At 40.4% G+C, this 557,315-nt stretch overlaps 12 protein-coding genes across 20 annotated transcripts; 6 read left to right on the top strand and 6 right to left on the bottom strand.

Moving 5' to 3' along the window:
• The first annotated feature begins 75,460 nt into the window (after positions 1-75,460).
• On the top strand, positions 75,461-113,921 carry rnf32 (ring finger protein 32). 3 transcript variants are annotated; one of them, XM_049564575.1, is made up of 8 exons: positions 75,461-75,517; positions 76,096-76,321; positions 76,399-76,541; positions 77,916-78,073; positions 80,063-80,171; positions 84,307-84,474; positions 85,346-85,580; positions 113,815-113,921. In XM_049564575.1, the coding sequence occupies exons 1-7, from the start codon at positions 75,503-75,505 to the stop codon at positions 85,574-85,576; spliced, it is 1,050 nt and encodes a 349-aa protein (XP_049420532.1). In that variant the 5' UTR covers positions 75,461-75,502; the 3' UTR covers positions 85,577-85,580; positions 113,815-113,921. The 3 variants fall into 3 exon arrangements, with proteins under 3 accessions (XP_049420532.1, XP_049420533.1, XP_049420531.1); XM_049564576.1 differs by lacking the exon at positions 113,815-113,921 and adding an exon at positions 97,139-98,338; XM_049564574.1 differs by lacking the exon at positions 113,815-113,921 and having other exon boundaries at positions 85,346-87,475.
• On the bottom strand, positions 88,806-132,686 carry lmbr1 (limb development membrane protein 1). Its single transcript, XM_049564573.1, has 17 exons — positions 132,480-132,686; positions 127,161-127,233; positions 124,512-124,551; positions 123,234-123,373; positions 122,580-122,683; positions 114,925-115,051; positions 113,844-113,912; positions 113,636-113,700; positions 113,303-113,375; positions 108,034-108,123; positions 106,888-106,964; positions 106,319-106,396; positions 99,394-99,467; positions 99,040-99,130; positions 98,357-98,423; positions 90,760-90,921; positions 88,806-90,221 (listed from the first exon to the last, which is right to left on the bottom strand). The coding sequence occupies exons 1-17, from the start codon at positions 132,540-132,542 to the stop codon at positions 90,136-90,138; spliced, it is 1,479 nt and encodes a 492-aa protein (XP_049420530.1). The 5' UTR covers positions 132,543-132,686; the 3' UTR covers positions 88,806-90,135.
• Positions 132,687-132,782: 96 nt separating this feature from the next.
• Positions 132,783-146,579, top strand: nom1 (nucleolar protein with MIF4G domain 1). Its single transcript, XM_049564571.1, has 11 exons — positions 132,783-133,951; positions 134,047-134,159; positions 135,773-135,968; positions 136,532-136,855; positions 136,971-137,081; positions 137,443-137,613; positions 138,956-139,077; positions 139,228-139,360; positions 143,866-143,997; positions 144,101-144,210; positions 145,779-146,579. The coding sequence occupies exons 1-11, from the start codon at positions 133,001-133,003 to the stop codon at positions 145,954-145,956; spliced, it is 2,541 nt and encodes an 846-aa protein (XP_049420528.1). The 5' UTR covers positions 132,783-133,000; the 3' UTR covers positions 145,957-146,579.
• A 1,549-nt stretch (positions 146,580-148,128) lies between these two features.
• mnx1 (motor neuron and pancreas homeobox 1) lies at positions 148,129-151,472 on the bottom strand. The gene is made up of 3 exons (XM_049565008.1): positions 150,692-151,472; positions 149,737-149,897; positions 148,129-149,267 (listed from the first exon to the last, which is right to left on the bottom strand). The coding sequence occupies exons 1-3, from the start codon at positions 151,179-151,181 to the stop codon at positions 148,983-148,985; spliced, it is 936 nt and encodes a 311-aa protein (XP_049420965.1). The 5' UTR covers positions 151,182-151,472; the 3' UTR covers positions 148,129-148,982.
• A 5,765-nt stretch (positions 151,473-157,237) lies between these two features.
• On the top strand, positions 157,238-189,529 carry ube3c (ubiquitin protein ligase E3C). The gene is made up of 24 exons (XM_049565006.1): positions 157,238-157,387; positions 157,994-158,104; positions 158,282-158,335; positions 158,442-158,516; positions 160,007-160,153; positions 160,278-160,393; positions 160,512-160,669; positions 161,433-161,586; positions 162,466-162,686; positions 162,857-163,008; positions 164,532-164,719; positions 167,657-167,743; positions 167,834-167,991; positions 168,208-168,434; positions 172,227-172,331; positions 172,905-172,992; positions 175,493-175,590; positions 176,286-176,418; positions 178,445-178,692; positions 182,064-182,276; positions 184,922-185,110; positions 185,221-185,287; positions 186,575-186,705; positions 188,363-189,529. The coding sequence occupies exons 2-24, from the start codon at positions 158,039-158,041 to the stop codon at positions 188,531-188,533; spliced, it is 3,246 nt and encodes a 1,081-aa protein (XP_049420963.1). The 5' UTR covers positions 157,238-157,387; positions 157,994-158,038; the 3' UTR covers positions 188,534-189,529.
• Positions 189,530-197,671: 8,142 nt separating this feature from the next.
• Positions 197,672-231,648, top strand: dnajb6b (DnaJ heat shock protein family (Hsp40) member B6b). 3 transcript variants are annotated; one of them, XM_049564870.1, is made up of 10 exons: positions 197,672-197,825; positions 206,362-206,484; positions 208,839-208,948; positions 211,088-211,147; positions 211,481-211,585; positions 217,592-217,729; positions 217,847-218,006; positions 219,577-219,647; positions 227,893-228,051; positions 230,598-231,648. In XM_049564870.1, exons 2-10 carry the CDS (start codon positions 206,420-206,422, stop codon positions 230,705-230,707), a joined length of 978 nt encoding a protein of 325 aa, XP_049420827.1. In that variant the 5' UTR covers positions 197,672-197,825; positions 206,362-206,419; the 3' UTR covers positions 230,708-231,648. The 3 variants fall into 3 exon arrangements, with proteins under 3 accessions (XP_049420827.1, XP_049420829.1, XP_049420828.1); XM_049564871.1 differs by lacking the exon at positions 197,672-197,825 and adding an exon at positions 203,647-203,682; XM_049564872.1 differs by lacking the exons at positions 227,893-228,051; positions 230,598-231,648 and having other exon boundaries at positions 219,577-220,538.
• A 31,927-nt stretch (positions 231,649-263,575) lies between these two features.
• On the bottom strand, positions 263,576-439,631 carry ptprn2 (protein tyrosine phosphatase receptor type N2). The gene is made up of 22 exons (XM_049565193.1): positions 439,299-439,631; positions 416,366-416,416; positions 403,445-403,558; positions 393,407-393,642; positions 388,712-389,165; positions 388,248-388,544; positions 387,991-388,031; positions 386,989-387,407; positions 382,566-382,652; positions 372,880-372,959; positions 328,538-328,602; positions 298,223-298,438; positions 295,888-296,091; positions 289,866-290,013; positions 287,258-287,331; positions 282,616-282,693; positions 276,922-277,041; positions 273,383-273,549; positions 270,683-270,736; positions 269,593-269,657; positions 267,423-267,496; positions 263,576-265,065 (listed from the first exon to the last, which is right to left on the bottom strand). The coding sequence occupies exons 1-22, from the start codon at positions 439,381-439,383 to the stop codon at positions 264,994-264,996; spliced, it is 3,201 nt and encodes a 1,066-aa protein (XP_049421150.1). The 5' UTR covers positions 439,384-439,631; the 3' UTR covers positions 263,576-264,993.
• Positions 439,632-443,335: 3,704 nt separating this feature from the next.
• On the bottom strand, positions 443,336-459,146 carry ncapg2 (non-SMC condensin II complex, subunit G2). Of its 2 annotated transcripts, none has more exons than XM_049565192.1 (27): positions 459,020-459,146; positions 458,684-458,801; positions 457,128-457,319; positions 456,883-456,997; positions 456,628-456,785; positions 456,371-456,505; positions 456,161-456,255; positions 455,923-456,079; positions 455,736-455,828; positions 455,519-455,644; positions 455,123-455,302; positions 454,793-454,945; positions 453,596-453,818; positions 453,382-453,479; positions 452,447-452,614; positions 452,291-452,361; positions 452,026-452,179; positions 451,716-451,889; positions 451,454-451,570; positions 448,940-449,092; positions 447,592-447,691; positions 447,221-447,426; positions 444,801-444,935; positions 444,558-444,661; positions 444,304-444,404; positions 444,080-444,179; positions 443,336-443,968 (listed from the first exon to the last, which is right to left on the bottom strand). In XM_049565192.1, exons 2-27 carry the CDS (start codon positions 458,759-458,761, stop codon positions 443,917-443,919), a joined length of 3,438 nt encoding a protein of 1,145 aa, XP_049421149.1. In that variant the 5' UTR covers positions 458,762-458,801; positions 459,020-459,146; the 3' UTR covers positions 443,336-443,916. The 2 variants fall into 2 exon arrangements, with proteins under 2 accessions (XP_049421149.1, XP_049421148.1); XM_049565191.1 differs by having other exon boundaries at positions 443,337-443,968; positions 452,447-452,617.
• A 1,293-nt stretch (positions 459,147-460,439) lies between these two features.
• Positions 460,440-517,213, bottom strand: esyt2b (extended synaptotagmin-like protein 2b). Of its 3 annotated transcripts, none has more exons than XM_049564875.1 (23): positions 516,446-517,213; positions 508,851-508,892; positions 508,187-508,321; positions 507,800-507,876; positions 504,864-504,936; positions 498,761-498,850; positions 492,018-492,073; positions 482,918-483,038; positions 480,930-481,106; positions 480,475-480,557; positions 479,987-480,035; positions 479,706-479,795; positions 479,233-479,328; positions 478,451-478,552; positions 474,522-474,596; positions 471,507-471,593; positions 469,617-469,766; positions 464,070-464,422; positions 463,616-463,714; positions 463,199-463,330; positions 461,750-461,855; positions 461,590-461,639; positions 460,440-461,489 (listed from the first exon to the last, which is right to left on the bottom strand). In XM_049564875.1, the coding sequence occupies exons 1-23, from the start codon at positions 516,830-516,832 to the stop codon at positions 461,417-461,419; spliced, it is 2,703 nt and encodes a 900-aa protein (XP_049420832.1). In that variant the 5' UTR covers positions 516,833-517,213; the 3' UTR covers positions 460,440-461,416. The 3 variants fall into 3 exon arrangements, with proteins under 3 accessions (XP_049420832.1, XP_049420834.1, XP_049420835.1); XM_049564877.1 differs by lacking the exon at positions 478,451-478,552 and adding an exon at positions 477,748-477,810 and having other exon boundaries at positions 516,446-517,212; XM_049564878.1 differs by lacking the exon at positions 478,451-478,552 and having other exon boundaries at positions 516,446-517,208.
• Positions 517,214-517,624: 411 nt separating this feature from the next.
• dync2i1 (dynein 2 intermediate chain 1) lies at positions 517,625-529,389 on the top strand. 2 transcript variants are annotated; one of them, XM_049564873.1, is made up of 23 exons: positions 517,625-517,772; positions 517,996-518,049; positions 518,168-519,083; positions 519,159-519,226; positions 519,349-519,552; positions 519,653-519,718; positions 520,105-520,155; positions 520,425-520,656; positions 520,807-520,909; positions 521,081-521,210; positions 521,333-521,444; positions 521,526-521,614; positions 521,695-521,824; positions 521,981-522,153; positions 523,067-523,229; positions 524,449-524,562; positions 524,683-524,744; positions 526,531-526,582; positions 526,700-526,760; positions 527,069-527,168; positions 527,249-527,380; positions 528,555-528,778; positions 528,871-529,389. In XM_049564873.1, exons 1-23 carry the CDS (start codon positions 517,758-517,760, stop codon positions 529,040-529,042), a joined length of 3,423 nt encoding a protein of 1,140 aa, XP_049420830.1. In that variant the 5' UTR covers positions 517,625-517,757; the 3' UTR covers positions 529,043-529,389. The 2 variants fall into 2 exon arrangements, with proteins under 2 accessions (XP_049420830.1, XP_049420831.1); XM_049564874.1 differs by lacking the exon at positions 519,653-519,718.
• A 630-nt stretch (positions 529,390-530,019) lies between these two features.
• wdr97 (WD repeat domain 97) lies at positions 530,020-540,036 on the top strand. The gene is made up of 21 exons (XM_049565660.1): positions 530,020-530,166; positions 531,713-531,975; positions 532,060-532,637; positions 532,712-532,833; positions 532,920-533,637; positions 534,652-534,800; positions 534,880-535,116; positions 535,201-535,291; positions 535,392-535,524; positions 535,625-535,701; positions 535,776-535,863; positions 535,960-536,103; positions 536,794-536,946; positions 537,131-537,241; positions 537,347-537,514; positions 537,614-537,808; positions 537,890-538,011; positions 538,254-538,422; positions 539,465-539,631; positions 539,711-539,775; positions 539,853-540,036. Exons 2-21 carry the CDS (start codon positions 531,823-531,825, stop codon positions 540,032-540,034), a joined length of 3,822 nt encoding a protein of 1,273 aa, XP_049421617.1. The 5' UTR covers positions 530,020-530,166; positions 531,713-531,822; the 3' UTR covers positions 540,035-540,036.
• Positions 540,037-540,134: 98 nt separating this feature from the next.
• si:ch73-174h16.4 (leucine-rich repeat-containing protein 14) lies at positions 540,135-543,896 on the bottom strand. Its single transcript, XM_049565661.1, has 3 exons — positions 543,290-543,896; positions 542,385-543,200; positions 540,135-542,072 (listed from the first exon to the last, which is right to left on the bottom strand). Exons 1-3 carry the CDS (start codon positions 543,565-543,567, stop codon positions 541,505-541,507), a joined length of 1,662 nt encoding a protein of 553 aa, XP_049421618.1. The 5' UTR covers positions 543,568-543,896; the 3' UTR covers positions 540,135-541,504.
• Positions 543,897-557,315: the final 13,419 nt, after the last annotated feature.

Here is a 557,315-nt window from a genome sequence, read left to right as displayed (position 1 = left end):
TGAAACCACTGCAGACAGTTAGTCACAATATCTAAGGTCAATTTAGATTATGAAATTTTGATTGAAAAATCACCTTGATGCTGTCAAAAAAGTCTCAAACATTTTAAAACAAAACCGCAATACTTGCAGTACCTGCTTATTCCTGTTCTGGACTGAAACTGGGTCACTCCTGTTCAGGGTGAATGCATGCTGGGATATAAACACACTGGACAGGCCACCAGACTGTCATAGACGCAGACAAGAATAATATATTCACACACCTATGGCCAATTTAGAGCTTGCACATCAACTTCAAAATAGACATTTTAAGTTTGCCAAATTGGGTTTGAAAATATTTTACAAGCCCAACAGGTAAACATTGAGCACATAGTACTGTGATTTAAGGGCCCTGACACACAAAGCCAATAGTTGATCGTCTGTCAGTCTTGGGCTGTTGTTGAACTTTGTGCATTGTTGGCACTAGTTGGCACTAGTGAAGCCCATCGGTTGATGAAATCACTCTGATTGGTAGTTCAACTCAGTGCACAAATAGAGAAATGGAATTGAGGAAAGTAAACAAATGGCTAAAATCAAGAGGGCGCGAGATCAAAACAAAGTTGTTATATTAGGTAGGATTTTTCTTTTAGCCATTGAACTCTTTAGCAGAAACACTTTGTAACTGTTGGTGTTATTGTTTGCTAGCACACGGTAAATATAATTTGGTCTGTCAACATCAGGTTGTGTAGTTAATGTGCTAACTGGCTAACTAGCATCTTAAGTCCATCTTGTCAGTCTTCTGGTTTCCCTTTTTGAATGACGAAAACAGACTGCTGTTGCCTGCTGGTCTGGAGAGTTGGCTGTAGTCTTTGCAGTTTGTTCACTGCAACTTTTTGGCAAAGATACAGGCGATGTGAAGCGACACAGAAGTTCAACACCACTAGTTCTTTGATGTTGGTTTGGTGTGTCTGGGACTTAGGTTAGAATGAGCAAACTGAAAATGTTCTCCTTAAGACAACATTATTTAAGTTTTTTGGAAACCTTTGTGTTTTAACAACCACCTGAACATCACAAAAAATACAAACAAAGGTAGTTACTAAATGAACAGCTTCCAGAATCCCATAGCTGTTACTTTTTTTTATGACATTGACCTTGGTTTTGTGTATGAAGGTGACACAGCAAAACAGGGGCTGATTTTATGAAACAATTCGGCAGGGATTGAGGCCATTACACAATTCATATTAAGCAGCCTATTGCATGTGACGGCTAATCCATTGTGAGGCGTGAAAACGGCCAATGAGTCATACGTTTTGGGCTCCTTATGTGTCAAATCAAAACCTTTAGCCCCCTGCTCCTGAAAACACAAAGACCTCACAACCACTCACGTAACCTTCTATCCAGTCTGAGACGTCTACATCTGTGTTGTTACACTCCTTCTTTTAAAAGCTCCCTCTTCAGTCTGACATTCAAAGGAATTAAGAGATATGCTTCGAATCAGACTAAATCCACACCCATGTTTGATTTCTTGTGCCACAGTCTCGATCAAGCACGAGCGAGATGCAACTAGAAGTGGTTGAGTGGAGTTTTACCAGTGTAAGTCCCCCCAATTACTGCTTTAAAGCCTCCTCCTGTCTGAATGTTTTGTAACATTGTTAGACGGATTAGAACTACAGAATAATCACGCACAAACATATAAGTAGTGTCAGGCTTTCTGTGTTGTTTTCCTTTGCTGCAAATAGGGTTTCCTTTCTTTCAGCCCAACAGAAAGCCAGCCTCACCACAAGTCATTGTGGTTTTCTCTTGCAGGTGGGGTCCGCATTCAAACCTTTATCCTGTCCTGAACTTTTGACAAACACTTTATAGCACGGACACATTGCCGTCTATCCCGTGAACATGTGTACTCTTTTGTCAGCATAATAAAGTTTGAATAATCTTTCTCTAAATGGTTTATCTAAGCCGCACGCATCGAGTATTATGAAGAAGTAAAGAGTCAAAATTCAGATGAACAGATTCAGGTGCCCCGAGGCTACTCTGTCAAGCACAATGGAAATTTCACAATACAGTATCTGGAATCACAGCCCTCAGCGTGCCCCGGAGTCTGTAAAGGCATTTTATTTGCACTCTCCAGCCGCTCCCAATACTTAAACATTAAACGCCAAGGCTAGACAGGCAAAACCACTTTGAACTGCAGTGCAGGGTGAACTCAGTGGGAGGGGAAGGAGGTGAGTGAGTGGAGAGCAGGGGGCTGGTGTGTGTGTGTGATACTCCGCCAGGTGAGTCAGCGCTGGCCGCCGTGCAACACCATCGCAATCTTAAGCAACGGTGACGGAGAAGGGAAGGGCTCAGGGGCTCATTGACATGTACATGTGGCTGTTTACTCTCAGACATAACTCTACCGAAAGTTTCTTGGGATACACTGAAACACTGAACTCACATCTGAAAAAGTTGTTTTGTCTGTTATTGAGCACCAGAATGTTCTTTAATTTACATTTACAATCTAAAGGTGGCTAGCTCAGCTTAGCATAAAGGCTGCTAACAGTCTTAAACAGCTAGTCTGGCTCTTTCTAAAATATTGTTGTCATCGAGAAGTTGCCAGGCAACCAGTTGAGACTCCAGGAAGTCACTTGCCTGGGTCCAGACCTTTAAATCCACCCACACCATAGAGATGACTGATCTGTCTAGCATCATGACATGAAACAGCAGTTTCTCAGTTGAAATAAAAAACGATCCAGTGAGCACCATCAGGGTAATAACATTTACCAAATCAGTGTCACTGGCGAGTCTAACGCTGTTGTCAAGCTATACTGTCAAAGAGTAACAACAACAACAACGATAAGCACTACAGACAAAATGGACACTGTTATCGAGGCTGTTCTAAATCAGCATGTCTTCTCAATATGCCCCAGCATTGTAGTTTGTTTGACTTCAGTCTGCACCACTCTGGAAACGCTGATAAAATAGGTATGTCGGCATGGCTGCACATCAGTGCAGACTTAAAATGAAGTAATGTGTTATAATTGGTGAGCTTTAGAGTTGCTGGATTTTGTTACCTTTGGACAAAGCCAAGCTAGCTGTTTAGCCCTGTTTCCAGTCTTTGTGCTAAGCTAAGCTAATCCTCTCCTTGCTCCAGTTTCATATTTAATGTACAGATATAAAAGCGGTCTCATTCTTCTCATCTTAACTCCCAGTACGAGACTGAATAAATGCTGAACCATTCCTTTAAAAAATAACTTGTCTGATATTGAGTCCCAGAATTTTCTGTATTTCCTTAAACAAAGGAAAAAGGAAGTCCCAACAGATACCAATTTTTGCCACACTGAACTTCCCATATAGCAACTCTGTAGCGTCGTTCATTTAAACCTCCCTGCCTTGTAAATGCCCACTTCCCACTTTTAATCTTTACACTTCGTAACACAGTTTGATGATGTCATCAGTTATATTCTCAGACTTTAGAAAACTCCCTTTAGAGCCACAAAAATCATTGTATTCATGGGTTGAGTTGTGCTCCACAGGACACGTAATCTCTATGAACGGATATCTGCATATGTATGCAGAAACTGTAGGCCAGGGGACAAGATTTTGGTATCAGAAGCTTTCTGGTCTCTGTTTGTAGTCAGTTTGTAGTCTGAGTAGTATTGACCAATTATGCTGTAGTCACTAAAAGTGGATACAGAATTGCAAGATTGCCTATTTGGCGTAAAACTATCAACTTTTTTGCAACTTGCCAGGTATGCTAACTAGCAACATTTCGTTATTGTGTTAATAGAAAACGTTATTTGCCAGGCATTATGATTCCCTCAAAAACATTATTCCTGTTTTATAGTAGCTGTATATACATGTAATTTCTAGGAGACAGGGCTGTCTGAGGAAGATTTAGTTTCATGTATGCTTTTTAAAAAATTAGGGATGCATGAAATTTGATTTTTTTCCCCCAATATGCCGATATGTAACAACTCATTTGACCAACTGATATCGATATTGATATATCCACTTTTTTCCCCACCTAATTTTAGTGATCACCAAGTCTCTTTTGTAGTAGAATTAACTCATATTATGCATGCATACTCTTATTGTGATGGCCCACCAACAGATAAAAACATGAAATACGATACTTTTCAACGTATGTAATATACATTCATTGTGCAAAATTAGAAAAAGTTGGCCAATTCATTGACGTACCGATATTATCAGCATGTTGGCCGATTCCAATATTTCATCTTGAAGCCAATATTGGCCAATACTGATGATGTACCGATATTATCGTGCATCACTATAAAAAATGTATCTGCATTCCTATGCAGATATCTGTTTATAGAGATTAGCTGAAGTGTCTGGTGCCCAGAAGAGGAAGAAGTGGTCTGGATATCCTGGCTACAACCCAGAAGCTTTATCGTCATCAGACTCATAGCCGTCACAAGTTATGTAAACTGAACTTCATGTGTAAAATTGGTGAAGTGCCCCTTTAAAACCAGTGAAAGAAATGTGCCTATAGGGTGAGATTTTTTCATCATGTCATTATTTTATTTTCATTTTACTCGCACTTTCGAGCAGCAAACTTTAGTCCAACATTTTGTTACTAGACACTTATTTCTACAAAAAATCTGTAACAGGAACTAAATGATCTGACTCCAAGGATAGAATTAAAGTATCACTTGGAAAATATGTTGATCAACAAGGTAACAGGAAACAGTGTTAATCATAATACCACCAGTGACTCAAAGACATAAAGTTGTGAAACAGTCTACAACTGACTGATGTACCAGCTCAATCAGAGTATCAGCAAATATACTTGTTGGTAATGAGCAATCTGCTTCAACATGATCTCTTCATTTGCATTCATTAAAGTAAGGACACTGATTGTATCTCTCTAATGAGCCTTAAGTGCTTTGAGTTGGTGCCATTTCACCCCTGGCTACGAAAATGGAGGTTATAATTCCCTTCTGACTAAAAAGAGGTGTAGGAACACAACAAACAGCAGCAAAGCTTAATCACACCCCGTTAGCAGGCTTCCACACTACCCATGCAAACCACACTAACCACCTGAGTGTCTGAGAGTCTATTATGATACGCTAACATGCTGCTCAGGCATTCCTCTCCTCAATCAGCTCTTTCTCATCTGCCTTAATGACATCTGCAAAACATTGTGTCTTTCATCAAACTGACACTCAGTTGTTTATTCATTTAGTTGGCTTGTTAAATACAGATTACTTACATATTTCACATTTCCTCAGTAAGTCTATTTTGCATCAGTAAACATAATTTCCTGTGCTCTGGCATTATTTTTATATTTAAACCAATTTCAAGTTGATTTGCCACAAGTTATTCCCATTTATCAAAAAGAGGAAGTGCTGGCACGCTCAGTGGTGTCACGCTTTGTGTTCAATCAAAGTTGATAGCGATCATTTCCACAGCAACTTATGTCCTTCCCGCTCTGTGCGTTCATTCAAACTTCACCAATCCAGGAAATTGCTGTCACTGATCAAAGTTATTGCCTGGAAGGAACAAGGAAGCTAAACAAAAGTGACACTCCCTCATATCTAATCATGATTTGTGACTTTAGATGGACACAGATCTTTGTCAGCTGGATATTTGATGGCGTGTCAAAGTGAAAGCGGCGATTAATTTTGTGTTGAACACTGTGGTCTGCGCAACGATCAATGCTCTTTGTGGGTAACAAAGGATAAAGATGGGAAACCCAATCATACAAATATTTTCCTCGGGCATACATGTTGTATCTATTGATTCATGGGGATGTGTGAATTATTCACAGCCAGCCACTCAAATCAAATAGTTTACTGTAAATGCACTTGGTTTGGCTGATTAAAGGAATACTTCACCCGGAAAATTAGCGTTTGTATATCAATTACTCACTGCTCGTTACCTTGAATTCTTGAAGAAAACTTTTCTGGCATGCCTCTACAATGTACATTCTTCATAAATTGAAGTAAACAGGGTCTGCATTTAAAAACAGAAAAACTATATCAAAACATTTGTTTACGCACTCTGGTATAACTCCTGCCGTATAGTTCAGGTCTCATTAGCCAGCTGTGCGCTCAGTTCTTCCTGTAACAAATGTCGCTAAAACGTTGCTATTAAAAACACTTCCGCCTATGAATATCATGCCCTGAACATGCTTGAGCACGTCCATAAGTTCGAGGTCTGCTTGAGCAGAGTTCAAACACATGCACAATCCCAGGCGTGCTGCTCGGCCATGCACGAGAGAGTTTGTACTGATGTGTTTAAAATCGTGATGTTATAGCAAAAATGTGTGTGAATGGGAAGTACTGAGTATATGACTATATTAATGAGACTTACGTTCTACTGCAGAAGTTGTATGAGAGTTGGTAAACATGTTATGATATAGTTTTGCTGTTGTTAAACATGGACCCCTATGACTTCAGTTCATCAAGAATTTTCTCAGTTTTTGGATTCTTCATTTGCTGTAGAGGCATGTGAGAAAACCAGCATTTTCCTCTTGAATCCAAGGTAACGCGCAGAGAGTAACTGAAATACAAGTAATCATTTTGCAGGTAGAGTATTCCTTTAATGTCAAGCACAAAATCAACTTAACATGAATGAACTACTTCCCCAGATTCAGTTAGGGACTGTGCAAAAATTAACGGCTAGGGGTGGATCTAAAAGCAGTGGAGGCCCCCCTTTACTATGTTAATGTACTTTTTCAAAAATATTTCCACCAAATTGCACAATAAAAGTTGAATTAGCAATCGCCAAACTTATGGCAAACAGAATAAAATGATGCATCCTGTTTACTGATTATTCCAGCCTTTGTTTATTTTTGAACCAAGCTGTCACTGTTAGACGTTTACATTTTTAACATTCGATTATAGTCTTGCTTACTGTTAAGATGCATAATAAGGAATTGCTGTAGGATCACAGGTGTAGATTTATGTGAGGAAGCAGGTGACACGGTCACTTTATATTTAGAACATGTGCATTTGACCCTTCCCCACAATAAAAAACATTAAAGTAGCAGAGTTTTGCTTTGCTGGACTTTTGCTTTGAGAAAATTAAAGATATGTATGCCATTATTTTAAACAGAAAAAGCACAACCTGATGCATAAAAATGTACAAAAATGCAGGAAATTAAGTGTTTGTTGCTCAAAGTTTTCTGGTGGAGAACCCCCCAAAGCCCTGTTTCATTTGCCCCCTTCAGTGTTGAAATGAAACCGATGCCCTTGTGTAGGATAATGACAGATGTCGTGCTTTCTAGAGAGGTGAAGTTAAATCACTAAAGACCTTCCCCCTATCTCTCAAAAATTATACACAACCAAAATAGGTAGCCGCCATCCTTTTCTGAATGCTACACTCTGCTAATATCTGTGTGAAAGTGATGTATCTATCGAGCTTTAATCCAAACTTACGAGGGAAAGCTACACACTTATCCTGTCAGCACACTCAAAAATCAATTCATGTGATCAGAGGGTAAAAGACAGCAAGCGACTCCTGCAGCTGTAGTAATTCACACAAGGAGCAAAACGTCAAAACATGTCAAAATGTGCAAACTGACAAACACTCGACTGCCTCCGAGTGGGAAACTTTGACTCAGTGGATGTATGCGAGTGTGCATATGAGAGGGCACGTGCATGTACGACTGTAGCAGTGGGAATAACAGGCCAACAGGAGTTAATGAGGCGAGTGACTGACGGAGCAGCCTGCCTGTGTCAACAGAGTATGGAAGACAGTCTGGTTGGGAGCTAAGCGTCTGAGAGAGCCCAGGTGAGGAGAGAGAACGAGCCGGGAGCCGGCGTTGATGGGAAATGTCAAACGCTGCTCTGGAGGATGAGTCTGATTAGCACTCAGACTGCACTGCACCTCTCGCTCGCACCTTGGTAATGACCCCTGCCTCTCACCCCTTCCTCCACTGACGCCCTGAATAACAAAATCCACCTTGAGACGTCTTCATTTTTTGTTTACAAGCAGAAACTCCCTGAGAACCTTTAAATACTTTAAATCCCTTTATGACAGCTTCATAAAAAGCTGCCAAACAATCAGCCGCTAGGCTCCCATACCTATTTTTATGATTTGTTTAGCCGACATTGGCTGTGAAGGTTAATTGTCTTGTGTGGCTTCTGTTTGTGTCCGCTGGGAGTAAATGTGGGGTCTTGACCTGCATTAAAACTCCTTTGATGTCTCATCAGTAACAGATTAAACTGACAGACGGACAATAAAAAGAAGCTGGATAGATAGACGGATGGATAGATAGATGCAGACAGATTCAGACATCATAACAGACTTGTGGCATCACTCTTGGGTGTGTCTATTTGCAAAACAGACACACCTCCTACCACACGACTTATGAAAACCTCATAAAAGGGGAAAACGGTCTATCTCCCCTTGAGTTGGGCGATATAACAATATACTATTATACGTCTTTTAGTTTGGTAGATTAAGACATTGGACAGTCAGCACTGACGTCACACGTCTGACTTGGCTTTAGCCACTGATGTGACCAACCAGGAGACGTTGAGTTATACCCTGCTGAACAATGGATTTGTTTGATTTGTTGTTTTGTACTGTGTTACAATTTGTGGACCAGACAGTCGCTCTCATCTCTGCCCAGCGAGAAGACATTGTGTCTTACGGTGTGATATAGAGCTGGATAAATCAAACCTGTTCCCCCCAGGTCAGAGAATTGGAAGACAATCACAAGGGACAAACGGGAACATCTAGATCTTGGGTTGCGTCAACAAGCCCTCTAAATTAAACAATAAAACACATTGAAGACTCTTCTGATCCGATGCCGCCTGTCAGAGGGATGACATCATTTGTCTGTCTTTTATGGACAAAAAAGACTTTGGAAACAGTGTGGTTTGGGTCGTAATGACCACTTGTAACCAAATTTTGTTGCATTGTGTCAGACTACCCACGTTTCTATATTTGCTTGTGTTGTCTGTAAGTGCTGCATGTTTTTGTATGCCAAGTTACTCTGGAGAATGCATTTCTCAATTTGCTTGTATTTCACCACAGTCAAGCATTTTTCAAACTTCCTCCTCTGGCATTGATTAAACCCCTAAAGACTCATCTTTGTTCATCCAAGTTACATATTTAGAAGTTTTTCCATGAAAAACATCACTTCCTGCCTTAAAATTGGCTGTATTTTTACACCTTTGCCTCATTCAGTATTCACGGATCTAAGTATGCAAATTAGTCCCGCCCCTCAGCTGCTCGCCAGCAGCTCAAGCAAACACACAGACCTCTGCTTGAATCCGTAATCAAACAGCTAATAATGTGTAGCTAATGATAAATAAACCTTGTTGCTGATCGCTGACCCTGACAAGAGGTGAAAGTGAAATTGTGCAAAATACATTGCGATTCTACACCTGCTTCTCCTCTGATACCCTTCAAGTTGATGGGATTGGTTCCTTAGATTTCTGATGTAACAAACCCTGGAAGTCTGAATCCCCATTCTTGAGACTTTGATTGGTACATTGCAGTCCCACAGGGCTCAGCCATGGCATCGACTCCTTATTTCTCTCATGTCTTGTAGAATATGTGTCATTTTTTTGTCATTAACTAGTGTTTGGTCTATTAAATTGTTTTCTTACACCTGCACTAAATGATTTTATGGCTACTTTGTGACAGCTCAACAAGCTGTAAACACAATATTGGCATATTATTGCCTTATAAAGTTGATATGGTGAACATATCGGCAAATCGTAGTCTTTTTGCACTTCCAGCTAAGCACCTTTAGCATCCATTGGCCACTATGAATTAGTCCAACGTTCACATTTCTTTTAGCTCTAAATCTGTCTCTTAAGCTGCAAAATGCTTCACAATGTTCACTAGCTAATATTGTCTGTCTCCCAGTTGTTGCTGGGCAAGTAGCATTTAGTACAAGGCTGATGAGGGTAGTGAGAGCACGGTCTTGTCCACACATATGAGAGTATATTGGTAAATGTAACTTTTTTATGCGTTCTGGCCTTTTGTCCACATGCAAACTGCCTTTTAGGTCAATGAAAACTCTGTATAACACCTTCCAGGGTGAAGATTTTCAGAAACTTTGTTTTTAGTGTTGACATGTGGACAGGGAGAACTGTTTTTTGGCTTAACATGTCACAGTGTGTGCTGTTATCTCCTTTGTGAGGCTTCACAAATGAGGTGGTATTTCATGCAATGGTGATGTGGCCAAAATAGTGGTGGCTCTAACCTTGCTAACAGGACCTGTTAACACATAAATGTAAAGTAATTCTCCTATATTTAGAAACAGAGGTGTCAGAATGTGCTACAGAGGTCACTGCTCCAGGTAGCCTTCCAGTAATTGCTTTTTTGCGGGCCTCTTATAGGCCAGCATCTTTGTCTTCTTGTTTGTGTGGCATTAGGATGACAGTTATATCACCACCTGTTTGGCATGGCCTTGAGAGTTTTTGATAATTCCTGTACCTGTGTCAACTAGGCCTGAACCAAAACAGTACCTTAGCAGACCATACAACCAAAACAATGTGCTGAAAGATGCTAAAACGTTTCAAATAGCTGAGGGGAACCACGGCAGGTCATCGTTTGTCACTATGAACGATCCCTTTCACATTACATGTAATCTTTGATTCACTGCTAATATACAACCTATTGATTAGTTCAGCTTTGAGTTGCAGTTTGTAATATAATCAATTTGAAATGACATTATTGTCATCTTTCTCCCTTTCTGTCCCTTCACATGAGCACAGAGGCCGGTTACATTCTTTCATGCTCCACCGGGGTTCACACAGTCCAAAGAGCCGACTGCTTCTCTTTCTCGATGCGTCTGTGTACAGCTTGGTAAGCCGGGACTAATCCCGTCCTGCCACTGCAAATAAAACCCCAAGAACTAAATACATTTCAACACCACAAACAAGAAACTGGAACATTGCTTTAGGTGGGATATATGGAGAAGAAGGGGCTGCATGGGCATGTCAGAACAAGTCCCAAACATCATATTACTTTGTGTTATCAGAGAAGGTCAGACTATACAGTTAGCCCAACAGTCGTCCTGGATGTTGGTCTGTATTCTAAATTAGGATGAGGTCTAAGAGGTGAATCACGCCTGCATCTGGCAGCTCTGGCAGTGAGTGAACTTCTCCCCACTTCCTGTCTGCAGGTGGGAAACTCCTCATCCTTTATCTTTACTGCCTCAGAGAACGGCTGCCCCGTCAGGAGCAGAGAGGAGGAGTTTACGGGTTGAAGGTTTTTTTTTGCCTGTGCTACTGCAGGGTGGAGAGGTTTATAAAAGGCTTAGATCACAGGTGAGGGGATCACAGAGGAGACTGTGCAGGTGTTTGAGGAGTGTACTGAAGGCTGTTTTAGTACCGTGTACATAATGAACATAATATCATATCATACATTATCTTTCAGCTTTGTGACGACATCTGCACATCAAAAGTACAGGAAACGGACTTGCTCAGAGTGGGGCTGATGGTTACACCTTGCAGTACAGCCAATCTCACAGAGATTATCTCGCTCAAGCCTCTTATTATTTAATAGTAGCACAGATTGATTATTGTTTAGTGCTGCTCAAATTGATGTTTATGCTTTGTCCTGGCAGCAAAGGTGTTTTCCCACCTTAGATCCTCTATTCTTTCTCCAGTAACCTCACCTCACACCATTTCTCATAAGAAATTTCTACATTATAGGATATTTTTCAGTAGCTACGTGGATTCGTGGCTGTTTTTGCCTCTTTTCAATGGTTTTTGTTCAGTTTAGACCTTCTTCTGTTCCTCCATAATCTCACCAAACTATCAGAGGCCGGCTTCCACCGCAGAGTTTTTGGGAAGGTCGGGGCCGGTGTGAGACTTCACCACATCCTCTGCTTGCGTAGCTCCCTGAAAACTGACAGGGCAGTGTGTAAAAGCTCACCCACTCGCTACATTGTGGAGTAAGCTGCTGAAAAGACTGGAGCTCGGCGCTCAAAAATGTGTTGAATTTACTGACCGGAATGCTTTTTCTTCAAATACAGAAAGTCAGAGACACAGAGAGAAGGGTTATTGTTCAAACAGGCAATAAGACTTATTAAGTATTTTGTTTAAATGGCAGTAAAGCTGAGCAATTGCTTGTTTTTTCTGTCAAAATCTAGTTTATGTAAGTCTGCAGAAGGAAAAGATTTTCAAAAAATCATGAGAACAATTACAAGACCTGCATAAAAGGAGGAAAAACTGATTTGCATTCAGCTTGTCAACTGGTCTTGTCAGTGTGTTTGTCTGGCTGGGTGTCTGGGTCAGGGTTGAAACAATGTGCAGTGTGACGCGTAGCAGGCCGATAAAGGAGGCAGCACTGCAGATAGGTCAGATCTGGCCTCATGGCAATGGTCATGACCTGTTGAAACTGTTATGTCCTTTGATGTGGATCAAGAAGCACCTTGAAATCCTCCTGAAATCATTATAATAACAGAGGTTTTACTTTAAAATCAGATGGAGGATTCTTATTAACACAACTTTTCTCAGTCTTATCTTGTTGTACTTTGTGCCTTCAGGTTTGGCTGTAAAAGCCATAAAACATAAATGTCATCTCCCTCTATCAGATTATTCTGTATGTCAATAATTTAACAGGAATAATCAGTCACACAACAAACAGGCATGCTTTGCAGATAGAATCGGGCATCGCATTTAATACGATTATTCTCCAAAATGTGAATTTTTTGGGAAATAAGAAATCATTTTTGTGTCCCAGTGGCTGAAACTTATTAGCTTTTGGTAGAAGCTAAAAGTACACAGGGTCCTAAAAGTAATGAAAGTCAAAAAAGTAACGATTAAACTTGAAAAGCAACAAAACTGTGAGTTGTACGGCTTTCACACGACAGCAGTGAATAATAATAATGTGGAGGTCAGCGCTATTCTGATCCCTAAGCTATGTTAAGAGCCTTATTTTGCATTGAAAAGACATTTATGGCACTAATGTAAAAGTAGCAAGTGAATAAAAGTGGAGGTAATGGAGGTGGATCGATCTCCGGAAGAAGTTTGCATAAAATCATCTTCTGATAGTCCTGTCATTGTTGAAAAGGCAGTTGTTAACAGCTCGGAGACAGACTTTTAGAGAGGCGACTGCCACAGTGCTTAAAGCACTTAAAGAGCAGTGAGTGCATCAAAGAAAAAAAGAGTGAAAAAGGAGAAAGTGAACAACTTTAATGAGGGTATGATCAGTGTGCAGCCGCCGTTCTTGTCGTGTCGAGGAAGCCGGCAGGGCTGGAATATAGACTTCTCCCCTGCTGCTCGCCATAATTTCCTCCCATAAGAGCACCTTAGCTCCCGTCTGCACCTATATATCACTGCACCTGAAAAAAGGGAGAAAGAAAGTGGAAGCAAACAGCAAACAAACTATAGAAGAGAAGATGCAGGTGGAAAACAGGGAGAAGACAATAATAATGCATAGAAGTATTACATATTCTTAGTTTGCCTGTTATTAGGAACATTAAATAATCATTCCTCACAGTTCATTCACACAGTTTCTCTTGTTTTTCCTCATGAATGTGGAGGATCAGTGTGTGTGAGAGGATCAACAGATGATTTGGGGGCCAATAGGGGGCACTGGGGGCCTAATCCAGAAGTTTGGGAGCAAGCAGTAGTTTGCACCACCACCACACATGCCTTTCCTTTTTACTTCCCCATTGTTACACTGAGCCTACTTTGAATTGGTAAATTGAGAGAGATGAAAACTTCACGACTCTTGTGTCATTTGCGGAGATTAATCTGGGGCAAGGCGGCCTCGTGCAATCAATCTTCTGCGCTCGGTGAGACCGCGGACACGGCTGAACCATCATCAACGAGTCAGTGATGTCTAATCAGGGCCTGATTGGCACCCTGGGTAGAAACGGCCTGTAAATCAATCAGATGTGAAGTGCTGTTTCAAGGGCTCAGTCAGCTCTCTGTAAGTATAGCTGCAGGAATCACATGCATTTACTACGGCTCATTTTTCTACATATATACACTGTGCATATGCATAGATTTCAGAGGGAAGCAGGGGACACATCCCCCTTGATATTCAAAACCTGTGCATTTGTCCCCAGAAATAAAAACGTGAGAGTAGTAGAGGACATTTGACAAAATTGGAGACATTTACACCATAAATTGATGGAGAAAAATCACCAGAATGCAGGAAATGAAGTGATTGATGCTTCAAATGAAAACCCTGCTTTATATGTCCCCCCATATTGAAATGAAACCCACATCCTTGACACTGTGTATGCAGCTTTAGCATTTATTTTAAAGAAAATCTGCTCATTATCAGACTGTATTCATCAACTTTGAGTCGCCTCCCCACTAATTATAACTCTACTCTGCGTCCATGATGCCTTAGCTCTATGGAATTATGATAAAGTGCATTGTTGTCACCAATTATCCTGCACAGAGAGACTGACCTGCTCTCCTTCTCTACCTCATGAGCTGTGGTTACCAATGGAAACAGTGCAAGGCTAACATTTACCCTCACTCCTTTGTGTGATGTATTGCAGTAAGAAAAAAAGATGAACAAAGCACAGTAGCATACTGTGTGTGTGTGTGTGTGTGTGTGTGTGTGAGAGAGAGAGAGAGAGAGAGAGAGAGAGAGAGAAAGAGGGAGACGAGGCTCTGCAGAGACTGAACTTTCCCAACTAATGTACCTTGCAAGTCTGGCGGTGACAAAGATAAATTAGCCAAAGAAAGAGCGGGGGACGCTTCAACAGCAACCGACCCTCCGACACCAATTAGCAGATTGATTACGCGCCTGAGAGAAGCGGACGCTTGTCAATCAGCGCCACACAAGGGGAGCGACAGGAAGGAGCTGGTGTGGATGTACCTGGAATGTTAAAGGAACAAGAGGCTGCTCCAGGGGATCCATACAGAGGCACTGATCCATAGGACTGTGTAGCGCTCAACACTGACACACTGAAACAGCAAAGGTGCAAATACCACTATGCCACATGGAAGCCCGAATACCTTCACAGGCTGCAAACTCAAATACCTGTATGACTGGAGGCACACAGGGCCTGTTGTGATGGCTGGTCATGCACCCGGCTTCCTGTACTGTATGATCTAAGTGGATTACTGCAAACAGTTATTGTGCAAAAGGAGGTCTTTTTGTGTGTGCACGTGTGTGTGTGTGTGTGTGTGTGTGTGTGTGTGTGTGTGTGCATGCATAGATTATTTTCACACATGTATATTCTTGTTCTGCTCATGCACACACGCACACACATGCAGGCGTATACATCCCCACGTTATCCATCAAGTCCCGAGGGGCTGGGCAGTGCTGTCCTCTGGATGGTGACAGTCCTGTTCGCCTTCATTTAGCAAGGACACACCAGCAAGGACATAAAGTAAATAAACGCCAGCCGCTAAATTTAGTGCTGCCTGACACGTGCAAACAGAAAAAGAAGAAGAGAGAGTTTGTTTTAACTCAGATACAAGAAGACTGCAACTGCTGCTGTTTGAGGAGGTTCAAACCAGGTTACCTGTCATCAGCAGAAATATCAAGAAGCACCGCAGCTCAGTTTGATATATAACATCACATGTGCTAAAACACACACAGGCAAGTCAACAGTTAAAGTCCAGACAGCTCAATCCTCTTCAATGGGGCAGTTAAACTTGGAGAAGATAAGGGCACAATTAGATTTGGCTGAAGGAGGAAAGACCATTAGGTCCTGATTCTCTGCCTCCCCCTCAGAATATATGGTCCACAGTCACTCTTAAAAGGATGAGACGATGACATCACCTCCATATTCAGAATACCTACTGCATGAAAGAATGAAAAAAAGGAGAGGAAACAGAAACCAATTTGTTAGATTAAACATTTCTCATGCAGCTGCATGATTTAGAAGGTCTGCTGACCGCAGTCGCACAAGGTTTTACCTCCCCTAAGACACAGCATTCTGTCAATCTGGCCCAGCCAGAATTTCTAATTATAGGCTGCAGACGCAAGAAGGTCAAAAGCTTATTAAAAGTCAAGATTAAAATTCCCAATGCATATTATAAGCTACCTCCTCCCCTGACTAGCAATTATTTGCTAACTCATGCCAGCGGAGAGCAATATTTCTCAGGAGGAACATGTTACATATGAGGTGAATGTGTGTCTGTGGGGGGATAATAGTCTTATAAATGATGGTGCTGATAGTGATTTGAAATTGCTGACAAATGGTCACACCCCTGTACTTCCTGATCTCTCCAAGTCAGACAAAATGACAGCATAAGTGAGAGAAATTATTCAGCTGTTTTCTTGTTTTTCAGTTTATCTTTTTGTGGTTTGTCCTCATGCAGACACAGATGAAGCTTTCCTCTTAAAGAGCAAATCATTCACCATGTTCTTTTGTTTGTGATGTTGGCACTGCTCGCTCTCTGCATGGCAATAAAATATGAATGCTAATATTTACTTTGTAGGTTATGGGTTTTGGAAAAACTGAAAATATCTTTAAAAATATCTGCTCTAATTTGAAGTTAAGTATTCAAACCACTAAAAACTTTCACTTCTTTTCTATTTAAATATTAATAACAAACAAGCAATAATCAAAGTTAAAGTTCAGCAAAAAATATCCATGTTTAATATTTTTTAAAGTCAATGTTTTGATTCAGTACGGTGGCCGACAAGGATCAGATGCACTACAACGGCCCAAAACATTTCCGTAAGCATAAATGCAGAAAACAAATACAATGTAAATGTGCTGCATATGAAAAAACGTGCTTCAGAGATCCAGAACAAATACATCAATAGCAAACATGCTGCAAATAGAGAAACAATGCCATGTAATAAACACACAAACCCTGAAAAAAATTCAACAGAAATATGCTGCATATTCAGTCAACATGACAGAAGTTCTTAAGGCCTCAAGAGGAAGCTACGTAAATCTGCTGTTTTATAATACTGAAAAAGACCAGGGCTGCCTCCTAACAGTCAAGCAAACATTAGTTGACCAGAAAGGTTATTAGTTGGCAAGATTTCATTGGTCGCTTAGTCGCAGAAAAAAAAAAAAGTGAAACTCTGTTAGAGGCTGCACCTTGTCAAAATAAATCAAAACCTATATGACTCGACCATGTGGGACTTTAATTTGAAAGGACAGACACAGAAAGTGGCCATGCTACCTCACTTTAATTTCCAGGGCTGGTACATGCGGTTATTCCACAGGCTAGTTAATAACATGTCGGGCAGGAAATCCAAAGTGTGGGATCATTTTGAGAAGGTGAAGTACGAACCCAAGGTGATATGTAAACTCATCTTCATTGGTTGACTACGAACATGACGTGTCATCTGAAACGTGGAAGTAGCTACATGCCCATTAGCCACTTAGCACAATCATTACTGCTTTGCCGACAGCGTCATTAACAGGCGGCTCGCTCAGTGTGTGACGTGCACTTGCAGATAAAATATAGGCCTATATTAATGAAGGTTCATTAGTACGGTTTGTATTTCTCTGTAATGTAGCACAGTGTTAACAACGTTACTGATACTATTCTTTCTCACACCTTCAACTCAAACCATTGTGTTGTCCCGCCCAAAATATATCATTTAATAATTACTTTAATATCATAAACATGCGGGTGACTAGTCGACTAATGGCCCTAAATGATGACTATTGGTCGACTAGGACTAAGTCTTAGTCAGGGACAGCCCTAGAATTTTTTTTTTATAAAAGAGAGAATACTTATTGGTCTCTTTCTCTTTCAGGTCAAAAATCAAGCTCTTATACCTAGTGCCCCCCCTAGAGGCCTGGAGAACTTCTGTTGTGTTGACTGGATATGCATTTTTCTATTGCATTTTTGGGGGGTTGTGACAAGGCCTTCTTTTCTGAAGCTGCTGCACGTTTCTCCTAATGGAAATGTTTTGGGTGGTTGTAGTGCTGTGCTTTTGTCGGCCACCGTAAATTGGGGCACAGAAATACATGACATCACCTTTTCCCGGCTAAACCCCACCCACTTCAAACCAATGACAAAAACAAAAATATTAAAGCATCTCATGTGAAATAACCAAAACCGTTTAAAGGGTGAAAGAAAACATTAGTTTACGTAGGATCCCATCGGTTAAAGTAAGAAGCTGATTGAGAAAATGTGTTTTCAGGGCCTTTAAAGAGTAACTCAAGTTTATTGCAATATATTATGACCATTTGCCTTCATTTTCTTCTCCAAATAAGTTCAGGGATTACTGTAAAACCTGTACTTTTTAGTGACGCCACTGTCTTCACAGATCTCAACAAATAACTTGAAGGGTTAAGTGTTATTATAATTGACAGAAATGATGTCTGAAACTATCAAAATACCATCCAAGTTGTAATAAACATGAACATTTTTCAGTCCTACAAGGACCTGTTATATGATATACAGGTAAGCCTGGCTACAGCAGTGAAGAAGCACTTAACCAGCTTTAAGGAAGTAAAGTGTAAACATAACAGAACAAAACCAGAAGCCAGAATCCTGATTCAAAGACAAATCTGACTCAAATAGGCCGGAGATAAAGGAAATCGTAACCACACATAAAGATTTAATCAGTGGAAAATTCGGGTGATCTGCTTCATGCCATGTTAAAATAGTTTCAGATTGAAAGTGTAGCCCTAGAGTAGCATGTTTTTGCACCAAGGAAGCAGCCTTGCAGTGTCAAGCGGGGTCATCACAATAAACATCTTTCTCTCTTTCTTTCTGCTTTACTCACCGTCTTTAAAGAACCCCCCAAAAGACGTGCGGACAGACGCCTCAGTGGACCAGCTAAGCTGTTGCTAGCAGACATGGTCTGTTATGAACCAAGGCCATTTCAGTCAACAGGATCGATCTAACATGGAAAAAAAAAAGTCTCTCCCTCTCTTTTTTTTCCTTCTCTGGAAAGCTCCCAGCAACGTCTAATCACCTCACTGCTCCTGTATAGATCCGAGTTCACCTTCCATTACGGCATTATAGAGGCTGAATCATAATTGAAAAATTGATTACAGAATAATGACATGACACTTGTTTAATCAGCTCACTCGGAGCCAGGCAAATAAACTTACACGTGGGCATGCACACACTTTCTGGTGCACGGATAATGAAAGCTGCAAGGTGAAAAGCACTTTATCAAATGAATGGCTGAAGCACTGCCGACCATAGTTATTATCAGTACAGGCTGGAGGCTGAGACTCCTGTGAAGACCTGGATGCAGCTGAGAGTAATCTCTAACTGGATTTAATTGCTAGGTGGGGAACGGGTGTGGGGGGAGGAGGGGGATGATTGGGGGGGATTGCCATATTTATGAAAGTAAACGTGATACCTCGCTTCCATGCTGCCTCTTCACATGTGGTTTCCCAATCTCAGGTCATCTTCCCTGCATCTGCTCCTCATGAAGGCAACTGCTGGGGAATAAAGTATTAATTATGGCTGTGTGGTTGAATGGTGTCTGGGGGTATCAGCGTGGCAGCGCATTTTGAGCTTTGCCCTTCATAATTCCTGTATGTTTGAGCTCAGACGCAGGACCGGGCATGTTTACAGTCTGCATTGATGCATTCAGGGTCTTGAGAAAAACCCTGCAGAAAGCCATGCATCTGTATTCATGTATTCGCAACACAACAATGACCCTCTCTGTGGCTCCAGAAGGGGATAACACAAGTTATGTGACATCCACACGGTGATCAATTTACTGCGCCAGACAAACATCATCTGTATGTTCCTGTATCCTCTGAATCTACATTGTGATAAAAAGGGTCACTTGATATTTTTCGTGGTTGTCCACATTACATCATTTATGGCACCTGCTGGGGGAAAAAAACCCTGCAGCTCACCGCAGTTTTGTAAATTTCCATTATGGTAATTTTCAAGTCTCGGTTTTTGTTTTGAATTTCCGGGAGAGCTTATCATCTGCAGACTTAACCATACATTGGATCGCCTTGTTTTTAAGTTTTAATTTTAATCTCCTTTTGATGTGTTCTTCCACGGAGGAGAGTTAGCTTAATGCACAGGTATCAGTAGGAATTACAGGAGGGCTCCTGCACACTGTCAGCCACACTTTCTTGTGGCGTACTAAGTAGAGCTGGCTGCTGTCGAAGATGAAGGGCCACTGTGAAGTTTTACATAGATGATCATGCCTGATTTTTTTATGTTCCCTGCTCCAACCTTTGAACACAGGATGTGTTTCCAAGTCGAGTAATTAAGTCGGGGCACGGCCATTTTCATCCACAGTCAGTCAAAAAGACTCAGACAGAAAGTTACCAAATAATGAAAATGAAAGATCAATACTTTGCAATATTACATTCCCAGTTGCATTATTCTAAATGTGTGTGTGACTCAGTTACAGTGATTACTTAAATTGTGTAATGAGGTCATCGAAGCAAACTTAATTCGAGCCAAGTTCTAAAAACGTTTTTTGCTTGGCTCATAATTCAGAAATGCCTCAGTTGAACCCATTGCTCTGGCTTTGCCAAAGAGGAAAGTATATTAAGGATTATAAATTGCAGAAAAAAATAAATGACAGAGCACTTTTTGCAGTGGAGTGAGTCTGAGTGTGTGACTGCGTGTGTGTGTGTTTGTTTGTGTGTGAAATTTTGTCCTGAGAATCCACTTATTGTTGTCATTTTAATGTCTGGTCTGCCTCTTGGCAATATGTCCATCACCTTTTCATATCCTGTGAGATACTGATGGTGGATCAGAGCAGGTGATAGCCAGGAAGTGGAGTTGGGGCATGTGCAACCTAGAAATCCATCGGTTAAAAAAAAAAAAAAAAAAAAAAAAACAACTTTTTTTTTTTTTCTTCCTTTACCTCTGGAGGCACAGCCCGGAGTTTTTCAACTAACAGAAGTGCAGGGGCCTCGGCGATCGCTCATGCCCTTCGCTTCTGCCGGTGCCCCCCAGGGAATCGATTTTAGCTAACGTTATATATCACATTTTTCACATCACTATATCACCCTGTAGACTAATCTGATGTTTGTTAAGTCTATAAACACAATGACTGAACAAACGTTACTGTTTCTGTGTGCACGTTTTGTAAATAATAACAATAATAACATCGTAGATTAGCTGGGCTAACCATTAGCTGTTAACGTTAGCCATTAGCAATGTCTGTAATAACCATAGACTGTATAAAAATAAGGTAATAACTCAATAAATGGTATTTGAATAAAATATTTTTTTCCAGCAAATATCTTAGTTACAACATGATTGAGCTAGTAAAGCAGTATTGTGTTGCTATGTGTGGTATTTATTCAGTTATGGGAAATCACGATGTCTAGAAAGCATCAGTGGCTGCAGCTGACAGGGACAGTTAGTAAAGCTAACATCAGGATGGCATCTGTTAAAAGCCTCCGACAACGGGAAACTACTCCAGGTAGCTCAATCATGTTGTAACTCAGACATCCGCTGGAAAAAATATTTTTTTCACGTTGACGAGACAGCGTTTTGGGTGGAGCGGTCGCTATGAACGTGGAGCTTGCTGTTTCTGTAGGTACACATTTCCTGGGGACACCTGCATGTCTCGGCCACGCCCCCTCCATTGTGATTGGCTAAAGCGCAGCATATTCAAACTCAAAGCCCCACCCTCCCCAATCTCTAGTCGTCTTTCACACAGGGCTGCCGACAGATTCTACAATGTAAATTGCAGAATCTGTCTTGAGAGGTTAGGGCGTGTGTGGAGTCACAGGCTGCTTCTCCTGTCCTGTCTTCCTCCCATATACCTCTGACGGACAAATTGTGCCTTCTCATGATTTTGTAGAGCGTCTGTAAATCATCAGAAAATATGTTGGCATTGCTTGTTTCTGCAAACTACGTGCTACATTTGCACGTTATTGTGAAGCAGATGCGTTGTAACTTTTTTAACAACCCATTCTCCCTTCGACCTCATCACATACCATCCAGATACAGTGGGAAAGGTATCCTGGGTGTGTTGGTTGTTGATGTTCTGGGACACCGTGTCAATTCTGCCTGTTACATGCGTTGTCTTCTTTCAAAATACACTTCCGTTTTCACAGGAAATTTACAGTTTACATACAGTCTCTTTCAAAATAAAGGCACTACATCAGTACAACAACAAACGCATGTGGGTTTAGGCAACAGAAACACAGGGTAAGGTTTGGGAAAAAGAACAGGGTGAGGCTTTATAATCTTACAGGATGCAAACACCGCAATCTCAACAGTTTTGGTCTCTATAGCTAATTTCAACATTCATGACCATTGTATGGGGAGTAAATTTTTATATAACTCACCCCCTGCGAACACCGCTGTCCTATTTCCAGCCTCGCCGCCCCTGGAATTTAATGCATTTTTTCCCCAGTTGCTCTCTGCTTGTACTTACCAGCTTCCTTAGCAGCTCTTCTTTTGCTCCTATAGGAGCTCTACTCGTCTCCTCACTCATAAATAGAACTCTGTAGCTGTTGCTCTCTTATGTGTGACAAGGACTGGATGACGAGGGACTCATTGTGAGGTCAAGAAATATTCGGAGCTAAACAACCCACAAACCTGTCATTATAAAGACAATGGCCAAAAAGATACTTCCTGGATAGTCAAAACTCTGGAGATTGGTTCTTCAGGTGAGAAATCAAGTCTAATTAGGAGCTGTTCAAACATGATTTTAGGCTAACGCAGAAGTGGAAGAGGTACAGATCTGTCAGTAAACGTAGTAATAACTTTGTGTGGTTGTCTGTTCACGAGCTGCAGTGTGACGCGTCCGTTGTGTGCGAGGGGCGGCACTTGATGCAGTTCATATGAGGCACCAAGCCGCAGAAGCGCCTGTATGTTTTTCAGTGTAAGGCTTAAAGTTACGCATAATCAAAGGCTGGGCTGCTTTAAGTGACAGGCGGTCTGTTATGTGTCTATGAGTCAGATCCACCCCTTGCTCAGCCACAGTTCCACCTTCTCATCCAAATATGGCCCTTCCTGGCTCCAAAAATCCAAGGTGGTGACAGCCAAAATGCCGAACTCGAGGCTTCAGAATGGGAGTCCACAAACCAGTTGGTCACATTCATCATCTTATATCGATGCTGTCTATGGGAAAAATGGACTTGAACATGGCTCTAACTCAGCCGATGATTCCTCACTTCTCTGCACATTTATTCTCTGTGTACAAACGTGGTTCTAAAAGGGAAATAATGCAGAGTAGAAACACTTCATCAAAAGTAGAAGATATTATAACATTTGAATTCCTACACTGATATGGAAATTGGCAATCCTGAACTGGTAAGTATGTTCATATCTCTGCTACTGATCTGACACTATGAGCTAAAACAACTGGCTTTTTCAAATTTACTGTAACAGAAGTGGACTCACCCATAACTGCATGCACACTTAACATAGGACTGCTGGACAGAAAACTGAGCTGCCACTGAACAACCAGTAATTATCTTCCAACATGATTAGTTGTTGTTTTATTAGCTGGTTGAGCGGATGAGGGGACTTTAGCCACTAATATGATCCAGTGGGTTTTTTGCTGAACTCAGAGAAATGGAGATACAGTACGATCAACGTGACATCGTCTCATTTTCAAACCCAGTCTCTCCACCGGTGTTGATCAAAGGCTGCGCTCTACACGAAGCGCTTCACTTAAAAGTAATAAATTTGTCAGGAGGAAAAGCAGATGACATCTCAGTTGGTGTCAGTTTATTAGAGCGTGACAGATGGAGTTATGACTCTGGTTGTGTGAGCTGTCAAGTGAGCTAAAACCTTTGCGTTAGCTACAGTTTACCTGCTGCTGTAATATGTACAACATGAGATGAGGTTCACTCTCAGTTGTAAATGTGGTTGTCACTCCCCGGCGCTGACAGGCTGTAGAAGCAGGCTGGTGGCCTGAATTGTTCAAAGGCTGGTTTGCTGGATGTTTGCTTACTCGCAGTAGATGGGGCTCCCAACATTTTTACTTTAAAGCCCCCAAAATTCACATACAATAAAATGAGGCCCTGGATTGTGCTTTAAAGAACTAAACTGAATATTTATTGGTTGTTTAACACTTAGTCAGTAGTTGACTGTTTTAAATCACTGTTAAAATTTTAGAATGGATGTCTCGAAAGGTGTGTTCAGACAGATTGTGAAGCTAAATTTAGACATGTAGACAAGGCAAGGCAAGGCAAGTTTATTTGTATAGCACAATTCAACACAAGGTAATTCAAAGTGCTTTACAGAGACATTAAAAGCAACAGGACACAATTTAAAACAATAAAAACAGTCAATTAAAAAGGGAAGTAGAAATTGAGAATGATAGTGATAATAAAATACAGTAACATAAAATAAATAAATAAATGAGAATTATAGTGATAATAAAATACAGTAACAAAATAAAAACAGGCTCAATACATTGCATCTAAGAGCAGTAAGAAGTAGAATAATAGAAGGCATAAATCAGCAGTGTGTAGTTAAAAAGTACGGGCAGTAGAATGTAAACTGAAACTGAGTGTAAGTAAACTGAAAGATGCAAATCACCATTAATAAACACAAAGTCTCCCAGGACCACACAAACTGAGGCGAAGATACCTGCACGTATTGAAAATGTATACAAGCTCTGATGAAACTATTTAATAACTGTTCAGAGACGAGAAAAAAGAAGAGTCTTTTGTGCTGTCACACAGACACACTGTTGGTGTGTCCGTTGTTAGCTAGCTAGCTTTACAGCTAACGCCTGTAAAGGTGGTACTTTGGCAAATAAACAGACAGACTGAAATTCAGTGTGATAAGAAACGTAATGGCCGCCAGCATTATGTTAATGTTTTGTTGAGTGAAGGAAGAGCTACATTTTTGTACCCTACAATACTGCATCTGAAGTCCCAGGCACGGTTAGTGGTTAGGCTAAAAAAGTACTTTGGTTAAAGTTTGAAAAACATTATCTTTTTGGTTAAATGTCAACACAGTAATTGGTTGTTCCACATGCTTCGAGTGACTGAACCAAGACTATATTTTCTCAAATGTTAACAAAGCCCTCTGTATGGAGGAGTATTATCACCTGGCATGAGAAAAAAAAATGAAAGGAGGAAAACAATATTTTTTGCATTTTTAAGAATATAGTTGAAAAAAGAAGAATAAAGGTCTAATAACGGTCCATCAAATTCTTTTATCTTGTGATACAACATATCCTCTCTACATGTTGTAAATAATTTCCTTGTTACGCCTCAAGCCAAGTCAACCAGAAGTCCATTCATTCCTGTGGTGATCTCATTCAATCAAATGTGCCTGCGATTCTCCTCCCCTCCTTAATACTTCATTCCCGAATTTGCCTCGAGTATGTTAAAAAAAAATTAACTAGCTTAGCTAACGGGCTGCTAACTGGCTAACAGGCTATTTCCTTCAATTCAGTTGCCTGTGTTTATTGTCAAATGAGTTTATATGATTAAAAAGAACTTGTTTATCTTGTTTCAACACATTTTGAATCTGAGTAAAATTATTTTGCTTATTTATGGTTATGCATGTATGACTTGTTCAGCTGTTCACATGTCTATTTAATTAATTATTTCACAAAACATGCCACGTGCCTGGCAGGGCCTGTTTCTGCCCCGATAATGTTCCAAACAAATATTCCAAACTACTGGATGGTGAAAAACAGACAAAATTGGTCTCTCCCTCATGGCTATAGGTAGTTTCTATCAGGTTTCTATCCATCTGTATAGGAATGCACTTCCTTGCGTTGGACACTAGAGGCATCATCCGTATATTTACGGAACTATGGATACCAGTCACATACCTAAGTGGAAATTAGGCGTAAGACCAATTCTGAGGTAAAATTTCACCAGTTCTCAAAAGTTAAAGTTTAGTCTTGACATTGTGACTTTATTCTCAAAATGAAAAAAAAAGGAAAACTTCCTCCGATTTATTTTGTCTGAAGCCTGGCACTAATACTGAAATATTGACTTTATTCTCAACATTTTGACTTCATCCTCATAATGAAAAATAAAAAAATCTTCCTCCACATTTTTTCTCTTGTGCCTCACCCTTATACTCTCTTGTAGAAATGAGTCCCTAAGCATCACTATAAAAATGGTTTATAATGCTGTAGATGCAACAAGCAGGTATTGTATAGACACAAAAGAAGTACGTTGTCAGCAAAGTCTTTACTGATACGCTCAAAATCGACATTTTGCAACTTGGCAAATATGTTAATTATTGACGTTTCCTAATTATGTACAATCATAATTTGTAGGAGACAGGGTTGCTGTGTAATTTGCAGACTGGTAGACTGCACAGATTCCGTCTGCCGTCGCTGTTTCAGCTGCAGTGATGCCTCCAGTGTCGGTGGAGCCCGTGCATCTCTGCCTCACTGGCAGCCAGGGGCATCAATGATGTAATGCTCATCCAGAGACAAATACAGATATATGATATTACATCATCGGTACTAAACCTGAGAAGAGAGCACACACACATGTGCATACTGTACACCACAGCACCCCCACACACACACACACATTTAGGATAATTAAGCTTTTGCTGCTCAGCCTCCATTGTTGACATTCAGCAGCCTTTCAGAACTTTTGAATGTGGTGCTAATTTGGCAACGACGGTGCCTTTTTATCATTTAGCAGATGCTTTTCAATCATGTGTGATGCTGTGGGGAAAATGAGTATCTCAGGATAGTCTAGAGGAGTTTGGTAAGTTGGTGGATTTTGGGGGGAAATGAGGAAGCTTTCAATGTGTCTACACTCAGGGTGGGAATGACAAGACCAGGGTGCAGGAAGGAGCAATTATATCCCCTGAAGAGTTGTTTGACAGTTTTATAGTGCAACATCTATTTTCCTCTATCCTCCATATCGACATCTGTCTGGGGAAAAGAGTGCCATTAGTTCCTCTAAACCACATCTCAATAATTAATGTTATGCTTTGGAAAATCACTGAATATGGTGGATAGAAATGTTGTAGTTGGGCCATTGTTTTCACACTGGTCTGAAGAAAGTATCAGCCTCTATTTTCATAACACGCTTAAGGGTATTAAATGTTCTTGACACGTTCCTACATGTTTAAAATGAGGCGCTGACACAGTTAAATGCTACTTATGACACGTGTAAATCATTTTAAAAGCTTTCAGTGCTCAAATGTCTCAAGTGCTCAAATGATGTGTTAAAGTCTGTTATTTTAAAAACATGACAACAAACAGAAAAAAGATCAATAAGATAAGATTCATTAAGAAACATCCACATTGAGATAAGTCATAAAAATTAAAGGTTATTTATTATCTCCACTGGGCGATATTTGGTCGTGTGTGCGTATCTGTCTGTGTGCAGCTAATCTTGCAAACTACTGGACCAATCAGCCTAATGTTTTGTGTATTCATTTATGACTTAATGCTTAAGGACCTCTCAGGTCCGTCATTGACAGCTGACCTCTTACTCCTCTTAACCGGCCAGTAAAAGCCACAAGTTTTTTCTGGAAATCAGCTCAGCCACAAACAACATTCCGTACTGTCCATTGCAGGCCACATTTTTAACCCGGTCTCACTCCAAAGTTGACGAAATCTAGCACTTGGGCAGTTACTTGCGGCGTCAGACATTGATGAAAACAGCCGTCCTTTAACATTGGCATAATACGTGGTTGGTTGTCATTAAAGTTTAATGGCGCCAGGCAGTGTCAGGGGGAAACGCGGCGGAACAAGAGTGAGAACAAGTTAAGGCGATGAAAGTCCGAGTAGGGTGCCCAGGCGGGGTGGTGGATGGGTCCACTGACTTCCACCCGGGAGAGAGGTGTTCGCATCCCTTAAGATTCTAAAGCCAAACCCTGTTCTTTTTTCCTAAACTAACTATGTCTTTTTGTTGCTTAAACCCAACCCGTGTGTTACTTTTTGGAGGAAAAATAAACATCACTTTGAATTGTTGTACTGATGTAGTGCATTTATCTTGAAAGAGACTGTGTGTAAACGTTTAATTTCCTGTGAAAACGAGAGTGTACTTTCAAAGAAGACAATGCATGTAACAGGCAGAACTGGACACAGCTTCCTAGAATATCAACAACCAGTGCACCCAGGGTACCTTGCACGTCCTATCTGGATGTGGAAAGTCCATGACCAAATATGTGACGAGGTGAGAGTGAGAATGTGTTGGCATTTTGGCCTTTGTCCTGACTCAAAAACTGGCATCCATAGAAATGAAATAGTCTCCACTTTTGTTATCTTCATCGCCGTGTTTATTGTAAGGGAGGGACAGTTCCACAAGGCACAGCTGTCCGTGTTCCAGCTGCGACCTGGTTTTGTCCTGTCTGCCACATGGCCTCATACCACAGCAAGAGCATTTCAAAAGCAGAGCATTTTGCCTGCCCATATTGTAGACTTGCAGGTTTTGTTGATTTGGTCATTTTCCCTTGATATTTGTGCTTCTACCTTCTATGCAGTCAAATGTTTTTTTCCTTTATATATCTGTTTTAATTGTGTTTATTGTTGTTATTAACTACTTTGTTGTGCTTTAGCCTACAGACATATTTAATTATGTTTAAAGTCCATACATGAGTGACATGAATCAAAGATTTGTGGCTGTCATTAGAATACATCCATCCTCATACATTGCCTGTAAGGCAAAACTGATCTGCTTTGTGCAATGTGCTGTGGCTCCATTAAAAAAAAACAAACAAAAAAAAAAAAAACAGATGAGACATGTATTTTTCCTGGCTTCTGGGACACGACTGCAATGTAGAAATTTAAAGTATCATATCCGTAACAACAGTCAAAAAGCAGATTTGTTCATATTCCGTATTTGCCAATTTAAAAATAAGGTTTAGCAAACCATGTTGTTTGTGCAGCATGTTTTCCCCCTCATATGTACGCCTACGTCTCATGCTTATCTGTTCAGGTGCAGAGCTGGAGAAGGAAATGAAGCGCCTCAGCATGGCCATATGTAGTTTAATTACACAAGAGATAAGGATGAGTTTCCAGATACTGGAGTCCTGGACAGCAAATATTTACCTCTCCCTGCTAACGTGTCTGCCAAAGTACAATTACACTCTATAACTTCCAAGAAATTGCCTCTAACAATATGTAGTGAGTGTCATTAACTTTAAAATATGTTCCCAAGAAAATTAAAATCAATATCAATATGCTTACTTCATTTTTAAACACAATAATTTCCTGTGTTAGAATACAAATGCGTATATTATCTATATTTTTCATTCCATCAGTGTTTCTCTTAAAATAAGGTTGTTATACTTGAGCAAACTAATTTGTGCTAATGTAGTATTTTTATTAGCATGTGATAAAATACAGAATCCAGCAGGACCATATGTTTTATCAGAGGTCATTTATGGTCACTGAAATTAGATCTCGCGTCCATTCAAACTTGATAACATTTCAACAGTAGACACAAGCTGTAAATTAAGTTATGATATCATCAGTCAGATCAGTGAGTAAGCAGACAGCGTTTCCTTCCAGTCGCCTCAGGTCACACACTCTCGGCCAAGCAGCTTCCTCTCCGCTTAACATTACGCTGCAGTTAAAATACCGTAGGCCGACATAAATCACAATATATTGCATGAAGTGTCTGCAGAGTAATCGGAGATGTTATTAATTAGCACATTGGGATTTGGGATCAATAAGACATTCCTGTGAGATTTGTCAGAGCCTGCAACGTACAAGATTTTCATCCCAGTGTATTGCAAACCTGCAGGATAGAATCTGTCCATGTGATGCTTTACAGAGGGGGGGCTACACGTCTGCTTTTAAGGACTCTTTTCACCATTAGAGGTCCTTCTCTGCAGTGTTAAACACATGTCTCAGTGTAAGCATTAAGAGGTTGTTAGTGAGCATTTATTAATGTGTGGTAATATTACAGAGAAAAACTGGTCTTTTTATAAAGCAACTTTTGGAACGAGTCTTTGTTTTATAGAAAACTAGACTGACGAACATTACAGTAGTCCCTTTAAAATAAGCCCAGGAGCCAGAATAAACTGCTTTTGTATACTTCTGCAAACCACAGATATGTTACATTTGTATGTTTCATGCATATCATATCCACATTTCTAGTTCCATAGTTCGGACTCCATGTATATAAGCTGAGTTTCTTATCTTGAGGAGGAGGTGGATGTCGTGACACTTGGGCAAGACAAAGAGAAGCAGACCACTGTTGTAAGCCAACAAACAACAAAAGCCAGTATTTTTAGTAACATACTGGGACATTTCCAGCTATGTTTGTTGTGACAAAACTGGGTACCTTTTAACAAGATGTGAGGACGTTTCCAACCGTGTTTATTATGACAAAAATGGGTATTTTTTTAATGACGTGACAGGAAATGTTAAGCTGTTTTTGTTGTGACAAAAACAGGTATTTTCTGAGGATGTATCGGGACATTTCCAGCCGTGTTTGTTGCAAACACTGGGTAATTTTTTTTTCTAACCCTAAATAAGTGAAATCATACAGAAAACATAAAATTGAAACATATTAAACATACAAATTAAACATATGAAATGTGCAAATGCAAAAACATACTATGCCAACATTTATTCTGGCAATGGCGTTGTTAAAATCCTTGATCAGTATCAAGTATTAACTACAGGTACATCTTTACAAAACTCATATTATGCAGTTAAGTACTGTTCATATCCACAGAGATCAAAGAGTTCCCAAAGATACTGAGCTGTCAGCCTAAACTTTTTGGGAAATGATGCACATGACATGGAGAATTTTTTGCTTAAAATACTAAGTGTCTTGCTAGTTAGCATTGGTTATGTTTTAAAACACAATATACTACCATGCTCTCATACCATGGGAAAAATGTTTATTTCTTTTAATCAAACCAACTTAATGGAAAATATAAGGTATTTAAGTGGTTAAGACAGAAATCTGTGTGGTTTAGCGGTTTTGTACCATTTGGAGCAATGAGTGATAAAAACAAGTACCTCCGTATTACATCTTCATAATAAACATCTTTCCTTCTTTTCTTTGTACTTTCATGGAGGTCTCCAACACTTAAATGTGCATTTAATATGATATGGTTTACATTTGCTTTTATTGAACAGTATCTGGCTCGAAGCAGCCTCAATGTGAGTCAAGTAAAATACAAACATTAGCCTGTTAGAGCTGCAGATGCAGTAATTAAATTTTTGCAGTGGGGTTTAGTATGAGGTTCAAGTTTCTAAAGACTGAGCATATGCACCCAATAACAAGACCAACTTTGGCCACCAGAACAGCCTCATTCCATCATGGATTCAAGAAAATGCTTAAGTCATGACATACTGTTGGGATGTAGGCATTGTGCAGACCAGCAGAGTAAAAGTAAAGTCACTGTTTTATTCCCTACGGATTTCATCTTGAGATGATGTTTGTTTCACAGGACCACATACATCTAGTGGCAAAAACTGCTTGATAAAGGGTGTTGGTGGACATAAAGGCATGTAACCAGACAACCGCAATGTTCAGGTGTTTATAGAAAATACAGCAATGTAACTTCTGCCAGCACAGCATCTGCCTTTTGTATCAAAATCTGTTGAGTCGTGTGTGTCCTGAGGAGGCCTCCTGCACATCACTGAGCTTCTATTGTCTTCAGAGTTCTCGTCAGCGAGTTTAATCCAAAGGTCTGCCACTAATTGGATGTTTATTGAACTGAAATTGTTCAAATTCAAGTCACTGTACTTAAAAATCCCTCGACTGCTGGAGCTGACGCGTCTGGCAGCAGCAGCAATCATATCATGTTCAAAGTTGCCTAAATCACATGTCTTGCACGTCTTTAGTAGAAAAGAACGTAACTGCTGACTCACTGTCTGCAGGATCAAGTTGTGTGTATAAACAGGAAGGTGTCCCCAATAAAGTGGCCATAGCGTATACAGGTAGAAAGGGGAAACCAGCCTGTAATGACCCACCTGGTATTTTCCCACAGAATTATACTCATCCCTATACTGTTATGTCGCATAAACTTCCTCATGTAGCATAGGCGTCAATGTATTGCCGCCTTTGTAACCAGTGAGAGTTCTTGTTGCCTCTCACAATTACGTGTGAGTATCATCACTGTTTAGTGGAATACCCTGTAATATTATTTCTTCTCACCGTGAATTAGGGACTACGAAAATTACAGGCTGGAGGTCTGCCTCGCAGTTTTATGAACTTTAAGTGCTGATATTGATGGAAGGGTAATGGTAGTCCTCGGCCCAGAGTGTAAATAGTATCTAAGGTGATTACACTTTTATCACGTGGGGGGGAAAGGTGGGGAAGCACTTAAAGGAAAAGATAAAGTGTGGTGGAGGGCCGCAGACTGAGAACATGAACACTGGTTTTGTTTTATTTGATGGTTTGTTGGTTTTAATTTTGGTCCATGATGGAAAAAATTGAGGTACCTTCGATTTGACTACCTAAGATTTTACGTACAAAACATACGACAGGCTATAAAATATAATGTATAATTATAGGTTAAGGAATTTAACACTATATAAACTAACTCAAAACAGCTCCACCCTGACCAACTACAGCAATGCACTGCCAACACATTAACACATTAGTAATGCTAATAATATAACAACACCGACCAAGGGAATTGTCCTTGCACAGTGAGAACTTTTACCCTCAGTACTTTGAGTTCATATTAGTGGTAGACCGATTAATGCCATTTGGAGATAATTGACATTAGCCTGCCCCACCAGTAGGACCCCCTGCCCCGCCTGACTGGTAAGGAACTTTTGATTTTATTTATTTATTTATTTTTAAATTATAAATAAATATTTATGAAGAAATACGCTTGACATTTAAGGTTGAAATAATGTCCCTTAATCATGCATACTTAGAGTGATGTGGATCCGATGCAGGCTAAACTGTTTGTATGTCTTCCTACGGAGAGTAATCCACCAAAAAATCGTATATATCTCAGGTAATCATGAGGCAGTAATTCGTACATAGCCCACGTATTTTGGAAGGCTGAGATCACATGACTAATGAGCTGACGGGAGTGAACAAGGAAGCGGTCCCGAGCAGTCTTGTAAGGAGGCAGGTTGGGGTGGTGGATGGGTCACAAGACCATGGATTTTTCCAAGGAGACACATGTTCGGAAGCCTGGGAACTTCAAACTTTGAGTCATTTTAAGGTACGTCTTCACCATGTTTCTTTTCCTAAACCTAACCTACGTAACGTTACCTGCCTAAACCTAATCTACGTAACTTAAAGGGAAATTTCGGTTTATTTCAACCTGTCTCCTATCGTCCTAAATTTGTTTCAAGTGACTAGTGACATAGAAATAATAGTTATTTTGGAAAGCAGCTAGAGGGATAAACAAACATGGCAGCACACCGGTAAAGTAAGACAACACGTTTACATGTCATTTTCTATATGTTCTCTGACATTTATCCTAACGATATGAGGCGGTCTTTGTGGAAAAAAAGCTTGTTTAGTGGACTAACTTTGTGCTTGAAGGTATGCCCATTCACTTACGTTTTAACAGGTCTGACGCTACGGCTGTATCTAGGCTAACGGCTAACATGCTAACTATTATTTCTATGTCACTAGTCACTTGAAACAAATTTAGGACGATAGGAGACAGGTTGAAATAAACCAAAATTTCCCTTTAATGATAATTAAGTAACTTTATGTTAACAATGTAACGTCACTCGTGGGGTGCTAATTTGTAGAATATCCTTCGAACCATTTTATGAGGATATGTTGTCTGATGTTGTAGTGTGCGTAAGCAAACACAGACAATGCAGACAATAACAGTGTTGAATAAATAATCTTCCTTGCTGTACTGTATTATATTTTACCAGAAAACAGCATTATATATTGGCCATCAGCTGCACTGCTTTCTAACTATGGGCATCAGCCATTGAAAAACCCATATCAGTCCACCACTTCTACATATTGCTGATAACAATTCTGAACTTTTACTTGATTATGATTGCAGGACTTTCTCTAGTATAATGGAGCATTTTAACACTGCAGTTTTGCTACTTTTACTTTCTTAAATAGTTTAACCACTTCTTTCTCTACTGTTCATATTTTAGCTAGTTTTACATGTTGCCACTGCTTCTAATGATTCATGTGTCACTTGTTTATATGGCGGAAATGTCGTCAAAGACAAATTTCTACTACAACAGAAAATTGTATTGTGTTTTTTCTGGGCTCTATCGGAAGTGTTGTTAAATGTTTTATTATGTCTTTTTTTGGCGTGTGTAATAATAATAGTTTAATCATAAGTTTATGATAATTACATTTTTGTTTATACAGCACTTACAATCAGTAAGACGGGCCCTAGTGCACGCTATCGTGCATGTATTATCTTGACACAAAGAGAGACTTGTCATTAGACAACATCAGCATACATAATACCCAACAATCATCATTGCATCTCTAAATCAATTATTTAATTGAACAGTTTTTATTGTATATTTATAGATTTTATAGCATATATGGAAAAAGCATATAATTTTGTGATATAAAAAACATGATGCAGATGGGTTTACTTTTTTGGGGACATAAATAGCAAATGGCACCATTTTCAAATTAGTAACATTCTTTTTTTAAATCATTTATCTTTGAACACAGGTATATTTCAAAGGCAGCAATCTGAATCACTTGCAAGGGCCCTCTCTCTCTCTATGGGCCCCTCCACCTCAGGGGTCCCAGTGCAATCGCACTGTCCATATTTAGCCCTTGCTTACTATCACAAAGTGGTTTGCAAAGGAAAAAAAGAACATACACCGTACATGTTACACATGAACCAACCTGCGTGCACATGCACAAATAGACACATATGAGACTGAGGGTTCGGGGGTCCAGAAATTTTTAAGCATCAAACACTTCATCTTACTTTCATTCTGGGACATTTGTCTACATCAATGTATTGTGTAAACCTCTCTGATTTTGTCAATAATAGAAGTCCTCTGGTACCTTCATGTTTTTATTGTTGGGGACAAATGCACACGTTCTAAATAGTAAGGGGGACCTGGGGCGTAAATATAGACAGTGCAAGGGGGCCCATTGAGAGAGTGCGCCCTTCAACAATGTGTTGGCTGGAGAATGGGCACTTGAAAATTCAAGATTCAAGATTCAAGATAGCCTTTATTGTCATTGTACAGATACCTATACAACAAAATTATCCCTGTGTTCGGAGGAGAACTCTCATTCAATTAAAAACAGTGCCATTTGCTATATATGTCCTCGAAGAAGGCAAAACAACCTTCATAATGTTTTTTTGGCATCCATAACACAATGATATGTTTATTCAATAACTATAAATCAACTACTGAAATTGTTAAATAAGTTAATAATTTCCTAATTTCTTATTTCCTTAGGTATTTTTGTCACATACAGATATGCAATGATGATTGCTGGGTAATATGTATGTTGATGTCATTCATTGTGATATACGATTCGATACGTATCTAGATACATGGGTTACGCTACGATTCAAAAACGATATATTTTTAATACAGAACGATTCGATACGATTCGATACAATGTAGGAACGTTACGATTTGATACAATTCTATGGTTAACATTTGTTGATGTAGACATTAATCATATATTATAAAATAAAGAAGCCAATTCTATAAAAGTGACATTCTTACAGTATTTTCAAATTTGTAAAAGACCACATCCCCAGGCATTGTTGCTGTATGGCACTAGCAAAAATAAAATAAAAAGACAAACAACAACAAAATCACACATTGTCTGTGTTTTTGTATGTATCTTATATGGACTTGAGTCTGGAATAAAGTTTATCATAACGCTGTACAATATAAACATAAAGCAGAATAAAATAATAGCATGCAATGTAGGGGCAGAATCTGACATCTCCTGTTATTAGTTGATATCATGGACTGTGATGACTAGCAGCTTATCACTGACAGCATGTCAGACTATTTCTCTGTGTTTGCTACACTCTGTTTGTCATTTATAAAAAGATAAATCACTTTTCTATAATACATCACTGATATTTCAATGGAATAAATTACTTATTGACTTAGTCATACTTCAAAAACAGCATCAATAAGTGAGTAACATAGGGGGGATCAAAATAAAATAAATAAATAAAATCAAAATCAACCAGCCACCCTCCTCCCCTGACAAATAAAGAAAAGTCCCTAAAGTGCGGTGAGGTTTGTGGAAATGTGAACGGCTCGTTTCTCCTCTGACACGTCACATACCTGTGTGCTGGTGCTGCCACAGCTCAGCTGTTCAGGTATTTTTGGGCAGTCATGACACCGACGAAGACTTCTTGGACCTGGAGCCGGGCTTCTCGGTCGCCGCCGCAGAGCACTATGGCCGCCGTATTTGACAGGAATATGTATTTCTGTCTGTGTCTGTGACCCCGCGTTCAACCCACAACCGGCAGGATTCACCTTTAGTTTCTGCTGCGGCTTGGCTGCTCCCTGGTTTATCCAACCAGCATTAGCTTCTGTTCCTCAGCTCCACCGGTCAAGCTGGCGCTGGTGTTTACATCCATTATCGTTGTCAGTAATGCCTGCTACGGAGCATATCGTCGGCTCTTGCGTTGTTTTAGAGATGCAAACTGTTAAAGTCAGTCAACCCATTGCTAGTCTCGTGATACCCAATCCATGACTCTACAATCGATTCATCTAAGGATTCATGGCTGATTCGTATCGATTGAGGAGGCTGCTCCGACGCAGCTGTATCTCTCGCTTGTCAAACTGGATATCCGGTCGTATCGGTTAATCGTTCCCAACCCTACTCGTCATGCAGTTCAGTTTCAGTATTGTGGTTCAGGACTGCAGATGAAAAAAACTGGACATTGGCTCATTTTGGCACATTCACATTTTAACTGAATGATTAAAATAATCTCCATTGTGTGTTTTTGTGTCATGGTAGTGGCTGCAGATGCAAATTTACATTTTAGTTACTGTTGATTAGTGTTTATTAAAGTGCACTGTGACTGCAAGATAAAACAAAATAGAAGAAATCCCTCTTTATATGAGTCTATAAGACAACAAACAACCCACAAAGTGCAGTTGCTGCTCTGTACTTCACTGTATCTATCTCTTCTGAGTGCTGTTCATGTGATCTTAAGATCTGGCAGGGGTCCACAATCTGTTCAGCATGGTTCCACAGCTGAGGACTCCCCGTCACAGAGAAGCACAACACAATCTGAAAGTTGCTCTCCTTTGCTACACCTCCAATCAATCTGCCTGGCAGCTCCTCTGTTCGCGGTTAAGCAGCTGTTAAATTATTTTGGTTAATTTATATCTGGAGGCTCTCGTTACGCAGAACTCCCTCTCTTGACACCCGTGTCAGAAGGTTAAGATTTTTGATTTTCATCAGTGAGTTGGGCCTCCCTCCCTCCTTCCTCCTCCTCCGCCCCCTCCTTGCATTTGGCCTCCTCTCTCTGGGAAGCTGAACATATAGCTGATATCTTTCAATCAAGAGCTCTCCTGTCCTTGCAATCACAGTGTCATTGTTCGTCTCATGTTGTGGAAAGCTCTTTTGACAGAGCGCTGTGATGAATCACCTGGCTAAGGCTTTTGGAAAAGAAGCCTTCAGATCCCATCGCCCTCTTTTTCATAGAGTTGGGGGGAAAAAAAACAACATTCAATTCATTTCTCCTGCTCTTTCATGTCTTCTGCCGCTTTTTTTTTTCTTCTCGTACACACGGTGTTTTAAAAGTTATTCACTGCAAACCCTCCTCTTTTCTTCTCGCTGGGCTTCGCAAAGCAAATATCTGGCGGGTTTAGTTCATAAAGGAAGCGCTTTTACTTGCTTAAGGTGCTGACGGCAAGGCACACTCTGTTATGTTGGAGGCTTAGAAAAACAAAACTTCGCAGGGTAATTCTCAGCCGCCAAATTAAGTGGCAGAGGCTTCTAATTCTTCCCCGCTCACCCTGTGGAAAAACGAATCCCCTCACTCTTTTGTGCAATAATCTGTAGCAATGTAGAGAAACTTGTGCTCTTTTACAAGTTTGTCATGAAATTCTGCTGTTTTTTTTCCTTCCTCTTATATCAACTCCTAAAAGTGAAAAGAGGGACAAATATAAACTTGCAGGAGCAGCGTGTGAGCACATGATCGGGTCCAGGGTGAGTGTTTTTCAAAAGGCTGAACACATCATAGAAGAAACCGACTGTGGGAGAAGTGCAAATGACACTCCCTCAAACCAGGCAAAGAGAGTGATTTAGAGCACCTGTGATTTCACTACAGGAGAGCACAATGTGCTTTCAAAGCCTGTCAATGATCACTCATTTACTGCAACAGGCCGATTAGAAACGCTGTTACACATATGCAGCACATGTCGGTATTTAAATCATGACATGCAACGGATTAGCAGTAGCATTTACCCGTGATTAGAAAGCATCTTGTTTGGTTTGTAGCAGCTCTATCAGAGGGGTTGGGTAAAGGTGAGGGATGTCATGCATGGCAGCCAAAGGGAATTTATAGATCCAGACGCATTGTACCTGCCAGCTGCACAGCGATCACTCCGCCCAATCCTCCAAATGCAGACATAACAAGCTTCCTGAGTGATGGGATACAAACTTTTGGACTGGCCTCCAAAAGCTTAACCTTAACCAAACACTGCAAACTTCAATGACACACAGATCAAACCATATAAATACTGATGTATTTATACATCAAGAAATTCCTGACCACACCAAACACTGAAGTGATCTGCCAAACACCTCGGGGCATTGCTTTTTTATTGGTGCTAAGCAATTAAAACACCTTATTGCAGCCGTATACAATGCAGGGAAATTATAATGTGCTCTTGATTAATGTTGTTTGGAAAGAAAAGTACACACAATAAAACATTGGATATTAGACAAATGTCAGTTCCTGAGAGTTTTAAGGTCGGAAGTTTTCTTAAGACCACTTTTAAAAACACTACTTTGTATTTTCTCTTCCTATTTCTTGCAGCCTGAGATGTCTTGAATACAGGGCATGTTTCAACATTTCAACAAAGGGCACTGCTATTTTTTCATTATTTTTTAGAGGTTCTTTCACGTCGATATTGAATGAAGCGATCTGTACAATTAAGGCACAGAAGCTTCAGCAATGTGAAGTTCGGAGACCTGGACAAACCCTTTGCTGTCTGCAGCGGGAGGCCTGACACCTGGGCAAACACTGCAGCCCAATGATCTGTCATCAGCTATGGAAACCAGCACCAACCTGGTCGCTTTTGTCAGCGCACAAAAGAAAATGCCTCAAATTAATTTAGCACTCGGCATTCATCTTCTGTTGAGGCTTAAGACCTCATCTAAGCTTGCGAAACAGCAAGGGGCTCATGGGGCTTCATGTAAGAATTTTGGCTCATAGGTGAAGCCAAACACTGTTAAGACGTGACATGTTGACTGTTTAGTGAAGTATGTGTATCCTGTTAATTCAGACAGTTGGTAATACCTGGGATCTACGAAGCCCTCAGATGTACTTCTGTGTGTACCCTCCTTCTCTGATCTCTTTTACTCAGCCTTTCCTCCACAATGCCAGACCTCTTGAGGACGTACAAGATAATTGTCCCTCAGCCGTCTCTCTCCCACACACAACTTCAAACAGAGTTTTGCCAATTCGAGATTATGTTGAGTATTGCAGTGATGACTTCTAAGACCCTCCATGATGACATGTTGAGGTTTGTGGTGGCCGTCCTGGTGACGCATTGCTCAGTAAATATTCACACCGTCTGGAATGCAAATGATTAATATTGTGAGGCTTTTGGACGCGGTCATGTGTCATTGCGGATTATTGTTCTCTGGAAAAAAATACATAACAAAAACTTAAATGGTTGTGAACTTTTGTTATGGAAGCTCTTTTTATTTTATTTCAAAATGATTTTAATTTTAGTGAGAATATCCAAAACAAAGGGAGTGCATACAAAAATCAATACAATTGTTCTGAAGTCCTCCAAAGTCTAGCTTACATAACCTTTTAAAAAAATTGAAACAAAAGTGATGTCTTAAATGGACCATAAAAATAAAAGGCATTTCTTACTAGCAAGATAAAAAAACAAGGTTGACAAACAAAATGTGTCTGTATCTAAGGCACCATCAGTGGTAAAACTCTGCAAATACAAACTTGGTGTTGCTGCAAAGTCTTCTCCAATAATATCTTGAATAACAGAGCCTATGTCTCTAAGGTAATTTTCAAAAGGTCCAAGTACCTGTGTGCGACCTTGATGCCGAGAAATTACATTTAGGTACCGCTAATTTGCAATACCAAATACATTTAAGAGGAACATAATGCTAAAACCTCAACTAGAAAGCTTTTGTTGCCTAAACCTGACCATATGCAAGACTTAAAATCCGCAGCCCAATCACCAGAATAAAATGTTGGTATAGTATGTCTGTGCAAAAGGCTACATTTGTATGTTTCAGACGCATCATATCGACATTTTTAAAGCAATGTAGTTCTGATTACATGTATATAAGCTGAGTTTCTCATCAGGAGGAGGATGGGATGGTGGGTGGCATGACACCTACACTGTTTATTTTATGCCTAAACCTGATGTTTTCCTAAACCTAACCAAGTAGTGTTTGTGCCTAAATCCTAACCTGCATTTAATACATATATAATTACTATATCTGCGGTTTGCAGAAACATACAATGCCCAGATTTATTCTGGTAACTGTATTGGTATGAAAAATTTCAATCATGTGTGTCACAGTCCTGCACTATGTATGCGACCATCTCTGTATGGGTTTCATCACGAAGAAAAAGGTTGCTTCCTTTACTCAAAAGAATAATCCACATAATTGATACATATTTCCCAAAACATCACATCCAGGATTTAGTTGGAAGAATTTTCATCCCCAAAAAAAAAAGAAAAAAAAAAAAAGGTTTTGTCCATAGGTGTTTTGGGATAAGGTCATAAGAGCAAATTAAATAACATTAATAATAAAAGTACCTCCATGAGACATTTAAGAGATTATTTTATGTAAAAAAAAAAAAAAACCCAAAATCTCTGGTTACAAACCATAATACAGTCTGTTCCACTGCTGAAGTAATAATTCCTATGAGAAGTGTTGAGAGTGTATTTTGGGGATTATCCGGAGTAGCAGGGGCACTTTTACTGGAAAGAGATGCTGCTGATTTCTTTAAACCTCATTTGTCAATAATATGAGCACCACAAATTCCAGACAGATGTCTCAGAGGCAGATATCTCAAAACCTCTGCAAATAAAAAACTGTCTGTCTAGCTATGTGGATGTTTTTGTAATGTAGGTGAAGTGACCCTTTAAATATTTAAACACTGCCTCACTGAGTGAATCAGTTCACCATTTTCACACTTTAGGTCTTTCATTGCCCATTAACTGCGGCTAGGAATACATTTATTGCAGGTATGGCTGCTATAGATTGCCACAAAGCATAGCACAAAAGGAGTAACCTGAGTGCCATTTCCATGGTAACACCATGTGGCTTGGCTGCAATCACTGCAGCGTAGCTACGGTTGTCACACAAAGCCATTCAGACAGTCAAATGACGAGAGACCTTGAGAGTAAGACGAAGGGAGAAGCCAGTGTGACAGGGCCTTTTCTTCTTAGCGCTGCATTATAAGGCACACTGCTCAGACTTGATCACACACCAGAGGAACTCGTCTTAAGCTCTTTAAACTAGCCAGTAATCCACCAATATGTGCAATGTGACATGAATCTTTTGGCTGGAAAGGAGGGCATGCTACTGCATCGCATTCAGGTCACCTAATTCCTTGTCAGTATTATCCATCCCACATCCATGTTATTATTCTTAACAATACTTGCTTTCAGATCAAGCACTTAAAAGGGAGTTAGTGTATCATCTGGATTTACTTGAATGGCAGGAGAATTTGGCAAACATGTCAACATGCAATGCCAGTTGTAACTAAGAAAATATTTTCAACATGACATATTGTTTCTTTTAATTTTGCAGTTCATTGCATCACATGCTGCTGCTACTGAACTTAAAGATTAAATGTTAAGCAATGTCAGCCAGCGATCAGTTGCCTCTTAATCTTTGTCAGGGTGCTTTAATGCAATGTACCCCCTTGTTTCTACCTGAGTGCACCCAAGGCAGACTCTGATCCACAACTAAGCATGAAGTCTGAAATGATGATTATGTTTAGTAGACAGGAAATATCTGAATACTAAACTCCTTCCCCACTAAATGATTTAGAGGAATACTTCACCTACAAAATGATCACTTGTCTATCAGTTACTCACCTTGTGTTACATTGAGTTTGTGAAGAAAACTTGTATTTTCTCATAAGTCTCCACAGTGAACGAAGAATCCAAAAAACATTCTTGATGAATCGGAGTAAAAGGCAGCAAAACTATATCAAAACATCTTTTTTTCATACAACTTGTGCAGTATAATCGACATTTCATTTATCCAGTCGTATGCTCAGTAGTTCTCTAATACATCCACTTTTGCTAAAACCTTAATATTTACACTTGTTACACTTCCGCACATGAGTTGCACGTCTGGGCTAGCACATGCGTTTGAACTCTGCCTGTTCATTTTATTGAGCAGAATTCAAACAAACACACTTGCTTAGGCTTGCAACTCCTGCTCACATGAGGCTCTCAAAGCTAAAGTGTTTTAAATGGTAATGTTTTCATGAAAATGCACACGTGAACGAAGAATCCAAAAACTGAGAAAATTCTTGATGAATTAAATTAAAGATCGGCCGAGTTTAACAACAGCAAAATTATATCAAATCATCTGTTCACAACCTCTCACACAACTCATGCAGTATAATCCAAGTCTCATTTATCCAGTCATGTTCATGCATTTTCACTAAAATCTTACTATTTAAAACACTTCTGCATAAACAGTATCATGCATGAATGAAGAGTGCATCTGTGCAACTCCATGGAATGCACAAGCAGTGTTTGGACGTGCATGCTTGCCCATGTGCACTACTTGTATGTAGAAGTGTTTTAAATAGTAAGGTTTAAGCAAAAATGCATGTGTTTTGGAAGTACTGAGCAAATGACTGGATAAATGATTCTTGAATTATACTATGTGAGCTGCGTAAGAGTTTGTTAACAGACATTTTGATATAGTTCTTAACACAGCCCCCTTTTACTCCAATTCATCAAGAATTTTCTCTGTTTTTGGATTCTTCATTCACCGTGCGAGGTAACAAAGTTTTCTTCACTTATTCAATGTAACACAGGGTGAGTTATTGTTATGTAAATGAAATGCTGACAAAGTGTTACAACGGCAAAGGCTAACTATGCTGCAGCAGCTCAAGCTAACAATCAAGGTGGGGCAGCTAAACGTTGGAGGAGTATTGTAATATTTTAAAATGTCCATAACTATAAACGTCAGATAAATAAATTGCTCACATCTTTGAAATTAGAAAAAAAAAAGTTTTCTCACATTCTTTTACAAAAACGGCAATGCAATGCTTTTTGAAAAGTGTCGACGATCTGCAAGAAGTGTGCACAGAAAGTAAGCAAAAGAAGTATAAGAATAAATAGCACGTCTTGTATTTTAGCTTCATGGACATTCAACATTCACAGTGAAAAAAGCACCGAAGCATCTAAACGTATCGCCCTAGCTGCATTTTTTTTTTTTTTACTAATATGAATGAACTAATTAAAATATAGCTGCTGTCTCGCTGTTAAATTTAATTTGTAAAATGCCTGATAAAAGCTCAAAAACCATTAGTGTCATTGATAAGAAACTAATTGAGTATTTTATAATTAAGCCCCCCACTTTACAAATCCCTCCCAGGTTTCCTTCAGTGTATCCAGAGGATGAACAATATACTTTGTCAGCCCACCAGTCTCATTGCTGGCTTCCCCGCAGGTTTCTTTTCAGCGACAGGTTAGCCACCAGGGCAGATTAAGCCTTCTCCCCTCCCCAATCATCCAGTAATACCAGCAGGCTGTATAAAGCCCATGTTGGGTTTTGCCTGTTGAATGGTGGCTTATGGCAGCTAAAGACCTCTAGAGGGGGAATCCTGAGGGGATTACTCTCACGTTCTCCATGAAGTGGGAAATCAAAACAGTCTTGAGCGTCTAGGGATGATCTCAAACATCCAGCATTCCCCCACATGCACACACCCACCACACACACACACACATGTCTATGCTCATTTGCAAACATGCACAATTACACAGTCGCACAGACACACACGTAAACTTTAAGCATATTGGACACTCCCATCCTTCTTCCCCATTGACACCCAGGGTTTTTTGATACCCAAGTATAGACATCTAACAAGGGCCAACTCCACTCTGAGAGGATTAGTGTAAGTCGGACTGATAATGAAATCATGGGCTGAGTAGCTCTTGGGAGGATTTTATACAAAAGAGGCCTGAATTACTTTGTCTTTTCTTTTTTCAAATCCTTTCTTCTCTATGGTGAGAACATTAAGAACAGTATGAATTCTGCAACGCATGTCACCCTGTGGCCCCCCGTCCTTCTGTGCAGGGAACCCAAACATTTCCACCGTCCATAAAGAAACTGCTTAGCCTGCTCTCATCAGCAGCGGAACACATCGTCATGGCATTAATCTGCTGTAAGGCCTGCATCCTCTTTCACCACAAGAATTTCGACTGGGATTACACAGGCGATCAGCGTTCTCTCGCATAAATAGATTATTGCACAAACTAGGTACAAAAAGAAGGCTGTGCTATGGTAAATAGTCAAGTGTCATCATGAATTTCTTAATTATCAGAGACGTAATAATCAGTCTACTTTTCCTGCTCAGTGCTTTAGTCGTACGGGATCATATGCAGTTGCTCATGTTGTGTTTTTGGGGGATGGCAGTTCAGAATAAGTGAAACATGTTATATCCAAGAAGAAGAGTTGTGTCTTTATCATTTGATCTTCTGCACTAAATATATATGAAACTAATAATTTCATGTCAATCCCTGAATCATAAAAGATTTTCTGATATTGTTGGGGTGACTCTTGAAAATAATAAGTTATGAAATAGAGTAAAGATTCTTCTGGCATTAAAGAATCCATACTCTTTGCATAATGCTAAGTGTTACTGTATATACAGTAAAGGATGTAGTCGTGTTGTAAAATGCAAAACTAGAAAGACTGCTGTGAAACTCACAGGAATAAGATCACAGCTATATAAAAGATGTTCAAATTTTTTAAAACTACACTTTGTCTTCTTTAATATTTTTGTCTCCCTTTGGCCGGTGGCAGTATATGACCTTGACCTTTGCTAACACTTGCACTGATTTTTTTTCCAAAAGGAGGATATAGTAAGAACTAAACTTCTGCTATAGAGTTGGGAATGCTCTCTGTTTTGGGTCATTATCATTTATGTCATGTTATATTGTGTCATGTTACATTACACCGCGTTTTGTTATTTTATCTGATGTCATGTTTTGATGAGGTCGGACTCAGTTAGGGTAAGGTCAAAGAGGTCATGGTTGGGGTTAGCACTAGCTGATCACAGCAAGGTAGGGCGAGACGACGCAGAAAACTCTTGGGAAAAAAATATTGCTGTCATGTCATGGGGTGTCTCTTTAAGTTAAGCTATGAATGTCATGTCAAACCGATTATGTTTACATACACAAAATATTTAGTTTTTGCCCTTATTTCATAAAAGACAACATTTCTACCAAGGTGTTTACATGAGTAATGAACATGAATATTCCTCTAATATTCTCATTTACATACAGCTATGTTTCCCCCAAGCGAACACAGCCCTCCTCATTCCTTCAGCCACCTTCTTGTAAATGTTGGCAATGTGACATTTGTGCATATCCAAAAACCTGTTGATATCCAAGTCTTTTATAATGTTTAAAAATAGGTGGATGCTATTTTGACACTTATCTTTTATGGACTGTGAGTACACATTTAACAATGTAATGGTTGGAATCTGACAAGTTTACTTACATGTCATGTTAATACTGTTATTTGATTTGCTTCCATTTATTGTTTTTATTATTTGCTTCTATTTTATCTATTTGTATAAGCCAATTTATCTTTTTTTTTCATTTCATTTTACTTTATTTTCTTTTATTTATTTATTTTTCTGTCTTCTGTCTGGTGTTGGGTTTTTTTCTGTTTTATTTATGGGGGTTTTGTCCGGTGATTTGGTATTGAAAAATTTGAAATTTAATAAACTTTAATTCATAAAGGTGTAGGTGTTTCTCCTTTAGACCAGAAATGTGGGCACTTGGGCATGCATCTCTACCCCACAGCCTTGAAAACTATTGGTGAGTTGCTTTATGTGCAAAGACCTGACCACAAACAGGCAAGAGGCCGTGTGTCACAAACCTTCCGAATGCACTGTGTAGATGTCAAAAGACTGCTCCTGAAGCCTGATGAATTTCAGCATATCCAAGGTGTCTTAATCTGAAAATGCTACATTCTGAAAAACGTCTAAATTGAAAAATATAAACAGAATATGCTTTTTACATGACCTGTGTGAAATGTGGAATATTGTCATATTCAGAGTAAAAGGGGAATATTAGTGTATGTGTAAACGTCATTCTATGGATGTAGTAATAAATGTCATGTTATTGTACATTATTCTACGCCAGGATACATTATATTATGTCTTGCGTCATGTTATGTTGTTGTATTATGTTTTGTTGTTTTACACGTTCAGTCTGTGATTTGTTGTGCACAGCATTAGAAACAACATATTATTCAGACAGTTCATTAGAAGCCAAACTTCATACAGTGGAGCACCATTCACGGACCTGTCCACCCACATCGTCACATCATCAAAGGAGGATTTTGAGTGTTAGGAAGTTATCTTTTAGCATTTACAATTGGAGTGAGTCATGCACAAACGCCCTCTCAATTCGCTTTGAGGCAACACAACCATAAACAGCTGTTACTTGTGAAAAGAAGGTTACATTTTTGTTTGGCAAACACTGTGAGACATTTGTCAATGACTTGGGCTTCTTTAGTTCTGGTCAGAGAATAAAGATTTCCTTGAAGTGTCGAGTCACAGTCCCAGTGAAGCTGACCTGTAGCTTATGCACAAAAAGCTTGGGGAGAAATGTAGGTCAAAAGCTAATTATGTGGTCTGGCAAGTGGGGCTTATATCAAGATATTTCACAAGGACTACCACAGATCTGCCTGCACATGCTTGCTCAAGACGCGTACCATGTGATCAGTTAGGCTATTATTTGTTTGGGTACGGGATACAGTCACACCTTCACCTCATGAACTTAATGGTCTTCAAAAGCTAAAGTCCAAATGTCAGCGCAAGCTGTCACGATGCTTTTGTTGACTTAAATCAAAGAAAGAATACAACCGCGGCAATCATATTTGTCAAACCCATCCCTTATGGAGGGTCTCACAGAAGAGCAGTAATTTAGGGATCAGGAAGGGAGAGCCACCTGTTGAGAGACAGAGGGTAAAAGGTATCTACAGGCCTTCCCAGCATGCCTCTGCTCACAGCCAGGAAGTACAGTTTCAGGACTTAACGTTGCATTCCACAAGTTGCCTCGACTGTGATCTCACAGGAATGCTGCTCTCAAAGTGTGTGAGATTAATATTTAACACAACATCGGCTGAAATGCTGAACAGAGTCTGTGGTTTGTATGGCTGTGTTTTCTTAAGAGCTCTGCTGCCACCGTTATCAGGTTCCTGTTCATAACAAAGTATTTATGGGTTGTCTCAAGTGATTGATGCACAGGTGGGTGTGTTGTTGTCCCAGAGTTCACGCAGACTTTTAAGGGCACAGGTAATAATTTGCACTGTATAATCACTGTATTTTCATCTGCAAGGATGATAGAAATCAAGTAGTCATGATATGGCCTAGCTATTTTAGTAATTTAGTTATTTAACAAAAAGCACAAATGAAGAAGATATATATACATATTAATATCCTAAGAACACACCATCACATTTGTCATGTAGCAGATATAATGAAACCTTAAGTTTCAACAATACTGTGGTTAATGTGTCATCACAAAAACCATTTGGTTATGGTGTTTGGGCTTAAAATACCCACTTCTCTGGGCAAATTTCTCACTGGAAAGCAGCAATGCCTCATTAAAAAAACAACCACTTTTCTTGGCACATGTGAAACATATGTGATACATATGAAATGTGCAAACACATTCATGGTTTGCAGAAACATACAATGCCAACATTTTCTTCAGGTGACTGGGCTGATCCTAAAATACATCTTGAACACGCACAACTTCACCTTATCATTCAGTTTATGATACATCATATTTAACAGCAGTTTTTCAGTTATACTCAGCTCTATTAGGATACAACTTCATCTATGATGACAACATGACAAGGCCAAGTTTTCTTAATAATTCATAATAATTGAGCTGTTACATGCAGTTAATTGTATGCATGCTGTTTGAAAAATTGCCCACTAGGGAAGTGAAGTCTAAACAAAACAAAATGAAATAATATATTTGCAATGTATCCAAGCAAAATTAAATGAGTGTGCTGCTTTTGAGAAGCAATGGATCATAACTGGAAGGTGCATTTTAAAGTCCTTGTATATGATTTAAATGTGTTTATCTCCCTGAAATCAGTCGTTTCTAGCCATGCATACACCAACACTGTCAAGTCTGTCCAATCCCAATATACACATTGCAGAGACTGTTTAAGACGTACACCACAAGGTACCATTTACTTAAATCAGGAGCAACCTGGGCCCTTGTCAGCTCCACATATTGCTATAGCAACAACAGCCTGGCCATTGAGATATGAACAATGTGACGGGGCAAATGGAGCAGGCTGAGACTGGAGGTGCAGGAGAGATGGGAAACTTCAGCTATAATGAAGATGTATTGGGTGTCTCCCTTGGTTCGGCTGTAGATCATTCAGAATGGCATTTTTTGGTCCTCTTCAATGTTAGTGTGTTCCTCAGATTCAGGAAGTGACCCCAAATTCAACCAAAAGCATTTTTTGATGAATAAGTATTATTAAACTGATGCAAAATGTAATAATATAGGGAATTACTTTGCTTAATAATGTACAAACACATCACATTAGATACTTTGATTAATTGAATTGTAGTATTAGCACACACAGTATAGATTACGCCGTTGCAGAATTATTTTATGCAAAGCCACACTGACTCTGTCATGGCAAGGTTTCCATTAGTGACATCTATCCTCTTCATCTCTCTATGTTAATTATTTGGCTTGTAGTAACACACTGTAGCATTACCTCCTCTGCTTGATTCCTGTTCAATATTTATGAGTAACAAAGACACACAGGAAGCAGTATCAGCCGCACAATCACATCAGACTATGGACATCCTGCTGTTTGTAGTTTGATTCATTACAATATCATGTGAGCTTACTCTAAGACAGAGGAGGGATCAAGTGTGTGCACATCCAGGCGAAAATACTCAGGTGCAAGACAAAGGTCACGAAGGAGGTCTGCACACTGTAGGCTCCAAATAAATAGACTGTTTTTCTTTTATTTAAGTCGACATTTCAATCCACAAGATCTTCTCCAATAAGCCTGAGGAAGATCTTGTGTTGTGCTGAAACGTTGCCTTGAAAGAAAAGAGAAGCTTATTCTTAATACAAAACTTATGTGACGTAAAAAAAAATGCTGAAAATATACATATTAGATTTAAAAGAGGGAAGGAAACCAAAAAGTAGCTTCTAGGTAAAGAATGTGGAGAGTCTCAAGAAGTAGAAAAAAGTGTTGGTCAAACATAACTCCCTCAGAGCGATCATTGCACTGATTGGGTGACAAAGATGAAAAAGGCCTTTTCAATAACTCAGACTAATGTTGTGCCTTTGCTCAGACCGGCTGTTGCCCCGGGTGCGTGTGAAATGCTTGGCGTGGACAAAGTAAACCACGGCCGGTGCCCATGCTCCATTGTCCTCAAAGCCTCCTAAAGAGGTCTCTTCACAGGTCCAGCAAACACACTCTCCAGACTCTTGGCATATCTCTGAAGATCCTCCTTTTGTGTGAGGAAACACATTACTCTCTCAAGGAGAGGAACAGGGGAAACAAGGCAGCACTAGTGAAAAGGCTTAAGTATCTCACCCCCCACCCCAGACCGCCTCTTCTCCTTGCCAGATGATAATTGGGACTGAAACACTTTTTTTTGGTCCGAGCCTAATTCAGTGAGTAAATTGCAACATGGGAAAAACATGAATGGGGCCCAAGCTGTGTGGTGACTCAGCCACAGAGACGCTAAGAGTCGCTCTTTGTGGTCGTCTACAAAAGGGAAATGTTCTGTTAATCAGCATTGTTATATAAGTAAGTGTGCTTTCCTTCAAAACTATGTCACTGAATGCACCCGCTGACGGGGTGCATGAAAAATATTGATAGTGAGGGATGAGTATGAGCACTGCAAATATTATGTGAGCATAATATTGGGAAAGTAAACTCACGGTTGTAACATCTGTCTGTCCGCTTCATGCGCTCGGTTTTATTTAGGAAAAAAGTAAACAGTAAGTTATGAGTGTGTCGTGTGACTGCATCAATTGTCATCTTTCACAGAAGCAGTTTAATTCTTTGCAGTTGGCATGGAAAACAACTCACAATGCTGACCTGACCAGCTAATGCTGAATTGTTTCCGTCTGCTTGTATGAACAAAAAAATGCAAAGCAGATTAAAATTCAACGAGGAATGCTAAAAATGCCTCTGTGCAAGGATCAGCAACAGACTCAAGTATGCTACACAAATGTTTACTTCACTGACCCACAGAGAGGGTCGACTAATGCACCTCAAGGATGCAACTCAAACAAAAGCATAGTTAAATTACAAAGCAGCTGTGAGTTGGTCATATTGAGATGGATGCAAAGTTATAGGGTTAGTAGCAAAGTAAAGCAAGTTTCCAAAGTAAGGCAATTTCCAAATTACCAAAGACGACAAATCACAAGTGTACAAATCATATAAACTGTTAAACTTCTTGCTTCCAAAGCCACACAGAGAAGTCCTGTCCAAAGAAATCAGAGTTTGGAAAGATATTATTTCTGTTTCTGCGATCATCTTAACTTATCCTTTGAAAGTTAACATGATAAATAATCTACATGGGTCAGATGGTAGTTATACATGGTCACTGTCTGTCCATGGAAGCACGAACCATGTTGTTTTTTAAAGGGCATGTTGTTTCGGGTATTACTGCCTCCATCAGATAGAAGGACAGTGAAAAGCAGGCATGGAAGGATATAAAAAAAGATATGTGCATGACACGCAGCTCCACTGCCAGACTCATTTCTATCACATGGTCAGCATCCTAAACCCAGAGGCCTCAGGACACCTCAAGTCTGCCAAGAGTTTATGATGTTCCTGTTGTCCAAGGTGATAATGTCTTAATAAATGTGTTGCTAAACAGATTCAAGAGTTGTCTTATGGATCAGGATGGCATTAAACATGTAATCCTCTTTTCTTGTTTGTTGGTGTTCCCCAGTTGGGTAATAAGTGGGCTACAACATGTGTTTATTCCTCTTCGTTTTTATTTTTTATCAACACGGCAAGAACACATCCCAACTTATGGGGTACAGCAACTTCTCTTCACTGTTAAGCACGAGGCACTCACTCTCTCTTGTTTGTCTCTCATACCTGTCCCCATTAAACAAGGGCAGGTAGGAACCAATTAGCTCATAACCAAGGCAACAAAACGACTCCGCCTAAACACCACACATGAAAATACAAATGAAGCAATATGCAAAGTGCTATGAATGACAATGAAATGATAATTTACCAGTAACTCACTAACGCTAAATCTATTACTACTTGAATACAAATAACGTACCCATTAATAAATAACACAATAACTTAAGTAATAAAAATAACCCAAAATAAAGTGTGTGCAATAATCATGGTTACAAACACCTATCATGGCTTCCCCAGTTAGAACTAAACATCAGTGAACCTTTATGGGAAGTTTTGGCACCTTCACTCCCTGGAAATGTGGTTTACTCCACACGAAATATGTTGACATGGGTGGCTCAGCATAAAATCAGCAAAATATGACTGATGTATGAGGAATATGTCACTCATAAAATGAGCATTCGTATATTACGTACTTACCACATGTTGTGTTGAATTCTAGGGCTGCAACTAACGATTATTTTCATTGTCAACTAATATCTCGATTATTTCTTCGATTAGTTGACGAATCATTTTATCGAAAAATGTGTTAAAATGTTGAAAAATGATGGTCTGTCTCTCCCAAACCCCAAAATTATGTCATCTAATGTCTTGTTTCATACTCACGCCAAAGGGTTTTAGTTCACCGCCATGGGAGAGTGTGTAAAGCTGCCAATATCTGAACGTAAGAAGCTGCAATTAGAGTATTTTGGGGTGCTTTTATAGTACTTTTCTATGAAAAAAAACTCAAACTGATTAGTCGACTACTAACATAGTCACCGATTATTTTAATAGTGGCAGCCCTATTGAATTCATGAAGAAAACCTTGTTTTTCCTCACATGCCTCCACGGTGAACGAAGAATCCAAAAATGGAGAAAATGAGAGCCATGTTTAACATCAATTCATCGAGAATTTTCTCAGTTTTTGGATTCTTCGTTCACCGTGGAGGCATGTGAGAAAAGCAAAGTGTTCTTCATGAATTAAACTTAGCGCAGGGTGAGTAATTAATATACAAATGATCATTTTGTGGGTGAAGTGCTCCTTTAATCTACGACCAGGTAAAATAGTCTCAAAAAAAACAACATAAAAAGAATAGTAATAAATAAAAGTCCATAAATCCCTAGCACAACTGTGTAAAGAAAAATCTGCAAAGAGGAACACTGTCTTTCTGTTCAAACTTATGGAAGTACTTAGATATGATGTGTTTTAAAAGTTACCTATAACAGGTAAGTGAACACTAAAGTGTGTTGGTACAGCGAGCCAGAATAAAATGAAGGCAGACAAATATTACGCAGAGAAAATTATGAATGAATCAGCCTCCCTACAGCAGCTACCAACTCCCTAAAACCTTGGGCAGGTCCTGCTTATACCAGGAAACAGGTTGAAAATAAGAACAAGAATATACAAAAGTATAGCTTCAGGCAATCTCAGGTGATAATTTTCCAAATTGCTAGTCTCCTCTTTCTTCTGTCTCACAGTACAAGTTCAAATCCCTCACTCAGACAGACGACTCTCTCATTACCGCCCTCTCCATACATATGCTGTGAACAGGTAAACAGTAGCAGAACAGCAGTGGGCTGAATGTGCGTCAAAACTAAGCTGCACTACATAATGATATTACAAAAGAGCTAGGTTGGCAGCATGAAGTCGCGTCATGCTATTTGTGTGGACAGGGTAAGGTAGGGAGGGCATGTGTGAGACATCACTTCAAATCTTTAGATTAGGATCATACCTGAAGCATTTAATCATATATTTGATTGCATGATTTCATGTTTTAACTTTAATGCAACTTGAGTACATGATCAGGACACAGTGTTCCTGCTGCTGCAGTGTAAGGATCCTGGGAATGTGCTCTGCGTTTCCTGGTGTATTCTGTATATCCACTGCCCGCAATGGCTGGCAAACCAAGGGACATAAAGGATGATAATCTCCTTGGAATTCCACTGCATTTTCTTATAGAGACGAGAGGAGTGATGGACAGTGGGGTTGAAAGGTCAACGGGACCAGTTTGCTGAGGCCCATCTGTCGGCTCCTGCTCTATTTACGCACCATCTCAGGAGTGAAAGGCGAGCGTCTCAAGAGCTATCCTGTTCTCATAACACCATGGCGCTTCATATTGGTGGAGGAGACACAGAGGGGAGCTTGTGGTGGTCTGCGCCCAGCTACCAGCAGTGTTCCCCTCCACTATTCATCATCCGCTCATCTGACGAGATCTGCAGACAAAACCTAATAAGTGCAAGGCTCGAGAGGGCCTTCACTTTAGAGATCCGGCACTTTCGGCTTTGATGCCGCAGATTTCAAGACATTTTTAGCAGATGAAGGCTAGAAATACATAAAAGCCTTACATTTGTGCTCTGTGAAAGGTTATTTTGAGCCAAATCGTGTCAAAACAGACGTATTTATAGATCACTTTAAGCAACAGATTTGACACGTCTATAGAAACACTTGACAGAGATAAAAATAAAGATAAAACAGATAGTAAACACACATGCCAAGAAGCAGGGTGTGTGCTGTGAGCCCTGTCCAAAAGCATACAGTATAATTACAAATATCACCATCAGAATGGGATTAACACTGTGAAATATAATGTCGTTGTTACGATTAGAGAGCAGGCCTCTCAGTAGCTTCATATCAGCCTGTTTATCAGTTTGTTTCTGTTGTTTTCTTTATTTGCCACATATCAAAGTAAACCTGTGTTCATATTCCAACGCAGAGAGGAAAGAATTCATGCTTTTAAAATGACACATTCACACCTGGAGGCTTGCCGGGTCTAAAATACTCTAAGTGAGTGCTTCATACCTACCATTTTGACTCGACAGTGAGTCGTTTCATTCACAAAATCTATGATTATACGTTTTAATAACACTGTGCCACTCGATGAGAGAAAGGATGGCTGACTGAATATCAAATGGTGATATATACAAAATGAGATGGTTATCCCAGCCATTTGAAACTATGATACTGTATTTAGAGTGCATTTTGCCTTAACTTGTAAAAATTACAGCCCTGGCTATGTATTTAAGAGGAGCTGACTACAGTCGGAAGGCAATATATGAACAACCCATGACCACATTAAACAGCACTTTAATATTTGACTTCAAAGTGGCAGAGGGAGAGCACCAAGAGCAAGCACCCACAGCAAAAACAGTAATTTCATACATCATTATAAATATTAGTTAAAATTCAAATCTACTTTTCTGGGGGATTTTGTGATGTTTACCGCGTGTAATGAGAGGTTTGGATGATGACTGTGTGAGAAAAACTCTGGCTATTTCTCCAAAGAGTTAAAGTTAGGGGGACATATTGGCTAAAATGGGATATGATATTCATAGCTATGTTTTCATTAGTTTATAATAGTTATAATAGTTTCACCTGAAAATAAGAATTGTTGTGTTTTTGTTACCTTAAAATGAGCTGTTCATCTACATACTGAGCGGTTCATCTTCCACAGAGTCCATCCGGAACAGACACATCAAACACTGGCTCTAGATAGGGCCATTTGCATTTTTCGTATTAGCCATCTTAGTTCTCTTACACACTCATCACACGGGGAAAGTTTCAACTGGTTGCAATCTACAACCTCACCACTAGATGCCACTAAATCCTACACAATAGACTGTGAAGATAAAAATGAATTCATCTTTTATCTGCAGGATATAGCTCGTTCATTTTGCATCTGCCAGACAATTTAGACCTGATTCCAATATACCCTTTGCCCTAAACCCTTCGTTTTACACATTCACGTCTGGCGATAGGGTGTCACGCTCCAAACCTAGGTTATGAGAAATCATCGGCAAGCTCACTGTGCAAGCAACGAGAGAAACCCACAAATGTATCTTCTTGGTTTATAAAGATTTAAAAATTACTGTAAGGATTGCATTGTCTTAGTTTAATCGTAGTCGTTTCAATGCATCTTATGCTGTGTCTCAAATCGCGTACTTCTGTACTTACACTTAATATGTTGAGTGCATAAGTGTATTCACGCTGAGAAGTATGGAAAAATGCAGTGCACTATGAGTACCCGGATGGTGCACTCAAAGCGGTCAAGAAGTTGAGTGTGGAACTATGGACACTTCTCGCCCTCAATGGTCGCCACCATGGCTACGTAGCGGAAGGGGAAGGACCACTTTTCAGACTGGAAATGGCAGCTGAGGACTGTGTGACCGTGAACATTGCTGCATTGTACAAATACATGTGTTTTTTGCACTAAGCACCACTATACTGTTGTTGGGTATAAGCCAGCAGTATGTTTATTGGGTTAATTTAGCAGTCTGTAATGATTTGGTACCGCAAACAATAACGCAAATGCTAATGCTAGTTTGCTAACTATGCCGATGTCTTGGTAGCAAACTAGCTAGCTAACGTTAAGTCGTAATTGCTGATTTGTGCATGACGACCCCACATTTTGACACATCTCCGTGTGCCCCCCTCCACCTTTGGTGGCATTTGATGCTCGCAATTTATCTAAAGTCCAGCAGCGAAGTTGCTGGACTTGTTACTGCTCCTCCAATATCATTGCAGACTGGCAGGGCAGGAGCATAGGTTGCTAACATTAACCTACAAAGCACCACTAGTGGCTTGGTAATAAAGCAGTGTCATTTTTTAATTTAATGACTTAGGCGATAGGAATCACCACAGCAGGAAACTGCATATTGGCAATGTCTGGCAACATTTGTCATGTCTGTTTACATAAATGCCAGCATCAACAACTACCGATGTAATATCAGGGTGCTGAAGGGTTGTCCCATTTCAGAGGTGGAGATTTCAACCACTAACCCTTATTATTCTGGGATAAGGGACAAGGTGGAACTTGAAAACAAGGGGTAAGGGTAAAAATTACAAATGGGATTGGGCGGAAATGTTAATTTAAATAAAAAAGTTTCCACTTTCTTGCTGATAATTAGATGAGAAGATCAAAATCATTCCCATATTTGTCAGCTAAATGTAAGGCTACAGCCAGGAGCTGATTAGCTTAGCTTAGCATCAAGACTGGAAACAGGGGGAAACTGCTGGCAGCTCTAAAGTTAAAAAACCAAGCCTACCACCACCTCTAAAGCTTTCTAATTAAAACGTTATTGTATGTTCAATCTCTACAAAGACTTACAGGAAGTTATGTGAGGTTGCCATTCAGCGAGACGATGCCTAGACCTCTGGGGGTCACTGCCCCCAGCCAAGAACCAGTCCAACATGTAACGCTTGATTGTATTCTTGTTGATTGTGGGCTATCAGAACTGAGACTGTAATGCTTTTAATGCCATATTTTTCACAAACAAGGCTCTAAACTAATGATTTTTGTTTGTTTGTAAAGAGGTGATTTGTGTTGTAGGAAGACCACAATGTAGGTGAAACTGTCAGAGGAAACAAGAAAAGAACATTTTAAAAAGTAAAAGGTGTTTTTACTTAGTCACTTATTTGTTAAATGAGGTTTGCATGAGTCATGCAGCAAGTTTACAGCATTAGTTTTTTATATGAAAGAGGGCAAAGTTACAAAACAGCCCTGTGAGTAACGCCGATGACATTAATCACAGGAGATTAAGTTGATTTAGTTAATAGATTCTCAGGTAACATCAGTCACTTCAGAAGCATGAACCCCACAAAAAGGAAACAATGAGGCTAAATCTTTAGAGATAACCTCACTTTGTGTTCGAGTTGTGTAAACTGGGGAAATTCCTATTGTTGGCAGATGTACCAGCAGGCCTAGAAAGACCTCTAGGCAGCTGCAAGTCTTGGCTGTACGAGACACAGCCCGAGGAGCTCAGACAAACCCATATACAGAAAAAAAAGTCATCACACAGGTGAGAGTGGAAGCATAAATTGTCTTGTCAACTCCTGAAAAAAATGCACAATTATGTCATCTTAATTTTAAACCATTCAGTAAATAGCTATGAAATAATGATGTGACAAATAGGAACATCAAAGTTCTTTTAGACTTGCTTTGTGTAGGCAGATCTGAGCATGTCCGGACAAGCCCGCATGAACATTTAATAAATCTTACATTGAAGGAGGAAAACCCTTAACAGATTGATTAACTGCTGACAGCTTTATGACAAAATTACTATTGTTGCACTCGGAGCACTCATCATTAGTTAAATCAATGGCAAAGCATGATCATTTATACTGTACCGCACTTCTAGTGTCTCTGTCAGCCCTTTCATTTGGTCCAAGTCTATCACCAGTCCCCAGCACTACAACACGCAGGCTCTCCTAATAGCCAGTAGTTATCACAGCAGTTGTCACGTGACACCCAATAACCTTTAGTATGTGCTTTATATCTCAGCAAAGTTTATATGAAATGTGTTAAGAGTTTATATAATGTAATTTTATTTTATCTTATTATTTATTTCATGTAACTCATGATCACATGATTTGGAGCACAAACATCACACACGATAATAACAAAATGATGGCATACAGCATGGCTAAAGAACATCAAATATTACTTAAACAAAGGAAAGACATTCTTCAAAAAGGCACTAAGTTTACAACTAACTTTTGGCTAATCTGATTTTAATGATAAAATAAATATGAAATGAAATGGGCATTTGAAATAATACTTTAGATATCTTTCTCTATAATTTATTAAGGTCACATTTTTACATTCAAAGTAAATATGATACTCATCTCCCAGACCAACACATTCTCACTCCGACCTCGTCACATATCGACGTTTGGCCATGGACTTTCCACGTCCAGATACGACGTGCAAGGTACTCTGGGTGCATTGGTTGTTGACGCTCTGGGACACCGTGTCAGGTTCTGCCTGTTACATGCATTGTCTTCCTTCAAAATAAACTTATGTTTTCACCGGAAATTTACTGTTAACATTCTGTGTCTTTCAAAATAACACCATTTGAACACTGCTCTCGCAGGTAAAGTCAGTGTTTGTTGGACCCATGGACCACATCTCCCTCCCCTGTATATGTTGTGTTCATATCTCATAAAGTTGTCTGAGTCTGAGTCACCCTACTCGGACTTTCGCCACCTTAACTTCCATTTTCGTCCTGCCGCATCTCACCTGACGCCGCCAAGCACCATTAAACTATAATGGCAATCAGTCTCGTATCATGCCAACGTTTGGTCAGTGTCTAACGCCGCAAGTCACTGCCCAAGTGCCGGATTTTGACGACTTCAGAGTTAGACCAGGTTGTCCAAACGATTATCGTCACAGAGGTTGCAGATCGTCTGGTTTCTACCACCGACTTTATGAATTCTGGTATTGTTCAGGCTAAAATTACAAATAGCCTGTCTGTACATTTGGTTTTCATGCAACAGATACTCTTCCAGTTTAAGCCCTTGTTAAAATGCACACAATCATGCTTTAGCTTTCTAGTGTTAAACTTGCAATGAAATCATTTTGGAACTGTTTTGAAATACAAAGTGTAACAGTAAATGATACAGATTCCTCAGTTTGGGACTATAATGGGTATCTTGGTAGTCGATACAGCAGTGGAAAACTTAAATTTGTTCTTTATTTCTAAATGTGCGGCACAAGTATGTAATGGTTGATTTGGGTAGGAGGTCCTTTTTTGTCTTTAATTGATAATATTGCTGAAGATTGATAGAAAATATAGGAGAGACAGAGGGCCCTATTTAGATGGCCTAAAGCAGACAGTGGAGGGCGCATAATCCATGTCGCAAGTGTCATTGCTATTTAGATGCAGGCGCAGTTGTCATTTTCATGCCCTGTGCCCTCGTCGTCTAACTAACAAATGAACTTGTGCTTCTCTGGGTGTGTTGGTCTAAAAATTTGGAGTGGTCAGGCGCAGAGAATCTAAGCTCTAACTCTTTCCAGTTGGTAGGTCCGCCATCTAACTAGCTCTCCGCCATGTGCTCCAATCACGCCTCTTTTAAAGGGAATGAGAGGTGACACTCTGATTGGCTTATTGAATGATACGCCCAAAACACACCCATGACTAATTCACAGAGTAAGTCAAACCCTTTTAGACTCTCCGCCATGGCGTACAGTTACTTGCTAGTTAGATGCGCTGTCTAACTAGCAAGTGACTGGGACACACCCATGCCCTGCACGCCTGGTGCTTCACATTTTAGACCATCTAAATAGGGCCCAGAGGGGGTGGGATGGGACATGGGTCAGAACTGAACCGTTGTGGTAAGGACTCACATTCTACCAGGTGACCCTAATCACAATAATTCACTGCCTTTTCATTGTCATCGTCAAACAAACATTTTCAAACATTTCCCCATACATCCAGTAGACAGGGAAACATTTGGAGTCATGTTGTTGGCCACAAATGTTGGGCAAGTGTGTTGAAACATGTAAGGAGTTACTCATATTAGGCCCCTTGTTGAAAAAGTATTACATTACTTTATTTACTAAACAGCATCAACACCTAGCTGCTAATTTTGTCTGTTTAGTGTTGTGCAGATAGCTTGCAGCGGGTTCATCAGAGGTTTTTCCAATAAAAACAGCTGCCTGTCGCAGCTGGAAATAAGTTTGAAGAGAGACTGAGCAATAACAGTGAAGAACCAAAACAATGAGCTGAAAGATGCTAAAATGTTTTGCAGAGCTGAGGGGAACTGCAGAGTCTAGTGATGATTCTCTGTATCGATCAGTGCAGCTTTAAACATGAAACTGAATTCTTCCATTAATCAACCACATTGTTGGTGTAGCTATATGTGCTGTCTTTTTCTTTTTACATCTTGCTGGGTGGAAATTCAGAGTGCTGTAAACTTTAGCACATGTACCTGAAGCATGGCAGCAAAGTGGATATGAAGTGGAAAAACACCCCAAACAATACCAACTTCTGTCTGAGTGAAATGATTAGGCTAAATCACATTTGTTTGGCTAAAGCAGCTTAAAGCAAGAAGCATGCATCGCCAACAGCGTAATAACACAGTGACTGGTGAGGAGCTTAAGAAATACCAAAAGTCTGACAAAACAACAAACAGTTGGGTCTAACAGCCTCATTGTGTCTGTGTTTAGTTACATTTGCTCAAAGTGGTACATCAGTTTGGATATGTACGTGCATCTGTGCAGATCTTAAAAAAAGACAAACACTTAAAGTTATGAGGGACTTTCTTTATTGCAATTTGATTTTAATCAAGTTAGGAAGAGATATTTCATAATTGCATTTAGCATGACATTTTCCACCACTGTAATGAAGCCACAGGGCCCAGATAATAATCAAAGAGTTAATTAGTACTCAGTTTTGCCTAAATGTTTGGCAGGAAGATTCATCCCACACCTTACAGCTCCACTGCCACTCATGAAAGTCTCACTGCTGGTGTTTCCTGAGTTTTGACAACTTCTTGTAAGTGCTCACTGTGCCGGCTCTCACTCGACACGTACCCCTTTCAAGATGGGGCAATCTAATATGCCCTTAGCCTCGGGTCAGCCCCTTCCTTCAGCAACAGCCGCGCAGCTCCAGCAGTTAGTAACTTCATCTCGTTCACATCATCTTTCACAAAAGGTGTGTCTGTTTACAAAACCCCGGCAAACGCGACACTTACCACGTCGGCGGGTACAAAGCCCCAGTCGAGTGATCCGGGCCTGGCAATGAAAGATGAAAGACTGAGACTGGTGCTGTGAAGCACGTGTCTGGATGATGCTCTCATCGGCCTTCAGACGGACAGGTGGAGGAGAAAGAGCGCAAAGACGGCCAAGTGATGAGGACAGGGAGGACGGGGGGTTAAGCCTTGGCCAAGGTTGGGTCGACTTCACTCCTGTTTGATACACTTTGATATGTGCACTCCACCTGAGCCCAGACTGTGAGTGTGAGGGGCGATGAGCAGGGACTTGTCAGACGCTTTATGGGATGCGGCGTTTGTTTATTAATCACTAGGTTCTGTGATGTGTCTCTCATCACCCCAACAGGTATAATTAAGCTTTAAAGGGCATGGGAGGCTTGATGTGTCTGCAATTCATTTTGTTTTATCTCCTTGTTCCTTTTGAAGTCACTGCTGCGTGGGTAAGGTGTGAGTGTACACTGCAGACTGTGTGTACGTGCGTGTGTGTGCGCGTACAGTAGGTGAGTTTCTCTGTATGGTCAGAGAGCTTCTTAATAAAGAATTTGTCTGTGGTTCCCATGTTGCATGACCTTCAAAATGTCTGCTTACACGCCAGCTTGTTTAGCCTGACACATCTTGTTTAGCCTCGGCGGATTCAGTCGTTTTGAGGAGTGACAGTTCAAAGGTTGTCAGTTTCTGATGGCCCTGTATTGTGCTGCTTGTATGGCATCTTGGGTTCCCAGCAGGCAGCTGCGGCAGCCTGTTTTTCAGCACAAGTATGCAACAAATGTTGGGGGGAAAATAAACACAAAGCCGTCTCGCCATGACTGACGTAGCGCTATTGACCCTATCAAAAGGTTAAGCGAATTGGAATATACATCAGAGAAATGTTTGAATTTCATGAGTTCTTCTCCACTTCATCTCTGTTAAAATTGATTTGTGGTGTCAAATGAGACATGTTGAGTGGGACTATATGTAGGAATGTAAACAAGGCTGCGCTGCACTTTACTCGCCTTGATCTTCCATTTCACCTCTCGTCTTCCAAAAAAGTACCCCACATCTACCTTTGAAGAAAAAGAGCTTTTTTCCTATATTCAAAGCAAAATCACATCGAAGTTGTACCTGAAATATCCAGTTTGATAAGGCAACATCGGCTATCAAAACACCTTTGCTCGCTGTAAGTAGGCCAAACTATTGTCCATACCTTCTGATGTGCTTCTTCTTGATTCTGTTCCATGTGATTCTCTGTCAGCGGCATGCAGAGGTGTGAATAGATGAGAAGCTCACCTGTTTATTTTGGCAGAAAAGACTGAGCAGGCAAACAGCCAGTAGCCTGTCACTTCTCCCACTGGATCCTCCGGTTGTGTCCCCTCACATGTGAGTGAATCGATGCAACTCATGCAGAAATGTTACCTGGCATTGCACTTAACATGACGAGCATGGGTCGGGAGTGGTCCCGCCAGGAGAAGCTTATGTAAATCAAATCACATTCATGTAGAAAAACTAACTGTATCACTGAGAGAAGACTTTATTCGGGCTTATCTGGGGTAGAACAGTAAATTAATGTACATTATAGATGCAGAATAATATTTCTAAACACATTGTAGGGTTTTGTTACTGTTTTCCTTTCCTGTAATTGTTCCAGTGCTTCAGTCTATGACTCAAATCTTAGTTTTTCCAATATCCAACTTTCCCATCCCCTGCCGGTTTACAAGCTGTCTCTCAAAGTCTTCTGTACTCACCTGAATGCACCATGGGAAATGCAATTACATGGTGACAATCAAACATCACATCATCAAATTCAAGCTAACAAATTACAAATTCATTCTGTGCCGCAGGAAAAACTCTCACATTTATTGTAACTTCTCATTACAGGAGTGAAATCTTGATTATAAGCAAATAGATGATTAGTTATTTAAGTTATGGGACTTTTGTCATTAGTATATAGTTATTTGATATTCTCCATCAAAGCTGAGATCCATAAATAAACATTCATCAGATGATCGGAGGAAAAGATTCGATGAGACAGATAATGGAAACAAAAACATCTGCGGCTGCACCTCTGGCACATTGAGTAACAAGTAAATAAGTGTTGCTACTTTACCTTTCATCACGCACTAAAATTACAACAAGGAACCAAGAGACTGCGCTTGTTTGGCAGAATCTCAACACGCTTTGAAGTGTGCGAGCGATGGTGAATGACTTGCCCCCTGAATGGTGAAGCAACATGTGTCATTTAGACAGCAGAGATTTGATGTTTTTTTAATGATCCGCTTCGCTTTTGACGATCAAATTGTTTGGGGTTGTTTTACTAGGGCCGATGTTTGACAGCTTAATGCTGAATGCAGAGGTGGGGATGAGACAGGAGATGTTGTATGGTTGTAATGCACTGCATGCAGTATGTCAGAAGGCATTGCTTTCTGTTTTTTCTTTGTGTTATGTCTTCATAAGCCAATGGAAAGTAGAGGAATAAGGGGAGAATAAAAAAGGGGAATGACATCAGATACATGTCTGTGGCTGGACTTGAAACACTGATATTGAATGCATTTACATGGGCAGTTTAATTCCCTTTTCATTCGGAATGAATGTTCATTCCTATTAAAAGTGATCTTGTAAACAACTAATTCGGAATGAAAATGGCCAATGCGATTGAAAATTCAATCTGACGTAAGGGGCTGGAATATTCCATTTCTAATTCCGAATGAAAGAATTTCTCGCACTTGTATATACTGATTCCTCTTTCAGTTCATTCCGGTCTTTCTGCGCATGCTCATTTCCGCAGCAACAGGCTGAGATAGAGCATTTGGACTCATTGCACTAACCGGTTTCCATTCGCCACAGCGCGGTCATCTATCTCTCTTCTTCGACCTTGTATCTCCCTTCTCCTCAACAGATGTTCTTAGTGCCCGAAAAAGGCACTAAGAACAGCGCCGTGAAGCATCTTGTTATCCGGAACGAGGACTACAGTGTTTTCTTCCGGTAAACATAAACACGTAGCATCCACCCCGCCCCCTATCCAATCAGAAACTTTCCCTGCCCCATGTATACTACCTGGAAAAACTTTAATTTGTAACCGCACCCAGTGTTATTACGTGGTCAGCACCATAGAAATAGACTAAATAGAAGGGGGCATTGAACTGTTCGCCATGGTGATTTGACAAGTACAAAAGAAAATGGCAGTTGTTGTTAATTGTTAAGATGACACACGTCAGTGGTTCAATAAAGCGTGTCACACTCACCAGTTAAAGCATTCAGTTTTGGCCTATTCTTACATCTAATTTCCTTATTTAAAAGAAAAATACAACCATACACCAATTCAAGTTTCTCTCTTTTACAAAACTGAAATTAAAGTTAGCTTAATTACTTTGTTAACCCATTGTTAAACTCATGTCATTCAAATTCGACACAAACAAACTAAAAACCATCTTATTTAGTGTTGTTAGTCATCTAGTCAGTCCACTGTAGCAAGCTCTGGTTTGGTCAAAATAAATCCTTAACTCATCGAGTTAGATGTGAAAATATGCACGTTGTTTGTCCCCCCGGACTCTCTTTCTGCCTCTCAGCTGTCAACTGAGCAGCCACTCATTCTTCGGAGGCAGCTACAGTACGCCAAGTTTCAACAAGCATACAATTAATGGCAACAAAGGAAACAAAGGAATGCGGTAATATTTTAAAAGTAGTTTGCGCAAAACCTCACCTCAGAGACCGTTGATGGGAAAAGTAAACGTGAGCACAGATTATGACTGTGTCCTTCACCTTACAGTTATTGAAGTAAATACTGGACCCATTTTTCACAAGCCCCAATGCTTCTAAACTTTCCAACAGTGAAATGGCATTATTTCAGACAGACAAATCAGGAAAAAATTTACTTTGTTCAAGAAGTGTCTCTGTTTTAGAAACAGACTCTGTGAGATCTGGGGACAGCTGACGTGATCTTACACTCTGTTGATATCAGGCATTAAGCTAGCGCATAAAACGAGCTGAAAGATAAAGAGCAAACATAAAATTTGTACTTTATATAGTGTTGTATAGTTTTGAATCTACGTTCATCCATCCACACGACATTTACTACACTTTCAAACTAGGTCGGGCAAATGCGGGGGATGGACGAACATGCCCACTTAGGAGACCAGAAGTGTGTTTCATATAGTACCATTGACGGAGCTTGTAATGCATTATCTTCTGTTATAGAGTATCTTTGATGGAAGTTTGTCAGCAACAGTTGGCACAATGGTACACGTAAAAATGGCTGCTGCTTTAACCATTCTACTTCTTTGATTTGAATGGGAATGTCCATTCGTCTCTTATTGTATATGGTCAGCACCCTAAATCCCAAACTCATCAGGATGCCCAAGTACTTCTATACTTTTTCCCTTAGTGACATTAAGTAGAAGTTAAGGTGTTGAAGTGTTGTAATCAAGCAATTCATTGAAAAAAAAAACTGCATTCTCATCGATTTCATCCCTTTCTGGCTTTGGTCCTGAATGACTTCATTCATACTAACACCTCCCATCGTCTGCCTTGCTTTAACCAATCAGGTTCCAGCATTATAATGGATGTGCCTCTCCCAAGTTCATACGACATACCATCACTACATAGTACTGCATGTACAATAAAGAGGACCGGCTTTGGCAGAAGGATTCATCCCATTTGTTGAGCTCTGTATGTTTAGATGAGTTGCATGTGGGCGTATGCAATATAAATAATATTTACTATGTGAAAACCAAAAACTAAAACATGTAAATATGAACAGTACAAACCCTTTAAAGTTGCTCACTGAGTTACACACTTTCAAAAAAAATTGTTGTCTTGAAGCAGTCTTAAATTGTGTGTGTTGACGGGCTAAATATGGCTCTTCCCACCGTGTTACCACCCCTCATCACTTAAATATGGACTCATCCGTTGTAGTACATGGAGGGTAGAGGGAGGAGACAGTGGGGTCCTGTGCAGACACGGAAAGTCCCCAATTATGTGGTAATTCTAGAGAGTGGTTGTGATATTTATTCTTATTGCCCAAAGAACTTGGCATTTATGAGACTCACCACAAACACATTCCCCACAGCACAGGCAAACTTCATGCTCTTTGCACCCGTTCAATCAGATGAAATAGCAGCTGGTGCTGATTTATGGAGTTTGGAAGGAAGTCTCCAGCAACACTGCTTGTTTAATTCAGGTGCTCCTTTTAAAAAAAGTGAAATAAGTTAATTAAGTTTACAGTAGCTTCTCTTTGAGCAGGTTGATGAATGTGTGTGTAATTCTCCACAGCCATGACAAACATTGCTCTGTGTTTCCAGTCCAAGGATAACACTTATTCATGTGTTGATCTTAGAAATATAATCAGAAGGTGTGATAATGGATCTGGAAATGACATCAGACAAATTTGATGTCAAGTTGTCAATCAAGCATCTTTTATTTAGCAGAATTACTGCCACAGATTGTGCCTGTAACTCCCCTCAAAGGTCAATCGCCTGCACTCTGTGCTTAAAAGGTATGATTTGACTCAACTGGATGTGCATTGTATGTAATCAGCATGGAGTCAAAATGTAAGGATGAAAGGGAATGTGTAGAAGTTGCAGTGCCTCTCAGACGCAGCGGGGGCGGCTGGATTTTCAGTGCTCATGCCTTCACAGGGCACAATTTATGGCCATTATGGTGGTCTATTTCTAGCTATAGTGATGGATTCTGCTCAATTATTGTCCATTATGGAGAAAGATGGCTGCACAACCATGCCAGAAGTTATTGGTTCCTGCTGCAGTGACATTACATTGAAATCATCGCTGCATGTTCAGCTCAGTCAAAAGTAACCCAAACTGAAATTCTGTTACTCTGTGACGGATTAATGCAGTAGTTCTCACCTTTAAGAAAACAGATTTATGTTGTGAAAAAATAATACACAAGTTTGAAGTTAATAATTTCCCTCATCATCAAGATATAGCTCTACCCTCAATTCAGTGGCGTGCATACTTAAGACTTCTTTTTTGTTTAAAAAAAAAAGCTATTGTGATGTGACCCATTAGTTTGTGGAATACATTTTGACAACTCAATTTTGGCATTTCAGCCGTTGTCATCTTGGTTTCTTTTGGAGCCAGAGGTGGTCATGTTTGGACGAGACGATGGAACTGTGGAGAAGCGAGGGGTTGATCTAATGAAGAACCAGAGGACATTGCAGTGGCAGCAACTCATGAAGTTAGCTGTGCTTTATTGCCTATCTTATGCTAAATGGGAACATAATTTACAAAATTAACATCATGCTGTGTTGAAGAAGACTTGAAACTAGCAATTGAGTATTAAATCAAGTAAGTAGAAAAACTACTAGTTCTTCTTGTAGACTTTGTGGACTTCTTTTTGCAACCAGTGAAGTCGGCCTCTACTGGCCATTTGAAAGAATGCAGGTTTAAGACACTTCGACATTGGCTTCACTTTTGAGACCTGAAGATGACCAAGCCCCCAGGAACAATGCCAGGCTTTGAGGCAGTGTGGCACAGTGGCCGTAATATTACAACTTCAGTGTCTGTCATGTGATGCCGTTGGGCCCAAAAATAAATTTTCTCTTAGACTTACATTGTCGGAGCAGCTGTGGCTCAGAGGTAGAACAGGTTGATCCCAAGACGGTTCGATCCCCGGCTCCTCCAGTCTGCATGTTGAAGTATCCTTGGGCAAACCCCACACAGCTCCCGATGGCTGTTCCATCAGTGTGTGAGTGTGTGTGAATGCTTACTGAGTGGCAGGTGGCACTATGTATGGTAGCCTTGGCCACCAATATGTGAGTGGATAGGTGATTGTGACATCGTGTAAAAGCACCTTGAGTGGTTGGAAGGCCAGAGAGGCGCCATATGAATGAAGTCAATTTACCATTGTGAAAGAGACATCTGTAGATCAGTGGATATTTTTTTGAGGTATGTCAAGAGTATTGAAGCAACTCATGTTGTTAATGTTAGCAAGGTACTGCCAGGCCCCCAGGAAGAGTGCCAAGCTTTAAAGACAGTTTTTGTCATTGCCTAACCGTGTAACTTCAACTTCCAGGCTCACCATGTGATACCTTAGGGCCCAAAAATACTTTTCCCCATAGACTTACTTGGTAAAAGAGATGTCTGTAAATTTTGTAAAGTTTTTTGAGCATCACAATCCCCGTGAAATGACTTGTTTTGCTATTGGGATTTGATTCATTCGCTCTGATAACATTTCAGACGTCTTATGGAGCCATGGGATTAAATTATTTTATCCCCACTCAGGTTAGCGAAGGGCTAAACCAAAAGTTACCCACTTGGCTAGCAGCAGTAAGCCACTAAGCCTGCAAAGTGGGCTACATGATGCCCTGCCTCGAATGCTGTAATTAGCTCTCTTTATACATCCATGGCAATAACCCCTTGCAACCAACTCATGGTGCTAATGTTAGCTTAACGTTTGCTAGCTAGGTACTGCCAGGCCCCCAGGAAGAGCACAGGGTTTTGAAGTCAATATGACATAGTGACCAAACCATGTAACTTCAGCTTCCAGGCCCGCCACATGATGCCATTAGGCCCAAAAATACGTTTTCCCATTGACTTACTTGGTGAAAGAGATGTCTGTAAATAAGTGGAGCGAGTTAGCGAAGGGCAAATCCAAAAGTTAGCTGGCAGAAGTTAGTCGCTCAGCTTGCAAAGTCTCCAATGGGCCCCACGATGCGGAAACTTTTGGCTTCATGCTCCACTGAGCAGCTTTCATAGTAATGAACGGGATCCCACCTCCAATATTGTATCCAATTTTCTTTATACACCCATGGGTACTGCTGATAAAATCTTTTAGTGACAGTCGTCATTTCAGCCGACTAAATCAATGGTCGCAGACTAGAAATGAAAAGCCAGCTTTTGTCTACCACTGCCTGAAATCAAGGACTCAGCATTTCAGAAACTACCAGGAATTTCAAGCAGTAAATTTGCCATATTATCATTATTAACTGCATTATGTGAAAACCGGAAAGTTGGCTTTCAACTGGAACTTGCTGCTCCTGTGTAATTAGTGTCTGGCCTGTATATGAATTAATTTACTGAAAATGTATCTCATAAGATTTGAGTGTGGTTTTAGGCCATAATGCACAAAATTGCTAATTATCTAACAATTTTCCTTCTCTGGTGCTGACCCATACACTACGCTGTATCTAATAAGTAAACTCTCTATAGCCATTCTCCTGCTTTCAATATGTTTATGTCTGAATAATGATGAAGAATTGGGAAATAGAGGTTGAGTTCCTTTTATTCCTGGCATCGGGACGCTGCAGTGGCTGTCGTCTCGCCAGAGCTCAGGCTGGCAGTCAGCACAAACTGGAGGTAAGTGAGAGGGAGAAGTCCCAGCCAGTTTCACAGCAGGCCTCCACGGGCCTCTGAATGCCACCGTAGCCCCCCAGTGGATATTAATCAAAATGCCCGATCAATAACTTCTCAAGTGCTAATAAGCACTGGCACATTTCGTGATATGTGAGCCCCTTCATCATTTCAACTACCCGGAGATTTATAGGAAATCCATTGTTAGGTCCAAAGTATGAGGTAATGTAGCACTTAGTAAATGAAGTAAAACCAAAAGCCTGGGGTGATTTGTATTTCATTTACAAAGGACATGTCTAATCATTAGGAGCTCCATCTCTCTGAAAAGCAACCAAACGGCTGTAATGATGGCTGTGTTCTTTTATAGCTTACTTACTCAGCAATGACGCAGGAGATAACAGCAAATAGTAAAGCCTTGCTGTCCTCCACTCCTGACTGGTTCACTCCCAGATAGCCATGGGGGACTCCTATCCACCATGGAGTGATTAAAGTCATGTTAAGGAAGCATTATGGGTCAAGTCATAAAATAATTTGATTTCTGTCCCCCTCCACTGTCTCCTATCAAAGTGATTGGTCTCCTGGTCATCTCACTGGCTGACATAATTGTTAATTAACCATTATGGGCTGCCCTCTCTCATCTATATCTCACAGCAATTACTCATTTGACAACAATGCAATATATCACAGTGTATGATGTATGGATGCAGACCTGTTTTATGAGTATGAACCGACTCAGTATCATGGGAGTGTTGTGCATTCACTCAGATGTTTCATTTACCAGAAGTGTGGACTCGGGTCACATGACTTGGACTCAAGTCAGACTCAAGTCACAAATTTGCTCACTTTAGACTTGACTTAACGAATTAAAATAAGACTTACAACTCAACTCTAACAGTGACGACTCATGACTTCATTCAGACTTGAACCCATTGACCTGAAAATACTATACTAATACTGCAACCTGTTCTCATCCCAACTCGCCAAATATTGCCGTCATTGGACCATAACATCAAAATATGATGCCCAGAGTACCCTCCTGCATTCATTTTGGACGTTCACAGACGGCGTCTCAATTGACACTTGTTCCATGCATTATGTGTTTTAAAAATACATTTTGGTTTTCACAGGAAATGTAGTTTTTGCTCATTTCATGCATATAGTCTTTTTTAGAATAAACTTACTACGTGGGTGAAACACTTTGTTTTTATGTTGATCTCCTTAGGTTAGGCAACAAAATCACATAGTCAGGTGTAGAAAAAGAACATCATGGTTTGGCTTACAATAAGTACAGTGACATATGTGACATATGTTACTACTGTAACATGCTATGCATACTAGCACAGTATGCTGTTATTATAATAACTTTGGTTTCACTTGGGAAACAAACAGTGGGTTCCCGCATGAAAGTTTGATGTTTGCTTGACCCATCCACCTTTCTCGCTCTTAATCCTGTGGTAGTTGCCTTCGCCATCAAAATAGCTGCTGTTCAGTGTGTGTCATACCGCCGTGAAGAGTGTCTTGGTGTGTCGGTGTTTTACACAAAGATCGCTGACAGAGCAGTGGTATTTAACAAATTCAGCTGTGGCCAGAGACATCAGAAATGGCAGCTGCCATGAAAGGTTGCCAATCAGTGGCGTAAAGTAGTTAAGATGGGCCCCAGTGCATGCCATTGTGCACACCTCGTCTCGTCACATAATCAGAGACTTGACATAGGATGACATCAACGTACATATTACCAGCGATCTTCATTGTATATCTGTATATAAGGCAAATAGATGATAGATAGATATAGATGCTACTGACTGCACATTTTTGATTTAATGAGAGTTCTTCTTTGAACACAGGCATATTGTCAAGATGGCAGTCACTCTTAAGGGCTCATTCTCCATTCAATGCATTGCTGGAGGGCCCACTCTCTCCATGCACCCCCAACCCCACCACTGCCTGCACTATATTTACACCCTTGGTGCCTATACATCAATATCCAATCCCAAAATCACTGACAAAGCGGCAGTATTTGACAAGCTGGGAATGAGAACGGGCTGGACACCTATCTCCTTAGCACAAAGAACAAAAAGTATGTTATTTAAAAAGTGTACCACAAACTAATTCACGTCCACTCATTTCCTGAATCAACTAACATTAATGCTACTCACTCCGAGCAAGTCAACGCTTAACTCTCCAGATGATCCACTTTGTTTGAACCAGTCCAACAGCATCCAATCAAGTTGCAGCAGAGGACCACGAAGAACAAACATTATCTCACTGAGCAGCAGTTTGGGAAAAAAAAAAAAAAAAAAAAAAAGATACCAAAGATCATTTCATTTATGTACAAAAACTATATGGTGTTCAACAAAAAATGCATTGAAAATTACAGATGCACAAAGAATGGTAATTACTTAATAGTTAACTTAGATTCACTGTATTTTGGACATCACAGCATTTCAGATACTTGACCTTTTGATGTACAGTATTTAAATAAAAAAATCCAGGTCACATACGAAATATATATCAGTGTCATCATTTTTCCCTCATTTTTCCTCATTTGACCATCCAGGAAGCATCTACTGTATTCATCTGAGAGATACCACAGTGAGTTTCCAGTGTGCACCTGTGGCTTAATCAGTATGGCGGGTGGATAGGATTTTGAGACTGGAAGCACAATACAGGAGAGCCTGTATTGTCAAAATACTTTTTTTTAGGGTGTTTTTTGATTATGATAAAGCTCAATAAGTATAAAGAAATATCTTAAATGGCCATACAGTGTTTGAGGTCGCACATTTTACAAAGTAATTCCACCTTACCCATGACAGATTGCTAAAAAAAGTAGAGAATAACCACTTGTAAGTGTTTTGAAACAAATATAAAGTAGCCTAAACAAGCAAGTGTCCAAAATACAGTGAGTACAGTAAGAGAGCTATTGCTAAACTAACATTACCTCAACAGCTATGTAGCCAAACTCTGCAACAAACTTGTTTTAACAAATAAATATGAACTTTAAAAAGCATCCATGATTTTTGTAAACCTAATATTACTTACTCTGTTGTTAAAATGGCATAACATTTGACAAAGAGTTCATTATGACTTGTTTAGGGCTCAAAAGTCAAAGTTTAAGCCTCAGGACTTGCTTGTGACGTACAAAACAATGACGTGGTCCCACGTCTGTTATTTACTAAAGTATTGAGTACTGTCATGTTAGTCTGACATGATTTTTTCCCAGGTGCCTCTTTTGACTTTCTACAGTGATTTAGTTTAACGTCTTGGCAGCTCTTGTCTCAGCGCCGCAGAATGTCTATGAGCACTAAGGAACTGCCTGTTCCTTTTCACCCTGTTGTCGGTACAAATTTGCAAAGCAGTTTCTACACACAGCTTTTTTTCCCCATCTTTTTTTTTTCAACCTTTCGCTTAAGTCATCAGCTCTTTGCACGTCAAGGTGAGCTGTCTTTTCAAAAATACCACAGATCAGGTAAAGAGGTCCAGGGGGAAGAAAGTTAAATAAAAAGCTCTTTAAAATGGTATTCATAAAGAAAAAGACAAACAATGTACTTGTTGAAAATAAAAGCGCACACAGAAATCCATTCTGATGACAGTTGGAAGAATGCAGGCTTTATGGGGGACTTGAGCCCCATCTTTGCCATATCTTTTAAGCATGATTATTTACTTAAAACAACAAACCCAAAGCCCAAAGTCTGGCATTGTGGACGACAGGCCTTTGATTGAGCTCTGAGCTTGAATTCTTAACTAATAAATTGTTCCACGCCTTTGTCTGGGGCATTAACAGCAGTGGTCTGCGTTTTTCTTGCCCTAATCTCAAGAATGCAGCAGCCTCTTGAGAAGCTCAGGGGTTTCCTCCTCTCCCAGAGCCAGGTCTTCACTTTGTTTTCTTAGAGGACTCCCTGGATTGACAGGCCTCACCGTTAGCCCTCTCCTCGGCCATCTGTTTTCACCGATTCTGACTGAACACATCAAAGTCAATCAAGGCTGCAAAGCATTTTAAAGTCCCACACCCCCACGCTGTGTGTGAGAAATAAAGCAAACTTTTCATCAGGCTCACAAAAAGAGACGGTTTGGACTGTGTGTTTGTGTGTATGGTTTTCCATGTAAGGGTGACCTGGGAGGGATCCCTTAGCTCACAGCACAGGTATGAGCAGCTTAGCTTTGTTCAGTGCCTGCTCTGACGACAGCTTGGTGAGTCACCTAGACACATAGACTAACCTCCTTTGGTCAGGTTCCAACTATTCACTGACAACTCCCTGACAATAAAATAATCATTAGTGAGATTGAGACACAGCACATAGTTTTCAAAGAGCAAAATTGTCTTCGTATGGTGATAGAAGGGGATAAACCTCGAAAACTTTGTCAATGTAAAACTACCAGCGGTGGTGGAGGACATATTCAGATCCTTTACTTAAATAAAAATAGCAGAACACCTGTGTAAAAAATATTTCATTACAGTTAAAAGGTTGCATCTAACTCACACATCAGAAATAAAAGTGTTTATTATGCAGCAGAATGTTGCTTGATTGTTTGATTATTATCACTGATGGATGAATAAGGTAACAAAATTAAAGACTTATTTATTCTGTTGGTTAATTTAATCAACAACTAATCTTATCAACAATAATATCATATAAACTAATCTACAATCCAAGTTATTTATGTGCAAAGTAACTAGCAACTAGCTGTCAGGTAAATGTTGTGAGGTAAAAGGTGCAATATAGCTCTCTGAATTACAGTGGGGTAACAGCATGAAGTAAGTCGTAAACAGTACAAATATCTCAAAATTGTAATTGTAATTAAGTGTTTTTAATGGTTTATTTAGTGGTTCTCAACCTTTTTAATGTCAAGGATCCCTATATTGATACACTTTCTGGTGATGGACCTACATATGATAAGATTTCGCCTCAGGGACCTCCATCTGAAAAGATTTTGGTTGTTAGGTATGATTAAGAATTCCAGTTTTTAATTCTTCTAACCGTGAAGTAAGTGTATCCTACAATCAAAATAGTCATTCTTATGACTCTTACTCACATGTTCCTTTAAAGTTCTGTTAATCACATACAAGGCTTTTAATGATCTGGCACCAGAGCTTCTCACACCATACCCTCCACCCAGGCCCCTCAGGTCTGCTGGTCTGGGTCTTCTAACTGTTTCAGACTCCGGGTTAAAGACAAAGGGTGATCGAGCCTTTCCAGTTCTTGGTCCTCAGCTTTGGAGCAGCCTCCCACTGAGCATCAGATCAGCCGACTCCGTTCACATCCTTAAATCTCGTCTGAAAACTTAATTTTACAGTTTTGCTTTTCCTAACAGTTGATAGACGTATTGTGTGTATGGATGTATGTATTTGCAGCCACAACCTACACTTTTGTACTTTGTGCTCTACAAATAAAGTCATTATTATTATTATTATTATTATAAGGCTTACTTCTATAGTGAATTAAATAATTAAATAAACTATTCCCCATTTTTGGGACCTCCTGGAATTCCTAGGACCCTGGTTAAAAAGGGAGGGAGGTAAAGACAAGGAAAATATTGCAGAAGGAACAGTCACAATGCTCAAGGAGCCATACTTTGGTGTCAGGATCTGCAAATCACTCTTATACCCATCATCATAGCTCTGTCCAGCAGATTCTGAGATGCAGCTGCTGGACTGAGCCCTGATCTGTTTGTAGACCAATGACAAGGAAAACAAACATGCATATTTAAATAGAATATATCAGGTCAACATCATGTAATGTGTGTTTTTGAATTTGGTGAAAGGATTCTTCAGTCAAAATTGAAACAACAAAGATATGATGGGTTTAAGTGTAATTTGCTGTGCCCACCCCATTGACTCCAGTAGAACTGACACCCAAGTCTGGCTCCCTGAACACTGCCACTGTCATCATGACCATTCCTTCTTCTACTTTTTCCTTGGACAAAGAAAGAAATTGCGGTGTTGATACTCTCTTGTTTTTTCTCTCCTCGCAGATTTTTATTTTCAATGTATGAGAAAATTATGTGCACCCTAGTCAATGGTTATGAAGCACACACTGAGTTTTAGGCTTATATTTTGCCAACAGTGTGTCTTACTCCTGCTTTTATGTTATAACTGCTTGCAGATGTGTCCATCTTGTCAGTCTTGAGTTTTATGCACTTAAACTAGCTACTGTAAATTGAAAAAAAACTGATTTGACAGAAATCTGATATTGACATTAACAAGCAGCTTAACGTGTGTAAATTAAATTTAGAAAATGAAAGAAATGAAAGAAAAATAAACTAATGTACAGTACTTGAGTAAATGCAATTAGTTACATTCCACAACTATTTGAATATTGTGAAAATGAATTATATTACATAATTTACAAACCTTAAAACATTATTTAAAACACAGAGGAGCTTTAATTGAGAGATTCAAAGTATTACCGAAAGACATTAAACACATCACACAATTACATCAACCAATCAGCTAACATCCAGGTTTCAGCTCAGCCAATCAGAGCCAGCGATGATGCTCTGGCATGGAGAGGAGGCTGGCCTTGACTGGTTACCTGGTAACCACTGAAACACTTCACTGATAGGATGGCAATGCGGAAGGTTTGGATTTTAGCTTATTTTCAGCCCATTTTATTAATTCGTTTACGTATTAAAATGAAAAACAATGTCGCATACATCGTCAGGGTTTTCTCTTTTACCTATATTTAAGCTTTAGACTTTGTTCGACGTCATATTTGAAACTAAAAATTCGAAGTTGTGTTGTCTGTTGGGCACCTGCTAGCTTAATTAGCAAACACCTGTGTGCACTGAGCTCCACACGGTTCCGCTTACATTGAGAACAACCAATGTACTCTCTAATTTGTGAGTAAACTGAGGTTAGACTTACTATCTTTTAGTGAAAGCAGAAGCCAGCTTTTTGTGTCGGTTTTAAAAAGTAATTTCTTTGACACACTCGTTGCTGCATTAGTGAATTATCTTTGGTAATTAGAGCATTTTCCATTTGGCCGTACGGTGATTTATTCCTCCATTTTGCTATTATTGTGTCTGGACAGTATGGTTCAGGATGCATTTATTTGTATTTATTGCTTATCCTGGTCGGAGATAAATACTAATACTATTTGCTACTGTGCAGCACTTTATGTAAATACAGTGATGAGCTTTTATATCATATTTTACAGGGTCTGGCATCTAAAGCCAGCAACAAGTTGGTGATCACTTCAGTTGCCTTTCAAGATCACATCACACGCAGCCTGCTGCATCCAGATTTCCCACTTTCTGACCCTTTGCTGAGATGCAGAAGAAAAGCACCTAGAAAAAGAGTGGAGGAAAGGACACTGCGGGCACAGGATCACCAAGACGACAGGGAATATGTGCTTGATTCTGCTCCACCTCCTTTAACATTAGGTAAAAGGAACACACATTTTTGGAGAGGCTTTATTTATGTGACTTATGAATATATAATTTTTTTGTGTTTCTTTTAGCTCAGAAGTTGGGTTTGGTGGCCTCCCCTGCAGGGAGACTGACAGAGGACGAATGGACTCAGGTCAAGGCGAGGTCTGTTCAGCAGGGGGACTCAGCTCAGCCCTGTGCAGTATGCAGGGAGGAGTTTTGCCTTCATCCTCAGGTATTCCCCCAACACAGTAGCTACTTTTAATACTCTGTGAGAGACCTCTTTCTTCTTACATGTTTCCAATGTTCTGTCTGTCCTCAGGGAAACCTGTGTTTCCGTATACACACATGGGCACACACACACACACACAAAGCCACCCCCAACCACCACCTCCCCCTGCAGTTCCTGTATGTTCTAATCTGTGTAGACAACTGTACAAATTTACCCATACTGCCTTGGAACTCAACTGTGACGTGATGATGTAGCAATCAGTGTGTTTCTGTGAGGGTCATTCAGTCTTTTACACCTTTCCGATCCCCTTTTAAGATGCCAATCTCCTCAAGAATGCAGGACTAGAATAGGCGGCCTCACAAAGCACAGTTGCCATAGATGCACGTGTAAATATTAGTTTGACTCAGGGAGGGAAAAAAAAGTTAATTAGAGCCTGCTAACAAGGGAAAGTGACAGGAGGGAATCTTTGTTGATTTGGCATTTTCCTGCAAGCCTTCATATTGTAACAATGCGTTTGTGTGTCGCAGTCTTGTGTTGCGTTCACGACAATTAAAAATGCTTACAGCAGCAGTTGTGTGATGTGATGTCAGATGTGTGGACTGAAATAGTCGCTTCTCTGCCCAGTTTATATCATATTAAAACTGGAAATATTTTACAACAGGACATGATTTAAAAGAAACATGTTCCTCTGCTTTCTATTACTCTTTCATTCCATTTCTATATTGTGTGTATGTCCATAAACTGTAGCATGTACCCTTAAAGCATTGTGAGAGGTGAAATTTCTCAGTGGTCTAATGGCTTGTCGAGCTCCTGGAAATTGTACACTGCAGGGGGCCCTTTCACTGGTGATGGAGTGTGTTGGTCAGGCCAAAAACAATGGGAAATCAATACGCCTCCCCCCTGCCCTCTAGAGATCTGAGTAAACTGGTTTGTGTGCCAAGCCCCATAGCTGTGGCTGTCTCCTTTCAGGCGATAAAAGAGTCGCTCTCACAGGTAGAAGAGACTATAGTCCAGGTCCCAGCCAGCCCACTGGGGGTCCTGCTGACTCCCTCTATCCTCTCAGCAAATAACACTTAAAGGCAGATACACACACTCACATACATGCATGAATACACACAGATTTAACATGGCTTAAGGCTCACACACACACACAGCATGTGCACAGACTGTATACTGTATAAGAGCTTTTTCTAAGCACTTTAAGAAAACCTGAAAACCAATACACATTCAGCAGCGTCCTCTGGGGACATTTCAACCCATATAGTCAGTCAACCTATGAAATCTGTTAACTGCAAGATAGCTTTATATGTTTATTCTTTTTTTATTGCATTCATTTCACATATACTAAATCATTTTGTCATTTTTTTTTCTTTTTAGGTGTTGTTGTCTTGCTCTCATGTTTTCCATAGAGCATGTTTGCAAGCCTTTGAGAGGTTTTCTGGGAGGAAGTGCTGCCCAATGTGCAGAAAGGAGCAGTATGAGACACGGGTGATTCACGATGCAGCTCGCCTCTTCAGACACCAGTCTGCCACCAAGTACGTGCTCTAAATTAATTTGGGAAAAAAATACATGAAATACTTTGTGTTTCAATAATTGTATAGAACAGACACCCCTGTTCACACTGAGGCACAAAAAGAATTCATCACACTATCTTATCAAGTGACTTTGGCAAAACATCTCTCATCTAGCACCAAAGGAAGAAACACCCCCCAATACTAAAATTTGTTTTATGCATTAAATATACTCATTACCCCATACTTGAAACAATTCAATGGCCTTTTTACATGGCACATTTTCGCATGAGTGAAGTCAATCTGCTTTACGTTAAATAGAACCAAGGTATTTTTCAAGGCCTGTGTCCTCATAGCATTTTTTTTCTCAGTGCCAACGTCTTTTGTCAGTTGTTGCCAATGAGGAAAGAGTACATACGGCCACATGCAGTTGCCTAGAAAAAAAGTGCTGTACCCAGCATCTTTTTTCAGAGCGCTCCGCCTTTTTTGTGTGCTTGCTCCAAGCGCTTCTAGTCTCTTTTTAGAAAGGTGCTAGTGATGTCACTGTCACTTCTTTAGCTAGGCTACCGTCTACAGTCACATAAATGACAGAAAAGCTCCTTTTTGGGAGCAGATCGGCCAGGAAACACTGGATGTTGTTCATGAGTGTTGTGCTTTTATCACCATTCACTTAGTAAACTTAATGCTGACTGTGTAGTCAACCCTCTGTAATGTAGCATCAAGTTAGCTACCTGGCTTATGTTAGTGTCAAGATATTGTTGTCATAGAAACATACCCATGCAGAGCATGTCATTAAAAAAAGCGCTGGGATGAAGTGCTCCATAGCACCCTGCCACCACTTTTCTGCTGTAGAAAAACACTATGGGGACACAGACCATAAGTGACTAATGGAGACAACTGTTTTTACAATTGGTCCAGTACTGAGAAAGACTGCAGCGGCGAATCAGGCTGCAATGTAATCCCTGCGGGCAATTGTGCACCGTCAATTTATGTCCATTAAAAGTACTTTTTTGCCACTGACAGGCTCAGATTGTTACTACAAGTGTCTGGCATCATTATGGAAAGAACCCGACAGCGAAATGAAATGTTTTTCCTGACTCATCACTTGTCTGCTCATTATTGTGACCATGTCTCGTACAAGGATATGTCCCATTCTGAAATCTCATGACTTGTTGCAGAATAAACATCGAAGGAAACATTAGTAAGAGTTGGGCAGAGGAGTGCTGGGAAGAGTTTCTTGTGTTGGAGTACAGAAAGCCTAGCTTAGTGTTATCTAAAAGATTTTCTTCATCATGACTAAATATATTTAGCAGATTTTGACAATGTGGAAAGGTTTGCAGGATTTCAGAACAAGACTTCTCCTTGGGCAAGACTTGGTTGCACACACGAACAAAGAGGGAAAGGTAAGGAAAAACGTTTAATTTCTCTGCAGGGTCTTTTACATAATGTTGTCAGACTCATATAAAAACAGTATGAGCCTGTCAGTGGCAAAAACAATCACTTTCAGTACACATAAATTGAAGATGCACGATTGCCCATAGGGGTTACATGGCAGCCTGTTTCACTGCTGCAGCTACAGTGGTCTCTGGACCAGTGGTACTGGACCAATTTCAAAAATTGTCATCTCCATTAGTCACTTAGACACAAAAACATGGGAAATAGAGTACAGGTTAGAAAATACCAAAGTTTCCTTTAAACACTGGAGGCATGATCAAATTGACTGTATCATAGTTGCACATGCAAAAATTTTCTATTTATAAAATGTAGGTTGCTTATACCCAAGCTATCTATGTACTGTAGATGGCAATCTACATTGGGATACACTGAGTCACACTTGGTGTTGTAGCTTGGTTTAGGTTTTACATGTGACAAATAACGTCATTTTATTTTCAAGGAATTGATTGGCACTACCAAGAAGCTCATAGCTTCACATAAAAATAGCAATCAATACATTTTTGAGACAGTTTTGAGTGACTTTTTGAATATTTTTTGTGTGTTCATGCATGTGCATAGGATTCAAGCATGCTGGCGAGGCTATGCTGCTCGAAAAAGATACAGAAAATTGAGAAAATCCATTTGCCCAAAGGACAAACAACTACGACGGAAATTCTTTGAAGCAAAGGTGAGTTTGGACTTCAGATCTGCAGTCATCACATCAAGGTCTTATAGATTAATCATGCTTATTTGGATCACACTTAATATACTACATAAGGTCACACTGCCCATCATCTGTCTCCTCAAGTCTCTGTTTTTTTTCCACTGTAACGTTTTGAGACTGTTTAGTTGGTCAAACAAAGCCTGTGACGAACATCACATCTTGAGAGTTGAGACATGGGTTTCAGGGACTCACTGACCCCACTGCTAACCTAAATACGCACGCACGCACGCACGCACGCACGCACGCACACTCCTTCACCTGCTCTCACCCTCTCAAGTTCCTTTGATGCTTTGTGAATCATACACTGTTTGTCCACTAATTTGGAGAGAGTTTTGTGTTTTAGTCAAACATTCTGGACATTCCAGGGTCAACACAAAAGCCTTATGTCTCCTGTTTGGGGTTCTGGTATTCCTTCATCTATCTATATATGTCTGATGTGTGTGTGTGTGTGTGTGTGTGTGTGTGTGTGTGTGTGTGTAGCAGGGTACTGGGTTAGATGGAAAGAGTGAAGAGGTGAGGTTGACCAGGGCGCTTGGATTCCTGATGCAGGTTGTCATTTCAAGCTTTGTTCACTAGTCCCATTTCAAAGCTATAAATCATGCAGTGACTGGACTTGATGGAGGGATTATTTAAAGGTGGTCTAGAGAGCAGCCAGTGGATGGGGTCGTTTGACTCCGAGGCTGTGTTGCCTTCATGGTGGCTCACAGGAAAAGGGAACATTGCCACCTAGTGAACCTCCCCCAACTGAGGCCTTGGATGACCAAAGACGAGACCGGTCACCATTTCTTTCAACCAAACACCACTTATTCAGGGATGCAGGAAATTCCTTGTACAAATTAATCTAATAACCCTGCTTAGAAATAGTCATAGCTTCAACAGATGCACTCTATGTCCAATGTCTTTAAGAACAGGCCCTGTTTATTTCCACGTGGAGTGTTGTAATCACGCAGAGTGCTCCTGCGCTTCAAAGAGGCTGATTAAGCACAAGTGACAAATGTGTGAGGGCCACGCTCATAATGTGTTGCAAGGGTCGGAGTGTCCTACCCATCCCCCTGTCAGTCTCTGTCATCTCGCCTATAAACCATGCCTTAACATGTCACGTAAACAAAGACTCCGCATTTACCGAACCAATTAACTCTGTTCTCACACATTAGGCCATGTCCGGGTCCACATGGAGTCATAGACGCTGTCAGACACTTTACATTCAAGTTGTGTGATTCAGTGGTTGTGGGTGGTCATGAGATTGTCTCATATCTTTTGTCACACTGAGGATGATCTTCAAGAGCCGTGAGCTGCGCAACACAGCGCTGACAGGTCTGATTGACTTGATTTTCAAGGGGAAGACTTATTTGCTTAGCTGACTGTAATGCAAACAGGCGTGTTAGTGCTGGGCTGGAACCTGTGCGAGACGGAAAAACCTATTCTTTCAGTTTTACTTGTGATAGCAGGAGGCCATAAAGCATCTTTGTACCGCGAAGCCACAGGTGTTCCTTGGAAAGAAAAAAAAAACCCTCCCACATATCGGTTCAGTTTCAGAAATGTTATCAGCTGATCCTGATGCCCAGCTTTCAATTTTTACTCACCTCTGAGGTCCGACCCTTAGTCAACACATTAAGGGGGACACTACCGACATCTAGATGGATTGCTGTGAGATAACACCTCTGCGCTCCACCTCCTTTTCCCCCTCTGTGTCCTCTCCTGTCCGCATCTCCTGTAGAGCAAGGCAAAGTTCACCACAGGCTGTACTGTTTGCCTTGATTGTCGAAAAGTCAGCCCGGCTCATAAAAGCCTTCGTCCCAGTGGTCAGCAGTTGTTTAATTAGTGATAAAAGCCTTGCTGTAAAGCAATTCTAATGTCACTATGACGGGCTAAAGGATGGGGTTTGTTGTTGTATGTGTGTGTAGGTGTGTCACAGACAGAGAGAACAAGTGCGTGTATGCAAACAGGTACTGAGGCTAATGCTACTGGAGTAACATGTTGCAGTTTGTTTTCCCAGATGTAGTGTAGAGCTGCATTTGTTTGTTGACAAATTATTGGCAGCTGTTTTGATAACTTAAGTAATTTTTTACACAAAAATGCCAGACATTGCCGAATTACAACTTCTCAACTGTGACGTTTAGAAATGTTTCAGTACCATCTTTGCCTGTTGACTACTAACCCTGAAACTAAAGCTTTGCATGCTGTATGTGCTGCCTTATCATGGGTGGGACGTTCCTGTCCAAATATTGCCAATACTGCTGACATCTTGCTGATGGCTAACATTAAACTATCATATCAATTATTTTCGCTGCTCTAAGACAGTAGTTGCCAGTGGCTGTGCAGCGCAACTTGCCATGTTTTAAAGCAAAGAAGAATTGATTTCTGTGAAAACTGCCTTTTTGGTCTGCATACTTTCATCAACGAAATATTAATCGTCTTCGCCCATCACTTACACTACAGAGTGCTGCTATCCTTGTTTATTCTTCGTTTACATCCCGTATTGATTATTGCAATTCTGTCCTGTCTGAAAACACACCTTTTCAAGCTGGCATATTCGGTCTAATTTAATGGAGACACACATATGGTGACTTGCACTGATGATGACTTTATGATCATTTTGTACCTAATATTTATAATTAAGATTTTTGCTAGTCATTTTATTAAGTTTTATTGTATAGTACGGAATTGTTTGATTTTATGATCTATGGATACATGGCTGCTTGTTTTTTTGAACTGTTTTAACTATACTTCAGGCTTTAGACAAAACAATCAATTTGAAGACGTTACCTTGAGCTTTAGGAAATTCTTGTGTTAATTTGTCACTTTTTTTTGATAATATGTAGACCAGTCAATCAATTGATTAATTGAAAATCAGCAGATAAATTTATTGGTTGGAGCCCTACATTATTGTTTAGTAATATGTAACATGAATCACATCCAGTAATTGAACCAGTGAAAATGTTTAACAAAGCAATTCTTATCACAAGGATCACTTGCTTCGTTGGTTTTTCCAGAACTTTCACCCACATCTCATGGTCTCCCATCAGGGGATGCAGTTTGCTCAGTTGTCATGGAGATGGTTTGAAGATGTTGATGCCTACATTACATGCAGACATTTATGTTAATTGGTCAGTTGCATAGTGCTGTTGGAACTTATGTATATATAAATAGCCCATTCTTTGACTACTGAATATGTTTCTGATAAAAAAAAAAATTGCATATGCAGGCATTAATTGTTGCCTAGCAACAGCTGCTGTAAATGGTAGAAGACAGATGAGTTCTGGGAGGACAGACAATAGAAGTCTTTAAAATCGGTCAGTCTGAGAGTGAAAGAGGTGACATGGCGCTTCAATAAATGGAGATACTTCATTTAAAACACATCTTAGAAACTGTGCTGACTGAGGTTATGAATCCTCATGAATATGAACTCCTCAGTACAAACACCTCTCATAAAATATGACCTGACAACCTGTTTAGGGGATAAAGCTGATTTTTCCTTAACATAAATGTCTAAATGTTGTTTTAAAGCCTTCTTCACTCTGCCAGGGAGAACATTATGGTGGAGACTACTCTTGAAGTCGTCAAATTTAAATATCCTAGGTCATAAGAAGACACCATGTGTAATGTATACTCTCACCAGTTTGCCAAAATGCCCAAATTCCCAGAAAAATGGCCTTAATGGTAGCTATGGATCTGCCTGAAAAGACAGAAATACTATTAGATGTAAGTTATGTCCAGGTAAGAAACACCTGCCCACTCCCAAAATATAGGACCCTGTCTGCTGGATAAAGTGGTCCGCAAATATGGCAGTAATTCATAGTGTACAAGACAGAGGAGAGGACATGTTTATGTCAGTGTAGAAGACAGAAAAGGTGTCAGAGATTTGTGTGTTTCCACGTTTCCCAGCACCGTCTTCCTCTTTTTACTGGTTTCCATTAATTCTCCATGTTAGTGGGAGACGTGACTGTATTGATCTGGCTGTTTAACAACTGCACCCTGTCAGCGTGCCTCAGCCATTACAATACACACAAACAATTAGCCTTCGCCGAAAACACGACTCTATTGTGTATCTGAATGAAACATGCCTCCTTTGTGCCACTAAAATGGTTTTTCTAATTAGTTGCAGGAGTTGAATGACAGCTTTGTCCGATACTGTCACACCGACACGGAGGCTTTTCTGAGTGATATCAACCGCTCCCTGTCATCAAGCAGACGAGTGTTCCAGCAGCTGGAGAGAAAACACGTCTCCGAGCCTCAGGAGAGTGACTGGGACCGAATACAGAGCCAGGTCAGGAACGACACACGCTGTGCTGAACACAGGAGCCACTTCTATCATTAAACAAGGCCCGTAAAAATATCTAATCCCAGTCTTCTTCTCCCAGCCCTGCCTTTCCCTTGACATGTTAATGCTTGCATGGGGACGACAGCATCACAGCTGCAGTATAGAAAGTACACCTCTCCAGAGGTGATCATTCACTTTATCAAATGAATGGCAGTGGGTAGACTAATAATCCTCTGTGTTTACAAAAAACATGAGCCAGTCTGATAATGCACGGCAGGCTTTTCATCGCCTCGACTGCTGTGGAGGAATTGAAAAGACATTAAGATTTGCTGTTCCATAAGGCTCCATTGTTGGCTTTCATTGCAGCCAGTACCATTTTCCATAGAGGGGGCGGGGTGTGTGCAAAGAAGATGTCTGTTTTTTTTTTTCTTCTTTATCTGGTGTGAAAAGGTTGAGCACAAGGCAGGAGTGGCTCAGCCTTGACATGGAGTAGCAAACAGTGAATGTGCTTTCAACACATGCCTTGCACCTTTTCCACGGGTGCAAACTCTATAAAGCGGAGTGCAGCTCGTTATGAAACATTTAACGGCTGGGCACGTTAGCCCCTAAATACGGGAAGCTGTTTCTGGTTAATCACTGAAGCTGTGCGTGTGTTGCTTTGTTTTTATAAGGATCACTGATAAACATGTTGTCACTTGGTGTGTGATCAAACCTGTCAGGTAGTCGACAACAGACTTTAGTTGAGAGTTTTTTATAATGACGTAGCAGTGACAGGGATAAAGTCACTGTCATTACAGCCTTATCAACTGCAAAAATTATACACAAAATTACATAACATAAAGAAGTGAGAGAACTAGTATTGTTTCTAACTCAACAGGTTATCCACAGAGGCGTCTGGGACTGCCCCATCTGCCTGACTGCATTGTGCAGCCCGAGCCTCCCAACAGAAGCAGGCACATCCAGCCATCAACAACGTAGACGCACTGTGCTTCTGTCCTGTTCCCATGTCTTCCATCAGCGCTGTCTAGAGGCCTTTGAGTCCTTTTCTATAGAGAGCAGACCCTCCTGTCCCCTATGCAGATCTGTCTACCACAAAAAACTCATCTAACCAGGTACACATTTACACAAGACAGCATTTTAGATCATCTCATGATGTAATATTTGTAACTTGATGAAAGGAATAGTTCCATGTAAACATGACAGTTTTTGGTTTATCAGGAGTGACAGGCTGTAACTATTTCTTGGCAAACAGCAGCCAACTGCAGTAGCTTCTGCAGTCATGTCAGTGTGAGGTTGGCAGGCAACCTTCAGATAGATAGATAGATAGATAGCTTATTGTCCATCTCAGTGGCTTCTCTCAAAAATCAAAGGTACACACAGACACACGACAGAATACATATATGTTTGTGTGCCGGTTAAAGGAGTACTTTACCCACAAAATGACCATTGGGATATCTTTGACTCAATTTGTGAAGAAGAATACTTACTAATACTTACTATACTTTTCTTACATGCCACAAGGGTAGACGAAGAATCAGAGAACTGTGTAATTCTTGATGAACTGAAGTCATAGGGGGACCTAAGGCTGTGACGATAACTGCATCACTGCAATACCAGGGTCACGTCATCACGTTTTTTGTTTTTTTGTTTTTTTTGGTGCCAATACAATAAACTCATTAAAAAATACACTACTTTGGCTCTGGTGCAGCCCCTCTGTCTGCAGTCATGACTCTGTAGCCACGCTCAATGTCCCGCCAACATCACTGACTGGTTAGACGTCACAAGTATTAGCCTATCAACAGTGAAGGCTGCTGTGCAACAGTGAACAGGCAGAATTAGACCTGTATGTTGAACGCAAGACAGCAGCTATTACTGGTGGTAAACCGCAAAACCGCGATGTGGTTTTACTTTTTCACCGTGGTAAGAAAAACTCTATACTGTCACAGCCCTAGGGTGGCCATGTTAAACAACAGCAAAACTATATCAAAACATCTGTTTACAAACTCCTGCAGTATAATTAAGTCTCATTTATCCAGTCAGATACTCAGTACCTCCCAAATGCATGCATTTTCACTAAATCCTAACTATTTAAAACACTAATGCATAAACAGTCTCACGCACAGATAAGGAGTGCGCCTGGGCAACTCAATGAAATGTACGGGCATAGTTCAAATGCACATATTTGCCCATGTGCACCGCTTGTATTTAGTAATGTTTTAAAAAGTAAAGTTTTAGCTAAATAGCATGCATTTGGGAAGTACTGAGCATTGTAATTGGATAAATGAGACATGGGTTAAACTGCGGGGGTTGTATGAGAGTTTGTGAACGGCCTGCCTTTAATTAATGAAGACTCTGCCATTTTTGGATTCTTTGTTTACCATGTAAGCATTCCAGAAAAACATTACTTTACAAATTCAATATAACACTGGGTGAGTATTTGAAATACAAATAATAATTTTGTGGGAGAGGTATTCCTTTAAACAGCACACAAACAATAATGGGGAAAGAACAGTTTGTGAGTTTACAGAGGCACATGCTGTAATACACATTTTTGGGATTTTTAATTTTAATTATTTTTTTCATTTTGGACAGTGCCAGGTTAGCTTTTCCCCCGTTTCCAGTCTTTATGCTTAGCTACTCTAAATGGGACCTGGGTCTAGCTCCTGGTGCACAGACAGTAGACTGTATCAATTCTCTCATGTGACTCTTGGCAAAAAATTAAATGTTTACCAAAATGTCAAACTACTCTGTTAACTCATCTGTCAGTACTGAGTTCCAGGGTTTCACAATGACGAAGGAAAAGATGTTCACAAAGCATTTTTCTACTTTTATTTGCAAACACACAAACATCAAAAAAATAACGAAACATACATTTAGCAAACTGAGAAATTGTAAAAAAATACATTCACAAAACATGTACCAAAATTTACATGCAGAGACCAACTGACATACAGACAGTACAGAAAAAAAGCTGCTTCTCTTACAGTACAGGCCAACTCTCAACTTCTGAACCCCCTCCACAACACAGAGATGTACTGTAAAGGCAACCAGAAAAGCTTGCTTGAATAATAAATGACCCTCTCAGTTCTTAACTCAGAAGTTACTGAGAAGAGTGATTGTGATGTTTAATTGCGGGAGTGACACTTCCCTGCTAAGTAACACAGAGCCCAGTGTAACCAGTCTGCAGCTGAGTGGATGTGTGCACAACTAGGATGGAGCTAGAAAATAAAATCTACCTCAGGCCATTTTCATTAATGTAGTTCATCCAAATCAAGTCATACATTTCTTTTTACTTTTAATAACTCATCCAACAGTTAAAATGATCTTTTGCCAATTTACAGTATCATCCTTTTTGCTTTGCTTTAACACATTGAGCCATATTGATTTTTCAAAATCATCAGCATGGTCCTTTCGGCAATAAAATAGCTTTAGACACGTACTTAACAAATTAAATTGCACACAACATACCAAACATATTTACCAAATGTTTCTGCCAGTTTATAATTTGGGTAAAACTGCGCTCTTGAAACAACATTTTTCAAAATCAGAAACATGGTCTTGCTTTGGATGGTAAGAGCTGTACAGATCACCTCTTACAAAACATTATTGGATCCGATTTGCTTATTTGAGAAGGTGGCTTCAGCGTGAGTTTCGTGATTGAGTTACATTTCCTTTAAATCCAGTCTTTGTAACATAGCAACGACTAATGGCAGACAGCTTTGATGTAAAACATTTCCTGTCCTGCCAAACAAACGTTTCAAATGCATATATAAATTAAAATTTCCTCAGTTCCATTTCTTTTGTCATCATGTCACTTTAGTCATCATAAAAACACATGATAATTATATCGCCATAAAAACATCATTACATCACTCAGCCCTATCCTAGCAAGTGCTCAAGTTTTATGGGTTATGAATGAGTCTCAAAATGGAGCCTCTGACTAGATAAGAGCTTCTGTGACAACATTCATGGCAGAAAGCAAGGTGTTGATATATCCAGCTGGCTTTAGACTAGGAACTCGGTGGAGTACAGGGGATCACAGTGGAACTGTCTAGAGACAAACAACGTACATGTACACATATGTACATGTACATAAACGACACAGAACAAGAAACAACCTTAACATCAAGCCTGCGAGACGCTCGTCTTATAAGGCATTTAAGGTGGTTCTGGAGACAAAGAACATCACAGTTCAGAAGATTATGCAGCAATACAACTACATGTAAATGGGGCCTGAGTCACCAAGTCTTTCTACCGGCTGCAAAGTTGCACATTTTTCACTCATGCATTCTGTATGTGAAGACTGTTACAGGTTTGCATTCGATTTAGGTGTTATTAAAAAAAAAAAAAGTACAACAAAATACAGATTGCTTAGTGAGTCAGACCCTCAGTGGGCTCAACGAGAGCCCAAATATTTACATCCAAATAATGCAAAAGAGGTATGAAACACAACATAATATGTACATGTAAATACAACATTTACAAAAACAACTGACAATTTTTTTCTGTGCCCTGTGAATTTAAATTCTTAATTTTTTTTTGGGATGAGCAAAAATGTGATGACATTTTCTTACCATGTGCATAATAAAATTTCAGGAAATACAACCAGAGTCAGCTCCAAATACACTAAAGCATTCTGCTCTTTGGAACCGAAGTAGACACAACTCCCATTAAGTTTCCCATTTGCAGAGTAGCTCAAGTCTAATCTAGAGCACCTAAAAAAATGTTCTTACCCTACTTCATACAAACTAATGACATCATCGATAAAGTTAAAGCGCACTTGAGTAAAGCCAAATAAAAAAGACAAATGACAGCACGGGTGCTAAAATCTGAGGCCCATCAGGGAAGACAGTGCCGATGCATATAATGTGAGTTGTATTGATGCCGCGCAGGTTTATGTACTGGCTGTGATGAGTGAATAACTGACTTCTTTCATGCTTCACAAAGCACATTTTCTTGTTTTCACATTTTGAGCTTAAACAAATAAAAAAATGATACCTTATCATGCCTGTATCAGTTCACATATCAATCAAAGACCAATCATTAGAGACCACAAACTGCAAATGCTCTGTGTATCACTGACACCGATTACCATGGACATATCGACATTAAAAAAATGAGTCTAAAGGAATTGTGGTGGTCTATTTATTATACTGAGTAAAGGGGAGGAGCAGGGTGATGGAAAAGAACCCTTTGCCTCTTAGTTAGATGTAAGACTTAGAAAAAAGACATAGTTAAACCTGCTATACCCTCTTGATTTTGTCTAGTGCAGTGGTAAGGAGATTGTAGAAGAAAAACAGGTAGGGATGCTGGGGGGTTGGGGAGTGCCCCTGAAGCAAGAGATGGGTGGTTTAAAGTCACAGTCGCGGTTGAGGTCAACATCAAGGTCACTGCAGTGATGCCAGTCTATTTCACTCCTCAGTCTCATCCCTGGCTCTGTCCCAGCTTCCATCCGAGACGCAGAGGATGGAATGTCACGAAGCTAAATTGCTCTCAGCCTCCATTTGCGGCATCCGTCAGACACTGCCTGGGTTTATTAAGTTCCTTCCAATCCCTTTCACCTTTCAGCAGTCAGGCAGTACTGTCGAAATCTCCCTTTGGCTGTGCTAAGGTGTGTGTGTGTCTATGTGTGTGTACGTGTGTCTGTGTGTTGATCTATCGTCCCTTTCACAGAGTTTTCTGATGCCCGTTGGCCGAGAGCTTCCCAGATTCAGGGTCCGTGGGGCTGTTTGACAGTTGCAATTTATCCAGACCTGGGCAGCAGGAGATAAGGGAAAGAAATCTCATTAAAAAGCCTCAGACTTTCACTTAGACAGAGGTATTGATGTGCTTTTTTCCCCCTCAGTGCCTCTGTCTGACATTTTCTAACCCTATCCCACCCTGTGTATCAAACATCCAGGGCCTGTCACCACAAGCCTTTGAGACTAGCCCCATCCTCTGTCACATGTCAGTCCCGCAGCACATTGGATCTCGCCGCAATTTCTTCCATTTTGTCACTCCAGGTTGTGCTGTCTGAGAGAAATAAACACTGTCTCCCTCCAAAGCCACAGAGTAGGTTGGTGCTGTCAGTGTTTCAGACCAAATCTTTGTGGATGCAAAATTGGGATGAAATTGAGAAGTCAAAATGTTACTACGAAACAGACTGCTTTATATTCTACAGTGTATTCAGCATATCAGAGGCAGGATTGTTTATTGTAGGATAATTAAATAATATGTGGTGCAGTCTGGAACTATTTTTCATCTGTTAGTTAGAGACCCTTACAACACATGAAAATAAATCAATAAATTTACCTAAGGCCTTTAGAAGCTCCTCCCGTACCGCTGAGGTGAATTTTCTCACAAGACAGAGAGTTGTCACAACCGCAAACAGCATGTTGTATGAAAGGACAATGTAAAAGTTTCCCAGCCAATTAAATCTCCCAAAGTCTCCCAAGAGATCAAACCTGGTAATACCTGTGAAGGACAGAGAAACAAGTCAAATGTCTGTTAGAAAGCAAGTCAATACTCATTGGGTAAAATGCAATGTCTTGGTTGTGCTTATGACAAACAACACAATTACTATTTTGGTTTGACTTTCTTTGTTGAGCTCTAATACAAAGGTGTGATAACCAGGAAACAAAATGATTTCTACTGAAGTCCAAAGTGTTGCTAATTCCAGAAAATAAACAAAACTGGGAAAACAAAAGGTCATTTTGCCGACTTCCCTTTGACAAGATTGTGTATAAAAGCAAAATTCTTCAAAGTGTCTCTCTTCAATTGTACAAGTAAAAAGACCCGATCTGACAGAGGGGCTTACATATGAAACTATTTTATGTATTTCAGATACAATTTTTGTGTGAAATAGGATAAAAACAAATATTAAACTGTCTGACCATTGATTAAATTAAGCTTTTTATCCGATTTAGCTGTTTATGTTTTGCTTTCTCTGGCCCTAATTTTTGATGTTGTGTGTTTATTTGTTGTTTTAATGGCCAATTTAACATCAGGCTGAGGGAGAACAGCTGAAAATTAGCCTTTTTTAGCCTTAAATGTAGGATATTTATAGTGATGATGATCAATGTGTCCCTCAGAGTCAATGAATAAATAAAAATTGTTTCAACAAATTAATTTGCCACAGGAAATCATAAGATGTAATTCCAATGAAATGTAGTGAAGTAAAATTGATACATCAGCCCTATGTGCATCATGTCCATTTTCGAAATATACAGTGAACAAAAATTTGAGTTTAAGAGCTACGACTTTTTCAAAGCACTCAATAGACATTTTTCTGTCGAATTTTGGTACAATTTTGTTAAAATAGGTGTTAGAGAACACTTTTCCTTTCCTAAGATAATCCATCTACGTGACAGGTGTGGCATATTGAGATGCTGATAAACAGCATCGTTACTACACAGATGTGCCTTGGCATGGTCACAATGAATGGCCACTCTAAAATGTGCATGGATCAAACAACAAAACGACACAGGTGTCTCAAGTTTTGAGGGTGTGTGCCATTGGCATTCTGACTGCAGAAATGTCCACCAGAGCTGTTGACACACTGAATATTCATTTCACTACCATGAGACTTCTCCAGTAACGTTTGGGTGAATTTGGCAGTACATCCAACGAGCCTCACACCTGCACAAATTGGTTATGGTGACAAACTGCTGTCAGGTCAAGACCCTTATGAGGATGATTAACATGCACATGAGTCCCCAGACACGGTTTCTGATGGTTTGTACAGAGTTCCTTCTGTCGTGCAAATCATGTGTTGCATCAGCTGTTCAGGTGGCTGGTCTAAGACGATCTTGAAGGTGAAGACGCTGGATGTGAAAGTCCTAGGCTGGTGTCCCTACATGTGGTCTGCAGTTGTGAGGTCGGTTGGATGTACTGCCAAGTTCACGGAAACGACATTGGAGGCAGCTTATAGTCGTGAAATGAACATTCAGTTCTCAGGGAGCAGCTCTGGTGGACATTCCTGCGGCCAGCATGCCAATGGCACGTACCCTCAATACTTGCAACATCTGTGGCGTTTTACCGTGTGATCAAACCGCACATTTTAGAGTGCCCTTTTATTGTGACCATGCCAAGGCACACCTGTGTAGTAATCATGCTGTTAATGATAGATTATCTTGGAAAGGAGAAGTGTTGTTGTATTTGTCACATAAAATCATAAGATACAATTCCTGTGAAATGTAATTACGTATGATTGACACGTTGTGCCCTTTGTTCATCATGGCAATTTTCCCGAGGCTTCCATAGAATCACAGTCATCTGTACACACATCTACCTTAGTCAGCTACTGAGCTAGTGACACATCCAATTCAAACAATAAACGAGCACATTCTTGTATGTTTCCTCTAAGCTGAGGGGTTGCACAATTTCGGACAAATTTCAAACCAAGAATAGAGATTACTCTTAAACAAAATCTGCACCTGATAATTTCAGGTGTTCATGTTCTTACTTTTTATCCCCAGTAGAAAAATATTAGTAATAATAGAAACAAATCCACTCCGGCTTCCACAACTAACCACAGATCCACTGCACTGCAAACTTAATGCTTATTTCCATTACTTGGCTGTGTCTCGGTTAGAGGTATTGTAAGGACTATTCCCTGCGGTGCATGAAAGGATGGGTGACTAAGTATAGCCGCAAAGGTGGTATGCAGGTGGACTTCATCTCTCTCCTAGGACCTTCAGACAGAGATAAAGGAGTGGTTTCTCCTGCATGCTCCTCTTAGCTTCACACTGCTAGACCAATTTCAAACCATCTGTCACAGCTGATCGCATGCTGCCTGGAAAGCCATCAACACCCTATTGTTTTCATGCTTATCCATTTTACCTGCCAGTCCGAGTGTTCTTGCACTCAACCACAAGGATGGGCCAGCTGTGCCATCCAGTAATAAAGTAATGTACTGATATAATTAAGCTTTCAATAACCTATTGTGTACGATAGTATTTAATGTTACTAATGGTATCTACGTCTTTTTTGAGATGTTAATTTTACATGCGACACTGACCGAGGAAATTATCGCATCAATGTTAAAATTATGCACCACAGCAATTTTCTGTTTCAGTCATGTGTATACGGAAATTAGATTCAGATGTGGCACACTGAAGAGGCACAAGTCTTTATACATTCTACCTCTCCTGTAACATCTTCACAGCCTCTGTCTTCAATTAGATTGGGCAATCGATTCAGTGTCTGGAGAGATGTATTTACAGCCGCAGTAAGCAGTTTGCAAGCATCAAGGACCTTTAACAAAATTGCCTGTGAAGAGACAGGGAGAGAGATGATGGAGACCCCAGTCGATACAGCTTGCCACTATGGTCTCTCTACATCCATTTCTAATGCCAAAGGTTCTGATCTCGGTTTGGTAATTTGAGAAAATCTAATTGGGGGTAAAAAGATGCTTGGCATTTGAAATGTCAGGGGGACAGTGGCAGAGTTGGAGACATTAGCATGCAGCTGGTCATGCATCCAAGAAGCATATGATGGATTTATCAGGGTGAGGCTATTCTCTTTGTATGTGAGCAACACTTAATATGTGAGACTACAGGCATTTGTGTCACGCCTGCTTCTGGCAGACAGAAGACAGATCAAGAAATCACAACACAAAAAGTACAAATTTATGACCTATTCCTCCAAAAAAGGGACAACGAGCCATTCTATCAAGAGCAAAAGAACACGCCAGTGCAGCCATAGACCTTTGTGGCATACTATACCCCCCTTTCATATAATTGCTGCCTAAAAACAAATATTTTTTACTGGAGAACACATACATTTGATTCTGTCTGTGGTGACCGCAGACATCAACAAGCATTAGTTAGATGTTATTAAAGATATCAACAAATAACCAGCTGATTCTCTTTTGTTTTACTGTGCAGGACGTGTGCATTGGGTTTTTAAAAGCATGGTCAGCCAAATGGCAAACGCATGACCTGCCTTACTCTGCCTCTGATTGGCTTACCAGGACATTCTTACTCTAACCCTAACTAATATCACCCCTCTTGCCTAACCTAACAAACCCAACCAACAAAGCCAACAAGTACCAGCTGATCAAAGGGAGAGTAGGGTGGGTCATGCCTCTTCTAGCCTAGAACATGCAAATTTGGGTATGGTACAGCTTTACGCAATTCAATTTTGCTCTAGGGAGCCTCTGCAAGTTGTAGGAAGCCTCTGCAAGTAATTGGTTGCTGGCAGACACTCTGTGCTGCAAAAAAATGGTTAATCAGCAGTGCCGTGCACTGTAGAGCCGATGCACTGCTGGTTCTGCCGGCCTGAATAGAATATAATGTCTATAGCCTTACTGTTGTGTACAGCCTTATAGACTGAGCTGAGTAGTGATGCACGAGTCAACCCTTAACCTGCTGGACCCACAAATGGACCTGCGGGTCGGGCAGCAGTGATAGTCTGTTAAATTGGTCTGTAAATGATATTTTGACATTATTCTTATAATCATTAGGCTATTACTGTCATGGCATCCGAAGGTACTGATGCGTTGAGCAGGTGACAGTCCGCGGTCGTTTTCAAAACACACTTGTGTCACGCACTCCAAAAGAAACTTGTTGAAACTTTAAACGATAATTTATTGTACAAAATGGGGGGAAACAAACGTTGACAAAAACGGTTCCATAATTCATATTAAATTCAAAAGATAACGAAAAAATAGCTACAAGTTAGAGGGAACAGTGATAAAGTGGTAAAACTTGGCATTGATCCACAGCCTCAGACGGATGCGCTCAAGCGTGCCGTGCGCACAAGCTCAGTTGGTAGGCTGTACTGTATTTTCACATTTTTAACAATGCAATTTAAAAGTTTCGATTTTTTTTGATAACCTACATTTACCAACAACAAAAAGACTACATTTAGCACCGAAAAAATATGTAACCAAAAAAAAAAAAAACAAAAACAAAAACTATAAATAAAAAAACGAATATCGAATACCAAATTTTCGTAACAAATACCTACTCATAGAAACGAATATTCGAATATCCGAATATTTGGGTACAGCCCTAGCTGATACTAGAAGGTGGAGTAAAAACACTGCAGGCCACTGATTGATCAAAGAAAATAATCACTAGAATAGTCACTTGCACGACATGGGCAGATCTGCCATTTTTAAATAGCCAAGCTACCGTCTATAGTGACCAAAAAATTTTAACCACTCAGCACAGATTTTTTTTTAAAATGGCAGCCTGCAAAATAACGGCGTACACTTTGTACACTACATACTAACTCTACGCTGCACAACTGACAAAATGCAGATGTTTCTCTATTTGGTTGCCGATGAAAGTATTCAGCCAGTGTTGCGTTAAAGATTATGTCACTGCAGTTTCAAATGGCGTCTCTATGGCGACGATCAGCTGATAATCTTGAGGAACACTGAGGAACTGAGGAAGTACTATCTGTAGTCATAACTGAAATAGAGAAAAGGACCTGTTACCAAAAGTGAGTTGAATCAAGCAAGCTGTACCATGCAGTGGAAAGAGAGTGGTGAGAGTGAACCAATATAGTAAAGTTGCAAGCTAGACACACAAATGATTAGCTTTGAGTGACCCCTTTCACATTGTGACATTGCTTTTAATTTATATTTGATACACTGTTGTTATAAAATATCTATATCCGCTTATTTATATCCTCTAGAGACAGGCCGAAATAAGTTTCTGTTAAAACATCATTGGTTTGTCCCACAAATTTAAATCAAGCTCCGTAGTACCAAACACGCCTAAACTGTGATAAAGTTCAACCACTAAACTTTTCCATTTGGAGTTTCAAGACAACCATAACCTGGGAACAAACTAGTGAATGTGTTTGGATACTACTTGCTCCTACATTCTTAAAAACAGCAGACAGACTTTACCATACTTTTTGTGTTGTGGTACAGTTCCCCTGCTCTTACACAGTGCGTGTTTCCCACACTGACACGCACACAAAAAAACCCCTCTCACATCAACACACAAAACCCTTTCTTGTCTCTTAACATCTCACTTCGTCACACTCAACTCTCCACATGTCTTTTCTTTAGCTGGGAGGCCTTTTCTCTTCAACTCTGTCTCATGCATTTATTCCTTTTAATCTATTCAGCGTCACAAAGCAGAACCTGTTGATATTTTGTAAAGCTCCCAATGAGTCACTGTATGCTCGATCCGTCCCATTTTCCCACTCTGTTGGTCTCTCTCACACTCACACACACACACACACACACACACACACACAAGGAGTAGTGCTATTTGAACAGCTGTGCACTGCACTCTGCATGTTTATTAGTGCCATTGTGATGGTGCTACTCCTGTCATTTTTACCCCTTCACCCTGCACTGCTTTCTAATGTCACTATGGGAAACTATAGGAGAATTCAACTTGCTAACCTTAATGGATTGCTGGTGGTGGCAGCATCTAAAACTGTGATGGGGGAGGGGCATTTACTCTTTGGTTGTTTGTGGCGAGGTTGTTATAGCATCTCTGAAAATTCAGTTCAACCTACATTTTCCAGTGATTGAATATTAAACAGTTTGATATTTTGGGAATAAGTTGTATGCTTATTCTTTTTCTTGCCAAAGAATTAAATGATCAATGTCAATCTTGTGTCTACACTAAATATGAAAACCCTTTTTACAGAGAGATAGGGCAGTACTGCTGTGACAAAGACCCTTCAGTCTGCTGCCTTTTTTTTTTTTTTTTTTTTACAGAACTAAACAACGGTGACATAATGGCGCCCCAGTGTGTGATTTTAAATAGCATTCTGGTGTTCCAGAAGCAAAAGAGGCGTGACATGTAAAGGCCCAGACACAACAAACTGACTACAGAGAACGAGTGGCAACGAAGGCCCCTTGCTGAGTCGCCCGACGCCCCTGTGTCTTGGCTAAAAAGTTGCACATGAACACACTGCAAAGACTACAGCCAGTGATCAACCAGCACATGCTTTCGGCACAAACGTGAGAGGAAATAACTCTCCACACCAGCAGATGGCAGTAGTCTGTAATCCTCATTCAAAAGGGGAACTGGAAGACCGTCTTGACGCTAGTTAGCCAGTTAGCACATTAACAACAAAATCCATTGAAGAAAGAACTAAACTTATTTACTGTGTGCCACTAAACAATAACACAAACCATCATGAAACATTTCTTAAAGAGTTTGTGGCTAATAAAAAAAACTTACCTTATCTAACAAGTTTGTTAGGGTCTCACTCCCTCTTGACTTGAGCTCTTTGTTTACTTTCCTCATTTCTGTTTCTTTTCTTGCACTGAACTGAACTGCCAATCAGAGTGATTTCATTCACTGGCAGGCCCCATTATTGCTGACACGCATGCTGAATCAGCTTAAAAAAGGCCAACTAGCATCCATGAGGGCCAACCTGACGATGGTAGCAGCCGCTCACCAAGCAGCTTGGTGCATCAGGGCGTTAACACAACAGCATCAGCTTCTAGTGTGACATATAGATGTCAATTTCTTAACAGTATTAATGGCGTAACATGGCAACAACAGTCATACCGTTGCTTTGTTATGATGGTTAATCTTGTCCTCTGCTTGGAGGGAAAGGAGCTTCTGGACCTCAACTTCTCCCCAGCTTGCAGATATTTTCAGTTGCTCTTCTAGGAGTTAGCTGCTTACTGTTGCTAACTGCTTTTTAAATCTCTCAGTTGTGGGGCACACACAACACGCCGTCAGATGTTGATGTGGTGCTTTTACTACCTCCTCAGCCAGCTTAAAGGTGAGACAACTCTGTCCCCCAAAACAGAGGAAAACAGCTAGCCTAGATCTGAAGGTAGCAAAATGTTGCTTTAAACATTTAATCTGGACACACAAGCTATGTGTGAATTATGAAATTAGCATACCCACACACTCTAATACAAGCAGGCAAACACACACACACACACACACACACACACACACACCCCTGTACTCACCAAGAGTTCTGGACATCACTGGCAGTGCTGAACTGAGGACCAAGATGGACACACAGCAACCAATGATCTATAAATGCACAGAAAAGCAAAATTCAGATCTTTCAAGCACACAATGTATAGTTATGAGACCTGTGAGGAAAAAGTATCAACTGCACTGAGTTTTCAGCCATGACATGCCCACACATATGCACATGCCACTTGATGTTAAATTGGTTCCACATATTGTACAATTAGTACCTCTGAAGTTGCTCATTACCAGGTTCTCTCTGTTGTCCTTTCAAGCCCTTTCACTGGAGCGTCATGGCTAGTTAACAAGCCTCACCACTCCCAAACTCATTACCAAGTGAATAGGTGCCACTATGGGCCAAACAGAGCACACATCCTCTGCTAAACCCCCCCCCCCCAAAAAACCCCACTCTCCCTCTGATTTACAAGAAAGAGGGCTTGCACTTTGCCAGTGTTTGCGCAACCCACAAACAAATATTGGACAGATCAACTAAAGCCATTGAGGGGACCCGAGGAAAACATTAGTGAGCAGTAGGAGTTCAGAGAAAGAGGAAGATGGGAGAGAGAAGAGAAAAAAAAGAGGAAATAGATGAAACACAGGGGGTCCCAAACACATCAGCACCTTAGGAGCAATCTCAGCACCCTTGCCCCCACTTCACCCCACACCCCATCTTTACCGTTGTCATGGTTGTGTCATCGCTCTTGGGAGTGAGTCCCTCAAAGACTCGCAGGCTGTAGAAACCAACGACAGAGGACACCATCAAGTAGCTGATGAGCAAATCAATCAAGGGCCAAAAACTCTTCTTTGCTGGTAGCAAAGCAGCTTCATTGAGCTGTCTTTTTAAGTATCCCAAATCTTCACCTTTTCAGCTACCATAAAAGGTGACGAAACAGCACAACATGTCTTCCGGAAGATGTCCGGCTGAACTATGTCCTGGGTAAACAAAGCTGGTTTGACAGTGTTGCTCTTGGCCATGGAGCATGCTACTTTGGCCACAGACAATGGGGGGGGGGGGTCACTGAAAGGATACAACATGAGGATGATCTCCAGCACTGCCTGAGCCACACCAAATGTGGACAGAGAGGTGTTCCCAATGCCTCGGTCCTGGAAGATGAAGACACAGACAGAAAACTGGGTTATTCAATGCCCTCACACACCAATCTTATATAAACACATCTAAAAACAACTTTAAAAAAAGGAAACTGCAGGCAGTTGCACACACATGCAATTACAGAAATCCTGCAAAGTAAGTATGCGGTGCATGAAGAATTTCCCCACTTGAGAAAGACAGAATCAAATTGGCTAAGTAATGAATGGAACAAGATGAAAGAGGCTCTTTTCAAATCACTGTCGATCATACAATATGTGAACAGGTGTTCAAACAAAAACGGCACATTGCTTACGGTAAGAAGAGTGTACAGGCTGAAAGCACGCCAAAAACATAAAAACAACAAAACAAATACTTGAGCAAACACTAAGCGTACCCCCCACACACACCCCTCCAACCCCTAAAGCCCTAAGGCCCTTTGAAACTAGAGCAGGAAAAAGACATACATCTACATACGCTGCACATACCAAGCATCTGTGTTGTCAAATGATAAATATTTGCTTTTGTTGAACTTGGCACAGCAGTTGATCCACGAAAAGGATCAGTGTGTTGTATGGGGCGCCTACAGTACTATACATTATGTCCACATGTATGAAGTGACCACAGACTGATAACTTTGAACTTACACAAGTTATACCTGGAAAAAAAAAAAAAAAAATCATACTTATTTACAGATTTAAGTTGTTTAAAAATTGTGTGCTGCATTTTCACATCTTGTAAATAATCATGTAGCTATATGAAGTATATATGATTACTACTCAGTAAATTCCTAATCACTATATAGTCTACAATACACCTAACCTTTACACTGTCTCTGTGTCATGTATACACAGCTGTATTTCATTGTGCAGTTTATTTGTATAGCAATGCAATTCAAATACTGCACCTCGCCATACCAATGCATGACCTCAATGCAAAGTGCAGTATTTACTGTTTTTGCAATACCATTACATTATACAGTTGCAGAGTATATATTTACAGTATGAGTCCTACAGTTCTTTTTTTAGTATATTATTTACTTTTTTATTGTATTTCATTTATGTCTTAACCACCTTGAATGTCCTTATCCTGATTTGTTTCGTAAAAGAGCCCGAAGAAAAAAGGAAAGCCTGGCAGGTTGTTTCATGCCTTTTTATGCAACTGTCATCCCTGGGAGCTTACTGCAGAGCCATGGTGCAGTGCTCTTTCTCTCTTACACGGGGAATTAGCAGACAGCATCTGATGTAATTTATTAATGGAGGGAGGGTGGGCATGCATTAAGATTGTGTGTGTGTGCACTCGCAATATGCGCGCGCTAAGGACAGCTAGCTTTCACAGTACGCCTCCTTTCAACTCTTACTTCTTTTCATTCCAGTAGCAGGAAGGGTGATGGAGTGTGTGTTTGTGTGTGTCAAAGAGAGGGAGGGCTCAGCGAAGAGGGGTTGGGGGGGGCGACTGGTAGATTCGTCTGTGCTGCCTGCCACGGCTGCTTCAGCAGACACATTGCATTTGTTGCTTGTAAGATTAACACCTCGCAATACATGTGCACCTGAAAGGTCATCAGTGTCGTATTAACACACACAACTGTGCCCCATGTCCTGACCACCTGACCTCAAGTGGGTCCCAGAAGTAATTTTTTATTTTCAATTTAATTTATTGCCTCCCCCAAGGAGGTCATGTTTTTGGTGCAGCTTGTGTATTTGTTGGTTGGTGCCTTTGTAAACAGAATTATGGAATAACTTCTGACAATCATGGGGAATCGTTGGGTGCGCATAAAGTTTTCGCGATGAAACTATCCCACCACTGCGACTGTGTTATCAGCAGCAATTGTCGTAAGAGCGCTGCCGACATTTTGCTTTGGTGGAGGTCTGTGCTTTCTCAGTGCTCTTCTAGGAAAACGGAGCTAACCAAAAGACATCCTTATTCTTCTTCTCTACCTTTTACATAACTCTAACTCTTTCTAACTCCCTACCCCTCCTTACCCTTATCCACTTGCACACCAGATAATTCCCCCAGCTACCACACATGTAGTGAGTAGGAGAAAGACGCAGTCATAAAAACATAGTTACTATAATATATAAAGTTTAATATAAACAGTTGCCGTTGATTTCTTTTACAGAGTTCTGAAAGGGCTCAGATGTATGAGTGGTAGCCACCCTAAAGCAAAAGCATCTGTTCTAAAGTGACGTCTCCATATGATCAACACCTTTAATACTTACTTTCCATTGTTTTTAAATTTTGTTGGAGGCTAAGGCTTCAATCAAGAGACTGCCATTATTTGACACAGAATGTACTGCATGCACACAAACATAATGCAAACACCTCACCAGCACTCACTCAGTGGTGAACATTTGCACCTCTAGTAAATTGAAAGCTTTGTCTAAAAAAGAATAATCTGCTATTCTGACTCCATGGATGTATTAAACACGCATTCATAGGATAAAATAATTTACTAATATGGCTTCCAAATGCTATTGGACAAAATGGATCTGATTCTAATTATACAGAACAGTCATTTTGGGAAGCTCTGAAAATCTTCAGTTTTATAGACAACCTTTGGTAATAATTGTGCATTGGAAAAAGTCTTTTTGGGCAAATGTGCGTCCACTGCGCCATACCTTGCTTGTAGCACAAGGGTTTATTTATAAAACAGTGCAAAGGATCCATACTAAAAGTGTAAGTGTGCACAAATGCTGAAAACAGCATGCGCCAAGCAATAAACTAGTTTAGAAAACTGCGTACGCCTGCCAGTGCAATTTCCTTTTATAAATCCCAAATCAACTTGGACTTGTCCGCACATGGATCGGCCTCATATCCCGCCCTCTACACGCCCACATTCAACTATAAATGATCAGTGTCTGCACATTTGATTTCTACAATCTGGCTTCACCACCTCACCATCTGCGTTGCCAGTTTGGCCTCTATCCCCAAAATGTTCATATGCATGTGTCAGAGTTTCTATACACATAGCACTACGTACACATTCTAACGTCACGTTTGCTTTCATAGATCACAACTTTTGCTTTCAAAGTAGGGTCACTTCTTTCAGGTCTGTACACTGCAGTTATGCATGAGACCACAGCCTTGTTCCTGGGAAGCTGACACACAGTTTTCATAAGGCAACTAACACCAAGAACATCCTACAGACTGTTACATGTAAAACTTAAATTGGTGCACGTCAATCAAGAACAATGGTACAATATGTTTCTGTCTTCTATCAAATACATGCCCCAACACTTTCCTGAATCTTTGATCCAAAATAATAAAATCAAAATTCATGTTGTACGTTCTTGCTCTAAATGTAGACCTTGGTAGTTTTAATATAGACAGCTATTCATTTGTACATTTCCTTCTTAGTGTCTCAGTCAGAAATAGGAGAAATTCTAAAGGCAAACTTGGACATAGTTTTTGCTCAGATACCACTCATATTGTGGCTGCTACTTTATCTATTCTTTTGGCCATAGCAGTTTCACATATTAATTCCACTTCAACTTGCCATAAAAATGTCAACATAATTTATCCAATTTTTTAGTAACAGTAGAGCTCCAGACATTTATTGTCGATGAGTGGTACAATAGTAGTCCCAGAGGTACATTCACTCTCACTGTAAGACCATCCTGTCAAATTGTTCCTTATTTCAGAATCAGTTTCCTATAATTAGTTTTAAATAATAAGTAAGAGGTGTGATGACAATGTCAAGATATATGAATCAAAATGGATTCTAACATTTCCTTCTAGTTCTACTTTGTGCGAACCTGAAAGCATCATGTCTATAGCTTACAAGTTACATTTACATCGTTCATCATGGCCAGAACAGATAACATTGGATATATATTTAAATCTCAGAAGGTCATAGCTAAGGCAAGCTTATTAGGGGAATTGTGTGTGTGTGTGTGTGTGTGTGTGTGTGTGTGTGTGTATTCAGAAAAGGGCAACTTTAGTGAGGTGAAAATTGCAGTCCAGTTGCAGCTAATTGTCCATTTTACAAAATACAGTGTCAAGTGTTGTGGCTACCAAAGAGGAGGGCCTGCAGTAACAATTTTATTGGTCCCTCTTAGTGCTTGTTCATCAAGCTGTAAAACACAGTGTCCTTTGACAGAGGCAGCTCCAGTTCCCCTCCTCCTTCCCATTGTTGCTTCTACAGCATCTCTGCACCTCATCTCCATCCACCTGCTTCTCCTCCCTGCTCTTTTTCCTTCCTCTCTCCCAGCTCCTCATCATCCTTCTCCCTCTTCATGCTCTGCTCTGTAAAGGCAGTCCAGGCTCTGCTCAGTATGCTAAGGACCGTGGCGGGATGCTTAGTAGGAAGAGAAGACAAACATTGACAGGGCACTTCCATTGTGCTCTTCCCCCATAACAATCAGCGCATCGGGGCCTCATTTGACTTTCCCACAGTCTCTTTACCTCCTCCAGACCTCACACCAGCCACTCTCTACTTCTTTATATCACTTTCTCCCTTCTGTTCTTATCTTCTTCCTGACATAGTGTGGGTAACTGCGAGGGAATTTCTGCACTAGAAGGGCAGAGAGTTCGAGAGCTGGAGGGTTAACGGGGTGGATAGATGGATATCATATCAGTATCGATTGTTTTGGAGGACGAGACATCCCCCCACCCCTCGTAGTGCTGTGAGATCAGAGGTGTGGCATCCATCCAGCTCAACAAACGCGTAAACCATTTAGTGGGGCTACACTGTCAGGGAGGACAGCTTCAAGCTGCATGACAAGTGTAATTTGGGGGATTTTCTACGCTGCGTCATGCCAAAGAAAACATCTCTGCTCAATAAAATAATTGGAATGTCGAGGGCAGCTCTGTCAGTTGCCCGCGAGACGCGAAATGAAATGAGGGAGAAATAGGATACATTATGTTGCCCCCTCTCAGACAAGAATGCAACCACAAACGCATACACATACAAGCACACGCACGCACGCAGCTCTGTCACTGCAGATGAGATGAGATAAGGAGAGCTTAAAACACATTGCATGTTAGGCGGAGATGAGAATCTCTAAGAGCCATTCCACACTCAGTTAGTCTGCCTCACAGTAAGAGCCCTTCACCTGGCCCTGTCTGGCTTTGCAGGAGGGAGGAAAAGCAGCTTATTCACCCACTGTGGACTTGAGACAGGTAGCAAGCTCACTGAATCTGCACACTGCTGTGAAATGACTTTCAATGAGCTTCCAAAACAAAACCAGAGGCACAAGGTTCAAGCCTGATTAACATCTGTTTGAGCCTTTTCTTCCAACACGCATCTGAGCATATCCGGAATTTGATTTATGTCCCCGCCAGGAACATGGCAGGTCTGATAGGCAAGCTCTTCTGCAGTTTACATTCTGGGCGTGTGTTGGTTTGTGTGTGTGTGGGGGGGTGAAAATGTACTGAGGTTTAGTGATGCACCGATTGGGAAATTCTGGGCCAATACCACTGATTAAAATAACAATTGGCCGAAAGCCGATACCATTGTTTTTTTGGTGTTGTTTATTTTATTTTTGGTGTTATTTGTTCCCCCTTTTGTGCAGGGAAACACACAAACAAACAAAAAAAACTCAACTGTTTTTAAGTCATTCAGTCCTTCATTACACTACCTTTGAATGAGCACAAATCTATCATACAAATGTATGAAACAAACTTTAACATAACCTTTCACATGAAAAACATCTGCTTCGAAGCCTTTTCATTACATCATAATTCTCTCTGTAGTATGTCTTTTATATTGCTGTGAAAGCAACAACAAAATTCTCCTTCAAACTATATTCAAATTTCTCGCCAAAAACCCTTTACAAGATTACATTTGAATATGTCATGATAATGTTAAAATTTACCTTCACCCAATAGTAATTTTTACTGGATAGACCTTGAACGTATCATAATGTAACTCAACGCAACCTCCATAAAGTGTTAGTCAGGAATACTTTAGTTAGGAATACTTTAGTCAAAGAAACCTTTATTTCCATTTGCAGTATTATATTTGGTAGTATGGTTCTGTTCTGGGGCCTCTCTGCCCTTCCATGCGCTTGCGTGGAAAGCCTGAGGCAGAGAGTGCAAACCTCCCTGCCCTTCCATGCGCCTACATGGAAAGCCAAAGGGAGGGAGAGCAGCAGCAAAGACCCCACAGAAGAAAACAGAGCAGCATCAATGACAAACAGAAATGACATTGATAAGTCAGAGACAACATGAAAAGGAGGAGCTGGGGTGGAGGCGGGTTGCAAAGTAGCTTGCAGAGGAATTAGCAACAGTAGGCAGGCCAGAGCAGTTTAAATAGGGCGCCCTGAATGAGATTTGCCAATTGGTTGCATAGAAACGAATCATGTGTTCTATCAGCTGACTCCCTTCCATCAGTCAGCTGCTCCATCAGTTGATTGGCTGTTTGAGATCAGCTGATGTAGTTGGGATGTGAGCTGAGCTTGACATTGTGTCCTGCCTGAACTAACACTATGCTATTACTAGCTACTAATGCTAGTAATTTCTGGCCAGCAGCTGCTAACAACTACATTAATTGGCTTTCTTTCAGCCAACTTAAACACGGATTTGTCGTTCACAGTGTGGCATTATCAGAGGATAAAATAGGGTGTGTCCCCTGATGTGTCAATATCAAGTTTACTAGGTCCTTTGGTCCCAAGAGCATTCTGAGAAAGATCTCTGTTTATCCCAAATACATTTCCCCCAGGACAACTGAGCAATAGTAGTCTCTAGCCTGCTTTGTAGCCGGCGCAAAATTGATGTCATTCAACAGAAAAACATCTGCCAGTACAATCAGGGAATGTCATCTTATTTGCAGACAGGCCAATGGCAGTCAACAAGGAGAATATCAGCCAATACCTATGTTTGGCTGACGAATCGATGTATCCCTACTTAGGTTAGACAGTAAGCTTACCGTGGATCCCTTGGGCATGGCAGTTTCATCCACTAAAAGGTAGAGGATATTCAATGCCACCATGAGAACTGAGATTGTCTGCAGACAAAGAGGAAGAAAGAGATTTGTTTACACATGGTATAATTATAAAAACATTGATCAAATCCCCCAAAGTATCTGGCATTATGATATAATTGAATTGTGGGGGCCCTGCTGATCCGTAATGCATAATAACGATATTGTGATTGTAAAGTGCTCCAGCGTTAAGCTTCTCAAAACCTGAACAATGTGGGGTTGTTTGATGCACGTGCCAGGCCTCTCACATGGTCTTTCTGTCTCACCTTACAACATCAGGCAGCATAAATAGTATTCCCACACTATAATCTATTGAAAATCACAGTTGTTGCAGGTGGCTATTCAGCATTGTCTTAAACAGCTATTAAACAAAGGTAGTTTCCACACCCAGACTCAGAGCTGTTACGAGGATGGGGTTTGAGATACAGGGTGTTAGTTCCAGTGGCCACCAGCCAGGCTGTATACGCCATGAGCAAACAGTTTGGGCTTAATGATAGGTCAGTCCCAGCACTCACCGTTCCTGCGAGCAGGATCAGCATCACTATGGGATACAACAAGTTCTTCTCCCAACCTGATGCTTTCTTTCTTCTCTCTGAGGGTAAATGAGAGTGAGCCAAACTGTGAGGTAATTAGTCTTAAGATATATATATGTATAACCAAGTCTTTAATTACAAGATTCAGAGATACAAACCACTTTCCACCACTGGTTAATTAATACGTTCATCAAAGATAAATACAGAAACCTCAAGCCCTCTGGCTTTATTTACAGAGTTTGTACAGCTTGGTTTGGTAAAACATATCGTGAGTGTGTGCAGCAAACACAATCTCACCTCTCATCACAACCACCCCCCCTCTAGGTAATATACATTTCACAACCATCAAAACTGATGCTCTTCCTTCCTTTAATTAGTCACACTCATCATTGCCTTAATTAGTGGAAACAATAATAAATCCTGGATAAAAAGAAAATGCAACAAAATTAATTCAGTGATTTATATTTTGGTCAGAATGTGTGTGTGCGGTAGGCAACTACTGTGCCTCATTTTTTCCAAGCCAGATGAAACATTTCACATTTATTTCTTCTATTTCTTCCATCTTCCTCTTATTTCAACAGCTCATCAGTCATGTTTGTAGACACTGCTGACAGCCTGCAGACCACATGCACTATATCTTCTATTATGGACATCCACAGTACCCTACAATGTGTATCTGACTGCCCTCGAGTCCTTGCCATATTGACTTTCTTTCTCTATTTCCAACCTTGTTAGTCCTCCTTATTCTCAAAGTGCACCCACCCTGCCTGCCCGAGAAGTTTGCCAAGTGCACTTTATATGCACCATCCTTCTAAATTAATGACATCACTAAAAGGCTTGCTACAATATAAAGTTTGCATCTTGTCCAATATCCTAAGTGCCTTTGTGCTCTCCTCCCCCCACCCTGCTCCCCAAAAGGCTCAGGCCTCATTTATAATATCCTAAAATGGATGGAAAATTATCAGGCAGTTCTGGTCCAAGTCCAAATTAAGAAATTAAGGCAGACGGGGAGAAAGCGGCTGCCTGTCAGCAATATGTAAAAAGCTAACTTCTTGGCATATATTTCCATGGCAATTCAAGGTCTTAAGACAAAATATATCAGTCCTGTCACATAATACAAATACTTACCCAATTTATTCCTCTGATTTCGAATGTTGTCCAGTTCTTTGTTGAGCTGGTGAGTAAAGCTTCCTCGGGGATAAGTGTGTGAGGACAATCCTGCCGAAACAGAGACCATTGAAATTAATTGTAATTTATTGTATGATCAGATTTTTTCTGGGGTTACAGCTAACGATCGGTCATAAATCTGCAGATAATTTTTCAAGTAATGGACAAATCATTAGAGTTGTAGTTGGCAACTTTTATGAAAATAACTGTCATATTTGCTGAACATTAGACAGATAAACTGTGCACAACATATTTCTTTCCATTTACTAGAATCTAACACATATGAACAAAAACAACCAATCAGAGTCTCTAACGCAGCTGTCAATCATGTCAATCACTGCTCATCAAACTAGGCAGCTCTGATCAAATTTAAGTCTAGATACTGTTACTGCACTGCCTATTTCTCAACCCAAATGTTTTCAGAACCATAAGTATACTGTTTTGCTGTAAAACAGTCAAGCCGAAATGAAGCACCACCCACTGGCTGGAACAAACTCTCATTTTACAGCTAAACAGTACACTAAAATATGTTCCTGAAAGCATTTGAGGTGAGAAGCAGACAACACAATAACAGAATCTTGACTCATATTTAATCAGTGCTGCCTAGTTTGAGTTTGACCACAGTTCCACAGTTCGGTGAAAGCTGTATTAGAGATTGCTCATCTCTGATTGGTTGATTTACAAAAAGCTGTGGTAGATTTTGGCAAATGCCATTAGAGACGCTATGAGGAGAAAGGGAAACATGACTATTTCAGACATATCTGTTTTATGTACGTCTGTGTGGATGTAGTGACAATTTTAGCTAATATGACAAAATGTGCTTTTATAAAAGTTAAGGCCTCAAAGTCTATGAAATGTCAGAAAAGGGTGAAAATACCCTTTTTTTTTCTTTTTTTTTTTTTTTTTTACAATTTTATTGCAGCAAAATGTATCTAGTGGACTGAAAAAGTAATTATAGTATATATGATTCTAGTAGGCGGCACGGTGGTGTGGTGGTTAGCACTCTCGCCTCACAGCAAGAGGGTTGCCGGTTCGATCCCGGGCGTGGGAGCCCTTCTGTGTGGAGTTTGCATGTTCTCCCCGTGTCAGCGTGGGTTCTCTCCGGGCACTCCGGCTTCCTCCCACAGTCCAAAGACATGCAGATTGGGGACTAGGTTAATTGGTGACTCTAAATTGTCCGTAGGTGTGAATGTGAGTGTGAATGGTTGTTTGTCTCTATGTGTCAGCCCTGCGATAGTCTGGCGACCTGTCCAGGGTGTACCCTGCCTCTCGCCCGATGTAGCTGGGATAGGCTCCAGCCCCCCCGCGACCCTCAAGAGGATGAAGCGGTTAGAAGATGAATGAATGAATGAATGATTCTAGTAGGCTGCCAATAATTTAATTTGTATTTGCAGTATTAATAATTTATAGAATTTAAAAAGTCAATACTTGGCATTCACGTATCAATAAATATTGCCACACAAAATATCGCAATACAATGTTATATTAATGTTTTCCCCCACCTCTACAAAACAGCAGATAGATTTTTGGTCAGTTGGCTAATTATTTTAGCACTAATGTTGTTTTAACATATAACAAACTAAAGCACCACTTTTTTTGCTCGTCTCAGTTGGAAATCAGTATTTTCATGCATTTCTCCTACACCATACACAACAAATCTGAAAGAAAAAAAAAAATAGAAGACAGCCTCCTAATTAAGAGGATGTTGTCTTGTCACTGTGTTTGTCTTACCTCAGCAGCATATAGCATTTGACTTATCTTTATTAAGAATTCCCATCAAAACAAGTAATCCTGCTCGGAACATAACAATGTGATCTCAAACAAGTAAAAATAATCTCTTGTGTCAGGAGCTGTCTAGCACATGCCACAACTGGTTGAGTGGGTTGGAGAAGACAGCAAGGGATTCTCCAGGAAAACCACAAGGCCGGCTCATTTAAGGCTAATTTATCTATTTTACTCTGTTTTCCTTCCAGCTTGACGCTCTAGCGTAGAGGCCCCTAGGAGCTAAAGTGGAAGAGTATCCATTTGCATCCCCTGGGGTGATTGGCAGATCAAGACCAATTAGTTCAGTGTTACACCGTTACTAGCGTGCAATAAAAATACCATCTTTCATCTTTGTTACAGGAGTGAAGGACCAATCACTTTGATCAAACCCTTTTCTTCCCTCTGTTATTATGACACGCCCTGTCTGGATGGGTTTAAGTAGGCAAAAGAGGCGAGATAGACAGGGAGAGAGAGAGTTAACAGTCTTGTCTGTGCCCTCGCAGATACCTGTCCCAGGATCTAAGCAGGGGAAAGTTTGAACCCTCCAAGCAAATGCAGTCGCAACACAACAGGAAATGTCACGGACAGTTCAACAGCTCTTTTTCTCCAGAGATGAACTGAGCACTGCCTCAGGGTAGCCAAATCTGCTCAGCCGCAAGTGAACTAATCTATCACCTTTGTGCATAACATATCCAAACATGGCCATACCCGTCAGCCAGCACAGATAAATCATTGATCAAATAAACAGTAGTTCTTAATAGCCACGAAAAACAGCAGATCTAACTAAAGACAAAGAACAATATCATCAGTTGTTCAGAGCTGTAGAGGAAAATGGTGAGAATTTCAGCTGCAGTATCTTCAATGACATCACTCTATACTGGAGTTAAATATATCCTTCTTCTCCTTCTGCTGGCAGCATCAAGTAAAAGACTGAGTTACAGCGAGGCAGAGATGCTGAGTGAGGCTTCTGGCAGCCAGGAAGGCCCAGAGTAATTCAACGTATCCTCTCCAACCTTCACCACAGTTGAAAAATTACGTCATCCACACATATGCTAAACACCATGCTGAGACAACAGAGGCACGGGCAAGGTCATTGTGCCGCATAGCATCTGGACAGGCACTCTGTTGCTCTGCTATCAGCAGATCAGGGTCTTAAGAGGGCAGCATGGACAAGTGTGTCTGCCACATTGCCTTTGCTGCAGTGTATTTGTGTGCTCTGATTACTAGATTGCGCTTTTACAATATTTTCTCAGCTAGTAAGTTGTTGAACTTATTATTTCACTGGGTACAATGTGCAGGTATTTGATGGTGGTGGGAGCTCCCTTTGCACCTACAACCCGAATTCTTTGAGTTCTTCTGGCATGGAAGATTCATCTCAAAGATGCTTTACTAGGCAGGGCACTAAAGTAATGGTTGCCAGGTTGCCGTGGGCAACCATTTTGAGAAATCAGCAACTAATTCTTGACCTCTGTATGCCACTGTATGGCATCTTTGCTTGAATCATAACTTGAATCATAAATCACTTATTTTGTCTGAGATATTTGGAACTTTAAAGGATCAGTGTGTAGGATACAGTGACATCTAGTGGTGAGGCTCTGCATTACAACCAACTGAATGCCCCTCCCCTCACTCGTCCCTTTCCCAGCGCATTGGAGAACCTAAGGTGGCCTTTAGGTAACAAAAAATGTGAAAGGCCCTCTCCAGAGCCAGTGTTTACTTTGTCCGTTCTGGGCTTCTGTAGGAACATAGCTGTGCAGCAGGCGTGAAAGAGGACGCACTCCCTATATAGATATGAAGGGCTCATTTTAAACCAAAGAAAACAAAACAATTCTTAGTTTTAGGTGATGATACACAAATGAAAACATAATTATGACCAACCTAAATACCTTTAAGTCCCAATACATTTAAAAAGCAGTAAAGAACATATGTAAAATGTAAAAATATTTTCTCTTGACTTAAGTGTTAGCAGCTAGTCTGATTTTTGTTTGCCAGTCTGAGTTCCTCAGGGTATGCCTCATAACATTTCACACATTAGGTTCATCACACCCTTGACAAGAAAACAATGCACCAATTTACGGCTTCACTTTCTGATGCACAAGATTTAACAATCAGCAGTGCCATTACAAATGGGTAACTACATGTAGAGAAGACAAGAAAGGGCCAGATGTGTAAATAAACACTGATGCATCAACTGATGTGGCTTAACAGTCTACACGCACAAACTGGGCCAGAGGGTAATCTGTTAGAGGAGCTGGATGCGGAGCGGACACAGGTGAAGCAAGAAGACAACATTGCTCGCCTCTGGAGTGTGTCCTGTGAACTGTTCCTGAACTGCCATCTCCACTGCGCTCTCAGCAGATCAAAGGGACACCACTCTAGCCTTTAGTTTCATTTATGTGTGAGCGTGAACATCGAGCATGTGCATGTAAAGACAGTAGGTGCATGAATACATTCACGTCAACATCTTCCTTCACCTTCTATTCCCACTCTTTTAAACGGGCAAAAGTGAACTGTAGCTTGATCTCAGAGCGCACATTGAGATGTTGGCCACAGTTATTTTCTGCCTCACAGAGACTTGTAAAGATCAAACAGTGTTGGAGGTGATAAGGAACAGATTACAATTATTCTATCAGCTAGTTCAAAGCAGGGCAGCGTGGAATGAGCCCTAAGGAACCATACGCATTGGTGGCAGTCTATGGAGCTGGCCGGTGTGGCATTCGAAAACATGCGTTATCAGGGAGCGATCTCCCTTACCTCCCTGGTTTGAAAGGACGCTCATCCTCTTCATTTACTCGCATCTGTACACTTGGTTGCACGCTTGAGTTAATATTAAAGTAGGTTTTGGAACTTGGCCCAAATACTTCCTGCTTTGTGAGATGATTCCACGTCAAACAAGGAATTTGGGAACACAGAGGTCTGGACGTGAAAAGGAAATGCAGGCTAAAAAAATAATCATCACCATCCTTAAACTCTTTAAACTTTCCATTTGAGCCAAGTCCAGAGACCAGCACAAGGCTCCTGGTCTCCTTTCAGTCACTGAAAAAGTCACTTTAATGTCCACAGGACCGAGCCAAAAGTTCTTGTAAAAGATTTCATTTCCATCTTATTACCCAGGTTACCATTCTAGGCCTGATATTAAATGAGGCAATCATTTCACCAGCAGTGACAGTGACACTGGAGTGTCTTAAATGGATCCTTAAAAACTTCCTAAACATAAAATATGGTCCTTGCCATGTGGCTGCTTTGCCCTTTAGCAGAAAGTTATGAGAGTAAGACAGCGGAGGAGAAAGGCCGCTGTCGAGTGTGTGTGGATTTTCTTGCCAGTGTCTGTGGATGTCTGTCCATGTGTGTGTGGCTGAATTTTCAATGCTAATTGATTCCAGTGTGGTGCGCTCCATCACACCCAATAGGGCAGTCAACCCCTCCCCTCCCCTATAATGTGCCAACACGTCTCCCACAGACATACCGTTTAATCTCCTCTGAAGGGCTTCCTCCTGCAAATGGATGCAGTAAATCTGCTCATCCAGGTCCTCCAGGATCTGAAGGGAGGGAGCAGAGGAGGAAGAGATGAAATGGGTTATAATTAGGCCCAAAGTGGGACTGGAGAGATGGCAGATGGGAGGATGAGTTGGTGATGTATTTGTAGTCCTCTGTCGCACATGTAAATGGCCGACTGAGACAGACATCTTTCAGAACAGAGGAGCGAAGTGGTTTCGAGTCTGAGCATTCAAGTTCAACTCTGTAGTCTTTCAGAGAAAACTTCTAGTTTTACATTTAACCACAAATGTTGATTACTTACTGTTGGCTTCACCAGTAACTGGCCCATGATGGTGAACATCCTGGACAGTCCCACAGGAGTACACACTACACATGAGACAGAAAACAGAGCGACTGTTTAACAACAATAACATGAAATCATTCTGTAATAATAAATTGATGGTAGATCAAATTAATAATTATACTTTGTTTTTTTTCCAGTGTGTCTAGGAAGAAATTAAATGGCTTACTGAGTAAAAGCAGTCCTCCCATCAGAGATATGCAGGAGTAGAGGTATGGTAAGTAAAATTCCCAAAGATCTACAGAAAATAAATCAATTTAGTTACAACACACAACTCCAACATTTTGATTTGTGATATAATTTTAATTTTATGGGCGATTCAGAAGGTTACAATGCAAATACAAAACTATTACCAATGTATCTTGATGCATAAACATTTTTAATTTTTGTACATGATTTATTCATCCCCACTGTGTGACTACTTGGAACTTTCAAAACACAATGAATTTGTATTCTGTTGAGATTGCATCCATCCGTGGTTGCTTATGCTCAGCTATCATCACCAAAACTCAAAAATAGCCTAGAGGAGGACATAAAGACATGTTTATATCCGTTACGTTTCACCATCCCATTGCTTCTGCCCTAAAAAATGTATACACGACTCGGTGACACGATTTACATCTGTTATGTGTCACCATCCAATTGGTTTAGCAGGAATGTACAGCCTGGTTTTATAAGATTGTTACAGGTGATCATAATGATGGTTAGAATTGGGAATTTTAAATGCCTTGAGACATTATCTTTCAAAAGGGAATTTTAAGTTAGCCAAGCTAGATTTAGTGGCATCTAGTGGTGAGATTGGAGATTGCAACCAACTGAAACTTCTGTGTGCCAAGCATGTAGGAAACTAACATTGGTCAATGCGCAAAAGTGATAACGTAAATGGCCCCATCAACAACCAGTGTTTAATTTCTCTAATCTGGTCTACTGGAGAAACATGGTGGACTCCGTGGACAAGGACCCACTCCATATGTAGGTATAAACGGCTCATTCTAAGGTCACAAAAAATGCAACAGTTGTTATTTTCACTTAAGAAAACCTACTTATTATATTCTTTTTTTGATGATTAAATTCTACACACTGGACCTTAAAAGGAGATGTGTGAGAGTGGTTTCAGTCTTTACATCTTCTGCGCTGCCAGAGGCAAAAAAAAGCCTTTTTGTATTGCCAAATGGTGGAACAATTCCTTAGAAAACCAACAACAGATTTACAAGAACAAATGACAGAATTAAGGAAAAAAAAAAACCTACCGTAGAGTGACTCCATACTGGCTGCATCATTGTCAATTAGCGCTGATGCCACCCACACGATACCCAGGATGAGCAAAGCCAGCAGGAAGAGCATCACAAAGGTCTCGAGAATACGCGCCCTAATGCCCTGACAGAGGAAGTGCACAGGAACATAAAGTAAATCTAATTAGATATGGCTAGTTCAGTTGGAATCAGTATATTAATAAGCACAATAATTTGATATCAACATAAAAACACATTTATCAAATTGATGTACATTGCATTGAGCTGGGAGGTGGTGTTACCTACATTTTATATCATTTTTTTAAAAACACAAAACAATATTCATTTTACAAGACATCTCCATCCTGCCTCGCTCATATTAAACACCATCGTTTCCACTCACAGCACACAAACATGACATAAACGCTCCCACAGATTCCTGTGTAAAACAGCTCTTTTATACACACATATTGTGGTCTATAAAGTGGCTCAAACAGGGGCTGGTGGTGGCGGAGGTGAAATTAAAAAGGGTAAGGGGGCGGGGGGTGCTGTAAGGAGCATAAAGCCTGGCTGGGTCAGCTACTGTCTGCGATCAAGAGCAGGCCTCCCATCTGGGGCCGATTAGGAGCTCCCTTAGCACCACGGTCGTGTCCCGGGCCGCGTAGACGAGAGGGTTTTGGGGTAATTTGGGTTTTCCGGGTCACAAACTGCTGAGTGGTTAATAAAGTTCTCCTCTACCTGTTCACACAGTTTCCATTTCCCCCCCTGCTGGAGAGCCGAGCTGTCTAGCACTGTAAGATAGATAGGCGTTCTCATACACATGTCAGGTAGGCTACCAGGCACGGGATAACAAGGGCTCTCTGCCTTTGGAGCGCTGCTTAAATTGGGGACATATGAGCAATTTGTTACCAGCTAACATAATGGCTGTGTGGTTGCTGTTCAGTATTTGCCAACAGGTACATGAAGGGGGTCTCTCTTTGAAAGTTCCCCCTGTTGATCAAGTGGCTTTATAGAATGGAAATGGTTTCAATTCTACAGATTAAATCAGACAAGGCATAGTTGTTGTTATTTAGTTTCCCAACAAAGTTCATGATTGTCATCCAAACCACCTGTCCTTAAACAGCCGGCTTCTCTACTAAGCAACCTAAAATATAGTCACTTCTAACTCACTCTTAAAGGGACAGTCCACCCCAAAATCAAAAATACATATTTTTCCTCTTACCTGTAGTGCTTTTTGTCAATATAGATAATTTTGGTGTGGGTTGCAGAGTGTTGGAGATATCAACTGTAGAGGTGTTTGCTGTTTCTTGAATATAATGGAACTAGATGGCACTCGGCTTGTGGAGATCAAAGCGCCACAAAAATGCATTTGAAAAACTCAACAGCAATGTCTCTTTCCAGAAATCATGACCTGGTTACTCAAGATAACCCACAGACCTTGTTGTGAGTAGTTTCATTTAGGAACTATTTTCTTTCTACTAAACACCGTCCATATCACCACAGAGAAGGAAGCGTGCATCTACTCATGGACTAGACACTCGTGCTTGTGACAGCGTGAGACACAAACATAAATGGCGTCCTCCTTGGCTGAGCTGTAATGTCAGCTCACTAAATGAAAATCCTCTTTCCTTCAGTGGGGTGGACTGTGGAAAACCAGCCTGTTGATACGGTTGGCTGGTGTAGTCTAGAAGAAGAAAATAGTTCCTACATGAAACTGCTTACAATTGAGTCTTTGGATTATCTTGAGTAACTGTGTCATGATTTCTAGAAAGCGACATTGCTGATGAGTTTTTCATAAGTATTTTTTGGTGCTTTTGCCATCTAGTTCCATTATATTCAAGAGAAGACAGACAGCTCTCACACCAAAACTCACACCAACTCACACCAAAACAATAAAGAACACGCCAGGAAAAAAAGGAAAAATATGTATTTCTAATTTTGGAGTGGAGCATCCTTTAAAATGCTTACCCTTTCTCACAAACAGCATATGAGCATTCACGGGTCACAGCCATATTTGCTAAAAATAATGTCCACATATTATCACTGAACTACTCAATCCATACTTTGGATAGTGATATGGGGATTTAAGCTTCTTCTCAGATTCCATTCATTGTCAGTGGTGAAAATCCCCTGTAGCATCCGTTAGCTATCACTGAGCAATCTCTCGCCTCCTCTTACGTGAGATTCAGGAAAAGCCTGTGTGAGTGAGTGCAGAATTTTCTAGCACAACAGGGAGGAAAGTGGGCAGGGTCTGGAGTGCCCCAGTGTGGCCAAGGTGGACACTGCAGCCACTCGACAGGTAATGTTAGAGTGGGTAAGTGGGCCTTATAGTCTTTAGTCAGCACAAAACAAACCTTAAAAAATTGTAGCGATATTTAAGGAACAATATTTAACATGAGAAGATGCATCCCTGTGATAACATATTTTAAGGGAACTATATAGGCATATTTTCTGTTATGCCATACACCAATAAATTCACCACTCAATGCAGATCAATATATTAAAAACCCAGCCACAGATCTGACATGGACATTAAATCCTGCTGACTGCCTCATGGTCCTTTGCACACATTCACACACTCACTAGTTCACTAGATGGATGCTGCAATCAAGCAACTGGGCAGTGAGGAAAACACTCACCACCAACGAATTTTTGAAAAAAAGGAGGGAGAAAGGAAGAGATGGAGAGCGATAGAGGGAAATAAAGAGAGAGAGAACAACAGAGGGAGACTGGTGGAGAGGAGTCAACGTCTGAGCGCATCTCATTCCCCGGAGGTAGGAGAGGTGAGAGAGGAATGCTTTCAGGGACTTCAGCCACGTCCCACACGCGCTCTCTTAAGGATGCATCAGGACAGGCAGAAGCCGTAGGCAGGACGTGCGTCTGCTCAAGCGCACCAGTCCACCTTAACAAGCTGCCCATGCCATGCTGAAGGTGTATTCCCTTTAGATAGGTCTCTCAATCATTTATAAGACTCAAATCATTACCCATTCAGATCATTTAGGGCAAAGGCAATGCTCGTCACCTCCCTTACTATCATCCCCGGTAGCTGCCTCGCTGGAGGAACAATCCACTGTGTCAGATGTGATTTGACTGTGCAGGAGGAAGAGGATGCTGAACTGTGAGCCCAGATTGGTTTCACTGATTTGTCCACATGCATGGCATTGAAAGTTGTGTCTATCCTTACCTATTCTTGCAAGGGGAAAATTAAGATGTTCCCCATCACATAGATAAGGAAGGGCAAACGTGTGCTTTGAAAAACTACAGTATAAAAATAGGAAAGTGCAACTAAGCTATCATCGCTGATCAAAGATAAAACTGTCAACTGGTGAGGGAAGAGAGGGGGAAAAAAAGAAAAAGACCTGTGCCTTGGCATCCAGAGCGCCTGCTGAAAGTTTCTATTCTTGCCATTCTAAATGTGTAACTACCTCTAAATATAGCAGCTCTGAAATATTCAGCATCCCCTGATCCTCACACCGACATCGAGTGAGGGGCTGGTTAACTGCAGCTATACTCGAACAAGACTAGAGAGACTTCCAAGAAATGCGTGTAGTGGCCAGAGAGAAAAGTAACCGCTTCATATGCAGCACCACACAAACATGCATGGATTCACATACACACACAGACGCACACACACACACGACCAGCCAAGTAAATCAACCTCCAAATCCACCCAATTACACAAAGCCGCAGAGGGCCTGGAAACAGTTCACAAGCTTTTTGCGCCTAGCTTGTGCTGCAGGAAAAACTAAAGCCCAATCTGCCACTGTCTTTGATGTAGTGCTTCGACCGACGAATCCAGCAGAGAGTTCACCTCTGGAAGTTGAACGCCACTGTGCAATGGTAGACAAGTGTGAGAGAGAGTGAGAGATGATTTGCTTTGGAAGATGCAGGGCTGTGTTGGATATTATGAGGGGGGTTAGAGAAAGAAAGAAATCAGACAAAGGGAGAGAGTTAGGTGGTGTAGGGGCTTCCTAGTTGCCACCATCAATCCTTCGCAGGTCAGCAGGCAGTGGCAGAGATCATCCCGCAGACCATCCTTCTGCTCACTGTCAGGGGCGTGTGGAACAAGGGCCAAGAGTGTAATAAGTGAAAGAGGGGGCAGGGTCCCTTTTTTTTTTTTTTTTGCTCCCCAGCAAAAGTACTGCCCTCTTTGCTAAAGACATGCCAGATGCCCAGGGACCTTATTAGTGTATCCTTCAACCAGTCGGCCACAGCGCAGTGACCGTGTCAGAGACAGAAAGCAGAGGAGAGGGACACTCCCCTGTAAAGCTGCACAATGAACTTCTAAAGACTCTTAATAAGACTTCTTAATAAAGCACCAATGACACGAGAGCATGGAAAATGATCGGCATCACATCGTATCGTTCAAACTCAGGACAGGGAGGGGGATTTTTGGGGAAAAAAAAAAAAAAAAGTTGTGAAAGTTCAGTAACGTGGTTTTTGAGATGTGAGTTAAAACTCCGGTTTTCCTGCTGGTTTCATGGCTGATGAGTCAGAAAACAGAAGAATTTAAATGAAGGAAGCAGCCTCAGTCCTGTCTGGTGTTTGCCCAGTTTTATTTGACATCCTACAGTGACGACAGCTTGTTCTGATTACAGAAAGGTGTCGGACTGATAAGTCTTCAAAGAATAAATGACTGTATCCTGGCTTTTTCGTCAAGCCTAAGTATCAACAAAATACTCTGCCCTACTTAAACTTATGTAAACGAGTTGTAGTAATCCAGTCTACATGTATGACGGACGCTATGTTGTTTCATAATCAAGAAAAACAGCTAAATATCCGAAACACAATCATTTAAGCCACAGAATTTATGACTTAGGTTAGAAAAACTGAGTCACGAGAGGAAGGGGGGAAAGAGATCCTGAGCAACTCGCTTGTTCTTTTTTAAATTCCCAGCTCGAACTAATATGTTGCCATGGTAACGAACATTGTAACAGGCAGCTTTAGGGAGACATTGTGACCTTAAAGGAAGGTATGTAAACACCACTTTATATTCTCCGGCTGGCCCTGCCCGAAAGAAGGCCTGGGAAAAATGTCTGCATGTGCAGGAGATTTGAAATAAATATCCAGGCCCCCATTGTGGAGATCCAACAAAGAGGAGTATCTTAGTAACACCACGCGGGTTTGCTCGGCGAGACGTTTTCTCTCCCCCCCCCCCCTCCTTTCCCTCCACAATAAACACACTTCTCATCATTGGCGGGTTAGGGCTTAGGATGAGATTGATGAGGAGTTTCTTTTACTACCAGATGAAACCTGTTGGCCCTTTGCTGGGTCAGTCGGGGGGTCAGACTCGTTCCAACTCGTTTCAGGATCAAACACATTTCAATACTGTGGGTAAGACCAAAAGACTATTCAGGGCAAAGCCACGATTTATACGTTTCTTGATGCTATAAAGAACCTTAAATATTAAAACCTCCTGGAAATTTTGCACACTTTTCATCACACTAAAGTTACAATAACTTAGTAGCTCAGGCTGTGGCTTTGAATACATATTTTTTTAGCAGGGGATTGTAAACATCTGAGCATTAGTGCAAAGAAAATAAGATCAGACCACACTAAAAATAGACCAGGAAGTTGTCATGTAACTTTTTTTTTTTTACCTTGATCTAGATGTTTTTTGAGTAAATATAGCTTCCAGATATCACACTCGTCATGTGTAATTATTAAGCCAACTTAAGTCCCTTGATATAAATAGAAGTCTAAACAAAGGCTGGTACTGATGTCTTCACAGTCTGTCAGAACACGCTGATCATCTTAATAAGGATGACAGGGACGGCTCTCATCATTACAATGCCATCTACTGGTGGTGTGCAGACAACTATAAGTGACAGAAATGCTTTGTAAAGCCTCAAAATAGGATGTTTTTATCTTTCCCAGTGCACTCAAAGCAGCCAAACAATACATAGTGCTTCATTTAAAATACTACTTTACACACAACAAATACACCATGCTGTGGAGGTTTCTAAAACATCATCAGAACCCAAAAAACATGAGCTACACAACGACCTTCCGTGGCCTCAGTGATGCAGCTTTTCTGCAAAGATTTGAGAGCAGAGCAGTAAAGTGGGAGACATTTTACAGCGGCAAATAAAGCCAGATCATAACATCTGACATCAAGACCCTAAGTCGCTCCGATACATCCACAATTTGGACAATTTGTTAAACTATTAATCACTCAGGCGACAGAGCCTCTGACGAGCTGAACAGTTAAAATAAGAAAAAAACATCCACATTTCCATCTTTATTCTGGTGGCGTCTTTTAGTACATCGTCAAAAGTAAACACAGCCACATGAAAAGGCTGCCTTACAACGTTAGCCGTGAAATTCATCATGCACTTCATTTCCGCAGTCAAAAGGACCTCGCAGTGCCATAACATTAGCCTAGGAGGTTAAAATGCCACATAAAACCTTATGACAATGTGGTCTAATGCTGTTATTGGGGAAAGGGATAATATCACATTATAAAAACTCGGATCTGTGTTTTACATTCCCCTTGCTGTCGGCCACATGATTGACTCTGCAGGCAGCTCAGTTTTTTTTTTTTAAGGTGAAACAGGAGCGTCACCTCCACCCCTTCCATAGCACACACACAATATATACCTGGAAGTGCAGCTCAACACTGAACAGTGCTTCCTCTACACAAATTTATGGAAGATCAGTAGCGAGAAACAGTCTTGCTGAAATGAAAAAGAACAAAAAGGAGAAAGAGGCCCTCATCCTGCTTCCTACACATCAGGGCCTGCCCTCTGCTCAAGAAATCCAACCGAAACAAATTAGTGGGCCGGGGAAGAAAAGAACGGGCTATACACTACAGTACAGACTAATTTTTATGTGCTTTTGCCAGGAGGGACATAAACCAGAGAGGTTTCAAACTGTGACACAGGATAGAGGTGTATTAAAAGTAAATCTTTCCCCCTCCATTTTGCGAGGCTCTATTGTGCTGTCATGTCGCTGCGACTTTATGGACGTTTGGAACACGAGCCCCCAGCCTCTTTTTTTGGGGGGGTAATCAATTAAACGAGGAAGTTCGCTGAGCCTTACAACTCGATTATTAGCCTGTCCTTTTGAAGTTTTATTTTAGGGGGCTGGGGAGGGGGTGACAAGGAATCAGGCTTTAAATCAGTGGGGCCGATGCAGCAGTGTTGAAGCGTTTGCAGCCTATGGCCTTATTGGAAGGGTTTGTCAGGATGTGGCGCTGGGCGAAGTCCAGATTCAGACTTTCATGGTTAATGAACTTTCTGCAGTGGCAGTTACAGTCAGTGGCATGAGTCAGGGAGAGGGCAAGGACAAGACACCTGCTGCTGCTGCTTTGGCTGTTAAAAGAGAGCCCTTTGCGTGGATAGCAAAGCAAATATATCTACACAAAAGACAGAAAATAAACAAGGTTCCACTTTTTCTATTTCAGAGCTTCAGATGTTTTCCAGCCATACATTTAAAACATTAGATCGTCTTGTTTCACCTTTGATTCTCGGTTAATAAATCACTTCAGCATCACAATAATTTTAATAATTATTCTCAGGATTTTCAAAGTGTGTTTCAGACTTTAAAACTCTGACAAAATATAATTCTCCATTTCTAATTCTTTTTATTGATACTTGGTTATCTTGTGTAACACACAGAAAAGAAAAGAAACAAAAATGAAAGTAATGCAACAAACATTCAAGACAATGTACCTTTTTGGATCCCGCAAAACCCTCAGACTCCAGGAAGAAATACGCAAAGGGCATCAGGACGAAGAGGCAAAGGTTGGAGAACAGTGACACCAGGTTCCACAGACCTGCACAAACCGTCAAATTTTTAATATTCATATATTAATATACAGGTTTCCTCAAAAATTTGAGAGCTTTCCTTTAAATATTATCATGTAGTTGTGAGTCAAAGTGCCAGCACAGGTTTTATCTGCCAAGTGTCTTTGTGTCATGTCTAAGTCGTGGACTCTAATGCCCCCTGGTGGCTGTTGCAGCAACCATCAGCCTTATCGACAAAGCTGGTGGTTGCACACTCTGATGAGCATCTGCATGACTGACTGGTGGCATGAAAACGGAAATTGATCTGCAATGTGGTGGCAAGGCAGATGAAACAGATAAGAAATCTTAACCACATAGAAATACAACATCTCTGTGGGTGCTACTCCAATGCAACTTGTACAGCATGTTAATCAACACGTATTGATTCTGACATTAATGTAAAGAGTACATTATGATTCTAATCACTGGTATTCCAAATATGTTAGAGAGATATTAGCTTTCTTTGGAGAGCAGAAATATTTTTAAATAAACAGACAAAGGGGGGGAAGACAAGACACATGAACTGTGAGATGTACTGACCGTGGATGAGGGAGCCATTGAGCCACTGAATGTAATAGTTTTTGGGGAAGGAGAGGAGGATCTCGTTACTGATGATTGAGAAAGGCAGTAGGAAGACGGCACCACCCGACACTGCCAGGGTGAAGGTGCACAAGTATAATCTGCAAACGGAATCAGACACACACCAAACAGACACAAGTGTTAGTCAGGTAAAGTCAGGTAAACACTAACACATGCAGATTTTTTTCTTTTTCAAATCAGATGTCTGTTAATTGGTTACTGGGGGATTCATTTTGGATTGCTTGTTATAAAAGAGTCACAGTTTGACAAGACTAAATAAGTAAAAGCAAGTGACGATTTAACTTATTCAGTGAGACTGACCTCTCTAACAGTCCTGGATATACCTGCCAGTGGGCTCATTGTCAGTCTACACTTTCAATCATCTTTCTACTCAGTTTAATCCGCCCCTGCCGCAGTCCTGGGATAAAAGACTCCGACTGGCTGTGTTTCTGCACCCTGCAATTTGTAGAGATGCAGAGGCTCCAAATTGGGCCCAGGGGAGTGACCATCTGCTCAGTGGTCTTCAGTGGGACGGCACAAAGTCCCCACTTTGCCATATCAATTAAGGTTCTCATTTACTGAAATGCTTTCCTTTTATTTCGCCGGACCCTTAGGTGTCATTTTGCTCTGCTGGACCTAAACACACAGGATGCATGCGGCTACAACAGACACCCCTGAGTGTGCACTGCAACTCTAAACAGAGTGATACATGATACTTGCCACCGCAGTTCTGGCTAATGACACGATCTGTGAGACACTCAGAGTGTTAGCAGCAGTCATTGAATTAATGCAAAGCTGTTTGATTGTATGTAGTAGTTATTAGTAATAAGGCGACAACTAGTGATTACTGCTGATTATTTTCTACATAAATTGATTAACTGTTTGGCGTGAGTGTGAGAAAAGGGTGAAAAATGTCTGTCACAACTTCCTAGAGCCTGAGGTGACATCTTTTTTGTCTACTGAACACTCAGTGCCCCCAAAAACATTCATGTCACTATGATATAAAACACAGAAAAGAAGAATCCCCTCACAAATGAGAAGCTGGAACCAGAGAATCTCACAAATTAAATGATTAATCAACTATAAAAATAGCTGCAGATCAATTTTCTGTTGATCGAGTAATCAATTAATTATTAACATTCCATTCAAAATACTTAAAATTCATTAATTTTATCACTTTTTCTAATTTCTAAAATACACTTTTCTAAAAAAGAATGAACTGAAATCAGCTTTACTCACGATATTCTGTTGACAACAGCATCCTCGTCCTCGTGGTCATCTACAAAGGAAACCACAACACTATTCACAAAGGGGTTTTTGCACATTTCATACATCACATCATACTTCAAACAGCGCTTAGAAGAACACAGCACTGGCTGCATTTTTTATTTATGTGTATCCATTGAAGCAGAGTGAAATATCTAATATTTTCCCACTTGTATCAGCTGATACCAACATGCATTATTCTAGTATTGGTTCCAAACAGCAGTATTTGAGACATGTCTTTCAACGCAATTGTCTTTCAATTGGATTTAAACGCTGACTATTTCTCCGCATGCATCTGTTATAGTTTTAAAACCAGTGCTACGACACCCTTCCCACTGTCTGCAGGCAGATGACTGACATGAGAGGATTGTCGGCTTAAACTAGTTCACCTTGGACTTCCGGGTAGGGCTGGGTAATATGGAGAAAATCAAATACCACAACATTTTTGCCAAATACCTTGATATCGATATTGCAACAATATTGTAGGGTTCACTATTGGTGCTTTTGCAAAATATTAAACAATGACATTTTTTGATAAATAATCATCACTAATGTGTATAAATGACTAAGTGGGTAAAGACAAAACATCTGGAGAAGTCGGTTAAGTTCAGAAATTTACACCATATTACCGTAATGCAGCCTTTAAAAGCAGGAAATGACAACACTTACAATATTACGATATCCAAATCTGAGACCATATCTAGTCTCATCACAATATCGATATAACAGCCAGGGTTCCCACACATTTTCCAAGACAAATTTTCCAAACTTTTCAAGGACCCATACTTTTTTTTGCCCCACTTGTCCAGAATCTTTCAAATATATCAGATATAAACTCTATTCAAACATAATTCTAGCTAGCTGGCATACATGAAGGGAGAGACAGAGTGCAGATGGAGAAAATGAAGAAGCATATGTGATGGTAAACAAAACGTAGTCACACAAAGATGCATATTAGAACAATTATGTTACATTACATAAAAGGTTATTCATTAAATATTAGTGTAACAATTTCACTACATGACATATTTTTTCCAAAACTCTCTTGCTAATTTCATGACTAATCCAGGCCTGGAAAATGGGACTGTGAAATTCCATGACTTTCTCAGGTTTTCCCTGACCGTGGGAACCCTGAATATCGATATATTGCCCAGCCCTTCCTCCCAGCTATGAAGGCTAGTCTGTGTGCTCTTTTCCCTAATATAGCCGGCACCCATCCTGCATGATTGAGCCTCCACAGCACACGTAACACTCATCCGTGCAGTGCTTCCATTGCTGAACTACACACTTTGTTGTTTGTGTTAACATGAGTTCAATAATTCATGTCTGTTTTAAATAAACGTCTGGTGTGGACTCCTCCTTGTTACATTCCCTGAGTAAGCTTGTGACAACCTAGGGGCTCTGGTTAGATCTGGCCTCAGAGCAACACATGAAGAATGGCTGATTTGTATGTTGGTGAAAAATCTGGTTTGTGACCCTTGTGGTTCATTAATGTTAAATAAGTTTAAGTGCTTTTTAGCAGTGTAAATTAAAGTGATTTTGGTATTTAGCATTGATTGAAAATGTTGGATTAATGCTAATTTGAGGTGTTTTACTAAAAATAGTAAAAATAGTTACTTCATCATAGCAGAAATAAAAAAAAAAATAATATGCCACCTGTACTGATTGTTCTTTTTACAGCAGATTTATCAGTCCTTCTCTTATTTATTTTAAAAAAGTATCGAAGCATTAAAATAGTACATAAGAATTGAATGTCATGGTCTCATAATCATCTAAATATGTTAATACAGTAGATGATATGCTCAAATACACTGTTCAAAGCAGTGCATGGAAGATCACTTCCTATTTCACAGTTCCTTTGCACTGTAAGTGAAAAGATTTATTAGGCTACCAAACCACTAGGTGTGAGGAGAGGAGCAGCCTAGATTTTTACTGTACAAAACTCCAGAAGGGATTTCTGGTGCAAAGTGGTCTACTTTCAAAATGAGACAAGGGAAGCCTAGGTGACCTGGACATACTAAATTTGTCCTGTGAAAGTGGGATACAGTTCATAATGTCTGCCTGGGCCGTCTTGTTTTTCATGACTGTTTTCTCCTTTATAACTAGGTCACATTTTTATTTTTAGTCATTCCTGCCTGCTGTAGCTAAACTGCTGTGTCAGAGATGTCACAGATGAACAAAACGTATCCTCCTGTGAAGATCCCTTGAGTCTCTTTGTTTGAATATCATTCAATATTACTGACATAACCTGTCCTGTCGCAATGTGACAAATTCTTATCATTTTGCCACAGTCCTAAGAGCTATCTGGGGCGGATATGACTCACTGATACAGAGCTGACTGTGGCAGATTACTCTACAGGCATGGGTGTGGTGTCTCATGCACACACCTAAAGCTGTCTTGGCCGTGACTTCCTTTTGGTCAGAACACAATGAAGGGCTCTGTGTGTGAGCAAACACAGCATTAACAGACAGACAGACTAACTTGTGTGGTGTTTGCTGTGGAAATGGGTCCACCGTGGACAAATTTCTGGTGTGTAAGTGTTACAGATGCTTTCGGACGATGAAATCATGCCAGTTTCTGTTCCCACGGAGTGAAAGGTCATGTTTTACAGAAACACTCACCACTCTTCCTCTTGTATCTGGTTATGATGCAGTAGGACACGATGTAGAGGACTGCAAACAGGAGGAAGCAAATCTGAAACGACAACATAAGAATCTTAGTCAAGGATTCTTTATAGCTGTAGATGAATCAGCACCCACAATCATTAGCACACTGATATCAACAGTACACACAGAAGATTAAAACTTCCTTTTCCTGTATGTCACATAGGGCTGTGTATCTGCCAGAATCTGACAATATGATATGGTTTACGAATCTAATTTTAGGAGCTAACAATGCATGCATCATTTATGACTCATGTTCTTTGTGTTTACACTAACGATATGTTCTTGCATTGGAGTGAAAGAGTGAAATGGCAAGTTCATCTGCACTGATCTGATAACACATAATTTATTACTAAACTTTTAAGCAGTTTCACACCCAGATAAAACAGCAGTTTGTCCAGAAATCAACTCTTCTTCACTGCTCTAAAACGAGTAGCCTACACAACAAGTTGGGCTGTGCAGCCACTGCCAATTACAGTTTTAGAGTGTCGAAGAAGAACTGATTTCAGGTAGAGCATTAGTGTTCGCACAATATCAGCAATTTGGCAATATTTTACACTAGAAAGTCCCACCACTACAAAGGCAACGTGAACAGTATGCAAAGTTGTAGTTTCAAGGGGTGGCACTAGTGTTGCTTGCTACTAACTTGTGACTGCACTTTAAATTGTTTAAAAGGAATAGTTATTTATTCCTAATTATTTTATGACTGACAGTCAAATTAGATGAGATTAGAAAACTGTATTTGTTCATGTTTTACGAATGGGTTAACCTGAGCATGCCATACAATACTGACAGCAATCATTTCACACCCATACAGCTGGTCTTTTTTTGTTGCTGTATGCAGCAATATCAGATTGGTACTTGGTATCAGCTGATACGCAAGTTCAAGAATTGTAATTGATATCAGGAAGGAAAAAATGGTATCAGAACACCTCTAGATAAATTACATCACTACTATCTAGCGAACTGGGGTTTAAACACAGCATAACATGAATAGTGTTTTTGAGAATCCATACATTATCAAAAAAACATAATATTGCAATACTCAAGTGTATCAGTATTTCTTTACACCCCTAATATCACATACTACAGGCTATGGGATTGTCTTACTGCATAGGCTTAAAGACTTCAGTGGAGCCCACAGTGAGTACAGTACTGCTCTGTATGTGCAGACCTGTGATGATCTGATGTGATAACCTGATTAGACACACAGTTGTGGACCTGGATCGTGGGAGAAAATCGACACCTCAGTATGTACCCATGACCAACTGTGTGACATGAGAGGTAGTCCATGACATTTCTGGGTAAACGTTGTATGTAATGCATTTTCTACATTTCAAACAGCCTAGCATGCTGTTTTTAACCAATGTATAGTTTTTAGGGCCTCAACTAACATGATTGTTATTATCGATTAATCTAACGACTATGGTCTAGATTGAGCTATACATCATTTGGTCGACATAATGTCAAAAATAAGCAAAAAAATACAGCTTGTGATGGAGGTGATATACAAAAGGTGATATACAAAAGTATTCAATTTTGACTGAACAAACAATAAATATAAAGTTAAGTATCACAGGAGACTAAAAAAAAGAAAATATTCACATTTTTATCTCAAAACATTTACCTGATTGATTGCCTGATTACCACAAGTCAAAACAATCACCTAATCAAGCTCTGATAGCTTTAATTGTAACTGCGTTTTATTTGTGGAGTGTCCAGGCTGCACACTGATCAAAACACAAGAGTGCAAACAGACTTGCTCACCCAAATCTGTCAATTTCCTCTAATGTTCTAATAATACTTGATCACTCAGTATTTGTGCAGTATGTAAATGTGCGTGCTTCCTGTCCAAAAATAACTGTGCATTTCGTATAGGCCTGTTGAAGTGTGCAAAAAAAGGAAAAAGCAGGTCCCATTACAACACAAATAATTCACTACTAAGTAGTATGGCTCAACATGACCCATTTATTTGATTAAAGAACAAAAGCAAGCAATGCATCATCGTATTCCAACATCTGACAATACTAATTAGGCCAATGCTACACACAGAGTCATCCAGAAATTACCAATGCATGGGATTTATTAGGTAACCACGGCCTCAAAACAAGCGGGATGGTCTTACAGAAGGATCGCATTCCACATTCCCCCCTTCTACTGTGACAGTGACCGGGATGTAACTAATGTTAGAAGCTCCCACTTCAGCACTTTGCACCCTGTCAACATTGCACAACTCATCACGGCCGAGCTGGGATTATGAGATGACTCAGCCAGACACCAGACGGACCGTGCACATTTCAGATGGACAAACCGACCAGAAATGCCAAACACTGTCAGTCAAGCTGGGATGTATATGTGGTGTTATATGACAGCTGGAGCAAAAACTGTTTTTCTTACCGCCTGCCGTCCCTTTCCAAATTAAAGACAGCTGATATATTTACGAGCTACAAAACTCTTTTGGACAGTGGCTCAAGAATCAGGTGCAAGGAGCTGATAAACACCCACAAACTCAATACAGCAGTTTGGGGAGAGATAACAGACAGCAACAAGCAGACCAGTCAACGCCACAGTCACTAGTGAAGTCATCACTTTGTGAAGTCATCACTTTGTTTTCCCTAATAAAAATATATATACAGGGTAACACAATGAAGGACATGGAAAGGAAGCAGGTTTGCAAACATCCCCAACCAATTTAGGAACAGTATTTCACACCGTTATGATATATGAACTCAAGCTGAACCTGAGGGACAGTTATTGCATTTTTTCTGAGAGACGATCCTGCAATTCCTGCAAGCATTTGAATTCATCAGTATTTTCCTGAACTTAAGTGATGTCATTATTAGACTATTTTAGCAGTAATCTGATTTCAGATGTGTCCAGGGTATAATATCAGCACCATCCATGAGCCAAAAACTGGTAAAATATGCATGTGGCTAGTAGATTTGCTTCACTCATAAGCCAAATAAACAATGGTTATCTACCGAGTAGCTAGTAAAATCTAAACATTCACAAGCCATTTGGCCAAAGGACAAAAGAGTTAATTTTGCCCCCTGGATGTGTCAACGTGAAACATAAGTTCATGCAGGCTAAAGCATTATAGGTAACCTGATTACCTGTGTCATTAGTTTGTAAAAAGTTTATCAATGCATGCACAAGGAAAAGACTACAGAAAGAAAGAGTAGCGTTATGTTGGAAAGCCTGTTGGAAATACACACTGTATTATCTCCAAACTCAATTTGTTCTGCACACTCCATCTCTGTTTACAAAAGCACGTGAAACCCTGATGATGTTACATCCTTGTTTGGAGTTGGCGGTGGAAAATGTAATTACCAGCCAAACAACATGTAAACTAGTGACACATTATCCTGTGCTGCAAGTAACAATCATGATTGTTGATCTTAAAGTCAGCCTGGGGTACGAAACGTCATCTGCATATGGAGCCTGAGTGTGCAACACTTGTTTTCCTACTCAGCACCTCACTACAACCCTTGGTGTGTGTTATTTTTCTATTATACATTATCCTGTGTTAACCTGATTTCACACAGCAATGTGCATTCTTCAATAATTATTTGCAGCTGGATCAAATAACAGAATAAACAGTTTCCCCACACTTCATATAAGAGCATATGATCCTGTCACTGACTCATGTTTACCAACTTGAAACTCAACCCACAGTAACCTTGGCAGCAAAATAAGTACATGCAACTAGGGCTGGGCAAAATGGAAGGATTCAAATATCACAATATTTTTGACCAAATACTTCAATATCGATGGTTGACTGTTGGTATTCCACAAAAAATATACACAGTGAGATTCTTGATAAATAATCAGTAATGTGGAGTAAAGGCAAATAATAGAACAGCCTGGTCAGTTAAAAAAAATGACATCACTTTACTGTAATGCAGCCTTTAAAACAGGGAAAAGATAATACCTTTGATATTAGAATAACCACAATCACAGTATCAATATAATATCGATATAGCCTATTGCCAAGCTTTACATGCAACCATCACCACAGGCACTAAGGCTGAATGACACAGTGTCATTATAGCATCTTACATTAAGAGTGTTGATATAGGATACTGAGAGTCAGGTGTGGAGAGATGCTCAGGACAAAATGTGCAAGCAGCAGCCGAGATGTTGAGCTTGCCTGCTGTTGAGACATTTGATAGTTTCTATATTTCAACAGTGTATGTCAGTAATACTCAAGACAAAGTGTCCCCTCTTGAACCTTCTTGCCTTAAACTGTTTTTGTTTTTTAAAATTATGTCTAGACAATGAGAAACTCTCAAAAACAATGTGGTTCACGGCAGAGAAGCAACAGCAATTTTCAAGGCACAGACAATAGTAAGTTATGTTTTTTATTGTGGCATGCAATTAAAAGAGGCCAGCCCACAGGGACACTACAAGTACAGTTACAGCAGGGAAACCAGACAAAAACATACTTTTTAACATATTTTTTTGAACTGGAAATGTCCCCTTCCTGAACCACAAGTTCTGATCAAATTAAAAGAAGTTAAGGGCATCATAAATCATCATTGAGGGCGATAAAACATAAAAAAGGACTTAAACACATGACAACCAAAGCCTTTTCTGTATTTAAAAAAACCTTACCTACTTGTGTCGAATTCAGTGTTACTGATCACAAACAGATCTTTGACTTTTGATTAAATTCTTCATAAAATGTTGCCGTTATTGTTTTTATGAAACAATGCCATCCTAAATTAGATCCAACCCATACTTTCCTTACACATATGATCTACCTGCCCTCCATCAGCAGCTTAAACAGCCACTGTGCTGGAAAATATAAGCTTAAAATAGCTTAAATTAAATAAAAAATTAAGTGTCCCACAATTACAGAGATGTCTCAGTCCTCACTGAAACAAACAGTGAATTACTAAGGACTGGGACATTTTGTCCACGTCCCAGATACAGATCTTGCTACTGCAACGACAATTAATACAGCTCTGTCCCACAACAATCAATACAGCAGCTAAGTTACTACTGTAATCAACTAGTTTATGGTAGCTAACATAAGCTAGCTTTAATTAGCATGTTCGCTCATTGTTTTTAATTTACACAATGCTTGAATAAAGTAGAGATACAATAAGACTTTTTCGGGGTACATAATTAAAGCGACTATCGTTATAGAGCTTATTATATCCTGCCGTATCAAACTGACAGGTGAAGCTAACGTTAGCTACCATTAACGTCTCTGTGCAGTAGAGGACGTTGTTAGCCTGCTAGCCGCGACTAGCCGCTCCGTTCGTTACTTACGATGTACTCTCGAACTTGGCTGTGGAAATTCTGCTCTCTAATAGTAACATCGTCTTCTTCCATTCTTCATATTGCAAATACAGAAAAAGGAGGCTACAGGTCACTACATGCTAGCTCGTACAACTGGCAGCGATGGCAACAACAACTCCAGCGTCTTCTTCGCTCTGCAAAATAGCGGTGACTGGTTAACAGACAGTTTACATCGAAGGAAACCCGCTCCGTGCTGAAAAAAAGAAAAACGCCCCAAAATAAAGTACGTCATCACCGTGCGCCTAGTCTGTGGCGTGACCCCGGAAGTAAATGGTCGCATGCTCGCGGGTCAACAAACAAAACTGTCCTCATGGAGAAACATGTGCCGTTTTAAAGGTATTTAAGTGTTTAAAATAGGAACGAGTTTCAACCTCTGTTAAATGTCTGCCTTGTGTTTTAAAGCGTCTGTATTTCAGTAACGTTATCTTGTTAGCTAACCTGAGCGGCTATAGCTAGCGGCTACTTTAGCCGGTTGAATTTAAGTTGTAGAGATGAAAGGGAAATGGAAGCAGAACAGCAAGAAGAAGAAGACGAAGGGAGATGCTGTGTTACAGAAGTACATGGTGGCAGTGGATGAGTTCATTAAAAGCAAAAGTGGCACCGAAGAAAGGGACGATGACCATGGCTTGAGGTTTGTGAAAAAGAAAAGCAGAAAGGAGCTGCGCAAAGAGAAGCGAAAACTGAAAAAAGCCAAAATGAAAAGTCATTATGAGGGCAAAAAGACCCTCAGTTTGCCCCATAATGATGGTGAAACCTCGGGGATATCAGCTAGGGAACAGCCCCAGCAGCAGCAGCAGAAGAAGAAGAAGAAAAAGGAGAAAGCAAAGAAAGAAGTGTCACAAGCACAGCCCAGTGATGCTCCTACTAAGAAATCAGACAGCTCCAAAACACCAGCATCCTCCAAAAAGGGCAAGAAAATCAACAAGCTTCAGGAATCAAGAAAAATGGCACTTTTGGAGGCAAATGAGCAGGAAGATAGAGAAATAAAGAAGTTAGAGCGGTACCTTGGATTAAACAAGAGGAAAAACAAGAAGAGTCTCCCTCAGTCCTTTGTGGCTGATGGACTGGATTACATCCTGGGTATGCTTGACTCTGGCTCATCGGCTGTAGGGATGTATGATGATGATGATGACGTGGACATGGCCAAGGATAACTTTGAAAAGCTTGATGAGAATGACTCTCAGCTGTCAGATGAGGATGAGGAAGCGGAGGATGAGATGGAGAATGAAGACAGTGATGAAGATATGGGTTCAATTGACGATGAAAATGAGGTGGATGATGGCAACGACGATGATGATGAAATGATTGATGAGGAGGATGCTGAGGCGGAGGAGGAAATGGAGGATGAGCAGGTTGAAAGTGATGCAGCTGACTCAGACAATGAAAATGAAGAGGAACCAGAAGAAGAAGAAACAGACATATCAGGCTCAAAGTCAGAAACTGTGAGTTTTATTATGTCTTTTATTATTTCGTCACCAGTGACACCTCATATGCTGTCCAATGGATCTAAATGCATGTTACATCTTTCAATGTCCAGGTCAACGCTGCAGCAGGCAAGTATGTGCCACCTCACTTGCGAGGCATTGGAGATGATAAACGCAAAGCTGAGCTAGAAAAACTGAAGAGGAACGTAAAAGGCCTGGTGAACAGGTAACCGTCTCACCACAGCACAGACAGAGCACATTCTCCTTTTCACAAAATCAGATGCTGTATTCATAAGCAATAAAACAAACCACTGCTCAAGGTAATATACTCAGGGGCTTGCTGGGATAAATAGTAGCTTGTGATAGATGTTGTTTTTAACATGAAAAAAAAAATCAGTGTCATTACCTTGATTTCATGAGTAAATTTACTGTATTGGATTTACACAATTATTTTGCATTATATGCCAAAAACATAGATATCATGTCAATATCAAAGTCTTACCTCCTTTCTTTCTGCTAAGTGTGAGAAGTTATCTGCTGATGCATCTTACACATTAGGACATATGTACAGACAGGCAACAAATTAAAGAAAAAAAAAAGACTCAGTAAGGTGTCGGGCCACGAGAGCTGCTTTTTTTTTGTCAAGGTCTGGACACAATTAATTTTCATATATGCCACAGAACATGACTGAATGTAAATTGCTTAATTGCACCATCTGTGTGGAAGCGTATTTATTTGTTATGTTTCTCCACTCATTTAATCAGGATTTTCTTTTCCACACTTAGCAGAAAGAAAGGGGGTAGGACTTTGGTACTGACATGCATGTTTTTGGCATATAATGCAAACATGTGTATATCCATTACAGTAAATATACTCATGAAATCAAGGGAATGACATAAAAAATGTTTTGTTTTTTTTTGTTTTTTTAATTTCACAGGATTGTTAGAGCAAAGCTACGTAACTCTAGTTGGAAAAAAAACCCCATCATCTCTCTCTCTCTCTCTCTCTCTATATATATATGTGTGTATATATATACGAAACTTCCAGTCAATAGAATATTCCTATGTTTCAGGGTGCTCTGTTCATCCCTTTAGATAAAATCTGCAAGTCTACCTTCATCTTAGAGATAACTAGCACTAGTTTCCAGGACTGTGAAAAAGTTGCCATTGCCCGTAGATGCTCAGCTGGGTCCTTCTTTCTAATATTCACAGTTGATTCAGTTGATTTGCAGTAAGATGTGGAACATGTTTGTAGATCTCTAATCAGGATTTACACAGACATATTGTAGCTAAAGCTATAGACTTTTTTTTATCATCAAGTTATTTTTGTCTTCTTATCAATTGTTTTGTCTGTAATATGCCAAATAAATAAAAATGCTCATCACAGTTTCCCAGAAGCCCAAGGCAGCTTCTTAAAATTGCTGGTTTTATCTGCCAAACAATCCAAAACCCAAAGATATTAATTTCACCATAATATAAGACAGAAAAATGAAACAGATCCTCCCTCACATTTGGGAAGCTGAAACCAGTGAGTGTTTGGCATTTTTTCTTGATAAACAGTTACTCGATTATCAAAATTGTTTGCAATTAATTTCTTTTGATTTACTAATCGATGAGTTGACAAATAAGAAATCGCTGCTGCGCAAATGCAAACAGAAGATTTGAAGAGGAGATTGTCCTGCAACTAACAACAAGACAAACTAATGTTCTTAGTCCTGCTACATAATTAGAGGAGAACTTACCCTTCAAATATTAAAGGATTTTTGCAGATGTAAGATATACATTGAATGGATTCTTGCAGGTCAGTGTAATGGGTGTGATAATTTTCTTACTTCTTCAGGCTGAGTGAGCCCAACATGGCATCCATCAGTGGTCAGCTGGAGGAGCTGTACATGAGCTGCAGCAGGAAGGACATGAATGATACCCTAACGGAGGTGCTGCTGGCAGCCTGCGTCACCCCGTCCCTGATGCCTGACAGACTCTTGATGGAGCACGTCCTGCTTGTCAGCGTCCTCCATCACGCTGTCGGGTTGGAAGTAAGCACACCTTATTTAATTCTTGCTCGGATGGAGCTTAATTTAACAGGTTTTATTTTCTGGGGGGATTTCCATCAGGGACCCTCAGTTCACTGTCTCATCCACTGAGAAGAGAGACAGTAGGAAGCGAGTAGACTTTGATTTTACCGCCTTGCATACGTGTGAGAAAACAAAACCACTGACATGAGAACTGACATCAGATTTTAAATTATTCATTGCAGGCTTGTTTTTCCTGAAAGAGATAAGCTGCATTCACACATCTCTACTGTAAGCTAATGCTCTTTTAATGAATAGGAAAGTGATGTCTAACACCTTGGTTTCCTTTGCTCAAGGTGTAATTGGATTGTTAGCTGTCGGTTGTATTGACTCTCCATTCTGTAAATGACCATAAACAGAAGCATCAATAAAATCCGCCACAGTCAACAGTTGCCTTTCGACACAGTTTGAGAGATTATTAAAGGAGTGATGCTGTTATATTGGACCATTATTTATCTGTCATCGTCCACAGATACTAACATACAGAAATCCCACGTCTTTAATATTCCCCTTTGATCATTTTCCAGGTGGGAGCCCATTTTCTGGAGGCGGTCGTGCGGAAGTTTGACGAGGTCTACAAAAATCCAACTGAAAGCAAGGAATGTGACAACCTGGTCGCCATCGTCGGTCACTTGTACAACTTCCAGGTGGTGCATTCTGTCCTCATCTTCGATATCCTCAAACTGTTTGTCGGAGCCTTTACGGAGAAGGACATTGAGCTAGTTTTGTTGGTTCTGAGGAATGTCGGCTTCTCGCTGAGGAAGGACGACGCTTTGGCTCTCAAGGAGCTCATCTCTGAAGGCCAGCGCAAGGCCAGCGACGTGGGGTCAAAGTTCCAGGATCAGACCAGGGTAAGGCAAACAAAATTACCTTTTACTTTTACCTAAAGTCTTCTGGCGTCTGCATTGACTTGTATTGCAGTTGGAAGCTTACCTAATATTAGTTTATATGCACAAATGTTCTCAGGTGCGTTTCATGCTGGAAACTATGCTGGCTTTGAAGAACAATGATATGAGGAAGATCCCAGGCTACGATCCTGAGCCTGTGGAGAGACTGAGGAAGTTGCAGAGGACTCTGGTGGGTGATTTTCACAACATGACCAGATTTTTTGTTTGACATATCCTAATTTCTCCACATTAGTGAAAACCAATATTGATTATTTTTTTTGTTATGTATAGCCTATAGGCACTCATCATACTGAAAAGGGTTACTGTGTTCTTTCTACATAGTTATTGCTGTAGTAGCGTCCACTTGTACCACCAGGTGGCCCCAGAGTTCTACCTTTACAGACCCAAAGTGTTTCAGCATGACCAGCAGACTGGCTGTCTCAACAGTTTTCCACATCAGGACTGTGAATGTGGTGTCCTTTAATATTTTACAACTAGTGTTTGCCTGCTAAGTGAACACATGGCTAACAATGTGTAAATGTGGTCTTCAGATCCAGCGCAGTGCGGGAGGCAGCGATGTGAAACTGAGGGTCTCTCTGGATAACCTCCTGGCAGCAGAGCAAGTGGGCCGCTGGTGGATCGTCGGCTCCTCGTGGAGCGGAGCGCCCATGATCAGCGAGCAAGGAAACACAACCTCAAAACAGAATACTGCTGAGGGACAGGTAGAGCACTGAAACCACACATAACAAGAATACAGTAGTCATCTCAGTATAGCTCTGCGTTGGAGGAAGGCGTGTTTTGATGTGGAAGGTTTCAGCCATGCCGTGTTGCGGTAAGCAGATACTGTGTGTGTATTACCCTGTCTGTGTTGCAACATTTCTAGCATCTGCAGGGTTGTATTTGGTTTATTTTACTTCTGAATTAACTCGTTTATTTTTATGTTATCTTCAAATTTGATTTTTTTCCCCCAACATTGATTTGAAATTAAAGTAAATGTTTTGTCACCGAACATCAGTCATCCATCACCATCATCATGTGAACTACATGTGTTAGTACAGTGTCAGTAGGCCACGGTATATTTTAATTGTTTAGAAGACAGACAGTATTTCCATTTTGGTCAGTACTAATTGGTCAGTATTCAGGCTGGGTATCAAACCTCAGTACTTTTTGGTGCCAACTAGATATAGCACCTGCACTAAGTATAAAAAAGTTCCTTGTACAGATTCACAATCTTGTTTAATTATTCCTCGTGCACACACAGATCAAAATTTAGCTGAATTTAAACAGATTTATTTACACTTTTAGTAAGTTCTGGTACTGTTGCAGATATATTTTTCAATGTCAGCAGTCAATGTTGTTTTAATATGGTACAGAAACTCAGGCATCATATCAGCACAAGCGTCAAAAAAGTAAACTGACACTCAGCTCCACGTCTGCACAGTCTGCAAAATAACAGTCATATTGTTATCCTTTTGAAAGAGAATACAATATAAGTCACAATTTTAGTGAGTCATTTTTGCATTACACTTTCACTGGAAAAAAAAGAAAGAATAATAAGGATGTGTTTGCCGGTTCTGTACCAAATGAGCATGTTCCCTTATGTCTGGAATGTGATTTGTAGGCTGGGGCGTCTCTCTAACACCACCGTGCTTCATTTATAATGCTATGTTGTTAGTTTATTGTTTGTTTATGTGCACATATAAAAGGAACAAATTATAGATTCAGTCCAAATCACTCTTTATAGAAAGTGGGTTAGAGAATGTGCAGATGAGGTCGGAAACCAGAGGAGGGCTTATAAATTGACCCTACCCTGACCTTGTTTAGTCGAGGAAAATTAATAAAATACACCTTATGGGGTGAAGAGTTACTAAATAATAAATAAAATAAGGTTAAATAAGAGAAACATAAATGAAATGGGAAATAAGAAATGAAAATTTGGATATTGCATTTGATCATATTTCACTTTTGATCATATTTTTTATTAATTGTGCAGCCTGAGCAGATCTAGTCAGAATTGTTCACTAACATCTCACGAAACTATTGTCATTTTTTCATTTGTTTCAGTTCAGTGCCAAAGTCTTAGAGCTGGCCAGGAAGCAGAGGATGAACACCGAGGTCAGGAGAAACATCTTCTGTGTGATTATGACCAGCGAAGATTACCTGGATGCCTTCGAGAAACTGCTCAGGTGTGTTATCACTTACCTCTGCTGCGTGCCTTCATGTTAAGTTGGTTAACCAAAGATTGAAAGACAGAAATATTAGATGCCGTGTTTTATTTTAAAGCAGCCCAGCTGTAAGGGTGATGTTTTAACGCCTTTTATTTGCTCTGTATGAAGGATGGGCCTGAAGGACAAGCAGGAGAGGGAGATTGTTCATGTTCTGATGGACTGCTGTCTGCAGGAGAAAAGCTTCAACGCCTATTACGCTGTGCTGGGAGAGAAATTCTGCTCCCAAGATCGCCGCTTCCAGGTACTCTAACTGATAAAAACCCACGCAGACTGACAACTGAGAATAAAAAGTAAAACTATTCTTGAAAGTAGACATGGGTTATCGAAAGTTCTTGAATTTCTATTCTTTGAAGTTATGTTACACACACACACGTGTGTGTGTGTGTATACGTGTGTGTGTGTGTGTGTGTGTGTATATATATATATATATATATATATATATATATATATATATATATATATATATATATATATTAGGGGTGTAGCGGTACACAAAAATCACGGTTCGTACCCCGGTACACAAGTCACAGTTAGTGTTTTTTTTCGGTACAGTAATGAAAAAAATAGACAACTATTAAATATCTTTTACTTATTGTTAACCTTATTAAAACATACCACCACAGCAGTTAACTCTTTTTACACAATTTTTGAATGAAACAAATACATATAAAATCCTGCTTTTTCACATTGTTTGAATGAAAATAGAAATATAAAAGTGAAAAATAAAATCCTGCTGTTTTTTTAACACATTTTTTGAATGAAAAATATAAATATACATTTCTGCTTTAACAGTTTTACTCAATTAAAATAAAAAGTATAGTGCAGCTGGTCAGCTTTAAAGCCTGCTCAGATTCAGTTTTACTAGGAACTTACTTAGCTTTCCCACTTTGTTAAAGTACAGTAAACAAAACATGCTTATATCTAAAGTGCAGCTTAAACAATTTTACTCAACTCCAGTGGCGTTTCTTTAGCGCGATGGTCAGGGAAACGCTCTTTCTTTTTAAACGACGACGATATCGTAGTTTGCACCAGATTGCTTTTTCTAGTCATGCCGGTTAATGTTCAAACTCGGGTGGTGTCGCTTTAGATGCGTTAGCATGTTAGACGTGTTTCTAAGTACATACCCGACCGCTGTTCTGCAGTGTCGGCACACTGCTTTTGTCTTGTCCACTTGTTTATTTCCGTCTTCGTATTTTACCCTGAAACCAAAGTGTTCCCAAACGGAGGACTTAAGGTTTGCGGGTGGGTCTTCAGGTTCGTCAGGCTCACTTGCCATGTTGTCAAAATGCGAGAATGCGCTGCTCAAAGTGAAAGCGGAGATTTACGGTCAGACTCGGTCTGTCACTCAATTATGTCCATCCTGGAACTAGATATTTTAAATAGTTCGGGTTGCAAAAACGGAATTAAAATAAAACAAAATAAAATAAAACGATATCCTGCGCCCAATACCGAATGGTTCAACACAAATACCTGTACCGTTACCGTTTACCAAAACAGTTACTGCACTCAAATTCAAAATACTGCCCCCCCCCCGCCCTCCCCCCTACAGATTTGAGGTTGCTGGACAGCAGCACGCTGGAGACTGATTTGTATGCCCACGGGCAGCTGCCGTGTCAGGGCCACGTCGCCGCATCCTTGATCTTCGGTTTTCCAGCGGACCGTTCGAGCAAGTCCGGCTTCTCTGCTGCTAACGCTGCTGCCAGGATACCGCTGAGGAGACTGCTCATGCTATGTACTGGGACACTGCTAATGCTGCTTGCCGTGCTACTGTAGCTCAGTCGTAACTTTAACTGATGCTGAGACTCGTTCTGACTGCGTGACTGGTAGACGACGGTGGGTGGCGCAACAGGCCAAAACACAAATTCAGAACATAAACATGATTTGCGGACTGTAAAATATTTTTTTAAATGCGAATATTCTGGCTGTACTATTGTTGTCGGTGAGATCAGTATGTTATATGAACATTATTCCTTCGTCTCTGTGACATATTAGGAGGATTTTACGACTATTTGCTTTAGATTTCTTACATATGGCTCCTTTAAAAGTGTTTAAAATGTCCTTTTTGGCATAGTTTTTATGTTTTGAAAAGGTGTGTGAGCCCTGGATTTTATCAACCACGTCATCATCAAATAAACTGAACCTCATTCCATAAAACAGGCTTACAACACAACTACAGTCAGATTAGTACATGCAATTAATAGTCTTTCTTCTAAACAATTATTTCATAAGTTAACACATGAAATTGTTACCTTGAGGGCAGTAAATTAGGAAAAATGTATAGTAAGAAAGTGCCCTCTTATTAATTCTTTCGAACTAATTTGCAAGATCAGTACCAACAATGATTTTAATATATATACAAAATATAACAATATTTATTCATATAGCACTTATCTCAACAACATTACAAAGTGCTTCACAAAGCGCATAGAAATACGACAACAAAACAATACACAGGAAATAAAACACAAAAGTTACAAATAACAAACATACACATCAGGCATTAAAAGGTAAAGCTTTCCTAGAAAAGTATCTTTTAAGCAATGATTTAAAAACAGGTAATGTGCTAGCCAGCCTGATCTCCTCAGGCAGAGAATTCCAGAGCCTCAGGGTCTTGATAACAAAACCCTGGTCGGTCACCTCTAGCTACCAGCCTTGACCCAGGGACGACTAGCGAGGGTAGGCTTGAGGATGATAGGTCACACCTTGGAGCAAAGGTAGTCAGAAGCTCATATATAACTCGGCGCTAAACCATGTTGAGCTTTAAAATTTATTAAAAGAATCTTAAAATCAATTCTAAAGTTAACTGGCAACCAGTGGAGGGAGGCGAGAATTGGGGGTGATATGTGACCTACGATTTGTCCCAGTTAAAATACGAACTGCAGCATTCTGCACTAGTTGAAGCAGAACTACTGAAGTTTTACTGAGGCACGTAAACAATGCATTACAGCAGTCGAGGCACGAGAATACAAAAGCATCAATTAACTTTTCTAGGTCAGAAAAAGACAAAACTGATTTGATTTTGATAATATTTCTTGGGTGAAAGTAGCAGGATTTAACGAGATTATTGACATATGGTTCAAGGTCCACAGAGAATCAAAAGTGATGCCTAAATTTGTCGCTGTAGATTTTATAAGTGCGTTAATATGCTGAATCTTATGTTGGTTAATAAAATATACAATTTCCTAAAGCCTCAGGTGATGATTTTAAATTGCTTGTTTGTCTGACAAACACTCCAAAACCTAAACATGTTCTTTTTTCGTCACATAAGGCAAAGAAAAGCAGCAAACCCTCCCAGTTTAGTGATTGGAACGGGCCAGGTTTTTGTTTGAAAATTTTACTTCAGCAAATAATCATTGATAGTTGCAGATTGTTTTTCTGTCAGTTGAAGAATTGATTAATTGTCATTTCATTAGTCATAATTTTATTGCAAAAAGTAAAAAAAAACAAAACAACTATAATATTAATAATGTGTATTTCTTCCCCTTGTGCATACGTTGATTCTCACATCAAATCACAGTGGAAACTTCTTATAGTGATCAAGGCTATCTGGGTCAAGTTGATCTCTACTGGTGGATGATTTTTTCTTTTTGTTTATTTCTCATGCAGATAGTTGACATATATGTATTTTTACATGAATATGAAGTAATGAAATGGTAAGCTTTACTATTTGCTAAATTTTGCTGACAGTGTCAAAATACACTACAGCTGTTTTACTACCTGGCCATTACGTGACATGATCAATTCCCTGAAAGGGTGACAGGAATTTCCCCCGTGGCACGCGCTTCCTGCCTTCACCAGCAGCTATGACTCATTCTCTTTGTTTTTGTAGACTACCGTATAGCATGAAAAACACCAAGTTTCACTGCTGCAGCTTGTTGTCTGTTCGTTTTTGGCAGTTTGACATCAGTTCCGAGGACACTACGTTTTTAATTGAGAAAAAACCCCCGACTTATTTTTCCCGTCATGAATTCGGTTTGCACGCAGCACCAGCCTCAGAGTCCGATCTACTTTATTATCCCACGCAGGGAAAAATTCATTTGGGACAGTGCTTCAGACATAAAGACACCATAAAATTCACAGTGAAAACAATAGCAAACAGACTGAAACCACGACATAATGATACTAAAACACATTTGATCATATGAAGGCAGAACACATAAAAAATGAAGTCAAATAAAAAGTCAGTTGATCTAAAAGTGCAAGAGTGCAAATGACCAGCTGTACACTCTCTCTGGTACTTATTTGAAAATGGATTATTTGCACTGTAAAGGTTGGGTGGAAAATTATACTTCACTCCAATCAATGAAGCCAGTTTACCGTTCATTTCATCATGAGAAAATATAAAGAGCATTACCTGTTTGATGTGTGTGCCCACACACTCTCTTAAACTGTGTGTGACCTGTGTGTGGCCTGTAGTTCACCTCTGCAGTGTGGGAGCCTCTTGCACCTCTCACCTCCTGATATTATTTGTCTCAAAGTGTGACTGCAAACAATGGGGGTGAGACCACACTTCCTACTTTGCTGCCAGGTAGGCCGCCGGTCCGTATCAGAGACTAATGACCATTGTCCTTCATCAAAGAGCTCGGACCAGAGCTGGTGGGAATGTTTGCTTTTCACATGTAAACTGGATCTGGATGAGAGGATTACTTGTGCAGAGAAGCCCGTGTCTGTTGTTACCACTCTTGTTTTTGGAAATTGTTACTGCAGTTGTACAGTCTTTAAATTTAATGTTTTGTGTTCTCTAAGATGACTTTCCAGTTCAGCCTATGGGACAAGTTCAGGGAGCTGTCCAACCTTCCCAGCAGCACCTTTAACAACCTGGTCCAGCTCGTTACCCACTTCCTTCAGAAGAAGTGTCTCTCACTCTCCATACTCAAAGTAAGTGACGCATCACATGCTGGTTGAAGCTTTCACTGCATTTTAAACTATATTAAATCTTAAAACATATTCATCACGGTCACCTCTGTGTTTTTCTGTGTAGGTAATAGAGTTTGGAGAACTAGATAAGTCCACAGTGCGCTTCTTGCGTCAGGTGCTCACCAAACTGCTCAAGGACCTTGAGCCTGAGGATCTAGTCAGCATATTTGGAAGGTGAGCTTCTTTGTGCATACACTCAGTTCTTAGAGTTTTGAAGATTTAAACATGTAAATTCATTCAAAGTAAGGGCACATTCACACCAGGATAGTCCGGGGGACTTGAAAAATTTCACACCTTCATTTGGTTCAGTTTACTTTCACACTGACTTTTTAAAGCGGACCAAACCACCTGGACAATGTCACGTAGTTACAACAGCTGCTCGTTTGGGGGTGGTATTGCCCGAGACGACCACTTACCAGGAAGAAAAAAAGCATGAGGAAGAAGAAAACCCGGCTCATTGATTGGCCAGGACCGAAAACAGAAATTCATTGTGCGTAGCACGACTGTGATACATTGTCCTCTGACCATATATCAGTAAGCGCCTGCACCTCCTCACTACTCCACGTCTGCCCACGAGACATTTTCCAACTATTTCTTTTTTTTATCTCTGCTTCTCATGGTTTGCACAGCTGGCTTTGGTTTTTTTTCCTACCCAAAATGCACTGTGCTCTACATCACTTCTTCTCTTTGGTTCACTTCCTCTCTTTGGTTCGCTGGATAGTCCGTTTGCATTTCCCACTGTAAGCGAACTGCACCAGGGTTCACTTGCATGTGAACGGAGACCCCCAGTTTTCAAGCGGACCAAGGTTTGCTCGTTTGGTCCGCACCAGAGTTCGAATTAGCGTTCACACAACTCCAAACAAACCAAACTATGTGTGGAAGTGGGCCGGGGTTCGTTTAAAGCGGACCAAAGGACCAAATAGCACCAGTGTGAATGCGTCCTAAGACACACTGAAAAACAAACCTATAAGGCTGTGCTCGAAATCCCATACTAACATACTATTCATACTAAGTATGACGTAAAAATTTAGTATGTTTGTGACGAGAAACGCCTGTTTGTTCACTAGATGAGCAAGAATTTCTTAGTATGAGATGTGAGCTTCCTGGACAACCGTCCCAAAATGCAATGCCATCAATACTGTTTACACAACAGTAACCTAACACACCTAAATGCCTATACATTTAAGAGGAATAATTTAATATTTAATAATTTAATTTACATTAAAATATGTAATAATAATAATTTGCCTTAAAAATAATACTGGAAACTATTAAATAAAGTGGAACAGGTTATGTTGATTTACATTTGGAATTAACAGTTTTCATTCAACAGTAGCTTAGCCAGGTAATGTCATGATCGATACAGTCATGTGATGCAGAGAAGACACCTTACTCGAGTATACTTCAACTGTCTGCTGGTAATGGCATACTTAACTGTTAGTGTAGTAGGCAATATGCAGTACATACTTAGAGGTTATGTATTTAGGTATAAACCAACATATCTGACATTTCATTCTGTCAGAACCATAAATGTCTGTGCAAAGTTTAATGGCGATCCATCCATTGACACATTTCAGTCTGGTGAAGAGACCAAAATGGAGCCACGCTGCTGGCATGGCTAAAAAAGTATATTTTACCTGTTTGGGAATGTTAACCTCAAGTAGCCCACGTCTTGTTAAATCACTCCTCTCCACTGTGTGAACATCTCAAATCAATGTCCCTCATTGTCTCCCATCCGCCAGGATTTCAGGAATTCCCAAGCTAGGAATGCTGCGGGAGGGCTTGAAGCTTTTCATCAGCCACTTCCTGCTGAAGAATGCCCAGTCACAGGGACCAGCTGAGCAAGCAGCCATGCTGTCAGAGCGCGCCCAGGTTGCCACAGGAGCCATGGAGGCCAAAGAGGCCAAGCTCAAACTGTAAAACGCGGACACACACAACCACACACACCAGGGAACCAAACAGATCTAACAGAACTGTGGGACAGACGAGGGCTTGTTATCAGGAGCGAACCCAAACCTACAGTTTTCTTCAAAGAAGAATAAATATGTTTTTGATATTAAATTAATATTTTTGCTTTGGGGAGTCCTTGTACATAATTGTTACCATGAAGATTTTTAAATGTTACTGATGCTTTAGACACACACCATTCTTAGCACAGTGCCTATTCTACAGTAAGTAACAACAGTATTAGCTCCATGACGATTTGATAGCAATACCCTGGATATTTTCTATATTTCCCAAGTACATCGTCCATACTGCTGCTTGTATATTTGGAGTGTAACAATTTGTAAAACATCGGTCATAAATGTCTCAATAAATCACAGATAAATCACGGACAATTTGCCTGAAGCTTTGACTCCACTGTGAAAAGACACAAACAGTTTTCCTCTTCTATGCCTTAATGTTTTTTTCTGTGCCTGCCCTCATGGAGGCAGTGTACAGCAAGAGTTAATATTGCCAAGTCCAGACACCTGGAACCATTCTTCTGGGCTTTACTGAGTCTATTTACACTCTTACACAAAATAAAGCACGTTCTAATAAAGTCTTTCTCGGCCTTTAACGCAACTGATTAGTGAATATTTGTATGTTGTTATCCTTTTCTGTTGATATTTCCACTTGGCCTGCTGTGAGTGTGACATAAACAAGAGCAGCGAGAACAGAGAGGGACGGCGGTGTCGTTCATTCGGTGTTTACACACCCATGATGAAATGACCCCGGGGCCTCGAGTCTAGCCTATTCTGTTTGCTCGCTGACACCAGTATCTGCCCGCATGGTTAGCATAGCAGAGTCATTCTGTTACATTTGATACTTGCTCCTATTAATTAGCTCCATCGGTGCGGCCGTATCAATCTGAGGCTGGAGCGTGGCCTCAGGTCAGGCATGGGCCACCAAGGTCAACCAGAGGAAATGTCCTTCGCTGTTGAAGGGAGAGTTGTTTTAATGACAAGATGCAGGGTAGCAGTGGTGTTTTTATTGAGAAACGATGGAAACTACTGGGAAGAAAAACTTGAGAATTTCTCAGTGACAAGGTGGAGATAGTGGGATCAATAGGCTCACTGTGCAGGCCATACACAGGCCATTGTCTGCAGCCGTGAGCCACAGAGTTACCATTAGCTTTACCTGGTGTACTCTGCTTGGGCTTGACCCTCAGCTGAACTTTGATTTAGTCTGCTAAAGCTAAAGCAAACAGCCGAAGATAACCAACAGATCGCTTAGTAATCCTGCTACAAATGGCACACAATCAGTCAACCCCTGCTATAGTTTAACGCTGATGACTGCGGGAACAATGGTGACAAGTGTAGCACCATGTTGTGGACTGTGCTTTCTGTAAAGTAGCCTAAGTAGCACAGTGTAAACCCAAAGCACAGTCACACTGGGAATCAAAATATATTAGAATAAACGACCCAACTGGAAGAACATCATTAGATCATCAACATATTAGTTAATAACACACCCTAAATAAATAAATGTGTTGTGTGGGTAGGGAAATTAGGCTGATGGGATGTTCGGTTTGCATTTGAGGAAGTCCACTTTTTATTTTTCTTGAGCCCAAAGTGCGGCTTACAGTGTGTGTGTTATACTTACCTATCGTTGTGCTATTTTTGGTTTAAAATAAAAAAGATTGCCTCATGTTGTGCAAAAAACAGCTAAGATTTGACAGTTTATGCCTATATTTGGATACAAAACATGTAGGCATAGGTGTATATTTTGGGGGGGGTGCAGGACACTTCCCCTTGGATACTTAGAAAGTGTAGAAGTAGCAGAGGACTTATATTTTGAGAAAATCAAAGACATTTACAAAATGAGCGGATGCAGAAAAGGCTCAAAAAGGTGTGAAAAATTCACCAGAATGGAGGAAATTAAGTGTTTGATGCTCAACATTTTCTGTGCATGGACCCATGTGCCCCCCCCCCCCCCCCCCCCAAATGTTGAAATTAATCAACCCCTATTATACGAGATATAAAGGCTGGTAACAAATTGGCGTATTATTTTTTTCATCAAGTAAAAATCCCCAACAATTAAAATATGAGTCCCTCTTCAGGCTTAATAGATTCCAAATGATTTCAGCCCTGAAAATAGTGCCTGAGCAGCCAAGATGTCCCTCAACAAGCCGCTCAAAAGGTTTATTAATGCGAGCCCATTGCTAGTGTGGTGTGAAATGTTTCCTCCGTCTGCCTGCCTACTCGCTGTTTGCTCTCACTGCACGTTTGCACAGATCCGACAGCGCTATTAACAGTAATTCCCATGACCCGACCTGTCAGAGCAAGGAGAAAAACACGAGCCTCTGTTCGCATCCGCGCTGAGACACTGCGAGCAAACCGTAAATCAAGGGACTATATTTAAAACACACACACTTACACACACACACACACACACTCGAACACAGATTGGGGCCAAAATGCCAGCTGAGCTTTTCTATAAAAACATTTTATTTCACATTGTTTGCACCAAGAGAGACGCTAAACAATAATTTAGCATGCACTGGGATAACCATTTTTATAAATACAGTATAGAAAAATAAACATAACATTTATTTCCAGCGTGATATGGCACACTACGGAACACCACAAAGAACAAAATAAGGTCAAACTAAGACAAATGACGCGGACTTTTTTTTTACTGTGGCATTGGCTATAGGTATTATTGAAATGTTACTGCATACAGCGTTTGCATATAAACCATGCAGCATGTCACAGTTTACAGTCTATAGCCGAGTGCTGAGTGATGCTCCTATTATGAAACTTAAATCTCCTGCTTTATTGCTTGATTATGACACCAAGATCATCTATCTTTGACCTAAATTTTATTCCTTTCATGACAAAAAAACGCTCATTAATTCCATGGAGGTGATTAGAGGTTGGGTTACATGCAACTGCATTTTTATAGCGACAATCCCCCCACAGTCTGTATAAATGGAGATCGCCACCTTCGCCCCTTCTTCAGCTTCAAGGCTGCGGACTTATGTCACTGGTGTGATTCCTCTCGTCGTCCGAGGAGCAGTCCGACGAGTTGTACATGAAATTATCGCCCTCGTCGTCGTCACTGTCTCTGAAGTCTCTTATTCTGCCGTTTTTTGAGTCTGTCTTGCTGTTATAGTCCGACTGTTCGAGTCCGTCAGATTTCTCCTGGCCGCCCTTGTTGCCTTTCTTCTCGGCCTCCTGGGCGGCCTGCTCTTTGGCCTTCTTACTTCTCTTCCACTTCATGCGTCTGTTCTGGAACCAGATTTTAACCTGAGGAGGGGAAAATAATTTAGGTTAATTTGTTTGAGCCTATAAAACGGGAAGCCACCTGTGCGTAACTTTGCGTAAAGAGTGCGTAAAGGTCACCAGTCAATCTGACATTGACCTCTGCGGTGTTGCAACTATACTACACTAAAAACATGTATAAAAAGTAATTTAATCCAGTACATATTTTTTAAAATAAAATATTAAAGAGGTGACATATTTTAATTTCCAGGTGCCCATCTATTTTTTTTTACAGTTTAAACCAATGGAAAGATAGAAAAACTATGTAAGGATAAAGTGTAAAGCAGTGAAGATGAAACAATGAGATTTAATCACACTTTTACAATTCTTTCCAGAATATGAAATCAAGTTAAAGTAATACTAATAGTAATTTAAAAAAAAAAATACATTTGAAGTCTTCAGACAGTGGAACCGAAATGGTAAAAATGAGTCACCACTGAAACAGAAATATTACCTGGGTTTCTGTCAGCATGAGGGACGTGGCCACTTCAAAGCGCTTCGGTCGTGACAGATACTTATTCAGTTTGAATTGATGTTCCAGCTCCAGCAGTTGCTGACTTGTGAATGCAGTTCTTGGTCTTCTGCACTTGCCAAGCAAGTTGGACTGAGCCTGAGCTGCAAAAAACAAAGCACAAAAAAACCATCAGTTCCATACACCATTACATCAGTATTTTTTTTATTAATTCCTGTCTTAAAAATATAATACTTATAGAATGATATAAAAATAACAATAAAAATAATTAGAGATTAATGTCCAACACCAACAGTCTGCTCATGACTGATAATACAATTTAAAAAACGTCAAGGCAATCGTCAAAATCAGAACAAAATTGACAGCCCTCAGTTGTTATGGTGTAATAAAATATAACTCTCTACATCTCTGCACTCTGTGCTGATGCACCAAGGTCGTCCACTTATGAATATCTCCATAGAGAAGCTATTTGCCTCTCCATTTTGACCAAATCTGTTAAAACGAGCAGAAACAAAAAGGCAGTATCTGGTGAGCAAATAGCATGTGGACTGTGGGTTTCACACTCCTCTGCTACTTTCCCACTGTCCATTATCTGTCCATTTTAGTTCCTCTTAGAAAAACCATCACTCTGTGACAGCCTCTTAGAGCATCATGAGGGAAATAGTGCGCCATAAATATCAAAAACTGACTTTATTTTTAATAAAATAAGAATGTCATGCCTTTCTGTGTCAGAGTAACAGAAGCTGTTTTGCATCATCATGTAGGCCAACATTATTTTAAATATTTATTGGTATTATTTGTTAGATAAATGCTTTTTTAGACCAGACTGGTTCACCATCCATAACCAAGGAGGTATTTATTATTTTTTACATTATTTATTTGGAGTAAAAAAAAAAAGGCAGAAAAAATGCCAGAACATTCTCAAACAGCCACTTACAGTTAAAGTCAGACATTTTGGGCAGCATCATCCCGGCTGTGGAGACCCGGAGCCAGTGGTCCAGCTGGAAGGTGCTGGCTGTCAGTTTGATAGGATCACTGTGGTGGTGATGGGAGCCGTGTGGATAGGAGTAGGACAGGGCAGGGTGTTGGCCTGTGAGGGCAGCTGCGGAGTAGGTGTACATGGGATGGCCGTAGAGAGCCTGTGCGGGGATCCCTGCGGTACTCTGCGGATGTAATCCAACCATGCTGTGCGGACTGTTGAGGAAACCCGGTTTCGGAATCAAGCCGCAGTTGGAAATCCTCGGCGGAGACGGCGTCTCGGTGCGTAAAGACTCGGCGCTGGTGGTCAGCTCTGCGGCTGCCACACTTCCAGACGACGGGATGGAGGAGGAGGACAGGGAAGTCACAAGCGCCAGCGGAGAGGTCTGCACCTTGGGTGTATCGACTGCTAAAAGCGCGTCAATGCGAAAGTTTTTGGATTTCTCCATCGGGGCCCCCGGTGCGCGTCCTTGTCGCCTCTGCTACAGCGTAAACGATGGAGAAGTCAGTGGTGTTTTCCCACCTCTCAAAAGTTATGATGTGGTCCGGAGTGTGAGAGAGGAGCTCCGTGTGACACTTAATCCCTGTCAGATGGAGGCGATTGGTGCAGCCGTCTGCAGGGGGCTGGCCCAAGCGTCACGGCTAACCCAACAACGCCTCTCTGCTCTAATCACTGTAGAGCACGCTGTTGGCTGCCTTACTGCTTTTATATAATATTGCTATTACAGGGAAATGACGCAAACGTTTGAAATAAAACTCAACTTTTCATCACATAACTGGATACTATTTTGCCTATATATAATTCAATAACACTGGGTTTGTGGAGTTAAAGTTTCCAAGGTGGCTAAAGGAGGATTTTATTCGGGTTATGATTATAGGAGTGCATTTCTGGGGATTGGCTGACTGTATACATCACCAATTTGACCAAGGTCACAGGAGCAGGTGTAGTAACATTTTACTAAAGCATAAGCACTCCAGAATGTCCATCATATAAAGCAACTATTTTTTTTTCCTGATATGGAAAAGGCGCAATAGTTCCAGATAATTTCCCTTAATTTTTGTTGTATTTTGGTTATTGTAAGTCCAGAATTTCCTTGAATTAAAACAAAAGGGATGATCTATCTTGGATCATGGTTTACCTGAGGATATGGGAGATGGTTAAGCAACATTTCAGTTTTACTTTACCTGAAATTTGACGATAAAAACATGCTTTTAAAAACAAAAAGGAAATTTAAAATGACACCACAGGCCAAACCAGGCTGGATGCGTGTTTATTCACTAATATAAAACTGAATTTTCAGTCCTAACATGTGAGGTGATGTGTAAGGTTATCAGGCTCATTCTCACTTATTAAATTTACATGGCAAACTGTTTAAAAAAAAAAAAAGCGTGCGTAAAAGGGAACGTCAACAGCCGAAGCACCCTGTGAGGCCAACAGGGAAATTTAAGTAAAAGCCCTCCTTCTGTCGCTCTCCAGAGCTAGAGGTGACAGACTGGCCTGTTATAATGGGGCTGTAGAACCAAATTGATTAGGTTGAACCCTCAGTGCTTCTAAGTTAATATATCAGCAAACCAAGTTTTGTTTTCAGACTTTGTACGCACGTTAAAATTAGATTTTCTCCATTAAATATTACATGTTTGCACCCTTTATACAGAAAATATTGTTTGTATTTTTCTTATTAAATTAAAATATCACCAAAGGCAGGCAGTTTGAGTTTCTTCCTCTTGGAAAACCCATATGTGGCTGTCAAAATAAGTCAAATTCAGGCACAATAAAGCAGTAGCGAGCAGCAAAGAATTTATGAAAAAAAAAAAAAAAAAAGATTTGGTAATTGAAAGTCCTGAAGTGTGATGAGCAGAGAGATGGAGCTAATAGGCCCGTGGCTCCGGGTGACTTCGGTCTAATAAGCCACTTAAAGTTAATGGAAGAGGAGGTCAAAATGAGAATTATTGACACCCAGTTGCCCTTAACCTGTCTACCAATAAAGCTGATTAGTTTTTGTCAATTCATCAGCTAACCGCGCTCCTGGGACGTTTATTTGCTCGGGGGAAATCAACAAGTCACCGGGTAGTTTTCAAGTAAAGGATCGCCATTTAATTGTGGACCCTGATGATCATGACCAATTACAGAATGATAACGGGGAGATTGATGTGGGTGGGATGTGGGCCTGCATGGAAACGGGGGGAAAACAGAAAGAGATGAAGGGAGACAGAGAGAGTCAATTCACTGATGTGTTTTTGCCACTGAACGTCCAAAATTATTTATTAAAATGCTGATGACATAGTCTTAATATTATATGAGCAATTCTTACACTTTGATTTTTTTTTCTAAATTTTTCTAGCATAAACTTTTTTCTTTTTTTTTTCTGAATATCTGCAACTTTTTATTTGATCTTTGCTCTCAATTAGGCCTATTTTGTTAAAATAAATAAATAAATAAATAAAAATAAATAAATAAAAATATAATATTACGAAAGGCTAAATAAACATCTTCACCTCTGGACATTTAGCTGAAATAAGTCGCCAAACGAAACTCTTACTGTGCATTTCTCTCATCAATTAAGCGCGTTTTATCAGCCGCGCGCCTGATGATTATTATAACAGCCGCCACGCGCCCGAGCTGCGCCATGTCCCCACCGCGGGTTTAATTTCATTAAGGGCCCCGCATGAATATTTCTATTAAAGCAGCGGTGAAATATGGAGCCATTTAGTATTGGCCTTCACCGATCACCCAGATTTATCGCTCCTTTTCATCACATCTAGGGGAGAGAAAATTAATAAGGCACCCAAGATGGAACCGGACCCTAAAACCCTGGTCTTTCCTGAAAGCTGTTAATTTGCTCTGTAATTACTTTCACAATTAACCAAAAATACAAATCAAAGTGACAAATCGGGATAGTTTATATATTAATTACCTTCGGTAAATGTGTTCATTATGAAAAGGCAATTTAAAGGGACCTGCACTGTCTTTTTGCGTCATAAATACCTGGCACAAATGGCTGCTTCCGTCAAATGTGTAAAAACTGCTTTTAAAAACATTTGTGGCTCATAATCATTTTTCCTACCTGTCTGACACCCCCACTGGCTGCCTCATTTCTGTCGGAAAATAAACTAAATATCAATATGAGTGTGAGATCATTAAAGCAAAGAGAAGTGAAACATTTGGATCTCAATCTCTTTATGAAATTCGATATTGCTGCTTAATTTGTCACAGACGTGTTATCGATACGCTTTGAATGGAGAGTGTACCTGCGTCACCTTCAGCCTGCAGGATTATATATAGACCCAATCACATCTTATTGATGAAACCATTTGCCTGAGCCTCCTGCTTTTAAAGCCTTTATTCGTTCAGCCAATGACATGCCCGATGATATCAGTCATAAGTTTGTTGACAAAAAGAATAAAGAGTGCAATAATAATAATAATAATAATGATAATAATGATAAGGATAATATAGGCTAAGTATCTCCCATAAATACATCTCTCAATTAGTATCAAATCAAATATATAAAGCAAATTAATTTATTGGTTTATGAAAATGAGCTGAAGGCCATTCCAAAAATACAAAAACATATGCACAGTGTGTAAATAAATAAGTAATACATATCAGTAATATGTATTAGAACACAAAATTATTTTCTAAAATTGTACTTTTCTTTTAGGTTAAGAAGCTCCTGGTCAGCTTTACCATCATATCCCTTTTTTTTTTTTTTTTTTTTTTTTTTTTTTGGATATTTGACTCTATTGCAGCTTAAAAAAAAATAAAATGAAATAAAATAAAATCTTATGACAGACACTGACAGGGCCTGTTAAAACCTAATGCACCAACGTGGATTTAAAAGTTAGTTTCACTATTAAACAATTTTTAAATTGATTCTTTCACCTGGGGCACGGAAGCTTGAGTGCAGTAAAGTGAAGCTCATCATTTTCACATTTTGTTGATTTTATCATAGAGGTATTAAATTAAAGTAGTGCTGCTGTATTGGACAGGACTGCTCTGAAAATGTTTCTTATATTTAGTCCATCCAATTAAATGCATGAGGGGTTGAAATTAAAAAAATAGAATTATTAGGCTGTCTTATTCTATTTCATTATGTGAACCTATAGTTTGTATATGTGTAAAAATTGGTAGGATAAAGCCATGTCTTCTCTAGCTGGTATCAAATATTCAAAAACTTAAGTATGAGAGGTACAAACTACAATACAGAAATATATTTACTATGTTTAATACTAATCATCATAGTAGGCCTGTTATCATCTTTATGTGTAATATGGTGATACTTTTCAGAACAAACTTGTTTTAACATCAAGATAGAGCAAATAAGATAAGATAATAAGAAACAGATAAGTAAAAAAACACAAGTCCCCAGAAAATAAAAAAACAGTAATCAATTCCCATCAAACCAATGATGGTATCATAGTATAATAATGTTAATTTCAATTTGCAGAATTATAACAGAGCAAAAATAAATAAATAAAAAGTGATACTGACTCTGTTAGATCCCTCCAAGACCTCCAGCTGCGTTCAGACACATAAGGGGTCAAACGTTCAGAAAGATAAGCTGCTAAAGTCTACATATAACTAGTGAAGATAAAGGTAAACAAGGGAGCTACAGTGTTAGCTCTAGTTAAGCCAGTCCCAATATTAGAAATATTCTAAATCTTAAAGAGTGCATTGCAAACTTCACATTGGTACACTGGTTATGAGTCCAACATTCTCAGTTTATGAAAACTATGTGTGAAGAGTGTTATGTTGACAGTAGATTCCCTCTAGTTATGTATGAGATAGACTGTCATAGGTCCAAGGAATGAGCCTTGTGGTTCGCCACATGGAATTAAGCACTATGAGAGGATGAACACATCCAAACACACTGGGAATGTTTTATTACTCAAGTAAAAAAAAAATCAGTTCATTTCATTAATTGAACAGTAAACTCATATGAACCATATAACATAGCAGCAGCAAACAATAATAAATTCAAATTAACTTTAAAGCTGTAAGAGTTAGAATCACCTTCAGCAGCATTTTACACCTGGGTTTGTTGACAGAATTTGTTTTTGTTGCATTAGGCTGGCAGGTCATTGTTGTTTTAGCTGTATTTGACTGGTTTAGCTATTTGTATTTTATTTATTTATTTTTATGAAAAAGTACTTCTCCACTAACAATGAAAAAAAGGGGTGCCCAAAGTCTCACCGGGGTCCTATATACGGGGGCAATGTCCTTACTGCAGCAGCCACAGGTTCAGCTCCAGCCCACGGCCCTTTGCTGCATGTCATCCCTTCTTTCTCTAACCCTTTCACACTTAAACTGTCCTGTCCCATAAAGGCCAGAAAGCCAAACATAAATAGATAAATAAATAGATAATAATGAAGAAAATGTCCCCATTGTCACCTAGTAGGGATACATATTGGCACTATTCTGTATACCCAACAGTTAGCACTAAAGAAGATTTTGAATGAGCAATAAAATTTGTTCTATCAAAACTCATGTCCAGTAATCTGTATTCAGCTTTCTCCAGACATGAAGGAAATGTAAAGAAAAGAAAAATGGAAATTTGAGCATTAACAACTCCCTGACAACTGAGAAAAGTCCTCTACTGTGCAATGGGGGGGGGGAGGGGGGGGGGGGGGGCAGCAGATGGGGAAGCTTGTGACATTTATTATTCTTCATATTGTTTCATGTGGATAAAAAATTAACTTATGGGAATAATTTTTCCTGTTAATGTTCTTATGATGCAGGAGATGTGTTAGGTTGTTGCATTTCAATGAATCCATAATTAATTTTAAAAAATCAAAATAAACAGTCCATCCATTCAATTTCAGTGCCTTTGGCTATAACATTTCAACTTCAGGGAGATGCATACAAGCTAGATTTGAGAAGCAAAAGTGAACTATGTATTCAGTAAAAGCCGTAACAAAGTTTCTGTAAGTGAACCTGTGAAAGGATCAATTATGTATTTTATCTTTTGCAAAATGACTTAAAATTGCACTCACTGAAAAGTACTGCTGTAAGATTTTTGTACAAAATTTTCTATATGCTTTGTAATCATGTGTAGTTGCCCCTGTTTTATGTTTTTATGGTACTTTTTGGCTTTTCTTTGTAATAATCTCATTGGGTGTTTTATATTGCTTGTTTTAGATCTGTATGTTTTTATTCTGTATCTTTGTTCTCTGTTGTCTCTCTGTAACTTTATGTTGATGCCTATCTTGGCCAGGACACTCTTGCAAAAGAGATTTTTAATTTCAAGAGGTTTTTTATTGTTAAATAAAGGTTAAATTAATTTGTAAAAACGCTAGAAGAATCACCTGTATTAATATAATACACAAATGAGCATCTGTAGGAATGTATACAGGGCAAATAATATAAAATAGATAAATAAATCAATGATTTAATGTCGACTTTCACTTCAATCTTGAAACCAACTCACAGACCTTTCTCATGCCTCCAGGTGAGAGGCGGGTTTAAGCGGATATGATTGACATGAGTTTTGTCCAATCAGCGTCCTGACATTGCAGGAACCGGAAACAGACTGCATGGTCCCTGTGTTGTGTTGATTTCCAGAGAGAAGGAAAAGAAGACTTGACGTTTGGATTAACCTAAACTGCCTTCTCAGTGTTATTGTGCCCGTTTCTCTCCTTATATCAAAAGTCAAAGGTAAACGATTTTTATTCTCAGACGAGTGTCCTGTAATATGAGCGATGCCATGAAGGACACGCGGATAGGAATATACCCCCCGTAAAGTTAGCCTTTCCTGAGTGCTTAGCTGCTATGCTAGCTAGCTGCAGTGCTAGCGTCAACAAAATCATGTTTCTTACAAATATATGAATTAGTAATGCGGCATATCATCAATAAATGTTGTCTTATGTTGTGTCCCCGTCGCTGCGTGGAGTCACGTAACGTAAACGGCAGCATTTAGCTCATGACAGCTGCTGAGTCATTAGCTAGCTAAGTTAACCGGCTAGCTAACTATTGTTGCAACCAAACTGAAGCTGTCAGCCAGATAACTAGCTGAAGTTAACCTCCATGTAGTCGTTCAGAAGTGTCACACATTTACATCCATTACTGGTTATTTGATCATGTATATTACAAACAGCAAACGTAGGAAATTGGTATTATGGTTCACATCAATAAGCCGAAGTTAATTGCTTTTAAATTGTAGCCAAGTCACGAGTTTGTAGGTCGTTTTTGTTTCATTTTGTCATTTGTTTCAGTGTTTGCTCCTCCATATTTAGTTAGTTTTCCTTTCACTTTCTTTTTCAGAAATCAGTGGCAGCTTCTGAATCAGTCCATGGGAATAATCTAACAATGTTTAGCTTTGAGGGAGATTTCAAGACACGACCCAAGGTATCACTTGGAGGAGCAAGTAAAAAGGTAAGTTTCATTTGAGTCATAGCAGGACAGATGGAGTGAAATGAATCTGTAGCCGAACAGTGACATCATGTCTGCTGTTCTGAATAAACAGATATATCTCACATATCTGTGCTGAACATTGATCATAAAGCATTTATTGTTTAAAGTGTTTTCAGATTTCCTTTTGTTGCTTTTCAGGAGGCGAAAGCTTCTCTGCTGCACCGCACTCAAGAAGAACGAAGAAAAAGAGAGGTAATGGAGTTTGTGCAGTGCTTTGTTGACAAGCTGCTCGTTTTACTGATACTACTTTGGGCTGCATGCATTATCACTTAAATATTAATTATTTTTTTTTACTTAGGATGAAAGAAAACGACTGAAGAATGCCATTATCATTCAGTCCTACATACGTGGCTACCAGGACTTGAAACGGCAGGTAAGTCTTCAAGTCTCTACAGACTTGTTTTTACGATTTCATATATTACTCTCCAAGTCAATTTTTCAGTTCTGCATCACACGTGTCGGCTGTATCGTTAATCTGTTGTTTTGGTGTCAAACAAAATTTTTAATTTAGAGTAAAAGTAGGAACAAGGAAACATCCAATCTACAGGCACTGGTTTGTCTAAGCAACTCACATAAGGGCTGTTTAACACTGAGCATTATGAACCTGACTTAACGTAACATCTGTGAGATATACCCACTTGAAAACCTCACAGTATGTCATACAGTCATTGGTCAGCACTCACACATGGACCCCTGTAGCATGCAGGTGGTTTATGAATGGCGCCGCCTGTCTCACAGTCTTGTAGATGCTTTATTTTTGGATGTAGCCTGCGGTTGAATGAGTGGTTTAGTGTACCTAGCTTAAGAAATCTGAATTGGGCGTCTGTCTGAGCACATCTGTGATTTTGGCTCACAGCATTAAATCAGGAAGTCTGATGAAACAATTACTTGCTGTGTGGTTTATTTATTTGTTTGTGTTTCCGATGAATACTGTTTGCACAACGGTAAGGATTTGCGAACTGGGTGGGACTAGTTAATTTGTCAGTCAGTGGCAAAAGAACATAATTTGTGACATTGATTTTCACAGATTTCTTGCTTCTCTGGTCATAGAGAGTTAGACTGATTTATTGGACAAGATTTAAAACATGCATGACAGGCTGATCATAATGCCAGACTCCATGTAAGATATTTAAAATTGTTGAGCATTAAAATACACAAGAAAGCAGTACAAGAATACAAAAGTGTGAAGCAAGAATGACATTAAACTTAAACAACCATCTGTTGAGATCTGAATTTAAACTCTTCTCAGCTGAGTTTTGCTTCTCTCTGTTGTGCTTAGTCATATTAGATAACACTCAGTTATGAGGAATGGATATGATTAAAAGTGCTTGAAATATGGAAGATATGCCTTTTAATTGTGGAACTGACAGTGTGGAAGAAAGAAAAAAGATTTATCTTTAACAATTTGTCAGCACACCAAGATAAGCGTTTCCAGTTAGTTTATCCATCAGAGCTCCAGTAGTTACTATAAACACACCCTCGATGCCGACGCCAAAACAGATAACATGTCTGAACGACTGATTACTCTCTGACTGGCTTGATGGATAAAAATGGGAGCCAGAGTTTGTCGTGTTACACAATCACAAGTAGAGAGCATACTTTTTTCTGCTTATTTGTGAACATTTTGGTCTGTTGTATCCTTAAATACATGGTACTGTTTTCTTACTTATTGAGCCAGCGACAACATGAACTCTCATCTACAAGCCTCGCCAGGAAAATTGATGAAATAATAAATATTGAACCATTTGTGTACACACATTAACTTCACTGTAAATTTGTAGTGTTTGTGATATTAGTCAGAAAAGGTTGTGCCAAATGCAACAAAGCATTTGCAACATGTGACCTTTGATCTTTATCCTCCAGTATGCTATCCAGAGGGCCAAGTTTGACGAGTGCGTCGGCCAGACGCAGGGAGGAGGAGCTCAGCATGTCTTGGACGGTCCGGGTCTCTGCCTCTTATCAAGACAACTCATATTTTTCTACAGACAGAGTGTGGATGCACATAGATTGGTGAGAATCTGATGCATCTTTGATTCTTTTCAGTTGCAGCTATATTGATTGTTTCACAGACACTATTATAGCCAGAGGTCTAATCTACATCCTGCAAACTGTGTCTGTTTGTGTCTTTTTAAAGATATGGTTGTGCCAGAACCTGGTAAAACACAACAGTCAGTTTGTGAAGCTGCTGGTGGGCCCACAGAGACAGTCATGTATGTTTCAGATCAAGAAGATCTTAGGCTTCTGCTGCAGGTACAAAAAGGAATAATTTATTTTTATTTTTAGCTGCTCGATGCAAAAACACATGGTAGTGATACCGAAAAAAGTTGCACTTGTCACCATGTCACTTGCTCCCCTTTTGTCTCCCCAGGCTCCTACAGAACTGCAAGGATGACAGTTTAAATGTGGCGGTTCCCATGCGAATGCTAGAAATATTTTCTTCAGAGAAAACCTATCTTCCTGTTATTCCAGATGCTAACTATGTAGCTTCATTACTTGAGCAGATTTTGCACTCTATGGTACAGACAGGTAAGTCAAATGAAACCAGCACTGACGTTATTATCTTGACCATGATTGAGGATATGCATAATTTATTGTTGTTGAGTCTGCTGTCAGTTTTTTGGAGTATTCAGATATTCAGTCTTGCAAACAGTGTCCTCATTCGAGCGTGCTCTGTAGCACAGACGCAAACAAACCTCAGCCAAGCCTAATTGCCATTAAGGGTTGTGTAGAGATGATGAATGTGTGTCAATATCAATCAGTTTGAAGTGTGTTTGACTACTTTTATCTGCACATGGGCAGTTCCTGCTCTGACTTGCACCTGAGTATATACAGTGCTGCTGTGCACAGGTCAAGTACATCCAATAGTGTTTACATACTTCAGAAGTATGACTCAGTTTAAGAGCACTAATTATTCATATCGTCATCACAAAGCATCTTGTTTAATCTTCTGCATTATGTCAAGTGCTGTCAGATGTCTTGTAGCTTAAATAACCATACAAATGGGCTAACCCTACTTTTACTGATAAAACAGAGGTTATTATTGCTTCTCCTTTTACATTCTCATTATTTATGGAACTTTATCTGATGGTGTTTTTAAGAGCAAGTTACATTTGATGTAACACAGAGAAATGACTGTTGACTTCCTTTAATTCTACAGCAAACAGGGACATTTATTGCTTCTTATGTTAATGTAAAGTGTGTTGTTATTTTAGTAGATGCTTTATGAAATGAACTGGTGTCTTAATTTCCTTTTTTTTAATCTTAACTTCACTCTGTGCCTTCTCTTCAGGCTACTACAGGTCGCTGTATATTCTTGTGAATCACAGGCTTCCTTCTAGTCTGGAGTACAGTGACGCTCCCTCTATCCCTATGGCAAGCACACTGTTGGAGCACATCCTCAAACCTCTGCACTTTACCTACTCCTCCTGCACAACAGGCGCAAGGTACAGCACGAGATTGAAGTCATTATTCGATCGGGGAGTGTTCTGCTCGGCAGTGTTGAAAATTTCACCTCCAAACAACAGCCAAAATAATAATATATTGTAACAGAAATATGACAAGTTGCAAAATTTTGTTTGCCACTTGGTGAAGCAATTTCTTTCTTTGATTATTCTTTTAATTTCAGGGACAGAGAGACGCAAAGCAAATTCCCCTGTTGACAATTAATGGAATATCACACAGTAGCATATAATAGGATGATAAGAATTTACTCATAGACTTTAAGTTCATGATGTCTGTCTCCCAGATTGCTGCTTTTTGAGTACCGAGAAAAGCCAATGGCGTGATAGCAGGAAGGCTGAGTCTTTGTCCTGAGTGAATTCTTTAAAAATCATCCATTAAACTGATCAGACAAACTACAGCAGCTTTTTGTCCCCGCTAGTCAATGGTGAAGCAGTAATTGCTTCACAGACCAATTTACAACAAGCCATAAAAGGCCCCCAGACTCGCTCGCTCGCCAGAGTGCAGAATATCAGGCTGTTTGCCCTCACTTTCAGACATTCTTAATAACAAACGACAGGCGACTTCTTTTCTTCTTTGAAGAAAAGCAAGGCGGGAGTGAGAGAAACTTGTGTACACACTGACTCTAACAGCTAATTATCTGACTTGGCCCACCAGATGTGTGTGACTGGGCCACACAAAGCTGCTCTGTTTGGTGACACAATATTGGAGCACTCACACAGCAGAAAGGGCAGGGTGATGTCAGAACACCCTGCCGTCCTAGCTAATTTCTGTATAGTATTTTGATTCAGTTTTTTCACATATCAAGGCAGCCTTTTCAAGCATTATATCAACTTGTCTTTTATCTGTCTTTCGTCTTACAGGCAGTTTGTGTTTGCAGCCTTCACTGAGGAGTTCATCTCTGCACCGTTCACCGAGCAGATTTTTCACTTCTTTATTCCGGCACTGTCCGACATTCGTCTCTCATTCCCATTCGAGGCCTTCCTGAGCTCCCTCCAGGTCACCATCGGCTTGTCCTCAGAAGCACAGAGCCAGGCACCGTGGGTGTTTTACTTTGTCCTCTCTGCAGGAGAGAACTGCTTGGGTGAGTGGTGCAGTTTGGATGTGTGCACACAGGCTGGTGTTTGCTCTGCACACTCTATATATGTATGTATATGTATATATATATATGGCTCATATGATGCATAAACACTGATTTATAGCAATAAAGATATGATGGTGTAAACAGTAATGGTGATGGGTGTGTGTTGGCAGGCTCGCTATCAGAGGAGGGTCTCCTGCTGTACCTCCGCGCTCTGCAGACGCTGCTGCCGCTGCTGCCTGTGTCAGAGAGCAGCAGCAGGCCTGAAGTTACCAGCGACTCAGAGGACGACGATGAAACTGGCATCCATCCACCACCCAAGCAGGTATTATACTCACACACGGACATAAATGTCCACAAAATTGTAATAGATTTCCAAGATTAGATGTAATCTTTGTTTTGTCAATAAATCAGGTGCATAGATAACATGGCATTAAGATTTAATTGTTAAGTTGTTGTTATTTAATCTGGTCTGGTTCAGGTGTTGGCCAGAACATGCACAAACCCTTAAAGAATGACTGTGTATGAATGTCTCCACTTATAGTTAAGAAGTTTTGTGTTAAAGTTAGAGTCTTTGTTAAATTAATCTGACTTTTCCAAATGGTTCCATGCAGTAAGCATTCTAGAGATTTTAGGAAAAGATGGACTGGCATTAAATCGGCCCTTGGTATCAGCAGTTACCCTGAGTTGATATATCAGAATCTGTATTGGAAGAGGAAAAGTCTGATCAGTGCATCTGATGATGTCATTGATGCCTGCTGCTGATGAGGTTCCTCCCTGACAGCAGCTGCATCAGGATCGGCCTTCAAAAACTCGAAACATTACAAACATCACGGGAGGAGCACATATTAAACCAAATTTCCGAACTATTTCTGTCCATAAAAGCCAAGCAGGACTATCTTATTTTTGTTCTTGATTTGATTAATTTAGACAGAATTTAGTACTGTTACCAAACTGGGTAAATATAACAAATGAATTAATGTTAGTTACCATTAAAGCACAATTATAAAAACACCCCAAAGACTATAGTCTGTATATGGCAGTTTTCAACTTCACATGCATGCAGTGCAGACAGAGCAGTGGTAGCCTAAATATGATATAAATATAGGCACAATGCAGCTGGACCTGCAACATGGTGCCACATTGACATTGTGCCTTTTCACCTTGCCTTGTTACATATGGTAGTAACCGTGTGTCCCACAAAATTTGATTCTATTTGTGGTGGTGACTGCAGGGTTACCATCTAGCTAATTCTCGTCTCATTTGTGGTCTAATAAATGGATAAATTCAGCAAATTCAGTGCCCCATGTCGCTATTTTCCAAACTAATTTAGCTGTCAATTTAGTGAGATCAGTGTGAGTGCGGTTTCCATGGGGGAAAATAAATAAGAGTGCGAGGCGAACAGTTCCAGAAATAGAAAATCAATACTTGGTGAACAATGTTGATATTATGACGGGCCACCACAGATGTACACATGAATATACGGGAAACTCTGAACGCTGCTGCTCCCAGATACATAACTACATGTAATCTCAATGATCACCTGTCAGTTCTGTGTCTCTTCTCTCAAAAAATACAGATACACACGAGGTGGAGAATTTAAATTGTCACGTTTTCAATTAAAGAGTGGGACAATGCAAAATACACTGAAATAAGAATGGTAGTGTAGGATCAGTTGATGTATATGGCAAGTAAATACTGATAAACCTCTTCCCTGTGATGGACTAAAATGTGAGTTTTCCTAATGTTTTTCACTCTGTCAAAAATACTTATTAATGCATCAGCAAAGCACGGTACATTCTACTTTTTTTCCTGGTCTTCTAACCAAAGTGTTTCCCTCTCTGTCAGGATGACAGCAGAATCTCTGTGCAGCTGATCACGGAGGAGTGTGTCCACAAGCTGGACACGAAGCACCAGACTAACGCTCTGCTGAACCTGGTGTGGAGGGATTCAGCCAGCGAGGAGGTCTTCACCATGATGGCATCCATCTGTCACACACTCATGGTTCAGCATCGTCTCATGGTGCCAAAAGTCAGGTACAGATACACGCATTTTTTTTTTTTTATCATTGTTTCTTTATCGTGTAAATGACTACAACACTAGCAGAGATTTTAGGCATCCCTCCCTAATTTCTATAAAATAGTTATGGTATTTAAAATATAGTAACTGTAGCCAAGGTGAACCTCACAGGAAGCATAAACAAACAAAGCATAACATGAAATCAGATTTAAAGCCTTTGAATTTTTATTTCATATCATAACATTTTACACGTCTTGTCGACATCAGCCCCATGTTCAGAGGGCTTGTTTACACAACCACCTGATTGAGAGGAAAACTGTGTCTTTATGTGTTTCCGCGCTGTAAGCAGTAATGTAAATAACAGCAAAGTGAGGCAGGCAGTTATCAGTGGTCCGTACCCACTGGCATTTACAACCGGCAAAGGAAGCAGGGATGTCAGGGAAGCTGTCAGTTGTGGATGAGGGCAATTACCCCTTCTCAGGTTGATTACATTAGGGCCTGGATGTCAGAGGTGGTGTGGGGGTGTGTGGATGGTGCATTGATGGACGGGAGGTGATCTAGACTGAGCTTTGTGGATAGTCAACCTGCTCTAGTTAATTATTAGTAGAGCCGGTTGCTGTCAGTTGATTTAAATGTGTGGGTGGGGATGCTGATGTCAAAAGATTCATATCACATTTGCAACTGTATCTTCCTCCTTTTCGAAGCCCGGGCATACATCAGACCATGCGTAAAAGGATAAATATAAATTAGCTTCCTCAGTAATTAAAAACTGGACACCTGCAGCTCGAGTCCAACGGTCAACTAGTTATTTTGAAGTATTGCTTGCAAATGGTTGCACAGAATTTAGAGGGATTTCAGTGCATATCCCCCCATTCCCCTTAATTTTTTACGGCTTCTTCCTTCTCTTCGCTTTTACCATAAATCCTGCCCTTCGTCTTCCATCATTATTGGATATCTGTACAAAATAATTAGCTCACTGAGAAAGATTAATCACTGCAGGAGTGGACGGGATAGCTTTACAAGAGGCTAAGGGGAGCAAATTGCATCCCTGCCTTGATTTACTGCTCTTACAGCAAAAAAAAGAAAGAGAGGCTGGCCAGTGGTCCAGGCAGCCCAGCACACTGCCTTTTTAATAAATATGTAAAATGCCTCATGAAATGATTTTTTTTAGAGGACAACTTAAAAGCTGTGCAATGATTCGGGATTGAAATGGATTTTTGATTGGTTTGCTAATTGTACTTAGCCCACGTTTGTTCAAGGGGGTTTGGTGTAATTTCTCTTTAATTGTCTTGTGTTGGATATTTGGTGTAATTTCACTTTGATAGTTTGGTTTCACTCAACGTAGCACTCTGTTGCTAACAGGGCTCGCTCTGATGAAAGTGAGCGCAGATGAGCCATGGTCCTTCATTTACTTTTGAATGATTGCTGTGATTTTTGTGTTGTCATGAGATAGTAAAGTTAATACAGAAGTCCGCAAAGCAAATTTGTATTTAGATGGAAAGTAACTCGTTCAGTCTTTATGGTATCAAATCTGACTCGAGCACGGCTTTTATTTTGCCGCTGCACAGAGATTCTTTCATTACCGCAAAATGAAATGATCTGGGTGTGATTCATCAAGCTGCTTTTCACACACACACACACACACACACACACACACACACACACACACACACACTCGCACATGCACACACGCAACCCCTTTTGATGTCTTGACTTTGTTTATTAGTGGTTCATTCCATGATTGAAATGGGGGTTTGGGTTCTCTCAGGCCGTAAATCAGTGTGTCAGCTGGCATTTAGTGCTTTGTTTCCCATTTCAATCAAACACCCGCATCACTTGTTATGAGCCCACAGCACTACTCCTCGCTTCTCTCCTGAGCCTTGTAGTACTGACAGATGGCGTGTGCTCGGCACCAACCATTTTTCAAGCCGCGCCGAGGGTCGTCTGACACTCTGCTCCTAATGCTCATTTCCATTTTGGGAGTTTTGAATAGGTTTCGGTAGATTGAATGGTGGAATGGGAATTTGAGCATTGACATTGAGGTGAGAATATTCAGCAAATTTAGGATTCCCTTTTCCCCCTCGCTCTGCTTCTTGCTTTTCTCCACTGACCTTTACTCCTCTCCTCCGCTGAGAATACACGGTGCTGTCCTATTAAAGGCAAGCATCCTTATAGGTGTCAGCACTGTCACCCTTAAACAAGGGCCTATTATATGCAGGGGTGCTTTATTTTGCCTTTTAGCTTACTTACCACATTATTGTCACCTGTACTTACCCTCTGTGTGAAAAGCCATGCAATTTAGGAGCACACACACACACATACGCTTGAACAAAGAGCAGTTTCACACCTTGGTGCCACAGCCCGTTGAGTGCCGAGCTACTATAGCGAGGTATGTGGGCCCTCCTCAGTGTTATCATGTAATTCACCGTGAGTGTGGAAGCATGCTGGCGCTGCGGGGTCACAGCGAGGGCCAGGCTGCCCCTCCTCCTCCGTCCTCCATTGTCTTGCTCCCCTGGCCATTAAGTTAAATGGGGCTCCAGCAGGAAGCCAGAGGGCTGTTTATGACCCGGGCTGGGTACCCTCGCCAGCAACTAGTTTACTAATGGAAGGTGCCTCGCCTAAATAAAGCTTAATGGCTCATTTAATCTCTTTTCGGCCCTCACAAGGTATAAAAGGGGAGAGAAAGGCCAAGAGAATTCTACGAGGGAAATGTTAGTTAGCAGTGTCATTTATTTTTTTCCTCTTTTTACTCGTGTCCTTTGGTAAACAGGGCAAATTTAACAATCCCAACTTCGCAGACAGATTGACGGAGAGTAATTTTACTGTTCTTCACGCTGATTGTGTCATCTGATTGAAATAGCTCTTTGAATGATGTCGTCTTGTTGATGAGAACTGAATACTTAATCAAAATAAACGATTACATTTAATATGTCTCTGTGCTTTGTCGTCCGCAGACTTTTGTACAGTTTAGCTTTCAACGCACGTTTCCTGAGGCATCTCTGGCACCTCATAACTTCCATGACAACGAAAATGATCACAGGGTGAGCTTCAAAGCTAATAATTTGCACATTTGGGATGCATTTCTGTTGTGTGTACGTACTTAACCTCTTCCTGTCTGCCTGCCCACTCAGCTCCATGGTGCCGCTGCTGCAGCTGATCTCACGAGGGTCTCCCATGACGTTCGAGGACTCCAACCGCATCATTCCCCTCTTCTATCTCTTCAGCTCTCTCTTTAGCCACTCGCTTATCTCTGTGCACGACAGCGAGTTTTTCGGTCATGAATTGGAAGGTAGTGAACTTTTTGCTGGGATTGCTGCATCATATCCCACTGTAGCTGGTTATCCTGTGAACACACTCATCTGTCGTTACCCATTTCCCTCATTCGGTGGTTTTAGTCAAAACTATATTGTCAGTTGTTTTTAGCAGTCACGCGCCATCTTGCCGCCATGTAAATGTGAAAATCAATATCTGTAAAAGACAATGAGTACATTCTCCCTCTCAACAGGTCAGACGCAGTCCTCCATGATGCCCTTCACACTGTCAGAGCTGGTGACTCTGTCTCGCTGTCTGCGGGATGCGTGCCTGGGAATCATCAAGCTGGCCTACCCCGAGACCAAAACAGAGCACCGCGAGGAGTACATGGCTGCCTTCCGCAGTGTGGGTGTCAAGACAAACACTGTGGTCCAGCAGCGCATCCAGGCTGAGCAGAAACGCTGGGTGCAGCTCTTCAAGGTAAGATGTACAAAGCTACCTGCACGTTACAGCTGAATGTGCAGGATTATTGTCAGTTTGTCAAAAAACTGATGTTTGGTCATCCCACCTGGTGTGCAACTGAATTCTTTTTTCTGAAGTAAAAATAATGGATCCTAAGACTTTGAACTTGTAATTGCAGTAATTTAAATTGGTCACCATTTAATTGATGATAAGCAAATGTTAATTTTCTTCAAGTTCTCATTGTCTAACTTTGTTGCTAATATGTTGCCCAAAAATTATGTATTTGATTTCTTTTTGGGGAAATGTGTTAGCACTGTCAAGACCAATATGAAAAACAAGAACAACAAAACAGTAAAAAACTTGTCTCTTGCTCTCTTTGTTGTGTCTATAAAAATACAGTGGGTGGGGTTGGGAGGCCACACCGCCACTTGTGCGTGTGCACATACTTAAACACTTGCCAACTCAAACACACAGAGGCCTGTATTAAATTATGTGAGAACTAAAGCTGTACATTTTGAGTCCCGAGATACACAGAGAATTCTTCTGGTTCATGGACCTCAATCTTATGGCAAAATGTTGCTTTTCATGGCATACAATGCCAAATATGCTTGCAGATGCAAAATAAACATACTAAACAATTTGACTTCTGTTAGTCTGACTCACAGGATATAGACTGTGCGCATAAACCTGCCGTTGGAGGCCTATTTCAGATGGAAATTTCCTCCCCTTCTGCATGTTAGCATTTTTAATATTCCCGTCACTACGTGAAACTAATCTCACATAGCCAGACCTATCTCCACACTTGGTAATGCCAGCGCTCTCCTCCCCACGTCCAAATATGCCACTAAAACAAGTTCCCTCCTGACATATTTTTGCAAGGGCACCATCACTGCATCCTGGGCTCAGCACCTCCTAAGATGACTGTGATTGGTTAAAAGAAATACAAACAACTCAGAGCGTTTTTTCCCCGCTTACTAAAGGATTATGATGTGTTCAACTAGACCTTTCTCCAGTGCTGGCACAGTGCTTAAATGACTTGTCGAGATAGGTCTGGCTATGCGAGACTAGACCTCTGTGGCAAAAAAAACTCTCCTCTATAAACCCTGCTTTCAACTGTTTAAAACTAAGCTACCAGCTACTGTGTCTTAGGAGAGTGATGTCATTTCAGCTCATGAAGATAATCCAAGATTTGTTTTCCTTTTTTCTGTTGATACCTGAGATCATAAGTCATGATGTGTGTCACATTAACATCAGGGATAATCCTTATGTAGCCTCTCTATGCAGTGAAGCGTAGTGACCTAATGCCTTGTCTGTGTTAGTGGAAATCAAGCATGTATGCATGAGCGGGCAAAGACAAGGTGGAGCGCTGCCATGGAGGTCATCCATTGGTTATTTACCCAGAAGAAATGAGGCAGAAAACAGCATTAGCTTCATTCTCCTCAGCTCTTTTTCTCATTCCACATCTCCCTTTCATTTCGCCTCCCTCCTTCACTCCATTCTCTATCAAGCAAATGGTAATTAAGAGACTTTGTTCTTGGCTGTTAGTCTTTGACAGAAGGATTTAAACGTGAACACTGGCGTTCTGTGAAAGGTGGCAAATACGCGAAGAGCACGTCTGGAATTTTTATAAAAGATCTGCTCAAAGGCCTCTTGTCAGCTAAAACGACCCATTAAAGAAGTGGGGAGCAGGGGAAATGCATTTTCCAAATTGAACGGTGGGATTTACAGTCGGTTTAACGCTGCTGACCCCTAACACGCTAATGTTTGGTTCGTGTCATCAGCCGTCCCTCCCCATCTTTTATCACCTCCATTGTCGAGCTATCTATTTAATTGAAAGAAGTTAATTGAATGAAAATGATCAACTAAGCTTGTATTAATATTGCTAATGGAACTTTCTTCTTGGCCATGTTTGGAGAACGATGTCACGCAGGAGTTTGGGAAAGGCCCATTAAGGCTTGCACTTAACCCGATGGGCTAATTAAGGAATGCTTATTCATTCCCAGAGTCAGGGGGTAGGTCTGCTCCAAACCCATCGCCACGCGCCTTTTACAGCATTTTGCACTTGCCATTATTGCGGACTCCGGTTGCCTCACAGCGATTGGCCGAGATTGATTGTCGCGCTATGAAAATGACGTGCTTTAGAAAAGAACATTTCGATTGAAATAATCTACCCTGGGTATTATATGGAAATGGACTGGCTGTAACTGTTATGGCAGACATAACAGCTCCCTTAACGAATCTTCATGCAATGACATGCAAGAGGTTATACAGCGGATGTCTGACAGCATCGCCCTAGCAACAGCAGAGCTGGTTATGTCCAGTTGAAGGAGGCTTAAACTTAAAAGTTTGCCTGATAAATGTGCTACTTCAAGGTCCCAATCCTGGGCAGAGCTTAATATTTCTTAATTGCACCAGGTAACTTTCATGGGTTATATCACAGATCTGAATGCTTGGTTAGATTTTTAAAGCCTGTGCAAGTGAATAGTTCAGACAAAAGCAAACTGACCACTTCAGATTACAGATGGTCAGTGTAGCCTATGTAAATGGTCACCTTAAATGGCTCTGAGCTAATGGTGTTATGGTACACAAAAGTCACGGTTCAGTTCATACCCCAGTGTAGGAGTCATGGTGTGACGGGAGTTCGGTATAGCAGTGTTTCATTTAGAGTATATTGGACTTGACCTGAGGTAACATTTTGACAACTTTTGTCAGCTATTTTAATTATAAAAACAAAGGACATTTAAAACACTTCTCTATTACACTGTACCAAGACATTTCCTAAAAGGCAACAGAGCACAATAGGCTATAAAACTAAAAAAAAGCATCTCTTATGTTATGAAACTGAAAATACCTGAATACACAGAATAATAAAAGATAAAATTTGTGTGTTAGGAGGAGTGTTTCAGTTGGCTCTACTCTGGCTATATTTAAACATTCAAAGCAGCAAAACATTCATCATCCTGGTGATTGATGCCGTCAAATGTGCATTAGCATTTTGGATGTGTTCCATTCACATGCCCAACAACAGCGAAGCATTGCCGACACACCATCCTCGTCTTACACACAACTCTCTCTTTGTTCCTGTTGTGGCTGCAGACAGGTCTTCCAACTCCGGCATTTCAGTTGCGCTTGGTATGGACTGACTCACAAGCCAATCCACATGTTGTGCTAACCTCAGCTTATGTTGCATACGCCATATGGCTGAAGGAAACTTTGGTACTACATTATGTACATTTATTCAGCTTGTGGCTTCGTGCATTGGTACGTAACCTCTGTACAGTGACGCTTCGGTGAGAATATATTAACCGTTACAGCCCTACTCTCTGCATGTAACAAAGTCACAGCATCACTTCAAAGCGAAATATCATTGTAACCCTAGCTTTCTGCAGCCCAGTCCAGAGCCATGCTGCTACTTGCAGTGCTGTGAACCAATGCTGCCTTGTCTTTTGCATTCTCTGTCCGATGGCTGATGTCAGCAGACCTTGCCAGTAATTAACAGGGCTGGACATTGAGGGACGGCACAGGTCGTTTTTCTTTTATACTCCCCATAAATGGCGCACTAATGGCTGAATTCTCAAATTGCTTTTTTCCCCCCTCTCTCTAAGCAAAGGCGCCTCATCCCGTTGAACCACCCATAGACAGAAAAACCTCTTTATCCGTGTTGCATTCTCTACGCAGAAAAGTAGTTGAATTATGCATTTCTTTATCTTATAGTGAAGTGGATTTTGTGTTATATAACCGCCAGAGCTAGAAATGTTAATGTGATATGTGTATGGGTGTGCCTGTCTGTGTGTGTGATCTACTACGCAGGTCATCACTAACTTGGTGAAGATGGTGAAAGCTCGCGACATCAGACGGCCCTTCTGTCCAGCAGGTCACTGGCTCTCTGAGGAGGTCAACATCCGTGCAGATAAGGTACTTTACTGTCGTCATAGCTGTTTAGATTGTGTATTTATTCATTGTTGGATGTGATATCATATCAGATTGTAGTGCTATTATGAAATAAAATGTGAATAAAACACTTGATTTTGGTGCTGTATTCATAAAGCACCCTAATATGAGTTGCTCGCAGTGGTTAAACTCAGTAAATATTAATAGCATAATTGCTTTTTCTCTAAATTTCCTCTAAAAATAAGATGAAATCCAAGTCAGTATAAAAGCTACTTAAAATGCACCTAAAGACAGGTGAATAATTGCTTAGAGCAGATGTTTTATGCATGTTTATATCTTTCCAAAGTGAAGTTACAAAGCGGTTCACAGCTATTTCAGGAAAACCATAGCTGAACAATGAAGATATTTTAATATAACCACAAACAATCTGAATTAACAAGCAAGAATAGTAAATAATACAACAGTACAAGTCAGCACAGACCCTAAAGCAATAATTGACGCGTGAAAAGTTTATGAAAGTAAGTATTTAGGGTTTATTTAAAAGGAAGACCTGAGGGCACTGACATCTTTTTCATTAGCGGACTCTTTTCCCTTCAGGTGACTCAGTTGTACGTCCCTTCTGCGAGACATGTGTGGAGAACGCGGAGGATGGGTCGCATCGGGCCTCTTCAGTCAACACTTGATGGTAGTGTATTCTCTTAACTGTCTTACAAACCAGAGTCTGTATAATAAATATGGACGACATGACAGCTCCCGAAAAATGAAGCTAAAACATCTTGATCGCCCTCTAGTGGCTGGCTGCAGTATAGGTCATAAACCCCGCCTCCTCCTTATTAGTGGAAAGGACATGAGCAAACTAAAAACTACTTACCAAAGTACTTACCAAATATATTTTTCCCAAAGACGTTTTCCGTCATTTTAGGTAGTTGTTATGATGCTGCTGTATGTTCAAGTGTTCATTTTTCCGATAAGTTTAGTTTTAATTAGCTATTTGATGTTATAAAATCAGGGTTTGACCTCATGATTGACAGCTGTGTGCTCCAGTTGGTGTGTTTGCGCTCAGTGATGCTACCTGTGATGGGTTGGACGGGTGTATGGGCTGTAACCTGATACCATTGAGATCACTACTGAGCAGACTCTGGCTCCAGTTGACGTTACTAGCGCAAGATGACAGTGGCTGTTTTTTGGCTTCAAATTTGTACAGTGGGAGGAAGTTTAGAGGCATTGTCTATCTTTATACAGTCTATGTTACAAACCCACTTTGATCAAAAACTTGTGAAAATGTAGTTCTTTGAGAAGCTAATACCATTTGTATTTGTATTAAAAACAAGAACAAATATGGCACGAAAAATATATAAAAACTTTCTGACATTATTGTGCCCTTAAACACATGTAGAGAGCAATACTCTGTGTCTTAGAATAGTCTACTAGTCTCTACTAGAACAACTCGACTGTTATGCAGATACAGCACTGGTGTACAGCACAGAGCTAATCTATTGGCAGCATGTGAAAATGTCGTGCAGTAATGCTTGTGTCAGCTTGATAAAGAGCCCAGGAAATCATCCTAATTGCTGTCCAAAGTCACCTTCTTCTTGTTTGCTTCTCATATTCTATAGAGCTGTGCATTGATATTAATTCACTATATTATTATAGTCATCTTTCTAGTTTTTATCTATAGTAGATCAAGGGAATTGGTTTGAAGCACATTGAACTGTGCTTTGGTGTAGGACTATAAACTGATTCTCCCCAAACAAGTGCCTAAAAAAAGCCTTATAATGTAAAGTTTTTATTTTTTTCCGCAGCACTTCAGAAAAGACATTAGCACTCCCTGTTTTAAGTGAGATATATTACCACATTCTCTCTTCATTGACTCAATTAGGCACTCAGAGGAAAACACACTGACGCAGGCAGGGCTTCATCTGGCTCACTTTGAGCTGTCCCAGGTTTCTGTGAAGTATGGTGTGAAAACAAGCTGATAACAATGTGTGTATGATCTGCCTAATCCCACTCAGGGGCTGTATGGGATAAATTCAATTAGTGTGAAAGTACCTGATGAACTCAGCCACATCTGGTCCATGTGTTTGTCTGGCCTTTTCTCATTTCCTTAAATGGACAGGCCCATGGCTGATGAATGAGCAATGTATTGACCACTCTGAGGCCATATTTCTCCTCAAAGATGGAAACCTGATGGGAAAATGCAGATCAGATTGACTAATTGAGCAGAATAATTGAGCTGCAGTGGACGCAAAGTGAGGAGGGTGAAGAGCGGTTTAGCTATTGTGGCAATTTTTTTTGTGGGCTAAACAGTCTAATCCCCGAGTTTAATACAAAACAAACATCAGCTTAATGGATAAAGCAGAGCAGGTGGGTGGGCAGCTCACAGTTGGGTTAATTAAAAGGGTGTAGGATGGAAACGTCATTAATGGCTGCCCTGTAAGCAGTGGACTAGGGTTTACTTACAGATCTGAGCAGTGAGGAAGGCAATGATGCTGTCAGATGAGTATTAGACACAGAGGAAACCTGATGTTGGGAAGTATCTTCCAGATAAAGTTTCCCTGAGTAAGGCTGTTAATCCCTGTCAGATTATGTCCTGTCCTCTTGTAGTTGACCCTGACCTTTGAACCAAGACAAAAAAAAATCTTAATATGTGTCACTCAATTCTGAGGAAGCCCTGGTAGCCAGGAGAAACATGTTATTTTCTTATTAAATCAACATTTTCCATGATTGATCCATTACAAGGTAAGATTATTCTATTTTTGTGTTAGAAAAAGTAATTTACCACTATTAGAATATTTATTGGAAGTTGCTGTTTTTGATCAGTTTGATTTTCACTCTATTAACTCTAATTAAAAGAAAAAACAAAGTTTATTTGCAAGTTATTTTAGACTTAAATACATTACGATCTTTTTCATAATGAGTGCAATAACAAATCCTCAGATATACTTCAGTACTAACATGTATGTGCAGTTGAACTGTCTACGACAACACCGAACAGAGAACCATATATTAGAACACACTCAAAGGTAGCGTCATTCTCTGCTCAGGATGCTGTTACTCCACTACATCTTTACATAGCAAATAGTTGTTTGCTCCTATATTAATCCTCTGAATGTAGTACACAGTGCTTTTAAGCTACATCTACTAAGAAAATATTGGTTTATTGAATTTTGCTTGTCTTTCTGCAGTTGGTTTGGAGCCCCCACAGCTGTCCGTGTCTGAAGAGAGACATCTGGCCATCCTCACAGAGCTCCCTTTTGTGGTTCCCTTCGAGGAGCGAGTCAAGGTAATACAAAGCTGTTCCACATGCAACCACAAAAAAAGTACCGAGTTTGCAGGGTTCTCTGAAGAATTGTGTTGTTGCCGTCAGAATGAGGGCTCTAATATCGACATTCTGCATTTGCTAAATATGCATGCAGCTATACATTTAACATCCCATTTTGGAAGTGGTACAGAGCTGCAGTAGATCATAATGTTGCTGTGTAATTCTTCCAAACTGTGTGACTGACACTTGGGTAGTATATTGATAGAAACTACACAGCTTTATTTGAAGTATTTCACTTTTAAATATTATGAATTATCATGTGTACTATTGTGGAAATGATGATCAGTCCTGTCAGGATTAACCACAGGATGTTGGGCAAACGTCCAGCTGATGTTAGTATTTTAATATTAGCTGGTTGAGCTTACAGATAGTGTCCCTGTGATTTTTCTGTCTGAATTATGCCCCAGACGCCTGCCTTGATCTCACCTGTCAGTGCTTAGTGGTGCCTTGCTTGATCGGCAGTCTTCTGTTGCTTTTTATACCCGTTTCTCACCTTCTTTCTTCTTTTCCACCAAAAAAGGTATAACAAGCTAAAAAAGATGATCAAAGACAAAGGATGGATGATATATAGTCGGATCTATACTCAGAATTAAACAGTTTTACAACTGAGAGGATTTGTCACTGACCCTGCCACCGGGCTAACATCTGTCTTGTAGATCTTCCAGAGGTTAATCTATGCTGACAAACGGGACGTGCAGGGGGACGGGCCATTCCCTGATGGTATCAGTGTCACCATCAGACGCAACTACATCTATGAAGATGCCTACGATAAACTGTCTCCAGAAAATGGTACGGCTGCAGTTTAAATAAAATAACCTTTTCTACGTGTGCATTATTTGTCATGTTAAACATGTGAGACGAGCACACTTGACTTCATGTTGTGTAGAAAATGTGCCGCAGTGGCTGTGTTATTTCTTTTTAAGATGACAAGAACAAGAGGAAAGGAAGCACAGTAGGAGGAAACTCTTGTCATGCTCTATAAAATCTTAATACTGAGGTTGCGGTTAGCATTAAAGATGAAGGTTAGCTCTCTCCTTGTGCGGAGTATTGAATTTCGGTAAAGCATAATTGTGGTTCCGATTATTATAATGGACCACATAAAACCAGAATCAATTATTTTAAGTCACCTCTTTTGTGTTTGAATTTGAAAGGGCACTTTGGTGAGGGCAATCTGATTAAAAAGAGTAGTAGGAGACCTGAGCTGAAGACATGATCTATATCATTTATGTGTCTATAAGTTATAGCTGCCTTGATTTATCACTGTACATTAATTATTCTGAGAGATGACCTCTTAAAGAATTTGATTTGAATATTCTGCAGGTCAACAAAGTGCTTTCATGCAAAATGTTTGTTGAGAAAAACAACATGATACACTAAATATAAATGGCATTGGAATTATATTTTTATGTTTTCAATCCATTAAGGTGAGAGTTTTTAAGTGAACCTACCTGGATAAGGTAGTACACTGAAGTTAAAAATTAAAGAGGTTGGAGGTTAAACAAGAAAATAGACATTTGCAGATAATACCAAATTATGTAGATATTGTAGACTGGTAAGATATCCGGCAGAATTGCTGACAGATTTAACCTTGACTGATTTGGAGAAAACAGTCTCAAGGTTGAAAGTCATTCTACTGGACCCGTTGTACTCAAATCCCCTCTACTTGAAAATGACTAAAATCTAAGGCTAAAGCGCTGTTCACACCAAGAGCGATAACTATAACGACAACATTGTAATCATCCATATTTAGGAAAGTGATCCCAACAACATTACTTGCCACTGTAGTCGTCATAGATGTGTGGCAGACTCCGCCATCCACTTGAGTTAGAATGATTTTTAAAACTATATTTCTAATCATTTGTAGTTATCGTTCTTGGTGTGGACAGCCTTTAAGAATTCAAAGCTTTTCTAACAGATACGGAATTGGAGTAAAAAAGATTGTTTGACTCTGTGTGTTGTTTCTCACAGGCTGCAGTCTCACTGCTTCTCTTGCCTTTCACTTGCTGGTGTCATTTTGTCTCTCAGGAACACGTCATGTGCTTTAACTCATTGTTTTATTGTATGTTTTAATTATTGGTTTATGTACAACTATTTACGAGCTGCTGTCTGGGCCAAATCTCATTTGCAAGATAGCTTCTCAAACTCAAGCGGATGTCCCGGTTAGATAAAAATATCCTAGGGAAGAATTGCTGTTAAAACTGCTTACAGTTTGTAAAACAAAATCAGAACTTGTCAGCTTTGTTTTGTTACTACATTACAACACTTGTGAAATTGCCAATGGGGTGTATTGAGCTAAGCAAAAGCTGCCCACTGGCCCAGTTTAACTGATATACTGTACTGTGCTACAGCTGTAAATTGCAAATAGTATTGAATAAGAAATGAGGAGTCTGGAGAGTCGTTACTGGTGATTTAGGGCAGCTTTAGTTAAAATGTAGTTGTGTACAGAGTGTGTGATGAAATGTATGTTTTTGATTACTTTTCATTTTTGTGAGGTCTAGAACTGACGTGGTTCCCATTATGTTGTTTCTGACTTTTCCTACGTAATTTTAGGTTCCAGTTTATTGTTAAAACGTAATATGAACTTAAGCCTTTAAATCTGAGGATGAGATAAGAATCATTACAGACTGGGAAGGTAACCATCAAGTATTAGAAATTGAAGACACTGCAAGGCCAGGCTGTTTGATTCCTCTGCTGGAAGTTGCTGTAAAATGACTGTAAAGAATGAAAATGGTCTTTGGTTCAAATTGAACACTAAGTGTATTGTGACCTTTAACTTAACGACCATTCCTCCTCATGCTCATTGTCCTTATCTTAGAACCGGATCTAAAGAAAAGGATTAGAGTCCATCTGCTGAATGCTCACGGTCTGGACGAGGCAGGTATCGACGGTGGTGGCATCTTTCGTGAGTTCCTCAATGAGCTTCTCAAGTCGGGCTTCAATCCCAATCAGGGTTTCTTCAAGACGACCAACGAGGGCCTGCTGTATCCCAGCCCCGCTGCAGAGATGCTGGTCGGAGACTCCTTTACAAGGCATTACTACTTTTTAGGCAGGATCCTCGGAAAGGTGAGCCTCCAAAGTAAAATCTCATGAGTGTGATGTTAGACAGTCCCATGTCTTATTAGAAACCCTAAAATCCTTCAGGGAATACTTCACCTACCAAATTACCATGTGTTTGTCAAATACTACTTGCCCCTGGTGAACAAAGATTCCAAAAACTGAGAAAAATCTTGATGAATTGAAGTCTTATGGAGTGCAGTAAAATCCATGTCTCATTTATTCAGTACTTCCCAGACAGATAGCCACTTCTGACAGGGAACTTGACTAAAAGTGAAAGTTATCTTTGCTTGCTTATAAGCCTGACCCCTTTAACAAAAACAGTAATTTTACCTCACTGAACACAGGAGCTGCTGGTCTACGACTGCCTCAGTCAGTTAGTTTGTATGTGTTATTGTGTGACTTTGGTAAATCCAAACTAACCTGTTCAAACACCAGAGTCACACAATAACGCAAACAGTCTTGCTGAATGAGGTGGTGGTAGACCAGAAGCTCACTTGTTCAGCGAAGTAAAATTACTGTTTTTGTCAAGGGAGTCTGGCTTTGAAGAGAGCATAGCATCCTGTACAGTTCCCAACAAAGTTTCAACAGAGTTTTTTCACGAATTCATCGTAAAATGAAGGGAGTAATTGTAATATAAGCATGGACATTTGGGGGCTAAAGTAACCCTTTGAACTGAGGAGAAATGTTTGGAGATATTAAAGCTGCTGGTAAAAATAACAAGCAAATGGTAAGATTTAGTCCCAGACTACCGTGATTTGATGGTCAGTTACATCAATTAAGATCAACAGCAGTCAGTGTCATGACTGGCCTCGATGCTTATGTGCATTTGGAGGTTGTTTCGGTGTTTGTTCTAGAAACTGACAATGTTTAGAGAAATGGCCGTCATTTGTTTCTTGAGGTTAGAACTTTAACCTGGCACTCGTGCAAGCTTTAGTTTTGTTAATTAGCCCTGTGCATAATCTGTTGACGGCATTGTTTTTCTGTCGCTTCCTTCCTCTGATGGCACTATTTATTAGAGCCTAATGTTTCTAAATCATCCTTAATGCATGTGGTAGTGATTGTTTATCAAGATGCCTTCCCTGTGGGGGGGGACTATCATCTCAACCCGGAGAAGAATTACCTCATGACAAGCGGTCGCCTCTCAATTAGGGCTTCCATTAGCCGATGATTCCCTACCTCTTGTTTGTGTAGTGATTGCATTTGGCTGGCACTAAATCAGCAAGCCCACACAGACAGGACATAAATAAACGTTCAAAGCATGTGGTAATAGCATTTTGATCTGTTTTACAGTCAGGAACATCCAGGTCTCTCCTCTCTTGCTCGGTCCGAGATGGACCAGTCCACTTATCAGGGCATCGTAACTCCTCCTCCTGCTTCTCTTCTTCTTCTCTGTATTCTTCTCAAGTGAGAAATGATCAATCAGCAGCTAGAAGCCCCCGCTTCCTCGATATTGTGCTCTCAATAGCTAATGGTTCAGGCAATTAGGCAAGGGGAAATTAATTTGAATTTGACTTTCAATTAACCCTACCTTAAGTTCCTCTTTCTCCATAAAAATGGACGTTTGAGTGGCCATTTGAGAGGCGTATTGATATTTGTTTAGTGCCGTTATTGCCTGGATAAAAGGCAACCGTTTATATAGATTGGGATTGCATCACCGCTGCTACTGCTGCGGTGTGCACAGTGCACATTGCGGCTCAAAGGACACAGGAGATTAATATTGTTAATTAATGTCCGAGGCGTGCCATTGTTGTGGAGGTGATGTATTACAGGCAGGAGTGGCTTGTCTAGGGTACTCACTGAAATGGGATTGAACATCAGAATAGAGGCCGGTCATCATCCTTCTTCTTCACTTGTCCACCCAGCTGACAAGCTGAAAGATTTAAGCCACAAATTGTGAAAACGGGTTTCTTTGCTTTTGTGGTGCTATCCTTCCAGACTTTAGACTCAAAAGTTAATTTAATCGTGATGGGAGTGTTTGCTGACACCGTTTCTGTCAAAACCACATTTCTAATTATGTAATATGACCTGCAGGAGGGTTTCTTTGTGCCTCATTCATCTCTCATTAGTACAAAACCTCCAACCTCATCAGCATTGGCCTCTCCACTCGTAACGTGAACTGTGAGGGTGAGGAAAGTTTCATCCTCCTCCTCCTCCCGCTGTACTCACCACACTTCTGCACAGTCTCCTCTCCCTGATCTCTAGCGACTGATAGTTCCCTTTAGAGGTGTGGGAGGTTGGCACCCCTTATTAATAGAGATGCGTTTGAAAGGCATTATAATTTTATTGATTCTTAATGTTGTAAATTAAGCAATGTATTTGGCAGCTAACAGAATGCACCTGCAATGTTGTTGGCATTTATTCCACCTGATGGTGCCGCGATCTGCTTTAATTGCGTTGCCACTGCACTCACTTATATTAAAAGGCCTGGGCCATAATAATTAATTCCTTCCAGCCCAAGTCATTTTGGCACAATTTCTGGCAATAAACACTCATAAATAAAGTAAGTGGCATTGAAAAAATAAGGCTACAGGTTTTTTCCATATACTTATTGCTGCCTCTTCCCGGCATAAGTGTTATTGATAGGTTTCAAGGGGCCACGCGGCGCATATGGTCTGAAACGAGCGGCGGCCACGAGAGAAATACTAAGTGGATTATTTTGCATAAAAAATAGACAATGTTTGAAGTTGTGCAATTAACCTGTGTTTAGAAAATAGCCGTGATTTATGCGTATGTGTGTGTTTAAGATGCATGCATTATGGAAATCCTCTAGATTTATAATCCATTTAGCTGATGCGGTCAGGGTTTTTAGCGCTATCATTTATAAAGACCTGTATATTTTAATGCCTCCAACGGGCTCTTTTTCGGACTATTCCAGTACATTAGCTTTGGGTTTTATGAGTCACCTGCCCGGCTGTGGTTCTTAATGGCATTTGAGGTCAAGGTGAGAATTGGCATTTATAAAGTTTGAGGCGGGTTGAAACAGAAGCCTGTGTGTTTTAGATAGATTGTGTTCTGTGTTTTGCTCTCAGTCTCTCTGATGTGACCAGATTTACTATCTTATCACTTGATTCTTTGATATAAGAGTAGTAGGCAAATTTAATGTTGTATAATGTATGTTGTAATCAGATTTCTGAATGTGTACTCAATAATGTTGTGCTTGCCACTTGATGCAGGCTGCGGTCCATTTAGTTATCTCGCTTATCTAATCATCATATTTTATTCAGTGACACCCAAGCTATAAACAATTGCTGTGTTTAATGCTCGGAGCATTTTCTCATTTGCACTGATTGACTGGTGTTTGTGTGGGAAATTTACAAGATTGAAGTGTAGTCTTGTCCTGCAGATGTCCTCCAGTTAACAGAGACATTTTTCTGCAGGCGCTGTATGAGAACATGCTGGTGGAGCTGCCCTTTGCCAGTTTCTTCCTGTCCAAACTTTTGGGAACCAGTGCAGAGGTGGACATCCACCACCTGGCATCGCTGGACCCGGAGGTGTACCGCAACCTCCTCTTCCTCAAGAGCTATGAGGGTGACGTGGAGGAGCTTGGCCTTAACTTCACTGTGGTCAACAACGATCTGGGAGAGGCTCAGGTGACGGGGGTTTGGGATGGAGTCGGATAAATGATTCACATGCTCTCTTTTTTTTTCCATCTCTGTTTCTACTCCGGTCAGTACCTCTCATTCAGCCGTCTTTCCTTCCTCCTGTTTGGTTCCTCTTTGTCGCGTTAATAATTCATTTCCCTCATGATGTACCACTTTTCAGGTCTGAGAGAGATAAAGCACGTCGCCACTGTCGCCCTAAGCTCTGCTGCTGCGCAGGGAACACGGCAGCTCTGTTGACCATTCCACCTACCTTTACCCCCAGAAATTATCTCAGAACACGCCTGACAGAAGCAACGAGCTGCTCTTAAGCACGTCCCCTCCAAAGCTCAAGGCTGCGGAGACGAGCCGCCACCAGCACTCTGAGTCACCTGGGCCCAGACCTACACTCTACCCAGAGCCCCTGTTTGCTCAGGGCCTTAACGCGTCTTATTAGCTCTTCTCAAACAACACCTGAAATGGTCGAGTTACAATGTAGCCCTCCTGGTCGCAAATAGGGCATCGCAAACACGATAGGGAAAACAATTTGTGAAAGATTAGGCACACACCCGCGAGCAGTCTGCCCTGCATTTGCCCTCGTGAGATAGCCAAAGCAAGCAAGATAAGGACAGTAATTCTCTTACATTAGCACATAATCAGAATCCACTGTGAGGGGAGAATAAGGCAGAAAATGACTACCTGTCAGGGGCCCACATGCTGTACGCAGCATTCAGGGGATGGACAAAATAAGAGGAACACCTTACTTTATAAAGCAATTGTATTTAGTATTGCTGCACTGAACACCTAGCCTGGAAATCCAGACCCAAATCTAGAAAGATTTAGGCTGACTCGATGAGCGAATTCAAATTGTGCTCTCGCGAGAACTCTGGATTTCCAGGGTACTGAATACTTTTGTGAAGCTTATCAATCAGTTTTTGTTAAGAGTGCGTCAGAGAGGTGCTGATTCACATACACTGTAAATTTTGACTGTAGTTTGTACTTTTGTTAAACAAATATCATGCGGAGTGTCTGTGGCAGTCTGCATGTGACCACTGTTTCTCATTGTTGCTTTGGTCCTGTTTGACTCACGTCAAAAGTGTTTCACCTTGTGCTCTGGAGTAAATAGGCAACATTTTGAATGGAGTTTGGAGTTTTAATCCAGTGTATGAATACTCTCCGCCTCTTAAAGGGACAGTTAACCCCATAACTGCCTTCTCTCCAAAACCATGGAACTAGATGGCACTCAGCTTGTGGTGCTCAAAGCGCCAAAAATTACATTTGAAAAACTCAACAGCAATGTCTCTTTCCACAAATCATGGCCCAGTTACTCAAGATACCTTAATTGTTGTTAGCAGTTTCATGTAGGAACTATTTTCTTTCTACTGAACTCCACCTGCCAACCATTTTTTCACAACTACACCTGTTTGCACCTACTGCTGGCTCACCTAGCACCACTGAGCAAGCTAACGTTGCAGCTCAGCCGAGGATGCCAATAATGTTTACATCTCACGCTGTCTTAAGCTTGAGCCTCTTATCCATTAGTAGATGCATGCTTCCTTCTGCTCAGTGACTCGGTTGGCAGGTGTAGAAAGGAAACAGCTCCTATATGAAACCGCTCAGTCGGAGTCGGATCTTATCTTGAGTAACCGGGTCATGACTTCTGGAAAGAGACATTGCTGTTGAGTTTGTCAAATGTAGTTTTTGGCGCTGTGAACACCACAAGCTGAGTGCCATCTGGCTCCACTATGTTCAAGAGAAGGCAGACATCGCAAAACAATCTAGGCTACTGAATAGCACTACAGGTAAGAGGAAAATTAATTGTTTTGATTTGGGGGTGAACTGTCCCTTTAAGACATTTTCACCTTGCCACATAGTAAAATGTTGCGAAGTTTTCAGCTAATGCATCAGCAATTCAAGCAGTAACTGTTAAGCCTTTTTAACCATTTTAAGCTGCTTTAAAAACAGATGCAGATGTCAGATTTCCACCTTTTGTATTAGTATTTATAAGTTAGTATTTTGAATTTGTGAAGTTACAAACTCACAGTTGTAGAAGCAGGTCATTAAATTAAACACAGATCATGTATGTCACATGCAGGCAACCTGCAGTGGAAAAAGATGAAGATAATATTTCGTCCCCTCTGTAGCTGCTGTGGTGTCGTCATACGCCCAGCTTTATGAACAGAGATGAGCACATCCTATCAAGTGCTAACTGCTCTATAGCTAATGAAAAGAGAACTTGAGGCCAAATTGTATTGGACCAGATGTTCATTGGATGTGCTATATTTAGAAACACTGAAATGCACTTAACCACACACACACACACACACACACACACACACACACACACACACACACACACACACTCACATTGAGCTGTACCTTTAATCAGAGTGCTGTTGGAAAACATTTTAATTACCTTTCTGTGATTGAATTAAATCCACCTGGCACAATTAATGCACTTTCTTTGTTTGTTGGTCATCTGGCACTCTGGGCAGACCCAATAATATACATGATATCATCTGCATAATGAAATATGCAGTATGGCCACCCAACAGTGTTACTACTTATCTCCTATCAGAACGTGTCATATTTAAATAGACCTATACAAACTAAAACTGTGAGGAGACTTACAAATGCATTGTGCCTGTTGGACCCAGGTGGTTGAGCTGAAGCAGGGAGGCAAAGACATTCCTGTGACCACGGCAAACCGGATAGCCTACATCCACTTGGTGGCCGACTACAGGCTGAACAAGCAGATCAGGCCTCACTGCCTGGCCTTCAGACAGGGACTGGCCAACGTGGTCAACCTGGAGTGGCTGCGCATGTTCGACCAGCAGGAAATCCAGGTACACTGCGCGCATGACGAGCAAAACTGTCCGTCAGCCTGCAACATCTTTATCACTCACAGAAACTTTTAACTTATATTGATTTATATTTATCTACCTTTTTTTAATAGGTGCTGATATCTGGGGCTCATGTGCCAATTTGTCTGGACGACCTGAAGAATTTCACAAATTACTCAGGTAGGAGCTGATTTTAGAAATATAGTTTCACCTTCCTTCCACTCTTAGAGCCCCTCCAGTCACTTAATATTGCACTTCCATAAACCTGTGAGACTTACAGGAGATTTTAAAAAGTGGTCAAAATCTAAGCAGCAGTAGAGGTGGAGATATTCTTACTTGTAGTTCTAGTATGACTCATGCCCCAAAAACACTTAATCATACGTTTCCCATAAAGCAACTTATTCTTGTCTCTTTGCCAGGCCTTCCATGCTTGGTGAATACCCATGCCCTTACAGCCCCACACCTCTAACACAGGCTTTCCACTTAAGGGGCGTGCCATATCATATTGTTCACAGTAATACCAGAATATTTTCAATATGATAAGAAAAATAAATATTGTTATAACAGCAATATTCTGTTTTTTTACATAGTGACGTCACACTGTTGTACGGCAATAAAAAGCATGGCTGAAAGCAAATTGCTACCGGCTCCACAGTGGAGAAGTTACAAATAGGGGAGCAACTTCTGTAGTGTAGAACCAGGCGTCATTAGGCCTGGATGTCCTGAATGTTTTATGAAGAGCTCCCGACTGTCTTTGCTACTTTTCGCTCAGAGTAAACTCAGTAAGCGACTCCTCTGGCAGCAGCACAGCATCACTTCCTCTCCTCTCGTTGCACACACACAGGAACCACAGGAAGCCTGTCCTAATGTAAGCCTAGGTGAAGCTTGACAAAAACCTAAATATATATGTGATTGTGCAGTTGTCATTGTTACATATCAGCCTGTCAAAATAATTGCAGGTCTGTGTGTGTGGGTGGGTCTGATGGTCAGCACTGAATGACTGGAAGAGCAGAGGAGAAAAAACAGAGCAGACAGGTCCAGGTGGAAAAAAAATCCACTCAATCTTTTTGGATTTTTCCAAAAAAACAAGGACATCGCCTGTTAATTTAAAAAAAAATATATATATATAGATAAATGCAAGGGTACATTTTTCATATTTTGTGGTACTGCTACTTATATTTTGTATAAAATCTGGATCTCACTGAGTTATTGTTGTTTACAAAGCAACTGAGGGATACATTTTATTTTGTTTTTACTCAGTATTTGAAGCTGACATGTTAAACTATTACACTTATTTTGTTGAAATTGTATCCTCTCAAAATGAATAATCAAATATTTTCCAGTATTATTTTGCATCATCACAAAGGTTGTTATTGCAAAAATACCCTGAAATATATTATTTTAGGGATGTTGTATCCTCCCCAGGTGTTGGTTAAATAATGTAGTTTTCTCCATCATCTCCTTTAGGCGGGTACTCGGCCACTCACCCTGTCATCCAGATTTTTTGGGAGGTGGTCGAAGGCTTCACAGACGAGGAGAAGCGCAAGCTGCTGAAGTTTGTCACCAGCTGCTCCAGACCTCCACTGCTGGGCTTCAAGGTGAGGCTTCCACCAGACATGAACTTTCACCTCGCTTCATCTATTCTCCTTCCCGTGCTCACTCTGCAGACTGTGCACTACCTGTATCCTTCTTTGCTGGCAGGTTTTCCAAGCTCAACAGGAGGGAGTGTTCCCTCTTAATGGGCTTGTAATGAAAATACCTAGACTGATAAGAGCCCTCAAAATGATCATTTTCAAATTAGGTGGCGATAAGGCCGAGCCAATGTGGTGAGGTCTTATCTCCACGTCCACTGTTTTATAGTTCATGACCTTTGTCTGTTGAAGAACTCCTTCTGCAGCCCTGTATGTGTGGGCTTGGTCGGAGATCCTGGCTGGACAAATATTACCATTCATAGCTTTGGAGCAGCAGGTTGAACTTTTGAACTTTTCTGTGTGACGTGACAGAAAGCAGCAATTTTCTGTTACATGAACATACAAGGGAACTATATCTCCTGTACCTCTAAATATTTTTTTAGCAGTGCTGAATCATTATTGCTCCTATTTCTGAAATGATTTCCTAATTGGAAGCTGTTTCACTTTCTCACTGACTTGATTTGTGGGACACTTAGGTAGTTTGAGATAGGGGGGGGAAGAAGCAGAAAGTGTTGCTCAGGGCCATTAAAGAGTTTTTATGTCTTACTTGGTCTAACCAGAAGCTGTAATCATCGTATGATAGGTTTTAGTACTCTTTATGGCTGTCATTAGTTAAGAAAACCTAATTGCAGTTCTGCAGTCGAGTGAGAGAGGGACCAAAACTCTCCTCAAAATCCTTTGCCGCACCTCCTCTTGGGGTTTGAGAGTTGCCTTCCCTCCTTATTTAATCAATTTGACTTTGGCCAGCGTGTGGATGTCCCCCCCCACTCCTTCCCTGTCTCTTCTCTGGTCCGGAAAGGGCGGTAATTCGTGGGGGAAGCGGCCCCTGACCCAGCCCTCAGCCTGAGCCAGCTAAGCCTTAATTAGCTGTCGTGAAACGGCCCAGGATTCATTAGAGGAGAAATAGCTCTGTCAGGAGAAGCCATTTAAAAAAGATGATGGAAACTCTCTTTTTTTTCCAAAATGATAGCCGTGGTAATGGCACTTTCTCAATAAGCAACGATAGTTTAATACGGTAATTGTCAGAAAAATGGGGTCATTACGGCTAAGCCCCTGAAGAGCCATTTAATCGGGCGAGTATGGCCGCTGAACCGCGTACACTAACTTTAAATAGCGGGATGAAATCAGGGTGGAGGAGCTTATTCGTCGGCTCCGGCTTGTGATGGAAACGGTCCGTGTCACGGTCTGCAGATGAGGTGGCCTCATCACAAGGAGGCTTGATTTAAAAAATGCCAGATAGACAACATGAAATGACCATTCCTTCAGTGTCTCATCCAAGGGTCAAGCTGTGGGCCAGTTTCCCACTTAGTACCTTTCAAGCACTAACCTGATTTCCTAAATTTATACTTCCACTGTATTACCTTAATGTTAACGTCTCTCTTTTAACATTTATCCCCCTGTGGAGTCTGACATTTATTGCTTAATCGGGATTGCTTTGGACATTGCGATCATCGCTGACACGAATTGATTCACATCTCATTATTTGTCTGTCTTTAAATGCCTCAGAATGTTCTGGCCAATTTGTCAGGTGCGCATTAACAGCTTACTGTACGTGTGCACGCAGGAGCTCTACCCGGCCTTCTGCATCCACAACGGAGGCAACGACCTGGAGCGGCTGCCCACCGCCAGCACCTGCATGAACCTGCTCAAGCTCCCGGAGTTCTGCGACCAGCAGCTGATGAGGAACAAGCTGCTGTATGCCATTGAATCCTCCGCCGGGTTCGAGCTGAGCTGAGGGGGGCGAAGGCTTCTCTGTCCCTGCATCATTGGACTCGACGCCACAGTAAAGGCTTGGAAGAGAAAGACTTTGGAGTTAAAAAAAAACATATTGATGCACTGACCTGCCTGATTTACTGTGTTTGTTTGTGTGTGTGTGTGTGTGTGTGTGTGAGAGAGAGAGTGCCAAGCCGAAGCCGAGGGTGAGGAAATAATCACCTGCATACTGAAGAAAAAGAGGGTGCAAGGATGAAGCAGGGTAGGAAGCCTTTTTTTTTTAAAACCGTGTTGCTTTTAAATAAGTTAAACGTTTAATTACGTGTCAGAACACTTTAGAAGAACAGCGATGCGTTTGAATTTAGCGGGAAATATCATGCGCTGAAACAAAAACAAGAGCAGCAGCTGCTCTCTTGTGTAATCGAACATGAACGGGCAGTTATTTTTCACCAAAGATTAAGTGGCATCATATAAAAAAGGCAATATAAAGACAGAGGGACAGACTGTAGGACTCTAAAGCCACCTCGTGGTGTGCCAAGGGCTGCGGAGGTGGAGGAGCTTGTGTATAGCCATCACGCATTTTCATATAGAGGTCACCGAAACTTTTGCGATTTTCTCCTATGATTATTACTACTATTAACTGTCATGTCCGATAACCATGCTGTAAGTGTGCTCATGCCATCTGAAGTGTGGAAGTGGCTCATGTTGCTGGACTAAATTTGGGGGGGGAAAGTATTCTATAATTATGGATTTGTGAATATGTATATGTTTACAACTACTCTTGTATTATTCCTTTATTTAGTATTTGTACAGGTTTGTTTTTCTTTGTGTGATGAGTGGAGGCCTTGTGTTTTCACACATGCTCGCTAAGGTGAACAATCTCTTCCCTGGTCAGCGCCCTGACGTTTGCTCTGAGGGAGCAACAACAGTTGATAAGGCTCACAAATGATCAGTGTACAAACAGGGTGAGAAAAAAAAGGAGTGTATGGAAATGAATAAACCCACTTTTCTTTTTGCATTTTTCCTTCCATAAGTCTCTTTTCTTGTTGCTTGTAATTTACAGTAATGACCGAGACATAAAACAGTGCTTTGTGGGAAAATCTCCTCCTGAGTTTTATGGCCTCTGACATATAATTAAAGAAACATCCAGTTAAGAAACACTGAGCAGAACTATTCTGGCCTTGAGATGCATTATCGGCCCGAGCACAAATTAAGATTGTGTGCGTTTGTCATAAATCTACCTGCCCTCTGATGCGGTACAGCCCAGGAAGATATCCATCCCTCTTTGGACCGAGTCCATCTCTCCTCCCTGCTGAAACAGCCAACTTTGCTGCCCCCCTCTTCTCCTCTCAGAGCCCGAACCCCTCACATCCGCTGGGCCAGGGAACTCAAAGTGATAATTGGGTCTTAAAAACCAGACTTGTCATTGAAATGAGGGATTCATCTCAATTACTATGAGATTTATTTAAGACTATTACCTCGTGATGGATTATAACTGACAAAGTTAATGCAGGATGTTATGAATCATCCTCAGCGTGCAATATACTTTAGCTTTCTCATAGGCCTTTTAAGAGCTAATTGAAGCTTTTAGGCTTGTTTATCTTGCCGCAGAAGCAAGGAAGCATCAAAAATCACTCGAGGGTGATTGTGGATTGTAGCCTACTTTGCACAAGATTACTCCAAAAGTGCCATCGACTGTGCACGCCTGGAGAGCGAGCATTAAACCAGATGAGAGTGTGCCCTGCGTGGAGGCATTATCTGACAAGTTAATCATACCTGCTCCAGTCTTTAATGAACAAGCAACAAATCATGGGACAGGATGACATTCATAGCTGCAGGTACTGCATCAAAGAGAAAATATCCTGCACCCTCTCAGGTTGGGTTTTGTTATAAAACAGTGCCATCTGGTGGTCAGCCAGTGGTAATGCATGAGGAACATTTTGGGAAAACAATTGTGCGTTTATTGGACGCTTCATGTAAAATCCGGCACCTTCTCCCACCAGTGCCAGCTTATAATAAAAGAAATGATCTAAACCGCAGCTCATTGTGCTGGTGACCCCTTGGAAACATTTCAAAGATGCATAATTAATACACTTTGGCCGCCTGGTTGCAACAGGAAAGACCAGAAATTCAGATTTGGCTTTATGAACATGGAAACAAGCCCAAAAAGGTTTCAAGCAAAATGCAGGTTTATTAATTTGGCTTAGCAGCACATTAGGATAGCACCGTGTGTGTGTGTGACAGTGCAGCGTTAGGAGGGTGCGCTCTGCCTGTCCAGACATGAACAGGGAGTGGGCCAACCTTATTTGAGGGTTACAAAAATTTGCATGTGAGCAGCAGCAGCTTGGCCTCCGTTATTGAGGCTGCTTTGCAGTTTACAGTCGAGACTGATCACTGTTTGTGTTTTAACCTTCTGCATTTGTCAGCGTCTGAGTACGTTTAGAGAAAAGCTATCGACTGTATGATAAAAAATGACCTGTGCATGATATCTATTGCTGCGATTCCTCCTGCTCAATGAGTCTAATTAGATACTGACTGGCCATAATGTCCAGTATAATTAATAGCCATCTGTCATTTTCATTGGGTCTTCCTCTGCTGGCAAGAGCACCGGCCGGCTTTAACGGCAAGAACGACCTTCATTTTCCATTTAAAATCAATGCCAGTCTGTAATTTCAGCCTCAATTCGGTTCAAAACTGCAATAACCTGCACTGCTTCAATCTGTTTCTCTGGGTTAGGATGAGTTCAGCCTTCTGGTTTTCTTTTTTTTTGTAACCCAGATCCTCTGTATCCTGCCCAGTTTTTCTGAGCTGCAACTTGAAAATATGGAGGCCTATTCCTGCAATGAGTTTAATTGAAGTTGGGCTCTCATGTGTTGACTTTAATGGTATATTATGAAGGATTTTCCCTAAAAATAAAACAATGCATAGAGTCATACAAATGTAATCCCTCTCAGTCATCACTTATGACCCTCTTAAAGTGTGTGGCAGTGTATTCATCCACAGAGACTCTGCCCTCTACCTGGATTTACCAGTTTCTTATTATTTTGCAAAGTTCGGGATGTTCTTGAGCACTGCGTGTTTATGTGAGGTTTGGACTTTGGAAAAAGGTAACCACAAAGTACCAGGGACTGGTTGCACAAACACTAAGTATGACAATTAAGGCTAAGTTTCTCCCTAGCTGAGGGACTTACACAGTTGCACAGAATCACTCAAAGGGTTTCCTCAGTTAAGGAACAACATTGACTCATTTACTGTGTTGAAAGAGATTTTCCAGCAGTAAAAGTTTCCATGGAGACAACTTGTTTGCTTGGATTCACACTTGTGACGCCTGTTATCATCTCACAAAGTTGGCTTATGGTTAGATAGTGGAAAAATGTCAAGAAGAGAAGAAAACCATATTGGTCAGAGGAGGAAATGATTATATGTCAGGAGGAAAACAATCATAGAAAGCACAAACTACAAAGTAAATTTGATCCCTAAATACCACAAAACAGAAAACAATTACAGGAAGATTTTGCAAATCTAATCTGAAGTGTAGAATCAGTATATTAGTTGGGTTCTCCTGGTCGCAGAACACTCTTCTTGGGGTGTGTTAGTTTTTTTTTTTTATTTATCACCATAAACTCTGCCATGCTGCAGTTAAGATAGAGTCAGAGGTACCTTTATTTTTAACCTTTCTTTGGTTGCTAAGATCTTTTGTGAAACAGTCAAGGGATGTGGACATCGCCCTTCAAGATGGCGGCATGCACAGACGCAGTGGTCTGGAACTCTCAAAGGTGGAACTGTATTTTGTTGTTTTGTTTTTTAATGTGTGAGTGTGTGTGTATGCATGCCTGAAAGAATACAGTTCTCCAAAAGAAAAGACAACAACTTTTGTAAGTATAAGACGAAGAAAACCAGAAGTACTTAAGTGAAAATTTTAAGTAACCAATTTTATTTGGAGGAAACCTTAACTAGGACTTAAAGGAAAATCTTAACTTAAGATGTTTTGTGCATCTCGCCCCAGATCGTAAGCAGCAGTCATCCAAGAGGAAGATAAAAAAATTGCTGACACAGTGCCGAAAAACAAAACAAACACACACACACACACAAAATGCAAATAAAGCTAGGTCACATACCAAGTGGTTGGCTTTCACTTTTTCTGGCGATATTGTTTACAAACAGTAGCCGAAAATTCCTATGTTGTGTACCTTTAAAGCTTGTTCCCTCGCATCATCTAATACAGGCCCTACACACTGGTGAGGCTGTTTACACTTACTGTACCTGGTTAGACCTCTTCTGTGTGGGCAGGTATATCGTGACGTCTCCCTAGCACACCTTACACAATGATAATAATTATAATAAAATGTATTTATATAGCACTTACAAAAATCTGAGTGACCACAAAGTACAAACAATCAAGTAAACAGTGAAAGCCACTTCAACATGTGATTTAAGAGAAGACGTTAAGTTCCTCTGGCAGGTTATTTCACAATCATGGTTCCTCACAGGAGCAGCTCTGGTCCATTTAATCTAAAACACAGATATGATAACAGCACACAGATTCCTGTCTAAAGATACCAGACTGCGTTCAGGGTGAGCGTGCAAGGACAGAGATATAATCTGGGGCCAGGTTGTAAATGCTTTTAAAGTTATGAGTAGGATCTTGTAACACTTGTGTGGGTGTGTAAGACATTTAAAAGTTGCATTTAAACCATGTGCCAAGGCAGCTTGTGTTGCATGTTAGTATTTTACAGTTTTAACATAAGTCAAAATTTTGAGATAAGGAGCTTTTTCGCAGACATTTTGTCAGGCATGAACAGGCCCTCGCCTCCAATGCTGTATCCAGTTCTTTTTATACATCCATGCTTTTTACTGGGTAGCAGTGTTGCATTCAAGACCACCTAAACATCCTTAAATGTTAACTGATGATGTCTGAGTAACATAAACGTTAATGACAGCTCCTCTCCATGTAGTGTCCCAGTAAGCCATGCCAGTGAAGCAGCATATACAACATTATGGCCCTGGCGCTGTACATCTAAATAGATATAAGCCATTGTTAGTATTAGTAATACCTGTACTTGTTCTAGTACAATGTGTCATAGCTCCTCTGTGAATAAGGGTCTCTGAGGTCACAGTCACTTAAAGACACACTGTTGCTCCTATTCATGCACATTTCCCCTCTTTTATTGGCAGGGATGGTCCTCCACAGCAGTAATTTGTAGGCCAGGCTGATAATTAAAATAGTCATAGGTCACCTGTTTCCCACAGTACACGACAGATGGCGCAGAGAGCCGTCTGGCTAGTCCTGGTTCTTGCTCCCTGCATGCCAATCAGCCCAGTTCCTTTACTGGTGAAGAATATCACAGGCTCATGACAGGCCCCGTGTGTCAGTTCATGCACAATGCACATGTGTACAGTGTAAGCAGTCCTCTGTTCGCTGGGTGTGCTGGGTGTCATCATGGATGTGTGAGCAGGTCAGTGAATCAGCGCTGCTGTCGACGTTCGAAGACATGGTGCGTTCAAGTGCCCCTCGTAAAAACCTTCGTAGCAGCTATTCTGATGGTATTTGCTTTCAAACCAGCCTTTAAGTGAACAGGAGTGCAAACATTTGTGTTAAATAGCCTCAGTTTTAGTTTAGTTTTACTGTTGTCCAGACCTACCCCATGCTTTCAGTCCTCTGGTATACATTTATGTGAACAATGGGCTCTGATGGGTTATGCAACTTTTATTTTGCTCCCCAGTTCCAGAGCACAATAGCGGCAGAATAGAGGAACTGTCCTGTAAAAGTAGATCATCCATTGTTTATGCAATTAAATGCCTGAGAGGGGGGTTATCATTTAAAGGGGATTATTTAATTTCCAAAAACTCACAGTGTATGTACAACCAGAAAAAGTTTTAGTATTTGAATATGTGGAGTGGCGTTATGGAACAGAAAATGGAGCTCAAGCAATGTCCAAGCATGCACCAATTTAAGATAAGGTATAAAGACATGATATTCAGGATATACACATATATACACATACATATATATTGGTAGAATATATATTGTGCTCATATTTCATATGTTAGACTGGTTTATACTTGTAAGTCAGGGATAATTGGTAATTTATATCATATACTAAGACAGGTTTTTGTAACAATGGTACCTTTAGAAAGGTTTAAGCTATAGGTTTATCTATATAGGGAGGCTGTTTTATTTCACTCCATGACTTATGGAGAGGGTGGCACAGTGGTGTGGTGGTTAGCACTGTCGCCTCACAGCAAGAGGGTTGCCGGTTCAATCCCGGGTGTGGGAGCCCTTCTGTGCAGAGTTTGCATGTTCTCCCCGTGTCACCGTGGGCTCTCTCTGGGTACTCCTGCTCCCTCCCACAGTCCAAAGACATACAGGTTAATTGATAACTCTAAATTGTCCGTGAATGTGAGCGTGAATGGTTGTTTGTCTCTATGTGTCAGCCCTGCGATAGTCTGGCGACCTGTCCAGGGTGTACCCTGCCTCTTGCAACCCCCAAGAGGATGAAGCAGTTAGAAGATGGATGGATTTCATTATTTGTAAATATTGCTTTTTTCTGTCTGTTTGTTTGTATGTTCATGTGTTATTTTTTTACATGTAATATGATAATATCAATATCAGTAAATTCAAACTCAAAATAATGTTAACTTAACAAAATATTATTTGCAGCTATCTCTTCCCTGTGGCGACACCATACAAGAATTCACAAAAGAATGTTTCATGGCCTCATCAGTCGTTAGATAGGAGAAGGTTTCAGCCTGGGCCATAAAACCAGAGTTCTTCTTAAATACTCTGATTGTGACATAAGAGTTCAACACAAAGAACCCTTTGTCTTTACTGGTGCCACAGCAGTAATAATATGACTCCAGCATAGTGCAATATTTTTGAACACCGTGACTATATGTTTTTTGTTGGTGTTGTTGTTTTTTTTCTCACTTTAGTACTCATTTGTAATCATAATTGTCTAACAGTATCTCCCTACATGAGCTACACAGTTTTGAACATTTGACGCATTTGAAAGAATGCATTTGTTTGTACTGGTGATGCTTCAGTTGCAAGTAAGACAATTTCATGTCAATCCAAGCAAGGGTGGGTTTACTGACTACGAGGTCTGTGGAGCAAGAATGAGGTGTGGGCCCTCCCTGAACCACCCAACCTATTTTACCCAGATTTCTAAAAAATAATCAGTATTCCTACACTGGAACACTGCCTTGCCCCAGATTTCTTAAGCTAGTTTGTGATAACTTGATTAACACATTTGTTTGGTGTGATGTCAGTGGTGATATGTGCGCTGTGCTGAACTGTTGTGTTAAAGAGGGAGCTGAGCTGGAAGGCAGAGCTCTTGATTTACATTTACCTTCCAGCCCTTACCTATGTTCATGAGCTTTGGGTAGTAACCTAAACAATGAGATCGTAGATACACACACAGCCAAAATGAGTTTCCTCCACAGGGTAGCTGGGTTTAGCCTTAGAGGTAGGTTGAGAAGCTCAGAGTCAAGCTGTTGCTCCTTTGCGTCAAAAGGGGCCAGTTAAGGTGGTTTGGGTATCTGATCAGGATGCCCCCTGGGTACGTCCAACAAGTAGGAGGCCCTTGGGTAAACCAACAACACGCAGGAGGGATTACATATCTCATCTGGCCTGGTAACACTGCGGGATCCTCCAGGAGGAGCTGGAAAGCATTGCTGGGGAGAGGGGCGTCTGGAGTACTTTGCTCAGCTTGCTGCCCCCACAACTCAGTCCTGGATAAGTGGATGAAAATGGATGGATGTTTAAGAATACACACAATGTAAATGCATTATCACCCCAAAATAGTAAAAGTCACCAGAATAGTTTGACATAGAAAAACATGACAAGTTCTCAAGGTTAGGTCAAATGTACAGGTGGACTGAGCCACAGCTGCACTGTGGATATTAACATTTTGGTCTTTTTTTAAGATAATTTTTTTTGGGCATTTTAGCCTTTAATTGACAGGACAGGTAAGTGTGAAGGGGGAAAGAGACAGAGAAGGAATGACATGCAACAAAGGGCCACAGGCTGGAGTTGAACCCGGGCCACTGCAGCAACAGTCTTGTACATGGGGCGCCTGCTCTATCCACTAAGCCACCAACACCCCTATGTCAAACTAAATATCACCAGACACCTGAAAGGATATCTATAGTGAGGCAAATTTGACAACTAATTCCAATATCTGGCGAGGATTTAAATGGAAAGTAAGATATTTCTGGACCCCACAAGTACCAGCTCAGCGGGCTCCATCCAATTCAGAGCGTTGGAGAAAATGTGGCCCACAGATTGGAAACCACATTCATATTTTTTGGTCCTGCACCAAGTTAGGCAACTTCCTAAAGGATGTGTTAGATGCCCTGAGAGCAGTGTTCCATCAAAATATCCTCAAAGATCCAGGGGTGATCCTACTCAGAGCAATCCCACTCTATTACAAATCCTCTCACATTTAGATGGTTGAATCCTGAACCTCCAGTGTACAACATCTGGATTAAAAAAATATGGGGACTGTATAAGATGGAACAAATCACATATGCATTGAGGTTTATTCATATGCAATTCATAAAGAGGTGGAGCCCTGTAATGAGTTTGTTAATGCAGTAAGGGAACTCTAAAATCCATACCCCCTTTCTTTTCCCATCCCACTTTTATATTTTGAAGTTAACTCTGTTTATTTACATTTATTATCTTCTCTTGCTTTTCCCTAATCTTTTTTCTATCTCCGTTTGTGAATGTGAATTTCTCAGGTGTGGGATCAATAAAGTTTTATCTTATCTTATTGTTTCCTCTCTTTTTACTCGTGGGTGTGCATGTAGTATGCACACTCACACACATTTTTTTTAAATTCATTTATCACTATTATTGGTATCTAATTATATTTCTTTTTCCTTGCAAATTGAAATCTCAGGAACATCATAGTGCACTTGAACACTTCACTGTACTTGTCTTAGACCAGGATAGCTGTTTGTATATTTGATCAAAGTACTATGTCCTATGTGAGCTATGTAAAAACTATATTGATTGTACAGAATGCTGAAGCTGAAATAAAAAAATAAGTTTAAGAAAAAAGATAAATTAAGCCCAATTACCCCTCCAGTCTCGTTTGAAGGGCAACCGCTGCCCATTCCTGTGCGTGGGAATTCCGATATCCGACGGTCCCTGAAAGCATCAGCAGCATAGTGGGCTAGTCGTTATCAGTAGCCACACCACCAGCAGCACCCAGCCACCAGCGACTGCAGTCACACACTCCTCACTCGGGTGAAGACGGGCAAATTGCGACGAAAGAGAGGGCCTTTGAGCGGACATTTCCTTTAAACAGGTGAGCGCTTATTTTTACAGATGTTAGCAGTGTGTGTCGACGCGGTTTCACCTCGCTGAACGACCGTTGGAGGTGTTTTCAGGAGGCGGTAAACACAACGGAAACGTTGCATGTGGGGATGCTGTGGTGTCGCAACCTGATGTCCCCCGCTGCCGTCGGCGTCATGAATTATATATATTATCATTATTATTTTATCACAGATGTAGTTTTCAGTTTGGGGACAGATTAAAGTACCTGCTGACGTTAAGTTAAGCTAGCCTGAAACATTGCTAAATGTGTGGAGCTCCTTGTTTATGCCCGGCTTTAGCTAACGTTACCCCAACCGAAATAATGACAAGTTAGCAGCTAGCTACAATATTAGCTTTATTAACACAAATGCTGTGGAGCTTATGATAATTGTAAACGTTTTGTAAAGCATGTAATGGAAAATATAAGATATAAAGATAGTTATATGTTTGTGTCACCAGTCCAGACTGTGCTAGTTGGCGAAGGTCTGTCAGTGCCACTCCAATATTAAAGTTAGGACTATTTTTAGAGATGCTTTCACTTGTTATGTAACGTTTTTGCTATTTAATTAATATGTTTATGCTTTTTGTTAATACAGCTCATAAATGATAATTCGGCTTCAAGTCTGCTGTATGTAATATCTGATTTTCCTGTTGATAGCAGCTTCTAGAAAGTTCTGGGAAAATTATCTACAGTAGAAGAAGACATCTTTTTTTCAGTTGGCATATTCCCCAAATTAGGCAAGGATACTATATTTAAGTATATATTAATAAATTAACTTTATAGTTTCCTTTAATTTAGGTTAGAGTTTGTTTTCACTGATGGTTGTCATTGATTACAGACACTTAGGAGAGAGGAAGTACTTCAAGGACTTAAGTAATCACATGCAATACTATATTTAAGCGTAATAAAGTGCAGAAATATAACACTGCAGCTAACAGTATTTCCATTATTGCTTCATCTACTGGCTGATGAGCCACAAACAAAATCTCAGTTTCAAGGTATGAAATGTAAATAAAGATGAGAAGACTTTACAAATATGAGGCTGTACTGCTGAAACAACAAATCAGTTAACAGTTGATTAATCTCACGTCTTTTACCAGGTAAAATAGATGCTATTTCCAGCTGTTCAAATTTGAGCATCATTGTGCATTTAATATTTTTAGTTTTTAACTGTTTGACATGTCATTGAGAAAACATCGTTATTGAGATATGAGAGCTTGAAATTGACATTTTTCACTCTTTTTCTGGCATTTGACAATCTCATAAGGCTTTGACAAGCAAAGTTTGGTATTTTTACTTTATGGTTATAGATATTAAAATCTGTTAGTTAATTAGGATTGTATTACTATTATCTATTTGATGACCAGACTAGACCCCAATTCAGTGCAATAAAAACAGGAGAACAACTGCATAACAAGTAAAACCAATGTGCCGATGAGATGAAACGAAACCTGTAGGATGCACTTAGACAGCATTTCTTGTTTGCCTTTATCCTAGAGTTTGACTTGAGATATGTGACGTGTGTAAATACTGCCATACAAAGGTTGAAAAAGAGGTTCTTGGTGTGACTCCTGAGGCTGACCAGTTTGACCAGTTTTGTAAAATAAATTAGTCAGGTTTGACCTGTGGTTGCCCCTTCATTATGAGTTGTGGGTAAATCAGAATACAGTGCTAAAAAGTGAATAAATTCCAGTTAAGTTGGTGTTTGGTTGACCATTATCAATACAGATGTAACAATTATTTGTGGCACAATCAGCTTGCCAGTAATGTTTAATAAAGTTTTTGAACCTGTGTTGAATGAAATACTAACCAGTGTATGGTTGCTGCCCTCTGAAGCAGTATTTGCTTCTCATTATTTTGCCAGTTGTCAAGAAAAAACACCCAGATCTTATTTCCTCCCCTGGAGTTCCCAAACATCCAAATGTGTAAATGGACTCCCTGTACAAGAGGACAGTGCTCACTGCTGTTTACAGTAAATGAGGTCTTCACAGGATGATGGCTTCTTAGAACATGTTACACTAATGGAAAGTAAAGATAAAAGTCCCCTAGAAAACTCAGATGAGCTGCTGATCATGTGCCAGCTGTTTAGTTTTTGAATCACAAACTCTTGATATGACTCACTTCAGCTAGATGAGGTAGATGTTTGTTAGTGTGTTGTGCTTAGCTGTCATCTGTGTCTCTCTTCTGTCAGTTGTGATTTGTGTTAGGAGTTAGTTTCCGGCTACTCAGAGCCCGTTTTCGTCCAGTGCTTTTGTCTTGTTAATGTCAGATTTTTAGTGGTGTTTGAGAGCTCTTGGACACTGACAGACCTACTCCAGCTGCCGTTGTTGATTGCAGTCACAGTGACGGTGACTCTGTGTTAAATTCGAAACAGCATGAGACTGGGTTTGCAGGTAAAAAATCAAGCCTGTAGGGAAAAATTGGACTTTGAGCATAGGGACTCTAATTTGTAAACTAAAACAGAAACCGAAATACTGGAGTCTAATCAGATATTTTCGTCACGAGATAAAACCTAGAGCTGCTTTACAGGTAATTAACTGGGGAATTGCTGTGCTGACATAAATCTTGGAAGCTTTTACAACACCGATTCACCTTTTACGAGACCATACTCTGATTATCTGCTGATACTGCCCTGATGTTGCATATAGAAAGTATGCAGTTGCAAGACTTCAGGGTTGATGATAACTTGTGATGGGGGAAATTCCAGTCACGTTGTAGGCCGTCAGTGCTTATCTGTGTATGACAGTATTGAGTTTGTGGTGAGATGTATTAAATATTTATTTTTATTTTATTTATTTATTTTCTTCTAAGTGATACAGCCACTCAATGTACACTTAAGCTAATATAAACCCATATTAAAATCAATAAAGCAGTTTAGAGCATATGGACTAGTGTTTTGCATGATGTTTGGACTGTTAGTGTGGATGTCTTGTGACAGGAAGGTTTGGACAGCCTCTAAATACTGAAGCTGAAATACAGTATCTATCAACAACAGGCTGATGTTATTCAGCCAGCACTGACTTTTCACAAAGATATAGGATTTATATGATGTATATGTTGACAGAAATGCAAAAAGAAGTTGCAGCACAAAGAGTTATTACTGCAATTTATGACTTGTGGTGTTTCATTCATATTTATAGTTATTTAAAGTTTGCCAACCAACCAACTCTGTAGATTTATGTTTACTGTTGCTATAATCCTAACTAAAATCTATCTGTAAAATATACTGCCTCAGTGAAACTCATCTACAGTATATGATGTGTTTATACATTATGCTAGACACTTTGGTTTAATGATTTTTGAATGCGGGTGAAAACTTGTTCTAACCTGTTCTTCAAGGCTTGGTGTCAAGACAAGTACTGATGCACTGTAATGGGTTTGATTATCAATTATTTATACACTCTAACCAGGAATTTACAGCTTAATTGCTGTATGTAAGTTGTGTCTTTTCAAAGGACAGTCTAAATAAATGAGTAGATACTAGATAAAATATCTGAACACATTAGCGTTCCCAGCTTTGCTTGTGTTTATTCTGATTCACCATTTCAAGAATTTGACTTTTCGTCTCATTATCTACTGTTACACAATATTGCCCTTCAAGGGAAGAACCTTATTTGACACACAAGTACTGCACAGCTGAAAAAAAAAACTTGTTGTTGTTGTAATCTCTCACTGCTCATTTTATCAGGAATCGTTTGCTCCACAATAGCATGTAGATTCCTATGGAGTCAGTGCTTCATGCAAAAGATGAGAATGCTAAGATCAGACTGCTGTTAACCTTTGTTGACATGCAGTGCCCCTGATCCCATGAACACTTGTGTAACGGTGACTCGTAAGGTCTTCTTCTGGCAACCTTCTTTTTAAATCATTGAATAATCCTTTCATCAGCTATCCATCGATTTTTGCAGTTGCTTTTCCCTTTTATCTGCCCCTCGTTGCTCCCGGGAATCCCCCATTTCAAATCCAGCTGGGTGATAAATCCCTCCCAAAAGTCCTGCCCTGAGTTCCCCTTTCAGTCAGTTGTCCTCAGTACACTTGTCAAAGAGTAGGTGGTGGAGATGGTCACAAGTTACCCAAACCACAACAGCTGGCTCCTGTATACATGGGAGAATCAGCTCGTCACTGAGGTCTTCACCTGATCACTCTCTGAAGAACAAGGCCATCTGCCCTGTTTGATTTTGGCTGCTCATACTGCATCTAACTGGCTGTCGTCGCCATGATTTGTCTTAGCTTCACTTTGAAGTCCAAAAGATACTTTGAACTAGGCATGAAAATATGATTAAAAGTTTTAAAATGGCACTAAAATATACTGGGATCTCTTTATCTTACATTTTGTTAGGAAACAAATATTTTTATTGCATCCCAGATATGACACATCTTTTTCCAGTGAACATCCTTTTTAGTTAAAAACAATGAATCTTAACTGTTTGAAATGGCATATATATATATATATATATATATATATATATTATATATATATTGATTAAGATATGAAGTTGTTTTTTTGAGGTTGGTGCATATGCAGCCTGTTTTTGCAAGTCTCTTTTTTTTGCTGGTTGCCCAGCCGTCTCTTTGGATGCTGCTGGATACGATTTTCATGATTATCTTGATAATGGAAATCCACCACATTCAACTTGCTGTATTTTTATTGCGATTGACGATAAAATTATATATGATCCCATCACTTCTTAGGCTTATATTTCATTCAGCTTTTAAACTACGACGAAACAGAAAAAGGTCCTTGAAGACGACTTTGATGGTAACTGAAAATTACTGTAATTTTTTTTTGTCTTGAAATAAACTAAACAGTGAAATTCCCAGATCTTCAAATATTTATGGGAACAGCTGTTCCCACAGTCAATGTACTGAAAAAATACCAAAATAATTTTGTTAGACTGGTCAGAGATTCCTGCACAGCACAAAAGCTTTGTCAAAATTATGGCAAAAAAGGCAAAATGCTGCTTTTCCATCTGTTTTTCTTTGACTTTGCTCTAATTAACAAGAATTTCAAGGCCCTGTGTCTTTGTTAACTTTATTATTCATTTGACTCCCACTAAATTTCAGGACAGATGGAATTATAATGATGGACTGCTTCTGCCTGTGAGCTGATAACTTTTATAACCACCACCTCTGGTTCACTGAGGCATCATGGGATTGACTGACCCACATCTGTTGCTCACGCTGAGGCATAGTTCAAGCTGAGAGGAGCAGGAATCCATCAGATCTGGGTTAGCTGTGTAAAGCCACCACGAGGCGTAAATCTGCATGTACATGCATGGATACACACACATACACACACTGCGCAGACCCATGAGTAACCACATCTCTAGCAGGCACTAGTGTCCATTAACTCCTCGCTGCTGCAGGGGAACTGGTGGCAGGTGAGTGGGTCAGTAATGGCTGAAGTGGGGGGGGAATAAAAGAAGATCCATTTAATATGATGAGTCAGTATGTTGGGTTGGTTTCTAGAGAAAACCCAGAGGAAAATAAGGACTTTCTGGGTCACATCCTACTATATTTAGAATGTGGTTTATATTAGGATGTGGAGACAGAAAGGAGGACGTTCTAACGGTTAGGATTAGATAGATCTTAAATCAGCAAATGGGGAATTCAACAGAAAAAGATAATGAAGTGTCAGGGGGAGATTTTGACTTACTGCCTGACTCAGGCATCTGAAAGAGAGGAGTTTATTGCCTGTGCCATGTCTAAACCAGGAGTCACTTACTGGCACTGCCATGTGCCAAACACCCCCAACCCCCCGCATGCTCACAACACACACAAACACAATCTAACTGCAAAGGCCACAGGTTATAAATAGCAAACAAACAGGACACAGTGGACTCCCTGTGTAAGTAGCCCTCACTGGTTTGTTTATCATTTTTAATGCGATAGCCAAGATATCTCTTGATGATTAATGGTCGACTGTGGGTTTTCTTGGCTTTTTCCTTATTGTTTTAGTCGTTCTGCTGCTGTATGATGTATGATTTTGCCTCTCTGTGAAAGACAAATGGGTGTTGAGCTGTGGGATTATTTGTTAGATCAAGGTGTGGAAGGGAATTCAAAAGGTCCATTTAAGTGTGGCAACTTTGGGTATGATTTACCAGGTTTGGGTCATAATATGTGTCTGATTTTTTTTGTCTAAGGTCTGTTTTTCCCCCATGCTCTGTTACAGAAGTGCAGCTTTTATGGTTTGGTTCCAACAAGTTGTTTATGTGCAGGCGCATTAATTGTACTAACTGTCTTGTTAAGTATGATGAAGTATATTTTTTTTTAAAGTGGGGTTCTGTGTTCTGTGAAGTTCACATCTGAATGAAACCCAACAGAACAGCATGTCTTTCGCCCTTTTTTTTCTTTAAGTGAAATAAGATTCTGCGAGCCAAAACATACAGGGATGTACTGTTCAGTATGTAGCTTTAATATGAGAGAAGAAACAGACCTTCCACTTAGTTCCTCTTTATATAGACCTCAGAGCACAGCCTGAAAACCAGAGCCTGGTCTGCTTGTATAGGTGTTGAAAGAAAGCTTGTGACACACTGTGTTTCAGTCAGGGAAGACCCTGTCTTCTTATGAACAATCAGTTATAAAATCCTCCTCCCCCTTTGTGATTTGCACATCACATTAGTGGATTATGCTGACTGTCCCTGAAAAAGAAGGTAGAACCTAGAGGAAAAATATTACAAAGGTCATTATTACAGACATGGATAGCCAAAGGCAACCCTCATTGGACACATGAGGATGATAGCAGCTAAGGGCTATATTTGGTTTAGAAAAGATGTTGTCCACTGTGACAATAACACTGTGAATGACCATCGGTTGCCACAGTTGGTCAAGTCCATAAAAGGGACCTTCGATATTAAGAGGCCAAGTACTTCCCTTCCTGGTGGACCACCATGGGAGCTATGTACGATAGTCAACAGCAAGAATTGTACCATGAATTTCACACACATTATTTGTCGGTTTAAAAGATTTCAAGAAAGCCGCAGTTTGCTGTAAAGCTCTTGAGGTATAACACTGTGAAAATACGTAATAAAATGGACTACAAACTCTAAATTTGTGTAAGTAACGTCTCAACTTTCTCTCTCGCTTATGCTATGATGCCTGTTTGTTTAATGCCGGGATATACTCATGCAAGCAAGGTCTTGCTCGTCCTTTTGCCTCCCAGCTGATTAAAAAAAGTTGGTGGATATAATGCACACTGGGTAAGATAACGTTATATTTGTGCCAAGGCCCATGTCAGTGTTGGTGACATATATTGTTTGAGACGAGAGAAGTACTTCACTGAGCAGTTTCACATAAAACTAAATGGTAAAATGAGAAACCCATGACTTTCTTGACTTTAAAAATTATCTTTTAAATTGACAAGCATCATATGTATAAGTCATGACACAATTTAAATGGGATAAAAAGATTATTCATCTCTCAAGGTTGACTCCCATACATATTTTTTCTGGAATAAGGTCCCATGGGTGACACAAAGGGGAGGGACTTTGCCTTTCTATACATGTAATGGCTACAAAAATGATACGGTGAGGTTGCTGTAAACCTCTCCAAAATCCAATACAGGGCAGGACAGAGCTGCTAACGCTAACCTAAACTCTTGATGTTATCAACATGCTCCCTGACCCTGGAAGTGATGCTAGGTTACATCTGTATGCAGCAAGCTACTTAGCCAGACATGCTAACGATTGTAGTTTACCCTATGAGGGACTGTTTAGTGATTGTTAGTTGGAGGATCAGTTGGATAGCCACTGACATTTTGGCGACTAAATCAGCCATGTGATTCTTATATTTTTCGCTGTTGCCTGTCTCCATCGGATTGTATTCTGTGGAAATGTTTTACACCATGAAGCTTAGAGTCAAATCTCTGCAGCTTTTAGTAGTTTGATATTTCTTTGTATCTACCTCTAGATCAAGACTCAGTATCTTGGCAGCAGTTGTTATGATATTCCCTAGCCAACTAGGTACACAATGCAGAAGAGATTTTGAGCGCATGACTTTGATTGCAATGATGTGTCGGTGCAGGTTGCCCTCTCTGTGGTGGAGTATTGCAAAAAGATGGAAATCTGGGGCTAAAGTAGACGACTTGGATATCTTCTGATACTTTTTCATCAGACCTGTTCTGTCTTGTTTTTGAGAGGCTTCATAACTTCAACATTAGGTCATGTTTGGGGAAAAAAAGCTTCATGGTCTTTATCTCCAAATTTCAAAAGCAATACATGATTCACATTTTCACTAGTACAGCCTCAGGGTGAGGGATGATCACCCGCTTATTATGTAATTTTGCTGGGCTTGTATTAGCTTAGCTGTCCTCCTCCCAGCATCTCTATTTCAGTGCAGTAGATTACATTGTTAGGAATTGCCACCCTGTTTAATGCCATTGCCCCCTCCCTCCCCTTTACAAATTTACCCCTCATGTCTGAAAGGGACGTAACTCACCCGCCGCACGTGGCTATGCTCAGTTGTAGTCTGTTGGGCTTTATCTCTCCAAGCTAATATGTCTTAACAGAAATTAACTCTCTTTCCACAGAGCCCACATAGAGGACCCTCGCACAGGACGGCGACTGCGGACTCACACAGACAGAGCCATGCTTGAATACTACCAGACATTAGGAGTCCCGAAAAATGCAACGCAAGATGACATCAAAAAAGCGTAAGTGCCCCTGAGTGTTTTCTGCTCTTACCCCCCTCCCCCAGTGTTGTTGTTAAATGTCGCCCACTTAGAGGGGTGTAATAGGTTAATTATATCCCCCTCTAGCTGTATAAACTGACACAAGGAGGGAGAGGGAGCAGAGAGACTGCAATGCAGAAAGTTTCCACTCGTCTTCCTGTAACCTTGCCGCTGTCAAATACCTTCCCTCTACACTCACCCACCTCTCGCAGTCACCCACTGAACAGGCCAGTTCCAGTTAATTACAGTACCTCACAGGTTTCTCAATAACGCGTTTAGTTTTGACAAGTTTCGAGGTTCCTATGAATTGAATTTTAATATTAACGACAGGCATGTGCTCCAGGGGAAATTAATAGTTATGTTGGGTAATGCAGCAAATCTCTGAGTGGAGTTAAATCACACAAGAGAGGATGAAACCGTTGAGCATTACTGATTATTGCTGATCAAATCAACCAGTGAATCTGTGTTGCAAAGTCTCCAGCATAGAAAGATAATGAATACTGAGAGCCCGCTATCTTTATACACTCAGTTGGGTGCCAAAGTCAAATGTTATCTCGACTGACATAAATCAATAAGTCGTATCTTTAGCCTATGATCCCACTCTCTCCTCTTGATCTCTGGTTGAATTATTTGCCGTTCTAGCGGCTCGTTCTAAGGACAGCAATGTTGGTTGCTCAGTCAGTCAAGACTGAATAAATCCACAACTATTGGATGGATTATCATGAAATTTGGTACAGACATTCGTCTCAGGCTGAAATGTAATAACTTTGGTGATCCCTCATGTTTTTATCTAGCTCTGCTGTACTTAGTGCTCAGTTCATGTCATGTAGGAGTTACTGTAAGTAATAAGGTTCCAACGTGTGAATAGTATTCATGTCAAGGCGTCCAAGTCATAATTGCAAAGTGGAAACGTTTTTGAAAGCTGTGATTTATATCTGACTTGGAACATTAAGCTAAGTTTATGTTTGCTGTAGTGTCCCAGAGCGAGGTTGGTGCGCCATAAAATGCTGTCATCACGTCTTCTGCGTTGAGCTGGTAGGCTCTGAAAGTCATCACAGTGCTTGATTGTGCACTTCTGAATTTTTATAATTAGGTGCCCACACTGTTTTTCAGTTCAATGTGTAGACCTTCAAGGGAAGACCTGCTGAAAAAGTTCACTCATACAGACATCTCTACAACTCTTGATTGCGAGATCACAGGGACAATCAAACGGCCTTAAATTCGTAGGGAAAAAAACCCTCATAGTGGGGAAAGAAAAGGCTTTTTGCCACAGGGTGTGGAAGAACACGAGACATTGCTAAAAATGGTCTCATTTAAAAAGTTGTGAGCGCACCATAGGGTCTCACACGATTATAAGCAAAGATTTGATATGGAAGTGCCTGGAAAACAAATGTAATCAAACCCAAATTTTATGGTTACAGTGTTTGTCATTGCACAGAATTTTAATCCTCACATGATCAACTCTATAATCATATAGCTTACTTGATTACGTGAAAACTAGCAGTTGTTAACATGAGTCTTTCCCATCTGTACCATCAACCCCATATGATGTGAACATTGCCCCACAGAGCTAGCATGGCTGCTTGTTTGTTGATTAAATGTGATGACGGTTACAAAGTTTTAAGAGCAAGATTTAATACTGTCCTCAAAGCCTTTTGAGCTGAATGTAGAGTATTCAGAGTAAGACTATGGCTGCTGTTGCTTTTCCAAGTTAACATTCAGGCTTCTGACTACAAAGGCTAACACCGCATTGTTCAACCTAGTATGGCCGGTTGACCATTGACCAGGCTTCAGACAGCCAGATGATGTCACAGATTATAACAAAGACGTGGACTACAAAGACTATTCCCTACAGACCCATAAGGGAGTCAATCCCTGGATTGTGTGCAGCCTTTTTGCTGGCTGAGTCCCAGTCCATAGTCTTGTCCATGTCATCTTTGTGTCCGCTGCTGGAACTGCTGCTGGGCTTAGAAACAAACAGCTGATGCAGCGTAAGCTGCTGTGTGAGCCTCCGCTGCATGTCAGGCTGTCTTTGTTATTTCTGCTTGGATAGGGGGAAGGACAGAGTGTGCATGTATGTATTTGAGTGTGCACATAGAGGCATGTCTGTGTGTTTGGTGTAGGCATGGTTGCCACACTAAAAAAAGACTTGGATATGTATTTCGGATAGGGGGATGTTACACATACAGTACATACATATTTTCCTCCTCCCATTTCTGTATTGAGAACTGACTATATGTCCTTAAAATATCTGCAGTCTCTGACATACATTGTGTGTTTGCCTCTGGTTTGATGTCAATGTCTGTGTTTTAACTGTGTGGCACTTTGTGTCTCAGTTACAGAAAATTGGCCTTGAAGTGGCATCCAGACAAGAACCCAGACAACAAGGAGGAAGCAGAGAAAAGGTTCAAAGAGCTGTCAGAAGCATATGAAGTGCTCTCAGATGGTAAGCTTTTCTGTAGAGGGAGACAATCTGTCGCATAGCCATGTTACAGGAGCTCTATATGATATTTAGAGCATTAATATAGCAACAACTATTTGCTATGTAAATATATACTGGAGTAATGGCATCCTTAGCAGAGAATGACGATGACTTAGGCACTGACGTTTTGTCATCATTGTCATACCTTCATACCCTCATGAAATTTTGCTGGGTACAAGGTATATGATGGTAAGATGGTGCAGTATTCCCCCACCCCGACCAGCGAGTTTGCTGCTTTTGGAAGCTCTCTTACCTTTCTTTTCTTTTTTAAATAGAACGGTCAGGGAGCTACGACTATCTTAATTGCCTGGTTATCTACTCTTAAAACACACTTCATTCAAACTGCGCTAAAACAAAATAAAAATGACCCAGACCGTCTTTGTTAGTCTCGTTACTCAGCCAGTTCGATAGTCCACGGTTCCTACAATCACTTACTCCGTTTTGGTTGAAATAAACCCTTAATTCACTTAGTTAGATGTTATAACATGCTGTTTTTCCCCACAGTCTTTTTCTGCCATTGCTAGTCAGCTGTTTATAGACGTACGTAACTGTCACGTGTCTTTTAGCTGAGCTGCCTTTTCCATCAGTAGAGATCGGCACGTGCTGTCCACTACATACAATGAATTTAATAGAAAGAGGAGCATCAGTATGATTTCTGAATACCCTGGTATACTGTAATGACACGATAGCGCCCAAGCCCAGTACCTTTTATTATTCAAGTGACAAATGAATGATCGAACTGAAAAAAAAAAAAAAAAGTCAAAATCTCTTTGTGTCTGGCCACTTATGAATGTAAGTCTCTGTGTGTGTAGCCCACTGGCTAGCTAATCACAGCCACTCTGTACTCCACCCATACTGTGGCTACTGCTGATAACACTGTCCCCACCCATGGTGTCACCACCCAAGGTGTCCTCGTGGTGCAAGCATAACACCCACCCGCTGGTCCCCCCCCCCCCCAAGTTTACACTGTCAGCTCTGTCAGCACTGTTGCTGTTGTTAGCTCTGTCAGCCAACAGCTGGTGGCTAACTCAGCCAACTTCATGTTGAGAGCCATGTGCAGACAATCCTGGCCCAGACTCTGAATCATAGATATGCTCTGAATGTTGCATACAGCTCCTTTAAGTGATGAATATATAAATGTGATGACTGATGTTTCTGTAAACATTTAAAAAATATACATGTCTTGTCATTAGCTCCTCAGTTTTTGAAGTTGTCAGTTGTCAGTAAGATTGCACTCCCATGTTTGATAACAAAGGCAGGGTGAGGGGTTTAAAAATGTTTTTGCTATTAATGATAACTTAAGGTTTTGGAAGTGATACGAAAATGATCCATATGCCGCATTAAAAGACCTTTATTTGAAAAAGAAATACAGTCTAAAATTGACAAAATGATTATTTAACTCAAGGATTATCAGATAATCTGGTAACAAAGGTTCTGTTTCTTAAGTGGATGTAATTACCAGTGTAATGCTGTAAGCATGAGAACGTCTGGAATTCAGCTGTAGGACTGAAAACACAACAGAAGCCTGTAACATTTCATGTTATTAGTCACAGCTATGCACCACAAACACACTCAGTCAAAAGACGCAGGTATTGTTAGCTTGTCAGGATTGTTTTTACTGGTGTGAGTGGGTTTGGTGCAGAATTCCTGTGTGGTGGGTGTTCAGCTTTTACTTTCTGTTTTGTCATGTCATAAATGGCTATCAGTTTGACCTGTAAAATGTGTTCAGACACTGATGGTTACACCCTTATTTTGACTGTTGAACAGCAGCATTGTACAGTTGCAATACTTGCAATACAATAGTGCAATACTTGCAGCAAATAAGTCGAACATGCAGATGGTCAAACTGATGAAATAAATGCATACAACGCACATTAGTTGGATGTGATTTGAAAATGTGCACATATCTTATTTTAACGCTATGATTAGTAATGGTGAGCACAAATAGTAAAGGGGCAGTTAATTGGATGCTAATGCATATACTACACAGTGTGAAGACTTATGTGACCCTCACTGAGGTTTAAAATAAAACAGGGTTGGAATCTGTTTGTTGGTTTCTTCTGTCTCTCTGTCTTATCTAAAATCCTACTCTTCCCACAACAGAAAACAAGAGGAATACTTATGACAGATATGGCAAAGATGGACTTTCAGGAGGAGGAGGAGGTAAGGAGATGACTTTCAGAATAACATAATAATCATGTCATTGCCATGGAGATGACTGATAAGATTTCAATGGTCACTTCTTAAGTAGAAATGGCCAAATATGATGAGTATTAAAAAATAAGATATGAGTCTGTAGCGTGATGTGTTTTAGTGGTATGGTTCCTCCACTGTTATTTAGCCAGTATCAGTAACATATAAACTGCTATTTGTTTGAATAAAGTACAAACATCTTGGTATCGCGCTGGTATTTTGTTCTGATTTGTAGTAATAGTGGCATTTATAATCCTACTTCTGACATGAATAGATGAATATCCTTTTTTTAATGTTTTACAGGAGGCCATTATGATCACTTTGGCGGCAGCAGCTTCACATTCCGTAATCCCGAGGACGTTTTCAGGGAATTCTTTGGCGGCAGAGATCCATTTGCAGATTTTTTTGGTAAGTCCGTTTCGATTCTGGCGAGGTGCTGATGGCATTTGTTGCTTTCAAAGAGAGGGAAGAAAGAGGGACTGAAGAGGAGAGTGCAGAGTCGGCAATGCCTATTATTAGCTGCATAATTTTATCTGGACAAAAATACACACAGATGACCTGAGAAGGCCCAGGAGAGACAGAAAAGGAGAACATTCTGTAGGTCCCAGTTTTATATCATGTAAAACATTTATATTTCTATTTCCTATTTAGTTTGCCTGTTAGCTGTTAGCTCGCAGCCCCCGCTGTGTAGATATGTGGAGCATTTAGACCCTGGAAGCGTTCTGTAAAGCCTTGTGCTAATCCCTCACAGCACTGCAATGTGCATCTCCAATACTCTAAGCGCTGTTCACCTCAGGAGGTCATCTGCCACTAAATGTCACATGCTGGAAAACACTGACTATCTCTGCTGGATGTTGACCTCAACCTAATTATGCAGCTTTCATCTGTTAACCAGGGTTTAGACCTCTTAATTTATTCCAGCTTCTTTCTTAGAAGATACTCTTAATTCCTGCTATCCTTACCGTGAAAAGCAGCTGCCTAATTACTGAACAGTTTTTCACTACTGAAGCATGCTTGGTTTAAATATATTTTAAAGGCCATCCATTACACATTGTTTTTAATGGACTCAGAAGCTCATTCATTGAGCGACTCAGGATGCCTCAGTGTTATTCGCAGCAGCTTAGAGAGTGTTTTGTTCCAGCAGCGTGGATGTGGTCTCTGGATGCAGCACCTTTCAGCTGTTAATTTAGTCTTAAGTGGCTTTTTATGGTGTTGTTTTGTTGTTGTATTGTGTATATGTACTTGTTGTGTACTGTGAATGTGGTGTCTGTGTTGCTGTCTGTATTGTGAGTTTTTTTGTGGTGGCAAATGATTATCCCTAGTGGGGATAATTAAACTGTTCAAATCTAATCCAATCTATAGGGCTGCCCCCTAATAGTCGACCAAATGTTAGTTGACCAGAAAGATCACTAGTCGGCAAGATTTCATTGGTTGCTTAGTCGCAGAAAAAAAACTGTAAAACTCTATTCAGAGCTTCGCCTTGTCCAATTAAATGAAAACCTTGATTTGAAAGGACAGACAAAGGGGGTGTCGGTAGAGTAGTGGATAGTGCCGGCGTCCCATGTACAGAGGCGATGCCTCTCTGCAGCGGTCGCAGGTTCGACTCTGGCCCAAAAAATAATCTTTAAAAAAAAGAAAGGACAGACACAGGAAGAGACCACGCTCAGCAGTCATACAGGAGTCATGTTACAAACCAATCACAGCCGACAGATATCTTTACCTTCTTCTTTAAATATTCAGTCTGATAAATACGGACAAGTTGATCATGTTAGTGCAGGGCTACCCAGAACTTATAAAAAGCTCCTGGTAGAAGATCAGCTCTGCACTCAGGATTTCAGGTAAATATGCTATGTGATGCTTGTTAAGGTTGCTCAGCAACCTGGAACACAACCTGCTGCCGCTCTCTTGAAACTGGAACCGGGAAGGCACAAGAGTATCACCCACCCGTTTTCTAGGCGGTTAAATACGCAGCACTTGTACGGACCCTAATTTCCAGGGCTGGTACCTCCATGTTATTACACAGGCTAGTTAATAACATGGTGGGCAGGAAATCCAAAGTGTGGGATCATTTTGAGAAGGTGAAGGACGAACCCAAGGTGATATGTAAACTCATCTTCATTGGTCAACTACAAACATGACGTGTCATCTGAAACATGGAAGTAGCTACATGCCCATTAGCCACTTAGCACAATCATTACTGCTTTGCCGACAGTATCATTAACAGGCGGCTCGCTCAGTGTGTGACGTGCACTTGTAGATAAAATATAGGCCTATATTAATGAATGTTCATTAGTACGGTTTGTATTTCTCTGTAATGTAACACAGTGTTAACAATGTTACTGATACTATTCTTTCTCAGAACTTTCTCAGAACCCAGAACGCAAGGTTAGTTAACGTGAGCTAGCTGGAGGTTGCATGTTGATTTAACATTGTCCAGCCACTTCAGCCATAATTTTTTTTGTTTGTTTTTTTCCCCCAAAGAATTGAAAGCAGAGCTGAAACAATTAATCAGTCCGTGGCAACTGTTTTTGATAATCAATCAATGGTCTAAGTAAAAAAATTTAGCAAATTGCCAAACAGTTTTTAGCTTCTCGGTTATGAGAATAAAACATCACCCTGGGCTGTGGGAAACTGCAGTGTTTGTCCTTTTTATCTACTTTTTAATGTGAAATAACAGGAAGATCAAATCGATCAAAACAAATAATTAGTGGCAGCCCTGCATTTTAGAGTGTATGTGATTTGTTTGTGTTGAATATGCCCTTTAATTTCTCTCAATTTTGACAGTTGTTTAAGTTCTTGTAGCCTCTTATTAATAATTACTTTCAGGATCAGAATCCAAGTAGGATTATTGCCAAGTATGTTTTTCACACAAAAGGAATTCGCTTTCTGTGTATGGTGCAGCATAAACATAGTAGAGAAAATGTAATTAGAAAATAAAAAACAAGTATTAAAGCAGCTCAAAACAGTTACTTTTAATGTTCTTAACAGATATCACTCATTTCTTGTGTCTACCACTTCTCTCTGCATTTTCCCCAGAAGTGCAAAATGATGGTAGCCCACTGGTTTTTATACAACCCATGTAAGTTATTATACGTCTGGCTAAGGTAAAATATTGTTGACCAGTGACTGTTGATTTGTTAGATTGAAAGATCCTTGTAGTGCCTGATAGTTGTTTGTATCAGACGTGTCAGTAGTTGTATTGTATATAGTTATAGGAGTTTAGTGCTTGTGCTGGGTTGTCTGGGTTCAGCAAAAGGCTGATTGGAAGGCATGTGTAGTTCACCCCGTGTAGCTCTAAATATGGAGTTCAGACGCAGGCAGAGGATGGATTTGAAGGTCTACATCACTCAACTGGAATGCTTTCAAAAATAGCTTCCGCATTAAAACAAAAGCAGATGTAATAACGCCAAGTGTGTGCGCGCACTGTGTGTCTCCATGTGTCAGAGTACATGGAAAATGTGGTACGATGTGAACCCTCTGGTGTGAGTTTACAACAAAAACTCCTGAAATCTCATATATGAGAAATGGTGCTCAAAGGGGGAGGGGCGTACTAATTCAGAGCTTTAAGGGAAAGTCATCTTTTCTATCAGATTGTTTTTATAAACTGACATGTATTAATGTCAAAACTTGTTAACATCGATAATATAAAGTGGTGGAGCACAGCTGTTGCTATTTATTCTCCCTAGTAAACAAGGACCGTTTAAAAAAAGCCAAACCATGGTGCTATCTCCACTGAGGGTAAAGTTCAAGTTCTATTTTGACCAGGGACAATTTTTATTATGCTTAATTGACATGCAACAGGATATGTCCAAACATCCATCTTGTCAAGTTTATTTCAACTCTATATTTAGTGTTTTCCCTCAGATGGAGTGATATGAATAACCATTTTGGTTTGACTTTTCCTTAAGATGGCAGCCACAAAAAAGAGGGTGCAGTTATGTTTTTAAAATACCATCCATCCTCCAGTCCAGCTGGTGCTGTGGATCTGTCACTCACCCACCTCAGAGTGGCCAGCAAACTGAGGGGTGTGTGTGCGTGTGCGTGTGCTGCAGAGACAAATAGAGATTCACACGATGACAAGGGCTTAGTTGTCTGCCAAGAACAGCACACACTCATTCTCAAATGAACATGTGAAGGAAGTAGACAAGAAGGAGATATCAAAAACTTTTCACACAATTTCTGTTGAACATACAGCACAAATATAAAAAAAATATTACCACATTATCTCCTTGGATAGCTCCTGTAATTGGACTCTGTGCATTATGGTGTTCATACAGGTTTAAAAAAAACAAAAAAACATAGACACTGTCACTTTAATAAATTCTCTGCCATACATCCTGTTCCATGTTATTCAGGTGTGGTAGCCTGGGGACCAGATGAATATGGAAGTTTTAATTGCTTTGGCAGATGTGACTGGTCTTTCTGCTGTTCAGACACATTTTTAGATGATCTGGCCTGGGCCAATCACAACCATTTATCAACCGTATTAATAGGGCATGTTTCAGAACATGACTGACAAGTTCAGAAGCCTTCAGCTTTACGCAAATACGTGATGATGTCATTTCTGATTTGCGTACTGAGAACAATACAATGGACACAAACCTAGGTTAGTAAAGAGGGGCGCTGTCAAGACATTTTCAATAGGACTCCCTAAAAACTCTGTATTTCACCAAACATCCTCTGTCACACAGAGTGTTGTGTTCCTGATGCGAGTTCTCATCAGCTTGCACTCGGCTGTCTTGTCACTTTTGGATAAGCTAGCAAAACTGTAGCCCAAAAAGTTGTTTATCATCCTAATCTTTTTCACAACCCCAAGATTAAACCTACAGGATGCCTCACTAGTCACTGTAATTTCAAACATAGATGATTTTCATTTATTTATTTTTTTAATGATCATTAATTTTTGAAGATACCCTTAGATTTTTGCTCCTTGTACTGCTGGCACAGCTGCAACTATGACTAATGTTGGACTTCCCTGCAGGTTTTCATATGACTTTTTGCCTGACTGCTAATAAATTCTCAAATAGACCATCAGAACATTGCACTGGAAAATATGTGCAGCTAATAGTGCTTAAATATATTTATTTTAGATAAACTAAATTATGTCCGACAGCTAAAAGCTACTCCATTGGGGCATCTGTATTCTGATATCAATGTACAGTAGTATCTTGCATCAGTAGATGGCCAAACGGGCTTACAAGGTGGACTATAATTTTCCATGTACATATACAAGGAAAACATGAATAGTACATTATGTACGCCTTAATACCTGTTATTATTCAGTAGCCCGATTTTCCAAGCTGTAGAGATAAAACTAGCCCATACTTTGACACTCAGTCCAACTTATTGTATAAAGTATGAATGTGTACTCAGAGCACAGGCTTAGACGGTCACAGGCACTCGCTGAAGCGTGCACTTCTGGAACTTTTTGTTGAAGTACTATTTTTAAATTCTCTTGGCAAAAACTGCAACACTCTTTTCACAAAGATATTAATGCTACACCGTCACAGCTCATCTCTGCAAGAGCTATGTCACTTGTGTCTTTGCTCTGACTGGTTGTAGGTCTAGCCAGAAGACTGTTGAGAACGCCCCCAGGAAATCGAAAATAAACTGAGAGGTTCCAGACTAACTTGCATTGTAATTTGGTCTGCTAATGTCAGGCTTTAGGTGTGGCACATTCTTCACTGATTTAATCTCAGTCTCTATGCCCGACAGGTCTTTTGAAGTTCTATTGGAGCACATAAGAGTGCGAGCGAGAACGCCTTAACTTTTCTCCCAGCCATCTTTGTGTACACTGATCATGTACACAAGCATTGAACCAGAATTCCAGTGTTTAAGCAGCATTTCTCAGCTTTTATATTCCTCTCTGTGTCTTCCACTGATGTCTGCTGTCTTACTGACAGCTTTGTAAGAGCTGAGCTGTCTCCTCTAATGTGTTCTTCTGGGTAAACAGACAGTAATGCAGTTACAACAGCGGTCAGGGGATACTTTTATTCTAAGAGTTCTTTTAGAGGAAACAAGTGAAGCGTTCTTACTGCTCTCTTGGTACATTCAAGGTTGAAGGAGGAGTCTTCTTTCAGCAAATGGTGCCAGTGATCCAGCCTTATCCTGCTGGGGTGACCCAGATTGGCAGCGTGCAATTAGTAGCGTGTCCACAGGGCTTTAGGATGAGAATTAGTGGTGGGCATTTTGACAGTTTAGGGTTAAGATTGTTCCAGAAATTACAAACTCATGCTCTTACGTCAACGTAGCCTTTTTATTATATGGTACTTAAATCTTTTGAAATCTATATTCCCTACCATGATACCATGAAACCTACAATGATTTTGCAATACAGTATGACCTGAAAGTCTTAAATGTCTCCTCATTTTCTCATTCACAAATCTCTAATTTGTACCATGTTTCCCTCCACAGCTGATGATCCATTTGATGATTTCTTCGGGGGTAGTCGCAGTCGCCAGAGGGGCGCAAGCCGAAACAGAATGGGGGGATCGCTCTTTGGGTTTGGGAGCTTCCCAGCGTTTGGGCACAGCCTCTCAGGGTTCGATTCAGGTGCGTACGTCCCAATAAACAACTCCACTTGTAGTAGACACTGCTTGATTCATCAGGAGTTCATGATGCGTTTCCATTTTGACTGAGGTTTTTTTTTGAATGTGTGCTCTTTCACAGGTTTTAGCTCATTTGGAGATGTAGGCGGAGGTTTCACTTCCTTCTCTTCTTCATCCTTTGGCGGCGGCGGTGGTGGGGGAGGGGGAGGAGGAATGGGTAACTTCAGATCTGTGTCGACCTCCACCAAGTTCATCAACGGCAGAAAAATTACCACAAAACGGTACTGAAATGGCAAACTCACCAACATCTTAAAAAATAGTTTGAAATTTTGGGAAATGTGCTGATTTGGCTGGATGTAGCTACGTGAGAGTGGTGTCAGTCTTCTCCTTAATTGTAGTTCTTGCCGGCACTGCTACACCAGCCCTCATCACTCCATATTGTTCTCCAGCCTCCAGCTTCATGCGACCCTGAACACACACATTCAATTTTTTACACCTGTGCAATGTGGAAAGAAATTGGAAACACTTGACATCATGTCCAGAAAATTATTTAATTAAAGTACCACAAAATAATTTATGAATGTTGACAAATCTTTCAAAATCTGAACAATTTGTTTTGAATATGTAGAAAAATACACCGAAATTCATCGACAACAGTTGAACAGTTTACACGTCGCCGTCTTTGAATTTTCAGAACATAGCGCACGTTTAAAAAAAAAAAAAAAAAAAAAGGTTTTCTAAGAGTGAAGTTACTGAATATTTAGGACACTTCAAGAGGGAATTTATTACATTTTTTCAATGAAAATTCCCCCAAATTTTGGAAAAGCACATTTTTTTCAAACTGTTAGCATAAATAACAGAAGACCATATTATTGATTGAATACTATACCAGTTATTGAATATTTAAGGACAGGACACTGTATCAGAGCGAACTTTGCCCAATAAAAATTTACCAAAATTAAACAAAACCCCTTTTTTTTTTTGTATTGTAGCATTACCAGCAGGAGACCATTTATATGTGAAGTGATTAAACTTTGTAAGAGTGAAGTTATAGTCTTTTTTTTTTTTTTTAGTATTTCTTCCAGTTCAGAGGACGGCTCATTTTGATGAAAATTAGTTTGTAGCTCATTGTCTACCTTACTGCATTTTTGAAAGGCCCAGTTTCACCCCGATCTTGTCGTGTAAAGCCTGATTTATGGTCCTGCGGTGTACTTACGACGTACCTACATCGTTGCAGTGACGCCGTCGTGAACCCTTCGAACTTCTCCGTCACTCCATTTCGTTGCGGTGCAATTCACTGCCAGAGCGGTAGGGGGCTGCATTCCTTTCCTGAATGGTTAACATCGTCTCTAGTTGATCCTTTGTTTAGCTTCTGGCTTTTCCAGACACAATGAACAATGGCGACCGAGACAGAGAGAATCTTGCTGGAGTTGGAGTTGTTGGATGTCAAAGAAAGTATGTTAATACTGCAACATCTACATCGCAACAGAAGATATTTAAAGATGGCGGGGATGGTGCAATCTGGAAATACGGAACCAGAAATGCATTGCTACTAAGCAAACCAATCACAGCCCTCTCGGTCTGTGCTGGGTCTGCGTCGCCTCGACATGTAGTTACATTTTTTGGGAGGTGCACGTCAGGCTACGCCGGGGGCTACGGCGAGCCTCCTGCGTAGCCACGTACCCTACGACGTAGGTACGCCGTTGATTTAACACAGGACCATAAATCAGGCTTAACTTTTGGCATAAAAGTGGAAAGGTGTATTTCCCATAATGTCAAACTATTTCCCAACGGTTTCTTTACCAGCCTGACTTCCTGATCTCTGACACCTGTGTTTGGTGTTTGTTCCAGGATTGTGGAGAACGGCCAGGAGCGGGTGGAAGTGGAGGAGGACGGTCAGTTAAAATCCCTAACAGTTAATGGTAAGGAGCAGCTCCTAAGACTGGATAACAAGTAATTATCTCGCCACAACTATTTGACCAACATAACAGTTTTCACACCTGGAAAAAAAAAAACCTCGCCCAGTGACTATGTTTGGTACCGGCGGTTGGTCTCTCCTCTCTCTGTCCTCCTGCATCTCATTCCCGAAGAACAGTTTTTCTCATTTTAGCTTAGCTGCAATGGGAGGTGAGAGAGACGTCACAGTATTTGTATATTTGTATTTATTCCATTATTTCTGGGGGGGGACCATTTTGTTGGGATTTGTGTTATTGTTTACTACAATAATTGAATTGTACTTTTAATTTTTGCCATAAGCACAAAGCTGGGTATGTGCTATATATATATATATATATTATTTTTCCTTTGGGGTGGATATTGTCTTTCTTATTGTCGCTGGAAAACAAGATGCTGTACATTTAGACTTCCGCATGTCATGTTTGCTCTTTTCATTTGACCAATTTAACAAGTGAATGGTAAAGCTTAACCACTTCACCCTTATGTCTTTAACTTGAACTTCACCTTGCTAACCTGTTAGCCGTTACCATGTTCACGCGTGTGTAAAATGAATGATATAGATTATTAATAAATTAATTATAACAATGTGCATTTTTCTTTTATGTTTGTTTGTGTATTTGAGATTACCACAGTCTGTTTGGTTTGTTTTTTTTGCATGATTGCTGATTCCAGGAGGCTGCTTTGTAGTTTCACTATAACGGTGTCAGCAACTCAAACCGTGAACCTAGACCCACACACAACACCTTACACTGTTACCGGACAGACAGGGGAATTTTCATTCTTTGTAAAAAGACAAAGCAAAATAAAGAGTTCAGAATAAAGTTCAGTTTGTGGAACGCTGTGGAAAGTCTGCTGCAGTCACCTGGTGTCTTTGTGGTTTTTCTTTTGGCTTGAGTGGCTTTTCATCGTCTCACCCTTCCTGGATGTACGAGGTGTGTGTGTGTGTGTGCCTGATCACATTTTAAACCTGCTTCACATAACCGCAATAAAGGAAACCACAGCGGCTGCTTCTTTTGTAGACTCACCCATCATACAGCTCACAGTGTGCATTATTTTAACCTACTAATGCCTGGTGACTCACATTAGGGCTTGGTCACTGATTCTACAGTACACTGGTAATGTGCTGTGTGTGTGCTTTCACTAAAATCATTTATCTAAGAAATCCTGGGAAATAATCACCTTGTTTCCAGCAAAGACCCGCCTGTATCCTCAAACCCTGGGGTGTATTTTTTTTTCTGTGTGGGTAGGTATGCTTTAGCTTTACGGGCCAGGTGAGAAGGAAACAACACCCAACTTCCTGGATTCATATGCTCTTCCTCAGCTTTCTTCATTTTTCTCTTTGCACCTCCCATCAGGACGTTTTTTAAGAGCTTTTAAAAGTGCTGATGGTGCAGCTCTTTGAATACGCCCTCAAACACAACCTGAGCTCCTCGCGGACATTGAGGCAAAAGTAATGACTCAGAAATTAAATTGTCCAGTCTGTCTGCTAAACAAGAACATTGATCCTCATCTTAAATACTTATGCCACTTGCAGACATTTTAAACTTAGGTCTGCTTGAATGAACTGTCTCTGTGTCGCATAAAACATCAGACATGATAGGCTTCGATCCAAAGTTAAATCGAGTAGTGATTGCAGCTGGCTCATAGGTCACTGTATACAGACGTGAGAGAGAGAGACTGTGTGTGTGTGTGTGTGTGTGTGTGTGTGTGTGTGTGTTTCTTGAGGAATGTGCTCAGGGCTAGTTTATTTACACAAGCCTCACTGCATATTTTTGCGAGAGACACGTCAGGAGAGGGAAACTGAGGAGAAAGAAAAGAGCAGGGTGAGGTCTTAAAGTTGAGTCAGGCTGATGTGGCTAACAGTTATGATATTTAACATTTATGGATGTACAGTTTGTCGTGTGTGTGTGTGTGTGTGTGTGGGGTACAGAGACAGAGGGTGTTTTACTGTGAAGGCCATGTCTTCAGTATTTTGACTTGTTTTGTTCAATTTCCTTTTCTCCTTACTGATTGAAGTGGCGTGTGCGCCTGCGCAGTCTTGTTGCTAGGTGACACTGCAGCCCTGCGCCAATCCATTGCTTCATACCGGTAGCCTGTTCGCCCTCTACCTCTCCCCTCTCTGTGAGTGTGTGAGTAAATTAGAGCTATATGTTATAGATAGAAATTACATAACGAACTAGCAATAAGATACAATATCTCATAAGAAAAATATATTAATTTCAGCTTCTACACAAACATGTCGACGTTAGATTTTCATGTTTTAGTGGGAATTAACAATTGAATCGGTGTTGCTGCAGAGGGAATTATATTTATGGTGCTATAGCTCCCTCTCCTGGATTAACGTTAACAGGGTTTATAATGTGTTAAAACCATAAATTATAGAGAATTTGATCACTCGTTGTCTTCCTTGTGTTTATTTTTGGAGCAACAGTTCACATAACTTGGGAATCAGTTGTTTCCATGTAGCCTGTAAGCTAACTTTGGGCTACAACTTTAGCCCCGTTTTTGCTTTTTTTGGCCTATATTTGTTAAAATTTTGGCAAGTTAGCTCCATTAAAAGTATGCCGAATTAGCTATTAGAAGTTTCTGTCACCGATAAAATTCTTTTTATTTTCTTACTTGTCACTGAAATTAATTTGACACGGAAGAAAACCTTAAAATGGGATAATTCTTAGGCAGGTTTCGCTGTTATGTTTTTGTCTGTGATTTCTAAGCGGATTTATGGACGCTCATGGCCAGTGTTGGGAAGGTTTTTGAAATATGATAGGTTACAGATCATAGGTCATAGATAATTTGTTTAAGTGACATAATTACTTTAATTACTCCATCAAAGTAACGTAACTTTTCAGCCTATGTGTGCTTCTTCAATACTGTGACAAATTCCGCTATTTAGAGGTCAGGAAGTAGTTTTGATCACTATTAATCATTCATTGTATAGTAACAGGTGAAAATAAGACTAAAAACTAAATTAGAACAGTTGGAGTCATGATGTGTAATAGCCAGCTCCTTAATGGTGCAAACTATAACACACAAATTATACAATAATACAAAAATAATACAAAAAACACCCCAACTATAATACACTAATATTAATAATAATAATAACAATGATAATAATGATGATTATAATGATAACTATAACACACAAATAATAATAATAAAAATAATAATACATCTTATTATAAAGGCATCTTTCAAAACACCCAAGGTCACCAAGGTCACATGACAGTAACTAGCATAAATCACCATTTTCTCACTCTATAAATCACACTACAGACAGTGACAAAAAAAGTGACATAGCTACAATACTTTTCTAACAAATGTTTTAAACTGGACGATAAAGCCGAAATATGTCCAGAAATAGGCTGCATGACAGAAGAAGGCAAAAAGATGCAGAGCAACAGAATGAATGTTTTACTCTATATGTAAATGTTTTACCAAAAAGAATATATTCAGATGTAATCCTTTTGTAATCACCAACATTTTGATTAGTAGGGACCAGGGATAGTATAACAGCACCACTCTCACCAAAAAGGGATGACCTATGAATCATAATACATTTTTATTGGATGACCACTTCCTTCCTGACCGTGCATGTGACATGTCGTAGTTGTGTGAAGAGGTGTGCAGATTTTACAGCCAAAACACTGATTTTCAGATATGAAAGTATATTTTTTTGATTAGTACTGATGCTGTTTAAGTCAGAATTATGTAACTTGTATTATATTAGAGAGTAGTATCTTAGGTAAAATGTCAATCAATCAATCAATCAATAAATTTTATTTATAAAGCCCAATATCACAAATCACAATTTGCCTCACAGGGCTTTACAGCATAGTAATGTGAGGCATATTACTCATTTTTTTAGCAGGCCAAGAGAGTTTGAGGGAAAAACTGCTAGGGGTGAGCTTGCTCATGTACTCAAATCAGCATCGCATGAGGTGAGGCAGGGAGAGACAGTGAGGTCTGTCCCCAAATAACACTCTGTCTGCCATGTGACACTGAGCAGACACTGCATGAAATTTCAAAACCTCAGAGAAAGAGGATCAACACAGCTGCGCTGTGTGGGGGGGTCACAGCAGTCAAAAAGTCCTCAATAGACAGCAAAAGGATGTCTCAACTGAGGCAGGGGACTTGTGTTTTGGACTTAATCCATGTGAGGTTCTAATCATCTGACAGGTACAGGTTAGTGAGTAAAACCTTAGTAGGAATTGGTATGTACCAGTTTTTTTTTCCATGTAATTTTTGTGATTGTGTTATTTTTAATTTTTTATTCTTATTGTTACAACTTACCCCAGTGGTGTTGCAGCTTGTAGCAGCACTCATTTAATGAGTTCTGTGATATAGGCGAAGAAGCTGGAGACATTTTTTATTGTAGTGGACAAATAACGATGCTTTGTGTCAAAATTCGAGACTTATAAAACAAAAATTCAACAAGTTCTAGGTGCTGAGACAGAAAGTGTTAAAACCTTCCCCAGTCTCCCCTAACTGTACTTTAATTACATTTATTTTCTCAGTAAATATAAATGATTACAAACACATTTATTTTGTAATGTAATTACATGTAAATAGTTACTCCCCAACCAGTTGCATAAGGTAATTGCAATGGGCCCCAGTGCACGCTATTACGCACGTATTGTCAACACTGGACAACATCAACACATATACACACACACACATATATATATATATATATATTTACCCAGCAATCATCACTGCATCTGTATATGACAGAAAATACCAATAAAAATAACACATTACTCATTAAATGTAATCCTTTTAGAGTTTATTTATACTTTATGTAGAATAGGGGTATAATATTGTTATAGAAGATACTAACTATTTTACAAAAATAAAAATGATACAGATGGGTTTGCCTTTTTTCACCTTTTTTTAAAGTTAATGAGAGTTCTTTGAACATAGGCATATTTCTAAGGTAGAAATCACATTGTTGCAGGGCCTGCTCTCTCTTGCTCTCACAACTGCACTGCCTGCACTGTCTGTTTTTACGCCCGTGTAAGCAGACAATGAATCACTCTGAATCTGAAAATATGTGTCGTGTGCCTGTATGTTCAAAATTAATTAGGCTTTGATTCCGAGAAAGAGCATGATGTTTGTCGCAAGTTGCAGCAATCAGGCAGGACCCTCTATATTTATTTCACCTTGTTTAGGGGGCCCTGCCCCTTTCTTAGGGACCACTGCCTTAGAAAAAAACAACAACAACATCTTAATAATATTTAGTTGTATAGGGCTTATCTAAACAAGGTTACAAAGTGCTTCACAAAGTGCATAAAAATAATACAATACAATACAATATTTAAAAAAATGTTAAGAGTTAAGTAAAATAGTGTGTACAGAGGCAAAAATAGAACAAAAGGAAATAAAACACAAAAGTTACAGACCACAAAAGTACAAATCAGGCATTAAAAGGGAAAACTAGCCAGCCTAATCCCCTCAGCCAGGGAATTCCAGCACTTTGGGGCCTTGTAAGTGTAAAGTTATACAAGAAAAATTACAAAATAGTAAGCAGAATAAATGTAACATCATAAGACCTTAGTTGTCCCTGAAAAAATGAAGGATTGCCATTTATCAGGTATTTGAATCTGAAGGTGGACCCTTCCTCGTGTGGCCACTAGGTGACACTGTTTGTATACAAAAGACAGCATGACATCATCTGGCTGAAGGATAATTTCCTCAACAGGAATCACAAACACTGAAGAAACCAGGCTGCGATGAGTATAATAACTGGAGCAACACATGACTTATGTAAACATGATTTTTTAAAAATTGATTTTTAATCAGAAAATTTTAAATTCATCAATTCAATCCTCATTATTCATATTTGTCAGTACTGGTTTTATAAGTTATGATTTTAAAAAAACTGGCTGTGTATTTCTTGTTAGAAATAAAGTCTTGTATCCCTTTCTCCTGCATCCATCCATTCCAATATGACACACAATACCGTGATTTCCTGTCCCTGAGTTCCCCCGTGTTATGAAAGATGGCTTCCTGTCGGCAGAAAGTAGCATCCGGTGTTAACCCCCCTCCACCTCGTCTGCTTGACAGCTAAGCGTGAAGCATCGAATCAGCCCCGGAGCTGCTGGCCACTTTATGAACGATGGCAAAGATAAGCTGCCAGTTTCTCTTTGGCCGTGTCTGAACAAGGACACAGACTGTATCTCTCTGCGCTCAGCAGTAGAGTCACATCAGCACGGCACCAGATGTCTTGAACCAGGGGAAGGTGGAGAGTTGAAAATAATCTGGTCCACAGTTGTAGTTGTCATGTAGGGTTAGCCTCCTCCTGAACAGTGATTTATTTTAGGCTTTAGGCTCCAGCCGGCTGCAAGTAAGGCAGCTTTTGTCCGTCACACAAAGATTTTGTGTCTGTGTGTGTTTAGGTGTTAACCCGGGTGCCTGTGCCTGTGTGCACGCTTCTGTGTTGCAGTCTAGACGGTGTGTATCAAACAGCTTTTTACAGATTCATGCAGCATTGTTTGGCCCGGAGACAAATGACAGGCACTCTCAAGACAATAGCTGCAAATGAAAGCATCCAGAACTGTGTTCACTCTGCTTTTCAAATTAAGTCCTTGATCCAGAAAATAAAAGGCTGCCTTTATGAGCATTAAAAGATCTCATTATCATCACTGCACTTTGATATTGTCTTTGTTGAAATTAATTAACTGATGATGGATTACGCGACTTGATAGCGGAAGGAATCTTATCACCCAGGTAACCTGGTCCATAATAGCCCCAAATATTGATCCTGTGGAACAAAGCGCACAAGCTTGGAGTCACATACATGTTGGCTTAATCCCGCTGTCTAACTGCACCTGACTGGATCACCAGATGAATGCAGGATGGGATTAGTTGTTTTTTTCCAGAGCCGTTTGGAGAACAAGTAGCTTTGAGAGCCTTGAGAGTAAATTGTCCTGTTTCTGTTGGGCCCGCTGGGTGCTGGTCTCTCCTTGCAGGGGTCAACTCTGTGTTTTTAAAAGCGTGTTCAATTTAAAAAGTTGATTTGCAAACTCTAAAATAAAGAAGTCTGGGACCAAAGCCACACAAATCACCTGTTTTCAGCAAGAAAATAAACCACGTATGGCAAGTTTACTCAGTCAATTTCGACCTTAACACACCTGAAAAGCTTTTGTGACAAAGAAATCGACTCCGGTCAAAATGGAGGTCCTGCGGTAATAAGATGCCTGTTCTAAGAGAATTGAAATCCAGTGATGTCTTTGTATCTGTTGAGACCTGAGCACATGCAGCCGTCCTTGATTGCCTAAAAACCCTTGAGCTCCTCCTGACATCATCCAAACAGAGCCATCTCCCTCTGAAATATCACATAAAGCAAAGAAGAAACATCAAGGATAGTGTTGCAATGTAGCCACAATCTCTCATGTCGTTTTACATTCTACATTAATGATTAAAATGACTATATGTTTATGTCGAGGGGCTCCCACAGGTGTACAGCAATATGTCAAACAAAGCTGTCATGTGTCTAATGACTTTTGATGTGTTTAAGGCCAGGCTGTTATACACCGTGCAGGGGATTTTTGAAAATGCTGGTGCAGATCCTCCTCTAAATGGGACCAGGTTCAGCACGGCGAGCATCTGGCCTCCTTTCTTCTCCTCTTCACTGCCTTAATTACACAACACAATGGCGATGAGATCTGCCTGTAATCTCGCAGCATAATAAGTCTTCCCCCCCTCTATACCCTGCCTGCCACTAATTCAATATAAATGTAAATTACCTAGAGAAAAGAATAACCAAATCTCATTTTATTTACATGACTAATCACAATAAAGTCAGGCAGATGAAATATGAATGAAATATATGGTTGGCGTTTGAAAGGAGGGAGGGGTCTGTATCGCCTTAGGGACTCTTTCAACTTCTTGTTTTATATCATCTTTGTTGTTTCATGTTGGTTACATCAATATGCTTTTTGCACTTGTGCTCAACTTGCTGTAATAGATGTATGTTTCTTCCTGTCTGATTGTATTCACACTGCCAAGGGCATCACAAGGTAATATGTTTTCCTTTCAGCTGAGTTTTTTTTTTTTGCACCACACATCTCGTGTCAGAAGGCTGAAATTCAAAGACGCTATAGAAAAAAAAGTAATGTTGAACACCCCAGGCCATCCATCCAGACAGCGAGAAGAGAGGGTTTAGGTGTGATTCATTCCTGCTCTCCTCTGCTCTGCCCACACCCACAGACGTTGCAGCTGAAGACCCCTTGGAGGATGAGTTTCGCCGCCGCAGACAGAACACACTTCCTGGCCTCAGTCTGCATCAGCGCTACCTGAGGAACTCCGCCCAGAACCCCTCAGAGGAAGAGGAGGAGCATGGCCTACAGAGCCACGGACTAACGAGAGGTCCGCCCACCCGCCACTGCAGGGCTGATTAATTACCAGCACACAGGGCTCTACTTTAAAGAGTAGAGTCTTAATAAGCACAGCTAATCGTCTGCTTTTGTGCCTGATGGCCGCACAAAGGACGGTGACGAAGAGTGGCATGTTTGATTGGCACATGTAAACACCGAGGACAGAGGTGTTCATTAGGCGGCTCTGTTCCATGCCACAGTAACGACCAGAGGTCAGAGGTCTCCCTCTGTTTTCCCCACGGGGTCAGAAAGTCACACACAAAAGCTGAGCAATTATCTGCGACACACAGTCGCCGAATGTTTTATAAAAGCTGCTTCGTTAGTTAAGGAGGGAACCTTTAATTTAACTGTGCATACGTCTTCCTGCTGGGATGCAAACAAAGGCCCTAATTCTCTGTCTGAGATAATGACACAAACTACTCAAATATGGGTCCTCAGAGAGGGTGTTTTTAGCTGCTGCTGCCAGCTGAAAGTTTTTAAATGTGAGAAGAAATCTGTTCCACTTTCTAATAATCCACTCTTACAAGCCGTGACTAATGACTGTATTAATAGATAATTAATCATTTACTAATGCTTTATAGATAAGTTACAAATCATTTATAAGAATAACACTTTGGCTGCTGGTGTTCATCCTGTTTATCCTCTCACCTCATACTTGTCTTTTTAGCTTTCACATTCACAGTGACAGCCATTTGACATTTTGGACTGCATAACATCTGAACACTGTTGGAAGAAGTTTACCAAGAGGGCTTTCTGCCAGAAAGGGATTTCTTGGTAAAGGTTAGGGAGAAAAAAATATATATTGGTTTGGGTTAAAATTCACACGGCTTTCTGGCAGAAAGGCCTCTATGCAAAGTTCTCCCATTGCCATCTGCACCACAATTTATTAGCTTCAAATATAGATTTATTGCACATTTTCCCCTCTCAGAATAATCAAAGCTATTAAAATGAAAAAATATAATGTGTTAGATTTTGGTTGTTGCGTGAATTAAACAAATAAGGTATAACATTTATTCGTGAGCTTTAGTGCAAGTAGGCAACTTTTATTTCCTAGACACAGCCAGGCTAGCTGTTTCCCACTCTCTATCCAGTCTGAAAGCTTGGATAGGCAGAAATCTGGAAAAGGAAAACAAAACAAAACAAAACCAAAACGGCAGAATTTGAAAACACACTGTCCTCCTGCAGCCCTATATACTGATTTATTAATCTTATTTTATTGTACAGTTGACATAGCGCATTCACTCGGCCCCTCCTTGCTTCCCCTGCTTCTTTTTGTTTATGGGACCACAAATGAGACAAGAATGAACTAGATTGCTACCCGATGGTTTCGCCTTGCTCCACACCACTGTGAACTACCTCCCCCGGGTGAAAACCATGCAGCAGCTTTGGAGACGGAGATTTGGTTGGCAGCTGTAGTGGTCAGCGCAAACCCCCAGCGTCGGATGTCATAGCAGGCTGGGGACCAGCAGCAGTGCCAGGTCTAACCTGTGTAACAGCAGCAACAGAAAGTTTGCTGAACCAGCAGGGAGTGGGGGCTTGAGCTGGCTGGATTCAGGTTGGTGCCGCCACTGACTGGAGGTCGGCCTCTGGAGGTGCTGCTTGCTCTCCTCCCAGCAAGTTGGTCAGTAGTGGCGAGGAGTCAGGCACACGTTAGTTTTAGGCTTTAACATTAGCCACATACGCGTGAACTTGAGGTCAAAGCTAGCAGAAGGCTAAATTATTAATAGCATTTTGTGTCCATCTCTTAAAAGCTTCACTGATACTGACAGTTGTTGTGTTTCTTAAATTGTAAGCCTTTCTTTTAGATAAGCCCCTCTTTCTTCCTTGGGTTGCTTTGCGGTGTTGATAGTTTTTGCCAAAACTGGAATAGCAACTTTTGCCCCCGCCATCAAATAAGGCTTTCACCAAAGGAATGTCCACGTGCATCTGCATTTGTAGAACAGCAAATAGCAACACCCTCTCTCTGACATGACCTGTGATTAGTCAAAGTCTCCTGTCCTGGACTAGATTTTCTAAAGAATGAAACAGAGCCAAGAGGATGGTCAGAGTCTAGCTTTATCTCAGTCCACCTGAATTACAATATGCTCACACTTCATTGTGGGATTTCTGCTGAATGAAGCAAAACTAAATCTGCTGGGGCGTTGGTAGAGTAGTGGATAGTGCTGGTGCCCCATGTACAGAGGCATTGCCTCACTACAGTGGCCACGGGTTCGAATCCGGCTCGCAGCCCTTTGCTGCATGTCAGTCCCCACTCTCTCTCTGTCTCCCCATTTCACTCTCTGTCCTGTCATTAAAGGCAAAAAGCCCACAAAAATAATCTTTAAAAAAAAAAAAATCTCCCTACCCTTGCTTTAAAGCTAAGCTAAGCGAATCGGCTGCTGGTGCTAGCATCATATTTAACTGACAGATGTGAGAGTGGTATAAATCTTCTTAGGTACCTTTCAATAGAGATTTTTTGCAACCTGGCAACCCCATAATTTGATCTTATTGATGTCTTGTTACTCTAAATATTAAAGAATATGTTCTTTTATTTTGTAGGACACATGGACACAAAGAGGAAGAAAGTGTGGCTAAAGGATGCAGAGTCCAAAAAGAAAAGGTCTTCACGACACTTCCCTCGGTTTGGTGGACTTGGTGCCTTTTTTTAAGCACACACACTCACACACATATAAATATATATACACTTGTTGGCAGAAGTGCCATCAATCATATATGGCATTAGTTCATCGTTGCTATGTATCAGAGGCCCAACATCCCCACTGCTGCGCTGTATCTCACCTTGTCTATCAGCAGCAGTGCAGAGCTTAACTCCTGCCTACATTGCGTCAGCCAGACGGTAGCCTGTAGAGACTTCACTTCAATGTTTTGTTTTGTCGAAGATACATTTTTATTATTAGTTAAGCTTTGCTATTGCTGTATTTATTGTGGGTGGGCCCTGTGGATGTACAGAGAGCATTCTGAGCTTTAATTAATCTCCTATGATTGGACTTCTTCACTTTTTACAACACACGTTTTCATAAGTGTGTTAAAAGAGTTTAAGAGGAAGGAGAATTACAGTAGCAGCCTTGTTTGTGATAAGCTTGAAAATTACTGCAGTAATACTGTTTTGCATGTGAGAATAAGTGAAGGTCAAGCTATTCAGTGGATCCTTTTTTCAACAGAGACAAGGAGGGAGAGGGACATCTGGGGAATGTGAGAGTAAAGCCGACTGAAAGCACTGAAGAGAGAGTTTTATTACAGAAAGAAATGAACATGTTCTGTTCACTCTTCAATCAGACATGAAAACTGACAATCAACACTCTGGCAGCAACATTATCCACTCTTAACCTCTTCTAGCCACTGCGCATAATATATACTAAACCCTCTTGAAGTTGTTATATTGTTTTTTGATAGGATTCTTTGTACTGAGTGGATTCAGCAATATCTTAACCTTCTATGGGTGTTTTTGTAAAAGGTTTCTAAAGCAAAATATGGTTTTTGTCATCTGATTTGTTCCTGACAGGTTTTTAAGTGAGCGGAAATGTGGAAATGTCTGAAAAATGTTCATTTTTTATGGACTCTTACAAATAAATGCTTAAAGATAAACATGTCCTCTTGGCCTAGTCATTTTTTTATTGTGTTGTATCATATTGTATCTACAAGTCAACATATCCTCATACCACGGTTCATATGATATCTCATGAATTAGCACCCCTACTGGTTAGTTCTGGAAAAAGAATCATGGTTAGGTGCTGTCACATTATGCACTTCATGTAAAGCTACTTACTTAATGCAAAGTTATGCAGGACAAGTTTGGGAAAGTTAAGTAATGTAGGTTAGGTTTAGGAAAAGACAGATGGTTGGGCATCATCACGTTATGTAATTAATGTTAAGTTATGTAGGTTAGGGTTAGGAAAGTAAAGTTACGACTGCTAGGGTGGGGAAAGTAATGGTGTTTAGGTTAGATTTAGGAAAGTAACATTATGTAGGTTAGATTAAGGAAAGTTAAGTTACGTTGGCTAGGTTTAGAAAATTAACGTTACCTAGGTTAGGTTTAGGAAAGCAATATTACATTGGCTAGGTTTAGAAACTTAACGTTATGTTGACTAGGTTTATGAAAGTAATGTTACGTAGCTTAGGTTTAGGAAAGTAAAATTACGTAGGTTAGGGTTAGGAAAGTAAAATTACATAGGTTAGGTTTAGGAAAGTAAAATTACGTACATAGGGTCAGGAAAGTAATGTAACGTAGGTTTAGGAAAGTAATGTGATGTAGGTTAGGTTTATGAAAGTAACATTACCTAGCTTAGGTTCAGGAAAATAATGAAACGTAGGTTTAGGAAAATAATAAGACAGAAGTTAGGTTTAGGAAAGTAACATTATGTAGGTTAGGTTTTTAAAAAAGTAAAATTACACAGGTTTCAGAAAAGACACAAAGTTGGCTGTTGTAACATTACATTTTTAATGTTATACATAATGCACATGATGACATGACCACGTACCTTAAAATAACTAAAAATTGTTTCACATGGGACATGAACACCGGGCTCATGGGGGAAAGTCGTACATTTGTTTGACCATCCACCACCCCAACCCACCTTGGTACATGGACTTTGCTCTTTATATTATTTCCATTTTTACTCCCATCAGCACATTCGTCACATTATTGCAGCTTTCACGATTACATGGGATACAGATTATTGGCTCATGATTACATGTGGTATACATCATGGTATATATGAACAGACACAGATGAGAGCAGTGAGAGTGAACTAAAACAATGAAGTTGCTAGCCATAAAACCAAAACAATGACCTAAAGACACTAAAATGCTCAGAAGAATGTGTATCTCTTCATAATTCAGTGTGGATTCTTCACTATGAGCGACCCTTTTACTATTTCATAGATTGGTAATAGAAACATATTTATTGGAGTAGCTCTAACCAAATTGCTCCCTAGCTGCAGTGTAATTTATACACAATAACACAATGTCTTCATAATAATCAAACCATGCCAAATCTTAATCATCTTATATTTCCTTCATGTCTTTGTTGCCAAGTCACCTGAGCTGCAGTGTCTCTCTCCTGCTGCATATGTTCTTTACCGACCGCTCTCCTGAGCACAGTAATTGAATAGAAGCAGGGACAAAACTCCCTGGATTTTTCTGTCACATGGGCAGAGCCCTGGAAGGAGCAGTATTCTCAGATTATTTTGAATGAGCCTGCAGTGTTTTGTATTATTCATGTGGCAGAACGAATGCACATGACCCAGCAACTCATTTGGCCCTTGTTCCCATGCAGCAAGTAGTCTCTAAGGGTTTAATTAAACAGTGTCGAGGCAGTGGCCCATCTCTCTCCATTGCCTTACTTTTTACAGCCCTCCCCCTCTTCCCGAAGTCATTACACAACTGTTTCTGACTGGGTGAAAAAAACAAAAAAAAACTCCCTGTGAAATCCTCCTATTGACTTCCACTCTGAGGACATCTACCTCCTGAGGAGCGAAGAGCAGAGCGACAGCTCACTGTCAAGCTCCCTGTCAGCCGCTGTCTGCTTCCTTTAAAAGGAAAAATCACCCACTTGCACCCCCAATGAAGCAGAGCACCCATCGACACCCATCACCACATGGAGAGAAATCATGTTAAACGCAAGTATTTACAGTTAGTGAAAGACAAAACCCTGTCTGTCTGTTTGATAGATAGATAGATAGATAGATAGATAGATAGATAGATAGATAGATAATGTTCAAAGTAATGCTCAAAAGAGGAGTGGAAAATAAGTATCAGGTAAATTAAAATACTACACAGTGAGCAATGTCGAAAAGGCATCAATAAACCAGTGCCCCAGAGCATGGCAAAAAAAAAGAATACGAATAAAAAATAGATAAATAAATAAATTAAAATAAAATTCGTGTTTTGTGTACAAAAACAAAAACCCCAACAACATAAAATGCAGCAAATAAATGCTGTTTTTGGGGCAGCTGTTTGATTGGTTTGATTATAGCACTGAGTTTGTCATCTGTGGTGTCACAAATTGCGTCATACATGTTTTATTCATATCATGCAAAAAGCAGAGAGACTCGACCTATTGTCCAGCCTGATCAACGCGGACGGCCTCTTTGTTGCTATTGTAATCAAAAAGTGCTGCAGCCGTTCAAACAGGAGGTCATGACCGCAACAAATGTATACTGCTGTTGGAATTAATAAGTGTAACTGCATTTATAGCTGCCTGTGATTGGATTAAATCAAACCAGCTCTGAAACATGTCTTTTTTTTTTTAACCAGCAGGATTTCACTGGTTTGGCACAACAATTGCTCATGAATCCCTTGTATATTAAACAAGCTTTGAACAGTCGTCACTGTAGCGAGAATTTGTTACTCATCTGCTCATTAGAGAGCTTTTGTTTTACTCAAGGACTTAAGACTTTCAGTGAATCAAAAAAAACAAACAACCTTGGGTCAAAGAAGCTTGAATCAAGAATATCTTTAAAAGAATTTTACAGAATAATTTTGCAACCAAACAGCATTGGAGGGAGGTAGCTCGGAACAGGACGTACAAAGTGAGACAAAAAGCCACCTGGGTGTGCTTTATTTTGAAACAGCTGCCAGACAGGGATCAAGGTGTAGCTAAATTGGACTGAGATTTTACCAAGAGTGCACTCAGCAGATTAAAAAAGAAGAAACGTCATAGCAAGTGTTCTTTTAGTGAGGTTAATAAAGTTGTTTGAAGGGAGCAGACAGATTTGCACCTCCACCTACAATAATGACTTTCCACACAGTAGTACAGCTTGAAGCATTTTCTTTGAAACATAATTTCACATAAATGTGTAGACATATTTTTCTTTAAGAGTTAGTTTTCCTGAGTAGCTCATTCTTGACTGTTATCCAACTGAATCAATAAATATACCAGTTCTTCAGTAAATGACTGTTGATGCATTGTCTCTTTATTTGTATGTGTTGCTTACTAATGTACGGAAGATGAGAACAGCCATTTCCTCATTCAGGGAGAGAGAAGCTCATGAGCTAAGGCAATGAAAGGAAATAATTGCCCCGGCGTTTAATCGGACCAGCGTTTAATATGCAAAATGGAGTCAATTTGCGTCTATTTGCCACCGGGCAAAACAAATAAATACATGGCTGTTCTTCCGTGCTAATGCATTGCATTTGTTTTTTTTTTTGTTTTTTGTTTTTTTTTGGCATGCCATAGTATGACAAATTAAGGAGTGATTTTTTGGTACACTATAGTATGACTTTTTATAACATAGTATATCATGACTTTTTTGTCATACTATAACATGACTGTTTTGTATAGTGTAAGTTTTTTATGACAAACTTAAGAGTGATTTTAGTGTTAGTATGATGATTTTTGGCATACTATATCATGCCTGTTTTATGACCTACTGTTTGATGCCTTTTTTGGAATACTACAGTATGACTTTTTTGCATACTAAAGTATGACTATTTTTGGCATACTATAGCATGACCTTTTTGGCATACTATAGTATGACTTTTTGTAACTTACTATATCATGACATTTGTGGCATGCTATAGTATGACTATTTTTGGCATGCTATATTATTAATATTTTTGGCATGCTATAGTATGACTATTTTTGGCATGCTATATTATTAATATTTTTGGCATGCTATATTATGATGTTTTTGGCATACTATAGCATGACTTTTTTGGCATATTACAGTAGGACTATTTTTGGCATGCTATTGTATGACGTTTTTGGCGTGCTATTGTATGACGTTTTTGGCATGCTATAGTATGACCTTTTTGACATACTATAGTATGACTATTTTTGGCATACTATAGCATGATTTTTTTGACATACTATAGTATGACTATTTTGGCATACTATGGTATGACTTTTTTGCATACTAAAGTAGGATTATTTTTGGTATACTGTAGTATGACTATTTTGGCATACTATAGTATGACTGTTTTGGCATGATATAGTATGACTTTTTGACGTACTATAGTATGACCATTTTAGCATGCTATAGTATGACTTTTCTGGTATGCTTTAGTATGACTGTTTTTTGGCATACTATAGTATGACTTTTTTGGCATGTTATAGTATGACTTTTTTGGCATGTTATAGTATGACTTTTTTATGACAAACTATATCATGACTTTTTTGTCACACTATAGCATGACTTTTTTTTTGGCATACTATAGTATGACTGTTTTGGCATGATATAGTATGACTTTTTGACATACTATAGTATGACCATTTTAGCATGCTATAGTATGACTTTTTTGGCATGCTTTAGTATTACTATTTTTTGGCATACTATAGTATGACTTTTTTGGCATGTTATAGTATGACTTTTTTTTTTATGACAAATTATATCATGACTTTTTTTTTTGTCATACTATAGCACAGTGGCGGCTCCTGCCAAATTTCTTGGGGGGGGGGGATTAATGTGGCTCTACAATGACTGAACAATCCACTGTGATCATCAGCAGACTACTTTTCATCAGTTTGCCCACATAAATACCTTTGAATGTAAACAGAGACCTGTTTTACCATTGATCAAATAAAATTGAGTACTGAGTCACTGTCAGTCTTAATCAGAAAACATTTTATTATAGCTAAGTGGAAATTCATTTTGTGTTCTGATTAAATGCAGGCATACCCTACAGCTTAATACAATGCACATCACATAGTATCACTGCTCTTTGACCTGACCTGAATGTTTTTTGTTGTTGTTTTTCAGTTTCAGTTATATATTGGGGGGCATTTTGGGCATTGGGGGGGAACGTGTCCCCCTCAGTGTATATGGTGACTACGGCCCTGTCAGCATGCATAATAACGGTGCAGTTGTCTGGGTGCGCAAAGGTGAAGTGTGCTGGTCTTGTCATACAAAGTTTGATGGAGTGTCAACTGGACAATATGGAGATATTTGCATCTTGAAAGCTGGACTACAAATGTGGATAGACAGGGAGAAACACACGCAAGCCTAAGATGTGGTAAAATACGATATTCCTCACTATATGAAGTGACTGATAACAAGATCTGTATAATGGATGGTAAAGAAATTAGTCAGGTGTTTATTTTGTAGACAATTAATCTGTATTTATAGCGTGATGGGATGACAGCACAATGATGTATGTGATCACTGGAAAGCTCCGGTTCCGCTGTTTCACGTGATGTGCGTGGCTTCTCGCTAATGGTCGCGGAGAATATCCATAGAGAAGAACGGTTGTGAATTTGGACGCACTATGCGTCGTTACTTTATAACCTATATGGTTAAAAAGCTTCTTGGATCAACTGGAAACGTTAGTCATGTTGATCTTGGACGTGACCGCTGCGCAGTGGCGCTGCCTCATCTGATGTAGGAATAATCGGAAAAATGAGTTTCCGACCGTATAGCAATATTTCAGTGAAAACGATTGACGACGCGTTTTTTAAACATTTTGAATGATAAAATACAACACATCTTCTTTGTAATGTCCATGTTGTCTCCACATTAGGACTTAAACGCTCATGAACACACAATGAAGTAAGAACGACTTCCCAACTTGGGAAATCGGACCATCTGAGGAGCACATGAATTATACTTGGTGGTTTACGTATGACGAAAACACGTTGGGGCAAGCCCTCCCGGAACCCATAGAGATTGCATTGGAGTATCTGCATTTAGAAAAAAAAGCATTTTACATGGAGGTCTGTGAGAGTGAGTCAGGGCGATTTCCCGCCAGGCTGATATCGCCCCAAAGGGCCGGAATGTGACTTCACACTACATCTGATTGGATATTCAGAGGCAGGACGAGCTGTTTCAAGTGAAAATGATCAGTATAATTAATATATTGTGTGTATATATGACAATAATGATGATGATTATCGTACATTTGTTATCATCATCTTTCTTTTCTTCTGTGGCTCAAGGAGGGGCGGCGCCCTATCTCCCTCTATTGGCCAGCCGCCCCTGCTATAGTATGACTTTTTGGAATACAATATTCTGACTTTGTTGGCATACTATAGTATGGCTTTTTTGCCATGGTATAGTATGACTTTTTATGAAACACTATAATATCACTTTTGATGGCATGACTTTTTTGGAATGCTATAGTATGTCTTTTTTGGCATATTATCTCATGATCTTTTTTGCACACTATAGTATGACTTTTTATAACATACTGTATCATTAATTTTTTTAATCATACTATAGCATGACTTGTATGACTTTTTTGGCATGCTATAGTATAGACGTTTTTATAAAAAACTACTGAGTGACTTTTTTGTCATTTTATATCATGGCTTTTTTTGGCATACTATAGTATGACTTTTTATGACATACTATATCATGACTTTTTTGGCATATCAAGACATGACTATTTTTGGCATACTATAGTATAACTTTGTTAACATGCGATAGTAGGGCTATTTTATGACAAAGAAAAGTGATTTTTTTGACTTTTGTGGCATGCTACAGTATGACTTTTTTAGCATGCTAAAGTATGACTTTTTGGCACACTATAGTATGACTTTTTATAACATACTATATAATGACATTTTTGGCATGCTTTAGTATGACTTTTTATGACAAACTGTATCATGACTTTTTTTTCCATAAAAATACTATGATATAGTATGCCAGAAAGGTTATACTAAAGCATGCCAAAAATAGTCATGCTATAGTATGCAAAAAAGTCATACTATAGCATACCAAAAAAAAAAAAATCACTTTTAAGTTTGTCATTAAAAGTCATATAAAAAAGTCGTACTTTAGCATGCTAAAAAAGTCATACTGTAGCATGCCACAAAACAAAATTATATGATAGTATGCCAAAAATAGTCATATCATTATATGCCAAAAAAGTCATGATATAGTATGTCATAAAAAGTCATGATATAGTATTTATAAAAAGTCATACTATAGTATGCCAAATATAATAATTCTATAGTATGTCAAAAATGTCATACTATATCATTACAAAAATAGTCATAATATAGTATGACAAAAAAGTTATGATATAGTTTGTCATAAAAAAAAATTATTATATGTTATGCCAGTAACGTCATGATAGAGTATGTTATAAAAAGTCATACTATAGTGTGCCAAAAATAGCCATTCTATAGTATGTCAAAAAAAGTCATACTATAGTATGACAAAAAAGTTATGATATAGTTTGTCATAAAAAATCATGAAATGTGGGCGTCGATGGCTTAGTGGAAAGAGCAGGCGCCCCATGTACAAGGCTGTTGCCCCAGCGGCCCATGCTCAACTCCAGCCTGTGGCCCTTTTCTGCGTGTCTCTCCCTCTCTCTCTCTCCCCCATTCACACTTCACTATCCTATCAATTAAAGGCAAGTCATGATATAGTATGTTTCAAAAAGTCATACTATAAAGTGCCAAAACAATCACTCTTTAGTATGTCATCAAAAAGTCATACTATAGTATGCCAAAAAAGTCATACTATAGTATGTCATATAAAGTCATACTTTAGTGTGCCAAAAAAGTTATTCTATAGTTTGCAAAAAAGTCACACTATAATATGCAGAAAAAGTTATATTATAGCATGCCAAAATCAACCATACTATAGTATGCCAAAACAGTCATACTATTGTATGCCAAAAAAGTAAAAAAAACACTCTTTAGTTTGAACTAAAATGGTCATACTATATTATGTCAAAAAAGCTATACTATAGTGTGACAAAAAGTCATGATCTAATATGTCAAAAAAGCCATACTATAGTGTGACAAAAAGTCATGATATAATATGTCAAAAAAGCCATACTATAGTGTGACAAAAAGTCATGATATAATATGCCAAAAAAGCCATACCAATGCCAAATAGTATGCCAAAAAAGTCATGCTATTGTATGCCAAAACAGTCATGCTATAGTGTGACAAAAAGTCAAAAAATCATATGATATGCCAATAAAGTCATGTTATAGTATGTTATAAAAGTCAAACTATAGCATGCCAAAAAAGTCATACTATAGTCTGCCAAAAAATCTCTCCTGAGTTTGTCATAAAAAAGTCATACTATACAAAAAAGTCATGTTATAGTATGACACAAAAGTCATGATATAGTTTGTCATAAAAAGTCATACTATAGCATGTCAAAAAATGTCATGAAACACTATGTCATAAATAGTCATACTATAGTATACCTAAACAAATCATTGTGTAGTATGTCATAAAAAATTCATACTTTAGTACGCTAAAAGTCATACCATAGGTCATATACCAAAAGTCATACTATAGTATGCCAAAAAATATGTTTCATTTTGTCATAAAAATGTCGCAGTCTTCCAAAGTTATCTTAAAAAAGTAATGATATAATGTCATAAAAAAGTCATACCATAGTATGACAAAAAAAAATCATTATGTGGTATTTAAAAAAGTCATGAGAAAGTCATTGTAAAATGTCACAATGTCATACTACCAAAAATTACTTACTTTAGCATTCCATAAAAAGTCACAGTATAAAATTAAAAAATTTTATATGTAAAATTTTAACTGTAAAATATGCCATTAAAAGTCATAAAAGTCCTAAATTAAGTAGTATTATAGTATGGCCTTATATTCTATAATCAACCCCAACCAAAGCCAAGCCAAAATAAGTGATTTTGGATAACCCTTCAGTTTAATGTGGAAGTGAGATGTAAAAGATATTTAGTTTTATGTGTGCACTTTTCCTGTCTGGCCCTTAATCCCATGCTGTCTCGCTAAATTGGCAATCAGTCATCAAACTTTGAGAAGCCCTGCATTAGAGGTATTAATGTTGCTTTGCCTCGGGACTGGAGAAGGGATTTACACGAGTCTGAGCAAAAGCCTCAAGTTTTGAGTTTGTGTACCAGTTGGATTGTAAGCACAATAACTACAGATCCAGAGTGATTAAGGCCGTTTTAGAACTGCAGTGCACCAAATGACAGCCTGTAGGTACTCTGACTCTGTGACAGGAGAGTAAGTAAAGTTCTCGTCTGACTCAGGTGGCTGTTCTCTGATAGGGATAGAAATCTGTCTGGACAGTCTGAGTGTCACTTAATCCCAGGATAGAGGGGCTCAATGTGAGCAGGATGTACAGTTGGCAGGTCAAAGCTGCAAGGACACAGGGAAAATAAAGTTTAGATGCACTCATTCCCTCTGAAAGCAGGATTCAGAGCCACAATATCTGTGTTTAAACAAGAGTGTACAGCATGTTTGGCAAAGTGGTGCTTTGAGCTAAATGATAGCATGTTCACAATGGCAGTGTTAAAATGCTCAGTGGTGGAAAGTTACATTGACTCATAGGTACAATGAAGTACACTGACTCAAGTTCAGTTTCGAGGTACTTTACCTGAATTTCATTTTTTTGTTTTTTTTTTGTGACAAGTCATTTTTATTGTTTATTTTTTTAGACAAGGCAACAGCACATCAGATACACCCTATGACAGTGTAAAAGCTGAGAGACAGGACACATGGAAACAAGGTTACACAATTATATGGCTGATTAGCACACTAAGACTGAAACCAAAAACAAAAACAATTCATTCCAAGTCTTCTATTATTCCAAAGCATTTCCAGGCCTGGAATTTTTTTTTTTCTAATTTCATAACTTTTCTAGGAATTAAATGACCATGGGAGTCTTGGTCATAAAAATATCTACGCATTTCATCAATGTCTGAGTCCCATTTTAACATCACATTTCACTGCGTCATTGCATCCCCATGTGCACCACAATACACAGAAAACTAGCATAGCATCAGCTAACTAAGCTAAATAACACAATGCTACAGTCAGAAACAAAAACATATGATTGGTTGCAGCGACAAATGTCGGGCATCAGTTTGTAGCTTCATGTCACCAGCTTCCGTTGAAAACGCCTTGTGTCGCTCGTTGTGTATCATGCAGAGGTCTCAGGGTCCTTTAATAAAGGAGAAGTAATTTGCCTCATTACCGTAGCATTCCTCCAGCTGTTTGTTGAGTCTGAAAGAAAGACCTTCATGGGCTGCCACAGTACCCAGCTGGTGGTTGGGTGATTGCAGTGGTGTAGTGGAAGGTATAAACAGGTAAATAAGGTATACTTAGCTCTAATTTCTGGCCATTTGCAGAATACCCAACAAGGATATATAGGACAGTATACCCGCTGTCTCCTTGGTAAACTACCCAACTACTAGTGATGTGACGTTCACCCACCTCATCAACTACCTTTGACTGAGCACTGAACCTGGGCTCTTTGATTGCCTTCCACGTCTGTGACTTAATCTCCTCAGAAACAAGAGGTAGGAAGCTAACCCACTATCAGCACTTGCTTGTATCGGCAGGCTTGTTGTTTATAAAGGGCGTTGCTATGGCTACACCAAATTTTATATGTGCAGAGTCTGTTCTGGGTCCACGTTACAATATCCAGATCATGTGATGATTTTCATCAGCAATGGCTGACCAGAGTGTTTGAACAGACCAGGCACACACACACACACACACATGGAGAAGTGCATCCTCCACCAAAAAAAAAAAAAGGACCATTCACTAGATACCTGCTCTTTGTCAGATAAAGATTTGGCATAAAAAAAACACACATGATGAGTTTATAAAACATTTTATCAACTGCACACTGATGTCGCTTGCCTTCCACTCTGTGACTTTCTCCTCAGCACAGTCCACCTGCACTGCAGAACAAGGCTTTTAGAGGGACATGGTCTACTAGAACATCAATCAGGAGAGACTTATTTTTGGAGTTAACAATAATTTATTACATAGTGCACAATGAAGATGAATAGTGGAAAGTTCTTTGGTGATCAGCCCCATCGTGATATGTATATTTAGGGGGAAGAGATACATCTAGACACTGGTGAGTTTATAAAACATTTTATATGCACAGATGTCGCTACCCAATGGCAGAGAAAGTGTTTTGACCACTTTGGTGATCAGCCCCATCGTGATATGTATATTTAGGGGGAAGAGATACATCTAGACACTGGTGGTGGAGGTGACGAAAGGATTGGCTGAAGGTTGAAGATGACGTGATGAGGAGCAGGACTCGGCAGTGGATGAGCTGAAGGCTGAAGGTAAATGTGGTGGAGGAGGGTTTCATCTGTTTGTCCTGAAATGACAACTGTCAACAGCAGAGAGGAGAATGGTTTTAATTGTGACAGCAGTGATATGATTGGCTTAGGGAGATCGTGGCTAAAATCTGGTTGAATGAATTTAGAGTGATGCCCCCAGTCAGCTGTTACTGAAGAAGCCGAAGTGAGGCAGAGATATTTGAATGAAATGAGAGTGACTGAACTTCCACTGAGCTACTCTGCAATAAAAGCTAATGCATTACAAGCTGGGCTAATGGTATGAAAGGGTTTACACTACCGCTCTCCTGGGAGGGCATTGTCTCCTTACTTATTCCACACCTCGTTTGGAAGGGTTGTTAACTTAATGTGGATGTTTGAAATCAGATAAAAACAAAACACTATATACAACACAAATTTATCTGCTAGCTTAAAGTCTGATATCAGCCCACAAGATCATATCAGTCCAATAATGTTCTCTTTTCTCCCTCCAAAACAGTTAAATAATAATAATGTTGCTTGCTAGTAAGCAAAGAAACACACGCTTTGTCGGGGGCTCCAGTCGAGCTGGGTCAGGGGTTGGGCGGGTGGGGCCCACCTCACCTCCCACCTCCTAAAAGGCTGGGGAAAAAAAACCAAACAAACAATCTGGGAGTTGTCCCTAAGCAGGAAAAAGGAGGCTGGACCTGCAATGGCCAGCGGCCTCCTCAGAGTCTGGACGCGACCTAAAGCAGGTCCGCCACAACAACAATCTAACCAGAAGAGAGGATGGTGGGGTTGCAAGGGGTGGGTCTCCTCGCTGGGGCCCCCGGTCATGCCACTGGGGGCTGGGTGCGAGGACCTCTCACCCGCCTCTCCGGTTCCCTAGTTTGGCTCCGGCCCTCATCACCATGGGTCATTACCATAGTGTTATGTTGTGCTATGCTATATTATAATATAATTTAATTATTGTGTGATATAGTATAATATTATATTACATTATATTATATTAAAGTTAATTTTCTCCTGATTTGTCTGTTTGAAAAATGACATTAGACTTAGACTTTATTCATCTATTCATTACGTTCTGGAGATATCTGGCTCAGGGGCATAAATATACAGTGTACCTCCTGAGTTGTGGTGATATAATTTAAGGTTTGATGTAGCATTGGTAGAAGTTTGGGTGTTTTTCTATTGGATAACGGGGTTTATTTTGTGTGTAGTTTTGGTTATCCACGTATACTATACTTCCTGTGCACCGGCCTATAGGTTGGTGCGCCACACCCCCTGCAGCAAGACGCTTTAACTTTTAATTGCTTATATAATACTGCTGTTAGGGAGCCTGAGTTTAATAAAAGCCTGTTATGGCATTTTGACCCACACTGACTGTTGAAGTTTGCCTGTGGATATATAAGTTAAGTTAGGTGTTACATTTGGTAGCCCTAAAGACAAAGTACAGCTTAGGTTTGGGACTTCATTAGTCTTGATAAATGTCAACCTCTTGGTGGTGCTAGAGGAAAAAGTCAAAGTCAGAAGGATGCATCCTCTAGGGAGCGTGAATGTCTGCATTCAGTTTGATGGCAATCCATCCAGTGGTTGTAAATTAAATTATTATTTACCTATACCTTTTATATTCCTTGTTGGGTGTCTCCTTCAGCTTTCAGTTTTTTTTTTGTTTTTTTTGTTATTTTCTGTTTCTTCTCCAGCTTGTCTTGGATGTACCTACCTTTTTGTTTCCCCAGGGGCTTTGTGATAGAATCTGTTTGGTGATGACATTGTTCAGTCTCCTCCTTGTATGTGACCCCCCCCAGCCATCTCTACCTCCTCTTCTTCGTCAGCTCCACGTCTATCAGCGCTTGTTTGATGGATTTCCACAAACGTTTCACTCAAGGCCATCACAAGAGGAGGAGTGGAGCAGCTTAAAATGAAGCCTTATGGCTGAGGCTATGAGAAAAAAACAGTCATAAGCTTCCCTGAAATGCAGCTTGTGTTGCTTTCATGCCAGCAAAGACAAAAAGTCATTTTTCTCAAATGTGAGGTGTTATTTTGGAAAGAAAGAATCAGGGATGTATTTCTCAGAAGACAATCTGCACGTAAAACAACAGTCTGCTGATTGAGCCGAGCCCTCCGCCAAAAAAGTGTAGAATCAAACTGTGAGACAAAAATATAGAGGAATAATCTACAGGCCATTTTAATGACAAAAATGGCCGTCTCCTGCTGTGTGCAATCAGCACACTCTTGTAACAAAACATACATGCAGTGAGATGAAGAAATGAGAGGAAAACAATGTGTAAATCACTTTTAGTTGCCTCTGAAACAAACAGCGCATTTACAAACAGTATGTGGAAAGTAGTGGGGTAAATATGGAGATTTTTGTTACAGTATGTGGACGTCAAGAAGCCAAACCGGCTCTTTTAATGATAATCTAGTTTAAGTTAAGTTTTTACTCTGAAAGGGAACATCAGTACTTTGATTAGAGTACTTAGCAACATGACCACTCTTAGTGAGAATAGGTTTTATTCAAAGTTACTTTTTAACAAAGAATATGAAAATGCTGATTTTTGAAAAAATGTGATTTTATTATTGCTGTGAACACCACAAACACTGATCCATACACTCCATACAGACTCATACAAAATAAAACCCCCTCAATCATCACTTATGACCCACTAGAAGTGTGTGTTGGTGTATTTTTCTGCAGAGTCCCTGCCCTCTTCTTGTATTTTCTTCATTCCTTTTTATGTTGCTGTGTGCAGGATGTACCTGGGCACAGCCTGCAGGTGAGGTCAGGACTTTATATAAAGGTAGTCACCAGGTGCCAGACCGTAAGCAGCAAGCACTCAAGAGGAAACTATGAAGATCAAGGACACAGCCCAGGAAAATGTAAATATAGCGAGGCAAAACACCAAGCAGACAAAACTTGTTCCACATCAAGAGTGAATCTAGTGCTGGGTGTACCTTTAAAGGATAAGGCTGGTGATAGTTTGTGTTTTTGTTATTAAAGAATTAATTTCCTGAAACAGCTGGTCACTGTAGTTTTTAGCCAACATTAGTTAAATAGGAAGAAATAGTGTAGCTATTTGTTGGGGCCTGTTTTTAGCTGTGGATTAATACACATTTGGTCATCTAGTGCAGTGGTTCCAAACTGCTTCAGCAACAGTGCCAGATTTCTCCTTTGTCATTAGTTCAGGGTCCACACAGTTGAATGTATTCAGCATCATACCTGTGTTTGGTCATGGCATCCAGCTAGTTTGCTGTCACTGTCAAGTAGCTGTCTGTCAGGTGCTCACTCTGCAGCAGGAAAGTGTGTGTCAAACTGATGTGTTTTTTATAGTTTTTGGGCACACTGTGGGTCTAAGGTAGCCTGGAAATCCAGACTCAAATCTAGAAAGATTTTGAGTCTGGCCCTCACCAATACACCCTTCCTACCCAAAGGGCGGCACCAACTGAGGCATTTCAAATGCCACCGCACCCAAGTGGATAGCACGATGGCCAATCAGAGCAAAAACAAGGTGACGTATTCATTGCACTAAGCCCCATTTGTTTGCCGAACAGTGGGGCTAACTGATATATTATGCTATTGCTGTATCCCATTGGCAAAACTGCAAAAACTAGAGAGAAACAGTCTTCTGTTCCTCTCTCAAGGAAAAAGATAAAGCTAAACTGAATGGACACGGCCCTTCGGCAGCTGCCGTCTTGGCTGTTTACTTATAGACTCCTATAGCACTGTCGTCATCATGTTACGCCTGCCCAGAGCCCGTCTCTGTCAGAGAGACTGATGTGATTGGTCCGATTGGCGATTCAGCGGGCTCTGCTCGTCGGGGCCAGATTCCCATACAGTGCAAATTTGAATTTGCTAGGGGCGGGGCATCTGGTTTTCCAGGTTAGGTCTAAGGTGCTGAGGAAGAAGATTTATAAGGCTTTGAACACACAGATGTCAATTCATTGTTGGTTCTGATCTTTACATGGGATTTGTTAACAAAAATTAAAAAATAAAAATAAATATCACCAGCCTCATCCTGTAGGTAAGTGAAGTAAAAGTATCTCTTGACTGTAACAAGTAATATTTGATAACCCTTTATAATCCTGGACATGATTTCAAAACAACTGCTAGCATTAAAAGTAAACACTTTGCTGCTACTTGCATAAAAATTAGTCATCTTTGACGGTTTTACTTCAATAATACACAGAGTATATACTACACTGCAATATTACACTGATTTCATTTTTGGACAAATATCTGCATTCCTTCAAATGTTCACAGAAAGCTTCAAAAGTTTATAAAATCAATCTTGGGTGTTTATAGATTAAATAGTTGATATCTGGATTTTAGGGCTGTGAAGACGAGATTTAGTCAATTTACTCTAGAGATGAATAAAAACTGTCCAAGTATATAAAAATTATTGTTCAGTGCCATTCATCATGAAGTTTGTGTAACTCTTTAGTCAGTCCTTTCAGGCCAGAACAATGTGTGCAGCTGTAAACTGTATTGACATTTTGAACATTTTGTGTAGTTTTCTTCATCCTTTGGTCGTGCAGGCAGATGGGAACCCTGCTTCTGTACACTGCACAGCAGAGAGAGCAAGATTACTCTAAAGTGGGGAGTGAGACATCAGTGTGATGTATTATCACAGTGAATATTATCAGACCATTTTGGACCAGCACAGAGCACATCCCTTTGAAGTGAAGATCAGGCCTATCTGACATCAGATGACGGTCAAAGCGCTCTTTGAATAATGATGTATGATTACAGTGAAGCAGGCGAACAAACATCCCACACTTTTGGATCATTTACATGTGAGAGGAGTATATGCTGCAGATCGACACTATCATCATTATGGAGTATTTATGCTGCAGATGAATATGTTCACAAAAGTACAGAAAGTCTTTCTTAAGAAAAATGTACATGTATTATCATTGCTTAAAAAGAAATAAGAGGTTTTTTTTGTAGAGGCGCATTGTTGGACTAAAACCCAATCTAATAAAGTTTCAAAACAAATCCAATTAAAGCACAGGAAGTTTATAGACGAGTAAGTTTGGACAAAATAAGATGTAATGCAATCCAACACCTCCACACCACAAATAACAGGATCAGAAATTAACATACCTCTCCAAGTTTTAATTGCAGCGAATGAAATGTAAATGTAATGAAGCTTATGATACAGATGCTGCTGTCATCGTGCCGACCTTTTGTTAACGATATGGTTACGGTAATGATGCAGCTCATAACAAGAAGAGAAAGATATAAACCCATACATGTAGGCTATAACAGCTTTATCATTTTATCCCATTATTTGTCTCTTAATAAGGTTTATTCTGATATTAAGAGTGGGAGTTTTAAATTCATGTATACATAGATTTTGGGGGGGATGCAGCCTCTCATTTATATTTCCACGTTTAGAACACCTTCATTTGTAGCACGGACTTTTATTTTGACAAACTACGAGAAAGTGACTCATAGATGTGACAGTGCCTCCGATAAAGTACGTGGCGACAGTATACAACCTCAAAAGCAATGGTTGCCATTAGGGATGGGAATCTCTCTGTGATAGATGATTCGATACGTATCTAGATACACGGGTTACGATACGATTCAAAAACGATATATTTGTAATACAGAACGATTTGATACAATTTGATACAGTGTACGAACGATACGATTCGATACGATTTGATACGATTCTATGGTTAACATTTGTTGATGTAGACATTAATCATATATTATAAAATAAAGAAGCCAATTCTATAAAAGTGACATTCTTACAGTATTTTCAAATTTGTAAAAGACCATATCCCCAAGCATTGTTGCTGTATGGCACTAGCAAAAATAAAATAAAAAAGACAAACAACAACAAAATCACACATTGTCTGTGTTTTTGTATGTATCTTATATGGACTTGAGTCTGGAATAAAGTTTATCATAACGCTGTACAATATAAACATAAAGCAGAATAAAATAATAACATGCAATGTAGGGGCAGAATCTGACATCTCCTGTTATTAGTTGATATCATGGACTGTGATGACTAGCAGCTTATCACTGACAGCATGTCAGACTATTTCTCTGTGTTTGCTACACTCTGTTTGTCATTTATAAAAAGATAAACCACTTTTCTATAATACATCACTGATGTTTCAATGGAATAAATTACTTATTGACTTAGTCATACTTCAAAAACAGCATCAATAGGTGAGTAACATAGGGGGGATCAAAATAAAATAAATAAATAAAATCAAAATCAACCAGCCACCCTCCTCCCCTGACAAGTAAAGAAAAGTCCCTAAAGTGCGGTGAGGTTTGTGGAAATGTGAACGGCTCATTTCTCCTCTGACACGTCACATACCTGTGTGCTGGTGCTGCCACAGCTCAGCTGTTCAGGTATTTTTGGGCAGTCATGACACCGACGAAGACTTCTTGGACCTGGAGCCGGGCTTCTCGGTCGCAGGTAAGCTGTTATCTTGCGCGGCGGAGCACTATGGCCGCCGTATTTGACAGGAATATGTATTTCTGTCTGTGTCTGTGACCCCCCGTTCAACCCACAACCGGCAGGATTCGCCTTTAGTTTCTGCTGCGGCTTGGCTGCTCCCTGGTTTATCCAACCAGCATTAGCTTCTGTTCCTCAGCTCCACCGGTCAAGCTGGCACTGATGTTTACATCCATTATCGTTGTCAGTAATGCCTGCTACGGAGCATGCTGCCAGCTCTCCCGTTGTTTTAGAGATGCAAACTGTTAAAGTCAGTCAACCGATTGCTAGTCTCGCAATACCCGATCCATGACTCTACAATGGATTCATCTAAGGATTCATGGCTGATTCGTATCAATTGAGGAGGCTGCTACCGACGCAGCCGTATCTCTCGCTTGTCAAACTGGATATCCGGTCGTATCGGTTAATTGTTCCCAACCCTAGTTGCCATCTGCCTTGTCCTATGGTCAAATCTGCATACTACCATATTATATAGAATGCCAGACAAAGACTTAATATGTCCCAATACATAGTATGTCAAATGCAATATGCTAAAAATACCAGGATTTTCTACTACATCTGGTTGGATTTTGCAGTATGCAAGCCAGCATGCTTTCCTGGCTATTCTGACCCACAATCCTCTGCAAAGTGGACAATATGTCACATCGACTGTCAGAACAGTCAAAGCGCCGTATCGCATTGTATCGTATCGTTTCATATTGAATTGAAATCGAATTGTTCCATAATAAAAAGTATCTTTTCTGAATCATATCTTAGCCCATGTATCTAGATACATATCGGATCGTCCTATAATGGAAAGATGCACACCCCTAATATCTACTCTTGCAATACAACATCTGCTTTGTAACCACTGAAGCAAGGTAAAACTTTTTTTGCAGATACATAAGGCGCTTCAGCCCAGTCGAAAGAATAAAATGTTGACTTTGTATGTTTCTGCAAACCACGGATATCTTATACTTGTACGCTTCATACATATCATATCATAATTTCTGAAGTGACATAGTTCAGATTACATGTACATGAGCTGAGTTTGACATTAGGAGGAGGAGGGATGGTAGATGGTGTGACGCTGAGGTGCGACAGTTTCCATGCAGCCAGGGCTGCCCCCAAGTGAAAAATGTCTTAGTCAACCAATACTCGTCATTTAGGGCCATTAGTCGACTAGTCGCCCACATGTTTACGATATTATAGTAATCATTAAATGATATATTTTGGGCGGGGCAACACAATGGTTTGAGTTGAAGGTGTGAGAAAGTTTCAGATGATACGTCATGTTTGTAGTCGACCAATGAAGATGAGTTTACATATCACCTTGGGTTCGTCCTTCACCTTCTCAAATGATCCCACACTTTGGATTTCCTGCCCGACATGTTATTAACTAGCCTGTGGAATAACCGCAGGTACCAGCCCTGGAAATTAACTCCTGTCTGACTGCTGAGCGTGGCCACTTCCTGTGTTTGTCCTTTCAAATTAAATTCCCATGTGGACCAGTCATATAGGTTTTGATTTATTTTGACAAGGCGCAGCTCCTAATGGAGTTTCACTTCTTTTTTTTTTCTCTGCAACTAAGCAACCAATAAAATCTTGCCAACTAATGACCTTTCTGGTTTGGTCGACTAGAAGGATGTAGCTCTACATGCAGCAGACAGCAGCAGGCCACTGTTTAAGATCAACTTCGGGACATTTTCCACCATAGTTGTTGCGAAAAAACTTGGTACTCTAAGCCAAAACATGTTTTTCTAACCCTTACCAAGTGGTATAAGTGCTTAGACATAACCAATTTAATAAATACTTAGAGTTTCCAAATATCCGGTAAATATTAACATGTACAAATGTAACATATCTGCGGTTTGCAGAAACACAACACTTGTTTGAGGTTAGGAAAAGACAATGGTCTTGGTTATAAAAGGTGTATTATAATTTTATTTCTTACATTTTCCTGCTTTACTTGTATTTGAATAATAACGCTAATATTTTACAGCCTGAAACTGTTCTATAATAATATTTTGAGGGATTATGACTAAAGCTTTATACATTTTTATCGGCATCTGTATAATATTTTATGTATTGTAGGTTCTAGGTAACTTTATACATTGTTTAAATTAACAAGATGAGAAGCCAGACTTGTAGCTGAGTTTATGCTGAAAAACAGGATACCATGCATGTGGGGTAAAGTTCAAAAGGTGCGACATAAAGACAAAAATGAACGCATACAAAGTTGGAAAAAAATAACAGAAAAACAAACTGGACTCCACAGCACAAATGTTTATAAAATCTCATCATCATCAAATTCATTAACAAGACCATATCAGATGTGCACACAGACACAGACACAGAGGGATACAGACAGAGTTCAGAGCCCTGAACACACCCCAGTCTGGCCAACAGCACGAGGAAACGCATCATCACGCTTTCCGCATGTCCCCCTCTCTTCATTGGCTAAATTTTGATCAGGCATCAAAGTTTCTGATAGGCTGCCGCGGCGGCAGAGAGTTGTTGCTGTTGCTAGGATCCTGTTGCTAGGACGGTTGCCATCTCGGAGGCTCAGCAGGAAACATGTAATGAATCATGGATGGTTGATTTTTCTCTAAGCACCCTAATCTGTGATGCAGATGAGCCCAAAGCTCGCCTCCCCTGTCTCCACCCTCCTCCTCCCAAACCCTACACACCCACCCCCCACCTCTGGATGGGTTCATTAAAAAAAAACCAAAATCAAGTTTGGATTTGGAGGGCTGGCATTTCAAATGGTCCTGAGGTTGCTGTCGAGGGAGGTGTGGAATACTGATATCAATTCTCATGCAAAAACAGGGAGGCCAAAGGTCGTTATCAGTTATTTGTTGAGGGAGAGCCAGAGGGAGCCGGGCGACGACCCCTCCTGACCCCTGAGATTATTCTTAATGCTGTGACTTGTGAAGTTTGAACAGTCTCACACCTCCTGAGAGGGGAGCTACGTGCACACCACAGCTGATATTTAAACTACAGCTCACAAAACGCCACTTTAGTGCTTTTAAGATAATCATTTTAATTGTCGTCAGAAAAGAAAAGTGAAGCTAATCGCTGCCTGTGCACCTACACAAAACTGTGATTTAATTTCCTCCTGCTCACAAAGGCGTTTAACTGCGGAGACTTCTCACACAGCTGTTGTTATGCTACATGCTACAGTATGTTTTGCTTCTGAAACTCATGAAAAACCCTCATTAGGATTCACAAAAGGTCATCCATCGTGGTGCAAATGTGCCGCCGTGACTTAACAATCGCTGTGGGCATTTTTAATATCATGCTATTATACTGTGCAGAGGGTACACAGGCCTGTGTTTAGCCGAGAATACCGGGAGGGCATTTTCAACCCCCAATTGAACCATAGTGTGCATGACTTATTTATTCCTGTCCTGTAAAAAGAGTGCAGCTGTTTCATATAAAGTGGCAAACAGTTAAACTATTCATACGAAACACTTCTGGTATAGACGCTGAACATTATCCACAGAGGGTAAGACAGTGTAAAAAGTGGTAATTACAGACAACAGATGACAGACAATATGGGCCTGCTGCTTTAATGGTACACAGCAGAAATACTGAGTGACTCTGCTGTATGTAAACATCTTGTGTTGTTCACTGCTGTGGGTTTTCCCTCTACTGGAGCAATATTTTCTTTGATGTAATTATATGTTATATTTCAGGCTTGGCTCCTCATCCTGCATCCTGCTACTAGACTTAAGTCCTCTGAGTGCTTTTGCGATTTATTTTTTTTTGCTTATTATTTCACGTTTCTGTCTGCTGTTTGCCTGCAACATGTATTTTTCCCCTGTTTTGTATTCTTTTTGACAGACACCTTTAATCTCAGTGGGGAGTCCTGGTCAAACAATGATTTAAACCTAGAAAAATATCACACCTCTCTACATGTTCCAGTCCCAGCCCTTTAATTAACCCCTTCCCTTAATGCAAAAGTACATCACTTGACAGTCTTGCTCTCCTTCTCCTATCCTTTGCCCTTGTCTTTCCTCCCGGCACGTCACTAAACGGATCCTTTAGAATCTAGTTGTATACGTGATGCTAATACCTCCTGACACATTTGTTCACTGTCTCTTTATCATTAATAATTATGCAAAGGAGGCGCGTTCTCAGCCGAGCAAAAGAAAGCAATCTTAGTATGCAAATGGTTAAGGTCCCTGCGGAGTGTGGCGATTAGATGTGTGTTGATAAACTCACTTATGATGAGTGACAGTGAGCAGGATTGAAGTTGCGCTGGTCAGCAACCGCCACAGACACTGATGAAAACGCCACCGCCAAATGCCAGGGTATCCCCAGATGCATGATGGGACAGGGATGAAACAGTGTAAAATGTCATTGTTGCTGCTGTGAGCCCATTAATAACCAGAGAGGAGGAAGCATGGGGGGGTAATGAGAGGAGATTTGCTCCCTGATTGAAAGCTTTGCCTTTTCTGCTCAGCCAGATGTTGGCCCTCGCTGCGACTTGTCACCTTCAGCTGCTAACATCCCCAAGCCTTTTACCAAAGCTCATCAACTATCATGACTGGACCATAAATCCCATTAAAGATCTGACCCTGGAGTGGGCCTCACCATTTATTCAAAATTCCTTTAGGCCTACAGTGTAGTCCACATGTACACAGATTATTCAAAAGAGCTTTTTCTACGTCTTTTGGCCTTTTGTCCACATGCAAACTGTACAGTCACTGAAAACGGACATTTTGTCAAACTCTGTCCAGGGTGAAGATGTGGTCAGTGTTGACATGCAGCAGGGAAAACTGAGTTTTTGGCTCATGATGTCAGAGTGCCATTATCTCTGTTGTGAGGCATCACAAATGAGGCAACATTTTGTGAAATGGTGGACGTGACCAAAATTGCAGTGGCTCTTTTGAAGGAGACACAGTACACATGAAGTATCCAAAGACCACCTGTATGTAACTTTGCTAACACCAAACTCCAAACTGGATGCAGTTTTTTATTGGATTGTCCTAACTGCCCACGAGTGACGAAATGCGACACAGTGTGATGGGATGCACAGTTCCGAGCGCAGCTTTTGTCAAATGCCCTGTTTCTCTTTTATTTCTGCTGCTCGTGTTGAAAGCGTCGCAATGGACAAGGAATGGCTGATTTTATGAGGTTGACATGAGGTCCTCATTTCACCACAGACACCTGAATAAGTTGTCATCTGGCTGGAGGGAGATCACCAGGGAGCTGAACAGTTCTGGTAAGTATTCTGTGGGATGCTAAACACAGCTTGCTGGTAAGCTGGCTTGTTTTACAAAGTGGAGATCGTGGTATGATACAGTATGGTAGCTACAATAATGATATCTATAAGTTCAAATGGGTATTGTTGTAAATGTGAATAATAAGGAAAGAGGCACTCATCCATCTTTTCAGTAAATACTCGGAGACCACAGCTGCTCAGTGAGTGGTTTGTTTACCTGATGTGATGGAGTTTCATACTTAATGGATCCAGAGCAGACAGAGAGCGTCTGATGTAACGCAATGCACCACGACAGTCTGATGCTCACTTGCTGTTTGGAGACGGTGTAACAGGACATTTTACACATGTCAACACATAAAGGTACAGTTACTCTCACTAGTGACGAACAGGGATATCAAGCACTACGGAGGTCAAGTTAGGTAAAACTTTATTTGAGGTCACTCCTCCGGGTAGCCTTCCCTGAAAAGCTTTTCTCAGGCTTCTGATTGACTATCATCTTTTTTGTGTGGCTGTAGGGTTACAGTTATATCACCTCCTGTTGGTTTGGCATGCTCTCAACAATGCTTCTATTGTGTTTTCTTTTTTATTAATTTTTATTTGAATGGATTTTTTTTTAAAACAGTGTGGGGATTTTTTTCTTTTGAGAACAAGGAAGGGAAAAAAACTTCTCAAAAATACCTGTGTGGCCAACTGAATATGAGTATTTCTCCCGCTGGCCCTGCCCACGCTCAGCTCATAGACTTTACATTGTGATGATGTCACAGATCTTTAAATTGCTTTTCTCGGCTTGAGGAAAGTTTTACAAATATAAAACCACCATGGCTCAAAAACTCAGAATAGAAGGAGTCATAATTGACCTTGTTTGCAGTTTGAGATGTCTTGTCAACAGCTTTACAGACCTCTCTTTTATGATGGTGGTCTATGGGGAAAAAGCTTTCTTTCTTTATCCAGCTTCCCGGGATAAATACTCAGTAATCAGACCTATAATCTTTTCTTTAAAGTGTTGCTCTTAAATCGTTGTTTGATCCTTTACGAGAAACAAAACAAATGTTACCTTGAGTGTCAAAATCAGGTGCTTGAAATATTGTTTGCAGCTGACTATCACTGATTAGGCTGTTTGTTCAAAGATAAGATTAAAAAAACAAGCTTTTGCAAAGATTCATCCTGAAACTACACACTCTGCATGATGTGGTAGAACCACATCAGTTTTTATCTCAGCTATGCCTACTTACTCTGCTTACTTTTGACAACATGATGGGAGTCCACATTTTAAAACACAAATTACTGCACACGCACAACGAGAATGCGTAACTATTCATGCAAGATCAATTTTCTCAGGATCAGCGTTTTGACGAAGTGAGACAGAAGAAGAAGAGAGACACTAGCCGGGAGTGCCAAGTTTAAAAGCTTGTTTGTTTCTTGAGAAGATCAAAGGTATCAAGGCCTTGGACAGACATGAGAGGCACAGCCTCTGCAATCTGCTCTCCATTCATTCCCAACAACACCAGCAAAGAAAAACAAGGCTTTTCTCTTTGGGAAATCCTGGAAAGCATCCCAGACAGTTTTTCCAACAAGCAAACACTCTGGGATCTCCCAACCCTCTCCACGGGGAAATGACATGTTTGTCAGCATGTTGTGTGTTATCATTCAAAGGTTCAATGATCCGCAGGTGGATTTTTTTATAGCACAAAAAGCTTAAAGCACCTCTTGGACTTGGCTCCAAAACCTAAACGTGACTTGAAAAGTTGAGTAGCTGTGCTTTTTTTCATGTACTCAGCAATTATTTTTTAAGCAACCAAGTAGATCTGATTAAAGCCACAGTCAAGTTTTCCACCATAATTCAACAGGACGTGGTCTAATAAGAAAAATCAATTATTTTTGTTGACTTATCCGCAATATCTTGAGGGGATATTTCACCCATGAGGCTATTAGACCAAATACTAATAACAGCATTTCACTGCAAGTCCAAGTTTTTGCTGAAACCAACTGAAGTGTATCTAATGCAGTGGTTACCAGCCCTTTTTCCCCAATGTACCCTTATAGCCCTGTGAAATGGGCTCAAGTAGACCACTTCGTCATTGTAACCCCTCACTGGGTCTGTAGCACAAGCTAAATGCATGCCTGTTATAAACATATCCATTGTGGATGTGTAGACTTGGGCTCTTTCTTTGTCCATATGGCCAAGTTTGCTGTTGCACCACTTATAAAAGTTAAAAATGAAGAAGGGACTCGTCCAGTTCAAAGAAAAAAAATTTGGACAAACTATTTATCTAAAACTGCAATAACATTCTTTTGTGCCGCTTTGCAGGCAACAGAAAATAGCTGTGAATGTCACACTGACATTTTATAGCAAACTTGTTCCTAAACAGTCACCATGATCTCATCCCTACTCGTCATATTTTGGCACTTGGGCAGAAGCCCCCGGGCAGCCTTTTGCATTTGCGTTTTACCTTGACACAGAAGGGATGGACGTTAAGAGGAGGCTGGCGCTTAGGTTAAGGCAGGGGTCGGCAATCTTTACTATTAAAAGAGCCATTATTGGCCCCAAAAAATAAAAAATTAAAATCTGTCTGGAGCCACAAAACATAATATGTGAATAAAGTTAAAAGCCTATTAAGTCAAAATTTCCCATTAATATTACAAATAGTTATAAATGAGCATTCATTAATATGATTTGCTACATGGTGGCTACTCTGCAGTGGGCTATTTATAAGTATATCCACCGCTACTGAAGTTTGGTGAAATTTAAAGGAAAAGGCCCCAGGTCACAGACTGTGATGCACATTTTAGTTGATGAAATGTTAAAAAAGATTTATTTTGATGTATAGACTACACATTTTTGAAGATTATTTTTTGGGCTTTTTGCCTTTAATCGACAGGACAGTGTGGAATGGGGAGAGCGAGAGAGTGGGGGGATGACATGCATCAAAGGGTTGCAAGCCGGAATCGAGCCTGCGACCGCTGCAGTGAGGCATCGCCTCTGTACATGGGGCGCCAGCACTATCCACCACGCTACCGACGCCCCAGACTACACATTTTTAGAATTGTGGAAGGCAGTAATCACTGTAGGCCTACAACAATGACAAAATGAAAATCTGAATGTTACAAAATAAGTTATTCATTCCCATATAATTTTGCGTCAACACCTCAGGGAGCCAGTGGAGAGGGTGTAAAGAGCCACGTACAGCTCCGGAGCTGCAGGTTGCTTACCCCTGGGTTAAGGCAAAGAAACACTTTGGTTTTGGGTAAGAAAGACTGCAGATGTTGTTCATAAAGCACTTGGTTCTTAGTGCAGCAAATGTGGTGGGAAGAAGGGTCTAGGCAACAAAACTACTTGGTTATGGTAGAAAAAGATTGTTGTTGCAAAAAAACACACAGCTTTTAGTGGCACAAATAACAACCAATGTTATTTGGTGGTCATGAACACCATTCTCCTGACTTTCACGCTTTTTAAACTCATCTGCAGCTCTGAGCAGTGAACAGTGACATGGATGGGTTTACCTCGGAGTTGGTAGGAAAGTCTGGTGCAGTTCAGTCACACAGATGCCAAACATTCACTGCCCAAGCAGCATAGTTTGAAGCTCTGGGAGTGAGACCAGGCTACAATAGTTACCCATTTACACATCCAGCAGATTCACAGTAAAATCATCACTCCCTGGGAATAATGCTGCAGTTTTGTACTATCCTTATTCCACAGTGCAGATGGAAACTGCAGAATCCGCTCACAACGAGCGACGACTTTATCACACAAGTAGTTATGTGGACTTTGTTAATATGAGAATAATGATGATGGCCACTTTAAGAATTTTCTGGAGGTGGGAAAGTGAGCAATGCCTATAATGTAACGTGACGCAAAACAACTTGATGTTAGGCAACAGTCAAACAGGAAGTGTTTTGCAGGTTGCAAAATGCAGGATGGATTGCACTCTTTTTTTTTCTTCCAAAAATTGAATGCCACTAATAAAAAAATATGCTTGCTGCACCTTTTTATTGTTGCCAGGCAACCATGCCATCACCTCCTTGACCTGTAAATGATCCATTGTGTTGTTTATTTAAAATTTATTTCACAGTAATTAGTATCTAGTTCCTAAAATGTTGAGGCAGAGGGTACCTGCTGTAGCTCTGGTTGAGGGTGAGAGGCTGTCATCAAATGGTTTGTTGGGCACAGGGAAACAGAGATCTGTGTGGGTACATGAGACCCTAAAAAAGAGGGTGGATCATGGAGAGTACCACCAGTTGGTCCAGGAGCTTCCCCTCCATGATGGCAGTGTCCAGGCATATTTTAGGATGACTCAGGGGCAGTTTGACAACCTGCTGTCTATCGTTAGGCTGTATCACTCTGGATATCCAACAGCCTCTACAAACAGTTTCGCCTCCATTGTTTATCAAATGTAAACTTGTTGTCGTGACCACCACAGAAGGCCCGTCTCTTAAATCATCCAATTGGACAATGGGAAAAAAGCAGAGATGACGTGGGGCACTTTTCCAGTCTGAGTTAAAGTTTTTTCAACTCAAGGAGTTCAGAGAAACATGAAGTGCATAGCAACGCAAAAACAGCGAGCAAAAAGCTTCATTCTCTTTAAAAACAATTATAAAAAGCTCTGTGTATGATCAGAGTCACTGTTTTGATAGTCGCAAGTAAGTCTTAAGCCTTTGCACTCAAGTCCTGAGGCAAGACTGACAAGTCCCAAGTCCAAAACTTTGAGTTTTGGATCCTAAACAAGTCATAATGCACTCTTCATCAAATGTAATGCGATTTTAACAGCAGAGTAATAATATATTAAAGTCTCGAAAACTATTCTTAATTTGTTTAAAAGTTTTTTATTTTATTTTGTCAAGTCTGAAGTAATCAAATTATTGACTCGAGTCTGACTTGAGTCCACGTCATGTGAGTTTACACCACTGGTGGTCCAGAGCTCAACCAGCATCTGACTGCATTTTGCTTTGCAGAGGATTTTGTGATAATTAATATACCAAACATCAGCATTTTTACCATTTGTAATCATTTTTCTACATTTATTTCCCCACTGAACACAAACATGTCTCATCTCTGAATACATGAAGGTATTTTCTTATTAAATCACCAATGTTTTACAATTAGCTGAGCTGCCCTGGGGTATTCATGGTTGGGAATCACAGCGCTCATGAAAGAAAGAGTTGTCCAATGCATTTCCTTATAAGACTGCATGAATTTACAAGTGTGTCAGAAGGACCGGGAGCCAACAGTGATTACAATAAACCACAGAGAGATCATCAAAGAGTGGGCAGGAGCTGTAAGACTCACCGAGGTCCATGGCTGAAAAGGCCCACTCGACGTTCTTGGCGGTGTGGAGGCCCCTCTGAGGGACCTGCACTGTGTGCGTTTTAATCTGCTTGTTTCAGGATTGAATGATTCATCGGCTTTGAGATGGCTTTAGTTCAAGACTCTCCCTTATAAGACGTGTTTCCTCATTTCATGCCTGTGACTTTTTGCTTTTGTGTTGCTCCTGCTTTTCCCCTGATTTTACAGCTTTTCTGTTTTTGGTGGCAGAAATTTAGTCTCAGTGACGCCAGGCAGGTTTGTGAGTATTTTCTGGTGGCATCAAGATTACACAGGCATTTGCCTACTTTACAGTCATTTATATCCCCGTGATATGCCAGCACTCTTAACAACGGCGAGATATGCTGATTTTGACGGATCTCACTCCAAAGACTTATCCGAGCTTAAGCAGTAATTTAGAAATCCCTAAATTAAAAATCACTTTGAGTTAAACCAAGCATCCAAAGAGGCAATACACAGTATCTAATTTTGTGACTTTTTCAGAACGCATTAATCCTCTCAAATGGGAGCTGACAGGATATCACATGGTATTGTAGCACACCAGATACCTCAGGAAGCAATTACCATGAATACATTTTCTAATAAACTTGTACCCATCAGATGATAAGCAATTAAACATGCGTAATTATGGTTTCCATACAGTAATTTCTAAGCTGATTAGGTTTGTGTGCTTTACAACCTGAATGGGAGAATATTAATAGGGCTTTGGTTTGGTGTTGCTGGTTAGCGGTGGCAGCTCATCAGCAGATCATATGCAAATGAGGCCTCAGGAAGTGCATGAAGCCTCATTCCCAGCTATTAGAAGTGTCAGGGGAAGGAGGGACATGTCAACGGGCAGCACACACACACACACACACACACACACACACACACACACACACACACACACACACATGAATATGCATTCACACAGGAAGCACACACACATTGTTGAATCGTAGGAAATTATCAGTTCAGTCGCCAGATTAAAATGTTGGCATTGTGCTTTTCTGCAAATGACGGATATGTTACATTTGTGTGTTTATGACGTAGTTCAGATGACATGTATATGAGCTGAGTGTCTCATCAGGAGGAGGAGGGGATGGTGGATAGTGTGACACCTCGATGAGACAGCTGCCAGACAGCAGACAGCAGCAGACCACTGTTAGAGACCGACTAAAGCAAGTATTTTTTAATGACAGTCTGGGACATGTTCATATGTGTTTGTAGCGACCAAATTGGGTTTTATAAGACAAAACATGATCTCTTCCTTACCCTGACCAAGTGATTTTCTTGCCTAACCCTAACCACACATTAGTCACATGAAATTATGAATGGAAAAGTGTCCACTACATATGAAACATACAAAGATACCCCAGTTGCTCAGCTGGTAGAGTGTGTGCCTCATGTGGGCTGAGTGTGGCCTGGATTAGAATCCAACCTGTGGCCCTGTGCTGCGCGTCGTCCCCTCACTCTCCCCACTTTCATATTTATCTTGGCTATCTAATAAAGGCAAAAAGCTGAGAAAAGAAAAATACAAAACATATCCGTAGTTTACAGAAACGTACAATGCCAACATTTACTGTGGTGATTGTTTGGCAGTTATATGTTCCCTGTACAGACTGCACATATTCATGTGCGTAGCTCTCTACTCTCTGGTCACATGATTCTTATTATGCTTTGTGTCAAAAATAAGGTTATTATATCCATAATAAATATGTTCATCCAAATATTTATTTTAATACCACTTTCTAAACAGGTCCCCTTTATAAATGTTCCACAAGTTGTGAAGAACTTCCTCTTCCTCTTAAGCATCACTTGCTATGTGGATCATTTGATAGACTGATGTAAGAAACATTTATTAATGACATATTGGCATTTATTATTTGACCCGTTACTCATTACTAATGACATACTAATGTTTATAATCCAGGTGTGTGATGGTAGTGTCAACACAAAAGTCCAAGGTATTTTTCCACAACTTTGCAACGCTTATGTTTCAATGGCCTATTATTGATCTATGAAGCATATGACTTGACATATGTTATCTCTTTTACAAACGTCACAGATAACATACTTACTACCAAACTTTCCATGTGTATTCATAGAGCTCTCCAGGGACGACATTTTTCTGTAGGCCGATGTGGAAGTTAACATCACTGTGGTTCCCTCCAAAACAGCCACAGAGATTTTTTCCACTGGATTTTTTATTATTGCGGAAAATAAGTTATGTGGCAAACAAAGGTTTATGATCCTTATACATTTTGTTCAGCAAGATAATCTCGGCAAATTACCCCCACTTTCATGATTTTTGAAGCCTAAATGCTATTGCAATAAGTAAAAAGCTAACGTTAGGCTATGAACAAACTACACCACGGTCACATAATTTAAGGTCATCACCACAATGAGGCTTTAAGGCCGCATTTGTCGTGATGTTGTTCTGTAATCTCATTTAGCCACTTGTTAGCAACCGCCTTTTTTAAGACACATAAAAGCTTAAAAATTCACAAGTGGGGTATTTACTGACTTATTTCTTGCATAGAACAAAACTTGAAAGTCTCTTCAGCTTGTGTTAATACAGATTTATTATTTATCTTATTTCATTGAACCAAAAACTATTGACTTTAAGACTGGGGAACCTGTAGGGCTACAATGCTAACTCAGTTCTGGGTTTTAGGACTCGTTCCTGGGGCACTCTACACCATAACTTTGATAGTTCTTAAAAAACTGATAAGCCTGTTTCCAACCATGAAGATGATCACAAATTAAATGTATAAGAAACATTAACATTTTTCAACATTTTATCACAACACTCATGTTAGAACAAACTAAATCATCCCCATGATGTGGGCCCTGGAAAGCAGAATTTATCAAGTGGATTGTTTTGGTGAAATAAAGTATAATTAATTGATTAGAGCAACTCCATCTGCTGAGGAAGATCATGAGTAGTCAGTGGACCTTGTGTTGAGAATTCTTTGCCAATATTTTAACATTATTTTAAGATTTTAAACACAGCTGAAAGCCTCACTGGATGATGCTGATAGTCACAATATTATTTGTTAATATAAGAACTGAAGAAATCTGCTCCCTTTAGTCACAACACATAATGATTAAATAAATGCACTTTTGTCAACATACACCCATGCAAAACAGTAAGGGAAAACTATACTAAAAATAAAGAATTATTGTTGGATAACAATAAGTTACATCCTTCAGTAAATATTGATGAAATTGGACTTTTGGAGCCACTGAGCCTCCTCCTCTCTGTAATACAGCGAGAGGACCTCAGTGGCTGAAATACATGACTGATTTCATTTCAAATCCCAGCCACTTTCTCCTCTGACAGAGCTGCTGAACCAAACATTTCATCTGTACAAACCTGCGAGTCTCCCCCAGATACAAATCCTCAGGGAGCGTGATACATCTTTTCTTTGTGACTTTACTAAGGCCACCATTCCATCAAATGCCATTCACTGTGAGAGAGGCCTCCTCCCTCCACTGTGTGTGTGTGTGTGTGTGTGTGTGTGAGAAACATTAAACACCAGGACAGCAAAGAAGTATAATCTGATCTGATTTATTATCAACCTGAATGTTACTTTTCACACAAAATATATAGTTCTCATTGAGGCTCTCAGTATACATTTCAGATAGCACTATATAGGGATTCATAAAGTCATTCATTGTCTATACATACAGGGAATAATCTGTCATGTTGCACAAAAATATCACAATATACCAGTGATGGAGGGACAAACAAACTTAGCAACAATTTAAGTTAAATATATCCTATTGTTACTAACCATACAGGAGCTATCTCAGTCAGCATATTCCTATTACATTTAATATTAACAGAGATGTTCATGTAACAATGTGTCAAATGTATGCAATGAGGAATTAAATTAAAAAAAAACACCTGATATGTCAAGAATCGTGATCTGTGAGGCTTTATAAGAATCAGCGCAGATGTCCGGACCCAAAATACAACAATACACACACACTTCAACATCTGTACATGTGATGCTGAGTATACAGTATAGTGGGTTGATTCGGATCACAGAGGAGAAGAAACATGTGAGGAGTTAATTTCCAAAACGCTATAGTAATCCAATACATCGATTCATTTAGGGGATATAATCTGTACAATATTAGGATTTTTACAGGCAGGAACTTTATTTACTTTACGCATTATTATTCTAAAAGTACTATAAGAGAGAGCTGCAATGATTAGTCCATTAGCATAAGAAATACTTTCTTTTTTTTAAGCAAAAATGCCAAATATTTAATGTTCCGGCTTCTAAAATGTGACAATTTCCTGTTTGTCTTTGTCATATATGACAGTGAAGTGAATATCTTAAGGTTTTAGACTGTTGGTCAGATAATATAAGCAAATTAAAGTAATTAAATGCCATTTTTTCCCAACACAATTTCAATTTCATCTGCATATTATCCAAAAACTAAAGTAATATTAGCTGCAGCTCTACTATAGTTTGCTTTAACTGTGCCAATAGTCATTTTGTAAGCGTCTGTATCAGTTTTTCCAATGGCAGATAGCTGATTTTGGAACAAAAACCTTCACTTGACATCACGTAAACAGCTCGTCAGCGGCACTAGAACGGTATGTTCAGGAACAACATCACAGTTATAGAGGACCGGGTTTCATATTGACAAAAAGTCTCACAGTAGGAGAGCTGATCTAAGTTCTCACGTCGGATCAGATCAGGCCCCGCTGGTCCGCACTCGAATAAAACGACACAGATCCCAGATCGACAGTCGTACTCTGAGGCAACATTTTTGCAAATATGGATCCAGGTGAGATATCTGGCACGACATTCATAAGTATACAGTATATATAGAGGTGAAGAGGAGGCAGAGACAGAAGAGAGAAACAGAGCGAGGAGAAGGGAGGGCAGAGAGAGATGTCAGTCTTGAGTGGGCAGAGGAAACCGGTGCTCAGCGAGCGAGAAGAAGGTGGGGGATGCGATGCCTTCACTGAGGAAGCGCTTTCAGGATGGCGTTCACCTCCTCTGCCACGGCTGTCAGCGCAAACTCAAACTGCTCCTGAGGAGGAGGAGGAGGAGGAGGAGGAGGAGGGAAGAAAGTTTTAGTTTAGTGTGCGTACAAGTGTGTAAATGCCATTTCAGAATGATTGGCAACTGCTCCCTCCTCCTCCTCCTCTTCCTCCCTCTCTCCTGACCCTATGCTGGATGTGTTTGGCCACAGACTAGAGGTGAAGGTGAACCACTCTTTGAGCTTTCAGCTCGGAGTGCACGCGTACCCAGCATCGATCCAGCCAGGTGTGTCTTAAAATAAAGCTTTTGAGTCAAGCTGTCTCTCAGCTCTCTGTGTGTGTGTGTGTGTGTGTGTATGTGTTTGTGAATCCCACTCATAGTTTTCCCCAAGGAGTGCAAAAGGGGGCTGATTGATGTTTGCCCCATGGACCTGGTGTTTTTATATTCTTCTCCTCTCCCCAGGCTGCAGGCCACGGGGTCCTCTCACAGAGAAAAGGTACGTAGGAGTTTGGAGGGAACAGTCTTTAGATGTGTCAACACATAGCCTGCCATAGTCTGGCCTGAGGATAGGCTAAATCAATACAGAGAAGTCACCGGTGGCCGTGCCTTTCGCTTTGCAGTGGAGATTATCTGGAGTGATTAGCTTTTCTATTTTTATGTGTCTTCAGATGTTGTGATAGGGCCTGAGAATATGTAACTGCATCTATCTAAATATATATATATATATATATACATATATATATGCCTATATCTAATCCCAAGATGCCTTTAAAGTTCTGTGTGTTAAATAAGATACTTTTACAAGCAGGTTTCATGCTGTTCACATCTACACCACTGGGGGGAGATCAATCTCTGCTCGACAGATCAGAGATGGATGGTTAGCGAGGAAGAAAAACGGTCACACATGCTGTAATTACTGCACGTTGATGTCTGTCAAAAGCAGTAACCAGAAAAAGAAGGGAAATAAATGTTCTCTTTATTTGTTTTCTGGCGAGGTCTATCCAAAAAATAAAGTGGCAACATCATGAAGGAGGAAAAAACCCCCACAACAGATAATTGGTTGTCCAATCCTAACACTAAATTTCATACCTCATTACAATCTAATTTCTGTGTAGACCCAGCATGACGCCACAAAGTGGAATCAACAATATTCCAATAAATTCACTTAGACTTGTCAGAGGAAGAAAAAGAGAGAGTGCCTGAAAAGCTTCTCTTGGCTGAATACAGCAGGGCTGTAAAAGCAGCATTAATGAACCATCTAGGAACACTAGAGTCTGTTAGCAAGCAGCTTCCATAAATATTATCACCCACTGCTGCACGAGGTTCGCCTTTATTATTATTATCATTCCTTCCAATTACAAGAGAGAAACAAAAGAGACTTCCTACCTATATGTGCATTAGTAGATGAGAGGAAACACTTTGCTCACACCCTAAAACTACCCAAAATGCTGTGAGGTGGAGGTCCCGCTGTGAGGATTTCAGTAGCAGCATTTTATTAGATTAGACAGGAGTATGAAATCTGCAGTAGTAGACTGGTAAAATGTATAAAGATGAAACGGAAACAAAAGATAAAGACAATGTTAAACGGGATGTTTGTAATTTGAGTCATTGTCTCAGTCATTTTTGAAGCAAATACACCAAACGTTAGCTTGTTGTAGCTTCAAAATTGCGATATATTGCTATAAAGTGAACATATTTTGGTTTTGGGGTGTTGGTCAAATAAAATAAGCTGTCTGAAGACATCACAGATGAGCATTTTTTCATTATTTTTGACATTTTACAGACCCTAAGATTTATTGATCATAAAAATAATCCTTAGTTGCACATCTATTTAAGCCTGCTTTTGAATCATGGGTGTAGATTTAAAAAAACATGAAAGTAGCATAGGACTTTTATACTGACAAACTGCTGGAAGGTGATGCACAACGGTTGCAATCTGCCATAAAATGGAAAAAATCACTACAATGCAGGAAATGAAGTGTTACCTAACGCTAAACCTCCACCTTTGCTCTGATTCATTTACCACTTTCTATTATATTACATAAAAACAGTACATTTAACTCATTAATGTCTGTTTATAAAGTGATTTAAACAAAGAGAAAATCTCAAAATGATGCAGCTTAATAGACAAAATACTTCAGTACCGGGAGATCTTGGTCAGTCTCCCTGTGTGTTGCAATAAATGTGGAACACTGAGTTATTATCTTCCAAGACAATGTTTTTCTAATCCTGCAGCAGTTATCAATTACCACATCATTTCCCCTGATCCAGTGCACGTGAAGTAGACAATCGTCTGTTTGAATGACTGCAACCCCTCCTCCCTTGCTGCTTCCCTCTCTTCTTACTCCTCCTCCTCCTCCACCCCCCATCTCCCCCACCTCTCTAACTCAAAGCCGGGGACCTTACCTTTGTCTGGACCATGCCAGCTCTCTGGTCTCTCAAGTGCTCCAGGGTAGCGGCAATATCAATCTCTTTAGCACCTGCAACAGACCGAAAATTGGACTGAGTTCAAAGCAGCGGAGTAATCCAGCTCACATCTGTCAATCTCTCTTTATACTGGGCTCCCTTTGGAACAGCGCAGCGATTGAAAATTATTACATTCATCCCTCGAAAGACTTGGACGAGAGCCACAGACTGTTTCTCGATAAAATATGCAAGAGGATATTTTTGGGGTCTGGGAAATGTGCAATAATGCATTCAAAAACGCTAAGCGCTGGCTTCTGTGTGAGAATCATGTTCAAAAATTGGTTTAGATTATGTGCAACTATAAAGTCTGCGAAGAGCTTTTTGATACAACAATATCTGAGTGTGTGTGTGTGTGTGTGTGTGTGCATGTATGTGTGTATCTGAGACTCAACAAACTCTAATTAAAATGATTTATTGCCTTTGCAGCAGCCATACTGATGATTAACCTATGCAACAGTTGCTCGCCTTCAACAGTGATCAGCTGCTGTTGAGTTAAGTCTGTTTTGGCTTCCAGAGTGTGTGATGTTAATCTGAAAATCTTATTCTTCTTTTAGATTTATGGATCTCAAGCAGCACGCCAGAGCTCATTTGAGAAAACCGACGGAGAAGGAGGGTGAAAACCGCAGAGAGCCCCTGAACTCTCAAGATGTTTTGAAAGTGAGGCAGAGAAAGGAAGCAAAAGAGATAGAGCAAGAGTGAAAATGTACGTGTGTGTGTGTGGGTGAGAGAGAGTAAAAAAGAGGGATTTAATGCAGCTGGACTTAGTACTCAAAGTACTCCAGTGCTCCCGACAAGACTTTCATGTCTCTGAAGGGCTGGATTCCAAAGTTAAGCTGAAGAGAGGCTCTTCGAACCAAAGAGAGAAAAAAAGCTTTGGAGAGTGAGATTATGTTCATTTTATACATTCGATTCTGGAGCAGGAAACAAAAGGTTAAAAAGAGACCGGGTGGCACCTTTCATCACCGCGGACAACAGCGCATTCGTCGCTGAACCAGATGAACTCTATCAGGACGGGTCAGTCTTATTACTGTTTTACAGAAAGTGAAGGGAAGGTCTGCATCAGGGGCGGCCGTCCTGCTAACCTGCTCTGACGGGCTGGGATCGCAGGAGGAGGGCATGCAGGGGGTGAGGGGGAAAGGGCAGAGGTCAAAGGGCAAAGAGCAGGGGGCGGGCTGAGCTATGGAGGGCTTTAACGTGACGTAATGCAGCCACCCAACTCCTTCGCAACAAACATCCAAATGTGTTTGTATGTCAAACTTGGACATCTCAAAGAATATAAAAACAAAAATATATTCATACAAACGTACTCAGCTGCGACTTGTGGCAGAGATTCAGCTAAAAACAAGAGTGTGGCTTGTCACAGGAACCTAAAATTTAGAAACAAATCAAACCAGTCCTGTTTTACATGTAATGATACACCCACACCACAAAGATCCCTTTCAGGCAGGTTTCCCTGCGCAGTTGTTTTATATTTATTTGTGCATAATGATTTCTTCGGTAGACGGCCATGATGGCTCCAAGTTACTGTCATTTGTGACCAATTGCAGACTATCTTCCCTGGCTGCTTTTTTTATTATATGATGCTAACTAGGGGCCGACTCCATTTTAAAGTCAAAATTGCAGAAAAATATAAAAAATAACATGTAGATTTTTTTAATCTCTGGCGGTTTAGTTTAGATTTTTGTAAATAGGATTTAGGATACAGATTAATAATAATATTGATGAAATAAACCCGTTGTTCCCATTAAATATTAAATATTGATTCCAACCTTTGGCAAATTCTGATTTCCCCTTTAAACATTTCATTTCCATGCATGCGCTATCTAAATTCATGTTGCAGTCGTGATGCAGGTCAATATGGCGTGACGGTGGCTTAAACAGATAATTACTAATGTGGGTCTCTTTTTCATTTTTCCTTCTCTCTTTGTTCCATTCCTCCCAGCTCCCCTCCATGTCTGCCTCTGTCTTTGCTCGCCTCTCCAGGCCTCAGAAAAAGTCACCCTCTAATGCATCCCCAAGACCCTCTGTTGAAAATGAGAGGCTTTGGCGTTGCCAGGGCAACACTTCAACGCGAGCAGAAAAGAGTGAAAGGGAAGCCATTGATCGTTACCTTTAGCCATCCTATTGAGGACCATGTCAATCAGAATGTAAGTCCCACTCCTGCCAGCTCCATCACTGCGGAGAGTCAGAGAGAGGGAGAGAGATGGAGATCATTAAGGTGGCAGAGTGAAGCTTTAATCTCAGACTGTTTTTCTTATAAGGAAACAAATTGCTCATTTACATCTGCATCTGCTGAGAGACTGTGGAGTATATTTAAACACAAATTAGTCTATGCACACAGACACACACTGCTCCATCTACCTAAAACCTGATATCACGGATAAAAAAGAATTCTTAAATAGCAAGAAAATCAATAATAATCCTTACAATTATTATAAAAAATACCTGAACAGATCTGAATATTTGATGTTCCAATAAATGTGATTATGTTAAACCTTTGCACACGAGTGCATGTGTGGTCTTGAGACTTGCTCAGCTATTGGGGAGAGGGGAATGGTTTCTGAGGCACACTGGGGACAAAGGCTTTTAAATGAATGCACCTCAGGAGCAGAGGAGAGGTTGAGAGGCCAGGGGCGGTTCGAGAACAGCTTTTGGAGAGCCTTGCTTTTCCATTACTCCAGAGATAGTCTTATGAAAAGCCTCCCTTTGTGCCCGCCGGCCATTCAACGGCTCTGCATGTTAATTGCAAACAAGGCGTGCACATCTCTCTAATAAAGGCAAGGCCAATAAAACAGGAGAGCGGCCTGAGCACCACTGCTTCATTAATCCACTGCTAGACACTCAGTCCGTACAGCTCCCTCAGAGAGAGCGCGGGCTGCTCCCCCCCCCACGCATGACTTAACAGGATGTGACTATTAAAAGTGGTCAGACAGATACCTGGTGTTTAATACAAACCAATCAAGGCCAGTTAACTAACTCAACCAAATGGGAAATAGAAGTGTCTCTGGCTGTCTTTGTGCCACAGCATAAAGACAGCCAGTGGAATAAACAGCAGCTCCAGTGAACCCAGATAGAGTAAATGGACTGAGCGGGTTTAGAATAAACAGCCTCTTCCCTCCAACACACAGGCCACGACAAACAACGCTATCCCAATTCAGCAGGATCAGCCACTGTCACAAGGTTCAAATAGTTATACTTGCCTGCAGTGAACAATTATCGGGCAAGATCGACCCCGGTAGCACTTGTTAACCTTTCTGAAAAAAAGAAAAAGAGAAAATTGGATGTTATTGCAAGTTGACGGCAAGTTTTCTTAAATGCACAGGCTGCTGCTCTTAAAAACAAGGTTGATTATTTTTGCTGAATAATAACAGACATAATTAAAGCAAGTGTGACTCATGAGGGACGTTTGTGGTCTGGATGAAATTAATGACAGCAACAATCAAAAGAGCACACAGAGTCTTGAGAGACGCACCCCCTGCTGTCAATCAATCACTTTAATTTGAGGACGGAGAAATAAATCAGTGTCACACCATGTAAATAAAGCCAGCAGTGCTTCAAACAGCATTATTGTGACATGTGGGGTGATGGACGTGGCGGTGTGATGTTGTGATTGCCGACCGCCGACGCATTAACCCCAGCCAATTATGAATGTTATACACCACAGGCGCGGTGAAGGCCAACAAGCCTTTTCACACCCCACTGTTGCCATGGAAACTGACTACACTGAGAGCTTACGCGTCTTTCCATTTCCCTCGTTTTTCACCTTTCAGCGACAAAATGACAAATAAATGGCTGAGTGTCTCATCATATCTCTGGTGTTTCCAGTCTGTCTGGTGTTTTATGTCACTTTTTTAAATACTTATTATTTAATATCATTATTAAGAAACATGTAAATTAACCAATGAATATAGAGCACACTGCATCAGTATACTATAATATCAATTATTTTGTCAATTTGCAGTTACTACTTCTACTATAGTACTTCTACTACTACCTGTTATAATAATAATGTGTTGTAGCTTATAATTATATTCTATATTGCTAAAAATACCAAAATACCATATATTTATAGAAATATGTTGCATTAAATATTGCTAGTTTTTATCTGTTTTCATTTTCATTGCTTTTCATGTTAATTTAACCTCAGTTTTTGTATTTTCTATGTTGTATTTGTGGAGTTTTCTATCTATATGGAAGCTAAAAACTAAAGTTGTGAACTGCATTTTCCACGTGCAAGGGTGTAGGTTTCATGTCACCATTGGGCGGGGTGGGACATAAGAAACAGGGGGTTTGGTGGTCCTGTGCCAGAAAATTTTGAGCATCAAACACTTAATTTTTCTGCATTCTGGTGAATTTTTCTGCACCAATTTATGGTGTAAATGTTACAGCTATTTTCATGTTTCCATTGGGTGCACAAATACACATGTTCTAAATATTAAGGGGGGCATGTCCCCTGCAAGATAAAACTAAAATGGTTAGTTAGGGAAACAAAAACTACTTGCAGCTAGGTACCAAAAAATAGGCTTTTTATAATTTGGGTGAACCCAAATTTTATTGACGGGGGACAAATACACATTCTAAATATTGAGTGTGGCATGTCCCCTGCATCCCCCCTTAAATCTACACCTATCTGATGTCATCATGAGCTTTGAGCTTGTATTTTAAGTTTTCTTTTTTATATCTTTTGTGCATTTGTATTTTATTTGTACACCATTAAATGTATATCTTCTGCATGTTAAGCATATATATATCATAAAAATCTGACTATGTCCTCAGTTAAAGAGCAAACAGAGATGGTTGGAGTTCCCATGCAAGCCAGAGGAAGGAGCAGTGAGGAGGAGAGGGAGACAGAGAGTCAGGAGTGAGAGAAAGACAGTTTGTGCACAGGCCTGGCTGAGGAGACACAGTTTCCAATGATCACTTTTGTGACTATGCAACTGGGCTCATATTACTAGCTGCAACATCACAAAAATGACACTGGCAACCGCAAAATACCAAGTTGGCCGAAACCGTGAAAACCGTGAGTGTGTCCGCACATTGTGAGGATCTGAGACCTCTGAGTCACACAATCAGAGAGCTTTACTGTAGATTCCCAATATCCTACAGCAGTGTTAATGGAGTTACATCAAGGCAATCTCATCGTTAGGGAGACCTCGACAGCAAAGGAAAACTTATGTTTGTAATCAAAACACAGCTCAAACCTGCACACCAATGTCATAAATAGACTGCGAGCTACACCCCGTTTAATTCAAGAAAAAAAAAAAAAGAAGCAGCAACTCTGTCAGGAAAGGATGACATGATAACAGTGCACATCCTTTTTTTCTCTCATCTGCATTACAAACCAGAGGGACAGACTTCCATCCACAAATCAGATGCATCTTTTCTCATTTGGAGGGCTTTTCCTATCCCTCTGGATTCTCCCAGAGGAGCTATTGCTGCTCTTCTGCCAGAACACATTATATGGAGAACAGAGTGAGGTTATTCAGTCACTAGCTTTCCCCCTCTCCCATGTTTTTAGTGAGACAGCTCTCATTTAATTGGGTGTTTGAATTAGGTGTTTTTTTTTTTTTTTTCCTTTTCTTCCCAAGCCAAGCCAGGCAGTGCGGGACTGTTAATTTGCTGCATCACATGTGCTGGAGGGAGGTGAGGGGAAATAGGCCCAGGATGAAAGGGATAGTAGTACAGAAACACAGTCCTTATTAGATCAACCATACTCTAGGACACCAAAAGGCAGAGGGGCAAAAGGGAGACGGACCAGAAAGGCGCTGACAGAATACAGAATATAAGGGAAGATGATTAAGAACAAGCTCAGGATAAAGGCCAGTTTGTAAAGGTGGAAATCTGTCTGAAATCTGCCAGTCGCCAGTGTTTGAGGCCAACCGGCAGGACCTGCACTCTACCTGCGGAAGTCTAACAGGGTCCTGGCAGAGTTGGGGATCCCACGGTCCATCCAGGACAGGAAGTGGAACTGTGTGACGGTGCGTGTCTCGTTGGTCTGCAGGTTCTTCAGATAGAAGCTACGCACCAGGAAGTCCTCACACCAGATGTGCTCTGACACCAAGTTGACCTAAATATAGAAATGTTCGGTTAATTAATTACAGCTTCACACACATTCATTACACAAATGCTTTTAAAGGTTAGTTTTCTGACTAACTCCTTGTAGGTAATCACCAGTATAATGACTAAGCAGGTAAAGGCAAATAATAGAGCAGCTAGGACAGTCTGGTAAGTTCAGAAAATGACATAACTTTACTGTAATACAGCCTTTAAAACCAAGAATAGAGAACACTTACGATATTACGATATCCAAAATCTAAGATGATATCTAGTCTCATATCACAATATCAATATCATGTGGCCCTGCACAAAATCCTTGTGGTATCTAGCCATGCACACAGTTTTAGTTTCCCTAACTAACAATATATTTTAGTATCATCCTGTTCACAGACACTCAAGTTGAAAGATACTGTGAGAAGGAAGGTGGACATTTGCCTTAAATAGTTTTTAGTTTACATGCAAGCTTTGGAAAGACAAATGATTATAATTAAAGATAATTTTTTTGCCTTTATTGATAGGACAGTTGCAGATTGAGAGGAGACATGGGAGAGAGAGGGGGAGATGACAGGTCAGAATCTGGTGGAGAAATGTAAAGCCACCAACTATCCAATAATGGAGGGAAAGATTGAAGAGTGCATATTTGATGGAAAGCATAACGACAAAGCTCCAACTAAGGACTGGTGTTTTCAACTTATAAAAAAAGAATCGAATCTGGGCCGCTGCAAAGGACCCAGCCTATAGGTGGCGCATGCTCTAACAGGTGAGCTAGAGGTTGCCCCAAGGGATTATAAAATTAATGTATTTGTTAGACAGGGTTTAAATAAATGGTTCACAGTAATTTAAGATATTCTTTTCAAAGTTTTTAGTGGAGGTTAAGGGCAAAGGTTGCTTAACAACATTGGGGGTGGACACACATGTGTAGGGGGGTTTGCAGATAATTTTAAGCATCAAACACTTAATTTCCTGCATTGTGATAAATTTCCATGTGCCATTGCATCAGCTTATGGTGTAAATGTCTTAATTTTGCCAAAAATTCCTCTGCTACACTTTCCTCTCCTCTGTTGCTGGCGATGTGCTCCCACCTACAGTATGTTAGGGGTAACTTTGCGTGGTGAAGTTTGATACACCAAATACTGTAAGAATTATTTGTTCACTGTGCATGTGTTGAACATAGACCTGAGGCATTGTTGTTATGAGTAATGTAAGAGATGAATATAGACTCAGGAGCCACTATAACTGTAGGTACAACTGTAAACTATAACTGTAACATCTAATGCAATCAAATACAGCAACTCAGCCAAAAAATCAACCCTTACAATAATAATATCAACAATAACGTTTGATTGACAGAGAGGAGTGTCAGAGAGGTGTTAATTTAACTATGTGTTTATTATCGAGGCTGTAGGTTGCAGTGATGTAAACCTGAACCCATTTTCAAACATTAAGGGGGGAGAATATTAGAATCACAATTGAATATAATGTAGTCTAGAACACCACCACTGTAATGCTGCATCTTAAGTTTCACAATAACATGCTAATTAGTATGCTTAAACAGTATGTGAGATTTATTAGTATGTATGAAATCTACTGTAGGTATGAAACCAATAGTATGTGCATTGCCTACTATTTGCAGTTAAATACTAAAGTGATTTTACATAAATATCCCACAATGCAGTGCGGTAGACAACACATTCATAGTGGACACCATCCAAAAGAGCTCTGTAATGTCAGTAACACTTCAATTTCAGTGTAAGTTAAGATTTCACTTTGCTAGGGGTTAATTTTCAAATTGTTGGTAGAGCTGAGGATGACATGTTACATGTCTCCAACTGGCAAGGAGGCTCTAAGGAAGTGATGTGGTAACTCAGTGTCTCAGTGTCAGTGCATCCAAAAAAAATCATACAACTGTTAATTCACACAAAGTATGCTGAACGATTCACATTAGGTATGAACTGTAGTGCACAGTATGCATGCGCTTTGGAATGCAGCGTTTGTTCTTATACATTTTTGGGTCTCCACTCTAGACACCTCACCTGATTGGCCAGTTTAAATTGGGAAGGCGGGCTCTTATACTACATGTATATGAGTGCAATGGAGGAGCTGAGTTCAGTCTTATGAATAAAAAGACTGTTTGAAGAGCAGAAATTTAGAGGTTTCTTTTTTTTTAGTCATATTAAAAGCTTTGAGATATCAGCCTCTGAGATTCTTGTCACCGCACAACTCTGTCTCCTAGAAATTATGTTTGTATATTAATAAATGGTATTGTGATGTGCAGGACTGTGACACCAGAATCCCAGGTTTACATCCAGACTTCTGTCTGTGGTTTAACAGTATTTTGGTTAAAGGTGTAGTGTGTAGGATTGAGTGGCATCTAGTGACTGAGGTTGCAGATTGCAACCAATTGAAAGTTCTCCCATGTGCCAAGTGTATAGGAGAACTACAGTCGCCAATGCAAAAAACATAAAAATCTTCATTTTAAGGTTAGGGAAGATCGTGATTACAGTTAAAGTTAAAGGTTATGATGTAATCAGTATGAGTGGATATTGTATAGCATGATTGCCTATTTCAGTGGAAAACAAATGAAATACATTTTCAGTGAACATTTTGCTGATACGTCCAGTATAAACACTTTTGCAACTTGCCAGGTACGTTAATTAGCAACATTACGTTGTTATGTAATAGTAAACATAATTTGCTTGGCATTATATTTGTTTTCTCAAATTATTTGTATGTCAACATAATTCCAAGGACTTCTTAGACTTTTAGGATAAAATTAGTGAAAGTTTTTCCCTTGTAGAGCCCAAAGTTAGTAAAAATTATACTTGAAAAATACAACAGCAACACGTTTGTCTAATTTTCTATTCTACTCTTTAATTTATTTCTATTTAATGGTGTTTAAATCTTCTTAAGTCTGTTTATATGTGTTTCTTTTGTGAAATACTTTGTGACGTTCTTGCCTGGTATCACTCAGAAATGTCAACTTGTTACACTCTGTTTCTATCTTCAGTCCACTCAGAGGAGTGGGCGTATTTCAAGGTCTGGAGCCAGGCAAGTGACGTTCTGTTCTGAGAGGGTGCCATACATATAAAGATACTGAAATACTTTTGCAAAAACAGTGTCCGTATTACTCAACAATTTTCACGAGGACTATTTATTTGGAAGAAAGTAGTTCCACTAAGAGCTGTTCACAGTGACAAGCCATGCTGCTCTTGAGGTATTAGACAAAAATCTCAAAACCTCAGCAAATAAAATCAAAACTATTTACATGGCTATTCACCACTAAAAGGAAAAAACATGTTTTTAGTTATTTGGGAAAAACGGAGTCTTTGAACTTCATAGCATCCAAGCTGTGTAACTTGTGCTTTATCTCTCACTGACATACCTCGTAGATGTGGTAGACGTCAGATCCTTCGTCAGGCCAGTAGTGATGACACTGCTTCACTCCATTTTCAGAAAGCGGGGTCAACATGACGACCACGACGCAGCCACTCTCCCACACCATCTACACACCAGGGGAAAAAGACGTCAGACCTCCCCCAGACACAACAACCCATTCATACTCATCAGTATGGCATTACAGTAGCGCTACCATGGAGCTGAACTGTGCCACTCAGAGCAGCATATTGCACATTAGCATTACATAGCGGCCTCGTATTAGAGTGAAATTGATTTCTTAATCTTGGTCCAGGAAGTATGAATAAATGTCACCTCTCTGTGTGCGACAAATGATAAATGTTGGGTCGAGCAGCAGGAGGGCGCGTCATGTGTCGCCCTCTCTCAGCCGTCTGAGTGAGATCACAACATCTACTGAGCTGCTGCTCCATTTCATCTTATCACAATCTAATGTGTCCTTGGGAAAAAAAAAAAAAAATACAGGGCCCATGGCAGCCATTAGGAAAATGAGGAGGAAACGCGGCTTTTATGATTGCTATAAAAACACAATGGCCTTGACTATACACTAATCACAAGCTTCTGTGATCCAGCCCAGTGGACACATTACACGCCAACTGTGCCAAGTGTGCCAACTGTGCCAGGATGTGATGAGATTAGGCAAGGTGATAATGTGGGGGAATATTCATTTAGTCTTGTAAGGTTTGGCAAATATTTGTAGGTGGGGAGCAAAAGGTGTAGTTTCTGTCTTCAGATAGTAAAGAGCCTGTCTCTGTTTCTTAATGTGCCAAACAGTGTTGTCACCAGATTTTTAACTTTGAGACAATACCTTGAAAAATACTGATATTTGATACCATTTTTGATCTCACAAGGAAAAATTGACATTGAGGGCATTAAGTTTATGTATTTATTTTTTTAAATTAAAAGATGAACATAGGCCGGAGGGTAGGCCTTAAACATAATAACATGACTTTTCTTTTCTTGGTTAGTAGCAGATAACAGCAGAATGATTATTTTTTTGACAACACAAGTACTGAAGAATTTCTACACTAAGCTCTAAAAACCTTCAGCTACTATAAATTATTTGTATAGAAGAAGGCAGGACGCTAAAAACATGGTGTCTAATTGAGTTGTTCAGACAGCAGAAGCTGTGCCTCTGAGAGTAGAGCGAGTTGTCCACTAATCAAAAGTTGGAAAAACTGCTTGTTCGATCCCCAGCTCCTTCAGTCGGCATCTCAAAGTAGCCTTGGGCAAGATACTGAACCCCAAACTGCACCCTATATGGTAGCTTCGGCGCACTAGTGTGTGAATGGGTGATTTAGACAAGTAGTTTGAAATGACTAGAAGTCCATTTGACATTTTACCACACCAGTACCAGTATCAGTAATGCCTCTGATACTGCCTAAAATGCTGTGCACAAGTCTACACATCAGCTTGATACCACATAATTTTTTTTAATACAGTAAAGTAGGTTCATACCTGGATAAAGCCAGAGCTTTTATTTTGAAGTGCTGTTTACTGCTGTAGAGTGAGGGACTAACAGACAGCTACTTGACAGAGACAGCAAACTAGCTCAACATGGCCAAATGTAAGTGGGATGCTAAATGTGTTAAACTGTGTGAACCTTGAACTAATGACTAAGGAGAAATCTGGACCCTGAGTCTGGACCAGTTGGGAACCACTGGTGTAAAGTTAGCAGTTAGCAAAATATGAGCAATATGGCGATATTCTACACCGCATAAAAAAAAAGTTCTACGGCATTCATTCTCTATATGTATTTGTTCATGTTTTGCAAAGGGATTTTATCTGCATCATGCCATACAGCAAAGAGAGCCATCACTTCATATCCTCACAGTGTTAGTACTGTACAGCTGTTACATTTTCTTTTTTTAAACACAGTGGTATTGGATCTGTCCTTAACATTAGCCGATATGCAGGTCCAGGTAGCAGAATGGGTACCAGGAAGGAAAAAAAATGGTAGAATATCTCTAGTGTCTACAGGTAGAGACTTAAATTTATTGATTTTTAAAACCTTTGAAAGATGATTTTTAATTTTTTTTAATTTCGTGCAGAGGAGTTTGACTCATTTTGACAAAATAAAAATAAAAATCAAAAGATGGATAAATAGAATTAGATAAAATGTTTGTGGCATTTAAGACCTTGCAAATTCAAATTTAAGATGATTTAATGAGTTTTAATATGTATAAAATAGAATTCAGGACTTTGCAAGGACCTGCAGACACCCCTGAAAACCCCCGAGAAGTTGCAGTTCTGTGAACTCTGATTGGCTTTTTTTTTGCACTGAATTCTGAGGGGAAGTGAGCAGGAAAGCAAGGCCCAGCAGAGCTAAGGTAATAGCCAGGGATGGAGGGAGGGAGGGGAGGTGGATGGAGGAGTGAAGGATGAAGGGATGGAGGAATGAGGAGTGGAGGATTAGAGCAGAGCCGCCTTTCAGAGTGCTGCCTGGGGCTGCTGTGGATTAGATAGGACAGAGCAAAAAGATTTGCCTCCTGCATGGTCCATTTGCATGAGAGTGCCAGTGTTTCCCCTGTTTGTTTACTTTTAATGGGGAGAGAGTGTTTTTTTTTCCTCATCCTGCCACAATCCAAGGTTTACCATATTGAATAATGAATGGCTACTACTTATTCACAGACACAGAACTGATGTTCATTGTGTCAGTCAATCTGTGTCTAATTTTCTGTCATTTTCTGCTTAATTGGGAAAGATTTAGAGTTGAGTTCATGGCTAAATAGCCCATTTCATTAGATAATGGATATGCATTTATTCACCTGGCACAGAAAAAAATTGGCAGACAAACAAATAACCAAATTGACTAAGAGATAATTATCAACTGTTTCATTTGAGGCACTTTCAAATTTACAAATTAAATACACCAGACAGGGCACCTTTTATTCCTGTTTGAGCTCATGTAGTCAATTAAGGTGAACTTTCTGGATAATATGTGCCGAATTTTTCTTTATTTTTTATAAATTTGAACTCCATGTTAGGACAAAGCTTATACATGAGTTTGTTTTTTGGGTTTTATGAGCAATTTACACCAAAAACAAAGACTATATTGCTTTTGGTGTGCAGAACCAATCCAGTCCAGGCCATACTTGGCGTTACCACCCTTCCCCAGTCACACACGGATGCCAACGTCTGTCCTAACACAAAGTCAGCACTATCATAATGATTCGAAATGAGTATCCATTCAGTACAAGACGCAGAGTGCAGAGTGCAGGGCCAGCTGGTCTGCCAGGATTTATGCTTCACACTTCTACATCCTGGTCACGGCTAGCAGAGTTACTTCACCATATGGAGGTGATGGGCCCACTAATTACGACAGTGCTGTCCTATTAACACATAAGAATGCCATTTGGCAACCATGCATCATTTAAGGCATACCTCCACACAATACGACATGTTTTACAATAGCCTATATCCACTGATTGATGGCAGGTTCGTCTGACATTTATGGACAAGGGAAGGAATGCAAATAGCGGGGAGAAAAATGCAAATATGAGCAAATATCTGTGCTGGTACAAATAATATTAGACTTCCTGAGGGTGTGAATAACTAGACTACTATTTACAACCGAATAGCTGCAGGTTTCTAGTATATATTCGGCTACTGACACTGTTTTATTGATGAGTAGGAACTGTAGAAGCACCAGTTTGTGTCTCTCATGTATTACCATTACATTTGATTGACACAGCCATGTGTACAATTTTCTTAAAAATATACAATTATTCTTGGTCTAACATAATAATAAATCTGGTGGTGTGGAACAATAAATCTGTACAGTATGTGAGGGACAATATACTCCAAGTTTGGGACCTAGAATTCCCATAATGCTCTGGGGGATGTAAATAGGAGGTATAATCAGAGACCTCTAATAAACAAGATGGCTCACTTCTCACCTCTTTAGGAAACTAGCGGTGGTCCTGTGCCTATTTTTTCTAATAGGAGAAGTGAATGTAAGCACAGACTGTGACCACTTATTTCGCCCAATAGTCACTTATATAGTTATTGGACCTATTTTTCACAAGCAAAATATCTCCCAAACATTCGGACATTAAAATGTATTTTTTCAAAAAGACAAATCAGGAGGAACTGACTTTGTTAGAGACCTGCCTCTGTCTTAGCAACATACTCTGGCAACTATTAAGCTAGAGGATACAAACAAGCTGCAAAATAAGGAGCTGCTGTAATTTATTAACGTAACGTTCACCACACTGCAAAATGAGGTGGGGGGAGAGGTGGCCACGCCCATTTCATAATCTTTTGTTAAAGAGCATCTCTGGCATAATGCTCGTTTGGATTTAGTGAGTTAAGCTGTGAGATACAACTTGAGCCCTGTCTTTTTTTTGCTGTTTTGCCAATGTTTGTTTACATTTTGGAAAATCGGCACCATGAGCAGTACGCCGAATAAATTACTTTTAGTTCCCGTTTGTAATGTTACCATAGATTACCCTGAAACTGAAGAAATCTGAAAAATGTCATGATTATCAAGTAAGTTCTGGAGTCATAAGAAGTATCATTTTTATGATTTCCAAACAGATTTATGAAAGTTTATTTGCTAAGTATATTGTACAGTGGAGATAACAGTAACCTTGGAAGGTGTGAGTCACACGGAATCTAAAAATATGTGTATCTCATCTATGTGTATCACTCTTACTGTGTTTGACTCAGAGAAGAAGGAGTGCGGTTTTTGATGTAAATTGCATCAGACGTTAATAGTAAATATTATATTTTGCTTGTGGCATATATGGAGTAACTTGAGAGGGTTACATATATATATATTTGTGCATCAAATTGATTTTTTTTCCCATAGATGCTAAAAAGAGACCTTGAGGATTCTGAAAATATGCCTAGAATATTGGTGTTGTCAAACGACCTTCTGGGCTTTTTAAGATATCCTAGATATTTGTACATCAGTTAAATGCTTCGCCCTGTTCCTTGAATGCAAGCAGCAAACTGCAGGGCTGAAAAATGAAGCCAACGCCAACTGCCAAGAACTGCAGTTCATCTAATGGCCACTTAAAGCTTGCTCAAAGAGCAAGTCAATCCTCATTGACCCCAATGTTAAAATGTCCAACTATACAGAAGAAATAAAGATGTTTACAGCATGCTACAAAAACAGTTTTGGTCCCTATTGCTAATTTTGACCTACATGACAGCTGTACAGTGGGTGAATTTTTGCTTAACTCACTCGTTTAAATTTAATCAAGGCTCAAGTTATGCATATTTAAGGGCGGGACCGCTTGAGTGCCAGGTGTTACCTCCCCAGCTCCACCCTCTGGTCCTAATATAATCACCTCTGGCTCCAAGATGCCAACAGCCAAAATGCCTTGAGGCTTCAAAGCGCAAGTCCACAAACCAATGGTTGACTTCACAGAGGCTACGTCCATTATTTGACACAGTCTATGCTTAAATGCAATGGTGGCACATGACAGGCACAAACTGCATCGCTTCATTGATCCCACCTTAAGAAATTCTAACATTGCTAAAACACCAAAAAAATAGTAAGCTAAACACATCTTGCACCAAGACAAAGACATCAGAATCACACAGGAATCGCTAAATCACACAAAACCACCTCTGTTGTGGTTCTTCCAAACCCTCATCTCTGCAGAGACAAGACAGTAAAAGATGAAAGCCCACAGCGAATGGAGATGGGTTTTACCTGCCAGAAGTCCGCCACGGTGGAAGGAAGTGGGCCCTGCGAGGCGATGTAAGTAGGGTTGCGAGGGTCATGGTCCATCTGGGAGAGAGGGAGCAGAGTGTGAGACAGTGTTTGGGCGGAGACTGGAGGATGAAAACATACAGTCTGGGTAAGAGACTTCAATCAAAGCCTCCATCTGGACGGAGGAATGAGAGCAGAAAATATTTCTTTCATTCACTGATTCAGTCTCTCTGTGCTTGTCATTCTTGTTCCTTCCCTGCTTTCTGTCTTCAAAATCTGACTATCATTTAAATGGGTTTGATCAGACTAAATGGAATATAAAGAAAACTACACACCATTTTGCACACAAGCTTTGAGCAAATACAGAATGATCTGTATTTAAACATCATGTTTGCATAAAAACACTGAAGAAGACCTTAGACTTTGATAGCTATCAAATTAGTCTCCAGCCCTTCCAACCCTTTTAATATTCAAAATAAAATCGTATCAATAAAGAATGTTTTCACTCATGCTTTAGTTAAGTCATGTACAGTCTTTTCTACAATGTCCTCACATCAAAGACCTCATGAAATAGCTCTCACATCTCAATTTCTGTCATGCATTGACGTGTTTCTGCAGGAAACATGATATAGTGGTGGGACTTTAAAGCCCGCAGGCTGTTGATGTGGGGAGCTGAGTGTTCAGGTGGGACATAATGACACGGGGGACTTGATTTGAGGGATGTGATTGAGACGTGATTGAGTAGGTGTTGGCTGCGGCGCCCCCCCCCCCCCCCCCCAAAATCAATGATCGCATTTTATTGAATGGAATTTTTATGCATCCCCTCGAGTGCGAGATGTATCAGTGGTAACATGTTGACATATTTTGCAGGAAAGAAAACAAGTGGGAAGTGATGAGAATGAACAACATGCTAATATTTTTGAACGTGTACTGAATGCTTTAGTTTGCAACTGTGTCCTTGAATGTGAGCGCCATTCACGTTTCACAGCACCTGAGAATTTACAGCCCCTGCCATACCGACAAAATATAAGTGGCATGGTTAGTGCTAATAGATTGCTGCAGGGATGACGCTTATTTGTAGGCCAACACTCAACATTGTCCTGGTTCCCTCGACGAAAAGCCAATGGGATTTTTCCATTGGAGTTTGAACTATCGCAGAAAATAAGGCAAACAAAAGTTTTTATGTGTTGTTCAGCAAGATAATCTTCACAAATAAACACCACATTTGTGATTTTTTAAGCATACATGTAATTGCCAGAAGTAAAACGCTAACGTTAGGCTACAAACAAACTATGCCACCACAATGAGGCTGTAAAGCTGTGTTCGCCGTGACAACACTTTGCCATCTCATTTAGCCACTTTTTAGGACACATCAAGTCTTCAAAATTTACGAGTGGGGCATTTACTGATGTGTTTTATAATGTGGAACAAAATGTGAAAGTCTATTAAGCTTGTGTTGACCACCTTATTTCAAGCATCTAGCCAAAAACCCACTGGCTTCAAGACGAGGAGTGCTAAAATGCTAACTCATTGCAGGTTTTAGGACATATTCCTGCAACGCTCGATTGCACTTCAGACAACCCAGCTACCAGTGCTGCTAAAGACAGTTAATTCCGATATTTGAAGGCTTTTTGGACAAATCAGTAAAAACTCACATTTTAATGAAATTTGTGGTCATAAGGTCTAAAAAAAACAAGGATACACTGGCAACGAATTTGAAACAGCACATCAAGTTGAAGCATCCGACCAGTCTTGGGAAATATCTGTGAGTTAATGACGATCACAATATTTTATTTCACATCAAATTTTGAAATATGAATGTCAACTAGTTCACTTTAAACTGTGTGAACTGAACTTTGAGCGAGCTATTGTGGAGTGTGAATGTGGGAACATATGATATATATGCACTGCTGATGATGGCATTGTAAGGACAGACAACACACCCCCACAGTGCTGCATTTTCATAAGTATAGGGATACACTCAATATTATTTACCGTAGATGCACCAAAGATAGGCTTATATGAGAAAAATGTAGTGCGTAAGCCACTTTCTTAATGGCTTTTTCTTGTGTTTTATTACGCTAAAGAACAACTTGTCAAGAACGCTAAACATGAGTGTAGAAGCTAAACATCTAGTTTTTCATTTCACTTCTTTGTGTGTTTCTTTGACTCATTTGTCAAGCTCATGGACCTTGACACTCACCCTTAAAAGGAAAATAAATATGGAGCATTTCTTCATGGGTTTAATATTACCATAATGATTTTCCCTCCTCGTGTTTAATAACCTCAACAGCAGGATTAATTCTTAATGCTCTGAACGGCTGATGGAACCAAATATACAACTTAAGTCCAAAATTTTAAATCAAAAATCAATTTCTTGTCTGTTCATGTCTTCATGTTTGTAATTTATTTTCATTATGGTGGATTAAAAATGTGAAATTGTTTTCTCTTTGAAATCTACTTCCAAGATGTGATTTAATTACAAGCTGGGCTCAGCAGAAACAGACTATTGCTGGTGTTGTTAAAGTTTTTCATTTTAATTGGACACTTGTGGTTGAATATCATCCTTGGTACATTTTAATTTGGTGATTTTTTGGAGCGTTTAGCAGAAAAATACTTAAAGATGCAGGTTCAAATTTGATCATATCTGAATGAGTTAATGATTTCTAGACATGTTATCTGAATCAGATGTGTGTATGAGATGTCAGGCAGGATGTTGGTATTCATTGTGGGTAGTGTAGTTGTGAGGAAACGGTCGTTGGGGGGCAGAAGTGAAGCGTGAGTGACTGAGAACGTTCTTTCAATACACCTACACAAGAGCTGGCTGCAATGTGAAAATTTGACTGCCTTTCTATTGAAGAAATTTTACAAAAGGACACATAAATGCAGGAAACATTATGTTCATTACCCACTGTTCTACTTCAATTAGGTATAACGGTTCAATTTTCTCTTCATGCTTCCTGGTTGAAATTCCTCTCGTGGATTTGTCAAAAAAAAAAAATCTATTGCTAGTGCTGCCACTCCATTTAGCCAATCTCAAGGACACAGACATGCTGTAGCTGTGTGTTGACATCCCTGCATGAATACTAAAGCGCAAACATGAAAGAGTAGTCCTGCGTTTCAGCTGTCCTCCCCTTGCCATTGTGGGAAGAAGATAGACTACAACAAAAAAGGCAAAGAAGTGCTCTTTGGTTTGAAGTAAAATAGCTTGTACTGAAATAGCTCGCACAAATATCTGTTCCCGGAGAAGCGTCTCAACTTTCAGCACCTTGCAGGAGCGCCTTGATCCCGTGTTTACGTAAGATAGAGCGCTCGGAGAAGCTAAATGCCGGCTTGAGCTCATCCCAGAAAGTTTGAAAACAAAAGCATGGAGAACAGGTGGGAAATGGAAAAGCCACACAGCGTTTGACTTTCTAAAAAAAAAAGGCCAGACAAGACAAAGACAAGCAGGCTTTGACCACATTTTGTGCCACTGCACATTCCTGCGAACCATTCCTCCTGCTAATGATGCCGTGCATCTGGGTGCGCTTGCATCGTTTGTGGTCAAGCATTAACCATTATCCAAGCTCTTCCCTGGGTGTGTGTTTGTATGTGCGTGTGTGTGTGTGTGTGTGTGTGTGTGTGTGTGTGTGTCGCCCTTTGCGTTGCAGGGAGCTCAGATCGCTACTTCCCTTTGCCTCTCTGACCCCTGATTCCCAGAAAGAAGCGACAGATTATTTACTCGTAGGCCACTGCCCCTGAAGCTAATGAGGAGGAAGAAGCCGCATTGACAGACATAATTATCACAGTTTTGCTGGGCTCAGCCAGGGGTCCCTTTTGTGGTGTAATTACTGTCCTTTCATCCACACACCACTGCATCTGCCATTACTTCACCCATCTTCAACATCCGTTTGTGTTCCTAGATGCTTTTATTTTTTTTCAACTACACCAAAACAGTCTCAGATAACTTTATACCCTTCTTCTAATCCGCCAATCTGATTTTTTGCCAACTTTTCTTGCTTGATTGATGAACTTTATCATAATATTATTCTATACAATGGCAAATGTCGCACTGTTTAAATCAGCTAAACACTCAATGAATATGCCATTAGAGAAAATGGAGGAATAAATGTTTGTTTCTGAAGAGTAATAGGCTTTTAGTGCAGCTGTGTATGCCCACCTCATCTATCTCCTCAGAAATTTTGGCACAGTATTTGAAATGCATAGTTTGCTGTTCCCTTTGATGGAATCCCTTTTCAGCAGCCTCAGGGGAAATCATGACTAGCAATGTTTTGGGAAAAAAAAACCTTTACCTTCTCCAACACTGAGGCCTTTCTGGATTTTGTGGTGGGATACATTTGTTTAGTCAAAAATAATGTAGAATTCTTTATAGTGTGGATAAAAAAGGGGTATCTCCTGGGAGCGGCCATTTTGAAAGCAGTGAAAGTAGCAGTGTGATTCAACAAGACACACCAAATCCACTCGAGGCTCCCAGCATGCAGAACAAAGTTTAAAAAAAAGATCAATGCACCTGGATCGATGACAAGTCCTTTGAAACTTCTTTTATCTCAAGTAAAATCCAACCACAACAGGTGCTCTCGGTACAATAAAAAGGCTTTGGAGACGACAGATATTAGCCAAAACGTGAATAAATAATACTCACTATTGGACTGGCGTTGATGTAATCTGAGTTGCCGTGGTTATTCTCCCCTTTCAAGGTGATCCTGGAATGATCATCTGTAATGGAGATGCATAATTCATCAACATACTTTCGACTGTTCTTCCTTTTCACACAATAACAACAGAATTTTGAGCAGCAACAGAGAAATATGCAAGTAAAAAGGCTGCACTGCAGTTTCACCAGACTTTCATCATACACACACACTCTGTTCTGAAGTCCTCAATTGCTTCACCTTCAATAAGGAATGTTCCAAGTGAAATAATAATAATATATTTTATCTTAAGAAGTCTGTAAGCTGTGAGCCTTAAAATCCTGTTTTTCTTAAACAAGTGAAACTGTTGAAAGATTCAGATAATCTGTTTCCAGTGAACCTAAACCCACCTCAGTAGTCAAATTAAGGCCTCTGAAAACTCTCCCTCAAATATGTTTCTACAATTCATGACTAAATAAGCAGAAATCAAAGTTTAAAAAGAGTGGCTAAACTGTGTAATTCCAACTTCAGAGTGCGTCAAGTGATGCCAAAAAGACTTCCAATCAACTCACATTGTGAAAGAGAGGTCTGTAAATTATTATTATTTTTGAGGTAGCCCACATTGGCTTCCAACTACACTTAACACTTAAATAGCCCTTATTTAAAATGACGTCCTAAAAGCTGTTTAATTTACTAACAGCTAAATCCAGAGGTATTTTCCTACTGTCATTCAAATAGCAAGGCCAAGACTGAGTGGTTGGGAGGCAGGGTTAAAACAAATTCAAGTGCGCCTGCTTTATGGGTCCAATTATGCAGAAGATGCAGGTAATTTTATGTCTGAAAATCAAACTTTTCTAGCTTCATAAACCACCAGTAGCTTTCATAGGTATAAATGGGGGCACATCTCCAATGCTGCATCCAGTTCTCTTCAGTAAGATAAAGCATTAACTGTTTGTTAAACGCCGCCCCCCTTAGTTATTGCTATGTCTGTGAAGCTTCCTGTTCTCAATGCAGTTTTTGCAGTTCACCATAAAAATGGCAGTAGGTTTGCTATGCTGATGCTAACATTCTATGATGGGCTGAAAACTCACCAGGCTACATAGACACTAATACATTTTCATTTTAAAATGCTGTTTTAAAATGATCTCTGTGAACACGAGTGTTTTAGCACAGGCTCAGAAATAATCTCCGTCCGCACTAACATGGTTGGAAACGGATATCACATAGCCATGTACACTGCGCATGTGTATGCTTTTGTAAACACAAAGAAGTTTCAGAAAATACTGAATACTGAGTAAAGGAAGACCAGAGATTTGTTTGCTTAGACCAAAAACACGGGAGAGCTGTTACTGAAAGTAACACATGAGTATAAGACAGTCAAGGCAGCAGAAAACAAACTAAGAGTCGTTACAAAGAAAACACAGTAAGACTGATAAGAACCAATCAGGAGGCGAACATGGGTGCCTGCGTTTTCATTTTCAAAAGTCTGAGTTTTCACACCAAAACAGTAGCCTTTTCAAAAGTCTTTTTAGGGCTTCAAATACACCTGAATAGTTTGGACGCAAGGTGTAAACAAAGCAATACTTGCGTTTCAAAATGAAAACAGTGTGAATGTAGCAGTCTCCAGCTGACTTTTAAATGTTTCTAGCTGAGTGAATACTAGAACTCTTTATAGGAATCCTAAATACTGTATGGACTTTAGAGCCACAAACATTATACTGTATAGTGCAAAAATAATGAGTGTAAAGCTACATGCCTCCTACAAAATGTCCTCATGGAATACAGGACCTCTATTTCTCATGTATTTTAATATAGAACTAGCTAGCTAGGGCTCCAACTAATGATTATTTTCATTATGGACTCATCTGCTGATTATTTTCACGACTAATCGATTAAACGTTTGGTCCATAAAATGTCAAAACATTGTGAAAAATGCTCATCATTATTTCCCAGAGACCAGAGAGACATGTTCAATTTGCCCCTTTTTTTTCAAGCAACAGTCCAAAACCCAAAGATTCTTCATTTAGTCTCATAAATGACAACGAAAAGCAGCAAATTCTCACATTGAAGACCCTGTAACCAGCAAATATTTGACATTTTTGCTTGAAAAATGACTGAATGGATTAATCGATTTTCAGAATAATGGGTGATTATAGTAGGGCTTGCGCCATAGCTAGCCTCATTAAAATAGCAGAATATTTTTACTGAACTTGAAACTTTGACAGAATCTTGGCTCCCATGCTGTAGATGATCCAGTCCAAAACAGGTATTTCTATAATGTAATCTGTAACCCCACAGGGTACAGTTAGCTAATAACCTGCCCTCTGTTTTTAGTCAATTTTATCTGTAAGAAGTAAGTTTATCTTTGAAAAAGAATACAGTTTTCTCACCACAATCACAGATTGTCTAATGATTATTTGTCTGGAAACATATTTTTACAGTATAATTTTGACTAGCTTTTCAACTGATTTTATGTAGTTCTCAGAAAAATCCATTCACAAACATATTAACAGTGATGGAGCTGCTTGTACATGGTGAGGACATTTTGATAGCAAAAAAACAACAACAAGTAAAAAACAATAACAACAGAAAAACAAATAACGCATACACATGACTTACATACGACTACGGCATCTGACCGGTTCTTCTTGGAGTTCTGCTCGCCATGCCCCACGCTGCAGGCGCTGGGCTCTGCCTGGTAGGAGCACAGGGCCTCCCACTCACGCTCCAGACGGTTCTTGTTCTTCAAGTGGTCCTCCATGTACGACTGGAGGAAAACAGACACCACCTTAGCCACCATTTCAAACGACAAGCCAGAACCATGCAAAAGACAACTGAATTTATTTCAAAATGTGGCTGTAAAAAGACATTTTGTGTTTGTTTTTGCAGCAAATTTGCATTAATTAAATTAGACACGGTTCATCTGCACCATATCATAGCTAGCTTGAGATACATTGTTGTTTTTTTCATTGTATTTTCTTCAGCATGAGCAAAGCAATAAATACACTGGAGCAAAACACTAAACCCTTGACAGCACCATCTCTCCATTAAAGCTATGATCAGGTGTCATGGAGCATTATTGTTCTAAGCTGCTGTATAGCATAACAACTGGGTGAGGAGGAGGCTCCTGGAGATCTAGGTGGGGAAGGTGTGCTAATGCTTGTGTCTTTGTGCGTGTGTGTTTGACCGAAAGAGAAAAAAAATCACGCACAATTAAGACTCCTGAAAGGTTTGTCTGCATTGGAAATACTTCAGGGGTGTTTCAATCACGTCCCTCACTGCTTGCACAGCCACTGATAAGATTGTCTGCATTTAAGCCGTCGCTTGGAGAAGACAAAATTGAATTCGCTAGAGAGACAAAGATGGAAAAAGAGAAGGGGGAGGGGTAGAGGCCTGTATGTGTGCGTGTGTGTGTATTCTCCCAAACCAGGGCAAGTCTTAGGGAGCTTAGAGGCTGTAGTTGGCAAGACGATCTTTTGTAGCGTAGCGCCGTGTTTCGCTTTCTCTCCTGTATCATGGCTCCCCTCCCAACGGGGTTAAATGGTTTAGTCCGCTATTGTGTGAGGCAGAAGATTACAGACTCATAAACTGATGTCAGGGATCAGCTGGCTAATACAATGAAAGTGATACCCAGATGTGCTGGGTTTTTATCCCATATTAAAGGCAGTATAGGTAGGCTGAGCAGAGAGGTGACACTCCATTGTTACATCCGACGTATTCACTCCTGTCTGTCAAAAGGGAAATCCAAGTTTTTACAGAATATATACAATTCCTACCCAGATGAAAACCACAAATAAGCTTGTCCAACACATAATAGGCAATTACCCTTTGATGACTCGTGGATTCAGACATCTCCTGCGTGCACGCAGAGGATATTAGGTGACTTATAAGAACATCACAAATCCTACAGACAATGGAAATCAAAGTTTATTGTTCGATACAGTACCAAAGGTGCCACTCAGGTCTTAAAGGCCATGCTGAGAACAGAAAAAGCAACTCTTGTGATTAATGCAGCTGCATAATGAGAGAGAGCACAACAGCACAATGTGTTCTCTCTGAACCCATTAATGATATAAAGTGATGTGTCTGAAATATTACTGTAGATTTCCGCTGTCATACTTTGAACCATCCCTGTTTGAACTTTTAATTTTATGCATGCAAAAAGCCCAATTATGTAGAAAAAAAAAACTCAGTTAATGTCAATTCTAATAGCAGCCAACACACGTATATTTGCATGTGTGTTGTTGTGCATCGCCTACGCAAACACACAGTGCTGTCTTCCCAGGAAAATGACAGCATGCCATTATGACCACTTGACAGAGCCTGTCACCACTATGCTCTTGTCACCCCGTACAAGTACTCTCTGCTTGCCAGCCTGACAGCATCCCACCTCCCCTACCAATATTACATCTCCATGTACTTGATAAATCCACTCTGAATTGCCTCCCATTCTATTCAAACGATGCCCTGAATCGATTGCATTCCAAATTCATATTTTCACAGCTTAATGCAATGCAGCCAGCAGGCCCTTATCAAGCCCTCCCGTTCCTAGGGGGAGGCAGTGGACCATGGCGTATTCCAGAGACAGGGTAACGAAGGTTTAGTGAATGGGGGGATTATGTCTGCCAATCAGAGGGTTGGGATGGGAGGCCTGGGTGTCAGGGAAACAATGTCTAATCCTTCCTAAGCAGTCTCCTCGGCAGCAGAGGGTGCTGGGTGAAATCAGGATGAAGGGACAACCAGGGGAGCCAGACACAACAGGTAACACATTACTGTCAAGCTCCGCTGTCAAATTAAAACGAACAATACTGGTAACAGTTTGTAAAGGGGGCTTTATAATATGATAAACAGCAGTGAGAGGTGAAAAATAGGTGTTAATATGTATGTTTTTGTGTGCTGGCTAATAATAGCTAAATGAAATACCTTCAACAGATATTGTTCTTTTGCTCGTAAGCTAAATTTAAAATTGTGAGTGAAAGCCACAGAGGGCAGAGCATGTTGCATGAGTCAGTGGCTATTTTCCTTTCGCCTGGGTTTATTTTTCTTTCGAACAAATAATCCATCATTTAAAAAAAATTGAATAATAACTACTCAACATAATGAAAAAGAGCCTCGAGCTACATAATTATTGATTTTTTTCGTTATTTTTCCAATACAGAGGTGATTAAGCTGAGGGAATGCTGCAGCAACAGCAACTATATCAACATTTTGACCCTGTGTCTGGACAGCAGTAGAGCTGCATGGGTAGTTTTTTTTTCTTTTGTGTAACATGCTTTGTGAGGAAATACACATTTACTGACTGTACAGTGCTGTCCATGGTGCTGAAGGGCTGTTGCACAGAAATATAGCCACATAATGCTCCTATGTTTCATCTGGTAATAATTTTTGAGGTGTCTGAACTTTAAGTAGGTGAGGTTTGCTTGATTGTGGCACTGATTGCAGCTTAAAAAGGCAAAAAAAGAGAAGGCAGAAAATGTAAGATGGCAGAGGTGTGTCAAAGCACTGAAAAAACACAGTGGATGACTCAGCACACAGAGGCATCCAATTTCACTTTTGAAGTTGGAAGTCGTTATGCAAGACTTTTTAAGTCTTGAAGGGGGACCGAACAGTGGGGAGCAACATCATAGTTCATGGTGGTTGTATGTATGTGTATGTGTGTGTGTGTGTGTGTGTGTGTGTGTGTGTGTGTGTGTGAGGTGATCGGGTCTCAAAAAAAAGGACCCCCAGCATATGTGCTTTGGAAAGCCGAGTATTCATCATCCTTCTCCACACGGTGTGAGCTCCAAAGAGCGAGAGAGGGGAGATGAGAGGAGAGGAGAGCTGAGATGGGAAAATATAGGTCTGAGATCAGTGATAACAAGGCAATCTCACACATGGTTTCATGTGAGATGGCGATGGAATTTTAAAGAAGAACCCCTATAGGACATCTCCATGTCAATCATGGCATGAAAGAGAAGTAAAGGTCCCTGAGTGTTTTACCTTTCCACACTGCAATGGCTGCGTTGAAGAAACTAGGGCTAATAATAACAGCTCCTAGAAATGATTCACAGTGCCTCTTTTGTTATTGCAGGGCTAAATGCTTTTCTATTGTTAATGTTTTCAAAAGGGGCTTCACAAACAAGCCTTGACGAGTGCAACAAAACCCATCTATTACCAGCAATACAAGGCATTACTCAGATTCACTCTCATTCATTATCGCCTCCCAATATAAAAGCTAGACATGCAGTGTGATGAATGCTCTCTCCATTAATGGAAACACTGCAAGGCATCTATCCATCTCTTTTATCAAGCTTGTCTCAAATGAATGAAGCAAAAGTTGTGCAAAATTAAAACAATCCATTGTGTGTTTGTGGAAGCGCTGGCAACCAAAAGCTTGTTCAACCTAAATAAAAAAAAAAAAAACTGACAAAATTTCTAAAACATCCAGATGACAATCAGATGGATAATGATATTTCAGTTTTGTCATCACACAAGACAATGTCTGCCTTATTGTGCTGCAGCAGTAAGAGAGACGGAGGTGGTAAAAGATGAAAATGACAGTGGGGGGAGACGCAGGACAGAATGATAAAGAGAGGAAATGACACAATAAAGGGAGGGAAAAAGTTCGAGGAGGAAAAAAATGAAGACAACAGAGGCGAGATAAAGCAAGAGGGAGAAAACAGCTGAAAGAGTGATGAAAAAACCCAAAGATAACAGGGTTCTGAAGGGAATGAGGTGAGAGAGGGATGAAAAAGAGACACATCCAAACAGATAAACAGAGAGAAATCAAGCTGTTGGTTTTCAGCACAGGACCTAGCATATTCATAGGCACAGGGAGTTTTAAAAGCAAATACTAGAACGTATGCTCACATGAAACATCTGCACAGCATATTCCTGTAAATCTGACGAATCCCCAAAGGCCCTTACAGATGATCTCAAGTACTTGTCCCTACATCGACACCACCAACACCACCAAATGTGGTCGTGTGAATTGATTTTAAAATGGATGTGTTTCAACTGTTAATTATATAAAACTGTTTACTTTGACAATATTTTGTCATACTATTTAACTATCAATGTGTAGGTCTGTCCAGTTTATTTGCATTTGCATGTTTCAGTCATTACTTTTAGCTATTTCCACCATTTACACATTACTACTAGCTAACTGTTTCAACCTTTTTTTTCTCCATTACTTCTAGCTAAATGTTTACACCGTTAATACATTAATTCTAGATGTTTTAAGCTTTTTCCCCATTACTTTAGCTATTTCCACTAACTTTAGCTAACTGTTTCAACCTTTTGTTCCAATAACTATAAGCAAACTATTGCCACCGTTTATACATTACTTCTAGCTAACTGTTTTGACCTTTTTGACATTACTTCTCGCTAACTATTTTCACTGCTTATACACTTCTAGCTAACTGGTTTAAACTTTTGTCAAATAATCTTAGCTGTCTCTGCCTCTTTCCCATTATTACTAGCTAACATTTTTATAAACCTTTTTACATTACCTTTAGCTAACTATGTCTACCAATTATCCATTATTGCTAGCTAACTGTTTCAAACTTGTTTACTATTACTTCTAGCTAACTATACTTCTTGCTAACCATTTCAACCTTTTCTCCCATTACTTTTAGCTAACTACTTCCACCGTTTATACTTCTTGCTAACTATTTCAATCTTTTTCCCCATTACTTCTAGCTAACTATACTTCTTGCTAACCATTTCAACCTATTTTCCCATTATTTTTAGCTATTTCCAAAGTTTAACTATCGATAAACTTTTAGCTAGCTAAAGTAATATGTTACTTTTAGCTAACTGTTTCAACTTTTTTCCCATTACTTTTAGCTAACTACAGTTTATGTAAAAATACTGCTGGCTAAACGTTTCAAACTTTTAAAAAATTTATTTTAGCTCTTTTTCCCCCATTAGTTTTAGCTAGCTTTTTTCAACCTTTTTCCACATTACTTTTAGCTAACTATAAATCGTTTATCCATTATTTCTAGCTAACTGTTTAAAACTTGTCAACCATTACTTGTATCTAACCCTATGAATATTTTTTCCCATCATGTTTTGCTAACTATTTTCACATTATACATTACATCATATTATACATTACCTCTACCTAATTACTTTAACCTTCTTCTCCATTACTTTTAGCTAACTCTTTCCACAATTTGTTCATTACTTCTAGCTTATTATTTTAACCATTTCTTTCATTACTCAGAGCAAACGTGTTTATTTCGATATATGTTTCTTGTTTAAATCAAATCCCAATTCCTTAAAAAAAACAACAAAAAGAAAAAAAAAAAAGCAAATTCACAATCCCAATGGTATTGGAAGAAGTAGCCTATCTCTTCGAGTTTAAGTACACCTGTTTTGGAATCACAGATGTAGATCTATGATGTTGAACACAAGGCTGAACATGACATATTCTTACAAAAAGCACTGGAGTTTCTCAAGCCACACTGAACCCACTGTGTCAGGTTAAATGCAAAGGCAGTGAGACATGATGCTGTGGTTGTTTAGTTGTAACAATCTGATGCCAAGAACCACAAAAAATCTCTGAGGGCTTGACATCAAACCACACTTCAACCAACTTCCTCCCTCACCACATGAATCATTACTCACATAATCTGTGGAGTAAAAACAAGTTCCTTACCAGTATCATGTGACCAGTTGAGATGTCCATATTGGATGGCACTGGCTCTTCACACCAGGAGGAGGTGCTGCTGCGGGTAGAGGGGCTAGCTGCGGGGCCATCGCTGAACTGAGATGAGACACTGTTGAGGCGTGAATGGCGCAAGGTCTCTGGACGCTCGACACGCTCTGATGTCCGGATTGCCATACGCTGGCGACACAGCTCCTGGGGATTACAGGAGATAATGGTGAAGAAATGATCATCAAAAATGTTTTTTCCAGACTCCTTGCAGAGGTTTCATGTATTTATCTTCTTTTCATGCACATAACAATAGTTTTATGTAGGTTATGTGCTTATCCTTGCTGTTAGGGGCTGGGTTCTATAAATGCACATTGTAAAATCCTGTATCTCGCCTGACTTGATCTGTCCTCACTTGCCTGTAGATTAATGGCTTATCCTCGTGGATTATGGAGCTTATACTAATTATGTCAAAAATACATGGTTGAGGAACCCTACACGATTTACAGAATAAATTCAGTATGTCACACCTGGCTGCCACACAGCAACTGTCTTCATTGTTTAAGAATGGATCTTTTAGTTGTCCAAAAAAAGTGAGTTTTAAAGTAAAATCCTGCACAAAATCACCATAATGCACCGTCAAGCTTTATGGAGCAAAAACTACTTTCTTTTAAAAAGTTAAAAAGAAGAATTTGGATCCTTTTTTGCAAAGATAGGAGAATCTATCGATCAATCACATAGGAGTTTCACTGTGAATGTACATAACCACAGAGAACCAAAAGAGATAAAAATGCATTGGCACAATTGTAAAGTATAATTTTCTGTTTTGATTGATATCTCCAGGTTTCTGAGACTTGCTAAAAGGCCCACTGCTACGGAGATTACACTTCTCCCAATGACTCAGCTTTTCTCCCATCATGCTTCACTGCAGAGACAGGGCATCAAAAATTCAAAGACTAGGCATTATTAACTCTCGTATATACAAAATGAAAAAGGAAGAAATATCCCTACTCCCAGATCTGTTCAATCTTATACATGTGTAAATGAACAAACACAGTAGCAATAACAAACTTTGCCTGATTCCCTCCATAAGGTGTGCTCACTTGTTTTTTCCATGTTAAATTCATAATCTGTAAACCCCATGATGTTTGGTTTTGGGAGGCAAAGCCAGTCATCTCCACAGAATTCATTTGCATACTCAATTAATAACAGCAAGGGCAGGGCAGACCAGAGAAAATGCCTTGTGAAAGCACATGCTATCTCATGATCTATCATAGTGATATTTCCCTCTGGAGCACAGGCCCCTCTAAGCCCTGGTCTTGGATCAGCTTTCCTGCCATCAGACTTTAATGATTAGAGCCATGAAGCGGTGCCCTGGGCCTTGGCCTCGGGGCAATATCCAGGTCCACCTCATAATTCATCCTACTTTCTCAACATCTTTGCAAAGCGCCGTGCAGCACTGGAGACAAGAAATTGTCCCAGGAGCAAGCAGAGAGATGCAGTTAGCACCAGAGAGGGCCAGAGGACAGACACACGGAGCCCAGTGAGGAGCACTGGTAGTGGAATTACAGCTTCCCCTGGTCCCCCCTTCTTTCAGACTACTAATAAGAATGAAAACAGGCCAAGAGGTAACGTCTCAAGTCTATATCTCTCCCACAGCAACAGTCTAACGCAGAGAACACACCCACATGAATGCCTGACGGAGCAGTTATCCCATCCCTAAAGGTACACTGACAAAAAACAGGTGCCACACAGAACTGAAAATCTGCACAGGAGCAAAACCTTTTTTTTTTTTAGAAAAATAGACAAAAATGGACATAATCTAAATTATTTTCACCCCTCTGTGGCCACGATTGTAACACTGTAACACCTCCAGCTTTGGATAGATAGAGCAGCCCTGTGAAAACCTGATTAAATATTGAAAATGTTAACGCGACATGCAGATAAATATGTTCTGAGTTCCCCACACACATACACACAAGCACGCATGCACATGCACATCTCAGGCAAGGATGAGCATTGAATAATTGGATGGAGCGCATATCTATTGGAGCAATATGCCAAAAATCTGAGAAATAAAGAGCGTAAAAGGTGATTTTTGATGTACAATTATTGTGCTGCACAAAAAAGCAAATCACTGTCATCATAACAGCCACATAACGTCATAAAAGTAGGTAGAAGAGAATAATTCAAACGTATACACACATTAACAAACACACTCTCACAAACCAATCAGAAAATCCACCGTACTCTTATAGTGTTTGTGTTCTTCCAATGGCAGAGCACAGGCTAAGTGTCCCGGCCCCTGATTGGCTCATAGCAAGGGGGCTGGTCTAACCTGATAGGTTGCGGTGGCATCAGTACTGGTGTCAGTCCCCAGGCTGGCCAGCTTCTCCTTCATGCGGAGGTGGGAGCGCTGGCGCACGCAAAAGAAGGTGGTGGACACTGCCAGTGCCACCAGGATGAAGAGCATGCAGAGGACGGAGAGCAGCAGGAACTGGCCCGACTCCACCCTGGTCTCCTTCACCACGGGGATCTGGGTCAAGCTGCCCCTCTGGAGGACACACACAAACAGAGAGAGAACACAATGTCAGAGAAGTAAAGGATGCCACTCTGTCCTTTCTCTGATTGATGTAGTTGCTTTTTGATTTACAGCAACCGCCATATCAAGTCTGCAGTGCATCAATTTTCAGCTGAAGGCCTATCTTGATTTTCTGGTGGAAAAAAATGTGGATGCAACAGCGCCGCGAGTGCTGCCTCACCTACTGCCACTTACTCTCCTGCTCGTTCCATCCACCCACCACCACTGTCTGACCGGCCCCACTCATTAGCCAGCTCTAATACTGGCCTTATAATACGCATTCAGACTCAGTCAACCCCTATTACCAGCCCCTGCCCAGTGCTGTCTCCACACTGTGCCCCACTATAGATATTTACAACCCCACTTAGTGCTGGCATGGGGTGGGCTGGCACTGTGCAGCTACAGGAGGTTGGGATACTAAAAGCTTGTGCTTAATTAGCTCCTCTGGTCCTGAGTTTGGCTGGATTAGGCCCTGGCCCAAGCCGTTCAGCTAATGGCTACCAGGACCACAGAGACACAGGCAGCCCAGACTGGACCTTCACACATCCACCACCAGTTGAATAGAAAAGCCTTTTCAAATATTCACACCCACGCTGCATGTTAATTCAAACAGGAAGGTATAGGGTTTGTCTCACTATGGCGGACGTGTTTTTTAATGTGCTGTAATATCATCTAAGAGATTTTTATCAGTGTGGGTTAAAGAATCGGGCCGATGTCTTGATAATTGGTCCACTCATGGCCATTTACTGTAATGATAAATTCCCTGTGGGCCCCACTGATGCAGAATATTTTGAGAGCATAACAGAGATAATTAGGAGCATTAATTGGGAAGGATAATTAATGATACCTAAAATGTAGCTACTGTTAAAGTCTTTGTCTTTGCTGCTTGCATAAAATACAGACACCGTGCCAAGTTAGTTTTGTATTTAAGATGCTATTTTCACAGCACATTCTACTTCACATATCCTCACTCTTCTCTACAAGTGACACAAAAACACAGGGTTTCTGTAAAACCCAGCTCTCTACAGTTTTTGAATAATAATTTTCTGAGCTGCGTGCATGTCAATAGCTTTACATCTGCAAAAGGGCAATATCAATAACAGTGCACAAATACATCAGCAGGCTCCTAATTGTCAGCATGCAATATTGAAAGATTGATGGGTGGAGAGAATCAAATCTACAACGTGAGAAAAAAAAATGGCAGAGCTCTGACATTTAGCCTGAGGGGTCTAATGGGTCTGCTGAAGGATGGCTACATCTTGTTATACCATTCTCAAAACAAGACACTTCACCTCACACTAGTCACAATATGGTTTGACCTTGTGGCTCGTAATTGCCAATGTTTTAGCGGTTGTGCGGACGCCAAGGTCTTTTCGATTACCGTGTTGGGCCTGATGACGAGTTGCTGTTGATTGCGATTGCTGTGGTTCGAGCATGTAGTTTCAATCAGGCATTAAGAGGTTAGACAGCAACTGAGAGGTTTGGAGAGGCTCATGTGCGGATACAGAGGGGAGGAATGGCCTCGATCCAATGACTTGTCTGTGTTGTTCAGTGATTAAATGAACATATAGACAATTTTCATTTGCTGGAGTACTTGTTGAGGATGCATAGCTCTCAGCCTGTATCCTCTCTCACATAATCACACACAAAAAAAAAACATACAGAATATACAGCACACTAAAAACCCTCACTCAGATTTGATATTCAACATATTTTGTGCTGTAGACACACGTCACATCGGTGCAGTGGTTCAAGACTGCTGCCTCTGAAACCAAAGTGCCCCCTGTAGACCTGTTTAAACCTGCCTGACAACTCCAAGCTTTTTCCTTTAACTAAAATATTTTCTTTATTCCGTGTTATCGACTTAATCAAAGATGTGGCCCTCTACAATCAGTGGCTACTCTTACTATTCAGGTAAACACCTTGAAATGAATAAAAAAGCCTTTCCAATGTGGGAGCGAACAGGCTTGAAACGCACTGCAAGCATAAAAGAGTGTTTGAAGGCGATAATCGTGTTAGAAAGAAACCAGAGGAGATACAGAAAGAGAGAGAAAGAGGAGGAGGAGGGAAAGGGAGGAGATGTGAGACTAAGAATTACCTTCATGGACCTTTAGACTTCTGTCCCTTTGCTTTTTATTTTTTCAATTGTTTCATCTTTTTTTGTATTAATTGTATTTCACTATAATTGGAGTATGTCTTAAAAAGAGATTTGTCCAACTAGAATACTGAAAATATTCAAAAACACGTAACTAAAGCATGGTTAAATACCAATATTTAAAAATTACATTTTCAATAAATCAAATAAATTATTGCCATGATCAAAACCTGCAAAAAATATTTCAAGTTTAATGTTAGAGCAGAATTTTGCATTCACATTTAAAATCGCCACAAGACCACAGAATAAAGAATCTGTTTTTTTTCCCTCCATGAATTCTTTTTCTGATCAAATTCACATTTTAAACCTCAATTTCATTTTTATTGATTCCTTTGAAATCCACCACTGCTAATCGTGTTGTTCGTGTGTAGGATCCAAACTCAGTGAAGTTATAACTCTCTGCCTGCAACAGACTTTCCTCCTCTGTTTCCCTCGTCTATTCACATTGCCCTTGTGTGGTGAATTAGCCAATCTGAGGGGAGACAAGGGGCAGATGGATTTCGGTGCTCTGGATTATTCAAATGATAGAGGAAAGGTCAGGCAGAGAGGTGTTGTTGGGGCGGCTGGCTGTCCATTCAGTCACATCACAATACCTTGAAGAAGTACAAGAGGAAAATCCTCCCAAACACACAACTACCAAACCTCAACCCTACACTAAGACTTTTTTTTTTCAAAGTTACAGCCACAATTGAGAATTTACCAGGTTTGGAATCAGCTATATTGTAAGTAGTTTCTATGCCATAAAATGTGACTGATAGCACTGTGATTACCACAAAAGATCACACATGAAATCCAAAATTTAGCAACATTTTACTAGCGTGCTATTTTTCATGGATTCAGGAAAACACTGGCAACAGAAAGTACTCTGAAAAAAAAATTGTTGGAATTTTGTAAATGCACTATCAGTGGAAATTGTTAGGCCTATTTTTCAGATGGATCTGTAACCTCTAAAAACCTTTTGGAATATAAAGTAAATTAAGAATTAAAAAAATAAAACAATTTGGTACTGCAAACTACTATAGATTACTATAAAAACTGCAAAATAATAATTAGATTTTAATGCTATTGTTGATATTAGGATATACATCTAGAGTAGAATAATATGGTATAAATTTGATGAAGATAATTGCGCTTTTTTTTGGACTAAACACGGTTAAAACAGAATAATCTGTGCACACACAGAGCGGATTCAGCAGCTCTCAGGTCTGAGGGTTTATGAGTTGGAGCTGGTGCCGGGCAGCGCCATGCAGGATGAACCTGCACTGAAACTTTGTCCCCTGCAGCCAGATGTGCTCACAGCAAACCACAGGGGTTAAGCTCCACTTCTATTAGGGTTTTTTTTTTTTCCGATGAGTCTACGTTCAGATTAACTCTATTTGCATGCGTATTTTCCCGATGCTCGATGATATTTTTTCCATGAAGCTTTTGGAGATGCGATCTCCAGCATGGCTATCGCAGCAGGGAGGATGAAACAAAATGAAAGCATGAAAGCAGAGCTCCTAAAATATTCTGCAGCACACTAAAAATCATTTTCGGTCACATTGGAGACCAGCTTTCAGCGTGATGGTACGATTAATGACAAGTTTTCAAAGCCGGTCCTTAAAGGCGCCTTTTACGCGTTTGACGCATTAAAACTTGCACACTGACCACGACCAAAAAGAAAAAAAAAAAAAGACAGACACACGTTTCAAGCCAGGAGATAATTACCCAAATCCATGTCGCGGGGCAGATCGCACATTTCGCAGCAAACGGAGGATGCTGTGTCCTGTATTCCAGAGAGCATGGTTAACCACTGACGCCCGCCGCAGCTCCAAGAAGCGTTTGTGCGTCCCGGCCGCCCACTCAGTCCGCTTCTCCAAAAAGTTCCCCTGCCAGGGTCCCATGCGTCCCCCAGCGCCAACAAAAGACCGCGGCTTCAACACGAAGATGAAGAAAAAGGAAAAAAAAGGGAGAGTCGGAGAGAATAAGAAAAGGGAGAAGAATGTGGGATATGCCCGCCTGATTTTCCGAGCCTCGGAAGAATGTGCAGAAGCCCCACTAGTGAGTCCTTTCAGCGCCTCTGTGCCAATGAAAAGAGATGGGGAGGTGGTGGGGTTGGGTTTTTTGCGATCATTTAGTTAAGGCTGAGCCCCTCCTTATATTCAGCAGCTCAGGAGTCCCCGTCCATTGCACATGTCATATCCACTGGTTGCTATAGCGATGCCTCCACATGTTGTCGACAGTGAATGTTCAAGGAGCGATGCCTGGCTAATAGGCTTGCGGGCCGAGGGGCGATATGAATGGACATAGGGCTAGACACTCATTTGTTGAGCTACTAGGGGTCTCTGTGTTTGGTGTGTGAATTGCTGTTTTCTCAGGCTCTCCTTTTCCTCTGCTCCCTCTCCCAGGGATTCAGTTATGTGAGCAGAATAAGGGAGATGGGGCAGTCTATTCTTCAAAGTAGGCTTTTGCATTCAAAGCTGAAGTGAGCACTATAATAAGAGGCTACCACACAGTACAGTAGTTGTAAACTATATGAATGCTGCATGGGACATTGGGTGCTGTCTGAAAAATGCTCAGTCTAAAGTAAACTGTGTATAATTGGCTAAGTCCTTTCTCTGCCTCCCTATAAGATCTGCCGGAATAAAGAAAAAAAGGAGAGGAAAATTGCAAGTTTAACAAGTTTTAAAGATAAAACTAAAACGCTATCCTAATTAGCAATCAGTCTGAAAAAAAAATGATCCAATGGAGAGCAACAGCTGCACTTAGCAGGGAGAGAGAGAGAAAGGGGGATTATGGAGAGCACAGGGAGAGAAAAGGAGAAAGAAAAAGAAAAGGGGCGGTGAAGAGAGGAGAACGGGGGTCCTGTCAAATGCAGATGACGAGTCTTGGGGAGGGGGGCTGTGTGACGGGGGGCTCTCCAGTTTATTTTTTCCATTCAGAGAGCACCCCCTCCTCTTCTCTATTGTCCCTCTGTGTGACAGCTGGAGTTGGCAATGTGAAGGGGAGAACAAAAACGAGCTCGCTGTCCAGCCTGGGTCCGTGGCCGCATCGGACGCCACCCCACCTTCAAAAAGCAGAGCCAACCAGGCGGCCCGCGGGGACTAAATCTGAAGCAGAACATGCTCAAACTGACTCAACAATTTTTTTAAGCATCCGCCAAAACTCTTAAATGCCAGACCTTGTGTATGATAACGCTGCAAAATTGAAATTATCAGTGCTTTTTGTTATTTCATGCAGTTGTTGTTCCCTGAAAAAAGACTAAACCAGAAAAATGTGCTCCTTCCTTCTATGTCATGGAGTGACACTTTTCACGTCATGCTTTCTGCACACTCGCATCCTCATTTATCAGGAATTATTCAGAATCCACATTCAGTTTTTTTCGCCTGCCAGAGGGCACAAAAATGGTGCGACCACCCGTCGTCTGCAGAGGCAAATTTTTATCTTGCAGCACTCAGTTTGAATACAGGAACCGGCTGCAGTGCTCGCTGTTGCACGAATGCAAGACGGATACGAGAGCAACGCATGGTGGGAGACTTTTATCACGACTGCCAGTGAGTGGTTTTATTGCTGGAAATAAATAAATAGTGGCCCCGGAAGTTAATCCCCAGAATATCAGTCCTTACATTAAGTCAACCATACGATCATATCTGTCCTGTTCTCTGGTGAACTGGAAGAGAGCCCTGTTCACTCTTTCTCATATGAGATACCCCGGTCACCCGCCTGTCAGCCCTATCTAAATCCAACTCATCCAAACAAGGGTATTCCCCAGACACCGCAGTGGATGGAAAAAAAGAGGAAGAGAAAAACGAAATGTCTACCAAGAACCAGACACCGTCTTCACCTGCTCTTTGAAGGAAAGCCCGACTTTGGCACCTGTTGTTTTCCTTCACTTGAACTCTGCGTAAAGGGGCACGTTTTCACACATTTCAGCCACTACTGCGCACTACACAGCATGATTTCACAAGCCGTGTCACATCCACCAGCGAGGCCAGTGCTAATGGTTATCACACCAGGGAGGTTTGACGTGCATCGATTCATCCTACATGCAGTCAAATTCTGGAGCGCACTCGAGTCACTCTTATGGTCACTGGTGATATTTCATAGATGCTGTCACGCCTATGTGCTCCTGCAGTAAGTACTTCCTCGGGGTAACACATGTTCCAACAGTCGGCGTGAGTCCTGCCAGGCTTATCTGTCCTCCTCTCCTGCGCTGCTCCGGTGTTTGCCTCCATGACACATTTCACATTTCTAATAAAAAAGATGGAGAAGCGAGCGAGCGTGTTTAAACAACGGGAGAAAGAGGTATGCGGCACTTCACCGTGTCGCTGAGAGAGGGGGGATGAGGAATGTTAAACAAATGTCATGATCAAGTGCACTACCTGAGATGGCAGAGCAGAGACATCAACTGCTGCTTGTGCATGTGAGCTGAGAGAATGGATAAGGAGACAATAACTAAATATTTGCTTGCACCCAGGCTGCACAACATATTAACATGCCTGTGCGTGCAATCTAAATGTACATGCATAGGTGTCTCTCTCTTGCTAAATACACATCCAAAATGCACACACACACACACACACACATGCATCTGAGTGCCTGCAAGGAGACGTTAGCCTGGATGCAGAAAAGTCAGATTGTAATATATTTGAGCAAACAGAAGCAGCTCAGTAGCACACTGAGCCGGTGGACCACATACCAATCACACTATAATGACATCAGTGAGGGGCTAATGCCGTTTACACTGCTGCTGTACAAGAAACCAACAGCTGCAGTGTGTACCTGCAGACTTAACTAACGCGTGATACCGTCACACCAAAAATAGTTGGGATTTCTGCTTGGCTCTTTGAAATGGGGTGCAATAAATTATTCATAATAATATCTGAGCAAGACTGTTGCTGCAGCTCCATTTGGGAAGGTGTTGGAGGATTAGCTCTGAACTGTAATGCAGAGAGAAATGTATGCAAAACAAAACACATTTGGGTGTTCTGGGTTTTTTATCAGATCCACCAGCTGTTATTGTTATTGCTGAAGTGATATTAGGAGACGTTTGTGAGAGGGGAAAGATTTAGCATCATCTGGGTTTTATACTCTGGTTTTTAAACGTTCTATTTCCATGCTTATCTTAAACATTTATAATGAAACAAAGCTCTCATATCAGCAGAAGTTTGGCTTGAGAGTGTATTTATTTGGATTCACAGGATAGCGATGTGATTTGGGTAGATTTTTTAGTTGGAACACTGCATTTTGCAGTCATAAAATAGCACTTATACTGAGAGAATATGAAAAGGTGACACCTTGCTCTCCCATCTAAACCCCCCTTTACACATCACTTAAGGTGCAGATACTTAACAGTGAGGTGAATGTCTTAAATGCATTGTGTCTCTGCGAGTGTGCGTGAGAGAGAAACACCATGTTTCCTAATGGATGATGTTCAAAGACACAAAAAGGTCCCATTTCTGGGTTTTACTTGAAACATTTGAATTGCTGTGTCTCATGCTCATCACTTGCTCAGAGAGGAACCATTCAAAGCCTGTGTGTGTGTCAGCCATGTCATTCTGGTATTTTCCCCAGATGGGCTTGTTCAAATAGACCTCTTTCTTATGTGAATCCCAGCCCAGGCATTGCCCATGCCAAGTAGTTCAAAGCAGTAAACATCAAGGTAAATGCTATGCCTGTCATCTTGACTATATTTAAAGCGGAGAGGCAAACCCACACATGCACAACAATGTGCACTTCAAAAAGACAGTGTTGTGGCGTCATAGCCTGGAGTCGAAAATCACATCACATCTGTAAAATGATAGAAAATGTTGTTGTAATCTACGAGGATGACAACAAAGTGATGCATATTTAGTGCTCGTTTTGATCACTTAATATGCACAGTGTACTGAAGTTTTAATGATGTTTATGATATATAGGTTAAGCAATGAACTGGCAGCATTTTATGGACTAATCTGTATCTGATGGTGTTAAGAGGTCAGCCAAAGCCGCTTTCTGTTTAATATACCATTAGCTAAGTCCCTGTTGCTACCCTGGGCTCCTAGGAAGCAAACCTGCATTTCCTCGGATTGCGAAGGCATGACCCACCCTACTCTCCCTCTGACTGGCTAGTACTAGTTGCCTTCATTGGTTGGATTGGTTAGGGTTAAGGTAAGAATGTAAGGGCAAGCCAATCAGAAGCAGAGTAAGGCAGAGTGGGGAGGGTCATGCCTTCGCTATCCCAATGAGGTTAGAAAGAGGAGTAGTCACAGCGTCATTTCACATCATATAAATGGGGTACAACACACGCACAGTAAAATCTGGTCTGCACTTGCCGAAGGGCTCAATAGTTAGTGTATTATCATCAAACATGGAGGGTGACTTATAAGTTTCTTTGAGGCTTCTGCAGTCTGTCCTTGGGTCAGAATAGTTTCGTACGAAAAATAAAGATATAGGTGAGAACTGAAATTCTGTGAGTGTACCCAAAAGTTCTGTCAGACCGAGTGGACCCACAGAGCATCTGAGCGGACACCGTCCCTTCATTTCTACTGCCGTGTACTGTAACCCTTCAACATCCCAGCTCTAGTTACACTCCTCATGTGTCATACCCCATAGCCCCATAGGTCAAAGAGCATGTCCCAGCCTTCTTTGAATAGCCTTGTACTATCCTAGAAAACACAAATGACCCCCAAAAGTGACAGTGGCCAAACAGTGTAACTACAATTTCTGTGTCAGTCACATTATGTCATTGGGCCTCAAAAAGACTTTTTCCCATAGACTTGCATTGGGAAGAGACATCTGTAAATCAATGGATACATTTTTCTTAGCATCACAGCCCCCACGAAATGACTTGTTTCACTATAAGGATTTTATCTATTCTCTCTAATAACATTTGTTAAGTCTAGAAGAGTCACATGATTAAATCATTTCATCCTCACTCAAGTTAGCGCAGGGCTAAACTGAAAGAAGCCCGCTCGGTCGGTGAAGTCTAGAGTGCAGTTGCTCTATGGGCCAAATAATGCAGAAGATAGGAATAATTTTACACCCCAGAAGTCAAACTTTTTTGGCTTCATGTGCCATTGAGCAACTTTCATAAGAATAAACGGAGCCCCACCTCCAATGCTGTATCGAGTTGTCTTTAAATATTTATGCCCACACCTGTCACACTTTTCATTTTTGAACAGGACAAATGCAGTTTACTACTTAAAATTCAGAAAACAATGCATCCTTGATTTCAGACAGAGGTAGATTTAGCAGTTATTAGTACAACTGATGCAAGCAGAGTTTTTCAACTGTTAGAAGTGGGGGAAAAATTGATACAGCATAGTATTTCAATATTTTGCTTGGTAATATTGTATCACTATATGGACTCCAAGTTTAGATATTTTGTGTATTATCTAAATTATTAATATTGTAAATACAAATGAAACTTTTGGTAGCCTACTAGAATAAAATAATTGCTTTTTTAGTCCACTAGATACATTTTGCTGCACTAAAAATGATTGAAGTGAGATGAACAGACTTTATCTTATTAGATAAAACAGATGCAGATGCAAAGTTTTCTTTAGGGGACATAATTTGCAGTTGAAAAAAAAAAAGGCAATAAATCGCAGTATATTGCAATATATGTTATTACAATACTCAGCATATTCCAAAACACCTAAAATTGCAATATTTCTGTATTGTGACTTAAGTCTCGTGATAATGTAATATTTAGGGGCCAGCTGTAGCTAGCTAGCTAATTAGGCTAACATTAGCTCCGTTGCCTTTGTCTTACAACTTTGCTTTTGTGTTTTTTTTGTTCTGGAAAAGCCAAAAAAGACACCAGACTCCACAATCGCTAAATGCAGAGTATTGCTCTTACTACACCCTGATGTGAATCACTTCAACATGTTTAGAAATCAAAAGCATAGTCTGCTGTGAATAGTTGCAGTTGCTAAGCTATGGCAGATGGTGATCATGCTCAGCAAATAATCGCTTAAATAAAACTCGTATGCAATGGCCTCATTAGGCGCTCTTGCCTATAACACACAGAGAAGCTAATTTGAGTGATTATTTAAAATGAAGAGTAGCTATAAATATAAGCTGTGATCTTTACTTTCAATACCGGATTAGTTATTTCCAGACAAGACCAAGCCTTCAACTATGTTTGTGAAAGTGGAGTTGATTTACTTCAACTTTTTCTTCTTAATTTGTTCAAGGTGCAGCTTTAATTCCCAACTGGTATTAGCTGACAGTAATGATCCTTTCTACCTGCAGCTGGGTTGACAATAGCAATATGTCTGACAATGATAATGTTCATGTTTGCTAAAGAGCCAGCCAAAATTAATTAAACTAAGTTAGCAAATGGTGCTCACACCGAAAAACTGAAGTAAAATCAACTCAGTACTGGTGACGATGTTTGCACTGTGGTCAGAGACGAAGCAAATTACGCTCAGGTTTGCATTAATCACAAAGACAAGAATTATTTTTTCAAAATGTAATTAGTTTTTGATGAGGGATATTACGATACTGTAGGTGAAAAGTCATTAGATGCCAAATAAAATGGTCAGGTCCAGGATGTGATCCTGGTTTGCTAAAACAAAACCCAATCACGACAGGTAATTGAAGGTAATACTTCATCCTATTGTGTGAAAAGATAAAAGAAGAACCGCCACTAAAAATCTCATCCAACATGTCCACAGTCAAAAACAGCGAGGAAAACACCAAGGTTTTAATTGTTTTGTTTGAATAGAAACCACACTACTTTTAGACTATTATGTTCTCGGCTGGCTTTTTTTTTATCTTGAGGAGAGATAAAACTGCAATTAATTTTGAAAGGGGGGAAAACAGTGAGACAATACATCAAGTCACACATGAGTGGTGGCAGGCAGGGATATGTGGGCTGCCGCGGAATAACAGAGGTAGTCAAAGGTAGCATTCATAATTGAAACCCCAGTCACAAGAGACTTAGTGGGCTGGGAGACTCTGATACTGAGACTGACAGTAAAGGGACAAAGAGAAGTGTTCAGAGGAGAGTGCAGAGTGACTTCATGGGTTCAATAGGATGGGTCCTCTCCACACCTGGGTCCACATAACATCTAAAAGCCTCTGAAACACTGTATGTCTCTGTGGCTGCTTGAATATAGCACAGTGGTGCTGAATTTGATTGTCCAAAGAGTTAAAATTCCACCAACAATCTCAGAAAAATATACAGCGCTGCTGTTGGGGATTGAACTGAGGTCGTGTTGGATGAGTGCTTTTTCCAGTGCACCCTCCAGGCAGCCGAATCAGTGTGCTACCTTAACTGATTGTAGTAGAAGATCAGCTTGATAATGGTTCAATTCAAGAGCCGTGAGGTGTCAAGAACAAAAATGACAAGTGGACGAGATAATTCGGCATTTTTTCTCATGTAGTGTGTCAATAGTGGATGAGAACCAAACACAGCCTTGAAGGAAAGACTGACTTCAAGTTTCTGTGCCTTCTATTGCCCAGTTTTTCACATATTCAACACACTTCCTGATGCTTTGGATGCAAAAGCAAAAATGCAAGATAAGTGTAGTCTGACGTGTGTGGGCCAAGTCATGGCAGGAATTTAAGGAACCATGATCACCTAATTTAGTTCAGGTTAAACTGTAAGTAAAAATCAGTACAGTAAACTATCAGGCACTTCGATTGCATTGCAGCTGGATTCTAACAATATCATGAAATCTCATAAAAATTCACCTATCAGGCTTCAAGTAATATGTTTGTATCCGCACCACCAGTGATTCGGACCTATCAGTGTCAGTAGCTCCTATCAGTGAGGAGCTACTGACAATCATGGGTGTGATTTAGGTATGTGTAGTCTTGAGTAGCCGGACATATCTCCACAGTCTGCAAGCACACATCATCATTTTGTTATAGTAGGAAAATGCTCTGGCTATTTGTATTTCTTTAAACCAATCACAGTCATCTTGGGCGGTACTACACCCAGGATGCAGGGACGGTGCCTTTGAAAAATAGCGTCAGGGGGAAGTTAATTTGGTGGAACATTTGCACATGGAGAGGTGAGCCCTGGCATTAAAATGGCTAATTCTTCACAAAGGCAAACACCACTGTAACGGACACATGTCAAACATTATTTGATAATTGGTGTCCTAGAGGTGAAGCCTGACTATACGGTAGTTCTGGAGGAGCTCACTGGCCCCGTTGAAACTACAAGTGATTTGCTAGCTGTATGTGACTCTTGCGAGACTCTTGCGACTCCTGTGATACCACAGAGGCTAGCATTATGTGGACTGATTCAGTCCATAGGTAAGCTCAATCTTCCTGTCGCATGCTGCTGCCAGAGTTAAAAGAAGTGGCAAATCAACTTTGACTGGCCATGTCAGGAAACAAATCAACATCAACAACTTCTCAGAGGTGCATTCACAAGTTGTTTTATTCGTTGTAGAGCATTCAAATATTCTTTAAAACTTGCCATTGTTATCGCGTAAGTTGTTAGCTCAGAGGTTGTTGTTGCCGTTTCTCATAGTGAAATTGTAACACACAAAGAGCTGACGGGAGTTAGAATGACGGCCTACATAACCAATCAATGGCAAGCTAATAGCCACAGTCTACATCCGGTGAGTCAGACTAAGGTGTGTGTGTGTGTGACAAGACACGGAGAGGTGACTGGTAGCTCCTAAAGAGGTTAGCATAGATGCTGCAACAGCATCAGTTACATCAGAACCAGAGCAGAGAAAGGCACTGAAGGCTTTTCTCAATGGAAAAGATGTTTCGCTCTTCTCCCAACTGGCCTGAGATAGACAGTGATAGACAGATGGTTCATCCAGTAACCTGCCAAGTATTTTTCAAAAGTGCCTGCCCTTTCCCAAACAGTTTCTAATGATGGCTTCTCAGATGGTTCTGTGTAACAAACCATCTGGCATGTCAGGTTAGTCAAGACCTACTAGGTACCCTCATACTAAATGAAAGGGTATGCATCTGTGGCCCTTTATGTTGTGTCTTCTAAGGTGAAAAATATACTTATCAGTTTATAACTGTGCAAAGGACTTCACACTCCAGATGGCCCTCAATTTGTGTCCACACTCAGGTCAGAAGTGTGCTTTAAATGAATCAAATCTGGCCTGCTCTCAAGGGCTGTTGAACTGCTGTTGAAGATGGCACCCCAAGCAAATGCCAGCACACTCCATGAGAACCTGCATGCTCGTTCAGTAGTGTCCATGACAGAAACAAGAGTTTGCAAGACACGTCTCGATAGCTACTCAAAACAACTGGAAACAAGAAGCCTGAAGAACCTCTGTGAAAAAACACAACCAATCAGATGACTCCACTGGTTACACTGGAGGGAGTATTGATGGCCGGCTAGCCACGTTTGGCAGTCGGCGCTTTTTTATGGTCACATTTCTGCCATTTCGTCCTTTATGAAAACACCAAATTCAATTTTGTCTGGAGTACACAGACACCTTAATACAATTTGTATTTAAATTGCCCCGATGAGAACACCTCTCAACAGATTAGTCGACACTGATTCTTCCATTTTGCTCTAAATGAAAACAATATACTTTTCTGATCACACTGGATTAACTTAATTGGACAACCAATGCCACATGCCTCCAACTGTACCTGCGTGTTGCTGGACTTGCAGCATATTGAGACCGCCTGCCCGAGCATATGCCCTGATGATCAGCTGCAGCTTGTGTAAGTGAAGATATACATGTAGAACCACAGGAGGCAGCGTGTGATAGGCTAAGGGTCGTATCCCTGTAAACGCACACAGCCACAGCCTCATAAATTCTCATCAGTGTCTCCATTAAACATTTTCCCTTGTTATCACTATGGCAACGCTGGCCCAGCGTGTGCCCACGGGGAGAGGCGTGTGTGCCTGTGTAACCCCGGGGGTTACTTAGGGGGTAACTTGGCACAGACGCCAACACCCCATACCTCTCCTCCAGACTCACTCCTACTTTAGGGACGAGGGGGAGATTGTGAAGTGGCAGGCGGCCAGGAGGGCTAGATCTGTTCCACGGCGATCTCACTTGACAGGCACTGGCTGTGTCTGGACTGGAGGCAAGCGCTCTGATTTCTCTCTTTAATTACTGCAAATCGGAGGAGCCACTGCCCATGCTAATGAAGCCACACCAATCAGCTGGGGGAGAGTCAGGGGCCTGGCGCTGCAAAACAATCCTCTGCAGGAACAGAGCTGACACTCTGCCTGGCCAGCGCCTCCCTGCATGTCTCGCTGTCTGTCTGTCTCACAGCTCCAGCAGATTTATAAGAGTAGTCTGCCCCCGAGCCAAACCAAGCAGCGCTGCTCGTCGAAAGAAACCTCTGTGAATCCCTAATGAGGCTGCTGCCACAGCTGTAGTACGGTATCAGCCGCCTGTTTGCCGCTCACATCTCCCATCGCTTCAAACCACAACCTCTGACAAACAATACAAAGTACGGCTGATCAGAAATTCTGAAGGCAGAATTAATTATGATTTATGTCAAGATTTTGATGGCTCTGTAACATAATAATACATTGACGGCTCATTATTGTAAATGCATATAATCAATCTAGCCTATTTTCACCCACAAACATAATTACACTGTATGGCTTTTTGTGAGGCTGTGATGATTTCTTTTTTTCCTCCTTCTTCAAAGTGAATAATGTAATGAATGATGACTGACATGTGATTGCATGTGTTCATGGACCTGGATTGCCAAGATCCTTTTGCCTTTTGTGGTTTCCAACAATGAAATGTAATTCCTTCTATTAGTTCTTGATGTCGATGAAGCTTTGCAAAATGACACATTTTGTGTTCTTCTTTCACAGAATTATACAGATAAAGTCCCAAAGTGGGAGACGTTTAGTTTGAGGAGTCAATTGTCCCAAGTTTTACTCAACACTGTTTGACATACTGTTGTCGTGTATGTTTTTAAGCTGCAGACATGTACCCTGGTTCAAAGAATGATTTAGGCTTGGTGTACTTGTAGCAGCTTCTGTTTATGCGCAGGTAATCCTATTTTTATACAGATATCCACCTGCACCCCGTTGGATGTTCGCTGCATCTGTGCATTTGCCGCAAACACCTGACATGACGAGCATGTTTGTGAATGTAACTAGGCGTGTTGGCAACCATGCACACACGGACATGACTGTGATATGTAAAGCAAAAATCCCATCACAGCAGGATGCTTCTCCAGTTCACAGCACACGATCAGATGTCTGATCTTTGCCACTGCTTTTTACCTTCACATGTACGCCGCATTTGCAATGATTGCATCATATCTTAGGATGAAAGACAACATATATTGCAGCAAACACATTAAAGAAATGTCTTCAGTTCATGGCTAAAGGGCCTAATTAGTCTCAGTTATTGACGGATATTAGACAAAATTAAATAGCAGGTGCAGATCCAGGTAGAAAAATAATTATAGTTTCAATTTCTGCAAGTTTCTGCCATAGTTTTGATTTAAATTCAATATAATGTTGCTCTCCATAGAAAACCTTGTATCAAAATTTGGTTATTCTTAATTCAAGGATTAAGAGAAAATGACCCTTCTACTAAAGCTAAATGAGCCATTTAAAGGTTCAGTGTGTAGGATTTAGGGGGATATAGTGGCAGAAATGGAATATAACTATGTTCTCTTTCATTTATAATCACCTGAAAAAATATTTGTTGTGTTTTCGTCACCTTATAATGAGACATTTACATGTACATAGAGAGCAGGTCATCGTCCATGGAGATCACCATGTTGCATTGCCATGTTTCTATAGTAGCCCAGAACAGACAAACCAAAAACTGGCTCTGCATAGGACCAATCATATTTTCTGCGTCAGCCACTGTAGTTAGCAGCCCCTCTGTGACGAAAGTGTCAAAAGACAACTGATTTTTTAACATGAAACTGCTTTATTCAGTGTTTATTTTGGAGAGAAAGAGACCTCTGGGGTTATTTTGGCTCCTGGTAAAAACCTTCTGACATCTGGATCTTAAGTTATCAGAGAAAAAAGACCATACATTAGCAGGTGCTGAGCTAGCAGCCTGTCTCCAACATGCTGAACAGTGTCGGAGAATCACTGATTTGTAACGTGAAAGTGCTTTGTTTACTGTTCTTACCTGTTTAAATCACTGGGTTTGTTTTGGAGAGGAGGAGGCCCCATGTGGATAATTCGGCTCAAGTAAAAACCTCCTGAACAATGAATACTGAAGGAATTCTCACCTGAAGAAGTTTCCACTGGTTGCAATCTACAATCCTGACTGCAAGATGCCACCAAATCCCTTATAAATCTTACACACTGTTAATTTAAAAGCAATTGACTATTAATAAAATGTCAAACTGCTTAAAAAAGGCTATTTTTATTAGCAAAACATTGACATTTTGGAGGTTCATTGCATGTCTGAAGTGAAATAAGTTCATGACAAAAACATAAATGTATAAACTTACTTACAATTTTAATGTATGTATTTGGCCATGTCTATTGCCAGGCCATTACAGCATGGTGCTTTCTAGCAGTGAACACAACCAGTAGATGTTGCAGAGCAGAGTGGTTTCATTTCATGCTTTATCACCACGGACAGAAGATATTCATATACCCTCCCAAGTCAAGGTCATCATATAAAAGACCATAACAGCTCATCAAGCAATTTAGTTGACCTTGCCATGCAGAAAGTAACCAGCAGTTACAGCAGGATTCACAATTACAGTCAATTAAAGTCAATAAAAGATGATATGACAGTTGATTACATTTAATTTACTGAGAGCAAAGTGGTTTCCATATTGTGCGCTCACTGAGCAATAATTAATCCGCCTCACATCAACCACAAACTTAAAATGTGGTGTCTACTAAAAAGACAGCTATGACTCATTTATACATCAACATAAACATATGACTACAGTGAGCTTGATTCTAAAATGTGTTGTTTTATTGAATAAAACACTTCTCAACAAAGATAATGATTGTTTAGTGCTTATGATTATTACCTTACAACTTGCACTCTGGCACTGTTATATCATATTTGGAAATAAATTGTTGGTTTGAGCAGCAAATCCTCTCTATTGAACTCTAAACAACTCAAAACTACTTAAAATATTGCTTCATTCCTAACAAGTAAACCCTACTCTAGACAAATACATCTGCCCTAATTTTGTTGTGATGTTAAAAAGATTACTATGGGCCACCGGTTAGCCTGGAGCAACTGCTTTTTGTGCTGCTGTCAGTGCTAAGGTGCCAGATGCGCTAGGCAAGTAGCCGCATGATAAATGGCAGAAGGTGAGAGCTCTGTGGCCGGGACCGGGAGCACCCTGCCCCTGCATCCCGCTGCCAGTCCCTCGGCATGCAGATTGTCAGGCCAAATGGCAGCCACATCCCCCTTCAACGCTGACATTTAAAACCTCTGCCATGCTATCCAGCTGTGGACACCGCAGGTCCCCCCCACCTCCTCCCAGCCCCCCAGCCTTCAACCCCACTGCTGCTGCTGCCAGTCGACAAATTACCATAAACAGCCTTTTGTTCAAACAAGTGTGGCATTGTTTACAAGGTACCTCACGCTTTAATAAGGAGGCTGATCAATTGTGGGCAAAGCAGGTGTTTTGTATGAGTCAGACACTTCTCAAGAGTCAAACCCCAAAACCACACATGGGATCATCATCCCAGCCATCAGTTAGCTGGTAGCTAAATTTGGACTGTCAGAGTTTTAGTTAACGTTAGCAGCTCTGTCCTCCTCTTTACTGGATCTGAAGTTCAGCCTACACACCACCAACCCCGGCCAAACCTGTACGCTGAGACAATGTTATGTTTGCCAAAAACAGCTGTTACTAATCCAAGCCTTTTCTCTTGTAGCATTAAAAGTGAAAACAGAGGCTACTGTTTGAAAATGCGAATTATAAAGCATTGATCTCACCTCTGTCCTGCTTGTCCAAGTTCATAAGTGGCTAAGTAGGATTATGTTAAAAATGACAGTCGAACAGCATTGTTCTTACAATACCATAAATATTGCTGTGTCTATGATATCTGTGTCTTCTACATGGATCATATGGTGAGGATGCTACTGGACATGGAGCTTTAGCCTCAGTCTGTCAGCATGATATGTAGCCATTAAGTGCATATTTATGAGCCTTTTACAGGATTCTTATTTTAAAACGAGTCAGTTTGAAACATTAAAAGCTCAGTCAGAGACAGCAGATGTGTGCAGAATGAATCCCTATTCCCGAATTCGTATTTCCTGATATAAGGGAATCCACTGAGGCTCATAATTAATTGTAACCCACTTAAATAAGTATGGTAAATTTGGACACTAATAACAGCAGTGGGCTGGAGGAACGTTAATGTTGACTACTACCATTGCGACAGCAGCAAGTGGTAGCTGACGTTAGCCTGTATTAGCTTAGCATATAATATTATATTGGCCTCAAGACAATAAGCAACAAACAATCTTGCAAGAGCCAGAAATTACAAATTTTGCTAGATATTTGACATCTATGTGCCTAAAAGATGATTCCTTTTTAACCTGTATTAATGTTACTGAATTTGTTGCTCCTAAGAAATGCCCAAAGGCGTGCCTCTGCTCATTTGAGAGGACTGCAGTTTGGCCTTTTAGGCTGACGTATGGGGCAATGGTAAGCAACATCCATCACTGCTGCTGACATCTGTCTACTTGTTGGTTTCTAGGTCACAGAAACTTGGAATGCATTGCGGTATAGATAATATAGTGAGTATGGATATTCACTAGATATTATAGTGCACTGTGAAAAATAATAAGTGCCCTCCAATGTATTCAATAAATTTGGACACTATGGAAAAAGTGTCTGACCATGCAATAGCGCCCTGAAACACGAATAGGGATTCATTCCAGACACAGTAGTATTTTTTTTTAAGCAATTCACAAAGTCAAACACAAGCAAACAATGAACTGCTGCTGCACATTAGACAGGCCTTCTCACTGTCTAAGTTTAAAACTCTTCTTAAAACGCACCTCTTTTCTTTGGCTTTTAACGCCACATAGGTTGCTGATTTTATGTAGTATTTTGTCTTTTTATGTTTTATTGTGTTTATTTTACTGTACAGCACTTTGGAAACCTTTGTGTTTATTTAAATTGTGCTTTATAAATAAAATGTATTGGATTAGATTGGAAAGCTAATGTTAGCTTAGTTAACTGGCTAGCTAAAAATCTGTCAGTAACAGCTGTCATTTCAGTCTGCAAGAACGAAAAAGGAGAAGAAAGGAGAAGCCTACTTTTAACTTCCTTTGTCTGAATTCAAGGGACATTGTTTCAAATTGTTCAACTGTTTCATTTACTAAGAATTTCCAGTGGTATATTTGGCATTGTATTCATTGTATATTGCAGGTGCCATGACAGAATGTAAAGATCGACAGGCGTAGCAACAGTAATCAAGATGGGAAGACAACTGTTTGCCTACACAGGTCTGCAAAAGAACAAACACTAAAAATAGCCTCTAAAGAGATTAATCAGGGACTAATTAAATGGTCTATTATAGCATGATTGTGTGCATGTTTGGACAGAAACAATATTTTGATGAGAACAACTAAGACAAGAGGTCAGACCCCTGAATAAAGGTTCATGTCAGGGACCAGTCACTGATGTATTTTCAGCCATTTTACAGACTTTATTTCCATGTGGTATAATTCTTACAGCTGCAGTCAGCTCCAGTCTACCAAGTACTACAAGAATTTAACAGCAGCACAGAAATCATAAGCTGTCCTACACCAGGGAGAGTTGAGTTCAGTGATCACCACATAGGGAATTTACTGAGGCAAAGATGGAGGGGAAGCAGCAGGGTGTCCAGTCAGCCTCTGGCTCAAGTCGTGAGTGTCATTATTTCTTCTTAAAATATGCCGAGCAGGTCAACCTGCACCCACAAGGATGTCACTGGAGCTATTAAGTCGAGAGTTGTGGGAGTAACAGTTGAATTTTGTTGCATTTGTTCAGTGCACCCCAAAACCTACAACTGGTGTGAGAATAATCAAAATGAATGAATTAAATGAGTCATCTCCGACAGCTCCAGAGTCCTATGTACAGTATTTAACTGAAGGAATATTAGCTAACACTTTTATGTCAAACACTGTGTATGCGTTATATTAAACAGGCTTAAACCACAGGGAAATTCTGCCCTTCACGTCAGGATTAATCAGCGTTACTTTAACTGTGAATTTTTTCTAACTTTTCTGATTGTCCAACAGCAGATGGCGTGAAATGGTGAAACCACAGCATAACAACTTTGACTAACGCAAAAACAGCAGATTATTCCTCAATCGAAACCATCAACAGTAAACCTCAGGTTTTGGTTTAAGCACTTCAAAATCAGAGTTCTAGGGCCTCTCTCTCTACAACCACCATTTTCTACTGACATTTAACAAACATGAAGGCAGAAATCCACAGTAGAAGAGGCAATTTAAAATTCCTCCACTGACGGTAGCTTCAGCTGTCCAAAATGCAAAGCAGCTACAGAGGACATGTTGCATTTTGAGAACAGATCACAACTCCAGCTGCAAAAACAAATCTCTTGCTGCAACTATGCTTTCACTGAAAGTATTGCTCTCTTGACCTACACTAACTAAAGATAGAGCTACCAAACGTCTCTTCATTTACTATTCTGACTTATTGCTCTGAAAGCTTATTGGACAGTATCCCAGCATGCAATTGGGAAATCACAGGGTGAAGACACAGAGGCAAACCACTTTAGTACCTCAAAAAACAACTCAACTTATTTTGGTGTCCCTACTGTATGTAAACTAATGGAAGGAACTGTGTGAAACTAATTTCAATGCCTACCAAAGTTTCCACAGTTATTTTGGTTGTTCCACTGCCATTTCTGCTTTTTCCAATAGTGCAAAGACCTCACACTGATACTCCGTTAACTGGTGATAGCTACTAGGAAAAACAAGAATGCTCTCCACTTCCTGTTTTGGTTGCACAATGGCTTCCTTTGCCACAAATTGAGCCTTCATTTTCCTGGGAGATTTTACCAGATGGCAGACAGAATTGCTTCGTGAAGATGAGGCTTATAGAGAACCAGTTTAAACGCTGATGGTGTTATTATTCTATTGCCAACATTTGCAACCAACATTGATTTCATGATGATAAGTTAAAGCAAAAAAAAAACGTTGACAAAATTACAAAACAATAGTAGCAGCACGTACAGCCTAATCTTCTGAATTCACAAATTTGTAGCTCATAAGGTGCCTCTACGTTTAAGAACTGGATTTGTATAGCCTAACACAGTCCTTAGTTTTGGTTGATGAGCAACTTGTTTCCAATGTAAGCAAATCGTAGACACCAGCGTCAACAGCGTCCATATTCAAGTACTCACATTAAATTACTACTGAGTACTCAAATACTCACAAAAAAATCTACCATAAGAACAGGAGTGAAAATTGGCCAACAATAGAAAACAAGTGCAATCTGAAAATCATTTATTGAACCAGCCTATTAAAACATAAACGGAGAATTAAAATGAAAAAAAATCAGCAAACTCGCTGACATGTATGATATATAGATCAAACTTTGCAAGGAAGGACCATCTCTTGAGCCGCTCTCCTCCTCGTCAGTTCACCGCCCACCAGGTAGCACAAGCTAACACAGCAGCGGCGGCTTACATCCCACACTGAGCTGTTTAACGGCCTCAACAAACTCACACCAACACCGACACAGCTTGTTTCTGTCATTTAAACTGTTAATAACCGCTAAGTAATGTTACCGTTTGATGCTAGCAGTAACCTGTCGCTGTGTGTTGCGTTTACCCATTTTAAATAGTAAAAAAGTATAAAAGAGTCAGGTGCTATGTGGGAGGGACGGCAGTGAGTATTATATACGCTGAATGAATACTGATGCCTGAAGCAGTACTCATGCCCATCCCTACAGTGAAATATAATTGATTGTTACATCTTCCGTTTTCTTATGTTCCATGTCTGTCTCTTGACACTGTGAGCCAGGCAGCATCTCTCATGTGGGGCAGTTTGTATTTTTCATGGCCAGTATCATATAATATCGGCTGGACAGAGGCAGCAACAATCAGTGTCTCCTCCACACATACTTCTCTGCCTTTGGTCGAGGCTGAGACTTTGCAAAAAGTGAAAGTTCACAAAAGTTGAATTTCACATGATTTGAAGATGCCATCGGAAACAAACGTTTTTGTCGCCCCTTCGCTCATATTGAATGGAAGTGAATGGGAGGTTGATATTTGCAAATGTTAATTTTGCTCATGTGTGACAGAACTCTAATTGTTTTGGTCATTTTTCAAGGGAAAATGCCAGACATTCTCTAAATCCAGCTTCTAAAATGTGAGGATTTAATGTTTTTCTTCATATATAGTAAACTGAATATCTTTTGGTTTGGGCCTATTGGCTGAATAAAACAAGAGATTTCAATATCTTGAACTCTGAATACTTGTTTTTTTTTCACAATTTTCTGCCATTATAAAGACAAAATGATTAAGAAGTCAATCACAAAAAAATGATTGTCATCAGCAATGAGAATAATTGTTAGTGGCAGCACAACTCCATACAAAAAGAAGCCAGGCCTGAAACCCCAAGACCTCGTAGCTTTGAAAAAACTGTGCTAACCACTGAACTACTGCACAACCCCGAGTAGAAAATCACTGCCTGTAAAATAATAAATGTTTGAAAGCAGTGAACATCACAGATTGATGATTTATAACAGTGTAAGAGTCTTCATCAGTGGATTTTGCTTTAATTTTATCTAAACCTCCTTAACTTCTCCAAGGCCACCTTGGCCTTGAGCTTGTTTTTCCAAAAAGAGATGAGTACACCAGAAAAAAAAGTGCCTTATTTAATTCTTTACAAAAGGCGGAGGAATTGCCCTTCAACAAGCTGAGTAAAAATACCACTGTCAACTATACACAGTACCCGTACTTCCCTTTAACAAAGGCAGCAGAACATAAAAGCAGCAAAAGGTAGGAGAGTAAACACTTTACATTCTGACACTCATTAAAAACAGACAAGTTCACCCTTACCCGGGGGAAAGCACACGTCATGATATATAGAGAGGCAAATACCAAACTGCATGGCATGGTATCAAAGGCATTTCTGCAGTCCAAAGGTCAGGTGATGGTAAAAGGTTGCTGAGAAACGGAGCTGCTGGACGGTCTTTCATCAGTGGGAGGCAGCTGGAGTCTCCAAAGAGGCAGTGTTACTCAGGGCTGCAGGCACAGTGGGGCTGCTCCAATATGACATTTCACATCCAGATCTGCCACAGTAATGGCATTTTAGCCACTTTTAAAACAGCCAGATTGGCCTTCCTGCACTGTTGAAATTTTTATAGGCCGCAATTTTTTCATTGTTTGGGTTTATTACAGTGTCTGAGGGAGACTGGATTGGTTGTCAATGTGGAAAAGACGATTGAGGGCCGATGTGAAATTGATTGCCTGATAAAAATACACATACAATACACGTATACGCACTATACAGCACTAGGATGGGTGGAGAATATACCCTGCGGTGCAACCAAGAAACTCTCATTTCCTCTGAGGAGCCAGATTCACACTTAAATAAGAATAAGAGATCTCAGAAATTAACATAAAAATGCATTTTTCTCATCTTATGCTTTGAGAAAAAAAAAAAAACACAGCTTGAAAAAGCAGCATGGGGAAATATGTTTTGAAGTAAAGCATATACCCATGCTGTTGCAAGATCAATTTGTACAACTCTTATCACAGTTATTTATTTATTTCAGCCTGTGTATCTGTCTCTTCTGTGGTAGGAAATGGTCAGTGCGTTTTCCCTTTGAAGTCCCCTCTGAAATGATTTGTCCCATTCGCTCGGAGGAATTGCATTTGCTGATGGTTGCACATGGTATTTGCTGTTAAGTGCTATATGCTACAATATTCAGGCTTTGTTAGATTAAAGGAAAGAAAACTGCACTGACAACCATGGGCATAATATAAAAAAAAGAAAGTGGAAATAAATATTCATGTGAAAAAGTGGTCCACCAAAACAAAATGCAAATTCAATGTGATCATCACTGAACCAGAAGTTACTGGATCCTATTGAGTGCATCACGGGTGACTTTACAAATGTAGATTACAATGCTACCATGCCTATGTTGAGCAGGTGTATTATTTACAATGTTCACCATCTGAGTTTAGCTCTGCTAATTAACGCAAAGTGCAGCTGAGTATGATAGGAATAAACAATAGTTTTGCAGGTTTTTGTTTATAAACCAAAAAACTGACTTCATGGTGACTAGATTAAGAGTTTGGCAATCACCAAAGCTGCTATGCAACCCAATCACCAGAATAAATACTGGCATTGTAAGTTTCCTTGTCAATGCTGTGATTAATGTGCAGGGGGGTGGTCAGTCAATATGAATGTTTACTTTTTGGATTTAACTTTTACTGCCAAAAACAAGTAAAAAAAAAAGAAGAAGAGATCATTAATTTAATTACTATACTTGAAAAACAATCCTTAATGATGATGGTTTAATAATTTTATTTTAATCTGTACCTATTTTTGGGGCCCCTGTCAGTGAGGGGCCCTTGGAATTGTCCTAACTTTTCTCCCCTATACGGCACCACTGATGTGTAGTTATGATTATGCACAAAAACCATTTGGTTATGGGGAGAGAAACAACCTGTTTTGGCTTAAAATACTCACTTTGGTGGCACAGTCACTGTGGGAAAAGCAGCAATGTCTCATTAAAACTTGCCCAATTTTGGTGGCTCAATCCCTGTTGAAAATGCCACAATGTCTCGCTAGAAAATGTTCGCTTTTAGTGGCACAAACCCCGCTGTAAACATAACAATATCTCATTAATAAATGCCTGCATTTGGTGGCTCAATCCCACAACAATAGAGTTTAGTCCATGTCCATGTCCACTGCAGGACGTAACAGAAAGAAGAACCAATGCTATTCAAACCAACTGAACCAAGGTCTTAAACATAAATACAAACTCATTTTTATAGAAAAATAGTAGCTCATATAAAGATGTAAACATTCTTATTGTACTCTGTGCTGTTGTTACGATGACACTCAAAATCTGATGCACCATAGTATATTTTTTTCTTTTGAGAAAGCCTTTCAGAACATTTTCAAACAGATGTGCCCCTGCATTAATTGTGGCACAGGATATTAGAAGAAAGCCTTCAGATCCATTGTGAGGGGCCATCATTACATGTGACCTTTCTCCATGATGAGTTCTGCCTCTGTGCCTCTGCACTTAGTACTTTCATTAGAAATACAACGTGGGCTTTCGACCATCACGAGATGACGGCGTTCTCCAACAGACTGACACATGACAGGGTTAGAAACGAATGTTTATTCCACCTGCATCCACTTCCTTTATGCAGCTAGAGTAGCAATCAGATGGAAATCAGGTGACTTACAGTCAGACACGTCGTGCAAAATCAAGAAAAACGCACACTTAAGCCCTATAAATACCTGCATGTATTGAAGACGGACACGGTAGCCACAGAGACATTAATACTGTACACATTTACTGTACATGCATGCACACAAACAACACACACACATGCAGAGTGCAGAGACTCCCTGCCTGCCATATATGATTTACATTTAGCAGTTGAATAATCAGTTGACATGCAGCTCAGGGAATTCTGTGCTTAATGAGAGCCTCTTCACATAAGCAGTTTGCCGGAGTTATCTGGAACATGAGACCGCTGTCAAAATGTCAATGAATCTCAATTTAACTACCAACTTAATCACACAGGGACCATCTCACCCAGGCTGGATGTGGAGATACAGTATGTGCGTCCATATCGCAGTGTATTTGGAAATATTGGCGTGAAGAAAATGGAAATCTGGGAATACATTTGGTTCTTTGCAGATGTGCAGTTTAAAATGTTTTACAGGTCATTAGGCATTGTAACTGTTTAAAGCAGTTTCTAATTAAGCAGGTTTATTGGGCAATGTTGTATTTCTCAGCTTCTGTCTGGGTGGAGTTTGTCACCTCAGCTGTCAGAACTACAAGTCAGAACATTTTTATATTTAATCCAGAGCAAAAGATATCAGTGTGAATCTTTAGTAGCAGATCATTGAGACCTTGATTAGGGCAGTATTAGCAGAGACATATTTAACTTCAGTAAATATTTTCAGAGATTAGACACAAGCATTAAGTAAGATTTAAAGGTCATTAATTTAAATACTAATACTAACCACAGAAAATGCTTGTATAAAACATCTGACCAGCATGCCCCTCCCCTTCAAAAATGTATTTCTGAGCCTCCTTTTTATTCACTCTCCACGTTTCCCACTGGTACCAGCCGTGCTGTTTGTATGGCTGCCAGCAAAAGCAACCCTTTTGCCGAGTGCCTGTTTGCTGTCTCCAGCATGGGGAGGGGGGTTGACTCACCAAACTCCCCCCCTCCTGCATGGAAGAGGATACGAAAAGGTGTTGAGGGATGCACAGTCACAGAGCTTTGTGCCAATCAGAAATGAAACAATGCTAATTGAGAAACCAACATGTGGTGTGATCTGCCAGGTCTTATTTACACACACACACACACACACACACACACACACACACACACACACACAAGAAGAAAAAAATTTAAAAAGTATGTAGACTGTGGTATAATGTTTTGGCTTTACATGAATGATAAGACCCAATTAGGAAACAAACTTTTGCCCCTCCTTTCTTTTCAAAAAGTCTATGTTGTCACTTGTCCAGAGTAAAGGCAACCCCAGAGTATTGAGCCAGGGTCAGCAGCGTATTTAAATGTCTCCATTTTAGGGGTTCCAAAATGCCAGAGTTGGGTGGACGCTAGGCGTAAACGTCGCAATAGTTATGCATTTTAAAATGAAAATGTAGTAGCAAGGATGTCCCAGTCAGATTTCAATTATCAGTATTGGGGCAATAAGGTCTTTCTGTTTAAAGCTGATCGGGATTGTCTTTATTGAGCTATATACAGCGTGATCTGATCTTTTGTTTTACCTCAGTTGTCACACAGGCATTTTTGCTGGCAATTTTTTATGCACAGCAACTCAGTGAATGCAGCTGTAATCAACAACCCTACAGCAAAACACCAAACGCCATAAATGAAGGCAAAATGCAATTTTATTTATGTTATTTACTGAAGATATGAACACACAGCTAAGTGTGAGCGTTTCTTGCATTTTGCTGTCGTCTCTTGTGCATGGTGTTTCACTGCGGGCAGAGAGAAAGACAGCAATAGAGAGCTCAGGACAACCACACTCACAACGCCACTGCAAGTGCAACATAATCCCCGTGAGCAAAAGGCCAATAAGAGTAATTTATTAATGTAGCCTAATCCATGCCAAAGATGTAGAGACGATAAAAAAACTAAACGGAATACAATTTGCTCAGGTAGGCTAACAAAAGCTGCACTGAAGAAAAAACTGTGGAGAATAGGCGACTGTCTCAAAAGGACACAGACATTCTCTTGAAACATCGACAAGGCCAAAAACATTAAGGAGAGGATTTTGTATTTTATACTTTGCTATTTTGTGAAAAATAAAAATAATATAACACATAAAGGAACAGCTTGAACGCAGGGATTTTTTCCCTTGATGCATTGCAGAGCTACTCTTTGTCATGCATTTACATTACATTGATTTTAATAACTCTCGAGTACTTGTGTACACTGTACAGCTGTATATAGGAAAATACAAGTATCAGATTGGGACTTGGTATTGGCTGATTCCTTAATATTAAATGACTCAGAGTGGGATCAGGGGCAAAAACATTTGATCTGGACAACCCTATGTGTTAGTGTGTATATAGCTTTAGAGTACTGATGTCAAATAATAGCATAAACACGATGTATGTATTTATATGTATGGTTTAAATGCAGTTTGAAAACAGACGGTGGAGCCAGTTGCTGCTAAAGCCGCACAGAAGCTACATCAACCATGAATTTCTTTCCACTTCACTCCCCCCCTCACCAATTTTCACACATGTACAGGACTCACAAATTGCTGTGAGAGGACCTCCATTTGCCTTTTGGGTTTCCACGAGAGTGCACCTCCCACTTGGGAAACAGCTGTTAATAAGAAAGATACCCAGAATATGCATTGCCCCACACATACATACATTATTTTAAAAACACAAAGTAGTCATTTTTCTGTTGTTTTTTCTTCTCTTCAGGAAGCTGACTTCCCTGCGATCTATAATGGAGTAGATATTGCTCGGCCTATTGATTGATGTCTCCTTCCCCCCACTTTGACATTTGCTTATCCTCGTCCGCATCTACCGCTATTGACGTTCGCTCTATCTGGACATCTTCCTAAGCTGTTTTGTCATTTGTCACCTCTTAAATAAAAACGAAGGAAGGGGGGGAGTTGTCAGTGATAAGACTTAATGATACCAACCACATTGATGGTTTTATACAAGCTTGTGGAAAGAATACTGTCTGTGGAGAGAACAGCACTGATGCTTTGCTTAATTTCCTGCTCTACACCTCTTATGGATCCACTGAGCAATTTTACCCAGCATATTTCTATTTTTGCAACTAATAAGCGGGCTAAAGAAGACCCATTCTGCCACCTTCAGCATGTATTCACTCACAACTGTGGTCAATTTACTGCAAATTTACTGAAAGCTGGCTTTTGGTTTAACACCTTTTAAACTAATGTATTTGAAGAGCCCACTCCACAGGCTCTCCTGTCAAAAGCTACTATTTTCCCCGACTTACCCTCAACTCTCCACTTCTTGGATACAAACTGGTGAGATCACACACATCCACATTAGAGCACTTGCTAATAAAACACCCTCTGAGTGGGTTTTCAGGGTTTATACTTTGCCAACTCTTTATTTGTAGTACAGTAAATGCCGCGCTTTTCTCGACATGCATTTCTACAAACACAGCCTGGCGTAGATTTTCTCCCCATGAGGTGGAAGACAGATTCTTCCTTTCCTCCCTCCCTCTCTTCCATCCATCCCTCCCTCACCCTGGCTCCTGCAGAGAGGCTATTATTGCAGCTAATTATCTACAAATAGGCCCAATATGACAAACACAGCCCTGTACCAGTGCTGGCTAAGCGCAGGAATCAGTCTGAGTGGGAATAAAAGAATGAAAAGGAGGCGAGGAGAGGCAGACAAAGAACAGGACAAAAGTCACAGTGAAGGAAAAAAAAAGAATGTGAATCAGAGATAATTGAGAAGAACATGATAAAGACACAATGTGGAATAAGATGAGAGAAAATGTGGTGCTAAAAAAGATATAAGTGGGAGGCAGATGGGCGAAGAAAGGCAGTGACACCAAAAGGGAGACAGCATAGAAGGGACTAACACTGGAAATGATCTCGTCTATACAGTGTGTGACGGTTGTTGCCAATGGCAACTGTCCTGCGATGCACAGGCCACATCCATTTAGCTCCCAGCATGCCTCATGATCAGGGCAGCTCAGGGGTCTAAGGCTGTCTGTCTCATTTCCATAGAGAAACTCATTTACCAGGCGAGCAAGGAGGGCTATGACGCATCAATGGGTGCTTGATTAGATCCTTACCGCTTATACATATGAATATTTATCAGTGTTCAATGAATACACATTTACTCCTCTTTCATCTGGATCATCCTGAGTGTCCTCCTGCTCTCCTCTTAATTCACCACAATGAATATGTCACAGGAGCATCAGGGCTCCTGACAAAGTGACAGCACTCAAGATAATCTGGTTATTGTGGCTCTGCTGTGATGATCAATGCTTACTTTAAGTTTCACAAAACGCGTCAGGCTTTTGTCTTGTTGTGTTTTATTTTGCCATGGTGACAACAGCTCTTAGAAAACCTAAAGGAAATGAACACGGGGGACGGTAATCAAAGCAGCATACTTAAAAGGATGTGTGTTTGGAATTCATTGCTGCTGCAGATTAGTGTTTGGCTGCACAACTGAAGCTGCAGGTGTGATCTGGATGCCAAGACAAGTTGGAATCACAGAGTTATTCCTGTACCATGAGTCCAAACACAGAAAACGCACACAATCACAAGCACACCCACTCTTCTGTTTCTTTCTCTACACACAGAGCCGAACAATGGATATTTTTAGTGAGTGTAACTTACATCACTAACTCCAGCCTCCACTATCTTCAGGCCTGTCTCCTTCTCCAGCTGCTGCTTCTGTTGGACTGCACGGGAGACAAAAGCAGAGGAGGTGTTGAGTATGAGCAGTGGATGACAAAGTAGCAGATTTTTCAGTTCCTGAGGCAAAACAAGTGGTCAGTGAAACTGAGAATGATGAAATGGATGTAACAGCATGAGTCAGATGTCAAACTGGTCATAGAAAATGACCTGCCCACACACACACACACACACACACACACACACACACACACACATTCACAGAAAATCTTCATCAAGCAGAGAAAACATTCTTCAGGGTAAGACGGCAAGCAGTTCTCCAGCTAACAGGAGTCTGTGGTGGCACTTGGAGAAATAATATGTTTTGTGGTTAGAAGGGTTATAATAGGTAAAGGTCTCTGCGCCTCTGCAAAGCTGTACTTACGCACAGTGGTGCTTTGAGCTAAATGTTATTGCCAACACGTTAACATGGTCATAATGACAATGCTAAACATGTGTTTAGGATGGATTTATGGTTGGCACAAAGGCTTAACAACTGTGGGTTTGATTTACTGTTCATATAGGGGCCGGCTGAGGAGATAGAGCGTCTCTTAATCGGAAGATTGGTGGTCCAGTCCCCATGTTGAAGAATCCTTGGGCAAGATACTGAACCTCAAATGGCACCCAATGGTTGTGAAAATGTTATATGAATGTGTTCAAAGTGAGTAGCAGGTGGCACCTTGTAAGGTAGCCTTGGCCACCAGTGTGTGAATGTGACTCTGTAGTGTGAAAGGGTTTTGAGTGGTCGGCATACTAGAAATGTGCTATACAAGCCCAAGTCAATTCACCATAGTTCAGGGATCACCAAGGTTATTGAAATTCATCCTGAGGGAAACACTGATCCACATTTTGTAGCAATGCCTCCAATAACTGCTGAGACATTTCACACAAAACCTCATAGTGTTGCTCAAGGAAAAGTCAGGAGATCATGGAAATCACTGGGTTTCATCCTCAGGAAACCATGAATGTCAGTGCAAAATGTCACAGCAATATATCTGATAGTTGTTGAGATTTTCAGTCTGGGCCATAGAGTGTGAAAAAATAATGGACATAGCCACCGTCGGTTCATGGACTCCTGCTTTGAAGACTCGAGTTTGGCATTTGGCAGTCACCATCTTAGATTTTTGAAGCCAGAATTGACCATATTTGGACGAGAAGGTGGAGCTGTGGATAAGCAAAAGGTGGATGTGACCAGTTAGCTGAAGCGATGCCTAACAGACAGTCTGTCACTCAAAGCTGCCGTTCCCTTAATTATGCGCAACTTTAAGTCTATATAACATTTAAACAGGTGAGTTATATAAAAATTAACCCCTCCCATACAGTTGTCATAAATAGGAAAATGAGCTAAAGAGACCAAAACTGTTTTTTGTACCTGGGTGTGAATATGTTTATTTCTGCTGTAAAGTGGGGCATTTTACAACACATTCTCGCTCCGTCCTCATCACATATCATGACTTGGTTGTGGCCTTTTCACATCGACATATGATGTGCAAAGTAGCCTGGGTGCATCTATTGTTGACATTCTGGGATGCTGTGTCAACATTAGCCTGTTACATGCATTGCGTCTTTTCAAAATACACTTCGGTTTTCACAGAAATGTACAGTTTGCATCAGAGTCCTGCACTGGGTCGGGTACCCGCAAAAGCAGCTGATTTGCGGGTGGTTTTTTTTAAAAAAAAAAAAATTCCCGGGTTCGGATCTGGATGGAAAAAATAACATGTGGGTCGGATCGCGGGTTTTAGATAAACACATCAGTCATTAGTTCGGTAAACTACAGATAACTATCTTGGTCATTATTTACTCTCTGAGGATCGCCTCCGCTATTTCGCAACGGTAATTGGTTCAGCTGTTTAAACGCGTTTCCCCATCTAATAACATTAATTATTTAGGTATTTGAGAAATAAGTGGATAAAACCAACAACTATCACTTATATAATGTTTCTAAAGTGTTTCCCTGATGGATAACTTCTCTCCTCGATGGATTCTAAAAACGTGACGGCTCATAACTGCTGAACGTCGCTCTGGACAGAAAGTAAGTCTATTATTACACATGTAAAGTTCCTTTACATAGATTAAAAGTTTAAAAGCATTAAACGTAACAAACGAGTGCTTTTACACTTGTATGGGAGAAGAACACAGAGGGCTGATGATAGAGCTGAAGTCAGGTTTTTATTGTGAGAGCTGCTTCATTCAGGTCCTTGTTTACTTACTGGCACCTTAACTGTGGCGATATGCTGTTCAATATTCAGCCAATATGACCCAAAATGATTTTTTTTTTAAAAGATATTTTTTGGGCATTTTGCCTTTAATTGACAGAACAGGTAAGCGTGAAGGGGGAGAGAGAGAAGAGGGGATGACATGCAGCAAAGGGCCACAGGCTGGATTCGAACCCAGGCCGCTGCGGCAACAGCCTTGTACATGGGGCGCCTGCTCTACCACTAAGCCACCGACGCCCCGGCACAAAATGATTACTTTAAATCCGGGTTACGGGTCGGGCTGCGGGTCGTGTTTCAACGGGTCGGACCGGGTTGCGGTACTAATTGGCCTGATGCACAGGTTTGCGGTTCGGGTGCGGATCTGTACGTCCCCGGGTCGGGTCGGGGCGGATCTTGAAAACTGGACCCGTGCAGGACTCTGGTTTGCATACAAGTCTCTTTCAAAATAAAAGCACTACATCGGTACAACACTGCGAATTGTTTTTTTCCTTCAACAACAAATACACATGATTGGATTTAGGCAACAAAAGCACATGGTTAGGTTTAGAAAAAAATAACAGGGTTTGGCTTTCACATGCATACGGGAAACATCGGCCTCCCAGGTGAAAGTTGGTGATTGTTGTTGAAAAAGGTCTCTATGATTTGCGGTCGGTCTTACAGCCTTTGCGGGTACTTTATTGAAGACACAGCTTACAACTTCACATACTGCAACAATGAGACAGCACCGTGGAACAGTTTACCAAACATCCATCCACCACTGCTCCCACACGCCTTATCTGGACTTTTCTCCATGATGCCATCAAGTGCCATTGCACAGTGATGGAGCTCGACTCGTGCCAACATGAAAGGACAGTTTTTTGTCAGTGTCTAACACTTAGTTCCCTGCCCAAGCGCTGGTATTCGAGAACTTCAGAATGAGGCCGGGTTGCATTTAAACATAGGTGTCTATGTGGATTGACTCCCTTTTGGAGCCAGCCTCAAGTGGCCATTAGAGGAACTGCAGTTTTTGCCACTTGTGTGTCTGAACCAAAGTGGTCGACAGACAGATATTTTCATCCACAGAGCTATGGTTAAAATATAAAATGCAAATAAAAGTCAATCAATAAAAATCTGTTATCCTCACACATGTCGAGTCAGACCTACTGAAAACTAGCAGAAAGCAGATGAAGTGCTTGTAGATTCACAGCACACAATAACTTGAGCTCCTGCCTTTGTTCTTGCAGTAATTAATACACCACCCGAGCTTGATCCTCAGATCTATTGATCTAATCAAATATGGCACGCTATTTCCAAAGCTTTGTTCACAAAGGATATTCTCATGCAAATCAAACCAAAGTGAGGCAATGTTAAATATCCATCGTTCAAGATCACACATTTCACCGACTTTTTTCCTGTGCTTAACACCCCTTCCTCACTTTGATGGAGACATTTATATTGAAAAACAAAATCAAAGGGGCCTTAATAGATTATGCCAAATTATAGAGTGCAACAGAAAAAAAATGGAGCATAATTTTAATTGAGTTTGTTAGCATGTGAATGTGATTGGTAATGGGGAAAAGGAAAAAAGTGAGAGTTAAAGAGAGGAAGAGAAAGAGAGCAGGTCCTTTAAATCCCATTTCCCCAGATGAAGGCTATGCAAATGACCCTGAAGAGCTGAACCCCACCTCACACTCCAAATTCGGCAAGGGCCTGTTTAATTAGTATTTTAATCTATCCCAATGATTCCACTCAGTCCACAATGTATGCAGCATTCCATCTAATTAAGCACGCTACTTTTAGGATAATCATCCATCTCCCTCGCTCTTCCTCTCTCCCCTTTTCTCTTTCTGGTTATTAAGGATCCTGCAAACATTGATCATCCTATCATCTCATCAACATGGCAGCAAAGGGGATATCTTATATTTTAGGTGTCAGCCAAAGGTTTCTGAAGGATGGCTAAAAGGAGAATAAAGAAGGCGGCGAGAGAGCTGGAAAGGTCAAATATACATTCAAAGTCTAAATTAGAGTGCCACATAAAAGAAGTAGACAGATGAAGAAAAAAAAAAGAAAAAGAAAATCGTCTGCCCTTGGTGAGAGGAGAAAAGTCTTCAACTGACATGTCTCAACTAATTTTCATTTCATGTTACCACCCCTGTATTTAGTCACAGCCATATTGCCTTTCCGTAGATAGCTACAGTACCTGCACGGTTCTGGTGCTATTTAGGAGGGGGGTAATGAGCGAGGTAATTGGGCCCAGCTGGGTGAGGGCGTAGGTGGTGGGGGGAGGTGAAGCCGCTAAAAGGTCACACAACGTTTTGGTCCTAATGAGGACCCCTCCAGGGTCGCAACACATCATGAGTCAAACTATGAAAGATTAGCCTGGAATCAACACACATGCACGTCAAAGCGGCTGCAGCTCAGGTTTTGACTGACAAGCTGACATTAACCGTCTTATGGCGAAACCAAAGAAGCCTGAAGGTCAGTATTTACTTGTGAATCAAAGCTGAGCACTCTCCAATCAACCTGTGGGAAAGGACGGTCCCACAACAGCCACTTTAAATGTAAATACAATGTACTTGCTGGGCTCATTAGCCGGTAACTGGATGGATTTCGGCTGCAGTGAGAATCCAGCCAATGGATTGCTTGTTCTGTCACTGTACAGATAACAGCCTACAGCATCTCTTTTTGGTCACCCCTTATATTAACCTCCCACTGGAGCTCACTCTCTTTCTCTTTTTCTCACAGACACTCGCACAGATTTTGTAAGCTTCAAATTAGCCACCAAATACTCCTGACAGACTGTGGAAAAGAGATGTCAGGTCTCATTTCAGAGAGGCTCCTCCAGCCATTTTAATAGGCATTGTCTGAGTCTATCTAGTCTGATCTCTAATATCGAGATCTGATCCCTGCTGCTCATTTAATCTTTTCGGTTTCCGAGTCATATTGAGCCATATCATCTGATGTTCAGCAGGCAACAAAAGAACAGTAAAGCCAAAAGGCTTTTTCATGTGTGTTAAAATGTGCTCCATTTTCATGTGCTTTCAATTGAAACTACAGACACGTGCTACAGTTTTATTAGAGAAATTAAAATAGAGTATTGCCTGATGACCTGGGGCCATTTAATACAAATTCAGTAAGTGTGGGTGATTACTATTTTGTGTATAAATGTCTTAAGCTGGTGTCACTTGTGTACAATACAATTGGAACTTGCCCGTGTTCAATTAAAAACAACATAATTAAAAGGACTTCTATTTGTAAAATACTGGTAATCACTCTGTAAGACAAGGCAGCTGTTGAAACTCCAGAATAAACTATTAAAGGTACAGTCCTTAAGATTTTCATGAAATAAAAACCCATCTTTGATACTATTTATGGTCTTCATTTTTTCAGCAGAGGCCATTAAATAAATTTACATCCTATAATTACCTCTCTATAGAGTTGTTTTTATTGTTAGTGGCAGAGTCCGCCATTAACATACTGGATTCAGATTGCCTACCTACACACAAGGGATCCACAGGAAACAATGCAGCAGTATGTAATCCAGTGTTTCTGTTTTTAATTTAATCTCATTGATACTAGCCTCACTGTTTACTGTTAACACAATGTCAGAGCTGTTTTAAGTTACTGCCACTGCCACTGCAAACTGAACATTTCCTACTGCTGCTCCTTTGTACTGAACTAAGACTTGGTGAAACTGTAAAACAGGAAATTCAATATCTTTGTCAGAGAGGTTAGCATTGACCACGATCACTCATAAAAATTGTGCCTACAAAACAAGACGTCGGCCATGTGCATGTTTTGTCGGCAGATCATTTTCAATCTTTTCAAGTGAGTAATAGAACAAGAAGGAGCAGACAGGGTGAGCTGTTAGAAGAGTTCACCACAAACTTCTCAGCACAGTAACAACCTCTACTGTGGCCTGTTGCTGTCATGTGGAAAACTACCTGCACTTTTGTTCACCATGAAATCAGCTAACTTTTTTATTAACATAACATGAGTTTGTTTGGCTGCACTGTAAACAAATACACCACTTGCTCCTCTGTTTTTGTGACGAAGTAGCTGCTCAAGGAGTGTCTTCTTTCAACAACCACAGTTACTGTTATCACCAGTATCATCAGGTGTCTCCAAACCAACAAGGACTGAAATCTTAATGGTTACAACCAGTGGTTCCCAACTGGTCCAGTCACGGAGTCCATATTTCTCCTTAGTCATCACTTTATGGTCCACACAGTTCAATGCGTTCAGCATCATACTTGTGATCGGCCATGTCGTCAAGCTAGTTTGCTGTCTTTGTCAAGTAGCTGTCCATTAGTCCTTCTCTCTACAGCAGGAACGGCACCTCAAAGTAAAAGCTCAGTATTGAAAATTCATCGTACTTAAAAATATAGTGACATATTTGCAAGTCACTTGCGGTTCAGAATGTTGGGAACCACTGCTTACAACTTTATAGGCATTAGGGTGTCAATGGTTAACCGTTATTGATTAATCGCTGAAATATTTTTGACTAGTTACACACCCATTGGGTCGGGTGGGAGCTAACTAGCGGCACCGCTTATTTGGCGGCTGTGGAAACATAAGACCAGCCCTCTGGTCTCTCCCCAGGGAACCCCAGTGAGTAAGAGGCTTAATTTAATTTCTTTGTACATGTGACAATGACAAATAAACGACATTCTATTCTAAATATTAAGCCGCACACCCCCTTTAGCCATTAGCTCTGTTAGCACTGTTAGCACCATCAGCAGTGCCGCCACAGCTAGTGGTGCTAACATAGTTAACAATTCTAAAATGAAGCTGCTTACGCACCAAGGTTACCTGGGGAGCGACCGGAGGGTTGGCCCAATGTTTCCACACCCGCTGAATGAGCAGCGCTGATAGCTAGCTCCCACCTAATCCTGGTAGTGTGTATTGCAGAGGCTAACGTTAGCTAACCAATAAAGACCAGTGTGCAGTGGCCACTATGCATGCTCGCTGTCTGTCTATCTATCAGCCAACAGAAAATAAAAAAAAGCAAGACATTTACATCACAAAACAGTAAAATTGTTACCACCTCTAGTGCCTTGAATTGCAGCATTAAAGCTCACTGAGTCAATGGAGCGCCGCACTACGAGGACAGGCCTCCAGTATTTCATGTCATTTGGTGTTTTTTCCTTAAAAATGATCCAGTTAGCTACCAGTGAATGGGTGTCGGGCCATCATAATCAAAGCTAACCAAAACTGACATCCCTAAAAGGTGCACTATGCAGGAACTGTTGGTTACTGTATGTAAAAAAATATCGCCAGTAGAAGTAAGAGCCAATCCCCATTCACTCTCATTCAGTAATCATATTTGCTTTTTTTTTTTTGTCTGAGGCACTGTGTCTGCGATTTTCGTAGCTCCTTCTCTGCCACACCCTGTGGGCCAGAAGTGATGATTTTGAAGGATTACTTTGGTATGATTTTATAGATTGTGTTTTAGGAAAATCCTGCGTAGCATATTTTATAAATAACATGATTATAGTGGCCCCACTTACATGCAGCGATGCTCTAGATATAGTACATTTATAACCAACGCGTAAAATACTTCTCAATGATTTCAGCTGGAACTGTGACTGCTGCCTAAGAGCATTTTTCTTTGTCAAAATTACACTTGTGTTATCAAATATTAGAAGTGCACAGAGTGCCTATGTTAAGCACCAGCAAATCCAGCCAGGTGAACAGGGGAGCTGAAGAATACTTCAAAAACTCATCAGGAACTTGTTGAAGTGGAAGAAGAGGAAAAGGCCATATCAATCATCAATCTAAAGAATGATTCAAAACATTGCTGCCTTTCCTTGACACACACGCACTAATGACTGAAAATCCTAAAAAAGAAAAAAACACAAGTGCATATTTAAACTTGATTTTATGTGACCTTTAAATTGCTCTGTAGCATATGCGCTCAACACAAATTATCTTGTGGCAAGATATAATTTGATTAAAATGTTGCTTTTCTCCGCCATATGCTGCAAACTGAAGCAATTGTGCACTCCTCATCATAGATTCTAATAGCAATTCAGAAATGATTATCATGAAGTCATCAGAGCTTAAAGTCATGAATATATATATTCATTTTTCTGATATACGACAGGGTTGTTATTGTTAGAAGCAATATAAATTCAGCATGGGGAGACAAATCACCAACTGTAGGCTGTAAGTATTTTGTATTTCAACACGGCACAGCAGCCAGCGCTGTCACATGATCGTAATGTTGCCTCTTTGGCCAAATGGGGGTATATAGTTGACAAAATGCATATTTCACCACCCTCTGATTGATCTGTTAATATTGAATAACATTCACATCCATTCCATCTATCTCCCCCCTCCCTTTCCTGCTCCTCAGGTCGTCTATTCACCACTTCCATCTCTCCATCCGTCACTCCAACCAAACAAAATGAAAGTGTTTATTGCGGAGGAGGGCTGACGCTCACGCCTCTCCACAGCCGTTAGCCTTATCAGCAGGCAATCGCTCCGATATTAAAGCTGCCATTCCGCCCATCACTTTCCCCTTGCACATATGATGGCTGTCTCTACCTATCAGAGTGGAGAGAGGAGGAGGAGGAGGAGGAGAAGGGGGGAGGGAGGAAGAGGAAAAGAGAGGGAGATGCACCTGATCCCCCTGACAGATAAGATGCACGGCAACCCATTTTTCAGTCAAAATCCTGGGCGGGAAACAAAAACAATAATATCCCTTTCATACTTCGGAGTATGAAGAACCACGGCGCTGACTTCCGAGCAGCACCATATTCATTACATGTATGATATATAACACGTACATGACCCCTTTACATCTGACTTCCGCACGCTGATACTTATCAAAATGTAAATCAGTTCACGGATATTGTTGTCGCTTTTATAAGGCTTATTTGTTCATCTTCCTTTTTTTTCACTTCCAGTATATACAGAGGATATTCTACAGGAGACATGAACAGGCTAATATAAAATGACTTTCACATGAGCTGTTGTTTTTTTTACGGTAAGGATAAACATCCTGTAAATAACTTAATATATAGTACTATCTAAGCGCAAACACACACACCCACTCTCTTCTCTGTCTCTTCCTGTTCATGTGTATCAATTGTTATTCTGCTCCTTGGCTTATATAAATCAAGACACCAAATCAAAGGAGCTGCACCTCTGAGAGAACCTACAAATAAAACAGAGGGACAAGGTGGAGCTGAGCTGGAGGAGAATAAAAGTGTGCAAAGGTAAAAACAGGATACTTTAAAATTTGGCGCCTCCATCCATTGGAATCATTAAGTGCTAATATCTAATCATGTTACAATTAAGCCATCAAGTACGAGTCAACAATATTAAATCAAAGGAGGTGCATAAGGGTGGAGATGCTTTTAATTGACATATTGTTTTTTTATTTATGTATAACTTCTAATACAGACACTAGAAATGCCTTTTGATACTGCTTAAAATGCTAGATTGGGTTTTGGCAAGTGCACAAGTCTATGCACCGAACGATACTAGTGATTTTTTAATAAACTTTAAAGTAGTTTCTAGGGCTGCCCGCTAAAAGTCAAGACATTTGAATAATCAGTTGGAGACCCCTCAGGTGACTGAGACTGCAGCAGTGTTTTTTTTGTTTGTTTGTCTGTCTTGTTTCGGTTTGGTTTTTCACCGTCAGTGTGAAGTATACCTTTAGGGATGTCCTGGTCCCACGATTTTGCTGCAGAGTGCGTGCTCTTTACTTTGCTGATGCTCTTCATTACAGGCAGCTGCGCACATGGAGACAGCTGCCCAGAAGAATGGAGGCTTTGCCTGATCAGACTCCGAAATAATGGTATCTTCTAGCTTCTGCTTATAAGTGGCGAATTTACAGCTCGGCAGCAAATGTTGTTGCACACTCACGCTCCATCGTTAGCGCAGTTAGCTTGTTAACTATTTTTCGTGAATGTTACTGTTACAATGAATGTCCCACCGAACTCCATTCAAACTTTTAAATACCCCTTTTTCACCAAAATTAGCATGTGTACACAGGTTTTTTTTAACATGTTGACAGTAGACCAGAGCTGTGTACACAGCTTTGTGGCCAACAAGCATGCCTTTCTGTGTGCGGGTGTTTTTTGTTTCGTTTGTTTTTGTTTTGGTGTATCACAAAAAACAGGTTAGTAAACAGTAAAAAGCAGCATGGAGGCCTGTGAAAACTTTATGGTGGTTACTTCTTTTTATATACCTCGTATCTATTTAGACTCTTTTTCAATCTTGGTGCAGACTAATTTGGATCGATGTTTGAATGTTGCTTGGGAGGAGACAGACGGTATTTTGTGGTGGCGTGTCATTGCATCTGGACCAAAATTGGCACGTTCACCCAGGTGTTGTGTTTCCATCAATACCGATCAAAGCATGAGCCGATAAATACCCGTGACTACTGTGGAGACATTTGACCTAGCTGGGAATGCTGATTGTAACCTTTACCATTACATTAAAAATCCAGATGTTGGCAGGTGTTAGTGGGTTTGTTTGTGCAGTGGAAAAGGGACTAAACTCTATATGGAAATAAAGGAACGAATAGTTGAATATTTGTTGTGAACAGACAAATCTGATTTGACTGGCATAATTCAGTTGGGTATTTACACCCAGATAGAGTGGCTATTTTCCACAGTTCTTCATAGCTTAAAAACAGTAGCCTATATAGCAGGTTTTGCTGCACAGCCACTGGCAACGTCTGTTTTAGAGGAGCAAAGAAGAATTTATTTAAAGAAGAGGTGATTTCTTTTAAATATGTGTAATGTTAGCTGTTAGCAAAATGTGAAATTGCATTATTAAAGAAAGTGCTATGCATTCTCTGTACAGTATGTATTTGTTCACGTTTTGCCGTTTAACCTGAGCCATGGCATACAACAATGATCATATCTGTTAAATTTTTAAAAATGCAATGGTAATGAATAGCTACTCAGTATCAGCTGATACACCAGTTCAACTATTGGAATTGGTATCGGGAGGGAAAAAATAATGTTGAAACGTCGATGAATCGGATTTGTTGTGAAAAATTGGAGGTTTTTTTTTTAGGCCATATTGCCCAGCCCTATGACAATGACGATCTAAAATTGATAGTTTTGTCGGATTAACAGTCAGAAATTAAGTATTCACGTTAAAACTGAATCGATTAGCTGATCAACATAAAATAAATCTGCAACTACTTTGATTACTGATTTTTTAAAAAATGTAATGGTTGTTAGTTTTCTTAGTCTTCTACAACAGAAAACTCTATATTCTTAGAATTTTGCAATTCAAATATGTTCAGGTTGTTTTTGGAAAATCGTGATAACCATTTATTTTTTCTGACACTTGAAACCAAACAATCTATTATTTGAGAAAATAATTGTCAGCGTAATCAACAGTGAAAATAATTGTTAGGTACAGCCCTAGTTCAATTCACAATCACACAGCACAGAATAGCATTTTTGGTTAATTAAAAGATTAAATAATTAGTTAAATGTAGCTCATTAATCTCCTATAGATTGTCTAATCATTTTAGCACTGATTAATATATCTTGCAACATCACCATGGCTCATTAACCCTGGTGGCTTATAATAATGATAATCAAGAAATCTAATATAATTAACATTAATTTAATATAACAGGTAAAGTTAGTGCCTTAAATGTAAATACTGAGCTACATCAAACTAAATAATCCAACTCAATAGAAAACAAACCATATTCTCTCTATCAGTTTACCCAACATGATGAAAGCTATGACATCATTAGGCTCTAATGTCCAATCAGCAGTGCCAATCATATACCAGCATGTCTGTCACATGGTAGAGCCGTGCTGTTAGCAGCAGGGGTTCCTGGCTGGCTCACTGTTTATTCACCCTGATCGATCGTTTCCTGTGGATAAGCCAACAGTGCTCCCAAACAAACCAACTGCTGTTATTCAGCCTAAATCAACACACCACAAACCTTCACTATCTAACAGAATACACTGAGCTGAACTGAAACTGAAAATACTGCGTACCACAAAAGCAAAACGTTTCCTCTAAGATGCCAAAACCTGTTTCCTGGTTGACACAATATAGACGATGTTAAAAGACATCAGAGTAGAAAAAGAGGATAGGAGATGAAACCTGGTTTCAGCTCCTGTAATGGCTGTAGTCGTGCAATCAGCATGCGCCTTGTGTCTGCTGCAGACCCTGCCGCGGCCTCCGGTATCAAACACATTACAGGCACCTTCCTCTTTCAAACAGAGCCCACATGACACATTTATAATTGCATCCTCCCTTATTAGAGGCCCCTTTCAAAGATGGCTGAATAATACACCTGGATGAGTCGTTGCCTCTGCTGCACATGTGCAGACACACACACAAGCTCAGACACGCAAACAGCCACGCACACACATAATATCTGTTTCTTTGCCGCCTGCTTGATTAATAGATTGTGGCTGCTCTGACACTCTGTGTAGAATAGGCATTTTGCCTTTGATAGGCGCTGACACCAATTCTTCACGGACTGCAGGAGATCGGGGGAACAGAAGCAGCACCGGCAAATGACTTGGATGGCAGGCACCTCCAGATGTGGGAGAAACCCCACGGATGTCACTCTGCATTCTCACTGGGACACGTTTACATCGTTTACACTCCCTTTCAGAGATGACAATCTGCAGATGTGTGACATACGCGATGTAAATCACGACTGACAATCGCTCACAAAGAACAGATAGGTTTGAAGATAACAGTGAGTGATGAGGTGAACAATGCACATCTGAAACAATCATGGTCATCAGAAGTCCGGCATGCTGCGGAGCCATGCTGCTGGCTCTTTGGATGACCTTTTGCAACAACACAAGCTGGCAGCTTTGCTGTCAATAAGATATTGCATAAAAAAACATTTACTGCAGTCTTCAGGGAAACTTCAACAAGTCTTTATGCATCCACATCCAGAGTCTTCCACAGTATGCAGCACTTTGCAACTAAAATGTACTCCATGTGAGAAACTACATGATACTCTAAAGCTAGATGAAAAATATCCTCTCTTTCCTTGGGTAAAATTTATATCCAAACGATTTAAGATTGATACTCTCTCTAAAAGAGGCTTCATTTCTTTCCCTGGATGTGTGTGTGATACAAGATGAAAACATCTGGAAGCCTGCCACCGTCTGAAGGGAGCCTACTGGGGAAATGCTTATTGGAGGAAGGGATGGCGAAGCAGAGCTGCACGCACACACACACACACACACACACACACACACACACACACACACACACACACACACACACTCCTCCACTGCTTCCCCACTGAGGGAACTCTGACAGAGGCAGCCCTACCTGTCACTGTGGCAGCAATTATCCTGCAGGCTCTCTCCATGGACCATCTCCTGCAGGTCTCCACATTACTAACCACATCACTGAGCACACACATACTGAGTATGCACACTGACGCACAGGAGGGCACACTGCACACCCACAAGTACACATACTGTACATATTCATACACAAACACACACACACACACACACACACACACACACACACACACACACACACATATATACGGTTGCGTGGTTGTGCTTTTCATCCACAATTCGCTCTCCACAAGCTAATGGCTTGAGCGAATCGTAATGATGTGTTGGCGCAGACATCCTGCTCAAGCCAGGAGAAACACACATCATTACGTGGATGTGAGTGCTCATGCAAGCATGCACGCACACCTCTTCTGTTATAGATAAATGCATTATCATAGATGAGACCGCTAAGAAGTCTGCAAATAAACGCACTAGAAAACCTAAATAAATCAATAAATATGCTAAAGCTGTCATGAGGCAGAGTTTGGAAACATAGCACGCAGCATTAACATGAGGCCAGGATATGAGCTCCAGTGAGTCAAGAGATAATAAGTCTTGGATATTGGAGAAAAAAGCGGACATGCTCAGAAGGACTGGGTGTCCATTTTGGCTGCAGGGGGGTCTTCCTGAGGAAGGAATTGATCTGTTTCACGCTGGTTCACTGGAGCTCAGATCCAAAACCAGTCTGAGTCTCAGGAACAGGTTGATTGTACGGAGCTGTGAAGGGTGATTTCAGAGAAAGGAAAAAAAAAAAAAAAAAAGAAACCAATGTGACCTCATTACCGCAGATTTGTTCCGACTGTCATTAGGAATCACAAACGCCATCACTCAAGTCAGGAATATGAGAGAGGGGATGAGAAATGGGGTGAAGTAAGCAGGAGCAGGGGGGTGGCGTGGGCCCTGACAGTAATCAAGTGGATTTGATCTGAAAACAGGATCCATCATCAAACAATCTATAGATAACGCAGAACATCTACACATGCAGCATACGTTTGGCCCAAGGACACAGATTTGCGTTTGTGACCAAAGATAATTATGACCATGACACATGAAATTGTTACCATGATGAATCCACTGTAACATTATCTGCAGCTGTTTAACCAAAGGAAGGGACCGCAGTTTGATACACATAAAGCCAATGTTTCCGCCTCTGACAACTGCTGCTTAACAGATATTTTTAGGTTGAACCAGGAAGCTACACTTTAACCACCATTCAACATTCAACCACCTAAAATAACCAAACTTGGGTAATGCTAAGAAATCAGTTGTATATTAATAACACCTAGATCCCATAAATTCAACCAACTGTAACATACTAATCCACAAACAATCCAGCTTTTATAATGAATCATACAAAAACTACTTCTGCCAAGACAGCAGCACACAAAAAAGTTACAGCCAAACAACCACACAATAAAAACATAAAAGATACAGAGTAATATGTAAAAATATTAGAACACCTACGCATAATGACAAGACCCAACCGACTCATTTATCACTCTACTTATGAAAGCTTAAAGTCAGTCACGTAGTTTCAAATCTTTTTGAAGGTTATTCCAAGTAAGAGGAGCAGACCACACACAATAACAGCTGGTAATTTCAATAGACTTGATATCTACATAAAACATACTATGATAGGCTTTATCTATGTACCAAAAAACACAACAGAAGAAGAATATTTCAGATAAATACAGGTAGTTTAACTGTTTTGACCAGATTTAGTCTGATTTCTTGGCTAACATCATATTTCTTTGACCGTGATGAAGACCCAGAGTCGATAGGCATTGGTCTGTTGGATTGCCTTTATATATAAGATTATTTCACCTGACGATGGAGTGGGATGATTTTTTTTCCAATATGGTCGTCTGCATTAATTTGAGATTGCTGAGATCTTGCCAAAGGCCAAAGAGCACCCGTTGGACCAGCCATCAGATCCAACCAGCGCTTACGTCTTTCACTGTAACCTGTCTTTTTTTTTTTTTTTTTTTTTTTTTTTTTGTGAAGTATTAATGTCTCCATGTCATGAGGAATAATTGTTGACTGCTTGTTATTTTCAACCCAGTTGCCAGAATAAATGTTGCCATTGTACATTTCTGCAAACCACGGTTATGTAACATTTGTACATTTTTATGTAGTGGGTACATTAAACGTGTTTCTTTGCGTTTCTACAACACTGTAGTTAATGTGTAATTACATGGCACAAAAACTACTCAGTTATGGTTAGGAAAAATTATGTTTTAGCTTAAAATACCCAGTTCAGCCAGGAACAATTCAGTCAAAGAAAACTTTATTTCCATTTGCAGTATTATATTTGGCGGTATGGCTCTGTTCTGGGGCCTCTCTGTCTTTCGTCAGGCCTACACAGAACGCCTCTTTCACACGCCTACATGGAAGGCCTAAGGTGGAGAAAGCACACCTCTGCCCTTTCATGTGTCTACATGGAGAGTTTTAAGGCAGAAAAAGCACACCTCTCTGCCCTTCCACTCGCCTACGTGGAAAGCCTGAGGCAGAGAGAGCAAACGTCCCTGCCCTTCCATGCACCTACATGGAAAGCCTAAGGCAGGGAGAGCAGCAGCAAAGACCTCCCAGGAACAGAACAGAGCAGCATCAATGACAAACAGAAATGACATTGATAAGTCAGACACAGCATGAAAAGGAGGAGCTGGGGTGGAGGTGGGTTGCTTTAGGAACACTGATATGATACATACAAAGTGTAATGTATCTATTGCTTGCAGAAACATACAATGTCAACATTTTCTCCTAGAGACTGGGCTGTATTTTAGCTATCTTTCTCTTGAAAATGATCTATAAAGGCATCGTGCTGGTAAAAATGTGCAGTACATACCATAATGTATCTCCACTCTGACCTATGTAATACAGGTAAAGTACCCCCAAAAGCAACTCTTCTTTCATCAGGAATATTTAATGTTAAGTGGTTCATCAGTAGCTCATTGTTTATCAAACATCGTCATGTCTGTTGTCCTGATGAATTTCTGGAAAAAAACTACATTTACACACAGTCTGCCACAACTGTCATTAAGCCAGGGCTGCAATGATCAGTCATTTTCACTGTCAACTGTCTGTCAATCAATTAATAATTTTGTCTATAAAATGTCAGAAACTAGTGATAAATGCCATCACAAACACCACAGTGACCAATTCAAATTACTTGTTTTGTCCAACTATCAATCCAAACCCCACAACTATCCACTTTACTATCACTCAAGAGAAGGAACATTTTTACATTTGGCATTTTAGCTTCAAATAGAACTCAACAATTAACAGACATCAAATCCTAAATAGCAGCTAATTAATTTTTATCAATCAATGGACTAATTGCTTCAGCTCCGTTTGAAATGACATTTTTTTGTGTATTTTGTTCTCTTATTTCAAGATAAAGACTGCACTCTAATTGGATAAATGATGACAGAACGACTCAGTAAAAGATGCCACCATTTTCTACCACGATCCAAAATGGTTCCTAAATCAGAGCGGCAATGTGCTGAGCTGCTAATGTGCTCCTGACAGAGCATAAACTCATCAAAACAACAGTATAAAACACACTTGAAAGATGCATTGATTACAAAGCTTCTGTTTTGTCCCTTTTCAAACAATTTCAGCCTTCCAGCTCCAACTAATGCACTGCCTGAGCATCTAAATCAAATTTCCAAGGCTCTTTTTTTCTTTTTTTTCCCACTGAGGTATTCAAGATGCTTTCAGCTAGAGGAGGTTTAATGTCAAAGCGAACACATTTGCTGTCAGCGGCCTTTAAGTCAATCCCTCGGAGCACATCCACAGCGCAGTGGACATCTTTGCTCAGCGAGTGGATAAAGTAACCCAGAGCTCTGTCCTATCTGCCTTCCTGTCTCTGTCTCTGTGAAGCATCCTGGCTGCTCCTCAGATCGCAGTGTTAATCTCACCGTGTTGCCTTCCTGTGTACAGCTGGGAGTGGTGGGTGTAAAATTAAAGTGTAACACAACAGTCTCACGCAGGTGTCAAAATGACAAATATGACATTTCCCTTCTGAGATTTTATTAGTCCTGATATCATTTTGTATTCAGCCCGCCTGATGTGTCACTGGGCGCTTTTTTTTTTATTACTATTTTGCTTCAGGACAAAATGTGATCATCATTATTATACGTCTAAGGCAGAGCAGCTGCGACTGCAAAGAGAAAAAGCAAGAAATGTATTCAGGATGGGATGCAATTCAAAAATCAAAATACACAGTTTGACTAGTGTGTTTGCTATTGTATAACCCCCTCCCCCCTCTCTGAATCAATCATCTTACTGCAGAGTTTCTCAAACAATTCCCTTTAAAAGTGAGGCAGCGATTCACAGTCACAGCATGATGATTAAATCTATACACCACAGAAGCGCCGACATACTGTTTTTTTTTTTCAGCATTCATTTCCTAAATAACTGCAGAATCTCTTTATATGTTCAAAACTCTCCCGAGACTGAACTCGAGTAGTTAGAGAGGGGAAAGACAAGACTGTATAAGCACACCTCCCTGTCTTTTTAAGGACACCTGTTGGGCTGCATGGCTCATCTCCTCCTCATTTAGCCGTCTGTCTGGGCTCCGTGGGGCTGATTACCAGGAAGAGCTGATTCCAGTTGCACTGCTTATCAGTCTAATTAGAGCCCCTGGCAGGTGACTTGAAGGAAGTTGTGTGTCTGACGGAGGCACAGCAATTTGTACAGGCATGGTGAGCTGCTACATGTTACAAGGGAGAAGACAAAAATGTGCTAATAAAACAAATAAAATATAGGGATGTGACATTACGGCTTTTTGTGACACATCACTCTTAGCAAAGGTGTTGCAGTGCGGGGGATGTATTTTCGGGGCCTTTCTGGGGTGCCTCGAGGAGGTTCAACAGAGTATTTTGCATCACAAGAAAATTTCAAATGGTGACAACAAGTCAAGAGAAAGAGGTGACATCTTGACTAACATCCTCTGGTAAAAGTATCAACTGTCAAGAAGAGAGAGAAAAATTGAGACAGGCTATGGTTCTGTGGAGAGCGCCTCAATAGATACAGCAAAGAAAATGGAGGATGAAATGAAAGCGCAATTTAGAAAAAAAAAATACAGAACATCAGACAAAGAAAGACACGAAAAAGAAGAAAAATAAGTGAGAGGCAGGGGCGGAATGATATCGAAAGGAGTTGAGGACAGAGGAAGAATCCACAGGAGGCGAACAAGTTTTCCAGTTAGTGTATCAGTCACCGGTAAAAGGTCACTAGTCTGCCGTTCACACATCCAGGTGCTAATGTAACACCTCTCACACTTTCCTCGGTTGCCTGTGTCTGGCTGCCTGCAGGTTGGTGGGCAGAGAGACTGTTGTTTGTGCTAGAATAATATGTTGTAATCCCCCGTCTCAGATGTGGCCTTAACACAGGTAATTGGACTTGGAGTGTGAGGAAGCCTGTGGCTAGACACACGCACACCACTGCGATGCACACAAACGGCAGTCTGATTTGAAATAACAATAGGATTGCTCATATTCTCAAGAAAAGATTGCAGGCCACTTAGGAAGTATAGCCGCTTTGTTTCTGGTTTTACACAGATTTTTGTCACGCTCAGGATTTCTCTGCGTGGTGGAGCGCTGTGCGTGGGGCTGTAGTAAAAGAGATAATCAGTGAAGAGTTTGGATGGTGGATGCTTTTTTTAATCCTCTCCAAAACCAAAAAACACAAGTGTAGAAGCATGAGGAATTAATTAAACTGTGAGTTTGCCTGTTCTCACATAAGCAGCAAATGCTAGCATGTCCAGTTAGCTGGCTTCACACCTATGGCTGTAACCTAGCGTTACCTTCAAGGCCAAGGAGCATTTCATTCTACATTTTGTGCAGTTACACAGGGTGTATACGGCTATTAGAAACATACATTTAATGCTTTTTATGCTTTTAGTGATAACTCAAGACTGATGTTTTTACAAATGACCTTTTTCTTATTCAAGCACTGCTGGTAAGTGTAAAGGTAAGTTGTATATATGTGGTCCTGTGCAGCAATAGGTTTTGTGTAGGAATATGGTTGATGGAGTGAGTTAGGTTAATCTACATTTTGTAAACAGGTAAGTGCAAGTATAAACTAAAAAGACAGTATTAGGTTCAATGGTAGATTTAAAGAAATATGCACCCATCTAGGAAAAAAAAATATTAAAAAAATATTGAAAAATGAAATTAGATGCATTTTTGGCAATTAAGGCCTCAGAAATTAAAATTTAGGACTATTTATATACTTTTACTGCTTGATATCTATAAAACTGTATTTAAAACATTTTAGACAGCAGAGGCGAGAGAAGGAGGGGGGATGACACAGAGCAAAGGGCCATGGGTTGGAATTAAACCTGAGCTGCTGCTAAGGACTTGGCCTAAATGCATAGGCACACGCTACCAGGTGAGCTAGAGGTCGCCCCATTCATAGACTTTTTAAGGACCCACAGATGCCCTGTTATGGTATAAGGAAATAGGATTTTTGCTAAAGAAATCGCCTAGTACTCATCCTAAAAGCCTTTTTTCTCTTTACATATTGTTTAAAAATCCAAACAAAAAAGCAACAGACAAGGATGTGTTTGCTATAAACATGTAGCTTTTAGCTACATGTTGATAGCATGATATCATCATTGACTGTATGAAAATAATGGACATAGCCACTCTGATGTTACCCATTGGTTTGTGGTCTACTGTGTTGAAGCCTCGAGTTTGGTATTTTAGCCATCGCCATCTTGGTTTTTGGAGCCAGAAGTGACCATATTTGGGCAAGAGGGTGGAGCTGACTGAGAACCCGAGGACACCACTGAGGTTGCGACTTGTCAAGGTCACCACACCCTAAAGCATACCCTGCTTCATCATCTATTTTACTCTGAATGGGTACATAATTTACAAAATAAACATGCAATATTGGAAAAAGACATGAAACCAGTGACTGAGACCATAATATTAACAAACACATGTATTTCTTGGACCCCTAACTACAAAAAATGCAAAGGTTTATCACAATTGGTGTCATGTTTTAAGGTCAAAAATGTTCAAGAAATAGTTTTTATTATTACTTCTTATATGTTTTATAGAATGGGCAGAGCATGCACATCGATTTCTGCAATGTCCGCGGGCTGTGGTGGCCAATTCTGGTTTAGCCCTATGACAACTTGAATGTGAATTAAATAATTTAATTTTGCAGCTCTTCCAGACTTTAGAAAACAAGTCATTTCATGGGGTTGTGGTGCTCAAAGACAATTTAGCCATCGTTTTGCAGTCGCAAAAGTAGTGATGAAGAGGCTACAGCAGGGCCTTTAATGTAAAACAAGTTTAACTAACTTTGTTATGATTTGCTAGCAAGCCTCCATCAACATTTTAAGCAAATCCTGGGACTGGCAGATTATTCTTTGATCGCTGCAAGTTAAAACCTCCTACGTCTGCAAGATCTTTGTTGGGTCCTACTAGATCTAATTCCCAAAGCAGTCCTTTATATGGAGCTATTTACTGCCTATTTAAGTGAACTGGAAATATTAAAAAAAAAAGTCAGCTGGAGGCTGTTTTCAACCAACTCATGAAGCTAAAATTAGCTTAACTAGCAAGCAAACTACTGTTAAACAGAGCAGGGTTTACAAAGGGTCAATTAAATACATCTTTGTACAAAATAATCCACAATATCCTCAGGCCAAACCTACTTTAATCTGATGAACCTATGCAAAGATATGGCTGCAGGTATTTAGGCAATTGTCACTTCCTTCCTGGAGAAATGATGATCATATATATATTCCTTTCCTTTGCGTCATCCCAAGTCAATCTGAGGTGGATATTAGAGTTAAATTGAAAGCCTTAAAGAGTGGTTTGAGATAGGAACGAGTTATCACCTCCACAGAGAGCCCTGGGAGACACAGCGCTCCTCTGTTGCAGTCCTGCCTGATGCATACAGGCCACTGACCCATGACAGTCAGCCCGTATCGATTTAAGAGGAGGCAGAGGACACAGAGAGAAAGAGAGAGACCGGGGGAGGGAGGGGAGGAGGAAAGAAATGAAAAACAGTGAGGAGGCCAGGGAGCAATATCCCTCTTAAAACTTATCCATAATTCATTGTCTTTTCTTTCTTTCTTCCTTCTGTACTTTCTTTCTCTTTCAGATGGGTGCACGGCAGGGGAATGTTCATTTTTAAGGGGGATTAGCAACGACCTATTTTGAAATGCATCCCTGTGGTACTCATTTCACACACATACACACCCACACATGCACAGTACAGTATGAGGACGCACACTCGCAGCCTGGATCGTACAGCCAGGGTCCTAATGTGGGAAATAAGGAAATGTGCCCAACAGGAATCATTTGTATATTGGAGAGATGATTACTCCCTGTTTCTTGAAATCTGAAATTACAATGAGGTAAATCCATTACTGCAGGTTTTAATGCTTATAATATAAAAATAATAATTTCAAACATAATATAGGCATTACTGCCCAAAGCAAAACATTGTGGATATTGTGCCTCTGAAAATGAAGCGGGGTTTGTTAAGCAGCGCTGGATTGATGAGGAACTTTAAACAGCGGCTTTAAAAAAAATGTCTTAACCAAAAAAAAAAGAAACATGTTGAATCCATTTAGCACTGAGAAAGCTGCCATAATATGTGCCTCCGAATGTAAACACTTCATTATTGCCTGCCGCACTGAAACACAATCTGTGTGAGGAGGTGTGAAAAGTTGCAACCGCTGTTATTTTCTTTTCTTTAAGTGTTCCTCTTAACATGTTCACTCAACGCTTTAACTTCCTTTACTCTTTTGTACAATGTGAGAAACAGCGTGAATAGTGAGATCAAGGTGGAACACTGAGCGCGTTTAACAAATATTTTTAATTTTCTACTATTTTTCATGGATATTGCATCCGTTTTGGGCACTTTGGTTCAATGTTTGCTGCCAATGCAGAAAAACTATGACTTTTATGTAGTGTTTAAGTTGTTGAATGATGTCTCGGTGCAACTTTCAGATAATTCTTGTTATTAATGACATTGTTGACCATTAAGTGAACTGCAGTCGGCGTCCTGTTCTTGCTCACTAGGACTGGGAATCACCAAGTAACTCATGATACAATACTATGACAATAAGCTGCCCACAGTAACGATGTTATCATGATAAAGCGATTCGGCAATACTTGTAACATTGCAAGACAATAATCTCTGATACAACACAATGTCTGTATAATCAATGGAGAAAAAACACCCCTTATAACGCCTTAAAAGTAAAAATTTGTAATTGTGTATATTCAGCGCAGTGTGGTTTTAGTTTCACAGAATTTGACAACTGAGCTCTAACAATGTAAAAAAAAGTGCACAGAGGCTTAATTTAGTGGAGGAGCCCTAACTGAAGGTCAGTCTCAGGGCCGTAGCTGCAACATGTATAATAGAAACGGAGCATGTGTGGGCTCTGTGTTGTGGTGGGTGCCAGTTATTCACTGACAGGAGCAATGGATGGATTAGTGAGCAGGCTACCAGGCACAGGCCCAAGGATGGTCTTCACCTGTAACGTGTCATTCAAGTTAACATGTATCGACCAGGATGAGACTCAAAATTGCCACAAAGTGATGCAAAGGAACTGCAAAGAGACACGAAATAACTACAATAATGAGCAAACAATGTCAAAGAGACCCAAATGACCACAAACAAAATTATTGCAACGAGACACAAAGCACAAAAACATGCATAACAACTACAAAGACACTAGAAAAAATTAAAAAAATTCAGAGGAAAAAATTCAAAAGGGCGCACATTCATTGTCTGATTAAGAGCTGGGAAGGCTCAAAATGTTACCTTGTCATGTGGTAAATCCTCATTTTTTTTGTTTCTTGCTCCTACGTAGGAGAGGTGGTGAGGCCTTTTGCCTATCTGTGCCCAGGGGCCCACTGTCTCATAATCTGCTCATGACGTTAGTGGACTGCACTTCTAAGCTAACATTAACTACTGTTGTCGGTGAAGACTCTCAGTCATCCAGGTCATGGTAATCATAAGTGCTAATATCGTAGGCAACTGGACTTGCCTATGATATTAGCACTTATGATTAGCCACTGTTGTACACTGTTAGTGCTGTGCCAGAGCCAAAGAGAGGCAAGGCACTTGGGAAAACACATAACGTGACATCCATTAGATTTTTGTGGACAAGTCATTCCGAGTCTTTTTCAAAAAAAATAAAAATCAGTCCACAGGCTGTTGAGGGCAACAGGGAAAGTTGCGGAAAGTCAGTTTTTAAATTACGCTACAACCTGATCATCATTGACAATTAAGAAAAAAAAGAAGAAGAAGAATACATGTAAAAAGTAACATACAGAACCTTTTAACAATCTCACTGATATAAATATTTTCCTCAAATTGTTCCACCTTTGTTGTGACCAGATATGCAGCAAACTGCTTATAAATGCTAACTAAAATTAAGGTTCTCACACATTTCTATTGACAAAATTTCAAAACTTTTCGATGACTTTTCAAGGACCCATAATACATTTTTTTCTTGTCCTACTTGCCCAACATTTTTTTTAACAAATCTGAACCTTATTCAGTTAGCTGGCATACATGAGGGGAGAGAGGGAACGTGGGGAGAAAATTAAGAAACGTATGTGATGGTAAACAAAACACTGTCATGCATTGACGCATATTAGAGCAACGATATGTCATTCCATTCAATGATTATTCCAAACCTGGAAAATGTGAAAATTCTTGACTTTCCTAGATTTTCCATGACCACGAAAACTCTGAAAAGCGGTACCAAGAAAATCAACTTCAACAACTATCCAGAGAAAATTACTTTTATGATTTACAGTCATACATGTCTCACCTGATTATGGTAAAGGTAATGTTGAAATCTGGAACTCACCAGGCCCCAGCAGTGCTTTATACTGTAGATGTCACTTTGCAATATAGATATCCACCTGCAGAGTTCAGTCACTCCCACAGCTTTGCAGTCAGTAGGGGGGGTTCATGTGTTTTGTATGACAAGATGCACAGAAGCTGCATATAAATACAGCTGTGCCGCATGCATGTCATGCTTCTCACAATGTCTGAAACAGCAGCTCGTTACAGCCGACATCAAGAGAAAAACACAACAAAGTTGGACATTACAGATTTTTTTCTGCCAGTTGTGGATAAATGTTTCTTTACATCCACATCATTTCAAGTATAAGGTGGTGCACAAACTCAAAGGCAACAACAAACGTCTTTCTGACTACACGCAGACCACAACATCTAAATCCACATGAAGGACGGAGCCAGCGGTTAGTCATGGCTGTGGCTCGCCTTAATCACTGCTTTTGCTGCATTACAGGTAAAAAGGGGGCAAAAGTGATCCACGAGCACACAAACAGATATAGAGAGATGCACAAAGGAAGTGAAAATTGAACATCTGTCTTTTTTTCTTTCAAGCCCCGTGCCAAAGAAAGCTGGTGCTGCACCTGGACATGAATTATAGAGAGGCACTTGGATGAGGGGGGTGGAAGAAAGAGACAAGAGGAAGAGAGGTGAATGAAAATGAGGGGACAGGGTAGATTTCATGTCTCACCCATCTGGAGACACTCACCGGGTGGCTCTATGGGATCAACGATCAATTCACTGCCAATAGCCGCCAGTAAGGAATAACACTGTGATATATGCTTCATAAAAAAGTTGCATTAAATTTTGCATTATAGCAAATAATACTAGCATAAATGCATTTCAAAATAATGACAGCTCATTGTGTATCCTTGTTACGAAATGGCCCTCAAATTCTACACTATGTTTTCAGACAGCTGTAATCCTTTAGGAAAAAAATATATAATTATTCTCAAAGAGGAACTACAAAAGCAAATAGTGCTTTGAAGATGGAAAGCCCGAAATGTCACCCGCCCGCTTTGAAGCTCCCTGGCTCTCTTTGTTTCTCTACACTTGTAGCTCACAAAACCACTGACAGAGCGCACTGCATTCAGAGGCCAATTTAGTGCGGATGTACCATTAAGAGAAAAAAAAACACTCACATACAAACACATGCTCATGAGCTCAGAGAGTGATATACTGTAGAAAATACACAAACACACACCTGGAAAGGCTACGTCGTGCCGCAAATGTATGGCCGTCTCGCTTTGTTTTGTTCCAACCCTTTGTGGTTTCAAGCACTTTAAGTGTCATCTGCCGCCTCTTTGATACACGCAAGTCCATTAACAGCCGTATTCAACAGAAAAACAACATATATCTCTTCAGTGTATATCTTTAAACTCATTATAAAGAGCATTTGCTACAGTAGATGAGTCACTCTTGATTCTGTTTTGAATGTTTTACAGCTGGTTTAGAAAAGACGGAGAGAGGTCGTAGTGTGGAGCTGGTAGTTGATCGTTGATTGTTTCAGTCTTGCAGTTGCAACGATTTTCTGCTTTTCTTATATGTCGTTTGATAGCAAACCAAATATCTTTAGTTCTGGAGTGTTTGATGACATTACCTTGAGCTTTAGGAAATTGCGACAGTCATTTTTCACTGATTCCTGTTATTTCAGAAACTAAGAAATGAATGGAATAATTGAGAAAACAATCACAATGATCTATATTGAAAATAATCCTTTGTTGTATCTCTCATAGAGAAAAGTCATCATAAAGATTTAATCAACTTGTCCCGTTGCACTAAATTACTATGATAATTACTATGATACATCTCCAGTATTCTTTAGGGTCGCCGATCAATCTTGAATGCCAGCTTGCTCATTTCTAAATGTGACTTAATTTGCTGTGTCACACACTGAGAAACACCAGGGAAATGTAAAATTTCAACAGAGTTTTAAAAAGGCACTATAACACCTAAAACTACTACGTGTACAATTTTGTTCTTATTTTCAGGGCGTCAAATGTGACAGCATGGTCAGTGGCCATCGACGTCTAATTCCTGCCCTTTAGCATCTGTATGAGATGCACTGGGCTTTCAACCAACTGCAATGTAAACCCATCTATGGCAATGAAGTGGTATGGAGTAGAGCTGTACCCAACTCAGAGTTATATCAGTCAAATCAGATTTGGCCATTTAATACCGATATTGGATGATTCTTTGTTTTTTGTTCCATACAAAGTTTTAAAGTTTGGACAGGGCTCAATGGGACATTCAGTGTGACAGTGGCATCCATGTGATATAATAAACAAGCTAACAGTGCTTACAACGGATCGGATATGTGCAGCAACATTTTTTTTGCCAATGCTAAATATCAAACTAAAGCCAGACTTTTTCATATTAAGCTGCTATGACCTGTAATTTCACCATTTCCAAGCAGAAGGGAAAAGATAATGTTATTTCAAGGCTTTACGGTGGAAAGTTTCTCCTCCTCTGTGCTGCTGCAGCACGTCCTCAGCTGTCTGTACCAAACAGTGGTTTGGGAGTCAAGAGCACTCACTCCGCACCGTACTGCACAGCACACTTAGTATAAAAAAAAAACAAAAAACAAAACAACTGCTCAACCTGAACCAATCTCAGGCATCTGACTGAAGTGTTTCCAACTGACGATTTGAATTTCCAAAGCAGAGAGGTAGCAGACATGGCTACAGCAAATCAGTATAAAGTTGACAGTGAGGGCCGTCACTTTCAGGAGCAGAGGAACGTTGAATACGTTTTCACTGAAAGAGGAAAAAGTTGCAATTGTCTCCTTTGTACAGATTGTTTTATATGAAGCAAGAAGCAGCCAGCCTCTAGGTATTTTCAAATTGTTTAATCTGGTCCCCATTTAAAGAACTCTGGACACCCCTGGTTTATAACGACAGCAGTATCTGTCAGGGAGAGAGAGACGAAGTCCATCGTATGCTTCATGTAACCTTAGTTGCTGAAGGAGTCCACTGTAAAATGCCTTGCACATAATCTGGAGCTGTCACAGACAAACTGACTCCTTCTTCTGTGTGACTAAATTCTAGCTAAAGGCCTTGTAATGACTAGGGAAACAAAGACACACTGACATAGCATGCTGTTGTTAGCTAGTGAACTTTATTAGCTCTGTGCAGCTGAAAGTTGCAGATTGATTAATGGGTGGATTTCATGGTTTTAGTGGCTGAAATGTCGTTTGCACTAGCTTGCATAAGCACACGTCATATTTTGATTCACAGGAAGAAAACATGAATGGACGTTAATAAAAGAATATGAAGAAATTGATGTTTTTGTAGCTACATTTTTTGGCATATGTTGTTAAACAGTCTCACAACATGACTGGGGATGTGATCTAAAAGGGTAACAAACTTATTTCTTAACCCAAACCATGGTGTTTTTTTCTCAACCTAACCAAGTAGTTTTTGTTGCCTACACCTAAAGTAGTTTTGGTGACAAAACCTAAATTTCCTGTGCACATGTAAGTTTAGAAACAATGAATGTAACAAGTGGAAATTGACATGGCATCCCTAAGCATCCAGAACTAACGCTAGAGGGGTACCCAGAACATAATAGTTTGAGGCGTAGGGCCACTGAGCTGCCGTATTTGACAAGTTAGAGGGAGAACATGAGTGGACATGTTGAATTTTACTGTATCATCTTTCAAGTTATTTTGATAGCATATGTTTTTATACAACAGACTAAAAAGGTGGTACCAATATACTTTTTTACATTTATTCATTTGACACTTCTGTCCAAAGCAACTTACAAATTAGGCAAAATTCAAGCCATAGTCAATCAAGAAGAAGCCTTCAAGAACAGGAAGTAGAGCGTTCAATGTTTCACCGACCAAAAACAAGTAAAGAGCGAATAAGTTTTTTTTCTTAAAGAGAAAGAGATGAGAGAATGAGGCAAAGAGAAGTTTCTGTTAGTGAAACTGAGGAAAATTGTCAGCTTCAATGTCCCTTAAAATGCAAGACATTAAAAAAAACATATTCTTTCCCTTACAAGTCATTGGGCCCATTCATTGAGTCCTAAAAATGTAATTATCTTAAGTTAAATTTGTGCTTATGAGGTGAGACAATATCATCTGTTTAAAGAAATGTGTTAAATCAAGCATCAAATTCCTGATATTAAACAGAGATCTGCATTAGTTTGTCTTGTTTCATGAAACACACACTCACTTTTAGAAAGAATATGAAGTAAGAATTATATTCTGTGAAATGTAGTGTGCTCTTGCACTTTGTGTCGTACCCAGACAAACAGACACATAAAGCCAGCAACTAAACTTCTCAGCAAGTCAAAAACCTTCACAAATTTTTGGTTCAGCATAATGGGAAATGTTTCAATGCTTTTCTTTTATTGAATTATGACTCAAATAGTAGCAGGAGACGGAAAGAAGCTCATTTAAATAGCTGTTTGTATCTGCTGCCTCATAAAGTAGCACCCATCAAGTATACAAACCACTGTGCACACAACAAACATGATGCACAAGTGCCTGCTGTTCTCGACATGAGGGCCATCAGCACATGGTCTCTTCACTGTGGGTAAAGGCATGGAAGATGAAGGGATGGGGGGATATAGAGATGAGGGTGGGGAGGTGGAGGGGTCGGGATGAAGCAAAAGGAGAATAAGAGAGTGCTGGTGGTGGCAGAATGAAGAGGAGGTTGGATTTTCTGCTCAACATGGTGCTCAAACCCGCAGCAAGTATTCGCTATCTCTGTGGTCAGACAGCTTGTTCAGCACCTGCTGTTATTGTGACAAAACCTCTCAGAGAATACAAAACATAAGGATCCCAAAAGGTGGATAGAGACACATCTGGAAGGCATCTGAAAGCAAAAAAAATATAAATTTTCTGGTCTTTGTGAGCAGTACTGATGAGAAAGATAATAATTTTGCCATTTTACTTCAGCGCATCCTGTTTAGCTGCAGAGAGAGAAAACTCTGATGTGTGACTGTCTCATTACGACTTTGTGGCAAAGGGTGCCGTTTTGTCAGTTCATAAAACATGAAGCTAGTGAGCCATTGTGCTAATATGTTCACCACCACGTGTGAGAAAATGTGTTGTTGCCAGCCGTCCTGCGTGGCTCAGCAGGAAATTAGATCATGGTAAAGTCCTAGATAAAAATCGCACCATCAACACTCTGGCTCAAATCCAGAGAAGATCAATTATAAAAATTTGGAGTCACATAATGACGAGTCCCTGCAAACTGGAACTGTTTGTTCCAAACAAATACACAAATAATATATTCATTAGTCTTTCATGTACACTCAATATGACTGCTAATCTTTGCAGGAACTGCTGGGCAGAATATTATTTTCAAAATGACGAATATCAAGAAGCTGAGAAGTCCAATATATGTCATGTATAATATGGACAAAATAATCGGCTGTGCATGTTAGGGTGCATGTAAACTATGTATTGCAATACCAGAGCATGTGAGCGGAGCGGAGCGGGGAGCGGGAGGATTTTGTGTTGAGCGAGGAGAGGCTATTTTTTTTAAAAGGTGGAGCGGAGCCTTATCTGTCGCTCCAATTTCGCTCCGGTTGCTCATGCCCCACCCAGAATGCATCTTCGCACCTGCGCACACCCACACTATTTTCTTTCAAAACTATGGAGTTTACTGTGTACTTCAAAAAAGAAACTGAGAAGAGAAGCAGCGGTACCTTGGAGAACGGTCCCTAACTGTGGGGAGAGGCAAGAGGGCTTCGGAGGTCGGCCGCTTAACCTGGTCCGTCTCCTCTACACTTTGACTTATTTCTACCCTACCGTGTAGAATGGTCCCTAACTGCGGGGAGAGGGCTTCCCCGGAGAATCTACCAAGCTCATATTTTATTGGTGCCGCATTGTTCCAACCTCTCATTAGTTCGACGTCCTGTTGTTCCGATATGTGATTATTACTGTATTTGTGTACCATAGAGGATCAGCAACGCAACAAAAGTGGGCTACTGGTCGAGATACAAGTGTCATAGAGAGGAGAGAATGAAACACCATAACCTCCTGTTATTAACTCTGGGGTCGGGTTGTGTGGGGAGCTCTCTGCTGTGCTGAACGGCTCCCGACGGGCGTATTTCTGCCTTGATGGTGCACCACGACCGGCTCTGGGTCAGCTGGGAAAGGCTTGAGGCGGAGCAGGCTCACGGCTTATGTGTTTTGCCACTTTCTTTTTCATTTTAACCCACACCATGATTTTTTCCTGACCCTAACCAAGTGGTTTTTGTTCCCAAACCTAACCAGACCTTAACCAGAGGGCATCATGATGATTTCGGAACAACGGGACTTCGGAACAAGGAGTTTAATATGGTCGGACCAATGGGCTGTAGGACCAATGGGCAGACCCCGTTTTATTTGTGAATAGAAGATTACAGGTTAGGGTAGTACGACACAGTTTTTTTGAGCGGAGTGGTGAGCAAGTGGAGCGGGACAAAATTTATGATGGAGCGGAGTGGAGCGAAGAATGCGCAGAACCAAGCAGAGCAGACAAGCGGCGCAAAGTGACAGGTCTGCGAGCAAGGAGCAGAAATTTTCACCCGCTGCACTCCACTCACATGCTCTGTGCAATACTGATATTTACTGTGATGTTGCCATTATTAATCGACTTGTTGTCAACTAATAAACTAAATTGCCAACTAGTATGATAATGAATTAACCAGTTTGAGTAACTTAAAAAAAAAGAAGGCAAAATTCTTAAAATTACAGCTTCTTGAATGTGAATATTTTCTGGTTTCTTTACTCCTTAGTGACAGTAGACAGATATTTATTTTTGTGTTGTTGACAAAACACAACATTTGAGGACATCATCTTGGTTTTTGGAAAACAGTGATCAACATTTTTCATCACATTCTGACACTTTATAGCCCAAGCAACTGTAGTATTGGAGAAAATATGATTAATTGACAATGGAAATAAGTGTTAGTTGCAACTTGGTTGTGGTATAGTACATTTTGTGGAAAATCAATTTGACTAAACTTGTGAATTCTCTGGTGAAAAACATTGATGCAACAATCATAGATGACATGCTAGCAGCTCTCCCAGGCTGTACAAAGCTAAATGCTAACATCAGTGTGCTAGCAAGCTCACAATCACAATGCTAACACGCTGAGGTTTAGCAGGTATCATGTTTTCCATGGTCACCATCATAGTCAGCATTTACAACTCACTAAATACAAATTATAGCTGTAGTTTTGAAAGTATTTGGACATAACTAAAGTTTTGGACAAAGTCAAGTTTTGACCTGATGGTGGCACTAAATTTAAGTTTAGATTATCAGCAAAGTTTGTGCAATTCATCACGTGGGCAACAAATGTGTGCACCAAATTTCATGGCAAACCAAACAATAGCTGTCGAGACAATTCAATCAAAACTACAAATGTCAACTCATGGTGGCACTAGAGGAAAAGTTCCCTCATTGAGATTCATCCTCTGAGGACCATGAATGTCTGGTCCAATATAATCAGAACTAACTACAGCTGCACAATTAATCAGAGATTAATTTTGTCTTATCCCATAATTAAATGAATATGATCATCTGATATTGACGTTTGAAATGCATGTCCACTCATAGAAAACATCAATGCATATCAAATCGAATGCTTCCCCAGCCTCCACTCTTGGGGAGCTGTCATGCCACTACAGCGCACCCTACAGCAGCAGCCTGTGAAAAACTTTCCTGAATAATGTGGCTACAGCTCCGAGTAGAAGAGTGACATACAACACAGAGCAGACAACTAAAACAAAAATCAAATGTCTGGAGCAGAAGGCAAAGAGTTACTCCTACGAAACAGATGATGTCTGGAAGTATTTTGGACGTAGGACTAGTGATGTTAAGCAAGAACAAATAGTATGCAAAGAGTGCAGACTTGTGTCTGCGCCGCAAAGCAACACAACTAACTTGTTCAGCCACCTGAAAAATACTACAAACTGCTGAACAATGAATGTTTGAAGGACAAGAAGACAACATCGCTAATACTACCTCACTGAATCACCATCCTTGTTGAGTGTCAACTCAGACATCCATGACATTGATCCAGCTCCCAAAAAACAGACTGAAATAACCAAAGCAATCGCATTTGGCCAGAAATATATGTCTTATTTTATTTGATTGCATTCTGTGATGACGTGTATTTTTAGTTAGCCTATATCCTATGTTTTAGGTACAATTTTAGTTGCTTCTCTGAGATGCAGGAGTGTAAAAAAGGTCCAGTCTTATTTTGGTGCAAAGATCTGTACATTAGCAGCAGTGTAGCACAACAAATCCATAATAAAAGCCATAATCACGCAGCCCTATAGCCAACGTAGTGTAGCTCAAGTTATTGCATGGTGATGGTTCGTATTGGAACCTCTAAATGACTATTGGGGGCTAATAAGCTCATAACTAATGGGAGCTATAGAATATGCTTTATAGCATTGACCGATTCAATCTGATTAATCCAAGTGGCCACCATGTGCATAACAGGAAAAAAACTGCAATGAAATTACATTTGGGACGTAAAAATATCTCTTCTACAGTGACTGTGTGGTCTGCATAGGTGAATACAGGCTGATAATGTTACAGCATTATAATGGTGTTAAGAGATGCAACTGTTAATCGATAGGTTGTCAACATTTAAATTAATCACAGTTTGTAATTTTTTAGTAAAAGTCTAAATTCTCTAACTCCAGCTTCTTCAATGTGAATACTGTCTGATTTCTTTTGTCCTCTATGAAAGTAAATTAATTGTATTTGAGTGCTGGATCAAACAAGACATTAGAGGATGTCGTCTTGGGCTTTGTGAAACACTGATCAATATTTTTCACCATTTTCTGACATTTAATAGACAAAACAACAAGGTAATTAACCAAGAAATCATTGAGAGATTAATCTGCAATGAAAAGAATTGTTAGTTGCAGCTCTAATGGTGTCACACTGTTACAAAGACAGAAGCTAAAAGTCTTCAAATCAAATTCTGTTGTCATCTTCCTTCAAAAGCAAGCTCAAACGCTAACAGATGCAAAGTGTTACTTATGGGTTTAGACACCAGTATAAATATATTCATAACCTTGTCAGAAAGTTGGATTTTCTGTCAAAACACATTTTAGGACAGACAATGTGTTGATTCAATTTAAAAATGCTCGGCGCTGGCAATTGAGAAAGTACCTTAATACCCCGGCATCATGCTTTGACACACTTCACATTTAAACATATTGCTGCATTCCTTTCTTAATCCACGTCTTTCTCATCTCATTGGTTTTTTCTTTTACCCGATGAAACAATGCATATTCAGTTTTTGTTTACGAACCCAGGGTCTCTCCGGGTGTCTGAGAAAGGTTGCTCCGTTGTTCCAATATGCGTTGTGTTTCACCCCCTACTCATTAATCTCCCTCCACTCGCTGATAGCTTCGTTTCGTCCACTAGAAATCGCTTTCAATTATTCATGCCTATTTTCCACAAATACCTTGGAGATGGAATTAGCAAACAAACAATGCCAGGCGACACTAATCCTCGTCTACAGCAAAGATCCTTTAATGCACTAGAGATCTGGCCGGCTGTTGACAGGCACCTGTTACTGTCTTCAGCTGCTTCGCAACAGCAATGTTGACACAGTAAATATGTTTGCAGGAGCAGTGCAGCCCTGACCCTACACTGAGGTGCAGGGATAATACTGAAGGAAAGGAGAGAGGAATAACGAAGAGCAGGAGAGCGTGGAGAACGGGAAAGAGCACCCCTGAAAAGGATAAAGGGGGGTGTAAGACACAGCTCAATTCATCGGCTGGGACATTCTCGGCTCCTTGACACAACGGCAAACGTTTTCACATGACACCATTTTCTTTGAGACGAGCACAGAGAGTCCAGTAGCTGATGAAAGCTCACTCTGCAGGCCAGGGACAAGGATAAAAACTAGATGTTTAAGACTGATTTCCAGATTCCAGAATGCCCTATTAGAGCATTTTTAATAGCTGTGTTTGACTACTTGAGATATTTTCTGTTCCTGGAGGCACTAGACGAGAAGTGAAGACAACAAAAAGAAATGAGGATGGTGCATTGTGACCTTGGAATTAAAAAGACATCCGACGCCCTGGTAGACAAGTTTCCACCAAAACAAAGCAGCAATATCTAGCAGTTTGCTCTGACTCATACAGCTCTGGTTATCTAGCATCCTGCAGCTAGCAAGCAAACATGCACACACACACACACACACACACAAACGCATGCACATGTGGAGTAAACAAATTGAGGTTTACAGATTGCAACAGACGGCAGAAGTTCCTGAGATCAACAATGCATAAATGTTAAGGAAGACAGAAAAGTGAGATGTGTCGTATCGAATAAGCATCATTGTGCGTTTATGTTTGTGAGCGTGTATATAGTATATGCATGTGTGTGTGTGTGTGTGCCCTCTAGCAGGGAAGATGATGCAAGGGAGCCTGGCAGGGTACTACTGAGACTGAAAGAAGATAGTGAGACTGACGGTTTAGACGACTGAGAGCTGGGCTTGTAGCTGGATGACACACACACTTTCACACACTTTCTCAGACACACACACATACATACACAGAGCCAGGGGCGATGGAGGAGAAGAGACTGAGGAAGACTTTGATCACCGAACTGAGCACATTCAAGCACTCAACCAGAGAGGGCAGTCAGTGATGAGGAGGAGAGAGGAGAGTGCCCAGGGAGAGACGAGGGGGAAGAGGGAGGAAGAGGGAGGGAGAGGGATCGGGTTGTTTTCTGACCTCTACGCTCATTGATACAGATGTTAAGGCATGAACACACAGACAATCAGGCATCCGACACAGACACAGCCGAGCCCTGTTGTATTGAAAGGAGTGGAAAAAAAACAGGTTTTCTTGACATGTTTCTTGATCACGCAAACCCATGCTGACAAAACTAATTTCATTTCAGCCGTATGAACGCCGTGTCTCAACGTGAACATATTGAAAGCAGTGGCAACATTCAGAAAATGTAATTCACACTTATTTCTTTAGCCTCTAGCCACTTGCTGAATGGTAAATATTACAATATTAAGTAGGAACCAGACACACAAGTGTGTCACGTAGGAATCCCTGCGGCTTATATTACCTTTACAAACAGTGTATGTCCGAAAACAGGCAGCCATAGCACTACAGATCTGTCCTCCACGCCTGAGATGCAGGTGGATAAACCATTGTGCTGTTTGCGAAGAGAGCAGGTAATTATCGTTGGCATTTTGACAAGTGTTTGCCAGAGTGAAGGTCAACTCTGTCTGCGTGGGAGATCTATGCTAATCTGCTCAGCTGGAAAAGACTACCACTCACCACCCAAATGGTAGCTAGCACCATTATGCAGCCACAGCTACCGTGTTTCCACTTTAGAGTTGTCTGCAAGGCTGTGTGTGTGAGGGAAAGTGTGTGTGTGTGCCTGCAAGCAGATCAGAGAGAGTACGAGGCCTTCCTACAGAGAAAGAAAATAGACAGACAGAATCAGGCAGGCAGACAGACAAATGGAGTAAGATAGAAAAGAAACCCAGTTATATATAGGCTAACGCGCTTGTGTTTCTAGAACAAAACAACAGACATAGTGTGGGCAGAGTGCACTTCACATCTGCCCACAAAGTATAATAGTCTCTCCTCTCGGCTTTAAGGCAAACTTCTCGTGAAGTGCGTTTCAATCCACTTATTTTATGCAAATTTTCAATTTGCGCAGAGAAAAGCCTGAGTGGATGACTGAAATTAATTGTTACAAAAATTTAACATTGCATATAAGTTTTTATTCTTGGCTGAGGAGGAAAAGTTGGTGTTGGTGTTGGTGTTGGTGTAAAACTGAAATGTGACAAACTGCAACAGAAACAGACTTTGTGAATAAGTCGAGACCTATATGAAGCATGTGACTTAAAGGAACAGTTTGTAAGATTTAGGGGGATTTAGTGGCTCCTATTGGTAAGGACTGCAGATTGCAGCCAGTTGAAATTTCTCCTGGTTAGAATTCCTTCAGTGTTCATTAATAAAGGGTTTTTTTTTTACCTGGAGCCAAACCAGTAAAAAACAATGAATAAAGGAGGTTCACGTTAAAAATCAGTTTCTCAAGCTCTGAATGTGTGCTCACCTTTATTCTTTAAGGCAATATGTGCTCACTTTATTGCTGATCAAAACATTTAGGAAGTTTTTACCAGGAGAGGATTTTCTGCAGATGTCTCCTCTTCTTGGAAACAAGTGCACCCGGTGATTTAAACCGGTAAAAACAATGAATAAAGCAGTTTCAAAATGTTTTTCCGTTGTTGTCCGGCGTGACAGAGATGGGTGCTAGCTGAGTACCTGCTAACATGTGCTAATTTTTTTTCTCTGATAACTTAAGATCCAGACATTCAGGAGGTTTCTACTAGGAGACGAATTATCTGCAGAGGTCTCTTCCTCTCCAAACCAACCAGACCTGGTGATTTAAACCAGTAAAAACACTGAATAAAGCAGTTACATGTTAAAACAAATCTGTGTTTCTCTGACACTGCTTGTCATGGAGGGGCTGCTAACTACAGTAGCCAACGCATAAAGGCTAATGACCCTATCTAGAACCAGTGTTTGGTTTGTTCATTCGGGCTACTGTAGAAACACGGTGGTGAACATGGTGATTTCTGTGGACAAGAACCTGCTTTCGATGTAGATATAAACAGCTCATTCTAAGTTGATTTTCAGGTAATTATACACTAAAGAAAACATATTCATTTTATTATATTCTATTTCTGCCAATATATTCTCTCCTAAATTCTACACATTGGACCTTTAATTTGCATTTTCTTTTGCCAAATTTTCTGTAAATTTGTTAAAAATTCATCGAACATCAAGATGATCTGACTTCTGTCTTTTTCCCCAAAATACACAAAAATCTCCTCACAAACATTTTTGCTGTCACTTACGTGTGTGTGTGTGTGTGTGTGTGTGTGTGTGTGTGTGACAGACAGAGGCAGGAACACGGGGGCAGACATTGTCTACGTCCACGTCTCCCTGCGTCTCTCCCTCGGGTGACAGCCGTGTGTCAGGGTCTCTGCTCTCTGCTCCAGATGGCCCAGTCAGTTGCTCCCAAGGTCCCCAGGCTCCCAGCGCTCATTGACCAGGGCCGGGGTTCTCACGGCCTGGGGGCCCGCGGACTCATTGCTGTGGTCTGGCCTCTGGGGCCTTTGGGGCCTCAGAGGGGCTATGGGGTCGCCCAGCCGTGACAGCCAAGACAATAGGAGTGTCCTCACCCAGCTCCCACCCACCATCTACCAGCCTGTCTTAACACATACATATCATGGTATTTGGCCTGGACGTTCTTGACCACAGTTGGTCGACATCGGCCGAGCCACCAGACAATCTTCAAATCCATCACCTGCAGAATTGGCTCATCGATTGAATACAAGATTAATTATAAAAGTGGTGGAACAAAAACGTGTTTAGAAGATGATTGAGACATATCTATGTCATCAATTTAAAATAATGACAGGACTTAATTAAAGGAAAAATACCTTTCCTACACATGAATCCACCTCCTTACTGTGAAGTGCACAAACATATGGAAACAGGTTGTAGATCAAATCCATCACCAGCTACAAAATGTTGCCTTACAGTGAGCAAAAGCAACTCTGGCAGATCCAATTTCCCCCGACTGAAGGTGATTTACATGTTTAGAAATCACAATTTAGATTGAGAGGAAGCAAGAAGGCAAGAAAAAAAGTTGAGTTCTAAACAACACGTTTCAACATTGGTTTTAACAGCTTGGCTGCCACTTCATCAAATATTGAATAAATCATTTTCTTGGCACAGTATGAACACAGCTGCAAAAAAAAAAAAAAAAAATCAAAAAAAAAAAAATCACACACACAAACATGCACACATCCACACACGCGCGCACAAACACGGACACACAGAATGCCTTGTAGTTTTGATAAAGCAGCAGCTTTCTCTTTTGTTTTGCAGCCGAGCAGGGATTAGGCAGTGCGGGTCTTTGTCCTGCGGTTTTCCAGTTGAGCAGAACACAAGAGCCTCTACCTCCACTAATACAGTCAGACCTCCCAGCAGGCCTTTCACCACACAGCCGCTAAGAACCTGCTGCCCAAAAGATGCTTTTCAATGAGTTATCAAATCTCCTCTATACTGTCCATGCCTTTCAACCGAGTCTCTTTGTCTATTCTTTTCAATGGAGCATTGAACACATCAAATAGATGGGCAGATAGATGGACAGCACAATGTAGCAGAGCCATATTAACCTCCTTCAGATGCTGCAGAGTACAGTCAAGGTAACACCAGTGAAGGTTAAATATATTGTTGCATCTGAATGTACATGGATGGACTGTATACACTTGTATATAATATAAAAAACAACCACAGCTATTTACAATGAATGTGTTTATTACAGAAAGCTTTAGGAAAATTACTCCACTATATGTTTTTAAAAGATTGATTAATCATGAGAAATTCAAATTCTAAACACTTGCTGCTTCAAGGTTAAATGTAAACCTTGAAGCTTGAAGCTATTCGATTTAAAAGTAAATATCGTTGGGTTTTGGGCTGTTTGTCAAATAAATAAAGCGCTTTTAAAATGTCACCTCAGGCTCTCAGAACTTTATTTTTTGATATGGTAGGACCCCGACACGCCAAGCCGATAGCTGGCCATCGATGAGCATCTGTCGCCCTAGTTTTTGTGGTGTGTCCCGCACCGTCGGCACTAGTTGGCCCTTGCTTGTTTTCTTTTCAGGCCGATTCAGCATGTGGAATTGACATCAGCAATGGCGGAGCCCGTTCGTGAGTGAAATCACTCTGATTGGCAGTACAGCTCAGCACATGAGAAAAGAAACTGAATCAAGGAAAGTTAACAAACAACTAAAGCCAAAAGGCTGTGAGATCAAAACAAATGTGTGACGTTAGGTAAGATTATTTTTTTAGTCACTGAGCTCTTTAACAGAAACAGTTCTTCGTGGTTTGTGTTGTTGTTTGCCCACACATTCTCACTCCGACCTTGTCACATATTGACATTTTGGTCATGGACTTTCCACCTCCACATACGATGTGCAAGCCTGGGTGTGTTGGTTATTGATGTTCTGGGACGCTGTGTCAAGTTCTCTTCATTCAAGATACTCTACCGTTTTCACAGGAAATTTAACATTAACATACAGTCTCTTTCACAATAAATGCACTACGTCAGTACAACACCCCGAATTGACATTTTTTTCCCTTCAACAACAAACACACATGGTTAGGTTTAGGAAAAAAGACCAGGGTTTGGCTTTAGGATCTTACGAGACACGAACACCTCTCAGATGAAAGTCGGTGTTTGTTGGACCCATCTACCGCCAACCTCCCGCCCGCCCCACTCGAACTTTGGCTGCCTTAACTTTCGTTCTTGTCTCAATGTGTTTCCCCCTGATGTGGCTGGTCACCGTTAAACTAAAACGGTGACCAGCCGCATATCACGCTGACGTTAAAGGACACCGTTTTTTCACTGCCCAAGTGCCAGATTTCGACAACTTTGGAGTGAGACCGGGCTCTATTTGCAAGCACAAGATTAAAATTATTTGTTCTTTCAACATCGGGTTCTGTTTTCTTTAAGTGTCCCCTTTTAAATGACAAAAACAGACTTCTATCACCTGCTGGTATGGACAGTTAAATCCTCTCATGCAGGCGCAGAACAAACATGCTAGTTGGCCGTTGGCTGTAGTCTTTGCGGCGTGTTTAAGTGCAACTTTTTGGCCTCTTTGTCGCCACTTGTCCTTTGACATCTGTTTGGTTTGTCTGGCCGTTTGCAGAGCTTGGGTAGACAACACTCTGAAGATACGCAATGCAGAAAATATTCAACTATACATCTCATTTATGTCTCAAAACTGTCCGTTCTACAAAACTGCCCCAGCTGGCATTGTCCCGCAGGTGATAGAAAGTCCTGGTTCTCTTTTCTCTTCTGTTGAATTTCCTCTCTGTAATTTAGGTGTGTCCATGGACCAGGCGCTGAGTCTTGACCAGCATGCAAATTGTTTGCTTCGCTTCTGTTTATACCAGCTGAGGAACATTGCTAAATCCAGGCCTATTGTGTCCCTAGCTCAGATGGAGATGGTTATTTATTTCATCCCGTCTTGACTATTGCAATCCCCAAATGATTGCATTGGATGATGGTTTTCATCTGCCTCAGCAAGACGTCCCTGGAACGCTTACAAGTGGTCCACAATGGTGCTGCCAGTCCTCCCAAAAAGGTCTCATGTAATTTTTGGATTTCTTTGCACTGGCTTCCCATCAAATTCAGGATCCAGTTCAACATTCTTGTGATGCTTGGTCACACTGAAGAGCTACTGCAGACACCTTTAAAAAGCCTGTTTTTTTAGTGATTTCTTTGTCTGCATTTCATGTTTATTATTTGTTTTTTTAAAGTCTTTTATTGTGAAGCCTGTCTGATTTTGAAAGGTGCTTATGAATAAACTTAGTCTCTACATACTTAATGGTTATTATTCAGATATAAAGAAGAATACGTTTGCTGAATTTTCTACAGCATTCCACGCTTTTCTGGTTTTCTAGTTTCACGACTGCTATAAAGCATGCTGTGCAGGCTCTCAGCAGCAGGTTGAGCCCAGAATACAGCAGGGCTTTTGATGAGTTCATTAAGAGGCCACGTCATTTATGCACAGTCACACATAAGGCAATGGTCAGCCAGGATTACCCAGGTGGCCACTGCATGTGGGTGTCAGTTTGATTTTCAGATTCCACTTAAACCATGCTGTTGCTCCACAACCTGGTAGCCACTGTGAAATCACAATGCCAATGCCATATTGTATTGAATTCAATGTCTCGCATGCATATTTGGAGTTGGAGTAAAGCTGGAAAATGATTTGAAACACTAAAAGGAGAGCTTCTGCATTCACATTGTTTTTAACATTAGGAAGAGAGTGGGAAGTCCACTCCACTTCACACTGTGGTGGAAACAGAGGGGGGTACCAATGTAGGAGGGGGGCGCAGAAGATAAAGCTCTGGCAGGATTTGATCTAAGGTCAGTGGGGGCACACATGTAGCTCCAGAGACAGAAGATTTAACCACTCTGCTATCTCAAAGCACCATTTTTACATTTTTAATACATTTCAGAGGTGCAACCCACGGTCAAACGAGATTGAACGATGACGACGATGCATCCAGAGTAGTTTGATAAGCTCCTTCTGTCGCCTTTTACAAATCACTATTCAGGTGGGCTGTATTCATAATTCATCACCATGGGTCAGGCTGATGATCATGTTGACTTAACATTTGGTCTGACATTTCAGCCCTGCTCATGCCTGTCATTAGCTCTCGCCACACGCCACCTCATCAAAGTCAGTCACACAAGAGAGGTGTTAAAAAAAGACCCCCTTTACACCTTGCATTAAAATGTGTCTCCTATCCAGATTGTACCTCGATGTAATTAAAACTGACTACATATACACTTGGTATGAATATATGTCTCTAGTGTCCATATTGTGTTCCTACTGAAACCAAACGGTTGTAGCCATTCTTCACAGAGCTTAGCTGCTGCTTTATAAATGGCTCGGTTGCGATATGAATTGCCAAGTCTGCTTGTACACTTTCGTCTGACCAAATTCAGGGGCTCACCTGCTGGTAGAATAATCATCCTAGCTATAAGCCGTGATAAACGAATGATCTAAACAATCACTACAGTTTCAAGATTAGCGTCACCAAATTAGTTTCTGACCAAATGTCTCCCCTTCTGTTCCTGAGATATGACATTGAATGATGGCCAGAGAAGTGTTTTATGCAGAATATTATGATGTCACAGTGAAGCTGACTTTTGGCCTTTTGGATATAGATGTCATCACTTCATCATTTTATTCTATTGGACATTTGTGTGAAGTTTTGTCATAATTAGCGTATGAATTCTTGATTTATGACCAAAAACATGTTTTGTGGGGTCACAGTGACCTTGACCTTTGACTACCAAAGTCTAATCAATAATACTCTTCAGTCCAAGTGGATGTTTGTGTCAAATCTTAAGAAATTTCATCAAGGTGTATGTGAGATATTGCGTTTACGAAAATGAGATGCATGCAAGGTTACAATGACCTTGACCTTTGACCATCGAATTTGAAGAAAAAATGCCCCTACGTGTTCTTGAGATATCTTGTTCACTAAAATAAAGTGTTCAATAAAGAGACAGACTAGGTCACAGTAACCTAAATCTAATCAGTTCATCAATGATTCCAACTGGAAATATGTGGCAAATTCGAAAAAAAATCCCCTTTTTGAGATATAGCATTCACAAAAATAGGATAGACGGAGTGACTGATGGACGGACAGGTGGACAACCCAAAAACATCATGCCTCTAACGGGCAGCTGGCCACATGACCTGAGGAGTTTACTTCTCAAATTAACTATTTGCTAATGTTGGAGTGAATTTCTTTGCTACACCAGGACCTGAACATGAAGTGGGACGCCAGAAAAGAAAGGGGAAGAAAAAGAGGGAGCTAGAAAGGGCTTTAAAGTCAAATAATAATGCAATAACCAACTTTTTTTCAGTCAGAGACAAAAGCTGCTCCAAGCCAGGCTGGAGAGGCAAACAATAGCCAGGAGGCTAATGTTATGGCTAACATTACTCGCCAAGAGCTAGTGTCAGTGAAGGAGCCACTAGGCCCACCAGCACCTGTGAAAAAGATGATAGATGATAGTGCTGATATTGCCTATGTAGTGCCCGTCACTGAGAAAGTCTCCTTCAGTGTACATGTATGTAATATGTATGTTAAAACAAATCTGGGAAAGATCCATTTACTGGACCTTTTCAGGGGCCCAGCCATTTCTGTGGGCAGGTCTGAATCTGATTACCCAAAACGCATGAGGCAGTATAGAAAATGGATGGGAAAGAAAGTGAAAAAAGGCGGATGTTATGATACAGTATAATTATTACAGTACACCTCATGCAGGAGAGGTAAATCTGCAGCAGCTGTAATATTTGCTCATTTGATCACTTTGTTAAACAAACGTTGCAACAGTGGGATGACGGAGAGGGATAAATACAGATACACACTGTAATCCAACACACACACACACACACACACACACACACACACACACACACAATAACTCACACTCAAAAACCACTGAACCAAAGATCAACCCCCAGCCCAACCTTTCTTGCGGTAAATCTGTGTCATCAGCCATCATCCAGCATGTCTCTGATAGGAAACGAGTTGGTGCCAAAAAATGTCGCTGTGTAGAAAAAACTGAAGCAGCAACACATTTCAGCCAATAACAACACCACCATGTTGATTCCAGTGGGGTGATATTGGATGATATTGACTGTTGGGAGTATTGCTGTGCTTCTCAAAGTCATTTCCGACCAAAGCAAGGACACTGACACACATCACACACACACATCAACAGCAACGCCGGGCAGATCGGAGTGCAGACAATGAACAGGGGAGTGGAGGCATACTGACAACCCTCCTTTCTGTGGGTGACAGCTCTCCATCAGTCTACATCAAACAAGTGCACGCATGCAGCCACACACACACACACACACACACACACACACACACACACACACACACACAGAGGAGTATACACTCTAACTGATTGGCTGGAGGAAACGTGTTTCAACCTGTCAGCCTGTTGGACATAATAGAAGACCAAATAAACTGTCCTGTACACTGTATAAGTGTGTGTGTGTGTGTGTGTGTGTGTGTGTGTGTGTGTGTGTGTGTGTAGACAGGAGACGTGTACACTCTAGACTCATCATCCCAGTAATTGATGGTCATCTGTCATTGCACACTGTTGATAATCTTCTTTGGGACGGGGGTTTGTCTGAACAAGATGAACACCAGCCTATCTACTGTATCTGGAGAGACTAATCTGTGTTCTCATTTACCGAGGCACAGACGGTGACGGAGTGGACTGGCTAGTGAAAATGAGATGAATCGCAATGAATGTCGTCAACAGCAGTCATCGTGTGATAGGTGATATGAGAAGAAAAAATAAATCTTGACTGCTCTTACCTGCAACTTGAACCAGATCTGCAGTGGTCACGTTCTTGGGGTTGGGGCCAAGTCTGAAAGTCAAGGCTGGACCCAAGACGCTGCAGAAAAACAAGACAGACAGAGCAAAATGAGCACTTGCATTTAAAGGAATAGTTTGACATTTTGGGAAATACACTTATTGGCTTTCTTGCTGGGAGTTAGATGAGAGGATCGATACCACTCTCATGTCTGTCCATTAAAGGGGACCTATCGTGCTCTTTTTTTTTGGTTCATGCTTGTATTTTGGGTTTTTTCAGAATGTGGTTACATGCTTTAAGGTTAAAAAAACACTTTGTCCTCATACTGTTTGTGCTGGAGCACCTGTATTCCTTCTCTGTCTGAGATGCTACATTTTAGTGTCTTTCTTTTTAAGCCCCCCTCCCAAAAAAAACCCAGCCTGCTCTGATTGGTCAGCGTTTTCAGGTGTTCCATATTACAGCGTCTATGCATCATCATCGCAACAAGGGGAACAACTGTGAGAACAGCTGCACTTTCTGTCCTGAAAAATCATCAATAAAAGCTTATAAACACAACCTAATGTTCTGATTCTGGAAACCAAGGCAAAATTAACAATATCGGCAACCAAGATTTGTGTTTCGTTAGCATGTAGCTACAAGTAGCAGTAGAGGCTGCATAGTGTAAACGCAGTATCGTGCCTAAAATAGATGACCATATAAAGAAATCCATCATAGGCTGACGTCAGCTTGTTGCTTAAGTAAAGAAAATGTTGGAAACGAAGTATTCAGAACGGTCTGAAGCCTGAAGTTTTTGCTCGGAGGGATTACTTTTACATACGTTTACCTCACTCCTATTTGAAACTTTGGTCATGTTCAATATGAATATCCAACATTGTATCATTATGATTATGACAGAAAATACGGAAAAGCATTATACGACCCCTTAAATCAATCCAGCTGTCTAATGGCTCACACTATTTACTATATATATATTAAATAAGAGTAAATAAAACCAAAATGTTATTTTCTTTAGTTTTACGTGGGTAACTACAGTTATTGTGAGTTGGGCTCTAAGCGCTGCCAAAACATAGGTGTCTTGAGTAGACATAGATGGAGGTCTGAAGTTGCTGTTCTTCTAGCCCGCTGTGGGCTGTAAGGATATTAAGGACTTTGAGTGGTGATGTCAGAGGTGACAGCTACTGTTTCCGTGAAATGTTCCAACGGGTAGCCATCGCTGTGGAAACTGAATATCAGAAAGGTTGTAACTCTTACAACAGCTACTTCATGGAGAAACTGACGCTGCTCTGAACATTATCTAGGACACAATATGTTTCTGAAAATGTTAAAATCACTTGACATGCTTTAGAGGTCAATTTTGTATCAGATGAGAGGTTTGCATTACTGTACAACATAAACAGAAACAAATCTGGATGACATGTCTATGAACAAACAGTAAAATTGGTCATATTAGTCAGTATCCTTGACAAATACACTCATATCCATAAAAATACATATGGTAGAATCTATAGCCCCTTAACCACTGCACGAAATATCCACTAACGTCCGCTAATATCTGGCTTTTGTACGCAATGAGAAAAGTTACAATCGGCATTCACACCTGGATCAAATGACTCTGCAGTAGCAGTACTAGGCTTTGGCTCTGATTGGCACTGGTGGAAACACAACACCCAGGTGAATGCCCTCATTACTGGCCTGTCCGTGACATCAAATGTGGCCCACCAGTAAAAAACAAAAAAACAAACAAACGCAAATACATAGGTAGGCATATTCGTCGGTAGCCAGCCAGGAAGTGTTGAGATGGAATCACCCATGGACAGAGAGGAACTTTTTTTTTGTTTTCCAAATGCCATAGTCATCCATTCATATGTCACTGCTTAAAGTCCCTATTGTCTGAGGTTGCAAGGCAATAAGAAGAGAAGCTTCTGCTCTCAGCCAAAACATTGTCTCATGCATACCCCCCCAAAAAACATGAATGTGTCTATTTTGTATTTTTTTGTGAAGAGTAAACGTGTTAGAGGTGGTGCTAGGTGATTCTGTCAGTGTGGGCAGAGTCAGGCTCGCTGTTTCCACCTGATTTCAGTCCTTAATCTGAGTGAGGCTTACTGACTGCTGCTGGTAGCTTCACATTCACTCGACAGACTTGTTTTAGCTTAACACATTCAATTCAGAAATTGGCAGAATGCACAAACAAAAGGTGTGAATGATGAAAAGAGAAGCTGAAAAGTACCAGCCACTGTATTTCTGAACAAGATGTGAATCATCATGAATTCTCTTTTCCTTTTCAGTTTAAATTTGGCTGGAGACCTCTGTACAGTCACCTGCTGATCAGCACCTTGTTTTCTTTTCACCTACAGTAACCTGCCTGTACTCCCTGTGCCTATATTCTCCTCTGTCTGGTCAGGAGTCAGCTACAGACGTCTCTCCCTGGGGCAGAATAAATGTTTGAGGTCCCTGAGGTTGGCCATGAAATAAAATCTAACAACCCCACCAGACTCTGTAAGAACTCCCTGCAGTGGTCAGGGAAAGCTACGTACTCTGAAGCAATGTGTGCAGATAAAATCATACCCAGGTCTACTGTAACCTCCTAAAATCCCAAATGATTGCACTGGATGATACATTTTTAACGGCTAAAAGAACAAACAGTGACTTCACAGACCTGGGGAGGGTTGTCTTTCAGTACAGGTTTCAGCAACAAGCATGTCAACCCTCACAAATGATGAAGACCCTGTCTAAGCCGATCAGTAACAAATACAGCACCTTGTTTTGAGTGGTTACTGTAGTTCCCAAATGAGGCAATCAGGGTAATTCTGAATGTTATGAGTACAACAGTGAGATCATTTTCCTCAAGTTTTGTCTAAATCAAAACTAAATCAGTGATGTCTAGGACGCTGATGATGAACACATGGCATGAGTGAGCAAAATGATCAACGCAGGAGTCAGATGCATCACTCTCCCACGTTCTAGGAAAATCCTAACAGGCCATTTAGTGAGAATTTTAAAATGCCAGAACTGAGCAATGAGATTCATGCTGTGAAAATCTGCATCTTATCATTTAGTCTTTTACTCTGTCGCAAATGTCTTTCTTGTTTTTCTCGAACAAGTGAAAAATCTTCCAGTAAGTTGAGTAAATTTAAACCTGGCACCAATACAAATCAACCTGTTTCAACAATTTTGTGTCAAATTTATATTTCTTTACCCAAGTGTAGGCTTAACCTGTCTTTTCTCAAAATACTGACACTTCTGGGGAAAATTATTCAACAGACTGCATTCAAAGCAGGTTGACATAATCTCAATGGCAGATTTTGTTACTTGTTTAAAGAAAGCAAGAATTTTGGCCTCAATAAAAAGACACTCTTTGCTTCATAAAATGGCATCCCTTGCTGTGCATCTTTTCTTTAGAGACCCGTACAAATGCTTTTGCATGTTTTGGCCAATTTACTGTCAACGAAATATACCACATCACAGCTAACCTGCTAAGTTTGTCAGAGCTTGACAAGCCTTGACCATTAAGGTTTGTCTGAGACAAGTGGATGTTTTTGTAGTGCAGGGGGAAGAGAAATGTACGTGCCCCACTAGACAAGAGAAACAAGTCTAACAAGTAAACAGCTAGCTAGCATTAGCAGCTGTGTTACTCACTAGATAACAATAATTCTAGCTAAACCTGCTACATTTTGAGATTAGCTAAACCCTGGGTCTTCAAGAGGGGGTCCTCAGAGTTAGAGTTAATTTTTTCTCCCCCAAAATTAAAATATGTCAGAAAATATATTATTAGTAATGATAATCGCCGTATTCATAAAAAAAAAATAATTTACAGCACACAATATTAATGCTAAGCTAACTGTTACCCATGAATCCTTGTGTAATCATGTGAGCTAGCTAATTGTGCTAGCTAACTGTGTAGCACTTAAGCATAATGGCTAGGTGGACTAGTTAGCTAACAGTTAGCTAGCTCACATGATTAAGACTTTGACCAATTAACTGTATTATTATTCCAAGTGTATGGACATTTTGTGAACCATAATGGATTGTTTTCTAAGTTTTCAAGCAAGAGACTCTGACACACCGTCCACCTCAGGAGCCACCGGCAACAATGAGGATGGTGAGGCTAACGCAATTAGGCATGCTACAGCAGCTGCTAATTTAGCAGCTACAGGTAAAAACAAATGAGAGAAGACCCAAAAGTATTTGGAGAATTATCTCAAATGCAGCTCAATTTTTATAAAATATATGTAGTGAGCAGTCCCTGCTCTGGCTAGCTCAGCTATGCTCAGCAAAGGGGTCTGAAAACTGTTCTAGACCACTGAGCTGAGCTACAAACTAGCTAACTAGCATGCAAACTAGCAAGCAGAGAGACAGCAACGGGTATGCCATAGCCAAAATACCAAAATGGTGCCTATTCATTCCAATGGAGTGGCTCACCTGGAGCATATGCCAAAAAGTTTTCTAGTTTCCGGGTTTACTTCCACAGTATGCAGCCCACTGAATATGCACAGTAGTGTTTCTCCCACTGGCGAGTTCCTGCTATCTCACAGACTTTACATTGTGATGATATCACAGGTTTTTAAATCGCTTTTCTTGGCTTGAGGTAAGTTTTGCAAATATAAAACCAATATGGCTCAAAAATTCAGAAGGAGTCATAACTGACCTTGTTTATGGTTTGAGGTGCCTTGTAAACAGTTTTACAGATGTGTCTTCTACAACGGTGGTCTATGGGGAAAATGCTTTTTGGGCCGCAGGGGATTTGTTTTGCTGCAGTACCATGAGCGGCCACTGGGAAAATTTTGTTGCAAGGCTGACAGCTCTCCTGGGGGCCTCGGTATTACTGACAGTGGAAGCAAGCGGCACCTGCCACATAACTGCCAGACTGAGTGGTACCACAGTGGCATTTTGGTGGCAGTTAAGAGACAACTCCCTTGGCTCGCTGTTAACTAGGAGAGAAGTGTTGATGGCACAATTTTTAAGGAAAATAAAACTTAAGATTTGTTTCTCATTATTGTAGCTGATTGGTATAAATGTATCAAAAAAGTAATTATTGGCAAGGAGTGTTGTTTTGTTCCTTATTATTTCAAAACAGCTAAAATCATAACCTCCTTGGGGGAAAAATTCATACAAAGAGGGTGAAAAACAAAAAAATAGAACGTGGTTGCTCAATGATCACCGTAAAACAGATTCAAGGCTGCTGATTTATTGTGACAATAAACCATGCCAATTATTATCATTATCACATACAATCTAGCTTAATATAAAATGATTTGTTGAGGTGAAACTTAACATACAGCCACTTTAATAGAATTCATTAACTGAATTATTTGTATGACTGGTCATCTGAATTCTGCATTTGCAAACAAAATTAAAAGTAAATTATTGTCAGTTTGACCTGGACAAGTGTTTTTTGTGAAAGGTAAATTCACCTCAAACACTTAATGTCGAGCCCTGTTTGCAAACCCTAGAGCATACATAACAGTGCATCATCATGTCTTAACAGTTGTGTCTTGGAAAGTGTAGTAACATTTCTAGTTTACTTCTGCAGCATACTGTATGACAGAGAGGGAGATTCATCAGACTGCCAGAGTGCTGTGACCCAGACCCACTCACCATCAGTCTGCCCGCTACAGAGGCAGCAACACCCACTCCGCCAGGGGCAATATGTGAGCCGATACTGCCAGACAGACGGACCCAACCGTGCAACGATGTGAACATGATCACACACACATGCGCACGCACACACACACACACACACACACACACACACACACACAGAGCTCTAAAAGAAATATGTCCTCTCTAATGCCTTCACCTGGGCTCTGTTTGCTCTCGTAAATGTCAATATTTCCACAATCTTTACTCTTGCCTCCATCCTCCCTGACCGAAGGTATTCTGCCAGAGATCTCAATGCATCTCAAATTGAACTGACGTGATTTTTTTTTCCAAGCCACACTAACCCTATTTAAATATACTGCGGGACACGGACACACACACACACACACCACCCCAGTGGAGAGATGAAGTTAAGACTGATAAGTTTTCTGGAGGACTTCACACCGTCTCCTGTGTTATCGGATGTGTAAGCTTGGACTTCATATTAGCTCTGCTGCTGGGACATGATGAGTGTGTATGTGCAGACTGGTTGGCGGGATATTGTCAGGGTGTGTGTGTGCCTGCACAGACTGTGTGTGAGGATGAACTTGTGAGTGTGTATCCCACTCCCCCTAGTGTTTCTGACGAGTAAAACACTTACGTCATCCGAACAAGGCACACATTATCCCCCCCAGCCCATCATCATCCAAAACTACAATTTCACATCTCTTTTGAGAGGAGAATATTCTGTGCTGATTACTGTAGAAGCAGACTCCAACGTAATTGTTTTCAGCATCTGAAAATCTCAACAATATTGAAACCGTCACCCTCCTCTCCTCTTATTCTCCGTCTGAGAATCCTCTCTGCCTGCTTGTTGTCATATTTGAGTATCTCCTCTCCAGTCTTCCTATCAGGGCTCATCAGAGCAAGCGAGGAAAGAGTGGCCCCCAGAAGCAGGACGGCGTGCTCTGACCCGGCTCTCGTACTCGAGGCGACTCATATTCAGACGGAGGCTTTCAAACACTCACCTGCCGTGGCCACACAGCAAGAGGCACAATAGGCTTGCGTCACGTCCTCCGTCTTGGCTATTTCTACATGAATGCGCTTTCATTACTTTGTAAAAAGGAAGAGAACAGGGATAAACAAGCCCAACAAAGAGGGCATTTTTTTGTATTTGTCCTCTGTATAGAATACTGTTATCAATATGAGGTGTAATACAGTGTGGAAGCTTCATTTAAGGCATCTGTCTGTGGCTTTTGGGCTTAACAGCTTTAATGCACTGAGATCATGGATATATGAAATGGTGGAAAAAGTACTCAAGTACTTTACTTGAATATTGTAATTTTATGCTAAAATCTAAGGGGAAAATATCATACTTTAAAGTCCACTTCATTTATCTGGTATATTTTGCTAGATATTTAACACTCAATTGCATAAAACTGGGCCCAGTGAGTGACCCTGACCTGGAGAACCCAGCGGTTGTTTTGGTTGTTACTGACTGTGAATCGTTTAAATTGCTGTTCATGTACTTGATTTAACATATTGTGATATTTGATTTTTTTTCCCAGCAGTAGCTTTAGCTTATCTGTATTTGTATCATTTTTTTGTTGTTGTTCTCTCTTTTTTCCTTGTCATGTCTCATATGAGTCTTGCTTTTAATCACTTTTCTTGCACTATTAATAAATACCCAGTGCAAAAAACAGATGAAACTACACAATAAATATATAAAGAACTAGCTTCACCTCAGCCAGCTATTAAAATGCTGCTTGCGTATTAATGCAGGAGGACACCACTCAGACAAAATCGAGACAACTGCAATTTTGGCAAATTAGCACCATTAAAAGTATGCCGAATTAACTATCAGCAGTCCCTGTTTGCAGTGCACCCATGGATCCACAGACAACTATCACTGGATTATACTGACACCAATGAAAGCTTAAGAACGAGTTGATTCTAAGGCAAGTTCTGGAGTTAAAAGTCACATCTTTTGTCAATGTTTTTTTTTTGTTTTGTTTTTTGTTCTGTTTCGCAATGGACATCAGAGATAATAATGTCATCCACTTGAATCTAAAAATATGTGCGTCATGTCTGTGTGTTTGAATTTAACTGAGTTATGACTCAGAGAGTGAAGCAAACTGCCTCACAGTTTAAAAGCTCTGCATTAATACATCAGTAAAAGCTGGGTGATGTGGTTGAAATCAATATCATTAAATAAATAGGAATGTTTTTCTGATAACTATATGTATGAAAATAAAGCAAATGTATGTAAAATCACGATAAATGTCAAATCAATGTAATGATATACAGCATATACAGTAAATATATACCAATCTGAGAGGTATCACTGTGCAAAATGAGTAATTCTACCTTTGTTACTTACTACATGTTGCTAACAAATAAGTTGCTAATTTTTGTGGACAAGTAAAATGGAGTATTTGGGAACTATGACATCATCTCCTCAATTTGCACATGCCCATTGTTGCTTTGTGTAACAAGCATAGGCTAGAAATAACTGCTTCGCCTAATGACAACTTTACATTTAACTTAGTTTTGCTGCACCGCTTCACGTATGAACGGAGGCATCTGCTGCACCCAATGTTTTTGCTCCACCCCAAACGACATCATTGGATCAGACCTGGTCAAACCAGCAGTCACTGGTGGTGCATTTTCCAAAGTGGGATTGCTGTCAGTGAGGAATGAAAAGAAAACTAGAGCATGTCCAGAGTATCGTGTATCTTTAAGTGAGCTTCTTCGTCCTTGTTTCAAATGAGAATTAACAGTGATGAGATCTCCAGCAGGTGTTTTGAAAAAGTCAATGTTAGCCTGTACACTCAACTACCTTTGTGATAAGGGAAGACTGCTGAAGACAGCTACAGTGGACAAGCATTTGGAGTTATCTTAGCGTTCTAGTGTGGACGGAGATATTTTATGAAATGAAGGTCATATGAACGAAGGGTGAAAATATCTGTAAATATCTGTAAATGTGTACAAAGGGCCATAGTGTCACTATATTGTAGTGTTATTGCTTTTACTTGAGTAAAAGATCTGAATACTTCGTCCACCACTGGATATACAAATGATGGTACAATAATGTCACCAGCTATTCATCCACATCCAGATACATCTGATATTAAGTGCATCAGGGGCCGATCCTGAGTGATATGAAATGACAGGTGCAATAACAAGATTGACTCAATCGGTGCCGGCATGGTGACATGTCCTGGTGTTCATCGAAACCAAATCCAAAGCTTGACTTTAAAGACGAGGATCAGAATGTCTCCTCGGTCGCATTTATTTTGAGGTCACTGTGTATTCTCCATGTTGCACCAGATACTGTCAGACAGATTTCCCTCTCAGTTGCTATTATCCGAGTCACTCTGTGTCTACAGTTACAGTACAGCCGCAGACTGCAGCGCACCGGCTTTGGTGTTCATATGCTGCGGGTGTTACTGAACCACCCAGACTTCAGTTCTCCAGCAGGAGCGTCTTGAAAGGCTTGTCAGATCTTAAGCGAACACATCTCCTCTGCCTCCTACATGGTCTGACACCAAATGTACAGCAGAACCACGGTACAAGCACAAACCAGCCCGGGTTCAAGGACAGTTCGCCCGCTCATTAATATATTAACCGCCTCCTGCTGGACTACTTTCTCTATTTCCAGCTCTCGATCCACTGCTGCTTCCCTTTCTCTCTCTTTGCCTCTAACTGGGAGTCGTTTGATGGCTTGACTGCTCTCTTTTTGACAAGGCGTACGGTGACAATAGTGGCTAGGCAGTGTTTTGAATACAATGGAGACATCAGTGTGTGTCTGGAGGTAATTAGGCCTGATTTCTCTCCCTGCGAGAAGTCAAACACTCCAAAAGGTCAGAAAAACAACAAACGCCTACAGTCTCTGGCAGTGCGGTGCAGCATTTTCGCACGAACAGTCCTTGCAGCGTCTGGACAACCTTCACTCTATTTCTCTGAGCTCAAAGGCACAAAACAAAACCATTTCAATCACTTCAAATGCGGCCAATTATCCTTTATGCAATGTATGGCTTGTAATACGCAAGGTAGGATCATTATTTGCGACAATGTGGTTGTGTGTGGGGTGTTTGTGTCTGCACATACGAGAGCTGGGTGAGGTCTGCGGCGTGGAGGTTCAGCCTCTGCGTCAGCCGCTCCATCAGGTCCAAGCCCTGTTCAGCGGTCAGGGAGCTGGGGGAGAAACACACAGACAGCTGGGCGTCACGTTTGGAGGTCCACACCCATTCAACACACACACAGCTACTCAGCCGTTAAAATACTATTTTTTTTTATTTTGGAGATACTGCCACAATTCATACCCACAAATGGGTCATTGCACACAAGCAAAGCCACGGTTGTCTGAATGGATGTACCGCACACATGTACACACTCGTAGACAGGCACATGGGCGCGCGCAAACACAAACAAACACACAAAGAGCCGTGCCAAGGGAAAAGGGATCAGCTGCCTCTTCAGGCTTGGTAAATCACCTGCTTTTTTCCAGCAATGAGACAAACAATAAGGTGCAAATGGAACCTGCATGAGGTGTAATGGCTGTATCATATGGACGTGCCTTTCTCTCCCTTTCCCCCCTCTCATCTTTCTTTTTCTTCGCCCACATTCACTTTCTTTCTCTCGCGCACACGTATACGCTCAAAGTAAAACATGATAACACAAAGTCCACAAACACACCGGGCACGCACGCGCCCTCACGGTGAGATGAGAATAATAAGGTGCAAATGGAATGGAGGTGAAGTGTAATGGTGGTCTGATAAAGCCATGCCTCATCTCAGCTCAGTCCGTGGCTGCTCCCTCACTCAGAGAGTAAATCGCCAAGGAAATAGACCAAACAAAGGCAATCTGCAGGCCAACGCGCTGGATGGAGGAAATGAGAAGGGCATACACACACACACACACACACACACACACACACACACACACACACACACAGAAAAGCTACTTTATTGCTGACAGCTTAACCTGGAATCACTGAGAGTGCCAAGTGACTGCAAGGTGACATGCACCAAAAAGTCATGGATCATAATGAAACATTGTTCAGATTTTGTGAGCAGAGAAATGTGAAATGAACTGAAGAAGCTATCCCATGCAGCGCTAGGGATTGAGTGCATTATCAGCTATACGTTTTGCTTTTTTCCAGACACTCAGCATCCCCTTAAGTTAAAACAGTTTTACAGTTATTTTACATTATTCAAGGTTAAAATTATGCTGAGATATTCTTTTGTTTAGCCTGTGTTTGACACCACAATACAGCAGCTCTTTTTCTCCCAACAGAACAGTGTACTGTGCATGAGTGGCTGATTCACTCCACCTTTGAGAGAGTGGGTGGCTCTTTTTTCTCCACTTTTTGAGGGTTTTTTGAAAGTTAAAGATTCACCGAAGCAATTCCAGACACGTTTGCATCCCTCTGCGGTAATTCTAGCAACTGGAGAGCTCCAGGAGTGACTTGGTTGTTGATGCTAGCACTTTTCCCCTTGGGTTTCTCTCTGTCTCTTTCTCTTCCATCCATACCTCTCCACTCCCCCCCCTTCCACCTTCCTCCTATTCCCCAAACCTCCCCACTACCACCACCACCACCACCACCACCACTACCACAATGTCAGGAGCTGTCAGATAAGCAGGTTTGCGTAGCCTCTCTGCAGGGTGCGAAGGAGCTGGGGATAACAACCATGCAATCATGAGGTCTGCAGCAAATGCGGACCCCTCTATAGGCCAACTATAGGTGTCTGCCTGGTGGGCTGAGGATAGACGAGGAGGAGGTGAAGACATTTTATTCAGAAGGTGACCTGCTTCTTTCCCCTGGCATACACTCACCTATATTGTGTGCTTACGTCTTAATCTGCGTTTCTATATGTGTGGCAATAAGGTGACAAAGATTGTGCCCATCACACCTTTATGAGCCTATGTGTGTTGAACAGGTGAAGGACAACGCACCGACACCGGACTTGATAACACCATAAAGGGATTTGAGAGAGGGCCAGGGGCGAAGACACAGTCGATAGGAACTTATCTTTGCTGAGCTCGAGCTGAGTGAGAGGTGAGAGAGAGAACTTGGCTACCCTTCCTGACAAAGTATCATCATTAAAGCTGTAATACGGCACAGTAATACCCACACACTGAGGGATTTATCATCCCTGCTATTGTAATCAGGTGCAGCACACACCAAGGATTTCAAACTGCAGTATTCTTTTCCATAAAGACGTGAATATGTGGGTGGTTTTAGACAGAAATTGTGTCTCTTAAAGGCAGTTTTAAGTAACAGAACAAAGCAGACATATGCTCGGTATTAAGGTGTAAAATGAGTCTTGCCTTGAAACAGGTCCAACAGTACGGCTGACAACTGGTGAGTGGAGCAATAAACTATGATATGAAGCTGAGCTATGCCATCAAGTCCACTGATAATAACCACTTAAGAACAAGAGAGTAGCTTTTACAAGGTTGTCGGTGATGCTTTTTGCATGCCAGTTTTCGAGGACAGTGACTAAGGTAAAAGAGGTTATTGCTATACTGTAGATCAGTGTTTCTCAAATGGAGGGTAAGGGGACACCTAAGTGAACTTTAGAGTACAGCAGGGGGTACATGAGATTCTTTTTAGTGTTAATTTAAAAAATATCAGTCATGCATAATTCCTAGAATAATTATACTATAATAAGTTCTATAAAAAATGTTAGTTTGATAAATATTCCCATTTTAAATCCAATCACTACGTGCTGTAAGTCAGAAGTGTCAACTTACAGTGATGACACAGCACCTCTTTATATATTCTTTTTTGTATTGTAACTCTTTATATATGCTTTTTTCTGCTGAGAAAATATCTCAAAAGTGGTACATTGTTGTAAGTTTGAAAACCACGGCTGTGGATCAATCTATCGACAGTCTGCATTGCTGTCAACAGTAAAGCTGCAGTTAATATGAGTGCAATTCACAGACATTCAAGTCTGTATCTATAATGTTGCACAGGAGAGCTGCCGCAGTGTCTCTCTGTTTTATATCCAATACAATACTGTTTTTAAGCTATTTGTGAAGCTTATTTTTTATTGGGACACGTACATGTATCATTGGCCAGTGTCCCATACCACACCATCAGGGGCGTAAATATAGACAGTGCAGGCGGTGCTGTTGCACTGGGGTGCGTAAAAAGTTGAGAAAAGAGCAGGCACTTGCCAATGATTCCGGTTGCCAGCTCAGAAATACAACTGTGATCAAATAAGAACTCACAGTAAATTGATAGTGGTGCCATTTGCTATTTATGCCTTAAAAAGGCAAACTCGTCTCTGTCTTTTTTCTTTTCTTTTCTTCGTTTAATAAAAATAGTCTGTAGCAACAAAATGATATGCTTATTCTTCATAAAGTATAAAAACTATACATCAACTATTAAAAAATCAATCAAACAAATCTTTTATTATTTTCAGTTGTCACGAACAGGGCTATTGGCTATAGAGACCAGGCTGTAAACATGTTTATTTCAGCTGTAAAGTTGGGCATTTTAACATGGGGGTCTGTGGAGATTGACTCATTTCTGGAGCCAAGTGGACATTAGAGGAACTGCAGTTTTTGGCACTTTTCCATTGGCTTCATTTTCCCGCTTGGTACGAATATGCAAAGATGATTTCAGGATTAATATGTATGTATAGTAGATGTTGTCCAAATGTAAAGTCTCTGTTTGACTGTGTAATGACATGATACAATATACACTAGCTATTTTAGTGGCAAAATTTGGCAGTAGGGCCTGTAAAAATAGCATGCACAGGGGCCTGTCGTAACTACTGTTTGCCACTGCACACCATGTATAGTCTAACTTGAGCAGAGTTGCAATGATTAATTGATGAGCTGTCAACTAAAACATGAATTCGCAACTAACTTGATAATCAATTAATTGGTTAGAGTAATGTTTTAAAGAAAAATAAAGTCAGAATTCTCAGATTCTAGTTTATTAAATGTGAATATTTTATGGTGTCTTTACTCCTCTATGACAGTTAACTCAGTCATCTTGGGCTTTGGGAAATACTGATTAACATTTTTTCTACATTTGCTGACATTTTAAAGACCTAACAATCATCAATTAGTCAAGAAAATAATCAACAGATTAATCAACAATGAAATAGATGTAGCCCTTAGAGGGACCTTTATGAAAATACACAAAAAACAATGGAAAAACATGGATCAAACAATACAAAACACTGGTGTAATAAAATAAAATAACCAAAAAACCCTATCAAAAGGCACCTGATTAATCATGACAGTCTGATCCCTCTTAAAAAACTTCTACCCAAATAAATTTAGATGCAAGCAGTCAGCTCAAACTGTTACCAACCCACTATTTAATAGAATCAATAATTTTGGATAGTAATCATATTTTTTGTGTGCATTTAAACGACATATTGTGACAACTTGAGTTCCTCATAGTAGGCGCAAATTTTCCCTTAGAATATTATGATTTAGAAATCATTTTACAATCTGATTATTCCAATATCAATATGTGATATATGATTATGTAAATCATACTCACTCTGAGCCGGTGATAATGTAGCCAAAGTGTCTGTCCTTCCCTCTGCTGGAAAACTCCTTCACCCCGATGTGGACCAGCTGAGTTTTAACTTTCATGTCCTTCTTCTGTGGCTCCTCCAGCTGCTGTTTCCCTACTGGGGCCTGATTCCCCTGCATCCACCTCTGGATCTCTGAGTCCACCTGAGCGCCAGGACCATCTACACCACCGGTTAAACGCAGGGTGGCGCCTTCCTTCGCAGGTGTGATCTTCTCCTCCCAGTGGTGGGACATAGGAACCTGACCCTGCATCGTCCGGCTTTGGACATTCTCCATGCCGACCATTTTCCGGAGGGGAGCTGGTGGCCCAACACTGACCTTTGGGGAATCACCGAAGGGCTCCATGTTGAGGTAGTCCAACAGCTTGGAGAAGAACTCTGCATGCTGTGTTAAATCAAAGATTTCTCTTTAGATCGGCAAAGGGATTTTTTATACTTCTTTCACCTATGCACCACTTTCAGATCCTTTTAGAAGTTAGTTTATTAGGTTTTGAGCAAAAATTAATTAATACCTTGAATAGAGAGTTGTTCCTATTAGATATGTCAGCCATTTAAAGCAATGAATTTGTAATGCATTCACTGATGTTTCTAAGTCTGAGTGCTGGCCCAAGGTCTAATGATGTCTTTTATCGTTACAAATCATTAAAGGGTGCATTCAGCAGCTTTACTTGCTTACTAAAAACGAAACAAAAGATTCATGGTGCCATGCAAAACTATTTTTCATTCATATCACTTTTAAACTTCCATTAAATGAAAATATTGAGGTTAGACAACTCTGAGGGAATTTTATAAGATCCTGCAGGTGCTTTCAAGTTGTAATAATTCAACAGTAAATGCTAGTCTGCACAAAAACTTTCAAATCATCCCTATTTGAAGCAGCATTCAAAAGTGAATAAAGTGTAAGTTTGGACATGTCTCGCTCCCTGAGAAACCAATTTGTTGGTTGAGCAGAGTAATTTTAAAATCACCTTGTCAACAGGCTCTTTGTCTGCGCCGTCTATTTGTTGGCCTGGAAACAAACACAATTTATGTGAGCAGATTGTGTGAAAACTGAAGTTCTCTTTTGTATTTAGCAAAATAAAAAAAAAAATACAGACTTAAAATGGAAGACTCAAATATGCATTTGGTATGAGGATAATACGAATACAAATAATACGATACAGACACGTTACTGCACAAAACACTGCCAGCTTGTGTTCTCATCCTCAACAGAAGAAACACTGACCTTGCTGTTTCATTCTCAGTGTGTCTTCCTGGTTTAGATCCTGCCCTTTGTCTGATTTCAGGTCCTGGTCTTGATTCTGTTGCACGGCTGCCAGCGGCTCCCTGTTACCCTCCATGTCCCCCCTGGAGTCAGCAGCTCCTGGTCCTGGCTGGGCCCCAACCACAGGCCGCTCCTCATCCACCTCCTGCAGCGCCCCTGTGATGACCCCAGCCAGCTGGTCCAAGTCTTTGCCCATCAAAGCCTCTATGTTGACACTGTGCCTCCCCAGCTGGTTCACCATATCCTGGATGAATCGCTCTGGACAGGAGAGAATGAGAAGCTGCAATCATACTACATCACTTAAATGTAACACAATTTTCCCTAAAACCCAAACTGACAGACAAAAAATGAGAATACTGTGGTGCAAATGTAAAAGCCAGAGTGTGAAATATCTCTAACAAGCTATAAAAAAAAGCGGATCTTACCGTCCATGACACTAAGAGGCTCTTTGGCGGTCAGGCGGTTTGAGCCAGCCTTGAGCAGAAGTCTGTCTAGATTAGGCCTTTGGGTTTTGGAGCCAAATGCCACCTGAGACTGTGGTTCTGCGTGGTCACTCTGAGCTGGCCGGATGTAGCTGAGGTAGTGGAGCTTTCCTTTGGGCCATGCAGCATTGCCATCCAGGGCACCCTGCTGAGTGCTCGGTACCTCGGCAAGAAGCCGTTCCAGCTGGCTGGAGAGCAGTTTGCTTCTTCCTGGATCCCGGTTAGAGTAGACTGCACTGAGCTTGGGGTGTCTGCCCTCTCCGCTCTGGGTGAAGACTTTGGTGACTGGAGTTTGGCCAGCTCCTTTCTGATGGCTGAAGATAGTGGTCTCCTTCCAGCCCTGCTGGGGTTTGGACCGGCTGGGCTCCAAGTGACCTTCAGACTTGATGTCTTCATTCTACAACACAAAATGCCACATTCAGAGCATTGTTGAGATGTCAAACATCATTTAGCCATGCTGACACCATGGCTCTGGGGATGGCTAAGGGTCTGACAGTTGGTCCACCACTTTGGTCCAGACTGATATAAATCCACAAGTGGATGGATTGCCATTAAATTTATTACAGGCATTCAGGGAAACCAGATAATGAATCAAAATGACTTTGGCTAACACCCTGACTTTTTCTTTAGTGCCACCATAGGTTTACATTTGTGGTTAAGACAGAAATGTCTCAACAACAAGAAGAAATTCACTTTTTATCTTATCTGTCACTTTCCACATACAGTACCTCTTCTACGTGGAGCCTGTTTACCAAGGTTTTTGTGTCTAAATGACTAATGGGAACAACAATTTTGGAAAATGGTCCAGTATTGAGCAACACTGCTGCAAGCCAAAATGTAACCACATGGGCCATTTTTTTTTTTTTTACCATCACTTCACATCCACTAAAAGTATTTGTTTTTGCCTCTGACAGGCTCAGATTATGACAACATTATGGTAAGGATCCCTACAGAGATAGACCTGTTTGAGTCACTTTTGTTTAACTACAAACAGCCCCGAAATTGCTATAGCCAAAGCCACCAGACTCCATTTACACAAACAGTAATTTTAGCATGTAAAGAGGCAGCATATATTCACATCTGACTGTGTGAATTAAGGATTTATTTCAACCACACTAGAGCTGTTAATTGTTGAAACGGTGGAAAGACAAACCAAAACAACTGTTGCAAATTTAATTTTGTTTGTGTTGACTTTAAATGAAGTGTGTTTTACAATGATAAAAATACTCTTTATTTAAATGGAATCTGGTGTCTTTGGTGATAGCCATTTCAGGGCTGTTTCTGGTTAAACAAAAAGGATCTTTCTCCTTAACAAAATGGTCCATCTCTGTAGGGATTCTTTCCATAATGTTGTCAAACACAAATAATAATAATCTGAGCCTGTTAGTGGCAAAAAGCACCTTTACTGGGCGTAAAATGCCCTGAGTGGTTACATTGCAGCCTGTATTGCTGCTGCTGACTGCAGCCCTCTCACTCAACGCTCGACCAGTGTCAAAAACATTTGTCTCCATTAGTCAGTTACAAAAACAATGAAAACTATGGTCCAGGTTGAAAACTACCAAACTCAGCCTTTAAGCCATATGTCAAAACTAATGATATTCCTGTTAGCCTCAGCTATATTTGGTATTTAATGCTAATTTGCAAATGTTAGTAAGCTAACACACAAACCAAGATGGTGAACATTATATCTGCTATACCTCAGCATGTTGGTATTGTCATTGTGAACATGTTGTCATGCCAAAGTTAGCATTTAGCACTGCTTTGCCCAAATACAGCCTCAAAGAGCTGCTGTAGACTTTTAGCCTTGTTTTGTTAATTTCTGTAAAGCTTCACTGACAACATTCACATGATGTTTCTTCAACCTAGTTTCAGCTCTGCAATAGTTTTTTTCCCTCCCCATGAGAACATTAGATGGGTTGCGCTGGGTCAGCATTGTTGTGACAGGCTTTAGTATAAGAAGAGAAGCAACCTGGGCTCGACAAGACAGGACAGGATATGAATAGGGATTCTAGATCAAAGACAACTGCCCTTGGAAATTGCATTATGGAAATCACAGATGAGATAGTGTCACTCAAAGAGTAATTTCATGCATTTCCACAACAAACTTTAAAAGCATATCCCTTCTGTCAGAGAAGTAGCAGCAATCCCTTATCTAAAGAGAAGAAACTGTGAGTCATCTGATTTCAGATTTAGCCATATGAGTTTATATTTGACACATGATGAATTGTGTGTTTACATCACAATGCACGGTACACAGGCCCTGAGAGGCCTTTTAACCATTTGGCATTGTAGCTGGTATTATTGTTGGCACTAAAATTTGTGATTTGGTCTTTTCTTCTCTCTGTGAGGAAGAGAAATCATTTTTCTCTTCTGAATAATAAGAACCCATGCTTCAGTTCAGCATACAGTATACCCGATCCACTGAGCAGCATTATTATCCATGTCGCTGCTGCACTAATACGAGCTATCTCCCTTGGTGCCATTTTCTGTCCTTCAAATGTATATAGAGAAAATGTCAGTCTTTCCAAGCCCGGCATACTGAGAGGCCATAATGGCATTAGCACAGCGAGACGGGGGTGCTCTGCCATTCATGCTAACCATGTTTGCCTTTTTCCATCACACTACACAACAAAGGGCCTCGTCTCATCAATAAGGAAGGTCCTGAACTCTTCAACTTTGCATTATGGCTGCACTGACACAGCAGCAGGAAGCGGCTCGGCTATGAAGGATGCAGAGCACATTTCACACAAAGCCCGGGTTCCACCCTAAATATGAGGATTGAATAATGTAAAGAGGTGATGGAAGATCTTTGTGTAAAAGGGTCTCTGCTCAGTGGGAGAGGGAGGAGAAGACAGAGAGCGAGAAACAAAAGCGGTGTGGTGACAAGAGGGCGACCCCGGCAAAAGACATACTGACTCTTTTTCAAAAGGAGTAGGAAGAGGCCCTTCCATAATGTGGGCGAGGAAACACGTTTGAATTTTGTTTGCTTTGTGAACCAATATTTCTTTCCTTAACCCTAAACCTTAATGCTACATCTTTAGCTGTTGCATTAAGATATAACAATACAGTAGTTTTTTTAAAGAGTTATTCAAGCTGTTCAGTTGGGCTGGACCTGAATATTTGACTATTTGTTTGTTGGGTAGGTATTCTTTTTTATTTTGGGAGTCAGATATTCTGTTCATTCCTTTCTTTCTTTTCTTTTTATTTTATTTTATTTTTGAGAAATGACAATAATGAAATTAAAAATAAAAAATCTCAGTGTTTCCCGTACATTGATTTATTTGTGGTAGCCCACCATAATATCAACATTACTATCTAAAATGGGTAAAATCTTATTTCAGTGTAGAACTGCATGTAGCATATCTATTCGCTTAATGAGAGCTCGACACTGCACCGGGTCAAGTGGTTAGTCCGCACACGCACACACACACACACACACACACACACACACACAGAGTGACAGTGCTAACTGTTAGCATCAAACAGCTAACATTACCTTACGATTATTAGTGGGTCTAACAACAGAGTCAAGCCGCTTTGGTGTTGGCGTGAGTTTGCTGGGACTGTTTATCAGCTTAGTGTGGGATGTTAGCCTCTGCTGCTGTGTTAGCTTGCGCTAACTGGGCAGTTGAGGAACTAACCACTAACCCGGAGGATGGTCTTTCAGCATTGCTAACTATAAATCTCAAATCTTCAAGGATTGTCAACTGCTATATAAAAACACAGGCACCAGCGAAAGTGAAAGTAAAAATCAACCCCTGAGCCACTCTTGTTTTGCGTTTTGCCTCACTCTCTTTTTTGTTTTTTTTCAGCGCTGTGTCTTTTGGATGCCTGCTGCTTACAGACTGGCACCTGCTTGCTAAATTTTATAAAGTCCCGACCTCACCTGAGCGCTGTGGGGGTGCACGTCCATAAACGTCCCTAACACAGAAAAAGTAGAAAATAAGTAAAGACAGAGGGCAGAGTCTCTGCAGAAAAACACGCCGTCACACACTTCTAGTGTGTCATAGGTGATGATTTAGAGGGATTACTTGTGTATGCGTCCATATATTGGTTTAGGAAAATCCTGCAGAGTATATCTTTAAATTTTTTGGAGCTAGCTTGCTGTTTCTTCTCTTCTGTTTCACAGTGCTTTGTCAGGCATTGTCTCAGAGTAGGAGTCTATTATCATACAGTCTATGGTTCAGCCCCACCTGGCTGAAGCTTCAATAATACTCTTAATGATTGTTACCAATACTCAGGAGAGCCTTACTGTTTAACATGTCACTTCCTGAAGTTGAGGGACCTGCAAGAGAAATTGGTCAAAAATGTTCAATGGTGAAGCAGCAGAGGTTGAGATATCTTGACTCTAAGTCTCTCTAATATAGATTAAGCTCCAAAACACTGGACGCTACATTTTCAACATCATGGAGCTAGATAGCCTTTTTAAATAATAAGACCCTTCCTGCCTCCTAAATGCGCTTGTCTTTCAAAGCACATCGTCAGATTGTAAGAGGCTATCTTGTTAAAAAAAAAAAAAAGGTCTTAAATTGCGATAACATTGATGACATCAACAGATGATTTTTGTGTACTTGTCGCATCTGTCTCATCCTCTCCAAAGACAAACTGCTACAAGTCTGCAGTGTGTGAGACTCTCACCTGAATGTTGGCTCCATGCTGGAGGATTCCTGGTTGTCCATCGGCCTCAGAGTGTGGCAGGAAGCCCAACCCCGTCAGGTACTGCTGAAGGTTTCTGCTCAGTTTCCTGTCTCTGGAGCTGCTATAGACGGTCAGCGGGCTTGGAGCTGTGGCCTGGCGGTGGAGAGGGATGGCCCTCAGTTTGGAGAGTTCTTTGGAGATTACTTGCTGGGTGGTGTCATCCTGCCACGTCAAACCTGGAAAATAAAGATTGAAATTCCAAACAATCAAATAAGTGGCACATGATGCAGAGATCAATCCCTTTGTATGTGGGGTTCTTTAAAACACCTCTCGACTCAATATAACTCTTCAAAAATAAGATTTCTACAGATCTCTCCAGGTAAAACACTATTTTGGTAAATAAATCAAACAAAGTGGATAGTGAACCTAATTTAATCAACATATCCACTGATGCATAAACAATTAAAGACAACAAATGTCTAATATTAGGATTATTCAACAGAAACAGAAAAAGTACTTGACTGTTTGCTATTAACAAAAACTGGAGAGAGGATCAGGCCTGGAGATGATTGAGAATGACTCATATAATAAATTGTAAGCCAGGCAAAAACTAACAACTCCAGTTCCTGGCTCTGGTATTAATATTAAGTGTCTCCAAAATTATTTCCAGCAACAAAATTAATATTTGGAGGCAAAATGGCTGACCATTTTTATACTTTCTGGGCTCATATTTTAAATATATCATTGCCAAACATTCCTAAAGAGATCATTTTCATACATTATTACTTGACATTAAAGAGTTAGAGTTTTACCAGCTTAATTGTTAAAATGAAAATATGTGAAACAGAGGTTGATTTGTCTTTGATTGCCCACTGGGGTTGCAACAGTATGAGATTCTCTCAATGCGATAACTGTCTCAGAAAATGTCCCAGTTTCATGGTATACAGTATTAGGCTAATATTCTTATTATCATTTACAATGACCCTTAAAGAATGCTTTGTTATAATTTCACAAAATATTATATCCTGACCATAGACTGATATAACTATCATGACGTCCATCCATTGGTTTGTGGACTTCTATTTTAAAGCCCTGAGTTTGGCATTTTGTCACCGCCATCTTAGTTTTTTGGGGCCAGCAGTGACCATATGTGATTAAGAGGGTGCAGCTGTGGAGGAGTGAGGGGTGCCTCTGACTCACACACTGTAGTGGCTCCTCATAGACAGCCTGTCACTCACAGGGGCCCCACCTTTAAATACGCATAACTTTAAGCCTTAATTAAATGTAAAAAGGCGAGTTAAATAAAAATTCACCCCACATACAGTTGTCACGAAGGAGGAAATTGGCTATAGAGATTAAAACCAGTTTTGTACCAGGCTGTAAACATGTTTATTTCTGCTGTAAAGTTGGACATGTTAGCACGGAGGTCTATGTGGATTGACTGTTTGGGAACCAGCATCAAGTGGCCATTTGAGGAACTGCAGCTTTTGGCACCTCCGCATTGGCTTCATTTTTCAGCTTCAGAGGTTGCCACTTGGTCCTGGCAGATACGAAAATTGACATAAACTTGAAATACACTTTTAATCACACTAATACAATAACAGTAAAATTCAATACTGTAAATAAACAAATGGACATGGTATGATACCTGTCAATTTTCATACTACGGTATACCCAGAAACTGGAAACAACAATGTAAATAATATTTAAAATACTGGGGTCAAGACTGACTATATACAGTAAATGTGCCTTTAACAGAAACAGTACTGTCTTTTGTTTGAAATATTGTTCTTTTGGCACAGTATTCCTGTAAATGGTGACTGTGCAGTATCTATGTTCTCTTCTTTGTGGATGATTGTTCATAGTTCTCTCAGTTTTACAGGGATGAATTCAAACATTAGAGGAGAGGAGGTCTAAAATTAAGACACACTTAAAGAAAGCCACGACTGCACATTCACACTCATGCACGCATATACAGACACATGTATACACAGACATGTACACACACAGACACACACCCCAGCCAGTCAACAAGCCCGGGGAGAATGTCACACTGCGGCCTGACGCCTTGCCAGCATCTCTGCTAATTGCCAACACATAGTTGGGATGCAGAACTCCTGGGCAGGGGCAAAGCGCAGTGGTGCCAGGACCAGATGGAGCTACCCAAGCAAAAAAAAGATACCCAAAACATGGCCCCATTCCCAATGAGCCAAGAGGCACAGCATTCCATCGGCAAAGAGCATAGAAATACCACAGATATACTTTTTTTTTTAGGGAGCCAAGATGTTCACTGATGACACTTCATTTCAGTGCAGAGGCATTTTTTAACTAGAAAGAAGTAATTATGTTGTGGCTTAGATTCCTACCTGCCAAAACTTTTTACTGGACTCATCTGAAGAAACAATGCAGCTCTTAATGATGTGGACATGTTTAATAGCAATAAATTAAAAGCCTAGGTTTTAAAATACGCAAAAAATGAAAAGTATCAACACCGCAGAATGTCTTCATTAGCCCGGTTTCTCACCCATAGACTCTGGGTATTCTCATAGATATTCATAAGCACCAGATGAGGATCTGAGCAATGCAGAGCAGCTACAGATGCCTCCAGTCATTCTTGGCAGCGCTGAATAGAGCACACAGCAGCGTATGTTGTCACTGTTCTGGAACGCAGCTCAGCCATCCATCCGCACAACAATGACAGTTAACTACCCATGGCTTAACCGATGTGGTGTATACTTGTTATATATTAACGTGGCGATGATCGTTTACACTATCATCAGTGGTGATGGGGAAATCAGGTCTGCCTTAGCCCTAAAGGATCCATATGGTACCTGCGGTTAACTGCAGCTGGTTAAATGGGTTCATACATGATGGCGCCACAAGCTGGCTTCATTGACTGTGACACCTCTATCCCCCTCTGTCTCCTGGGGGATGCACTTATTTTTATACATAGCATGTTGTTGTGTCTCTGACGGGCGCACTTGAGGGGAAAAAAGGTATGCCGGTGCAAATTACACCATCAGAATGAGCCGTTTTGTAAGAGAAAAAAGTCAGGAAGAAAATTGGTGGGGCCTTTACGGTTGGATTCCTCTCAATCAACCTCTCAGCTGATTATCCTGGCACTGAGGAGCTAAATGTCATGCAAATTCTTCTGCAAGTCCAGAGAAAGAGCAGGTTCCATCACCAAGTGCTGCCGGGTTTTTGCCTGTTAAGGATAGCACGCCGTCTCAGGCAAATGCCTCAGTTAATTAACGCCTTGCCATTAGCGCAACAGCTTTCAAACAAGCAAGATATTTCTGTTGGCCTCCTGTCTGTTTTCTGTGTGACAGAGAGAGAGGGGGCCTCCTAAATATTCAAAGCCCATTAGATGGGATCCTGTCTACATGTCTTGTAGTTTCATCTGCTGTTTTTGAAATGCAGATTTTCCCCTTTCCCTTTACTTCTGTCCACCAACTGATTTTAAAGGCATTAATGGAAGAGAGCGTGAATAATTTAGCAGCGAGTCCTACCTAATTAGTCAAAATGAAATGTGTCAATCCAAATTTGACACTAAAATTAAACCAACAGTGCAATGGTGAGGCAGAACATGTGAATACATTTTGTACAGTGGCATTTCATTTCCTAAAATAAATAAATAAATAAATAATATTTCTGAGTATTACTGTGAATCTCTTTACATATGAACAACTATAGGGAGGTTCCTGACAACTAGTTTTCCTAACGTTTAAATGGGAGTTTAAACTTAGACTCGTTGACTAATCTAAAAGAAAATTTTAAATATTTTAGATATTAAAAATAAAAATAAAGTCAAAACTTAGCATGATTTAATCTCTAAGGTTAAGCATTGTCCAAATAAATTTTGCATATATTATAAGACCCTTTTATAGTGCCGACTAGTGAATGTAGCAACGCTAAATCGACTATGTAAGATTCAGGGGGATACACTGGCAGAAATGGAATATAATATAATGTATAAATTATGTTTTCTTTAGTGTATAATCACCTGAAAATAAGAATTGTTGTCATTACCTTCGAATGAGCTGTTTATATCTATGTAGAGAATGCCATGATGCACCGCCATGTTTCTACAGTAGCCCAAAACGGACAAACCAACACTGACTCCAGATAGGGCCATTGACGTTTTTGCGTGAGCTACCAGTCAGCAGCTCTTCTGTGACAAGGAGTGTCAGAAAAATTCATTTTTTTAATGTGAAACTGCTTAATTCAGTGTTTTTACTTTATTAAATCTCTGAGTCCATTTGTTCTGGAAAGGGGGACCCTCTGTGGATAACTTGGCTCCTAGTCAAAACCTCTTGAATGTCTGGATCTTCATAATAAAGGTGAGCACACATTAGCAGGTGCTAGGCCAGCAACCCATCACTGATGAGCTGAACAGCGAAGGAGAAACAATGATTTATAATTTGAAACTACTTTATTTCAGTGTTTTTACCGATGTTAATCATCTGATGGTTGTTGTTGTTTTGGAGTGGAAAAGACCTCAGTGGGTAATTTGATTCCCAGTATAAACCTCCTGAACAATGAACACTGAAGGAATTCTAACCTGGAGAAGTTTCATCTGGTTGCAATCTGCAGTCCTCACCACTAGATGTCACTAAATCTCCCTATATCTTACACATTGGACCTTTAAATGTCGCTGAAATGTGTGGCACTTAGGACTGTGCATTATGAACACACACATTATCCTACAAAACACGACAACACCTCACTAAATGCAAGTTAGCAAATAACATTTATTGAAAACAATATCCTTTAATTAGAAATAAATCTGTACAATAATTCTGATAATAAATTGAACCTATGTTATTTATCTATTTGTTATCATTATTATTTTTTCTTCTGATTTGGCCTTATGTGCTTTACGACCTGAGCTGGGTGAGGGAAGGGAATGAGGGCAGGATACTGATCGTACAGTAATGACTGTTAAATCATTCTGGAATATCAATAGAAAGAATCTGAATAAATAATAAGTTTAACCGACTTCCTTTACATACATGTTTTTTACTCTTTAGCTTTATGGTCTTATTCCACCAGCTTATGACAACTCTTCACTGAAGCTACAGCATATGATGTTTACACTGAGTGATGTGACCTCACATTTTAAAGCTTGGCTATTTCCTAAAATACAAATTCATTTAAATATATTAAGCATTATTTTATACACATTCCCCCAAAATCCAGACACATATATATGGTATCTTTGGAGTCTTAGAAAAGAGCATTTAAAATAAAGTTATGTGGCTCTTAATGAAGCGTGATGATCTGACCAGCTCTATTGAAGTAATTTCATATTGCCATTATTGCAAAACAGTTGGTGAACATCCATGAGGACACAAATGATTATTTGCCTGTGGAGGAAATCATTTTGCTTCAAGTAAAAATCTGCAGCAGGTTTCTCTGAAATGATCCTGCCCCCTTCAAAGACATGGACTCACACTGAACGGTTCAATAAAAGCACTCCTGTTTTCTTCATAACAACTCAAGTTTTCACATGGCATGTTAGTGTGTGAGTGTTGTCTGACTTTTTTTTCTCTCTCCAGCAACAAGGTTGTCAAGGAACAGACAGAGCAGAATATGAGGAGGAACAACAATGGTTTCTGTCGATTGTCTGTCAAAGAAAACATGTTTGTGCTGGAAGCAAAGTAGGGCCGTGGGTAACACGGTGGTTTCAGTGGCACTGGAGTGACATAATGTCAGTTTATGGTCACTGATTCTCCCTGACTGATGCTTCCTGTCAATGGAGCTAATGCAAATGTCACAATGCATCATCTTACTTCACTTGTCAGTACTATGAGAGTACCCGCCGCTCTGCACAGGGTCAGGAGGTCAATCGACTGCAGGTTAGTGTAGTTTAACGTGGTAGATCAGGAACACCAGTGTTACATTCTGACATGATTCTTTCTGATGTTCAAAGGACGGAGCTTGAAAGGATAAAAACTGACCAGGAACTGAAAAATATGACATAAAGCAGTTTAAAAAACTGCAGAATTAACCTTCGTTTGTCCTTATGCCAATTGACTGTTTGCTAAACCCTGACTAAGCTAATGCTATCAATAGAACTCAGTCAGTTGGTTAAGTTTTACATCATGAATCCGCTAAATGGCTCTTAAAAGGATAGTTTGCTCAAAAAAATCCAAAATACATATTTTTCCTCTCACCTCACCTTTGCCTCATACCAAACAACACCTGTCAACCGAATCACTGCACAGAAGGAAGCCTGCATCTACCGCTAGCTCACCTAGCACAACTGAGCTAGCTAATGTTACAGCTCAGCCGAGAAAGACACCATTACATTTCACAATGTCACGAGTATGAGCCTCTCATTCATGAGGAGATGCACGCTTCCTTCTGAGAGGTGTTACAGTTGGTGGGTGTACTTCGGTAGAAAGAGAATCATTCCTACATGAAACTGCTCACAACATGGTATGTAGATTATCTTGAGTAACCAGGTCATGATTTCTGGAAAGAGACATTGCTGTTAAGTTTTTCAAATGTATGTTTTTGGCACTCTTGTGTAAAGGAGTGCCATGTAGTTCAATAATATTTGAGAGAAGGCATGTATCTCCAACACTCTACAAGTTACAACACGACATTGATAAACAGTACTACAGGTAAAAGGAAAAAATGCAGTATTTAATAACTTAAACCACCTCTGTGGTGAAGAAAATAACTCAATGCTCAGTCTGTTCCACCTAAAAACCCTGCACTCGTTCAGGGTCTAGGCTTTACCCCGAGCTAACAGTGCAGCAAAGAGGCTGCTCTCATAACATTATTAACCAAAGAGCGGAGCGCTCTGCCTCCCCGTCATTTTGTTATTCTCATACAGGCAAGAGACTGTAAGGTGACTGTAATTAATGCAGTTAAGTTTTTAAAAAATTAAAAGGCTGTGGACTGTTTATTATTGCATTATTGCATTTGCATATTAGTACATGAATTCCATACTATTTCCAGTGAAATATTACAGTATGCAAACTACACTGGTGTTAATAACCCACAATGGGCTAGCGTAAGCAACTGCAAATGGATACAATCAGACTGGCACCCCCTGGTTAAAAAGCTAGGGTTTGCAAGCATTTTGGCTTGACTGGAAAAGGGACCTGGACAAGGACCAAAATATTTGCAAGTAAATTCTTCTGTTTATTTAATTATGGGGTGATTACAAATAAGCTATGTTTTAAAAGTAGCAAGAAGTCACACGTGAGAAAAAATAAATCATGTGTAGAAATCATAAAATTTAATGCATCAAGATGCATCGATAATTGTTTTAATATCAAATCTTAGCTCACTAAATCGTAATCAAATCAAATCAAATCATGAGGTGCCTGGCGATTCCCACTTTTAGAATAAACCCGCTCCTTACTTTAAAGTCTGATGTAATAGCATCATCAAGGTGGATGTTCTAGTCATGAACAGGACGTTAACCTGTAACCCCTGAAATACTGTTGATAACTAATGCCAATGTCCCTTGCCTTTGTAAATAAAGCTAAAGTTAACTACTGTAGCTAGGTAATAAGCTAGTTAGTCTGGAATTATTGCACTTACTACAAAGCCCCCCCCCCCACCACAATATGTGGCAATTCAAAAGCTAGACAGACCCACCCTGCCTTGGTTACAGTTGCTAAGCTATGATTGGACACTTGCTCATCAGGGGCAGTGTTTAGTGAACGTTCAATTAAATGCTTCATCATTATAATATACTGTATACATCAAATTAATACACTATAGTTAGCGAGTTGGCTCCTTTGTGTATCTTCACACAGTCCCAGCCTGCACACACACACATTTAGCAGAGCCATAATGACTCCACAGCAATATGACAGCAGCCTGGCTATGAAATGTGTAGACACACTGTGGCTGCACACGCTGAATACTAAAGCTGCTTGGCTTTAGGTGCTGTGTAATATAAAAGTCATTTGCGGCTGGATGACAGGGCCGTGCATTCAAAAGGTATTGTGGTGAAAATTTAATACCAGACATTGTGCTCAGCCAATGGGGACACATCCAGACAACCCAAGCCCTTTTGTACAAGGGTCAATTTCTATTGATCTGAATGACATTGGTGTTGTGCAGTGAGCAGAGATTGTGCGATTTCTACCTGCATCTCTGATGCAAGATAAAGAGGATTGTAAATCGATTCCATTGATGTCCCCCTCCCCCCCTTCATCTCTTCAATTTAAGTTACAGTACAATGGTCTCAATAAGCCTGTCTGGGCTTTAAAAAAAAAAAGAAAAAAGTGTCCCCGACGTCTCAAAGATGACACTTCAATAGCTGTTGAGGTGATAAGAATAACGTGCCACCGAGCATTAACAGTGCATTGTGGACTCATCCGGAGATAATGCTCTGTGTCTGTGGATGTGATTCTACAAGACAGAAAAGGGGAAAATGATTCAAAGTGATGATGTCATGTCTGCGGCGTCTGTAAACGGGTGTCTACAAACACAAGGTCAGAGTCTCATGATGAAAAGCATCTAAAGAATTAAACAGAAACGGAGCAGGACAAAAATTTCACACCAGATCTCTTCTCATCCTCTTCACTCTCATTTGTTTATTTCCAAGCAGTAATTAGAATAAATGTGTGGTCTCGCTTTGCTTAATATTCATCACTGCATTTTTTCTCCCCTCTTTTTTTTTTGATTTCCTCTGGCCGGCTGCTTACTCCTAATGATTTTCAACAGTGGTTCACGCCTGTTAAAAGATATTAAGCTCAGAGTGGCCTGCAAAGCCAATTATATTTGGAGGGCTGATGTTTGTGGTCACGGTCTGTGTTAAAGGTGTCTACTGCCCCCTGGTGGGTTGTGACTGCAGTTACAGGCTGACAAATGTGAAGAGAAGAATCTGCTTGGTAACATTTTATCTTCTTGGTCTGTAATTTCCAACAATTTAATTAATAATTCCCTGAGGAGCTTCCTGGAAAGAACCATGTAATTATTCCTAATTATAAAGAAAATATAGACACACGTCTGAGACTGTTTCTTTGGTTAGGACTCAGTTTATGAACAGCTGTTGACTGAAAGGAATTTCCTTGGTAGAGCTGCTATATTTAATCCCAAGTAAATGTTCATCCACTAACTATTATCGACACTTAACTCTCCATATATGCTGAATTGCAGACACAAACTGTGTCACATGTAATTAGCACCAAATTATTCATCTCTTTCCATGAAACTTCCTCTGAATTTTCAATAAAGTACAGGCCCATGGGTTATATATTGAAACATACATCATGTTAAAACATTTTTAAGGCATTTTATGGGCAGAAAATACTTCTCCAAGAGTTGTCTGCTAAAAACAAACAAGCGAGAGCCATTTGTTTAGCAGTTACAGCGATGGATCCATAACAGCAGACTGCCTGGAGGCTCTTCTCATTCCTAGCCGTTGTTCACACTGTGACAACCATCAGCAAGAAGACACTCTGTCTACCACAGACAGTACAAGACATGAATATAAAATCAGCCATATTAGTGTGACAGAACTGAGGAGATCCGCTGAATTCTCAGCATGACTCCAGCATGGCTCCAGGTTGTCAAACTTGTACCCTTAAATTATGACTGTAACTTCACTCATGCGAGCTATACAGTTACTTCTGCTGCGATGACATTTTATTAAAAATGCACTGTATGCCCCTGAAGATGTAACCTGTTGTAACAAAACACATTAGCCGCTGCCATTGATTGAGTAGGAGAGACGGCCTAATGTGATTACACTGCACACCTCACAGTTACTCATCCACAAAATTAGCTCGAAATGTCCCACCAGCATACAAGCCAATTAGATTGGCTGCTGGAGTTAGGCGATGATGGCAAAAACAATGGCCCGATATGAGTCAAATGACCTGTTCTAGCTCACTGGTGTTGCGCCATGCTAGCCAAGGAGACAGCTTGTCTTATTTGGCTTGCGTCACACAATGGCAGTTGAGTAGCATTTGCTGTAAGCCCCTGTACATGACTGATAAAGGCTGCTGAAGAGGAAAAAATAAAAAAGGAGAGAGACTCGGACAAAGACAGACAGGCTGTGTTTACCTCTGTGAGCCAGTTTCTGTAGGAGGATCCTGAGGCGTTGCAGAGCAGAGGAAGAAACATCGTATGTGTACAGGTCTGCAGTGGCCAGCTCCTGGCACCTTCCAAACACTCCATCTATAGAAAAGGAAAAGAAGAAAACAGGTTCATGAGGGACATGTTTTGATAGTTTAAAGTGAGCTGCACACATGAAAAAGATGTAAGACATTTTTCAAGATGACGTCCACTTGCCCAGCTGAAATGTAATGGTGTGTGGCACCTGCAGCGTCTCCGCACCTCTAACTTCCTGTTTTGGGGGAGGTAATAGCTGACATTTTTCCTCTGACAGCACCACGATAAGCAGCCGTCCATGGCAGGAAGGACTTTATCGGGGACCCTGGTAATCTCCCTATCAGCAGGCCTCCCGCCTCACTCAATACAGGTTGCTAGGCAACCCACGCCACAGAGTCCCTATCAGCCCCATAATTCATTGGCTGGTCTAGACCTCAGAAGGATGCTGAGGCTCAGGGGGTCAGAAAGCAGTGTGCAGACGTAACGCTTGGAATATAAATGACCCGCGTTGTCACCTTCTCTCAGCTGGAGAGATAAAATCCATGCATCTTGTTGGCTAAACTCACTAAATGAAAGTCCACCTCTGAGATGATCTCTGGAGATGAATCCTGCAGATTCGATCAGAGCCATCTTGTCTGTGTGTGTGTGTGTGTGTGTGTGTGTGTGTGTGTGCAATCATGCATACTACCGCGTGCGAGTATGTGTGAGGATGCCACTGTGATTAGATGGGATCTAATGATGTGAATCAACACTTTGTCATGCACCGCAGCATCCCATTAATTAGGCCCAAGATGTCAGACAATGACAGCAAACATCAATGGTACGATTGATGCTCAATGACACATCGGGGACCGTCGAATACACAAACACTGATGTCCATTACATGCTGCAATTTTCCGTCTCCTCCTCCAACGCCATTTATAAACTACACATCTTTGATCAAAAATGTGTCTTAATCATCGATGTCATATAACATTTTCACACAGAGAAGGGAACGCCAAGCTTAACCTTTACATCAACAGTGAAAAAGACAAAATATTCACTTAATTTCATCTATTTAAACATCAGCAAGCATCCATTTTCACCTTCCAGTAAAAAAAAATGTAATTACAGTGCCATGTTCAGTGTAAAATTCAGTGACTGATGATTACAAAGATAATAACATGATGTCAGGCTCCAAATTGAATTCTTATTCTAAACGAGGAGCGGGTGTTTTCCTGACTTCTTCGCCTGTGACCCATTAAATGACAGCTCTGTACAGGAAGAAGCCCGTGGGAGGTGGTGAATTAGCATAGACAACACAGTGCAACGCTCACCAGTTATTTTGGGCTCTCACACAGCAAAGAGGAAAACTTCCCACCCACAGATGCACAGATCATCACAGACGTCTGAATCACAAGACGTCAACTGTCTCGTTACTCGTCGCCAACAAGACCTCTTTTCTAATATTGTGGGTGACGTGGTTAATAAAATAACATCAGGTTCTGTCAGTGTATCACAAGGTTTTCTCAAGGACGTTTGATTTATTTTTCCCAGTCAGACGCTAACAACACATTATGTAAGAAATGAGGGGAAGGCTGGTGACATAACAAGTGACGGGAAACTGTTAAATTTTTGATGCTCTGCATCCCTAATTTGTTTCCATGGTGACGGCGACTGTTAAACATGTTACTTCCTTCTCCGTAGTCAGGGACATTCCTGATAGCAACCAGACACACAAACACACAGAGGTTCAGTACATTAAAAATAGAAACCAGAGGTATTTTACAACGGAGGAATCCTTGTTTGGCAAACATTACAGCTGATTGATTTATCGAAGTGATGCTGAACCATTTGAAGCTACACGCATGATGAATCACAAAGCATTGTTCTGTCACTTCATAGTTTGTCTTAACAACACTGAGATTGTCAAAACAAGCAACAATGGCTCATTGTAGATGACAGTTTGCGGGGAAATGATTTTCTGACGGCTAAAAACAACATTTTAATTTCAGGCTTGGAGGAGCGCAGCATGTGTGCAGTGCATGGAGAGTTGTTTAAATCTGAAAATGACAGAATTGCAGGGCAATTAAATATCAGAGAGTTTTTCCTAAAAACCACATCAGCAGATAACAGACAGCATTAGAGCAAGAGATCTGTGTAGCAGTGGCGCCTCGAAGGGAGGGCCAAGGAGTACCATGGTCACCTTATAAAACTTGCTGCCCAGCCCACTTGTCCTGCTGGCAAACATCACTGGAGGCCAATATTACTCTGTGGTGCTCACTTTTTAAGATAGCATGAGGGTAGCAGTATCTTGTGAAACCTGAGGCGTCCATTTGTGCTAGGTGCTAGGAATGCATCGAGTTTGAAATTCTGGGACAATACCAATGTTTAAAATAACAATTTGGCCAATAGCTGATACCAATGTTTTTATATTGTTGTTTAATTAGTTTTTGTTGTTCTTTATTCCCAATTCTGTGCCGGGGAAACAAAGAAATCTTCAGTACAGTAAAAAGACTAATGATAACAGAACTGTTTTAAAGTAAATAAGTCCTTCATTACACTATGTTTGAATGAGGAGAAATTCTAACATACAGATTTACAAAATAACCTTTAAAATAGCCCTCTGTTACAGAGAAACATTTATAAAAAAAAAAACTGCGTCAATAACGTTTTTATTATATAAAGTATAAAATGTCACAATTCCCTCTCTAATATCTATTTTACATTGCTGTGAAACAAGACAAGATTACATTAAACACATAATGAAAATGCTATAATTTATCTTGCCCCCTACACGATTTTACTGACCAGAGCTTGAATGCATCATAATGCACCTCAGTGCAACCTCCATGAGCTATGGGACATGAGCATGGACATTCTTTTCAAGAGGTCCCTTGAACTCTCACCACAAGATATCTGAATGAAAATGGGTTCTAGAGGTAACCACTAACCTCCACTAAACTAGAGAAGTCTTGTTCCCAGTAAACGATTTGTTCTTTACAATCACTGTACTGCTTCAAATTCAATCTGTTTATTTGTCTTAAGGAAAAAGGACAACCAACCTTTTTGATGAACGACGGGTTGCCTAACATTTATAGATACATTAAAACTGTATGTTTTGTAGATAAATGTTAACTGTACTAGTATTAGTCAGTGTACATCAAAATCATTAATATTAAGTGTAAAATAATAGACCAAAGTATATCCATGCAATTCCTTAACTCTCCATATTGACACAGTTTTCAACTAGCCTATGCAATACAACCGCGTAATTGAATTCCTTAAATAATTCAGTTTCAGATTTTGGTTTTGCTGTCACCCTAAGATTTCCAGGGGCCCCATATGGCCACCCTATGAAAAGTTTCTGGGAGCACCCCTGCTGTGTAGTTCCAACACATTTGACACTGTTTGGAAATGAAGCAAAATCTGTCAAGCAGAGCAGAACACAGTGTTTTTTTAATGATCATCTGTCAGGTTTAAGGAAATATTAAGCTGACAATGGATCAATTTGTGCCTCCTTGCAGGACAAGACTAATGCCGTCACAGTGATGAGCAAAAGGCAACTGCAATGCAAATGAACCTTGATCAATCTAATCTATAATGCATGATACAGGAGGCCGCAGAATCAATCAGTCAATCCGGAGACGTACAATCCCACAAGTCAGCGACACTCTCACTAAAGAGAAGCTACGTCTGGATAAGCGCCATGTTGACAGGAATAAAGATGAAGATTTTCAGCCAAAAAAGGTAAAGAGCTGTAAATCCAGACACCGTCTCTCCTCCCACTGTGACAGACAGTGCGACGCCCGGCTGCTGCTAAAGCTATTTAAACTGTGAAGGCTAATGCTCTGGGATAACAGGAGCAAACACTAAAGCTGACAGTCAGCAAAGCATTTCTAAAAGACTGTACGTCGGGAGGAGGAGAAGACGGACCCAGGAGACAAATTAAGACGTATTGGAACAGGTGTATTAGCTGTGCAGCTCTCTGTCATGAAAATGAACAGGCCTAAATCAATGCACCGAGACTGGCCAGATGTAGCCCGCTAAAAAGAACAGAAACAAAAGTGATCAGGACATGATTAATGAGTTTATTCAAGTATTTTTTTTAAAGTGAAAGCTGGGGCCTTTGAAATGATAATTATATTTATGCATGCACTGCAATCTACATGTAAATACAGAAATGAATAAAGATAAAGCAAACTCTCAGAGCTACATCAAAACTGCCTGTTCTGTTTGGCTGGGGAATACAATAACTCTATTATACCATCTTATTTTTAACATTACTTCTCTCAGTGTGTCCTCTGTTACACCTTTTGTACCATCACATATCTTTAATACTCAAGTGTTTCTTCACTTAGCACTTCTTGATTATTCTTAGATTTGCACCTACTGCCTTAGCGCTCTTTCTCCGCCCATGCAGATTGTTTGGGATTATATATTTTGTAGTGGTTACTCAGAGTGTTTACGCTGCCTGCAGTTGAGCTCGTTGCAAGCTTCGATCAATAGAAGCATCACCTAAATCATTTAAATCTAAAATACAGCGCGGGCGTTTCAGACAATATTGGCCAGAGTGGAGGCAAGATAACCACCAATCGATGAAACACTGTTGGTTAAGTGTTTAATAGGAGGCAACCGGTGCCCTCAGGGAAACTTGTAGCACTTATCCGCTGTACTTTAGCTTAGCTTATCATACCGGTAAGCCACAGACTCTAGAGAGTTGCATCAAATTAAAATGCATTTCCGGCCTCAGAGTAATCACATATCCTTTTAGAAGAGGAAACTCTGAGAAAGTATTCCCCTGAAGATGGAAATAAAGATTTGAAGAGGATGGCTCTGAAACGAGACATGACAGCTGAAGATATAACGATACATGGAGGTTGGTAATTGACCTACTTAATCAGTGACACAATAACATCGACAGAGGAAGAACATATTGGAGGAACTTTTTCCAAAACTTGTCATTCATTAAAGCTGCTACTTATACCCTATAAATAGTATTCGCAACTGATCAAAGTAGATTTAATGTGGCAACATCACAACATCTGGACACTGCCGTTCATTTTCTTTATAATACTATTTCACTGTATACTTTAATACCATGGCTAACAAGCTCAACCAATACTCTGTTAGCTGAATCGCTAACTTAACCCCAGTGTCAACATTATATCTTTTACATTTTAAAGAGAAAAGAAGCATATGGCAACTTTGGCAGCCTGGCAGGGAATGAATGGAGCTGGGTGAGATATGAACTGAGAGGCTGATGGAGGAATGAGATGCAGGTGAGCGAGTGGGTGGCGTGGGCCAGGGTCGCATTCAATCGGAAAACAATGTGTATTGTTTGACTACAGTTTCCGAGTTGAACATGTTTCCTTGAGATGGTACGAAACGGGCTATGATGTACATTTGCTCTGGTTTGGTGGGTACGTTACAGGGGTTTCTCAATTAGCGGCGACGCGTAGCCACATGCATGTTCCATTGTAGAGTGACACCTTCATAATTATTTCTAGTCCACTCCTCTAAATATATAATGGTAAATACTACAATATCTCATCACAATCACAATGCTTGAGACTATGAGTGGGAGTGATCGTGTCATCTGAGGGCTTCCGCGTGGGAGCCATTGGGTTAAGATTAGACGGACAGAAAAGTAAGAATGAGCATAGAGAAGGCAGAGCCAAGGAGAGATGTCTGTGAGGACTGAACTTTCGCCTTCCTGGAGCGGGCCATACACTCTACCTCCAACCATTCACTCATTTTCATTAGGGAAGAGAAGAGAGAGGAAACTAGATGGAGAAAACTTATATAACTTTAACAAAGGTAGAACTCAGCAACAACAGTGATCAGCAACAATGATAGGTCTAGTACTTGTACAATAATATACTTTACATAGATTGTAACACAGTCTCAAAGGTATAAAGTGGATTATCCTTCATCTGAAATGTTTGCCTTGTCATGCTGAAATGTGAAGCTAATGTTGGATCACCCTAATTAGGAACCACAGTTTCCACTTACCCCTTCATTCGACTGAGTTCTGGACAGCAAGGGCAGTGACTGTAACACTGAGCAAATTTTATAGTGCAAAAACATGTACTTAAACCAATTTCATCAGGCTCTGAAAATTCTTTGAAAAGAACGCAGAGAATGGCCGTCTTAGCTGCTATAATACCACAGCAGGGTGTTAAATACACCACCGTTTCTGTTGAATAAACATTTTGCTATGTTTTGCTGGGAATGAACATGCTCCATGTAATGGCAGAGCAAGGGCAGGGCAGCCAGGTGATGGGGAATGGAGGAAAAGACAGAGGACACCTGGTGGATGGCTGGATGGAAAATGGCAGTGAAGAGGCCTTGTGAAGAGGGAGTGTGGCTGAAGAGGAGGGACAGAGACAAAGCGTGTGACACTCTTTGTTTCAAAAATTAATTGGGGTGGTAAATCTGTCAACATTATCTTTGTAAACTTCATATGTGTCAGCTGAGAGCAAAAAGCTTAACAGGCAAACAGTAGCAACAGCAGCTAAAAGGTTTTACAAACAGATATTAGCTAGCACTTGTTAGCAAGGTTTGTTGACCTGTTTTTAGACAGTGGAGGAAGATGAAATATTCATCCCAAGTGCTTGAGCCGCTCTGGCACAAATTGGACCGTTCAAATGTACTGTTCGGTTATCCAGAGCACCGTCTGGGAGGACAGAGCAGGGGAGCAGCAGAGCACAGTGAATGTGTGATTAACTTAACCGTTCATCAATTCATGTAGACATATAACTCTCCATTTCTTCGACCAAAAGGTCCCTCATTTTATTGTAGGGCGTCAGACTGAATTTATGAACGCACCATGTCAGGTAACTGACAGGCATTTCTGATGACTGCCTATGTCCAGTCCTTTCATCTTATCACATTTAACCATAGCTGTCTTCATTTTTGTGTACAGGCAGTGGCGACTTGTATGCTATGAATTTACCTTTTGAGCCATGACTCCTTCTATTCTGGCTCCCAGTAACACAAGACGACATTTTAAGACTCCTATGTAGCCTATAGCTCTGTGGTGGTGAGTCGTTTTTTGCCTCCAGCTAACAAACTGACATCATGTGACGTTGACCCTAAAGGGGCTATTAAAGGGCCAGTGTGTAAAATGGGTTGAAAACAGTGACATCAGTGGTCAAATTCTAAATTGCAGGGCTCACTCGCTCACCCCTCCCGTCAGGTAAATGACGGTGGCCTCGTAGGGACAAAAAGCCTTGAGTTTTTCAGGAGTAGGTCTATCTAGCAACGAGGTGAATATTTATTTAGAAATCTAAACCATGTTACGATATTGTAATGAATCCCTCACGAGCAGGAGACCAGAGGAGCGTTCGGGAAAAAGGCCAGTTTATTTGAGCACTCCAAAAGCTCCGGTAACACTCCAGGGGGTAAAAGACTCCGTCCCAAACTCTGACTCTTCTAGCGTAACAGACACACTTCATACACACATACTCGTTTACCATACCGAGTGGGGACCCGCTCCCCTCTCTGCTCCACCAATCTCCAGCCCGCACTGACTGTAGCCTGTAAACAGAGCTCAGCTGTTTATTTAGCCTAGCAATATCTCCGGACTATAGTAGCTGCAATGGACGACTTTGAACGCGATTTTGAAGAGTTTCTTGTAGCGGACACAGACCCAGAGCCATACCTGTTTGAGCCAGAGCATACAGATGAGGAACTCCATGTGTTTGATGCTGAGCGGGCGAGAAGAGAGGCTGAATGCACAGAATGGGATTCGGTGCTACTGCTACCATTGCTGGGGAGATATATCATCAGGAGGAAAAGCGCCGCAGAGAGTGCATCACAAGGAGTGAAGTTGCGTCTTCATTTCCTCGCAGATGACGGTTCGGGTTCATTCTCTCCTGTTGCGTGGTAAGTGTGGTCCATTTGGAAACTTTATAACTAAAAAAACTTTTCACTACTCTCTATCGACGAACTACTAACACTCTCTGCTGTTTCCTCCTCCTTCTTCCTTCCTTCCGCTGTCTTCGTTGGTTCATTTATACACGCGAAACGCGTTCTCTGGCTGGCTGGATTGTCCGCTCGGTCTGCCGTACATACGTGGTGGCGCAAGATGGCGACCTCTCTAAAGCAAGGCCCTTGCTATTCAGATTCAGATTCAGATTGACAATAAACCATGCCAAATATTACACACTGGCCCTTTAAAGGAGATGAAGTCATATGGAAATATATGTTTTGTACTCTAACATCTGTTTAAACTTTGACTATTAAGAGTCTTATTCTGTTGATAAGTATCAAAAGAGCCACATTAAATCTATTCTTGATTCAATAACGTAAAATAATATAACATTAAAACTTCCATCAGGGGTGAATACTTTTTATCACACTGTAATTGACAGTCAGCCGTGTATAAAATGGTGCTGATTGACACCACAGAGAGCTGCTCCTTCCCGCAACCCTTCCCTCCCCTCAGCCACTTTGCATGGCAACAGCAGTGGTGAGGAAGAGCACGGTTGGCCCAGCCTAGAATAAACCAGGTTACTCCTTCAGGGACCTGGGGAAGAGTTGAAATGGCAGACCTAGTTACTCCCGCTCATCCTCTGTGTGTACGGCGCCTGCTCCTCATCAGGAGTCCGATGGAGAGTGACAGAGTGTAGATTGAATATATGTCGAGGGTTATGAAGCAACTAAATAATGTCTCATTATTTGCATATTAGGTACAACATTAATCCGACATTAGTCTTTCTTGCCTGTATATATTTGCCTTTATTGAGCATGGCGCCTGTAATTATATTCCAGTGTTACAGGGATAATGTGCTGCTCCTTGGGCCAAAGCGTGATAAAAATAAAATAAAACAGAGAAGATAAAAAGATGTGGGAAAGGAAACGATCATCCACATCATAGCTTTGCATGATAGTCTAATGTAATATAAACTTCCACACCCACCACGACCCTCCTCCGTGCCTCTGGGGGGGTTTCTGTTGAGGTGTCAGCAAATTTCCCTCTATTACGCTACACACAGCTCCCCTCTGTACCATACAGGCTGTGTAATTAAAGTCAGTTTTTTATATTTCTCTTCTGCCCTGCCTCCTCCTTCCCTGTTTCCTCTTAAACTGGGTTAATATGGAAATCAGGGTAGAGATCTTCAAATTTGCTTCTCTAACATGCTGCAGATCCAAAGACTACTGACTGCCCCTCAATATTAGATCGTACCCCCGCCAACAGATATGTTTAAAACCCATCTTGAAGGATGGCTTAATCTGAGTTTTTGTTATATCATTCTGTAGCCACCCAGTAGTGTTCCTTATGTATTCAAATGCAAAAATTCTAATTTGGGCCAAAGTACGTATGTTTTTGCTTCAAAATGCTGTTTTCCCATGCCCTTTTAAATTTTTTCCCCTCATGACCTGATGTTTCTGCATGACGATGTTGCTGACCTACACATTGCTGTGGACGTCACGGTAGTTCGATTCCGAAAGGTACACAATAACAAACAAACTAAGCGATAGAGGCGTCATTGGATCAGCAACTCCCATATGCTGTGAGGTAAAAGTACAACTAAAGTGGCAGTGGCTCAGCCCATAGGGACTTGGGTTGGGAAATGGAGGACTGCTGGTTCAAATCCCCCTCCAGACCAAGCATGGAGTGTGGACTGGTACCTGGAGAGGGGCCAGGTTGCCTCATGGCTACTACCAAGATGCCCTCACTCTGACATCTCTCCATCTGATGCATGTATAAATCCTATTTGTGCATGTGCTTGTCCCCCTTGGGGATTAATAAAGTATATCATTTTCTTCAGAGGTATATAACAGTTTCAGTTACCTGTCAGAAAGGGCTGTCTGATGGAAAGGTTAAGCGGTAAACTAAATATAGTATACATTTGGTGGTCCTTTAAGAGGCTAAAAGATGTTTTGCTGCTGCCCTTGTCCACATCCTTTAGCCTCCTTTGACAGAAACAGTAATTTTACCTCACAGAACACTAGGGGCTGCTGGTCTACGATCTGCTGCCTCTCGTTTAGTTCATTTGGGTTATTGTGTGACTCTCTGAACTGAAATAACGTGCTGTCACCAGGATTAAACTGCTTAGCTTCTGTACCCCCATAATCCTTTCTGTTTCGCCAAACTCAGAGCAAATGCAAAAACAATATCATATTAAATCCTAGTGCTGCTTTTCCTGGTTAAATAAAGGTTTACTAATAGCAAAATAGCGCCATCATCTGAGTGGGAGTTTCCATTTGAAAAATAAGGAAAAGAATGCAGAAGAACCTTCCCTTTAAAACAATAGCCCGTTAAGTTTGATACTCTAATGTCTGCACGCTTAATGTAGCTACAGCCAGAGACTGGTTAGCTTAGCTTAGCATAAAGACTGGAAACAGGGTGAAGCAGCAAGCCTGGCTCTGTAACAAAATGTAAATCACTAATAAACAAGTTGGTCCATATATTGTTTGCTAGATGTTTGAAAAGCCATTTGAGCAGAAACAGGCCCATCTTTTATGCTAAGCTAACTGGCTGCTAGTTGTAGCTTCATATTTACCATACAAACATGGTGTCAATCACCTCGTCTAACTCTCAGTCAGAAAGCAGACGAGTGTATTTCCTGAAATGTCAAACCTTTAAGAGCTAGCCATATTTGATTGACAGAAAATGAATCAGCGACTATATTTTTTATATAGATATAGTAGAAAATTGACTACCTTTGGATTTTGGACTGTTACTGTGTTGTGTCACTATTTTCTGACATGCTACAGACAAAATGATTTTTTTTATTTTTTTTTTATATACTTTATTAATCCCCGAGGGGAAATTCAATTTTTCACTCTGTCAATTACACACAGGTCTGAACACACACATGCACAATCTGGACCTATACATGCACTAAGTGGAGAGATGTCAGAGTGGGCTGCCCATGACAGGCGCTCCGAGCAGTTGGGGGGTTCGGTGCCTTGCTCAGGGGCACCTCAGCAGTGCCCAGGAGGAGAACTGGCACCTCTCCAGCTACCAGTCCACACTCCATATTTTGGTCCATATGGGGACTTGAACAGGCGACCCTCCGGTTCCCAACCCAAGTCCCTATGGACTGATTGATTGAACATTTCCTTGGGGGAAAAAAAGCCTAATCAATAATGAAAATAATTGTCAAATACAGTCGTGATACATTGACTTGACATTAAAACATCAAAGCTGACACCTTCACTGTAAATTGAGGTTGCTGCGCACTTTTTTAAATCAGATTTAATGCTTTTAAACTTTTGAAGACCTTGACAGCGAAACAAATGCACTTTAGGGCTGAGCTCTTTTTTGAAATCAACTTGACAATATTAGGGATTTTTTTTTAGACATTCATATGTAAAATTTCAAAAAGTAATCAAATTAATGGCATATGAAATGAACTCTGCCCCACGTTTACACTTTACATTAGATTAAACTGTTTAAAAAATATTTTAATCTAAAATTTAAATTACAATTGACTTGGAATTGTTAATTTTCACAATTTAATGTATAACAAAAGGCTGTTCTGGTCTTTCTTGCACTCAGCAGGCTGTCATTAAACCTCCACATTAAACATTACAGTATATCTACCTTTCATCTACTTTAACAGTTCATTAAATCTGTAAAACACCAGCTAAGTGGTCACCAAATTAAAAATCTGCGTCTCTCCCAAGAAACATTACAAGAAAAAGAAAGAGCTCGACTGAGTTGAGACTGAAGACCAAACCTTTTTTAAATTAATGAATACTGTGGGATGGTAGTTTTTCATGGAGCTAGGCATCACCTCAAAATTAACGATATACCCTGTTAAGGCTTTTTCAGGAACAGCGGGAACCCTGCTGTAAATATACAAAAGGTTAGTAAAAAACAAAGCAGCAATACTAAGAGCAGTTTATACAAAATCACCCACATAACAAGAAAGAAGTCACCACGGACAAAAAACGTAATTATCGCAGGTCATTCCCATCCTCCTCTTCATATTGAAATATTAATATTCAAACTGGTACTGTCCTGTTTTTCATTGCTTGTCTTTTGTGTTACTCCTCGCTGTCTCCTATAGGTCACATCATGTTCTGCATGTAATTCTATTGTCTGCCAACGAGCAAGTGTTCCCTTCGCCGGCTTCATCTTGTCTGTGTGAAATTGATTGCATGATGAATCCGCAGAAAGTAAATGAAGTGAGCAAACAAAAACAAACAACCTCAAAGTGCAGGCATTTAGATCATTATGCTCGTGAGGCCGAAAACAAACACGCACTGGGATAGATATATTTCTCCAGTATACATGTAGGAACAATATGGAGCTGAAACCTACAGCGATGGGAGAATACATTAACCTTTCACGATGGCTCTCTCGTGAAGATGATCCTCAATATCGACATGCTATCAATCCCCTTCAAAATTGAAGCCCCGCTGTGTGTGTGATTCTGCTGAATGCCACACTGTGAAAAGCCCCGACATTTCCCCTCCATTCATCAGGTGACACGTTGTCATGGCAACCACTGACACACTCACATCCATCCCCCATGACAAGATGGTTTTATAGATGAGGTCGTGACCATCTGTGGTTTGGAGAATCCTTGACATATAAAAGGGAAAACATTCTCGTGGTATTGATTATAAACTTTGTAGTTACATTAATTAAATGCAACATCTATTGTTTGTTTTATTGTGCTGTTTCTGTTCCTCGCTCCAAGATGTTTTAATGCTTTTCTTAGACGTGGCTCACGTCTTAACTGAGCGGAAATAAAATGCTGTGAGCAAGCCTCTCCAATGACCATCTATCTATCTATAAATCCCCGAATGATTAAAAATAACCACAACGGCTTTAGAGCTGCGATGGGTCGATGATGGTTGATACCACAGGGATGATGTACAATGTAATGAGGTGTGGTGGGCGTGCATGACTCTCTGAGTCTGACTTACCATTGACGCAGAACTCATACGGTGTACAGAGCTCGTCTTCAAGCAGGCAACCTGGAGGTGAGAGAAGGTGAAACTCAAGATTTAATAATAGACACTCTGTTTTACAAAGATTTTCACAATCAGTTCATCTTTTAAGTAATTTATCAAACAAAAATAACAGAAATTCTCTCGTTTCAGCTTCTCAAAAGGAAGAATTTCATGATTTTCTCTTCTTTATATCACTGCAGAATGAATACTTCAGGGTTTTGTAATACTGGTTGGAAAAAAACGGGCCTTTTGAATATGTCACATTGAAGCACATTGATGGGCATTTTTCACTATTTCTGGACATTGAATGGTCTAAACACTAAATACAGTAGTTGAAAATCTAATATACAAAAACACTAAGGTATTTTGAAAAGTATGTTTGTCTGCTTTCTTGCCGAGATTTCGATAAGAATGTTGATAGCACTTTCATACTGTACATTACATATGAAGCTGCAGCAAGCTGGTTAACTCAGGCCATTAAACAGCCATTATTAGTGGTAATAAGCGTCATAGATATAGGTTAGTAGGGGTCTGCCACACCTACTATTAGGACGAAAAGGCCATTATCAGGCCATGAAATGAAACTTTCCGCCAGAAAGGGCATTCAAGACTTTTACTTCAGGAGACCAGGGTCCAAGTCCTACGTGAAACCAATATTCACGCCTAACCAATCCATTTTGGTGCCTAAATCTGACAAGTGAAACCTACCAAACTGGTAACAACCTTCAAAACTTACCAGTAGGTGTCAAGGGCCCCTACTGACTCATTTATGGGACTTAAAACCACAAATAACCATTTAATGGGCTGACAACATCCCGATCAGGTGCTACAGCTAATTACTTTACTAATATGTTGTTTGGTCTATCAGTGCAAAAGGTCCTTCCATCCATTTTCATCAGCTTATCCGAGGCTGGGTCGAGGGGGCAGCAGGCTAAGCAAACCACCCCAGACGTCCCTCTCCTCAGCGAAGCTCTTGGGGACCCCAAGGCATTCCCAGGCCAGATGAGATATGTAATCTCCTCAGTGTGTTCTGGGTCTGCCCCAGGGCCTCCTACCAGTGGGACGTGCCTGGAACACCTCCAACGGGAGGCACCCAGGAGGCATCCTGATCAGATGCCCGAACAACCTCAACTGACCCCTTTTGATGCGAAAGAGCAGCAGCTCTACTCTGAGCTCCCTCCGGATGTCTGAGCTCCTCACCCTATCTCTAAGGCTGAGCCCAGCTACCCCACAGAGGAAACTCATTTCGGCCGCTTGTATCCGCGATCTCATTCTTTCAGTCACTACCCAGAGCTCATGACCTTAGGTGAGGGTTGGGACGTAGATGGACCAGAAAATCAAAAGCTTCGCCTTCCAGCTCAGCTCCCTCTTCACCACAACGGTCCAGCACAGTGCCCGCATCACTGCAGATGGTGCATCAAACCGCTGATCCATCTCATGCTCAATCCTGAACAAGACCCCAAGATACCTGAACTATCTCGCTTGAACCTAACCCAGAAGGCAAAAGGTATAGGGCAAAAACAACAATTTGTGTGGAGGCTAGCCCCATTTCTCATCTTTTATGCTAAGCTAACTAACCTGCTGCTGGCTGTAGTTTCCAATTTACATCACAGATATTAGAATTTTATCAATATTCTGATATAACTCACAGCAAGAAAGAGGGTAAGTATATATCCCAAAACTATTCCTTCAATCTCTGAAGAAAATTAGCGGCAACTTAAGATGGAAGAAGACAGAAATTGTAAACTGGTCCAGCAGGTTGACTTCAAGTGGTAGAGAGGAAAACATAACATGCCTTGAGACAGGACATAAATGAGACCGTAGGCACAAATACAATAGAAAAATTAATGTACAGAAAATGCACTAAATTACGGAACAAAGTTAACCCAATGTCACCATTTCTAAATATGTCACCGCTCTATCAGAGTACAGCTTAGCAGTGCATTAACTGTGGCTGTGGGCTTTGCTGCTAATGGCAGAGCCATCAATCATCAATTAGTGCGACTTCTCCTATCCTGTCTCTGACACTAATACCCCAATGTTTCCATATATGAATGTTGTATGAATATTAATGAACTTTAACGCTTGGACTAGGGCTGGGTGTTCCAGACTAATAAATGAACAGATGGCAGGAGCATTATGGGTAGCTGTTCCCTGTGTTCATATTTTACACGTGGGAGTTGCAGCGAGCAGAGGACTGATTGTTCTGCTCACCGATCTGCACAGGTGATCTTCCACATTTACACATTTCCAGGAAAAGACGGAGGTGAGTGAAAAAAATAGTCTGTGGGGTAAAAACTCCTCTTGAAGCGTTATTTTCTGTCATAGTCAGGGTCAAAACGAGCCCAGGCAATAATCAGACGTTCAGCCGAGAAATGAGCCACTAAGAACCATTTGGATTTGTTCAATAAGCTTTTGACAGGCTCATAGTACAGAGTTTATAATGTCTACAGTGTTGGCAACACAGAGACAATCTGTAAACAACTAGGTCAAGCCTCAGCCTTCTTTCATCAAGTCTTTTATCTTTGTTATTTCCTTTCTTCAGCTCATCAGTAGGAGTGACGTAATTGGATGCACCCTCTTGGCCCGGTGGCCTCGATGGACAGCAACAAGCAGCTCGTGACCATGAATAGAGAACAGGCTAAGTGGGAAGCGAAGCCTCTGCAGAGCTCTTTAATAATGAGAAGCGATAGATGTGAGAAGTCCGTTAATCAATTCACACAGAAAGGAAAGATAATCAGGACAGGTGCAGATGAGACAGGAACTTTTCAGGCATCACTTGTTCCAAGTTTGTTCAAGTTTCCTCTGCACAGATCCATCATTAGGATCATTATTCTGTTATAATTATTAAAGTCTAGTCTGCATGATAACTCGATTATACAGACACAATGTGTAGCCATTTTGTTTGGAAGTCGAGGGAACATTTCATGAAATTACATCTTTTGGAGGTAATGGCTTCAATATGTCAGTAAAATGGCTATTTAATGATGTAGAGTGACGCATCATAACAGAGCTGTAAGGTCGTACTGCTCTCGAGAACTAAACGAAAAGGGCAGAATGTCCTGAACTGCTGAAGAGAAACAACTTACTGATCGAAAACCAAGACCATAAATGGTTTTTCTAACAACTTGCACTTTACTGTAATTCTCTACCCCATAAATCCCTCATTTTCATGGACTGATTAAGCTACAGTGTCCATAACTCTCAAATGCTGCTGCTGACTGAAAAATGCACATGGACTTTAATATTTTGTTCCAGATCCATAATGATGCTCCTTTCAGTAGATATTACACGTAATGCTATCAGGCACAACATAAAACAAAATAGGAACCAATAACAAAACTTTATAGCACATATTTCAGTTGCCTTACAATATTTTAAAGCTGCTCTAATCAATATTTTTCTATCAACAATGAATGAAATGACTATGTATAATATAAAAAGGAACACTTGTAGTGAAACAGAGAATTATCAGCTGTTTTTCTGCAGTACTTCACAGCGCATTTGTTGACAAACACATCTCCACAGACGCTGGAACCCAAAATCTAACCTGGTATGTCTATGTTTTATCATTGTCAGTCAGGTCCAAGTCCAGTTCTATTACAGCAGGTCCCAGGTCTGTTAATCATTATGTGTGATTAGCACTGATCACGAGAGAAGCACATAAGCATTGCGTGCGTAACTTTGTTTGTCACGATACTGGAATTTCTAACTTCAAAACAATATCTTAACAAATAGCAATATTCAATACCATTTTCGATACTATGGAGAAACATTGACATTGAAGGCATTACAATTTCTACTAAAAGATAAATATAAAAAGGCTAAAACATGACAACTTATCTATTCATGGCTAGTGGCAGAGAACAGCAGAATGACTGTAGTAAACAGTAGTAAAAAAGTAGTTAAAAAAAATCAATTTAATGACTGGGTTTGATGGGTCCATAGAACGGATCCGAAAACTGGGTCAGGCCTGCAATATCTCAAAAACATGTTGGGTATAAATGTTTTTAAATATTATTGGGCCTAATATTATCTCAGACAAAATTTTCTAGCTCCAATAGGGTTTGGGTCTGTCATGTGGAACCCATGAAGACTTTTGCTCTGTACTCTGGACCCAAATACAGGATGGCAGGCAGGTGGATTAAACAAAAAGCGAGATTTAAAGTAAGCTAATACCAGACACCCAAAGGCAGGCGACCACACGTAACAAGTGCGTAGCGGTAGTAAAAAGTACAAAGGAAAATGACCAGAAACTAAACTGGGTAAAAAACAAGGGACAAGAAACAAACGCAAACCGTGTAGCAGACCAAATACACAAGAAAATGAGGGTGTTAATGAGAGACAGGTGACAGCTAGGCTAATGGGAAACAGCTGCAACAAATTAGGGCGGGGCACACAATCACGAAAATGGGAAAACACACAAAGACAGGAGGTGGAAGACATGACACATGAGGAGTGAAAATAAAAACAGGAAACAAGAAAAAGCCAGGACAGACAGACAAAGTTAACCACTAGCTGGTGAACATTGTAGAGCTGAGGAGCAGCTAAAGAGCCAGATATTTCCCTCAGGAATTGGTAGCGACCAAAATTGAGCTAAGAGAAAGTTATTACTGGACTTTCATTTCAGGTAGACAGAAACATGACTTCAAATGAATGCTTTTTTCACAATGTTCTGACATTTTAAAAGGCAATTGATCAATATTTTATAAAGAACTTAGAGTTAGCTTGAAGATGACGACAAACATAAACTTATACAGAACACTGAGAGAAAGCCACCCAATCCCTCTTGACCATGCATCTCACCGTTCCGCAATTAGTGTCAGTCCATTCAACTTTACCTCCTCATCACTTCCCTGCTTAATTCATTGGGTTCTCTGGGAGGCCTTGTCAGCTCTCAATATTAATTACGACCTTCCATTTAATGAAGCATCCAGCCAAGCATAGTTAGTCAGACATAGTGTGTGTGTGTGTGTGTGTGTGTGTGTGTGTGTGTGATAGGCAGGGACATAGGATTGATAACGCCACATCCTCTTTCTCCAACACCATGCCAGAGATGATTAAAATGGCGCCTTTTAATTAAAATGCAATCACAGTGGATGCTGCTGATTACCTCAGGCAAAAAAAAACAAAAGGATGCTCAACTCATCGTGACTGAGGAAAGAAAAAAAAGCAGGTTATATCTTAATGAAGCATACTGACAAAAGAATGGCCACACTGTCTTGTGTAATTTTAGGCGTACATGATCATTTCACAAAGAAAATGACCTTTAATAAAAAAAAAAAAAAAGGAAACAAAGAAGAAAAATGCTACACTTGCTATTGAGTGTTGTCGCTCTGTTGCCATGTCAACTCCATCAGAGTAGCTCATCAATTGGAAACTAGTGGAGTCGAGTAAGTACAGCCTCAGTGGGATTTGGTGGATCGACAGAGATGGCTTGAGTGTGAGCTTTTTGTGCTACAATAACATACACTCAAACTGTTCAATGTGCAATCTTTATTTTTCATCTTGTGTCCCACTGTGTCGTGATGGCCTTTTTGTCTGATCAACAGACCAAAACCTGGATCTATTTATTTCACAATCACAGAGGACAAAAAAACTGCACATACTCACATATGAAAAGCAGACTTTTTGTTTTCTGTTTGGATCTTTGTTGTTTTTAACCTCTGTGAGGCACTTTGTGTTACTGTTGTATGAAAAGTGCCATATAAATAAAGTTGATTTGATTTAATTTGATTAAAATCTTTACACAAAACCTCTTATCAATGAATTAATGTGTAGTGCATATTCAAAATTGACCAACTGTTGCAGCTCTTGATAAATTATTAATTGTTTAGGTTATTTATTGAGTAAAATGATGATGATTTGGTTTAAGGCTCCCAGATGTGAGGATTTACTGCTTTGTGAGTTTTATATCATTGTAAAGTAACATCTGGACAAAACAATAAATTTTCAGGTGTCACCTTGAGCTCTGGAAAATTACAAAAGGCATTTTTCACTATTTCCTGACATATTAATGACTTAAAGGGACAGTTCACCCCCAAATCAAAACTACATATTTTCCCCTTTAACCTGTAGTGCTATTTATCAATCTAGACTGTTTTGGTGTGAGTTGCTGAGTGTTGGAGATATCGGCTGTAGAGATGTCTGCCTTCTCTTGAATATAATAGAACTAGATGGCACTCAGCTTGTGGTGCTCATTGCGCCAAAAAAGAAATTCATTTGAAAAACTCAACTGCAATGTCTCTTCTCAGAAATTATGACCTGGTTACTCAAGATAATCCACAGACCTTGCTGTGAGCAGTTTCGTGAAGGAACTATCTTCCTCCGACTGAAGTATGCCTGCCAATCGTATCACCACACAGAAGGAAGCGTGCATCTACTCATGGACAAGAGACTGATACTCATGCCATTGTGAGATGTAACAGTGTCCTCTTTGGCTGAGCTGTAACGTTAGCTCAATGGTGCAAGGTGAGCTAGCAGTAGCAGCAGCACTCTGCAACTCACACCAAAACAAGCTAGACTGATGCATAGCACTACAGGTAAGAGGAAGAACATGTTTTTTTGATTTCGGGGTGAACTGTCCCTGAAACAATCAATGAGTCATCAAATAACTGCCAGTTTAATCATTATTGAAAATAATCATTAGCAGCTGCAGTAGATGTGAGCGTTGCTGTAAATGTGCAGAAGCTTCCCCTCCCAAAATAGCCACTGTGTGACCTAATTTACAACTACAGTATGTAGGGAGAATCCAGGAGGTCAATGGATGCAGTAAGGCAGTTCACAGTTTTTAACATGATATACTGGTCGTTAGATGGTTGACTCTCAGAAAACTGCGAAATAAGAAGTAGCAGAAAGAAGTGAAACGCTACATATATTACAGGGTTTTGTCTCAGTGTGTCTTTGCAAATTAAATGCAAAATGTTACAGAGGTTTTGCATAAAAGCACTTCCAGAAATGCATGCAGAATGTGGCCTAAACCTCTCAAGAGCCTCTCTCCACAGCTGTGTAGCAGAGACACTTTCCCATGATGCCCCCTGCCTGTCTTATTACCACTAACTGCCATTAAGGGCAGCAAGTTTCATCTTCTGTATAAGTAAACAAGGATTAACACAGACACTCACATGTACACAAAACAATTCACCTTCACCTAAAATCTAAGCTACACAGCATTTCAGGGACATAACAACATGGGTGTCTCCCCTCAGGGGCGGTGAAATCAGAGAGGAGCGTGTTTAAAGGAAAAAGCTCATTTAAGGAAAAGCAATCATGTTAGAATGACTGAGAGTTTCTCATTACAAAATAATATAACCACATTAATATCTCAGATAATCTCCACCTGTACATTATCAAGCCATCCATTACACATCTCAGAACAGGTTTCGCTCTGGAGGAGCTGCTTGAGACTGATTCGAACATTTGGCCATGATTGGCCGACCTTGCCTGGAACATTAAGTATGTCCCGATGAGGCTAAACCCAAGGCTGAACAAGAAGTCAGAGACTTTATCGCTCACTTCTCCCTCACAGGTGGTTGGCCGGTGCCGGGATACCATCTGTGATGTCTGAGGGGCCAAGGAGGATGCTGGGAGTCTGGCAGCGAGGACAGCCACTCCCAGAGCCTGCTGCAGTTTAGGACATATTTCATTCACTCTCTGGGGCCACCGACATATCTTTTATTATAATTATAAGCTGCGACCAAGGACACCTGACTCATTTTTACTCACACACACACACTCACACACACCTGTACTGTCAGCCAAAAAAGCCATTTCAGAACAGTGCAGTGGGTGACAACGACAATAAAAGTGAAAGTGAATTGAAAAAGGGAGCGCGGCTGGAGCAGGGACAGCAGAGAAGAACATCACCTGCAAGCAAATTAGCATCAGCTTGACACCATGTCCGCAGATTTAAACAGCTTGTGTCATTAAGGCGCTCTCCTGCTAAAATTAAAGATGGCTCCAAGCTTTTCTCTGCTCCGAAAGGTCTGTTCTTGTCAAGAGCTGCATGTCACATGTCAGCAATGCAGCCATGGCAGCTCAACATTTTTATACAATCCTCATACGCTACTCATCCAAACATGACAAGACTTTGTTATAACAGCAGTTTGAATAATAATGTGACATTCTGTGCACCGACATTCATAAGGATTTTTTTTAACAATTCATTTTCACACCACAAAAATTTCATGCTGGGAGGCAGACGAGAAGATCAATACTACTCTCTTGTCTGTATGCTGAATATGAAGCTACAGCCAGCAGCTAGTTAGCTTAGCTTAGCGCATAGACTGGAAGCAGGGGGAAACAGCTAGCCTGGCTCTGTCCAAAGGTAACAAAATCCTCCAAAGCTGATAAAGAAATGGGAAATAGTCCAGCTCATAACCCTCTGTAAGACTGTAATTTGTTACTTTTACACTTCAGCTTTAGTTTGGATTAAAGAGGTGACTTGAGTCACATGACTTAACTAAAGTCACAAAATTGAGGACTTGAGACTTGCTTGACTAACACTGATAAAACACTCAATTTGTCTTGGTAATCATAACGTGATTTGGATTCAATGATTATGTCAGGCCTATTCCACTGGCGGCCCACCGGCCAGAGGCAGAGGCAACCTCAGACTGGCTCAGCATACATAAATCTACACAAAAATATTTAAAGAACATATAGCACCTAGAAGTACCTAATGAGTGAGCCATCTCGCTTCTCAAATCAGTATAGCAACATCCTAAATTATATTTTTCTCAAATTAGTGTTCTTCCATGTGACACATTCATAGTAGCTTTTCAAAACATCTGGGCATGCGTCCTATGTCTTTCCCTTAAAGTCTTCCTTGACCTTAAAGGAAAAAGTCATAAGGTGAAGTGAGTGTGTGGGTGTGTGTGTGTGTGGGAGAGAGTTGGGAGAGGGAGACACGGGTAGAAAGAGATAGTGTGTGTTATTGGTTGCTGTTATTGCCACTTTTTATGGCTCTGTGTATTGATAGCTCTCTTCTGCACTTTGTGATGTGCCTGGGTGAGATATGTGACTGTCATCTTTTATTTCAAAACTGAAACAATTAACCCTTTTTTTAACCAAATTTAATTGCATTTGTTAATATCTGTCATTAATAAAATCTAAAAGAAAGGTTTTGAATAGGCTGCTGAAAATGTCTTTCCCATCTACATTTCCTGGTTTTAAAATCCGGCCCATCTGAATTTGTAATTGAGTACCCCTGTATGATGTTGTCAGTGACAGTAGAAAAAAGAGAACTGTGGTACATGAATGTATTGTTTTAGCTGACTAATTAGCTTATTGGCTGGTTAAACGTTAGATTTCTAGCCAACGTTCGACCAGATCATTGGAAATTCTGACGACTTCACTTCTGACTTGCTTAACTTATAGCAAGGACTCAACTTGACTTGTTTGATTCTCAGTATAGTAGCTTGGGACTTGATTAAGACTCGAAGGTTAGAACTTGAGACTTGTTTGAGGTTTGCACCTGTGTGACTTACTGCCACCGTGCCACATGCACCCCGTGGCTCGACCAGTTAGGAACCACTGGGCTAGCGGATACATTGAAACTTCATGTTTCTCAACAACGCCAGGCTTAGGCACAAAAACCACTTGGTCATAGTTAGGAAAGATCATGTTTTGGTTATAAACGCCCATGTTTGATAGCACAAAACCCGCTGGAAATGCAGGGACAGGTAAGTGAAAAACCCCGGGGTTTGGTGGATCAGACACTGCTGGGAGACTCTGCAAATGGTCGGTAAAAACACCCAGGATCAGTGGCTCAAATGCTGCTGGGAAATGTCATGAAGGGTCGGTAATAAACTCGGGATCAGTGGCTCAAATGCCACTGAAAAACTAAAACCAACTCCAGGGAGTGTGTATTTTCGGAGTTAGGGACTTTGGAGCAATGGGCGTTTGTTTTGGGATAACACGCTGTCAGACAAATTGGCATTCGGTCCAATGGGACATGCTTTTGACTAATGGGGCTTCGAAATTTCAGGCTGTCAGAACAACGGCATGGCAGCGCTGGCTGCTGGCTGCAGCTTCATATTTAGCATACATACATGTTCTTCTCTGACTCTTGGCAAGGAAGAGTATTCTCAAAATGTCAAACTTTTCCTTGAAGGGAAATGAAATGCTTCAGAGAATAAATCTAAAAGTTATTTTAAAAACATCAATAATTAGTAGGAGCTGGAAGCAGAGTCTTTGAGGTCACTTTGACAGAAGAGGCAACCTGACATGAAACTACCTGACATCCAGGAGTGTAACCAAACACATTCTTCACCGACTTTCCAGAGAATTTGTCTCAGAATTCCCAGGCAGGCAGGTCATTCTCAGTCATTCAGCTGCCAGCTCCAGGCGACAGCCCAGACAGCGGCCATGAATTAAAGATGGCAGCGTCACTGCGGCAAGAGAGGACCCAGAAATAGGCCGGCCTGACCTTTTCTCTGACCCGCGTTGAATGATTCAGACATTTGATTGTCTCCCCTCTTCTGAGGTGTGATTGGGCGTTGAAGTGCCGAACCAGAGCAAGTCAAACAGCGATGCGTCCTCCTTCTGAGGTGCTCAAAGTGAACCAACACAACCTGGCCCCCAGGGAAATCTCTGGTCCTCCAGATGAAGTAAAAGGTTTAACTCTTTTCAGTGCCAGTTGAACCTCATTTTAAGTGCAGGTCATCACAGCATAGCCGTGTTTCGATACTACTTTCACTACAGATGAAAAGGAGACATTCAAATGCAGCTGTGCTCCAGTCATTCTTATGCCTGTTTGGTAATTTTATAGCTCCCAATGAAACTGCTCAGCTGCATCACCTGTGGAGTGAAGCACCTTTGGTTTTGTTAATACATATCAAGGGCCATTTGAATACCCTCTGAAGCATGAAACTGAATCCACACTTCAACCCACTCAGACCACTTCTCATCATGAAGGGAAAGGCAACTTTTGTGGCTTAAAGAGAATCCACAGATCTCTTCAAATCACACAAACCCACCAGCTTTGTCTCTTTCACTGACGGAACTGTTTTCATTAAGTACAGATTTTTAATACAATCAAACATCGGTGTGTGCTGGCTTAGATTATGATGATGTCATCCACAATTGTATGTCTGAAGACCTTCCCTTCAGCTGATTAAATCTCTGTCCTAACACAGGCTGGCACCATTTTTAGTATTAAACCCATTCCTGTCTCACCTGAAACTGTTCCTCTGAAATATTATAATCACCCAGTGCTAAGTCGATTATCTGCATTAGACTAAATATAGTTCAGCAGTGTTTCTCAAATGATGGCACAAGTACCCCTAGGGGTACTTTGAAGTACTGCAGGAGGTACATGAATCTTTAAAAAAATATATATATATCAGTCATGGAAAATTTCTAAAATAATTATGCTAAAAAATGTACAATTCCTATTTTTAATGCAATCTGCCATAAACTGTCAACTGCTGCAACAAAACACAGTCACATTCTTGTTTGTTCACTGTGACTGGGGGCCAGATTTGTTTTCCAAGGAATCGCAAAGGCATGTCCCTTCCCTCTATGCTTCTAATGGGCATACCCTATAATTGTTACCCTAACCGTAACTCTAACCCCTCATGCCTAAACCTGTCCAACCCAACCAACGAAGGCAACGAGTGCTAGTCAATCCGAGGGAGTAGGTTGGGTCATGCCTTCGCCATCCTAGGAAATAAAATTGGTGAAGGGGAAGCCAGTTTCTATTCTTTTTTTTTCCCCCTAAAGATATTTTTTTGGGCATTTTGCCTTTAATGGATAGGACAGGCAAGTGTGAAAGGGGGAGAGAGAGAAGGGGGGATGACATGCAGCAAAGGGCTACAGGCTGAATTCGAACCCGGGCCGCTGCGGCAACAGCCCTGCACATGGGGCGCCCACTCCACCACTAAGCCACCGACGCCCCACCAGTTTCTATCCTGAATGACAGACAAAAATCAAGATCATGGATTCATGGTTGAAATGTAGCAGCAATAAAACTGAAAACATGGAGAAAGAAGTGAGGGGGAGGTACTTGAATGAAAAAAAAATTGAAACTCAAGCAAGTACAGTTGCCTACGATATAGCACTTAAAATTACAAACAAATTCAGGTATGAAAATATTGATGAATCCCAGCTATGTGCATAAAACATTTGTGCCCATGGTTTAAGCACAGATTTTTGTGTACCCACTGTTTGTGAATGAGGCCTGATATCTACATAATATCTTATCTTATTGTTGTTATCCTGTTGTCTGAGAGTGACAAGACTGAAATCAAAACAGTAAAGTTGTAGGCCATAAAACAAAAGCAATTAACTGAAAGTTGCTTTAAAGCTCCACAGAGCTGAGCATGTACTGCAGAGTTTGGTGATAATCCTCAGTAGGGAAGAACCCTGTTGACATTACACAGTCATTTGATCCATTGCTGATATAAAAATATTGGTTAAAGCAGCTTTAAGGTTTGTTAAGACATGAAGCTGGTACTCCTCAATATTTAGCCAAAGTTTTGATGTGATTAATGCACCATATGCACAAGCCACTCTGAGCTGCCCTACAATGTAATGCCACAACAGGGGGAAAAATTGGGACGGGGTAGGATAAAAATATATAAATAATGAATAATGGTACAAACAGCTTGTTTAATCAGAGCTGGGTATGGAGTCTTTTTAGTGGATTTGGGCCAAAAATTTGCAGGGACAATGTCACTAATGTACTCTGCAGACTACAGTAGTCATAACAATTAGTCACAAAAATAGGAAAATAACCTCCCCCATTAGATCTGTAGCATCTCTCCCTCGCCTGGCTTCCTCCTAACAGTCATTCTGTTTCCCTGCTGCACTGAGAAATGGTCTGGAGTATTAATCAGCATCACCCTTAGACGAAGCAGACACATTACTGCTTTAATCACAGCTGAAATAGTATAGATTAATTCTTGCGCTCAGCTCGCAGCCTTCAGAATCCTCATTACTCTGTTATTGTCCTCATTATAAATCTTGGCTCTTCGACACAGAGGTGACCTTCACACTGACCCTTTTACCAACGCCGTTTAATTTGAACCGAATGAAAGTCGTGAAAAGGCTTAACAGAGCCGTTGAAGCTTCCTTCTAATGCCCAAGGCTGTTTTCACACTTTGTGTCACAAGGCGGTAGAGCTCAGGTGTGGAGCGAGGTGAGAAAGGACTATGCACTGTTATGTGCAAGTGGGTGAACAGTTTTAAAACATAGTAGTGTTAATGCATCACATTCTTAAACCTGACAAGCCTCCGAGGAGTAAAACGCGTCTACTGAAATGTAATTTAATTTAGATAAGAATGAAAAGAAAGAGCAGTCCTTATGAACTTCCTCTGGTGGCACTCTTCCTCCTTGACCCAGAATATCTTCTGGGTTCACCTTGAACCGGAGCAAGAAAGAGAGTAACGAGATGGATTGCCTCGACACGCCTATTTGACACAGTTCCGACTTCCTTCCTCTCAAGAGCCGCTGACATTTGTTGGGAAAGACACAGAAGCGCAGCCAGCCGCTTTGCTCCCACTGCCTCGTCTCAATAACCGCTCAAAGCCAACACACTCCTCCGAGCATCTGTTGAGTCACAAAGAAACATTGCACTTCGTCTGTTATCACACCAGCCGTGGCAGCATCCCAAGCCAGGAATATACAGCCTGCTTTGTGTCAGGAATTCAGTGCTTACACTTAAAAGGCTCCAACTCTGAAAATTAACCAAACAATCTTATATTCCCCATGCATTCTGAAACACAGCAACACTTCATGAATAGCTTATCAGTCCACAGTTCTCAAAACAAGGCTGCAGCAGCTGTATGATGGTTCACTGCAGCTGAGAGGAGGTCGTTCATAACACTGTGTGCTGTTTATTAGTTGGAATCAATAGGCATATATTGCATTCAACAACAGATGATGGCAGAAAATCTTGATGTTAAGACCAATTACACTCACATTCAATGCTGCAGCTGTTGAGATTATTAATTTAGAAAAACAGGCTTTGCAAACAGTGCACCAAATGTTCATTTAACCGCCCTGCGCAGCCATGTGCACAATGAAGAGCTGTACTCCACAATAAAAATCTCATCCAATAAATAGTTTGCCATTTAGTGGATGAGTCAAAGCCTATGGTGAATTCTAGAAAAGCCCCACATCCAAAGTGTCAATAAAGTCTGAACTGAAGGCCGACGGTTGCTGACCCTTTATCAGTCCAGTCGAGATGACTCAGACATCCTGAGAGATGAGAAAAATGCTCTGTGACCTTTACAGAGACTATGAGAGACACTACGGCAGGGTTTTATTCGTTCTGGCAGTCCCATTATCCTTGGATCAGTTTTACTTTAATTAGGATTTGGTATCAGAGGGCATTCAAGCAGAGTGTTAGAAATGAGAGTTTTCATTATTCAGAAATGTCTCAGCTTTTAAAATCAAACATGCAGCATGAGCAAATGTGAGAATGTGTTGCTTGTGTTGGTATTAAAGCTTATTGATATGAGGTCTGAATGGACATGTTATGAAGTTAGACAGTTTATTTAAAGGGTTTTGGACAGGCTAGAGCTCAATGGATGGCAATTTTGGTCTGATAGGGTCCAGTAACGTGGCTGACGAGGGCAGTAGAGCTCCACTTCCATTTGGAGAAACGTGCTTCGGAAACAATGCCAATTCAAAAATGCGTACAAAAATCCAAAACAAATACAACAACAGAAACATGCTGCAAATAAACAACATGCAAAAGAAAGCCATAAAAAATAGATTAACGGCAAAAACTCTGCAAATACAGAAATGATGCAAAGTCAAAAAAACCTTTCAGCCTCTATGGGAGGCGCTGAGTGAAACAGCTTGATATTTCACCCACGAGAGAGACCATAGACTGCAAAAATAATGGACATAGCTAACATGATGTCACCCATTGGTTTGCGGACTCCAGTTTTGCAGCCTCAGATTTGGCATTTCGGCCATTGCCATCTTGTTATTTTGGAGCCAGAAGTGATCATATTTGGACACGAAGCTGGTGCTGTGGAGGAGCGAGGGGTGGATCTGACTGTGATGCTGAGGACACTATCTGCAGACAGCCTGTCACTCAGAGCGGCCTGTCATTAAATATGTGTAACTCTAATGTAAATGGATGAGTTAAATAAAACATCAGCCCCCCTACAGCTGTCATGAACGGGGCAATCGCTATAGAAATCAAAACCATTTTTTGTACCAGGCTTATTTATGTTCCGGCTGTTAAGTTGGGCATATAGCGTAGGTGTGTATGGGGATTGACAGGCCTCTGGAGCCAGCCTCAAGTGGCCATTCAAAGAACTGCAGTTTTTGGCACTTCTACGTGGGCTTCATTTTTCAGCTACTTGAGAGACCAGATGAGAGGGTGTGTTTGTTTTTAACAATTAAGAAAAGTAGAGTAAAGAGGTGACATAAAAATGTATGTACTGGAAATCCTTTTCACATTTGGCCTTGGTCTTTTATAATATTATCAAAGATAAACAGATTTACGTAGCTATTGTTAGCATCAGGGGTGTAGTGGTTTTTGTGTGCTGGAGCGCATTTATGATGTGCATGCACGGTTAAGTTATGGCTCATTTTATGTAACCACTTTACTAGTAAACAGTTAACAGCTATAGACTGAGAAAAATATTACAATTCACTTTGCTGTTACAATGTTACTGCAGGCAGCTACTAGCAGCTTTTAATGTGGAACGTTTCCTTGCATGTTACTCAATGCAAAGCTGATGTCTTGGTTCAGTCAACACGCCTTAAATGTCATTATGACAACTTTGACTATACCTTTTGTTTTTATTGTCTCTCTTGCACAACATACGCTTTAGTGATGATTGGATCTTAAAGCACTTAAAAAATGTACATGAATTTCAACCAGATTATGCAAACTGCAAATATCACTAAGTGGAGGAGCGTTGTTGGTGTGCTACGGCAGCACTACAGCCCTGGTTAGCAGCTAAGCTTTTAGCACACTTGCAGCATGTTTCCGTTGTTACCAAGACTTGGATTTTTGCATGTGTTTTTGAATTGGTGTCATTTCTGACACTGCAGTATGTTTCTCCTACTGGAAATGTTTTGGGACCTTGAAGCGCCTATGCTCCTGTCAGCCATCATATTCCAGACTGAAATATCTCAACAACTGTTGGATGGATTGCCATTAAATTCTGACAGACATTTGTAGCCTCCAGAGGATGAATTCTACAGACTTTAGTATTCGCCATCATGAAGTTGATATTTGTGGTTTTAATAAAATGTCCCAGCAACACTTTAATGGACTAGCAGGAAATTCAGAACACACATTCATGCTCCCTCACAATGAGCCTTTGGACATTCCCTCTTTGATGATCTTTGGACATTTCCTCTAGCACCATCAAGTCAAAATTTTAATTTGGTTTGTGAACAAATACCCACAAAACTATAATACCATTCCCATATACCTAAGCTGTGCTTTGTGTTTAGTGCTAATTGGCAAATGTTTGGCATGGTAAACAATCTTGATTTTATTTTTTTTAGTTGGCTGAAAGAGAGTCGGTGGAAAACTGTAGGTTACTTTAAAATGTAACTATCAGTCTTATTTTTATTGGTGTCTTTTCTGTTTTCTGATAGTTCAATAAAAGGAATTTGGGCTGCAACAATCTATAATCTCTTATTGTTATTTTCTTGATTAATGGGTTTTAATGGATTAGTTGTTTAGTCTTTAAAATGTCAGAAAATGGAAAAGAAGAAAGCAATCAATCAGTGTTTCCAAAAGCCAAAGATGACGTCCTCAAATGTCTTGTTTTGTCCACAAGATATTCAGTTTACTGTCATAGATGAGCAAAGAAACCATAAAATATATCACATTTAAAAAGCTGGAATCTTTTTTTAAAATAATAAAACCAATATATCGATTAGCAAAATAGCTGGTGATTGCTTTAATAGTCGACAACTAATCGATTTATCATTGCAACTCCAGTGTTGGAAATAATTTCCTTACATTTTTTAAAAATCCAACAAGCAATTTGTTGTATTTTAGCAGTATACTAAAAGCAGCAGATAAAACCGAGCATGCTACTATGCTAAAGTTAGCATTTAGCTCAAAGCACTGTTGTAAGTGGATACAGCCCCACAGAGCCTCCAGCAATGGCTGTAGACATTGTTTCCATTTCTATTCTGCTACAGATCAAAACACGAAATGTGAGATTTCATGATTTGTCTTTACAGACAGCTTATTTCTAAACTGAATTTGAAGCGCAGTTGTGGTTCCCTCTTAAATTTCTCTTCTTTCACATTAATTAATTTTTTTTTTTTTTTGCACTTTTAGTAAAAAACTCAACTGTTTTAAAATGGTTGGTGGGATGTCGTCTCATGTGAACTATAATGGGCTTGATCCCAGGATGAGCCCCGTGAAAATAACTGGTCCCCTAGGACAGACAGGGAGTGCCCTAGCAATTCAGGAAATCATAAGGACAGCACAAAACCCGCAACATATAGGATGAAAACGAAGCTCTTCCAAGTGAAGCAAGATGTCTAACCTTACTCAGATAGATACCATGTTCATAATCCATACTGTTGTAAAATGTCTGTCCACATGTCAGAGCACATTTCAATCCTCTCAGATGATTTATAACCACTATAAGATATTTGATATTACCACTCAGTCCTGATATCTATGGGATGACAGAGCCTTGTGGCAAAATAGATAGAGCTCAGCAGCCTATGAATCAAATCTAACTTGTCTGGGTATATTAGGCGATGGCTGCTGATAGCCAGGCGTAATGAAAAGGCCCAGCAGCATAGCCTTAAAGGACAATGTCTCCATGTACATATTGCACATAACCAACCCTGTCATATATCTCTCTCCATCAAAATGTCCTGTAACAATCCTTAATTTGAGTCATTTCTATGAAGCCAGTGTGGCTGAGCTGAGACTGAATCCTTAAAGTTGCAAATGCTGCAGAAGGCCTTGGTAATCAGCACAATCAATATGGTGTGATGAAATGTTTTTTTTTAATTTTCATGCAGTCTCACTTGTTTATCTGAGTCTGATCTCCATGTTCCTGTGAGATTTGTGAATGCATTATTGGACTACAGCTACCATCCTGATGGGTGTTGGATTGATATTTTCATTTAATTAAACCCCAAATGCTATTCATAACTTGTTTCTTGTTATCAGATTGATATTTCTCCATTCCAGTTGCCTCCCTGTCTGTTCAACAAACTTGCTGAAAGTATTTATCTTGCTAACAAAACATGACCTTGCAGTTGGGGAACGGCTGCCTGTCTCATTAACAAACTATGGGATTTTCAGTGGTTGTTATTGGGATTCAGGACAGTGCCAAACCTCTGCAAACAGTAAGAGATGCTGAACAGAATTTTAACAACAGGCCTGATAGCAACACTGATTGCAAGGCACTAGAGTGTTAATGCGCAACAAAATCTATTTCTGCAAATTTTCTATTGGCAGGGCGCTCTTCAGTAGTCAGTGAATTCATTATTCAAATTATATTCTTCCTAACTTACTGTAAACAGAGCATTAACCTTGCTGCACAATGCCACCCTTTCGCTGACTCTCAAGCATGCTTTTGAATTGTGCCGCGTTTCAAGGCATTGGACTCCAGGCTGGTTGTTGAGTCACTCCCACAGGAAAGAACCAGAAAAGTACAACATGCTAACCTATCCATGACCTCGACTGTTTGTCAGAAGACAAGAGCGTCATCCAGGAGGAGACGGCACGGACGTTATGATCAGATCAAGGTGACTAAACAGCATGCCTTCGCATTTTACTGCTGTTTATATCATCCTGTGAGGGCTAGAGTGAATCTAAAATATGTGAGGCAGTTGTGACTTACTGCCTACTAAAATGCTCTATGAAGGCAGAGAACTACGGTGAAATTTCAGGCTGGTAGCAACAGATAGAAAAGTTGTTCATTTTGTGCCCAGGGCTGGAAATTAGCACCAGTCACCAGCCAAATGCTGGTAAAATATGCAAGTGGCTGCTATATTTGCTTCACTCACCAGCCAATAAAACAATGGCACTCTATTGAATGTCTGGTAGATTTTGGAATCCACCAGACACAGTGGCAGGTGGACAAAACGTTAATTTCCAACATTATTTATGCCTGTTTGATTAGACCTCCATAAGTCCCATAAAACCTGCATAAGACCAAAAATGCAGATACTACAATCTGCCTTGCCAATTTTCAGTGAAAAACACAGTATCAAACAATGAAATGAATGTGTTCATGTTTGTTGTGCTTTTTAACTATTTGAAAAAAAAACAACAATAAATTTATTTTGATTATTACAATGCATAGTTATAGATGTGAACTGTATCTTTTGTGCTAGTGTCTGTCCACTATCTAAAGTATATTGAATATTTACACTGTATTGCAATGAATGATAAATTAATCTACAATTTAATACATTCAAATTAGTGATTTTAAGAGGGATTAACATGTATTTCTGTTTTGCTAAGTGTCTGCCTGTCCATGTACTATTAATACTTAATTTGAAATCAGTTTGTGAAGAAAGGCACTATCTACCTTGTTCCTGAGGGCACTACTGTAGAGTTGATTATAGGTAAAAGTTCTGGTGAGGTAGAGGAAGAGGTTTGTCGCATTCACTGCCTATAGTTAGTCTCAGTGGCTAATCATGATGGCTAACCGCTAACGGTGGTTCTTTTTGATATTATTTCACCTTAAATTTAGCAAATATTGATTTTCTTTTAACAGATACTTCATTAACATTAAATTAACTTTTTCTAAAATATTGTAAATGTGTTCATTCAACAACAGTGTGTTAAATTTGCAGCCAGAACAAAAAGGGATTGTTTCTGTAACCACTGATAGTTTCCATCATCTACGAACAAACAGGAAGATGTTTCTACCCGCACTGTACAGCATTTCTACTGCATTGCTAAAATGTGCTTCTGTGCCTTGTTATCTGACACCAAGGGCTGCTACAATTAAGTGAAACGCTGAAATGGTAGTTACTCTTACAAATCTATTTTCCATTAGCAAAAGTTTAGCTGGGTTTTCATCTAAGTAGTTATGTGTAATAACAGAATAACCAAAATGTTGGTTCACCAAAATGTATATCAGAAAAATGAGTTCCCAACTGGGTGAATTCACGAGAACGCACACCTGAAGTTGTAACAACAACTAAGAAAGTTGGGGAAAAGTTCGAAACCTGAGTTGCTGAGTTAACATCATATGCAGAAGCAGGGTATGCAAATGTAAATATTCAGTTGATGGTAATAAACTTTTTATTACTTCACATATTACATGTCACTTTTTTTGCTCACATTATTTGGAATATGGTATTAGGTTGCAACCCTTAGTTGCTGTCAACTTACAGTGACCTAGATTAGCTAAAAAAAGCTGTTAACTAGAATTAGTAAAGCAATATTTTAGTAGTTTTAGGGGATGTACTGGTGCAGCAACAAGTTTGAGTTAGGTTTACGACCGTGGTGTAGGTTGTTTATAGCCTAATGTTAGCTTTTTACTTTTAGGCTTCATGTTGATTTGTGAAGACTATCTTTCTGAACAAAATGTGTAAGAATCATAAACTTTTGCTACAGAGCTTATTTCCAACAATAATTCAAAATCCAATGGAAAAATCCCAAAGGCCTTTTGACAAGCGAACCAGTGCAATGTTAACTTCAGCGTCGCAGCCACTGAGGCAAACTATACACAGTCAATGCGACTAACTACCTCCTCTATTTCACTATTTCAAGTATTACCCATAATCATGTCTACAGTAGCACCCTCAGGAATAAGGTGGATAGGGCAGAAGAGCAATGAATAAGTTTAATTTAGCTAGCCTAGCTAATTTTAGCAAAGGCTAGCTATGGCTACCTCCCCTGCTAGCTAACACTTGATACATCTCCCCAGTGATCTCAGCTCCTTTAGCGTAAGCTTTCTAGTTGTCTGTCTCTCTGTACTAATTCAAGATGCTGTTCTGACAAAAATGATACATTTCCACTGCATCATTTTTTGTAATTTGGTAAAACTGATGCCAAAAAGTCTGATTCAAGTCTTAAATCAATGTGACCTAGTTACAGCATTTTGGTTTTCTAGGGCAGAATAGCAGAGCTTGAACTACCTCTAAGACATGCATACCTCATGTATTCAAATATCTTATTTTTGCTGTCTGTCCGCATGTCTGCATGAATACCACCGATTTACATTGCACAAGAGCTTGTGTATTAAAAAGTCAAATTCTGTGAACTCTTGGTAGGGTCAGGCGACTGTTGCAGTGCATTAAAGTACTTTAAAAATGCTAAAGAGTTGACACTATTTTTCCGGCACTATGAATTTGAAAAGTTTGGAGGTTTTTAGTGCTATGCACAGAGCCAAATTCACACCACTGATTAAATTTTACAGCACTTAATTTCATAATCAGAGCGTGCAGCTGCAGACTTATTTCTCCCCGTCTGGCTTTCATGTGCTCTCAGACAGACAGGACATAAACACCTACGCACAGCACACTCTCGCTGTCTCTCCTCCACACAAACACAACCATGCATATATATGTGCACTGGTTTTATTATAAGTAGATAGACACTATATACAATTACACCAGGACACCTTGATCCTGAGCTTTCCAATGACACAGCGTAATCCGCAGAGGGACTCATTAAAAACAATAAGCACCTCTAAATCCCTGCCACACTCTGACAATGGAGACCTTTTCCACACACCCAGAAAAACATGCTGAGAATTCAATGAGAGAAATGCACTCAGGGAATAAACACTGACTCATTCACAAGTATTGTAAGCATAAATTAGACGACTTGCAGGTAGAAAAACCTCACCTGTCAAATAACAATTAATGTCCTTTCTATATTGTGTATGCTGACCTAATAGCCAACAAGATCATATGAAGACAAAAATTAAACTGTACAGTGGGTGCATGAATATAACCCATTAAAAAAAAGATAGACACCCTCTGCTTCTAAATATAAAGAATATGATGCAGCTCGGAGCCTGTATGAATCATCACAGAGCAGGAGTGCCAGCTTGAGACCTATATTTGCCTCTTGCTCATTATAAAGTTTATACTGTCATGTGTTCTGACTGCTGATCCCAGGCCAGTAAGTGTGACTAGAGGTGCAAATTGGAGCTTGTAAGTAAGGAGAGACACACTTGAACCTAAAGCAGTAAAAATGAGATCCTCTAATCTCTTTCCATCTTTTACCAAAGGACACAATTATCACAATGGCTTCTCTAATATGTCATACTTTGGACATGTGCCATACTTTTTCAAATTATAGCAGTAGTGTCTGAGGCAAGAACAAATCAAGGGTAATGAAAATACAACCGGGCCAAGTCTGAAAATGAAGCAGGGCTGTATGAAAGATGCCCTTTTTCTGAGGAGGCATAGGATATTATTAAATATTTAACTGGATTTAAAATTGCATGCTCCTTACGGGCATGTGTTGAGTAATTTTTATGAGCACGGAGGCTATTAAACCCATGTGAAATTGAGTGCATTATTATGATTGTGTGTGTCAATCAGGCTTAACACTCATTATAGGCTGTAGAAGTTGTCCTTTGTAAAGTGTAAAGCATAAAGTGTTTTTTTATATGGAGCTAGCAGTAAGGATAAATACCAGCGTTCATAATAGAAGCAATAAGTCTCACAGCAAACATTTTATCCACTGGGCCTGATAGATTATGTAACTTTTCCTGTTGGATCTTCACATCTCATGCAAACAGCTACAGCAAAACACAAACACAAGTTTTTGGAAATAGCAAGAAGATGATGAGCATATGCAACTACTGTAATTAACTATAATATTAAATTACTTTTGCACTGTTTGTGTAAACAACCCAGCCAGGTGGATTAAGCACCACGGACACAGTCTATAGGCGCCGAAGAGATAAAACACTTGGAAAACAAGAGCACGGTTTGGAAAATGATAATAAAAACAAAATGCAACACAATTTCTTACCAAATTTTCTGTCAGCGATGGCAGGTGAGGAGCAGAGGCTGACAGCCAATGCAGCGAAGAGGATGGGACACCACAGTGAATCCATACCGCTCCTGCCTTATACAGTACTACTAATCCATCGCACACCTCCGCTAAAACAGCATGATGAACGCCGACTCAGGTGGGAGCTGCTCGGACGAGACTCGGACTACAGAAACATGTTTGAGGAGAAAGCTGAGGAGAAACGCAGGGGCTGAATGTACAAAAAGGAAATCGCTAAATGGCAACACAATACAGGCGTTGTTTCAGCACCACAAACAGCAACGAGCTTCACGGAGGAGCCCCTCCTAAATTACTGACGTCAAACACACATGGTGAGGAGGGATGATGCGTGCAGCATGCAACAGCGCCCTGGAAGGAAGCACAGAAGGAAGGATGGATGGACGGACGGACGGATGGATGGATGGATGGATGGATGGCAGGGGAGACAAGAAGCCATGAAGTTTACACCGACTGATACATCTTTTCTGTCTGGATAAATAAATGTATTGTTCCAAATTTAGATTTGTGGGAAACACATGTCACAGACAAAATGTCAACATAGGAAAGATATAGAAAAGCGCAAATGAAACTAAATGTTTTTGTTGTCCTTTTGTGGTGATTTATTATTTGTAATGTTTCTATTATTGCAGTGACTTTTACAGCACAAGTGCAGCAAATAAATATAAAATAATAAATAAATATAAAAACCCATGTCTGTCTATTAATCCATCCATCCGACCATCTATCAGTCTATCACCTAACCATCCATCTAACCCGTCTATCTAACATCTATCTATTTAACCATCCAACCATCTATCTATCCACCTAATTGTCTATCTATCCACCTAATTGTCTATCTATCTATCCATCTATCCATCCATCCATCCATCTAATTGTCTGTCTGTCTGTCTGTCTATCTATCTAATTGTCTATCTATCTATCTATCTATCTATCTATCTATCTGTCCATCTATCTATCTATCTATCTATCTATCTATCTATCTATCTATCTATCTATCTATCTATCTATCTATCTATCTATCTATCTATCAAGTCGCCTATCTATCTATCTATCTATCTATCTATCTATCTAGTCGCCTATCTATCTATCTATCTATCTATCTATCTATCTATCTATCAAGTCGCCTATCTATCTATCTATCTATCTATCTATCTATCTATCTATCAAGTCGCCTATCCATCTATCAATCTATCTATCTATCCATCCATCCATGTAACATCTATTCATCTATCTGCCCATCTAACTGTGTATCTATCTGTTCATCTGTCTATACAGTGCCCTCCAAAAGTATTGGAACAGTGAGTCCAATTCGTTTACTTTTGTTGTAGACTGAAAACATTTGGGTTTGACATCAAAAGATGAATATGAGACAAGAGATCAACATTTCAGCTTTTATTTACAGGTATTTACATCTGGATCTGATACACAACTTAGAAGATAGCATTATTTGTAATGGAACACAAAATTTTTAGGTGAGCAAAAGTATTGGAACATATAAACTTAAAATAGATTAAAGTGAATGAGACTTAATATTTAGTTGCAAATCCTTTGCTTTCAATAACTGCATCAAGCCTGTGACCCACTGACATCACCAACTTTTGCATTCTTCTTTTGTGATGCTTTTCCAGGCTTTCACCACAGCCTCTTTCAGTTGTTGTTTGTTTTGGGGGGTTACTCCCTTCAGTCTCCTCTTCAGCAGGTAAAATGCATGCTCTATTGGGTTTAAGTCTGGAGACTGACTTGGCCAGTCTAAAACCTTCCACTTCTTGCCCCGATGAACTCCTTTGTTGTTTTGGCAGTGTGTTTTGGGTTGCTATCTTGCTGCATGATGAAGGATCTCCCAATCAGTTTGGTTGCATCTTTCTTTAAATTAGCAGACAAAATGTTTCTGTAGACTTCTGAGTTCATTTTGCTGCTGCCATCATGTGTTACATCATCAATGAAGATGAAAGAGCCCGTCCCAGAAGAAGCCATGCAAGCCCAAGCCATGACATTACCTCCACCGTGTTTCACAGATGAGCTTGTATGTTTGGGATCATGAGCAGATCCTTTCTTTCTCCAAACTTTCGCCTTTCCGTCACTTTGGAAAAAGTTAATCTTTGTCTCATCAGTCCATAAAACTTTTTCCCAGAATTTTTGAGGCTCATCTCTGTACCTTTTGGCAAATTGCAGCCTGGCCTTCCTATTCTTCTTGCTAATGAGTGGTTTGCATCTTCTGGTGTAGCCTCTGTACTTTTGTTCATGAAGTCTTCTGCGAACAGTAGATTGTGATACCTTCACTCCTGCCCTCTGGAGGTTGTTGCTGATGTCACTAACAGTTGTTTTAGGGTCTTTCTTTACAGCTCTCACAATGTTTCTGTCATCAACTGCTGATGTTTTCCTTGGTCTACCTGTTCGTCTGTTGCTTAGTACACCAGTGGTTTCTTTCTTCTTCAGGACATTCCAAATGGTTGTACTGGCTATGGCCAATGTTTGTGCAATGGCTCTGATTGATTGTCCATCTTCTCTCAGATTCACAATTGCTTCTTTTTCACCCATAGACAGCTCTCTGGTTTTCATGTTGGTTCCACCTCTAAATGCAGTCTGCACAGGCAAAACCTATCATACCCAATCTGAAACTGAGCTCAGACATTCAGTGCTATTTATTGTTTGAATAATCAATGTAATTGGGAGACACCTGGGCAACAAAACACACCTGTCAGTGACATGTTCCAATACTTTTGCTCTCATGAAAAATGGGTGGGTTCAAACAAAAGGTGCTATCTTCTAAGTTGTGTATCAGATCCAGATGTAAATACCTGTAAATAAAAGCTGAAATGTTGATCTCTTGTCCCATATTCATCTTTTGATGTCAAACCCAAATATTTTCAGTCTACAACAAAAATAAAGGAATTGGCCTCACTGTTCCAATACTTTTGGAGGGCACTGTATATCTATCTGTCTATCTTATCCAACTAACCATCTATCAAACCGCCTATCAATCTATCATCTAACCACCTATCTATCAAATGTCTATCTAACCATCTATCCATTCATCTAACATCTACGTAACCATCTATTCATCTATCTGCCCATTTAACTATCTATTCACCGGTCTATTTTATCATGTCTATCAATCTATCTATCTAACATCTATCTATTCATCTGTCTATCTAAGTGTCTATCCATCCATCCATCCATCCATAGCTATCTAATAATTTTAGGGTACAAGTGCATCCAAGACGATACCTTTACACACCTTACTTACTTATATACCATAAAACTTCAATTAGTAGCCCGGGCTACTATTTTCTTAAATCACTGAAATCAACAGGCCTATAATTGGGACAGACCTTTAATTCCTTTCACTTTAAACTGTTGCTCAGCAAAGATGTACAGACATATACAGTCAAATTGTTTATTGAAACAAGTATGAATATTACTTGTTTAAAACTTGGCTTTGGGTAACATGTTTATTATGAATCATTCATTTGATCTAGCTCTGACAGACAGATCAGACATAAAGTTACAGCACTTCCAGCATACCAACAGAACACCATTTTATCCTGTTAAAACAATATTCACAACTTGGATTACTTTTTACTTACAGGGAATAATTTACTTACCTGGTTTAATCGAGGAATGGACACATAATTTGAGGTAGCAAACAACCCAGTTTTATACATCTGAAAAACTACCTCAAAAATTTTCTTCAGTAAGTGAACTTAGTTACTTTCCACCATAGATTACATAATCAAAAGATTAAATGAAGTAAATGTGCGATCAAAGAGGATTAAATGATTACAATTTAATTTTCTGCCATGTGCTCCAGAACAGTGAAATAACGCTTACTTACGTTACTCTTTCCTGAGGCTAGAAATGCACAATCACAAGTATAGACTGGAGCAAAACAGTATGAGTTCTTAAAATGGGTGCCATTGCCCTTTAAGAATGAAGAGAGGAGAGAGGATGATTTATGGCTTGTTTGTACAGTTATTACTTGGCAAAGCGCTGTAAAGGCAAGAAGAAATAACCATCAAATTCTGGGTGATTGATACAGCTTGTTTTATTCTTATTAGCAGGGCGCCACAGTTGACACACTGTCAGACCCACAGATACATAAACACAGACAGAGAAACATGAAAAAATATATGCATTTCATATTAACTTGTTAAAAAAGTGGAGGGCAGAGCTCTGAAGAGAAAGCTTTAAAGAAGAATACCACTCAATGTAAAAACTGTATTTCTGCAGTCTGGAGGACTCCATCGATATTTCTTAACATCATCAATGCACAAAGCCTGAGAGACAAGACTTGAGTAATGTGTGCCATCAAGAAATAAATAAACAAAGACAAGTGGAGCCAATCTGGAAAAACATGGCAACAGACAGGCACTTGTCCTCAGCTTTAGAGTTCAATCCAAACCATATTTTCTTTTAAGAAGCCCGGTCAGTGAAGTTGAAATATTTAATCCTGTCATTTTTATCTGCCAAGCAACTGAAAGTCTGTTATGCTGACTGCAAAGCAGACATTATACTGCTCTTTTTAGCTTCATGAAATATAAATGTGAAGCAGATAATGCAAATCAAAGAGGTCAGTTTATAAAGCCAGAATTTCATTCAAGGTCTTCACAGAAGATTCATAAATAACCCTGTGGCAGGAAGGGATAAAAAGGTTAGTCATTACAGCTCATGGTCTAACAATCAATAAATTATTTAACCACAGATTATTTAAAGAAAATATTCAATCTCCATCCACTTACCCCTGGATGTCTCTGCTGTCTGCAGATGTGACTGCATGTTTGTGAAGCTGCTGCTGGATAGATGTGGCTGCGCTCTTCAAACCTGCTTTAGTCTGCCCCGCTAAAAGTTTGATAAATAACAAACTGTGATCTATCTTTACCATCAAAAAGAGAAATACCTGTCTGATCTGCTTCTGACCAGGAAAACTCAAATTCTAATCTAAATTCTGATCACGTAAACTCACTGCGCCTGATGACCGCCAAGACGTGCAGGAGGGCAGCCAGTTCATTCAGACTGCTGATGGCCTCAGACTCAAAAGATGAGCAGACCTCTGTCAAAAATGCCCTGAAAGAAACATTCAAGAACAAATAAGCCCATTAAACTGTGTATTTATTACATTTAGCTGAAGCAAATGTATTAAACTAAACCCTTAGAATAAAGTTAACCTCTCAAAAACATCAGAGAAGTTGACAAACTGAGCAGATGGAGAATAATTACCTGGTAAGAGAGGGCAGTTTGAGGATGACAGACAGCAGAATGCAGGACAGAGGAGGCATGTCCTCCACTGACTCTGGGATGATCACCTCTTCAGGATGGGTAATCTTTAAAAAATATGAGCACAGCAGCATTCATCATTCCCTTAATTGAATTGCTCAAGAACGTAATCGGTCAAGCCGCTTATCACACCCAGGACGTGAAGGATATTGGTAAAAGACAAATGCTCTGGCAGGTAGGTCATACCTTCTGAAGCAAATGTCTCTTCTCCACAATGATGACAGCGAAAAGAGTGGAGAAAACCCCGCAGAGAGGCCCCGTGTCCCAGGTCTGTGCCACCTGGAGGAAATCTGTCAGGCCGGGAACAGCTGACAGACACAGCTAAGTCAGGACACAAAGATGGAGATATTTTTAACACAAGGAAAAAAAATGTTTATGTTTATATTTACAACTAGTGAGAAAAGAGGAGTTAAAGAGTTAAAGCTCCCCTCCAGACACATTGTAAAGTATGTTAAATTACTCGGCTATGATTAGAGTTTAGTTTAACGTGGTTTTTCCACATAAAATGTTTGCAAACGGGCTTGATGAAGATCGTTCTCTCATTTCAATTCTGAATCTGGACTTCCACCCCGCCCACCACCTCTGCTTGCAGTAGGTTTCACTTTCAGCTCACTCCGGCGCTGAGACAACTCTAAAACAGTGTGGCGATGAGGCTATAAGAGGTTGACAGTTAATTTTGCTGTCAGTGACTGACTGATGAAAGAGCAGTGCGCATCAAGTCGACTAGCATTAGCATTAAAGGGAACATCAAAGAGATCCAGCCATACATGTTTGAGGCTTAGGGACCGTACACATGCCGTGTTTTTTGCACCCTCAAATTCAGTGTATTTAATGTAAACCCGCAGCACCGTTGCGGCTCACACAAGTTCCTGAGCACCCTGAGATAAATTGAGTTCAACACCATGTCTGTGATTGTGATAAATATGGAGGAGAAGTTGCTGATCATGTTAGTGCAGGGCTGCCAGAGCTTTACATCTGTCCCACAGACGACAGGCATACACACAACAAGCACATGGAAGAAGATCAGCTCTGCACTCAGGATTTCAGGTAAATAGGTTATAATATGGTGCTTATCAACATTAAGGATAGACTGATACATCGGCCGGCCGATATATCGGGCCGATATTTGAGTTTTTTACTTGTATCGACATTGGCCAATATGCGCGTGGGTTTGCGGATTTATTTTTCCCTGGCACTTTTTTTCATTTGAAAGTATGTGGTTAAGTTGAACAAAGCTGTTGAATCCTACTGTGTACAGTAGTTGTTGTTTTATTTATGCTTCAGCTTAAATATTTGTTTATTTTATAGACATTACTGGAAGATTTAAGAGCACTGAACTCTTTTTTATTTGAATGTATAATAATAATAATAATAATAATAATAATAATAATGTTCTACCTGTTCTACCTCAACTTTCCATCTTGTTTTAGTATTTTTTACTGTTCAATAAATGTTTCTTATTTTAAACTTGAGACCTGTCATATTTGTTATCATTGTGTCATTTTTTTTTTATGTAAATTGAGGGAGCAAAAGCAAATATCGGCTCAAGAAAATCAGCAGTCCATAATCGGTCATCGGCTAAGGGTGATGGCAAAAATCGGTATCGACATCGGCCCTAAAAAAATCCATATCGGTCTATCCCTAATCAACATGCCGCTGCGCTCTTGAAAGCTTGCACAGAAAGGACACAAGAGCAGCACCCAGCACCCGACTTTGTGTTTTCCAGGTGGTTAAAGACCACCCTGACTAAAGGCCCTTTAGTCAGACCCAGACTCAGATGAGGAGTCTGCTGTGCTCCAAGATCGGCAATTAGCAGACGTATCAGAATAGTAAGTGCAGTTAGCATCTGTTATTTGTTTATGTTGTTTGTTAGCTCGTTAGCTACCTAGCAGTGGCTGACACAGTGTTTGTGATTGTGAAACATACAATAATATCTATAATGGGGTTCTTGGGGTTTAGTAGTGTAAGGAAACTTTAGGGTCCAGTTGACATCTATACACTGAACACACTCTGCCATGTCTGCTGTCATTTTTACCGTGCTCATGCTAACTCTGCTTCAGCTTAGAGATTTCTTTGCCGGTGTTGTGTCAAAGTTCCCGTCAATACATGTTTCCTGTGTTAGACAGCAACTGGCTTTCATAATAGTGACATACCTAGTCTGGCTTGCTCAGTGTGCGTTTGAATCTTAGATTTGAGGGAAGCAGACATCGCCCTCTTCAGTAGAAGAATGTGAAAATACTTCTCTAGTGAAAAACTCTGAACAGATACAAGTCAGTACAGTCAAGGCTAGACAACTGAAACACATGAAAATTAAAAAAAAACATTTTTACCACAAAGTAACCTTGCTTCTTTTCCATTTTCTGTTTTACATGATGTTAAGCATTTTGCCTTCACCTATAATGTCGCTGCCTGTTGTCCTTGGTTCTGTCTACTTTTTTGTAAAAAATAATAAAAATAAAGAAGAAAAAAAGAGAACAAAACAAAAGAATACAAATTTTCGAGTGGAGGGGAGTGTCAGAAATAAACAAGTGGAGTTCATGTAGAACAAAAGGTAGTAATAAACCAAATAAATAAATCACACACAGAGGGTTAAAATATGTACATACCTGTTTTCCCTCCTCTGGTTCCTTCCTGAGACGGTGAGCTAAGAGCTCTATAATCTTCTGAAAGATGTTGGCCACAACACCCAGAATGACAGTGGTTGGGCCTTCCTCATTATCCTGATCCTGGTTGTTGTTCTCCTCGGGTGCATAGCTGTCTGCCACCTCCTTCAAAATCTGCAACACTGCAGAAATACACAGGTAACCTGCCTCTGGAAACACAAAGGAAAAACATTTTCTGTAAAATGGCAGTTCAGTTCAAGAAACATGATACAACAGAAGTCTTAAGTGAAATAAAGTCAAGCTTCTGCTACACATTTCAGTTATAAATGTCATGTATCTTTCCTGTGTTGTAAACAGACAAATCAAACACTCACCTGAGAGGAGGGTGAGTGAGCACAAGTGCAGGATTTGACCCTTGAACGTGTCGTCGCCCAAACCCACAAGTAAAACGTCTTGGCACACTGTCAGGAAGCTCTGGTAAAATGCATCATCATTAAGATGAAGAACACCATTTCACACACTCCAAAAAAGAACACTTATTAAAATCAACAACAAATAAAGATGATGCTGAGTCTTAGGCGAGCTACATTCTAGTAAAACGTTCATTTCTACTGCTAGCTGTTGTCCTGTGGAAGCTACCTACGATCCCCCGCCACTACATTAATAAGAAAGGCACTAAAACAGGTTTATTTTCAATCTCTGATCGCAGCAGTCATGTGGTGACAGGCTGGAGAATAATGGCACAAATAAAGAAAATAAGCCAATTTCAGTACGGAAGTATGAACAGGAGGAGGGTTGTACATGACTATGTGTGGACTGGAGCAGAACAATCTATGAGGAGTCTAATTTTACCGAGCAGAACAGAAAGTCCTGGAAGCAGGAGGCAAACAGGCTCCACAAAACTTAATGTTCTGAATAACAACATAACTGCATGTTTTCATCGACAGCCTTGGTACAGGCTGAGTATTAGAGTGAAAATGAGTGAAACGAAAATCTCAACTGGCAATTTATGAACAAGGAGATATGATTTAATTTGCAAGAAGTCTGCGTTTGCTCGCAGATAAATCATCTTGCATGGGCTGCCTTTACAATTCACATAAATGATCTTACTGAAAAAAATATTTTTTAGGAGACGCAGATGGACTCCAATATGGCACTCACAACTATTCACCCATCCTTATCATCCACATCAAGACCTCACCTCATATTTGCTGCATCATTATGTTCGGTGTAACACAAAAAAAATATATATATAAAAAAAGTCCGATACCAAGAGCACTTGGGTATGTATTTGAGGAGACAGGCTCTGTGTTGGTCTAATTTTGTGCTGAAAGACACAAAGATGATCAAGCAATAATTTACTTCATCACATAATACAACACATTTCCATGTGCAGCTGCTGTGGGTAATATTCTGTGCCTAAATCACACGTTTGTGCTGCAATGGAAGAGAGTGTCCCATCTCCCTTAATGGAGACCACACACATTTTCACTTTTCGCCCAAATTAAATGCTGATGCTTAGTGCAGCCCTGCATATTCAGCAAGCCATTTTAGCTTCACTAATTATAGTCGGGCAAGACTCAATAGATACTTAGAATAGGCCCAACGCATATTTGTTTGGGCTCAATTAATTCTTCGTGGACGTTTCCAGTCTAAAGTCTTCCACTGAAAACATGCCAGTTGGCTTTTCGAAGCCATGTGTTTAGTAATAACAGAGCTCACCTCAGTTATCTGTGCAGCCAGTGGCTGCGACCTCTCTGAACCTTCCTCCTCATCATTATCGTCGGTACATTTAGCCAGGAAGGGCAACACCCTCTCAGCCACCCACGCTGCCACATGTTCCAGAGAGAGCAGGTAGTCTCGACCCTCTGAGGACTAGGAAGGAAGCAAAGGGTTTGTTTTTCTTAACTTTTTAGCTTGTTTTTGCAGTTTATGAAGGAAAACAATTTATATCTGGACACAGAAAAACAAACTGTACCACTTAGGCTCAAAACCAGAAAGTAACTGGCTCATAGAATGAGTGATCCTGGCTCAACACAGACTGTAGGGTAGCGACAATTGATTATTTTCATTTATTTTCATTATCAAGTATACAAAAACTAGTGAGTTAGTATGTGTGTTTGTGTATGTACTTTCTTTTGGACCATAATATTCTGGAACTGGACATCAGTAGAGCTTGTAACAATTCTTTCTCTTCTTCTTTTTGTTGATTTGGCTCTCAAGATCTTTCAAATGGGACCACACGGAGCTATCAGTTTGCTCCTTTTCCTGCAGAGTCTCTTTCAGGCTTTCCATGTCCTCAGTGAGGGATGTCTTTTCCTCCTGCCACATGTCATGATGACTCTGTAACTGCTCCTCAGCCTTCTTCAGAGCAGACACAAGGATGTTGTTCCCCTGTTTCTGCTCATCCAGCTGAGCCACTTAGGAGGCTCTTGCTTTTTCTGTCCCCCACAGCAGGGCCGTTTTCACCTCATTGGAGATGGTCACTCTGCAGCTGATCCTCAAACTTTTTCTTTAGAGCAGCCACAAGGTTATTGTTTCGTTTTCATGCATCTCCAACTGGGCAAAATGAGTGCGCTGCAATTTTTCCAGCTGTGCAGTGAGAGAAGATTTCCCTCTTGCCACTGGAGATGTTTGATCTTGAGCTCCTGCTTGGATGTCTTCAAAGCAGCTATGAGCTTTTTATTTTCCACTTTCTGTTGTCCAGTTGAGCCAGACAGGAGCCTGATTTCTCCTTCTTATGCTGGAAACAGAGGGATCTTTTCAGTCTTCTCGACTGCCTCCTACTGTTTTTGAAGATCTTCCTCTATCTTGCTCAATCTCTGCTGCATCTTCTGAACTTGAGCCCTCTGAAATGCCAGATCACTCTCCAGCATTTCTGCTTTTGAGCGAACCTTAAAGCCTGCTGTTTGTCAAAGAGCTGCATCTTTAGGCAAGTGGCCGCCTCCACGTTGTTTGCGGCCACTATATGCAACTGCTTTTTGACACAGAGCTCTGACCTAATCACCTCAATTTTTCTTTCAAGGGCCTCTGTCTCTCCTTTCATCTTCCAGTTGGACTTGCAGGTGCTTGGTAGTGGAGGTCTGCTGCTTGAGATCTTTCTGAGCTTTAGCCTTCTCAACTTTCAGACAGCTTTTCAACTCCTACTCCACGTTGGTTCCAGCAAGCAACTGCCTGTTACGACAGAGCTCCAAATTCTTTGCCTCCAACTCAATATGCAGGTCCTTATTAATAAAGGCCTGCTGCTCGCGATCTTCCTGTTCTTATCGTAGCATTGTAAAGATCTTCCCCAGCTGCAATTTTAAATACCTTGTCTCGCTGGGTGGAGAGGGTCCATGTTTAGCCCGAGCTAAATCCAGCTGGGCTTTAAGGCCACATATCTCCCTCAGCAAAGGTTCTTTCTCCTGGCTCCACTCAACGTTCTCCTGTTCCTGGAGCTGATCGAGGAAACCGACCAGCAAGTCCTCTTAAATCTCCAGGTGGACTCTCCCCTCAAATGTGTCTTGGTGAGCCTGGCCTCACTATTCATACCAAACTCCTTCCAGTGAACTGAGATAGAAGTTAATTAGAGGTTCTGAATTGAACTCCATGACTTTCAGCTTTATATTCTGTTGCACCTCCGTGCTACCGCCTACAATGACCAGGTAATATCCTCATTTGTTGAGTGGTGAGATGGACGTCTTTTAAAGCAAAGAGTTCTCACCTGTGCCATTCAGAATGTGGTCTGAAAACTTGCATTTCCCAGGATAACTTCTGACACTTTTCACTTAGTAGGACTATTTGTGTATGAATTCATAAACATGTGATGTATTCCAGATCTTAAATGAAATAAAAATTCAATACAAATGTAGTCATATGAAACACACAAGGCCACAAGCTTCATCAAATGTTTCTGAAAGATTTATCTAATGAAAAGAGCATCAGCATAGTGATGACCACCATAAATAATTTTAAAGAACATCAGGAGACTTGCTTCTTGTCAATTAAAAAAGAAACAAGAATTCAAATACTTGTAGTCTGCTTGGACCCAATACATGCTGCTTGCAGCTTTAATGAGGTAACATTTTCGTGCCAACATTATCATGCGTCGTTTAACTGCACTAAATTTTGTGTAACTAGATGAACGTAAAACAAGTGCTGTTTGAAGAAACAAGCCAGTTATGGCCACTAGATGAACAAAAGTGAAACATGGGTTGAGAAATAATGTGTGCAAACAAACAAACAAAAAAAACTTACATAATGTTGCAGATGTGCACCGAGACGGCTGTGGTACATAAAGACTTTCAGTGCAGTCTCCACACTGGGACTTTCAGGATCTTCTGTGGCGGAGCTGAGGTGAGCGTACAGCACTGACTGTCGAGACAAATATCACATTGATTCACATGATGTCAGAGGAAAACTTCTCCCAGAGGACCAATATAAAATAAATGTACCTGGTCTATATGTAAATGCTAAAGATAAATGGGAAACTCAGACTGTTGAATGGTATCCAACATACCCTCCAGTTTCCTAGAACTGTATGGAGCTGCTTCAGTGGTCTCTGACCAAGAGCCAGGAGTTTCTCTCGTGTTGAAGTGTGGCTGAACAGGTACTCCAGGTATGCCAGTGCCAGGGCTGGTTTGGCCTCCGTTGTCTCCTGGATACGCACCTTTCGATTGGTGTTTGCCTTGTCCTGAAGTTAAAAGGAAGATGACATTTAAAAAGAGCAACAAGCGGTATGTGTTTGGATTACACCTCTTACTTTTAATTAAAATCTCAGAAACCCAACAGTACAATAACTTCAGCAATTTGGTGTTGTATTGACTGACCCCTTGCTTGGGCAGAGCCTCAGAGAGCCAGTCAGTGATGAGTTCGAGGATGTCTGCAGTCTGGCCCCAGCTGCTCATGCAGTCTAACAGCTGGCTGTACTGTGCTGGCACTGCTGCTGAGTCCATCCTCCTCAGTTTGGAGAGGACGCCACAGCTGGGGTTGAAGAGATACAGGTTAAACAGTGAAACTGAAGAGTACAACGGATGAAAAACTACAAAGAGAAAAGCTGACGACAGAGAGGCCAGGAGATGCGAGAGTGCTTACCTGAAGGCTGGAACTGCAGCTGGGGGCATAAATGAGGCCAGTTGTATGAGAGGAACGGTGCATCGCTCATCCTGGTAATCAAAAAGTTTTAAAGTAGTACTTGTTTATGGGAGAAAAACTTCAAAGTAAAAATACAACACAAGGACGCTGAAGTACCTCAAAAGCCTGGAAATATTTGGCCACGACATTTCCAAACTTGGCAAAAGTGTACTTCTGGGCCTCTTCGTTTTGTTTCAGGGCCTTTTCGACACTTCTCCACAGGATGACTACGACCTCCAGCAGACTGGACACGACAGCCATGTCTTTCCCCAACAGAGGTTCAGCCTGCTACGACACACAGAATACACAATTTGTACACCTGTATCAACAGTTTTCCATCTTACCTGATTAAGGTTTAGAGACCAAAAAAATGTTAAGCGGGCCGCTAAATAAACAACTCCCTCCTCCAAAACCCCCAAATTACTTTAATACTTTTCCAATTTGCATGTTAGAGTGAATTGGGGAGTGTCCGATACGCGTCATGCTGTTCAGCGTGGCCAATCAGACAGATCCCTCATTGTCAGGATCGTCTAGTGCTGCCATACTTGTCTGTATGGTTGCAGGAGGACAGCATGATGAGATGAGTGTAGACCAATGTGCGAATGCCAGAGAGGAACTGGTGCCTAAAATAAAAAGCTCTTAAGCCATCTGGCGATATTTCGGTTTCAGGAGAGACGACGTGTCATAAACTGGTATTGTCCAGTCTGAGTCGAGAACTGAGTACACCGTAATGTAGCATTTATTTATCTTAATATTCAATAATGTTATTGCATATTTACCTCATATCGTGCAGTCCTAACCAAAACACAACTATTCAACTATATTTATTTTTCATCTTTGAATTTTGGACTATTGGTTTGACAGAACAAGCAATTTAAAGAAGTTGCCTTAGCCTTTTTAACTATTTTTGACATTTTTTAGACTCAGCATATTTCTCAAAGTTTAGTTTGTGGAAAAAAATTAACGCTCAATTATCTAAATAATTTTAAGAAAATCAATACTCTTGTAAACTTGTTCCGTCAATTCTGTCAGCGCAAATGTCTCTGACTTACTGTGCTGTTCTCCTTGTTGCTTTCATTCATCTCGGACACATCACACTCAGTCTGGATGCAGCTGTTCAACACACGGCGAATGGCCAACATCAGCTTTACTAGAAGACAAAACAACAGATGAATGTACTACAAATGCAACACGCTAAATAATTTCACTCTTGGTTAATCTTTGAAAGGGTTCCAAAAAACTCTCCAATGTACACACAGCACTTACTTATGTTAGTGGGGGCTGTGTGTTTGTGGGCGTGCTGGTAGAACTTCCTGGCAGCCATGGGGTTCATCTGAATGAGGGTGATGCACCGACAGCACCACTCCCTCTCCGACTCGTTGACGGGGAAGAAGGACTTGAAGAGCAGATCGACGATGCGCTTGGAAACCGAATGGGAGTCGACAGCCAGACGAGCCAGCAGGTGGTCCATGTTGCACACGTCCCAAAACTGGAGGGCGGCACACAAGGAGAAAATGCAGCCCGTGTTTTTTTTTTAACCCTAACCTGGCATTAAGATGCAGCTTGTAAGTGGATTGTGTCTCAACGCAATTTGGCTGAACAACGTTTGGATCTGCACCAAGCACTTAAATATATCTTCAGTATCAGAAGTTTATGACTGAAGCTGCTTGCCAGCTATTTGATTAGTGCGAACTTTCTTGTTGGATTTGCACATAGAAGTATATTTACATCCGACTACCTACTCTGTGTATCTTAGAGACAGATTTTTGTTCAAATAAAATGTCTTTACTATCTCAATAACATGTTTCCCTTCATTGTTTATGTTGGGAATTTATCCTTTTTAGTGTCTGGATTGTTAATGTCATTCATTAGTAGATATTCTGACTTTTTTAAAAATATATATATATTTTAGGACCTAAAAACATGGGGTTTTGTATCATTTTGTTGTTACTGTTCTGTTTTTGGTTTTTTTGGTTTTTTTTTTAAGATATTATTGGAGGCATTTTAGCCTTTAATTGATAGGACAGACAAACATGAATGGGGGAGTGAGAGAGGGGAGTGACATGCAACAAAGGACCACAGACTGGAGTCTAACCCGGGCCGCTGCGGCAATAGCCTTGTACATGGGGCGCCTGCTCTATCCACTAAGCCACCGACGCCCCGATTGCTGTTTAATATCAATGTTATTCATCATTGGAGGCATCATTGCAAGAAAAATATTTTCTTCATGAATTCAATGTAACATAAGGTGAGTAACTGATATACAATTGGTCATTTGGGGAGTGAAATATTCTTTTAATACTATTTTGTTTATTGGGAAATGTATAAATATGTGTCAACATATGTACTTTAAATAAGCCAAAACATAATTTAAAGACTGTGATAATCACACAAGACAGAATCAACCCAGTTATGAGCCTGGTGTTCAAAAAAAAAAAAAAGGAAACCCTGCACATACAGTACCTTGGCGGCACGCACTGCCTTGACCTTGATCAGTGTGTCGAGGAAAGCTGTGCGGACTTTCTCCGAGTTGTCATGAAGGCTGTATTTGAGAGTGGGCAGGAGTTTTTCCAGTATCGGATGGCTGAGACTGTTGTCCAAGACAATAGTCAGACACTGGGGAAAACATCAACCACAAGTCATTACATGTCCTGTCTGCTGCCAATAAATGCTAATGCTAATTTGTCCATGTTGTTTGACATGTTCTCATCTTGGATCCTGGATTAGATTTCATATTTGTAATCTAACTTTAAGAGGCTCCCCATCAGGACAGAGAGTATCGGCATTTCCTACCTTGAAGACCGAGCACCGCACATCAGGGGAGCTGCTGTCGGCCGCCAGCTCCATCACCAGCTTCTTCAGGAAGTCTGTGATGATTGTAGGAGGGAGGAGCTCCCAGCACTTGGCCAGGATCTTACAGACTCCCAGGGTAGCGTTGGAGCGCACAGTGGGATGAGGGTCATCAAGGAGGCCCTGAGGATGAGAGAGAGAGAGAGAGAAAATTGGCACTGAGGTTCATGTTCAGAATATCAAAAAGTCCAACAATGAATTTTGATTGTATTTTGCTCCTTTTTAAGCTCAGTATCTGTTTTGTGGTTTTGTAGCCGCAGAAATAAAAGTCTGGATAAAAAATGACTAAACATTATATCCTATGTTTCCTCACAACATACATAGCTGAAAGGTTCTCACCATCACTGTATCCAGCTGCTTTTGAATAGCCTCATCTATATTCTTGTTGCTCTGCTCCGGGTCATGGACCGGGAAGGCCTCAGTGAAAAGCAAAGTGGCATTGGCGCGCACCTCAAAGTTTGGAGCCTGAGGAAATCAAACACAAACACATTAGACTGGAATAAAATACTAAAAAAAAACAAAACAACTGAATACAGTTAGAAATCAGTATCCATACACTTAAAGCTTTCCAGAGAATGGGCTTGTAGAGATTACAGAGCATCTTATCCACCTTGTTACAGCCCTTCCTTGTGTGGAAGTAGCTCACAATCTGTGTATGAAAGCAAGAAGATCAGAGGAGAAATACACACAGTACTGTCACATCATGACTGATAATGCTGGGAAAGTGCAGCTAATAAGTCTACCTGTCGGACTTTGGCATGGACAGGAGATGCTCTATGAAGGAAGATCGCATTCTGCATAAAATCCTGAATGCATGAGCTCTCAATTTCCTCCAGGAAGTCCTCGCTAGCCTTCTTCCATGCTCTGAAGTAGACCTCTGTAATATGAGTAGTCATGGTCCTGCACAGAATGATTGATTTGTAAATAACATGAAGATAAAATTGACACCTTTCAAACAGATTAAAAAGTTAAGCATCTTACTTGCTATAAAACTGCAGCTGGTTTTTGATGGTGCCGTGAATAACCCAGATGAAGTTTACGTTCCAGCTGAAAAGAAATACCAGGAATCGCTTTCCCTGTGACAATACACATCATCAGGCTGACACCTTGAAGTCAAAACCACAACAGCAAGAAACAAAACTGACTCAGTGACTCAAACATACACAGCAGCACAATTATCACTCTACTCACGTCATCGTTTCTAATGTAAACAGGACGGTGAAAGCACTGAAGCAACAAGTCAATGATCTGCTTGTTGTCTTCTGATGTGTAGTCCAGACTCAAAAGCACATCATGGAGACTCCAGACTCTTTGGATCTCAGCACCCTGACAACACAGAGGAAGCATTAAAGTTATACAAAATAATGCTACAGAACTACTAGAACTGAAAACAGAGCAAAAGGCCCAATATAGCCTGTTCTGACATGAAACTGAGGTCATATACTGACTGGTTTCTTCAAAATGAAGCTCTTCTGCAGAGAGATGAAGAAAGCTGTGCGACCAAACTGTTCTTTCTCCTTCAGCCCCTTCTTCCACCAGGCCTCGCACAGTGTGTGGATATGGCGCTGCAGAGGTGCCTCTGAGACAGGCAGCGACACCAGAACATCTGAGGGAAAGACACAAACATCACCATGAAGTAAGAAAAATAACAAACCTGAAGACGCATCGATTTAGCTTGGATAAAAATCATCAAAGACACTGACTGTGTAGCCTGTGGGCAAGCTCCAAAAGGGCAGTGTAGGTGTCACCATCTTGCAGGACCTTTGAGGACACGGCAGCCACCAGTGTCACACCATCCACGACAGCCATGACATGTTTCTGAATATGACATAAAAGTATGTTCGTTTTGATATACAGTCTAACATAAATCTAAACAACAGCAACAGAATATCAGATTCTCATACCATTAAAGTTTATGTCACAATTGTACATAAACTGGTAAACTCACAGGGTCTGCAGCTGACTCCACTTCCATGCTGTCCTCCCTGCCCTGCTCCCTGCCCTCCCCCCAATGCTCTGGAGGTAACTCCTGCAGGACATCCTCAAGGAGTGAGACCAGTTTTCTCCACAGAGCCTGTCTCTGGTCTCTGGGCATCTCCTGCACCACCTCCTCCACATCGAAAGGCTCTGTTTTGTCCTTCTGCTCAGAGACACAGACAGGAGCAGGACAGACACAGCTTGAGACATGCAGGATAAAAACAGAGACAGCTAGAAAAACACTTAAACTGTGTGACTACAATAGGTTTTTCATTCCCAGTATTAGATGACATAGAAAATAAAATCTGTTGCACATATTGATAACCAGTTATTAAGTAAAATATCAAACTTCTGTTTAATATTTTTAATTATTGCTGGCTTTTCTGTGCTTCAGTGAATTCTTTGTACTTTGTGTTTTGATGCTGTCAGTCAGTAAATCACTTAAATTTGGGCTCTACTAACATGTGTCCTACTTTGACATTTAGTCTTACATTTGATGACATCTGACAGTTTCTACACATCACATTTCTGTGGTCAGTGCTTAATTAATTGATTACTTCAGTTTTAAAATTTAGATCAATTTCCCAAATGAAATTCCCAAATTGTACAGACTTCAAATTCCCAAACTGAGCCTGTACCACACTTCACAATTGTTTTTTTTAAATGTAGGATACAGGTGGGCTGGACAGCCACATAAAAGGTTCAGGCTGAGAGCAATGCGAAAAAACTGTCAATTTATTCAGAACGTCTGTGCACAATAATAAGAGTGCAAAAAATAATAAAATGCGAGCAAAAGTTTCAGTCCTTGACAATCATCGGTATTTTTGAGGCTGTCCAGCCCCGCTGTATTGGTGTGTGGGTAGCTCCTCTGCTGTCCTGTCTTGGTCCATTGTACTGACGCACCCAAGATAAGCTTTTTTGTTGCCATGTAGGCACAGTTTGACAGCAGCCCTAAGATTTAACAATATGTAGACATGCATTTAGTGGTCAGTTACAGAACGTGCTGAAACTGATGCAATCAAATACAACAGTATTTCAACAGGATGTCTACAGGTACAGGATGTTAAGACTTCTTAACATCAAAAATGTGGACGCAGAAGAGACTGACACCTTCTGATAAAAAGAAATTAGAAGATGGATAAATGAAATTAGATAAAATGTTTGTGGCAATTAAAACCAAACACATTCAAAGTCATTGAGACTGATTACTTTTAAGGCTTATAGTAAAAAAAAACAAAAAAAAAAACAAAACTGCATTTAAGAGACTTTTAAGGACCTGCAGAGATCCTGTTCCAGGTTAAGAAGGTGTAAATGGTTTTGATTTAAACAGGTTTAGAGATGTTTATTTAACTTTATGGTCATTTCTGAGCCCACAGTTTACTTTATCTCTCAATTATGAGCTAAGTTTTCACGCAAAGCCCTTAATATACAAGTAATAACCTTACATTAACTTGAAACACATCTAATGTTAAGAGATATTCTGGTGGCTTCCTGCAGTGTCACTAAACGTTACATGAAGTCACTCACATGAAGCTGGATGAAGCGGAGGAAGTCCTCCACATTTTCCTTACAGACGGACTCTATAAACGCCTCTCGCTTGGACATGTTTTCGGTTTTCCAAGCGACGTGAAGATTCCCAAGAAACCTACAATGAAAAACACAGCAACGTTAACGATTAGCTAACGTATATTTAGCTAACTGACATTACTGTAACTGGTTCAAAACAAATATGGCAGCCCGTTTGTCGTTACCGTTTAAAGTGTTATTTGCTTACGTTAATACGACTCTGCCTGTTGGTAGTTGTAGTATAATGACTTATAATCATAAAGATATTAAATATGAACCAAAAGCTTCGTCTTTTACCTTTTTATTTATAACTTTCTGGATGAAACCGCCGGATGACAGCCTCCCATAACAACAGCAAACCCGCGCAAATTTGTATAACGTGCGTCATGACGTCTACGTCCACTAAGACGCTGACGTATCATTGTCGTTTCCTTGTTCTGCCACTAGATGGAGACAAATGACTTCATATGTTTTACAGAGTGGGTCGCCCTCACCTCAACAGAGAGCACAGAGCTTTACACTGTTGCTGCACACGTGATTTTATTTATTCTGTAGGAAATCTATTTTATCGATTACACCCAATCCTGATAGGAAATTATGCTGCAAGCAAGGTTGAATTCTGAATTTTGCCCAGGGGCACTTCAGGACCAATCTACATATGGTTTACAGTTGGTGAAAAGTATAAAATTAACTCAAATACTCTGTTAGAGGTGCTTTTTTTTGAGTAATTCCATTTCAAGCGACTTTGTACTTTACTTTATTTGATAAATTTGGTTTCTAGTGACTTTACAGATTCAGATTAATACAAAATATAGCCTAAATAACTACTGAAATATGATACATTATTATAATTTAAGCTACATGGCAGTATATAAAGTATTTAAAATTAGCTCCAGCTTTACCAGCCGTAGTATTAAATTGATCAGTGATTATAATCCATAATATAATATACATTGTGCTGAAATGGGTCATTCTGCATGATGAATACTTTTAAAATTTGAGTATATTTTGACACTGATACTTTTGTACTTTTACTTAGGTAACATCTTTCAAGCAGCTCATTTAGTTAATCAGTTAGTGGTATTTTTTGGTCCTTAAATAACATCAAGGAGTTTTAAACTAATAGCAAAAACAAACAAAAACAGTTCAAAAAGGTGTAGGCTGAAGCTTAAGCTTATTAGACCTACCCTTTAACTTAGCATATTCTCCTGAGTAACTTACTTACTGCCATGTTTAAAGGATACCATCGTCATTTTTCACCCTGGACCCATTTTCCCCGTGTAAATTAAAAGAGACATCTGCTAAACGAGGCAATAACAAACCAACCAGATCAAGTGAAAGGTAAAGAGACACTTTACAGTAACAATGTTTAATTGCCCTGTGTGACTCCATTGCAGCTTATTCAGCGGCTGCTGGCTGCGGTTGGCTCTAGACCGATTTCAAATATTGTTCACATCAGCGTCTTTGATCAGCTGACAAGGGGAAATAGGGCCCAGGTTGAAAAATGCTTAAGTTATCCTGTAAGTAACACGAAAACAAGACAAAAAAACTTGCTTGTAAAACAGTACTTCTACAGTTTTATTGTTTCCTTTTACTTCACTGAATGATCTGAGTTTGTTTTTTTTAACCACTGATAATATATCGTATTGAAAGTGGTAATAATTCATATTCTTTGCGGCTGAACAGACCAAATTAAAAGACAAGCAAACAAGCGAGACCATTTTCACAAGAGAAACCATTTATTCCTCAAAACCCACGAGGTATCATATCATTCAAAATAATAACATTAAGAAGGCAAAAATTACATAGCAGGTTTTTTAAGGCACAGGATAGATAACAACAAACTTATTTAAAAACCTCCAACACACAGTTATGACTGCATGGCAAAACATGTACAGGCCTTACGACATAGCTGTGTCATCTTCACAACAAATTGTGGCAGCCCCGCTCAGGAAACGCAATAACTGCTGTCGCTGCTCATTTTATTCAGTTTGTTCGACTTGCGTTTGGTTTGAACATCCATCAAACCCTAATTCAAGTATCCTTCGTATTATACAGCACTTGTTCATAGCCCTAAAATGCCCCCAGCTCCTCAGTAACATCCAGTATTGCACAGAGTCCTCGTAACATTTGCAGAGCAATCGTTTTATTCCTTGCATATGTGCATTCCATGTTTGTAATCAAGCATAAAGAACAATAAGAGGTAAACAATCAAATAACACTGCATGACAAAAAAACGTTTAAAGTCAAGCCTGCTCTGCTACTAAAGCCTACGTTTGTGATTGTTTCTGTTCCTTTGGTTAAAGTTTTCTCAGACGACAGAACACACTTTGTCACATTCAAACAAACGGGACGGAAAGCAATAACAGTTTTGACAGATTTCAATATAATTCCTCTCGAGGAAATATAATGCCATGAATACCCCTGCAAATTCTTATATATCAGCGACTTGCTATTTACATAAAACACTGAAACAGAGACAAGGCAGTTAGTGTTTCAACGCATTACAATATCTTACAACATCCTCCCATCACCGTCATGAAATCGTGGATGGAAACAATGATCGGAAATGCTTGAAAAAGTTGTTGCATGCTGAAATAAGTCCCATAAACTATATGAAAAGTGTACATGGATACAACAAAATGATGTGCCCTTATATTAACAAGATCACTATATTACAGCAGAGAGGTGATTTCACAATGAGTTGAGGGAGTCTTGAATGCTTCTGATGCTTTGAGACGACACTCCATCTTCACTCAGCTCATACCTGTAAGAGAAAACAACAAAAATATATATATTCAAGCACTAAAACAGGCTGTTTATTATCACTCAGTGCTGCACAGGGCAAAAATAAAACACAAGCTTACCACTGTGTCCATCCTTTTGATATATCCTCTCCACTTAAATCTACCAGCACCTAAGATTTTGGACAAAACAGCAAAAGAAACATTAAGTTTATGGTATATGTGCAATCAGTGGGAGTGAATCTGCTGCTGTAGGTTACACATAAAAACAGACAGACGTTACCTTTCCTAAAAGCCCTTTGTGTTTGGACAGGATGCTCCCGCCGTTCTTCACTGCTACATCCAGAGTTCTCCTGTGGAGCTCCACCATAGATACACTAAACTCAAACCTGCACACACACATTAAATAGATTTTATGACACCAATCTACCTCGGAGTTATTCATCAAATAAAAAGGCTTAATTTGTTTAAAACATGAGACATTTTCATCAATAGTTATTAAAAAATTGGAATGAAATATTACACAGTCGCACCCTAGATGTGCTTTCTGTGTTTGATTTGCATCAAGCTTTTAAAGGGTAACTGGTATTTTTCAACATGAACCCTATGTTGTCATGTTTTTGCGTCCAAGTGGCTAATGGGAACAACTATTTTTGAAATTGGCCCAGCATTGAGCAAGACTGAAACAGGCTGCAATGTAATCCCTTGGGGCAATTGTGCGCCATCAATTTACATCAACTAAAAGTGTTTCATTTTGCCACTGACAGGCCCAGATTGTTATTTTAAGTGTCTGACAACATTATGTAAAGGATACCTGCTGCGATCGACCTTTTTATTAAAGCATAAGATCCTTTTTGTTTAACCAGAAACAGCCCGAAATTACTATCACCAAAGCCACCAGACTCCATTGAAAAAAAACAGTAATTTTTTATCATCATAAAACACACTTCATTCAACCTTGATAAAAACAAACTAAAACTTGCAAAAGCTGTCTTGGTTTGTCTTTCCACTGTTCCAATCATCATCACCTCTGGTTTGGTTGAAATAAACTCTCAATTCACTCAGGAGGATGTGAAAATATGCAGGCTCTATGCATTGTAAAATCACTATTTATTTAAATGGAGTTTGGTTGGTTTGGGGAAAGTGATTTCTGAGCTTTCTCGTTTAAAAAAAGGATCTTACTCTTTAACAAAAGGTCTCTGTCTATGGGGATCTGTTCCATAATGTTGTCTGACACTTATTTTACCAATCTGAGCCTGTCAGTGGCAAAAACAAGCACTTTAAGTGGACGTACATTGAGGGTGCACAAATGCTGCGAGTGGTTATGTTGCAGCTGTTTCACCACTGCAAGCTGCAGTGTTCTCACTCAATAATGGACCAGTTTCATAACTTGTTGTCTCCAATACTTAGTGAGACACAAAAAGATGAAAAAATAAGGTTGAAATATCCCTAAGTTACCCTTCAATGTTTGAAACAATCTAAGAAAGACCTTAAGACACCCCTGATCTTAATAAAGGTTAACAATGAAAACTCAACAACAGCTTTTGCATTAACATAATAATGTTCTAACTACAAACATTAAGCCTATTAAAATACCTATAAACTTTCAGGAACAGGGCACAAGTGAGAAGCCTGAGAGCTGCAGCACACATCTGATAGTCATACTTTTTAGATAACAAACATGCCACTGACAAATCTTTAAGCACGAGTTAGTAATAATATCTAAACCCACGTTTGATCATAAACAGGGTTAAGGGTCCTCTTCATTGTGCTGGTCTTCCTCCTCCCCGTCCGGCTCTTGTCAGGCAGCAAGTACAGGCGGATGAAGGGATCCGAGCCGTCTTTGGTGAAGGCTATCAAGTTACTGAAGACACACAGGACAAAATTGTTTCACTCACATGTTGCCAGTCACATGTTGCTTAGATTAAAGGTGCCTGTTTATTCTTAAATGTCTGTGGCTCTACAGAAAGCAAGAGGAATACCGACGACTCACTACCTACAAATTATTATAAATGAGCGAGACTTGGGCCAAAAACACAAATGAGTTGGTAAAAGTCCTTGAAAACGAGACCACCTTCAAACAAGTCCACAATATATCTCTCAGAAAACAAATTTAGATGCATGGTATGATGGCCGTTGTGGACCTCACCGGCAGGCGTGCGCCACCACAATGAGTTTGTTCCTCTGGGAGCTGTGTCGGACAGTCAGTTGGACCTCACCCAGGGGGTACTGGCTGGGGGCCGAGCCGCTATAAAACACACCAGAGTACTTCAGTGTCACTTCTAGAGACTGCACTTAAATTATACAGCAGGGACAGATGGATAGTTCTAAAGGTAGTCAGATAAAAGATTCATAAAGATGCATCTTCCAGAAAAAAAAGTCAAGATGGCATTCTTTCAGAGGCGACTGCAGAATTTAAATTACACAAATAAATTGAAAACCAATGAGATCCTCTAGTTCAGTGCATCAAATGCTGCCATCTTTGTTTTAAACTGCACATGGTTCCTTTTAAATAAACAGCTAAATAAACAGCAACAGCTCAATGACAGGAACACTAGGTGGTCAACAATTATAAAAAGCAATATATCACTTGTGCCATTTACTTCTGCAGCTGACGGAGCCGTTGCTGGAGCTCCAAAGTGGCGAAGGGCAGCGAGATATCCGAGGCCAGGCTGGGTGTGGACTCCTTGTGAGGCAGGTGTTTCTGGGAACTAGACATGGAGGTGCTGAGGTTGGAGAGACTGTGGAGAGGGCTGGCTGAGTATGGTTCGCCGTCCCTGTGTTGGAGGGTGAGGGTGGAAGCGTCTATGGGTGGAGGAGGCGTGGGTGGAGGCAGCGGGGAATCTGAAACAGATCGTCTCGGGATGGGGGCTGTGGATGGCTGCGGCACACTGGACTTCTTGACCTGGACGGAGGAGGGCTGGTCTGAGGAAACCTGCTTTTCCAGGGACAGGATCTACAGAGAGACAGGACGACATCACTGGGTATAATGAAGAAGAACTACAGTGAAGTACTGGAATAATAATCTGTGTAATTTATAGGATTTTACTCTGGCTATTTCCTGTTTAAGTACGGCAACTCAAGTAAAATATCTTCCTAATTTTCTTAAAGGGCACGTCCAATATATATGTTTTAGTTTAATATACATTCTGTAGCTTCCCAGTAGCGTTTCTTACGTTCTCAAATTCAAACATTCAAATTTTGGCAAAGTCTGTATATTTTAGCTTCAAATGCTATTCTCTCAAGCACATGTGACCCGATGTAGGTTTCCACATGATAAAGTTGCTACAAGAAAACGCTCTAACCTCCCTGATGTGCCTCTTCATGACTGAGCCAAGCCTTCTTTCAAAATTGTGAGTTATTGATCGTTGAAATTAGCTATATTTCTCTAACCCATTAACCGACACAGCGGCTAAGCAACGTGCTGCTGTGGACGCCACATTAGTTTGATTTGAAAGTTCCATAATGACACACACAAACTAACCAATGAAGGCAATGGTAGATCAGCAACTCCCGTGTTCTGTGAGGTAAAATTACTGTTTTTGTCATTTGTTTGTTTTGACGGTAAGGTAAAGATCGGTATTATACCGACCAGTGAGCAGTGATAACTAACGTGTTTGGGGTCATCAGGTGGGAACCTCCTTTCACCAGTGTTTCGTCTAGTTGGTCCCACGACACCTCCAGTAGGCTAGACAGTGATCTCTGGTGTCCCAGCGACACTCCCCTTATGCCAGCTCTCACTGCTCCCCACACCGACCCAACAACCTCTTTTATCTTACTTACACTTGGCTTTCTCAGCCCACACAGCACTGCCACCTTCAACAAACCCAGGCTCCGTTTATACGAGCTCCAGGTAGTGGAAATGTATTTAAATGAACATTTTTTGTTTTGAGCAGCACATATCCACAGTTAAAATGACTGTAATAATGCACTTGATTGAAGTGGCCTTTATATTCCAGCTGGCACAGACGACAGAGCCGACACGCATATTCAGCAGTCAGAGGATTAAATGTTAAAACAATAAATGAAATTATTCATTATTCATAAATTCAATATCTGTAACCACTTATCCTGTTGGGGGTCACAGGGGTCTGGAGCCTACCCAGCTGACATTGGGCAAGAGACGGTGTACACCCTGGACAGGTCACCAGACTATCACAGGGCTGACAAATAGAGACAGACAACCATTCACACTTACATTCACACCTACGGACAATTTAGATTCTTTAGTCTTTGGATTGTTGGAGGAAGCCGGAGTACCCAGAGAAAACCCACGCTGACATAAGGAGAACATGCAAACTCCACATAGAAAGGTCACTGCCGGCTGCCAGGTTCAAACCCTGAACCCTCCTGCGGCGAGGCAAAGGTTCGCCCTAAGTTAAATTATTATTATTAATTTATTTTGGTATAGTTACCCTCCAACACCCACAATCTGACCCCCATGTTTTTTTTTTCACCTAGCATGAACCTGAAAATAAAATCAAGACAAAATACAACCTGCAAATCATCATCTTTTCTGTGGGTTGTCTGCTAGGTACCAAACCTAATGCAGGACTCTGCTTTATTCAACGGCACTTGAAAAAATCTGAACTAACCCTTTTAGCATTAGCAACAATCACTGCTCTAACCTATGTCACTGCTTTTTGCTAGCGGCTAAAGAACCCAGATGGATCCGCCCTTTTAACTCCACAAAAATGTAGGTTTTTCAAAGGAGATTTGGTTACGTTGGTGGCTTTAAATACAACCTTAGAGCCACTAAAGTACTCAACCGGTTTAAAAACTGTGTGGTCACAGTGACTACTCCTTCCTTGAAAAATCATCTTAAAACTGCTGATACTGCTGAAAAACATCTATATCTTTGAGGGTGTTAGTAAAGCCAAATGTGTCGTTATGGATTTATCTATCTATCCTTCTATCCTCTGGTCCCAGAAAGGTCAATAAGCCTGTAAAGCAATTTTCCTTTTTGGATATCTGCTGTGAATCTTGATATGCTGGTTGTGATCCAATACAGGAAAGCTATTTCAGTGCGGGTCAATATTTGAAACAGCTGCATTCATTTTCTTATTTGATCAGTTGTGACGAATCAATAATGGAGAATGTTCTTTGTGTCAGTGTCATGAATGCAATATGATTTACTTTACTTGTTCTGTGGTTTTAGGCAGCAACTGAAATTATTCTTGTCAGAAACAGAAAGTCAGTAATACCTTATCTGTATCTTGTAACAGCAATACTGAATGTTTATAGTAAGTATCTCTTCATTATGAAGAAGGTCCACTGAAAGCTGTGCATTATGTTCCGTAGATGTGGACTGAATTTCATGTTTTTATAATGCTGTATCACAAACAAAATTACATTCACCGTCATTGTATTGGTGAGATTTCAGCTGACAGATATCGCAAATTCATCCAACTCTCTAAATGGTCACACACCACTAGGGAAAAGCAAGAGCATTTTAAGTTCTATTTAATTTGATTAATAAATGTATGTATTTTCAATTTGGGTATAGCAACCTTCAACTCTATGAAGTCCCCAAAAACAGTAATACAACACTCCAAATACTGTATACAGGTCTATAGTCAACACTGTACACTGCCAAGACCCTGACTTTCTGCCGGGGTCATGTATTTTAAGCCTCAGTGTTTGCAGTACATCACGCATGCAGCTATCACGTGCATAATTAGGACTATTAGAATATTCTCATTCATTTCAAAACTAGTCAATTGGAAACTAAAATTGAAAAAGTCAGCCAGTAAGAGTGTTTTTTTCAACCACCTACAACTGACAAAGGTCTCCTAGTGTCCCTTGGACTCTCCTGGTTACACAAAGGTTAAATATAAATAAAATCTGATGCAGACAGTTGACATTTCAACCAGCAAAATCAACTGTTCTAATGCTTGTACCAGCCCCCTACATTCACCTTTGGACAAAAATGATGATAAAGGACAGCTTAAGAAAGGGTTTTAAAATTTGCTGACATGTTATTCATCTGGAAATTCTCATTATACACGTAATGCCTGGAAGGTAAACTCATTATACGTAACTGCTTATCCTCTTCAGAGGCACAGGGGGCTGGAGCAAATCCCAGCTGACTCGAGAAAGGCAGGGTACACCCTGTACAGGACACAGGACTATCACAGGACTGACACACTGAGACAACCATTCACACTCACATTCACACTTACTGGTAATTTAAAGTCCCCAGTTAACCTAACCTGCATGTCTTTGGACTGTGGGGGGGAAGAAGTCATGCTGATAAGGTGGAGAACATGCAAACTCCACGCAGTAGGAGAACTTTCAGATGAAAACTGGAAAGCAGATTGTGCTGATGATAAATGCACGTCTTAAACTAATACAGTATAAACTGAATGCAGACATTTATGTCACTGGTGGAATCAAATCGATATAACAAAAACATTGGAGACATTTGCACAAAATGTACGGAAACCAGAGGAACATTGTTTCATTATATTTGGCGACACAAAGAGAGGTGGCACAGTGGTGCAGCAGTTAGCACTGTTGCCTCACAGCAAGAAGTCGCCAAGATTGATCCTGCCAGCCAGCAGGGTACTTCTGAGTGGAGTCTCAATGTTCCATAACCCTGTGACAGTGTACCCCGCCTCTCACCCAGTGCCAGCTGGGATAGGCTCCAGCCCCCCACGACCCTGAACCCTGAGCTGTTAGGGATAATAAATGAATGCCAAAAAAATCTATAACATTCTGGAAAGAAGTGAGAGCTGTAATTGAGAAGATTATTTCACAACACATCTTCCTGGACACAAAGCTTTTACTGTTAGGCTGATATCCAGAGAAACATAATTAAAGTAAAAATAAATGAGAATTTATTGACCTCAGAAAAAGACTCACAGATCAAGCTCTACTCAACGGATAAGATGTATGTTAGCGAGCCTTCTGTTAAAAGGATTACTTACATTTTAATGGCTAAACAGTATATATTTGAAAATATATGGCGGCGTTCATTAATTATGTCAAGGATTAAGATTTAAAGGAACAGTGTGTAAGATTTAGAGGGATTTAATGACAGCTGGTGGTGAGAATTGCAGATTGCAACCAGCTGAAACTTCTCCTGGTTAGTTTTCCTTCAGTGTTCATTGTTCAGGAGGTTTTTACTGGGAGCAGAATTATCCGCAGAGGTCTGTTTCTCTCCAAAACAAACGAACCAATTGATTTAAACCACTAAAAACACTGAATAAAGCAGTTTCACGTTGAAAAATTCTGTGTTTTTCCAATGCTTTCGTAGCGAGGGGCTGCTAAGTATGGTGGCCGATGTGAAAATACGAATGGCCCTATCTAGAGCCAGTGTTCGATTTGTCCGTTCTGGCCTACTGTAGTAACATGGTGATCTCTATAGACAAGAGCCTGCTCCCTATGTTGATATAAACAGGTAATTCTAAGGTATCGAAAACACAAGGGTTCTTATTTTCACGTAATTATACACCAAAGAAAACATGCTTAACATATATTATATTCCATTTCTGCCAATACATACACTGGACCTTTAATAGATGATCAAGTGCATGACTAATTTCTGTGGACAATTTAGTTTCCAAGCTTGTAGACCTCTTATTTTTTTGCATATATTGCAATTAATATACTCAATTTTGTATTACCATCTATTAAAACAGAAGGAGCATTCTTGTTTTGAATTTTATTTATACATTAGTTTATACCAGTGTAGCAGTTTTATGTTGTATTATATATTATATGAATGTAAGGCTGTAATTCATGGTGTAAATTTTAGATAAAAAATACTGTCAGAAAAAAATGATGGTTCCAAGCGAGAATGAGGACCTTGCTTCTTTCTATCTCTGTCTGAAATCAAGCATTGTGGAGAAACCTTGACAACTAGCTGTAGCAAGTTACTACAAGGTGCAGTCCAGAGGTCAAATTAGAATTGATCTGAGATAGTACGCTGTTATAAATGCAATTAATAATTTTCAGATTATTGTTGACACTGCAACACTTGCTTTGTCGCAACATTAGCTCCATGTACTGTGTCACTGAATTTGATACTCATTCTGTTTGAATCAGCACATCTTGAACATCTGTTCTGGTTTTCTTGGCCTGAAATGAATAAGTCTTCCATCACTAATGCAGACAGGACAGTGAGAAGTGATGTAGTCCATCTTTACCCTCAGGGCCATCTTTAGTTTGATAGTGGAGCTGGGACCGGAGTTCCTGAGAGGAAAGCACTGCGTCAGCGTCATGTCCTCCTCCTCCAACAGACTGCTCAAAGGCACCGTCAAATTACCCAGGGTGCATTTGTTCTTGTCATCTTTTACCTGTGTGATAAGAAAGGAGAGGATCAGCTATGAAGGCACAGTTCACTGCAAAATCAAAAATATGTATTGTTCCTCTTACCTTAAGTGCTATTTATCGAGCTAGATTGTTTTGGTGTGAGTTGCTGAGTGTTTGAGATATCGACCGTAGGGATGTCTGCTTTCTCTTAAATATAATGCAACTAGATGGCACTCAGCTTGTGGTGATAAAAGCACCGAAAAAATACAAATACATTTGAGAAACTTTTTCCAGAAATCATGACCTGGTTAATGAAAATAATCCACAGACAGCGTGGTGAGCACTTTCATGTAGGAACTATTTCCTTTCTGACAAACTGCATCTGTCAATCGTATCACCGTGTTGATGGAATCTACTCGTGGACGAGAGGCCCATGACAGCTCAAGATGTAAAGATTAATGACCTCTTCCTCAGCTGAGTTGTAACGTTAGATGGCTCTGTAGTGCTGGGAAAAATCTCTTTTCACTTCTACATAGGTGATACTCAGATCTACTTCCCCTTCAAGTCCCAAAATCAGGTCGACTTAACTCTGCTACAAAACTGCCTCTGAGACATGAAAGACTGGTTGGCTTATAATTCCTTGCAGCTACATGAGGACAAGACAGTGATCCTGCTCTTTGTCCCCCCACATAATACTACTGTTATTGCTCAGAGCGTCAATCACCTGTGTCAGACCCCATGCTAACAACCTGGGTGTTTTATTTGATGGCAATCTAAGTTTTAACAGGCAGGTAAATTCCTTTGTCAGGTCAAGGTTCTTCCAACTGACAACTACCTCCAAATTTGGGGATTTCCTTTCACCGTCTTATCCAGAAAGAGTTACTCATGTACTAATATCATCCAGGCTGAAGTACTGTAACTCCCTTTACATAAGCATTTCCAAGGCTACTATCTCACATTTACAACTAATTCAAAACACTGCTGCATGGTTCTTAACACGGTCCAAGAAATTACATCACATGACCGCTATCTTTGCATGTTTACACTGGCTCCCTGTTGCTTTCGGGATACACTTCAAAAACCTTTGAATTATATAAAAATCTCTCCATGGTCTTGCACCTCATCCCGTACACCACCACCTGACCACTCACATCCACCCACTGTGGCATGTCAGCTGCGCCCAGTTTGTGGAAAAGAAAGGTCAGTGAGGGGGCTTTTTCTGTAGCTGCTCCTCGTAGAGGCCGTTAGACAGGCTGAGTCTGTTGATGCTTTTAATCTTTAATGTTTTAATCTCTGGCTTTTAATTGTGTTTGACCTGTTTTTCAACTTTCATTTGATTCCCTGGGTTTAAATTGTGTTTAACCTCCTTTTATTTTAATCTTGTTTAATGCAAAACCTGTTTTGTTTTTTACAGTGATATATATACATGAAATAAACTTGAAACTTGCTAGGAGACCTGGCATTAGATACAGCTTCCCTCTGCACTGTGATATGATTGGCGGGAGGAAAACAGTATGTTTTCCTTTTTTATGGCTCTGAGCACCACAAGCTGAGTGTCATTTAGTTCCATTATATTCAAAAGAAGGCAGACATCTCTAAGGTCAATATCTCCAACATTCGGCAACTCACACCAAAACAATCTAGACTAAACAGCACTACAAGTAAGAGGAAAAACACGTATTTTTTATTTTGAGGTGAACTGTCCCTTTAAGACAAGACAGTTACTTCCACCACTTTGTGCATGATCTTATGAAACATTTAAACGAGTGGTTATGCAGCTTTACCTCCACCTCGAGCTCCTGCCTCCTGGGATTGTGGACAAAGAATGAGAAACAATCCTCCCACAGTGGCTCCTTGGTCTTGTGCCGGATCTTTATGGGCAGACAGGTGGTCGTTTGTTAGTTGTTAATTAAGAGACACAAAAGAGCAGCTTAATTAAGAGCACAATTTATCTGGAGTCATCTGTCAATGGTCCCTTCAGTCATTAGGACGTGTTGTATCTCAAACTTAAATGTAGACTCATAATATCACATACTTAAAACTCTCAGCATGATACTATAAACTGAATATCATATACTTTTATTGAATGTTCTGGTTATTTTTCTTGTATATTATCTACTTTTTTCTACTTAATACAATAAAGTGTTTAAACACCATAATTAGCTCTGTTGACTTTCATGAGGAATTAATTTCCAGTTTCCCCGCAAGATTTGTTTCCATGAATAAAGAATTAGGACGGCGATAGGCTTTTCATAGTTTTGCCTCTGTACTTAAGCAAATTGGATTTTAAATGGAACAATGACTATGAGGTTAAAGGGTTTTTCAGCTATAAGGGTGTATGAGAATGCCCACATACACACTGAATGAACAGTGTAGGACTCAAGGCCCTTTTCTTACATACAGAGTCCCCCATCCCTAGGACAATACAGCAGGACAACAACCCTACTGCTACTACTACTATACTGTAGCACTGTAACACAATGACTTGAATGCGTATGAAATTGAATCGTGAGTGAAAAAGACTTTGAGACAAATGTGACAAGTTAACAAGGACTCCCAAGGTGCATTTCAGCAAGAAACATATGAACTGTTACTTGAGTAGCTAAAATTAGGGTGTTGAGAAACTAATACACAATTTTGGATGAATTCAGTGACCACGGTGCCTTGTTTGATTAGATGGAAAGATCATAAAATACACATAAAACCGCTTCACCTGAAGACAGGTATCACAATACACCCCAAACTGTTGACGATTACATTACATAATAGAGGGTTCCCGAACATCCTTATGGACAAAACCTCAAAACTTTCCCATGACTTTTCAAGGACCCATAATAACATTTTTTCTTCTTCTTGCCCTACTTGTTCGGCGTTTTCAAACATATCAGATTCAAACTCTATTCAAACATAATTTCAGTTAGAAAATGTGACTGTGAAACTCCATGACATTTCTAGGTTTTTTTGGTGGCCATGGGAACCCTTTTTTCCATTGTGATCCCTCTGAGGGGGGGATTGATATACAGCCGTCATTCAGCTGTATATAAAAAGGTGTTTGCCAATTGAATTCTTAAATAAAGGCTTACATCTGTTGTGCTATGTCTTGTTGAGTAATTGTGATTGTCTCTGAGGTGGTTATTACGGATAGTACGGATATTTGGGGACCTCATTATGAACAATTTTAAGTTTAAGTCCTAACATGACTTGTATGACTCTTGACAGCTGGAAGCCAATTAAGTTGTAGACTAGAATTACCGCCTCGCTGTTTTCTGCCTCCGCAAATCAGTCAAATTGCAGCTACAGTTTTATATCCATGTCTGTCAGACTCATACAGTATGTAGCCATGACAGAAGACAACTCTTCAAATGTGGATGTTGGCTCAAAGAAATTACACATTTGAAAACATGGATGCTTCACTCACATCTTCAACCCAGCAGCACAGATCTATACAATCAGCACTGTTTCAAGATGGACACCCAAGATTAGTGTCACCAATCCAGTCTCCAAATGTCTCCTCTTCTGTTACTAAGTTATGGCACTAAATAACGGCCAGAAAAGTGATTCTGCAGAACATAATGACATCACAGTGACCTTTGAATGTTTGGATATAAAACAAAATCACTTCTCCATTTTATAAGACACTGATGTAAAATTTTGTCATGATAAGCGTATGAGTTCTGGAGTTATGGCCTTTGAGATCACAGCCACCTTTGACCACCAAAATGCAAGCAGTGTGTCATTGAGTAAAAATGGACGTTTGTGTCAAATTCTAAGAAATTGAATGAGTCAAACCCAAGGTAACAGTGAACTTGACATTTGACCTCTGATTGACAAACTCAAACTAGTTCATCGAAATTCCCTGAAGTTCTTCTTGAGATAAATAGGCTGAATCAACATCTGCAGCAACAAAACATTTTGAATTTGATACACCTTTGATTTGCATCTCTTCCTGGCTTCTACTTCATGGCACCAACGGCAAAGGCCCATGGGTATTATCGGATTTTGAATCCTAAAACTGATAGACAAGACATGACTTCTCAGGAAATCATGTCTTGAAATAATGAAAACTGATGGCCACAACATAAACCTGTAGGATCATGACATACGAGAGTCTGGTGTTTTTATGTTCAGGGACTTAAAACATGACGACTTTATTGACGTTCTTGCTAACTTGCCAAAGACGAGTAAACATGATGATCCATGATGATCCATGATTCATCCGATGTGGATGTAAACAGCCTCAAATTAATGTACCAATCCAATAACTCTGCTACAAAAGGGATCTAATATAACAAACCTCCTTGAATCCATTAAATGCTTGCAGTAAAACTTCATCACCAAACATACCTGGGTCCATTAACGTGGTTCTTCCGCCTGAATAATTTCCCTTTTGAACCCTTTATCTAAGTTTCCAGTGAGCAATTGCAGGTAAACACACTGAATGTCAGGCTGGAAGCTCTTTAGCTGACTATTAATGGTAAGTTGGAGGTTATGAACTTCATTTAATTTTCTTGTGCAACAGTTTTCAGTTCATCTCTCTTTTAATACCGCAGTCAGAGGGAAATATTTTGTAATGGAAAGCTCCAAAGAAGGATGGTTAACGAATGAGATGCGTTGGCGGTTCAAAATGTCTTTGTGTGTAAGAATGTGAATGTATTCTGCTGTATTCAATCTTTGGTTGTCCAGAACTTAATATTGGAGGATTGCAAACATAATCACCACCAGAGGTTACGCTTTTTGTCTCATAGTGGAAGAAAAGAATAAAATCTGACAGTATAATGACACCATTGGATATGACTCACCTTGCTCTCAAGTGTTTTGTGTCCAACAGTCAGCTGGACATAAGGACTGGGTTCACTGCTACTCTTCTTTGCAGACTATTAGAGAATCAGAGAAAGGGGTGTTAGCTTATTTGCCTCACTATGACACACAATGCATACACGTCAGTAATGGACAACATAATTACACGCAAACATTAGCCCCTTGAGACTCTGTATCAAGCACACAATGGTGGAAGAGTCTGTAGTTCAAAGGGAAGAAGCATTACCATAGGTTTTGACAAGCAGGGCTGCAGGCAGGGAGGCTCCCGAGGAGACTGCCAGGCTTCGTCTCCTCTGCGTTCTAATTTTAGCATGCTGGGTTTTGACAGCTAAGAATTATTCAGTACCCCTTACAGAATAATAATACCCCACATATCTACCAGCTGGGGGGGGGGGTCTTAACCCATCTTCTCTCTCTTGAGGATGGTGCTTAAATGTGACATTTATTTCTCACCAGCATTAGAATTAAGCTCCGCTGATTAACGCAATCCCACACTTTGATATGCTACATCTTGAACTGAGATGGCACTTAGCACAAAATGACACATGACACGTTTGTACTTAATTTGCCTGAAAATATCATTGTTTCTCTGTATCGTACTGTAATTCTACAACTGTTACTACTGTCTACAGTATATGAACTATTACACATGTCTGTTCAGGAAGAAGAATCCCTGCTCTGTTGTGCTTTTTGATGTTTTCGCCTTAGAGGAGTTTTCTCTCATCTGAATCAAGAATCAAAAGATAGAGCATTTTGTAAGTTGTTCATACTATAAAGCCCTCTGAATTTAATATATTTACTTTAATTTTTACTATACACTGAGCCGATTTTCACTCTTACTACCTATATATAATTCTTCGTGTGTGGGCCTGTCTGCAGGACATTACAATAAGGATTGCCCGATTGCCTGGGGCAAGTAAAGCGCCATGTTGGGCGAGTAACTCAGGTTGTTCTCATGCACTGTTTGTACGTTTTCCTATGAAAAGTAAGCACCATACGTCCGCCGCGAGCCGTTCAGCACCGCGGACAGTCGGACTTATGGGATGTCGAGCCAATGGGCTGTCGAACCAATGACATGGACCCCCCTAACCCACGCAACTTTACATTAAGTAAGTGGCTTTACGTAAAGGACATAACGTCATTCCTGGGGCACTAATTTGAAGGATATCAATCGAACTGTTGTATGAGGATACGTTGAGGAAATCTACCAACCCACTTGTCCAATCGGGAAAGTGGTAAAAAAGAATTAAGCACATTGCTTCTTCTGGAGCTGATGATGGAGGTGGCTTGAGAGTGAGCCATCCTGGTTCCTCTCATCTCTGCTGAGAGTTGCACATCTGCGTTAATGATCGCGCACTTGACAGAAAACAGCGATGCATAAATATATGGACTGAAGCTTAAGTAAGCATTTCAGTTATTATAGAAACAGGAGATGAGTTGGGTGGCATTGGGGGGTTGTGGGCTCCATCAATGTAACATACAGTTTGCCACAAGTTTGAGCACAAGTTTCCATTATTTGATGAATACTTAAGAATAAAACAATTTGTGTGGGAGCAACTAAGAACTGATTTTGGGCAAGTAGATTTTGGACCCACTTGCTCAGTCAGTATATCACTCTCAGATATCATGTCTTCACAAAGTTGGTGAAAGCAAGCTAGCATAAATCCTTTTAGCTATACAGCATGGTATGTCTGGAACAGTTGTGAAACTTGTTTACAAGTACTAAGCGTTCATTTATCCTGAAAATAACAGTATATGAACACGGATGGAGCCTTCTGTTTGTACTCTGCATTCATTTCAGTTGTATTTGTGTGCATTTTCTGAAAGTTTATGCATACAGCGAAAACAGAGCAGTACCACCGTGGGGAGACCGTGGGGGCAGTGTAGCGTAGTTAAAGAAAGACACGACTGTAGGATATGATGAAGACGTTTGGCAGAACAGAACTATTTGGTAATATAACAACAACATTTTTCAAAAAGATCACCACCATCTACAACGCTGCCTCCATTAAAAGATACAGTATTACAACCTCCTCCACCGTCACTTTGTTTGTTGTTGTCAGAAACTTTTGACTCTCTAGCGCCATCTATTAGCTGTATCTACTGCAACATAAAGGACACGTTGAAGTATGTGTGTCTATTTTTGTATGTAAAGGGAGTATAAATGTGCCACTGGTGTGCATTTTATTGTGTATGCATTCTCCAAATTATAGTCGTGTACATCCAGGAAAAGTGCCAGAGTTCTCTAAATCAATATTCTGATGTTAAATGATGCTGAAAGACCTAAAGGAAGAATGTGGCCCAGGAAAAGCGGCATTTTAAACAACTCCCCAGCACAGACACGAAGAAGAAAATAAAAAGAAAGCTGTGTGTTATAAAACATAATCAGCAGGTTTACATCAATCTGTCATCTCGTTATCTGCCAGCCCAGCCGGGAAGCAGCAGGCACGGTAACAAACAGTCAACTAATGGGAGCAAACCAGAAGTAATTGTACTCCAGTTGCCCTTTAAGCCCATTAAAACTGACACACAATGCTGCAGTGAGTTTCACCGCTGACTGATGTTGCACTGTGGGAGTGCCACTCCATGTGTGACAATGCAAGAATTGAAACTTCCTGGAAATATTAAAGTACTGACAATACAACCGTTGATTTCTGACTTTCTGTTCCATACCATAGGTTTCAACACAAAGTGGGCATGGTCAGCTTCTTGATTAGCTAACCCAGGCTGGGTTGCTCTGCAGGTTTGCTGCTGACAACCTTTGACCCAATTCACTTCCAACGCAAGAAAAATGAGGTACGGTACGGGCATGTAGGTACGGTCGGACAGGCAGGAGTAGGACAGTTTCTCTTTAAATCTGAATGCTGTAAGGGTGTCAAAGTTTCAGTCAACTGTACAGGCTGAATACACACTGAGAACACAACATATCTGAGTGCAATATTAGACTTTTGCATGCAAGATCACATGAGTAAGGAAAGGTGGAAAATCATATATCAATACTAATAAAAAGAAAGAAGCGCACAGCACAACAAATGCACAAAACAGACAATGCAATCATCTATCTTCATGCACATCTTAAAAAGGACAATTCACTCTAGTCTGATAATCATCACAGTCACATGACGGTGGATGGTGCACTTCAGGTCACAGAAGGAAAACACAGATGAGGGTGTGATCTTTACTTGCAATCCATTTTTCCCACATTACCTTCAGGGCCTTAAAGACTGAGACTTGCTTCAACCCGTCATAGGTGAAATCTGACAGGTTACTCTTTAAGCCACAAGGAGATTTGGGGGAGAAAATCACACCCGCAGTTAGTAGGACAAAAGTGTTTGGGTATGGTTAAGAGGCATGAGGAAAAAAAACCAGAAAAACATGTTGAAAAACGTGCCGAAACCTGAATGATATGGGTGATAAATAAGAAGCTGGTACTGTTGACACTGCAGGGAGCTAACAATGAATATACAGGTCAGAATAATGAGGGAGTTTCCTTCGGGGAAGTTTTGGAGCAGCTTATTTCAGACACTGTGCGCCACTTTTAACAAGCTATCTGTATCTGTGCAGTTACACATTAATTGGCTCACTAATGCAGACAGAAATCATTACGGGCTCTGCTACCGAGCTCTTTGTACTGCAGATATTTTATATCTCAGCCTTGGACTGAGCACCTGATTTAGAAGAATAAGAATCTGACTAACAAGCAGGCATAGCTGAGGCCTCTGTTTTGATGTGTCTGCTTTCTGTTAATGGTTGTCGGGCACTCTGGGTAACTTTCATCAGACGTTACAATTAAACCGTGCAGCTAACACATGCTTTAAGATGCAGGTTTTTAAAGACTCCTGTTACTGTTCAACCCACGTCATTGCACACCGCTAATGCTATCAGGATGCAGACACAGTGGGGGACTCACAAATATTGTTCTATACTCTGAAGTATTGCTCTCACAAAAGACTAGACCCGATGCTCTCCTCTCACTCAAGTTCCCACAGCCTAAGCTGCCTGTGAAGACGCTCTTGGGTGAAGAGGAAAGAGAGTAAAGAGGAGAAAAGGTGAAGTTATGAGGACCGAGATGGCTAAAAAAAAAAAAGAGTTGCTTTTGTAATTGACGTTTTTTCAAAGGGTTAAAAGAAGGTTTTACCACATTTGGTGCAATGACTGCATTTAAATCTTATTAAATAAAAATACAAATGTCCTGAGAAATAAAGGTCTTGTAGATTCAAGGCTCTCAAAAATAATGACAAAAGACAGAATCCCTGAGCTGTAGTGACTGGAACATTAAACTTGTTAAAAACATATTGACCCGTTTGGAGCTGGAGGCCACATCCATAATAAGTAACTGCTGCTTTAATGGGTTTGTAGCAGCTGAGATAATAAGGAAAGGTTCACCTGGAGGTCAGGGTGCAGTGAAAACCAAATTCCAAAGAACATATAAAGCAAAGCATTCAACATTATGGTAACAGCAAAGTAGAGCATTCCTGCACACTGACCGATAATCCCTACTTAAACACGAGTGCAACACTGGTATTTCTTACTAAACTGGTTCAGAGTGTTGCAAAATGTGGTGTGTGTGTGTTTTAGGTTAAGAACAAGAAGCCTGCATAAGCCTGATGCTATATTTTACTACAAGCTATAGCATCAGAATAATAGCAATGCCAGCAGCGTCAAAATAAAGGAAACATTGCATTGTCTTACAGGAAGGTTCTTTGCTGAGTCCAGAAAGACCACAAGCAGTGCTGACGATAGCCCGTCATTGGCCAGACTCCTGTCTGCGCGCACACTTCGCAGCACCTGATGGGACAGGTGAGACAGAAGAGGCAGTCACCACAAAGAAAGATATCTGCACTGTTAAAGAACTACTTCACCCCCCAAATGACCACTTGTATATCAGTAACTCTCCCTGTGATACACTGAATTCATCAAGAAAACTTTGCTTTTTCTCTCATGCATTTACGGTGAATGATGAATCCAAAAATGGAGAATGGACAGTGTTCAACAGCAAAACGATATCAAAACATCAGTTTTTCTCTGTTTTTGGATTCTTTGTTCACCATGGAGTCGTGTAAGAAAAACAAAGTAACACAGAGTGAGTAACTGGTATACAAACTGTCGTTTGAGAGACAAAGTGTTCCTTTAAAGCAAGAAAGTTGTTTTTCTCAGTGCTGTACCTGGTCCAACCTCTCAGGAGTGGAGAGCAGAGACAGCCACTCCAGTTTCAAGTGGAGTTTCCCAGTAGGAGCTTCCTCCAGGTTAAACCACTGCAACAGCAATACAAATCATTGATTCAAGCCTTTAAAAGAACCAAACTATTGATTTTTGTAACAACTGGATAAAAAATTATCTTCAAAACCTAAATGATGTTGAACTACTCCATAAAAACATAATGTGTAAACTCTACACAAATTCTAATTAAATGAGTGCTATAATTTTCCCAAAAATATTGTCTTACCTCATCAACTTTCTGTTCTTTGTGCAGCTCAGTCATATCGATCATCAGGCTGTGAATAATGACGAATGATTACTCAGACTAGGAACAGTAAACAGGGAAATCACAACAATTAATCTAAACAGAGGGGGTCCAGTTATCGATCGGCTGCTTTGTGTTGTCAGCGCTGGGTGTTGTGTTACATCCTTGGGGTAAAATCAATTGACTTTGCCCTTGGGCTCGGAACTGTGGGATACCACCTCTTCTTTACTTTAACTGATGTCTACTAGTACAGATACTTTCATCACACTTTCCCCTCAGGTATCAACATTGTGTTAAGGACACAGTTTGTAATGCCATACCAGATCCTTAGGTTGACTATACATACAGTAGCTGATCCATTAAAACAAAGCATGCTGTTATATATTGGGCATATTGCTGAGGTGCAAAGAGACACCGTTTCTCACAAAGTGTATTTGATAAGATCAGAGCAGAAAATGAGAGGAACTCACCTTCCCAGGAAATCATCTTTGTCCGGATCCTCATCAAACAGCTCAATCTCCAGGTGTTGACCCGAGTGCTCGTACACCAAAGCCTGATGAAGACAAGCACATATTGATGCTTGATCAAACAGGCATGTCCAGTCAATAAACTAATTACCTCCTTTAGAGGAGAATTGTGTGAGATTTAGGGGGATTTAGTGGAATCTAGTGGGGAGAACTGCAGATTGTAACCAGCTGAATCTTCTCCCAGTTAAAATTCCTTCAGAGTTCATTGTTCAGGAGGTTTTTAGAGAGCGCTGAATTATCCGCAGAGGTCTCCTCCTCTAAGGTATCCAAAACATGGCCCCCTAAATCCTACACACTGGACCTTTAATGCAGGTTGGGAAAATACACTTGTTTTCATTGTTAGCTGAAACTGCATTGTGATAAACATCCTACTCCAGGAGGCATCCCAAACTTGTCACCTCGTAAACTTCGTTCCATTTGGGGTGGAGGCTCTCCTTCACCGCCTTGCTCTGGAACAGTTGGTTGCCGATCTGCAGGACGCCGTACGGGTCAGACTTGCCCTTGATCAGCCCTCCCAGAAATGTATCCTTCCCCTCCAGATCCTGAGCCTCCAAGAAGTGAATCCTCAGGACTCCCTGTGGAGATGCGCAGAGCACAGTGTAAAGGAGAGGCAACTCTGAAATAGCAGCCTCTGACACTTCGAGGCCACAGTGGACTCAAAGTTGATAGGATGTGATATTACCTACTGGGCATCATGAGGCCATGCAGGAGAAAACTGTGGCTTGTTACTAGGGTTAGGTTAGGTTGATGATGTTATCTATTATTCACATTTTGTTCAATTTCCTATATGAATAATTTATCTCAACAGTTAATGATTTTAACAATTTGTATGGCTGCAGCTGTTTTACATAATTACCTTTTTGTCCCTTAACTGTAAAACTTCCATCTAAACTAGACTCTGTGTGTGTATATTTTAAGTGTCCATTCCACTGATGCTGCAATCAACCTTATTTTCCCTTCATTTTCTCAGTTTAAAAGTCCATTAAGAGAGCTACAACTAACTGATTAGTCGATCTTAAGAAAGCTTAGTGGCAGCTATTTTGATAATCAGCTGTGTCAGTCATATTTCAAGCAAAAATGTCAAACATTTTCTGATTCCTGCTTCTTAAATATGAAAATTTGCTGACAAAGTCAAGGTTTTGGACTGTTGGACAGAAGACGCAAAGTGAAGATGTCACTTTGGGTTCTGGGAAATTGTGAGGAGCATTTTTCACAAGTTTCTGAAATTTTATAGACTTATGCTTGATGCATTGTGGAAATAATAGGCAGATTTGTCGATAATGAAAATAACTGTTAGTTGCAGCTCAATTAATCTGTTAATTTATTATTCAATTAAGCAAATGATGGTTTAGTCTATGAAATAGTCCAAAAAATGCCCATCACAAGGTGTTAAATTGTTTGTTTGAGTGCAAAACATTTCTTCCATTTTAAATCATTTCTGAAGTCATATAAATCAGGAAAAAGCAGAGAATACCTGCCTTTGAAATCTGACATTGTTGTTGGTTAACTGACTTAAAAGATTAAATGATTAGTAAATTGTTTCTGATTAATTTTTCATCCGATATTGACATCAACTGATCATCTTTTGTAGTTCCACATTAAAGGTATAATATGCAGGAGTTCCTTAAAAACACTGTACAGACTCATACAGATATAATCCCTCTCACTTATCACTTATGACACCCTAGAAGTGTGTGTTGGTATATTTGTCTGCAGAGACTCTGCCCTCTGCCTGTATTTTCTTATTTTGTTCTTATTTTGCTGTGGTCTAGACGTTGCAGTGCTCAGTGAGGTCGGGACTTGATAAAAAGGTAACAACCAGGTGCCAGACTGTAAGCAGCACACATCCAAGAGGAAGCTACGAAAATAACAGATAAAGCGCAGAAATACTGCAAATCGCCAAGTGGAGTGAATTTGGGGTTTGCTTTCACTTTCGCCAGCATAATACACCTAACTAGTCAGATTGGCAGCATCACTAGAAAAGAGAGCAAAGGCATGCAGTAATTACAGCCTAAAATATCTTAAACACCACAAAATAATATCTCCTCAAGAATGATGCTGTTTGCAGTGACATATATTCAAGTGTTTGTCTTGTTGCCATGGATATAGGTATTTACAACAAAGCCTTGACATGCTCTTTTGCTACTCTGGCTCTTTTTTATCCTGTTTTAATGCTGTGATTTAGCTGCAAAACCCTGGTGACTACTTTCTTTTATGATATGAAGAATCATAAAACACACATCACACAGATCCCATGAGATTAGGCTATCAAGGGCTACTAACCATGAATTCCCTCAGGAAGCAGTGAGTTTATGAGCTAACCCAAAAAGCTAGAAGAGGCATATTGAACCACCTGTTTGACTGTATTTTCAAACTGAGTGAGTACCTTTGGCATGGGGAAGCGTAGCTTTGCCAGTTCCACATCCCCGACCAGTGGGATGGTGATGCGGTTGGGTAAAACCAGATAGCTGTAGATAATGTCCTGAATCAGATTGTCAGAGAAGCCACTGTAATGCCAGGAGAGAAGGTTGAGAGAAGGGAAAAAAGGGAGATAAATAGAATGAAGCAATGAATTATTTAACAGACAGTACGGGTGCCCTTGGGTTATAAATATTCTCCTTTAATCTCAGCTTAGTACAGTGCATTTCTGATTTACATGGGAGAACATAGTAGGAAAATTGGAGTCAGTTCAAGCATGTTGGTACTGCTGGCCAACAACCCTCTGAATGTCTATCTGATCCACTAATGATTCAACACTTCGTGACAACAACAATGACAATGTGGACGGAGAATGGCATTACCGCCAGGCCTCTCTTTATTCATTTAGCTGCCGCGGCGCAGCTGGAAAATTGCGATCGCTGCTGGGAAAAATGGAATTACAGTGAAAATCCATCACACGGTGTTGTTGCTGGGCCTGTCCCTCCAAGAAAAACAGCTGTGATTACTTCACAGCTGTCCATATATCATGATGTGTGGACATTCTAATCAAAGGTGTTGGTAAACTTAAAGTGATCCTGAAATTGTCTGTGGAGTGATTCCAGGACTCTGAAAACACACTGGATAAATCTACAAAATGGGCAGCGGGAAGTGCTGCCATGTGAGATACAACGACATGGTCAGTTGACAAGTTGCCTAATAAATCGGACATTTACCAAAACACAGGACCTGATGTACCTTTCCCATGTGTTTTCTAGTTGTCCACCAGGGTCGCAACTACAGTAGCTAGGTGACAGCCTGTATATAATTAGTGTTATAAATTTTGGGAACTCCTGTCCTAGCTGTCTTGCTGAATTAGGTACAGGGTGTTTACAATGGACTCAATTAAAAGCTGCCAGATTCCAAACCAAGAACATCCAGTTACACAAATTAGACCTCCTGTGCTGCCTGACAAAATCAAAATGCTGTAATTACGAACAGTATCAAAGAGTTTTTGACATCTGTTGTATCATGTAAAAATTATTAAACAATACAAAACTGCAATTTATGGACAAGCAAAGCCTCTCAAATTTACAAAAACTAGGAAACAAAGAAAAACCAAACTGCGGACATGGGTTACACAGATAGCTAGGAGCCTTTAAACTCCAACTTGTCTCACAACTTCACCAGTTCTCTAGTTACTGCTACCTGCAAGGCAAAAGCAGCTGAGCCTTTCCCAGCGGACACTGGGAGATTGGTGGGGTACACCAGGTTGCCAGACTATCACAGGGCTGACACACAGACACAGACAACCATTCACACTCACATTCACACCTACGGGCAATTTACACCAGTTAATTTACCCTGCATGTCACCAGTTAATTTACCCTGCATGTCTTTGGACTGTGGAAGCAAGCTGGAGAACCCAGAGAAAACCCATGCTGACATGGGGAGAACATGCAAACTCCATACAGGAAGGCCCCAGCCAGCCAGTGCGTTCGAAACCCTTTTCCTGTAAGTGCTAACCACTGCACCACCGTATTGCCCATGGGCAAAAACAAACTAATCTTTTTGACTCTTTGTACTGTCCAGTACATGCCAGGTCAGCCTGTCAAACATCCGATTGCTCATGAATCCCTGACTTCTCCCACTCGCCCACTCGCTGTTATCGTAAGGAATTGCTCATGCTGAATGCTACAGTGAGTGAACAAGAAGCAACTGCATCAGGCTCAAGCAGCCTGGCAGCTGCACTTATTGAACGAGACTGAATGAACCATTCTCTCGAAGTGGGACTTCTGTTGCTTACCCAGGAATGACAACAGATTGATGCAGTCAAATCACATTTTGGTAACATCTGTTGAGCTAACATGGCCTGTTTAATATAAATAATTATCAGAGCTTAGCAAAAGTTAGATGTTTTACTGTACATTATTTTGTAGCAATTTTTATCCCCTGTTGCCTGTAATAGCCAATGACAATACTTTAGGCTATATTCCATGAATAGCATCAGAGCGGTCAGCCATTTCAACTAGAATGGCCTGCTTCCAAAATTGCACTCCTTTCCTGCTGCTCATTTTGTTGTTTTGCAGTAATGCAACGACACTGAATAAATGAGGGAGGACCAATTAAATCACAAGTCAAGACCTCTGCTAGCCAGGGTCCAGAGTGAGTTCAGTTGCCCCCCGGATGGTTGTTCTTCTGATTTCGGTGTTTTCATGAGCTTTAAGATGTTAAAAAAAAATGCCGACACTACAAAGAAGATGGGTATTACTGTATTGCTCAGAGTGCTTAAACAACACATTGATGATCATGAAAAATAAAGAAAGCAGATCAGGTGAGAAGTATGATCATTTTTCAGATTATTATCGACACCACATGAATGCAGCACAAAGCTGCTGAGGTAACTTCTGCTTGCCCCTCAAAGAACGACTGATAATTGGTCAGTGACTTCCTGTAACATCATATTAAGCTCACATAGCCTACCTGCTTACAAGTGGGATGCTGAATCAATTCATTACAATGAATATTAAGGCTTTTTGCCTTTATTAGACAGGACAGTCCAAGCGTGGGCAATGGGCCGCAGGCTGAAATCAAACCTGCGGCTGCTGCAGCAGGGACACTGCCTTCTTATATGGGACACCTGCTCTCCCTACTAAAGCCCCGTTTCAACCAAACATTTTCGGTATGGTACCTTTGGAACCAAAAGTAACTCTTCAGAGCAATCAACAGACCGCAGTGTTCACAACTCCACCTTTTAGTACCAGATCTGTGTGCTAGGTACCCCAACAGAGGGGTGACCAAAAATGGGGACGGTACAAAACGGTCCCATTGGTACCATCCACAACTTTTCACAGTGGAAACGGAAAAAAAGCGTACCAAACTGAACTTCCGCACTGAAGCCCAATGTCAGCTGAGAGAGGCTCTGGCCCCCCACGACCGCTAAGAGGATAAGCGGTTACAGAATAAATTCTCACTTTTGTAATAGTTTTGCTTTGACTTTCAATCGAATTATTCTTTTGTACTGTGTTGTTGTTAACTGCTCTGCACAGAACCTTGAACCTACTCCTGTGTATACTTTGCCTTTATTAATGTAAACTTATACATGATGACTGGTAATGCATCGAAGAGAAGACCAGCACTAGCTGTTGAACATATTATAATGGAGTGTCAAGAAGAAACTGTAAAAACTGAACTGCAAAAAGTAGCAAAACTCAAAAGGTCCGAAAGGTTGGGTACATTTACATGTGTCGACTCCCAAACCAAAAACTTTTCGCCAAAACTGTGAAAAGTGTCAGGTCGCCCATCACTGAAGGCAATATAGAAATGTATTCCTCATTAGGCTCACAACTCAACAACACCCAGTAATTTCCTCTCTGCTGTCAGCTCCGACAGCAAACAGTTCAAAGAATACCTGACCCCAGCACACATAGGCCAACTACAGGCCAACCAGTCTGTAAGCACCACATGCAGCAGCTCAGAGACAAAGTCCAGTGGCGAACAGTGAGATATGTAAACCAGCTTTTTCCCCAGACATACAGTACATAAACAAATACTGACTACAAACGACGGAAATACAACAAACAATGAAACTAGTTTCAAAATGTCAAACAACCCAGATGTCAGCAATTTATAACTAGCCAGCAGCTATTTGACATTTCAAAGTTGTTCTGAGTTTGCTCGAATTTCTTGTAGGCGTTGTTTGAAGATAATACAGTCAAAGCTGTGAATCCAACAGGGGATTTATAACTTACGTTTTAGAAATGCCCACAGTTAATTTTAACCTTGCAATTTTTTCCTGTCATAAAGGCAACTTTATTGCGATGGGTAAGCCATGAACTTGGATAGGTGAGGGTCATTTCTATAGACAAGTGACAATTATGGAGGCTTTCTCAGGATTGTCCTGCAAAACCAGTGAAAATTCCTTTAAAAATTTCCTTTGATACTGTGAAACGGCACTGAAGCAGCACAGACACCATCTGCTTTGACAAAACCTCCAATGAAATAAACTAAATTAGGCTGGCTCGGTTTGTGTCTTGAGTCAGGAGAAACATTCATTTGATCAATCCTCAGCGTATCTTTCACTGAAGCGGCAGGCTGCAGCTCTTCTCTGTGAGCCGATTAGAGACATTATGATTCTCTGGTGGAGGACTGATCAGAGACGGTGCTTTTCTCCAGCTGAGAGCTGAGGGTGTAGAGGGATTCCTGCTGCATCAGCGCTTATTGCTGCATTTTTGCTGCTCCCCTGGCATAAACACTGGAACACCCCACGCAACTGATTTGTGTGTGTGCACACAAGGTAACAAAAGTGGTACCATTTATTCATTCATTTGAGGACAAGAGTGCTGACTGCAGACACACACACGCATACCTTGTAATATACAGTATGTACAGCTATGATTCTGTGTTTTATTCTCTTGTGAGCCATGTCAAAGAAACATTTATATCATCCTTTGACAGGCAATAATGTTTTCAGACATGCTAGCAATACGGCACTAGAGGTGGTAATGTAGGTCTGTCAGTAGACCACTTTGATTCAGACTGAAATATCTCAACTATTGGATGAACTGGCAGACATTCATGGTTTCTAGAGGATGAATTTTAATGACTTTGTGATCCCCTGACTATTGCTGTAGTGTCACCATAAGGTGGCATTTGTGGTTTTGAGTAAAATAGCTCAACAACTATTGGACAGATCGCCACTAAATTTGGTACACTGATGATGAACTGTAATACATCTGGTGATGCACTTTTCATCCAGCCCCATCATCAGGTCAAATTACCTTGGTTGATGACCAAATAACTGCAAAGCTAATAACATTCCCGTCAGCCTCAACTGTACTTTACGGGACAATTATTAAATGATAGCATGCTAACACACTAACCTAAGATGGCTAGCATGCTAAAAATGATTAACCATTGACTGTATTAAACATGGACGACATGACCGCTCCCCAAAAGTGAAGACAAAATATCTCCATTGCCCCCTGGTGGCTGGCTGCAGCAAAGGTCATAAACCCCGCCCCCTCGATGTTAGTGGATGGGACATACACAAAACCAGGCAGCAACCACCAGAGCTGAAAAATGAAACCAAAACAGACATCCCAAAAACTGCAGTTCTTTGAATGGCCACTTGAGGCTACTGACAACTCTACAGGCGGTGAATGTTTTTTTTTTAACTCACCATTTACATTTGTTAAGGCTTAAAGTTATGCATAATTAAGGGCATGGCCAGGCTGTCAGCTGATAGTGTCTCTGGCTTCTCAGTCAGATCCATCCCTCACTCCTCCATAGCAGCAGCCTCTCCCCCAAATATGGTCACTGCTGGCTCCCAAAAACAAAGATGGCGAAGATCGAAGAACCAAACTTGTGGCTTCAAAATAGGAGTCCACAAACTAATGGGTGACATCACAGTAGCTACGACCATTTTTTTCACAGTCTATGGGCCAAACTAAAAAACGGCAAAAACATTTCCAGCTTTCAAGTATGTACGCAGCCCAATCATTATGCACAGCAGTGTTTCTCCCACTGACCTCGCCTGCAAGTTCCTGCTCAGCTCATAGACTTAACATTGTGATGACGTCACAGATTTTTAAATCACTTTTCTTGGCTCAAGTTAAGTTTTACAAATATCTAACAACCAAAAATTAAGAACAGAAAGAGACAGAATTGATCTTATTTGCATTTCAAGGTGTCCTGTCAACTGTTTTACAGTCTCTTTGTAGTCTATTGGGAAAATGCTTTTTGGGCCGCAGGGTTTTTTTCCACTGCAATACTGCAAGTGGCCACTAGGCGAAATTGGGTGAAAGGCTAAGCTGCTATTCTGACGGCCTGGCCCAGACACACTCTTGCAACCAGTGCAAGATGGCATCATCCATATTTGGGATATTTTGGCTTCATTTTTGTACAGTGGCAGGAAGCGGAGACGCGTCGTCCATCTTAATATACAGTCTATGGCATGTTGCCATGTTAGCGCTGGCATTTTGCTCTAAGCACTGTGCCTGAGATCAGCCTTACAGAGCCAGTTGTGTTGCTGCCTGCAGTCTCTTAATCTTGTTTTGATTCTGATTCTATAACCAGCTCAGCAGCGATGACACATCACAACATGTAAACAAGTGAGACATTTGTTGCATAATAATAATAACAGGGTTTAACAGAAACACAGTGGGAGAGCCTTCACGTAGGCAGCTGATGCTGTCTGTCTGTCTCCTGCTGCATTGAAGGAACACTGTCACTGCAGCTAAGATTTCACCATCTGGGCCTCTCCCACATAAGCTTACTCCTCTTTTTCTGCACGTGCTCCCCCTTCCTCCACAACCAACACACTCCCACACACATGCACATGTGCCCACATATATATTATATTGCACAGGCGACATGGATCCATTTCACCCCCACAGAGGGAGGACTCAACAGGAGACTTGACGGGGACAAGTCACTGAGCGCCGCCTGTGCCAACATGTCTCTCCACATCAGCAGGGTATATAACAAGCAGCTGTAATCCCAGAAAATCACATGGGGCATTCAGTCATGCATGTGTCACTTTATTTGGGGTGTAAATAATGTAAGAACCACTCAAGACAGCAGCGAGTAATTGTGTTGGGCTGCTAGCATCTCTTAATCGACTCTCATTTACTCTTTGCTCAGCCCACACAACTACCGGAGGGGAGAAGACACTTAATATAAACAAGAGAAACTGAGCAAGAATGAGGAAATAGGCTACAAACAACACACTTCCTGATGAGACCGGTTTTAACCGAGTAAGATCATAAAACTCTTATCCTAATCTGGTTATTCACAGGAACATGTGCATGTGAACATACCACATGTCACACATATTTAAAGAAATGCATCATACTTGAGTGTTTGCTTGCAAAAAGACAAATTTAACATCATCAGCCCAGTCTGATCGAGCTCTTAATCACAACAGTAACAAGGACAAGGACACCACAGGCATCCAGCAGGAAAAAAAACACATTAGCAGAAAATACTGTCTGTATATTTGATGGAATTTATCTTCATACTAGACAGGACAGCATTCAGTAAAAATACACTATAAAGTCCAGTGAAAGTAGTCCCTGCAGTATGTATTTTCAGTATCGGAATGATGGATGACTTATTGAAAGTGCCTATGAACAGGCCCAGGGGCTCAGAGTGTCAATAAAATAACCCCAAAGACACCCAAAACAACCACATAGAGACAAAAAGACCATAAAGAGATGTAAAGGATATGCAAAAAGACACAAAATAACTACACGACTGGGCAAAACATGGAGACCAAAAACAACCACAGAGACATGAAATGACCACAAAGAGACACAAAAAGACCACAAGGAGACCCAAAACAACCACAAAGAGACTCAAAATAAACACAAGGAGACACAAAATGACCACAAAGAGACACAAAACAACCACAAAGAGACACAAAATGACCACAAAGACACACAAAATAACCACAAGGATCTGCAAAGGTACTGCAAAATGACACCAAAACAATAAAAAAGGCAAAAAATTGCACCAAAGAGACATTAAATTACCTTAAAGAGACACAAAATGACTAACAAGAGACACAAAACAATCGCAAAGATGCATAACTACTACAATGAGACGCAAACTACCACAAAGTCTGTGAGGTGGGGTGGTGGGGCCTTTGTCATATCTGCGCCTATTATTGTTCTTTGAAACTTTTTGATTGGGACTAAAGATTTTCACTGCTGACCCTTTTTTACACAGTCACAGTTAAAGGATAACTTCGGTATTTTTCAACCTGGCCTCCATTTCCCCATGTGTATGTGTGCGTATGATTCATGGGTACCACTCATTCTAAAATTGGTTCAGTATTGAGGCGCGAAACGAGCTAAAACGGGAACAGGGGCAAATGCGTCCCGTATAAAAGTGCTTTTTTTCGCCACTGACCGGTTCAGATCACCAGTGCTATCTCTGTAGATAGCATATTGTAGCGGCCGTGGGGCAGTGGTGAGTGTGAGTGAGTGGAGTCAGCTGTCAGTCAGTGTTGGAGCAGAGAGGGGGAGGGCTGCCCCGCTTGGTACTGTAAGTGAGTATGTGTGTATGAAGTGTGTGTGTTACGCTAGAAGAGTCAGAGTTTGGGATGGAGTCTTTTACGTGCTACCCCCTGGAGTGTCACTGGAGTTTTTGGAGTGCTCAAATAAACGGGCCTTTTTCCCGAACGCAAGAACAGGATGTTGCGCAACACCCTTACAGCTTTCATAGGTTGCCTTTGTCGGACGGCGAGATGCTGAAGTTGTGGCTAGTTGTGCTACAAATGGATGCTAACACTCCTCTCCAGACACTGCGCCTTGCAGACCATCAGGTCTGCAGTGCTCACTTCTCCCAAGATGACTACTGCCAGCTGAAGAAGAGAAGACATCCAATCCCGAAACACCTTCCTCAAGAAAACGGCTGTCCCACGAGTAGAGAGAGCTACAGACACAGTGGAGCAAAGCTCGTGACATCACACAGCCCAGAGGTAAGGGAAAGGCTAAGTTAGTATGCTATTTACAGAGAGAGCATTGGTGATCTGAACCGGTCAGTGGCGAAAAACACGCACTTCATACACACATACTCAGTACCCAGCGGGGCAGCCCTCCCCCTCTCTGCTCCAACACTGACTGACAGCTGACTCCGCTCATAGCACTCATAGCACTGGTGATCTGAACCGGTCAGTGGCGGAAAAAAGCACTTTTAATGCGCAAACTTATACGGGACGCATTTTCCCCCGTTACTGTTTTAGCTCGTTTCGCAGCTCCCGGTTGCATCTGCCTCCCTCAATACTGAACCAATTTTAGAACGAGTTGTACCCATGAATCATACGCACACATACACATGGGGAAATAGGGCCCAGGTTGAAAAATACCGAAGTTGTCCTTTAAACAGTGCTGTAGTGTATGAGTGATTAATGGCATGAGAGAAAGTGGGCATATGGCCAGTTTCCTGAAACCAAACACTAAAACCTACTTGTTCTAAAACTAGTTCTAACTCTCAACGTTCATTTAATTTTCTCTTACAAAGACTATTTCTTGATCAGCAAGACAAGCAGGTTTGAGGTTACTTACTTGAGTCCAGGAATGTCAAGTATATTTGTGAGTCCAGTCCAGTTTATATCCAAAAGCTAAAAAGGAAAAAAAACATAGAGTTGAGCAGGGCTGAAAGTGTTGGAAGTGTGAATGACCTTAAATTGATCCGAACACTTAACTTTATTGTTTCCTGGCCCTGTGCTACACTTACCACTTGGCATCCTACTTTCTGGCCAACAAACTCTGCTGATTAATAACAGCAGATACAAAGAGTCCTACACAAGTCCCAGCAAAATAATATAAATCAAAAGTTCTGCAGACAATTTGCTGCAGTTTTGATCAATTCTTACAACAAAGCACTACTTCAACTACTATACTGTAGCAACATTAATTATGAAAGATCTCTGGCCTTGTATACTTAAAGGGACTGTATGCAACATTCAGAGCATATCTATGATTCTGAATCTTGAATGGAGGTGGCTGAGCCAGCAGCTAGAAGCTAATGGTGCTAACGGTGCAAAATGGTGTTAGCAACGGCAAAAGTGCTGACAGAGCTAACAGTGTTAATGTGAGGGGGAGCCAGAGGGTAGGAGTTATGATTCCTCGCCGACGCCGTTCCATCACTATGGGTCTGGATGGCGTTATCAGCTTTAACTGCTGCATGAGCACAGTACTGAACGGAAGCAATTAGCTAGCCAGTGGGAAATACACACAGGGACTTACATCAGAGACGGTTCAGAAATTATGACATCGCACTTAGGAGTCGTTTTCTTTATCTGTGTCAGGTGGGTTTCGCCATTGCCCCGGCGCTTTAGCAGACGAGCGGCAGGTCCTGAGTCTATTCACTCCAATGGGAGAAGTGAACGTAAGCACAGATTACGAAGGATTTTTTTGCCCAATCGTCACTGAAGTAAATATTGGACCCACTTTTCACAAGCCACATGTCTTCCAAACATCCTGACACTAAAATCAACTTTGTTCGAGACCTGTCTCTGTCTCAGCAACACACTATCATGAGCTCTGGCAACAAATGAAGCTCAGTGTAAGTAGAATCAGGAAGACTTTCTTTATGCTTATGTGTAAATGTGTAAATGTGTTTGTGTTATACTGTATGTTATGTGTTGAGAATCCATGTGTGTGTGGCAAATCCATGTTGTATCTGTGGGGTATGTATATATGTCAGGTTGGCACTCAAGATGTATGGAAGTGTGAAGAAAATTTTCCTAATAGGACAAATAAACTAAACTAATCTAATCTAATCTAATCTATGCTATATTCATTCACAATTCTCTCTCGATCCCACTCCCACTGCTTCCTTCAATCAGTTGACCACGATCTCCTTCAGCTATTCATGTTGCTACTGCCAAACTTTAATCTGTTTTCCTCTCTGCTCCTGTCTGCTGTCATTTTAGGCAGAATCGTCGCACCCTCCTCCATCCCATTCACCTCCAGTCACCTTATCCAGAACCCAGGTCCAGCTCATCAAAGCCCACTCCTCTTCACATCCAGATCCTCAGCTCCCTCTTCATCTCATCTCATCTCATCACCACCATTATCACCACCAGCGTCTAGACTCCATAGGGGGGTTCCCTAATCTCCTACGTCTTTATCACCCTCCTGGAATAGATGACATCAAGATGGGGTCTAATCGCCAAAGACTCTTCACATTTCTCAAGTAAATAAGTATTCTTTTCGCTCAGAACGAGTCTCTCCTGATTGAACTAATATGAATCTGTACGGGGGTGAGATATTAAGCCAGCTGATAAAAACAAGCTGCTACGTAAGGCGCAAACATAACATTTGCGCTGTATCTAGAGCATCTTTGCTAACATGCACACACAGCCAGACCAGCTAACACAACACTGAACAGAGGAGCTTGGATTACATCACACACAGTGGGAGAATGACTTCATTCTACGCTCAGGACTCCATTACTCTGCTATATCCTTACACAGCAAATAGGGGATTGCTGCTGTTTCAATGCTCTGAATGTTACATACAGGTCCTTTACGTTCATTGGGGTTTTTTTTTTTTTGCCTTTTAGTTTGCTTTACCTTCAAAGTGTATAAATGGATGCACTGTCCACAATTAACTATAGTTTATGTGTCAACAGGCCAGCAGATCCTTGTATGGAAATGACTACAAAAACACCTGCCTACTAAAATATTTATAAAAGCAGCAGCAAGCCTCTGGGGTCTCATTAATTTTCAAGGTATAATAAGATCATGGACTATATATGTTTCTATGTTTGAAAGTAACAAGTATTCTAGAGTCAAAACCAACTAATTTCCTTTCACTTTGTGGGCAACACCGGACATACAGTATGTCAAATTAGACATGGCAAGAGACAATGGAAGAAACTAAATCAAAGAGAGTGTGGACGGCATCAGCTGAGACCTGAAATTCAGGCAGATCCTGCCTCTTGCTGAGCTTTGATCTGTTCCTGCCTCCGAGCTGAAACAGCTTTCTTAATGAGGCTTTCCCACCCTACTTTTCAGCCGGTGGTGCTTACACTGCAGCAGATGCACTGACAGCACAGGGGAGAGGAGAGCACTGCAGGGCTGTGAATGATGTGGTGGAGATGTCTGAGTGTTGTGGGAAGGTGATGTAGAGGGACACACCCGTGACTGCAAATCACTTCCATGGTGCAGTCAAAAGACTATATTTGGGTGACAAGGAGGTGCTGAATAAACAGCACTATATTCTAACTATAAACCTAGTGGCAAGCAATCAATTCAGAAATAATATGTCTTTTTCAGGTTCAAGCTTCTCAGTTTTGTGGGTTTCCTGCATTTCTCTGTTTGATATCACCAATAATTTCATACACTTGGGTTTCAGACTTCTGTAAAGACAAAATTAGACACTTTAAAGGAAAAGTTTTGACATTTGGGAAAGGCACTTGCTTGCTTTCCTGCCGACAGTTGGATAGTAATCGATACCCCTCTTGTGTCTCTATGTTCAACATGAAGCTACAGCCAGACGGCAGTTAGGGACTGTACCCATGCTGCATTTTTGTGCCCTCAAATTCATTGTTTTCAATGTAGACACATGGCAGACGCACTTAAACGCCAGAGTGGCGCGCACACGTTCCTGATTGCCTATTTTTCAGGGAGCAGCGGCTGTGCCCTGAGATAAACAAAGTTCAACTTTTGGAATGCAGCAGCACGCACTGAATGTCATGTGATGAAGACCAACCAATTACAAGCGACAGTTATTTGTTCCTTTATCCATAAATTTCAGTCTGTGATAAATATGAACAAGAAGATGATCATGTTAGAACAGGGCTACACAGAGCTTTACATCTGTCCCATGGACAACAAGCCTACACACAGACAGTGCCTGGAGAAGCTCTGCACTCAGGATTTCAGGAAAGTCAGGAAAGGCTATGATATGGTGCTTGTTGAGGTTCCTTAGCTGGCACAGAAAAAGACACAAGAGTGACACCTTGCCATTTCCAGGCAGTTGAAGATGCGGCATGTGTACGGCCCCTTGGCTTAGTATAGCACGAAGACTGGAAACAGGAATACAAGAATAAGCACCAACATGGCTCTGTCTAAAAGTAACTAAATCCTACCAGCACCTCTGATGCTCACTAATTAAGTCTGAGTGTCTCATTTGTTTAATCCATACAAAATCCAAAGTGGAAAAACAGCTTCCTGGAGATAACAAGTTTTGGACAGAGCCAGACAAGCTGCCTCGCCCTGCAGGGTTCCCACGCTTATCTAGAGATCATTTTCCAGGACTTTCTGGGACATTTTCATTGATGATCTCACTGGTATGACAGACAGGGATTGCAGCATATGCTAATGTGTTTTTTTCTGCAGAAGTCTGATTTAAAAGAGGTGCACTCTATGGCTATAAATGATCTATGAAATCATCTCATACATGCTTATAAATTACGACCAACTGATGAATAATGCAAACACATCTGCAGATGTACAGTGATGTAAAATATTTTTAATTTTGAATGTTGCTGGTATTCTATACTGGCCTCTCCTAGTTTTACCTTTTTCCTGCTCTCGTCCACTAATACGATATCAAGTGTGCCGTCTACCTTTTCTATGATTTCATGTGATTGCAGCATAAATCATCCTTTAGTAGAGACTTCAGTCTACAATGTAGTTCATACACTTCACTGATATACCACAGAATTATACAGTAACACTGGCCTTCATGATAAAAAAAAAAATAATTAAAAAAAAGCAATCCAGTCTGTCTCTCTCTGGATGCACCAAAGAAAAAGTCTACAAGTGCCGTAGGCCTGTGGGAGTGTTACACATACCAACACCAGGGAAGGCCGGCTACATGCAAAGACAGTGGAAGATCAATGACATCGAAGATAATGTTGAAAAGTTATCTTTTGCACCATTTAATTGAACATAGGATGCTTAGACGCATTGAAACAAAGCTTTACATTGGTTCCAAATATCTGTTATCAGTCTTCTTCATTCCTAATAATCGGTATCGGAATCGGCCTTAAAAAACATTTTGGACGATCTCTATAACCATGACTTGGGGATGTGTTCACAACATTTCCACTGCATAACTTTGGGCAGACTATTCTTGATATTCTCATCCATAAACTATTATTTGAACGTTAACATAATTCTGAACATGACTTACCGAAGCCCTTTCAGATGGTAATGTTAAATGCTCGAGGAAGCGCTGATAGAAAGCCTAGTAGCTCTCAGCTTAAGTAAAATTGAAGAACATTGAAATAATTTTCTAGGACATTTTACTCTTTCTCTCGTTTTCCATGTAGTTTTCATGACTGGAAAATTGGTCAACTGTTGTCCAGGTATTCCAGGGTATGTGGGGACCCTGTGTTTCCAATCTTATGCGAAGCTAAGCTAAGCTAAATGTCTCCTGGCTGGAGCTTCATATTTAACATACAAACATCAGAGTGGCATCAAACTTCTCATCTAACTCTGGGCACATATTCCCAAAAGCTATGTGTTTTGGTCCAGCTCTGAAAGTTTTTTTATGTTATTCTCAAGACAGTCATTGCAGTAATAGTTTGGTCCCCTCGATCACTTAATTTTGACATTCTGTCACACTGTTGAAGCCAACTTGACATTTGAAACTGGGGCAGCTGCCTCTGCAAAAAAATTGAACTATTCCCACAAATGTGCTTATTTTTTTTCTTACCTACAGAACAAAACCAAAAACTTATAATGATCTCAAAAAGACACAAGCAGGTATTGTCAAATTGAGGAAACTGTAACCTGCAAATGTAACATATTCTAAGAAAATGGTCAGTGATTAAAATAAGGTTTTTCTGATTGTCTACATTTTTCAGTGATTATTTCACAATTTTCAAACTATTCCTTTTAGTGGTCTATTTGGAAAAAAAAAGATTTATCAACACATTAAAACCATTCATTAATGTATACGTCTGTCCATAATGTAAAAAAAATCATCATATTCACTCCTTCACTGTTAGACTCTGCTTCATAAGTCCTTCTTTAAAATATAACTGTTTAACTGAGCCTGAGCCATAGACTCTCTTTCAAGGTCTCACTGCAGAATGTATTGCATCCTTTTATTTACACTGCACTGAGTCGCGTTAGCGCAATCGCACAGCCCCGCTGTGGCCAAGACCTCTTATGGTCTGGAAATGTTTCTATTTCATTTGGCACTCCGGATCAGGCCTTGTATGGCACGCTGAGAGATACAAGATGAGTTATTTGGATTCCAGGGTACACAATGTCGACATTTTTTTGCCCGCAGGAAATTACTTTTGCAATTTATTTTCTCTCTCGTGCACTATACCAACGTAATGTTCATCGTCTAGAAGCAGGAAGAAGACACATACTGTAAGTGCGTGTGTATGTGTGTGCATATGTGGGACTGCGCCACAATTTAGTGAGTGGAGCTGCTGCTTTCTCTCTCCTGCCTCCCACAGTAATACAGTATCTCCACCTTGAGCTTTAGCTAAGTGCCTGGGGTAGAGAAATCTGCCAAAGTAGGGCTGGCTTCATCTGGAGCTATTTAAAGCTCTGCTATTCCACTGGGTCCTCCCATTTGGTATAAATCGGCCAAACGTTTTTAAGCTGTGCAGCAGTGGCTCTGCACAGGGGTTGGGCAGGAAGATCGATGAGATGTGCACTGGAAAATATTACTTATGCAAACAAAGGGCGATGTGAAATGCAAATCATGTAAAGTGATGTAGAGTGTTTAAACTGCAGGAGCGCAGACAATGACGAAAGCAATGCCAGGGTGGGAAAACAAACTGGGAGTCGGGGCTGTAAAATGAAAGGAACACATTGTGCTGTGATTCAGCTGTGATGTGACTTATGAAATAAACATTTAGAGGCCAATTTACATGAATTATTCCTGCCTGAAAAAGGAAAAACAGATAACAAAGCAACAAACCAAGGACAGATTTGTGTTGAGTTGCAATGTTATAAAAATTTACCAAGACTATAAAGTTAACAAAGAACCACAATTGCATATAAAAGATATCCAGGATATTTTGTCATATTCACAGAAATGGGACCAACCTCAGTAAAAACCCCAGAAATAAATCATCAGGTGTGTCTAAAATGACAGTATAATATAAATGGTTAATATATTGCATTGCTGCACCATATCAGATGCTGGAAAAGATTTAGGAGGTATCTAATTTTGTTTTTCAATATCGCAAATCCCATTTTTACAGCCCCTACTCTGATCATATTACATTTATTCAGACTGCAGTGTCATTATAGCTTCCACTGCTGCCCCATTAAACAGGTTTTAATTGAATTAACTGGTGTCATGTTATCAGCGTCTGGACTTACTGGCTTCTTCAGGAAGAACACCGACAGAGCTCCAATGAGAGGCATATCACCCAGCAACGGCTCCATCACCACTCTCAACACGCCGTGGATCTATGGAAACACAAGAGGGACATATTGACACACATACACATAGGGAGCTCACACCCTGCTGGCCCTTGACATTCCTCTGCGGTGGAGCCGTTAGCTGTCGTACATTTCAGGTTGGAAACTGGATCGCAGCCTGACTTCACACCTGCCCCGTGTCATCCTCCACCTTCTCCATAACATACTATGACAATTAAAAGGATTATGGTATTGGAAGTGCTTTACATGTGTCATGTGGACCCCACATAGCTGCTCTAATCCTCACCGGAGAACAAAGGGTGTTTAAATACTCGCACCAATTCATTTGTTTTGAGGCTATATTTGTATTTTCAGGATGGAGAGCAATAAAATCTTGGTGAGAAAGCCATTACAGCAGAGAACCCAATACCAATAAGGCTCTCATAAGCAATACTAATAAAGCTCTTTCAGTGTTTGCATGCAGCTCTTTGAAGTAAATGCCACTGCATTCATTTTGAGACTTCACATTATTTCTGTGGCCATGGATGCTGTTACTAAAAACTGGGAAACAAATCCTTCACTTTGTCACCTGTGAGATTAAATCAGCTCTTAAGAAAATGAAATAGACAGTCAGCTGGTAAACCAAATGAAGTTTATATCCATGAATTTCTAAGGGGTATGAACAAGAATTCAAACTTAAATTTAAATGCAAGAATATGCACAAAAATCTAAATTATAACAACAATAATTTCCCTATCTATGAGGCCTTTTATATCCCAATGTTATCAGGTTGGAACTAGTTATATTTTTCCAAGCTACAAATAATTCTCAAATCTTGGTAGTGAAATCCCAAGTTAAGTCCCTAGCTTCAAGTCTCAAACAAGTCATGAACCAAACGTAATACCACATTAATGAAGGAGTAATAACGTTATCTGAGCATTAGCTTGCTAATTATGTTAATATTACCCAAGACTATGTGTTTTTGTGCAACTTTAAATTTCAAAAGAAGACAAAAGTTGTAATTTAGTTTTTGCTGACTATAGTTTTTGTATGTGAACAAAATTATCTTTAGATATTTCCAACTGGCGCTCAGTAACGTAATGTAACTTCATGGTTCTCTACCTCAGCTTGATTGGATGCTGTCGGATTGGTTCAAACAAAGTGGATCTGGGGAACTAAGAGTGTGTAGTGTTAATGTACGGAAAAGTATGGAAATGAACGGATTCATGGCTTTTTAAATAACATGCCTTTTTCATTTTTGGGCTTTGGGGAAGGTATCAAGTATTTTTTATGTCAAGTCCAAGTGAAGGAGTCAACAGCGTTGAAGTCCAAGTCAAGTTGCAAGTGCTTTTTGATATTGTCAAGTCGTGTCTAAAGTCATCAGATGTGTGACTTGAGTCTGACTCGAGTCGAGGTCATGCGACCTGAGTCCACACTTCTGGATATGACACAGTCATGCATCATTTCTGTAGTCTCTAAGTACTGACGTATCAGTCACAATGGTTTGCACTGTTGCCTCACAGAAAGAGGGTCCCAGATTCGAACCCATCGGCCGCCTGGGCCCCTGCCGTATTGGGTTTGCCTGTGTCAGCATCGTTTTTCTCCAGGTTCTTCAGCTTCCTCCCCCAGTCCAAGTAACTGGTACTCTAAATTTGCTGTAGAAGTGAATAGGGGCAATGTCTCTATGTGTCAGCCCTGTGATAGTATGGCAGCCTGTCCATCGTGGGACACACCTCTTGCACAGTATCAGCTTGGATCGGCTCCAGCCCCAGAGCAGTTTCAATGTACGTTATATGTGGTAAGGAGAGGACCTCCATCATAGTAGTGGGACCACATAACAAGCTGATATTAAATAAATAACAATAGGCCAATATCCGGCAGCGCTTAACCCCACTCCTCACAAAGCCATCGATAATCTAAGCGTTACCATGGAGTCAAATGCACCTGCTCTGTGTAATGAAAACCAGCTCAAGGAGGAGTGATGGAGAGACTAATGTATTATTGGCTGATAATGAGCTGGGGAGGTATGTAGGTCTCCCTGAGTTACATAATGGGGGCAGCGAGCAACAAATGTCTCCCAGGGACAGACCTAACAGCACTCGGTCTCCAAGGAGGCACACTGATTGTTTTTCCTGCCTGCTATGTTCCACTGCAGCAAAAAGGCCAAGGACATACAAAAACAATGAGACCCACACACACACACACACATAAACACACTGAGGTAGTCAGGCACGACAGAGAGCAGGGGAATTTTCTCAGGAAAGAAGATGCAAATTATTATGGAAATCTATTATTTTTCAAAGTTTGTTTATTTAAAATTATGTTTATTACACATATTTAATCAAGGAGGGGCCCAGTGCAGTGAGATAATTATAGTCTTTTACTGTAATGTGTGAATAATTCAATAATTATATTTTTATTGTCTAATTTTGTATTATGATTCTCTATTTATTTTGCTTTCTCTTAAGCAGATCTGCTGTTTGGCTGTCTTTATATTTCTGCAGAGAGGCAGTCTCCAATGTGAGACCCACCTGAGCAGTTTTATGAGACAAGACAATAAATAGAATAGGAAGGAAGAAAAAACATTTCTGCAGTACAGAACTATTTTTTCCAGATTTGTCTCGAGCATTTTTTTGTTTGAGAATACTGGATAGTGAATTAAAAAATATCGGAGTAGGAAATAACTCTTGAACTGTTCACAACATTTATAAATGCGATGACTGCAGCACAGAGTTGCAAGTAGCGATGATTCAACCAGATTTTGATACCGGACATCTAACTGACAACTGACTCAAACAGCTGCATCTGGTATTATGACAATGGGGCTCATCTATTAAATTAAATTCTGTGTTTTCCGTCTGATCAAACATTCGCATACTAAGTCATGCGTCAGCAGCGTGCCAGGAGGCCACGTAGCTGAGGGAGCTAACAACAAACATGTCAGTTGTTTGGAGGTATTCTGAACTGAAATCAAGGTTATGCAAGCAAAGTTTAAGTCAAGCCTTATGTTTCCTTAAACAAAAAAGAATGATCCCAGTCACTTCCACACAATGGAGCTTACAGCTTCTTAATGCAACACTGGTATTGGACCAGTACTCTGTATCAGCCGATACCCAAAGCCCAGGTATCTTTCAGAGCAGAAAAAGTCATATCGATGCACCCCTAGTTGCAAGTAGGCACTGATGTATTCACCAGCACCTTTATTAGGTACACCTGTTTAACTGCTTGTTCAGTCAATCATGAGGCAGCAACTCAATGCATTTAGGCACCACGACATGGTCAAGACGACCTGATGAACTTTAAACTAAGCATCAGAATGAGGAAGAAATTGAAATACGTGACTTTGAATGTGGCAAGGTTGTTGGTGCCAGACGTGCTGGACCTGGTTACAACCAAGGTCTGCAGAAGACCATCTCTGAACCAACAACACGTCGAACCTTGAAGCAGATCGGCTACAGCAGCAGAAGACCACACCGGGTGCCACTCCTGTCAGCTAACAACAGGAAACTGAGGCTACAATTCACACAGGCTCACCTGTCTGATGAGTCTTGATTTCTGCTGCGACATTCAGATGGTAGGGGCAGAATTTGGTGTAAACAACATGAAAGCATGGATCCATCCTGCCTTGTATCAGCGGTTCAGGCTGCTGGTGGTGGTGTAATGGTGTGGGGGATATTTTCTTGGCACACTTTGGGCCCCTTAGTACCAACTGAGCATAGTTTAAACACCACAGCCTACCTGAGTATTGTTGCTGACCGTGTCCATCCCTTTATGACCACAGTGTACCCATCTTCTGATGGCTACTTCCAGCAGGATAACGCACCATGTCACAAAGCTCAAATCATCTCAAACTGGTTTCTTGAATATGACAATGAGTTCACTGTACTCCAATGGCCTCCACAGTCACCAGATCTCAATCCAATAGAGCACCTTTAGGATGTGGTGGAACGGGAGATTCGCATCATAGATGCACAACAAATCTAAAGCAACTTTGTGATGCTATCATGTCAATATGGACCAGAATCTCTGAGGAATGTTTCCAGCACCTTGTTGAATCTATGCCAAGAAGAATTAAGGCACTTCTGAAGGCAGAAGGGGGTCCCACCCGGTACAAGCAAGGTGTACCTAATAAAGTGGCCGGAGTGTATTTTGAAGGGGTCTCAGGATAAAAATAGAGGGTCTGAAACCAATGCTCTAGAGCAGTTCATACTGATTGTTTACAACTGCAGTACATGATGATTTTACCTTAGTTATCATTTACTTCACCATTCCATGGCAGCCTCATCAGTGTGAGCACACAGTACACATGAGTAATTTCTGCTTTCAAGCCAGGATACAATGAAATCACACACTTCTGCTAAAAGCTTAATATATACAGACATTTAAAGGGAAATTTCGGTTTATTTCAACCCGTCTCCTATCGTCCTAAATTTGTTTCAAGTGACTAGTGACATAGAAATAATAGTTAGCATGATAGCCGTTAGCCTAGATACAGCCGTAGCTTCAGACCTGTTAAAACTTAATTGAACGGGCATCCTTTCAAGTGCAAAGTTAGTCCACTAAACAAGCTTTTTCTCCACAAAGACCGCCTCATATCGTTAGGATAAATGTCAGAGAACATATAGCCTAGAAAACGACATGTAAACGTGTTGTCTTACCTTACCGGTGTGCTGCCATGTTTGTTGTTTACCAATTAGCTAAGGCTGCAACCGGTCCCATTCCTTGCAACAGAGGTATTCCTCTTCTGTGGGCACTGGGGTACAGCATTCACGGGTAACGTTACACCACCAATCTCCAGAGCTAAATCCTTTCCTCCTCTGTCGTCCCCTAACGTTACCTGTTGTGCCTCTCTCTCTCCTCCTCCTCCATTCTTCAATTTCACAAAGCTCTTTGTCAGTGTATTCTGGCTCAAATAAATAAGGGCGGCCATCGCCTCTTGATGTGGAAAGCCTATATACTAACATTCCACATTTAGGTGGTCTTCAGAGTTGTTGTCTTACCTTACTGTGTGTTTACCGTTTATCTCTGCTTCCCAAAGCGCAGCCAAAATATCGCGAGAACAAGCAGCGATCTCATACCGTGCCTGAAATCTTACAAGAACAAGCCACAGCAGCTGCAAGGCAGAACCGGACAGTAGCCTGAAAGGTTCATTCATTTATTTTATGAAAGATTTATAGAATAATGGCTGACTTTTTGCCAGAGTTTTATGGCCGTCCTTATTTATTTGAGCCAGAATACACTGACGAAGAGCTTCGTGAAATTGAAGAACGGAGGAGGAGAGAGAGAGAGGCACAACAGGTAGTGGATGACAGAGGAGGAATGGCTGCTGGAAGGCTTTAGCTCCGGAGATTAGTGGTGTAATGTTACCTGTGAATGCTGTACCCCAATGCCCACAGAAGAGGAATACCTCTGTTGCAAGGAATGGGACCGGTTGCAGCTTTAGCTAAATGGTAAACAACAAACATAGCAGCACACCGGTAAGGTAAGACAACACGTTTACATGTCATTTTCTATATGTTCTCTGACATTTATCCTAACGATATGAGGCGGGCTTTGTGGAGAAAAAGCTTGTTTAGTGGACTAACTTTGCACTTGAAAGGATGCCCGTTCAATTAAGTTTTAACAGGTCTGAAGCTATGGCTGTATCTAGGCTAACGGCTATCATGCTAACTATTATTTCTATGTCACTAGTCACTTGAAACAAATTTAGGACAATAGGAGAAGGGTTGAAATAAACTGAAATTTCCCTTTAAGAAGATGCCACAGCTCAGAAATGTGAAGAAATAATGTTCTAGTGAAAAGAGAAATGCTCCTGTCCAAATACCTTCAGCATCCTATTTTTGTATGTGATACAAAATTCAAAGCCTCTGTTCACCCATTACTGAAAAGCCTCTCAAATTGGAGTTGACAAGACAGACCTTTACCCGAAGTCACTGTGCCACTTTATATCCAACACTTCATGTTCCTTTTCTGACAACCATTGTTGGGGCCAGGACTCATGCCAGAGGAAAGCACCTCTGTGAGGATGTGAAACAAATCAGACAAAAAGGAAGTCCCTTACCTGGATGCTCTTAATGCCGGCTTTGCAGTAGTAGCGTTTGATGTCCACGTCAATCTCCGTGTTGCCAACAAAGCTGAGTGACAGAAACACAGAGTATGAATAAAAACAACTTGTGCAGGGCTGCCTTAATGTTTTATCAATTCTAAAATGACTTTCATGGTCAGATAAGACATGGCAATGGTTGAATTCAGACATCATGTTGACTCCATGTTTTATTCATCATCATTGTGGCGTTGTTTTAAAACTCCTGTTATATAAATATAAACACAAACATGCATCACAGGGTTCTCCTCTAGATGTGACATCACTGTAGTCACAGAGCTCTCTGAGTCATATTAATAGAACTGGATGCAATGCCTTTATTGTCATAGCACATTGCACGGCGAAATTTGCTGTGCAGCTGGTGTAACGGTACATTAACATTCTACAAATGATCACACGCTCCCACCCACACACACATATACGCACACGAGCCATACAGATAAATAATCATAAAAAAGAAAAACAAAAAAGAAGTGGCATATCAGAAGGTACTATTTGTGTATTGTGCCAAATGCTAATGCAGCTTATCAAGATATCAATGCATGTTATAAAATATATTACATATTATTGCATTAAGCATTATAAATCCTGATGTCTTCCAGATTTTGAAGGATTTTACGAAATCAAGCTCCGTTTTGATCATATTTATGGTCTGTATTTTCCCAGCAATACCCATTTAACGTACTAACATAAATAATTACCTCTCTAATTGTGTTTTTTATTGTTGGGGCGGAGTCCGCCATTCCCACAATAGATTCAGGTTGCCTTCATGGCGGCGTGAAATTCAGTATTACTATTTTAAATTTCATCTCACTGATAACCTCATTGTTTACTAGTCATGCTCCTTACACGGTATCAGAGCTAGATTTACTGCTAATGCCTAACATTTCCTACCACTGCTGTTTCAGATTTAAGGCGTCCAGCTTGCTGTAAATATTGCAGGGAACAATGGAACAAGAAGGAGCAGCCACGATGAGCTGTTGGATAGAAAGCTGCAGGTGACAGGCTACATAACTTCTCAGTAAAGTAACCAACTTTACTGTGCTCTGCTGTTGTGCAGAAAACTACTTGCACTGTCTGCAGCTTAAAATCAGATCCCATTTGCAATAATTAGACTGACTTCTTTATTAAAGCAATATGAGTGGCTCTCCTGTTGCAGATTATCTCCAATGCTTTAATTCTCTCAGATTAAAGCAGCTGCAATTAGTTTTTAACTGGTTATGACGCAGTATCAATTTAATACGGATGCCCTCACATGACCTACTTTACATAAGCAAACAAGACCATCTGCAAGAAGACTGACTATTTCTTTATATTTCTTCTTAATGGCTGTCCCCAGGTCCATTTCCCCACCAAATCAGATGAAACGATTTACAGCATGCAGAACAGAGGAGCCCATGATTACATTTTTTTCAGGCAAAGTTTTGCAATGAGCACATTAGCTAGTTAAAAGGAAGCAGGAGGAGTTTTCTCTTAAAGGTATTTTATTTTCAATGTTATATTTTGAGGTTATGACTGATGATGGGGCGGAGTCAGTGAGGACAAAAAGAAAACAACTGACTAAAGAACAAAATAAAGCTGAAAGGGAAAATGACAGAGCAAGGGCTTCTTACGGAAATACTAGTACCTGAGTGAGCAGTATGTGACCGTTACCTTGCTGAACTGCTGTGGCTTGTATGTGTATGGTGTTCACACAGACAATGTTGCTGCTGCGGCACTGCTGCAGAGCTGCCTGCTGCTATAAGTACTGTATTTCCACAGTTAAAAGCCAGTACTCCACTAATTGATGGAGCTGTGCAAGCCACTGCATTGTCTACAACATGATCCTGCAAATATTTCACTATAAATAGCGATAATGGAAACATTGTGACAGGACTTTCATTTTGAAATAGAAACAGGAAGTGTTGAATTCAGAATAAATGTTTATATTTTTCCAAGTCTGTGACAGATACATTAAAACTGTAGTGAAATATGGTATGATGTTCTAGCTGTTCAACATCTGAGCAGCAGCAGCGCCACGCTTGAGTAAGACTGCTCACATGGGCAGTATGGCTGCTCCAATCTGCTAACACAGGGCTGAAAAAAATAAAAATAAATTAAATAAAATACAAGCGGTTCCGGGTGGCATGATGGTGTGGTGGTTAGCTCTGTTGCCTCACAGCAAGAGGGTTCCCGGTTCGATCCCAGACGTGGGAGTCCTTCTGTGCGGAGTTTGCATGTTCTCCCCGTGTCAGCGTGGGTTCTCTCCGGGCACTCCGGCTTCCTCCCACAGTCCAAAGACATGCAGATTGGGGATTAGGTTAATTGATAGGTGTGAATAGGTGTGAATGTGAGCGTGAATGGTTGTTTGTCTCTATGTGTCAGCCCTGCGATAGTCTGGTGACCCTGCCTCTGGCCCAATGTCAGCTGGGATAGGCCCCAGCCCCCCCTGCGACCCTCAAGAGGATGAAGCGGTTAGAAGATGGATGGATGGACAAGAGGTTCCGCAACGCAAATTTGCTGCTCACACGAGCACTGTGACCTGGCCGTTGAGGAGAACTACATACTTGAGAAAAGCTAGCTGCAACTAGCATTACACACCTGGATCTCAGACCAAATTCTCAGCGGTTGAGTGCATTGTGGGTAATGTATGCATAAGAATTTGGCATGAAAGAAGACTACAAGGATTAAATAAGTTAATATCTCTGGTATTGCTGTATCAATTTTTATCCTTTAAAACTACCCATCATCAGTCTGATTTTAATGTTAAGTGCACTGCTAAATCTGTGGAGTACTGGCAGAATTTTCAAGGTCTGCAGAAACTGTGCAAACTTTAAACCACAATCAAGGAAAACACAAAGGTAATACAAGAACATAATACAATAATGATTTTAAGAGGGATCTGTTGGGCTCACCTGATCTGTAGATCCATGATGATCTGTCGCTTATCCACATTTTCTGTATAAACCTTGACACCGTTGACCCTTAGGGGCTAAACAACAAGAGAGGGAACCATTATGGCCACTACTCCACTCTAGTTTATCAACACTACACCAACACCTCCACCCCTCCCAAACCCCCATGTGGTGAGCACAAAGTCGACCCCTCTCCTGACCCTCACGTGGAAACTATTTAAGAAATAAGCGCATGTGTCTGGGACGTGCACGTATGTTCACACTGAGGCTCCCACACACCCTCACCAGCTGTCCAAACGGCACCTGCTGCCAGTAGTCTGTTTTGTCACTGCTGAAACAACACATGATCAGGCTTCGAAGTATGCAGGAACACTAAGAGGGGCTCACTTTGTCTCCCATGTCGATCTTGCTGAAGCAGAAGGTGCTGAGGTGGGCATTGGACTCCTTCACTGCTGGCTCGATCGTCTCGTGGAACAGTTTTTCCACAAACTGGCAGATGTATGGCCACATCTGTTTCACTGTCTGAGGGAATAAAGGAAGAGAAGACTGAACTTCGAGTCTTGATGGGACAAACTAGGCCCTTTTCCATTTATTAAGTAATCTTAAAGGGCGTGTGCACATGAAGTCTTGTACCTCATAACTGTACGGCTCTCACACTGTGAATGATAGTTACTTTAAAATATTCAGAATGTATTTCTATCTAGGTTGTGTCCTGTCAGACTCAAACGCATCAAACAGAGCCACCAGCATATTAAATTTTAATGTCAGCATCTCCATCATTTTAATGTTTACTCATGAGTGCTTAACAATTTACATCCAGGTTGTTGCCATGGGGATTCATAAGGGTTCATGCATTTCACAGCGCTGCAGAAACAGGGCTGCATGTTAAATCAATGGTGCTGCAGTTGATAGCATGGCAATATTCAGCGCCCCATGTGGATAGGGGGGAAGCAGAAGAGTGAAAGACAACCCATTTAGTCCAGCTCAAAAGGCAAAGAGGAGGGCTTCACTCAGGCGAACATATTTATGCGACAGCCGCTCAATTCCTTACCTTGTTCAGCCACTCCACTCGCTCTACGTCTGGGAAGTGGACCTGCAGTGGAGAAAAGAGAGCTGATCATCTATAGTCTATGTTGTTTTTTTCAATAACATAACATGTTAACATGTTTAAAGGCAATGCTTGCATTTTAACAACAGTGTTTATAAACAGAACTTGCATTTTTATGCACGAGTTTTCATTTTTCATTTATTTTTAGTTTAAAGGCACAGTGTGTAGGACTTAGGGGAATACAATGCCATTTTTCTTAGTCACCTGAAAATAAGAATCATGTTTTCGTTACCTTAGAATGAGCTGTTTATATTTCCATAGGAAGCAGATACCTGTCCATGGAGACCAGCATGTTGCACCAACGTTTTTACAGAGGCCTAGATAGGACAAACCAAACACTGGCTCCAGATAGGGGCATTTTGCGTTAGCAGCCCCTCAACAACAACCAGTGTCGGAAAAACACTAGTTTTTTTTTTTTTTTTAAATAAAAGTGCTATTGTCTGTGATTTTACCAATTTAAATCAACTGTTTGGTTTCAAAAGGAAGAGATCTCTGCAGATAAATCAGCTCCTGGTAAAAACCTCCTGAACGTCTAGAAAAAAGTGAGCCACATTAGCAGGTGCTGGGCTAGCCGCCTATCTCTAATGATCCAAACACCATAGCAGAAACACTAATTTGTAACATGAAACTGATTTATTCAGTGTTTTTGCCAGTTTAAATTACCTGATCAATTTGTTTTGAAGAGGAGGAGACCTCTGTAGATATTTCGGCTCCTGGTAAAAACATCCTAAGCAGTGAACACTGAAAGAATCCTAAACAGGAGAAGTTTCAGCTGGTTGCAATTGGCAATCCTCACCACCCGATGCCACTAAATCCCCATAAATCTTACACATTGCTCCTTTAAAAAGCCACCAATTTAAATAAAATAACTGTATTAAACAACAAGGTACTGAGGTGAAGATTCGGCTTGACAAAAAACAAAAAAATTGATATATTTCTAAATGTTTGCAAAAGAGGAAAGTGTGCAGAGCCCTTATCTCTTCCATTTTAAACAGTGTCGAATAACTGTATGTGGGGCAAATGTACTTCCTAGAGCAAATTTAGTACCGTTTTGTAACCCAAATTTTCAAAAATGTCTTTGAAAAGCTTTCAAGATGTTACTCAGGAAAAGCCAGTTTGAAGATGTAACATTTTTTATGCCAAATATCTCACAAGCCTCAGGCCCTAAGACTTTTGGACTCTTGGGACATTACTTTGAACTTTACAATTACACTGTCACTCTGTCATCATTCTGTCACTTTCACCATTACACTGTCACATAAACACAAATTTTTAACACCTCTGTCTGTCTATATATTTTTATTGCTTCTCATTATGCATATATATGTGATATGAGACTAGATATTGTTTAAATATTGGACATCGTAAGTGTTGTCTCTACCTGGTTTTAAAAGCTGCAATACAGTAAAGTGATTTAATTGTTTTAATTTACTGTATATCATGATAATATCAAAGCATAATAATGCAAGTACACCCTTTTAAAGAGCAATGAAGTTTTAATTTGACCAGAAATGACCCCAGAATGTGTCTTTTTTTCTGCTTAGGTGCTGTAAAAAAGCACTTAGGCGCTGTATTCAAGTCTCACAATGGTCACGATGTTTACAATGGAAAATCCTGCTAGCATCATGTTGGAGACATTATTATGTAAATAAACATGTACGTAATCACAAGGGTATTATAGTGCAGCATATGGACATGGCCTTGATCATTTTTGCTGACCTCAATAAGTTGATTATTATCATGAGAGGCCTTCCTGCAATATCTGTACAACATTGATATCAAGGTATTTGGCAAAAAACAAGTCAGACTTGATTTTCTCCATATCCTCCGGCCCTAATTTTAGCGGCATATTTTAACTTACACTGTTTAATGTCTTAGATTTTATATTTTGTTTTTATTGGTTTATCTTTTTCAATACATATTTAATGAGCACTGTTGGCTAGAGCCTGAGATTCGAGATTTTCATTGCCAGCAACTGCTTCTGTAATTGTTGTGCACATTATAATAGAGAACTTCAGACTCAACAAACCTTCTATATTGCTATAGTAATACAAAAGTGTGAACACATCATCACTACATAAACACTTTAAAGAGAGGGCAGAGTGGTTGCTTGATAATAAAAGAAAAGAAAGAAAATGAAGGAAAAAGGAAGATGAAAAAGAAGTTTCAAAACAGTCTATAAGCACACACAACAGCAAAACTACACCAAACTCATGCAGTATAATCCAAGTCTCATTTATCCTGTCCTATACTCAGTACCTCCCAAACAGACAGCCCTTTACAATAGGGAACTGAACTGAAAGTGAAACTTATCTATGCTCCCTTCAAAGCCAGACTGCATTGACAAAAACAATAACTTTGACAATAACTTTCACACCATCAGTTGGTTTGTGTTATTGTGTGACTTTGTTGGTTTGTTTAAAGGGTTAATTAAATTTCACCAAAGTCTCACAATAACACTAACAAAGAAACTGATGGAGGCAGTGGTGGACCAGCAACTCTCGTGTTCAGCGAGGTAAAATTACTGTTTTTGTCAAAGGAGATGGCTTTGGAGAGATGATGGATAAGTTTCACTTTCCATTCAAGTTCCCGTCGGAAAGGGTTGTTCGTTTGGGAACTACTGAGCATACAACTGGATAAGACTTGGATATTTTGCTGGATCCCTCTTCATAAATCAAATTAGTTCTGAGGTTACTGGTAGTAAATTTGCATATTTTTCAAGCCAAGGAAACAAATGAAACCATTTCCAATACATAAAGAATAGAATCTGATGCTGCACCTGCCTATAATGTATTTTGTATCAAGTAAATAATTGCTGTATCTCTCGGTATTGTACCTCCACTTGACAACTAGATAGGTAGTATTAACTGCTGGCTGACATACCTAGCTTATGTTAAACACATAAGTTATCTAGCAGTTGTCAACTGAGAGCTCACTTGACAGCTAAGACATAGGCATGGACAAACAGTGTTATTCAGCCAGGTGACTCTTATTCTATTGATATGACAGAGCAGAAGACTCCGATAAGAAAAAAGGGAGGAGGTGTGTGCTTAATGGTAAATGAGGACTGGTGTGACAATATGAATTAGCAGTGCTGCCCCGTTTCTGCTTGCCCTGAGCTACAAGGAGAATTAACACTCTAGATCACTGGCACTGGAGGCATGCGGAAAAAACGCTTTTTCACAAATTCAAGATAACACAGGGTGAATAACTGAGATACAAATGACCATTTGGGGGGTGAAGTCTCCCTTTTGTGATCATGCTGAATTTCAAAATGAATCAAAAACCAATATCTATTATCACTGACATCCTGCTCTAAGCCTCAACCACTCTCACATATCCAGACCTCCACATATTTCCATGCTACAATTGTGCTGTGAGACCGAGCTGCAGTTTGACTAATCTTCCTTAACAATCAAAGTAAATCGAGCATTGATTTAACATGAGGTGAAGGAAATGCCTGGAATGAAGTCAATACGGTACACAAAGGTGTGAGGCAATGCACACACCGCCTTATTAAGTAACTAAATAAACAGCCCAGCCTTTCCATCACACTGAATTGAAGGCCCTTATTCCCTAATCTCAGCAGTAAGATAAAGTGAGGCCTCCGGCTTGAGTGCTGGTGAGATATGACATGCAGTGCAAAAGCTACAAGGGACAGCACTATTCCTCATGGAGGCAGCAAAAGTGCTTATCCAGCGGTAATGTCAAAGTGTGAATAAAGCAGTGACAAGAGTAGTAAGATGGGGAACAGAAAGTTCTGGTAATGTAATATGACAAATTTCAGCCTAAAGTTTTGTTATGAGGTGGAAATAATATAATCCTCAGCCAGAGATGTTGGCGAGGCTTCATTATTACACCTGACACAGTGACCTTATTCAGAAAATGTGGGTGAAGTAATGGATGATACAGACGACGGGACACATTTTAAGAGCTGGCTGATAAAACTGAACTGTGCAGCACAAAGTAAGAGCATCTTAATTATTCAGCTTGTTACTGTGTTGGTGAAAAAGCTGAAAACGAATTGGGGTTTATGTCTTGAACATGTAATTAACGGCGTGCTTGAAACTAATAGGGTTATTCGCTCTGAGTGCACACTGCCCAAAATGAGCACAATGAGTCTGGAAAGTCATCAGGACCTGGAAACAAACTCGAAATATAAGCTGTTGTTAATAAGACATTATATTGTTAATGGGGGTTTATATGTATATCTTGAAAAAGTAGAAAAGTATCACATTCAGAGATACAACAGACAAACCTTATGATTAATCTGACATGAAGTATCTCCGACTGATTTCAGACACTCAGTGCAAACTTATACCTGCATCTCATAAATCACACTGACAGACGTGCAACTGAGTTTATCTACGATAATTCAGACAATCTGACTCTAAACAATACACCCATCAACAAACTGAGATCAAGCTGAATTTAAAAAGCAGCATGTTGGCCTCGTCTTTCTTTGCTACTGCTGGTGACCCATGTGACGTTAGGAAATTGGAAATATCGCTGCACAAAATGTATTGCGACAGATGCACTGGAGCAAAGCACAATTTAAATACAAATGACTGTATATTTACTGCCGGTAATGTTCTATGAGTGACGTGTAATTTTAGCACACATACAACATTATTAATGTTTCATGTATGATTTAAAGGAATAGTGTGTAAAATCTAGGGGGATTCAGTGGTATCTAGCAGCGAGGACTGCAGATTTTAACCAGCTGAAACTCCAGATTTGAATTTCTTCAATGTTCATTGTTCAGGAGGTTTTTACCAGGAGCCCAATTAAGATGTCTCCTCCTCTCCAAAACAAATGGACCAGGTGATTTACACCAATAAAAACACTAAATAAAGCAGTTTTAAGTTACAAATCAGAATTTCTCCTTCACCGTTCATCAAGTTGGAGATGGGCCGCTAGCCCAGCACCTGCTAATGTGTGCTCACCATTTTTCTCTAATAACTGAAGATCCAAAAGTTCAGAAGGTTTTTACCAGGAGTCCAATTATCCTCAGAGGTGTCTTCCTTTTCAGAACAAAAAGACCAGCTAATTTAAACCAGTAAAAACACTGAATAAAGCAGTTTGTCATTCCAAATCAGTGTCTATTAAATGCTGATTGGCATGTTAGAGAGGGGCAGCTAGCCCAGCACCTGCTTATGCATTCTCACCTTTTTTCTCTTGTAACTTAAGATCCAGACGTTCAGAGGGATTTTAATGGGAGCCAAATTATATCCTCCCATCCAAAACAACTGGACCCGTTGAATTAAACCAGTAGAAACACTAAAAAAGCAGTTGCATAACAAAAAAAAATCAGTGTTTTTATGACGCTCTTGTCATGGAGGGGCTGCTAACTGCAGTGGACGACATGCAAACACAAATGGCCAAATCTAGAGCCAGTATTTGGTTTGTCCCTATTGGGCTACTGTAGAAACATGGCGGTACAACATGGTGGACACTGTGGCCAACAAACTGCTCCCTGTGTAGATAAAAACAATTCATTCTAAGGCAACAAAAACACAATTATTTTTTTCAGGTGATCATAAACTAAAGAAGACATACTCTATATGTAATATTCTATTTTTGCCCTTATATTCCCATAAATCCTATATACTGAATTGTTTATGGTCAGACTGATGTTAAATAGTGCCACTTTTCCCTTAATTATTTATTTGTCATGTTCTCATATTTTCCAAATATTTTTACAGCATTAATAAAGGGAAAAAATGCCTTAAAAAACCTCAACAGCAGTGTGTGCGTTTGCTCAAGGTGTTTCATTCACTACTTGAACTCATGTGTCTGTTCTCCGATTGGATAATCCAGACAGCATCTACCTGATGAAGCAGATGAAAACATCGCAAGAGAGAGACAGTGTGTGAAATGTATCCCCATATGATGCTAAACTAAGCTCCACATCATTACTTTTAGTGTAAGTAGCTGCTACCCCAGCCGGCCAGTGACTCACCCTTGATGAATACAGGTGAGGGTATAAACTGGAACAAAGAGCAGTGCACTTTAGCACTAGAAGTTTGGGAATGGGGGCACTCCACTAGAAAAGCTTTTGTGGAAGCAGTGTCATGTCTCTATTAAGACTCCCTTCTGCCTCGTGGGGAGAAACTGGCACTGGCCAGGATTTAAGAGCTATAACTGGTGAAAATCACCCCTGATAACAGGAAGGGGAGTTTAAATGCAGCGATATGTGCTCAGCTTGTCACTCTAGGGCATGCTCATCAATTGCTGTAAAGCCCTGGAGGGTATAATGTGATTTCCTGTGATGGGATACACATCTACACCAGGTATAATCAGAGTTACACTGACTTGCAGTTTCTCTTATAAACCACAGACTCGCGATCGGGGATGCTGAGGCCATTCATTAATGCTTTTTTCCTCTAAGTGCGATGATGTTGCTCTACCCCATCGAGCTCCTCCACCCCCACTTAATAGCTTCAATGCCTCCTCAGCCATGTGTCAGCAGAATAAGCTTTTTAGTGTTCTCAAAACATGAGGTTGCACTAAGCATCACAAGCCAGTTGAGCTGTGACTCCAGGATGAGTCTGACATGAAAAGTGTTGGACTCACAGTTTTAGAAGTTAAGCAGCTCAGACTTGTGAGACTTCACTTGAATTTGCAGTTCATTTGAGGAGTATTTTGTGCTTGAATAGCAGTCAATTAAATGCGATCAAGACCGCTTCCTTAGTGATATCCAAACTGGAGCCCTGAGACTATCTAGGCTCCTAAAAAGGGTTTTCATTGAATAGATATATCTCACTTTGACTCCAGTTTCCACTACAGAAGATACACAGCAGAGGTAACTTGTGTATATGTTGCAGGAGTCAGCAGATAGTCTGAGATTAAATCAATGAATAGCCATTTACTTTGAGATGTTTCCCTTTGATGCTATAATCCAGCTCCCTCCAGACAGCAGTTCACAACATGGTGTCTTAAAGCTCTCTTTCAAAGGCAGCAGCGCTGGAGAAAAGTCACAGACCATATGGCTATGTGACAAACATTATGAGCTCTGCTCCAAAGCATTAGATATTCATTTCAGGGGAAAGCACTGCCTGCGGTTAATATATTTAGAGTCTGTTGTCGCAGACTGCTGAAGGTCTTTGAGGAGGTTTCAGGAGAACTGTTAACCCTGACAAGGGAAAATCAACAGCCCTGGTGTTATCTAACAGTTTTGCATAGATGAAGTGTTGCAGTAATAGAGTGAGTTACTGCAAGAGAGATAGCAGTGTGAATCCCAAAATAACAGGGAACCCGTGGGCATGTTTCCCTTACAGCGTGGTGTCTGGTTTACCATTGTGCCCTGCTGTATTTAGACTGGGACTCAGTCTAATGTCACTGCTAGGGGGACAGCTGCTTCATCACAGCTTTACAGCTCAACTCTGCTCCTCCTGCTCTTGTCAGCTGATTGTACCTTCCTGGAAACTCAAAAATATTGCTCACAAAAATACCACATGCTCTTCAGAGAAACAGCTCAAGTGGGATAAACGACTGTGGACATTGTCTCATCTACTGTGTTACACACTGTGTCTTACCCATGGTGGTAGATCAGAGGTGGTGAGACTCTGCTTGATACTTCTCTCCTCTTGCTCAAAGAACGCAATAGCTCTGCTCAGTCGGCTGTGCTTCCCTCCAGTGTTTCTCCTCCACCAGAAAAAGATAACAAGTCCAATCAACAGCCAGCTGAAACTGAACTCAAAATAACCCAGTGCGTAAATGGGGAAAATGAGAATAAACGTTTTAGCAACGTGAACCCAGGTCTGGGTCAGCTCGCTGGTCGAGGACACCGGGGTGTCTTCGGGTATGCTCCCCGCTGAGGGATGGGGAAAGTTGGCGCTGGGCTGAGCGGGGCTCGGCGCGACATGTCCATTCTCCTTAGCTGAATGGGCTCCTCGTACATCTGTCATGTTGTCTCTAGACATGTCTCTGTGCTCCAGAGTCCGTCCTCAAAGTGTTAAATCGCGGATAAGGTTTGGTGACACGGTTCCCATGTGCGAGGCGGTTCCTTCGGAGAGCCTCTTCTCATGTTGGCTCACCTGCACACCAGCCCATCGCCTTCAGGGGAATCGTTGGCATTGACCACTTCAGTTTCAGCAACGACTAAAAGCTGGGGAATTCATTCAGAATGGTTGAAATGTGTCGCTAGACCAGTCCAGTCTGGTCCACAGCTCTCCTTTCTCTTCCTCTGCACAGGTTAGAAATGCTGGTCTCCAAAAACGCACAGGGATCATGCACCGTGCGCTACGAGTGGTGCACGTAGCCTAACTAAAAACAATAAACACCGCCACCTGGTGTTGTTCAGCGGTAAACACAGCTAGTAGTAACACTTGGGTAACGTTGACGTACTTGTCAAATTACTATTCAAACAAAATACCTACGCGGAATTGACTGTATTTCCAACAAACAGCGTTAATTATCCTACTATTTAGCTAGCTTGCTATCAAATGATTTAGAACGGGTAACAATGACGAGCACAGAGAAATCGATCAACAGACTTGTTTTATATCAAACGTCGAGATGAACTCACTCACAACTAGCACCGACAGGTGTATTTGTGTTAATGATTATAATAGTTTAAACATACCTTTAATGCGGTTTGTCAAAAACACGCCATTGAATTACATAGTCAAGGACCGCGACGCTACCATGGCAACTGCTGTTGATCCCAGCGATTGTTCTGCTCTTGATTTGTACGCCTGTTGTCAAGCTGAAGTGACGCGAACTCCTTGGTTTCAACCAACTGCGCCTGCGCACAAAAGATTTACCATCATGGCGGCGTCATCACAAAATTATGAGTTGATTTTTGGCGTTTGAAAGGCTTCAGAATATAAAAACACAGATGAGAACATGCACAGCGACAAGGTAAGAGCTTTATCTTCGACTTTATTGTATGTGGACTGAAGCTGGGGAATGTTTTTTCAGTAGAAATTGTCATGTCCGCCGTGGTTGATATCAAATGTTAGTTGTCTTAAGGAATGAACGTTGATTGGCATTGATTTGGTTTGTCATAAAAATATGTTTATATTGTCTTTAAAATGAATGTTAATACGGTCAACCAGTGAACATTAAATACCATTTTATCTAGAAAATAACCAAGGAAGACACATGGAGACCAGCTGACCTGAAACGATACATCAGGGTAAGTTTATGAGAGTTCAGGAAAGCATGATAAAAGGCCGTCTTTTAAGCTGGATCTATACCAGTAAACAAAATCACATCCCAATATTATAAATTGTTATATTTTCTCTTTTTTTTAGGAGGAAGGACATGGTGATGATCATATCAGGAGGCGAGATGACAGTGAGAGAAAGCATCGTGGTGGGGAATCAATAGAGAGACACCGCAGAGACCCAGAAAAGGAGTCCAGACGAGAGAGAGAAAAGCCCAGGGAAAGGGAGAGTACAAAAGAAAGAAGAGATGAAGATGAAAGAGACAGATATGCAGATCGACGGAAAGAGGGTTCACGAGACAGGAGAGGCGATAAGGAAAGGGATCGAAGAGATGACAGGGAGAAGAGAAGGGACAGAGACAAATTGTTAGATGAAAAGAGGTACGATGATGATCACAAGAGGCGAGACAGAGAGGAAAAGCATGAAAGGGAGAGGGACAAGGAAAGACACAGAGACAAGGAGAAAGAAGGAGATAGAGACAGGGACAAAAGGAGGGAAGAGAGAGACCAGGACAGACACAGAGATAGGGAGAAAGAAAGGGAAAGGGATAGAGAGAGACGCCATTATGATGACAGGGACAAAAGGAGGGAAGAGAGAGACAAGGAAAGACACAGAGATAGGGAGAAAGAAAGAGACAGAGAGAGACGCAACGATGAGGACAGGGACAAAAGGAGGGAAGAGAGAGACAAGGAGAGACACAGAGATAGGGAAAAAGAAAAGGACAGAGAGAGACGCGACGATGAGGACAGGGACAAAAGGAGGGAAGAGAGAGACAAGGAAAGAAGGAGAGAAGAACAAAACAGGGAGCACAGGACTGACAGAGACAGACGGAGACATGAGGAAGGAGAAGAAGGAGATGGGATTGAAAAGTATGAACGAGAGAAGAGAGATCGGCATCGAGAGAAAGAGCGACACAAAGATGATTATGAAGACAGGAGGAATGACAGAGAAAGACGAGAGAGACATGGAGACAGAAAGCATTTGGAAGTGAAAGAGGAAAGAGGTAAAGTCACAGCAGTGTGAGCACATAGCCTGATATTTCCATATGGAGTCAGCATTCATGTCTTTCTGATTTCAGACCGCAAAGATGAAGAGAGAAGACATAAAGAAGAGAGGGAGAGGAGACACAAAGGGAGAGAACATCCTGTAAGCATATTAACATTTTGTCTAACAGCTCTAGAGTCTCTCACTCTAGAGTTGTGACTAGTATGAGGTAATGTAGTCTGGTCATATCGTTTTACTTGTGTGGATTATTTTTTGCTCTCCAGGATGAAAAGCGGAAGCGTGACAGCGAATCCAGGGAGTATCGGGACTTGAAGGGGTCAGCTGAAGAGGTCAGGCGTCAACATGGTGACAGGGAGCAAGAGGAAAGAGAAAAACACAAAGAGAGAAGGCACAGAGAGGAGGAGGTGGAAAGAAATCATCACATTGCAGCGTCTGACAAAAGTCAGAGGCGTGAGACTAAAACTGAGGTATGCCCATAAGCTGCCTGTATACTGTTACCTGTAGATCCTTTTATTTTCTGTTCAAAGTTCCTTAATGGTTTGTATGGTTGTTCCCTTTGTGATCCAGGATGTAGCAAAGGTATCTGAGCACCAAACAGCTAGTGTGAAAGATGTGGAAGACACAGAGGAGCCTGTAAGATGCTTGTTTTCTCTGCTGTGCATTCCTGTTTTAGCTTGGTGGTGTGTTCTTCTTATTCTCATTCATTACTGCTTGAACATATCATGCCAGTCACAATGGAGTTTGAGTTCACGGCTACATTCCCATTGCTTGCATTAAACAAACTACATTTTAGCTCATGCTGCAGCTGCTTGTATGAAGTTATGAGCTGAAACTGAGAAAAATGAACTAATTGCAGACCTGTGTTTTTGTTTGGTGTGTGAGCCGTTCACTGTCTGTACTGCATGCCAGTATGCACGCTTCAGTTTCACTGCAGTGCTGCATCAGCCAGAAGAGTTTCTACACACTTATCTAAGCATTTAAGATATTTTCTACTTCATGCGTTTATGTAACATCTGCAGGTTGCCAATGATGAAGATTTGGCTGACCAGGAATATGAAGATGACTTTGAGGTAATTATACAGCACTCTAATTATTAAACAGGACACACACCATGGAGGCTAATTCTGTTGTTTTTAAGTTTTCTCATCATGTTTAAATCTTTGTTTTTAACATTTATTTACTCATTTTTGTGTTACTTTTGCATGCTGTAATCGATTTATGTTCAAAGAAAGTGGTGAGTATTCAGAGCTTGTGTGTGGTCATAGCATCTTGTATTATCGTTACTATTTTCCATTTAACATACTTTATGTAATAAGTAATGGTATTTCTGTGTTCAAAGGATTACGAGGAGGATTTTGAGGAAATGGATGAGAGTGCAAATGAAAGCGAGGATGAGAAGGAGCCACAGCATCCAGAGGTGGCTGAAGAGAAGGAGGAACTTACCCCACAGAGGAGAAAGGAAATTGAAGCAATTCAGAGAGCCATGGATGAAGAGAATGAGAGAGTGGGAACAGCTCAGTCCAGACAAAGTACAGGCAGAGAGGAGGAAGATAGGCCTAAATGGTCCAGAGGTACAGTTCTTTCCTGTCTTATCTCCCCCAGACTTACTTCAAATAGAGCACTTGGTGTTATTGCATGTCACAGTGTACCTAGATTTGTTTTGTCTTGTCTGAACTGAAGACAGCCAGGTAATGTCTGCGTCTTTTCTGCTCTTCTAACAGGATCAGAAAAGAGCCAGAGTAGAGCCTCGCAACGTGGGAAGTTTATCGACTTTGTAGCCGCAAAGCAGCGTGAAGTCAGCAAGAAGGTTGCCACAAAACAGAAGTAAGATAATCTGCACAAACACATTCATGGTTTGTAATATGATTGGGTACTCATGGTGACTCTGTGTTTATGATTTGGGGCACTTTTGTGTTGGAATCTTGAGCAAGGATTACTCAAGTACAGAGTGTGTATGTTCTTGTGCCTTCAGTATGTGTTTTTCTCTGACTCCAGGAAACGCAGTGCAGAGCTCCTTCGCTTAATCGATCTGGATTTCTCAATGACGGTCTCCCTTTTGGATTTGCCACCTGTTAACGAATATGACATGTACATCAGAACATTTGGAACTGTAAACACAAAGCAGGTCAGTATTTGTTTCTGTTGTACACCTGTAACACCTGATTGTAAAACAGAAAAGCAAAATATTCCATGTTTTCCTGTAAGAAACAGCTGTAGTCAGTGTCTTAATAACCGCTTCCTTGTCAGGCTTATGTTCAGTGCAATGAGGATAATGCAGACAGAGACATCCAGACAGAGGAGATAGAGACGTGTCAGAAGTGGACGCAGCATCCTCCAGAGCACAGTGGAGCCTGTGGCGGTAAGGAAAAGCTTGTCAAAAAGATTTCTCTTCAATGAACTCAGTGTTTACAGTTCAATAATGGTGTTTTTGTTTTGACAGATCCAAACAGCTCTCAGGAAGCACGAAACAAAAGCGAATTGAACTTTGACTCACAGCGCCTGACAGCGTTTCTGCGCTCAGCCTCGCAGGTTGTCTTTTAACTCACACACAGGTTTAAAGATGTAACACTGTAAAACTGACATCTGTTGTCTTTTTTGACTGAATCAAGGTCATGGTTGTCCTGCTGGAAGAGGATCGAGCTGAGAGAAAATCCCTGAGGAAGCTGAGGTCTCAAACAGACACGCTGTCTTTCAGTGATGGAAGTTTACAGCTCAACACTAAGTTGCCTTTTCTTTATGGTACACGCCACCTTAGTGTTTTATCAGTTGTCAGTTCGTGCCTTATGGACAGTAGCAGTTGTTCAGAATATACTGTATAAACCAGCATATGTGTGTGTTTACACTTCTGAGTTAGCTCTTACAACAGATTGCACCATTTGTGATCATCAATTGCAGGTCGCCGTATCAGCCTGGTGCACTTCTCTCAGGTCCAGAGGCACACCATGATGTCAGTCCACAGCCCTACAACTAAGCCCAGCGCTGTGCGTCTCGACAGCTGCACCATCATCTGTATCTGGAACATTTGGGAGCCATCCAGACCTCAAAAAGTCCTTGTGTATGAATCTGAGGTGATATTTTTTAAGTTGTTCTTTCAAGTTTTGCAAAGTCAGTTGTGATGAATAACAGTAATTAAAATCCCCATAAATATCTTAACATAGCTTTAGGACATTTTCATGACTTCAGAACATAACTGTGAGCAAGACTAGTATTTATTAGCTTAGCTTTAATAAGTTCAACACAATAAACATTAATCAGCAGTCGTTACTGCTCTGCTTGTCCTCTGAGAAATAACTTTTCTCCATATTTCACCATATAAATATCCCAAAAGGGCCGGTCATAAAGGGGTAGTTTGTGAGTGGGGTTGTATGAGGTACACTGACAACTCCAAAGTCAGTGTATTACCTACAGTAGATGGTGGTCATTACGTTCCAAGTGTGGAGAAGCACGAAGCCATGAAAGCTAAGCAATGTGCTGCTGTGGAAGGGTTAGCAACAAAATGTATTTCAGCCACCTAAAAAACTCGATATAATTTAAGTACACTCTGTTTAGAATATTACCGTCAGACAGCCCTTTCTGATAAAGAACTGAAGCTGTTATCTATGCTGTCTTCAAAGTCAGTCAACAAACAAGTTAACTCCTGTGTCGCAAGGTAAAATTACTGTTTTTGTCAAAGGAGTCAATGAAAGGAGAAAGCATAGATAACAGCTTCCGTTCCCTGCCTGTTTCTCCATACTGGTGGCGTACTGACTGCCATCTACTGTAGGTAATATACTGACTATGAAAAGGCATCTTTCACAACCCCACTTCAAAAAACACACACTCTCTCTTTCAAATGAAACACACATCAAAAGCAGTTGGCTGGCCTGAAAGCAAATCTGCCAGTAACTCACAGAGGAGCCAAAGTCACCTCACCTCTAACATAAATGAAAGCGTCGACACAAAACACTGACAGTAATCCCTTTTTAATGCTCTCTGCTGCAGGTGCTGTGTTGTTGCTTCAGCCCTGGAAAGGCCATACTGGTGTTTGCAGGCACGTCAGTTGGTTCTGTGGTGCTTTGGGATCTGAGGGAGCACGCTAGTGACCATTACCACTTGAAGATAGGGGACGACGAGTGGACTCTGCGACAGCCTACCTTCTCCACTGGTATGAGACAGATTACAATTATTTTCAATACATGGATATGGCTGATTGAGACGTTAATACCACAGATGAATTCCTGTTCATGCTACAGAGGTTGAAACTGAGATTTTCCCAAAGATGTTGCAGTTTGACTCACTTTATTTTATATTGGTGTGTCTTTTACCTGATTCCTGTTCCACTATACCTCAAATGTTTTTTAAGTTTGTAAGTTTAAGTTTGTCATCATATAAATATGTTAGTTAACTTTAAGACATTTTTAATACCACTTAGAATGAAATTTAATACCTGTCTCACAATCATACTAGTCAAAGTATAAAAAGATTAATGATTTACAGTAAGTTTTTTTTTTTATTCAAACATGCAAAAATTAATTAAACATAAATAAATAAAAAATCAAAAAAGCAATAGAAATGATAAGGCCTAGAATTCTTAACAAGTGCATGATTTTTTAAATATTTATATCACATTTTTGTCAGTATTTACCAGCAGTATATAACAATATTTCCTGGATAAACAGCAAAAAAAATGATTGATGAATGGATAGATTAATCATTGAAAAAATAACTAATTAATTTATGGTCCACTTACGAGTTTTACACAAAGTTAGAGGTCTGGAACAATAGCAATGGGTATTTCTGAGTCAGTTTTGAAGTTTAAAACCACATACCATGCAAAAAAATCACACTTATAATTGCCTTTCTAAGTGTAAATATTTATTAAGTCCATCCCTCTATGTTTCAACTGTGTATGTTAATTTTTTACAAAGGACTCTTAAAAAAAGAGATTCAGATCTTCAGGAAATTACAAAAAAATTACAAGAAAAAATATTTAAACCCCCCTGCGATAGTCTGGCGACCTGTCCAGGGTGTATCCTGCCTTTCAAGCCTGTAAACATAGCATGTCATTGATGATGCTAATTTCCGTAACCATACACCAGGCGTGTGTTAACTGAGGGTTTTTTTTTGTCTGCCTTCATTTTAATAATATAAAGCCCCTTGATTTTTCACTCGTTCATCTTTGTCGTTGTGTACTTCACTCTTCACACTGCAGGTAAATGAGTGTCAGCAGGCAATAAGTGGTAAACATCCTTTACTGTATACGGTGACTCAGGACGGCCTCTGCCCTTTCTTTCACTTAAAGTTCAGAGGCTGTTTTCTTACATAACAGTGGTGTTGATTCAGTGTGTGCTGATACCCTCTCTGTTGTCACCCTGTCAACTCAGACTCAGTGATGGCCGGCTCATGCCATTTCTCATCTGTGACGTCTGTGGAAGTTGTCCCCTCGGCTGCAGCAGGGGGGCTGAGGCCAGAGGTCCCTCTCTTGGCATCTGAGGAAGGTGTGGAATGGTCTAGGAATGGTTAACACATTGATTGATGATCATGTGTATCGTTTCATAAATATGCCACGTGCTTTGGCCATTCACAGTATTTAAGTGTTATTCTTTTTCATAATGCAGAGTCGTTGGGATTGTCATTCCAGCTGGCTTCTCTCGATGATACTGGGGTTTTGAATTTCTGGGTAAGTTGGGCAACAAAGAAGATCCTACATGTTTTCACTCTGCACCAGAGGTTCTCAAACTGCGAGGGGTGTGTTAAATGGGGTGGGGGCACTGAGGGAGAGACATGAGGCAAAAATACTGGTGAGGTGAAAGGGCCAGGTGCATGCTGGTATTAAAAACAACAAACAGTCATAGGAGAGAAATGGTCCGGATCTTCAGAACTTGAGAATCATCATCAAGTTTTCTTCATTATCAAAAATATCCACTGATAGTTGTGTACACCACTGAGTGCACTGCAAAGAGAAACTGCTAGTAGATAATTTTTCAGACTTTTAATTGTTCATAATGAGGTCCCTAAAATATCTGTCTCAATACTTAATCACCTCAGAGACAGTAACAGTTCTTCTGCAAGAGGAAGCTCCACAGATCTAATCATTTTAAAATTCCAGACTTCAATTGACAAAAATACTCTTTCATACATGGCTGCAGATGAATGGAATAAACTGTCAGTATCTCTGAAGCTCATTTGAGCAGGGAGAAATATTAAGCAGGCTATGAAGAAATGGCAAGCTAGTAAATAATCCCAGAACAGGGACCTTGCACAAATTAAGACAGTGTTGTTCTTTTATGATATTTCTTTTATTTGTTTAAATTAGTAAAACAAAAAAATAATTTAAGATGTGATCCTTGACAGTTTTTGTAACATCAGGTGGGTGAAGCAGTATGTCTATCTATCTATCTATCTATCTATCTATCTATCTATCTATCTATCCATCCATAGAGCAGGCGCAGTCAAGACATTGGCAGCCGAGCACCTATCTTTTGGTTTAGTCCTTTAATAACTTAAATGGGACTGAAATGATTTAATCATGTGAGTTTACAAAATTTTCAAAATGTTATTGGACCAAATGGATCAAACCCAGATAGTCAAACAAGTAATTTCTCAGGAGTTGTGATGCTCAAAAAAACCTATCTACTGATTTACAGATGCCAATTTCACAATGTAAGTCAATGGGAAACGTCTTTTTGCGCCCAATGGCATCATGTGGCAGTATAATTATACTGTGGTTATTATACATCTGTGGCCTCCACAAAAATTGGCTTCAAAGCCTGGCTCACTTCTTAGGAGCCTTGATGAAGCCAAAAAAGTTCAACTTACCAAGTTTAAAAATTAACTGCATTTTCTGCATCATGGAGCCCATAGTGCTCAAGCATGAGCGATTTTGCCGTCCAAGCAGCTAACTACCGCTTTAGTGCTCCACTTACTTGAATGGAGGTAAAATTATTTAATCATGTGGCTCTTCTAGACTTTCGAAATGTTATCAGACCGAATGGATCACATTCTGACAGTGAAAAGAGTCATTTTGTGGGGGTTGTGATGTTCTTACAGATGATTTTTTTTCCCAATGAAAGACTATGGGAGAAGTCTTTGTGGGCCTAGTGGCATCACATGATGGACCCAGAAGTTGTGAAATTGGCTTCAAAGTCCGGCGCACTTCCTGAAGGCCTGGACTCCATGGTAAAATTATCCTTCCTGTTCACATCCCCCAAAATTATAAGAACTGTAGTTTCAAAACTTTAAGCATTATTATAGCCTAAATGAAAGAACAAATAATTAATTAAATCCAATAATAACTTTTTTGTCTGTAGCAGGCTCAGAATGGCACTCTTCTCTGTCCACTCATGTAGCTACTGTGGTGAAAACCTGTGGACACGGTGCTTGTTAGAACTCCTGCTCTACACAAACAGCAAAGTTATGCCACAACGTACAGTACTTGCATGATTTCCTCTCTGTGTCCTTGTCAGGTGGTAGTGGAGCTCCCAAAAGCCAATGAGGCAGGCTCTCCTACAGATCTAGGTAAGACAGTCACGTTTTAAAGCACTCCTTCATTTTCCACAAACATACTCATCTTTCTCACACGTGTGGCACCAGCTTCACCCTCTCTGTCCCTCTGTCTCTTGTTCTCTCATGCAGGGCTCCGGCCTGGGGGCAAAGTAAAGTTACTCCACAGCTCCCACCTCCTCACCACTGAGAGGTGAGACTGATAAATAGCTTGTGATGATCATTCGTCACTGCCGACAACCGGGCTCAGAATACCCCACAATGTCGTTGCCCAGCGGAACACAGCTGCTCTGTCGCCGTCATACGATCTTGTTTGTTATGTGCTGCGGGGCTGCTGTTGTTGTCACCTCAACATTTGATGGGAATATATACACGGTCATATGTCTGCAGTGTGAATGTGTCGTGTTCAACTGTTGTTCAGTTTGTTTTTGGTTGGGAATGTGGTAACCTTTGACCTCTGGTGTGGCTTTTTTCTCCTCTGTTGGTCTGTCTGGTTCTTAGGGTGTCACCACGAGATGCAGCCAAAACAGGGCCGTTACAAACTCTTCATTTAAAATTCCTCCCATCAGACTCCAATCATTTCTTTATCGGCACCAGCATGGTGAGTATTGTCTTGTCTGGTGAGCATTACAGTTGTTTTGTGTCATTTTTTGACAGTGTTTTAATGTAATTTCTGTGCAGGGTATGGTCAATCATGAAACAAGTCACGGTTTGAAGGCTCCTCCAAAGTTTTACAGGTTTCAGGAGCCTGGAGTTCGACCTGTTGATGTCAGCTCAATCCAGTTTTCTCCCTTCAGGCAACAGTTGTTCCTGGTGAGAGTGCCATTTTTGGCATTGAAAGAACTTTTATTGTTTTGTTGTTGTTTTTTAAACCTTTATTTTAGGATTTTTGTTATAAAACAAACACTCTATACATCACTTAAACAACTCAGCCCCAACAATCTTCACAAATACAGAGAAAAAACATTAGTATTACACAAAACTTCACATTTCTGTATAAGTAGTTTCCTTGCCACAACCAAACCAAATAAAATGCCCTGAGTTTAATACTTGTTTGCCATTGATAACACACCCACTACATGGCACCTAGGACAGTGACAAGTGGATTAGTTTAGTTTACCCGTTCTTCTTAAAGGCTTTTGAGAGACATTCAAAAACACTCTTCCAGTAAGTAAACAATTTCTGACATGTCCAAAGAGAATGTGTTAATGTCCGGGGGGGGGGGGGGGGGAGAACCTCAGGAAAAATCTTACGCAATCTGTCTGTGGAGTAATACAGCCAATGCACTGTTTTGAATTGTATCAGATTGTGTCTAGACTTATTTGAACATTTAAGCACACTTTCGAGACTCTCCCCCCCAGTTCTCATTGTCTACCCCTTGTGTTGACATCAGTATGTCTTTGTAAGTGTGATAAAAGTTGGAGACTGCCCCCTGACTGTGTGGATTAAAGTTGTTGAGAGTTATTGGAACATTTTCTCAAAATTAGACATACATTTCCTCATAAAATCTCAGATTTACAAGTACATGAAAAATATGGATATTGCATGCACTCTGCAGCTGCGCAGACAACATAAAGTGCACATCAAGGTGTACTCCTAAGATTCTAGTTTGTGGAAACTGAATTATTTAAGCCAGGGACAAATTTGATCTTTTCAAATATTGGTGGTTTGTTTTTTGTTGCCACCATAGAAATAGTACAGAAGAAGCAGTGGCCACACAACAGTGGGCTTTGAGGATTTAATGCTGGCTATGAAAGCATTTTTCAGGATGCTTTGATTGTGATCCAATCCATAGATTTTAATTGTTTAAGTTAACATTATTGCCATTACAGCAAATGCCCAAAACGGTAAACATATACTCATAGTGCAGGACAAAATTCAACATATAGATAATAACACATTTTATGAGACAAAGTACCATAAATATTAAAGATAAGTTAAAAGTATGATGTCCTATGTAATGTATTTTTCCCTGCCTGGATTCCAGGTGGGTTGTGGTGACGGCACCATCAGGCTGCACACAGTCAGCCATGAGCAGCCTGTTGCAGAGTGGAACAACAGTACAGCTGGTGAACCAGTGGTCTCACTGCAGTGGGCCCAAACCAGACCAGCAGTCTTCTGTGTGCTTGATGCAGCCTCTAACCTCCACATATGGGACCTGCTGAAAAGTGACACAGAGCCTGCGGTCACCGAGAGGATGGACTCTGACAGGTAACACCGAACAGACATGAGGGATGATTTCACTGAGGGTTTTTATATTTGTCATATTGATGTGTGGTGGTCATTTTCTGCTCTCTCCACAGGGTGACAGCCATGGCTGTGTTTGGAGACTCAGGACAACAGAACACATATTCAGGATTAGCACTGGCGCACGAGTCAGGAAAAATAGAAATGCAGTATTTCACAAGACATTTGACTGTGCCTGTTACCGCAGAAGAGGAGAAGCTGGAGAGTATGATGACTGAAGCTTTGTGAAACACTGCATCCTGTATGGCTGCATTTTTAAAGCTTGGAAGACCAATTTATAAATCTGTTTATGTTGCAGTCACTTGGTTGAATGTATGTAATATTTAAATTTGATGTGTGTGTTAAGTTTTTCCTTTTAAATTAATGATACATGGTTAAAAAAAAATACATATATTAATATGAGAAGGATGTGGCTGAATACCAAAGATCCTCTACAGGGGCCACAATATCTTAATATCTTCCATAAATACATGGTTAGAAATATTTCATGTAAATCTTTGTTGATGTAATTATTTCTACTATTTGATATTAAAAAATATTTGTACTGTATTAACACGCTTAATTTTATACAATAAACTGACTATATCTGTAATTGTGTTATTTAATGCTATGAGACTTTTTGTTTTTGTGTAATTCAATTTTTAAAAGCACCTCCTCAGTTTAAGTATAATATGTTTAACAAGGGTAATAGCCAAGATTTTAAAAATTTGAAGTTGATATTTTAATTATTGTAAAAGATTTGTTCAATTAATGTTTCAATTATACTGTTTCTAAATGTTATTTCCTAACATGAAGGTCTTTGTTCTGTAAAAAAAAAAAAAAAAAACTCTTCAAAATGGCTTATGATGAGTTAAGGAAAACAGCCCTGCTTTCATCTTAAATATGAATAATCTAATACGTTTTTTTGATAATTATTTGTAAAGGAGCACTGTATTTAATCAGAAAAACAAATCCCCACATTCTGAGACACACGTTTTTCACTGGATACAGATTCTTCACGTCAACGTGCTCTTCTGATAGTGAAATATCGAATCCTTGTTTATTTATTGGCCTAAAACCAGTCAAAGTCAAGTTCATTTTATTTAGAAAAGAGGAGAAACTGACCACTAACATTTTCTGACAAACCATTTTGTTGCTTGAAGTTACAGTTGTGCGACCTGCAGCCATGGATGTAGCCGAGCAACCCGTTGCCTAGCAACAGACAAGTAGCCATTGGAGGCTGGTGGCCGAGAGAGCAAACTTAAAGGACAACTATGTTCGCTTTGTTAACGTTATTAGCTAAATTAACTTTATATTAAGTAGAGTAAAGACTTGTCGCTGCATCTGGACAACAGAATTACCAGTTGGTGAAGGTAAACACAAAGTTTTTCTAAGTTTAGGCCTATAAACCTTTAGGCTGATACTTAACGCTATAAATCTTTAACTTCCTGCCTCACAACTATCAAAGTTAACCGTTAGCTCAAAAAGTAGTTACCTTAAAGATGAGTTATTCTTGTTGTTCGGTTTTCTTTCCACTTTTAAATAATTTACCTAATATTTCTCTGTCTGTATAACAAAATAGCATAATATTTGTTTTCCCAAAACTTTCATTATTGAATTTCCAAAGAGATAATAGACAGCAAGTGACATGTTCGTTTATTTAAACAGAACATAAACATATTAAAGAAAATAGGAAAAAGATGGCTCCCGTAGTTTCCTAGAACTTGCAGATGACCCCTAAAGTGTACAACTTTTCTTTTTCCAGTTTAACAATGAAAATATGTCCAGTCCATGAGTGATGGGATGACTACAACCAGGAAAAATGTTACAACAGCTATGGAGTCTTTAAATTTGTTATTTTAACCAGTGTAAGCAGGGGCTTTTCTAGGATTTGAGGACATTGGGGGATTAGCCTGGACCTTGGTAGGGGGGGTCCAAGAGGATCCTTCCCCAGGATTTTTTATTTTGTAATTTCTTATTTCATTTTTTAATAAAATAAAACAAGCTCTATGCTTTTTATGCACTCTGGCATCTTATTTACCCCTAAAACTTCTCTTTTTTAACTTTCTAGATTTAAATTAAATTATAAATGGTGATGAGAAAAGTAGTTGTAAATAGTATTGAGTACAGAATACTTTACAAATGCTGTCATTAAAAATGAATTGACTTGAGTTGGAAAAATATCTAAATGTATGTATTTATGTTGACAGTGTGGGAATGTAACTAAGTACATATATTCAAGCACAAGTATGAATGGAATGACATGTTATTAGATCTAGGGCTTTTTTTAATTATTATTAGGCCCATTCGTTTTTTTTTTGTTTGTTTGTTTGTTTTGGGGTTTTTTTAATAATTAGCCTACCAGTGGTTCCCAACTGGTCCAGCCACGGGGTCCAGATTCTTCCTTAGTCATTAGTACAAGGTCCACACAGTGTAATTCAGCATCATATTTGTCCGCGCTGTCACTCACTCTACAGCAGGAAATGACACTTTAAAATAAAGTGTCTGTGCCATAAATTCACCGTACTTCAAATAAAGTGTGTTTTTTACAAATGTGACACGTTCACAAGTCACTTGTGGTCCTTTCAGAATGGACCCACAGGCCGCAACCCACTTTTGGACAGCGACACACCAACTGGGAACCACTGGCCTATATACAGTATCTGGATTGGAGGCTATTAATAAAACATTCAGGGCTGAAGCCTCGGATGCTTAGGCCAAAAGATGCCACTGAGTGTAAAGGCGACTCCAAATAAAGCAGTAATTGCAGATGGTTTGCCAGGTGCTGATGTGATTTGTGTAATTGTACTGTAGCATTTTACATTTTGTTTGACTTCCATTTTTAAAGCTAACAAGAAAATAATATTTGAACAGCACTGAGCATTCATATAAAATGTGGCTGTGTTTGTGTTTTCCTAGAGTGCCCTGCCAAGTAAATATCCCATAGCCACCAGTTAAAACAGAATTTTATATGCAAAAGTGCAAAAGGTCAGTGGATTCAGCAGAGTCCTGCGTGTGCAGTGGCAGAGATGGTGGCCGTAGGAGAGGAGACGAGGACAACAACAGTGCTCTTCCCCAATCCTACCCTGAGGCTTTTGTCTCATAGGAATGGGACATCAAATGGGAGGACGCTTGGGAAGCAGAGTTTATTCAAGCAGGATGTGAAGCAAGATACGGGCAAGGTAGACCATGTCAGCGTGATGCATACTGGCTTTGTGCACTTACAGACATCATCTCATATGCTTTCTCATTGTCTGACTGTCCAGGTAAACCACTCTGAGAGCAAGCAGCACGTGTTCACTCATGGTCTCCATCGCCTACATCATTTCTCCTGTGACAGCCCTGTGCAGTTCATGATGTATTCTGAGGCTGCAGCAGCATTTCTTAGCCTTCATTCAGACAACACAGTTTGTCTTTACAAAGCTGATGGCCACAAGCAGACGACCTCAGCACACCTCCCTTTCATGGGCCTGACCGACACAAAGATCCCTGGCTATGTGGTGGGTTGGGGCCCAGGGCCTGTCTTCACACTGCTGGACCGTGACTTACGCCCCCTGGATGCTGCTCATGATGCCCTGGACATACGTGTGTGTCAGGCTGCAGAGCACTCCGCAGAGCTGGTGACTGCAGGTTTTGGCAATGTGTGTGTGTGGTCAGTGATGCTCATGAGGTGTATGGTGAAGATACAGGAGGAGCTGCAACACAGCACTTTCACTCAAATGGCACTGGCTCCCCCGCGATCTGACAAGCCCCACAGAGCCTTCGTTGTGTGCAGGCGGGTTGTGACGGTGGTCGACCTTGATGGTAGGAAAGTTTTGGAGCACAAGAGGGATCTCTGCTCACGGTGTGTATGGGTGCATGTGATGTGAATCAGACTGGGAGTGATTAGCATGAAGACTAACAAGTTGTGTTTTACAGAGATATCACTGCAATTGCGTACTGCTCTCAACTGGACTGTTTGATCACTGCATGTGAGGAGCTCTCCATTAGAATATGGGGTCCAGATTGGGAACTTCGTGCGACTTTTGTAGGACATAATGGTAAGTCAAAACGTCTATCCATGTTCTTTTTGTGCCTCTTTATGATGAGACAAAATGCTGAAATTACCTGTTTTATTTGTGTCCAGGTGTGGTGAACTCTTTGTTTTACTCGTCTGCATTAAACATGCTGTTATCAGCCTCTGTGGATTGTACGATCTGTTGCTGGAACGTGGAAAAGGGTGACATGGTCACATGTGTCCACACAGAGCAGGAAAACCCTCTCTTGTGCATTGGAGGCACTAAAACAGGAGATATTTTCTCCTCCTCTCACCAGGGAGTTGACATGTGGACCATCAGAACCTTGTACACCCTCCACTGTAAACTCAGAGAGGATGAAGGAGCCCCACTGAGACAAATCCTGGCTTCCACCTTTCCTGCTCCTTACCCTGCACGACTCCTCTGTGTGAGCGGGGACAGTGATATCACGCTTTTGGCTGCAGAGACAGGAGCAGTGTTGACTTCCTTCAAGGCAAAGCAGAGGATTTTGTGTGCCGAGTACTGCCTGCAAAAAGAGCTTCTGCTGGCTCTGACTGACACAGGTACGGTGCTCCAAGCCAACACACTCACTAATCCAATCTCTTTGATGCAAGAGTGGAAGGGGAGAGGCCAGGGGCCCTGGCAACATGGGGAACATGTGACTGAGAATGAGGCCCAGCATCTGCCGATCCCTGGCCCAGCTTGCTGTCTGATACTCTACAGTTATGTGGCTGAAACACAGGCATCTATAGAGGAGTGGAGGAGTTTGCAGGAGACAAGAGGATACAGTCAGAGGGACAAGACAGCCCTTGATGATGACAAGAATAAGTGAGTGTTTTTGTTTTCTTTTAAAGGGGAACTAAATGGGAACCTAAATTAAGAATTCCAATATGTTTTTTCCATGGCCTAGGACAGGTGAATCAATTTTTGTAAACATGAGATACTCTCTCTCAAAGCCAGAAACCAGAGAAGTGTCTCAAACTTGTGATGTCAACTGGTAGGAAGTCTGGAGCTGCTCCACAGACAATGCATGGGAGCCTGTATTATGGACCCACAGAATGTTTGTTTTATTTTTTATGGATCAAATCATTATGATGTGGCGCTAACAACAGCAACTTAATATTAATAATGATAATAATGCAATTCATGTACAGGCACCTTTCAAAGCACTCAAGGACACTTTACATTACACAGTTAAAAAAACAAGCAACAACATATCCATAGATCATAAAGTTATACAATTCAGTAAGATACAATAATATGTTAAAGCAATAACTTTAATTAAACAGTTCCCTTTTGGAAAAAGCTGTCTGATGGCAAGGTAGAGCACCAAAAATATACTAAATATAAAGTATGCTTAAACTGATATCAAATTTTTTAAGTGGGCCTTTTTTTAGATGGTTGAAAATGAAGCAATTGAGGCAGCGTTTGCTCAGTACCGTTTCATCTTATGTACGAGACCTGGGGGATTTCTCCCCGGAAGTTATTGTAAACAAACATTGTGATTTGCTCTGTATCCAAATATGCTTTGTTCTATTGTAGTGTTCTCAGATCTGAAACAGAAAATGTACCTTTATACTCAGAACATTCCCTTGGGTGCTCTCACTGTCATCTATATCACCTTTCCCAATCCTTTCTTAATAGAGCAGTTACAGACTTTATAGTTAATGACATCACAAATTTGAGTTTTAGCACTCTAGATTTTTGGATTTGGGAGAGAGTTGTTCATGTTTACCAAATTTTTAACTGTTTAAAAAGTTGGGAATAACGTGTGAATGGTCATAGTACCCCTTTAAATATTACTTATGTAAATATGCCATGTGGCAATCTCTACCTTGACAGGTTTTTGATCATTCTTGGCCAAAGTGGAGGCTGTGTGAGTGTTCTGGAAATTGACAATGGGAAGGTCTTGCACAGGGTGCCGGCACACAATGGCCAGAAAGTCACCACAATGCAGGTGTATCCTGAAAACAGTTACCTCCTCTCTGCAGGTATTTCCCAATGTAACTTTACTTCCTTTGTATGCTTGTCAGTGATGGCTGACGTAACAACTTTACCCCAATTCCAAAGGTGAGGACATGACAGTGGTAGTGTGGAGAGTAAACCCGCATTTCCAGGAGTGTCTCAGCCAACAGCTGAGCCTGCACTGTGGCCAGCCTCAAGTCTGCCTGGCAGCGCTGGGGCTCCGGCTGGCTCTGACCTTTCAAGAACCCAACAGTGACCCCTACAATCTGATACACTTTAACCTACTCAACCAGAGCCAGACTGATCACCTAACCAAGGGAGGACATGCAGACCACTTCACAGGTCACAAAAAACAGTAAAAAAAAAATTGAATTGATAAATGAATTGATTGTCTTTGTGTGAGTGACAGGTTGTTTGCTCTTGCAGGATTGTGTGTCTGTCCTGATCTGGAGGTCTTTGTCTCCAGCAGTCTAGATGGGACAGTGTGTATGTGGAGCAAGGATAATCACCTCATCAGGTTGGAGCTCATTACCTGCCACTGATCTTTTGGATTACAAATGTGAAGTGTACAGTAATTCAATAATGAATGTATATTTATGTACATGTGACCCTTGCAGGACGCTGCAGCTAAATGCGGTGCCTGAGTGTCTGGCTTACAGTAGGTGTGGAGGGGAATTGTTTCTTGGCATCAAAGGGGATCTGTACAGGATGAACTGTGCAGACTTCCTGCCACACAACTATCAACAAATGGTAACTAGCCAGCTTACAGTGTTGCTGATCAATGTGTGGGAGACATTTTTAACCAAAGCTGCAAACTATAAACCCATTTAATCTCCTTTTATCTTGACAGCGCCTTTACACTTATTGTTCCGAGCCCCTTCCTGACATCTTCACTGTTGAGAATAAAGAAAAGTACAGCAAAAGAAAGTAAGGTTTATTCATACTACATATCAAAAATAATCCAAAACCTAATAAACCATGAGCAATATTGGTGAAAACAGGAATGCAAGCACAAAAGAATACAAGGAAAAGGAGCTGTCAGCAGTCACCAGCAATTTATTACTGACCCAAGACATGTGGAGATACAAGGTGTGTGAACTGGAAGATTTAAAGACAATGCATCTTAATGGTGCAATGAAAACTGTACAAATACCTAGAATATCTTTTCTATCTGTCTTGCTCTAGGAGTATGAGAGTTCAGTGACTCCGAACATGGACCTAGGTGCACTCCGATGCAAAAAAGGGAAGCCTTTCTCTACAAAGGAAATCAGGAAAGATGCTTTTGATCGCTACATGAAGATAATATATGGGTTGCCCCACAATATTAAGGTTTCTTCATCTTCCTTCCCCTACTAACTTTACCTGCTTCCTGTCAAGAATACACAGACTTTTCACCTGTCCTTTAATACACTGAAAGTAGCTTGTGCGCATCAGCCTAAATGGACAGTTCACCCCCAAATCAAAAAGTCAATCAAACATACACATTTTCCTCTTACCTGCAGTGCTGTTTATCAGTCCAAATTGTTTTAGTGTGAGTTGCTTAGTTTTGGAGATATCGACCGTAGAGATGCCTGCCTTCTCTCTAATATAAAGGAACTAGGTGGCTCTCAGCTTGGGTGCTTAAAGTGTCCAACGCACTTTGAGCGCCACAAGCTGAGTGCCATCTAGGTCCATTATATTTGAGAGAAGGCAGACATCTCTACGGCTGATATCTCCAACACTCCGCAGTTGACACCAAAACAGTCTAGACTCATAGCACTTAAAGGTAAGATGAAAAATGTGTATTTTAAAGGTTAAATAGGACACTAATTTATGGACATGCATGTGAAACACAATATTAATCTACAAGTTTTTTTTGTCTCAAAATCACCATATTTCCTTAAGTAGCATCTGCATGGAGCAAATACATTATTGCCTCAGCTTTTGGAAATTTTTTGGAACATTTTTATTTGCATCTTTTGTACATTTTCATTCTTCAGAGATAAATATATAATTGAAAGGATAATAATGTGTTTTCAGATTGATTTGGAGGACACCTTTGACCCAGATAAACTTGAGATAAACTCAGTTTATCCTGAACCAAATGATGACAAGCCTCATAATCTTCCAACCTTAAAGGAGGATGTCTGTCCTGAGCCTATAAAGATTCCTGTCAATGTGGAGAGAAAGAAGGTAAGAACTGTAAGCATGATAAACAAAACTTTATTCTTAGTCTTTCTCGACTTTGGTTGCAGAAATTTAATGTGGAATTCAGTTTAATTAGAGCTTCTGAATTTTAGTTTATGATAACTGACAGAAAATACAGATGAACAATAAGCAGAACATGAGCAGACTTTTGATGTTTCTCTAACTGCAGGAGAAAAAAGCTCCAGCAACAATCTCTAAGCCAAAGACCCTAATGAAAATCAAGCCACAGCCTGTTGACAGACTGACACCCAAAAAACCCATCAGAGTGAAGTATGAAGAGGTAAGAGCATGTATTCCTTAATTTCACCAAGGAAAAATGAATGCATAAAGTAGCAGTTCTCATTTGTGTGTGTGTCTGTTTTTATATCTGCACCTACCCCTGCAGCCTCCAGAGATCATTTCTCCAACAGAGCAACCCAAACCCAAAACTCCTATTCCACGTCCTCCCCATCCAACAACCCTAACACCGCGGGAACCCACCCCTACAGTGCCAACATTCCTCAAACAGTTTGCGGATGCTGACTGGTTTAAAGATCTGTATCCCGATAAAAAGGTAACTTAGACTTAGCATTTATATCTGCCATTAACTATGCAATTCTATCATGCACAGTAGTAAACACTGAAATCTTCATGAGTCTATGTATGTGTGCAGTGTATCCCCAGCACCCTGTCACCTGGGGATTTCTCCCTGCAGCTGCTGGGCCGTCTAAACACCTGCAGCACTCCATTTAAGCTGAAGATCCTGGCTGCACTGCAGGCACTGCACAGCCAGGGACTCTTACACAATACAGACAGGCTTTACCAAGACCTCATTGACCTGGTGCCCAAATTTGCACGACCTCACATGGTACTGTATGTCTGTGTATCAAGATTGTCACTGTGCATTTTAAGTACATGTGTCTGATTGTTTTTCTTGTGTTTGTTTCAGTCATCTGAGGAATGGGCTGTGCTTGTTGAAATGTTGAATCTGTTGATGCGTCTCAAATCTGCCAGCTGTGACTTTGTGAAAAAGCTGCTCACTCTTCTGGCTCTTAAAAAACTGGGTCTGCGGTGGGTCCATCAGTGTTAGAATAACAATCAGTTAGAATTCAAACATCTCAACATTTATATTTAAAACAGATATAATTGATACATTTATGTATGTGTGAATGTTTGAAAATGACATTGTGAAAACAGCTTCCTCTGTGGCAAACAGTTTTTGCAGGTTTAATCTATGAAACTGTAATTTTATGTGTAATTTAAACTTTCTGAACTGACTTAGAGTTTATATTATCCTGTTATTCTGTCAATAGAGAAACAGTGCTGCGCATACTTACTGCATTAGGTGTAAATGAGGCTGAGCAGTGGTTGTGGCCAGAGTTGGAGAGCTGGGACTCGGAGCTGCAGGACCAGTCTAACATCTGGAAGAGCCTCCATGACAGAGCAGATTCTTGGCTGCAGATATGGATCAACAAATACAAAGTAAGTCAGACATTTCATTTAAATCTTAAATAAGTTTATTTCAACCTGGACCCCAATTTTCCATGTTTCTGTGTCTAAGTGATTAATGGGCACAACAATTTTTAAAAACTGGTCCAGTATTGAGCATGAAGGCCGCATCTTGCAATGTAACCATTGGGGTATGTTTACACTGTCAATTTTCATCCTTTTAAAGTGCTTCTTTTTGCCACTGACACACTCAGATTATTTTTGTATGTGTGTAACATTATGGAAAGGATCCCTACAGAGATAGATATTTTCTTTACAGAATAAGGTCCTTTTTGTTTAACTAGAAACAGCCCCAAAATCGCTACCACCAAACCCACCAGACTCCATTTAAACAAACAGTAATTTTATCTTTGTAAAAATGGTGGGTTTGGCAGTCGTGATTTCAGGGCTGTTTCTGGCTAAACAAAAAGGATCTTACTCTAAAACAAAAACGTCTATCTCTGTAGGGATTCTTTACATAATGATGTAAGACACCATAGTAATATGATCCTGTCAATGGCAAAAAAACAAGCACTTCAAGTGGACGTAAATTGACAGTGCGAACATGCCTTGAGTGGTTACATTGCAGCCTGTTTTGCTACTGCCGGCTGCAGCAATCTTAATCAGGACTGTAGAAATTTCAAAAGCTGTTGTTCCCATTAGTCACATTAGTCAAAAACATGGAAAAATAGAGTTCAGGTTGAAAAATACCAAACTTACCCTTAAATATTTCTATCTTTGATCGTGTTTTGAATCTGAAAAGAATCTGTCAGTCATCACCACCATCCATCAAAATATTTTTGAGTGTGACAAAAGCACAGAACAGGTGTTTGAAAACTGAGAGGCTCTCCCTCCGTTAATCAGCTCTTCACTGCTTCTGACGTCCCTTACAGTGACCTTAACTTCTCTCAAAAAGGAATGCACGAGAGCTTGTCACAGTGTTGTTGACTGGCATGGCTGCTGGTGTCATGGCAGGTTTTGACTTGCTACTGTAAGTGATTAACTGCTTTCTCCCTCTCTCTTTCCACGCCACCAGGAAAGTAACAGGTATCTGTGCCTCAGTACAGCAAAGAAGCCGTTAACCTTCAGCATGGTGGACGTGCTGAATTATTTCTGCTCTGTCCAAAAAGAGGAGCACAGAGAGGCCCGATGTGTTGAACTTGCTGGTTGCAGAGACACTGTCCTTTTGCCGCTGTGTGACTGGTATGTAAAGTCAAATGGTACATGTGGTAGTTTAAAGGTGGGCTAACACTGTATTTATATATTCTGTCTGTTTGTGCAGTAATTCTCAACCACTCCTTCATCAAGGAGAGACTTACAGCATGGCCAGAATATGGAGGCCACCAGGTGAGATTTCACTGTACTTAAGCACTTGATCATAGATATTAACTGGTTTATAACATCTGCTGCATCTTACCATACAGGATTAATTCTGCCTCCACTGAGAAATCGTCCCTTCCTCATGCACTGCCCCAAATTCATCTCTTTGCCGTTTGCTCGGGTCACTCTTCTCCCCTTTCACATCTACTCAGACGAGGACTGGGTGAAGGTCTCACCTCGCCGCTACTTCATTCCGCAGCAGTCGTACGTAGAGTACTACAGATGATGCCTCTTAGTCTATAACACTGCCATTAACACCTGAGTAGCCATATAACAAACATTGGTCTGAAATATGTTCTTTTTGACAATTAAATGACTCTTTAAACTTTGTGTTATGACTGATTTATTCAGTGACTTACAGTATGTAAACGCATTCATGTGGTACAAGGTTGATTTGGTACACGCGTTTCCTGATGACAGTGATACTTTTTGATAAACAAGCTGTGTGAATACAAGAAATGTCCTGGACAATTCAAAACAAACGCTCAAGAAATACAATATGACAAATATGTAAATTAGATCAGCACAAAGACAAAGTACATTACTGTATGGAAAACAATCAAATAAATGGTATGCATTTAAGTATTTTGTTGTTACATTCATTTCCTGTTACATTATAAAAAGAAACCACTGTCAAAGTCGTAGTTTTGGTTGTCGAAGCGTAGTATGTAATAGCTGTCCGAGCACTGATTCTGAGTGAATGGCTTGTATAAAGAAAATACTGGTGATAGTTGTAAAGGTACGAGGGCAGACAGCCTGTAATCTCCAACCAGAGGGATCTCTGTATCCCAGCTATCTTGTTAACCTGATTATAAAGCATTAAGTCATGTTTGGTACAAAACCAGCATAAGCAAGAATTTAATTTCAATCAGTCAACAAGTTAACGATTTAAAGTAGTATACTTCCGTTTTACTGAAGCATGGCTTAATAATAAGGAGTAAAGGTTTTTGTATGTGGTCACCTCTGTGTCCTTTTGTCTGGCCAACAAATAATAAATACTGCATTCCCAACATCCCCAGAGGAGCAAACCTTACCTCACAACAACAATAACCTATTGCTTTGGCGATACAACAGGCCTTCCCCATTTCTCAATTCATGCATCCTCTATTATTTCCTCGCCTCCTCTCCTTGCATCTTAGTCTTACATCTGAGATGCAAGCAGAGGAGGCAAGGAAGAGACAAAAGGAGAGAGGCGTCAAAGGAAAAAGGCATGTAACAAAATGAGGCAGTGCTTCAAAGCCGTTATTTTAAAGCCACACCAATTAAATATGACGTGGCACAGCTGCATCATCAGCTGTGCTTCATGTCCCTTATACATACTGCAGGCGCCGAAAAGTCGTGCCGTCCTTCGGCAAGCCTCCTCGCTCTTCTAGATGCATTTTAGGACCTGGCACGTACTTCAAAATGGAGTGCTGAGATAATTTTTCAGGTCACAAGTCGGAGGAGACAAGGAGGCACAAAATCGAGATGGGAAAGGCCCACTGACTTCCCCCTAACCCCACCATCACTGTTAACTCTGGCTTATAAGACCTTCACATGAGACAGATGGTGTTTAAAAAAATAAATAAATAAAAAAGATCATGTAATACTAGACCGTTATTAGGGTGACATTTTGATTGTCAGGTGTATGTACATTGTGCGGGTGTATGCTGGCAAGGAACTAAAAAGCACCTGTATCCTTCACTTCACTTCTGCCCTAGTCCACCAAGTCTTTATCATAATTGAGCAGGTCGCATGTCAGAAAGAGGTCAGAGCGCCCGCTGTCTATCAGCACCCTGTTGAGCTGGCTGCTGGTAATGTTGATGTCTGTGGCTTCATCCAGTGGCCAGTCTAAAAGCTGAGCACTTGAGGGCAGGTCAGGGAGGCCCGGCTGGTAGTCCTCAAGGGGGTTGGGGTACAGTAACTGACGGAGAGAGGGCATTCTCACAGCCATCCTAACCAGGTCCATGAGGCCAGCAATGGAGAGTGGGTTCAGGGCCAAGGCCAAGCTCTTGAGGGCCCTGCAGCCTCCCAGCGAGGGCAGCAAGAGTCTCAGCAGGCTATCAGTCAGGCCACAGCCACTTAAGGAGAGGTGCTGCAGGCTAGTAGAAGCCTGGGAGAGGAGGCGGCGAATGGAGGTCAGGGTGTTCTCATCCAGACGGTTCTCACTTAGATCTAGCTGCTGCAGTGTGGAAGCATGATGACTGCAGGACAGATAGGCGAGGTCGGCAGGGCTCAGGCTCAAATAGGGCAGCTCCAGTATCTCTAGAGGCTGAGGCAGAGAGCTGGAACACAAAACACAGACAGAACATGTAAATCATATTTATTATTCAATTCAAATATTCATTATAGAGGTCTAATAGTGTTGTTTTTAATCTCATCATTCTAAATATGACTGTTAGTTTGGACAGATTTGTCTTAACAAAAAGATTAAAATAGGTCTCCAGTTTTTGGAAAGTGCAATTTCAATTTGAGAAGTTAGAGATTAATTTCAACTTTAAAAAAAAAGAAACTGTTATACCGTGTTATTTACTGAGCTCAAGGTTTAGGTACAAAGTCACAGGACAACATGCGAGTAACTGGGGATCAGGCCATACCTAAGCAACACACGCAGTTGTCCAGGCAGGCGCAGCGCAGTGAGGCTGAGGCGCCTCAGTTCTCGCAGCTGTGTCAGCCCCTGACATAACTCCCTCAGGGTCTCTTCCTGGCCAGCGTGGTCTCTGCGAAAATCCAAGTTACAGTAGTGCAGGCGAAGAGAGTTCAGTGCAGGGAAGGTGGAGAGCAGAGGGAGCAGCTCAGCCAAACCGGCCACCCCAAGGCTGCTGTAGCGGACATCAATGCCCAGAAGACCCTGCGGAGGCAGGAGGCCTAGCAGAGTCTTGATACTAGAAACTGAAATCTCTTCCACACGTAGATATCTGCACTGAAGCTTGAGGGGCCCCTGTGTGTTCAGAGCCCCGCGAACACGCTCCCAGGATCGAGCGTTTACAAAAAGATCAGCTCTCACATGTACCACCACATCACTATTTACTTCTTTTTCATCTGTCTCCTTTCTACTGCCTCCCACACCTGTCACTGCAGTCCCTGTTTTCCTCTCTGCCTCCATCCTCCTCCTGACACCCTTAGCCAGCTCCTCTTCGCTCAGGGTCCCACATGACCCCATGCTCTCTCTGTCATTCCCCTCAACATTTGTTTCCTTTCCCTTCTTCCGCTGCCCCCTCTCTCTTTTCACATCCTTCTCTCTCTCCAGAGCTGAGAACCTCTTCCTCTCCCTCTGTGCCCTCTGTGCTCCAGCTCTGGCCTGAACCACCATGGTGCACAGAGCTACAGTCAGAGACCAGCCTCCCATGGGGTCTCCCGTCCCTCCTTCATCTCCTTGCAGCCCACAGAGGTCAAGAAGTTGCAGCGCACACCTAGAAAAGCGGAATGGGTTTTAAATGTAACCCAAAGGCTACAGATCATGATCCAAACACTGTAACTAGACTAACAAGCTACTTCCTACCTTTGGTCCGACAGCCCTCTGACTACTGCAAGTAGCAGAGCCTGGATGCAGAGTCGATTTGGCGAAGTTTGCCCCTGTTTCCTCCTTCCGCCGACACGCAGGGTGCGTTCAGGCCATCTCTGCACCAGCTCGTTCACAGCCAGCGGTCTACAGCTGGTGAAGGAGGCCTCCAGCAGCGGTCTGTACAGCTCCCTGGGAACCCACCTCAGCCAGCAGGGTGACGAGCTGTGGTCACTCACCACCTCCTTAGCACAAAGCCTCACCAAAGAAAGCACCATTTCAGCACAAAGCACGGTGACTTTTTAACATAAAAAATAGAAATCTACCGTAATGTTGCGCCCTATCCCTCAGGAAAGGAAGCAGACTTAACTTTACTGCGCTAGCTAGCTAAAACTAGCTAAGATTAGCTTCAGGACAGTAATGTGAAGCGGTCCTGTAAAGCCCCAAAAAAGATTTTATAACATCATCTGATATCTGCTCGTATTATTGACAGCAATAACCTAAAATGGAAACCTTTGGCTGGTGAAATATTACACGCTGGAACATGTTAGCTAACTCGGCAAACTCTCACTGAGGAAGCTGCTGCTGCAGGGAGCGCGAGTGGGGAGTGTTTACATTCTAGACTGACGCAGGATTGTGACGTAGCACGTACAGAGGAGACGTCACGACTGTAAAAATTAAAGCATGACTGAATGTTGTGTATTTATAAGTTAATTTTAATGCTCTTTTATTCTTGTTTTTGTACAGCTATTTTCCATAAAAGCTTTGTTTAGCAGTTTCACCATCACTTAAATTAATATTTTTCACATTTGGGTTTTATAATATTAAACAGCAGGTTTTATATCGCTCCAAACGAGACATCCTTTTAAGGAGATGATACTGGGAAATGTTTTTGACTGATGCAAACATGGGGTTTAACTTCGCTTTCAGACATGTTGACAAAGCTCTGCCATTGCTGCCAAGTTTAGCTCCTCAAAAGGTGTCCTTAACCTTCAGTAGCTGTCAGCATGGATATACTTTGACTTGAAAACAACAGGACTCTGCAGGGACTTCTGTATTTAGCTCTTTAGCTCTTGGTGAAGAAATATTCAGATTTTTTACTGAAGAAAAAGGAAACAGTATAACAGGTTAAAAATACTTCATTTCAAGTAAAAGTATTGCATTCAAACTTTTAAGGAAAAATACAGAAAAGTAGCAGCTTATCAATGGCAAAAATACACATAAGTTATATTATTATATTTCATAGTATTGGATTAATGTCACTGATTTCATATTTCATGTTGTAGCTGGTCATTGTAGTTTACAGATTAATCTATGACAAAATATACAACAAAATATATTTTATTTGATGATAAGATATATATACATATATACCTAAACGACTCTGAAAGGAATGAAAATGAACGAACAAAGGGTTTTTGTTGGTTGAACAAATGTTTTATTGCTATAATTGAAACTTGAAACCATTTTGTTAATGGATGTATAAAAAGTCTCCCCTATGGGAAACTAAATAACTAAAATAAAGGAGAGATTCTACATCCAGTTGCATTTTCGTAGATAACAGAATGTACACAGTATGATAACCATCAATTTACATATCACGATATACCTTGAAACCTGTATATCGTTGCAACCTTAATATATATTCTAACATATTGACTTCATACAAAAATACAGCTGATGTGATATGAGAGGATTTACAGTCAATTAAGGGAAAAACAAAAACAAAAAACATCCAACTTAAAAGTCAGTCACAAGCAACCATCTTGGCATACATACATATACACATATGCATACACATGTACAGTGCAGTATATACATACATTTAAAATACATTTTTTTTCTGCTAAGTAACCAAAGCTCTTACATAAGTGGTGTAAAAAGTAAATATTTCCTTCTGAAATGCACTTAAGTTGAATACAAAGTAGCACAAAATATAAATACTCAAGTATTGCTAGTATTTAAGTAAATATACTTAATTATTTTCGGGCGGCACGGTGGTGTGGTGGTTAGCACTGTCGCCTCACAGCAAGAGGGTTGCCGATTCGATCCCGGGCGTGGGAGCCCTTCTGTGCGGAGTTTGCATGTTCTCCCCGTGTCAGCGTGGGTTCTCTCCGGGCACTCCGGCTTCCTCCCACAGTCCAAAGACATGCAGATTGGGGACTAGGTTAATTGGTGACTCTAAATTGTCCATAGGTGTGAATGTGAGCGTGAATGGTTGTTTGTCTCTATGTGTCAGCCCTGCGATAGTCTGGCGACCTGTCCAGGGTGTACCCTGCCTCTCGCCCGATGTCAGCTGGGATAGGCTCCAGCCCCCCCGCAACCCTCAAGAGGATGAAGCGGTTAGAAGATGAAGATGAATTATTTTCCGCAACTGAATGTAAGTTTCTTTTATATTTGCAGTTTTGGCATTATTTCAAGGCTGTTTTTTAAATTCTTGTTTGAAACCCTAATTTAAAGCATGACCAAAACTGTATTTAAAGGTGTTTTAGACCGTTATTTTTCCAATATTTCCAAAATCTGCCACATTCCAAAGGCTAAGTATGTCTTTCCTACCCACACACATATACACACACAAATTATTTTTCACAGTTGATCTACCTGATTGTTTGATTTCAATCAAGCAGTTTGTTATATGTTGTATAATGTATATTTTTTTCTTTTCACTGCAGGGAAAAAAAAAGTTTTCTTTGGTTGTCCGTACCAATCTGTGGATTCCATTTATCTTTATGGAGTGCATTTTGCATTCCTGCAGAGGTGTCCAAAAATGTGCAAAAACTGAAAAATAGCTTGCCAGGTCAGTGATCAAAGAGGTCTGGATTAAACCACCATATGGTGCCGCTGCTGGGACCAATTATATATCACAGGACCTGTGCTTCATAAACCTCTGTTCAGTCAACAATTATTTTCTGCGATTGATTTATTGGAGTAAAAGATGAGATTGAATCAAACCAGTGAACTTCTCTTTTACGGAATAAGCAGAGCAAAAATTCATTTATACTAAATACAAATCTCACAACAGATATATGATTTGTAGAATTTAGTGGAGTTCTATTGTGTTGGATTTGTTAGCATTATACAACTGCATATTTCTTATTTGTCAAACAGTGTGTTTGTCCATACATTTATAGATATGTATGTAAATATAAGCAGCACAGGGATACATGTAGTTGGTCCATGGCTCCCAGAGGGCAGCTCAGTTCATACTCCCACTCTCCATGCAGCATATTCCACATAACTAAATCCACCGAGACAGGAAAACATACAGCACATCAAAGTTTCACTAGTCTTATAATGAGTTTACTTTTTCAGTGTGACTAACTGAGGAACATGCTGAGAAGCCAGACAGATGGACACATTACATTGAGAATATGGTCAGAATTTTTTTTTTCTATACAGGGTAACAGGTGGCTGGAGACTCTGCCAGCATGCATTTGGCACTGAGGAAGGGAGACACAACAGCAGTCCAAGAAATAAGGGAATTGGCATGTACCCAAACAGTAAGACACTTGCAAATCCATGAAACCAATTTGCATTAAGTATGCCTTGTATTGAAAATATATTCAAGATAGAAACACCTAAATTCCAAAGACATGACAGAGAGGTCCAACAGACTTAATCAACAAACTGTACCAACTGTTTTTAATGAATTATTGAGTTATTTGTTATGTTTGCAGGACTCCCTGGGCTGTGGTGATACTGAGTGGATTATCCTGGTGAAATAAAGTAAAAGTAAAGTAAGCAAGTAGCCATGAGGCACAATAAAGGTATGTTACTTCACAAAAACAGACTGTGATTTGTGCTCAGTTACTGTTTTGTGTCTTAAGGGCAGCCTACCTGGATTAATCACTAGATGGCGCTAAAGGGTCATGCAAACTGACTGCTCTGCCAACAACATAAAACAGACACAATTGCATTCTCATTTATCCTTACATTTAAATAATCTCAAGACTTTTGTGACTCATCAGTAAGCTTCCTGTCTGCTGTCCCTCACTGTTGGCTGTTATAGATATTAAAATGCTTTTAATAAATATATATTCCAAGCAGCTATTGGTTATGTTACATCCTTGATCATTACCTGACCTTAGGAGTGGGACTGTAGGGTGTAATTATGATGATGAATACTACACTAGTAAGTGGATTTACATCATGCGTGGTTGCTCACTCAGGCTTTAAATTTATGTTTTAGCTGCAATTGATGCTTTGTTTGTGAACGTAATCAGTTTTTTTCCATTTAGAGAGGCTGAAGGACTAATTTCACAGAGGGCACAGGTAAACACTGCTATTAATACAGCCACAAGTCACACACACAAATAAAATTAATTTATTGCTGCAGTCCCCTCAGATGACCTGCAGGGATCTTTGTCCATCTCATCATTTCTGCCTTTGGTAAAGCCGTTTAAATACCCTTTTCATCATATGTAACACCTCATGTAATGTAAGCTGGGGGCATATAGGTCTACTTCTGTTTTGATGATGTCATTGTCTCTGATGTGTGTATTAACTTACCTGTACCTCACCTTTAAATTGCTGTAGTTGCTGTAATTGTTTTTTTTTTCCAAAAAGATTTCAAGAAGAGGGAAAAATTACAAACTGTCCAGGCTGACATTGATGCATGTCTATCTTGAAATTTTATACACAATCTTATGAGTGTGTACCACAGTCATGATCTGATCTTCACAAAAGTTATCTTTCAAGTATAATATTCTTTAGAGGCGAAATTAGACCTGGTAAATATCTTTATTGAGGCATTGTATCGTCTTCCATTGTCCTCATTATCCATGTAGATGCACAGCTATCATTATGCTAAACACACCATGCTTATGTGTGCTAAAAACTTCCAATAAACGCTGAAGACAGTGGAACTAATTAGTAAATGCTGGCTTAATGTGACAAACAAAGATGGCAAACATGCTCCCAACCCTGGTTCATTTCTATCTTCCTCTCCCAGGTCCTATGTTCCCCAGCTGTATATAGCAAATGATGGGAACCTGAAAAAGATGTTCCCCTGCCCTGCTGAGCAGACTATAATCATGACTCTGAGCAATGTTGCACTGGATTCGGCCTTAATGGTAGGGCTCTACCCCGTGAGCCACCAGGGTGCCTCAGTAGTTAATCTGTTTGTATGGAGGACAACTTCCAAACATAGTTCAGCCCTAAATTTTCGATAGTAAGACTAGTCAGCTACCTAATTAACCAATAACAAGAGAGAAAGAAAAACAAAAGATGAAAAAAGGGGAAAATAATTCTTAAAAAAAATTCTTAAACTTTTTAGAGTAACAAAATCAGTAGTAGTTGACTATTGCCAGTTCCAAACAGATTCAGATTAGGAAAGAAATTTTGGATCAGGTTAGTTCATTTATGAAATATTTTCGCTTGGAACGGGTCAAATTTGACCTCAAGAGAGCAGGACGGTTAATGTGTGTAAACAGAATATTGAAATTGGGAATATAAAACCGTGGGTACATAGGACCCTGGGAACTTAGAACACTGGGAACATTGGGCCTTGGGAATGAAGGACACTGGGAGCATAGGACCTTTCAAACATAGGATTCTGGATACATGGGACCCTACGATCACAGGACCTTGGAAACTTAAAACCCTGTGAAAATATGGCCTTGGGAACAAAGGACCCTGGGAACATAGGACCTTGCTAAATTAGGATTCTGGAAACATAGAACTTTGGTAACTTAAAACCTTTGGAACATAGAACCCTGGGAACCAAGGGCTCTGGGAACATAGGACCATAGGAAATTTGGACCCTTGGAACATAGAACCCTGGGAAAATAGGGTCTTGCTCATTTAGGATCCTGGGAACATAGACCCTTAGGGAATTTAGGACCCTAGGAACATAAGACCTTGGGATTGTGGGGTCCTGGGAAGGTTGAACCTTGCTAATTTAGGAACTGGGATAATAGAACCTTGGGCACGTAGGACCCTGGGAACATTAGGACCTTGGGAACTTTGGCTCCTGGGAACATAGACATGCTCCCAATAAGCATTATAGCATCGCTGTAGACTTTAAACGTCCACAGGCCTTTTTTCCACATCAGACTTTCTGACTTGTCGTTGTAGGAAAAGTAGCAGTTAGGCTACTATTATCATAATAACATTAATTGCTTTGTTCTATTTATATGTCCCAGAAAGCCATGACAGTGTGACAGTGAGTCACAGCACCAGAACCCTGAAAATAAAGCAGCTCAGCTTTAATTCATCACCTAAACCTGTGTTTTTCCTTCTGAGAAATGTCACAGTGTCCTCTGTGAAAAATGATTACTCTTTCCCATGTTCAGTCTCAATGACAATATGTTGTTGCACAGATTTTTTGTTTATTCTTGTTATTTTAATGTGAGTAGACTGTTAAAGGGGCAGCTCACTAAACAAGATGACTTTGGGGTTGCTTTCCCCTTTCATATATGGCCGATCAGTCAGAATTAAGCGTACCTTATTTTGAATTGAGACCAAACCCATTTGTTGCACTCAAATTGGTGAAATAAACACCATATGCTCAAGAGACTGGCAGAACTGAAGCCTCAGGCACTTGTAGGCGACAGAAAAACAGAGAGAGAAAACACCTTCTTTGTACCTGTCATGTTTTTTTTTACATTGTTTTAAATTAGAAAAAATGACCTTTTTTTCATGTAGTCCAGCAACAGCTCCAAGAAATATGTAGCCTATATGAAATTAGGGCTACTTAAAAACTTTGAAACACAACATCCACACACTGACCACGTAAGATAGTGTATCTAATACATGATTTACACATGCACTATCCTACTTTTGCAACATTTGCTGACTTAAACCTGTAATTTGATCAATAAATATGCAGCTCTATGCTACTAAAGAGATACGATAGGCCAGCAACCTCCTGCTCCGTGTGGCCTCTTCTCACAGATCAAGTCATTCTCAGTCTTTTGTGTTGCAGACTGAAAATATTTTGATCCTTGCAGCTTTTGTTATTGATCTTGTGTAATTTAATTTCACATGGAATTCATCAAGCAGTCTTTTAAATTGTCAGACAGCAATATCCACACTCAGGGAGGGGATCCAATATCTTCCAGATTCCCTTTTTCCAACCAGTCAGAATCAGAATTATTCATTCCTATTAATACTTATGTTCACTTGACCGATATTCTCTGCTCAGAGATAATTGCAGTGCCCAGGCTGCAGATTAATTCACAGAAAAATTCAATTTCCTCGATGTGGTTTGCAGTCAACGCTACCATGACATTTCCCCTGTCATATAAGTGTCAGTTTAAGCCTGTCTTCTCATAGATTCTGCGGTATAATTTGCATTTTACAAGGATGCTTCACCGCTGAACCATGACCTCCCCAGCCCCTTCACTTCCATCATATATACACCTAGTATAGCATGCCTGTATCAGATAGGACCATACAGTGTGTCATCTTTACCATAAGCCTCTAAGCATGTTGACACAAAGCATTCAAAATGAACAATACTGAATGTCTTATATGCAAATATGAAGAGATTATGACAGAATTTTTCAGCAGGAGACCAACTGCAGTGCACAAGCTCCTTTGTGATGTTAAAGCCAAATTTCTCAGCTATTTGCCTTTTGTTTTCAGGTTTTATCTGTGTGTAATATTTCACTTGCAGTCTAGGAAAACTGCCAGACATTTCCAGTTTGTCCCCAGATATACAGTGTTAATAGCTCTGGGGCACAAGCGATTAACCTTTCTCCTCCTAGAAAGATTTTAAGCCTCTCACTCACTGATTAAATAGTTGTTAAGTTTTTACGTAAAGTCTGAACACATTTGGGAAAAAAAAAGCTGCAAGTAAAGACTGAAAATGGATGACAGATTATATGTTACATTTCAAGCTATCTTGGCGGTAATTGTAAATGTCAAATCACATACAAGACAGAAAATAGCGCTAAATGTCACTTTCTTCTTCTGCTTTTTTCTTTGTTGAAAGCAAGGAAAAGGATGCAAGCAAATAGCTCTCCACTTTCTACCCCTTTTATTCAACTAAAACACATGCAGTAAAGCATACTCAAAACCTCACTTCACATCTCATGCAGTCACTTAAATTGTTACCAAAAATGGACAAAAGTTGCTGCATTGGTGTGACTCTCCTGTTAAATACATAAATCTTTTTCTCTGAGGTTGCAAAATTAAAACGTATTACTCCCTCTAGTGGCTGCCTGTATAAGAGTTAGGTATTTACACAAGTCTTGAGGTCTTATCGCCCCTAAAGCTGAAAACACACTAGCACCACTGCGGCACGGCACATAATATGACACGCGTAAAGTGCCACCCCTAGCACAAACCGGAACAGCTCATCGAGCTGCGTTAGCTTAAAATCATGTGTGGAGAGCCCCTAATCAAACTTGATATCTCACTTGAAGAGCCGATCTCCAGAGCTACTCCCCAGGCAATATCTTTGTGGCCATTTTCTTTACAATGACAGGATTGTGGGTCGTTTGACACGAGATATTTCTCACCCTCGACAATGAGTCTCCTCATTTATTCTTCATCACACACAAGACAGCAACAGCTACTGAGTTATCTTTACGCATCCATGGTGAGGAGAGGAGTCGAGCTGCCACAGGAGCAGAGAAATAGAGCTGCTACAGGAGCCCGTATGTACAAGCAGAGAGTGAGTGGGGGAAAATGCATTTAATTCCAGGGGTGCTAAGGCTGAAAACAGGACAGTGGTGTGAAGTGCCATGGGGCAGCGTGTCCAGGAGCACCAACGCACATCTAGCCACCGCCAGTGTGGAGTTGTACATTGAAAATAATATGGCCATATTTTTGGACGCACACTGTTCACCACCTGTGATGCTTTGGCCTTAAGACATCTACAGATTGGCTTTCTGCTTCAAGGCTGCATTGATTTTTTTTTTTTAGTAAGGACTAACAAAATAGGCTAAAAAGAACTTCAATTCCCTGTATCACTGCACAGAGGGAAGTGTACATCTACTTATCTTCCTCAGCTGAGCTGTAATGTTAGCTAGCTCAGTGGTGCTAGCTGATTTAGCAGTAGATGCACACTTCCTTCTGCATGGTGATACTGTTTTCAAATGTAGTTCAGTAGAAAGAAAATAGTTCCTCCATGAAACTGCTCACAACAAGGTCTGTGGGTTGTCTTCAGTAATCAGGTCATGATTTCTGGAAAGAGACATTGCTGTTGAGTTTTTCCAAATGTATTTTTTGGCACTTTGAGCACCACAAGCTGAGTGCCATCTAGTTCCATTATATTAAAGAGAAGGCAGACATCTCTACTACTTCTATCTCCAGCACTGCAACTCACACCAAAACAATCTAGACTGACAGATAGCACTGCAGATAAGAGAAAAAATATACATTTTTAATTTGGGGGTAAACTGTCCCTTTAAAAATGACAACAGGTTTATCAGCCGTCTTCTGCTGAGTCTCTCCAAATCATGTCTCCCCTTGCAAATGGCAGGAAATTCGACACAAATTAGCGATTGCCTGGCAACACTTGTAACTGGATGAAGTTTAAATACCAACATGTCCTGTGATGTGGTCTGGCAGAGGACAGAGGACCTTGGATAATGCAGTAAACTGGGCAAAACCATTTGGCAGATAGTGATTCATACGTGTCCTCAAGAGTATCACTGAATGGGAGTAAAAAGGGAAATTGTTATCATAGGAGAGGAACAGTGGTTTTCTGTTCTCATACAACCAAGTGAGCATCTTAACAGGCTCAGAAAGGTTGGTTTTTTTTCCTGTTTTACAATTGGCTCTGAAAACTTGAACAATTGATAGATGATTGTATAAAAGACTAGAGTGTATCCATTGTAACCATGTCTTAAAAGAACAAAATCTCATCATGTGAAATTAGTAATTACTCAACTTCATGTCAGAGCTGTCCATGTGTTTCATCTTGGTAAGCAGTGCCCTTGAAATGAGCCAGCAAGAAAAGTGATATTGACTTTGACAAGTTAAAAGCAACGCCTCCTGGCCGGGCACATCAAGGGTATTCAGGAGAGGAAGCACTGCCTCTCTACAGTCTGTCGGAGACTCCTTGAACTTGTCCTCATGAACTTCACACATAAAAAAGGACCTTTTGAACTCTCTGGCTGAATAGAGTGCTTCGCCCAAATCATCCAAACCAGTGGAGCAAAGACACATCTAATGGTGCTAAGACATTCTGACATTTTGTCTCTGCTGTGTTCTGGGTCAGGGGCATTGCTGTGTATTGCCACATTTTCTGTGTGCTAACAGTGGTACAAACAGAAATTGTTTAATACCAAGCTGTAGCAATAAATGCAACCATTGCAAAGCACTTAATCATGTCACAGTAGTATACCAAGAAAACTGGTGTGTATAGCTAGGTGATTCCATATAAAGAGGTAACAAATAAGTGAGTAACAGAAGTTAAAGCGCACTGATAAAAAGATTATGTCAAGTTTTGGTTTCTGGCTGGACCTTAAAGCAGATACAGCACACAGGTGTATGGAAACAAAAGAGTTTATGGCAAAGGAAAAACAAAATTGCAGGCAGTGGAGGCAGGGAGCTGGCTGGCTAGGAGGTTGTCCACTGGTGAAGAGAGACGGATCTCCGGAGGTGACACGAGGACATAGCACATGGAAAACCACTAAGATACTGTAGACATTGAGACTGGCAACTGCGAGGAACATGGTAGCCTTTGAGAAACAGGGCAAAAATACGAGTGAGCACAAAAAACGCACGAAGCACGAAAAATAAAAGCCACAAGGTAGAACTCACCAGAGAAGCAACACTGAAAGAGAACTTTGCATACAAACACAGATGGAATTATCTGGCTGAATTGTGGCGTGAAGACCGGATATATATAGGCAGGTTGATGAGCTGAGTGGAAACAGGTGTGCCTTGTCAGCTGCAGTGGGAAGAGCCAGCCACGCCCCCTGCCACAAACAAGCCTGGCAGGAAACAGAAACAAAAAGGGAAAGGAGAACACACAAAAATCCACCCAAACCCCAACCAAAACCAAAACAGAATCATCACAGATTACTGAATATCCATCCATCCATCCATCCATCCATCCATCCATTTTCGTAACCGCTTATCTTCTTGAGGGTCGCGGGGGGGCTGGAGCCTATCCCAGCTGACACTGGACGAGAGGCAGGGTACACCCTGGACAGGTCACCAGACTATCACAGGGCTGACACATAGAGACAGACAACCATTCACACTCACATTCACACCTACGGCCAATTTAGAGTCACCAATTAACCTGCATGTCTTTGGACTGTGGTAGGAAGCCGGAGTACCCAGAGAAAACCCACGCTGACACGGGGAGAACATACAAACTCCCTCCTAGGATTGACCCAGGAACCCTCTTGCTGTGAGGCGACAGTGCTAACCACTGCACCACCGTGCACCCGATTACTGAATATGTGTCCATGTCGCTTAGAGGTTTGATGCTGTTCCTGGGCCACAGCCTCCCCAAAACAAGTCTGGACCTTTGTTGCATGTCGTCCATCCATGTCTCTTCCTTGTCTTGACATTTCTCTACTGCTAAATTTTGAATAAACCACAAAAAGCCAGAAGCCTTGAATGCAAAATTTTGAGAATATGTTATGCTTAAGCTTGTTTGAGACCTTGAGGAGGGCTGTTTCAGATTCAAGGTGCAGCAACAATAGCAATAATACAGCCACATTTAGCTTTCAGTTGGAGCACACAAGAGTCCCTGCTCAGAGGACCTGAGGCTTCTTCCACTGGTGAGAGGGAATATCTCTTCTGACCTGTCATGCAACTGCTTTGTAAGTCAAAGGTGAATTGTTTAAACTGAAAACAGAGGCAGTGAGGAGTAAAATGTGATCTATGTCTTGTTTTTGTTTTAAGTCTTAAACCAGTCGGACCTGAGCAAGGTCAGATTGATTGAGGTGGAGGTATCATGTGATGAAGACATGGGTGACTTTTTCAACATGTTTTAGTTGAAGAGTTCATGTATTTGTTCATGGTTGCATGCCTCTATGTATGAAGCTTTAACTTACACAAAAAGCATAAAAATATACAAAGTGTACAAAATATTTGTAAGACGTTGAAAGAAACCGTGCAATAAATTATTCTGAAAAAATTTAAGAAGAGGCTTCATGTTTTCAGCAAGTCTTAATTGGAAGAATCTCTGAAACAGCATACTGTTTAATATTCTGTTCAAGGTGGAGAATTCATTTTGGATAATTGTTAAAAACAGTATCTAGGCCAAGAAAAAACATCTGTTGTGTCATCGTTAAGTTGCAGAAAAGCTTGAGACATCTTTTCTTTAATGGCACTGAGGCTGCTTTCAATTACTATAGCTGCATAAAATGACTGCAATTAAAAGATAGAGATATGAGTCTACAGTGTGTGCATCATCATCAGCAGTCTCAAAGGTCTCGGTATACATTATGTTGTCAAGGAGGAGTGTGTACTCAGAAAACAGGAATGGACCAAGAGCTGATCCCTGGGGCACACTAAAGCACCTTTTGAATTGCACAAAAAACACATTAACACCTGCCGACATCTGGTTTTGTTAATCAGTGGGAAAAGTTTCAATTGTCATTCACTCCTGGGTCAAATGACTCAGCAGTAGTCACAGCTATTTATCTGCTCAGCTCCGATCAGCTTTGATCAGTAGTGGTGAAACTACAACACCCAGGTGGACATGCTAATTTGAGCCCCTTTGGTGGTAAGATGCAATGACCGGCCCCTTGTGATATATCTTCCTGTAGGCAACATGGGCAGCCACCTCGCACCTCACCTGTGTGGCTTGGGAGCACCAAAATTGGACATTCTGAAATTGGACACTGAATAAAATCATACAAAATCATATCGTTCTTTCATTGTTTGCTATTTATTATTATTGTTTGTTAGCTCAGTTGTTCTGTGTTGATTTCTTTTTCGTCCTCTTTTTGTGATGCTGTTGGTTGGGTTATTCAGAGCACCGCACTCTTGGAGCAGCAGAGCGCCAAGCGGGGTGAATATGTGATTAACTTAACCGTCTGTTAATTCATGTAGAAATATAACGCTCAGTTTCTTCTACCAACAGGGCTCTCATTTTAGCGTAGAGCATCAGACTGAATTTAAAAATGCACCATGTCAGGTCACTCACTCTCCAGGACCGCGAGTGTTACTTGAATAAGTAAACACTGACCATCGGGACCAGACTGGCCGACCTGTATGCTCTCACTCAGTGGATGGATGATTTGACAGGATTGCTGAAGGTGGGATGGCCAGGTTGTGGTTGATTACTAGGCCAATCTTACAAAGGAGGACGACACGAAGGACGCCCATGGTTTCCTCCAGATTGTTTTGCTTTTGAAGCTAACGTTAGCTAATGTGCTAAAAAGTCAGCATTACTGAGAAATCCAATATTCCTCTTAATACCTCCCCAGTTTCTGATGAGGTGGACATGATAACCCTTAGTACACATAACGTTATTCATCCCTACAACAGTATATACTTTTTCCCTAACCGGATATGAAGTGTGCGCTGCACATGTGAGCATTTTTTATGTTCAGATCCATCCAGTCCTTTCATCTTATCGCATATAACAATAGATGTCTTTGTTTTTGTTGACGGGCTGTGGCGGCTGGTATGTGATCAAATTTAAGTTTTGAGCCATGACTCCTTCTATTCTGGCTCCTAGTAACACGACAAGATAACATTTTAAGACTCCTACATAGCCTACAGCCCTGTGGTGGTGAGTCGTGTTTTGCCTCCAGCTAACAAACTGACGTCATTGTGACGGCAACCCTAAAAGGGTCTACAGGAAAGGAGCCTGTCACCTGTTTTTAGCAGTCTTCTCCATGTTTAATTTTGATGGCTAATGGGTATAAGTGGGGTGAACCCTCACCTGCTGGCAGTAGAAAATAGTGTAGTTTTAGTGGTACTGAGTAATTTAAAAATTAATCTAATTTTGGATGAATGCATGACATTAAAATCTGATTGGTGCTCTTGTTTATCAGTATTCCATTCTGCCTACACAGTTTTAACGTGGTGTTTTCATTGTGCTTGGTTAAGAGGCCACAAATTGGCGATAGGTACAAAATCTCAAGGTCAAGGCATGTGCCAT

The sequence above is a fragment of the Epinephelus fuscoguttatus genome, linkage group LG21 (genome assembly GCF_011397635.1).
Source record: "Epinephelus fuscoguttatus linkage group LG21, E.fuscoguttatus.final_Chr_v1".
NCBI lineage: Eukaryota > Metazoa > Chordata > Actinopteri > Perciformes > Serranidae > Epinephelus > Epinephelus fuscoguttatus.
The sequence above is the reverse complement of the archived record's forward strand: the minus strand, read 5'-3'. Positions and strand labels throughout refer to the sequence as shown.

Coding starts and splice junctions, on each gene's coding strand:
- mnx1 (XM_049565008.1), bottom strand. CDS start 151,181: ATGGAGAAATCCAAAAACTTTCGCATTGACGCGCTTTTAGCAGTCGAT. Junction 149,898..150,691: donor CAAAATGTCTGACTTTAACT/GTAAGTGGCTGT, acceptor TGTTTTTTGCAG/CTCAGGCTCAGTCCAACTTG. Junction 149,268..149,736: donor TCATGCTGACAGAAACCCAG/GTAATATTTCTG, acceptor TCCCCTCCTCAG/GTTAAAATCTGGTTCCAGAA.
- ptprn2 (XM_049565193.1), bottom strand. CDS start 439,383: ATGGATTCACTGTGGTGTCCCATCCTCTTCGCTGCATTGGCTGTCAGC. Junction 403,559..416,365: donor GTATGAGTTCTGCGTCAATG/GTAAGTCAGACT, acceptor CCTTTTCTATAG/ATGGAGTGTTTGGAAGGTGC. Junction 372,960..382,565: donor GCAGACCTCACCCAGCTCTC/GTATGTGCAGAC, acceptor GTTTTTCTGCAG/CGTCTTGGGTCCAGCCTTGA.
- wdr97 (XM_049565660.1), top strand. CDS start 531,823: ATGGTGGCCGTAGGAGAGGAGACGAGGACAACAACAGTGCTCTTCCCC. Junction 535,117..535,200: donor ACATGCAGACCACTTCACAG/GTCACAAAAAAC, acceptor TTGCTCTTGCAG/GATTGTGTGTCTGTCCTGAT. Junction 538,012..538,253: donor CTTAAAAAACTGGGTCTGCG/GTGGGTCCATCA, acceptor TTCTGTCAATAG/AGAAACAGTGCTGCGCATAC.
- rnf32 (XM_049564575.1), top strand. Junction 78,074..80,062: donor AGACACCAGTCTGCCACCAA/GTACGTGCTCTA, acceptor GCATGTGCATAG/GATTCAAGCATGCTGGCGAG. Junction 84,475..85,345: donor GGGACCGAATACAGAGCCAG/GTCAGGAACGAC, acceptor CTAACTCAACAG/GTTATCCACAGAGGCGTCTG.
- dnajb6b (XM_049564870.1), top strand. CDS start 206,420: ATGCTTGAATACTACCAGACATTAGGAGTCCCGAAAAATGCAACGCAA. Junction 208,949..211,087: donor ATATGAAGTGCTCTCAGATG/GTAAGCTTTTCT, acceptor TTCCCACAACAG/AAAACAAGAGGAATACTTAT. Junction 217,730..217,846: donor CCTCTCAGGGTTCGATTCAG/GTGCGTACGTCC, acceptor GCTCTTTCACAG/GTTTTAGCTCATTTGGAGAT.
- ube3c (XM_049565006.1), top strand. CDS start 158,039: ATGTTTAGCTTTGAGGGAGATTTCAAGACACGACCCAAGGTATCACTT. Junction 162,687..162,856: donor TGCAGGAGAGAACTGCTTGG/GTGAGTGGTGCA, acceptor GTGTGTTGGCAG/GCTCGCTATCAGAGGAGGGT. Junction 175,591..176,285: donor CCTTCGAGGAGCGAGTCAAG/GTAATACAAAGC, acceptor TCTGTCTTGTAG/ATCTTCCAGAGGTTAATCTA.
- nom1 (XM_049564571.1), top strand. CDS start 133,001: ATGAAAGGGAAATGGAAGCAGAACAGCAAGAAGAAGAAGACGAAGGGA. Junction 139,078..139,227: donor GCCTTCGAGAAACTGCTCAG/GTGTGTTATCAC, acceptor CTCTGTATGAAG/GATGGGCCTGAAGGACAAGC. Junction 139,361..143,865: donor CCCAAGATCGCCGCTTCCAG/GTACTCTAACTG, acceptor GTGTTCTCTAAG/ATGACTTTCCAGTTCAGCCT.
- esyt2b (XM_049564875.1), bottom strand. CDS start 516,832: ATGTCTAGAGACAACATGACAGATGTACGAGGAGCCCATTCAGCTAAG. Junction 481,107..482,917: donor TACGCTTCCCCATGCCAAAG/GTACTCACTCAG, acceptor GCATCTCCACAG/GGAGTCCTGAGGATTCACTT. Junction 464,423..469,616: donor AACTAAAGATGGCCCTGAGG/GTAAAGATGGAC, acceptor GTCTCTCTGTAG/ATCCTGTCCCTGGAAAAGCA.
- ncapg2 (XM_049565191.1), bottom strand. CDS start 458,761: ATGTCCAAGCGAGAGGCGTTTATAGAGTCCGTCTGTAAGGAAAATGTG. Junction 456,786..456,882: donor GCTTGCCCACAGGCTACACA/GTCAGTGTCTTT, acceptor TCTTTCCCTCAG/ATGTTCTGGTGTCGCTGCCT. Junction 444,936..447,220: donor AACCAGAGGAGGGAAAACAG/GTATGTACATAT, acceptor GTCCTGACTTAG/CTGTGTCTGTCAGCTGTTCC.
- dync2i1 (XM_049564873.1), top strand. Junction 522,154..523,066: donor TCCTTGTGTATGAATCTGAG/GTGATATTTTTT, acceptor TCTCTGCTGCAG/GTGCTGTGTTGTTGCTTCAG. Junction 528,779..528,870: donor GAGAGGATGGACTCTGACAG/GTAACACCGAAC, acceptor CTCTCTCCACAG/GGTGACAGCCATGGCTGTGT.
- si:ch73-174h16.4 (XM_049565661.1), bottom strand. CDS start 543,567: ATGGTGCTTTCTTTGGTGAGGCTTTGTGCTAAGGAGGTGGTGAGTGAC. Junction 543,201..543,289: donor AGAGGGCTGTCGGACCAAAG/GTAGGAAGTAGC, acceptor CCGCTTTTCTAG/GTGTGCGCTGCAACTTCTTG. Junction 542,073..542,384: donor CAACTGCGTGTGTTGCTTAG/GTATGGCCTGAT, acceptor TTTGTGTTCCAG/CTCTCTGCCTCAGCCTCTAG.
- lmbr1 (XM_049564573.1), bottom strand. CDS start 132,542: ATGGAAGAAGACGATGTTACTATTAGAGAGCAGAATTTCCACAGCCAA. Junction 106,965..108,033: donor AAATCAGAGGAATAAATTGG/GTAAGTATTTGT, acceptor ATTTACCCTCAG/AGAGAAGAAAGAAAGCATCA. Junction 99,468..106,318: donor CCATGCCCAAGGGATCCACG/GTAAGCTTACTG, acceptor TTCATCTTCCAG/GACCGAGGCATTGGGAACAC.